Genomic DNA, 558,359 nt, shown 5'->3' with positions numbered 1-558,359 from the left:
AATCTTCATTGATTTTGACTTACAGGTTGCAATATTTTGGTTCTTCACCTGTTGTTTCAAACTTTGTCAACTATTTACCCGCTATTTACGACACCTGTCAATTAAACTTACAATAACAAAAGGTTAACATTCATTTTTAGATTTCCTATGTCTATTCTTGTCAATAATGTCAGCCCTATGTTACATATGTTGATAATTGATTAGCATTGACGTCATTGTTGCTGAGCGATGTTATACAAATGGCGATCTAAATCGGACATCAGTTGTACACAACAGCAACATGAAAATGATTTCATATAGTACCTACATAGTAGGTAAGTTTTATTCTTTTTAAAGTATAATATGATCATGGAGATTTTTTTTTCATTTTATTAACAGGGCTTTCGTAGGTGCTGCATAAGTAGTGTAACTTCAGTAAGCTTAAATTAAAGGCAAGCTTTAAATTGTGTGGATCAAAATTCAGCAGCTATATTATAGTATAGGTATGCCAGGTGAATTTAAATTTGCCATCAAACTGCGTCATTTTATATATCAAATTAAAGCCCTTGAGTAAAGAAAGCCAAAACTGAAAACCTCTTTGTCATAGCACTTTCCGTGGCAAAGTTACATCTTTTCAAAGATCGCCTTTCATCAAAAAGATTCTGCTAGCAAAATTCCCCAAAGCAGCATTACGGGGGTGTTTCTAGAGCTTAGACTCATGATGATAGCAGCTTTTTTAAATGGAACTGCTATCAAAATCCCGCTAAAATTCCTCGTGTGAGTGTCTCATCACCATAAAAAATCATATATTTGGGTCAAGTGAAGTATAGAAAACATATTTATGTAGGTTTCCTTGACTGACCTGTTCTTGAAAAAAATTGAAATTTCTATGTAAATAGGTGACCCCGGAGTGACGTCACAAGCCGTTGACCTCCGTTGACAACAAATCCGATTCAGAAGTCAAATTTGTAGTTTTCTGTGGTTTGTCCCTTTTCAAATCGGCCAAAATACTACCATTTCTATAACTTCTCGACATGGGGCCTCCAGCCAACAACAAAAATAAAGACTCTCCTCTACATGTTCATGTGTTCAGCTTCACATAAAATGCAATTTTCGCCAAATATTTAACCTTTATTTTACCGAAATCGGCCGAGAAATTCGCTTGATTCGACGTCAAAACAGAACGTAAACAACTTAATGAGCTCTGCTACAAGTCTTCAAGTAGTCGCTCAGCTGCACGATCTATTGTGGGTTGAAAAACGTAAGTGTAGCCGACTGTAGCGTCATGTACAATAAGTACCCGGATGACCGGGGTGACCTATATGTATTGTGTTTGGTCCCCGGTCTAGGCGAATTTCGCTGACTAGCAAATGTGTTATTAAGGTTTGCCTGGCATACCTATATATAACACGGTACACCCATCGAATGTGTGTCATCAGCCCTCAGATCGGCCCTCAGACACACACATACAGGCATATAGTTCTGCAGTAGCATGTTTTGTTGACATTTTGTGCAATGTTTACATCCATGACAGTTCTAATACCATCATCAGACAACTCAAATACAAAGGATATCAATTGGCAATTTTAAATACTGTCCGACTTTCGTGCTTGCAAATGCAAGTTCTGTGACTGTTTAATATAATGATACAATATATGCCCTGCATAATTCTATTTGATTGCAGAAATGAGATTATTATGATCCAAACCATTTTGGAAGGAAATGATTATCAATGCAAGTTTTTGTTTGACAGAATATAACTGAATATTTTTTGTAACAAGGATGTGGATCAGTGATGAACACATGTTGATGTTGTTGCTTTATTCATTTTGCAGTCTGACATTCCCGGGGGCACTCTTGAATGACATCAAATTGACTTCGCATTCCATTTCCCACATACCTTTTTTCATCAAATAAACGCCCTCGTGGGGCGTTACTTTTTCCCAAGGGGGGAGCGTTTATTCAAGGTCAATTTTAGAACAATAATTCCTGTTAAAATCATTAGGTAAACTTAAAACTCACGCTAAAATGACGAACTATGAACTAGAAACACTGACTTCTGGTTCACTTCCGGGTTTCCAATCCAGATTTTCGCCAATTATTGACGCTATTATCAACCATGTGGGCAACTTGGTAAGCTTACTACACAAGATAGCATGGAAATATCGGCATTTTGAAACATCTTGGTTGAAAAAAAGTGGTGGGGGCGTTTATTTGAGGGGGCGACTATTTGACGAAATACGGTATATGAAAAACTAATAAGCCAATTGTTGCATTGTTGACATTTCAATCAAGAACAAAATTCTTTGTTTCAATTGTACATGTACGATGATTGATGTATGATTAAAAATGCTTTGTGTCAGGTGGTGGCCGCATTGCATTCTCTAAATTCAGTAAATTTTCATTGTCAACCGTGTAATTGAATGGGATTATTTTGAAATTTTAAAACGCTTGAAATATCACAAACAAATAGGCCTATGTTGATAAATAATATAAATACAAGCTAAAAAGAGTATATTGGAAAATGCCATACGGCCGAGCGGTTTCACAAGTTGCCGGCTCGATCATGTCATCCGCCGCCTGCTTTGTGTAATACCAGTGACATGGTCTTTGTCAAAAGCCTTGTGGGGTCTAATTATTTAACCTATTTAATGGCGTATCAGGGTCAGTTGTCTGAAGCGGCAAAGAAAAAAATCTCTTATGGGCATCATTGTGGTCGTTTGTTACTGTGAAATATAACACATACAGCGCAAAAATATTTTTAATTGTAAACTATTTTAGCCCAAAATTAAGGTGAAATACAGTGATATATTTGATAATATTTTGCTCAAAACAAAGGTAAAATTGTGTGTTTACTAAGCCAATTTTCAATTTAACACTATCAGATTTTTAATTTTATTTAACTTTTTTTTTTTTAGAAGGGTGAACTTTTCTTTTGGGGGTTGAGTTAGCAAACTAACTCATAAATTTTTTAATTTTTTTTTATTTTTTTTTTTTTTTTTTTTTATTTATTTCCATTTTTATTTCTTTTTTTTTTTTTTTTTTTTTTCATTTTTGCCAGATTTTTATTTCATTTTTTTTTTTTTTTTTTTTCATTGAAATGTATTCTCATACCTGATCTTCTTGAAAAAGACAAATCATTTTTGCCCAACACTGATCATAAATTCTTTGTTTATAGGTGTAACACTAACTATACATCCAACATGCCACCTAAGAAGAAGGGCAAAGGCAAAAAGAAAGCTCCTGATCCAGGTGAGTGGGGTCATATTTTTCACATGGCAGTGATTTATAGTGTGCTACACACAGGCACAATGCCTAGACGTTGATCCACAAGCCTCAGTACATTAAACAAATTATCGCTGACCCCTACAGCTAGCCCCATATCTTTCCATAAACTAAAACAACAACTCAGGGACTTTGCAGCTTCAAGAGGAGCATACACCCTAGACATTCCACAATTGACCTTCCCAACCAGGATCAGCTCCCCGAGTTTTGTACCGGTCACACAACAAGAAAATTAATAATAATTTTCTTGTCCAGGAAAATTTCAAGCTAACTCAATTTTTCCAAGAGAGCATATCGAACTTGCAACCTCTTGCAAAATAGTTCAACACCTTATCGATTGAGCTAACTTGACTGCTTATCAAGATCCATTAACTATTTTCCCTTGGAAATTCCAAAAACACTTTCTATCAACATTTTAAAGAAGTAACTGTTAACATTTTAATGAATCTTGTATCAGTTGATTGATCCACGTCTGTTCTTGTTCTTATTTATATTATCGCATCTTTTATTTCTTCCACTACGTAAAATCCTACAGAGGAAGACCCTCAGCTAACAGAACAGCCCCAACCAGCTGATGATACAGCTACAGCCGAGCCTGAATCAGCTGAACCACTACCAGAACAAGATGAACCCAAGGGCAAGAAGGGTAAGAAAGGAAAAGGAAAGAAGAAGAGCAAAAGGAACCTAGGTGAGTGGGGAATATTATTTCTTATACCAAAAGTACTTTAAGGGGACGGTCACCCACCTTGGCACAGTATTTTTTTGTGGGGCCTGAGAACACATCAGACATATAGGATTGCATTCTGAATACAAGGAATGTCCTTCTGATATCAATTAATTTTAATTTTTTGAAATTCACGATATACAAATTTTATGACAAATTATTAAAAATTGATATTTTTGACATTTGACATTCAACATCCTCAAAGTAAACTTTATAAATCTATTGATAAGTACTTGAAGTGTAGGTAGTTGGGAGGAAATGCCATCCATCATCTAAATAATTTTGACTATTTTTCCACATAAAATTTTTAGCCTGATATAATAACATTCAAGAAGTATTGAAAGAAGAAATCATATTCAGCAATGCATTCTGGGAAGTTTAATTGTCAAGAAGTAACCAAAAATATTTTTATTAGGTCTTGTATACCAGTTGATGCTCAAGTAGCAGCCGTTCTTGTTCTTACTTCTGATATTATCTTTTATTATTGTTCCATTATGTAAAAATCCTACAGAGGAGGAAGACCCTCAGCTAACAGAACAGCCTCAACCAACTGCTGAACCACTAACATCACAAGATGACAGGCCAGGTACAGCTAGCAAACAAGGAAAGTCTGAGGAAGAGACTGCAGATGTGGAGGCAAAACCAAAGAGTCCAGAACCACTGCAGATTGATGGGGGAACTGAGCCAGATGGAGCAATAAAACTACCAGGGTCCAGACCAGCATCATCTAAATTGGCAGGGTCAAGACTAACCTCTGCAAAATTACCAGGTTCAAGACCAACATCATCGAAATTGGCAGGGTCAAGACCAACATCATCTGTGGAATTTTATCGCACAGTTGGTTTGTATTTTTAAAAATAATTTTGTCCTCATATCTTAAAGCCTTGTTGTACGATTTCTATCAAATTTTAATTTGGTTGTTCTTTGCCAAATATTATAAAACATTAGTAACAACTGTCAGGAAAGTTTTCTGGTCAGTTTAAGGTGGTACTACACCCCATGATAAATGTGTGACTATTTTTGCATTTGCTCAAAAAATAATAACACACTCGTAACAAAAGTTATGTATATTATAGGGGCAAGGAATCCAGTTAATACACTGGAATTTCAGTGACTCAAGACAAGCGGTACATTATTTATGATAAGTTCTGAACCTTTTCATTGATCATTCATAACAATAGGTATCTGATGGATCAGTGAAGATAAGAAGGGATTATAATATATCCGTAACCTTGATATTATAGTACATCTCGAGGAAAAATGCAATGGACATGTTTTCATTTTATGTTTCAAATATCCCGCGCATGAAAATTGAGTATTTAACCCAAAATGGAAAATGGAACAATTTATTGGAAATCTGTTTTAACAGATTTTTTTGACATCTTTTTCTGCACTGTATTATACCTAAATTAAGAAATTTGATAAATATTCAAAGAAAATATAGGTCATCCAAAAATGTTGATTTTACACATTCTGGGACAAAAAGGAAAAATAAGCAAAAATATCAAAATCTGTTTTAACAGCTTCATTCATCAAGTCATAACAAACGGCCTACATGCTTAATTTCTAATAAAATATTGAAATTGTGAAAAATATAGGTATTTATTGATTTTCATGTTTTTTCTTGCAAATATGCTAATAATATGCAAATTATGAAATTGCAAAATAAAGTTTCTACATAGCATACATCTTTCAAGTGTGATGTTCAAAATGACAGACATCAAAAAGAGATTCGATGAAATGTAAAGGTGTAGTAACAATTTTGGCATGGACTGTCTGGTTAGGCAAAGTACGGTAAGTTGAGCTGTACCGCTAGAATGTACCTCATTTCTTAACATTATATAATGAACCACTTATCTTGAATCAATTAATTGGATTCCTTGCCCCTATAATATACATAACTTTTGTTACCAGTGTGTAGTTATTTTTTGAGAAAAATGCAAAATTATACATAAAATTGATCAGGGGGTGTAGTACCACCTTAAGCCAAACTAATGAGGTAAAATGAAAAAAAAATTCACTTACTATCTTAGCTGCTTCACTGTGGTGATTTTAATTCTGAAACTTGCTCTGTTTTCTTAAAAACACAATGAATTTGGCTGAGTCCAATTAGGTGTAAGTTGGGACATGTCACATGTGTAAACATTACAAATATGCCAAAAAATCAAGTTTGAAAAAATTTACCAAAATTATTCTAAAAGACCGTATATGGCTTTAAGTGCTGTTGTAGCATGTGTAAAAGAAGGGATGGATGGTCAGAGTGGTATTGTCAGATGGTGGGAGGGGGGGGATTATAGCAGTGAGTAGACAGGGGAGGGAGAGAGGGGCATACAGTGGTCTAGCTCCCCGGCAAAAAAAAAAAAAAAAGAATTGGCCACTCCATCCAGTTGTATAGCTGTAACTTTTACTTTTTGCATCTTACAGAGGAGGAATCATGCAATATTGTATTATAAAATAGGTGTGATTTATTTTTGCTTGTAAGTTTTAAGAACTAAATTTGGCCTGCCCCTTTATATGGACTTGCCCCCGATCTAAGCTGCAGTGGACATAGTCAGAGTTGTATATACTTAAGTTGCAGACTGTGTATAAATCATCACACTCAATCAAATTATATATATATGCTAAGATAATTTAGCTTGAATAGCTGTGTCTAGTAGAGAGTATTATTTCAGTAGTGTGCAGATTGTAGTGATTTAGGTCCGTACACTTTTATGCATAAAAAGGATGCTGCACACAAATACCATAACACTACATCAGTAACATTGTGTTTTTTTTTCTTCTTTAAAAGATCATGTCAACATATAAAAATGTATTACATAATATCATGTGTACAGGACAGAACGTTGGCCTTGTGTGTGTGTGCATGATTGTATTGTCACATCAATTTGTCTAATTGCAATTAACTTCTACTTAATAATTTTCTGACATTTAAAAGGTCCACTTTTTTCTGTAGAAAATTTATCAAAAGGTCCGCTTTTTTTGGGGAAAAAAATTATAGCCCTTGCTCCCTGCACCTGGCTACGGGTGTGTTGATAACAATAAATAAGATTAGAACAAATCATAATTGCATGTTTTGAGGTGCATATTTGCATATATTGGCCAAATATCAAAAGAATCTTCTTGTCAAATTTAACCCCTAAATAACTCCCCACATACTCTTGGTTTCCAATTTACACAGTCAGTGGTTGTGCCAATTTATTATTATATTGCAGAAGTTGAGAAACAAAGTAACACCACAGCAGAACCAAAAGAGGATGGTGATTCTGAGAAACCACAAGCAGATGATGCAATGGAGACAGAAGAGAAGAAACCAAGGTTGCATATGAGTGGAGGAGATGATGTTGGGCAACCAGAGATAGACCTGTCAATGCATACAGTCGATATGGAGGGTGTGGCTGATGATGTAGATCCCAAGGAATATGGCATTGATATGGACCCGGAACCAGAATATCAATATGGTAGGTGGTATAACAGGACCACACCTTAGACTGTTGTCCTCATTCATCAACTTTCTGGGTTGATTGCGGAGAAATTTGTATGATAAAAAAATGTCGAACTTTACATTACAACCAGAATCTGGTTACATTGAGACTGCGCAGTTGTGTCCAAATTGACCTTTTGACTGCTTTTGTTATTGAACACGCATTTTAAGAACCGCAGAGCGCGATATTGTCACAACAGTGTGGTACAACAGTGCTTCACACAGGTGCCAATAGTCAGTCGTGCTATGGCGCACAACCAAAATTTAGCACGAAGGAGAAGAAAAATGCACTTGTGCAATAGTAGTCTTTTTGTAGCTGGTGTTAAAAATAGCAAAAATGATCAATATTGGTACACCAATCAATGCCAAGAATCTTTGTAGAGTTATATAATTCTTTATGTTTTCTGTTGATGTTTTATTACAGAGCCTCCAAGTCAGGAGAATCTTCCAGACCTCACAAAACTGATGGATGAATTGGATGGTGGAGAGTCTGACTTAGAAGCAGAGAGAGCTCCTCCAGAGCTCTTCAAGAGACCAGAGCATGAGCCTAACTACAAGACTATCTCCAGTTTAAAAATTGAGATGGAAGAGGAACCTATTGATCCCTACATCACTCGGTTTGAAGATGACATCAAAGATGATGTTTTGATGATTGGCAATATATCACTAGAAGAAGTCCAGGTATGATCTTTCAATCTTCTGAGTATTTAACAGGAAAGGGTTTATGGAGTCAGTGTTTGACCCAGTTATCGAGTAATGTGTTTGTTTTTTTATATTAACAACCAATTTGACATATTCTATTATTTGGTCATTCAAAATTCAGCTTGTTCATTTCACTCGGTCTCAGAATAGTACAGTTTCCAAATGACACCACAGTGTATCATATTCAGTTTCAGTTTCTTGTCTTTCTATAACAAATAACAAAATACAATTATGGGTTAATAAATGCCTAGCATTTTTCTAATGCTTGCTCTGATTGGTTCTCGCTATATAAGAGTGTACGAATAAGAGATCAATGAAATGGAAAGTTGGTCACATCATAGCCGTTTCCAATGCAAGTACATTAGCATGCTGCACTAATGCCCATACCATACTAGCCAATCGCAAGGAGTGTAGTGTTTGTTTTGTGATGTCACTTATTGGAGAGGCGATTGCTGATACCTGGTAGATAGCATGCTCTAGGGTCAAGTCATAAGCAGTTGACTTGAAAGCAACATTGTTGCTATGTCACCCCGGGGGTACTCAGTACAAATGACCATACGGGGACGTGCATAAACATGGGTAGCATTTTCAGCCTTCTGGTATATCAATGACCCCTTTTTCAAAGCCTATTTTGGTATATGAATGGGTCCTTTTTTCAAAATTTTCTAAATTTTTTCAGAAAACAGCCCAATTTTTCCTTAATCTAGCAAAATTTTCCCAAAATTTTGGGAAAATTTGTAAAAACTAAGACAATTTTGGGTAAATTCGGCCGAAAATTTTGTATTTTTGTATATCAATGGGTCCAAATTTCTTGACAAATTGGTATATTTATGGGTCTACTTCCAAAATCTCAGCGGCACGTCCCTACCAAAACCGAACTTGAGTACCCCCCCCTGGTATGTCGCTAGCCGCAATTACACGCTGGTAGTGATTGTGGAAATGCTACCAGTGTTTGATCACTATCCATTTTTGAATCGCACGCTGTGACTGTTAGCATGACATGGCCTTAACACTCTATAATTTGGGATAGGTGATATACACACACACGCAGGGCACTGCAATATACATGTATGTGAACCATTGAACAATCAACATTAGTCTCTTTTTGTAACTTTTACCTAATCGTAAACTATGCTGTAGACTATGTTCCACAGCATTATCATATTCACCAAATAGTGTTGGTTATTATTATTCAATTATTCACCCTCACTGAAAGTAGGGTGGTCACATGAAAATTTCAAACCCACCCCTGGAATTACTTTTTCTGTCAGGATTGTTCCTTTTGCAAAATGATTTAAAAAACCTTTTGAATCAACTCAATCAGACAATCCGTTGCGAAGATACAGTCTTTTAAAGATTCACAAAAGTGGCCATTTTTACCCCATTTTTAGGAAAATCCTGATTTTGTCATAAATTTGCATATTCATGAAGCGATAATTGTGGGAATAAAGCCAAAGAAGGCATGAGATGTATTGTTTTTGTTTAATATTTAATGTTCATTTATGCAAATATTAAAAATCCAGGGTCATAATTGCTATATTTGCTTCTTTACAACAATTTTAAAATGGCTGAAATCACAAAAATAACTCTTTTGCCAGGACTTTTAAGGTAAAATATGTGTGATTTTCACCATTGAGGGCGCTATTATGTGCCAATTATGACCTTCAAAGGCCTGTATTTCCTAAACTACACAACCAAATTGTCTGATTTTTGCACAGGATTTTGCTCTGAGGGTCTAGATTGTAAAACTGAATATAGCATAATTGTACATCTTTTGAAAACATTTATTTTGTGCGTAACTTTTTTATGCGTGACCGTACAAAAATGCTATATTCACCTTCATTACGAGCAGAAAATTTTCTATCTAATTAGGTAGTCGGGTTTGCACAGAAGTTACTAGGAGACAAATTATATGGAATTCAAAATGCCCAAAAGTTTTCCAACTGCTGCAGAATCTGTTACAATTTCCACCATACATTGTGTATGTAGGCAGGGGTACACACAATAGCTAGCATTGTGGCCACCCTACTGAAAGTAAAGTAAATTTTTTTCAGTCCTGTAATGGTCAAAAAATGATTTACGGTTCATATATGGATAGTATTTATTTGTGTTTTCTGTGATTATTGCCGATTAAACTAATTGTTTGCTGATTACATCATGTAGGAAGAAGAGCGACGCCTTCGTGATGAGCACATTGCCTACCAGCAGCAAGAAGCGATCCTTGCACGAAAACGACAAGAAGATATTCTCCTGAGGGAAGAACGAGCCAAGCGCCATGTCACCAAAACTATGAAGGATAAGCGTAAAGAACTAGCCAGAATGGAGGTGGGTTATTGGAGTGGTTCCTGGAAAGTTTAGTGTTATTATTTGGTTTTAATTGTTTTAATTCACTTCAATTCAATTCAATTTTTTTTTAAATAACATCATGACACACTGGCCATATTGTTTTGTTTTGTTTTGAATTGGAAATTCCTCCTTTTGTGTAGGAGCACCTCTTCCTTCTTGAAGAGTATATTCAGTTCACTAACATCCACTAGTCACTTGACAATCACAAAAATGGAAGAATTTCTTGTTCTTCCTTTACATTAAGTCACAAATCACAATCACATTAAATTAATCCAAAGTATATTCAGTAATTTTTCACAATTTGTACATCAAAAAATTGCATACAAAGTATTACACATAAATTATTAAGGGGGTACTACACCTCTGCCTAATTTTGTGCCTATTTTTGCATTGTTCTCAAAAATTATAGTGCATTGGTGACAAGGTAAGATATGTATATTTTAGGGGCAAGGACTATAACTACTGCACTGGAAATTTTATTTCAGCACAGACAATAGTTGTGGAGTTACAGTCAAAAATGAGGGAAAACCAATATTTGATCAATAAATCAATAACTATTTGCCTTAAGTTGCTGAATTTTCAGTGCAGTAGTTGCCCCTAAAATATACATATCTTACTTGTCACCAATGCGCTATAATTTTTGAGAAAAATGCAAAAATAGGCACAAAATTGGCCAAGGGTGCAGTACACCCTTAAGATAGCGTTAATTAAGAAAAGTAAGATCGAGAGAGATAATCAATAAATGTGTTTTCTACCTCACATTGAGGCCCATCCATTACCCAAACATTCTTATTCCAAGTTTTGAGTTAAATTGCTCCATCAGTTTGGATTCTAGAAGCAAAATAAAAATAAATAAATGTAGATATTTATATAGCGCTTTATGCCGTAAACAGCCTCAAAGCGCTTTACATTTATTCCGCCGTCATTCAGGGGTAGCGTTAACCCCGGATCGGGGGTGAATGACCCCCTAAATTTAAAAAACATTAATTTTTCACCCTCTATATTGGGAATATGTGCAAGCTCGCGGATGAACTCTGACCCTCTACTTTTGCACCTTACTCCTACCCCTGACTACACTGCAAAATATTTTTCACCCCAAGATTTAATTTTCACCCCATGTATTTGGATTTTCTGCAAGCTCGGGAGTGAAAAACAGGGAAAAACAACCCCAGACTTTCGGGCCTTAATGCTACCCCTGCCGTCATTAGAATTTGTCGGAACCACGTTTGCAGCATACAATTGGCGCAGGGTTCATCAGTACAACGACTGTGACAACCCCTAACAGCTTCCCATTGCACCTGGGTGGGGTGAGGCAAGCGAGGCAAAGCGCCTTGCCCAAGGGCGCAACACGGTGGTGGGACGGGACTCAAACCCATGCACATCAAGCAAGCTCTCAGATTATGAGTACAAGGCCGTAACCACTGAGCCACCGTGCCCTAGAAGCAAATATGTGTATCACAGTGGCCCATAGAACAGTAGGCCTACACAACTTCTGGGGTGGTAACCAACAAACTACCATGTAAACCAAATTTGTTTCAGGCCTTAAAATTTCACTGGGGTTATGATGATACCAAAGTTTTGATGGAAGAAATGGGGGATGAGGCTGTTGGGTCACATACCTTTAAACCTAAGACGACAAAAGGTAGAGCATAGCATTGTTGGGCAGGAAAAAACTCCTATGTACTTGTGGCCCTTGAACATGTTTAAATCAAAACTGCCAAGAGATTACACAGGAGATTTTGGTTTAAACATGTTCAGGGGCCAGTGACACATAGGAGGTTGTTTTATGGCCAACAACAAATTTAGTTTGCAATTTATGTTATAAATCTTTTATACTAGTTTTTAAAGAAAACTGGATAATGTGATATACATATCATGCTTTCTGGCTTCTGTGTTTAATTGGACATACAATGCATTTCAGAAGCAGTAATTATAGAAACCATTAATGGTAAACATTAACAATTTTAAACAATTATTTTGCAGGAGCTAAATATTCAGAGAGAACGATTATTACAAGATCAACTGCACAAGACTTTCAAGAAATCAGAGAATCAGCTGCTCAGATCACTGGAAATCAGGAAAGGAGAAGTTAAGGTAAGATAAAAATATGAGGAAAAGTCCATATTTTGGCCAAATGGCCTAATTTTGTTATTGAAACACATTTGTATTTCACACACTATGACTTTGTCATTGAAATACCGTCTCGGATTTCAGTATAGCTTGTACTGTTGTAGTTGAAATCCATACACCCCCTGTGGAGGATGTGATCTTAATCTTTCACACAGGGAGTGTGAATTTGGGGCTACCAGAATGAGGACTCCATTTGAAATCTACACCCCCTGTGTGGGAGATTAAGATCATGTCTTCCACAGGGGGTGTGGATTTCATTTGGAATAGCCATTATCAGGATTTGGTTTGCTTGTGGTTAGACTATTTTAGGCATTTGGGATATCAGTATTTTGAAAACTTGAATGGAAATTACCAGTATAATTACAAGGAACAAGTTTATCACCAAATGCAAGGAAAAAAAACCAACATTAGCAATTTTAAAAAACCTGTCCTACAAGTGCGACTGATTCAGATTTTGCATTTCGAGAATTTTGTTGTTTTTTAAACTGTATGAAATTAAAAGCAGCTGTTTTTGCCTAAGTGGATTGATGTTGACACTTTTTTTGACAGGAATTTTTTGAAAAAAATTCAGGAACTTTTCAAAATATACCTGCAAAAAAATTTCAAATTTGTGTCAGATTTTTCAAGCTTTTGGTGATTTTATAGGTCATTGAGCTTCTTAAAGAGGAAAAGTAAAATTCAGACCAAACCCTACTTGGCAAATCTGCCTGCCTGTAGAACACAGGGTTTTTGGTCTGTTCACTTACCAAATGATTCGTAATTTTGACCTTTGATTGACCTTTGCAGACTATGTATGGTGATCTTATGATGGCAGATGGACAATATGGTGGCTCAAAGGGCAGGAGATGGAAAGTGGATTGGAACAGGGCACCTCAGCCTGTCCAGATCAAGATCAAATGCCTTAGAGGAGTCAAAGATAAGCTGCCAGGTAAAGGAAAAGTCTCTTGTTATAGATTATTCACCCAGTAATTTTTGACAGATATGGTGAAATTTAATTTCAAGGACTGGAAATAAGATTTTAACCAGTTTGTGTCACTCACACACTGTGATTGGTGGGAAATGGTGGTGGTATATCCTAACTATCCATAGGCAGCGGAAGCAGGAGGGGGCAGAAGGGACACATCCCCCAAAATTTCTCCTTGGGGGACATCCCTCCTAAAAATCCTAATAGAAGAAAAAATTAAGCAATAATTGTCCTTTTTAGCATGGAAAGCACTGTTGTGGGCCCAAATAGGGTAAGATTGCAAAATTTTGCACACACTGGCCCATCAAATAGTAAAACACACCTTCATTTGGGGCTAAAATAGTCTGAAACTCACATTTTTGCGCACTTTGCATGCACAAAAAAGTCCCAGTAAAACCAGAACAAAATATACTTGTCCCCTGCCCCCCTCTAAATTTTAATGCTTCCACCGCCCCTGATTTTATTTATCATAGAATCAAAACACCATATAAGGTGATTACAATTAATACTCAAAACTGTATTTTTACTTAACCATTTGCAAAATTTATTATAAACAAGGAAAAATGGGGTAAATTGATGTTATTAAAACATACCTCAGTGACGCTTCAGTGACTTTCTCAAATTGACTGACCAATTCTCCCAATCCTCATTTTTACTTTTTAGCCGGCCGTTATGTGTTGATGGTATCACTGTATGACAGATTAGGGGGACACATCCTTCGCTGGTCACATCTCAGAGGACAGGAATGGGGAGGAGCTACACTGCCACTGGTGCATGATGGCAAATTTCATAATGTAGAAGTTAAGGTATGGACCAGAATAAAATAAATTACATAATATTCAATTAGCAGCTTGGTAGCAGAAAATAGGGCAGTAACAAATTTAGACCCTCGCCTTGGGTCTGTGGATAATGTAGACCTGGGAATTCTTAACTATATTTGCTTGCAGGCCACGATGCCCAAAATTATTTCAAAGGCTTGTGTTTGAGGGCCAAATTGCTATGTTTACTGTACATTTCAGAACACCATAGTCAGCGGGGCAGATATGGCCAGTGGGCCACCAGTATAGAACCCCTGATGAAGACTATACCATTATTAATCCACCCAAAACACAGACCCCTTGACTCTTTATACATTTTACCTTTGACTTTCTCGCAACTTTATTATTTCCCCACACAGAAATGGAACCAAGACTGTGGGACAGTCTACAACAAATTATGTTTAAGAAAGTTATCAGTGAAACCGAATCTAAATTCCATCATTCAAAAGATTATTGTAGCGACAGACATGCACTAGTTAGAGGTTAATAACTGCGCATCGGTTATTTGGAGGGCATTGTGAAAAATCTAAACATTTTGCCTTTGGAACCGAGGAATATCCCGAGGATATTCCGAGGTCCAAAGCAAAATGTTTAGATTTTTCACAATGCCGACATATTACCGATGCAAAGTTATTAACCTCATTCATAACTGTCACTTTAATCTCTTCACCTTACAAAATAACACAAAATTTTGCTCAAAAGTTTATAAAAATAGATGATTTTTACATCTTCCCTTTCCAAAAATCGATCAGGCTAAAACAGGACGACCAATAACAAAAGTGCGTATCACAATCTGTGCAAATATGGTAGCACGCAATCCAAATACTGGCGGCCAGCGCTGCAGTTTGTTTGACGCACAACAACACGCAAACGCCGGTCAATTGTGTGCGCCATTGGAACAATTACGCATTTTGCGGTTCAATTGTGAGTTATTAATGACCTCGATTTGCGTTCACGTTTTCACAAATAACTAAATGTAATTGGATCGCACGCATCGCGTTTATTAATGAGGTTATGAATGATTTATGTTGATCATAATTTATATATTACCAATACTTTTATCAGTAATTTAATACAAATCATCTATATTTCTCAGGTGGATCAGAGTCTGTTCACAGTGTGCCCATCCAAACCTGATGTCAGACCTGGTATGATGGTCATGTTTGAATTGTTTCTGCTGCGAGGTTCTCTCCTACCAATAGATAAAGTGGTATCATGGGGAGTGTTCCCAATATGTGATGAACAGTTTAATATCATTCAAGGAAAGTAAGTACACACATTGTACAGTTGTTGTCTCGTAATCTTCTATACTATGATCAGCTTGTAGTAGGCCAGCTTTATTTGGTTATTTTTACTGTGCGCGTCAATAAAGTCTCAGTTTACGCCCACATAAATATGTAAAAGTGCACCTTTAAAAAACCTGTTAGTCATGCAATGCGCCAAACGGTTTGCAAGATTGACCTTAAAATGTCAAAAATTGTACAACTTGGACACTTAAAAGTGCCAAAATCATAAAATACAGGTAAATTTACCTTAGAAAACAACATTTTGGATTATTTTCACACCTAAATATTTTTCTCACACCAATGGCCACCAAATACAAGTTGGATCTTGAATGCTGTCTTAAAGACTTAGCATGGTTGGCCAGGCCAACTCTGCAGGCAATATCAGTTTTTTGTGCATTAACTATTGCCAGCAATTACTAATTATTTATACTAGGATTTGGATCGGTTACTATGCCCTGACATTACAATGTTATTTTACACTGATCTGGAACTTGGGGAGTTGGAAACTTTAATTATCATGGATTATGTTTTGCCATAAAATGTTGAGCTTGCTGCAAAACACTTTATGAATAAATCCAGATGTGTTGTTTACTCTTTAAAAAGAGTTTTTAATCAAATATAAACAAAACTATTTAGTAGGATAGTTTGAAGCATCATATTTTAAAGTAACAATTAAAATGCACTCAATTTGCTGCCAAATTTGTACAGGTAACAAACTAGATTTTTCTTTACACCTAAATTTCATTTTTTTCTGTAGATACAAGACTCCAATGTTGCGTGGAGAGATGGATCCTCGTATTGACAGACATGTTCAGGTTGAGAAACTGCTGGCATCTGATATTGATCACTGGTTATGTAATGTCTACTTTGAAGTTATCAAATTGCCAAGGTAAGTCAAAACAAGGTGGCTCAAAATCTACTCCAATCTGATATACAACTTAGCTTTAAGGCAGTCAAGTTAGCTCAATCGATAAGGTGTTCGACTATGGTGCGAGAGATTGTGGTTTCAAACCCTGGTGGTGGTTTTGTATGCTCTCGTGGAAAATTGAGTTTGCTTGAAATTCCCCTGGACAAGGAACTTACTGCTAATTGTCTTGTTATATCCCTAAGAAACTCGGGGAGCTGATCCTGGTTGCGATGTCATTTGTGGAATGCCTAGGGTGTGCGCTCTTGAAGCTGCAAAGTCCCTTTGTTGTTGTTAAATGGCTTATGGAATGATGCGGGCCATAGTGGTCAGCGACAACCTGTAAAGTGTGCTGAGGCTTGTGGATCAATATTTAGGCATTGTGCCTGTGCGTAGCATACTATAAATCACTGCATTTTTTTAAGTTACCAAGTTGCGATGTAGATCAATTTTGGGATCACTAAAGCTGCTATACTATTTTTAATCTTGGTGAGATACTCTTGGTGTTTTTTGCAGCACTTGGAACAAATGCTAGCGATTTGAAGCTGAACTCGGTGATGTACTTGTTGGCATCACTGACTTGCCAAGATGAAAAATAGTACTCCGATTTTCACAACTTTATAGGACTATATTAGTTTCTTTAATTAAAGATATCAAGTTAGCAGAGATAAGAACAAATTTGTATACATGTTACCTGTTGGTAGCTAAATTATGTCAATGTTAGAAAAAAAACCACAAAATTAATATTATCAATAAGAGTATCTGATATAAAAGCACATTCATAAATCTTATGTTAATAAATAGCCCAGGAATTTTTGTACACATGGTGGTTCTAAATTGTCTTTATATTTTGAGTCCCACTTTTTTGTTCATAGTCGGATAAGGCATGCTCCTTCACTTTTTTTTTGCTGGTGTTATGATTGTACTGACTAGTAACTACTGAGTACATATGGAAGTGAGGGTCCTGATAGGTTAATTGAATCAAATCATGAAATATTGCAACTCATTTGTTGAAGAAGCCATGTGACATCACATAGCCCAGTTCTTTACATACAATAAGCAGGGCATGCCCATCAGCAAGTACAAAGGGACCTTGCTGAGAATTTACTCATCTGATACATCAGATACATGTACTCATTATTTATGTGCATTTTGAATTCATTTCCAGGTATCTTGTTGGACAGAAAGAATATGAAGTAGAGTTACAGTTTACGTCACAGCTTGTCAATTACCCAGACCGTACTAAAGGGGCGGAGGAAGCTATTGATGGGGACGCACCTATCATGGGGTCACAACCTGACCTGAATGGATCTACAGGTTAGTAAACAAACAAACACACAAAGCTTGTCAATCACCCAGACCGTACTAAAGGGGCGGAGGAAGCTATTGATGGGAACGCACCTATCATGGGGTCACAACCTGACCTGAATGGATCTACAGGTTAGTAAACAAACAAACACACATAGCTTGTCAATTACCCAGACCGTACTAAAGGGGCGGAGGAAGCTATCGATGGGGACGCACCTATCATGGGGTCACAACCTGACCTGAATGGATCTACAGGTTAGTAAACAAACAAACACACATAGGTTGTCAATTACCCAGACCGTACTAAAGGGGCGGAGGAAGCTATTGATGGGGACGCACCTATCATGGGGTCACAACCTGACCTGAATGGATCTACAGGTTAGTAAACAAACAAACACACATAGGTTGTCAATTACCCAGACCGTACTAAAAGGGGCGGAGGAAGCTATTGATGGGGAAGCACCTATCATGGGGTCACAACCTGACCTGAATGGATCTACAGGTTAGTAAACAAACAAACACACACAGCTTGTCAATTACCCAGACCGTACCAAAGGGGCGGAGGAAGCTATTGATGGGGACGCACCTATCATGGGGTCACAACCTGACCTGAATGGATCTACAGGTTAGTAAACAAACAAACACACATAGGTTGTCAATTACCCAGACCGTACTAAAGGGGCAGAGGAAGCTATCGATGGGGACGCACCTATCATGGGGTCACAACCTGACCTGAATGGATCTACAGGTTAGTAAACAAACAAACACACACAGCTTGTCAATTACCCAGACCGTACCAAAGGAGCGGAGGAAGCTATCGATGGGGACGCACCTATCATGGGGTCACAACCTGACCTGAATGGATCCACAGGTTAGTAAACAAACAAACACACATAGCTTGTCAATTACCCAGACCGTACTAAAGGGGCAGAGGAAGCTATTGATGGGGATGCACCTATCATGGGGTCACAACCTGACCTGAATGGATCTACAGGTTAGTAAACAAACAAACACACATAGGTTGTCAATTACCCAGACCATACTAAAGGGGCGGAGGAAGCTATTGATGGGGACGCACCTATCATGGGGTCACAACCTGAACTGAATGGATCTACAGGTTAGTAAACAAACAAACACACATAGCTTGTCAATTACCCAGACCGTACCAAAGGAGCGGAGGAAGCTATTGATGGGGACGCACCTATCATGGGGTCACAACCTGACCTGAATGGATCTACAGGTTAGTAAACAAACAAACACACATAGCTTGTCAATTACCCAGACCGTACTAAAGGGGCGGAGGAAGCTATTGATGGGGACGCACCTATCATGGGGTCACAACCTGAACTGAATGGATCTACAGGTTAGTAAACAAACAAACACACATAGCTTGTCAATTACCCAGACCGTACTAAAGGGGCGGAGGAAGCTATCGATGGGGACGCACCTATCATGGGGTCACAACCTGACCTGAATGGATCTACAGGTTAGTAAACAAACAAACACACATAGCTTGTCAATTACCCAGACCGTACTAAAGGGGCGGAGGAAGCTATTGATGGGGACGCACCTATCATGGGGTCACAACCTGACCTGAATGGATCTACAGGTTAGTAAACAAACAAACACACATAGCTTGTCAATTACCCAGACCGTACCAAAGGAGCGGAGGAAGCTATTGATGGGGACGCACCTATCATGGGGTCACAACCTGACCTGAATGGATCTACAGGTTAGTAAACAAACAAACACACATAGCTTGTCAATTACCCAGACCGTACTAAAGGGGCGGAGGAAGCTATCGATGGGGACTCACCTATCATGGGGTCACAACCTGACCTGAATGGATCTACAGGTTAGTAAACAAACAAACACACATAGGTTGTCAATTACCCAGACCGTACCAAAGGAGCGGAGGAAGCTATTGATGGGGACGCACCTATCATGGGGTCACAACCTGACCTGAATGGATCTACAGGTTAGTAAACAAACAAACACACATAGGTTGTCAATTACCCAGACCGTACCAAAGGGGCGGAGGAAGCTATTGATGGGGACGCACCTATCATGGGGTCACAACCTGACCTGAATGGATCTACAGGTTAGTAAACAAACAAACACACATAGCTTGTCAATTACCCAGACCGTACCAAAGGAGCGGAGGAAGCTATTGATGGGGACGCACCTATCATGGGGTCACAACCTGACCTGAATGGATCTACAGGTTAGTAAACAAACAAACACACATAGGTTGTCAATTACCCAGACCGTACCAAAGGAGCGGAGGAAGCTATTGATGGGGACGCACCTATCATGGGGTCACAACCTGACCTGAATGGATCTACAGGTTAGTAAACAAACAAACACACATAGGTTTTCAATTACCCAGACCGTACCAAAGGAGCGGAGGAAGCTATTGATGGGGACGCACCTATCATGGGGTCACAGCCTGACCTGAATGGATCCACAGGTTAGAGTCAAGTCATTTATATTTCCATGGGTCTTGCGGTTCTTGAGTTAAGGCCAATAATATATAAAAATGAAAGTTTTGGGTATTTTCCTCCAGGGAACAATCAGTACATGGAACAGAAATGACACCTCTTACATCAAGCCTTGGTATCTCCTTTATAGGACCCATACCATCTTTCAAGTGCAGCAGCTTTATTTGTCTCAATATGTTAGTGCCAGTATGGCTAGGTTTTGCTCCCCTCTGACCCGTCTTAAATTTATCTACAGGCTTGTAAATATATGTTGTGGCATCACTATTTACCTGATGAGTAAATGTACAAAGCAGGCAGACCAACAAATATCATGACTGATAAGTTAATATAAGTTTTATAATACTGCTTAACAAACTGTGTGTAAGATTGTAAAAATTCAAGATAATTCATTGTCCTTTACACTTCATTTTCCATCCTTTTCTCTACTAGGTGGTATCCAGGCAAATGTGAATTCCTCTCAAACCAGTCTAAGTACTGGTAGTGATGTGAATAAAGCATCCGGCTCATCTGATTCTGGCAGTGTGGGTAAACGTCAGGGTAGTGATTCTATGGGAAGTCAGAAGAGTATCAGTGATCATAGTAGCATACCAAAGGTTAAGGAGGTGAGTGACACTATTCTTTGGTCGACTAGTAATTAGAGGGTGGGCTTGTACAGCATCATGAATAATTCTTATTCAGTGGGTGCGTCTTGTAAAGAATTCATGTAATTTGATTGGTTTTCTGGTGTATAATATCTCGCAATAGTTGATAGTGATATTAGTCATGGCGCGCGCCGCCACGCAACGGCGGCACGCTTGTTGCTCCTCAATGATCGCGCGATAATGCATTCGCGTAATACATGTGCGAGAACTAAGAAAGCGATTCGGCGGCTTAGATGTTCGTGATGGTTTCGTTCATTTAAAACAACGGGGATGTCCTCACAAAAGTAACTTTATGTTTTTCTGAAAAAGGGCAGTTTTTCTCGCAAAATTACATTAAAACTGAATAAGAATGAGAATAAAGATAGGATTTTTGTCTTTTGCCTATCAATATCGTGTCATAATGGATGGGCTAGCCAATATTTTTTTCGTAGTGTACTCAAAATATTGGCCAGCCCATCCATTATGACACGATATTGGATAGGCAAAAGACAAAATCCTATCATTTATTCTCTAAATATCTGATGACGTAACTGCAGGTGGGCAAAGCACCTTTGCCAAGTGTGCTTTACATATTTTGTGATTGGTTGGTACTAAGTGACATCACACCAAGTGTGTTCATTGGGACTTATTGACATTAAAAAGATAAGACCCAATTTGGTCCGTATGCACAAAAGAGTTAGACCGGGTCTAAAGTTAAACCTGGTCTAAGTGGAATTTAGTCCCAGGAGAAAGGACCTTTTCCTATACATTTGCCTAAGTCATTTTGTATTATTTTTGAACTTTACATTTAAATCTTTAGAATTTGCCACCTACTCTATGCAGAAAATAATTGTAAAGGACCATTCCTGGTGGAACTAAATTTCGCTTAGACCAGGTCTAACTCTTTTGTGCATACCGACCTTTGGTGAACTCTGCTATGTTTGAATGTCCCTCCTGGATAGCAAAATAGTGTTCCTCAAAATTATTATTTGCATTCTACATATAATGTGTTGTGGCAATATAGTGTACTTTTATTTTACAGTACTCTTATTGTTTTGTTTGCTAGTATTGTTTTGTGTGCTTTACCAATAGAGTTTGATGAAACAATATGATTTAATGTGAGCTAAAATTATTGATTGTCTTTGTACTGCGAAATGAGGCACACTAAAAGAAAACCAGCGGTGAACAAACTGAAAAAAAATATAAAACAAATATCCATAGACAAAAATGGGGGGGGGGAAGTGATTTTCTTTATTAATGTACTGAAATGAACTAAATGCTTTAGCTTCCTTCCATGTCTAAGGTCATGAACTGTGTTTTTAATTCTGCGCAAGGATTGCACTTGAATTGTATCAAAGTGCTTCATGTGTGTTCCTTGCACAATTTGTAATATGTGACACAATCTGGTCCATGGGGGCCAAAGGCGGCAAATTTGAAACTGAGATAAAGGTAAAAATATGGAATAAAAAAGCAATAAAATACATAAGAAAATAGACATCAAAAAACTTTAGAACCAAGTATGCTAGGCCTTTTGTGTTTTCAGTAAATGATAGCCTATTGTATGTATAATGTAATAATTACAGTAACTCAATTTTCAAAAATGCCTCCTTTGGCTCCCATGCACCAGACATTGTCACATATTTTACTGATATTATTGTTCAAGGTATATCTAATTTTGATGAAATACTCATTTGATTCACAGGATACAGACACTGATTCCATGAAGGGTAAGCTCCGTTACCGTGGTAATGCGAATCAGCAGCGTGGTGGTGGCGCTACCCAGGCACCAACGACTGTCTACAACTCCCGCAAGCTGCTGGAGACGGCCAAGGGTAGTCGCCTTGACTGGGATTCAGACAACTCAGATGATGATGATGTCAGGAGGTTGGATGATGGGTTTATGGCAGTCAAAGGAGAACCAGGACTGTATTATAAGGTAAGATTTGGAGGAAGTTGAAAATTAAACAGTGCTGATAAAACATTGTTGTAAGGCCAAAAAAAAAAAAAAGTTGTCTCAAAGCTCACGAGTGATTTGAAAACAAATGCGAAATGCGATTTTTTTTTTCTATATTCCCGACTTTTTTCATGGTACTTGGAGAAAAAAATCTGATTTTCGCCGAATTTTTCTGGAAAAACTAAAATAAAATAAAAAATTGAAATAAAAAAAAAAATCCGCATTTCTTTTTTTCCAAATCTCACAATTTTACAAATGCTGCTGTATGAGCTTTGAGACAAACCTTTTTTTTTTTGCCTAATACAATGCAGTAGCACTTGCATTGAGGGGTAAAGAAAAGAGCAACTTTAAAGGGAGAATATAACTATGGGTTAACTAATTTGTGTCCATTGTGGAACACTTACAGTAGACATTTCATTTGAATGAACACTGCTGCCAATAGCTGTACACAATCCCACAGGAACGCACAACCTTGGCTACTTAGTGAAAATACTAACCGATCATGAGTTGGCATGGTTGGATTCACTTCACACGGGCATTCATCGCACATTGTACGCGGATGATCATTGGCGTGCGCAGCATATTGAAAGTGGGGGGCCAGGTTGTTCAATTCCTCCGAATGGAGTCTTAAAAGGCCAAGGAATCCTATTTTGAGGGGGCAAATTTTGATGTTTTTTCGCCGAATCCCCCAATTGACCAACAAAAGTGGGGGCCTGTTCCCCCCCTGCCCCCCCCCCTTTGCGCACACCACTGCCGATGATCATCACATTGTTGGCAGCTGTGTTCATTCAAATGAAATTTCCACTATAGTAAGCTTACAGCAGCATGTGTATAAGCTTCTCATAACAGTCGATTGCTTAACAAAAAGTGCATGATCAAAATTATTCAGTCAAGAGTTATATATGTGATTGACATGGTTGTGTGTTGTACTGCTTAATTTAACATACTGAAAAAGCTGCAGAAAAATGCAATGAGTTATTCCATGATTTAAGAGAAATGCATTAAACAGCAAGATTATATTGATTGATGAATTAGTTGATAAATTGATTGATTGATTGATTGATTAATTAATTGATTGAATTTCATTTCAGCATCACATGAACCCTCCAGCTACAGACTACATGCGTCGTCTGTATACCATGCTTCCCAAGACGGCATTGTTATCACAGAAGAAACGAAGGAAGAAGCTCACATATCTAGAACAACTGGATACACACTCATTTGCTGTACAGTATGTACATGTTTCCATGTTGAATTTGTAATATTTTATTGGCGTTCCGTGTAAAAACTGAATTTATCTTTTTTACAAAAGAACTGGGCTATTCCATATGAAATCCATACACCCCCTATGGAAGACATGACCTTATAATCTTCCACACAGAGAGTGTGGATTTCAAATGAAGTTACCTGAATGGGTGACTCTATTTGAAATTTACACTCCCTGTGTGGGAGATTAAGGTCATGTCTTCCATGAAGGGGGGGGGGTATGGATTTCAACTGGAATAGCCCATTGTGCACACATGCTCTTTATGTAATTGATAGTTGCTTAGTAGTCTGCTGTCTCACTGAGCAAAAGAAATATTATTAAGGGATGGCTCTTCAAAACCCAACTGCAAGGTTGGCTGTGCTGCCCAGGCAGAACTGATTGTGTTCAATTGTTCTAAGCAATAAAAACCAGGATTATTCACTTAAAAGTGTTCATACATATGCGGTATATAACAGCGTGCATGATTGGTTGAGAGCCGGGCATAAACAATATTTATGGGGGCTACAATAATATATGAATGAACCCCTAATTTAATCCCACCTACCACCTAAATACATAACTGCCATCTTTACTACAATCCAACCACAAATGATATCAAGGGGTAGGGTAATAGAGCAGGATGAGTTCTGTTGCTGTATAGATTTAATATCAAGTTATGCACATAGTGATTTATGTTCATGAGCTATAATTTACCACCAACACTTCTCCATTTTGCCATGACAGGAAGCCATTTTCCACCAAAGGTCACATCCATCGTGAAGGTCAAGAGAAGGTCCAGTATGTGTCCAGACAGTTGTTCTCTGAGCTGGGTTTATCTCAGTGGAGGTCAAGGGAATTCTGGACTCTTCTTATTCTGCTTTGTTTAATCTTCTTCATGCGTGTATACTTGCATTACGTAGGCCAGTGGATATTCCTGAATATCATCAACATTCCTATCAGCAAGTAAGTCTCAACAACTGCCTTTTGTACAATGATTGGTTAATTACATGATATAATCTGCTGAGTAACTTAATGAAAATAAAGCTTTTAGATCTCTCAGCAATTTTAAGCTTAATCCCCTTCAGCCATCATCTCTACCATATCTCTGATAGATGATATGTGTCCATCCATATCAAAAGGACTTGTGTCTTAACATATTTATAGCTAGGAATAAAAAGAAGAGACTCATTTCAAATGGACAACACTTCAAATTATCCCCAAGTCACATGGTTTGGGAAAGTTCCCTGTATTCCTGAGTCATGTTGTGACTTGTGGATGATTTGGAGTGACCTCCACTTGAGATGAGTCTGGTATTTATTCCTATAAAAATAACTATTATGTAAAAAGAGACGCATGCAGCAGCAAACAAGTGCATCCTTGATGTACACATATATAATCAAACCTTTAGGGCCATGTGGATGATGCTATGGTTTTATGAAGTTGTTTTAGGCTACTTTTATCAATAATAATCACCATTCTCTGCAGAGGAGTACTTGTTTATGTAACTGAGCTTTAAAAAAATCATAGCATGTTTTCATACATGTAGTTGTGTAATGCTGGTTTCACACTGTCATGCCCGTTGCCACTTTGCTGCTATGATTTCACATCAGTTCGCAATTGATATATTGATCACTCTAAGTGGCAAATCATTTGCCACACCAAGGTATGGCAAAGGAGATGATTTTGGGCCAATGAGCAAAGTTAGACAGCACTGGCTTTCAGAGTCATACTGCTGCTGAGTGGCATTCCACTTGGTGACTGCCTCGTACAGAAAAATGCAACCGCACGATGAACGTCACACTGTTCAACTGCAAGCAGCAGGATAGTACAGGGTGTATCAAAATGATTGGTACCGGGCTATGTGACATTTTCAAAAATATATCAAAAATATAAAATTGCTAATTAGTATAGTTTTTGTACTATAAATAGAAAGGGGCATATGTTAACTTATTGATCCAATAATCTGAAGATGATTGATTGATGCATCTGGGAGCTATTGTCAGTTAAACGAAGATCGACGTAATCATGGCTTTACTACAACACAAGATGAAAAGGTTCACTGCTTGAACTATTTATTGCATACATGCTCTTCAATATCTCACCTCAGTCTACATAACAAAAAATTGCTTTACACATGCTTTTAGAAAGATAGTTCCTGAAGTCCCTGCCTTATGACTCTGACAGTATGAGGTGTAGCCCTATCTTGAATGAACTTAACACCTGGGATGAATCCGTTCTGTAACTGCCCATATCAAATTGTGACACATTGCAAGTTATATCACGTTTGCATGAGATACTCCTTGCGCTTGAAAACTGTCTTCAAAATCTTCTCTGCACTTCTCCAAGGCTTCCTGTCAACCAGCGATTCTTTACTATGAATGCACGCTAAAGTGTGGAATACTGTTGAATACTTTTACCAGGTCTAACCTAACCTACACTGTCAACAGTAGTCTATAACCATTCTGCCACACCATCTACTTAATAGTAATCTCAATACTACAATTTAAGTTACCACCCTGGAAGGTGTTCAGTGATTCACAAACTTATTTCACCCCACCTAAATTATTCAAGTCAATAATATTACTCTCAACCAATAAATATTGATTGGAACATTAATATATATGAATGAAGAAATAGGCAAGGAAAAATTAAACATTTCCATGATTTTCAATATATCCTTCTCACAAGGTATTTGTAGTAAAATAGAGCTTTGAAAATGGTGCGCTACTGATCCTGCGTTACAATGAAAAATGTAAAAACACCTACTTTCCTTTAGAATCATGTAACTTCTGAACAAAATGTGCTATCTTTATGATCTAAAATTCTTAGAGAAGATAAAACTACTATAATTACAAATATGTAAACAATTTACCCCAAACTGGTACAAAAAATAGTTTAAAAAATCGGTAAAAATGAAAAGTCGTCGGTACCAATCATTTTGATACACCCTGTATGAAACCACCATAACATATACTAAACATTTCTTTCTGGTTTTTCTTTTCCAGGTTTGAATTTCTTCCATACAGTGTCAATCTCAACTACTAGTCTCTCTCCTCCACACTCGTGAGGAGGTTGCCGTGGTAATCCTAGGCCCTCTGATGAATATATTAATCCTAGCATTGCTTGTGGGATCTTGCTGGGCATGTCAGAAGGTCTTAGGAAGCTTTCCCGATCTCTTCTGCAAGTTTGTCATCGTGTATGGATTGCACACATTCTTGGATCCTGTGCTGATTGCTATTGTTGATGCACCACTTGGGGTAAGTCCAATAAAATGTTGTTTGGGTTGAACGGTCAGATTTTTTTTTTTCAATCTCAGCATGTAAGCACCAATGAGAACTCGATCGGAATTGCTTAAAAATCCATATTCATGACTGCAGGGATGCTGTCATATGTAACAATTATCATTTGATGCATATTTTACTAAAAGTAGCAGAATTCAAGGGAGAAAAATTATTATTGATAAGTGTGTCAAATTCTATGCTGCCATTCAAAATATCCATACACCCTCTATGGAAGACATGACCTTAATCTTCCACACAGGGAGTGTGCATTTGAAATAGAGCTACCTAATTGGGTGACTCCATTTGAAATCTACACCCCCTGTGTGGAAGGTTAAGGTCTTATTTCAACGGGAATGGCCCAATTCCTAACCTAAACCCTAACCGTAGAACCTAATTCTTAGCCTTAAAAGTAAACCTAACCCTAAAACCTAACCCTAACCTTACTCTTATCCAATCCAGCTAATTTCATATTGTTACAGCAATTGAATTTCTTGCTTTTTTATTACAGCGTTATGATTACGAAGTAGGAGATGAACCAGTAGCAGACGCTGCCAAGTTGTATTTCCATTTTGAGCGTACTCATGGCACTGGTTTAATGGGCATCCTACTCACTGTGCCCATCTATTTCTTCCTCATGTTCTTCTCTGGTGTCATCTTCTATATGTATTTCCTAAGGTAAGAATGAGAGAGGGATTAACTTGAGGAATGTAAGAAATTATTTTTGAAGAAACAAAAACGGAGAGAAGATGAACAAAGAAGTCACTTAGCACCCCCGGAATTCAAACCTTAGACCCCTCGCATACCAAGCACACAATCACCGGCCGGTAAACCACAGGGGTTGCGCTGGCCCGGCCAGCAATTCCCTGAGCATATCGCACTTAGGGTGATTGCATCATCTCATCACAGGGGATTCATGCATGCACTGTGGTTATCTTTGTGGTATTTTGTGGTATCTATGGGTGTTGTGGGCTTAGCTATGTGCGTGTGGAGAATATGTTAAGCTTTTGCAAAAAATGTTAACCCTGTCTTCTTTAGTGGATATCTCCCACATGCTTTGATGGATTTCAATGGGACTCGGACACAATGACCCTTAGTGACATTGACATGTGTGATGTTAATTTATAGGTGTGAAGTAAAAAATTAATCGGGGGTCACTTGAGGTCATTTTCCTACTTGTTATTTTTTTATTTAATTGATTCACATCAAACTTTATTATTTCTGTCCAACAGACTTCACAACAATGGTCGTATGCTTGACATCTACCATCGTCTGCATGCTCCTGAGGATGATTTCTTCATCCCGTATGATTTGGAGATCAGTAACCAGGAATTATCACACATCTGTAAGAAATCTGAGCAATGGAGAGGAGAGGAAGGGGAGAGGAGGAAAGTGGCTGTGTATGATTATATCTGGCAAGAAGATGATCAGGTAAAATAACAAATGTGAGCAACAGGCTATTCTATTTGAAATCCACACACCCACTGTGGAAAATTTAGCTAGTTTTCTAAAGAGGGAGTATGGTTTTCAAAAAGAATAAACGATTGGGTATCTTCCATATGAAATACACCAGTTGTGTAAAGCCACAATACAGGGGGAGTATGGGTTTCAGAATAATTAACTCTAGCCAATTCCAATGCCAATCTTCCACCGGGTTATGGCAGATTTAGAATAGAATAGCCCAATAGAATACAAAATTAGTCATAAAGTAAGAGGTGCTCATTTTACATGCAGTTTAGGATAAATAAAAAAGGTTGTTTCCTTCAGCAGCCTAAAAACAAATTGTTATGCGGTTTTTTTTTTGTTGGATTTTTTAGAATTGTGATTTATGATAACGTATGCCTCAAATCACAAATGTTTAATTTCAAATCAGTGTGAAGTAGGTTAGATATGAAAATTGAAAGTTTTAAGATTTATTGATTTTATAGCATATTGCTAAGCAAAATATATGACAAAGAAAATTTATTGAGCAATTTTGACATTCAAACAAAATGCATTAAAATTCCTGCCCCCCCAAAAAAAAAAAAAAACCACCAAAAAAAAACCATGATACTGATGGGAAACAAAGTTGCCACTTTTAGCTGGTTTACATTGTAAAAGTTAGATTTGCTTTTCAATCAAGTTATAAGTTTGCAAATATGTGACACAAAATGAATGTCTTTGAATCAGATGGGATGAGATGTCACTATAGTTGCCGGCAGAGATAAACTCTGAATGTTCCATCTGACGTCATCCTAGAGGGGTGTGGCAAATTTCTTCACCCCAAAGATGCTACACATATGGTGACTCCGATCCAATAATTCTTATCCTTTGTATTTTTAGGATGAAGAAGGGTACATGGATGATGATGGGGAGAGCATTAATAGAGGAGGTGGCAAGACAGAAGTGACAACTCATGTGTCTATCCATACACTACATTTAGATGGACTAAGAGAACTACACAGACACTTCTTAAGACTCCCTGATGGAGGCATTGTTGAGGTAAGGTCTTAGTAATAGTCAGGGGTGTAGGTGGAGGGGTGGTTGGGGATAGGGAGAGCTTTAACAGAGTAGGGGGCAAGACAGAAGTGACAACTCATGTGTCAATCCATACACTACATTTAGATGGACTAAGAGAACTACACAGACACTTCTTAAGACTCCCTGATGGAGGCATTGTTGAGGTAAGGTCTTAGTAATAGTCAGGGGTGCAGGCTGATGGATGGGTGGTTTGCGCCTGTAGTACATGGGGTACATTAAAGCCACAGTGTATAACATGCAGATCACCGATAAGCATACACTGTAAATCAAAGTTTGCAGTAAGCATGGCAAAATAATCTTTAGGTACACCTTGTTTGTCCTCTGTGAGCAGTAGGCCGGCTTACCAGGACCATCAATTTCCCAATCATCCCAGGGCGGAAATGTGGAATATAGAAATATATTGACGCGAAATGTTAACCCCATTGTTTTTCGGCAGGGCACTCGAAAATCTAACAAGTGGGGGAGTGGGAGGACTAAACGTCAACATATTTTCACCATAATGATATTGCAATATTCAATACAATGTCCAATACCACCAGTAATGAATGCTGCAATTTTAATGCTAAAATGGGCCAAAATTATGGCCATTACCACTTTTTGGCAATTTTGTCGCAGTGTAATTTTGTCTTGGTATTGAAAGCCTTTTGTCTTGGTATTTTGAGTCATGGAGTGCAACTTGCCCTCTTCCCCCTTCGCTCCTCTTGAGGTGATAAATATACAAGTTTTTACACCAACTTGTCTTCTGTTAAACAGGTATTTGGAGAGATGGGAGTCGTTGGCATGGACAAGGACCTCAAAGCAGCCCTCCACCAAGGAGCAAGTGGCATGGAGAAAAATCAGCAACCAGTTACCACCAATTGGATGGGATCTGCGGAAAGTATAATGCGCCCTCGTCCCAAAACAGTCGGTGGAATCGGCTCGCAAGACATGCTTCATATTCCGGCTACTCCTGGAGTCAATCTTGGTGAAAGAATGCCATCAGAAGCTTCCTTGGGTCCAGCGCATCCAGCAGTGTCTTTGTCCAAGGCATCGTCTTACTCTTCTTTAGCTGAACCCAAATCACCAAAGCTAAAAGAGAGGCCATCGTCCGGTAGACCACGGTCTGGAGTAAAGAAAGTAGTGCCTACTGCAGGATCAGCTGATAATATCACAGAGCTGTAAATGCCTATGGACTTATTTTCCTATATCATATCAGGCAATATTTCAGGATACCGGGTGCTTGCATCTTTCATTGGAGTGAAATCACCACTTTTACATGGAAATCTGTTTTTTTAATTCTGCCGCCAACTCACAATTTTTGCATTGTCTGCGTTTTTAAATTGCGATGTCTAGCCATCCCTGTCTGGATGGTCGGTGCTCCCTAGAAAAAGGAGGAATACATTCAGTAAAATTATAATGGCCACATAAACAGACCATACACAGTCCAAAATCTGAACTATACTGCTATAAAATGGTATCATTATATGCATTTTGACATAAAAAGTGGTCTTTTTTAAAGTCTGCACTACCACTTTTGGTGTTCATATAACACCATGTCCACAATCAGAATTTGGGACCAGTCATCAGTCATATATACCTTATTTTTAAATTTGGATATTCAAAATATTTTAAAAAAGATAGTTCATGAAGTAAATTGCAATTCATTGTCATTTCATCTTTTTTATTACATTTATATTTTAACTTAATTTGACCAATGAACCAAAGACTCAGGTGAAATATTTGAAATAAATATGACATTTTTTTTCTAATTTTAAGGCATTTAAAGTTTTAAGGTATTATAAATAGAACTATTTTTGAAATGTAAATAAAATATTGGACTCAAAATTATGCGACAAATTGAACAAATGCCACAAAAGCCATCTTAAATGTTACAGCGTATTCACGTTGTTATGAATTTTACATTGTATTTCAATAATATAACTTTTTAAAAGTTAGTTAAATTTGATTGTACAGACTTTTGTTTATCAACTTTTCTGTAAAAACATTTTTATCTTTTTATCATGTTTTAGTTAAATATTGAAAACTGAAAATTTTAGATAACAAACTTTCAATGCATGAATTGCTTGTAATATTTTAGTCATCTTGAGTATGGAAATTGCCCAATCAGTGCACCAAAGTGATAAAAATGTGGAACAATATTGTATTTTTATTTTTTTGTTTATTAACTAAGTCCTCAGTAGTTTTATATTTCAAATGTACAGTATATTTTGCTTCCGTCCATAACTTTTATATATTTGGTGTTCAAAACTTGCTTGAAGACTGTGTGAAGTGTGTGTATTAAGTTAAAAGTACAGTAGTTTTTGCAGGAGGTCCTGTCAGGGATGTGTATATATTGGGATCAGAAGGAGCGCAATGGTAAACAAAATCACTGGTATGCATCATTTTGGCCCAGTATGTTTTCTTGCAAACCTGCACCACAGAAATTCATAATTTTACACAATTTTTAGGGGTTCTTTATCAAAGTGAATTAATTGGGTGTTAAACGGGCAAAAAAAGGGTTAGGGTTAGAGATAGGATGAGGCTAGGGTTTGAGGCAGCATGGTTGATTTTGCCTGGTAGTCGAGTTGGCCTGCCCAGTAAAAACTGTTTTTGGGACTCTCTTCATTCTCCGTCCTAAAATGCTATGTTCGTCAAAAATAGTTGACCTCATAATTATGTGATGTGATCAAGCTAAACAAAGTGGCTTGTTGCTATTGCTAATATGGATTTCGAGATAAAGCATTCAACTGCTTAGTATTCAATATAAAGCATTCAACTGCTTAGTATTCAATACAAACCATTCAACTGCTTAGTATTCAATACAATGCATTCAACTGCTTAGTATTCAATATAAATCATTCAACTGCTTAGTATTCAATATAAATCATTCAACTGCTTAGCATTCAATATAAAGCATTTCAATATGAAGCATTCAACTGCTTAGTATTCAATACAATGCATTCAACTGCTTAGTATGCAATATAAATCATTCAACTGCTTAGTATTCAATATAAATCATTCAACTGCTTAGCACTCAATATAAAGCATTCAACTGCTTAGTATTCAATATGAAGCATTCAACTGCTTAGTATTGATAATAATTTGATATAGTATTCAACTTCTTTGTATTTTATTGTCCTGAGCAACACTAAATTGACCATACCTCTGGAACTGTTAAGTTCAATTGTAATGGAACTTTCATCAAAATAAATCTCTGAAAATGACAAATGAACTTGAATACTGAACTAGGTTTGCTATTTGTTTGTAATAATCTATTGCTGTTTGCAACATATTGTCAAAAGATGGCTTCTTTTAAATGGAACTGTCTCTATGGTATAATTATAAATGTATAGCAAGTCATGACAAAATTTGATCTGGAATGGGCTATTCCACTTAAAATCCACACTACCCCTGTGGAAGATTTTGGAATTACCTTCCACAAAAGGAGTACAAATTTCAAATGGAATGAGCACATTAACTAAGTCTTTGAATCTCACCCTCCCTCTGTGGAAGATTCAGTTTGAATCTTTCTCAGAGGGTGTATGAATTTCGAATAGAACTGCCTAATATGTTAATTCCATTTGAAATTCATTCTCCCTCTGTGGAAGATATTTCCTAAATCTTCCACAGCGGTAGTGTGGATTTTAAATGGAACAGCCCAATGATAAAAATGTAAAAAAGAGGAATTTTATCCAATCCGTCCTGTACAGAACTGTGTGTGAACTTAAGTAGAACATCATATATATTTTTTGATAAAATAGAAATTTTGACAATTTAATACAATGTACTGACTGCTTATTGTATCACCTTGACTTTCAAACACCTTGATCTTGAAAATAAACAAATCTCATTAACATGATGTAAGATTTTGTTCAGTTTGTTGTGTTCTATTCAGTGTTGTGTTGTGGTATGTTAGTAAGGGTATGTAGTTGTTGAGGGTAGTGATAAAAATCCCTACTCGTCGCTAACTTAGAAATGTTATATCATTCAGACATTAAAGCCATATTATAACATTTGCTGAGGAGAACGCCCTCAAAAAAATTTTAAATTCAGGTTTTTACACGATTGTAATGTACTTTAGTAAATAAAGATTCTCTGCAAAAATCAAGACTTTAGGTGCTGTAGTTTTGTCAAAATCTGAGATTTTGAATAAACCGCCTGAATCAGCGTTTTATTATTACGATAGAAATATTAGTTGAACGCGTATGCGATGTCAACACAGTACTATGTACACAGCGTGCGGGACACACTCACATACACTCGCCACAGGGTCGTACCATATTACAACCTTGGCGTGACATGCATTGGCGCTTAGTTGTAAATTCGATTTTCTTTGCTTTACCTCACTTGTTCGGCTCAAAATTAAAAGGGACATATCTGACAGTAAATGCTAATATTTTATTGAAAATTAATACTAATCTATTTTTAAAGAAATGTTATAATATGGCTTTAAGTACCCATAGAACTCCTCGTTATAAAATGGTCAAAATATCCTTTGTGGTTTATTTCACTTTACCTTGTTATTTTGGCTTAAAATTGACAGAAATCTTTTCTGACAGTTTTACTAATATTATTTCGGCATTTTGAGTACAGAAGAACAAAATTAAAATTTGATGACATTAATGGGTCCGTACCCCCTCCCCATTTGCACAAATGGAAGGTCCGCCTTCCAGGGAACTTACGCAGTTTGAAAGTACTCTCTATTCTAGAATAATACAGCACTAAATTTTTGAAACGAAAGAAATATCTTGTTTTGTCAAATGAAACAGCTAAATCCTAAACCTTCAGTTAGATCTAACTGGCAATAAAAGTGAAATTTTAGCATTTTTGCAATTTGAGGATAATAAGCCAAAAACATGCAATTTTTGTATGTTTTCTTACAATTGTAGTCACCAAATTCTAAGAATTGGCACAAGTCTAAGCATTCAAAATAAGCTCATAATTTTAATTATTTATTATGAAAAAGATTAGAAAATGTGTTATCCAAAAATTAGAATGCATAACTTGAAATTCGTCTTTGTAAGTACAAGTCTTTAGACATGATTGTCACAGCATATGAAAAACGCACATGTTTGGCCCTTATTTCCAAAAATTGACATGAAAATTTCATTTAGCATAACAGGATAATATTTTTAATGCAGAAAAATTAGTGCTGTTTTTTTCTGGAATAGGTTGGGACTAGTTCCTGGGAGCATCTTGACTGCTCAGTGCCAGAAGTGGGTTAGTGCAATAGCTGCCATGTGTGGATGCCACGTGTAGATGAGTACATTATACTGTGTGTAAATTATGTTGGGGTGTGTTCACAGGGCAGCTATTGCACTTACCCACTGCACTTCTGGCACTGAGGAGTCGATCTGCTTAAATCAGTGGGCAAATGACTAGAGCTAATCTGAAGACCATCCCTTGTGCTCATTTTATGGAAAATTGTTTGGCGCATTCAATCATCTAGGCGACAGTGTATAAAACAATTTTAATTTAAAAATGTTGTGTATGAATTTCTTAAAAGTGTTGGTACTTATTTTGTTATCACTGAATAGAGACCCGTAACTATCCATTGGCACCGAATAGAACAATTGGATTCCGTAAAATTTTGAAGGACATCAGAGCAATTTTGAATTATTGTCTTAATTACGACATTAAATCACCCATAGCGCACCGCGTTAAATGGCCAAGATATAGCCAGTGGTGATTCTTTCATTTTACCTCATTAGTTCTGCTTAAAATGGACAGAACCCTTCCTGACAATATTATGGCTTTAATTGACGCTGAATCAATTTGTAGTGGCCACAAACAATTAATGCTGTCGATTAATATTACTAGTAATTAGCATTTTGACCAGCCTAACGATCCATTGCTGCCAACCTTGTCCTTGAGACTTACATTATTGGAAACGAGAGCTAAATAACTAAATGAAATGTAAGTCAATCACTCATTTCAAATATTGAGTTTTAGTTTTGATTTTGGTCACATGGTTTCCTATTATCCTGCCTATAGCTCTTGACTGACATGATTATCGATATCTTTGTTTCTACCCTTTGTTAGAAACTTAAAATTTGTAGCAAGGAAGGATATTCGTTTTTCGTTTCAGTTTGTTATATAATTGTGTGAAGAAGATAATCACTTGGTTTGAAGTTACCTGATCTAAGTATACAAAAGAAATGTTTAAATTTCGCAGTGTAATATTCACAAGCAGAGAAGTCGAACAAGTCAATCTACATTTGAAAGCGTTGGATCGATTTAGCTTATTTCTCTGTGATCAAATATAGACCATCGAAATATTTCAACCCAGATTATAAAAAAATAGACACTTGAATCCTAGTCGAGTGTCTATTCTTATGCATATCGCATACACGGGAATTGATTGAAGATTGAAGCTATTATTACTTCCAGTATAGACTGGGTAGACTTTTATTCAACTGAATTATTTATTGCTCGAAGAAATGAGAAGAGAGAGAGAGAGAGAAAAGAGAGGGGGAAAGAGTGTGGGGGGAAGAAAGAGAAGCAGATGGGACAAAGCATTGGAAATGAAAAGGGAAGGGGAAGGAGAGCTCGAGATAGAGGAGATATCGAATGTAGGGGCGGCGAGGAGGTGGAGAAGGAGACTCTTAGGGAAGAAAAGGTTATATTAATTGACAAAAATATGAATCAAATACTGGACTCGCCAACAAATTTTCTAGTAACGTTGCGACCCGTTCACCGGGTCTTCATCAGACTGCGCAGAGACTTGACTGATTGGTTTGGTCACGTGATGGTAATAGGCGAGGAAGTAGTTTCACGGTGGGGTCCCAGGCGTGTGATAACAGGAAACGGAGCCCCCCCCCCTTCTTATTCTTATTGAGTTCTGGCTGCTCAGCTCTTTCCCGGATGGCTTTTTTCACTCCCCTTTCAAACCACCTCTCCTCCTTGTCGAAGAATATGATGTCGTCGGCATTGAATTGGTGGCCCGAGAGTTTTGAATGGGTGAAGACTGCAGAGTCCTGGTTTTCGTTGGAACTTCCTCTCCGGTGTTGAAGTCAGCTTTAACAGACTGTTTTGTCTCTCCTACATAAGACTGGGCACAACTAGTTTCAGAGCACGTGAGTCCAAACTAGGTTAGACTGTTTGTCTTTCGGAATTTTTGTCGTTTCAGTTTGCTCCGTAAATTATTAGAGGGCTTGTAGGAGGTAGCTATGCCGAATGCCTTGAAAGTGTTTTTTATTCTCTCTGAAAGGCCTGTGGAGTAGGGCATTATAACTCTGGCTCCAGTGGCGTAGCTGGGATTTTTTCCACCGGGGGGGGGGCAAGCCTGTATGGGGCGGGGGCCCGAATCCACCAAACAAAAATGTTGCCGCCCTTCCTCAACAGCCCTAAAAAAGGTTGACCCAATTTTTTTTTTTTCCGGTGGTTTGAAAAGTGAAGAGCAAAAAAAAAAAAAGAAAAAAAAAAAAAAAGGAATACAAGGGCTAGCGCCTAAAGCATCTCATTTTGATATTATAGTTCCATTTATTAACAAAATTTTCTATCCGCACCTTAAATCGTTGGCCTATGACCTATGGATTCTCTTTTTCTCTTTCTCTTTCTTTCCCCCTTTTTTCAATCTCTCTCACTCCTTTATAATTTTGCCCTGCGCTAGGGGGGGCGGAGGCCCAAATGGGGCGGGGGCCCAAATAGGCATTGCAATTGGGGCCGCGACACTCCGGCACTTGTTGGAAGACATGAAGTACAGCAGACAGTTACATGTACAATGTGATTTTCTCATTTATAATTAGGATTACGTCATTGCCAGAATGCCAGAGCTTGTTTCATTTGTTCATTAGAATGATTGACAGCGGTGGGCGGACTTATACTCTAAAAAATGTGATTCTCTAATAAATTATAGGTCACTAGGTCAATTCGGACCGTCTCTTCCTCAGATCTCTATGTAGGACTCTATGGTATCTTCTCATTACACGTTCGTAGTAAGACTTGGCCGGCGACGACGCTTGCGAATTGCATGTCTTCAACTGCTGTATAGCATAGTATAGGCAGTTTGTACAGAGTGTCGCTTCTCTATCTCTATTTTCTCTGCCCCCCCCGGCAGCTACGCCACTGTCTGGCTTTGCTAACTGTGACATCTCCCGTGTTATTTTGTTGTGGGGTGTCTCTGGTTGTGGCTGGGTAGCCACACTGTTGAGGGGCATTGCATATTTTTGTCTATTTATACTACTGGATGACTCAAAACATCCATAATCTTGTTATATTAATTGCTTGCAGGCATCACCAAGGCGCAATTTGACAATCTTCACCGTATTCATAATAAAGCTGTGCGCCTGATTTGCGGAGTTAAGAGACGTGAGCACATATCTCCTTACCTGGCGAGGCTTCATTGGCTACCTGTCCGCCAACGTGTTAAGTTTAAGTTGCTTGTTTATATGTACCAATATTTGAATGGCTCTCTTCCAACATACCTCTCCTCTGATATTACTTTATACAACAGTCAAAGCATTTCTCATCATTACCTTCGTTCTTCGGTTGATCATACTAGGCTCTATATTCCCAAAACTCATCGTTCAACAGGTGACAGGGCCTTTTCCGTTTTTGGACCTCGGCTGTGGAACATGCTCCCTGTCTCCATCAGAGAAGCTGTTTCTCTTATTGTTTTCAAAAAACTGTTAAAACACACCTTTTTATATGTAATTGTAATTTTAATTATCATTCATTATCTATTTTTGTTTGTTTCTATTCCAGCATTGGCTGTAGTTTGTAAAGGCGCTAAGACCTTTCATTAGATTATTGCGCGGTATAAATTGTATGTATGAATGTATATAGGTGGGGGAGAAGGGAGCCATGTGCTTACCGACAATAAACTAATTCATAATCAAATCATCTCCATCATCATGCATCGATTATGTTTCATACAAACAAACAACCCCCCTCAATATACACGCATGATTTCTAGGCCTCGGGTCGTAGAACTCGGGTGTAATTATACGGTGACATGAAAGTATGCCACCTACGATAGAGAGCATCAACTACCGCCATCGGTGACAGATATCCGATAATAATTATAATCACAATAGGCCATTATTTACTTATGGTTATATACCCTACTGTGTCCTCCCAGCACAATAGTGTTATGATTTCAGCCGACTTTTCCACCAAAATTCACCCCAGTCATAGGCCAAAATATTGCGAAATACATAATTTTTGCGCGCTACGTACGTATATTGTCACAATAAAGCCCTTTTCATCCAAATCATGGGCGAAAATAATGTAAAATACAATTTTTGCGCGCTACGCGCGTATATCGTCCAAGTAAAGCCTTTTGAGGCTCGAAGACATGAACAGTCTCTCTAAAAACAAAACCGGTATAATTATGTATGTACGCTTTTTTTCGTCTATTCCCCGAAATTTTATATTGCCCCCCTGACCAAGAAAGCTGGCTACGCCCCTGAATGGTCCGAAAGTTTGACGCCTGTATGTTGGTTTCTGACCAAATTAATCTCATATTTGGCCATTTTAGCCTAAAATGCTAATTTTTGCGCACTTCACGAGAATTTATTCCACTTTTGCATCACATTTCACCAGTTTAACTTCAAATGCCAAACGTTTTCACATACTTCGCGCGCATTTGTACCATAAACTTATTCTGTCGCCATAAGGTGCTGCATTCACTATACTTCAAGAAATTTTCCCCAACCCCATTTCCAAGTTGGAAGCCACCATGGAAAAAACGAAATTCCAAGACTTTGGTGTAAACCCGATTAAGGGCTAATTTTGTTAGAAAGGCTGGTATTTTCCAGAAAGAGGGTCTGCAGAATTTGTTAATACAATTTTTGTAAAAAAATCATCCAAACCCATCAAGGTCATAAAATGATATTGATTCCGCCGCACATGTGCAAATTAAGCAGGCGTGTTACTATGCGCGGAGCATCCATAGTCAGGAAAGTCTACATTGATGTTTACTTTGCTGGCTGGTAGCAACGTACAATATTACAAACATAAGCCACATGTGCTGTGATTGCTCCAGTAAATGTGCGTTGCGTGTGTGGTGGTTTGTTTGTTTGTTTGTTTGTTTCAACGGTCGCTCCGTGTGGAGACACGCTTGGGTCCTGATGGGACCAGGCTCAAACAAAATGGCGATGGTGGTGGTGGTGGTCCAAAGTCAGGAAAGTCTTCATGTGCTGTTTTCTTTGCTGGCATACTACAGCAGAGACGCATCGTGAGCATTGATTTGCATATTGATTGGCACATACTGCAGTTACTGTCCGTTTTCCTATACACAATACACAGTGCTCTCACCATTGACGCGTGACCCCTACAAATGATGTATGTTGGGAGATTGGACACTTGCCTAGTTAACATCACTGTGTGAAAAATAACCAGCCAATATTTTATTTATTCTCCAAAACTTCTAGCAAATATATTTCTCTAACATGACCTAAAATTACAGCTAGGTTAGATGTTCAGAAATGGTCGTACTTTTGTAAAAATATGAGTGAGGGCAAGGCATAGCTAGCCAACTCCCCGTGTTATTTGAATGGAGATTTGACCGAAAATATTGGTATCGGACCGCTCACTTCTGAAGGATGCCACAAAAAAACCGGTAAAAGCTACATTTAAATTATTCTAAATAGGTTCTAGAAAATAAAGTTTTGTAACATGTCCTAAATTTTTAGCTAATTTAGGTGTTTGGAGAGGGTCGTACTTTTGTGTTTTAGGAAGGACATGTAAACGACAGATAACACCAAAAATATGAAGAAATTATTTCTAAACCGTGTTAAGTCAAAAATCATTATGTTGCTCATTTTCAAGAATGCTGGTTTACAAAAAGCACGACATTGTCTGATTTCGTGAACAAAGCCACACATAACATTGTTTCCTTTCGTTTCCTTTGTAATCGGTTACCCAACTGAAGCTATGAATACCAGATTTATTGCGATATCGCACATGAAAACAGTCACTTGTGCACAACCAGAGAAGATCCGATTTAATCAGTTGAGCTGTTTCAATGAGTGTTATCTTGGTTTAATAGCTTTTAATGGGGTTAAGTCCTGCAAAGGTCGAGATGAATTCTACTGTAGACATGACTGCATCATGATTCCACGGATTGAAAAAATGAGATATTTTCGTAGAATAATTGACAACTTGTCAATGGTCAAAATAAAAAGTATTTGATAGCTGTTTATTCCTTAACATCATTGACTATTTATATCTCCACAAATTAAAGGTTCATATGCTACATCTCTTTTGTGATGGACACCTTGATTAATGTGATTAATTTATAAATGTGATTAATGATTCATGCTGTTTACTGCCATGATCGAATGTATGCATGAACCATGGACAATAATAATATAGCTATAATAAATGTACACGACTATATTGTGTACAACTTTTATGAGCATTATTAGAGTAAAATTTGGCAAATTTCCTAGTAAAATTGACCATTTAATGTCAAAATTCATGTGATAGCTATTTTATTCCTTAACCTCATCAACTAATATACCCACATATTCAAGTTTCCGACAATTTTAGCTCGTGCCTTTTTCATGGACACCCTGTACACATGAGTAAATGACGATATATCTCTTGTCTCTTTCATTGACACCCTGTACACATGAGTAAATGACGATATAGCTCTTGCCTCTTTCATGGACACCCTGTACACATGAGTAAATGACGATATAGCTCTTGCCTCTTTCATTGACACCCTGTACACATGAGTAAATGACGATATAGCTCTTGCCTCTTTCATGGACACCCTGTACACATGAGTAAATGACGATATAGCTCTTGCCTCTTTCATGGACACCCTGTACACATGAGTAGATGACGATGAGCTCTTGTCTCTTTCATGGACACCCGATGCACATGAGTAAATGACGATATAGCTCTTGTCTCTTTCATGGACACCCTGTACACATGAGTAAATGACGATATAGCTCTTGCCTCTTTCATGGACACCCTGTACACATGAGTAAATGATTAATGTTGTCTTCATGATTCGTGAGCCACAGACAATAATAGGTTTAGGCTAGGAGAGCACGAAATACTAATTCGATTAGGGTTAGGGTCAGGATTAGGGTTAAGATTTAGGGTTAAGGTTAGGGTAAGGGTTAGGTTAAGGGTTAGGATAAAGGTTGGGGTTAGGGTTAGAATTAGTGTTTGATTGGTATTTTTTTACACGTAGGATACACCCAATAATATATAGCTATAATTAATAACACACCGCGCGACCACCTTTTATTAGAATATTAATTATAGTAATACACAAATTCAATCTTTTTAATGGAAATTACTGAAGTGAATCCGTGCAGTATGGCATGTATAATGGTGTACTCAAGTAATTAGAAGTTCGCCTTTTCTGTAATAATAAGCCTCAAACTCTCATTGCATGGTATTGAAAGTATTATTTTGAGTCTTGTCTTGAATCAAGACGCTGGTTAGGTCATGGATAGCATATTATAGGCCTAGGCCTATCTTTCATCAACAACTCTGACGCACATTTGGACTATGCAAATTTGACAGTTTTTAATCCAAATTTATGTATGTTAAGAAAAATACCATTTTATTTAACTTTGCTATTTATGAACAACATGGATTTGAATGGCAAATTGTTGTCTTGGATAAGTACATCGGTTCAGATGTTCATGTGGGTGTATGGTAAGTATTAAACAACTTAAAATGTTCGGTCTATACACTGTAAATCCAAGTGTTTAGGGTTTCTGTAACAATTTTTAAACACTGCAAGCTGTTTAATTTTTCATTTACACAGTAAAGGTATAGGACACCTAAACACCAAAGTGAACACAAAGTAAACACATAAACACAAAGAGTAAACATATGAGAGTATTTAGATTCTAAACATTCAACATGTTTACTTTCAAAATTGTTTAGAAAGTAAACACACCAAATGTTTACAAAGTAAACACATGTGCATTTACTTTCCGATCAATATGAAAGTAAACATGTTGAATGTTTAGAATCTAAATACTCTCATCATGTGTTTACTCTTTGTGTTTATGTGTTTACTTTGTGTTTACTCTGGTGTTTAGGTGTCCTATACCTTTACTGTGTATATGAAAAATTAAACACCTTGCAGTGTTTAAAAAGTGTTACAGAATTTAGCTTGCTTTGCGTAAAAATATCATAGAGAGCCAAAGCTCATGAAAACGATAAGTATTTTCTCGAAGATTCCTCCTACATGTAATCTGATGAAGACATGTTGATTGCGAACATGGTATCGGGTGATGTAAAGACAAAACAAGAACTGACTTTAAAAAGGCATCGAAGGTACGTTAACATAGAAATTAATGTTTTGCGATATTAACGAGGAATATGATACATTTGTACCCCACAGGTCTTAACCTTTATTATACCAGCGGGAATACTGGCTTGCTGAGGCTACGCAGTGATCCCACCCATGGCCACCAACTCAGATGGGCGTTATCATCAAACGACGAAATCCGTTGCAACTGTACCCGAGTTCTAGCCGCTCATAATGTAAACGGTGGCATCGGCTCACCGTTACCCTGTAAGCCGTATTCTGCATCTGATGGCCACTGGTTTGCAGATAACCCTGGGATGTTAACATCAAGGAATTCTTGGAGGAATGACTCTTTCAAGTGTCTCCTGGGATGCCCATGTGAAAGTAAAGTTTGTAAAAGCCTTTGTTTATATTTCAGAATTCGTATCGTAAATGTTTGACAAATCAGGTTTGAAACTTGGATTTTTTTTATGGATATCGGGAAAAATGTTGTAGGCTACATTCGTTCGATATAAAAATTTTTTTGATTGAATGAAGAGCTCTTGCTATGCACTCAACCGTGGCCGTGTAATGTAAATACAGACTGTGTAGAGACAAGGCACTGCTTGCTTGGACGAAATTGTGTGCTCAGGTGTATCGAGGTGGAAACTGTGCATAGATGCGTTTATAAGAGAATCGTTTTGTAGCCAAACCTTTACTTTTATCGTCCTTGAGTAGTAATAAGGACTCTAGAGACATTTATGAATATTAATGAGGGGGCGTAGCCAACAAACATAACTGCATATTAATGAGGAGTCGTGGTTGATTATCATATCTGCATATTCGAAATAATTTCGAAATAATTTTTCGTGATATCTTTAATCATGTAAAAAAAGTTAGTCTTAAAGCGTTTTGTTTTTAAGAATTGTTTTTATTTTGTTTGGACTCCTTAATTCTGTAGCTATTATACAACACCAAATCACCCCACCCGATATAAAAAACAAAACAAACAACAACAAAACACAAAAAACGTGTCAATTGCGTCACGCAATGCGGCAAAATGCGTTGATTGCACAATGAAATGCATCAAAATGAGTTGTGTAACGAAATGTGTCCAAATGCATCAATTGTGTCGTGCAATGCGTCGATTGCACAACGAAATGCGTCAATTGCGCCGTGAAATGCGTCAGTTGCATAACAAAATGCGTAGCGAAATGCGTCAATTGTGTCTTGAAATCATGCCCACTTTATGACTATCCAGATATGTTAATAAGTGATGCTCATCTCATTAATATTCATGAACGAGGTCATGAATATTCATAAATGTCTATAAAGTCCATATTACTACTTCTTTGTTTTTGTAGTTACCGCTCCAACTACCATTGTGCCTATTACGACTCCCATATCTACTTCAACCGCTACAACTCCTGGTTGCGATACAAACCCATGTTGCAATAACCCGTGTCAAAACAATGCGACGTGTGTTTTGGACGACACTAACGTGGGGTATACATGTCATTGTGTGCTATATGAAGGCTGGTCGGGAAAACTTTGTGGCAGAGGTGAGTTTATTTCAATGTTGAAAAGCTCAGCCTCGCGGCAAGTTACATCATAAACTTTCATTCAAGTTATTGTAGGCCTATAGACGAATCCAACGAGCCAAGTCATTACTGGGTTCTCGCAGTACCAAACTGGTTGTTGTGACTGCCCAATTGGGTGGATTAAAGCTGCTTAAAATTCGATGTTAGATTATTTTGTGTTGTAAACCATGTAAACTGTCATCATTCTTTTGTCTAACACGGGTGATAGAATCATCAGTTAAAATACCCTCCAAGGCCGCATCATTTCACATTTTAGGTGAGATGGAGCCGACGGGGACCCAGCTATGGCTGCCATTGAGGTGTAGGAATGCGTGAAATTGGATTCGTCTATCGCGATCTTGGCAATGTTCGTAATTCATCCTCCACCTTCTCATCATCATCATCATCACCGTCATAATCGACATCCTCGTCGTCTTCATATCATCATTATCATCATCTTCATCATTTAATCATCATCACGATTCACCATCATCATCATCCATCATGCACGTGTCTCAAGTTCTGATTCGTTCTTTCTTTTACATAATAATCAATTGCCCTATTGCATGTGACCATTCTCGTACTTTCGCGTAGTGTGTAGGGACAAACTTGGAATGGAAAGCGGCACAATTCTAGACAATCAGATAACAACTTCATCTCAGCTGTATGATCAATTTTCGCCATCAAACGCACGTCTCAATGCTGTGCCAGTTAATGACGAACCAGGTGCTTGGGTGGCTTTGCATCTTAATACACAACAGTGGATTCAGGTTTGTGTGCTGTGTTTGTGTGTAGGGTACGTGGATGGGACACAGTGTCACACACCGACATCGCCCGGTTAATAATTACATTATACCACCAGAGACACTGAAATGAATACACGGGATCGATACACGTAAATGTGCTATGCACGATTGATATTCAGACGATAAATCTTTGGGCACCGGTGTAGAAAATGATGAATATCTCCCGTAAATGATTTTGTATAAAGAAACCAGACCTGGTTCCTTGCACTTGAACATATATGTTCAACAGATATTATCGTTGATAGCTAGCGTCTTGAGAAACTAGCGTGCGTCTTGAGCTGAAAAAGTGACCACTTGAAATACAGATTTTAAATAGCGCAGCGTAGACCCTCGTGGAGGTAGTCTCGGGCCAGACTGTATGTGGTTATCACGAACATACAGGATCGACGAGTGTACCGACTAACACAAACTGGCTGTGTAGGAGACTATCGTAGAGGCGGTCTAAAGGGGGCGCAGCACTAATTCAGCGTCCCATAGGATAACGTGTGAATTCGGCCTACTTCAAGCGCCATTTCTGGCGTCCCTGCAATACTTGGCAAAATAAATTTGGTATCAAATTAAAGCTCTGTTTCTCTAGACTCCAAAACTTTTGTCGGCATATATCGATGACCATTGACTTTTTTCGCTATTTTGCGGTGCAAAAAAAATAGCTAAAAATATACTAAACTCACCACTCACATTTCAAAATCGGGTTTTCTCTTAATCCGCCACAGAGAATTGCTTTTGAGATCAATTGTCCAGTTTTTTTCTGCATGTTATTATTAAAGACACTTGTCGAATTCATATGAGCCAATATTGAGTGATTTAAAGTGAACATGTCGGTAGATATGGTCGCTACAATCTCATATTCACTATGGACTATATTAGCCGAATTTCGTTGTTACATAAAATGCGGAGTGATTTAGTGTTGCGCCCTCTTATAAGGTGTTAAAAGTTTTCAAAATCCACATTTATTACTCATTAAGTAAACTAGAGAAAATTTGAAGCTCAACACCGAAGATTTCATGTCTCTGCGACATTCCGTTCAAGAGAAATGATGTTTTAAAGATCAGTGCCGAAATGCCGAAAATCGAATATTTCGACTTTTCCTCCAATATGCGAAAGTTTATACAAAACTCACAAACTTAGTGACAGACGACAATTTGAGCACGTCTTTGAACCAAGTTGAATTTCTTTTCTAGATTATCAATGTTCCCATTTTGTTTTGGAAATCATTTATTACTAAGTCTGAAGTATAAATACCCCCCCGTTCCAGTGGTAACAATTACGATCTTTTTGCGTAGGCCTACTGAATATTCAGCAAAACGGCTTCATGCAGATTAACAATGTCTATTAACCTTAAAATCCATTTTTGAGCCTTTTTGAGTATTTTTTGGACGCATATCTAGACTTTGCAGGCGCCTACTCGGCCAATAAAGTGTTTTTTCCAATAATTTTTTCATGGGGATGACTTTTTGTAATCTTTGTTTATCATCATGATTGAAATAGAACACATTTTGTGAAGCGAATCTCTTATTTTGCGCGAAGAATGTAAAAGGAACGCGTTCATAACGACGGCCGTTACAAGGGGGCGCAGCACTAATTCAGCGTCCCATAGGATAACGTGTGAATTCGGCCTACTTCAAGCGCCATTTCTGGCGTCCCTGCAATACTTGGCAAAATAAATTTGGTATCAAATTAAAGCTCTGTTTCTCTAGACTCCAAAACTTTTGTCGGCATATATCGATGACCATTGACTTTTTTCGCTATTTTGCGGTGCAAAAAAAATAGCTAAAAATATACTAAACTCACCACTCACATTTCAAAATCGGGTTTTCTTAATCCGCCACAGAGAATTGCTTTTGAGATCAATTGTCCAGTTTTTTTCTGCATGTTGTTATTATTAAAGACACTTGTCGAATTCATATGAGCCAATATTGAGTGATTTAAAGTGAACATGTCGGTAGATATGGTCGCTACAATCTCATATTCACTATGGACTATATTAGCCGAATTTCGTTGTTACATAAAATGCGGAGTGATTTAGTGTTGCGCCCTCTAAAGCAGATAACAATGGCGTATGTATGCTCGCTGACCGTACAGAGGTCAGTCACAGGCTAATGTCATTAGATTTAGTCGGATGTCCTTCAGCCTATTATGCGTTTAAAAACTATTAAACAGGTGGGAACACAATGGCCATGCGTGGCTGTGTGTCATCGCCCCGATATATCAGAATGGTCGACTGCAGATCCGTCGGATAACGCTTTTTCAATGGGAAATGAACTTTGCTGCTTGGATGATGTCACGATCAGGTTAGCATTTATTCCGTATTGAAAAGCCTGCTCCGACGGATCTGCACTCGACAGGCCTCATATTCATGGCAGAAATCGCCATGATGGTAGGCCGAATCCATTTGTTCTTCAACAGCCACGCATGGCCATTTTGTTCCGACCTGTTTTTAAACTACTAAAATAGTTTCGAGACGCATAATGGGCCGAGGGACATCCGACTAAGGCTATTGACAATAGCCTGGTGACTGATCTCTGTAGATGTCGGGGCCTGGTACGTCATCTCATTTAGACTGCCTCCACCAGTGGTATATACTGCACTTATAGTACCGTGTTATGTACCGTGACCCGAGTAATTTTCGAATGAAAAACGCACGGTTGTTTGTCAATACGCTGGCTAACGACTATCATGTTCTTTCAACACATATATTCAAGTGCAAGCCTTACAATTGGCTTCTTTATAAAGCAAAAATTACGGGAGATATTCATTATTTTCTACCCCGGTATCCAAAGATTTATCGTCTGAATATCAAATCGTGCATAGCATACACACGTGTATTGAGCCCGGGTATTGATTAATATATAGTTTCCCTGCCGTACAATATATTTATTTCCCAGACGATGTCGCTGTGTGGGATCCCTTAATTGTTTTGTTGGTTGTAGGTGGTGTATGTGATGTGGTGGGTGCGTGTGATGTGGAGTGTGTTTAATTTGATCTATTTTTAGAGAACAGCCAAAGTCAGGAAAGTCTATCTTGTTGTTGATGTTTTATTTGTGTAAGTCATGCGTGCCAATTTCGATGGGGGGGGGAGGGGTGGAGGGGGGCATGGCATACAGACAGGTGGACAAACACACCTATAGATCAGGAATAAGATGAAAATCACGTAAATTTGATCTTTTCTAACACACTTTCCATCACGTTGCCTGAAAATAAAAGTGAACTATTATTATTTCAGGTTGATTTGATGAACGATACCATTATAACAGGAGTTATAATACAGGGACGCGATAAGACTAATGAGATTCTGGCAGAATGCCAAGGACCAGGAGACTCATGTCATCAATGGGTTACGAGGTTTAAAATCGAGTATAAACCAACTAACTTTCCGTGGAAGGTTGCTACTGATTACAATAAGGATGAAGTGGTGAGCATACATAGGCCTATCTTTATTAAGTTTTAATTCTCGCTATTCACAATAAGGGCGCCGCCAGCGGTTTGCGATGTAATCGTGATGTATCATGGGAAAAGGTCGACACCCAAGTCCGCGCAATACGAATATTACCATGCTATTACATAGACTGGCCCCCAGTCTCGGTTCGGTTCTATCTCTGGATAATGTAACAATAAATAATTACATAATGCCCTATGAAATAAAAAATGCCAAAGTCCTCTACCCCCCCCCCTTATTTTGTTCAATGCCAAAAGCCCATTCCTCTTCATCCACAAATCGACGCCACTAATTACACCCACCACAGTCAACCATGCAGCAATATAGAAATATACTCGTATTATAAGTGAACGCGAAAGTCCATTGAGCGCTGATTCCGAGACTGGACCAATCTGTTAGAGATCTCACTTCCAAATATTCGTTCAACGAAGCACGGTGATTCCGATGTCAATTACGAAAGCCCCGCCCCAGTTTCAATTCAAATATGGTAGCACAAAGCTATGCCGCGGGATGTGACGCAAGATCGGATGGGACACTTGTCAACAACTGAGAGGTATTGAGCTCAAGTGGCACGCGTCTGATAGACCCATGGTACGCGCAATAATAAAAGGCAACCACTCGACTCGGACTTAGGCCTATTGTCCATATTGCGTATATTATCGCGTGCGGTTTGCAAATGTTTGCACATTATTTAGCTAGGGAAGCCTTTTCAAATATCCCCGCGCTGCCAAGCTGCGTTGATTGGTCGGATACAATATCGTTGTTTAGTCGCTTACACAAACGTTAATGTAGTGAAAACATGGACGTGGTATATAGAAAGATTGCGTAAAAACCGTAAAAGTGAACTCCCAGCATTTTGTGGGAACTGGAAGTCAAATTGCTTACAGACTGGGAGGGTCCATGTATTGGGTTGATTTTTAATGCTATGTAATCTACATTACCAGTCGTTCTCCATGGACCCGAGGAGGGTCTAGCTATTACATAGAAACACGTGACAATATTTTTTTAGTTTGTCAATATAACGGTATTACACGCAAAAATTAATTGTGCACATTTCAAATCACATTATTAAGTATTATTGAGTATCGATTCGCGTGTAACACCTTTATTTTGACAAACTAAAAAATATTGTCACGTGTTCCTATGTAATAGCATGGTAATATTCGTATTGCGCGGACTTGGATGTCGACCTTTTCCCATGATACATCACGATTACATCGCAAACCCTGGCGGCGCCCTTATTGTGAATAGCGAGAATTATGCACGCTACCCGTGGTCCCAAAATCTCAGAACTCTTCCCCGGGACCGGAAGACTTTGCGGGTTCTAAGGACCAGTGGCGCGCGAATGATTTCAAGAGTGGAGCCAGATGACACGTTCCTTCCCCCACCCCTGGGGAGGCTTTCCACATAAAAAATAAATAAAAAATAAAAGCACTGTGTTCGCAGTACGTTGCCAGCGCGCAGCGGGGCAGGTGGGGCTAAACACCCCTGACAAAATATGGAAGAGAAAAGTGCCCCTCTCACCAAAAATGAAAGAGAAAATCCAGTAGGCAACGGAAAAAAGGTCAAGGAGCCTGTTTCCCACCACAGTTCGTCCCAATGATGGGCCAAATTAGTGTAAAGTACCATGTGTTCCAATAAAGTCCTTTTTGGAAGCTCAAAGAATGTTAAAATTATGTACATTCTCTCTAAAAAACCGCTATAATAACGCTCGTATATCCAAAAGATAATACCAGACAAAATGAGCAACGGGTAATTTTTTTTTCGTCTTTCCCCGAACCCCCCCGCCCCCCCTTCAGATTTAGATTACATTTATTTCAAATTCGTGGCCCGTACACTAGTGGAAGTTTTGGATGAGAAAACGGACATTTTGATGAGAATCGGCCAAAATGGTGAGAATTTAATTTTCTCATTCTCTTGGATGAGAAACTTCCTGGTGTGTGTGTCAATCATTATTGTCATATTAAAACTGGTGACAATTGCTAATCTCCGATTATTATTTTCTCATCCAAAAGAATGAGAAAATTAAATTCTCACCATTTTGGCCGTTTCTCATCAAAATGTCCGTTTTCTCATCCAAAACTTCCACTAGTGGTAGGCCAAATTACATGAAATATTACATTTGCATTGTTTACATTAAAAGACATAAAAAAAACCCATATAAAGTATAGGCTACATAAAATTAAAATTGCTCAAAGAAATTAATTGCACTTGCTGGGCAAAATCTCATACACTCATGCAGCTCACCCTCATAACATAATATGAATTTAACAAAGATATAGGAATCGCTATTCGGCATTATGGCAAACTCATAATGAAGCCTTAATGATATGATTGATTAGTTTACAAATAAACTGCTTTTTGTTTTATTTACAATGTTACCCGTGCCAAGACTTTTGATGGCAATACAGATAGCCGTACCCCAGTGGAGGCATGGTTTCCTCGAAAATATACAGCACGATATGTACGCATCGTTCCCCTGCAATACAATCGGCATATCAGCCTGAGATTTGAACTTCTGGGTTGCGAAGGTATGAAATATAGGTTTTAAAAGTGCTGGCCCATAACAAAAGCAGTAAATGTGTTTTGAGGCCAAAGAGTCCACGAGACTATATAATTGAAGTGTTGCGTTCCATGTATATGCAGTTAAATGCACATGTTAAAACTCCTAATGGAGTACAAATTCCTTTCCATGTTTATGTTTAGGTGTTCAGCAAGATTCTGTATTATCACCATTTCTTTTTAATTTGTTCCTCAACAGTTTGAATCAGCAGCTGAATTCTTCTGACATCCAGGAAATCCAAGTTGGCAATGCCTATATAAACCACTTACTCTATGCTGATGATATCAGTTCGGGGGCACTCATAATTCACAGACGTCTCTGATATCAAATACTCTTGAAGCGTTATGTCACATAACAGTATCATATTTCAGAGACGTCTCATAAATCACATACTCCCTAGCTTCAAAACCCAGTCGCAAACGATATTAGTGAACGTGCCAGCGCAGTGGGAATAATTTTGTGAGTAGACCTTTAGCAGGGTTGTAGCTAGCCCAAGTTGAGTGTCTGCTAATTTTACTATCCAATTCATGAATTAGAGCGCAGGCTCGGGTTCTCTTGGGATTTTTTACTTCAAAACATTTTGATATTGGCCATTGCAATCTAAGTGTGTTCTGGGACCAGAATTTGCACAGATAGATATAATTTTTGCACAGGTAGATGTTGGCTAAACATACTAGCTTATTCTAATACACTCAGCTTCGTTTCGATGTGCTGCATCGAGTGCCCAGCTGTCAACGAAGCTCGACGTATGTGATATCACAGAGACCCCCGTATGTGAAATCACTGACCCGTCTTTGAAATCAGAGACGTCCATGAATTACGAGTGCCCCCGAACTGATAAAGCATTGATCAGTGATACAGTATTTGGACTGCAACGACAAATAAATATTCTTGCTAACTACTGTAAAGTATGGGGTCTACATTCAATACTGAGAAAACAAAAATCATTGTTTTTCGTCGTGGTGGTGTATTAATGAGATATGAAAAATGGTATTATTTAGACGACCAAATAGACACTGTTAATTTATTTTTTAATTTATTTTTTAGTACTTAAAAGTACTTAGGAGTCACATTCAGTTCGTCTGGCTCATGGAGAGTACACAAGAGTATTTAAGTATACAGGATAAGAAAGCCCTTTTTATTAATGTTAAAAGCATTGCCAGTAAATTTGGTCGTCTCCCTCCTGATCTAATGTTTGATACTAAAATTGCCCCTAGATTATGTTTTATATGGCTGCGAATTATGGGGAACAAATGGATCAATGTTCATTTAAGTTTCTGCAGGTATACCTTCTCAACGTGCCAAAAATAACTTCTAGTGATGGTGTGCGAAGTGAATTGGTCAGAAATCCTTTGTTTATTCAAACCCTGATGAGAGTTATCAAGTATTGGTTATATATTCTAGAATAAAGTCATAATAAATTTAGAACATTATTTCAGTGTTGTACATAACAACAAAGCCGAACGTCACGTGGCCAGGAGTGTTGGGCACTGGCAGTCAAAAATATTTCGTTTTCTGGAGGATTTGGTCACGTTTGGATTGCACAAGGTGTTACCAATAAAAATGTTTTAAGCAACGTTGTACAGACATAGAACTACAACGTTTTACGGAGTATATGAGTACTAATTCTAAGTTAATATATTATTCAATCTTTAAGAGATCATATTATGTGAAAGTATCTATTTATAATCAAAAACAGTAGATAACATTACCATGTCACGCATATCATCGTGTATTGTCTTCAGTAGATATAGCATTACCATATCTCACATAGTATAATGTGCTGTCTTCAGTAGATAGCATTACCATATCTCACATAGTCTAATGTGCTGTCTTCAGTAGATACATGTAGCATTATATCCTATCACACATTATCATCGTGTATTGTCTTCAGTATATATAGCATTACCATATCTCACATAGTATAATGTGCTGTCTTCAGTAGATAGCATTACCATATCTCACATAGCATCATGTGCTGTCTTCAGTAGATACGAGGGGCGGTCAAAAAGTTCGTAGAACTCGGTATGCTACTTTGTCGCATGGTATCCCCCGTATTGAGTTTGGTCTCATTTGAAAGCTTGTTCCTTCAAAACATTACTGCAAAGATATTGGATTTTTGCATCACTGTATATGGGCAGGAGCAGGACACTCTTCAGAGGAAGCCTACCTCCATCATGAATTTACAGGTACTATATGTACCAGAAGTGAACACAGGGTAATCATTGTGATGTGCCCTGAGTAATTTGATTTGATGATTTATCTTTGTTTACAATTAAAATCTATGTCATGAGACATTTGAGGGATTCCCCTCTCAGCAAATTAAATGGATAGCTGGGACTTCCCCTTTTCAGTGTGTTGCACAATTGGAAAGTCCCCTGAGATTGTAAAAGGAAAATGATGTAATGGAATTCCCCTAAGGAAGTGATGTAATGAGAAAGGTTGATGTTATAATTAAGGCTTGGGAATTTCCGAGATGACATTTGGCTATTAATATTTGGGATTTCCCCCTGCTTGGTATATAAGAAAATGGAATCACAATTATTCACAGTTTATAGTGTTGATCTGGGCTAGCTAGCTAATATGCTTACAGTCCAATTCATTCAAAGAAAGGAAATTGCAAACCAGAAATATTTTATGTAGTCAAAGTACTACTATTTGCCAGTGTTGTCGGAGAAGATCTAGAATACGTCAAAGAACGTACTTCTTCCCAGAAAGGAATATATATTCTTCTGTCGACTTGCTGAAGTCTGGTGTTTTGATTCAACGCAACTGTCAATATAAGTGGGGACAACTGCATCGCAGTCCTGCTTCCTGAAGATATTGTGTGAAAGGTGGAAATAGCACCATTTTTGGAGAAAGCAGCGCAAGGAGTTCAGTTTGGAGAAAGCAGCGCGAGGAGATAACGGTTTGGAGAAAGCAACGCCATTTTTGTGTGAGGATTTCATGCAATGATATTTATAAGTTACACCAGTGTACACTGGTTTCGCTGATTTTCGCAGGACAAGTGAATAAGGATATTATTACATCAGTCGTCCAGAACATTGCAAGAACTCTAGGATCACCAAAAAGAAGACAGCTGGTTAAGTACTGATAGAGTAAAACTGTCATTGTGTGATTTTATTGTATATGCGATATTGTTATTATATGTACCAATCATACTCTGTTTTCAATTAAAGACTTAGATTTTGTGAGCTTAATCAAACAGTGTATTTGTGTTGTGCATTCGTGTGAATTTGGGTAAAATGTGATTTTGTTATGAGTCGTACTTGACTCAAGGGGAAAATCCCAATATTAATAGCCAAATGTCATCTCGGAAATTCCCAAGCCTTAATTATAACATTAACCTTTCTCATTACATCACTTCCTTAGGGGAATTCCATTACATCATTTTCCTTTTACAATCTCAGGGGACTTTTCAATTGTGCAACACACTGAAAAGGGGAAGTGCCAGCTATCCATTCAATTTGCTGAGAGGGGAATCCCTCAAATGTCTCATGACATAGATTTTAATTGTAAACAAAGATAAATCATCAAATCACATTACTCAGGGCACATCACATCATGGAAATTTCTCCGGACTGTGGTGAAAACTCAAATGAAATTTAACAATGTACAGTTGTTGTAAATGGTAATGAAGTCCTTGATATTCAACAGCAACGAAATGGTTCTTAGAGTTCAAGAATGGAACTTGAGCGTCCTTGAAGATCATCCAAGGTCCAAAAGACTTGCTGACGTCACCATTAATGCTATACTGGCTGGTACATTGACATTGGTAATAAATAAAGAACCAAACATACATATACATATTATACAAGGTTACTAACAAACCGACTTGAAATCATCCTAGACGGAAATCAACCAAAGGAACAGGCAGGCTTCAGGAAAGGCTTTTCAAACATGGACCACATCCACACCATCAAACAACTAAAGGAGAAATTCCAGGAGTATAACATTCCACTCTGCGTAGCTTTTATAGATTACGAGAAGGCATTTGATTCTGTCGAAACCAGTTCAGTTATGCATACCTGAAGATCTTCAAAGACATCTACTCAGATTGCTACAACACAGTCAAAATGCACAAAGACAGTGACATAATTATGATAAAGAAGGGCATGCGTCAGGGAGACACTATCTCACCGAAGCTTTTTACAGCCACCCTAGAAGGAATTTTCAAAACACTCGACTGGAGCAAGAAAGGAATCAACATAAACGGAGAGCACATGAGTCACTTACGCTTTGCAGATGACATTGTCACAATATCTAGCAACCTAAATGAACTTGAGACAATGCTGCAAGAGTTGGATGAGGCAAGCAGGGTAACCGGACTAAAAATGAATATGAAGAAAACAAAGGTCATGATAGGATTAGAAACAGTCCCAAAGATAGTGAAAGTAAAAGGGGTTGAAATTGAGCAGGTCGAGGAATATATATATCTTGGACAACGCTTCTCTCTTCGAGACAAACACCAAGACTCTGAAATTCGAAGGAGAATTAAAGCCGGGTGGCAAGCCTTTGGAAGATACCGTCAGCACCATCATGAAAGGCAATCTTCCAATATGCCTTAAAAGAAAGGTGTACAACCAATGCATCCTCCCAGCTATTTCATATGGGCCAGAATCATGGACTTTAACATCAAAAATGGAAAGAAAACTAGCAGCAGCCCAGCACAACATGGAAAGAAGCATATTAAACATCACCTACAAGGACAGGAAAACCAACAAATGGATCAGGGAGCAGCTTAGAAACCATCAAAAGCAGAAAATGGACCTGGGCCGGCCATATCAGCCGCAGACAAGACAATCGTTGGAGCTCAACACTCACACATTGGAGACGTTATGGGAGGAAGCGAAATAGAGGACGCCAACGGAAGCGATGGAGGGACGAGGTGCAAAACTACTGGGGAGAAGTGAACTGGTACCAACAAGCACAAAACAGAGACACATGGAGACATCATGCTGAGGCCTTTGTTACGAGTCCTGCTTGACTCAAGGCCAAAATCACCTTTTACCCGAACTCACACGAATGCACAACACAAATACACTGTTTGATTAAGCTAACATAATCTAAGTCTTTAATTGAAAACAAAGTATGCTTGGTACATATAACAACAATTACAATAAAATCACACAATCAGGTTTATTCTATCGGTACTTAACCAGCGGTCTTCTTGTTGGTGATTCTAGAGTTCTTGCAATGTTCTGGACGACTGATGTAATATCCTTATTCACTTGTCCTGCGAAAATCAGCGAAGTCCATAGTACACTTGCATTTATAAATCCTTGCGTATAAAATCCTCATACGAAAATGATGATGCTTCCTCCAATCTCCTTTGCGCTGCTATCTCCACAAATATATCTCCTTGCGCTGCTTTCTCCAAAAATGGTGTTTCTTTCACCAATCACTCTTTTCCAGGGAACAGGTTTCTTTTAACACAGCTCCGCTGTTTTTGACAGATACGTGGCCTTCACAAACCCAGCAAACTCCAGCAATTTGACAGAAGAACTTTTAATCCTTTGATGAGGAAGAGCACTTTTGTGTGCTCGCTGTCTTCTTCGTTGCTGTATTAAAATTAGCTCAATTATTCGGCTATATAAACTGGTTAAAATGTACTTCTTGATTGAAGCACGAAGACCATCACACACATGTGGAATATCTCAATCTCCCATGGCATTCTGTAAAGTCCCAACAAAAGCCTCCAGCTTCTTATATCAGTACTCATGCAAAAAACCCATCATCTATTAATAAACCATTACTTCAATCACAACATTGCTGCAATCTTGGGATTTCCCAATATTAATTATACACATTCACCTTTCACATTACATCACTTCCTGGGGTTCTTTCTGACTATGGTGCAATATACTGAACTGGGGATTTCCAAGTTCCAAACATAGATCTGACTTTGTTTACAATAATTTGGTAGAATTCCAAAATGACTTTCCACACCATTATCTTGCACGTACAAGGGGGTTTCCCATCTCATGAAATATACTTTCAGCTTGTAAACAAAGTTAAATAATTAAATTAAATCAAATTCCTCAGGGCACATCACACCTTCATCCTGCAGTGGATTGATAATGGCTGAAAAAGTAAAGTAAGTAAAGAACCAAACAAGAACGATGAAATAGCCACAAAGTACAACAACTCCGATGAAAATGTTTAAAATAAAATCCATTAACATTTGGGTATTCCAGAGTGTCTTCTAGATGGAGGTCCGTGAATCTTCATGCAAAAAAAATGATGCCAGTTGACTTGATCGGGTCCACACCTGCTATACACCTAAAATGAGGACCGACACAAGTATTTAGCTAAAGGTGATAAGACATACATTAATCACTGGAATAATGAGTCCATTCAGTGGAAGCACCTGGATCTCCCACCCCTAAGAAGATCATTACTCGGTCACATAGGTCCAAGGTCTTCATCGCTGTTTTCTGAGATTCAGGGAGAGCCTTGATGACAGATCATTTGCCAAATGAAAGTATAATAATAGGTACATATCATACAATTTTGATAGCAAAATTGAGGCAAGCCATCAAGTAAAGAAGGTTGATGGTAGGAATGGGTCTGTTCTCGGGTTGTGTCCTGTGCATTATTCTCAGTTTGTCAAGCTGCCATTCACGACGGATAGGTCAGATAACTAAAACAACCATATTGTGTTCTAAGCATTTAGATGACATAGTCTAGAATGTTTCAAGAAAAATTCATATGCAATGACCATGTTCAAAAGTGAGATAGAAATAATTTGGCTAGTACTCTTTCAAGTATTTTGTTCTACAAACTTATTGACCGCCCCTTGTAGCATTATCCTATCACACATAGCATCATATGCTGTCTTCAGTAGATAGCATTATCACATCACACAAAGCATCATGTGCTGTCTTCAGTAGATAGCATTACCATATCATACATAGTATATAATGTGCTGTCTTCGGTAAATAGCATTATCATATCACACATAGCATCATGTGCTGTCTTCAGTAGGTAGCATTATCCTATCACACATAGCATCATGTGCTGTCTTCAGTAGGTAGCATTATCACATCACACAAAGCATCATGTGCTGTCTTCAGTAGATAGCATTACCATATCATACATAGTATAATGTGCTGTCTTCGGTAAATAGCATTATCATATCACACATAGCATCATGTGCTGTCTTCAGTAGGTAGCATTATCCTATCACACATAGCATCATGTGCTGTCTTCAGTAGGTAGCATTATCACATCACACATAGCATCATGTGCTGTCTTCAGTAGATGGCATTACCATATCATACATAGTATAATGTGCTGTCTTCAGTAGATAGCATTACTAGATCACACATAACATCATGTCTTCAGTAGATAGCATTATCCCATTACACATAGTATCTTCAGTATATATCATTATCATATCACACATAGTATCATGTGCAATCTCTAGTAGATACATGAAGTAAATTTGATATATTTTATTATGGAGTATTCAAGTTCAAATGACACATAATGTAATAATTTCATTTTTCATTTGCCAACATTTTTATTTCAAAAATATATACCTAATGATAATTTTAATGATTTGTCCTTTACTTTTAGGCAATTTATACAGAATTGTAATTTTTATACACTTTTGCTGAGATCACTGTCTTCATTATATTATAGCATTATATGCCGTATTCAGTAGATAGCATACAAAAGGTATCATGTGCTAGCTGTCTTCAATTATAAAAGAATTGTCGTATCCTATTACACATTACGTGTCCTGTCTTCAGTATAGATAACATCTGAGTGTATCATTTACACACAAACTATAATTTTGACACTTGTTATGTTGAATGATTGTGATCGTGGTATGTGTGAACACTGAGTACGTAGCCTATTTATGTAGCCTTTGAACCCTATACCGTAAAATGGGGTAACTTTGGGCACTTTTCAGAGTTTTTAAACCACTGCTTCCAAACAAAACCCACTGCATTTCTAATTATCTCTTTTTTTTAATGACATTAGGGTTCCCTTCTACACCTTGAAGTTGAAAAAGATATTTTAATAATTTTGTAAGGGTGTCCTAGGGGTTGAAAATAGCCTGACCAAAGTTACCCCGCATTTGGGACAACTTTGGGCAGAGTATTACATTCCATGAAGAAAAAAAAATCAAAAAAATTGATCTTCGCTGTATAGGCCTATGGGCAAGTTGTTATTTTTGGTGACATTTGACCCCTTGCAAAATTAATCAAGCACACAACCTTGCTCACAAATATCGATTTTTATTTTTTCTGAAAAAAATGTCAAAAAATGCTCATTTTTGGTCAAAAATCCCGATTTTTTCGTAAATTTCAAGGAAATTGGACATGAGCGACTATTATTTCTTCCAAATATATTTCTTAACAAATTGATACCAAATATGACTAAAAACAATATTGCTGTACGAAAATATGACCATTTAAAAAAATATATTTGACCGACCAAAGTTACCCCGCTGACCGAAGTTACCCCATTTTACGGTATGTAATTGTACTTGGTTGATATCCTCCTGAGAACGCCGTAAAGGTGCTTTGACTGGAGGTGACTGGTGTATACCCATATAATATCAGTATAATGTTATACACGTTTTTGATTCGCCTATCAAAACCGCTGGAGCAATGCAACTCAAATTTGCAAATATGATGGGCATAGGCCTCAATGGAAGATAGAAAACAAAAACATGGAAAGGTTGTACCTTGGCATAGAAATATAAACAAAGACTCAAATTTTATGGTATCTAAATATAAGGCCAAGTAAAAAATAAAACATGTTTCACGTCCGGGTTTTTGAAAAAAGGAGGAAGAGGGGGCTTTTTATTTTCTATTTTTTATCGTAAAATTGGTGTAAATACCCATACTTAGAGCTGTTTTAGCATATACAATAATGCCTGGAAAAAGGAGGAGGCCCTTTTTTATTTGTTGTTCTGGGAGTTATACCCCCTCTAATGATCACAAAACCTTCCTAAAATGTTTCTTGTATCTTAATAATATATTTTTTGAAAAGTTATAGCTAAATTTCAAAAAATAAAAATATATTTGAGGAAACCTCAAAAAAGGAAGCGGGAGGGGACGTGAAACATGTTTATTTTTTTATTTGGCCTAAGTATTATCTAGATCTTACTCATGACCTTTACGTTGTATTAAATATATAGCCTATTAATATAGAACAAAGGTTCAAGATGCATTTCTTCCGCTTCTCTGGTGACACGCATGAAGGAGATACACAGCCTATTAGTTAATTACAATTAGAGGCGGCGACATTGGATCACTTAAAGTTGTCGACGATATTAGAACAAGCTTAATGGCTTGATTTGCTAATGGTTTGGACTCCACCAGTAGAGTGTGGATGGATTAATTTTATTTATTTATTTATTTATTTATTTATTTATTTATTTATTTATTTATTTATTTATTTATTTATTTATTTATTTACAGTAATTATGATTATCACTATTATGAATATTATTATTATGAATATTATTATTATTATTATTATTATTATTATTATTATTATTATTATTATTATCAAATATTGAATATTATTATTACATAACATTATTATCATACTACAATTATCAGTCTTTTATGATTTCAGGTTTAAAATTTGATGCATAGATTTTGAATTATTGCCTCGTAATAGGGGGGAATTGTTTGTCATTATTTATGTATATATTTATTAATTTCATTTATTTATTTATTTATTTATTTATTTATTTATTTATTTATTTATTTATTTATTTACAGTTATTATAATCACTATTAAAGGGGCATTTCGTGATCCACAGCATCATCCCCCCACTTTTCTCAAAAAAAGTTGAGATTTTTATATCACTGGAAACCTCTGGTTTCCTAATGTTTATGTACAAAATATTTCTTGCAGATTAATTCGTTTAGCAAAGAAAGATATCGTGAAATTTGAATTTCGTGCTGGTATACCAGAACGAAATTACAACGCATTGTCTATGGAGTAGTGTAATACACATATTAAATCATGCATAACTCGCAAACGCAAAATCGAAATCAACTGAAATTTTGGGAATAAGCTTCTTTCGTGGATATCTACTGAAAAATGTCATAAAAAGAGGATGCTAGGATCACGAAATCCTCCTTTAATATGAATATTATGAATATTATTATTATTATTATTATTATTATTATTATTATTATATTATTATTATCATACTACCGCAGTTTTCATAAAAATAATTGTGGTAGTAGACCTATAATATTATTTAGAATAATATTTCATTTCTCAATACTAAAAGTGTGAACTTGATCCAACCAAAAAAAAAAGAGCAAATTTAATGCATTCTGACAAAAAAACACCCATGGCTTGTATATTTGTCTGTGCTGTGAACACAGAAATATGCATTGTAACTTTATGATAAACATCAGCATAATAATCAATTTCATACTTCTACCCCGTGTGCTTTTAGTGCCTCCCGTTTCATCTCTGATCTTCAATCATTTAACGTCCCGTTAGGACATGGACCGATCGATTTTTGAAGTGGGGACTGGGGAGTGCTACATGTTAAACGAATGAACTAATTCCTTTTACGGATGTAAACGGATGGACTATTATATAGATAAATAATTATTGTAAAAACTACAGAAATGTATAGTATTTACATTACACATGATTAATAAGGCCACAAACAAACAAAAATTGTATAATTTAACCCCTGCATACCTCTTAAATCCCAGCAAGAAAATGGCGTGCCCTCAGGGTGGTATACGGCACCTGTTGTCACCATGACAACACCAAACAATGATCCCGATACCAAAGGTCCTGTACTACCCATGTGTACAGTGTAACCAATAGACCGTGTGTGTGTGTGTTTATATCCTTCCTGCCGATGAGTATCGCCTATCAAGATTAAATTTCATCGGGTGTTTGTTACCAAAATAAGTAAATTTAGTTGTCTTATTTTACTTCAAAGAGTGACAGGATCATCAACTAAAACTTATTGTACATTTCGCTGCATTTGAAGGTGAGTTCCATTTGATTTTTGATACATATAAAGGTTTGGTGTAAGACTATACAAGCAGCTACAACTTAGTTTTATTTAGTGTAATCTTTGGTCAACATTACCACAGACATGACAGTAGAGAGATAAATAATACCATTCTCCATAAATAGTCTTAGTTTACTTATATACCTCAGTCTTCAATGATAGTACTGTATATAGTAGTCATTTATTTTTGGGCCATTTTGATGATTGTCGTCAGTTCATGAAAACGAAGTGTGTGATTGTATCCCTGGTCCAAATATTCAGTCCTAGAACAAAATATTTATTTACTGACATGATCGTGTTCTAATATACCCCGTCGGTCACTAAATCACTATAATGTTCGGTGGTGTGTTTTTTTCGATCTGTTTCAAGTCATTTTTATTTTCCTGAATGTTTGTTGAGAAAAGTTATTCGCCATTCAATATTTGGGGAATACTTACACTTACTTAGTTCTATATATAATATACCAAAATATAGCTATCTGTTTTGGTCAAGTATATCTAATATAGTAATATATATCTAAGCTGTCAAAGTTGTTCTAGGACAATTTTTCCATGAATGGCCGGGTATAACATGTAGGCTATAAAAAATGTTATACAAGATAGCGAATACTTTTTTTTAGTTAACAACATTCGAAAAATGGCTTGGAACAGATTGAATAACAAATTACAATATTGTACCATCTCATTAAATTTCTATAGCCTGATAATATATGATTTCGGTGAAATATTAATTTAATTATTCTTTTCCAAATATTATAAAATATTATTGTTAACAACTGTCGGGAAAGTTTTTTGTTCATTTTAAACAAACTATTAAATGAGGTAAGGCCAAAAAAAATAATGATTTGTCTCAAAGCTCACAAGTGGTTTGAAAACATTTTTTTTTATTCCTGACTTTTTTCATGGTATTTGGAGAAAAAAAATCTGAATTTTGCCGAATTTTTCTGGAAAAACTATACAATTTTTTTTTTTTTTTTGAAATAAAAAAAATTCTGCATTTCTTTTTTTTCCAAATCTCACGATTTTACAAAATGCCTGCTTGAACTTTGAGACAAACCTTCTTTTTTTTTTGGCCTAAGATAAAAGAAAACTCACTTACTGTCTTAGCCGCTAAACGTTGGTGTTTTATGGGGGATTTAAAGGTAAACTTGCCCTAGGCCTGTTGCCCTAATAACACAAATATGAATTTGGCTTAATCGACTTAGGTTTGAAATTAGGTTTGGAAAAATTGACCAATCTAATTTTAAAAGATCCTATATTTATGGCTTTAAAATTCTATTATGTAGCCGCTAAACGTTGGTGTTTTATGGGGGATTTAAAGGCAAACTTGCCCTGTTGCCCTAATAACACAAATATGAATTTGGCTTAATCGACTTAGGTTTGAAATTAGGTTTGGAAAAATTGACCAATCTAATTTTTAAAAATCCTATATTTATGGCTTTAAAATTCTATTAAGTAGGCCTAATTATCTTCTTTATTACAGAAATATATATGTACGAACAATCGAGAAAACAACTTCAGCTTCGTAAATTTAGCAAAACGATGGTCATTAAGTTGGTACTACACCCCTTGATAAATTTGTGACTATTTTTGTATTTTTCTCAAAAAATAATGACACAGTGGTACCAAAAGTTATGTATATTAATTATAGAGGCAAGGAATCCAGTTTATACTACACAGAAATTTCAGTGACTCAAGACAAGCGGTGCATTATTTATGATAAGAAAAGAGGAACTGCTAGAATCTCATTTCTTAATATATATGAACCGCTTGTCATGAATCACTGAAATTTCAGTGAAGTAATTAGATTCCTTGCCCCTATAATATACATATAATATACCAGTGTATAGTTAATTTTTGAGAAAAATTAGTCACAAAATTTATCAGGGGGTGTAGTACCACCTTAACTCCATTATCTTAATTACAACAATGCAAATCATTGGCATTGCCATTATTACGTACCAAATTGTACCATCTCAACAATTAAAATAATTGTCTTCCCTTTATTACAGAAATATGTAAAAGCCCTACAATGACTACAGCCAAGGTCCAGCTAAGCTCAATGACGCCAAACAGTACAACAACCTCTGCAAGAAGCAAATTCCCGCCTCTCCGAACTGCCAGTAGTTGCAACACCAACTACGCCGAAAAAGAATTCAGTTTTCCTGGCAAAAGTAAATTCAAAGCTGGTCAAGATCTTTTATTAACAAGAAGTGACTCTTACACCATCCGTAAACCTCACCAAGAAGATGACATATGGCGGAGACCTCCTCCAAATTTCTGTCCGCAAAGTTATGCAGCAAAACCACCAAAAAGAAACTCACAGGAAAGCATGAAACCGTGGAAATACGGGACATATCCGGGACACTATAAGAATCGAGTGAAGAAAGAGAAAGTGGTGTCTCTTCCAAAAGCTCTGCAACCAGAGAGACCGAAAAGTACTAAGCTGGTGAACAGATTTAAGATATTGGATTCCTTTGAGGCAAAGTGTTTGTTTGTCAGTGAAGGCATGCACCAGAAGGAAAAATATGCAAATCCTGAACAACATGATTTTAGACAGGTAAATATATCTTTCAAATCATACTTGTTTGAGAACATTTTCATCAAAATCCAGAGTATTTTTGTTGTTGTTGTTTTGATACCAGTAGAGCCTAAAAAATTCTCCTTTTTCCCGAAATCTGTTTGACCAAAAGAATACTTGGGTTTTGGCAACATTTGACCAGTTACATATTGACCCCTATTATTATATAATAATAATAATAATACACAGACTTTTTTAATGAAGAAACAAAGCGCTATGAAAAGGAAAAAATGCATATAAACATGCTCAAGGGTGACAATTTGGCATGAACTACCCAAAGAGCAATAATAAGCAAAAAATATTGTTGACAAAACCAACTAACCCAAAAACATAGCGTGCGAATGGTTAAAGTCATATTCAATGATCCCAGCGCAAGTGTAAAAAAAAAATGTTTAAAAGTGAAGGATAAGTCATTCAAATTATCATTTGCAATTTTGGAATGAAAAATTTGCCAAAAAACAAAGAAAATAGCAGTATTGAGTTGACTAAGGTGAAACCCTATTCAAATACATGTAGCTAATTTATTTAGGTCAGTATATAAATGACAGATTCGTGTAAATAGCTCATTTTGTCTTAAATACACAGCTTTCGGCTGGACCACTAGCATGCTATGTTAACACATCTATGACAATGACCAAGGTACCAAAATCTGAATTTTGATAATTTTTACTGAATGGGCCTTTAATAGACAATGGGGCCAATGAGCATTCATTTTTTAATTTGTCATTAGCGATAAATATAATTTATTTTATATTTATGTATGTTTTAATTCCTCTAAATGTTTTTCTTTTCAGTACCCTCCATTAGGACCACTAGGATTACCAGAATTCGACACCTCCGACAATCATGACCCCTACAACATTAATTTCAAGAGCAACAACTTAGATACAAGTAAGTTTATGTGTTGTGTTTGCCTTTGATTATGAAATTGTTGGTAGTTGTTCTTTTAGGCATGTAGGTTTGTTGTGTTTTGTTTTTGTTTTTTGAGTTTTATTTGTTTTTTATTTGTTCTTTGTTTTGTTTGGGGGGGCTGTGTGTGTGCTGACATGTTAAATTTTATCCGATTTACATTAGCCGATTAAAAAACATGAACACTGGAATAATAGCATCTGCAGCTATAGATTCACAAGCACTATAGGCTATAGCTTATAATGAACGTCATATAAATAATGATCATAATTCTGGCTTTGAAATTTTTGGTTTTACAAAATGCAGTTGATTATTATTGTAACAATAATTGTGTCTATGTCTTTTCAATTTCAGTTCATGGTATGCGTCCAGTGACTCCAGGCCATAGATTCAAAGGCAGACAAATGGGCCAAGCAATGGAGTCCCAAGTTACTTATGAACCGGACTTAATATTACCTAAAGGAAAATGGCCGCTTCCTGGAGAAGAATTTACAGTACGTATATAAAACACAAATTTCTCCACTTGATTATTATTTATATCTTATTTCCTTTCTAACAAGATTAAGTAACAGACAATAAATGAACCGTTTTTTGATGCGTTTTTTTTTCTTCCAAATTCACAACAACGTTAACTTTGGTTTTGAACAGTGTAAACATGGCCAAGGTATGATTGGGCTATTCCTGAAAATAAGTGCACTCCTCCTGTAGAAGAACAAGTTTTCATTAAAGAATGTATTTACAAGTTTGCTTTAAAAAACGACTGGAATTCCAGTTGCCAATGTTACTGTAAAGCTTGGAAATGCAATAAAAGTGAATGAAAAATCATGCAAATGTCCAAAATGAGCTCTCAAACGGAGGATTTGCAATTGTGGACTATTTTTCTGGAATAGTATGTTGCTGTTGAATATTATGGGTATGCCTATTAAATTTGTAATGTTTTTGATGCTGTTTTATAGCTTTGGGTTTTTTTAAGTTAATAAATACAAATCAAAGTGATTTGATTAAGTCACTTATGATAATATAAACTATTTCTCTATACCTCATTGCAGCGTCATCGACAAAGGAATCGATCTCCACATGCGGCCTTGCTGGGACGCATCGAAGATACTCTGAACAAACAATGGGCGCAAGAAAAGGCTGAAAAGGAAAGGCGACAAAAAGAAAAGGAACAACAGGAGAAAGAAAGAAAATTCCATGAGGACATTCAAAGAAAATTAGAGGCACACGAAGCGCAGGAATGGAGGCGAACAGGTCCAGGGGGTTGGAGCGCTAGAAGTTCGCAATATCAAGGGCGTGATAGAACTAGAGCAAAGGAGGAACTGTCTGATAGCTCGGGTAGTAGTACCTTACAAACTTTATCTGACGGATCTTCAGACTTCAGTTAATGAAAAGCATAGCATGGAAGTCCATGCTGACAACGGAAACTGTATAACAGTTAGCCAATGCACGAAAGTGGCAATTACCGCTATGGTGTCAATGATGTCGCACGGCTGGATGTGCCTTCGGTTTCTTCAGAATCAGGGCTGGGCAATGTTGCCCACCATTGAATTTTGTGCGCCCTTGTTACTTTTGAAGAAATGAGGAAAATTACTGAAGTTTGAATGCTGATGAGGCATTTGTTTCATTGGTCTTGTCAAAATTATATTAAAGATATCACATAAATATACTTGAAAGGAGCAACTCTAGAGACACTTTACTTGAAATTATAGAAGTTAAGTGCTTATAAACAAGATAGGCCCCCTAACATCATTAATTGTTTAAAAACGTCTGAAAGACTTCAGGGCTTTTCAAATTAGACATTGTTTTGGACTATTGAACAGGTTTAGCATTGGAAACTGCATCACATTCTGTTTGCTAGATCTAAATCTAAATCTGCTGCCAGCGAGATGTTTCATTGCTTATTTCTGGCCGACGAGTTAAAAATGTTGCCATCTCTGCTTTAGATCATCGTTGTCATATAGATTTTGAATTGCCTTACCGTGATAACATGGAACGCAAGCAAGCTAGCTCAACAAAAATCTGGTATATATCAGTTACGTTTTGACCATGTAGCGGTTTATATACGCGTCGTAATTGGAGTCATTATATATATTATAGGCCCATAATTTATGGGGAGTGGGGTCCATATATGTATGAAGTGGGTTGTACGTGCATGAAATATGCGTGCATCAGCCCCCTGTTTTTGTGTGTCTGTAAGAGCGACCTAAAAAATTTCACATGATTATAACATATATTGCGGGATATATTTGGGAGATATGTCTATTTTTATATTAAAATATAAATGTAATACAAAATATAATGTAACAAAATGTAAATATGATAATTAAAATAATAAATGTTACTTCCAATGTCTGATGAAGTTTATTTTTTTAATTGTATAGGCCTAAGTTAATTCCTATAAACCAGATGATTAAACTGGTCTTGCCTAAGCTATATGTCTCAGCTAAATACAGGAACGGCACTGGTGCATGGGGTATTACAGTAGATAGCAATATTGGGATGATCTGATATGAGCTATCTACAGTAGATAGCAATATTGGGATGATCTGATATGAGCTATCTACAGTAGATGGCAATATTGGGATGATCTGATATGAGCTATCTACAGTAGATAGCAATATTGGGATGATCTGATATGAGCTATCTACAGTAGATGGCAACATTGGGATGATCTGATATGAGCTATCTACAGTAGATAGCAATATTGGGATGATCTGATATGAGCTATCTACAGTAGATGGCAACATTGGGATGATCTGATATGAGCTATCTACAGTAGATAGCAGCATTGGGATGATCTGATATGAGCTATCTACAGTAGATAGCAGCATTGGGATGATCTGATATGAGCTATCTACAGTAGATAGCAATATTGGGATGATCTGATATGAGTTATCTACAGTAGATGGCAACATTGGGATGATCTGATATGAGTTATCTACAGTAGATGGCAATATTGGGATGATCTGATATGAGTTATCTACAGTAGATGGCAACATTGGGATGATCTGATATGAGTTATCTACAGTAGATAGCAATATTGGGATGATCTGATATGAGTTATCTACAGTAGATGGCAACATTGGGATGATCTGATATGAGTTATCTACAGTAGATGGCAACATTGGGATGATCTGATATGAGCTATCTACAGTAGATAGCAGCATTGGGATGATCTGATATGAGCTATCTACAGTAGATAGCAATATTGGGATGATCTGATATGAGCTATCTACAGTAGATGGCAACATTGGGATGATCTGATATGAGCTATCTACAGTAGATAGCAATATTGGGATGATCTGATATGAGCTATCTACAGTAGATGGCAACATTGGGATGATCTGATATGAGCTATCTACAGTAGATAGCAGCATTGGGATGATCTGATATGAGCTATCTACAGTAGATAGCAGCATTGGGATGATCTGATATGAGCTATCTACAGTAGATAGCAATATTGGGATGATCTGATATGAGTTATCTACAGTAGATGGCAACATTGGGATGATCTGATATGAGTTATCTACAGTAGATGGCAATATTGGGATGATCTGATATGAGTTATCTACAGTAGATGGCAACATTGGGATGATCTGATATGAGTTATCTACAGTAGATAGCAATATTGGGATGATCTGATATGAGTTATCTACAGTAGATGGCAACATTGGGATGATCTGATATGAGTTATCTACAGTAGATGGCAACATTGGGATGATCTGATATGAGTTATCTACAGTAGATGGCAACATTGGGATGATCTGATATGAGCTATCTACAGTAGATGACAACATTGGGATGATCTGATATGAGCTATCTACAGTAGATAGCAACATTGGGATGATCTGATATATGCTATCTACAGCAGATAGCAATATTGGGATGATTTGATATAGCAGCATTGGGATGATCTGATATGAGCTATCTACAGTAGATGACAACATTGGGATGATCTGATATGAGCTATCTACAGTAGATAGCAACATTGAGATGATTTGATATGATCAATCTACAGTAGATGACAACATTGGGATGATCTGATATATGCTATCTACAGTAGATAGCAGCATTGGGATGATCTGATATGAGCTATCTACAGTAGATAGCAGCATTGGGATGATCTGATATGAGCTATCTACAGTAGATAGCAGCATTGGGATGATCTGATATGAGCTATCTACAGTGTAGATAGCTCATCAAATCATCTACACTGTACAGTGCATACCATGTTATCAGGGGTAGATAGCAACACACACTACATGTATACCATACATAATGTATATACCAATACACAGTGTACAGTTCATACTGTGTTATCAGGGATAGATAGCAACACACACTATACCATACATAATGTGCTATCAGGTGTATATACCAATACACAGTGTACAGTGCATACTGTGTTATCAGGGATAGATAGCAACACACACTATACCATACATAATGTGCTATCAGGTGTAGATTCCAATACACACTGTACAGTGCATACTGTGTTATCAGGGATAGATAGCAACATGCACTATACCATACATACTGTGCTATCAGGTGTAGATACCAATACACAGTGTACAGTGCATACTGTGTTATCAGGGGTAGATAGCAACACACACTATACCATGCATACTGTGCTATAGTGTAGATACCAATACACACTGCACAGTGTATACTGTGTTATCAGGGGTAGATAGCAACACACATACTATACCATACATACTGTGCTATCAGGTGTAGATTCCAATACACACTGTTCAGTGTATACTGTGTTATCAGGGGTAGATAGCAACACACACTATACCATACATACTGTGCTATCAGGTGTAGATACCAATACACACTGTACAGTGCATACCGTGTTATCAGGGGTAGATAGCAAAACACACAGCAAATTTTGAATTGTTGGCGTTCAAGAAGTTTGTCTTTAATTGGTAAAATTACTGTGATAAAGAGCCTTTTGCTGCCACAGCTTTTATACTTATTTTCGGTTCTGTGTATTACAATTCCTAATCCAATTTTAAGAGATTGAACACTTTGTTTTTTTAATTTATTTGGAATGGTGGGAATGACAGGGTTAAAAGAAATTATTTATTCAATGACTACAGTGATGGAGGGTTGCGTATGATTGACGTTGAGGCTTTTCACAAGCTCAGAAATTAGTCTGGTCAAAACACTTATTAGACCCCAATTATGATAGCTTTTGGAAACTTTTAGAGACACAGGTTCTTAAGGTATTTCATAATGATACTACAGTTTTATGGAAAGCTGATGCGCCAAACTGTGTTCTTGCTTTGCTAAAAATTCACAGTTAGCTGAATCCCTCAGGGTTTGGTATTTGTTCAGAGATAAGGTGAAAGAGAACCTAGGGTACTGTGACTATCATCTTCAGAATTCCATTTGGTGGAACCGAAAGGTGCATCTTAAAACTAAGAAGTTCTTTTTTTATCAGGATTGGTTTGAACATGATATTTGCACTCTGAATGACCTTAATAGAGGTCATAACTTAGTGAAAACATTTGAAGATCTTGTTTTGGAATTTGATATCTCTATTAAGGACAGAAGAAAATACAACTCTCTTATGAATGGTATTTTAATTGATTGGTTCTACAGTCCCAAAACGGTTCAGGTGAATATTTTTGATAACATAGTTGCTACTTTGTTTGAAAATAGCAAAATTACCAAGTATTCTTACAATATTTTGAAAGCAAAGTACAGTCCTGTAAACACCGAACTATTTTGGATTGATACCTTGAATCTTGAAGACGATATTGAATGGAATAAAATTCATGATAACAACTTTACTTGCAGTATTGAAACTCAGATGAGAGCATTTTACTTTAAAGTTTTTCATAGAGCTGTTTGTACCAATAACTTTCTTCATAAGATTGGTAGAACTGATTCTCCATTTTGTTGTTTTTGTAAAAAAATGATGAGACCCTGGTACATTTGTTTTGTGAATGTGAAAAAATTACTTGTTTGTGGGATAGCTTGAGTGCCTTGATTGAAAGTAAAACCGGTGAGTGTTTTGGATTCTCAAATTTTCAGAAAATGTTTGGTTTGGATGTTGAAGAATCTGAGCACAAAAATGCCATCAACTTTCTTGTTTTATGTTTGAAATATTATATTCATAGATGCAAATTTCAAGATGTCAACCCTAGTTTTCAAGCTTACAAGAACATGGTGAAAGTTAAATTTGGCACAGAATATAAAATTGCGGAAAGCAAGGAAAACTGGGTAACCATTTTAAGAAATTTTCCTTTGATCTTGGTTTTTAATGGGATGCAATTTTCATTTATCATGGTGTGTTTTATATATTTTTACCCCTTTTTCAATTTTCTTTTTCTTTTTTCTTGCCATGGTAGACCATGTTATTTGCACTGTGATATGGGAAAGTTTTCAGTGTTTTGTTTTGTCACTTGTCCTGCATATTTGTGTGTGGGGTGTCTGGGGGGATTTGTGTTTTGTGTAGAAAATCCCTGGTCTAATTTTTTGATGCACTCGTAACCAACATGAGTTGCTTGATCTTATTATGCATGTTGTTTGGTGCTGATTCTGCCCACCCATGGCAGGGGGACCCAACAGTTGCCTTTGTTGGGCTACCACTTCTTTTTCTGCTTGCCTTTTTCATCACTCTTGGTAGCGTAGCATTTGCTCTTTTTTTAAAATAATTTTTTAACAGAGGTATTGGTTGGGTCCTGTTGTCGTGGTGGGGCAGTATTATTTAAATCTCATTGTCATAATCTGATTGTATCTTTGCATCTATCTTGGTTACCGTAATTAAGATGGGGTCTGGTGGACCATGTCTGTATGTTCTTTTTTCCTTTCCACCAGGCCCAAGTACAGGCGAATAAAAATGGAAAAAAAAAAAAAAAACATAAAAAAAAAAAAAAAAAAAAAAGATAGCAAAACACACTATACCATATATAATGTGCTATCAGGTGTAGATTCCAATACACACTATACAGTGCACACCATGTTATCAGGGGTAGATAGCAACACACACACTATACCATACATACTGTGCTATCAGGTATAGATACCATTATATACCTCATATATAGATTCCTGTCATCTGATTGGTTAAAAGTGCAGTCATTGAATTAGCTATGCCCTCCTTTTTAAGAATTACGTAAAAAGACTAGTCCCCTGATAGCACATTATGTATGGTATAGTGTGTGTTGTTATCATGTTATCAGGGGTAGATAGCAACACACACTATACCATACGGGGTGTGCTATCAGGTGTAGATACCAATACACACTGTACAGTGCATACCGTGTTATCAGGGGTAGATAGCAACACACACTATACCATACATACTGTGCTATCAGGTGTAGATTCCAATACACACTGTACAGTGCATACCGTGTTATCAGGGGTAGATAGCAACACACACTGTACAGTGCATAACGTGCTATTAGGTGTAGATTCCAATACACACTGTACAGTGCATACCGTGTTATCAGGGGTAGATAGCAACACACACTATACCATACACCGTGCCGGTGTAGATACCAATACAGTGTACAGTGTATACTGTGTTATCAGGGGTAGATAGCAACACACACTATACCATACACTGTGCTATCAGGTGTAGATACCAGGCAATACAGTGTACAATGTCATCCATTGAATGAAGTCAGTTTATGAAAGCAATATTGTAAGACAATCAAAAGGTTCTTATAATGATCTAATACCTGCTTAATTTGTATGTTTCGATAACCACTGTTATCTTTGTCAACACTGAATGAAGACTGCTACTCAGTGGTGTAGCGTGTGTCATCCGATGGGGGGGGCACTGACCATGATTGGGGGTACCAGGTCTGATTGAGGGGGCACAAGCTGTTTTTGGCAATTTTTATATGGGATTTTCTAAATTTTGCAATCGATTGGGGGGCATGTTCCCCCGTGCCCCTATGATGCTACGCCACTGCTGCTGCTGGGAACTGGTCATCCAATCACCTGTTGATTTCTTGGTGATTGACTTGGTGTTGACAGTTGAATTTTTTTCCTGTTGGCTATTTTGGTGGACTTTTTTGACACAGGATACAGCAGCTCATCAAAAATGTGAGAAAGGTGATATTTACCTTCATCTCTGTTCATAGTGATGCCAATTCTTCTCGTTCTAATCTCTATAGCCTCCTTGACCCAACGTTTATATCTGTCTTGCTCCACCATGAACATTAATCTTTTAAGATATGTTTACCCCACAAGACTAGTCCGTCAAGAAAAGTCCCTCAACATCGCGCCAAACTGAGCTACCAGGTGAAGCAATAGCTTTTTTATAAGTCCTCGTCTCAGGCCTTTAGGTGCTCAGTTGGGCAGGCTGACAAGGGTCCTTATTGATGGACTACATCACACTACAAAATGACATAAGTAAAGAGTCACCACACAGTAGAATCAAGTTTGTTAGCAAAACATTTGATTTATTAGTTTTGTTACAATTTGAGGTGCAAGTAATAGCAGAAGAAATGTAAACATCTCAAATTTTTTCGTTTCATTTTTTTGCTTTTTAAAGAGTTTGGTGCAAGTATAAAAAACATTTCTACTGAATAATTTCTCAACAGTTGGAAATCAATGTATGCTTACAACCATTGCTTATATACAAATTGTATATACACATTGGATGAATGATGAAATATCTCTACTATACACTATAATCATTATTGCAAGATTCCCATAAAAAGATGTGCAAAGTGGTACATACAATAGGATATCGTACAACTACAATCAGCAAAATAAAATAAATACATTTGGCTCACTCTAGATCTCATAAATACATTATATAGATTTTTTTTGTTAAGAAAAGAAGAGAAATATCTGATATATCACACTGTGCTTTCTATCTATACAAAAGGCATGTCATTTTTTTTCAAAGCAGATTGAAAAAAGGGCAACTAGTGACAATTCAAAAATAGGTTAATGAAGAAGTATACATGTAGATTTAGGCAAATTCAGCATGATTTAATTCGCCCAACAACTATTTTTTGCCCAATAATTTATACTGTTGACATTCGAACCGGCAACATTGGGCAAAGCTAGTTTCACAGTGTGGCCGACGCAGACCTCCCAAATTATTTTCAACCTTGAAGCCTGGTGGAGTGTGTAATCGTTATGTAACACTTTTCAATACAGGATAAAGCATGACATTTGTACGACATAATCCAAGCAATACAATTCATGTCCAAATGAAAAGCATTTCTTCAATAATTATGCACTCCTTCATGGTTTTACTACGGCCCTCTTATTTCTACCGTTACTTTCTGTTTATAGACTGTCAAAAAGAATACATTTTATAATGCACCATTGTGTTATTTCAGTTGAAATCCATACACCCCTATGGAAGACATGAACTTAATCTTCCACACAAGTCATGTAAATTTCAAATGTGGTTACTTGAATGGGTGATTTCATTTGAAATCTACACCCCCTGTGTGAGAGTTTAAGGCCCTGTTTCCATATGGGCCGGGAAATGGATTTCAACCGGAATAGCAGATTGCAATTTAAGATATTATATTACAAACTATTTACTAATTTTCTTACCAAATCAAACTCTGATTATACATAACCCAGAAACTACCAAAATGTGTTGTGGTGTACCACAGGGTTCAATTCTGGGACCACCAATTTCTGTCACAGAAAAGACAAATCTGTGTTGATCCTAATTTCCTTGCTTGACATTGCGATTTTGTTTGGTTATCGGTAGCTACTTTCTGCACAATCACTTGAGGTTTTTGAAAATACAACACAGAAACATGGAAAGGTGTCATAAGATTTGTAAATGTCACCTGATCTAATCCACACAGGCCAAAGTCGGAAATGTTGAAAATTGAGTTACTACCATTACTAACTTTCTCACTACCTACACTTACTGATGTTGAATCTCCAGATCTCTTGAATAATTGGCTGCAAAATTACAAACCTTTTATATGTCTATTTTTTTATGTTTTTTATTCTTCTTTTCTCCTCACTTTGTGCCTATATCTCAGTTTCATTATTGTTGCCGACTTTAGCCTGATTGGATCAGAGCTGGTCACAAATATGCTTGAATTTCATATCTGACTGATATTTTGGGGAAAATATCAATCTTTTCTTCCAAAAAATATTTTGATTGAGACATATTAAAATTGTTAAGTACTTTTCTCACTCTTTGTGCTAAACTGAATTGCTTTGAATTACATAAAACATGACTACAATGTAAATAAATAAATACAAACGTTACACACAAACATCTACAATTATTAAATGTGCAAATATTGTGGAAACGATAAAATCGTGCTAAAATTAAATTGGAAATAAAAATATTATAAAAATGCTAAGAAAGACACTGCATGCTTCACATTCCTCGACCTTGTCTAGTTCAACAAACATGATCATTTTGTGCAATTACTGTTTTATTTGTTTTACAATATTTATTTGCTCTCCTTTTTTTCACTACAACACAAGCTTCCTTAAACAAACAAAAAAATTATTTATTTTTACTTTCAAGCGACAGCAAAAGTTGATATATGCATGTATTGAACCGCAACCGCAGCTTGCTGTAATAATTGTTTTAGGATATTCAAATGAAAGAAACTGGTTTAGAGGTGCTATCTTATAGACCATATGCAATATGACGTCACTCATCCTCCTTTAAATGAAATAATGTCCACCTCCATGGGGCAATTCACATAATACAATAAAACAGGTGATAGCCTAGGTATGAATGGTTGTGGAACTAGAGACCTGTCCCTCTGTCCACCAACACAGCTGTCATTTCAATGTTATTGCATAGGGTCTATACACAATCCTCTTGCTCTAAAGCAGTATGCAGACTCCGAGTATTAGACGTACAATATTGTATGTAACATATCTATGTTATTTAATCTATTGCCATTCTATTTCCAGTATTGTTTAAGTTCTAACGAATGTTTGATGACGTAAAATTGATAATATGTTATGTATAATATCTGGTAGAAATATATTATCGATTTTACATCATCAAACATTTGTTAGAACTTAAACATTACTGGAAATAGAATGGCAATAGATTAAATAACGTAGATATGTTACATACAAAATTGTACGTCTAATAAAAAGTCTGCATACTGCTTTACATACATGCACCAATGTCACAAGCCCATGGCGGCCATCTTGAATATGCAAGTGAGGGAAAACATATTATAATGACTTCATAAACATTTCAAATGATTATTCCTCCTTCCTCATAAACAGTTTTTTTATTCACTTTTATTGCACCTCCAAGATGGCTGCTCATGTCATGGTGGCCATGCTTGATGTTCGGGGATAGGAATATTCTCATGTATGAGTTGTGAGTGGGAAGTGTTAACTGATGTTTCAAACACACACTGATGTACATACAAGCATAAGGAATGCAATGCCTACTCACAATTCCAAATAAACAGCAATATATTTCTTAAAATAGAAGGAACAAAAACAAACATATTTGAATGGTTTTTAATTATAGTCTCCGACACAGACAACACCACTAGCATCCCTTCCTCTTAAACCAACATTCAACATTAACTTTACAACTGGTGGCATAAAAGTTCTGGTATCTCATACTTGATTTTACATAATATAATACTATGGTTCTGAAAAAGATAAAAAGTATGTTATTAAAACTTTATACGCTTAGCTTGAATTATTCAAACTTAATAATATGTGACACAATCTGGTCCATGGGGGCTAAATAAAGGAGGCATTTTTAAAAATTGAGTTACTATTACATGATCTGGTCCATGGATGCCAAAGGAGGCATTTTTGAAAATTGAGTTACTATAATCATTACCTTAAACTAACATTAGGCTACCATATACTGAAAACACCAAAGGTCTGGCATACTTGGTTATAAAGTTTTTTTGTGATGTCTTTTCTTATGTATTTTATTGTTTTTTACTCCATATTTTTGCCTTTATCTCATTTTCAAATTTACCGCCTTTGGCCTCCATGGACCAGATTGTGTCACAAAAGAACTTACTGGGGGACATGGACACAGCAGTTGTGTTTGGTTTTGTCTTCAAAAATTGAAATCAACAATTGAGCCGAAAATATTGTTTTGTTTCAAGAAGAGGTATTTTGGATAAAAAATCACAAATAATATTAAAGACAAAAGGAGAGAGAGAGAAAGAGGAATATTTATTTGTACATGGTTTTTTTTTTACCCATTTTAATTCTGTTAATTTTTTTGCAAATGCATTTATGACTTTATATAGCACAGTCACATGAACACTCTGAACGGTACACTGTAAAAATGTTGGGCAAATGTTACCCAACGTTGCTTCAAAATATCAAGTCTAACTTAAATGGGCAAAAATTAAACCAACAATTGGATTAACTTTACCCAATTAACTTTAACCAAAACTTTATTAAGTGTCACCCAATAATATTGATATTTGTTGGGCAAAGTTAATGTTGGGCAAAGTTAATTTGCAGTGTATATATTTGTAAAAACTTGAACCAGTCAGTAACATCATATTCATAAATTTGAATTACAAAATTGTTGATACTGGTGCTGGGGCTTGCCATTACTGCTTACAGAAAGAAAGTTTGGAAAGTGACCTTTGACACTGTGGGTGGACGTCTTCCTGTACTTTTGAATGGAAGTGTAGGCCTAATGGAATGACTAAATACTGATATCTGTCACTAAAGATTTTCTTAAGTTACTTATTCCTAACATAATTATGAAAATTTCCAAAATACCTAGCATATATATTATATGATAAACTAACAACATAAGTTATTGCTTGGAAACCCTTTAAAAACGTTATATTCTTTTGTAAGTATATGTTCTTCTTATGGCCGTACCCTTGGCTACCTGTCGAATTTATAAACATGATTTTGACTGATTATGGACAGTGAGATATTAGCTATAGTAACTTCTTAATAATGATATTGTATGCTGCTTATACTTTCACTGAAGTACCTTTTGAGCACTGAGTATTGTTTTTTAACAGATTCTTAAACCTATAACACTGTACACCCGTAAAAACGAAACCCACACTTTATTTTCTTCATCATGATTTTTCCAAATTTCCACACTGATATAATCATAAAATAGTTTCCATCCAAGATGGCTCTGTGCAAGAAATTATATATACTCTTGACAATGTTGTGTCCCAGCAAACACAAAACGTTTTTAATAACATTAAATGTCAAGTTGCTTAACACTGCAACAGTATAAGTAAAATGTTGTCAAAATGTTAAGTAAGTTGTGTAAACATTTTGGCCAAATATTTTGTCAACACTAATAACATTATGTTCAAAATATTTTGCAGTAAGTTTTCAAAAACTTATTTTGAATGTTATGAACAAATTTTATACCCTTCATATAACCTGAAATTTAAAAGTTTTCTGGCAACCTTTTCTAGCCTTTTGTGAATAATGTCAAAAAAGTATTGTGTTTGCCAGAGTGTGAGTGTAATTGTTTCCAAAGTTTTGTCAAGAAGCGGTGGATCAATGTTTATAAAATAGGTCTGTTTGTTTTTTGCCCTTTCAGCTCAAAATTTATTTGGGTCGAAATGTAAATTTTTTTAAAGATCCCAAAGAATGCTAAAATCCTAATGAATTTGTGAAAGTTGTTCCAACTTTTGTTCTGATACTTTATAGCAAAGCTTGGTGGAATTTATGTTGCAGAATAAGGCATATTAAAAAATCACTCGGCGGTGTTTAATATTTGTGATGTGCCATGTCAAAACCAGACACTTTTGGAGAAATAGCCAAAAATCTGCCCGGGTTGATTTTTCACAATTTGGGTTTGTTGCGAATTTGTGATGTTATTAATGTTGTCTGATAGTTTCAGATCGGAATATAACTGGCATCTTGTATTTTTTGAGACATTTTTCAAGGTAATTCCTACTCTCGACATTGTCAATAATATTTTTAAAGGCCGATATCTCAATTTCCAATTTTATAATACCATAACTTATGAACTCAATATCTTCTCTTAGGAATGTCCAATTTCATTGGGGAAAATGGTGTTGTGGAGCAAAATATATCTATATTTAAGATATGTAAAAATCTCAAAATTGATAACCTGCCCAAAAGTGCCTGGTTTTGACATGGGGTTTGTTTTACAGCATTCATTGACATCTATATGTGAATAAATTGGGTCTATAGGCTTTAAAGATCTAATTTCACCAAAATTTATTACTGAGAACTGCATCAAAATGTTTAAAAAGCTACATTTCCACTTTGAAAAAGAAAAGATAAGTGACTGTGATTTTTTGATTCTGCAAACAATATACAAGGGGTAGACCCACAAACTTCCAAATTTGGGGACTGGGAGCTCATGGGGGCATAAAACTAGGATAACACTCCCCTGGATCAACATTAATTCTTACACAAATGTAGCACTATACTAAGATGTTTTTATAAACAGCATCAATGGTAGATAGCATGGGCGTCAATCCTGGGGTATGTGTCCCCCCCCCCCCACGTTTTTGCAAAATGACCCATATTTTGTTAATTTCAGCCACTTTTTGACAATTCAGACCGATTGTCCACCCTCCTCACATTTCAAGACGGATTGGTGGTAATGGTAGGTAGCAGAGTCATTTATTAAATACTTGTTTCGGTATTTCTGCAAGATATTCATTCTTTGGACTGATTGTTATGGTCGGGCAATACACAATATTTAACATTATGATACTAACATGATCAACAGCTTGATAGTATACAAATATATACTGCCTTTATTCAAGGTTCTGGTTAAAACTATGGGCCCGAGGTGAGATCAATAGTACTATTTTCCCTGATGGGCACAGCCCCGAAGGAAAATAGTATTAATTTATCTCAATGAGGGACCATAGTTTTAACCAGAACCTTGAATAAAACAGTATATATTGTTTTATATCTTCATTAATATATTCTTTGTTCATTGATTGGTTAAAATAAATTATTATTTGACGTTTGGACTCTCCAGCTTCTATCCTGAGTGAACAGCATGACCAATTTAAGCACAACCTATATTCTGCCCTTCAAAGAAATCGAATAGGCTAAAATCGGGCTAACCAATTACAGCAGCACGAAATCACGCTATGGCAGTTTCGCGTGCATGAACTGTTCCATCGCATCGAATGCGCGCATGCGAAAGGCATGGTCAAAAGTACTATTTACGGCTTGGCGGTACTATTTACGGCTCATCCGGGACACTGAAAATACTATTTACGGCTTAGAAGTACTATTTACGGATAGGAGTACTGATGGTAGAACTATTTTTGGTCATGTGATCCACTTTTAACCAATCAATGAACAAGAATATATTAATGAAGTATATATTATTTAATATTAGTTTAATCTTTGCCTTTTATTGAAGTTTCATGACTAAAATATGTTAAGTATAATAGATTGCAGACTGTGTGAGTAGCTCTACCTTGGATTTAATATGCGACATGATCTGGTCCATGGGGGCCGAAGGAGGCATTTGTAAAAATTGAGTTACTGTAATTGTTACATACATTAGGCTATCATTTACTGAAAACACCACAGGTCCCCCAAGGCCCCCCCCCCTGGACATGCCACTGAAGTGGGTAAATGCAATAGCTGCCTTGTGCATTGCACTTACCCACTTCTGACACTGAGTAGTCGCAATATGCATTTTAGCCTTACATTTTGTATCATAATAACATCACAATATGAATAATGTTGTTTGGTACAGGTATCATACACAATCAAAATGCCAAGAACAGATATTGCCCAACACTACATCCTTTATTCCCAGGGTGAAAGCTAGTCTACAGGCTGTATCACAACAATCGGTAGCCATCTGTTTCCAGTGATCACAGACAACACTGCCTAATCCAACACAAGATCCAGTTATTTTTGTTAGATTAAGGTTGGTCTGAACCCTGGAATTATGGAAACTTTCGGGCCTCATAACTTTAAATTGTTGGTCTAAAGTATATAAAAGTATACATATTTAGAATGGCAAAGACTTGATAAGTTATGAATAGAAATTGAGATTTTGGCCCAAATTTCAAAATATTTTTGGTGAAATTGGTCAAAATTTAAAAAAAATGAAAAAACGGGTCCTAGATATTTTGATCTAGTTTTTAAAAATTAATTTAAAAAAAATTTTGGCCCAAGAATTTTTTGTTAGGATGCACGAAAAAGAAGTGGGCCAAAAACCGTTATTTTTGGGATTTGGGCCAAAAATGGCATTTTGGCCCAAATTTGACCTCACAGATGAACTTTTCAAGTCTTTGCCATTCTAAATATGTATACTTTTATATACTTTAGACCAACAATTTAGAAGTTATGAGGCCCAAAAGTTTCCATAATTCCAGGGTTCAGACCAACCTTAACCCTATTCTATTACCCCCTATCAATTTGCCATATGGCACGAAATGGCTCAATATGCATGTAAAAAAAATATTTACACAAAGTAAGTCTTATCTTTGGAACAGTTTTGATAATTTATCACTTCTCTATCCACAAAACACCTTTTTTCCTGATATAACTACCATTAACACATCATAAAATGGTTTAAAATGTTGGAAACCTGCATATTTTAACCATTATTAGGCCAAATTTTGCCCTAAAATTAGCCCAAATATGTCCATAAACTTTTAAAATATAGTCCAAAGTAATTTGGATTTCTTTTTATTATATGTAGAAACACGGCAGTGTATTTAAAACTGCATAAAAATGCCACATTGATGTACTCATACACTTCAAAAATGTAAATCAAAATAATTTTTTCATCATATTTGGCTATGAGCTCATTAATTATTCATGAGCTAATTTGCATAAAATTTACATAATTAAATATTAATCTTGTTTTTCTCAAAGTTTAAAGTCCAAGCTTGTCAATGGTATGCCACTTATTGGTTGTTACCCAACCAATAACACTGCAACGCAGTAGTTAATATGATACCTCCACACCACTCAAATATACCACTTTTGTTGGGGTAATAGAATAGGGTTAAAGGAGTATTTTGTGATCCTAGCATCCTCTTTTTATGACATTTTTCAGTAGACATCAACAAAAAAAGCTGATTCCCAAAATTTCAGTTGATTCCGATTTTGCGAGTTATGCATGATTTATAATGTGTATTACACTGTTCCATATGCCACTGTGTTGTAATTTTGTTCTGGAGTACCAGAACGTAATTAAAATTTGACAATATTTTTGCTAAACAAATTAATCTGCAAGAATTTTTGTGTACATAAACGTAAAATCTTAACTTTTCTTGAGAAAAGTGAGGGATGAGGTCCCGGTATGAGGTTGTGGATCACAAAATTCCCCTTTAATGCAATAAAAGGTTACAAACTATAAATTCTGGCCATTTTAAGAGGATCTTTTATTGCATTTGGAATGAAGCAGGCTTGTTCAATAAACACTAAAACCAATGTGTACCAATCTTTTTGATACAGCCTGTACTACACTGTATTACATACAGGGAAACGTAAAAAGGAAAGCAACGGTATGAAAGCACGCTTGTTTCTTTGTATGATACATGTATGATACATTGTTACAAAAAATGTCTATCTATCTGTACAAAATACAGTGAAATGTCAGAGTACATATAGAAAGCAATAAAAATAATGCAGATTCTTGTACACTCTGAAAATTGTACATAATTATTTTTACAGTGTATACAACAGCTGACTAGGTTTTAGGTTATCAACAACTGGCAATGTAGAAGAGTAATCTATAGGATTCACAGGGTTCCCGCACCTTGAAGCCTTTAAAATTCAAGGACTTTTCAAGGTCCAAAAACATGATTTTCAAGGACTTACCACAACACAAAAATCATGATGTGGCTCTCCATGTGGCACATATTAACAAAAGTGACAGCTCCTCTCCACTCCCCAAATTTGGTAAAAATTACACTTTAGGTAAAATTCCAATTTCCAAGGACTTTCAAGGACGTTGTGCAAATTTCCAGGACTTTCAAGGCCTTGAAAAGGTGTTTTCAAATTCAAGGACTGTGGGAACCCTGGATTCATAGTCACCTGCATGCCTATACTTGAACAAACTCATTCACTGATCAAGTCTAATTACACAACTTGAAAATTTCTCAGAAAAAAAATCTTTGTACTTTTTGAAAAAGCAAGTGATTTTAAAGATTTTATGAACTTGGAAAAAAAGAGAGATGCTCATAACACATCCTTTTTATAAATGTTAATTTGGTCGTATAAAATGGATTGACAATAGTCTTGAAATGTTGAACAATGAAGCCACTCACAAACTCATCTACTTAGGGCCATTCCAGTGGAAATCCATACGCCCCCTATGGAAGGCATAACCTTAATCTCCCACACAGGGGGTGTGAATTTCAAATGAGGTTACCTGATAGTAACTCCATTTGAAATCTACACTCCTGTGTAGAAGATTAAGGTTATGCCTTCCATAGGGGGCGTATGGATTTCAACTGGAATAGCCCATACACACACCCCACACCATCTACCTATACACACCCCACACCATCTACCTATATACACCCCACACCATCTACCTATACACCCCCTCACACAGCTTCACACCAACACTCCTGCATGTAACCACTGGCAAGCGAGAATGTGAAAAACATTATGATAGAGATTATATTATCCAATCATGAACACACGTTTGAGTGGATAAAATTTAATTTTTACAATCCAAGTGTGGACTCACCCTTCTCCGGCAACTGCAGTCATTAACTGTAACACTTTCATATGGCATTTTACATCTAGAAAGACTATCTAGGAAATGGGGACATCCCTGGTTCCTGGGCATTCAAAGTTGTTAGATTTATCATGTGTGTGTTGGGGCGTGTTTACAAGCACATCTCCCCCACACTCACACCCAGTGGCATATCCAAGGGGGGCAAGGGGCAGTTGCTCCTTTGTGAGAATCCCCGATAGGATGCTGGCTGCACTGAAAATATCCTGGATATGCCACTGCACACACACCCCACCACATGGCAAATAGGTCCAAATAATGCCGACACATCCATCTCATGACACCACGCCTACACGACTCTTGTCTTTTTGGCAAACATCAATGCGCTCTTACTCATACCATACATCCATGCCCTCTCTGCTTCTCATTCTCTTCACATATTTGTCTTAATTCTCATCTTATGAAACACTTCCGACTGTCACCTGTGATGACACACGCAACTTCACACTTTTTGGACACACACATGCCATGCACACACACCCATGCCATCCTGTGCCGGCAATCGTTGACCATATCCCTCTTCATGAGGGTGCCGACTGCAGATGACAACTTTCAAATTTTCTTTAAAAGTTTTTGGTTTGTCTTTAGGCGACACAACCACGCTACGGATGGTGTTTGTTGGTTTCACATGAACCGTGACACCCGCCTTGCGAATCTTCCTGTTGGACTCAGTGACACAGCGTACATAGGGAGAGTGATGTGCCCCTTGGAGGCGGTCTGTCCGTTGTTTGGGTTTAGGCTCATGACGCTTGCTGGAAGGGGAACTCCATGCCCACTTGGTGTAACCGCAGATGGCAAGCGATTTCTTGACATGGTCCATTTCATGTTCCAGGCGTTCACTATCAGAGGATAGGGTTTTGGCGTGGTCAAAGTTCGTATAACCCCTAACTTGTGTTCTAGTGGCTGGTGACTCGCAAAGTTCAGATATTGGTCTGTGTGTGTGCTCTTCCTATACACACTGAAGGATAGGGAGCCGTCTGCGTTGCGCGAGATGAGGGTGTCTAACATGGCAATGGAGTTGTTGGATTCATGTTCAACGGTGAACTTGATAGAGTCATGAATGGAGTTCAGATGGTGAGTGAAACTGTCAACCTCGGATCGCTCAATGATCACCATGGTATCGTCGACATATCTCCCGAAATAGCGGGGTGGGGTGTGAAAGGATGTGATGGCTTTCTCCTCAAAGTTCTCCATAAATAGGTTGGCGATTATGGGACTCACCGGTGAACCCATCGCGGCTCCCTCTCGTTGAATGTAGTACTTGCCGTCGTAGATAAAATATGTGGTCTTGAGGCAAGTGCTAAGTAAATCAGTGACTTGTTGTGGGTTGAGGTCAGTCCTGGAATCCAAAGTGTCATCAGCTGTGAGCAGATCTTTCACGATAACCAAACTTTCTTCCACTGGCACACTGGTGAATAAGGCTGTGACATCGTATGACACAAGACATTCGCTAGGACTAAGTTTGAAGCCTAGTATTGGTTCGGAGGCTCTTGAGATAGCTATTGATATTTTGAGAAAGTATCTTAAAACTTCGGACATTTTAGCATGCTATCAAAACAAGGACATCTGAAACAATATTTAATCAACATTCACTCGGTCACAGGGCCGTAGCAAGCAGAGTGGCCGGGGATGCCATGGCCGCCCCACTTTTTGAGAAATTTGTTATGTTTTTCTTTATATCTTTATTTCAATTTGGGCATATATTTGTATTTTGGCCGCTCCACATTTATGATGGCCGCCCCACATTTTTCAATCTTGCTACGGCCCTGCTCGGTCAGACATCCGGGAACATTGTCCCCTTCGTCCCCTTTGCACAAGCGCGCGCATAGCAACCAGCTCGAGAAAGGGAACTGCTGATGCGCTGCACATAAGTACATGCGCACACTAGTTTGACAAGGCTATTGCCCCGTTGGGACGTCAGCCCGACCAAGAGAATACCGAGGACCAAATTGGCAGATTTGCCTACAAACCACGGGCAGTATTTTGACTTGCGTACGTATCTCTAAAATGCATTGGCATGCAATTGCGACCTACTACAGATGATGATCGTTTGCAGGTATATATAGTTTCACGGTTTAAATGTGAAAAGGGGTGTGTGTGTACTCATTTGCAGACAAACACCAACACCTCAAACCTGCTCACCACATAATACACTTCCATTCTTAAAAGAAAACATATATTCATATAATCATACATACACTCTTTTCACACAACATATACATTGCACACGAACATAACAGAAACACACCCCACACAAACACATAATGACTTTTATAAGATATGTACCTATTTACATGATTATTTTACTTTACCTAAAAAGCACCCTTTTTTCTAAAAACGTCGACGCCGCCACAAGGCCAAAAATCAACCCTTTTTCGACATTTTTGGGGACGAGCATGCGTACCACTTTGGTATCTGAGTGACCCCGGGAATGTAGCAGCTAACATTGTTATTAGATTTAGAAATAAAAAGTTATTATTTAGAGCAAAATTGAAGCATTAAGCTATAATTTATTCTATTTTTTTTCTGTTATGCCTATATGAATATAGGCATTAGTATTAAGTTCATTGTAAAATAGCACAGCAATGCACAGTTTCGGATACATGAAAGTACTACAGAGAAATCACTGAAAAATAAGAATGATACAAAATACAGAATGTAATTCTGTTACTTCAATTCACAGTCAATTGTAAGCATACAACAAATGAAAATGTTTTAAAAATTTCATACTTCATACAGTAGATATAATTCCTTATGCAACAATGATAGCAAAACAAGAATTGATTAAATTCTTGTTTCCCCATCAGTATTCTTCAGGCTTCCCGTGCTCCCAAATGACACTGTTGATTCACCAGAAGGTGTCACAGAGTCCCCAGATTGCGGGGTTTGTATTTTTGGACTCTCTTTCATTCCGCTTCGCAGTGGTTTCTTCCGTCTCAAAGCCGACCTCACCGGTTCTTTCGCAGTTCTCTCAGTTCTTTCACTCTCGCCTTGTTTTGCATCTATTACAAATACATTGTCTTGCACACTTGCATCTGTTGGTATTAAAGCTTGTGAGCCTGGCTCATCTTTTGAGACACCAAATTCTTGATGTGAATGAGACATCGTTATTGATTCCTTACCACAGGCTGCATTTAACGACGACGGGTGAGAAGATGACGGTTTGAGTTGACTGGGCACCACCGGATCAGCCGGTGATGTCGCTGACGACGTGTCCGTAGACTCAGTTCTTTTGTGACCCGACCCTTGTCTTTGTGTATTGGGACTCCATGCTCCCCTTCTTCTATTGGCAAACCCTTGGGGGCGGTGTCCAGTTAGGACTCGTGTGAATCATCTCTGTCGTCACTCGACACTCTGTGGCATTTTGGCATGGCGTTCTCTCGGTACATCTCAATGAGCATGTCCAGTTTGCGGTCAATGAGAGTGACCCTTCTCTCTACCTTGACCACTCTTGACAAAAGGCTAACACTAGGGTCATATAGTTCTAGGTCACTGCCTCCACGACCCTTCCGTCTATCAGCACCTGGTTTCCCAAGAATTTGATCAAGTCTGAAAAAAAATCACCAAAACTTACAATTATTAGTAATTTGCTTAAAAATCATAAATGTGCATTCAAAGTGACAGGAATTTGAGAGAGTGTCAGTTGTAAGGAAAAGCCAGAAAGTCTTGTACGTATGTCTATATCATGCACACCCACACATCACTACTTGTTAAGATCAACAAGGACCTGCATGTTTTTCCTATCTAGGACCTTCCACACCAAAGCTCAGCTCCAAATTGTGGACCATCTTGACTTCTTTACAATCCAACAGAGACCACTTAACACCGGCAAATGAGATGTGATCAGTGGCGTGTCCAGGGGGGCTTTGGTTGCCAAAACCCTCCACACTTTGTTAAAAATCATGTAAAATCAGCCGTTTTTTGGTGATTTTGTCCATTAAGCCCCCCGCATAACTCCCCTGAGCCCCCTGCAGGAAAAGATCCTGGACACGCCGGTGGTGATCTTGTACATTGTTATGTTGTTTGCAATAATCTGATGGGGAAGGGAACTGTAGAGTTCTTGTTTACTGGGCGCCCACAGTTATCATACTATTTTCAGGTATACGGCTATGCATCTTCATTTGCAGGGTTTTACAATTACACCTCCCCCTCAATACTAATCAATCAATATCAGGGGCGGCACCACGTCCGGAGGGGGGCATGGACGAGATTCCCACAGTCATAACTCTAGGTTTAGGGTTAGGGTGCTAGTGAACTTTTCGGACTAGTAACTCTTCTATTGTTCTTCGGACTAGCGAACCTTTTAGGACTAGTGACCGACCCAAATTTTTATGGCTGGTGGAATTATTTATAATAAATCCACGATTATCACGATACACACGTACCCCGGGTCTACACCTCATCAAATGTTGATTGTTATAAAAAAATAAAAGTGCATTTTCGCCGTGATATTCCATCTCCGTTCGCTATGATAATTTTTCTCATTTCTGTATCAGTTTTGGTCCGAAACGTGGTCAAAAACAGGTGCAAAAACATGAGCAAAGTCTGTCAATCTTGAGCAATTTTCGTTTGTACTTTCACTTCCGCATTTCTTTTTTTAAATTAATGTGTTGTTGATGCTACAAAAACTAAAACACGCGCTACCACAAATAATACGAAAAAGGGGTTATCATTTGGATTTTGTCTTTAAAATTGCTTTTATTCATCGTAACAATAATACTAATAAAGGAAACCTAGATTATTTATGAGAAAATAAACTTAAAATATTAAAAATTGAATATTGTCAGGTTGTGATAAATAATTAAATAAACATTAACCGCACGTTAGCGGCACATGCTTGGTTGTAAACAAATCAATCGGGACTTCCCCAGGCCAGCGATCATTCGGAAAGCATGCAAAAAGTGCACGATTTCCTGACGTTGCATTTACAAATATTGCAGAATTTACTTCAATTCTCAGCAGGTGGGTCAAAATTTTGGGGCTTTTATTATCTTAAAAATATAAAAGAATAAAAATTTAAGCCTGTTATGTTGTAAAAAGGTTATTATTGGTGAATTTACATTGAAAAGTAGTGTGTTTGGCAAAATTCTCAAAATTCACGATGGACCCCCAAAAATTGTCATTAGGTGTTTTTGAAATGAAAAATTTGGCAAGAAAACAAGGAAAACAGCATCCAGTATTGACAAAGTTGAAATCCCATCAAATACATGTAGCTAATTTCTCTAAATTTCTCTGAATGGGCCTTTAAGGTTATGGTTAACAGGTCTGATCTCCCTTCATGATACATTACCTTTGCTGAAGACTTTTAATTCTAGCCAGCATATCCGCATGACCAGATGAATACTGCTCTATGACATCTTTCACATCATAAGGACGAAATGCCTCTTTAAACTTCCTCCGTGCCACAAAGAAGCGGATTTTACGTATGGCACGGATGGCATTTTTGTGGGCTTCTGTTAGCTTGGTAACACCACCTACGAAAGAATGAAATCAGGGTAATGGTAAGTTCAAGTTCAAGTCAAATATAGACTGGGAAATTCCAGTTGAAATTCATACACCATCTATGGAAGGCATGATCTTACCCTTCCACACAAGGAGTCATACACCCCTATGGAAGACATGACCTTAATCTTCCATACAGGGAGTCATACACCCCTATGGAAGACATGACCTTAATCTTCCATACAGGGAGTCATACACCCCTATGGAAGACATGACCTTAATCTTCCATACAGGAGTCATACACCCCTATGGAAGACATGACCTTAATCTTCCATACAAGGAGTCATACACCCCTATGGAAGACATGACCTTAATCTTCCATATAGGGAGTCATACACCCCTATGGAAGACATGACCTTAATCTTCCACACAAGGAGTCATACACCCCTATGGAAGACATGACCTTAATCTTCCATACAGGAGTCATACACCCCTATGGAAGACATGACCTTACCCTTCCACACAAGGAGTCATACACCCCTATGGAAGACATGACCTTAATCTTCCACACAAGGAGTCATACACCCCTATGGAAGACATGACCTTAATCTTCCATACAGGGAGTCATACACCCCTATGGAAGACATGACCTTACCCTTCCACACAAGGAGTCATACACCCCTATAGAAGACATGACCTTAATCTTCCATACAGGGAGTGTGAATTTCAAATGGGGTTAACCTGAATGGGTGACTCCATTTAAAATCTACACTCCTTGTATGGGAAATTAAGGTCATGTCTTCCACAGGGGAGTATTGATTTCAACTGGAATAGCCCATTTCAGGCCATCTTTTCTAGTCATAAAAAAAATTTGAAGACGCAAACAGACTTTTCACATTTTGTATCAAGTATTTAATTGAGTCTTCCATTTTCATACGACTGCGATCAAAATCCATTTTCAAAGTAATCTTCAAAAGTAAAGAGCTACAGAAAAGGGGTGTCTTTACACTTTTTTTAAGAACCTCTTACCAATATGGTACCAGCAATAGGCTAGCCCACACAGGATATTGCATTATGACACTGACTGAATCACATCAGGTCTCAAGCATCATTCACACCAACATCATTCACACCAACATGTAACACTTACTGTTCCTGTAGATTCTATCTATCTTATTCTCGTGGAATAAGACTCATTTATTACGATAAATCAGTATTAAAAAGTTTTGAAACTTGAAATGTATATAAATTGACTTCAATTTTGGACAGTTCGCATTGAGTGATATTCATTTCTATGGCGAGTGGAAACCCATCACTACAAATCTTAGTCTGGGTAAGTAAGAGCGATTGCTCACCTCATACGAAAAAGGCATGCCTTTATTAGCGTGTTCACAAAATGCAAAAATCATGGCTAAATGTAAATGTTGAGTGAACGTCATAGTGGTCTAGTTTGACAACTCATTACATGTACCTGTGAGCATCGTAGTTGCTTTGTAATGCATTCTTATGGAACAGTGGAATAACCCCCCCCCCTCCAACTTGAACTTTGACCCTCCCCTCCCAGTCAGAACAAATGTCACTGCAAATTCCACTATTTTACGCAAAAATTGCTAAACTGCCATGAAAAATCTTCCTCCTTGGAAAAAAATGTGTGGTGCAACCACAAGTTGTAATGGGCTATTGAAGTTGAAACCCATACACCCCCTATGGAAGACGTGACCTTAGTCTCCCACACAGAGGGTGTAGATTATAAAAGGAGTCCCCCATTCAGGTAAACCCATTTGAAATTCACGCTCCCTGTGTGAAAGATTAAGGCAATGTCTTCCACAAGAGACATATGGATTTCAACTTGAGTAGCCCAGTGTTTTCTATAGATGTGATAGTCTCTACTCACTGGAAGCTAAAACGGATAAGAAACACAACTTTTTTCAAATTTTTCAATTATAAAACACAAGATAACCTCTGACCTGAATGATGATGTCTGAAGCTTCTAGACTGTGACCTCACAGAATCTTGGTCTGAGAACGGCGGGACTGTTCCATCGCTCAAATGCAGACCAGATTTTTTTGTGTCATCGTGATCGTCTGAAAACTCGCCGTTCCTTTTCAAGCGTTCGCTGTTGCGATGTAGCATGGGGCTGTTTGCGGTGCGTTTAATTGATAGTCTTGAGATCAGGTTATTAGTCCTGAAACTGGAGAGAAGTAAAATAACAACAAGTTCAAATTGTAGGTTAGTTTATGTCCTTATTTTTTTTCCTGGCCAACAAACATTCAAAGCTGTTAGAGCTAGCCCACTATATGTCAAAGGTTCGCTATGTCCAAAAAAATAAGGTTCTCAATGTCGAATATGAATAAGGTACACTGTGTTGAATCTAACCTGAACCCTAACCTATCTATAATGCTAGTCCTAACCCTAAAGCTAGCCCTAACTCCAGCTAATCTTGTATCATATTCGAAATAGCGAACCTATCTGTTGACATAGTAAACCTTCAACATATAGCAAGCAGACACTGTCAAAATCACCCAATGTAGTAGGTACCACAACAAAGAAAGCCATGCATGCAACACCACAAGCAAATATTATCCCCACAGTGAGTGTATACCTACTACATCTGGATGGAGTGCATTTCCCAAAAGGAATAAGGGACAAACTCATATCCCTGATTTCCCTCATCAACTTCATGATGCATCATAAGTCTTTCAACCCATCCTAAGTCAAACCCACTGTAACTTCAATATAATAAATCATATGCCAGAGGATGGGTTTGGACGTCAGATGGGTTTAGGATTTATGATGAAGTTGAAAATGTTAATGAGACACACCCCTGAGCCAGCTGATATGCCCACTCTCAGTGCATATGAAGGTCCTTATGAGGTGGTTCTTCCAGGCAGTGATGTCAATGCTAGTGTTGCACCAATGTGCTGCCTTTGTGCTCATATTATGATTAGCGATAGGTGCTTACTTGCTTCCCCAAGCCAGTGATGTTAAGTTTCTATCATGCACATGTGATATAGTAGACTATGTCACAGTCCTAATTTGATTTATAACTTTTACAAATGTTATAGGTCTGCAGGTTTAATATACAGGGTGGACTGTTATTCACCATCAACATATCATGTGTTTGTCAGTGGCCTAACAAATGCAGTCCCGGATTGCAGTCCTATGTTCCAGACATATGTCTTGCTATCATGAAATTAGGACTTTGTACTTTAAAATGTGGGTTTGGGTATTTGCACTCTAAAAATGTTCAAATACCTTTTATCTTGGTAGGGGTCAATCAATTGGTGGCTGGCTCTTTCTCGAAAAGCTGAAGCATATTTATTATACTCAACCACACATCCAGGAAGGTGAGAATACGGAAGGGGGGGAGCAGAAGTTGTCAGGATTTAAAATTGTCAAAAGTGGGCTAATTTTGCCATAAAATATGGAGGCAGTGCCTCCTAAAACAACTCCTGGATCTGCTACTGATAGTTCTGATACTATTTACCATTTGTGAATACAGGGTGTATGGAATAACCCAAGTACCAAAGCTGGAGCTAATTGGCAAAAACCCCTAACACCACTGCCTTCAGTAAGCAGTAGCTTGGATCTTTGTGGTATCTTCTAAAGTTCCAAAATGTGCCGCATATGGAATCAATGGCAAATTCTGGAGGCTGGCTGGGACCAGAAAGATCCAGGTTATTGCAGTGCATAAGGGCCATTTCATGGTTTTAGGACAAAGGTGAGTAATGAGTAAATAACACAGTGTCCAGGCCTGTAGCCAGCCCTCATAAAATCTGCAAAAGGTCTGCTTTGTTTGTAAAAAATGAGCAAAATTGGACCACAATGTCAAAAAATTTGATAAATATACCCTAAATCATGATTTTTGTGTGAAATTTGTTAAAAAATAGGATCCAAAATCAACTGAAGAGGGGATAAATGTCTACTTTTCCAGAATGAAAATTTCACTTGAAAAGGTCTGCATTTGGAAAATCTGCACTCCCATGAAAAAAAAATGGCTACGGGCCTGACTGTGTCCTCTCTCTCTTTCCAACTGAAGCCAGTCATAAGAATTCCAATATCATGCCAAGGAAAATATATTGACTTAAATACTGCGACTTGCTTCATGTACAAGAGAGAGGACACACTTACATACATCTTTTTGGCCCACGGTGGACTGAAAGAGATACAGCTCAGTTCCAAAATGATTGGTCTGGTTACGCTGCTCAGAAAAGGTTCTTTGGATTCTATCACTATCATCTCAAAAATGATCATCTAGCAGTGCACAGTTCAATAATCCCAATAAGCTTGAGAGGTTATTGAACTTTGCCATTTGAGATGAGCTCATGACGCACAGTGTATCACCAGTCAGTAACATCAACTTCGTTAATTTGAATTAAAAAATTCATTGATACTGGCAATGGTGGCTGCCATTACTGCTTGAAGACAGGAAGTATGGAAAGCATGTAAGCATGAGCAGTTCAAGAACAAATTTTGCAATATTTTTTCCAAATTTGGGAAGGTAAAACAAGACTTTTCATCAGTGAATTTGCATTTTTGTTGGTAGATATTTTATAAATTATATGAAAAATTCACAAGCACTATTGTAAAAGAATTTTGCTAAAGTAAGTAGCTTTCGTGAAAATTTTCTGAAAATGTTCTATTCTTTTGTGTGTTTATATTCTATCACCTGTCAATTCCCGGTTTTCTTATGGCGGTACCCATGACCACCTGACAAATTTTGTAATTCATATTTATAAATTTGATGCTACTGACTGATCACCATTTAGGTTCCAAACTGACCAACAATGGCACCTGGAAAAGCAGCAAGCTCTCCCAGTTTGCATTTGAGCTCAGTTTTAATTAGTATGGTGTAAAATCTGAAACAAATCTGAAAGCTAAAAAATAATGGGATTCAGGGAGTGAATTATGTGGCAATTTTGAGGTTGTTTATACTTGCAATCTTGTGAATATTAAATGGTGGTTTCCATTCGTAATAATTATATGAACAATTCCACAAATGTGAATCATACCGATGTCTTGTCTTGGTTCAGTATATGTTACATTTTGTCATTTTTGCGATACACAAATGACAAAATTTTACTAAAATTTGATTAACTTGCTTAATGAAATCAGTTCAATGCCATATATTTGTAATTTACGGTTTATCCTTGTAAAACTGCACAGAATTAGCCTAGCGCAGAAATCATCTATTAAAGGATTGTACAGCTTTATACCGTAAGCTGCGTAATTCCTCAATGGAGTCTTTACACTAGTCTAACTCATGAATATCTTACACCAAGGGTACACCCAACATTGACCATAGATTTGCTTCAGATTTTGTGAAGAGTGGATTAAGATCAATTATTATTTACTACAAACTGCAACAAGTTAGCTTTTTATTAGAAACAAAGCACAAAATTAACTCAAAAAAACCCAAATTAAGCAAAATACTAAAAAATTATGCTAGCTAGCAGCGCAACAAGTATATTTAATAGGCGTGTGGAAAGTTGCAAGAGTATGCAATCACTTATCGGTGCAAGTGAAGGAAATAGAAAATTTTTACTGTAAATATTTGACATAACAAAAAGAAAGATGTGAAGAAAAATTTTTATTATGTGCAGAACTAATTTTTATGTTGTAATTTCAAAATCATGCTTTTCAAAAATGCTTGTAAGTTAAATAAAGAAAGCATTTCACATGAGAGTATTATAATGCAAAGGTGCAAGTAATACTGACAAATCTTCAAACAAATTAAAACTGTTAAAACAATTTAATAGTAACAATGTAACCATTTCAATTCTTACATTTATTAAAAAAATTGATCTAATGCTTATTATTTTTTTCATTATAAAACCATCCACCCAAGCTACCTTGCCACACCACCTGATTCTTATATAGAGCAGGATTACAAGCTAACCCGGTCTTGCAATCTTCTTCCCCCGGATAATCCCGGTGCCACCGGTCGCTGTTGCATCGTTCTAATCCGGGACCGTGGTCGGTACGCTTGATGGACAGTCTCGAAATCAGTTTACTACTTCTGAAACTACACAGGCCCAAAAAGTAAAGGTTGATTTGTTTTCTGGTGGCTTTACTTATATGCACTTCAAGTTTTTGGTTTCTTTCATTTCTTTTTAATGCTTTTTTTTTGCAATACCCATTTGCAATACCTTTTTAAAGTCGCACTGGACTATTCCGGTTGAATTCCATACACCCTCTATGGAAAACATGACCTTAATCTTTCACACAGAGTGTGTGAATTTCAAATGTGGTTACCAGAATGGGTGACTCTGTCCATTTGAAATCTACACTCCCTGTGTGGAAGATTAAGGTTATGTCTTACATAAGGGGTGTATGGATTTCAACTGGAATAGCCCATTTAAAGAGACACTCATAGATTTTCTGCACAAAATATGTTTGCCAATTACTTCAAAAAATGATCAAAATATTTCCAATCTGTAAAAACATAAGTTTTTTCTCTTAATTAGATTGCTTTTTTTACTTGCTATGTGCAAGATTTCGTAGCATATTTATGCTTGATACAAAAATCTGAAATTTGGTTCTGGTCTAGAAAATCAGTGACTGTCCCTTTAAGAAACAAAAGGAAACACAAAATGGAATAAACATTCCGAGTTTATCAAACTATTAAAACATATATATATAATATTATTAGACGTTAATAATGGTCGGGGAAAAAGTTAACTGAAAGCCAGCAAAAAACAAACTTTTATTTTTTGGGTCTAATACAGGAATTAAAAGTTATAATTGAGTTGTGACAGCCCAGTGAGTGTAATGGGTTCCAGTCAGTTTGTTGCAAGTTATAACACTTGCATCATCTCTTTTTAATAACCAAAAAGTGTTGTCATATATTACAATGCAAATAAGCACAGCACACAATGTGTGTGTGCCTATCATTTTTGACTTTCTATTTTTGTGACTGAAATCCATTAACTTCAACCAAATTGCATCTGCAGATTTGAATGGTTTCTAGTTCCACTGAACCATGGTTCAATCAGTAACATACACTATCACAAGGTGACATGTGGCATCTGTGTCACAAAGAGATCAGAGACAATTGCCCTGTGTGTAAAGCTGCCACCATTTGGGTCTGTCTGGTCTTTAAGCTTGAGTGCCACAAAGGCTTGCGCATGTGCGTTTTTAGTACAACTTGTTATGTACAAAACGCAAACAACAATACATTTTGAATAAAGTTTGCCAGACGAATAGCAAAATAAGAGGAATGCAATAATTTGGAGGTACACTATTTTGCGCTCTTTGAGCGACGAGCAAACATGGCGGATTGTGCATGTACTCTTTGCTTCATTAATACCTTGTGGCAAGTGGTATAATGAGTATGATCACTCAATGCAACATGATTGAACCATTGCCAGCTAAGTGCTAGAGATTTAAATATAATATATCACAGAATATTACTCATGACCCCCCTTATGGCATGCACATGACTATCACATGAATCCATTGCCGTAAACATGTAGGCATATCACATGTCAGTCACATGCACATATCATGAGTGTCGATCAAAATATTAAAAATATGCGAACAACCTGATAGAACAGATACAAACTCATGCTATAACGAACAAGGCAAGTTTCAATAGCACTTTTTTCTGTGTAATAAAAAATTACCAACTTTGAATTGAGTGTCAGTGATAATGAAATTTCAGTGATGATGAAATGTTCTTTAAAAATTTTGGATGCACGATTTCAGTCAATTTGAAGACATGCATTTGATTGATGATATACAAGCAGGTGCAAGTTGGTTGGTATCCCTTAATGTGCTGCCACTGAATGAAGGATATACAACATCAATGTTGGTTTGCTTTTACCCAAACCTTTGACCTCTTGCAATGTCTAAGACATGGCGGCAAAAACTATATAATTATATTCTCTAATAAATGCCCCCCCCCCCATTTTTCCCAAACAAAATGTTAAAAGAACACTGACATTTCCATGCTATGATCCACAGACGATTGGAAAATGTCAAAATTGACATCCCAAAACTGGAAGTGAATGGCAAGTCATTGCTCCTAAAAGTTCATAGTTTGTCATTTTCAGCTTTTAAAATTTTAAGCTTAACTATAATTGAAGACCGAATTAAAAAGACTAGTTTGTGTATGACGTTCTTTTTCCGTTTGACATTCTTGCTGGTGTACTGCAAGGAGACACCCTTGCCCCATACCTCTTTGTGGTGGTATTGGACTATGCATTGAGGGAAGCAGTTGAAGGCAAAGAAGAGCAGCTTGGATTCCAACTGGAGAAGAGAAGGAGTAGACGGATCGGACCTGAAGTGCTAACAGATTTAGACTTTGCAGACAACATAGCCCTATTGTCTGAGGAAATCCACCAAGCACAAGAGCTACTGCAAAGGGTTGAATCATCTGTTGGAAAAGTAGGCCTCAAAATGCACGCTTCAAAAACTAAGTTCATGTCTTTCAACCACACAATCAACAGATATTTATACAGACAAACAACGGCACCAAACTAGAAGAGGTGAGTGACTTCAAGTATCTGGGTGCATGGATGGCTAGTACGGAAAAAGATGTAAAACACGCAAAGCAGCTGCATGGAGAGCATGTAACAGCCTCAACAAAATCTGGAGGTCAACTCTCCCAAAGAAATTCAAGAGCCGCTTATTTTTGCTGCTACCGTCGAATCCGTTCTAACCTATGGATGTGAAGCGTGGACTATGTCTCCCAGACTATGTAAAGAACTTGATGGTTGCTACACAAGAATGCTTAGATCAGTATACAACATCAATTGGAAGCAGCACATCACGAACAAAGAGCTATATGGTGACCTACCGAAACTTTCGCAGAAGATCAGAGAGAGGAGGACACGTTTTGTTGGGCACGCATACAGAAGTAAAAATGAACCTGTAGCTAAGCTGATCCATTGGACACCAAAACATGGAAACAGAAAACCTGGTAGACCCCCTCTAACATACGTGGATGTATTGAAACAGGACACTGGACTGGATGTTATGGATTTGGGAACGGCCATGCAGGACAGAAGGGTTTGGCGTGCTGTTGTAGTTCGAGGACACCACTCATCTTAAGCAAGTAAGCAAGTGTATGACGTCCTGTCAACCAGACCAAAAATGTACTGCACAGGTCAGCAACCAATCACACCTCCCCTTTGCCAAGGCGTCACACGCATAAACTAGCCTTTTTAATTCGGTTTTCAATTATAACAATTTTTTGGGAAATTTTTCATTGAAAATTGACTCAAAAATACCCCCATTTTCAAAAATGCAATGCCCCTGGGGCGTTTATTAGAGAATATACAATATATTGACTTGTGATTGTTGTCTGCTTTCTCCATAAGAAGCAAACAAACGTTTCAAAGCATCAGAAAGGAAACACAAGAATACAAAATGTATTAGTAGTAGAATGATGTGTGTCATTGAAGTGACACATAGCTGTCTGGTCGTTTTTACTCTTTTTGTTTCTAGAAAATACATAATTCTGATCAAAAGATGTCTATGAATACACCAAGGGCTACCCAGACTGATTTGATACCATAATAGCTCTTAAAAGCAACATTAAAAAGAAACGTGAGGAACTTGAAACAAGTAAACTAGGTCAGACGAAAACATCATGATCCAGACACTTTAGGTCTCCGTTTTGCCATTAGTTTGTAACAATATATCAGAAAAAAGGTCTTTTGGTGGCAAAATAAAGACTTATGTGCGGGAATATGTGTATTTTTTATGACATTATGAGCCAAAAATGGAGTAAGGATACAAACAGCCATGTTTACGCACAACATACTCTACACAACCAGCCTCCTCCAAAATGGGTGACCTGCAGTGTTACTATACTTTATTTCACTACCTCCAGTCAGTGGCGCTAACTTCGAAGTTCAGCATGTTCTGTATTTGCTTTGGTGCTAATTGGTGGAAGTTGGTGCATGTACATACTTTTATGTGCACGATCAAAGTGGTGCATATGTACACACAAGAAATAACGCTAAACTAACGCAGCACATGCTAAACTTCAAAGTTAATGCCGCTGACTGGAGGTAGTGATATAGAGTATAAAAGTTTATTAATGACAAAATTGCCTATGATGGTCTTATTTTGGGGTCTAATACTCACCTCAGAAGAACACATGTTGGGTTATTTTGTTTAAACATACCAAATACCTTTGAAATAAAGAACACTTAGTGTGGCCATGTGGGAGAACTATGACTCTAACACAAAGTAATGTATATAGGGGTACTTCCAATCTCACTATGTAAGTAACCATCTGGTGACAAGTAGGTACTTTGGTTTTAAAATAAATGAATAACAAAGTGACTTCTCAATTTCTAAGTGGAGAGTTGGTAGGAGACATGCCTGTATGCAGGAATATTTTTTGGGAGGGGGGAATGCATGACTTCCAAATAGTGGACCTTTTTGAATGATAAATAAAAAAGGGGACCTTGGCACCCTTAAAAATTGCCCTTTTTAGGACTTTATAAACAACTTATCACCAAAAAAGTGAACCGTTTGTCAATTTTTTCCCACTTTTGGAACTTTTTATAAGAAGAATAGTCAAAAGTGGACCTTTGTGGATGGGGTGGTTATCTCATACAGGCCTGGTATGAGATACTTACATCATAGGCAATGAGTATTTAAGTGCACCATAAAATCTACCAGAGAAGTTCCATTTTTTAGGTGGTCACACATAAAGAAGGACACTGGCTGTGTAAGAGACTTGTCACACACCAAATCATATTCTAGATAATAAATGCTTGTCTAACGAATGTCTTTTCTATCTTAAAATTAACTGAAAATAAAAATTGACTGCTCAGTACCAGAAGTGGGTAAGTGCAATAGCTGCCATGTGCAGCTGCCATGTGTAGATGAGTGCAATATACTGTGTGTAAATTGCCAAATGTTCACAGGGCAACTATTGCAATTACCCATTTCTGGCACTAAGCAGTCACTGTGGTGACTATGGTAAACATTCAACACACACTAATTCTTGATATAACTATTAATATATATATATTGAATATATAAAAAAGACAACTTCATAAGGTAAATAAAAGATGGTCAAGTACTAGAACCACAAACTTACAGATTTTGAACACAAACCTGTTAGTCAACTTCCAATTGACATATTAAGTAAACGAGATCAATCGATACAACACTAATCTAAGGATTTAACGATGATTAATCTTATATAATCCCTATTGATGTTACCTTCCGGTTGTTGTTGGGCTATGTACAGGTTTGAGGTGAGGTTTCCACGTAGCAAGAGAACAAGAGTTTGGATCAGCTGCATAACATCGCCACAGACACTAAAATGGTCAAAAATGGAAATAAAAGTAATAATAACACAACAATATTAAAAGTGAGTGACTAGAGTTGCAGTCTGATATACAGATGAAGCCTATGGGCTATTCCAATTATAATTCATACACCCCAAATTTTGACATGACCTTAATCTTCCATAGGGAGTGTATGGATTTCAACTGGAATACCCATACAACAGTAGATGGCAATGAGCTTACATCATTATCTTCAGTAGATAGCAATGAGCTTACATCATTATCTTCAGTAGATAGCAATGAGCTTACATTGCTATCTCCAGTAGATAGAATGAGCTTACATTGCTATCTTCAGTAGATAGTAGCCATAGTATGCGTACTATCAGACTATAGATGAAGGCAGGGCTGTCACATCCCTGGATGAGGTGAGGTCATGTGATGTTATGACCAAACAGTCCGTTGTTTCTCATACTAAATGTACTCTCAGCTTGAAGACCGTTCAGCTCGTGACAACCCATGCGCATCAACATTCAGGAAATCTAGCATCATTCATATACCAGCTATATACTGCCATCTTGTGGCCATAATTTGCTTCCTGCTGATGTTTTAAAAAAGCAATCAAACAAGTATGCAGTGTGCAAGTAGGCAGTGGTTAGACTAATTCCAATCAGCCGTCTACACTTCGCATGTACTGTGTATGCTTCGTAGTGACGACTGATTATCTTACAGCCAATATCATGACGGACTTCTGAAAACTATTCAATGCGACTTTGCTTAGCGTAAGCCATAGCGCGACTGACTAGCGGCGCCGTGTGTGCAGCGTCGTTGTACCGCGCCGCTGTGACAAGATCGCGCTCTGAACTTCTAAAAACAACAAACTCGGTCAAAAGGTCAATTTGGACACAACTGCGCATGCTCTATGCCACAGGAATCCTGTTGCAAAATCCGTCACTTTTTTTCCACGTAGTTTTCTCAGTCGTCAATCCAGACGGTTGACGACTGAGGGCAGCAGTCTAGGCAGTGGTATACCTTAGGAAAATTCCAAGGAGGGGGTCAAATTGCAAAGTTGTTCCCTGTTAGGCTCTCCTAGAATGACTATATAACTGGACATGTGTGTAAAGCGCACAAATAATTGCAACTTTAATGCTAAAATGACTTGCAATAATGTTAATTTGAGTTCGATACAGACCTAAAAAAATTGCAAATTTGAACAATTATTGTCCAGGTGTTTTACCATTATTTGAAACAGGGCTGCACCTTTGTGGACACTAGCCAGCTTCCTGCTTAGCTCTATAGTAAAGAAACTCTGCACTATTCATACGCAATCTATGCTGCAGAGGTGGCAGGCAGATCAGGAGGTGGTATACCCCGAAATCCATCTCAGCCTTGGGCCACGATGTTGACACTATATGTCTCTTCTCAACTCGGCATGCAGGTATATTGGCACCTTTGCTCACATTAACGTGATCGGTGTTAGGAAATTGCAATCTGAGGGAACGCACTGATCAACTCACATAAATCTATTGCTCACCAAATGGGAGGGTCTTTTTTTGTTGGAACTTTTATCAGCCTTACTGCAAATTTACCCTTCATTATAGTATTCAGCAAATTCCTTCAGCAGTATCCGACTGTTCTTCCTGATTATCAAAGAATTAGGTTTAGCGTTGCTATGCGACTTGATCAGCCAATGAGGTGCCAATCAGAACCCCACTTCTGTCTCTATGCAATAAACAGCACCAAATTGGCAGACCGCTGAAGAACCTTGCCGTAAATGATACAGCCTTTTATTGATGCTCATGTGTTGTACTTTTCTTTTTTCTTTCATTTTTTGTGCTCAAATACAACACTAATATAACAAACAGAGCAACCAATGAAAAAAAGTACTCCAGGTGTGGATCCTATTCATTCCTTACCTGTATAAGCATAGCTGCAGGATGTCTCCTCCTCGCAAAATGCTTTTGTCTTTGTTGTTGTTGCACTTGCAAGGCAAAGCCAGAACCAAGAATACCCTGCAAAACAAATAGAAATCAAACCCATGGACGTATAAACCATTCAATTCTAATGTTTTCATTCAAACACAATGAAACTCGATAATGTTTATGTCTGGTCTGAGGTGACGGTATCACAGGATGGTGCATGCTTTTTCCCATAATGCTTCACCGATGCACTTTACACACCACTGAAAGGGTTTCCTTTGGAATTTTAGGGTGGAAAATTATTTTCGGTAGGTAGGTGTCACCCAGATTTTAAAAAATGTAGGCTTTATGCTGGATTTTGAGGACATAAAATGGGGTCTCTGGAACTGAAAATGCAACCTTTGTTCAGTGCCGTTTATTGTGAAAATAATCAAATATCTCTCATAAGTAAGTTGCCAGAGCTCAAAGTATTTTTGTTTTTTCTAAGAATGAGACATATCTGGTTCTGGTTCTGTACTTCTCAACGCTTCCTACGAAACCAGGCGAGAAGGGTATTGGTCACTCATGCAGTGCATTATGGGAAAGGTTTAAATCATCCTGTGTGTCAATCACCTGAGTTTTCAATAGGTCACATTATACTACAAAAACATGGGACAAATGAAATATCATGTATGCATAAATCACACACACTGTTGTTATGTTTTATATGAAATCTTATGCTCAAAAGTACTTCTTCTTCTTGTTGTGTATGTACAACATACACCAAAGTCACCGGCGTGTCCAGGATCTTTTCCTCATGGGGGCTAAGCCCTTTTTCAGATTTATGGGGCTTTATGGCTAAAATCGCCAAAAAACGGCTGATTTTACATGATTTTTAACAAAGTGCGGGGGGCTTCAGCACCCAAAGCTCCCCCCCTGGACACGCTACTGAAAGTGCAGTTGTTCTGGGTTGCCGAATTGGAATATACACACATAAATATATTTGCGCATTGTTATTTTTGTGGTAGCTACTTGGAATGCAAAAAGCATGAAAGTAAATGCAATGTGAAAATTTCCTCTTTTACAGTACTTTATTTCCAGATACAGCCCTTTTGCATGGGGAGGCAGGCAGGCTTAGACAGAGAACCAGTCACTTAGTATGGAGTAACACATCAATTAGATTTCTTATCAACCATATTACATCCTTAATCTAGAAAGATGATGCTCAATCAGCGCCAGATGATGAGCTATCCATGCTGTATAGGCCCCTATCTATATCACAGTTTTGAATGAGATGCTAGTAAAAGTGAAACTCGGTCCGGATTGATTTCATGTTCACTATCATACTAAATTCCGCTTTCATTTTTAATAAAAAAATAATTAATGGGTAGTATGTGCTCCAAAAATTCATTGAGCTTTCCTTTTGAAATCCATACTCCCCTATGGAAGACATGACCTTCTCCCACATAGGGGATGTAGGTTTCAAATGGAGTCATCCATTCACTCCCTGTGTGGGAGATTAAGGTCATGTCTTCCATTGGGGTATATGAATTTCAACTGGAATAGCCCAATATTTCAATGGTGGTCAGACAAAATTAATGTCGATTGGATCCCTATAAATATAGTGCATATTTTAGTTGCATTTCTTCCATTTTTGATAATAGTGAAACACTCATCTTATAAATTCTTATGCAGTTTTTTAGCGAAAGTATTGTTTGCAATGTCTAAATGAATCATGTTGAAAAGTCACAATTTAATCTGTTCAAACATCTGATTGCTTGAATGATCGCTGTCTTGTTTTGATTGAAAATATTCATGTACAGTCATTTGCTGTCTACTTAAGATAGCAGATGATTTGCTTATTATTTTGAGCTGCCTAGATTGCTATCTTCAGTAGATAGCAATGAGCTTACATTGCTATCTTCAGTAGATAGCAATGAGCTTACAGTGCTCTCTTCAGTAGATAGCAATGAGCTTACATTGCTATCTTCAGTAGATAGCAATGAGCTTACAGTGCTCTCTTCAGTAGATAGCAATGAGCTTACATTGCTATCTTCAGTAGAGCTTACAGTGCTCTCTTCAGTAGATAGCAATGAGCTTACAGTGCTCTCTTCAGTATAGCAATGAGCTTACATTTCCATCTTCAGTAGAGTAGATAACAATAAGCTTAAATTGCTATTTTCAATAGATAGCAATGAGCTTACTTCACTATCTTCAGTAGATAGAATGAGCTTACATTGCTATCTTCAGTAAACTTACATTGTTATTTTCAGTTAATAGCAATAAGTTTACATTACTATCTTTAGTAGATAGCAATGAGCTATACTTTGATATCTTCAGTGTACAGCAATGAGTTTACACTGTGATCTTCAGTAGATAGCAATGAGTTTACATTGCTATTTTCAGTAGCTAGCAGTGAACTTAGTAAATAACAATGAGTGTACATTGCTATCTTCAGTAGATAGCAATGGGTTTGTATCTTGAGCATCTTGACAGCAATGAGCTTAAATGAGCTTTATTGTTTGGTGCTAAGCTGGTGCTAAGCTGAAGGTTTATATATCTTGAACTCGGTGTATTTATGTACAAGAATTCCATACATGAGCTACCTAATTCATTTAATGAGTATTTTACAAAACGTTCTGACATCCATGACTACCAGACAAGACGAAATAATGATCTCCAGTTAGAAAAGAGTTTTTTCCGACCATTCCATTCGAACGAGTGGGCCCATGCTTTGGAACTCTCTAGATAAAAAAATTAAAAACTCAAAGTCCATAAAACATTTCCGCAAACAGCTTAAACAAAATCTTATCTCTAAGTACAATTAGGCCATTCTCGAGCACTGTAATTTGTCATGTCTGTTAGTCATTTTTATTTATATTTGTTGATTTCATAATCTTTGTTTTGTTTTTTCGTCAGGGAAAGGCAATTCTCAGGCCTTATTGGCCTTCCTGCCTTTTCCGCCATATTGTGTTTCTTTTGTACTTTATTGTAATTGATATATTTTTGATGTAGTTGTATATTTTTATATAAGGAAATAAACGAATGAATGAATGAATAAATGAATGAATGAATGAATGAATGAATGATTGGTATGATTATTATAGCAATAAAGGACAGTGGAACAAAATCAAAATCACAGAGAGTTTATCACAAGAAGCACACAAGTTGCATGAGTCCATACATGATAATGATATTCTGCTTTGTATAGTTTGTGCTTCACCTCCATGAGTGACATGCAAACATGGTGGTATGTGCCTTCTCCAGTTTGTGCCTTCTCCACCTGAGCACTACCTGCCAATCTAACATTGCCTGTGATTGGTCAATTATATGATATCTTCATTTTAATCACTAATCAAAATGGAGCTTGGCAAATAATTCACCCCAGTTTTTTTGTGTAGTGAAATTATTCTAACAATGTTGCCGATTGGTCCAATTGATAATGAAAACTTCTTTTTGACCAATTGGCAGGTAGTTCTCATGGGGTAATGTGAATTGCCTCATCATACTTACAGCAGGAAGAGCGAAGAATGAAATACCCAGGAAAGCGAGTACTGCAGCAGCTAGCTTGCCCTGCCAGCTTGCTGGGGTTTTGTCTCCATAGCCTACAGTCATTAATGTTACCTGAACACAAATGTATACAAAATAATATTATTAGTTTGCAGTCAAGTTAATTTCATTCAAACCAACTAACACATGAGATTAATGATGCTAAATCGTAATTCTTAATATATTAATATACAGGGGAAAGAAGAATCACACAACGCACCCCAGTACAATTTAACATGAAATTAATACAGAAACAGAACATGCATAGGCAGATAAACAAGAGAAAAAGCTCCTGACATACCTGCCTGTGCGGGACTTGAACCCCAGACCTTTCAATTATATACTTAAACTTCCAATTTAAGACAATTTGAATCTGCTGTAAGTCTATTGATATGCTGTATAGGAGGTACATTCACACTGATATTACTCAGGGCATTGGTGCCAGGGGCGGATTTAGGGGCGCGTGCCCCCTCTATTTTTTGACTAGCAAAGGGCGCCGGTAACTTAAAAATACAAAAATTGAAAGAAATAAAAAAAAAGGAACAAATTCGGCCATGAACAGCAAACAATGGGCCAAAACCGTTGAGTTTTCGAGGGGGTAACCCCCTTTAACACATTTTTTTCGTCGTCGACCAAAAGGCGCCCCCTTTATCAAAAATTCCTGGATCCGACCCTGGGTGCTCAGTTATGGCAAATTTCTTTTCTTCAAATGGGTGTAGTATTTGAATTGATGTTCTGCATGCTTTTTGGTACAGTAATTGTTAGACATTCACATCACTTTGATGAGGAGTACAGGTCTTTTTTGTACAGGTATTTGTTTAAATGCTTGTATTAGGCCCAGGATTAGGTCTTCCAGATGGATATAAAGCATGGAAATAAATGGAAACAAAATTTTACATGGTGCATAATTTTTCTATTTTAAAATCAATTCATACACTCATAGAACCCGCACAGCCAATCGCTGTTAGAAAAATATGTGGAGTGCAAAAATATTGTATAATTACTACGGCGTACTACGTGCTGTGTCTTGCAGGATTAATACTTTTTCTTGAATGTTGATGAGTCCAATCCACTCCCTCTGCAAGACTCATGCATTGGACACATCAACATCTCAGCACATTATGCATTATTGAGTCCAGTTTCTCCCACAACAAGTGATACGCATTTATTAACCTATAAATAACACATAGCTTTTCATCTGGGCTTTTCAGGGAAACATTATTGACACCAACCTCTTTTTCCCTACCGTGCTACAAGTCTTTTGTATAGACGTTAAAAATACTGGGTCATAACAAGGGCTGGCAGGGGAAAGATCACCTCAGGAAAATATTTTTGAGTGAAATCGGGTACTGAAAAAAAAAAAAAAAAAAAAATAAGAATGTGTTTCACAGCAACTGGGACAAATCTCAATGACCACTTTTTTGCCCTTTAGGAATGCCTGTCCTAGTTATACACCTGTCAAAATGCAGTGTTGCCAACATTTTTCATTGCCGAGGCATGGTAAATTGGCTCACCAGGGTGCAGCAAATGACTCTCAAGTAGCCCAATTGTTAAGATTAAAAACAGTGCCCAATACTGAACATTTGGGTGGCTTTACCCAAATCTAGGACGCAAATCACCCAATTGGGAGGAAACGCACTTGACTTAAAAACTTTTAATGGTATGTTACTGACCAATCAATGCATGGTCAAAAAACCCATTGTTATTGCAATTTGAAACTTCAGAGGCTCAAAACCTTTATAATTCGACTGAAATGAATATTAAATATCAGATTATGTTGTTCAAGTCCAAAGATTTACTCACGTTTTGGACTTGAACAACATAATCTGATATTTAATCTGATACTTGAACAACATAATCTGATGTTTAATTTAATTATATCAGTCCTGATGAACTTATTCAAAGAGTGAAATGAAGTATGTTTTATTACAGTCACAGCCCGGCACTTGCAAAGTCACTGCATATCAAGACATTAACAGCTTGTATGGTTACATTAAATCTAAGCAGTGGCAGCACCAGGAAATTTTTTCCACGGGCATTGAGGGGCAAAGTGAATTTCAGGGGCGGCAAAATCAGGGGGGGCATCAGGGAGGACAGAGTTCTGACTGGGAGGGCATTTGCCCCCTCATGCCCCCCATGGCACCGCCACTGAATCTAAGTAAGTAGCAGAATGGTTTTTTTAGTAGTGGTAAGTGATCACCAAGTAGCCCAACTGTGCGTCTAATTTGTGGTGTTGGCATCACTGTCAACAAAATGTAATTGCACTATAAAGCTAAAATTATACAGGGAACGCACTTTGCAGTTGATATCACATCAGTCAATTAATACAGTCAGAAAGGACAAGTCTCTAAACCTTATTCAAACATCATCAATTTACAAGGAGATGTGGAGTGTCTTCTTTCATTAGAAGAATATCAATTTGTCAACAAAAAAATAATAAAATCACTGAAACCAAAATCAGAGATCTGAGATTAATAGCACAATGTATCTTCTGCATGAAGGCTCAACATTTTCTGTTGAGTTACCTGTGTGAACAGAGAATGATGCAATCACACAAAATGAAACTTTGGTTGCTTGAAACGACTTGATTATTGAAGGTCAAGCTCTTGAACATTTATACAAATATGTAAAATAAAAACCTTGAAATTATCCATATACATAATATATGCTGTGGTGCTCTGCTATATTGGAATCAGAGCCAAAATAGTGTACCACCATCATTTATTGGCAAAGGCCCAAAACCAAACAATAATTTGCATCTTTCAAGCTTGAACATTAAACAGGTGTGTGCATGTAGTGCTTACAGTGTGCTTTATTGCTACACCCAAAATGCAGGCAAAGTTTGGACAAAGGGAATAGTTCAGAGTTACACTATTTTGGGCCCCATGAGCGACACACAAATATGGTAGAGTACAGACTCTCTTAAACCTGTTTGCTTTGTAGCATCTAGTTTGAATGCTTACCAAGCCATACCACATAGCATCTGGTAATGTGCCATAGTCCTCTGGGTTGCCTTCATTTTCTAATGTATACACCAGGAATGATACAGAAATAAGAGCTAAAAAACCAATGTACCATGTAGTAAGTAACTCCTGTGATAAATATGGGGAAGAAATAAGACATATAGAATTAGTTATATAGGCAACAATTGGGCTTGGTTTCTTTGAAACAATAGAAAAAGGTTAAACTGGCAGTTCCGACAAGGTGCCGGCAGTCAACAGGTGGTTGGGTTTTAAAAGCATCCCTTAATACAGTTTGGCATTTGATTTATTTACTGGTTCCATGTTTCACACTGCCAATCACTCCCAAGGAAAAGTATCAAATCCGTACATTGCTATTGGTTTGTTAGAGACAGCATGTCTCCCATCAGTGACATTACACTACAGACTACATCACCAATTTGTCTCCCATCAGTGACATTACACGACAGACTACATCACCAATTTGAAGTGCCACATCTTTTCTCTTTTCTTTGGTGGTATGTATTATATAATTAAACAAGTATTATTTTTCAGGTGATTAACTTTGGAATTAAAAGTGCTCAAACCCTTTACAGGTGAGCGTAAAAACAAATTCAAAGTATAGACCTCTGGAAAAGGCAACCGTTACTACTAGTTTCACAGCATACCCTCACTTACGATCATTGGGTATACCGATCATCAGATCATTTTAAGGGACTAGTGAACTACACAAAGACTTTCAATCGGATAAAATGACACTGGGAAACATGACTATATGATTCTTTAAAAAGTGGTAGTATAGACCATTTGACATCATTGTTTATCAACAAAGGCGAGGACTGGTCTATCAATATGCTTGAATGAACCGCTACACTGTTCAATGGATTTCTTGTACTATATTAAATGTGGGTGGCGATTTAAAAATGCATGTGCCCTGAGCAAACTATGATGTGTATGCACACTGCAGGGCAAAGAACAATGGAATTGCCAAAATTAGCAGGCATACTGCCGGACAATGACATCACATGTGAAGTGGTCTATAGTATGAAAGACTTGTACCTGTCTATGAGCCCATACAACTGAGCCCAGTAATTTCCATGTGTTACCTCTTCTGTCTAATCTCACCATGCGAAGAATTTGTAGAAAGCGTAGGCCTCTGAATGCGGCATGTAAAAACATGGCTTTGTCGCTGCCGACAATAATGATTAAACTAGATGCTATTACTACAACTATATCTGTTGGGAGGAAACAAGAGAAACAAGGATGAGTTGATGTGTGTAGATGTATGGTTCTAAAATCTATCAAATGGACCCATTTACAAACCACAGAAAACCATTATGTTGAAGGTCTTAGGTCCCAGTGAGCTGGGGTCCAGGAGCAGCACACTGTAGAGCCCGAGGGGGGGGGGGGGTCAAGGCACCAAAAGTTTTGGGATTTTAATTAACATTTTTGATTATTACCATGCATTTTGTGAATGACTTTTAACATTTCCTTGGTCAACAACAAAAAAGGAAGAAACAAATAAATACAAATCTGATTTTTTGTGTGTCCAAATTGCTGCTGAATTCTGAATTTAGGTGTGAAAAACTCCTCTCATGGATCACTGTTGCAGGTCTTACAAACACACTACTGGTACATGGTACCACAATAATAGCTCCAGCATAAAAGTACACCTAATCAAATTGCGAGTAGTACCTACCTAAAATACAAAGGGGTCTGCGTATAAATTGGAGCCTGCCGTAGTGACCCTGGTACCGACTCCTGCATCCTGCCGACCATACTCGAAGCACACACTCCACAGAAAGCACCACTACAATTAAAGTTTCCTACAGAATGGATAAAGAAAAACAACAAATTATAAATCATACCAACATCTGCAATATGATGATTGGAATTGTGGAATGTACTTGATGCGACGAAAAAACAACAATCCTGTTTTACGGGCCAGTCAGACCCACATTTTGCATTTTGGGGGATTTTTTTTAAATTTTGCCAAAATTGTATAAATATTAGCCATTTGTTAGCCAAACTTCACTAATTTTGTCTGAAATTTTTTAAGCTTTTGGTGATATATTAGGGTCATTTTAGCCTCCAGATTTAAAAAAAAATCATCCACCAACCATACTTGCAAAGTCCATCTGCCCAAATGGGTTTGGGTTTTTGTTGCCTAAAGCATAATTTTGCGAAAAAGGCAAGCCTTAATTTAAGGTGCTGTCTTTTTGACAAAATATGAGATTTTAAAATAAATTTTGGGATCCCAAGGTTTAGTCAACCAATTAGATTCACTGAGAAACACATTCATGATATAGGTGCTGGATTGAAATACCTTTTTCTATCACTTAACCTGATCAGTTCCAGTCAAATTAAAAGTGAATATATACCTGATATCTCATTTTTATAACTTTCTTGAAAAAAACCTGCAAGAAACAGGCCCGTAACCAGGATCTATTTTGGGGGGGTGATTTTGAAAAAGTGGACTTTTTTTTCAAAGTTTGGACCTTTTTGGACTGGGGGAGGGCAGATTTTGAAAAAGTGGACTTTTCCCCCAAAATTTGGACCTTTTTTGACCAAAAAGGCATAAAACACCCAATGGGACTTTTGGGTCAATAAAGGGGGACTTTTGGGGCATTTTGGGATGGGGGAAGCCTCCCCAGGATACAGGCCTGGCAAGAAATTATATGTTAAGAAATCTTACGATGCTGCTTGAAGTGCACTTTGCACAAAAAACCTCAAATTGTCTAAAAAGTGAAAGAAATTTGTCGTCAAAACGGTCCATTACAGTGTGACACTTTTTCCATTTGTTTTGATGCACCTGTTTGTTGTTTACTAGTTGTTAAGCCATTAGCACTAGGCAAAATGGTTCCAAAAATAAGAACAAATAATTGGAGTTACCTTTTGTAGTTAGAGGTAATCCTTTCCTGATCCAAATTTGGATCAACTTCTTATAAGCAACACACAAAAATGGACTATGATCATCTTTCAAATAACTATCTTAAATCCTTATGACAAAAACAAATCACTGCACCAAACAAGAAATAGGTACCTAGACCTGTTTTGCTTGATATGCCAGGTTTTTGTTTTTTATGAGTACACAATTCACGCATATGTGACCATAAGCGATATCGCAGATAAAATGCAAAACCAACAAAGCCATAATTGCTCTGGAATCAGGTTTCATCTGATGGCTTGTATGAGTTTTGAAGACAAATACTTGTTTCAATTTCATACTTTATTTTGCAATATTTATGTAACTTTCTTTCCGTGCCATACAGGTTGAAGAAAAATCTGATCAAAAATAAGAAAACTTGAAATAACAATTCCTTGTAATCACCAACTATTTTGCAGCATGGGCTATTGTATTGGAAAACCACAACCCCCCTTCAGGGAGATTTTGGAATTCCATTCAAATTCAACAGTTTTAGCGATTCCAGATTCAAGAATTAAGAATTTTCAACAACAACAACAAAATTAATGGAAAAATTTGTGGAATATTTTCAAATTCCACACAAAATTTCCTAAATTTGACTGAATATTTGCAACTTTCAGCTGGATTTTAACATGAAAAAGGCAAAGAACTAGGCTATTCTATTCAAAATCCATACACCCCCTATGGAAAACATGACCTTAATCTTCCACACAGGGAGTGTAAATTTCAAATGGAGTCACCAATATTCAGGTAATGCCATTTGATATTCACACTATATATGGATGGATTTTGGCTGGAATAGCTCATTCCACCTGAGGCCTGACTGTATGGAATTAAGATAACAGACTCATCTTCTGCAGGGGTGTGTGAATTTCAAAGGGAATAGCCCATTAGACCAGCCAGCTCATGGAGGGGACAATGTCCTGAATAAAGAGTGTGATTGCTGCATAATTTTATTTCCTAAATTTACATAAAAATATAGAATTGGTATGTAAGCAGAGGCATCCTTTATTTTTTTATTGAATATTTCTGTTGAGGGACACGTTTGTAATAAAATGTTTCATACATGCAGATGCTTGATGTGCTTCTATTAGAACAATACTGAGGTGATTTGAGTTCAATTCAAACATATGCATAGTTTGATATAAAGGTTTGCAAGGGTGAAATAATTGAGTTTTTGAATTTTTAACATTTTACGAGTCTCCCACCAGGATACTTTGTTTTATATACATTGTTTAGAAGAAAACATGATGATGCAAGATACTGCTTTCTGCAAAACAATGCAATGTTTTACTTAGAGAATAAAAATATTGATTTGAGACCCAGCAATTTATCTATTGCCTGATATAACATGTTAAGCGCGCTTCAGACTCCGAGTATTGTACGTACAATATTGTATGTACAATATTTACGTTATTTAATCTATTGCATTCTATTTCAGTAATGTTTAAGTTCTAACGAATGTTTGATGACGAAAAATCGATAATATGTTACATACAATATCTAGCAGAAATATATTATCGATTTTACGTCATCAAACATTCGTTAGAACTTAAACAGTACTGGAAATAGAATGGCAATAGATTAAATAACGTACATATTGTATATACAATATTGTACGTACAATAAAAAGTCTGTATAGGCCTACTGCTTTAGATACCATTATTTGAAGTGGCACAATGAGGCAGAATGTTGGGCATAGCTATAGAATACCCATCTCACCTCCCAACACACAGGGTTAGTGTTAGGGTTATAGGGTTAGGGTTAGTGTTAGGGTTAGTGTTAGGGTTAGGTTATGGTTAGGGTTAGGGTTATAGGCACCCTGAGCGGGGTATTCTATAGTTACTCCGAATGTTGAGTTGTTCCATGTGAAAAAATGACATCTATCATGTTAAATCAGGCAATAGGTACATGGCTGTGTCTGAAAACAATACTTTTATTGTTATTCTGATCAGCCTTATAATTATGTTTGGATGAAATTTACGTCCACTTTTGTGATCAAGTCCACTCCCATGCGTGAAGTTGACCAGAGTCCTCACTCCTCATTCATGCAAAATACCACACTGGTGTGTGTGATCAGTGTTAAACATGTAGTCATCATACATACACATCTATTGCGCGTTATAACACTGCTCAGATATGAGAATAATCCAATGAGCTTGACAAGATAGCTCTTTAAGAATTCCAAGACACTGTCGTCAACATAGCAGACCTGATGATGCATCAAACTTTTCAATTTCTAGATTTCACCTGGTTATGATTGAATCATTAGATCACAAATACAGATGAAATTTCCTGCTTCAAAAGGTCATTTGATATTTGATATGTGCTTTTCCGTCAATACACGGGTCACATTTTAATTTCAAAGATTAAAAACTTACAAAACAGGTGTATGTGTGCTATTGCTTTCATAATTCCAAGTATTCAACTGTACTTTATGTTTTCATTTGGATAAATGAACACTTTTTGGAAAAACTTGACCAGTGGTTATGACCAGAGTTTACTTTAATGCACAAATTGCATGTATTTACGCATTCACAAATTTTAGGAGCCACTCAAATGCAAAGTGAAAAGCCCAACACATACGAAACCTTGAAAATGCCTCATTTCAAATGTTTAGTTTTAGTTTTGGTTTTGGTCACGAGGTTTCCTATTGTCCTGCCTAACCACTTGAATCATAAGATATCGAACTCATTGTTTCTACCTATTGTTAAAAACTGAACATTTGTGTCAGTCAGTTTCGGTTTTGGTTTCAGTTTCTTATAAGTGGTGTGAAGAACAAAATTATTTAGTTTGAAGTTACCTACTCTAAGTAATGTTTAAATTTCGCAGTGCAATATTCACGAGGAGAGAAATCGAGCATGGTAATCTACATTGAAAGACGTGGTTTACAAAATCGAATAAGCCTAGGCTAATTCACCTGTGAAAAAATATAGACCATCGAAATATTTGCATTCGACATTACAAAAGGGGCCACTATTGTAATTGTATAGGTGCTATAAACAAAATCGATTCATGTCCTTAATCCCATGTACCAGAATCGATGGAAGGCCATCATATGACCTCTAATAAACCTAATGACTTTTACTGAAGCAATTTTTACTGCAAAAGTAGAAGATAGAGGGGAGAAGAGATTGTATGTGGTGTGTGTGGGGGAGTGTGTATGTGGGGGAGATAAGGGGGTAAGGACAGGGAGAAAGAGAAACAGATGGGAGAGAGCATTAATCGGAAGTGAAAAGAGAAGGGGAGGAGAGCTCGAGATAGAGGAGATATCGAATGTAGGGGAGGAGGGGGAAAGAGACACTTAGGGAAGAGGTGGTTATATAGGTGGGGGAGAGGGGAGCCCCCTCTTAAAGAGGTATGGGTTGTGCTTACCGGGGATAATAAACTAATTCATAATCAAATCATTCCATGTATCATTTATGTTTCATACAAACAAACAAACCAACCAAGCCCCCACCCCACCCCATCCTTCAATATACGCGCATGTATATGATTTCTAGGCCTACAACTCGTGAGTGTAATATGCCACCTTCGACAGAGAGCATCAACTGTCGTCCGCAGGATAGATTTCGATATCAATCATGATAATAATTATGTTAGCACAATAGGCTATTGTATACTTCTGGTTATATACCCTATACTGTGTCCTCCCAGCATAATAGTGTTATGATTGCAGACCAGATCTGCTCTACTTTTTAATCCCTTGATTTTTGGTTTCTGAACAAAAGAGAAACCAAAACTAAAGATTTGAAAATATGAGGGAGTGTATCAATGATTTGATACTAGGTTGTGATAGACCCGGCCCCACAATTCAACACAAAAGTTGACAACCATAAGAGTTACCAAATTGCGCAGAAAAGGGGTTATTTTTTTACCAGTATAAACAAGGACCACAAAATTGGCAAAATAGGGGTATTTAATTTGCACTGTCCGTGAAATTTGACAGTGAAATCAGCAAAATAGGGGTATTTAATTTGCACTGTCCGCAAAATTTGGATAAAAGGGGTACTTGAGAAAATCCAGAAATTTTATGTCAATAGGCCTATTTAGTGTCATCGATATGGGGTATTTGAAATTCTAATCATTGAAAAAAAGGGGTTGTTTTGGGGCAAATTTTGTCATCGATTTTGCATGAAAAAGGGGGGTAAATTTGATGAAAAATCATTGCAAAGGGGCCATGGTTGTTAACTTTTGTGTTGAGTTGGAGGCCGGGGTGATAGACCACAAAAAAATATACCCTTCTTATTATGAGAATGAACCATGGGCTATGGCCGTAGCTAGTGCGGGCATGGGTCAGTAGTAATAAATAATATTTACTACTGGTCCGCACCCCTCTTTGATTTTCTTCAACTTATTTGCTTAGCTTTGCAAAATTGCGTTGCTGTACACTTCTTATTGACTGGCAGGAAATCAAGGCCGGGTTATCGATGACCTCCCAAATGAATGAGCTATCATGCTGTAGGGCCTAAAGGAACACTTTACTAGTGATAGCGATACATCGCATGGAGTATATTTCAATTTTCTTGTGCAATGCTGCGATGAAAAAAAGCATCTGCAGACGATGCTGTAAAAATGAAGTATACAATGGCCTTAAGGGATTGGATAGCAACCTTTGCACAGTATTTTTTGTGAGACATGAGACCACATCAGACACACCAAATTGCATTCTGAATACAAGGAATGTCCTTCTGATATCAAATAATTACCTAAAATATTTTGGGGAAAAATGTATATCTTCAATACGTAAGATCAAAATTTTCAGATGATGGTCGGCTTTTCCTCCTAGCTATATACATACACTTTAAGTACATCATTGGATTTATAAAGTTTATTTCGAGGACTGATAAATGTCAAAAATATCAATTTTTAATAATTTGCCACAAAATTTGTATTACATCGCAAATTTCAAAAAATCAAAATGATGTGATATCAGAAGGACATTCCTCGTATTCAAAATGCAATTTGGTGTGTCTGATGTGCTCTAATGTCCCACAATAAATACTGTACAAACGTCGCTATCCGATTACTTAAGTGTGTTATTGCAAGCAATCGCTCATGATATAAGAACTTTCAAGGTGACAGTATTAAACTTTTACAAATCTCAAAAGCTGTTGAAATGTAAAAACATTTTTTCTTCTTTTTGGAAATTTAATTACATCTTCCGAACTGCACTTCCTAACCAAACTATTGTTTGTTGTTATTAGATCTCGGCCAAGTACCCTTCAGCAACGCCATTCCGCAGCGATTGTACACTTCAGCTACATAATTTGTTTTTACCTTCTTGGCCAAGTTAAAATTCCAATATTTCAACTTTCATTAAATATGCGCAGGCACACCTCACGTCTCAGCCAGTCTCAGCCTGCCTGCAGTGTCTAAGTCATATGGTGCTTTCTGTACAGTTAATAAATGGCATGGTCCAGATCGGATATGAAATGATTGGGCAGAGCTTAGCTCGGCAAATTTGACATTTTGTTTAGTGCTTTCAAACACCCCCATTCTGTATGCTGACTTGTGTGTACTTTGAAGCGCAAGCATGGCAAGACAAACACAGTGTGACAGCGATTTAAAGTCAAATGCGTTTTATGATTTCTTCTTGATGCTGGTTGCGTTTGGTTGCTAACTCACAATGTGAAAAAGTCAACATGACATTCTTTAGAGCTGCTCACGTATGGCTTTGACTTTTAATATCATCTCTTTTGTCTATTTTCTAAATCAAATATTGTCAAGTGCTAATAGGGCAGGAGCTAGGTTATTAGGCTATTCGGTTGAAATCCATACACCCTATGGAAGACATCACCTTAATCTTCCACACAGGGAGTGTGTATTTCAAATGAGATTACCTGAATTTCAATTTGAAATCTACACTTTCTGTGTGGTAGATTAAGGTCATGTCTTCCACAGGGGGTGTAGGGGTTTCATATAGAATGGCCTATTAGTAGTACAGCAATAAGAATGAACATTAGGTTAAAATGAAGGTTCAAAGGGGTTAAGTCTGGCTTAGATTATTAAAATATTCGGTGTTGTATACTTTCAATAATAAGTATTCGTTAATCAATGTTTTTAAAACACTGACTTTTAAAAGTCAATGTTATTGTTATCTTCTTTGTTTTGCTGATGAAAAAGGTATTCACCAGTGAATGGTGAATACTAATATTAATGCTCTGCATGCTAGCCATGCGCTTCAACGAAAAAAGTTGAAGTTTTGAAATATTTTCTCAAAATAGCAAGAGCTATCTTAAGAACTACTGAACCAATACTAGGCTTGTTTGTACTCATTTTAATGCATTTGTCATGCTGATACCAAATATGGTCATGAAAATTTAAATTTCTGAATTTTTTGAATTTCTGAAATTTTTGAAACATGTCGTCTGCAGTTATAAATTAAAATTAAAATTAAAAATAGATTCTCCCCCAAAAAAACAAAAAACAAAAACAAACTGCACAGCATATAGCTTTCTTACCAAATGTTTCTGAGATAAACTTGTTGTTGACCTTATACAAGTTTGCCATTTATTTTCCATTTTTGTGTATAGCTTTGCTGTCTTTGGTGGATGGTCATGCACAATTGGATCTCTTGTCATATTACCGTACTGACGCGAGTATAGTCCCACCCCGTTTTTGGGTGAACATTTTTCAAAATTGGGGGGTGGGACTATACTCGGTTTTGTAGTGTCCCTGGACCTAGACCTAAATGCTAGGATCATTCATGGTTGACCTAAAAAATTTAAAAAATTTTTTTTTTTTGAATTTACTGCGGTGTTTTGTGTTTTTAATATGAAAATTTATACTTTGTTTTCATGTCATACTCTATTAATGATATCAAAATGCATTGAATTTGAATGCATTTTGATATCATTAATAGAGTATGACATGAAAACAAAGTATCAATTTTCATATTAAAAACACAAAACACTGTGTAAAATTCTTTTTTTTTAAATCAACCATGAATTTAGGTCTAGGTCCAGGGACACTCAAAGCCGAAAAAAATAAATAACTTAAAAAAAAAAAAAAAATTGAAATTTTTGAAAATTTGGGGGTGGGACTTTACTCGAAGGTGGGACTATACTCGCGTCAGTACGGTATGTATACCATTTTTCACCTTGATGTGGCAGGGACATCAATGCGTTGAGGCGGCTGTTTCGCAAGCGTATCTATGCAGCCTCTTTACGTGCATATGCCAGCACTTTGAGCGAACACTTGCTATTTGAAGCTGCGTCCAATGAAATCCGCACTGATGTCACTGCCAGATCAAGGCGAAATATGGTATAATAAGATATAAGTTGTACTTACCAGGGCAAAAACAATATGATTGCATGTCTTATAAAATTTTTGCACTGTTGCTAGAATACTAGTAAGAAGGCACAGGAAGAGCACAAAAAAGCTGTAGGAAAATACAAAAGAGAACAAACAATGGGATTAGCATCAAAGTTCATCTGTATTGGTTATCCATTTAGGAAGATTTTAACTTTTGTTAAGGGGGTACTACACCCCTGGCCAATTTTGTGCCTATTTTTGCATTTTTCTCAAAAATTATAGCGCATTTGATACAAGTAAGAGATGTATATTATAGGGCAAAGACTACAACTACAGCACCTAAAATTCAGCAACTCAAGGCAAGTAGTTATTGATTTATTGATCAAATACTGGTTTTCCCTCATTTTTGACTGTAACTCCACAACTGTTGTCCGTCCTGAAATAAAATTTCCAGTGCAGTAGTTGTAGTCCTTGCCCCTATTAATATACATATCCTACTTGTCACCAATGTGCTATAATTTTTGAGAAAAATGCAAAAATAGGCACAAAATTGGGCAGGGGGTGTAGTACCCCCTTAACATGTAGTATTAGCTGTAGTAGTACCAGCTGAAAATTGTGGATTTAAATACTTTTGTATTGAGATCAAGAGTTAAAATATTTTTATAAACAATTTGATCACACCACATATACTGTATTTCGTCGAATAAACGCCCCTGGGGGCGTTACATTTTCCCAAGGGGGGAGCGTTTATTCAAGGTCAATTTTAGAACGATAATTCCCGTTAAAATCATTAGGTAAACTAAAAACACATGCTAAAATGGTGGGGACATTTATTTGAGGGGGGCGACTATTTGACGAAATATGGTATGTAAACACTGCTAAATGCAGGCAAAAAACAACAACAACATATTCACACATGTGCATTTTATTGGCCACACCACTGACTTATAGAGTGTTTACCACCTACATCCCTGACCCACCCCCACACACATGTGAACACACCCATCCCAAACACACATCTTTGCATGACTCATACATATCCATCGAACACATCATTTTTAACATTAAATCTTCACACACTCCAACCTCTCTTATCCGGACCTCTTTTATACAGATCTCTATGTTATCCAGACAATTATATATATTATGTAAGACATAAGACAAATAGGGACATGCACAGTTTATATGTCAATGATTCAATAATACAGTTGCACGAGATGTGGCAGCCATCACTCGATCAGTGACCTTGGAATAAAACCGGAGATCTCCGGATTTATTACAAAACTCAAAGTTAACTGTAATTAAAGAACTTCAGGCTTAGTTTTTCACATGGTATTTTAGTACATCATTGGGCATTACAAAGTAGAAATTCAAGAAAAATTGAGGGTGTCACTATGAAGCAAATCACACATTATGGCTTTAATCTTATTCTCTGAAGATTTTGTCCAAGCCTTAACCTCATGAGCACTACTGACTGAATTATCAACCTCTAAGAACTATTTTGATTGGTTGCAAGAGGGCTATACCATGGATTGAGCCAATCAGAGATATGGTAAGAAAAGTCATTAGGGATGAAGGGGATTGCTCCAAGGTCTAAAAGCTCTCTATTTTGATTGGTTACTCTGATGATTATATCATGTAATTATCCAATCAGGGGCACTGTAAGAAAGCCAGTAGTGCCCATGGTGCTTAAACTCCCACTACAGTCTTCTCTTTAAAGCTTTTTCAACAAATCAACTTTTCGCTACGATATTTGAAACTATAAGCTTAAACTAATAAACAAGCGAAAGTGTGCCTTGAAATTTAGGTCCCTATTAATAGTCTGTTCATACCATATTGCAATAATGCCAGTGTTGCCTACATCCCTACAGGTCTACTATGTGAACCAGCTGCCAAAGCTGTTAGGTGAGTCCAGCTGGATGTGAATTTCTCTTTTCTTTTTGCTTTGTTTTTACAAACATTTTATCCTCATACAGCTGAATATTTCATAAATTTTAAGAAAAACCCGATATATTTTAAAATGCCCATATGTGACGTGTCATGTCAAAAGGCAGGTTATCAATTTTGAGATTTTTACATATCTTAAATATAGAGATATGTTGCTCCACAACACCGTTTTCCCTAATGAAATTGGACATTCCTAAGCGAAGATATTGAGTTCGTAAGTTATGATATTATAAAATTGGAAATTGAGATATCAGCCTTTAAAAATATTATTGACAATGTTAAGAGTATAGGTATTACCTTGAAAAATGTCTCAAAATATACAAGATGCCAGTTATATTGCGGTCTGAAACTATCAGACAATATCTTTAACATTAATAGCATCACAAATTCGCAACAAACCCAAATTGTGAAAAAAATCATCCCGGGCAGATTTTTGGCTATTTTTCCATTTACGATCCTGCCCAGAAGTGTCTTCTTTTGACATGACATGTCACATATGTTGATATGTTGAAGCAAAAGCAAGTAAACGTGTACACACCTGTACATTGAGCATGCACTGTGTGTATGCTTAGATGAGTGAGGACGCAATTAGGTGTACAAGTCACAATGTAGGCAATAGTGAATTAAGTCAATATCCATCTATCTCAAATCTCACATGATTAACTACACTTTATTGAAATTGTGGCCAGGCTTCGAGAACTTCCATCAATAAACACTATGCTTTGATGCCGTAATAACCTTTATTAGAACAACTATATCATGGCAATGTTTTCAATACAGCACGTACCAACTAGGCCTATAAAGCTTGCAAATTGAACTTGGAAGCGAGGTAAAGGATAAACAACTTTCAACTTAGTCAATGAGATTCATGGGTGACAAATACCAAGTACCAGGACAAAATTGCCAAAATATGCGATACGCATCTTGCTTTTTAAACCAAAATGAACCAAATTTTAGTATTCGAATTGCACATATTTATGCCAGGAAAGTCATTACAAACTTTCAATTTTGCCCACATTAGATATTCTGGACCATCCACTGTTATTTTTCCAGATCAATATTCAGCAACTTTTCCACAGCCAGGAATTGAACCCAGGACCTCATGCATTCGAAGTGAGAATTCTAACCACTGAGCCACGGTCTCCCCCTTAGCTACAGCATTACAAAATGGAAGGTTCAATTTCAAACTGAGAATGTGCACAACTCAAGAAACTAGAATACCTAAACCTGCTAAATAAATAAATCAGAGCAATATCAAACCTGGATCAATACATGATGACATCCTCAGTGCAATCTGTATCAACTACACACAGATTTCACTTAAGAACTTAAGTGCACGAGCGATGGTTACCGTGAATTGTTTGTGTAATAGGATATGTCACATCCCTACTGTACCTGGATGCTAAAAACAGCAATTTTCTTAATGCATGTTTCAAGCACATCAGACTTCAGACATGGAAACAGATTACGTAGAAAAATGAGAAAGCACAAACAAGCAACTGTTAAATCCAATTTTCAACCATTGAGTAAAAACACAGAAACATCTGAAACACTGAAAATATTCACATGTTCACCTCAGACACAAATGCACCCCGGTTCTGATATCTGCAATCAATCCTAGGTTCCAGGATCGTGCATAGGCAAACTGTGCACGTAAAGCCTGTGCATTGATACTCAATCAGTTGAGGTAAGCACGTATATGGAAGGAAGGAAGGAAGTCTTTGACATTTTGACTGGAGCGAGGTGTCTCTTATCTGCTTTTACCCTATAACCCTAAAACTGAACACTGCTTTTTGCTATCAGAAGTTAAAGAAGAAACAAAAAAGCAGAGAAGATGAACAAAGAAGTCACTTGGTACCCCCGAGATTCGAACCTTGGACCCCGCGCGCGCCAAGCACATGACCACCTGGTAGCCACGTGGTTTCGCTGGCCCAGCCAGCGATTCTGTGGGCATATAGCACTTAGGGTGATTGTGTCATGGCATCACATGGGAGTCGTGCATGTGCAGTGGTTATCCTTGTGGTATTTTGTGATGTCAATCAATTAGAATAAATGCAAGAAATGTTGTATCTAGAAATAGGGGATGAAGCAAATAGAGGACACAGTATCAAGCTTTGCTCTTCCACTCTCAGCCATTACAACCTATACACCAAAAATCTACTTCTTGATTACGCTATATAGACTTATCAAATTTCACACAATATGTTTGGACTTGTTGAACCTCAACTTCCCAATCCTTTCCCAGGAAAAAAACACCAGCCCTATTCCTGAATGTAAGATACTACCCACTTTCACATTTGGGCTATTCCAGTTGAAAAACATACACCCCCTATGGAAGACAAGACCTTAATCTAACACACAGGAGGGTGCAGATTCCAAATGGAATCACCCATTTAGGTAATCCCATTTGAAACTCACTATGTGGAAGATTAAGGTCATGTCTTCCATAGGGTGTGTATGGATTTCAACTGGAATAGCCCAAAGCAGTATAAGTCTCTCCATCTCCTACATTTGGCCATTTTCTAAACTTGACCCAGCAGTGCATTTATTTTTAAAGTGTGTTTGCTCAACCAGTTCTTACTATTGTCTGTTTACATTCAGTAAAGTAAATGTTAGCCGAATACCGAGTAAATAGTATCACTACTTTGAAACCATTTGAACATATCTAAGGTTTCATCCCAACCACCATTCGGACAGCTTCTGAAACATCTACATTATTTCCAAGGTTCTATTTTCAAGATGACTATTTCTCTTGTGTCTTATTCTTCTTTTATTTATTTTAACTGCTTGTTTGTTTACTTGTTTTTATACGGGGGACATTATTAAATTACCATTTTTATGAACATGATGAATGTTTTAATGATCTAGTAACTTTGATGCTATGTCCATGAATGTATGTGTAGTTAAATAGCAAAGAAGAGCATTTTAAATATATGCCTGAAAACATACCAGTATGCATGGTTGATGTCTAATTTTTTTTTAAGTAGTTATACACAGGGAGTGATGAAGAGACTCACACAAATTCAAACCATTAAATTTGACCACCATCATGATTACCACACCAGATTATCCTTCAACCAGTTCAAACATTGTCCATGAAATTGACCTCACCCAATTAGCCATCTCCAACCTGTACCTTGTGTAGGACTATCATATAACCTGTCTTAGCCCTTAGCATGAGTGTATTCCTTCCTGCATCAAGGGATGACCAATATCTATTACATCACTCACTTTAACATGCTCAAGTACAAAATTTTCTTTCCCTAAGATTACATATTTAGTACTACATTCTAATTCAGAAGAATTGCACAAGAAATCCTCAGAAATACCACATGTTTTGCCAACCCTCCATTTTGGCACATGGTGGTGTTACAAGGTACGATATATACTTAAAAGTTTTTGGATGTTAAACGTTTTGGAAAGTATACATCTTGCAGGGTAGGGTCTTCTTACTTTACAAAACAAGATTTGGGAGGGCGAGTTAGCGCAGCAGTAGTTCCCACGCTTTGCACCACTGAGGTCCCGGGTTCAAGCCCCGGCGCGGCCCAAGGACTTATGTGCACTTGGTTTATCCCGATTCCATCCTCACTATCACAAAAATCGGTGATTAGTTGTTTGATTATCAAAAACTTCCTTCACCCAATGGAATTTGGGGGAGCTGCACGGATAATTGGTGGATGTTACAATCTAAATGCGGATATAGGTGTGCGCCGTTCGGCAGCAACTGGCCTAGTTGATGCGATCTGATTGTGATGATTCACCATTGCAGCGAAATTACATCGCTTTGAGTCCTCTAAGATCTGGAGAAAGGCGCTTTAAAAATCCAAAATTTATTTAAGATTTTGTATAAGATTATGGTATACCCATATTGTCGCACAGTTTGAATTCCTTTCGTCATATTTTTAGAGCTGGGCAGTGCTTGGAGAAGCATGAAGAAGAAAAAGGGACTATTTTCTTGTAGGCCATATCTGTTAAAGGTGCTTTAAATCACTGAGAAATACCAAGCTAAATAGCCAAAACAGTGCTTTTAAAATCATGTTAATTCAAAATAACATGCAAAATTGACATATTTTCTGCAATTATTTTACAGTTTTGATGAAAAGTTCCCCCAAATTCATCCACTACACATCTATTTTCCCCGACTCACATGTAAATGGGGTATGGGTATGTGCGGTGGTCAAGGGTCCCTTTTTCAGGCTCCCCAGCAGTTCCTTAAGACCCACATTTGGATCATGCTCCAGTTCTTTGAGCCTCAAACTCTGGCAATTGTAGCTCTTTAGCCAAAATTTGGAAAATTTTGGAATTTTTTTAGCTCCAAAGCCTATAATTTGGCCCAATTTTAGTTCACAAGACCCACCAAAAATGATGAAATTTCAGTTCATCAAGCCCCTATTTTTTTCCCAAAATCAGTTCTTAGTTCCCAAAGTTCGGCGCTCCGCGCCGCACACCCCTACCAAAATTTAAGTTGAGTGCCCCCGGGCTATTTTCCCACTCAACTGGTGTGTTCCTCTCAGGTCCCAAAAAGGAGGGCACACTGTCAATTTTTGGCCTTTACACTTCAGTGGTTTAAACAAGAAAAGTCTCAGGTCCTAGAATTGTTAGTAATTTGGGGTATCAACCTACTTGCAACTGATATTGTCTTATAATTATTAGCATTCCCTCTTGACAGTTGACTTGCCCCTCCCCTCTTCACTCCCTCTGATAAGGCCAAGAAAAGTCGATTTCAAGTTTCCTGTCACCCGCCCTCACTTCATTTTCTGACCCTCACTTGAATTCATTATTGTGATTTTCCAAAAAATACCAATGAAAACTGGTTATACATGTATTTGCAAAAACAAATTATGAATATCCCTTTATTTTTTGTGGAAAAATCTAAATCAAAACATACATTTTGCTGTCAACCTTGCAGACTCTTTTTAATATACTTTTGAATCTCATTTGGGCTAAACATCCATCTTCAAGTGAGTGAGCGACAAATAACAACACATTTTACATGCGTGTTGGTCATATAATGAAAGGCAGACAAATAATGAATAATGAAAAAGTTACCTCACTTGTTTTCAGAAATTATGTGACGGGAAACTCTAAATTGACTGTTAGGGGCCTAAGGTCCTGGCTACACCACTCTGTGGCATGGATGTCTGCAATCAGTTTTCTGTACAGAAGCATATACCAACACTGTCAAACAGCCTAAAAACAAATGTGTAATAGATCTACCAATGTCAAAAGTCCAGGGTTATGTATCAACAAGAATGGGTATTAATATCAAGATGCCTTGTTTTTTATACAATGAAGATGTACATAATACACTCTCTTTTAGAATGCATTCCCTTATCTAATATAATCTAGAGAGGGAAGGGGATGAAGTAATTCATTAATGTGCATAATATTGTTAAAATGCTATTTCAAAGTTTGATTCTTTTTAAGCAACTGCTGTTCAGTTTACTCATTAAAGAGGGTTGTTTAATCTTTTTAAACATCATTTTAACAGTATATAGACCACTTGGCATGTGACGTCATTGCCCGGCAGTATGCGCATTTAATTATGGCAATTTCCATTGTTCTTTGCCCTGCAGTGTGCGTGACGATCGTAGTTTGCTAAGGGCACATGCATTTTAAATCGCCCGCCACATTTCATATAGTACAAGAAAGCCATTGAACAGTGTAGAGGCTCGTTCAAGCATATCGATAGATGGGTCCCTCGCCTTTGTTGATAAACACTGATGTCAAGTGGTCTATAGGAACTCAATTTGGGTGTTGAAAAAGTAATAGATGTTCTTTTCTTTTGGAAATTAAGATTTAGTCTATTTGTTATATTCACCTAAGTTTTACTTGTAAAAAAATATAAAAATAACAAGTACGAATAAACAACAATTTTGTGTAAAATTGTTGGTTCTCTTGTCTGACACCCTAAATGTAGTTCATCATCACGCATGACGTATACTGTGATATTTGCAATGCACAAATAGTAAATCTACATTGCCTGAACTAAAAACTGTATTATTGACATGGGTCTTCTCTTGCAACTATGCAGTTTGGAAAGGAAAAATGTGGAGCTGGAACTTTTACAGACCTTGGTGTATATAATATGCACCATATTTCAGGCTCATGCATCTTACTAATGCCACTGAAACATACATGGTAATATCATCTATGTAAAACAATGAGTTTGGTTATATATTACAAAACCTCATAAAAGTCTCAACATCCATGGTATATACGATGCATAAATCGATGTTCAATATCTTCTGGTGTATCCTGATACCCACACCGTCACGCAGTATGGTGAATTATGTACATGCAACAGATTGTGCGGCGAAACATTAGATTCGATACCGTTGTAGTCGTCGTCATTTTATGGCATAATTCATAAGATGATTATCTCGAGTTACAAGGAATAAAGACATAATGCCATCCACACTGGAACAGATATTGGAACACGTGTGTTCTAATATCTGTGCTGGCACCTGTCCAACACTGTGATTTCACCCTATTGCATGTAACATAAAGAAACCTGACTGATACCAGCAAGTACTGTAGGAGTACAATCGAATTTTCTTCTAAAATATAAAGTTCTTCACCGGCGTGTCCAGGATCTGTTCCTGCAGGGCTTTTTCAAAGTTATGCGGGGTGCTTAATGGCTAAAATCACCAACAAATGGCTGATTTTACATGTTTTTTAAAAATGAGAGCAGGGGGCTTCAGCCTCCAAAGCCCCTCCCCCACCAGCCCCTCCGGACACGCAACTGTTTTCAGTATAGGTCACTGATATACTGTTGGTTTTAAATTATAGAAATATCCCATTGTTATACTAATGATGAGAAATTAAAGACTAACTCATGATCCAATTCACTATATATGGGAGTGTTCAGATTGTCATAGAATTCTTGAGGATTAGTACACTTGAGAATTGCGATTCCTGAATCACCAAATGTGTGTCCATATAACTCCAATGTTTGGTTTCAAAGTGCTGGCTGGGAATTCAAAGCTTACCATAGTCTTTCAACATGCATGTTCATGTACACATCAAATAAAAGGTTTTTAATGAGACCAAAAATAAAGCGATATTTTCATACTTTTCTACCCAGAGTCGAAATATAGGCATCAAAGGTCGAAGGTATTAATTTTGTACATCAGAGTCAATTTCGATGACGTACTGGCAACCACGTGATTTGCTAGGCATATTTCTATTGGTTAGTTTTCCCGACTGTACTAAAAGAATTATTTACCTGGTGTAGTCGATGTGTAGCACTCAAGGACTACTCGAGGATCATTCAGGGAGTTGCAAAATCACCTGAATTTCTTGGGGATATATTTGAGGATAAATTTGGGGATAAACTTAGAGATTGAATCCTCAAGACAGATTACACAGCAGATTTGCTCAAGGTTTTGCTCTGGAACCACAAAAGTTCTCTGTGTGGATGTACCTCGTATACAATGTGTAGCATTAAAAGGGCAATTCCCTCAAAAGTTTCAAGCAAACGTTTGCAAAATCTACCTTCACCTATCCTTTGCAAAACCTGCCTTCACCTACGATATGAGTTACCACAAGAGCAAGATGCTTCAAATCAACTCCAGTTGTTTTATATACTCTCAAAGGTACTATATTGTAGATCACTTCAGATCATATATCTACTTGCAAACAGAAAACACTGGAATCATTGCACAGAAGTAGTTTTGAGAAGTAGCAATGTCAATAGCATTGCCAGAAATATAAATATAATTTAGTTCTTCATATCTTGCTAAATCTATACTTTCATTTCACTCCATTACTAATTTACTACATGTATATGTGTCATTTGATTCTTTGAGCTGAAAAAAAGTTCTGTCTCTTTCTTGCTCTTTCTTTTATGTCACTCCACTTTTTACTCTCTCTTACTCTCTCTCTTTCTCTTTGATGTCTCTTTCTCATTTGTCTCTTCTCTCTCTCTTTCTCTCTTCTCTTTACTCTCTCTCCCTCACCCTTATTCTCTGCCGGGGGTACACACATATATGAGGTATACAGGGATATGCCACTCGAATGGGTCACTTTTTTGCACGGAAAATCCTCAAACATGGGTCTCGATTTGAGAAAAATTGGTCAAAAACTGTCAAATCAGCCGTTTTTTTAGGTACACTGGTCCTGATTTGAGAAAAGAAATCCCTAAATATGGGTATGGGTTTCAGAATTCTAGCAGCACACCCCTGTCAAAATGTAATTTGAGTAACCCCCTTTCTCTGTCATTTCTTCAAATTCTCATTTGCTCTCATTCCGTTCTCGCTTCCTCACTCCATACAATGCTCAATTGTACAAGTCACATAGAGATTATCACAGAGGTTCACATAAGTGTCAATCAAACTAGCATCACATCTATCCTATCAAAATAATAAAAAATACTCCTAGCTTAAGGAAAATTAATCCCCCAGGATGGGATGAAGGTAATCAGATGGATTATATGATCCATTAGATATCATGCCCACGGTTGGAGCACATCCTATGGGAATTGATGCAAAGTTCAATGTTCTCAACTCCGACAATACGTGAGCATGCGATCACTAGGATCCACAACATGCTCATCTATCAGGGCACAGTTCTTTAACCCCAATACATTTACACATTCATTGAATGACCCTTGAACATTTGGGTACAAAAACTCATACTCTGCAACTTGAGGTCAAATTTTGCACTCTGATTGTTTGATTGAGGTTATTGAACTATGTCACTGGGATGTGGCCATTGTGGTCCATAGTGTGAGAGCATGCAATGGTGTATCCTACCCAGGATCAGTAGCAATTCAATTACACATCAATTGGGATTGATTGGGATCTCCGTCATGTCCCCAAATGTGAATTCAGCATTGTCAATATTTTTTATGGATATAAATCCAGGGGAGTGGTAGTAGAGGCCCCTAGGCCTCCGCAATCTGTGTATCTGCGGGTACTCAGAAGAAAAACACTCCCTCCTTTTTTTGCTCTTCAACAATACCCCTTTTTTGGTTAAAACTCAAACAATATTTGTGACCAGGCTCTTTCCTTATGAAACAAGGTCATTTTTAATCATTATGATATTTATACAATAAAATTTGTATTATTGTGAATTTGTAAAAATCAAAATTATTTGATATCAGAAGGACATTTCTCGTATCAAAATGCAATTTGATGTGTCTGATGTGCTCTCAGATCCCACAAAAAACATGAAAACATTGCTACCCCATTCCTTAAGGAAACAGCAAATTTTTATTTGCCCTGATCCATTCAGCACTTGGCTCCATATACTTTATCATACCGTAAAAACTTGATAGTTAGCATATGTGCTTACTATCGAGCGCTTTTAAAACATGTAGAGCCCCATCCACAAAAGTGTAAAGGGTTTTGAGCATATCATTGATACACATAGTTATATATGAACAAGTAAACCTGCAAATGTGTGTCTCAACCCCATTAGCTCAGCTTGTAAAGTGCCAAACTTTGGTACAATTTTATGTTTTCAAAAATCGCTTGATAGTAAGCATATATGCCAACTATCAAGTTTTTACGGTATAGCCACATTAGTTACTTAGTATCTGTGTATCAAAATTGTCATCAGTACTCGTCTTAGGCTGTTCTACAAAATTTGAGATGTTATCGCTTTTATTGCTTACAAAGTGATAGGTGCGATTATAGAACATATTAATCCTACAAATATATTTTGCCTATAGCCAGCACACAAGCTCTATCAATTGATTTGTTGTTGTGTTGAGAAAGACTTTAGAATCACCACCTTAGAGATCTTAAGTTGCTCCAGTTTTTCTTATTATTTGTTTTGTGATGATATCACAAAGTACTAACACCTCGAATATGAGATTTGTCTGATGATAAAAATGCATAAAAGTGTCTCTGGGCAGAACTTTTATAGCAAAAGATTATTTTAATTTGCTTCATTGTTAGTTGCGTATTTTATACAAGAAAACTGTGAAAATATAAGCATCAAGTCATTTAAAAATTTCAGGTTACTCTATTGGACTATTCCATCAAATCATCACCCTCCTTCCTGAGAAAGATGATCTGCCTTATATCTCAATTCAACTACAGACTGCAAAAGATTTAAGGTACCAGTTATTTTCACCCTGTATACAGTGGCGTAGCTGGGATTTTTTCCAGGGGGGGGCAAGCCTGTATGGGGCGGGGGCCCAAATCCACCAAACAAAAATTTTGCCGCCCCTACCTCAACAGCCCGAAAAAGTTGACCCAATTTTTTTTTCGGTGGTTTGAAAAAGTGAAGAGCAAAAAAAAAAAAGGATTATAGCCCTAAAAGCAACCATTTTGATATACAGTACTATTTTTTAACAAAATTTTATATGCCATCTCTTTTCCCCTCCTCTCCTCCCTTTTTTCCTCTCTCTCCTTTTTACTCTTTTTCCCTTTTTTTTTGCGCTAGGGGGCGGGGCCCAAATAGCCTATTTTTGCCAGGGGGCAATTGCCCACCCTTCCCCCCGGCAGCTACGCCACTGCCTGTATATCCTACACAAAGACAGCTATGTTATAATTAGAACTAGCAGCCCATTAGCTGCATCTTTTAGCTGGGATTTTAGATCTTATTTGTTGAAATCGGTCAAGAAATAAAAACATGGTGATCGAAAACCCAAGGAAGGAATTAAATAAAAAATTGCACTTAAATATTCTAATCACTGGAAAGCACAGTTCTTGGTTCTCTTGTTCGAGATCGATTTGGGTACAAATCAATAGGGTATCCAATGGAGCAATCTGCAACTTCTGAATTTCCATCTTCCTTGGGTTTTTGGATAAACATATTTTTATTTCTTGACCGATTTCAACAAATAATGAGATCTTAAATCTGAAGTTTGAAAATCGCAAATAATATAGAGGTTATCCACTTTATTCATGTGTGACTTCTAACAAAATGTGCTGGTTCCCGTAGTATTCCTCATTCAAACCAAGTCAATGCACGACCTTGGAGTTACCTGCATGACTTTGGCAGGCTATTTTGAAACAGTGATGGTTGCACATGCAGGTATTTCTTTTGAAAGTCCTAAACAAGGTATAGCAGTCGCCAATAGGATATGCAGCTTATAGAACTAAAGTTTAACACAGTGCAACAAGTTAAACTCAATTTACCCTTGCTGAGAATGGGCCAATCCATGTTATTGTTTACCGGGTCAGATGTCAATCATTGTCATGCAGATAAATTTGTATTGTTTGGCTCGACCCGGGAACCAATGGGATTTGCCGCCTTCGTGGGTTTCGGGCGTGATTAGGTGGTGATTTATTCACTGTTGGTTTTGTATTGGACACGACAACAACAAAAATCTTTGCGTCCGAGTGTTTTTCAATTTCTCTGTCTTAGGGTAAACGGATAACCTCTATTGTATGCGAAAATAACAGTGTACAGTATTTCTTCCACTTTTGTCATCATCATTTACCAAAGCACCCACATGTATACCCATAAAAGATTGAAGGAAAATGTGCTAACATAGCCAAAGGGATTAAGCATAGATTAACCCAGAAGACAACAAATCCATTGTTTCTAAGAAATTTATTCTTTTGGTTAAAACCTGTTTGTTTTTATTGATAGAAATCCCACGCAACAAATGCTTGCATGCATGTTACTGGAAGGTATTTGGATGCCTCCAGGAACAAGTCAGAATACTTGCTTTTCACAAATGTTGATATAGAATGGCGTGCACACATTTGGACACAGCACTAACGCTAGTTACGCTTTGCAAAATTAATGACTGGCACACGCTTATGTGACTTACGCAAGTATGAGTTTGGAGCTTTATTGATGCGCGCAGTAACAAAAACCGAATGATTTTCGCCTCTTATAAGCCGGACAAACTTTAGTGAGGATAATGTTATTCTTACCACTCATTTGTGAGCATATAATATGATTCTCCATTTTGAGTGGTTCTAAGTTCAAGAAGGCCCCATCTTCAATAGCTGCCTTATAAACATTTGACAATTTTAGCATTCTAATACTGTATATATTTTAAAATATGACATCTGGCAGCTATTGCAGAAGGGAGCCTTCTTTCTATTAACCCCTTCATTTGTTAACAATTTCAGTCTGAATCTCCTCCATGCTCAAAACCCCGCACCTTTCTCAAATCCCCATCAAATCAAATCAAACAATTATTTGCCAAAGTATATCTTCACACTTCAATTCCAATCTACGGCTGCATCTTGCGCTGAACCGCAACAAGACAATTTCCATAATTGTCTCGATATAATGACGTACATCTCCATCAAAGTGACCTTTTAGGCATAGAAGATGGTGTAAAATCCAATGAGCCTAATAATCCCCGCCTGGAGCATGTTAATAACATCACAATTGATGTATGCATCAAAGGGAAAAAATCTAATTCTACAGACAAAATTATAGTAGAAAGTTAATCATTTCCATCTAACAACATGGGAACAAGAGTCTATACACTGACCATGGTATAAAGGGATATTAAAACAAAATAGTGCTGCTACAGATCTTTATATTTTAAATATTGTGACTTCTACATGACCGCTGAATGCTGTTCCAATCATCAACATCAGTGGCCCCATAAACGGGAGGGGGCCTCAGCCCCCCAATAAGTTTGGTGGTTATGGAAAAGTACCATTGGGCCCCCATTTATTTGGGCCAAGCACCTTCCCCCCCCCCCCCATATTTAACATCTTCCGGAGCCTCTGAACATAAATGACTTTTCAAGTAGAAACAACACAAAATGGAGCAAGCAAGCTGTGTCTCTCTCAGAAAGGTTTAAAAATCAGATCTTTCATGCATTCCAGGCCTACAGCAGTTGTTCACACTTAACTTATCAATTATGTGACTTGCGATAGGTTTCTGACAATTTCATGACCAAAATCAAATACAGAAAAATACAATGGGCACTTTAATGATTGATTGCCTGATACTGGGGCATTGGGCTATTCCAGTTGAAATTCACACTACCCCTGTGGAATATTTATTGAAGTCTTCCACAGAGGGAGTATGAGTTTTGAATAAAATAGACAATTGCGTATCTTCTGTTTGAAATACTTACTCCAGTTGTGGAAGATATAGGTAAAACCATAATACAGGGGGAGTATGGGTTTCAAAATAATTAACCCTGACCAATTACATATGAAAAACATACTCCCCCTGTGGAAGATATTTCCAAAATCTTCCACAGGGGTAATGTGTCTTTCAAGTGGAATAGCCCATTTTCAGATGATCTAAATATTCTAAAGAATAACAAATCAAGCAAGAAAATTGAAATGGGTAGATTAGCGGAGAGGGAGAGAAAGATAAAATGAGAAAGCAAGAGATTGTGAGAAAGTGGGGGAGAGATAAAAGGATAGGTAGGAAATGTTAAGAGATATACATAACAAAAACATGATAATGAGGGAGGATATGAAACAAAGGAGAGAGTGGGAGAGTTAAAGAGAGCGGCACTTGAAGAAATACAATATAATGTTATTAATATCATCCCAAACAGGTGTGAGACATTTATTCTAAAAGGCCTGAGCATTGTGTAAAGGGACTTTCCCTTAACATTTCTATCATTTTAATCAATACTTCCTGCACTATATAGAGAGGAGAAAGATCAAAATCTATGTCTATATCATCAATTTGCAACCTTTACTCAATTATCACACTCGATACTTCACATCTCGGAACATTGTATAGCTGTATTGTGGGTATTTCTATCTAGAGGTATTCTTTATTGTCTGGCTAGCAGTTTTCTCCTAAAAGCAAGTCTGCTGCCCTCTATAGTTGCTATCTTCAGTAGATAGCTTTGTGAAAGTGACACAAGAACTGTGAAAACATCACAACTTACAAAAAGAGTGACAAATCTTTCCCTATGAGTGTGTGCTTTGTTTTCTCAATATAATATTTGAGCACAATCACCATCAGTTCAGGCACCGCTCTGACTTGCCTTAAAAAATGCATATACCAATTACTTACAATTTTTTTTATTTATTTATTTATTTATAACATTCGGCCGAAGCCAGGCTAATCCCAATAGTGCTCAGAGGCTACTAAATTTAAGGGACGCCATCCGGATATGACGGGACAGGGACAGGGACAGCTCTGGATTTGGTCTTTATTGAGTTGACATCACATTTTACAAATTTTAGGGTACTCAGGTTTAGCACATCATTGATAAAATTGGGCTATTCTATTTAAAACACATATTACTCCTGTGGAAGTTTTTGGAAATATCTTCTTCTGGGGGAGTATGAATTTCAAATGGAATTAGCGCAACCAAATCTATTTGAAACACCCCCTACCTCTGCGGAAAATTCAGGTTGCATCTTTATCGGAGGGTTATGAAATTCAAATAGAGCTGCCTAATGTGTTCATTCCATTTGAAATTCATACTCCCCCTGTGAAAAATATTTTCAATATCTTCCACATGGGTAATGTGCATTTTATAATGTAATCACCAATTTCCCTTTAAGCTCCTCAACCTGCCCGTCTTTTTTTTCTATAGGCCTTGTTCAAAGTCATTGACAATGAGGTATTCCATTTCAAATCCACACTATACCCATGTGGAAGATTGTGAAAATATCTTCCACAGGGGAGTATGAATTTCAAATGGAATGAACACATTAGGCAGCTCCATTTGAATTTCATACACCCTATGAGAAAGATTCAACCTGAATCTTCCACTGAGGGAAGGTGAGTTTCAAATAGAGCTGCTAATTCTTCTTCTTCTTTTGTGTCCTTACATCAAACTGTACTTATCCACTGAGAAACACACTTTTGTGCCCGTTGAGAAAATTGCGCCAGATCGTCTGTCGTCACAGGATCTTCCAAATATTCCAGCAGATGCTGCATCGTCTGTGGCTCTTGTCCACAATCACACATGGTCGAGCCACTAATCGAGCTGCTAATGTGTTCATTCCATTCCGTACTCCCCCTGTGAATATCTTTTTTATGTTGTTGATCACAATCAATGGAAGCTGAACTTGAAGATGGTGTGCATAGAAGACAAATTTACAACAAGTTGATAGAAAGTTTCTGTGTGTTATCTCAATTGCCTTATATTCAGTTATGGTGTTTCCTTAAATTGTCTATTGATCTGGTATACTCAGTTGTTTTTGTTTAACTTAGCTAAAAACCATTATATTTGCTCATTTTCTATTTCTAATTTGACCTTTTACCCTTAAATCATATTTTCATATAATTTTGATGCATAAAATATATTATATTATTATAATAGATGCAAAATATTACTTTTTAATTTGTCAAGCCACGTATCTTGATCACTGATCTTTTATCTTTGTATTTGGTTAAACTGTATTTTTAGTATATTGATTTATGTTGTACAGCACTTTGAAATTGTGTATATAATGCTGTATAAATGTATTTTATTATTATGATAATGCTCATTCATATATTCTAAAGTAAAAAGCAGTATAATATGCTATAAGCTAACTTTTTCCCTCATAATATCACTGTTATCACTTGTATAGAATCCCAGGTGTCCATTGTTTATGTTTCTAGTAATAATATGAAAATGCTTAACTCATCATCATTTGTCCGTTTCAATTACTATCAAAATATATCAGATTCTTTTTACCTAGTGATCCTTGATTTCCTCCTAGAATAGCACTAGAGATAATTATTGCTGCTTAAAGGTCAAATATATTTTCTATGTTAATGGTGTCTTCATTCCTGTTTGGCTTCAAGACAGTGGCAATTGTGCTATTCCATGTCAAATCTGCACTACCCCTGTGGAAGATTTTGGAAATATCTTCCACAGGCCATTTGACCATCCCAAGTTAGATCTGAAAATATATACGGACATTGATGACCACAGGTTTTTGGCCCTCTGGCCCATCTTATTTTAACACCGCTAGTACGCCTTTGTTTCAAAAATCGACTGCTTAGTACCAGAAGTGAGTAATTGAAATAGCTGCCATGTGTAAAGATGAGTACAATATACTGTGTGTAAATTGCCAAATGTTAACAGGGCAGCTTTTTTGCACTTACCCACTTCTGGCACTAATCAGTCAAAATGTCCAAATGTGAATTTCAAGTTCACAGAGTTACACCATAATGTGTCTGCATAATAGTCAACATTATTCAACGGCTGCAGATTTTCATGCATTGAAATCCAATTAAGGTATAATTTGAAAGCGACATCAAAGAAAATGGGATGGATCAGGTGGCGGTGTAATCGATTTGTTGATCAGCCCTTGTTATAATTCATACTTGTTTCTTAGTTTGTGATTTAATTCATAGATTCAGCAGGGTGAAAATACAGATATGCCTAAGCAATTAAAGATGAACGTTGAAAATTATACTGGTGGGACAATTGGTTTTCCAACCATAAATTATTGTTTTTATGATATTATGCTTTATTCAATTACTAATAGACAACCCCCGTTGAACTCTAATGCCAAAGAGTGAAAAGGCCACTATTTTAATAAGGATGATATAAGCAGGCCTGTACGCAGGATTTCATCTGGGGGGTGCTGATTTTGAAAAGGTGGACTTTTTTACGAGGGGGGCGATTTTGTGAAAAGTGGACAAAATTTGGACTTTTTTTGTCCAAAAAAAGCGTAAAAAACCTGATTTCGCTACGCTCGCAAATTCTGAAATTTTGGGACATTTTGTATACTTTTCCAAATGGGGGGGGGGGTGTCGCACCCCCCTCCCCTGCGTACAGGCCTGGATATAAGGAACAGCTGAGCTCTTTTTAGAGTGAAAATCAACCTGCGGGTATGAACTATCGGCCTTGTGGTAATATTTCACTCATTTGAGAGTTAGCAATCTTGCTGGTAACCTTTCAGAGTGAATTCTACCACTCCAAAAAGAGTTGTCCCTTTTTCCACTCTTTTGCAAAGGCAGAAAAATAACCCAATAAATGGAGAAATCCACCATTCATGTTAAGACATCCATCTAATTTTGTTCATTTGTACACCAATTAAAATATGCAAATAAAGGTGGTATATAAGTTTTTTTGGGAAAGAAGCAGTACTAGGAATTAGCCCAATTCATCAATAGTTAACGGCCCAAAGTCAAATTTTAAAATTGGCACATAATTAAAGAATTTAGCATATGTCTTTACTTATTGACAGTGTTAGGAATGAGACAACATTTTCAAGGCCCGTTTGGGCTCTTTAGGTCTAAAATCTACAGCTCTTTTTGTCTTATGACTACCCTACAAATAATTACTAAAGTAACATAAAAGGTCCTGCAGTGGTCAAATGATCAAAATAGCTTTAAAATGTTAACAAACTTACTTCACACATCAACATCTGAGTCTATGGTTTGTTCAAAGCCAAAGAATTAGGAGGATCTCATTTGATTGTTAAAAGCCCATTACCCACGGAACAAACATGCATGCCAAAGGAAAACACTCCGCTTTATTTCTTTTGACGGTTTCAACACAGCGGCTTACCTCAAAGGAAATTATCGAGAAGGGAAATCTTCTCAAATACCTCTAAACCAAACTTAATTGGAGTAGGGAGCAGCCACTATAATACGCAATATGAAATATTTATGGCTTAAATTTGTCGTAGGAGTTAGGGGCTGGAATTGAAAATAAATAGAGAATGAATGTATGCATGAGCTTTAAAGGTAAAGTCAGGGTATACAAGTTGTATGATATAGAGCCTAGTTATGCACCTGGTATACGTTATAGAGGTTTGCCAACCTTTTCAAATTGGAATCCATGATGATACTATTGTCTGAAAATGGTCTGATCTAAGCGGACCAAAGTCGGCAAAAACAAAATTGAGATATAGGCAAAAAAACTTAGTTCTGCTAACAATAGCAATGTAATTTTATCTACCGAAAACAGCTATGAAAGCTGCAAGTCATTGCTATCTGCAGAAGATAGCAATGTCTAATTACTGAAGATAGCAATGTAGCCTCATTGATATGCTCATTGATATCTACTGAAAATAGCAATGTCAGCTCACTACTATCTGCTGAAAATACCAATATAAGCTTGTTACTATCTACTGAAGATAGCAATGTAATCAAATTGTTATCTACTGAAGATAGCAATGCAAGCTAGCAATAAAGGCTCATTGCTATCTACTGAAGATATCAAAGTATAACTCAATGCTATCTACTGAAGATAGCAGTGCAAGCTAGCAATAAAGGCTCATTGCTTTATACTGAAGATATCAAAGTATATCTCAACGCTATCTACTGAAGATAGCAGTGTAAGCTTATTGCTAATTCACTGAAAATAGCTATGTAAGATTGCTGCTATCTACTGAAGATAGCAATGTAAGCTCTTTTTGACCAGGGGTTGTCAACATCAGTAAGCTTTATAGGTATTGAGCAAGGATAACGGTAATAAGTAAATATTCAAAATTTCCGACTTTGGGCTAAGTGGATCAAATTTTGTCACGTTTTATATATCAAGAGTCTTGACATAGCTACCATTTACAAATGCATTACAAATAGTATAATTTTTTACTTTTTTTTTAAATAGAAGAGCACAACTTAAAATATGTGAACGAAACTATCAAACTGAAACGTAAAAAGAGGTATCACATATCGGTGAATGCCTCCATTTGCAGATCATGTTACAAGTACAATCATTAAGGATTGGTGGATACATTATTCAACCCTATGCAAAATTGAGTGCCCAATCTTCTGAACTTCTCAGCATAAAAAAAACACACAAAAATGTCTAAAACCTTGCATCGTGTTATATCCAACTCAACTCTTTTACATTTTCAAATATTCAGCAGGCCACTTTGACCTCCTTGTTGAAGAAGTCAGCCCTATTTTTTCTATTGAATATAACATCAGATCATAGAATGGGTATTCCAGTTGAAACCCATAACCCCCTATGGAAGACATGACCTTAATCTCCCACACATGTGGTGTAGATTTTTCAAATAGAATCACCTTCTCAGGTAACCCCGTTTGAAATTCACACTCCTCTGTGTGAGAGATTAAGGTCATGTCCTCAGGGTGATGGATTTCAACAGGAATAGCCTAATAAACCAGTTCACAACTATAATGTTACAAATTGAGTTTGATGTAGTTGTTAGTGGGTCATCAATTTGTAAGCAGACTCAAGTCAACGTAAGATTTGACATCGTATACGGTTGCACCTGAAGAAAATTAAGAGTTGGCAAAGAAATCTATTGCAATCTTTAGATTCTCCCGACTTAGCTTTTGTGCATTCTGCTGCAACAGTAGAATCTGGTTTCATGAAAAGGACAATCTTTGCTGGCAAACATTCCAAGATTTTAGCTGTAATTTGAACTATACATGAATAAATCAAGACTTTTAACTTTCCATTCTCTGTCTTTTCGTCATACAGTATGTATTATTGGTAAATCACACCCTTGCTCTGTGTGCTTTCATTCTTGTCAAAAAGCATCTTTCACATGGTTAAACAACAGCATGTGGTACATAGATGTTCCACCACCTTAAAGTTCCCAACATTAAAAGTTTGTTATATGAGGCAAGAAGAACACTCATTGAACTTAAAACTATCGTGGAAGATTATATTACTGGCAAGGTGAATAAATATGCAAATAATAACACAATAACATACTATAAGAAATCACAACTCAATTAAGTTTTGAATTAATCTTCTATAATGGAGTTTTAGTGTTAGATTGAATTCAGGGAATGTCAACCAAAATGTGCAAATAGGCTTATGAATATATGAATAAAAAAAAACACGCAGAAGTTGTGTTTGATCATCATCAACTGTAATTTTAAGCACTTTTAGCTGAAATACACGACAGTACCATATTCTGAACACACATGTTCTTTGTAATTTCTTTTGAATGTATTGAATTCATACCCATTGTCTTTTGTGTGCTAAAACTGCCTTAAGTGTAAAATGCAACCAAAAACCAGTCTTATTGTCATAAGACTTTAGATATTATAATAAAAAGCATATTTTGAGCAAGTAATTATGAAATGTTCAGAGTTGGTAAAAACTAGTTTTCTAAAGCACTCTGGAGGCACTGATGATAGACAAGACCAACAAACAAGCCACCAACCACCCACCAAACCACTCATCCACCTGTACTACCCAAGCCACCAACCACCCACCAAACCACTCATCCACCTGTACTACCCAAGCCACCAACCACCCACCAAACCACTCATCCACCTGTACTACCCAAGCCACCAACCACCCACCAAACCACTCATCCACCTGTACTACCCAAGCCACCAACCACCCACCAAACCACTCATCCACCTGTACTACCCAAGCCACCAACCACCCACCAAACCACTCATCCACCTGTACTACCCAAGCCACCAACCACCCACCAAACCACTCATCCACCTGTACTACCCAAGCCACCAACCACCCACCAAACCACTCATCCACCTGTACTACCCAAGCCACCAACCACCCACCAAACCACTCATCCACCTGTACTACCCAAGCCACCAACCACCCACCAAACCACTCATCCACCTGTACTACCCAAGCCACTAACCACCCACCAAACCACTCATCCACCTGTACTACCCAAGCCACCAACCACCCACCAAACCACTCATCCACCTGTACTACCCAAGCCACCAACCACCCACCAAACCACTCATCCACCTGTACTACCCAAGCCACCAACCACCCACCAAACCACTCATCCACCTGTACTACCCAAGCCACCAACCACCCACCAAACCACTCATCCACCTGTACTACCCAAGCCACCAACCACCCACCAAACCACTCATCCACATGTACTACCCAAGCCACCAACCACCCACCAAACCACTCATCCACCTGTACTACCCAAGCCACCAACCACCCACCAAACCACTCATCCACCTGTACTACCCAAGCCACCAACCACCCACCAAACCACTCATCCACCTGTACTACCCAAGCCACCAACCACCCACCAAACCACTCATCCACCTGTACTACCCAAGCCACCAACCACCCACCAAACCACTCATCCACCTGTACTACCCAAGCCACCAACCACCCACCAAACCACTCATCCACCTGTACTACCCAAGCCACCAACCACCCACCAAACCACTCATCCACCTGTACTACCCAAGCCACCAACCACCCACCAAACCACTCATCCACCTGTACTACCCAAGCCACCAACCACCCACCAAACCACTCATCCACCTGTACTACCCAAGCCACCAACCACCCACCAAACCACTCATCCACCTGTACTACCCAAGCCACCAACCACCCACCAAACCACTCATCCACCTGTACTACCCAAGCCACCAACCACCCACCAAACCACTCATCCACCTGTACTACCCAAGCCACCAACCACCCACCAAACCACTCATCCACCTGTACTACCCAAGCCACCAACCACCCACCAAACCACTCATCCACCTGTACTACCCAAGCCACCAACCACCCACCAAACCACTCATCCACCTGTACTACCCAAGCCACCAACCACCCACCAAACCACTCATCCACCTGTACTACCCAAGCCACCAACCACCCACCAAACCACTCATCCACCTGTACTACCCATGCCACCAACCACCCACCAAACCACTCATCCACCTGTACTACCCAAGCCACCAACCACCCACCAAACCACTCATCCACCTGTACTGCCCATTCAATCATCTAAAGATCAGTATATATAATATAATAATTTTTCCTGGCCATTTTGTGCTGAGACTGGAAATTTCGTTCAGGCTGTTCATCACAACTTTGCGGTCCTGGACTGCAATGGCTTGTTTGTTTGTTTTTTCCATTGCAAGCTTTGGTTTCATTTTCCACTCATATAGTTTGCATTGTTAGGGCTTTGGTCTCCTTCTCAATGTTCACTACTGCAATTTTTTGTCACTGTGAAAGACATTGCTTCTGTCACAACAAATGGATGCCCCCAATATGTCAAACTGTATAACATCCTTTGGTAACAAAATTTGATATAGTGAGAAATTTCAGCAATTATTTTTGTTTATTTTAGTTTCAACTCATAGCACACCACTTAGCCTATCAATTATGGTCATTCCAGTTGAAATCCATACACCCCCTATACAAAACATAACCTTAATCTCCACACAGTAAGTACAGATTTCAAATGGGGTTACCTTAATGGGCTATTCCATTTGAAATCCACATCCTCTGTGTGTGAGATCATGTCTTCCATATGGGGTGTATGGATTTCAAATGGAATAGCTCAATGAGTTACCAACCTGAGGCACACTTTAATATTACAAGAACATATTGCAATATAGGTCTACAAAATATCTTGCAGCAAGCTACGTACATCAACATAATAAAACTGACAGCACCCAGAGCAGGGCTGTATCATTCCTTTGCTAGCCACTGTAAATGTATCTGCCCTCAGGTCACTTTAACACCATTTTTGTCACATCATGGTTTCCAAAATTAATTGCCGGGGCCTTACGACTCGAAAGCCATGACTCCATTATCATCGCAGGAAATGAAATCGACATCGGCACTGGTGGACATCCAGTAACTGTAACATGTAATAGTCTAGCAGCCATTAGCCTATCTCTAAAGGCAATATATAATATTGCATTTAGTTGTGTGTCAGTTTTTTAAAGGGAAGCCATTGTTGCAAAGCAAACAAGTGTTGTATAGCGCATGCAATCTGGGTTGTTGTTGTTCGTGAGGATAAGACGTTTATGAAGCTGTATCGTGCAGCTCATATATGTGGGAGACGTTCTTTAATACTCTTGCGTGCTTGGCATAGCCTTCAAGTTTTGAGATATTTTCTCAAAATATCAAGAGATATCTCAAGAACCACTGAACCAATACTAGGCTTGTTTGTACTCATTTTAATGCATTTTTTCTTGCTGATTCCAAATATGGTCATGAAAATTTACAATTCTGAAATTTTTGAATTTTTAAAATTTTGTTGAAACTTTGTCGTCTGCAGTCGACACCCGCGTGGAGTTAATAATGTTATCACTTTGCCATGAACATGGGTAGTTCTTTGTTTAGGTCATGGCCTTTGTTTTATATAGGATTATATTAGACGTGTTGCTGTACACTATGTTCCGTTGTGTGCTATAGGGCAATAAAGCTCCCTTGAAAGATGAACATATTTAGGATTCAATCACGTTCAGGCACACAGGGCTTGTTGGCTGCACATATCATGTGTCTTTCACAAAACACACAGTGACAAGTTTTAAGAAGCAAAAGCTGGCAGTAAGAATAGCTTCATTACGGTGTAACATTTAAAACAAAACAGAAAGGTCACGTTCAATGCATCTTGACATGATCTAACAAATACATAACAATATAAGGCTCCAAAAACAATTGATGTTAATATCCTGTTGGTGTTCCAAAAGCCTAGACGCCTATTGCATTTTTTCTTTCTTTCATAGGCTTCAACATAAACAAATTCACAATTGAAACGGTACAAAAAAATATACCCGTTCAGCAAAATGCTTAAAGAAAGCCCTGGTGGGATGACCTTGGAGAGAGGCTGCCAATTGCACCATCCTCTTTAGGGCTTAATAATATCACAAATCTGCTTAGCACGAGACACAAATATGCACTGACACCTTTCTATCATTAACATTGTCTATTTGACCTTTCGTTGGTATAAACAATCTTATTTGTCAAACGTGCTTTGATACCTGAAAAGCAAGCTATCTTAATTATAATTAATTAATCAGAAATGACCGGTGCCCTGACACCTGATGTACCGAGAGGCATATCAGGTAATTGGCCAATTGCACTGGTCATTTCATTAAGTCAATTTTACACTGGTCAGTCAGCTAGTATGCTGCTACTATCAACATAACGAGTATCTTTTACATATTGTTAATTGATTTTAGTAATCAATGGGTATTTCTGATACCGATGAGGTAGTACATCTCAAGCCAAGGAAACTATTGAGGAGAGGAAGAAAGATGAGAGGAATAAAGATGAAAGAGTGGGGTGGGATTAATAAAAGGAACAGCTCTCTTCTTACAGTGCCACTGATTGGTTAATTACATGACATAATCTTCTCAGTAACCAATCAAAATAAAGCTTTTAAATCTCTCATCAATTTTAACCCCCTTCAGCCCCACTGAATTTTCTTACCACATCTCTGATCTCTTTGCAAACCAATCAAAATGCCTCTTAGAAACTGACATGGTAATAATGAAAAAATTAGGAGGGAAAGGATTAGAAGACAAATAGAGTGAAAAGTGAATGTGAGCCATATGTTAGTCATTCCGCTTTTATAAAAACTGGTTTGCAACTGAACCAACAAGCTACTAGAAACAAGACAGTAGTTTATAAATCAGCCATGCTAGATAGTGTGAATAGCCATTTTAAAAGATGCCTTTTTGCAAGTCCCTTTGGCGATACCTAGGTCAGTTGCAAAAATCAAGTGCGTGTGTGAAAATTGAATTCATTAATTACCAGTCTCTATTATATTTTGCAGTCGAGTGAAGTGATTAAAACTTGACTTTCTTTCTTGATTAATGAAATACATATGCTATCACTATGGACCACAATGGCCTCATCCCAATGCCATAGTTCCATAACCTCAATTAAACAATCATAGTACAACATTTGACCTCAAGTTGCAGAGTATGAGTTTTTGTACCCAAATTTTCAAAGGTCATTCAATAAATGTACAAATGTATTGGGGTTAAAGAACTGTGCCGCTGATAGATGAGCATGTCTTGGATCCTAGCGTATGAGCTCTATAGAAGATCACATTAGAAATCAACCTTGAAAGATTATAACAATGTCTTAAGTAGATAAAATGGACGTCATGTCACAAGATGAAGCGATGACCACAAAATTAAATTTTTCGCTTCAGCACCATCTGTCCATTAGATTCTGACCATCACACTTCTAATGATCCATTAATCCATAAAATGTCACTCGGAGCTCACCAGAGCATTTTATGCTCACTGGATTATGACAATGACTGCAATATTGCTGATATTTGGTATAACACATTTTTCTGATAAATACCACTATTTTAAAACTTTGAAAACAAAATGTGTTTCACAGAATATAAGTGAAATCTGATTAGTCACTTCATAGTAATCACCATTCTATGTTTATCCAAGTAATATCTGAATGAATTCTAACTATGAACAGAAACAACATTGTAAACTCACTGCTATCTACTGAAGATAGCAATGTAAACTCACTGCTATCTACTGAAGATAGCAATGTAAACTCACTGCTATCTACTGAAGATAGCAATGTAAACTCACTGCTATCTACTGAAGATAGCAATGTAAACTCACTGCTATCTACTGAAGATAGCAATGTAAACTCACTGCTATCTACTGAAGATAGCAATGTAAACTCACTGCTATCTACTGAAGATAGCAATGTTAACTCATTGCTATCTACTGAAGATAGCAATGTAAACTCACTGCTATCTACTGAAGATAGCAATGTAAACTCACTGCTATCTACTGAAGATAGCAATGTAAACTCACTGCTATCTACTGAAGATAGCAATGTAAACTCAATGCTATCTACTGAAGATAGCAATGTAAACTCATTGTTATCTACTAAACAGTTATGTAGCCTGGTTGCTATCTACCAAAGATAACAATGTAAGCTTATTATATCTAAACATCTTGTACTATAATCTGCTAGTATAAGTAGATGTGTCAATTATTGCGCATTTAAAGCGACATATGTTAGCCATATTAAATTTTGATGTTTCAACTTCCACAATATCCCAGGCACATGCAAACCATCTTGTTGAATCCAATTAAAAAAATTGCATAATAATTAAACAAATAGTTTGTGAGATATGCAGTAACATAATAGCCAATAGAACACAAAGAACCTGGACGTACAGATCTCATAATTGATTTTCAACATATCTTGCACTTGCTTCCTTCAAACAATATTTCTGTAGATGATTCCTTCAATGATACTGAGTTATTGTAACCACTTGTTATTGAAGGTAGAAAGTTATTCCAACACTCGTACTTGTTATCCTATGTTCGTTTATTGTATGATGAGTATCCTGATTATGATATGCAGCATAATAAGTTATTCCAACACTCGTACTTGTTATCCTATGTTCGTTTATTGTATGATGAGTATCCTGATTATGATATGCAGCATAATAAGTTATTCCAACACTCTTACTTGTTATCCTATGTTCGTTTATTGTATGATGAGTATCCTGATTATGATATGCAGCATAATAAGTTATTCCAACACTCGTACTTGTTATCCTATGTTCGTTTATTGTATGATGAGTATCCTGATTATGATATGCAGCATAATAAGTTATTCCAACACTCGTACTTGTTATCCTATGTTCGTTTATTGTATGATGAGTATCCTGATCATGATATGCAGCATAATAAGTTATTCCAACACTCGTACTTGTTATCCTATGTTCGTTTATTGTATGATGAGTATCCTGATCATGATATGCAGCATAATTTACTTTGAAGTAACATTCTATAACGACACATGATGGGTTAATTATGTCAGAAATAATATCAAAAACTGAAAACTTATGGGCAAATACTTTGTATTTGTAAACAAAGAATAGAATGATCACAACATAAATAAATTTCAAATACTTTCAATTTCATGATGAAATACTGTTTGACTTTCAAGCACTATAGGCCTACAGTTTAATTTTACAAAACTGCCTTGGAAAAATAAATCAATACAATTTTGGCTCTATATAATTTGCAAAGCAAAGCATAATATTCTGTTATGGAAGTAATATATACTGCTTGCATTACTTATCTTAAATATTTTTGGGTTGTTGTTCATTTTGACATTACACATAAAGATAAAAAGACCCAAATAAACTGTATTAAGCATTTTCCCGCAGTGGAGCAGCTCCATTTTAGTTAAATTGATTCAGGGAATTTAGGAAACATTATGAATGTTAAAATGCGGAAAGAAGCTTTTAAACAAGCTGTCTCTATTCCTTATCGGCCTTATGTGTAGCGTGACTTAATTGCATTAGAAACATTAGGAAATACACATGCATGATTACCTAGTAGTCTACGGGGGAAATTTGTGAACACATGTGATTTGTTATTTCACATGAATGTCAATTTAATGCTTGCTATATCCTTGAATATACGATTAAGGGAATGCAGTGCAGAGTAACTAACTATGGAGCCCTATGGAATTGAATTATTCCTGTAGTTTCCTATATGCTTGTAATGATGGTATAATGGTGTATAACATTATATGCTACATGATCTGATCCAATCTAGCTCATGCTGGATATTGTCAATTTGATATATATTGACAAAAACATGGTGCAAATGGCAACAGGGACTGCCTTTTGAGGAGAGTGAGAGCAATAGCTCTCTACTGCTCTCCTTAAATATGATATAGGGGAGTGATTTTTGGCTCTCCTTAGTTGACCATTCTATCCTTACATTCTATTGTAAGTGCTCTAAACAGCTCTCCTTGAAGGCTTCAGGAGAGCTATTTAATGTTCTCCTGCAAATTTGGCAACAGAAAATTATTAATTTTGAAATATCACAACTTGACAGCAAATTACACTAGAGCAGTGGTGTAGCCAAGGGGGCAGCTGCCACTAGTAAGAATTCTTGCCCCCCCCCTTTGCCATTACCCTGAAGGATGCTGTCTGCCCTGATATCTGATATTTGACATTTTTATGCACTTTTTGGCCCATTTTTGACACTAGTAAGAAGTCTTGCCCCCCCCTTGCCATTACCCTGAAGGATGCTGTCTGCTCTGATATTTGACATTTTTATGCACTTTTTGGCCCATTTTTGACCATTTTACTACAAAGTTTGCCCCCCCCCCCCAAGTGATATTGCTCCCTCTTGTCCCATGAAAAAGTATTGGCTACACCACTGTGTTCAGTGTATACTCCAATTACCAATATAAAACAAACTTTTTTCCAACCTTGTTTATGAGACCTCACAAAAAGTAACCCAGCCATTATAAATATGCATGCCTATGGCTTCAGAACTATTAATCATATTCCACTAATCTTGACATGGAAACGAAAATGGTTTATTTACACATATTATGATACCGCATTTGCTAGATTTTTGTTCAATATTAACACAGCATTGTTTTTAAAGAAAATTACAGCAAAAAATGCCAGCATTTCATGCCCCCCCACTTTTGTTGGTCATTCGGGGGATTCGGGGGGAAAACGTTAAAAACATCAAAATTTGCTCCTAATCAGACTCCATTCGGGGGAACTGAACAACCTGCCCCCCCCCCCACTTACACCAAACAATGCTCATCAAAGATTTCACTAGATCAACATGAACACTTTCTCTAGAACAAATTCCAAAGGCAACACATCCGGCCAGCGAAGATAGATTATACTTCCCACAATGCATTGGTTCAGCTTCAGTTTCCTTATCTTGTAGGTTATGCAGTTCAACATGGGCCTTCAGTAACAAAAATGTACCTCAATGAATAGAGCACATCCTGATTTTGTGAATCATGGTATTTATTGACTACCCCTGTTTAGCCAGTATATTATTCTATATATGAAACAGGCTTGTTCTACAGTGAGCATATGCGAAAAATAGGCGTGTCATTTGATATTATGAGGTGGTATGACATGTTGCAATGGATTCTGGGAAGCTTCTCTGGCATCCGGCCATCTAATAATGGAAAAGGTCAGATGACATGTTAGCTGATATTGTCTTTAAATATCTTACATAAACTCAAAGGTTGAATCTATTTCCAATGTTATGTAATAACCATTACAAATACAATCAAAATAGGTGTGTGTTTGTATGCGTAAGAAAGTGGCATCAAACAAATAGGCTATATCTTTATTACTATAACCATAATATGTGATTTGCTCTACAGTGACGCCCTCAATTTTTCTTGAATTTCTACTTTTCTACTTTGGCATGCCCAATGGTATACTAAAATACCATGTGAAAGACTATGAAACATACTTTAATTAGAGTGAAAGTTAAAGGAAGTCTCCGGCAATCACAACATTATTCCTTATATGTTAGAAAAATAATTATCAAGCACGAATCATATGGTTTTATTTAAAACAAACTCATAATGACCATAAAAATGAATAAAAACATCCGTTTCTCATCACGCGATATTCAAAATTCCCGGGCGCCGAGTGCAATGACGTCCCAATAATACAATGAAGGCTGACGACAATTGAACACAAATAACCATTACGTCATTGCACTTAGACAATTTCGGCGCGGGAATTTTGAATATCGCGTGTTGAGATCCAACTGTTTTTATTCCTTTTTATGGTCAATATGAGTTTGTTTTAAATAAAACAATGTGATTCGTGCATGATAATTATATTTCTAACATATAAGGCATAATGTTATGATTGCCGGAGTCCCTCTTTAAGTTTTATAAGAAATGTGGAGTCTTCAGTTTTAATCATTGTGTTCACCGATCAAGTGCTGGATGACACTCGTGCATGTGTATCAATGAAGTACAATATGTGTGTGTATATAGCTATTCGTTATATATTTATGTCTGTCTGTCTTATCTGAAACTCCCGGAAGAACTCGGCAGGGGTGATTTCCATCAACCATTTCACCAAGCTGACACAGGGTCAATTTTTACGTCTATTTGGAAACATCATAGCCTGATGGTCCATTTTTGGACGGTACAATGACTACTCTAGGGTCTGTTGAGTAGAAGCAATGGCTGAGATGGGGTTCGAACCCACAACCTTACGATTATGAGTCCAATGCTATAGCTACTGCGCCACACGACCCATACATCCCAGCTGCATGAAGCTCCACTCAAATTAATAACAATCTGAAAACTAAATGCATTGACGATAATAATAGGCCCAGGAATGAAATTTAACAAAATTCTTTGTTTTACCTCATTTATTGACTTGAAATTAAAAGTGGACATAAGAATCTATTCTTGATGGAAATTGGGCATTATTGCTTAACATGAATGACAGTGGCTCCAATAACCTCCTTGTATATATCTGCACAGCTTTTGTTTCATACACACTCTAAATGGGTCGCAAATTCATTTTAGTATTTAGAAATTTATTAGTAGTAGTCAGTGGTACCAGGGATGACCCAGATTTCAATAGATGGAACACATGATGTGGACAATCATGCAGTGACTATATCGATATGAAATATGAGATAATACCACATTAAGTGAAAGCTATACTTCCTCTTGAAATAATACAAAATTGGTAATTTACTATTGTTTTACAGAACAAAGATGAACAAAAATGTCTTTTGATTTCTTTTATATATTTTGCAGCCTCAATAATGTCAACCTTTTACCTGTAGCATCTGCGTTGTTTTTATGTGACCATAGATACACACACAGTGTATAGTATTTGGCTTTATGTTTCGGCCGAATGCAATGCATAAAGCATAATTTGTGATCCAGGGAAGCATGGCATGTCAGCAGCGTTCCGGGGCAGCGTACAACTTACCTGGTGTAATAGAGCAAAATGCTCCCCATTTAGGACAACATGCTACACAAATTTCAGTTTGTATTGCAATTTTGTACAATGTAAACATATGCTAATATCATAAGAACATCACCTAAATAACGTTTTTGCTAAAAATTGCTCTGCAAATTTTCAAAGTAAATCAAACCTTGCAAATTTTTCAAAGTAAATCAAACCCTGGATGCCAGGTTAAGATTATGCATACCCTATTATAAGGATCGCATGCATTGTGCTACTAATGGTTAGAATGGTCTAGCCCCCTCAATAGTTTACCACATCTTTGATATAAACCAACAGTTGCTTGATATTCAAAGTATCATGATTAAGAGCTACTAAGAAATCATACAAATCAAAATTAAAATCATCTAATTTTCAAATCTAAAGATGAATACTTTCAGTCCTAAATAGTAATTCAATTTGGAGTGAGAATAGGATCATCCCAACATAGTACAGTTTTGTCCACAGCAAATTCACCGTGACCTTTTTAGCCATAAACCTGGTTAGTGAAGATTAAACCGAAATATGCAGTACTAAACCATTATAGTAATTGATTGTCCAATGCAAATTTCTTACCACGTGATAATATGAATCCAATGAGCGATCGAATTGTCCGCTACGGTCGACTAATCCAATCGATAATGATGCTATTGACATGTACGGGCGGAGCTCCACTGACTGATTTTTTTGGTATTTTTCACTGGTTTGCTATCATTTACTTATCAAGGCGGTCCCCAGTTATTATAAGGACTATGCTAATAATTTAAAAATTGACATGTAGAGAATAAACCATACTTGATTGACAGAAAGTACTAAATTTGTACCTTTTACGGTTTTGTGGCACCCATCTTCCAAATGCGACTAAGTCAGGGTGGCCCGGTGAAGCAAAATGTGCATTGGATTAACATGGGAGTTTGGATAAGATGTAGATTTCCTTTCTCATACAAATGTATGGTCCCCCGTTATTAAAGCTTGTGCCGGGTTAAAAATTCAGATATTTTGAAAAGAATAAGTAATTGAAACATAGAGCAAGTACTAAAATCATAGCTTTTATCCTTTTTGATATATGACGCTAACTAGTTCATCTCCTATATCTACAACACAGCGCTACCAGTAGGGTTCACTTGCCTATTGTGAGTGCCCCTGTGTTGTGTGCATACATGTAGTTAACAATAACTGCATGATGATCAATACATCCTCGATGGAAGACATGGCCTTAATCTCCCGCACAGGGATGAGTTCAATGGGATAACCTGAATGGATGACTGCATTTGAAATCTACCAGTAGCATAGAGTGAGACATCCTATTGGGGGAAGGAGCTCCAACCATGATGGGGGGCACCAAGCCTGATGGGGGGGCACAATCCATTTATTGGCAGTTTTCCTACATGTTCCTATTGATTTGGGGTCATGTCCAACTCCCCCCCACCCATAAGGGTGCATGGATTTCAGCTGGAATATCCCATTAAAGGTAGTGGCCAATGGCGTAGCGTGGGTCATCATAGGCGGGGGGGGGGGGGCACGGACCACAAGTAGGGGCACCGGGTCTGATTGGGGGAGGGGGGCACAAGTAATTTTTCGTCAATTTTCCTATGGGATTTTCTAAAATTTCAGATCAATTGGAGGGGCATGTGCCCCTATGACACTACACTACTGGCAGTGACAAATACCAAGCTTAAGTCTCAAGAACCACAAAACTCTCTTTAGCTACAAGTCTAATATTAAAAATCCTCAGTATTCCACAATAAATTGTTGAAACTTTGACCAATAATAACAATATAGGCCTAGAGCATATAAGGCTAACCTTAAATATAAATCTCATATCAATAACCTAGCATAGCCTCTTCATACTCCCAAAACAGTCTATCGGTCATTTTAAATTCTGTGCATTCCCGCTGGACTATCATGTCTATCCTGACCAATCCATTACTTGATCATACCCATCACTTGTCTAAAGCAGCGTACATACGTTCTGACAGAGAAGGCCATTTCAATTTTCCTATATATGAATTGATTTGTGCGGTATGACCATTAGGGCAGGTCCTACAACCGTTGGAATGTTTTGATAACACTGGAGTGCTGTAAAAGCTTCTATGAGTGTTATAATAACAAATTGTTGAATGCTGCCATAGTTATGGCGTTTGGACTTTGAGTTCTCCATTCTATAGACCGGATGGTCAATATTTTGTAAAAAGTATGTCAATTTATATAGGTAATGATATAGCATGTGTTGGACAAATTGGCTAGGTCAAAATCTATCCAGTTTGGTAATCTTATCCCTGAGCTAATGTAGTATTGGAGTACATGTACCAGTGTAACTTTGAAATGTGATGAATTATGATAGTATTTTTTTGTTGAAACTAAATTTAATTGCATCCTCCTGACTTTTGCCCATTCTTTAAGCAGTATATCGTCGGCAGAGTGCAACACTATCGTAAGTGCAGTAGAATGCAATAGCTGCCATTTGCAACATTTCAATAAATGTACTTACTTTTAACCAATAACACTAGAAAAAACACCCAACTACATGTGAAGGTGATATCTTGGGGTTAGCTTACTAGCCATCAGGAAAGTATACAGAACATCAACACTCTACAATGAGCATGATGAGGGTGTTGTGTTGCAAACAATAGGTGTTTTACAAAAGGCAGCTATTACATTCTACTGCACTCCGATAGTGTTGCACGCTGCCGACGATATAATCCTTGACTGATGTACCTCATCAGATGACTGATGCTTTGAGCAATTGTTATTTTGGTGTAACGTACACTCTAAATTTCAAGGATTTAAAATAAATCCCAAGGGACTGTAGTTAGGGACCAATCAAGTGTTAGATTTAAAATTAAACCTTTAAAATTTAAAATTAAATCTTTAAGATTTAAAATTCAAATCTATAAGATTAATTTTAAATCTAAAATTGATTGGTCCCTAACTACAGTCTTAAGGATTTATTTTTAAATCCTTGTAATTTAGAGTGTATGCGGGTCACCTACCCTTATATTATTTAGGCTCATGAAATCACAAAAATTATTCACGGTTGTTTGGTTTGATCATTAATTAATGTTTCTAATAAACTACATAAGTTTCAATTGTCGCCCTTTACAAGACCAACAGATATCACACTGTTATTTTAATAAAATTGAATTGAATAACTATTATACACATATATTTTTAGCTAGTTTCAACTTATGTCCTTGTTATATGTTAAACCCATTTTTATGATGTTTTAATGTCATTATACAGGTGTCTACCCTTTGTAAAAAGGCAAACAAGATTTAAGATAAATAGCGCCATCAGTATTCAACTCTGCTTTAAAATGAATACCGTTATTCTGGTCGATACGTTTGGATTTTTGTTGTTGGTGGTGTTTTTCTTGACATATTTGTGTTTCTTAAATTGTGTGATTTTTCATTTTTTTTATAATGATACACGGTTGTTTGATGGCATGTTTTATAGGTCTTAGCTATGCCTCTGCAGATGAAAAATGAGTTTCTGGGTTAAACATTCCCCCTACTTGATCTGACCCATATAATGTTTAGCATGCTGGCTTCAACATAAAAAGTTCCAAGTTTTGAGATTTTCTTCTCAAAATATCAAGCACTATCTCAAGAACCACTGAACCAATACTAGGCTTGTTTGTACTTATTTTAATGCATTTTTCATGCTGATTCCATAACTGGTCATGAAAATGTACAATTCTGATATTTTTTAATTTTTAAAGAAAACTTGTCGTCTGCAGTCGACACCTGTGTGGAGAGGGTTAAAAAACAAAAAGTTCTTGAGATTTTTCAAAACTACTGCAATATGACGGATAAATCCATGATTTGAACATCTCCATCACAAAATATCTATATTTGCACAAGACTTTGGCAAGTCTCAAGATGAACATTTTCAAAATGGAAGAAAAACATATTTATATATATGGAAGTTAGAAAAAACATTTACCAGCTATGTATAAACATCCATGCATGGGCTTAATTGCAGTGACATTTGTCTCAAAGGGGACATTTTCCAGGGTGTGTAAGCAGTAGAAAATAACTATAACACCAAAGAAAAATGAAACAAGATAAAAACTAAAATGAATGTGTGAGTTTTCTAAGTACTACTGTGTTTGGGAACTTTGAGGCAAATCATATATTTTATCTGGCATCATATGAAAGTGGCAGATTTTTTTTTTTTTGCATTTCACCATTCAAAAAAGATTCACAGCACCAGTGGGGTAGCCAGGATTTCGCAACCGGGGGAGGGAGCACAACTTGTAAATGTACTGACAGAAATATTTTTTGCTGATGGAAGTTGTGAATTGTTGACCCCAATTTTTTTTGTTGCTTTGAGAAAGTGAAGCAAAAAAGGATAATAGGTGCTAGCAACTTAAAAACAAATCTTTTTATGTATAATTCAATTTGTTTCACAACTTTGAAACTTTTTTTACTTTCCCTTTTACCAACGCCTTTTTGTCACCAACACCTTCCAGCTACAGATGACTTTACATGAAACGAAAGCCATGATGAGCAGGAGAGCCCCCTTCCCACATGGCTACGCCACTGCATGGCACAATATGTTCAATCACTGTAAATACACACGCTAAAAGAAGAAGACCAAAGAAACACCTCCTGCACTATATAACACCTTAACACAATTTAGTAGGGGCCTATGTCCGTTCAATATTGACCAAGTTATTGGAGATCTAGTCTATTCCAACATACAATGTTCAACATGGCCTACATCTGAACAATATTTCCTCTTCTTTAAATTGACTTAATCTAGATATATTCAAGATACGATCAGCAAAAAGTGCTGTACCCTATTGAAGAAAAAAACCCGGGAAAAACCCTTTTCAATATCTACAATATCCAGGCACTAGAAATATGTGATACGATCTGATTCACTTAGACCAAAGTTGGACATTTTGAAAATTGGGTTATCACTATGACCAACTTGCTCAGTACCTATACGCAAGTACCTTGGCATAGTTAGTAGGAAAGTTATTTACTTTGTATATGTGACACGATCTGGTCCGTGGGGGCCAAAGGCGGCAAATTTGAAACTGAGAAAAAGGTAAAAATTTGGAGTAAAAAAACAATAAAATACATAAGAAAATAGACATCTAAAAACTTTAAAATCAAGTATACTAGACCTTTGGTGTTTTCAGTAAATGATAGCCTATTGTATGTATAATGTAATAATTACAGTAACTCAATTTTAAAAAATGCCTCCTTTGGCCCCCACGGACCAGATCGTGTCACATAATGTTGATTTTTTTAATGTTTTGTATTGTTTTTGCACCTTCTTTTGCAACATATATTATATTGTGTTGCCAGAAGGATTCTTAAGCCAAGTCAGTTGGTTGGAACTCTTTATGTTGTCCATTTTTACCTTAAACATATACCTGTTTGGATCCAAGTTCCATTGATACTAATGCATCCTTCAGAGAACATTAGTTGGCCATTGATTCAATCTCCTGTGACATATATGGCACCTGATCTTTACATCCATTATCTTCATATGTGACCTGCTATCACGAAATGAGTGTAAAGTTGCAAGTTGGTAGTTTCAAGATGTCCTAGCTGCTTTGTTAGTCCAAGCCAATAGTATATCGGTGATATGTGATGCGATCAAGCAAAATCAGTCGGAACTCGCAAATATTGATTTTGAGATATAGCCAAACAAAGGTGATATTTCCTTTTCTTTTCTATTGTTTTGGAAACTCTGTAATTGCTCATATCTTTGGAACTGGTTGTTCAAATTCAATGGAGTTTTCTGCAAAATGCAGCTTTGTGAATGATTTTTACTATTTTGTAAGAAACTGAAAATTTAATATTTCCGAGTTCCGACTGATTTTGCTTGATCGCATCACATATGTCTTTTGTGAATGCGGGCACAAAGGGCCATTCACAAAGGACATACTACTGGCTTGTAAAGGTGCACTGCAAACAAAAAACATCAACTTCGCAGGCAGGAGGTTTTGAAACTACAAACTTAAAACTTACGCTCTTTTTGTGGTAGCAGGTTACATTATACTATTATTATCTTGTTGCTGGATGCCCATTAACATTCAATTGGTCATGAAAATAGCAAATCATAGTAGGATGTAACTCGGTCAACAACCAAACAACTTTGAAGATTTTTTCTTAAAATTATGCAGCAGGTACAGGATAAATTCAATGTGGGCATGTGATTATAAACCAATTTCCAATCCATCCTGCCTGAATACATGGTCAACAGACAGAGTATTTAGACCTATCATATCAAGCCAACTATTTTAATAGTTTAAAAACATTCAACTAAAAATAGCACAAAAGATTTTATCCATCAGTTGAGCTTTTCATAGTTCCAATGTTAGCCAGCATTTTCACAGCGTATCATATAAATTATATGGATGCCTTTATACTCTTGTTTGAGTCAGCGTCTGCTAGGCTTTCAGCTCAGTCTTAACCAAGTTAATTCTGACACTGATTATTGCCCAGCCTATACAGGTGTCGTTCACAGTCCTGACGGAGGTAAACAAATTTGATTTGTGCAAAGTTCTGAAACTCCTTGTGTCCTTGAAATAGCAGGTGGCCCTACCATTCAGTAGAACGTCCTTTTTTGAAACATTAAAACTGCACATTAATATACCGCACCTTTTTCCCTCGGCAGGTGCGCCACCGCCACCAGTGTCACACAGCTCATAAAAGAAACTCCACAAGGACACACACAGTTTTCTTTGCAAGAGGCCTGAAAGGTTGTTAGTCTCAAGTAAAGTTGACCCTTCATGAGACATGAAGCATTAAGGTTGTCCCTATAGTCCCCCACCTATATTTGTTTTCCATCCCTGTAGACAAACAATAATAGCGTGTGTGACACTATTTCTTTCCTGTACTAGGCACAGTTCATGAAGTGTATCACATCTATATATTTCCAGTAAAAAGAAGCACTATTAGTGATTTGCCATATCCAAAATTTTTTTTTTAAATCATCAGAAATCTGATTTTCAAGAGGGATAAATGAGCTAACACACTCGGGAACACACTCTGTAAGTGACAGGACTGAATGTGACATTATTAGGATGATGAGTAGGATGCCCTCAATATTTTTTAAAAGTTCTGTTTTTTTACCCAAATGTAATGTACTTTAGTAAACTAACGTACCGTGCAAAAAATGAAGGTGCTGTAGTTTAGTCAAAATACAAGATTTTGAATAAGCCGTCTGAACAAGATGGTGTAAATGTAAGTTCAGTGAACATGTACACGATGTTCATAACACAGTAAGTACATGGCGTGCGGGACGGACATACACACTTCTGGACCGACGAGGTGACACATATTGGTGACATCAAGGCTAGTCATAAAGTTCCAATTTTCTTTGTTTTACCTCAGTTGTTAAAGTTGGGCTCAAAATTAAAAGGGGACATATCTGATAGTAAAAGTTAACATTTTATGGCAAAGAAATACTAATCTATTTTTAATTGGCAGTCTCTGTTATACGGATACTAACATTTACATGTACTTGAATGGAGCTAATTCACATGGCATATCTTTTTAGCACTGGCTTTTCTTCCTTTTTTGTTAATTATTCACAAAAAATTATTCATTTTCTAGACTTATCCTTCATTTTAAAGCTATTCTTACAAATTTCAAATATTTGGATGTTTTCATGAGGATCAATGATAATAAGTGCCTTTAAGGTGCAAAAACCTAGCCCCTGGGAGTAGCTGGCCTGTCTCCGGATAGCATTGACAATGTGTCAGTTTCTCGCCCTTCAAGCTAATGCATGCATTGCCAATATTGGAGAGGTCCAAGTCAAACCTAGATGGTGTGACATGTTCACACTTACACCAGATTCCTTCTGCCTTTCATACTTAGTGTTTGACCATATCCCTCAATATGACTGATAATTACTAACCTATTCTTTGTCAAAGATTACACTTGTGATTGAGGGGGAGGAGCAGTGAAGCCGCAACAGTCAGCCGTGAAATGGGCGAGTCGCAATGAAGAAGGGATGACAACTTTACCACTCTGGTTTCTGTGAGAGTGTACCCATGCAGTAGCTCCTTTCCCTACAGTTACATGGTCTGTACCACAGTCAGACTACTCATAAATGGGAATACTCTTGTTCCTGCAAATCCAAGATGGCCACCACCATGGCATGAGCAGCCATCTTGGATGTGGAATTAAAGATGAATTATGCTCATTTCAATTGCCAATTAAACTATTTATGGTCAAACTTGCATTTGCAGATGATTTTATCAATACCCTACTTGATTGGTTCAAATATGGACACATATTAATTTGGCCAATCGGCAGGTAGTTCTCATAGGGTGTTAACAAACTCCTAGTCTAGACTAGGGGTAGGGTTAGGGTGACCTGTATAGACAGTCAAGTGTTGCTTGCCCTAACAAACTCGTCACTGCATAAAATGTTAAAACTTGTTTCTGACGGTGTTAGCTTATAACCTTTCCATATCTCCCCATTGCAACATGACTCATATAGTAGCACTGACAACATGACACCATTCACCCAATCTTACTGCTTCATCATATCTTTACATCATGCCACAACCCTCAAGGTAGTCATATTCTGTTACATACCAATTTTAAATCACATCACTGGCCTTGAGTTAGCAACGCATACTGCAACATAGTTATATAAAATGGGTGACATGACATTGTCCGTCTCACTGCTCTATTTTTTGCACCTAATCGAGTGATGCCAACATTGCAATTTAACCATGTAATTGGGCTACCAGTACTTGTAGAGCGCTTGCTGCAGTTCATTAACATCAAGATGTGACTTGCCACAAAAAGTTGTTGTTTACTTTTGCAAGTGTCAGATGACAGCTGTATCTTTATGAATGTTTCTAAGCTTCATTATTAGCTAAGTTTAAATGGTTTTGAATTCTCTACAATTGCAATAACGTTGCATTATGTGTGAACTTCTACAAAAGAGCATTAAAGCCATATTATAACATTTGCTGAGGAAGACGACCTCGCTGAATTTTCAAAATTCCTTTTTTTACACGATTAAATTGTACTTTATTAAACCATTATACCCTGCAAAAATCAAGACTCTAGGTGCTGTAGTTTTGTCAAAATCCAAGATTTTGAATAAAACGCCGAGCCGGGCGCTTTATTATTACGATGGAATTATTAGTCGAACGCATACACGATGTTCATAACACACAGTACGTACACGGGCGCGGGACGGTGATATACACAACAAAGGGTCGCGTACCACAACATGACCGAAGGAGTGGTACGTATTGGCGACATGTGCGCTGGTAGTAAATTCCAATTTTCTTTGTTTTGCCGTGGTTGTTTGGCTCAAAAATAAAAGGGGATATATCTGACAGTAAAAGCTAACATTTTATGGGAAAGAAATGCTAATCTATTTTGTTTGAAAATGTTATAATATGGCTTTAAGTTGCAAGTTGGTACTTTCAAGACATCCTGGCTGCTGCGTTGATGTTCTTTGTTTCACATGCACCTGTTGAAGCCTATAGTATGTCTGTATGTCCTTTGTGTCCAAATTAGTAAACACCTTCCAATTGAAAAAAAAGGATTGAAAATATTCATTCTAAAAAAGTTTGAAATCTCATTCCAAACATATGCAACACATGCTATTTGGCAGCACATTAAGAAGTACCGGTAACACATGATTGAATCAGTCTACAAAAAGAGTTAGAGTCAAACCAAATCTATTTAGATTGATTCTTATCATCAAGTGTTAAAAGATTGAAATATTTCAATCAGCTAATTTAAGAGAGTACAGCCCCATTTTGGTGGGATGATTCTCAAACCTTGGTACCAAAGAGTTTGGCAACACTGACCGTACAGCCGCTAATAGAGGTAATGAACTCATATAGCACTTAATGTTTCAAACCTAGAGTTAATGACCTTTGCTTTCATCAACCCTTTGCTCTTTTAATCTACTACATACTATGACAGACAACATACTGGTCCCAAATGGTCAAACTGCAGCGCTTGGGGTAAATGAACCTTACACTTCACTGAATTTTCAAACTCACTTTTTCCTGACATTAAGAAAGTGCCAATCCCTCATTCAATCAGCTAACAGGCAACATACTCGTAGTAATATTGACAACATACTTATATAACTTAAGAAACACACTAGTCCCAATGTTTAATTTGTGCATTAAACTGCAGCTATTGGAGTAAATGAACCTCTCGCTGCACATGACTTTCACTATGGACCACAATGGCCTCATCCCAATGGCATAGTTCAATAACCTCAATTAAACATTCATAGTGCAAAATTTGACCTCAAGTTTCAGAGTATGAGTTTTTGTACCCAAATTTTCAAAGGTCATTCAATGAATGTGCAAATGTATTGGGGTTAAAGAACTGTGCCTTGATAGATGAGCATGTTGTGGATCCTAGTGTTTGGAACTCATGTCTCCTGGCATTGAGAATGCAACCAATTCCTCATTCAATCTTTTAACTTGCAACATAGTAAGAACATACTTATACCTTTAGCATAATACTGGTCTCAAAGCTCATTTTTTTTACATATAACTGTAGCTATCAAAGTAAATGAACAGTACACTGCTACATATTATTTAGACAAAGGTAAAGATATTGAGTAAAAAACAACAGAATACATAAGAAAATACATATCACAAAACTTCAGAACTTTAGAACCAAGTATGCTAGACCTTTGGTGTTTTCAGTATATGATAGCCTAATGTTTGAATAAGGTAATAATAGTAACTGAATTGTCAAAAATGCCTCCTTTAGCCCCCATGGAGCAGATTGTGTCACATTTCAAAACTCACTTTCTCAGTCCCAACATTGAGAAAGTGACCAACACTCAATCTATGACCTGCAACTTAGTAACACTGACAACATACTCAGTGGCGTAGCCAGGATTTTGGAACCGAGGGGGCACAACTTGTAAATGTACCGACGGAAATATTTTTTGCCGCCAGAAGTTGTGATTTGTTGACCCAAAAAGGATTATAGATGGTACCAACATAAAAACACAAAATATTTATGTAAAATTAAATTTCATTCACAATTTGTCATAATTTTTTTTATAATTATCCCCTTTTTTCTGTCATCCTGGATAAAATAAATTCTATTGTTAACCCAATGTTTTTTCACCAACGCCTTCCGTCAACTGACGGCCTTACATGAACCGACGGCCATGACGAGGGGGGGGGGCACTGAACATACTATAACTTTGGCAACATATTGGTTATAATGCTTACTTTTTTTTTGCATATAACTGCAGCTCTGGAGGTAAATGAACTTTTCACTGCACATGACTTCCAAACTCATGTTTCCCAGGCACTGAAAAGGTGACCAACCCTTGCATCCCTCAATCAATCTCTCTAGTAACACACAACATAGTAACATTGACAACATACTTTCCTCCTCTCCATCCTTCAGCTTTATCCTCTCATGCAACCTGCCATCCCCAGCCCTGGAGGTGACTGAACCTTTCTTTAACCATTTCCAAGCAGGTGTTATCGGCAGACGACAGTTTTAATGGTCAACATTTTCGTCCATATTTTTATCTCAAAAATGTCTCATCTGTTATGGAATTCCATACATAGAATGATTAATATTATGTACAGATATATCCAGTATTGGTCAGTTGTTCCAGAAATATCATAGATATTGTGAAGACTTTACTAACTTTGCATGGTGTGAACTCAAAGGTTACAAGCAAAGCATTAACTCTCTTCACGCGGGTGTCGACTGCAGATGACAAGTTTCAATTTTTTTTTTAAGTCAAAAATTTCAGAAATGTGAATTTTCATGACCATATTTGGAATCAGCATGAAAAATGCATTAAAATGAGTACAAACAAGCCTACTATTGGTTCAGTGGTTCTTAAGATAGCTTTTGATATTTTGAGAAAATACCTGAACACTTAAGGCTAGCATGCAGAGCATTAAGCAAAGGTTGTTGAGGCACTTAATTCGGGGAAACATTAGAGCACTTACCTTAAGAGCACTTGTGATTTTTGTTCTATCAAATTAAAATCCACTTATAATGTCACTAAAAAGTCATTCTTTATAGCTGTTGCTTTTATATAACATGCCTATACTGGACACTGCCTTCACTCCAGGACAGCTTTGTAGTACAATGTGTCAACTCTTATCACATGCAAACTATTGAACAAAATTTAACCAACTTTTTGGTGAAACTTTGCTGAAAGTTGGTTAATCTTTTGAAAGTTTTATTGGGTAAACAGAAAACAGTTTGATCTAATTGTGTACCCTATAATTTAATACTGGTAATGCTCATGTAATGAAATAATATTTGTGTAAAGCATACTTTTATGCCCTACTGCAAGTAATTTCATTGTGATAGGCTCAAAATTGAGGGATTTTCAAAGGTAAATTTTGCATGCTCAAGGTTGGAGCAATTTTGGATGTCTTGGGAAGGATGTCTTGGGAAGGTGTTTTATTTATTTCCAATTGCAGTTGGTCATAAAAGTCTTCAATATCTTCGTCTGGGTATGACGTTGTAGGTGCATACACCTGCATAATGGTATCTGTTCCTATTTGAGTGCGAAGCCTTCCTGTAATTAGCCTTTCTGAAATAGGATTGTAGCCGAGGAGTGATCTCTGGGCATTCTTGTTGAGAATTAAGGCAACCCCTGCTCTGTGAGTAGATCCACTACCGGCGCTCAATATTTGATAACCATCTTGTGTGAAATCTCCTGATTCTATCCAATGGGTTTCTGATATACCCATTATCTCCCACTTGTAATTCTCCAATTGGTGAATAAGTAATTCTAAGTTGCCAGGCTGGTGAAGGGTCCTGACATTCCATGTCCCGATACCAATCTTTTTCTTGGCATGTAAAAGTGCCCTTCTATCATCAGGGTTATTAGCAGCATCCCGCCTAATTGGGTTTGGAGTGGTGTTCGCCCTGCTGTAGGAGGACCATTACTCTTTCCGATTGGCTTTAGGGGTGGTGCATCATCATGCACTGCACACTTAAAACTACGGGGTCAAAAAATGACCCAAACGGGGTCATTTTTGACCCCAGCATAGTTATCAACTAAACACCATACCACTAACGGGTCATTTTGACCCCATTGGTCGGGTCATTGCAATGACTACGATTTGGGTCAAATAGTAACCCCATTGGGGTCAAAATATTACCACATTTCGGGGTCAAATGAAATGACCCCTTCAAAAGGGTTGCCTTATTGGGTTACTTAATGACCTCATTTCGGGGTCAAATGAAATGACCCATTTGAAAGGGTTGTTTTATAGGGTTACTCAATAACCACATTTAGGGGTTGTTTGGATTTTTTTAGTAGGCCTATGGTCATGCTGGTCCCACCAGGACATAAGTGTGTTTCTGCACAGAGAAAGCATTACATAAACAGCAAACTGCAAAATGCGTCTGTGTATCACACTCACACATAGTCAGTCATCGCCTATGACAGTTCACGTATTATAAGCTTACATGATATAAGCTTATAACAACTGCAGCCAAGACACCAGCCACGACAGCATGAAATTGGAATGAATCTGCGTGCATAGACAAGGGTCTATGCATCCTTGCAGTCTCACTTTTCAACTAACTTTTCATATTCCATCATGCAGACAAGCACACACGACAATCCGCTGAGCTGCACAATCAGAACAAATATGGCGCTGATGTGACCACGTGAGCCGATGCACACCGTGTGTGCAAATAGTTCAAATGCAAGTCATTATAAAGTTGACAAATTGGGTAACTTCGGTCAAAAAATTAGTTTTATTTATTAATCAACAAACATTAATTGCAGCTCATGTTTAAACTCATTTATGAATTGAGATTTTCAAAGCGGAAGATTGAAACTGATATCAATGCGCGACGGTATCGGCAAAATGACCATTAAGTTTTTGACCACGTCGTCGTGGCTAAAATGACCTCGTGAATGTGGTCAAATTAAAACAGTACAACCCCCTTGAAGGGTCAAAACAACCCCAAACGTGGTCAATTCAAAATGACCACGGAAAATATAACCCCGTAGTTTTTAGTGTGTGGATGGTGATCCAGGCCCTGAGTTATTCGGTGCGAATGTAAATCCGGGGCTTTAACCTGGGTGCTGTTTGTTGTACTCATCATAGTGGTTAAGTTTCAGTGGTCTAAACCAAGGTAGAACAAAGGACCAGTTCTCTCCCTACAGGTCACTAACTGGTGACTTTGTTAGATTTATTTCTCCTCCTAACTGTAGACAGACCTGGAGATAAGGCTCGATGATCTTGAAGATGATGTCATACAGTAAATCTGCAACCCTCCAGACTGCTCCAACAGCCTTTCAGATCACAGACTATTGCTCCCAGAGCCCCCGTCTGTTAACTCTACCGCTAGGCAAAGCTGTAACAGGTGGTGCGCGATTGACTTGCAATCTTTGTGAACATGGGGGGTTGGTAACTACAGAGTGGCGATTAGGAACAGGAGGGCTGATGGAAATGCCTCTTGTGCCTACAACCTTGAAGTATTTTAAGAATAGCAAAGCAAGCAAAGGGTAAGAAGCATGCAGAAGAAAGGCAAGGGCATGCAGGGAGAAAGAGGGGTTAGGTAGGGAGAGCAAAGCAAGGTTGGAGCAATTTTGCATGCTCAAGGTTGGAGTTGCGCTTCATGCAGCCAGTTTACCACCAGTTTTGAAACTTAAGGAAGCTTAAACGACATTGCGATACAGCCGATATCATGATATGTTTTTGGCAAACAATATGTGATATGGAAAACACTGGCAATGCCTTGCTTACCCCTAACTGAAGTGAACATTTCTATTTTGCAAAATGGTGGAATATTGCTGGTGCTCCTTTAAGCATAACCCTAACATGATAATTATATCACAGTGTGTTTGCTGGAAAGTTTTCAATTAACAAATTTGCACATCCAGTGGCAGATCCAGCTAGTCACACGGCAAATCTGCAAAATCATGCAAAATTAGCCTATTTTAAATGGTTTACCAAATTTGAGCCTCTTGACCCAGGGTAATTTGATGCATATTTCAAACCCTGCTACTTATATGCAATGATTTTAGAGTTATAACATAGTATTATATTCACAATACATAATTCAAGAGTATACAAAAAACTACAAAATTACAAGGTAAATCAAATCAGAGAAATATACACTCCACCTATCAGTGATAGTATCACAGGCTAATTAAATGGAGATAGAGTATTACCATAATTGAGTGTTCACATTACATATATAATATCAGTGATGACGTCTATAAAACCTTATAATATCACTGTAATTGATTTTGCATACTAATACTAATATTATTTGACCTTGAGATAGGTTCAGCCTAACGAGATGCATAGGTTACCCTGATTAACGCATTTCCTATCCCTTATGTAGGATTCTATGGTAATGATGAGCTGTGTTTTTTTGCAGCGATGTGTTGGAGATATGTGATGCAATATGTGACCGTACAGCACGAATGAGCCGTAAATGTCCTGATGACGCATGCTAAGGGCTAATGTGCAAACTGTTGTTTCATTTATGTTTGAAGCTGTATTAAAACAAATGGTAAAGGAAACAAACCTGTATTAACAGGCCGGAGTGTCCATCTCTCTTTCGAGGCGATTGGGCCAGACTCCATGAAACATTGCTGCAGGGGGATTGCTACACCTCCACCACAGTGAGTCTATTACCTTCCCAGCCTTTTTAAATGGGTGTCAGCATTATTAAAATAATGCTGGCACCCATTTGTACACTTGGGTGGGAAGATGCAATAGGGGTGGAGAACTTTACCTAAGTGCACAACATTTTGATGGCGGGGGGGGGGGAGACTCAAACCCATGACCTCGAGCTATATACCTTACGATTAAGATTCTAAGTCATTGACCACTGCACAACTGTGTCCTCTGATGTGCGTATTCGCTGGTCACATTATCAACAGCAGAATAAAGTTTGCTGTCTTCAGTAGATAGCATCCAAAAAGTGCCATCTTCAGTAGATAGCATTGTATTTCTGCATTCACTCTGTTTTCAAATATATTTGAGCAACATATAAAGTTTCATATCTCGGAAAATATAATTATAATTTTGTGATGAGATTTTCAATATATTGTACCCTACAAATCTGAATATGAAACTGACTTTACTGCAGCTACCATGGAAAGTAATTTGACCTTGAAAAGCAAACACGTACATACTTATCTCGTTCTTGCCTCTCATAAATTGAAAGGATTCTACCCAAGGATTAAAGGTGTTACAAGTAATTTGCCTGGCACCCTTACGATACCTTTAGTGTGAAAACATTGGCCCTAATGGGTTCTAGCACTCCATCTTTTTACACCTCACATTGTCAAGTGCACAAGGAACATTTTCAGGCTGCAACTAAATTTTGCAAATTTCAAATGTCACCTGCACATTTTAAACAGCAAAACCTATATGCAAATGGAAGTGGAAAGATGTGTGAGTAAGATGACATCTAATTAAGTATCAAGTGTCATAGTTTGGTAGTTTTTTGTAGACTTATATTTCAACTTTTTAATTTCAAAGAAGAGTAGAAATATGCCATATATGCAATGTGGAAAGATGTCTAAAAACCCTGAGATGATACACACATCCAATTCATCCAATTAACTATCAAGTGGCATTTATACAATTTTGTAAACTTGCATTTTAACTTTTAAATTTTAGAGAGTAAAAGGTACCCAAAATAGGTACCTATGATCTTATAAACACATCTAATTAAGTACAGCCTACCAATTAAGTATCAAGTGGTATATTTTTAGATTTTTAAACAAAGTTCTGAAAACTTTAACCAGCAAAAAGTATCAAAATAAAGTATATGCATAAGCCGCAATGTGGAAAGATGTGTTACTTAAAACTCTGGGATGATACACGCATCCAATTTGAATGCTGCACACTCATATAGTCATGCATGTAATTGTTTCAAATTGAAGTAGCGTGTACAAGTAGCCAAGTAATTTCTATCATGTCAAGAGCTCTGTACATTGCACTTATGTGCTTAGGTTTCATTAATTGACCAGTCTAGAGTACATCCACAAAGGTTAGCAAAACAATTACAACTTTCTTACACTGCGATACAATTTTACTCACCAGTTAAAGGGGAATTTACGCATCTTCTGTTACAAATAACCATATTTCCTTAAAAAACAGGGAAAATCTGACACAACATCCAATGAATAACCCAAAAGGTATACACAAAGCTATTTCCTGTAAGAAATCTAAATTTGGTAAAGCCTGAGAAGTAAACATGGCCTGAAAGAATTTTTCATGTTGACTCACCCTTGAACAACTTGCAAAATATTCAAGACAGAATTTTTTTTTAAATAGTTGAGAAAATGCACTAACTTTTGCAACTTGAGGTGTTTTACCGAAAAAAGGCAAAATAAATGAAAATTAAATTTTGCTGACTGGCACTCTAACATACTTTCTCCTGAAGATAACATATTCTTTAGATACCATCTACTCAGGGCAAAACTTTATTTTGGATGCTATTTACTGAAGATAGCATTTTTATTATTTGGATGCTATCAACTAAAGACAGCACTTTATATTAGATGATATCTACTGAAGACTATCTGCTGAAGACAGCATTTTATTTTGAAGGCTATTTTCTGAAGACAGCACTATATATATATTAGATGTTATCTACTGAAGGCATCCCTTTGTATTGGATGCCATATTCAGAAGACAGCACTTTATATTGGGTGCTATCTACTAATGATTATCTATTGAAGACAGAACTTTACTTTGGATGCTATCTACTGAAGACATCATTTTATTATTTTGATGCCATCTACTGAAGACAGCACTTTACTTTGGATGCTATCTACTGAAGACATCATTTTATTATTTTGATGCCATCTACTGAAGACAGCCCTTTATATTGGATGCTATCTACTGAAGATTATCGACTGAAGACAACTTTACTTTGGATGCTATCTACTGAAGACAGGATTTAATTATTTGCATGCTATCTACTGAAGACAGCATTTTATTATTTTGATGCCATCTACTGAAGACAGCACTTTATATTGGATGCTATCTACTGAAGATTATCGACTGAAGACAACTTTACTTTGGATGCTATCTACTGAAGACAGGATTTAATTATTTGCACGCTATCTACTGAAGACAGCATTTTTATTGCTCAACTGGAGATGGCACATTATATGCTTTCTAATAAAACTAAAGATACCAGGTTTTGAGGTGTGATATACTTAGCATACACTGCAGTGAGCATTTCATATAACAATCGATTTGTGAAATGACTTCTCATATCAGCACATTTTTCTTATCAGATTTGGCTCAACAACCTGCATTTCAGTACAAATTTATGCCAACCCTCCCGCCATGAAGTGAATACAGAAAGTGCTTTGCAAATATTCTTCAAGCTCGTCTGCAAACTAAAACATCTGTCCCAGCATCTGTTAAGAGTATCTGCTGCCCTCATTTATATACCTTGCCAAACACTTTACGCTATTACGGCAATGTTATTACCGAGTCAAGCTGAAATACGACAACTTGTCTAATGCACGGTTCCGTTTACCACATATGAAATATACATGAAGTAACTGTGACTGGCCACACACACATTTATTCCGCTAGTTTACAGCTCTCGGTATTTACTTAGTCCAACTCAACATAAAACACACAGTACTACACTTAAGATTGATTGGTCCTGCAAATATCAGTCAGAATGTAGTGCACACATATAGGTTATGTCATTAAAGGCACATTTTGAGATATTCTTTAAAATGTTGTTTGCCTAACTCCTCCAAAAATTGATAAATGAGCAGAAATATGTCAATTTTATGATAGTATCATAAAATTGACATTATTTCTGCATCATACTGCAATCTTGATGGAAAAATATTGCCGCACCAAAGGGTAAATTGGCCAACATCCTTCCCCGTTCCCCTATTGCAATGTTGATTTGGGCAACATCATCACCATTTCTACATTAAAGTCCCCAGCATTGAAAAACAGAGGGGAAGTGGAGAGTGTAAGCTGAGTGTACATTTTCTACTAAAGATTATGCCGAAGTATCACATACCAGTAGCTCTGGCGAGAGCATGCTTTTAACAACAATGTTGCTGTGGCAACAAATTTCCGCCAGGATTATGGTTCCCAGTTGTCCATTAGTGTATCATAACATCATCTGCTGGTGTATGTACAATGAATATGGTTGCTGAATTCAGCTACCTTATTTGCATCGATATTTTTGACCCCGCTGATAAGATTTAAGTTCTAGTAAGATTGTCCCTGTTGACACACAAACATTGTTTCTGGATTTATTCACTGCAAGGATAAGTAACTACTCTGGTAATTGTTGAAAACACACTCAAAATAGCCAGTGAATGTTTGGAAAAGTGTGGATTGGCAGTGATGGCTCTCTGCAAGTCTCTTCAATGTAGATTTGCACCAGTTTACAGATGAAAACAAAGCCCATTGTGACGCCATCAAGAAAGACAAAACATTAATCATTCTATATCAATTTTGTCTAATGAATGTGACAGTAGCAACCACTTTTCAGCTTTTATTCACCTGGCATGCAAAACAAATGGCTTGGGCTAAGTGCGGGACCATCCTTTGCACTCAATGTTGTTAATGCTCTGCATGCTAAGCATATAGGCCTAGTCTTCAACATAAAAAGTCCCTAGTTTTGAGATATTTTCTCAAAATATCAAGAGCTATCTTAAGAACCATTGAACAAATACTAGGCTTGTTTGTATCCATTTTAATGCATTTTTCATGCTGATTCCAAATATGGTCATGAAAATTTACAATTCTGAAAATTTTGAATGTTTAAAAACATTTGAAACTTTTCATCTGCAGGCAACACCCACGTGGAGTGAGTTGAGATATGTTTTGACCCAAAGGAGGTAAAGTAAACTAGATGGAACAGCTGTGTTTGAGAAAACAGAAATAGTTGTGTTTTTATCGTAGGCCATTTTTCTTTTCAATTAGATGTTGTGTTTGCGATTTTATTGAGCATTTGTTTAGATTTTAGATCTGTGCCTGTGAACCCTTCCCAGCCAATTACACACAAGACTTCGGTGTAAAATGCTATATAGGCATTGCTGTATTATGGACCATAATTATACCAAGTACAAACCCTGTAGATGCTATAGGTTGTGAGCAAAAGAAGGGCAAATATATTTACATTTTGGCCTCTGGTGCCCATGAACACTGACATTTGAAGGTCAAGACTATGAAAAGTATCATTTATGGGCCCATGGGCCATCCTCACCTCACCTCACCTCACAGGCTGTGTCACCCACTTTCGGATGTAGCCCTCCTCAAGTACCGTAAAATGGGGTAACTTTGGGCACTTTTCAGAGTTTTTAAACCACTGCTTCCAAACAAAACCAATTTTATTTCTAATTAACTCTTTTTGTGACATCAGGGTTCCCTTCTACACCTTGAAGTTGAAAAAGATTATTAAATAATTTTGTAAGGGTGCCCTAAGGGTTAAAAAATGACCTGACCAAAGTTACCCCGCCTTTGGGGCAACTTTGGTCACAGTATTACATTCCATGAAGGAAAAAAATCAAAAAAATTGATCTTCGCTGAATATGGGCAAGTTGTTGTTTTTTGTGACATTTGACACCTTGCAAAATTAATCAAACACACATCCTTGCTCACAAATATCGATTTTAATTTTTTCTTAAAAAATGTAAAAAATGCTGATTTTTGGTGAAAATCCGCTTTTTAAGTAAATTTCAAGGAAATTACACATGAGCGACTATTATTTCTTCCAAACATATTTCTTATTAAGAAATTTGTTAAGAATCTTAACAAATTGACACCAAATATGACTAAAAACAACATTGCTGTACGAAAATATGACCATTTAAAAAAATATATTTGACCGACCAAAGTTACCCCGCTGACCGAAGTTACCCCATTTTACGGTAGCTTCCATTTGCTTCTGTTCTGTGCTTCTCTTGCCCAGGTTGTACCCAAATAGGATGTGAGATCATCACGCCCTCTTCGTTTTTGTCTTCCCCTTCTTCTCTTTCCTGTTCTTGGCTGCCATTCCGTTAACCTCTTTGTCCATCTATTGTCGTCTCTACGAGCTATGTGCCCCGCCTATCTCCACTTTGCCTCTTTAATCCTTTCAATGATATTTTTGGCATTTGTTTTGACCCTAATTTCCACATTTTTCACTTTGTTTTCCATCATTGTACCAATAAACAATTTGTTGGATAAGGAAAACTAACAACAAAAAAACAACTGCAACAAAAAAATGAAACCAACCAAGTTTGGTACATCTACAATTTCTACTTGTTTTGTTAGTGTATACGGAACAAAAAAAACATCAAATAATCCTACTGGAGAATGTCCACAGAAATGGGAACAAGCATACTTAGATCAAGTCTAAATAAGCCACTATAATAGGAGAATATCTACAGAAATGGGAACAAGCATACTTAGATCAAGTCTAAATAACCCTACTGGAGAATGCCTACAGAAATGGGAACAAGCATACTTAGATCAAGTCTAAATAACCCTACTGGAGAATATCTACAGAAATGGGAACAAGCATACTTAGATCAAGTCTAAATAAGCCACAATAATACATTCATGTTGTTTACATTGATGAGTTCTATATGTCCGCTAGCTGTCACCTCTCATGTATTAATGTTCATTGTAGGACCCATCTATTGCCCTACTAGTCAAAGTGAATTTGACATAACTGAAACACTGCAATGTTGTTGACCTCATAATTTGGAAATAGTAGCCATCTTTTGATGTTAACCTTATTGGCTGGCCTATCAATTCAAGTACTTGAAGGATGCTGTCACAGACAAGAATATAGGAACTACTTATGAAAGTATGTACAGTTATTATAGACGAATCCAATTTCACAAAGTCCTATACCTCAATGGCTGCCAAAGTTTGTTCCCCGTCGGCTCAGTCTTACCTAAAATGTGAAATAATGCGGCCTTGGAGGGCATTTTAAACTGCATTATATCACCCGTGTTACACATAGACAAACGAAGGATGACAGTTTACAACACAAAAGAATGTAACATCGATTTTTAAGCGGGTTTTTGGTGTTGCAGGGACCCAAAGATGGCTGACCAAATCCTGAACATGACTTGGCTCGTTGGATTCGTCTATAGAAAGACTATTTGAATAGAGGAAATAACAGTATTCCTGTCACTTTTAATATTATAGGGATAAACTATTTACTGAAGATGACATTATTTGAAATGCTATCTACTGAAGATGAAATTATTTTAAATGCTATCCACTGAAGATAGCATTATTTTAAATGCTATCTACTACATTCTAACATATTATTTGAGATGCTATATCTACTAAAGATAACACATTATATGAGATGCTATCTACTGAAGATAAAACATTATTGAGATGCTATCTACTAAAGATGGCATTATTTGAGATGCTATCTACTGAAGATAAAACATTATTGAGATGCTATCTACTAAAGATGGCATTATTTGAGATGCTATCTACTGAAGATAATACATTATTGAGATGCTATCTACTAAAGATGGCATTATTTTAAATGCTATCTACTACAGTCTAACATATTATTTGAGATGCTATATCTACTAAAGATAACACATTATTGAGACGCTATCTACTAAAGATGGCATTATTTGAGATGCTATCTACTGAAGATAATACATTATTGAGATGCTATCTACTAAAGATGGCATTATTTTAAATGCTATCTATTACAGTCTAACATATTATTTGAGATGCTATATCTTCTAAAGATAACACATTATTTGAGATGCTATATACTGAAGATAAAACATTGTTGAGATGCTATCTACTAAAGATGGCATTATTTGAGATGCTATCTACTGATGACAACACAATGGCTGCTATCTACTGATGACAGCACAATGGCTGCTATCTACTGAAGACAGTGTATTATTTGATATTATCTGCTGAAGACAATAGTTAATTGAAGGTGATATCCAATGAAGATTACACAGAAGTTAATGTTCTATAGACTAAAAATAACACAGTAGTCAAGAAGCTTTCTACAGAAAAAAGCATAAACAGTAATGCATGCACAAAAACATTGAGGTTCTTTAGGAATTTTTGTTGCACAAGTTGAGACCAATCTAAGCATGATAATAACCCACAAGAATGGCGATTCTCAACGAAGTACAAATTATGACCTGCATTAACCTTATAATGCAGCTCGACCTCCTCCTTAAAGCTTGATATGGCTATAGTCCATTGTCAATGCTCAAAGAAGTATAGTGATCTGTATCACATTATAATGCAGATCAATCTGCTTTTAAAAGCATAATACACTCTACAGCCCATTACTGATTCTCAAAAAGCACAAATTCTGATCCGCACTAAAGGTGGCCCAATCCACTTCTAAAAGCACAATATAGCCATATCGCATTGTCAATTCTCCAAAATATACAACAATCTCAAATACAACCAGCACTTTGCAATTGAAAGTGACAAATGCAAACAATAATTTGTCATTTGCCCAGTGGGATTGAACCAATGGAGATTACCTTTTCAAGGCTTGTACACAGGAGCAAAGTGGTAGCCTTTTAAAATTTAATTGGGCTATTCCTGTTGAAATACATACACCCCCCTGTGGAAGACAGGACCTTAATCTTCCACATAGGGAGTGTGGATTTCAAATGGGGTTACTTGAATGGGTGACTCCAATTTATACCTACACCCCCTGTGTGGGAGATTAAGGTCATATCTTCCATAAGGGGGTGTATGGATTTCACATGGAATAGCCCAGAGTGGCAGTATTTTAAAAGTTCACTAATTTGCATGAAAACACACATGGATAATTCTAATTATACGGTGCACTTTGGTGAAATGAGACAGCGAGTGGAATTCAAATACACCTTGTTCTGTGTAGGCCTTGCGGTTATTTTAGTATTGAGGTCAGGTGCATAAATGGTTATAAGCACTATCAAAATGGTAAGCTTTCTGCAACAGTGTCTTGCAAATAGACATGTCTTTACAATTTAGCAAACTTCATTGACACAATTAAGATATGATGTGTCTTGGATGAAGACAAAGACACATCTGCTCAATCGAGACATGTCTTCTTATAAGTCATGTCCAACCATAAAAAATCAAGGTGTGTGTTAACACAGATTCAATTGGGTCTTACATTTTACATGTGTTTTGTGTGGACACATTACTTTGTGTCTTACATTTGGAGCTATCTTTAATACATAAATGGCTTTGGGACTTACTGGGTTTTAATAACATTTATATGCTGGGTTGTATAAAGGTCATTAAAACATTTATATAATGTTTCATATGAAAAACCACTACAACAATATTTTGAAAATGTTGCCAAATTGTTATTGTAAAATGATTTTTTCCATACACTTGTAAAATATTTTGTCAGCACTTAATGTTAGAATGTTTACCATCAAGGTCATCAAGTTTTCAAAAATGTATTTGAATGTTATTATACCCTTTACATAACCAGAAATTTAAACATTTTATGTAAAATATTTTATGTTTGCTTGGATATTCTAGCATACAACTGGCCTAAAACAAACCTAAAGCACAACATTAAAACCACAATACAATGAGTTTATAACTATAGCAATGGTTTCACTTAAAGCTTCAGAAAGTTTTACTTCACCTCTTCCAGACAAAGAAGTACAAAATAAAGCCAAGTAAAAATGTGTTAATTATTCAATTTGAATAATTGAAACTATGCCTTATGGGCAAAGGTCTTAAGAATTACAAAATATCTTCAAACTTTGTTCTCATCAGCTATCACAATCAGATCATCTGTTTTTGTGTAGGGCCTCAAGATGTGATATGTTGTTAGCACATATATGCTACTGTGTGATTCTACATGGGAAGCAAGATCCACATTGAAACACATTCCTGTGATGCGTTTCAATGCGGTCTCCTCTTGTGCGCACACACAACATCGCGCCATGACCACCCTACACCCAAACACACTGTAACGCACTAACAAAAAAACAAACTCACTTCCCGATCATTTCCCGCATGCGGAGACACATTCTAATATGGATGCGTATCCTGGTAAATCGCATTGATGCATTTTAATGCAGATCCACGCTCTCATGTGACATCACCCACTGTGTCCTTAAGCAATCACAGATTTGAAAACATTAAATGGGCATAAAAAAGGCAACTCATGCAGAGTAGCTATAAGAGGATCAACAACGACATTATCTTCAAAGCATAACCCCGACAAAACTCATCTAAATACAATAGTTGGTACAAGAAGAATAGATAACATGCACATCAGAAAACACAATTCTCTAAACATATTCAATGTTATTATTTCCCCCATTGGATGATACAGGAATCAAGTTCAGTACATCTACAGATTAGTATGTTTTTGCTCTGATCAAAATACATACTAGATTCCATCTTGCCTATGGCAAGCCAACATTGCTAAAATGACAGTAGCCTTGAAAATATCAAGATATAATCTAAACTGGGAGCTTTACTTAATCCAAGATTTGTGAGTTCATGAACCATATTGTTTTTTCTATCAAGAATGTTCGGAGCAGATGCTGATTTTGATGCTACAATTGTTTAGATACTTGCAGGATCTCCACATATCTTGACTTCATTTCAAAACCCCTACCTGTTTATATATTGTATTCAAAGGTGAAATACAAGTTTTGTACATGATTTAATTTCTGATGATATTGATCTATAAGGGTTAGGGCAAGAAGGCTCCCATCGGCAATAGCTGCCAGGTGTCAAATCTGAGAAGTACACCCTTAGAAACAATGGTTTAAAGTCTGATTGGTTGGAAGGAACACTGAGGTTTTGACAAAAAACCAATCACAGATGCCTATTTTCCCACTAGATCTCACACAGCTCTTATGATGCTATGCACTCAAACGTATAGTATAAACACATGCATAGAGACTAGACTTGCTGTGCTTAAAAATATCTGTGTATTCAGGTGTATCAAAGTGGAAACTGTGCGTATATGCATTTATAAGAGAACCATTTTTGTAGCCCAACCTTTTCATATGTTATGGATGCACATCACAAGAGATTGCATTGATGTGAGTTCTATATATAGTGCAGACATTGTCAAATACCTATGGGGCAGCTATTGCAGATAGAGCCACTCAATATCAATGATAAGAACTCACTCCCAGTTGTTTGCTTTTAATGACATGGTACATTTATGCACAAACTATACTTTTAAAACTAGTATTTTATTTAAGAGATCAGTGCCATGATAACATTATCATTGCAAGCAAGAAAAAAGGCTAATTTTCTTCTCTATTATTACTTTCACTATCATCAGGAATGTAGAAAAATCTTTTTCATCTCTCTGCTATATTGCTTTGTTTCTTGAGTAAAGTTTTGAAAGTTGCAATTAATTGATTCCAAAAATGATTGAATCAGTTTGATCTTTTCTAAATAGTTTCTGCATTAGTAAAGCAGCATGTTATATCACATTCAGGTGCCAAACCCAGGGACTGGCTTTTGAAATGAGGTTAATTCTCTGCGTACTGATAGCCATAGTCTTCAACATAAAAAAGTCCAAGTTTTGAATTTTTTTCAAAATATCAAGAGCTATCTCAAGAACCATTGAACCGATATTGGGCTTGTTTGTACTCATTTGAATGCATTTTTCATACTGATTCCAAATATGGTCATGAAAATGTATAATTCTGATTTTTTTTTTTAATTTTAAAGAAAATTAGGACATTTTAATCTGCAGTTGAAACCTATGTCTGGTCCCCTCAAGAATAGCTTTAGAAAAGCTGTTTGCACCAATGGTCATTGTGGTGTAAAGGGTTAGTGTATCATGTAGAGCAGCTACGCTTCACTCTTGTATATACCGTATTGTTTGTAATAAACGCTCCCCCTCTAATAAACGCCCCCTCCAATTGCTCTGTGAAAAATGGACAAAAATGCGAACATTTCCATGACATATCGTGTAGGTAAGCTTAAAACTTGCATCAGTCATGTCAGTCACGATCGCTAAATTGAATGGACAAAACCTATTATGACTCAACTCCCATTCTTTCATTGCCTAATTATGGTAGAATTTCACTAATTTCATGCACTTTACAGGTGTAATTTTGTTGTATTTCCCACGAAAATATCATTTTCCGTGGACGCCGCCATCATGTATAGTCGTAAATCCCTCCTTTTAATAGGAGCACCATCGGGAAATTGAACACGATTTTTAAGCTTTTTACACTGACAATTCACTTCCAATAAACGCCCCCCTTTTGGAAAAATGCAATGCCCCCGGGGCGTTTATTACAAACAATACGGTACATGCAACTTCAGAAGAGTGGTTGAGGAGAAATCACTATTGTACCCCAAACTCAAACCAAATTTGTAGAATATAGTTACTTCCTTAACATCTTCTTAATTCTGCTGGAAATTGTTTAAGCTTAAAAGCCTATTCAAATGAACGATTCATAAAATTCATAACAAATTTCATGCTTCTTTACCACTAATAATAATCAAAGATAATTATACACATTTGACATCTTTACTACTAAGTAAAAATATCACCGGCAATTTTACACCCCCTAATGCATGACCGCAGCGCAATTTGCGGAGCCTTTTTTGATGGAAGCGATGCAGACCATTAATCATAACAGTCTTGTATATTTGACATGGGTGAGTTGACGGAGTGCTTGTTGGTTTAGCATTAAGAGAATTACACTTTCCAATGATAATTTGGTGATAAACGTCCAGCACAAATAATTTATCATGATTTGAGCGGCGACAATGTCACGCTGCTTCTGGCTAGCTAGCCAAAACGAATGCATGATTAAGTGTCCGAACTATTTGCTTGATTATGTCTTCTATGTTTTGCACTGTTAGTAGTTGTCTTAAGCAGGGCCAGAGGGGATCATGACCTAGCGGTATTTGCACTCAAATATTGAGACAAATAAAGGTGACACACAAGAGGAATGGTACCAGGGTTCTATAGGAGCAATAAGGGTGTAATTTCTGCTTCATGTGTATTTTCATGTGTGCTTTTTTCTTCTTTTTCCCAAAACTTTTATTTTGATATATATTATTGGCTTTAAATCAGGTCAATGCAGACTTAGCATCCCATGTAGATTGTACAAATCCATGAAAATTACATCCATCAAATTTTTGCAGCATTACATACTCTGTAGCAATATGAATGGGATAATCCAGGGGCATTCTAACCTTGAGTGAAGATAGAATATGGTTTACAAATCCGTGCAAACTGATCATACAATCGTATAATGTATGACTTCCATGAAATATAAATACATTTTCCCAAATGGTGTTTTGAGTGCTGCTGAATACAATATTATGGGGCATAGTGTGTATTGGAAATTCTAAAAAAAATGAATAATAATATCAAATTTTATAGAAAATCTTTTTAAAAAGTGCAGAGATAGCTTAATAGTGTAATAGTCACTATTCACTTTGGAGAGAACTGTTTTAAATTTTGTTAACATGAGTTTTGGTTTTCTTTCTAATACTGAATGAATTGTGTGCTACAACTTTGATGTTTAACAGGTCTATGTGTAATCTATTTTTGGTCAAGTGTAATGTCTTTTAGCAATATTTAGATGCTATCTACTGCAAAAAGCTCCTCAATCGAGTTGCTTTCTACTGAGGATAGTAAATTATTAAAGATGCTATCTACAGAAGATAGCAAATTATTTGGATTGCTATCTACTGAAGATAGCAAATTATTTGGATTGCTATCTACTGAAGATATCACATTTTTTGGAATGCTATCTACTGAAGAAAGCAATTTTTTTGGAATGCTATCTACTGAAGATAGCACACTATTTGGAATATTATCACATTATTTGGGATGCTATCTACTGAAGATAGCACATTATTTGCAATGTTATCTTCTAAAGTTGACACATTATTTGAGATATTATCTACTGAAGATATCATTTTATAAGAGAAGCTATCTACTGAAGACAGCACCAATTGGCATGCTGTCTAATCACAGTAGTGGAACACACACCCACACATATGTTCCAATATTCTGTGGTCTAATGAAGATGGCACATTTAGTAGAGATGCCTCTATTTGAGATAATATTATATGTGTGTTATCAACAACAATATATTATTTTAAATCTTGTAACATTTTTGATGAGAAGCTAACACACTTTTAAATCTTTTGGTATCAAAGCAAGACACAGAGCACTCTTTTCACATATTTTTGTCTGATAATTAGGATGTTGACCCACAATAGTAATGGTTCATTAAATTTCTCAACTGTGAAATGTTCTAGGATCTAATATGCTCGCACCTCATCCTACATTTTGAGTATTCTTCTACCTGAAACTTACATATGACCTTGGGTTAACGGAAATATGCAGATTAGGTTCTTACGCACAGAGCGCAGTTGCCATTCTCAGCCTGTATGAACATACAAGTCCTAAACACTTGATCAATATTGGGACAATAGCCAGAGACGTCATCCCCACCGTTCATCCATTTTAACCTAAACGTTGTAATTGTCTACTTTCAGAAGGTTAAATACTTTCTTGGCGCCAACATGACAGCACCATCTTGTATATAATGACTCGTTTTCCATGCTTGTATTAGCATATGTAAAGTGAGAAACCGATTAATATGCTAGCAATTAAGTTCTCAGATACCTATTTGCTGCCATTTAACAAAATATTGATCGTAGCTTGGTCACGTTCTCATTAAACGGAAGGAAATTATCAAAACAGAAGATATACCATAGAATTAGTGATTCATCCTTGTCACGTTTTAATCAGTGTACAATAAAACAACATACCACACTTTCTTCCTATACAGTGTGCAAAAGAATTAAGGTACCAGTTATGTTCACCCCTGTATACCCTAAACAAGGACAAACATGTCAAAATTGAAGCAAGCAGCCGTATACCTGTACTCTTTAGCTCTGATTTAATACCTCATTTGTTGAAATTTGCTGAGAATTAAAGAAACAGTGATCTAAAACTTAAGTAAGGAGCAAAATCAATAGTTGCACTTTTATGATCCAATCCATGAAAGCATGCCGGTAGTTTTAATGTGCTAATCAATGGAAAGCACAGTGCTAGTTCTTTTGTTCGAGAACGCTTTTGTGTACAAATCAATAGGGCATGCAATGGAGCAAACTGCAACTTTTGAATTTAGATCTTCCTTGGGTTTTAGTTCATTTTTTCTTGAACGATATCAACTAATGTGTTCTTAAATCCACGGCGGAGTGGGCATGCAATTTAGATCTTCGTTGGCTTTTTGGATCATTTTGTCTTTATTTCTTGAACGATTTCAATGAATAACCCCCAGTCAGGGATCTTCTCCCAACAACAACCAAAAGAAATAAAGAAAGTACAGTTTTACGGCAATTTTGCAGAATAAAACTTTCTGGTGCCACCACCGGATGTACTGAATTGGTTCATTACTTCTGGAGGTAGCTTAGTGTCACAGAAAGGAAAACCAGGCCTTTATCTTCACACTAAAATGGCCGCATACAAGTTGAAAAGAAAACACAAGCTTTGGGCAGAAGCTTTCAAGAAAGAATCCAGGAACACATAGTCCACGATGGTGCCCATATTGATTGTAAACAATGCTTCATACAGCGAAAGACACCATTTGTCTATCCAATATACTACAAAAACAAACTTAACAACATGTGAATGTTGAAAAAGAGAGCCAAATATTTAGAAAAGCGTGCTAAGTGAGCACCGGTCAATAGAATATCAATGAAGGTGTGGGCTTCAAGTAGGGTGGCGTACATGGTAGTCTGAAAAAACTAGTACTTGGTATGTCTGAAAAATAATCTAGGTCAGGACACTCGGTGCTGTGTGCTCATCTACACTTAGTTCTAAAAGGTAGGCCTATACCTTTTAACTCAGGTGTCGACTGCAGACGTCAAGTTTTAAAAAAATTCAAAAATTTCAGAAATGTAAATTTTCATGACCATATTTGGAATCAGCATGAAAAATGCATTAAAATGAGTACAAAAGATATTTTGAAAAAATATTTCAAAACTTTTTCCATTGAAGCACATGGCTAGCACGCAGAGCATTAAAGTTCATGGTACTTGTTTTTGTCAAAATGACCAAGGATGGAACCACTGTATAGGCCTATACTGTGTAACTTTACTTTCATGAACACAACATTTCTCATATTGTCCTAAGTCAACAAAAATAAACCCAATTTATGGGCCTGATGAACCCAGATTTTGGGTGATTTTTTTAAAATTTTGCTGAAATCATGTAACTAAAATCAGCAATAAAATCAGACATTTTTGGCCAACATGTATTGATTTTGACTGAAAATATATCAAAATATCTTTATAACAAATTTTGTTTGAAGATTTTGGTGATCTTTTAGGGTCATTTTAGCTTTCCAGAAAAAATCCTAACCAACTGATCATGTTTCAAAAGCTCCTTTGCCTGTAAAACAGGCAAATCATCTTAAATAAATGCTAGATGATTTAAAAAATATTGCCAAAAAGGACATCTATTTTGGTCAGATATCAATCAATACAAAAATGTCTTCAAAATTGTTGCATGTGACAAGTGCCCTATTCATTGATACAACTGAACATGTTACAGGGTACAAAGGTCCAAGGCAATATCACCAACTTGCCTGGGAGAAAATTTGTCACTTAAGTCAGTGCACTAGTTTGAGATGTTGAGGCCACCACGCAGTCCAGTATAATTGCATTTACCCCTGTTTAGTAGGGATGCAGGTCAGGAAAATACACATCGGTGTACATCAACATGGATTGCCACTCCCATGTGAAGTGCGCCATTATTTGTCAACTCTTTGTATACATGGTATACTATGCAAGTTTGAGAGTGATATCAAAAGTACTATACAAGTTTAAGAGTGATATCAAAAGTACTATGAGAAGCCAATTTGTCAAACATTACGGAAACTTATATTACCAATAAATGTATCATTGGGATAATTGGGATACCATTTATACATGAAATGCAAGCATTTTCAACATCATTTGGATGGAGTTCATTGTCTTTCTGAGCGACAAAGGTGTTTGACACATACTAAGTCTCAAAGACACTGTAGCCATTCAAAAATGAGTGCATCCAGTTGACCACAGATTTATTATTGCCAATTTTACAGAAGCCCTAAAGACACTGTTAAGCCTGTCAAATTTTGATGTTTTTGCCTTAAACTACTTGACAGTGTCCATGATATGACGTCTTTTCATTGATGAGATCTGGTTAACAGCTAAACAAAAACAGGTAAAGATAAATATGTATACGATGACAAGGTTATTAATCACAGGTCTAGCTTCAAAACTATGATATATACAAAACAAAGTTACTTGAGCAAATATATTCATTTACAAGTACATGTAAATGAAGTATTGCTCAAGTATAAACTTATGTAAAATGAGGACGAGTGACGTAGTGTTCGATAGGGTCTATACCACCTTTTCAATTTGTTCTGTGCCACTGGGATATATCGCACCATGTGGCTGCAAACAACAATGGCGCACCGATATGGCTACCCCTAACAGCTCCCTATTGTACACCTGGGTGGAGTGAAGTTCATAGGATCAAGTATGATGTGATTCAAACCCACAAGTTTATGATCCTGAGTCTGATCAATTAACTGCTAGGCCATCACACTAATCCATTCCCAATGTCACAGATATGGTTTAAGACATTACCCTCATTATCGGCAGTACTCTTAGGCACTTTAGATAACACATCTACAAAACAACTTTGACATTAATTTGACCACCTGCGAGATTTGATTTGGTAAGCTCCTGGCTATCTGATCAAATGTGAAATTCTAGAAACACTTCATCCTGTCAGGTATGTAGATTATTATAATGATGACATGAACAAACAATCTAGAATAAAATTTCAAGTTGAAATCCATACACCCCCTGGAAGATATGACTTTAATCTCCCACACAGAAGGTGTAGGTTTCAAATGGAGTCACTCATTCAGGTAACCCCATTTGAAATTCACACTCCCAGTGAAGGTCATGTCTTCCATAGGGGGTGTATGGATTTCAATCGGAATAGTCCAATAGTAGCGACGTGAGTGACCAACATCCTTGAAAACACAACTTTTCTCGGAGTAATTTATGCAGCCTATCACCAAATAGCACGTTTCAGATGTCATCAACGTCGTACGCTACAGTGATGTCATGCCCCAGGGCCATGTGACCATCACATCAAAACATTTCAGTTGTCATCCAAAGTGTACATATAGATTTTTGAACCAAATTAAGGAACCATTTTTGAACTTTAAAATGTCATCTCACACATTGATGTCACATCTAGAATATTGTTTTTTGTGACAAATAGGCCTATATGGTACAAAGTCATTATTATTCGCTTTCAGTAAATTTTCCCATACACATTTTCATTATTATCTTTGAATGGGGGTTTCTGCCAACAGGCATGTTTTGACGTGATGGGTCACACATAATGAATAGAAATAACATCCATTCGAATAAATACTCAATCTCAGTCTTGGAACCACAAGATGTTGGTCCTGGTCAGTGTTCTCGCTAAGGCCTTGCTAAACTACGTTTCTAGATGAATATAACTGGCGTGACTTATTAACAAGACACCAAAGTGTCATAACATTTGGGCCACAGGATATTTTCTTACACCTTGTTTGCTAAATGCTATTAATATTAACTGTGCCGCACAGATCCCATGGGTGCATCTGCCCTATCATATTTGACTTCATTTCATCAGTCCATCAAAATAAGCAATGTGAAGGTGACACAGCGCATCCAGAAAAGCAAAACAAACAAAATAAACTGCTGTCAAGAAGTGAAGAAAAAGCCACACACCCATGATGTACACCCCCATGAACATCCACCCACTCACCCCCACATACACAACTGCAACTGAGGACCCTGTTTTTGACAATGGAGGACCTTCCTGAAGCTAAGTGCCAAACCATGGAATCACTTGACCTGTTACAAAGCAAGCAAGAAACAAGCAAGAATTTACCCCACACCAGCAAAAAAGACATGGTCAAGGAAATTGTGGACATCCACGGTTACTAGGTAGCCAATTTTTTTTTGGGAGGTTCGGGTGTTTGTCCTCACTTGTAGGTCTTTACAAACATATTCACACTACCAAATAATACACATCCACACATTAACACAGAGACCCGCACATCCATCTGCACCCCCATACACTCACCCCCGTTAATAATGTTGTGTCATCAAAAGTATTGTTGTTCAATCTAGTCCAATTATTAGTCTATGTGCCACAAGTACCAAAATTAAGATACAAGTAGATATTTTAAAAAGCTACTCATGATGAGTCAAATTGGGCTATTCCAATTGAAATCCACATACCCCCTATCGGACCGTAATCTCCCACACAGGGAGTGTAGATTTCAGATGGAGTCGCCCATTCAGGTAACCCCATTTGATATTCACACTCCCTGTGTGAAATATTAAGGACATGTCTTCCATAGTGGGTGTATGGATTTCAACTGGAATTGCCATTGCTTTTAATTTTTCTGACAACAGAAGACTGCATGGACTCAAATCAGATCAGATCAGATTGGATCAGATCTGATCAGATCAGATTGGATCAGATCTGATCAGATCAGATTGGATCAGATCATATTGGATCAGATCAGATTGGATTTGATTAGATTCAATTGGATCAGATTAGGTTGGATCAGATCAGATTGCATCCAGATCACATTGGATTAGATTCAATTGGATCAGATCAGATTGGATCACACTGCATCATCTGAAATTTCAAAACATACTTACCTATTATATTTCACAAATGTCCGTGTGCATCACCAGTTTCAAGAAGATCCCCAACAGTTAGATATATGCAAAAAAGAGCAAAAATAAACAACATTGATTAGATAATGGCTAACATTTGATGTTTTTAGAGAAATAGAACATTCAAACATTGGAATAGAAATAAGTTTTGACAGCGAGACATCAGAATGACTGTTTGGGTAGGAGACACATAACGTAGGCAATGTTAGTTCAGGTGAGCATATATTTGAATGCATGGAAATCTAAAAAAAACACAATTATCAACTATAATATCTTCTCAGGGTGAACATATTATCACAGTGGCAGCTCAAGTTGCCAGTCAGAGGAAAAAAGTAATAGAAAATGATACTTTTAATGAATTAATATTTTAATGAATCAATTGTGTGGACGAATATTGATGAAGTACAATTTCTCACTAATGCTGGTTTCATACTTTCTGCCGCTTGCCGCTGAGTGGCGTGACGCTTCATCATGCCGCTTGTACTTTTCTGCAAGCGGAGCGGCACACCGCTGAGCAGCAGCAGCATTCGGTCTTCAATTATAAAGCCATATTGTAAGACTGATAAAATCGGGATATTTCCCGTAATGATATTTACTAATTGACAGTTTACTAATTATTTTATTGATTGTAGTATTACATTTTCCTGCATGGTAGTAACCAAAGATAACATCTGCTTGTGTGGTTTTAATTTTAACATTGTAGTGTTGCAAAATTATTTTGTCCACTTCGCTCCATATCTTTTTATTTTTTTTGCAACCAAAAAAAAAGTGTTCAATATAATCTACTTTGTTACAAATTTGACATACATTACTTTGTTCTTTTCCTATTTTGTTAAGAAAGACTTTTGTTGCATAAATATTACTGGTTATTTTCCAATTCAATGTCATTAGCCTAGGTTCTTTTGTTGCCAGAATATTTTTCCAAATTTTGCTCCAATTGAATTTCATATTTTTGAATTTATTTTCCCAAAAGGTTTGACATATTGGTTTAGTCGAAATCTTTGATAACATAGCTTTCCTATATAATTGTGTGGTGCAATTCATTAATGCAACAAAAGTTTTTCCATCATAAAAGTATATGTCCTTGTTAATAGCATTCTGCTGTTTATTTTTGCATGTCTTTAAAATTGCTTGTTTTAGAGCTAAATATTGTATACAAACACTGGCTGGCTGTGGAAACCTACTTTTGATTTCGTCTAGTGAATGAAAGACACCGTTTTGATCATACAAGTCTGAAATACATATTATACCTCTTTTAGCCCATTCCTTGTAATAAAATGTCTTACCTCTGCTAATTATACAAATATTGTTCCAAATAACTTCATCTCCCCAGTTTTGCACTTGGTTTTTGTCTTGAGTACTTTTTGTTGACAACCATACCTTGATTAGATTTCGTAAAACATGGGCATCTCATTTATTATATATCTTACAACTGCATTGATATTTTCAAAATTACAGTTGCACTTAAAAATATGTACGCCTCACTGGGTTTTATTAATAATATATAAAGGAATATTTTTCCACGTGCTGATTTCTGACGATGCCAACTTTTTTATCCATAACAACTTCAATGAGTCCAGAAATATTTTAAAATTGAACATTTTTAGGCCACCGTTGTGGTACTCGTTTACTAGTGTTGTTCTTTTAACCTTTTCCGAACCTCCCCATACAAACTTAAAAAACATACTATTTACTTTATTTACAAAACATTGTGGTAAGTCTATTATTGAACCTATATATGAAAATTTTGATGCCATCAAATTTTATACTATGAGTATTTTACCAACCATTGATAGGTTTCTCATTGTCCAAGCTCTTATATGGACTTTTCTATTGAGACCATTTTCGGTTCCCAATTTGCAGACAACTCTTCAATATTAATTGATGGGTTAATTACTACTCCTAATAATTTGACACTGTTATTTGGTTCGAATTTCCAATTGATGTCACCGACCTTCTTTTTCAAACTTTTGCTTGCGCCACTCCAAACTGCGCCACTTTTGGTTTTCTTAAGATGTAGACCTGACATTTCTGTGAAACGGCCAAGGATTTCTATAACTCTATGTATTGACTTTTCATCCCTCACAAAGATTGTAGTGTCGCCGGCAAATTGAGTTATTTTAACTTCACCTTCCCCATAGTCTTTAAGGGGTAATTCAATACCCCGTATATCATTTGTTTGTCTTATCTTACTAGACATAATTTCTGACGCTTATAAGAAATAATAAAGGAGATAAATTACAACCTTGTCTTAAACCTTCTTCTTGAAAGAAGAAATTTGACAAATGACCATTGTGTAATATACAACTTACAGTGTTCTTAAACATAGTGGTTATCCATTTTTCAATTGCATACCAAAATTTAATTTCTCAAGTGCAAATAAAATAAAATCTCTGTTTATCGATCGAATGCTTTTCGAAAATCAATGCAAATCATAGCCCCTTTTACATTTTCCTTTTCTGTATATCTCAAAACATCTTCAACAAGGCGTATGTTTAAAGCTGCACCACGTTTTCTTAAAAAGCCATTTTGGTCTGTGTTAATTACGTTGGGTAAAACCTGATTTATTCTTGAGGCGAGCACTTTTGCTGCAATCTTGTAATCTATATTCAGTAATGTTATCGGTCTCCAATTATCCAATTTGTTTCTATTAAGTCCCTTCCCTTTGTGAATTAATATAATAATACCTCTTTTATGCGATGCTGCGAGTTCGCCAGCTTCATGTGCTTCATTAAACAAATTTACAATCAATTGTCCTACCACTCTCCAGTGACATTTAAAACATTCTGAAGTTAATCCATCAATCCCGGGGCTCTTACAATTGGCCATTGTTTTAAGAGCCTTTTCACATTCATCATTAGTAAGTAAACTCTCACATGACTCTTTATCTTCCTCAGATAACTGTTCAGAGTTCATATTTTCAACGAAATTATCAAACATAAGTTTTGTCGTTTGACCCCTTTTTTTGTACAATTCTTTGTAATAATCAACTTGCACTTTAATAATGTCTTCCTGATTTTAAGTTTTGTTTTGATTTTCACATGAATGTTATGTACTTTGATAAACTAATAATATCCTGCAAAAATCAAATCTTTAGGTGCTGTATTTGTGACAAAATTTGATATTTTAAATAAAATGATGTTAGTGGAGTACACACACAATGTTGATAACACTGCATGTACGTACATGGCCTACAGGATGGTCATAACACATCAACATGACCGACCTCAGTCACAATCAACGAGGTGAAACTCATTGACAACGTAGATACTGAACTTTAATTGTAATTTTCTTTGCTGTATCTCAGTTGTTTGGCTCAAAATTTAATGGGGACATATCTGACAGTAAAAAAATAAATGTTAAAAACTGTTTAATATGTACAACAACATCCAAAATTTAGGGTTAAAAAGACTAAACAACCGACGTTTCGGGAGCATAAAAACATCCCTTTTACAAGGTAAAAACAAGTAGCACTAGTAGCTAGCACTGAAAGAGATTAAGATCCTGTGCCATATACTGGGGTACCCAAAAAGGTGGCTTTGTTACATTTTGATGTGCAGTTTGGATTTCAAAACACTGTCTCTTGAGTATTCCTTCACTTCGAAGATTCAATTAGGTCTTAACTTGAGGCTAATTTATTCTATATTACTCATGTTTTTATCCTGTTTTAAAATATTTTTCAATTATTTTCTTATGACGTTTGGCATGAAATGTGCCAAGGGTGGCTGAGGATTAGGGGAGGAGGATTAGGGAGGGATTCATATTGTAAATTTGATTTAAAACCCCCTTTAAAAATTTGAATCTAGTAAAAAAATGTCTAAATGAACTCCCAGACATCTAAACCAAGTAAATAAATACAGATGTTCATTTAAAAGACCAATACTTGCTCAGAATGATTGTAAATGTAGAAAAAAGAGGTGGAGTTACATCCTCCCTACTTTGTGATTGTTTTTGCCCGCACTCTCTCATTTTTTAACCGATTTCCATAAAAAAGGTGTCAAAATGCTCAGAAGGATGAACCACTTCAAATGAGATGTGTAGGTAAAATGTTTGAACCATTTCATTTTTTTACTATGTAACACAAAGGTACCCCAGGTTATGACACAGAACCTTAAATGAGAAAGACAGCAAAAGAAAGTGACAAGCATAGAATGAAAAGAAATTAGAATGATAATAAAAACATACAAGGAAAAATCAATTAGGTGAGAAAAACAGGCATGTGCAAGTATAGCCGGCCAACCAGGTCAAAAAGGGAAAAAGCAAATCTATGGTCAGCCATTCTAGTCAAAAGATAAACAAACAGTAATAGGGAAGGGAAAATTTTGAAAAGCCAAAGGCCTAACAAAAAATAAAGGACCACTGTTGGTACCATCCGATACCCGAAACTGTACAGCCCGCCTAGGTGGGACATCCAGGACGTACTAATGTCTCCACGCGTCGGCTCTGCCTCCCAGACCATACAGCGGGGTACCAGAGATACCAAGGTATATAACATTTTATGGAAAAAGAAATACCAATCTATTTCTTATGAAAATATTACAAGACATACAGCTTTAATTTCATGCATGTATACCGTATGGTGATAATGTGGTAAAACAGCTAGGATTCAATCAAGTTGTTTGCAAAAACAGACAGGTATACCTACAAGCTATAACAGGTTGATTGACACATACACCCTTGAAAAACGGAATGTCATTATACTTTCTTGAACAAATCTAGGAAGAACACAAGTTGTGCATTTTGAAAATGTTATTGTATGTTGAAAAAACAGACATAATTGAACTCCAAAGACAGAAACACCTAGGAGCATAAGTGTCACTGACATTCACATCCCAAGCAAATGACATACCAAGGTTTTTATAAGACCTGAAACCTGATTACCTGAAAAGTAATTTTCCGACTGCATTCTGAAGACACTTTCTTGTATTAAAAAGGCAGCGAGCAGGATTGCTACAAACGTTTGTTTTGATAATGTTATCAGGTTTTATGTTTAATCAGTAGCATTTAGAATAGACCCTCTCAATACTATACATCACTCATCCTCAAAAGGTAGAGTTGTTTGTATTGATTTGAATTCAGCACGAAGATAATGGCAGGTTTTACTTGCAACAATGCTTGCATTAATACACTGATTGCCGTAAACAGTAACAGGTATTTTTCTATAATATTGAACAACATTGGATAAATAAGGTACATGTATCAAAATGAGCGTATATAAATCATCCTTCTTTTTTATGTTAAAATATTGTGAATACAATTAATAGTTCTGAAGCTATAGGCATTTTTTTATAACAGCTGTGTTACTTTTTTTGAAGACTTCTTCTGTGTGAGGACACTGGACAGGAACCAAATGAAATAAGGAGCTGCATGCAGGACAGATATATCTAGAGAGCAGGAGTCCAACAGAAGTCGACCAAATGTGCCCTGCTATCACAACATCTGCGTAAAGTCACAAGGTGTTAGTCACTCAAAACGTCCTGACTACTGCGTTGGTGTTCACTCACCTGTTAAAGTCACTAAGTATGTCTGTATGTCCTTTGTGAATGGGAGCACAATGGGCCATTCACAAAGGATAATACTACTGGCTTGTACAGGTGGCATCAAACAAAGAATATTAACTTAGTCAGACCAAATATTTAGAAACTACCAAGTTCAACTCAACAAAATGAATATAAAGTCGTGGCAACTTTACGCTGATTTCGTGGTAGCAAGTCACAAATGAGATTGAATTAAAATTTAAAGGGGACATATCTGATGAAAACTAACATTTTGCTTTAACAATGAATTGCCAATAAACTAGAACCAACCTGAAAGGAGAAGGAAAAAAAGTAACCAGTACATCAAGGGACTTTTGAGTGAAAATGTCTAGGAGAGCAAATTGTTTCTTTGTCTGTCTAAACATGTCTCGGAAACTCTCCACAGAGTTGTAGAGAAATAGTATATTTTAAGTCAAATCAAAATATAACCATGGAGATAAATCAATGTGGCATACAACTAATGTTACAAATTGAGCGACTTCACATGGGAGCTGGATCCGCATCAATCTGCACTCCCTGGTTCCGCATCAATGATAACAATTATTGTCTACATGGCATCCACATTTGGGAAATGATCGCATAGTGAGTGCATAACAGTGGAGTAGCATGGGTCATCACATGGGGGGGGGCCAACCGTGATTGGGGGTACCAGGTCTGATGGGTGGGGCACAAGCCGTTTTCGGCAATTTTTCTATGGGATTTTTTTTAAATTTCAGCTCGATTGGGTGGGGGGCACATGCCCCTGTGCCTCTATGACGCTACGCCACTGACGCTTAAGTGCATCATAGCATGTTGGGGTGCGTGTGTGTAGGGCAATATCATGTTGTGATGCCATCAGCATGCAAAAGAGAAGTTAACATTGATATGCATCTCAGTAGTGCGCATTGATGTGAATCTAGCCTTCCATATGGAGTCCTCCATTATTACTGATATTTTAAAGACTGTCTAGTATTACATCAATTGATATTACAGAATCAATGTTTATGCACAAACTGTTTTAGAGTTCTATTTCCTTTCAGTGGCGGCGCCATTTGGGGGGGCATGGGGGCAAATGCCCCCAGTCAGAACTCTTGCCCCCCTGTTGCCCCCCAGAAAAAACCCAAAATTACTAAAATTTCCACTTTTTACGGTAATTTTGCGCAAACTTTGTTGATTTTGCCCCCCCTGAAATTCACTTTGCCCCCCTAATGCCCCCCCGAAAAAAATTTTCTGGCGCCGCCACTGTTTCCTTTCAATACTTCCTGACTCAAGTATGCCAACCATCAGAATGATATTATATTCGGTTTATCTACTGGTATTATTGGTAGAGTTCTTTTAATTTTAAATTTATTCAATTTTTATTCCAACCATTCGTCATTCAGCTGACCATTCCCCCCCCACTTCAAGGGGAGTGTCCCCTGACAAAGAATGAAAGAGAAAATCAGAAGGGCAAAGGACTTAAAGAAAAAGGGCAAGGAACCCTTTTTCTACAAAAATTCAGCCCGATCAAAATAGTGTAAAATACAATTTTTTTTCTGTGCTATGTGTGCACATTGTACAGATAAAGTCTTTCCATCCTGAAAATGGGCGGAAATAGTGTAAAATACCAAATTTTTGCGCGCTATAGGCGCACATCGTCCCAATAAAGCCTTTTTTTAAAGCTCGAAGACATACAGTCTCTATGTATAGTATGATGCAACTGTAATTTTTTCATCTGTGCCCCCGAAATTTTCTGAGGCGTGTCAAAAATTATTTGTCCCCATATAATTCACCTCCTGTAGGTACACATTATTATGGCATACAAACACTTTTTTTCTCCTTGTCTTTCTCGTTTACCCTAATGTTGACAAAATTTGCATATTCATATTCTCTTTGAAAAAGAATTCCAAAACCTTTCCTTGATCAAACTAAAACATGAAATAATTTTTCGTATGACTTTTGACCTTTTTCACATATGGTAAGCAAAAAGCCCCTTGCAGCAAAATACCATGCAATCTGCAGCCGGTACTTGAGTATTCCACCTTCAATAGATTTCCTAGATCCAGATTTGGATGCACTTACAACTAAGCTTGTATGCTCTCACAATCCCTTGCATGCATTATTTACCTGTGTCTGGCTATTATAGGTTCGCATGTCTAAGTTCTGATTATCAAAAATCAATCAGAAGCTATAATAAAATAGACAATCCTAATATAATCACATTAAGGGCGTACTACACCCATGTATTGGTTTGATTGGTCTAAAAAAATATTTTTTCATTTATAGCTAGGCAATATATGCACGGATCATGTGAAATAAAGAAAAAATAAAAAAATAAAAAAAAGGTGCTTTTAAACCATTGTATAGTAAGTCATTTTAGCCCTATATATTTTTTTGTTTACATGTATCCTGGTAACTCAGATGCGTGTTTCATAACAAACCATAAATTGTCCATAATTTATTCTTTTCAACATGTTCAAGTAGGGGCATGAATAGAATACATTAAATCCTTTGTTATACCATCTATAGAAATGTACTCACTGATTATAACACTGAATAAATTAAATAGGCCTAATCTCTTCCACATAGACAATTTAATAGTACACCATGTATTTATCTTCTATAATGTGGTGTTAGGAAAAGAGATTAAAAAAGGCTATAAGGTCATCAAAGGTCAGGTTATAGGTCAATTGGTTCAGGTCAAATTCAGGCATCAACATGTGGTAGTCTGTGATATCATACATGTCATAATTAGGCATCAATTTTGATATTTTGTCTGTTACTGGATATATAATGGAAATATGTGAGGTGGATATACTAAAATACCTTGGGATGTAAATGGTGAGTACAATTTAGATTGCCTAGTTGAGATGAATTGGGCAAATAAATATAAAATAGTTACCAAAATCACAAAAATGAAGCTTACAGCAAACTACCTAATATGGTGGTATGGGTGACAAAAATACAATCTTTTTCAACATTGCTGTAGTGTGGTTGTGGTAACCTGTTACCTATGGCTTAATTAAGTTTCAGTGAAATAGTGTCGCAAGTTCAAAATACAAAATATAGCTCAACATTGAAAATAGAAGCATTTTAACCGGTTCGATTTTTTTGATAGTTGTGGAGCACCAAGTTCATGGAGTCATAAAAGAGATCAGGGACCGCTTATTCCCATTTTACATATCAACATTATTTCCCTAATGTGTTAGCAACACATATCCAAAATTTTAACGAAATCCGTTGATAGTAAGCTTTCCAAAATGAAGTGAATTTAAAACATCAGTGATGTACCACCTTTTGGCTTATATCATTAGAAGCATGTACGCTTCATTGATACTGATGCCACCAATTGAACGAGAAGATTTGCCCCTTCATTTTGCATACCACTTTGTCCAATTTCTTTTTCTCATTTCTTCACAAAATGCAAAAAATGCACAAAAAAATGCATGGGTGTAGTACCCCCTTAACCTAAATATTCTGAATTTAGGGCTATAAACATAATTCGTTTCTCATCCCATGGGTAATTATGACTAAGTAAGAGAGGGGTTTTTCATCGCAAATGTCATATAAAAAACTCCATTTTTGTTTCCCGCTTCTCATAATGTACACCTTATGATATGAAATGGTGTCATAATAATTTGGGAAAATGGGGTTAAACCCGTTTATTTTCTGATTCTCATGATAATAACATGAAAGTAGTTACATTTTTTCTAACCCGATTTTTTGGCATAGCCTATTTGTAAAGTTTTCACATGTCCCAACTTAAACCTCAAAGGAAGCAGCCAAATTTGTTGTGCTTGTTAGATAGCCTAAACAGTACAATTTTGCCCAAACAGTACAATTTTGCCCAAACAGTACAATTTTGCCTAAACAGTAGAATTTTGATGCAATGTCCTCATATCATTCACATATATGATTAAGGTCATATTTTAAATTGGTTATGCTTTTGCCAAATATTATAAAATATTATTAGTAACAACTGTCAGAGCTAAACTAATGAGGTAAAATGAGAGAAAACTCACTATCTTAGCCGCCTAGCTGTGATGTATTTAAAGTCAATTCAAGTTTGCTCTATTGACCTAAACATATAATTTATTTGGCTGAATCTAATTAGGTGTAAGTTTGGACATGTGTAAGCATTACAAATATGCCAAAAAATCCGGTTTGAAAAAAAAATAAAAAGATTGTACATTAAGGCCAAAGTCCCCCATAGAACTCAATGTTAAACGGCCACGATAGCCTGCATGGTTTCTTTCATGTTATCTTGTTATTTTGACTTAAAAATGGATAGAAACCTTTCCTGATAGTTATTACTAATATTATTCTAGTATTTTAAGCGAAGAATAACAAAATTAAAATTCAATGTAACTCATACATTATGGCTTTTAAGTCATACCATTAACATCACTTGAAAGTAATTGATATTCCCAGGTAAACATATATATGGAGCATTAAAATATCAAATTATGAAGAACTCATTTTGAAAAATTATACAGAATGCATTTTTCTCAGCATTTAATGCTGGACTCACATAAAATTTGACAAGGATTTCTAGTTCAAAGAGTCAGTATAATAATTATGAAGCTCAAGCACAGTAGAAGTTTCATTTTGGCCATGACTGCTGGAAGGAGTTAAGGTTATTAATCATTTTAAACTGTTGTGATTTGGTAGTTCACAGCATCTTACGAATGGTAGTGAGCTTTGGCAAAAACTGCATTGCTCAATTGTAGAAGAATTAAAATATCACAGATATACTCTTATAGGTGCTGCGGTTCTTGAGTTACGATGTAAAGAGGGCTGAAACAACAACACTTTTGTAAAACGTACATAACTCATTAATAACAATAAATTAAGCAAGTTTGCAAAGTATACGATTTGTAGAATGAACTTTTGCAAAACATCAAGGTATTATTTTTCAATAATATATTGATCTAGATAATGAAAATCGATTTTTAGGTTGCTTCGACCAACAATACCTCGTCTACCCTTAAGTAGGCCTAATATTGATATAGGTAGAATATTAATAACAATATAAATGTAGTGAACTGAGGAACAAGATTCTCATAAGTGAGGTTGGCTAGGGTGTGTGATAAACAAAACAAACTGTATTATGGTTACATATTATACTGACACTAACCTACCTATAAATTTTGTTTTTAGTTCTTGCATCATTAGGAAAAGAGTGTATTCTGATATGATCTACTACAGACAGCAAACATTATATTTCAAATTTAGTTGTTTGGTTATCAAAAACTTCCTTCACCCAATGGAATTTGGGGAGCTGCACAGATAATTGGTGGATGTTACAATCTAAATGCGGATAGGTGTGCGCCGTCCGGCAGCAACTGGCCTACTTGATGTGATCTGATTGTGATGATTCACCATTGCAGCGAAATTACAGCGCTTTGAGTCCTCTAAGATCTGGAGAAAGGCGCAATTTATATCCAAAAATAGTAACTTATTGCTATCTACTGAAGACAGCACACATTAATATTTCAAATAGTAATTTATTGCTATCTACTGAAGATAGCACACATTAATACTTCAAATAGTAATTTATTGCTATCTACTGAAGATAGCAAACATTATACTTCAAATAGTAATTTATTGCTATCTACTGAAGATATCAAACATTAATACCGGTACTTCAAATAGTAATTTATTGCTATCTACTGCAGATAACAACCAAAGATGTCCAAACATACATACAAGATTCTTGTTACGGCTGCCTGCGAAGGGTTGTACACTGTAGCCAAGTAAAGGTATATCTGACTGGTACACACAAAGTACCTACATAGTCCCAATGCTGTTGTTGCACAGGACCCACCAGCAGTGGTACTGCACTGGTAGCAGTGGTACTGCACCGGTACTCCCCTGGTACTGCACAGTACCAGCCAAGTACCTTGGTCACAGTGTACCTACGCAAGCAGGCCCAATAGGAATCTGACACGCCTGCAACATTTTGCTCAAATATTTTATTTCCTTCATTCTGGGCTTTTATTCTGTTCTTCTTCTTGATGTTTTTCTGCAGCCAAATTGGGCTATTCCAGTTGAAATCCATACACCCCCAAGAAGACATGACCTTAATCTCCCTCACAGGGAGTGTGAATTTCAAATGGGATTACCTGAATAGATGACTCCATTTGAAACCTGCACCCCCTGTGTAAGAGATCTAGGTAATGTCTTCAATACAGGGATGTAGGCACTGAAGGCAAAAAACGCACGTGCAAAACATCCAACTATATAATGGCCCTACGGTCTGGCCACAAATATGGACATAATCCAGTATTAACTGCCACGGTGATGCCATTATTCCTTGAAAACAAGGCCAGGCCATTCGGTGCAAAAAATTGAGTTTGCTACAGGATATATCCCACTGGAACTAACGTCTACATAATATCCTGTATACATCAAATGCAAAGAAATGGATGGAATACACTGAATGCAAGAATCAATTATTAACAGGTACATTTCTTTACTTTCCTTAAATTTGGAAAGATTTCAAAAATATTGAAAGTAGACGTTCACGATGCAGAAAAAGTTACAGGAAATTGTGAATTGTTTGCTTGTAATTCAATGAATTTTGATGTTCTTATGTTGAAGCCTATGACACGCAGAGTATTAAAATGCTGTGTTAATTGATACCAGGGTCTTAGTTAAGATTTAACAAGTGCCCCTGGAACCACAAATTAGACCTCTGCCCCTTCTGGGAATTCAGTCAGTTCAAACAGTTATTGTTATAAGCCTTGATTTATTAATCTGGTTTTGTTTTGAGTTCACAGAACATGGAAAACAAAATCAATGCCTTTGCAACATCTTCCTACAGAGTCATGTTAAACATCAAGCATGTGGATTGGATTCCAAATGAAACCATCTACAATCTGACCAACACCACTCTACTGGTTGCCAGAGTCAAGATTCATCAACTCAAATTTCTCAGCCATATACTGCGTCTTGAAGACAACGAGCCTGTGAAAGAATATGCCCTTTATATTCCACCACATGGGAGAAGGAAACCGGGACGGCCGCACACACTGTACTTACAGTATGTCCAGCACCTCCTGGGAGATACTGAAGGGATGTTGCAGCCAAACAAAATTGTTTCGCTTGCCCAAGATTGCAATAGTTGGAGAAAGCTTGTAGTCGCCTGCTCCGCAGCCGACTGATGATGATGATGATCACAGAACTTATTCAAGCATTACGTTCAGAATTTACCATATGTCCCAGGCATTGATCTTGCCTGTCCCAGAAGCAAACTGCCTGTCCAAAATGACAGGTGGATAACTAACACCCAGGCTGATACTAAACCAAAATGTGATGCTCTTTTGGAAAGTACATACAGTCTATTAAAACTATGTGACACAATAAATTAATTATAATAATTATTCATTAAAGTTAGATGTAAAAAAATGAGAAATATATTGAGCATGACACTCTGTTAAAAATGGAACACTAAGTTAATAATAATTTTCACACACACACATTAAAATAATCGGAAATAGACCAAAATTGAGAATACCTGATTGAATTTATTGTGATTTCCCAGTAAGCATTTGGCCCAGATAGGAGCCATTTATGTATCAAGAATCAAAGCTGCATCGGATAACCTCCCCGGAGCGTAAAGGGATGACATTTATTTCCAGCGCTTTCAATGATTCCCAGCAAAATATGATTTTCTTTCTTGCATGGGAGTTGCAAATTGAAAACGTTAATTCACTATCAGTTTACCGCTATACAAGGGACGGATTATTATGATTGAAAGAAGAGAGCGTATTATGCGACAAAATTGCACGAAACGAGTCCAATGTCGGCCATTTTTAATATTGAATTTTATAAATCATTAAATTATATGCTGTAATTGCTACAACTTGCATTTAATGAAACTGGCTTGATAATTTCATCAATTGTTTCCAAAATATGAACATTTACATGTGTTGCTTCAACTCTAAGAAACAAAAGAAATGAAAATCGTTGTCTAGGCTGTATCTGAATATTGACGTTTGCGACATCCGACTCATTTCTCTCACTTGCATCATATGCTATTGTATATAATATTATTATAGATCAATGTATTGAATGCTATTACAATATTATTCAATCGGTGTCATGTGTGAAATAAGATATTCCAGTTGAAAACCATACACCCCCTGGAAGATATGACCTTACTCTTCCACACAGGGAGTGTGAATTTCAAATGGGGTTATGTGACTGGGTGACTCCATTTGAAATCAACACCCCTTCACCGGCGTGTCCAGGATCTTTTCCTGCGGGGGGCTCAGCCCCTCTTTCAGATTTATGTGGGGGGCTTGATGGCTAAAATCGCCAAAAAACGGCTGATTTTACATGATTTTTAACAAAGTGCGGGGGGCTTCAGCACCCAAAGCTCCCCCCCTGGACACGCCACTGCCCTTGTGTGGGATATTACGGTCATGTCTTCCACATGTATTTCAAATGGAACACCCAAATATAACAGTCTTGATTTGAATATGAAAATTGTGCATGGCTACACGTAAAGAGCTGCTCTCTTTTGAGTTAATTTGCCATTCCTGAGGAGCATTATTATTATCATTTATTATCATTACCCAGGGTATGCCCAGATCAGCTAAAAGCTGTTCTTATGAAGGCCCTGTAAATATTTGCGTGTAAATATCTATAGTTTATTTTCAGTCCAAATATAGTCATGCCTTTGAAAACAAAAATATCGGGGGAAAATAATAAAAATAACTGGTGGGGAAGAAACATGGCAAATATTTTGTTTCTCAATACATTGAAAGGGAATTGTAAATAGATGTTAGCGTGTGTTTATTGATTCTTATTTGCTGTCATAGTGAATATGTCATACCTTACATTCCCCATTTCAGGAAAAATACAGCACTAACTTTTTTGGATTAAAAATTAGCGCTGTATTTTCTGGAATTAGGAGTAGTTAACATGGGTTCACACTTGGATTGCACACATATCAACAACCCATTGACTTTGTGTTGTGATCATAGCATGAACCAGTTACCTGGCAACAACAGATATTGATGTCACACTATGATGATAATCATGCAATTGGATTTATACAGGGCACAACAACATCATCATCATTGTCATTTCCATAATCATCATCATCATTACCATCATTTTCAGAACCATCATCATCATCATTTCCATAATCACCTTCATCATTACCATCATTTACAGAACTCCCAATTTTTCTTGGGTCAAACTGTTCAACATTTTCTCCTTTAAACTAAAGACAGATGTAGATCTTTTAACAATTTTAACTCGAATAATCCATCCAGCCAATCAAACATCATGCAAAGTTTTGAACTGCTGATGAAATATATTGACATTATGCATAAATCAAGATTCACCAGTTTCCAAAAATTTGTTTGAACACCAATTAGAAATAAGGAGAGAAATCTTTAAAACATCAAAGGGCACTCTACAACTTGCAATGAAATTAGCAATAAACTGGTTAACACAAAATCTTGATAACTAACTCCCTAGTCCCCCGAAGCCAAACTGCATAAACATGATAATCAAATAAATACGCTCATATTGACTGGTTGTTACGTGGTTGTGATGACCGACTAACACGAGCCGTGATGAAAGTTGACGTTTTGTATGGAAGTTGACCCTTAAAATAATTTCCCCAGGCTTCGAGAACTTACAAGAGAAAAAAAATGAAATTTTCATTTGTCGGTCAGCTCTGTTTATTCACCCTGATTACATAAGTGTTAAGTGAGGTCATTGCTGATGTGGCGTAGAAAATCATCATCAGAGTCAACTATTTGACTGACCCAACCAAGCGATATGACGACAAAGAAAATTCAATTTCTCTTGTGACATTTCAGCATTGCGTGAAACAAGGTTAAACGACTACAGTGTGATCTAATTTCTATAAATATAGGGTCATTCTTTTCCCTGGTCAGGCAGGCTTTATCTTCATACAACTAGCTTAGTCCGTCCGGTGCATCTTATGTAGTCACTTGAGGTGATTTTTGAGATATATTTAGCCTGCCGGTTTTAAATAATATTTTCCTCCTATTTGGCAAGTCCCAAAGCACAGAATTTCTAAATTAATTGGTAATTAACTAATTTAATCCTCACTGACATAACTTCAATCACTTTGAAGCAAGCAGCCCTGGCAAAATGCCAATGCCAAAAAACACTGCCAGCCTTGAACAATGATTGGGACAGACAAGAAATGTGATTGGATGAGCCATAGCAAAGAGGGAGGTTGAATGGCGAAACTTGAGAGTTTGTTGCTTTAACAACAATAATGTAGCCTATAATATAGTGATATAATACACATTTTATGGCAAATGATTAAAAATTGATATTTAACAGTCCTCAAAGTAAACTTTATAAATCTAATGATAAAACTTAAAGTGTAAGTAGCTGGGATGAAACGCTGACGATCAATTGAAAATTTTGAATTTTCTTATTGAAGATATGGATTTTTTCCCCAAAAGACCCATTTTTTTAAAAGGGGCATTTAGGCAAATTTTCATTAAAATAAGCTTAAAAATCAGGGCAAAAGCAGAAAGCATCACTCATTTCTGGTTCGTTTCTGGGTTCAAATCCAATGATGGCGTTGCCCATGGAACAGGATGTTATTGCTGTAAATACTACAAAATTACATCTGGATGTGTATTTCAAGCAAGAATATGATTTATGAGTGAAATTCTACCATAATCATCTTGTTTTTAGGCACCCATACGTAGAAACAACAAAAGCACAAATTAAACCATCAATAAATGAACCATACATAGCTATTAGAGTCACACGGTAGCATGACCAGCAAGTTTTTAAAAAAACGACTGAAAAAGAAGAATAAACAGATGCACCGGCGGGACTATATTTATCGAAACAAAAGCGCTATTGTTCTATGATATTTTTCGCTGGGTACAAAATATATCTAAAACCATGCTAAATCTTATTTACTGTCCAAAGTGTAATATTTTAATAACTCATTAATTCAAAAGTTACACCAATCTTAGAGTCAATCCGATTGTTTGATAATAAACAAACATTCTTGCTTCATTTCACGCGGTATTTCATAGCCAAAATTAGTGGCAAATCATAGCTAATCATACTGATATCCAGAATCTTTTGTCACTGCTACAGCCATACATGGCTGTCACTGGCGCACTACTTTTTGAGATTTACTTTCAAATATACCCTAGCATTTTCCTAGATACCCTACATACAAATTCTGGATCCCATTCGCCAAAAAATCAAGTTTTTCACAATTCTTTTATTCTTTCCGGACCACAGCATACATTGATATGAATAAATATTCCACTTTCACACGTCATTATATCGGGACGTTCCCGTGGCGAAGCGGTTCAGGCCATGGACTTCTAATCCATTTTTGCTCAAGTTCGAAACTTCCCACCACTTTTTTTAAAAATGTTTTATTAACCAATTTATTGTCATAAATCAAGAATAACACCATTTCGAACATCCATTGCTATTGTGATATTATATTTTTTTCATCAAACAAACATGTTTGATTTTTTATACACATTTAGGCCTAGGCCTAGGGCCTACTTTCACCATCCAAATGCTTTCACCATGCCTGACTATCATGACATCTTCGTCATTTTAAACACATTTAGGCCAAAAAAAATTGTTTGTTTGTCCATAGAGGCTTATGAAACAATTGGGTCGGTAGGTCGGATTTTTTTACAGATATTGAAACTGACAATTTGAAGACTGGTAAATAAGTCAAAACACACAGCACTTTACTGGTTTAACTCTAGAGATGGTTCTGCATGTTATACCGCGAAAGATCGCCAACAACTGCCGCTGAATATTGATATCAAACTAGATTGCCCCACAGGGCTATAAAGAACCACAAACCGTGAAATTTGGATATCCAACTAGATTGCCCCGCAGGGCTACAAAGAATCACACACCACGAAATATAGATATCCAACAAGCTTAAACTATAAATTAGCTCCCGATAGAGGGCATGGCTTGATAAGGGAAATTATCAAAAGGGAAATCACAAACCGCAAAAGATCGCCGACAACCGCCGCTTAATAGGGAACCACAAACATTAAAACACGATTATCTTGCCTAGTCGGGGCATTTAGTAGGCTTAAATATATGCGCATTTACCAGTTCCGACTTGAAGTAGGCCTAAATCGGACTTACTCTCTGTGTCTCTCTGGCATTGTCAACATTGGGTGTGTGTTGTTCATATTTATATTTTCTTTACATATTTACGTAGCCTTGAATAATTAAAATGTATATTGATCATTGTATATGCCTCTTAACATTACAGTCACGCATGACGAGCAAGTTTTAAAAATAAACAACTGATAAAGTTTTGTTTAATTAGGGCCCATATATTTATTGTCATGAATCAAGAATAGCAACTTCAAACATCTATTTTTCGTTTTATGGAGCACTTCGTAACCTGATGGCTTTCCAAGCTTGGAGCTGCTTGGCTACATTCATAAAAAGAAAAGAAATCTACCAAAAAACATTGACAACGTAAAGAAATCAGCAAGTTTAACAAAACCCACCTCGGCTCACTTTTTGAAACTTGGTCCCATTTTGAACACCAACAGCAAATCAGTGTTTTTATTTTATTTCAACAGAATACAGCGTTTCCAACAAGATTACAAGCCTACTTGTTATTTGTTTAATTCAATCATTAATCATGATTATTATAAATAATAGGATATTGGCTTACCATGCGAGAACAAGATAATAACCTTTCAAGTCGTTCCAGAAAGCTTACAAATTAATATCGCATCTGCACATTAAAGATACATAACACTTCTGGATATGTTTAAAATTTATATAAATATGTTTAAATCAGTACCTTTTACAAATGGGACCAAGTTTCAAAAAGTGAGCCGAGGTGGGTTTTTTAAACTTGCTGATTTCTTTACGTTGTCAACGTTTTTTTGGTAGATACATACTACATCAAGGAAAATGGACGAACAGTAGTAACAATGGAACAGCGCCACCAACATTTAAGACTGGATATCCTTGCCAGTAAGGTCATGACATGAGATGTGTGAATTCCACTCTATTATCAGCGCGTATTACTGAATTCTGTGGGGGTAAAAATTTGGGTAAAATCTGCAAAAATGTTAGACGGAGAGCATGAAAATTACCTACAACTGTTATATGTTCTCCATAACATTCTCATGATATTTGCAGTATGACACGTGATAATGAAAACTTCTTGTATTATTTTCCATTTTCATCTTACTTTCTTTGTCTCTAATCTTTGGTTCACCTCAAGTTCGCTATTGACATTGGGTTATTCTAGTTGAAATCCACACTCCCCTGTGGAAGAGTTTGGAAATATCTTCCACAGGGGGAGTATGTTTTGCATATGTAATTGGTCAGGGTTATTCATTTTGAAAGCCATAGTCCCCCCTGGTATTTAACATCACCATACCTATATCTTCCACATTTCAAACAGAAGTTACCCAATTGTCTATTCTATTCAAAACTCATACTCCCTCTGTGGAAGATTTTAGCTAAATCTTCTACAGGGGTAGTGTGGATTTTAGATGGTAAAGCCCATTGTATGTAACACATAAAGTTAAGCATAGAGTATACATACACATATACACAAGGGCAGTTTGTTGGTACACATCCGGTGCAACTTGGAAAAAATCATACGCCACTTTCAAATTTGGGGTGAAGAAGTATACACCAATCTCTACAGCTATTAAAGGGGCATTTCCTGATCCACAGCCTCATCCCCTACTTTACCCCTGGAAACCTTTGGCTACATAATGTTCATGTACAACCAATTTCTTGCAGATTTATTCGTTTAGCAAAAATATCATCATCAATAATCATGCAAAACCAGAATCAACTGACATTTTTGGGAATAAACTTGTTTCAAGGACATCTACTGCAAACAGTCATAAAAAGAGGATGCTATGCTTATGAAATACTCCTTTAAAGAGACCAACCTATCCCACTCAAGAAATTTACAATTTTGATTTCCTTTCCATTCTGGTTGCATTCATCAGTAGTACCTCATAAATATATCATTTACGCTTATATTCTTCTCTCAATACATACAAACTCAATTACACAGTTGCCAAATTCGATGGAATATTTACTTGTTCTTCCATTCTGATAAATGTAATGAGTGTCGCATCAACGAGACGAAGATTACAAAACCAGTCTTGCAATCAGAATCCACTGATAAGTTGATAACACACTCACAAAAGAACGAGAGAATAAAAGCTATTGTTTTAAGCCTCTACCATGCATCTATCATTTCATATAATAACACAGGTGATACCATTATTTCAAGTCGAACAATGGCGCAGCAGAAAACCAATTTCAAGCATAATTCCTATTTCACTACGCCATAGAGTATGATAATCAGACACTATGAGTATGACAAATGATGTTACTGAAATATCCTCCATATCTTGAGCAAAAATATGAATTTCATACCAAATCAAAATAGCAGATCATCAGAGGCATGTACCATCCCTGTTTTATTGATACTCTATCAAAGTTTGCCCACGGCAGGTACTGTACTATGAATGATATAGAACTCCATTACACTTAACCAGGCCACAGTATGGATATATGCATTTTTTTTGCTCCAAAATTTATTTAACTTTATTCATCAAAATGAATCTAAACATACCTAGTACCAGGTAAGAGGTTCCTGAGATCATTACTATCAGCTATTTGATACAAATTTTTAAAAATCCACTTGATTTAGGAAGTTCAAAACTTGGGTTTCAAAATAATATCCAATACTCGGCAAACTCTGCAAGCAAAAGCACTATAGAGCATGACACAGTTTTGCAGTATATAAATTACTTGACGACATGAATATATTTAATAGAACATGGGAGGGAAGGAGGGTTGGCTTGGGGTGTAAATCTGTGTCTGGGGAATGTTATTGTTGCAACAAGTACTGCGGCATTGAACATGACACACATTTTATTTCTGATACTGGTTAATAGTTCTATAGGTATGGGTTGTTTGGGTAGATTTTTGTTAGACATGTGGATATTTTATATACAAAATAAATTGCCTGTATCACAAGTTAATCTCAGAGATTTTTGTCCACTAAAACTTGCTTCTATTCGATCTATGAGCAATTTTTACCCTCTCCATGCGGGAGTGTCAACTGCAGACGACAAGTTTCAATTTTTTTCAAAAATTTCAGAATTGTACATTTCTATTAACATATTTGGAATCAGGATGAAAAATGCATTAAAATGAGTACAAACAAGCCTAGAATTTTCAGTGGTTCTGAAGATAGCTCTTGATATTTTGTGGAAATATCTCAAAACTTCCATATTTTATGTTGACACCTATCATGGCTAACATGCAGAGAATTTAACACACAAGCATCAAACAAATGATCAAACAGACAAACATATTGTGATGAAGATGACCAAGTATTCTTGCATCCAGCGACCGGATGTTGACAGCAATAGTATATATGTTGCATCAACTAGGCAATCTAATCAGATAGTAGTCACTGATTCCTATTAAGATGAACACACTTCTATTTGCTACCATTAACTGTTGTGTGGATAACATTACTAATGGTTCTTGTTATTATACAGACAGACATATGGGATATCTCATTTGGGTTGACAGTGTATTAGACCTCACTTACTCACCAGATATGTTGGGAGGAGATAAAATGTCTGGTCATTGAACATACTGTTCTGGTTGAATGGGGAAAGGGACTTATTCTATTAACATATTCATTCTGTTCATCCTTATTTGGGTTCCATTACATTTCTATAACCAAATCACAAATTTCCAGACCGAAAGATACAATGATATACTTGAAATCAGCTTCTTATTCCCTCATGAGATGATGCTATCTTCAGTAGATAGCACATCAGTTATTTTCACCAATGCTATCTTCAGTAGATAGCATATTAGTTATTTTCACCAATGCTATCTTCAGTAGATAGCACATCAGTTATTTTCACCAATGCTATCTTCAGTAGATAGCATATTAGTTATTTTCACCAATGCTATCTTCAGTAGATAGCACATCAGTTATTTTCACCAATGCTATCTTCAGTAGATAGCACATCAGTTATTTTCACCAATGCTATCTTCAGTAGATAGCACATCAGTTATTTTCACCAATGCTATCTTCAGTAGATAGCACATCAGTTATTTTCACCAATGCTATCTTCAGTAGATAGCACATCAGTTATTTTCACCAATGCTATCTTCAGTAGATAGCACATCAGTTATTTTCACCAATGCTATCTTCAGTAGATAGCACATCAGTTATTTTCACAGATCCTATCTTCAGTAGATAGCATATAACATATCAGTTGTTTTCACCAATGCTATCTTCAGTAGATAGCATATTAGTTATTTTCACCAATGCTATCTTCAGTAGATAGCATATAACATATCAGTTGTTTTCATCAATGCTATCTTCAGTAGATAGCATATAACATATCAGTTATTTTCACCAATGCTATCTTCAGTAGATAGCATATAGCATATCAGTTGTTTTCACCAATGCTATCTTCAGTAGATAGCATATAGCATATCAGTTGTTTTCACCAATGCTATCTTCAGTAGATAGTATATAACATATCAGTTATTTTCACCAATGCTATCTTCAATAGATAACATATCAGTTATTTTCACCAATGCTATCTTCAATAGATAGCATATCAGTTATTTTCACCAATGCTATCTTCAATAGATAGCATATAAGTTATTTTCACCAATGCTATCTTCAATAGATAGCATATCAGTTATTTTCACCAATGCTATCTTCAATAGATAGCATATAAGTTATTTTCACCAATGCTATCTTCAGTAGATAGCATATCAGTTATTTTCACCAATGCTATCTTCAATAGATAGCATATAACATATCAGTTGTTTTCATCAATGCCCTCTTCAGTAGATAGCATATAACATATCAGTTGTTTTCACCAATGCTATCTTCAGTAGATAGCATATAACATATCAGTTGTTTTCATCAATGCTATCTTCAGTAGATAGCATATAACATATCAGTTGTTTTCACCAATGCTATCTTCAGTAGATAGCATATAACATATCAGTTGTTTTCATCAATGCTATCTTCAGTAGATAGCATATAAGATATCAGTTGTTTTCATCAATACTATCTTCAGTAGATAGTATATAACATATCAGTTATTTTCACCAATGCTATCTTCAGTAGATAGTATATAACATATCAGTTATTTTCACCAATGCTATCTTCAGTAGATAGTATATAACATATCAGTTATTTTCACCAATGCTATCTTCAGTAGATAGCATATCAGTTATTTTCACCAATGCTATCTTCAATAGATAGCATATAACATATCAGTTGTTTTCATCAATGCCCTCTTCAGTAGATAGCATATAACATATCAGTTGTTTTCACCAATGCTATCTTCAGTAGATAGCATATAACATATCAGTTGTTTTCACCAATGCTATCTTCAGTAGATAGCATATAACATATCAGTTGTTTTCACCAATGCTATCTTCAGTAGATAGTATATGGCATATCAGTTATTTTTACCAATGTTTTATCGAGTAGAGAACAAAATGGTATGGAGCAAAATGTATTACAAATTGAACATATGCCTGTGTTTATTTATTTAAATGTATTATAGTGTATGCCCTGTACCTAACAAGTAAAGCGTTAAATTTCCAGCCTCATGGCAACATAATATCCCACACTGTCAATTTGAATCTTGCTACAAAACTCGTTCCTAAAAACTGTGCCATTAAATCACATGAAATCCAATCCCTACATGAATTTCCTTGGGCTATTCCCATTGAAACCCATACACCCCGTATAGAAGACATAACCTTAATCTTCCATACAGGGAGTGTGAATTTCAAATGGGGTTACATGATTGGGTGACTCCATTTAAAATCTACACCCCCTGTGTGTGAGATTAAGGTCATGTCTCATATAGGGGGTGTATGGATTTCAACTTGAACAGCCCATTGCTTTTAACCTAATCCATCACACCACACACAAATCACTGACAACAAAAGAATCAAAGCTTTCATGACCTGGTTGAATACGCGATGCAATAGAGCCATATATTTCATTTTGTCATGCAATATCATGTATCCTTATTTTAATTTAACATCATTGCCCAATCAATAGGTGACAAAATTTCATCCATATTGGTAGAAAGATTCTTGAAATATGCATTTTTTTATTGCATAAAACAATAAAATACAAAAGAACCTCACCACCATATTTGACCATAAGTCAAAATCAATTTGAGCAACATACAACTCATTTAGCTTGAATACGTTATACTGTATCATGTGAGCGTCATGTGCGATAGCTGCCTTTAGGCTATACGGTATCATGTGAGCGTCATGTGCGATAGCTGCCTTTAGGCTATACGGTATCATGTGAGCGTCATGTGCGATAGCTGCCTTTAGGCTATACGGTATCATGTGAGCGTCATGTGCGATAGCTGCCTTTAGGCTATACGGTATCATGTGAGCGTCATGTGTGATAGCTGCCTTTAGGCTATACGGTATCATGTGAGCGTCATGTGCGATAGCTGCCTTTAGTCATTTAAAATTTGCATCACTATCAAGGTGTCAAGTCTGAGGGATTTGATATGCTTCCAGGAGCACCTAATAACAATAGTGGCTGCCAGCCTTTCACCATCTTGTGGGTAAAAGCTGATAAATCAATATGCTTGCATTTTCCCTTTCTTGTCATGGGTGCAAGTCTGTGTACTCGTTATCACATGATTTCTTTTATACTTATACTGATTTACCCTCAAGATGGCTGAAAGTGACATCACACTGATGACCTCTGTTTCAAAAACAAATGAATCATAAGATCAATATTTTGTCAACAGTTTGAATTCATTGGCAAATACAATTTCAGAATCTAACACAAGGCAGCCATTTCTCACAATGGCATGGCAACATGTTCCTCTCTCCATCATGCATGCATCCTGGGAAATCCAACAGGCTGGATTAGTGGATAGAATATTGTGACAAACAACTGTGATGCTGTGGGGAAAGTTAGTTTTCAATTTTTTAAAGGATTTTCACAGAGGCAGTGTGAAATGTAATGCATGGCTCCATGTGTGCTATGAGATTCATTTATTGCCATGATCTGATCTAGTTAGACCAAAGTTGGCAATAATGAAATTGAGATAATGCAAAACCAAGGAGCAAAACAAGAAAACAAAACACAAGAAAATGGACGTATCAAAAAGTTTACAACTTTGCAAAAAGTATGTCCTAATCATACTTAGTGATTTCAACATCAGCAAGCTTATGTACCAAAAGTTTGTGATTGTAAATTAATTGTAATTTTGAAAATGTCCTACTTAGGTCTGAATGGATCTGCACATGTCTTCAAGTTCTTGAATTGTGCATTACACAATACAGAGAATGTGTTTTGAGCTTTAACCACAAGATCCACTATGAGTGCAATAAATATGTTGACTACTTTGACAGAAGGCATGTGAAGATAAATATCTTCTCATAAAAAAGTTTCTATTTTTTAAATAAAAATGTCCCAAAGCTGTTAAAAAACTGACAAGTTGAGGTTGACCATATAAAAGCACAATCAGTGATCCCAACAAAAGAGCACATATGTGACATGATCAACGGGAATGAGTCACATGTCGACCCTGGTCAAAAAGGAGGTTTACGTAGGTTTCTAAAGAGGACATATATGACATGATCAACGGGAATGAGTCACATGTCGACCCTCGTCAAAAATGAGGTTTACGTATGTTTCTAAAGAGGACAATTAGAGCTTTCAGAAACTGAAAACCCCATGTTAATACGACTTTTCTTTGCAAAGTTACATTAATTTATAAATCGCTGAAAACAAAATAAAACAAAAGAATTTTAACACTTTCTTTGCCAATATCTCAAAATCAATATTAGCGACATCCGACTCATTTCCCTTGATCATGTCACATATATTTAACAGTTGTAGGAACAACTTAGATGTGAAGTGCAAGTCTATCAAATTCTAATTAGGGACATTTCATATGAAAAAAAGACAAAATAGAGAAAAAAGCAGTGATTATGAAATTGTTGTATGGTTTATGTATGGTCAGAAACTGCTAACATTGACGAAAATGTCAAATTTTATTATTAAAATAATAGTCTCCCTTTTGTTGTGAATTAAATAGATTAAACTTTTTTTGAAAATACTTACCTATATTGTCCAATGCATACCATGAGTAGATTTATGTTTCCAATACAGGCACCATTAGAAGATGGCATTATGAAAATAGAAACAAAGAAATAATGACATTCAGTTAGTTATGTTATCACAAATTCACCACATACGTGATTTGCTCCACAGCGAGGCCCTCAATTGTTCTTGAATTTCTACTTCTTGCATGATTGTAATGCCCAGTGGTGTACTAAAATACCATGTGAAAGTCTTAAGCCTGAAGTGCTTTAATTAATGTAATATTTAAGGTTTTACATTAAATTGCTTGAAAGCACTTGTCCGCACTTATAAGCAAAAGGTAGCCTACATATATCAAATTGCCAAGATTACATGAATCCTAAGAAAATACAAGTAATTTGTCCTCTATATTTTAAGATATGCAAAGCCATACATATTCTAACACAATTTTCATGATTAGTGGAAAACAAGTAAATTGCAGTTCAGAAGCTGTTGTAAAATGATTGGTACCCATTGGTTTTGTTGCTTATTGAAATCTGCTTCTTCCAAATGCAACATATAGGATCCTCTTGGAATGTCCAGAATTTATGGTTAAAAACTTTTATCACATTAATGTACCAAAAATTGGTGGATCTTAAGTTGCATTTTGATGAGTCCATAATCACTGAAAACTGATGGCTACCAATCATACAGCATGTAGCCTATATAGTGAGTTGATAAAGGTGATGTTTTCTTAAGCTATGTCTTTCATATTTTGTCTCACAAGATATTTGATTTGTATATTTTTACACAGCCGTGACGTTAGTCACGGCTGTGTCTTTTTTCTTACAGGTTCTTACAAGATGGCGCAGGCTGCGCCGTCTTGTCCTGTCTTGCTTGGGATCTTCTTTCTTCGTCTTCTTTCTGTCAACCACGTTTGTGCCTATAGCTCAGTCGTTGGTTGATGGATTGTGACTAAACTTGGTAAGGATAACCACTTACCTTGCCCGCACAGGTCATATGACTTTGACTTGCATCTGACCTTTGACCTGGTCACAGGGGTCAAAAATGTGATTTAATTGTCAAAAATATCCTCTTCTAGACGATTAGACTGATTACTACAAAACTTTATCAGAAGAACCTCTGCTTCGTGGGTCATATGGGGTGTCCATGGATAAGGGGTCAAAGGTCATTAAGAGGGTCATTTCGGTATGAAAGCCAAAATTGTGAAAAATATACAGAAAATCACTGTCTTTACAAATTACATAGCAGAGTGACGGCATTAGCAAACATGCATTGTTACCAGCCAGGGTGATCAGCGTGTCCACAGTTTTCGGGTCAAAGGTCATTAACGGGTCACTTCCTGTCAAAAACCAAAATTCATCAAAAATGTTCAAAAATATTTTTCTCAAAATGTAAACAGACCAGAGTGACATAACCTTCATACATGCATTAGTGTTACCGGATGTCTACAAGGTATTTTTATTTTGGGCGTCAAAGGCTATTTAGTGGTCACTTCCGGTTTTAGGCTAAATAACTTCAAGAATTTTTATCTCCATTACTAAGTATAGTAGAATCTTTTATTTTAAACTGGAACAATGCATTTCCACGGTCTACATGAGGGTTTTTTTTATATCGGGGTCAAAGGTCATTAAGGAGGTCAAAACGTCAAATTTGCCAAATTTTTTACGGAAAAAAAATTACGGAAAAGTGGCTATATCTCAGCCTATGGAAGACGGATTAAGCCCCTATATACTACAGTGATGCACCATTAATGGTGGGGGAAGTCTATAATAGCCTCGGCCCAAATGGTCAAAGTTTAAGGTCAAAGTTCAAAAAGTTGAAAATCCATTTTCGGGCCATCTTGTGTGCCATGTCGCGGCATGGCTAGTGGTCTAGTTCTTTCTTTCTTCTTCTTCTTCTGTCAACCATTACATTTGCTCTAGTACTCACACGCTTACATCGATTTTGACCTAACTTGGTCACAATCATCATTGACCGTGCCCCTGCATGTCACATGAAACTTGTGGGGTCAAAGGTCACGCAGGGGTCATGGGGGTCAAAAACGTGATTTCAACTAAAAATGCATCTTCTCCCACAACTTACGTATGACAGCGATGCCACTTGCACACATGAATTGTTATTACCCAGTGTCTATGTGGTGTACACAGATTTGGGGTCAAAGGTCATTAAGGGGTCACTTCCGGCATAAAACGAAAAACCTTCACAAATTTTTATTAGCTAAGTAAAACATAGCACAGTAACGGTATGTTCACATATGATCTGCAGTCACCCAATGTATATGTGGTATTTTTTTTATTTGGGGTCAAATCTCATTAAGGGGTCATTTCCTGTATAAAATGAAATACCTTTAAAATGCATCTTCTTCCACAAATTATGTAGGCATTGTTATTACTCAGTGTCTATGGGGTGTACACAGATTTGGGGTCAAAGGTCATTAAGTGGTCACTTCCGTATAAAACGAAAAACCTTCAAATTTTTTTTATTTGCTAAGAAAAACATAGGACAGTAACGGTATGTTCACACATGAATTGTGGTTACCCAATTCATATGCGGTATTTTTTATTTGGGGTCAAATGTCTTTTAGAGGTCACTTCCGGTCTGAGACGAAAAACCTTCAAAATGCCCCTTCTGCCACAAGTAACATGACAAAGTGATGCCACGTGCACACATACATTGACATTAGCCAATGTCTATTGGGTTTTCATATGTTTTGGGGTCAAAGGTCATTAAGGGGTCACAACACGGCTGTGTTCGTGGTCTTAGACCACAGCTAAGTCTAGTTACTTTTATCTTTGGAATACTTATTCCGCATCTGAGGAAACTACACAATCACAACAAAACTAGTATTTTTCACACCTGGTATGTCGAGCATCTTTTCCACCAATTCCATCCCATTGCTCTATGCCCTCTTGCGTCCTCAATTCGATGGAATCTTTGCTTTGAGTGGAGAGAGGGCGTCGTTAATGAAACAGCCGAGTGATCAGGGTGATTACCCTTTTTGTCACGTTACAAAACTTTATTGTTGACCCATCGATTTTCGCTTTCTGGTGCATTGTGGGGTCCCAAAATGATATTTTTTTCATTCAATTTGCTTTGGAACACTGCAATACGCCGGAAAGACGTGGTCGATGGATCGGCAACGAAGTTCATTGATCATTTTTTATTTTATTCTTGGTTCATTTTGTTGTTGTTTTTGTTTAAATTTGTTTGTTTCCTCGTATATTAATGTAAGAACGCACCGTCGGGTAGACGTGTGCCGCTGTTATAAAAGCGTTGTTCTAATAAAATTATTATTATTATTATTATTTTGAACACCTTTTCATCATCAACAACAAGTTGTTTGTTTACACAAGTTGATGTTAACTCCACTAAGCATCAAAGCATATAGTGTAAAACCAAAACAAACACTTGCAAAGGAGTTCTACATTACCAGGTCTGCATTCTCATATGTTGTCAGTCTTAGAGTCAATTTCAAAGGTAGCATGTTTATTTCCCAAGTGTGTTTATATACTGATGATCATGCTTCCCACATACAAACAAGGTAAATAAAACTACCTCAGATTAAACTTAGAAGTACTACACCCCTGTGGTAATTTGGGGCTATTTTTGCATTTTTCTCAAAAAATAATAACACACTGGGAATAAAAGTTGTGTATATTATTGGGGCAAGGAATCCAATTACTACGCTGAAATTTCAGTGACTCAAGACAAGCGGTTCAGTATATATGATAGGAAATGAGGTACATCCTAGCGGTACCTCTTTTCTTATCATAAATAACAAACCGCTTGTCTTGGGTCACTGAAATTCCAGTGTAGTAATTGGATTCCTTGCCCCTATAATATACATAACTTTTGTTACCACTGTGTTATTAGTTTTGAGAAAATGCAAAAATAGATACAAATTTATCGAGGGGTGTAGTACCCCCTTAAGGAGTCCAAATTTTGCTTACGTGTTGCACATGTAGTGTAAAATACAGTACCTCAGGTTGTTTTGCCACGTGCTTGACAAACTAAAAGCTACTAAAACTGTATGCCTTTTTGCATTCTGCTGATGTAGTGCCAATAATGTACTAAGCACTATGAAGGCAAACCTTTTGTAAAACTCAATCTTAAAGACATCAGTGATATTTTGATTTTGGGCTTATACTGATAAATGCTGCTGATACTCTATTTTGGTTCCAATGCATGATAATCCAGTATGGCAGATTTTACAATAAGCCCATAGGACTGAGTCTGCACTCTTTGGTTCATGCACAAAACATGTTACACCAGGTCTTACAACTTTAAATGTGGTCTAACTTTTAGACATGGTCTAACTTTAGATGTGGTCTAACTTTAGATGTGGTCTTGCTTTAGACATGGTCTAACTTTAGATGTGGTCTAACTTTAGATGTGATCTAACTTTAGATGTGGTCTAGCTTTAGACGTGGTTTAACTTTAGATGTGGTCTAACTTTAGACGTAGTCTAACTTTAGACATGGTCCAACTTTAGATGTGGTCTAACTTTAGATGTGGTCTAGCTTAGATGTGGTCTAGCTTTAGATGTGGTCTAACTTTAGATGTGGTCTAACTTTAGACATGGTCTAACTTTAGATGTGGTCTAGCTTTAGACGTGGTCTAACTTTAGATGCGGTCTAACTTTAGACGTAGTCTAACTTTAGACATGGTCTAACTTTAGATGTGGTCTAACTTTAGATGTGGTCTAGCTTTAGATGTGGTCTAGCTTTAGATATGGTCTAACTTTAGATGTGGTCTAACTTTAGACATGGTCTAACTTTAAATGTGGTCTAGCTTTAGACGTGGTCTAACTTTAGATGTGGTTTAACTGTGCTGCTAAGTACTATGGAGAAGGAACTTTTTCGTAATTACATGGCTTATGCTATTTTAGATAGGGCAAAAGCTGGCAAATACATGTAGCTTAATATTAGATGGCTGCAGTTTAACGTTTGAAAGAGAGTAAAAGGATCCTCCCTATATCTAACCACCATAGTTAGACATGTCTAGCATTAGACCTATATTAACAGATTTAGACCAGGTCTAATATTAGATCTGGTCTAACTTGTTTTGTGCAGCATGGACTCTTTAAATCTAATCTCTTCCAAATAAACACACAGACACTAAAGAATCACATATTAAACTGAAAAATCTATGAGAATGCGTACAATATTCTTACACAGGTGATAATTTCCAAAGAGTAAGTGGAATAGAGTGGAACAAGGCTGCTTCTACCTTTCACCATAGATCATCTAAATCTATGTTTTCACACACTTTCATCAAGAAACAGGTCTTGTTCCACACTATTAGAGTCATGCGGTAGCCGTGACCAGCAAGTTTTAAAAAAAAAAGACTGATAAAGAAGACTAATAACAGATGCTCCCGCGAGACTATATTTACACCTAACATTCGGTTGTTCGATGTTATTTTTCGCTGGGTACAAAATGTATCTAAAACCATGCTAAATGTTATTTACAGTCCCATATGTAATATCTTGACAACTCATTAATTCCAAAAGGGCCACCAATCCTACAGTCAATCATTGTTAAGTAATAAACAAATATTTTTGCTTCCATTTCACGCGGTATTTCATAGCGAAAATTAGTTGCAAATCATACTGATCCAGAATTTTTGGACACTGCTACAGGTCTACCTGGTTATCACCTTCACACTACTTTTTTTCAGATTCACTTCCAAATATACCCTAGCAGTTTCTGAGATACCCTACATACAAATTCTGAGCCCCATTAGCCAAAAAATCAAGTTTTTCACAATTCTTTTGTTCTTATCGGACGACGCATCCATTTATATAATAAATGCTGTATTTCGACACAGTAATTTACAGCAGAGGTCCGTGGCCTAATGGTTAGGGCGCTTGACTCCAGATACGCTATCCCGAGTTGAAACCCGTGAACAACTGATTTTTTTTTTTTCAATGTTTTATTAAACAATTTATTGTCATTAATCAAGGATAACATAATTTTAAACATCCAGTGCTATTGTGATATTATTTTTTTATTAAAGCAAGTTGTTTGATCCTCAGGGAAATTGTTTATTGTGTTAAGGGCCTATTTTAAAACACAGCATAGTGTGATACAACATCATCAAGGATCAAAAGAAATCTGAATAACACAAGAAACTAGATCAGGTATTATAGGATATGCAATACGACTTTACTCATTGTTATTCTCATTTAAATATATTTTGTCCCACCACGGGCAAATTCAAGCATAATAATAGGACAATAAAACATGATTGTGATATGTATGAATGGTTGTTGAATCGATTTAGAGACCTGACCCTCTGTCGTCTTCAGCTATCGTAGAACATGACAATTGTCATACCGTCCCGGTAGGTTGATTACAAACACTCTGTAGGTGTGGAAAATTGCTCCGCTAGTATGGAAGGCCAGCAGGAAAAAATATCCAAATAACATTTATCAAGCATATATAGTACGGAAGCGTCTATGTGACACAACTTGACAAGATAATTATCTTGCCATGTCGACTTATTATCAGCATTATGTCAACATGACGATATAAAATATCTTGCCAAGACAACTGAATAAACAAGTCAACATGGCAAGATAAATTATCATGCTAAGTCGACATACCAAAAATGGATGTCGTCTTCGCGAAATAAATTATTATGCCAAATTTAGCAACAAATTAATGTCTACATAGCAGGATATTTTGTCACGTCCGGTTGACTCAACAAACAATATAAGTCAACATGGTAAGATAAATTATCATACCAAGGAATAGTAATTTTTGACACCGTATAATTTAAATTATTGAAAAGCATCCTCGGGATGTAGAGGAGGGAGCGGCCCGAAATTAAAGGAAAATTAAATCTCAAAAGACCGCCGACAACCGCCGCTCAATAGGGATATTCAACTAGATTGCCCATGAGGGCTACAAAGAACCACAAACCGCGAAATTTGGATATCCAGCTAGATTGCCCCGCAGGACTCAGGAACCACAAATCTGAAATATGGATATCCAACAAATTAAAACCACAAACCGCGAAAAACTGCCAACAACTGCCGCTCAATAGAAATATTCAACTACATTGCCCCGCAGGGCTACAAAGAACCACACACCGCAAAATATGGATGTCCAACAAGTTTTAACTATAAATTAGCCCTCGATAGAGGACAAGGCTTGAAGGATTTAGGGAAATTATAACCACAAACCACAAAAGTTGCCTTAAGGTTACACGAAGAAACGTATAAAAAACGTATAAAAGACGTATAAAGTTGTTCTCTAAAACCGTGTTTTCTCAGCAATCAAATATCGCAGTGAGTCAAATGTTGGTGCATAGATGTATCTTAACATTATTTTTGTGTGTTTATACAAATTTTTAGAATCCGTTTGAAAATCCTTCGTTTAAATCATTTTTACGCAGCATGTTCACAAGATCAAAAACACGTTCCATGCAGTTTTTTCAAATATTCGCTCCGTATAAAACCACGCCGAGTGATTGTTTTCTCCTTTTTGTATTGTACTACAAATCGACCAAAGAAATAATGTTGCCATGGGGAAGAAGCAAATACAGTACCGATTAAATTTTATTAGCCCGTTTTGGGGAACAATTTTTGAGAAAATTGTACCACAAAACACTGTTATGTTACATTATCGATATCTGGATTGTGGAGCGTTAATTTTGATTTCTAACTGCCTACATTATTTCTCAAAAGTATGTCGATCCCTTTACCATTTGAATTTCACTCCAAATTTAAGCTACTTTTGCAAAAATCGAGGTTTTTCGCCATCGATACCTCCGACATTTACAGCGGTGATGAGATTGTTTATCATAAGAGCCTGGTATGCACTATTCCATAATAGTCAGTTTGAGATCAATCGATTTCACAGGTCGCTCAGTAGCTCAATCGGTTAGCGCGTCGGACTCACGTTCGACTATATAATACTATAGTTTTGAGCTGGAAAACTTTGGTACGTGTTCGAATCCCTATGTGGTCCATTCCATCTATTTTATTTTATTTTTCTCTCACTTTTTCTTTTTTCTTGTTAGTTTCTTTCTTTCTGACTGCAGCGATTGATTGTTTTTGCCCGCTTTTTTTTTTTCATTATATAATTCAGGAATTTTTAGACTATACTAGTCTAATAGGCGCGACCTATGAATATATTTTTACAAATTAGATTAACAAAATATTGGTTGTTGGTTTTGTTACTGTTGTTGTAGTTATTGTTGTAGGCCTATATATAGCATAATCAGGGTATAAATAGGCATACTAGACCTATTATAGCCTATAGAAGCATTGATTTATTTCACGACAGATATCATCCAGGATAATTTTAAAAATTGAAAATGTAGAAAATCCAAAGGAAAATTGCGAAAAAGCGGCTGCCCACAATCACCCCCCATCAGCCCATATGGTCCTATCATGGTCGCCCCTTCCCTATCCCTGCAACATATAGGATGACTCACGAGCCGCGGTTTGTCCGTGGCCCTAGTTCAGATTGATACACTATTGTACGCGTGAGTTCATTCTTTTCTGCATGGCTGTTTCCATTATTAACTTACGCCCCTCTGGAATCAAGCCTTGAAAATCAATTGTATTTAACCTTAACAAACAATATAAGTCAACATGGTAAGATAAATTATCATACCAAGTAATAGTAATTTTTGACACCGTATAATTTAAATTATTGAAAAGCATCCTCGGGATTTAGAGGAGGGGGCGGCCCAAAATTAAAGGGAAAATTAAAACCACAAATCTCAAAAGACCACCGACAACCGCCGCTCAATAGGGATATCCAACTAGATTGCCCCGCAGGGTTACAAAGAACCCCAAACCGCGAAATTTGGATATCCAGCTAGATTGCCCCACAAATATTGAAATATGGATATCCTACAAATTAAAACCACAAACCGCGAAAAACCGCCAACAACTGCCGCTAAATAGAAATATCCAACTAGATTGCCCGCAGGGCTACAAAGAACCACAAACCGCGAAATTTGGAAATCCAACTAGATTGCCCGCTTGGCTATAAAAACCACACACCGCTGAAATATGGATGTCCAACAAGTTTTAACTATAAATTAGCCCTCGATAGAGGGCAAGGCTTGAAGGATAAGGAAATTATAACCACAAACCGCGAAAGACCTCCAACAACCACCGCTCAATAGAGATATCCAACTAGATTGCCTGCAGGGCTACAAAGAACCACAAGCGGCGTAAATTTGGATATCCAACTAGATTGCCCAAGAGGGCTACAAAGAACCACGCACCGTGAAATATGGATATCCAACAACAGACCACAAACCACGAAAGGACCGCAAAAGCCAACAAAGGCCGCTCAATAGAGATATCCAACTAGATTGCCTGCAGGGCTACAAAGAACCACAAACGGCGAAATTTGGATATCCAACTAGATTGCCCCAGGGCTACAAAAAACCACATACATTTTAGTTATAGGTCTAGCTACATAAACTCGTATTTTTTATTGTCATAAATCAAGGATAATATTATTCAAACTTCTATTTTTCGCTTTATTCGTCTTATGGAGAACTTCGTAACGGATGACTTTTCAAGCTTGGAGCTACTCGGCTTCATTCATAAAAAGAAAGGAAATCTACCAAAAAAACGTTGACAACGTAAAGAAAGCAGCAAGTTTAAAAAGCCCCACCTCGGCTCACTTTTTGAAACTTGGTCCCATTTTGAACATCAACAGCAAAATCAGCGTTTTTATTTTATTTATTTTAAACAAAATACAGCGTTTCCAACAAGTTATAACGTTTTAATAATAGCATGACTGGCATTATATGCCTACTGGTTATTCATTTAATTCGATCATTAATCATGAAATTAATATTCTAAAACAAAACATATATAGGATGTTGGCTTACCATGCAAGAGCAAGATTATAACCTTTCTGATCTTACAAATTAATATCGCATCGGCACATTAAAGACACATAACACATCTGGAAATGTTTGAAGTTGATAATATTATGATCAAGTTTAAATCAGTCCCAGAAATTCAGTACGTTTTACAAATGGGACCAAGTTTCAAAAAGTGAGCCGAGGTGGGGCTTTTTAAACTTGCTGCTTTCTTTACGTTGTCAACGTTTTTTGGTAGATTCCACTTACTCACAGATTTCTTTTGTTGGGTGCCAATTATTGGGCTGTGAATGTGGTCCAGGAAACTGTTCCATGTCAGTGTATTTTGCTGTTGTGTCAGTTGGACAACTGTTTGGTTACTGACCAGTGATTAGATTAGAGTATTAAAGTTATCCTGTGTGCAATTCTGGTTCATTTTTATGGACAGGATTTTAAAATATGACCTTGTGAATAATTATAAGTTTCTTTTGAGCCCAGTTTATATCCAGGGCAGCCTGTTTTGTCTACTGCTATCAGTCTCAGACAAATCTAATAATTTGATACAAAACACAGATAACAGGGTTATTAAACCAAACATGTTGTTTATTTACTACCTGCATTCATCTCCTTTATTCATCATGGACTCAGTACTACATCCAGGCCGTGTTTTTGTGTGTTATCAGTCTCTGTTATCAGTATATTGGTCTGATTGGGTACATCACACAAAGTAGCGTTGGCTTTTAATCCAATTACAGTTGTGCTTATTTGTAGTTCGGACACACAACTGGGAAATAAGTGAATCAAATGCAATATTTGATCTTTAATATATGACAAAAGATCAACTTTCAAAGGAATTAATCAGAATGGAAAGCAAGTAGTAGGCAGAAAAGAATAAGACGCAAACAGGAAAGCAAGGAAGTAAGAGTGAAAGAAAGCAAGAAAGAAGAAAACAAGTGAGCAAGCAAGAAAACCAGCAAGAAAGCAAGCAAGCAAGAAAGAAAACAAGCAAGCAAGCAAGCGAGCAAAATAAGAAAGAAAGACAGAAAGACGGGAAGAAAGACAGAACGACAGAAAGAAAGAAAGAAAGAATGGAAGGAAGGAAGAAATGAAGGAAGGAAGGACAGACGGATGGACAAAAGAAAGAAAGAAAAAATGAAAGAAAGAAAAAAAAAACCCAGAAAGAATGGAAGGAAGGAAGGAAGGAAGAAAGAAAGAAAGAAAGAAAGAAAGAAAGGAAGGAAGGAAGGACAGATGGATGGACAAAAGAAAGAAAGAAAAAATGAAAGAAAGAAAGAAAGACAGAAAGAAGAGATAAAATTTTCCCAATTGTCCTTGCGGGATCAAATCGCATCACATTCACTGCACTGAGAACTGATAAATACGGAGCTGTCAAGATTTTTTGGGAGAGTATTTAGAATTATTCATTGATATATTTTACCAAAACTAAGCTGAGCTTCAAAAAATCAGTCTTAAACAACAACTAGATGACATTCTTGGTAATTGCCTCAGCTTACATACACATAAACAACCAACAGAAACATTTCTGATGAATGAAACGTGACAGCCAGTATGTTACATACAAAAATGCATAATTTGCTGTAACTTTATTTGTCACATTTAATGATTTTATTATTTTCCGTGACATATTTTACCAAAACTAAGCCTTGAAGAAACAACAAATGTGTGATTGTTTTTGGTAATTGTCTCAGCTTGCATAGATACATGCACATAAACAATCAACAGTAAGAACTCTGATTTATATAAAGTGACAGCCAGTATGTTACATACAAAAATGCATAAATTAGCTATAACTTTGCATATGTCATATTTGATGATTTGATTATTTTCGGTGATAATGCACCAATTTCCATGTGCAATCACAGCTCCTATCACTTATTTCATTAAAGCTATGTTGTAACATTTCCATAAAAAATAGATTTGTATTTCTTTTGTTTTCAGCGTCAGATATGTCTATTTTTTAATTTTGGCTCCAACAAATTAGGCAAAACAAAGGAAATCGCTATTTAATACCAGCGCATATGTCGCCAATGCGCATCACTCTGACAACCATGACTGAGTTCGGTCCTTTTGATGTGTTATATCCTTTCCGCATGCCATGTACATACAGTGTTATATGGGTAGCACATATATGCATTCGACTTATATTTCGATCACAATAATAAACCAACGGAATACAATGGTTTGTTATTAAATCTCAAATTTTGTCAGAAATACAGCATATTTTAATATGTAAGCTTAAAAGCTTACATTTTTGTAGGGCATCTTAGTTCACCAAAGTACATTACATTAGTGTAAAAATCTAGATTTCTCGAAAAATTGAGGGCAAGCTCATGAGAAAATGGAACAATATGGCTTTAATCAAGGGTAAAAAAGAAAAAAGTAGCTCAACGAGTAGGAAGTTATTTACTAAAGACTGAAAACAGTACAACATCTCTCTTTGACCATGATGGTTGCAGTCTCATATGTGACATGATCAAGGGAAATGAGTCACACGTCGACCCTGGTTGAAATTTAGTTTTACATACGTTTCTAAAAAAGACATTTAGAGCTTTCTGAAACTGAAAACCCCATGTTGATACGCCTTTTCTTTGCTAAGTTATGTCAATTTATCAATGGCGGAAAACAATATAAAACAAAAGAGTTTTAACACTTTCTTTGCCAATATCTCAAAATCAATATTAGCGACATCCGACTCATTTCCCTTGATCGTGTCACATATAACAAATAATCAGTTGTTTACACAAACAAGACATTACTCAGAATTCATAGCATGTGAAAGTGAAGCAGCGTTAAAATCTTTAATATCAATGCTTGCATGGTATTCAAATTTTGACCACAAGAAACTAAAGCGCATAATGAAAACTTAAATTCCCTATCGCCACGGCTCAAACACTGGCATATTGCATAAAGAAAATAAAAGTTGGGTAAAAAGATTGTATGCCACAGGAAATTACGTAAGTAGCAAATTGCATATATGCAGTAACCATTTATGGAAATTGGGTAGAGAATAACATTTTGCACAAAATTACACTTTTAAATGTATTGCAGTGTAAATGCTTAAATGTAAATGTAAAACTTTGAGAATATTAACTTCTGTTTTGACTAACTGCGGGTCAAAGTGTGTCAGACTGAGAAAAAAAAAGGGTATCAGAAAAGTATGCAGTGCCCACACAAAGTCAGGCGCCGCTCTGCAAAAATTAGGGGGGAGCACCGGGTGTGCCCCCTAAATCCGCCTCTGGTATGTGTGTAAAAGAGTCAGTATGTCATTGAGCAAAACTGTCAGAAAATATTTTTTTTATTATTTAAAGCTGTAATATATGATTTTGGTCAAATCTTAAGTTTGTTATTTTTAGAAAAAAATTATTACATAATATTATTAACAACTATCAAGGAGGGTTTCTGATCATTTTCATCTGAAATAATGAGGTAAACTGGTGAATAAAACCTAGGATTCAACTGTTATTAAAGCACATTAAGGTTTAATCTTTCACATGGTATTTTAGTTCACCATTGGGCATTACAATCATGCAAACAATAGAAATGCAAGAAAAATTGAGGGTGTCACTGTGGAGCAAATCACACGTACACTATGGCTTTAATTTGTTCATTAGGCATGAGTGATGCCATTTTAAAATAAAGGTAAAATGCTATCTCAAGATTGTCAAGGTGGAAGCATCAGTTTATCTTTTCATGTCAAAACACGATTCATGTTAGAGCCTAATGACTGTCATGTTATGTCACATTTTACATAACGTTCGTCATGATTGTACGCAGACTTACACCAAGCCAGCCTGATTAAACAAATCAACATTATTGCAGCTACCTGCGTATGTCTTTTTTTTTTTAAACACAGAAACAGCCATCAATTTGCTTGGAGCCATCATTCACGACAAGCCCACCCAGGAGATTTGTCGCATTTATGCAACATCATTTCCCAGCTCGCAACTTGATACAACACTCGTTTTAGCACCCTTTACGCATCTTGTGTGATTTGGCAACGCAAACGTTATTTTTGAGGCCTAGGGCAAGAAGAAGGTCCTATCTTCAATAGCTGCCCTATAGATATTTGACAACTTTTGCATTCTATATATTGTACATAATATCAAATATGACACCTGGCAGCTATTGCAGAGAGGGTTGTCTTGCATTTGAGCTCAAATGATGCAAATAAATCTCAATTATACACAGTATACTGGGCAGACTGTATTAGAAGAGTAAAATCATTTGTAATTTTTTTTTCACAAGACATTGAAATAATACAAAAAAACCCAATTCCTTGTCCTCCACTATATTCTAAATGTTAAGGTCAATCATTAGTTATCATATTTTTGTTTTGATTATTGCAATTATCTTTTGAATAACATTAATACTTTATTTTTACTTTAAATTATATACTCCCTGCCAAAAAAATCTGGACGCTAGTTAGCTAAATACAGAAATGCTTACATACATATACAACGGCTTTTATATACGGTAGCACAATTTTCAAAAATGATCATTGTACTTTACAAGCAGAAAACTTACACTGACTACTATAAACTATTGTAAGGCCAAAACAAAGTGTTTTGCCCACAGTGACCGACCCCAAATCCTGAAAATCAGGGTCGCCTTTTTTTTTGAATGCCATTTTTTAGAGATATGTTCAAAAAATCAATGTTTTTCACTTGAAATTAATATTTCATTGAAAGACTAATCTGAAATTGATTATCTTGTGTTACAAGTGTTCCAGTTGTCAAAATTGACAAATGTCCCTAATGGAATTAACATTATTTAATATTTGTAGGGATTTTTATAAAACTGAAGGTTACAAAAAAAAATCAACTGACTGACACAACCTTCCCATTTTGCCCACTTGAGGGCAACAGAACGGTTTTTTTGGCCTAATAATTCATTCAGAAATAAATGATGTCAATGGGCTATTCCATTTAAAATCCACACTCATCATCATCATGAACGCCATCCTCCCTCTGTGGAAGATTCACGTTGAATCTTTCTCAGAGGGTGTATGAAATTCAAATGGAGCTGCCTAATGTGCTCATTCCATTTGAATTTCATACTCCCCCTGTGGCATATGTTTTCAAAATCTTCCACAGGGGTAGTGTGGATTTGAAATGGAATAGGGGGGTCAAAACTGAATTTCAAATTTTGAACGGCAGGAAGGAAGGAACACATTGGCAGCACAATTACGATTTCATACACCCTTTGAGAAAGATTCAACCTAAATCCCTGGGCTTGATATCCACAAAGGGAGGGTGAGTTTCAAAGAGTTGGTTAATGTGCTAATTCCATTTGAAAGTCATACTCCCTCTGTGGAACATATTTTCAAAATCTTCCACAGGTGGAGTGTGGACTTAAAATGGATAAGCCCAATATATACATGTATAATTATGAACCATTTGCGCATGGTTTTAATAATGATTTTGAAGTATATTCATATAGTTAAAACAATACATGATTAATAAATCCTGATTTATTTTCTTGAGAATAAAAAACTTTTCTCTCATTTGCACAAGTACTTGCAAGTACATTGATGTCAACCATTACCATAAGTGATCTACAGATCCTTCAGTTTCATCCTCTTTGGCTCATCTCAAGGATAGCTGATTTACTAGGGTAAATATTCATCCAACCAAGGGTCTCAAGAGACGTCTCAATTAAGTTTTGTCGAGTTAAGTTGGTTGACACATTTGAAAGACTTTAGTAGCTTTTAGTTATTAGTACTGCATGTCCCAAAATTGTAAAAGCCATAATAAACAATCTTGAAATGAGTTTGGTTAATGTTTTTCAAACTTGATTTTTTGTTTTGTTTATTTGTAATGTTTACACATATCTCAATTTACACCAAACCGAATTCAGCCAAATTCGAATTAAAGTCATAATTATGACCACCAAATCCTCCATATAACACCACAGTTAAGTGGCTAAGATAGTAATTGAGTTTATTTTACCTCAATAAGTTTGATTTGAAATGACCTGAAAACTTTCCAGACAGTTGTTACTAATATTACTTTGTACTATTTGGCACAGAATAACCAAATAAAAATTTGGCCAAAATTGTATATTGCGGCATTAATAATAAGACCTGTTTTTATGGAAAAGAATACTTCTGCAAATGTTGTTGTGTATACACCCTCAAGTGGAATTTCCAATGTTGGTCAGTTGGGTGGTAATTTTGAAATCATTTTGTCCTATTTTGCCTCAAAATGGAACTTTTTCAACATTTTTCTTTCCAAATTTATTTTTTTGATTTGAATTTTTTCATTCAATTGGTATAAGTTGGGAAAATAAAGTTGCATTGTGCCAAATAAGGCTTCAAAATACGCAGACCAAAATTCTCCATCTATTGACCACTTTATTTGGTAAATTATGCTTAGCATCTTTAAGATATTACTTTTGATGAAGTGTACAGACACTTTGTGAGTGCAGTATAGATGACCTCAATGAATATGATGTAAACAAACCATGTTTGTTCATTGAAGGAAACTTTAACACATTATTATATTTTGATGAATTCAAGTGTGTGAAAATATTGGATCCAAAACATAATAATGATCAAATTGGATGCTTTACGCAGAATATTTATTGGTCTCGCTCTAGTTATTAAATATATTGGACTTGATTTTGTCTTGTCCAATATTTTAAAACTTGTAGCTCGACCAATAAATATGGGCTCAATCGATCCATATCGAAATTCAATGACACCCAGCACACAAATTTTATATGAATATTTTCATATGTCCATATTTCTATTACTCGCATACTTTCATATATTTTCATCAATTGAATACTATTAATTCCAACTCGCCCTTATGAAATTTTCACTTTTACCCTTTTTAATTTTGCCTTGAATAAAATATACAATATTGCCACATTGATTATTATACATGGTTCCTACAATTCGACTGCTCAGTCAGTGCCAGAAGTGGGTAAGTGCAATAGCTGCCATGTGTAGCTGCCATGTGTAGATGATTGCAATATACTGTGTGTAAATTGCCAAATGTTCACAGGGCAGCTATTGCACTTACCCACTTCTGGCACTAAGCAGTCAAATTATTTAATGTTATATCTGCATGGTTATATCAGATGAAGAAACCATTGGGCTATTTCAGTTGAAATCCTTACACCCCCTATGGCAGACATGACATTAATCTCCCACACAGGGAGTGTACCCCATTTGAAATTTACTCTCCCCATGCAGAAGATTAAAGTCATGTCTTCCAGAGGGGGTGTATGGATTTTAACTGGAATAGCTCATTAGTGCATTGAAATAGGGTTTATGGGTTAAGTATTCATCAATTCTTTGAAGTCTATTGGAACTTGAAAGGTGTAGTAGTAATATTACAATGCATATTATGCATATGAAAGAAAAACAAAGTGCTTAAACAAATAAAACAAAACAAAAGGAAAGGGTTTAATAATGCAGAGAATATCTTCACTGGTTATTAGTATTGTTGTGTGTGATTGTTTCTCTTAACAATAAGATCTAAAATCATTTCACTTCTATAGTACTTGTGATAGTCCCACCGGGTGCCATATTCAGTATGCTGTCATTTTTGAACAAAATCAAATGAAAAATACACCTTTGAAATGGTGATTTCCAGTTGAAATCCATACATCCCCTACAAAAGACAAGACCTTAATCTTCCACACAGAGTGTGAATTTCAAATGGGGTTACCTGAATGGGTGACTCCAGTTGAAATCTACACCCCCTGTGTGAGAGATTAAAGTCACATCTTCCATAGGGGGTGTATGGATTTCAACTAGAATAGCCAAATATAAAATTAATCTCGCAATCAAAAAAAAATTCTTATTTTTTATGACTGTGTGTGTCACAGATCATTAGATACATATTCAGCGTTCGAAATTTTGGTTGTCCGGTTGCCCGGGACAACTAAAAAAGTCGCCGGACAACCAAAAATACTGATTCGGTTGTCCGCCGGACAACCTTAAATGTGTAGCCAAAACTCACCTTTGTATGTGTATCTTTTAGCTGGTAATATACGGACAACCAAAAACTTAGACGGACAACCAGAAATTGTAACCTTGTTGTCCGTGGGACAACCAATTATTTTTCCTTAATTCGAACACTGTACATATTGATGTGCACAGATTGATACCGGTATGAAAACATTGTTTCACTTGACGTTGCAGCTTAATGTGGTACTACACCCCTTGATAAATTTGTGACAATGTTTACATTTTTCTCAAAAAATAATAACACACTGGTAACAAAATGTATATTATAGGGGCCAAGGAATCTAGTTCCTATACTGGAATTTCAGTGACTCAAGACAAGCGGTGCGTTATTTATGATTAGAAAAGAGGTACCGCTAGAATGTACCTCATTTCTTAACATATATAATGAGCCTTGTCTTGAATCACTGAAATTTCTGTGAAGTAATTGGATTCCTTGCGCCTATAATATACATAAATTTTGTCACCAGTGTGTAGTTATTTTTTGGGAAAAATGCAAAATTAGTTACAAAATTTATCAGGGGGGGTAGCACCACCTTAATGAAAACCTCTCTACCTACAAGGGTTCATCAGGGTCTGAAAGAAGTTGTTACACCAAAACAGTAGTATTCAGGTTAATTATTTATGCAGAACAATCCAGATGTAAAGATGACACAGATGCTTACTGGAGTGAAAGTATTAGTCCGCTAACACTATAGAAATGCGTAGCTGTTTTAGAATGGGGAGCCAGGAATAAGATTTCCTGTCAAGAATATCCATTTATGGGATTATTTATTCAAAACAAAAAACACATTCTAGAACCAATACTAAACACAATATGCACATTCATTTGAACATTTCTGAACTAGATTTATAGCCACATCAATTGTTGAAAATGCTGGCAATTTCAAGCCTATGGGCTGAGCATAAATCCAGCAGGAAGATGGTTTACAATAACAATTGAGAAGAAAGTGTCTATTTCAAAGGCTTTCAAATAGAAAGGCATCTCTGCTCTCTCTTTAACAGCATGAAACATGGAACGGATGAGATGAATGCGATCATGTTATGAAACTAAGACTAGATACATAAACCAACAGTTAGTTTAGTGTCTATTTCATGACTTGTAATACATGCAATAATATCATATAATTATATTGTGTAATGATCCCTATACAGGGGCGGCGCCAGGGTATTTTGATAGGGGGGGCAAAACAATTGTGGAAATTTTGTATGCAGCGCGACAGCGCTGGCCGTCGCGCTAGCGCGACGCAGGGGGGTGTCTGAGGGGGGATGTCCCCCCCTCAGAATTGAAAATTTTCAAAATGAAAGCCCAAATGAAGCCATTTGATGCACCATTTTCACCCGTTGTAGGGTTATTTATTTATTTTCCAACCGCATATTTTTATGGATTTCATTCACGGGCCCGACTTTCAGCCCGGTGGTTTTAGGCATGGACCTACTCAATTAGTAAATCCAGCACCTTTTGGCAACAAAATAAGTTCATGGTACAAATTTGCACGAAGTAAAATATGGTGGAAACGTTAAATAAAGTCGCGCAAAGCGCGAAAAATTTGGCACTTTTTAGGCTAAAATGGCCAAATATGAGATTACTTTGGACAGAAACTCACATACAGGCGTCAACATTGGGGAATGATTGTATGGACCATCTACCCTATCAAAATATTGGGGGGATTTATACCCCACACCCGGGTCAGATCTACGCCTCTGGTTGCAAAGCGGGGTATGTTAAGTCAGTTGCATTGTAAATATGTCGGTTTTTTTATATAAATTTGCACGATAAAATTATATGAATGGGGGGTAGGCCTACCCGTCTTGAGGTTGGAAATATTTCAAATTGAAAGCCTCAATCAAGTGCATAGGCGGGAGGTGGTCGCCCCCAAATCTAAAAGCTGAAAAGGTCCACTTTGCGGCGTGGCGAGTGAAAAAAAAAGTTTTTATGCTTTTCAGCCAGAAAAGGACAACATTTGCCCATTCACGAGTGTAGCGGCGAAAGTAGTTGGGAGAATGCAAGAGAGGCCATGTGACTTTTATGGGGGAAAAATTTGCCGAAAATGGGCCCAAAATATTAAAACCAACAACTTTAAAACCGCATACTAGTAGGTCAGCATTCCACAAGGGGGGGGGTCCTCCTTCTAACCATGGACAAGGAGGGGAATGGCTCCTTTTCTTCTTCTCCCTCCTCTCTTTTCTCCCCTCCTTTTCTCTCTCCTTCTTCTCTTTCTCTTTTCCTTCCTTTTACCTCTTTTTGAAAATCATAGGGGGCAATTGCCCCTTGCCCCCCTGTGGCGCCGCCCCTGTCCCTATACCATTTTGTGAACTAAATAATGTATGTTTGGCACTTTCTATAGCAATAAAAGCACTCTTACTGGGTGACTCCACATTAGAGTGGGATACGCATCAATTCGCATCTCCAGGGATGCGCACCTGTAATGGAAAGCGTCTATAAGGCATTCAGATCCACATCCGGGAAATGACCACATAGTGATCATATTTTTTTTTTTTGTAAGTGCATTACTGGTTCAGTGGTGTAGCCAGGGGGAGTTGGGGGACAAATTTCCCCCCTGAATATTTTCAGGGATAAAATGGGGACGGCAAAGAGTAAAATGTCCTTACAATGACTAAAAAGGAGGCAAAAAAAGTTGACACACTAAAATCCTGACTACGCTACTGTACTGGTTACAACACCCTACAGTGTGTGTAATGCGCAAATGATGTGATATCGTGCGCATGGAGGGCACTCATGACATGATGTTGTCTGCACGCACAAAGGAGATCACATTGATCCATATCCCAGGAGTGCGAATTGATACAAATCCCACTTCCCGTGTAGAGCGCCACCCATTACAACACCCAGCATAATCATCAGAAGATAATCCATTTAAACCTATATGCATCAATCTGCTCAATCAATTTGTATAATTTACCAATGTTTAAAACATCAAATAAATGTGTTCAATTAAGGTTCATTTTAAGAATTGATGAATATATAATTAGATCAGATGAACATGTTATACTTTAATTAATTGAAATTGTATTTTTTAAGAAAGCAATTCAAGTCTCATTCTTTGTGTAAGTTGAAACCATTAATTTCATTGGAGTTGTTAGGTCTTGCATTGCATTGGAGGATGAAAATAAAGCAGTATACAGACTTTTTATTATGCGTACAATATTGTATGTACAATATATGCGTTATTTAATCTATTGCCATTCTATTTCCAGTACTGTTTAAGTTCTAACGAATGTTTGATGACGTAAAATCGATAATATATTTCTGCTAGATATTGTATGTAACATATTATCGATTTTTCGTCATCAAACATTCGTTAGAACTTAAACATTACTGGAAATAGAAACAATAGATTAAATAATACATATTGTACATACAATATTAATATGTACAATACTCGAGTCTGAAGCGCTTAAAACTCTGCATTATCAAATTAATTGAGTGAATTGGGCTGTTCCATTTGAAATCCATACACCCCCTATGGAAGACATGACCTTCACCTCCCACACAGAGGTGTATAGATTTCACCAGGAGATTTCAAATGGAGTCACTCAGCTAACCCCATTTGAAATCAATGTAGAAGATTATGTAATGTTTTCCATGGGGGGGGGGGGGGTGATGGGTTTGAACTGGAATAGCCCATTACATCCCATTATTTCAACAAGTATGCAAATGGGGCATCCAGATTAAAACACTACATAAGCATTTAAGTTCAATTGCCGCTATAATAGGACATTAAACAAAACCCTACATTGAGATGTATCAATGAATAATAAGAAAACTGCATCTTATTGGAACTTTTAAAGCCAAATAGTATTATCACCGTACATGATAAACCAAGAATTAACTAAATTGATATCAAGTTGTTCCTTGTTATGACGCAAATGAAACAGTTTACGCTCCGTAGCTTTTATATTGAGATTTCAGGGCTAACCTATTTTATGTGCTCAAAGCTGTTTCTACACAGGCGAATGAGCATGAAAAGAGTCTATCGCATGACTATTTGGTGCGGACTAAATATCACATTAGTGTACTCAGGGAACTCATTATTTTGTAGTTTTGAGAAAAAGTACAAAATATGGTTCAAGCATGCATATAAACATATATCTTCACCAATCTTTGGAGAAGAACAAATGAAAATAAGACCAATTAAAAGGAATGATCAGAAATGATTAGGGTGATTACACAACTGATGCATGTGACTTTCAGTGACCTTGGCCTGTGACTAAAATCGGAGCAAAATCTTCAGACAAACAGTGGGATTAGGCATAAATTATGGTGTTGAAATGCCTCACTCACCATTTGTCACCAGTCAAAATTACCTAACACACCACCCCAAAAATCTCCTTTAGGTCAAAAAAAAAAATTGTTTGTTTGTCCTCCACAGCTTTGAAAGAGGACAAATGGGCAGGCGGATTTTTTTCCTGGTATTCCTGGACCTAGCTCGAGCTAAATGCTACAATCATTCATGGTGACTTTAAAAAACCCAACATTTTGTTTCTTTAATATGCAGTTAAAGTTATAATTTGTGTTCATGTCATAGTCTTTTAATGATTTCAAATCCAATGTATTTTGAAGTCACTAAAAATAATAGACTATGACATGAACATTTGCATATTGAAGACACAAAATGTTTTTTGGGGGCTTTTTTTAATTTTCAACCATGAAAGATCTTAGCATTTAGCTCTAGTTAGGTCCAGAGATACTCCAAATCTGAAAAAAAAAATTGAATTTTACTTATTTTTATTTAAAAAAAAAAATTGAAAAAAAAAATTGGTCAGGCCTTAATCTGAGGAGCGGGCGGTGAAGGACAAACAAACAACTTTCTTTTTTTTGGCCTTATGATTGGTCAATGTCAATGGCGTTATTAATAGAGACTTGATTTAGGCAAAAAGCTCAATTCTGTTAAAAAGCAATTATTGTAGCAGGGTGACAAATATTATTTTCTGTGTAAAAATGGTTTACTTCTGTACAAAGCACTGTTTAATCTAGCTTCAAATCCACAAGGTATTAAAGAATACACCTCTGTATCTGACATCACTGAAATAGTAAGCGATAATATCTTTAAAAGACAAGAGAAGGAGGAAAACAGTTAGATGACACAAATGAGATTATAAAATCAGTTCAACTGCAAGCATAGACTGGGGAGAACAAGCAAACAAAATAGATACAGAGCGTCTCTGAAAGAACTGAATCGTCAAAATTGTTTATGATATTGCAACACTAAACAGAACAGAATACTGTAAGGTCATTCAGTAATAAACCAACCATTGCATATGTTTAAATTTTGAAAATGGACTACTTCATTTAGATATTTTAGAAGAGTGCTCCATTCTTGAATTATATTTTGAAAATCACATAGTAAGCATAATTCATATGACAAGCAAAGCTCTCAGAAAATCAAAATGCTGAAAGAAAGTGTTGTTTTAAGTATATATGTCAATGCCATATCACGCCCACAAATCTCCTAATATAATTATCTAATCATAAGCGAACCACAAAACCAGCATAATACTAAATTACAATTCCGATAATCTTCTTTACTACCCGCAAATAGAATCATACATGCATGGTGAGCTTACGAGTGAATCACAACAACTTTATTTTATGACGTCACATGCTGATGACATTTGACAAGTTGACACCATTGTAGAAGATGGTACAGCGCAAATAAACACTGATGAATCTGCATAAACAAAAACAAGTGACAGACAAAATTATATTCTATGCATGGATTGAGGCTGAAGACTAACAAGAGCTTCAGGTGTGGAGTACAAAATGTTTTATTTTAAGGCTCATATTGGGATTAGCTCTTCAAAGAAATCAAGAAACCATAACTGTTAATATTATATTTTCTCAGTATTAGTACTATAAATGCATTAAAGGGGTACTACACCCCTGCCCAATTTTGTGCCTACTTTTACATTTTTCTCAAAAATTATAGAGCATTGGTGACAAGTAAGATATGTATATTATAGGGGCAAGGACTACAACTACTACACTGGAAATTTTATTTCAGCACAGACAACAGTTGTGGAGTTACAGTCAAAAATGAGGGAAAACCAATATTTGATCAATAAATCAATAACTACTTGCCTTGAGTTGCTGAATTTTCAGTGCAGTAGTTGTAGTCCTTGCCCCTATAATATACATATCTTACTTGTCACCAATGCGCTATAATTTTTGAGAAAAATGCAAAAATAAGCATACAATTGGCTAGGGGTGTATAGTACCCCCTTAAAGCCTTTTTAAACAACAGCCTGACAATAATGAAAATGCAAGATGGTTTGTATATTGTAAAGTGTGATATTTTTTGCGGTATCATTTTCCCGCGATTTGAACTTTTCGGAGCAGTTTTGTGGTTTCTTATATTTCGATTACAAAGAGTTACACATTAAAGCCTACATGGGTAACAATATTTTTGCGGACTTTTTTATTTGCAGTTTTGAAACTAACCGCAAAAAGCACAAAAATAAGTCTCACAAAATTTTCCACTATACAGTAGTATAGATGGTGTGGGATGTGAATCCTCAATCTTGCTAAGCTGCTTTCAGAATACCTTATGTTTTAAAAAACAAAATCAAATATTATTGCTGCATCAAAAAAAGTTGCAACTTTGTTAATTCCCCGGGGTTAATTCTATATATCACCACAGGACATTTTTGACATTCTGAAAGTTTCTTTGTGACAAAAATATGAGGAATCATGAGTTTTGACTCCTTTCGTTGCTTTCTTGATTGACAATTTAAATGTTGTAGGGCCTGTCAAAGAAACATATTTTGAAAAAAAAATTCACCAATAAATTTCTTCAGAACCATTCTTTGTAACATAAAAATAAAGGTAGCAGTGGAAAGTTCTCAACAACACTAATTGTTGAGACCATAAAAATGTATATGGAGGAGTGCAGCTTCACTGGTGATAAATTATTAATAATTGACCAATCAGGGGGACTGTCAGTTCTTATGCTGAAAACTACAGAGCAGTTCATTGGCTAAAGAGCAAATGGGGTAATTGATTACTGACCCATCAGAGGGGATTTTACTTTTTATTGTAAAACTTTATGGCCGAGTTCATTGGCCAAAAAGTAATAACTCATTTCTGAAATACAACAAAATGATTTCACTACAAGGCATTAAATGCAGGTAGCTTGCCAAATCATGACAAGTATAGATTGATCACCGCAATCAGGTTTCAAATTAGCAAGATCCCAATCCTACAACTCATTTCCACTGTTCACAAGTACTGGTTATATTTCATCCCAAGCGGTTTGGTTACGTATAGCCTTCCATCAGTAACTGGTATGAAAGCCTGCACATTAAAGTCTAATGACATGTAAATCCAGTAAGCTTAACACTGATCATGGGAGATATTGGGGGGATAGTGACAGGTCAATGTGACAGCACTGCAGACTTCTCTGTGTGTGTGATTTGAATACTCTCTGTTAAAGAACCTGCAACCTGTGCAATAAAGAAGCTATGAGAGTCATTTCTGTTTGAAAATATGCCTTTCTTATAATGCCTCGGATTGGTTAATTACAGGATCTGAGGAGCCAATCAAAATAGAGCTTTTAGATCTCCTAGCAATTTAAAACTTAATATCCCTCAGTCCTACTGTCTTACCATCTCTTGATTGGCTTAACCCTAACACCCCAAAGGCCTTTTGGCAACTGGAAGGGAAAGAAGGAAGGAATAAAGAGAGAAACAAACAAAGAAGCTGCTTGCTCTGGGTGGGATTCAAACCCGAGACCCCTCGCATGCCAATCACTAGGTCGGCGACACTTAGCCAAGGGTCTTTCGCTGGCCAGACATTAGCACCTCTTCTTATCTTGGCATGGGTCGTATTGGCGCTGTGTGCGTCTCCTGTTTGGACATCACGATCTGAGGGAACTGATCAAGTTCTGTGAAATGCTTCAATTATTGGTAATTATGGGCTATACAACAATGCTGGTCCTTACACCAGATAGCAAACTACAACTAATATTAATGTGTACATTGAATCTTCAGTCACTGTTAGTCTCTAATGTTGCATACAACAGTTAACCAGTTTCAGGAAAAACAACATTAGTGGCTGTTATTGCTCATTTTGGGGCAGGAAAAACAGAAATTCTAGTCTCTAGTGTGTAAATGTCTTTGGGCATTCTAATTTTAGAAAACAACATTATATATAGAATCTATTTTTGGAGTATTTGAATTTGTGGTTTTGATATGTCAACTGCAGCATCCTTAAACTAGTTAGTGAACATGTAATAATATTGTGCCAATAACCCTGGATGTTCATAAGCAATACTAAAGGGCACTTACATGTACATTAGAAGCTTTGATTGTTGTTTCTTCCTGACTGGGACACCAGTAGTCTCTATTATAAGTTATAACATACCACTGGCCAGTAAAGTTCTGGAAAAACAACATTTGTGCCCAATGCTGAACATTATTTGACAAAGGTATATAGGAAGAGTTGTTGAATTTCACTGGAATTGCCCAATTTTTCTGGCACCCATGCTCTGGAAAAACATTACTAGTCTCCATTTTTAACACACTAGGGCCATCCAAATTCTGGAAAAGCATTAGCAGCTGAGTTTTATTTTATTTTTATGAATGCTTGAAACCAGTTTAGTAAACATATCGACTGCTCAGTGCCAAAAACGGGTACGCGCAATTATAGCTGCCCTGTGGACATTTGGCAATTTACGCACAGTATATTGTACTCATCTACACATGGCAGCTATTGCACTTACCCACTTCTGGCACTGAGCAGTCGATATATATAGTTTGTTTATTTTAAGCACACATGTTCAGATGCATTGAAAATAAGAATATTCAAAGGAGTACAATTGGAACTTCAATTGTTGATTCTTCCTAAATGAGCCAACACTACAAGTGTCTATTGTAACATATTATTGGCCAGTCAAGTTCTGTAAAAACAACATCTGTGCCTGATACTGAATGTTATTAGGCACTTGTGATCATGACAAACAACACTACTTGTCTGCGGCTACGTACTCATGTACAACCCACGTTCTGGAAAAACAACATTAGTGTTTGATATTGCACACTGACAGGCTCCGAAATAACATATTATTGGACACTCAAGTTCAGGAAAGACAACAGTAGTCTTAAAATCCATAAGAGGTACAGTAAACAAGGGTTAGTATAAAGTTTAAAGGATCAGAAACGCAGTGAGTTGAGAAAATGTAGCAATTCTTTTACAAGATGTTTTTCCGTAAGTCTCTCAACGCCAGTGGATGAGACTGATGTCAGCAACTACATATTTACTGTATAGCCAAAAATAGTCATCAAGGTGTTGAAAAAAAAAATTGCAGAAAATCATACTTTCAATATCTCCCCTTTTAAACCATATCATTTTTTCTTCATAAAATCCATGTTAACATGTTCAAGAAGATTATCATTCATCCAGGTAGTAAACAATAATAATATTTTGAGCTACAATCTAGGCAAAAACTACTTGCCTATATTGGTACATATCATTGGGCATCCAAGTTCTGGAAAAACAACATTAGTGTTTGGTGATATTGCACATGATTGAGCATCCACAATCAGGAAAAACTACTTGCCTATTAATGGTACATATCATTGGGCACCCAAGTTCTGAAAAAACAACATTAGTGTCTGATATCGCACATGATTGAGCATCCATAATCAGGAAAAACAATACTCGTCTCTGATGGAACACATTAATAGGTATTGATACTCGGGTAACAACAATAATAGTTTTTCCTAGCATGGTTACCATTTGGGAGTGTATATAGACTGTGAATTTGATGGGAATGTATGACAATATGTATTCTCATCATGGGATTATTGGGCTATTCCAGTTGAAATGCTTACACCCCCTTAATCTCGCACACAAGGAGTATGAATTTCAAAGTGGGGTTACCTGAATTGGTGACCCCTTTTGAAGTCTATACCCCCATGTGTGGGAGATTAATGTCATGTCTTCCATGGGGGTGTATGGATTTCAACTGGAATAGCCCATTTATATATTCTGTAGCCCCAATTTTCCTGCAGAAGGGAAAGTCAATACTTTTGTTTATCACTCTATTTAATGTAGAATTGCAATCACGTTTCACTTATTGCTGCATTAGATGGTCATGATGAATTGCTCTTAGGATGAATTTCATCCTCGTTCATTTATATATCTCATATGTATGCTATTGACCAATATAAGTCTAAATATATAAATCCAGTATTTCATGTGGTCAATGCCATTCACCTATATCCATGTATAAGTGACATGTTATCCAGCCATTGTAATGTATCATAGGGCATCAATATTACTGTCATGTCAATTGTTTACATCTCCATGTTTTAACTTTCTCCATGTGCGGGTGTCGACTGCAGACAACAAGTCCAAATTTTTGTTTAAAAATTCAAAAATTTCAGAATTGTAAATTTCAATGTCCATATTTGGAATCAGCATGAAAAATGCATTACAATGAGTACAAACAAGCCTAGTATTGGTTCAGTAGTTCTTCAGATAGCTCTTTAAAATTGTGAGAAAATATCTCAAAACTTGGACTTTTTATATTGAAGCCTATGGCAAGCACGCAGAGCATTAATCTCAAAGATGTTCTCAACGTTACAATAGTATTTTGTCATTTCAATACATGTGTATCAGGGAACCTGTCATGGTCTAATGTGACATCATTCTTTATGTATTGCCTCAAGTACTATTCTCCATTCACATTGTTCATTCCATGCTTAGCAGCAGTGTGGTTAGCACCAGTGTGCATTGCCTGAGCTATACAATGTACAGATGGATGATGGCGTATAGTGTGTCTCATCTCAAGTTGAGAGTCCGTTGAATTTTGCAGTGGCAGATTCAAATATAGGTGCTAACCTAATCCTAGCCTTGGTTCGAGGCGTATGTCTGCTGCCCTCACATCAAGAAAGAATTAGAAGGAGCCTACAATACACTGAGAACTTTACAGCATTGTGAGTAAGACATAAAAACTGGTTGGAATCAGCAATTTTCTCTGGTTATTTTCTCAGAACCATGACAACGAAGAGAGGTAGTAATCTGATATTATCATGCACAGATCAGGTGGGTGGACAGGATATGAAGACATAAAAAAATAAATCAAGAAGCAAAAAAAAAAAAAAGAAAAAAAACTGAACTGAGGTTAACCTAATCTCATCGGGCATATGCACAGGTGTTTGTCCATTGGTGGTGATGCAGCCTGTAAACGCACTGATTCGAATCTGCCACTGTGAAATCCATCATGGTGTTACTCTCAACTTGAGATGAGACACACTATATAGTATACATACTTATACAAACTTCTCATCCATCTAGATATTCAGGTAAATACTTTGTTTATAGGTTCAGACTATTTTGGGTTGTTGAGCACCTGCTGTATCTTGTATGGATGCAATCCACCTGTTCTATGCATACTTTATACCGGTGCTCTTGCACATAAGATGTTGCCATACATAGAGAGTGATCCATTTCTTTTTATATCCAAAGTTTTTAGAATATACTTGACCATTAGAAGTTTCAGAGGCATCAAGACACTACACAGGATTAGATTTTCGCACATGGACATGGTACATGACTGTGTGACATCAATTTGATATCACTAACCCCTCAGCACTCTTGAATCACATCAAATCGATGCCACGTAACACACCCACATGTGAAGATCTAATTCTGCCTAATGTCAGCAAGGGGGTGTGACTCCACTAACCCATTGGGACATGATAAAGTGAGGTACATGCAAGCTTTTCTTCGTCATTCAAATACTACCACTTCCTCTTAATTAGAATGGGTTACACCAACTGCTGCCAACTTTTTAAAGCATCACATATAACATATTATGGTGTAATTGGTGTTTCAGACATATTTCAGTGCCTCTCCAACACAGCACTACATGGTCTCCTAGACTGCTGCCCTCAGTCGTCAACCGTCTGGATTGACGACTGAGAAAACTATGTGGAAAAAAAGTGACGGATTTTGCAACAGGATTCCTGTGGCATAGAGCATGGGCAGTTGTGTCCAAATTGACCTTTTGACCGAGTTTGTTGTTTTTAGAAGTTCAGAGCGCGATCTTGTCACAGTGGCGCGGTACAGCGATGCGGTACACGGGCGCCGCTAGTCAGTCGCGCTACGATGCACAACCAAAGTCGCATGCAAAGTGTAGACGGCTGATTGGAATTAGTCCAATGGTATCCCCCTTTCCCCTATAGCTATGCTCCTGAATATGTTTGCATATTCAATTTTACCAACATCCAATGAATTCACATACAATAGCCTTGTCATACGTACAACATTCCAATGTCTTGTCGATTTTCATGTTAAGCATTCTAGACAGAAATGTGTCTTAAAACATTGCCAAGTAAAAGGCTTTTAGTTCAAGGAGAGCATCCCGAAGCGTGGAGTAGGTGTTTTTTATACGCTCAACACAATGAAATAAGACACTGCATTCTGATATATATTGATGTTGTCAAAAAGCTTCAAAACTCTTAACTAACGCATCAGAAACTACATGTAAAGGAGCAAAATGACGCATTGAATGTGGGGGTAAATGACCAGTCATACATTGATATTGGCTGGCAAGTGTTGCCGGGGGCAACGGGGGAAATGAGGCAACCTGAACGATCTTTACACCATCCACCCCCAGTCTCGCACACCTTTTTAAAGGAAATAATATGCAATATGGAGTCTGAAAGTAAATCTTACAAAGTGTCAAGTTATTGGAGGTTGATCTACAGGAAACCATTTAAAGGTCTATCAGATGTTTCAATAGTGATGCTTTTATTGAATCAATTGGGCAACTTGTAAATATACTTTATGTTGAAATGTGGTCTTTTTTCCCACTCTATATATATTCTGTGTACAAATATACATTTGTTAAGTGAAGGTTAACACCAGAGACTTCATGAACTATGACAAGTGTATACGATGTCATATAAAAGAACGCAGGAATTTTCCCGGCCTAGAGCATTCAATCAATTTTTATTTCAGTAGGGGAGTAGTACCATTCTTTTTTTTTTTAAGTGGAGGTTTACTGGATTCAAAACTGATTTTTGTTACCATAATGGCCTGAAGTGATGACTGCATAGAGTTAGTTATAAGAAATATCTCTGTAGGCAATCTGAGGTTATGGAGTAAAATCAAAAAGACAAGATCAAGCAAAATGAATCTACACAAAAATACTCCCAAGATACGGCCAAAAGATGTCTTCAATTTTGTCTATTTTTTTTATTGAAGCCATATCTAACAAACTCCAACTCTGATTTCAATGGGGTTTTCATTATACTGTCATTATTCAAAAGGCACAAATGTGAAATGGAAAATTTAAAATTCTTTTGCTCAATAAATGACCCATTTTGGTTGCTCATGTCAGTGTCAGTTCCAGGAGACGATCTCAAACACTTGAGCAGGTGGTTTTTATAATGCTTTGAGCAACACATTATTTTTAAGGTAAGGTAGAACAAGTTTTTGAAGCCTTTCATATTTTTCTATTGGTCATATATGGTATTATTCTGGATGAGAAGTAAACTGGAAAATAGCAGCTGAAAGTGTTTTTTTACTTTGATAAAATACCAGGCAAATGCTCCACACTGCAAACACTGAATTTCAAATGGGGGTTACCTAAAATGGATGACTCCATTTGAAATCTACACACCCTATGTGGGAGATTAAGGTCATGTCTTCCATAGAGGGTATATGAATTTCAACTGGAATAGCCAATATTTAACATACTTTCAGTACAAAATTGAAAAGTCAATAACCCTTATTTTTGATGTAACTTTTATTCAAGACTTCTCATCAACATTATAAGTGAAGACATGTGCTGTATTTGAAGATAAAAACCACGAAATGACGTTCTTTATTGATTGATAACTTTGAAAGCCAAACATTTGGCAAAACAGGTGAATAATTGATTGAGCTTAATAACTATACAGTATTTAATGATTCAACTTTTCAGGAGTATTTGCATGTCAGGTGTTGAAATCTAATTTTTTTCATTGCAAAAATGATCTGTTTTGTGTGTGTGTGTGCCTCCTTTGGCAACACTTTATTCAATTAATAAATTGGTAAAATGATACCACACAGAGTATTTTTCAAGCTTATTATCTATGCTTTAATGTCATTGAATTACAATGTATAAGCACATCGTATAACCTCAGTTCAATGCACTGCAACTGTTGCAGACGTTTGCGAAAAAATCTATCGTCACGCTGATTTTTTGATTGGCTCAGATCTATACGCAGGATAAGATTTCAACTTTATGAGCTAAACATCCATATCTTGATCTAAACTTTTGAGTTTAGTGGCGTGATGAATCTGTTGAAAATCAACGGAGCCAGCCACCTACTATTATATTGATATGAGCTCATTGATTTCATCTCATGGAGTAGAGTACTACCATGAGACGGAAGGGATGCTCATTTGGTAGAGTGATTGATGCGGTTATTCAACTTCCATTCCTGTAAGTTACACCCGTCAATGTGTTTGAATCCATATGCATCATGAAATATTCGGTGAAATGTGGTATTCCAAGAGAACGATACCCTGTGTTGTTGAACCTGAAGCCAAACATAAGAGACTATACCAACTTGACATGAAACATGAGAAAGATCAAACCCAGTGCCAGTACTGGGGGCTTAGTGGGTGCATTTCAACCAACTTGGCTTTTCCTCAGCTCCTCCTCAGTCAAACAATAGTACCAACCCATCTGGAAGGAGTGGGGGAAGGAGGGTGAATAGCGGTTTGCGTACTTTTATCTCACCACTGTGGCCCAGGATTGATTCCCCATTCCAAACATCCTTGCCAATTTCCCCCGGGTTCTCCGTAATATACATATATGCCTCCAGCCATGGAATAATACATCTGCTTACTTTCCAAGGTCAAACTGTGGAGAGTGTTGCAAGGTTAGGGATTTCTAGTATCCATACTTAGTGATAGATTATCAATATGCTAATGAACCGGCAACACCAATAATAAGGGCTTTTCCAAGATGGCAGCCCGCATGGTTACATGTGTATCACACAGAACATTTAATAAATGTTTATAGTTACAAGATAACACGAACTTGTAAGATGATGTACAGAAGTGGTAAATGCAGTAAGCATTAAAGAAGAAAGTGAAGGGTGAGTGAGCTCAAAAGAAGAGAATTGGAGCCGTTACAAGAGACTATAAACAGTACTTAGTGAAGTAAGCTTATTAGTTAGCAATGGCAACTAACCTTACCCTCCCACCGCCTGAACCATTAGAGATATACAAAACGCCCTGCAAACTGGAAAAAGTTCAAACAGAAATGGACAAATTTTGCAAGAGCTACTGGGGTAAATGAAGAACAAGATGATAAACAGGTCGCTACATTATTAACAATAATTGGAGACGATGCACTTACAGAATATAATAAGTTCAACTGGACAAAAGCGGGAGATGAAAACAAAATTAAGCTTGTCATACAAAAATTTGAGGATTTTTGCAAACAAAAGACCAATATAATTTACCAAAGATATATGTTCAACACCAGCACCCAAAGTGAAGGGGAAAGTATTGAGCAATATGTCACCAAACTACGCACTCTAGCAGAACATTGTGATTATGGGGATTTGGAAGAGTCGCTAATAAGGGATCGTGTAGTGTTGGGCCTACGTACAGTGAAGCTCAGAGAAAGACTTTTAAAGAAATCAGACCTCACATTGCAAACAGCAATTGAGGAAATCAACGCGCACGAAGCAACAAGAAAACAAATGAAGAAAATTGAAGAAAATAGTGCTGACAAGTCCATACATGCAATGAAGAAATTTGATACTCGCTTGCAAGTCACAGACACAGTATGCCAGTACTACGCCGCAAACCGCAATCCTACGATGCTACGCCGCAAGTTCAAGTCGCAATTCCAGAAAAGCGGAAGAAGGTTGTTCCAGATGTGGAAGACCGCAACACAAAGAAGGAAACAAATGCCCAGCCATGGGAAAAAGATGTAACAAATGTGGTGGAATGAATCATTTTTACGATCAGTGTAGAACAAAGAAGTCAACTGGAAGAGTTAAACAATTTGAAGAAGTTGATGAGGAAACTGATGAGTATGAAGATGATTATGATGAGATATGTGCTTGTAGAAGTAAGAAAGATGAAAAACAAGTGTATGCTACAATGGAAATTGGAAGTAAAAGAAGAAGAAGAAAGTTTCAAATAGACACTGGAGCAAGTTGCAATGTTATGAGTTTCCAAGATTTGGACAATGAATCAAAAAGCATGATTGAACCAAGTAACAAAGATGAGGAACTAAAAATGTATAACCAAAGCAAAATGAGACCATTGGGACACACGAAACTAAAAGTCAGAAATCCAGCCAATGGAAAGAAATACTTGATGACAGTTACAGTCATCAAAGAGCCATACAAACCAATTATTGGCAAGAAAGCAGCCGAATACATGGGATTGGTAGAAATCAAGTATGAGAACATACAACTGGTAGAAGCAGCAAACCAGATACTCGAGGAGTACACAGATGTCTTTGATGGACTTGGACATCTGCCGGGACAGTACAAGATACAAGTTGACAAAACAGTCCCACCAGTCGGCGCAACCACCGCGTCGTGTACCAGCGGCATTAAGAAAACCACTAAAAGACAAGTTGGATGAGTTGGAACAAAAAGGAATAATAAGTCCAATAAAGAAACACACTCAATGGGTGTCAAGTGTGGTTATAGTGCACAAAAAGGACAAAAAGGACAAGCTTAGGATATGCCTAGATCCTAAACCACTCAATAAAGCAATCACGCGACCACACTACCAACTGCCAACAATTGAAGATGTTGCCACACGGTTGACAGATGCCAAAGTATTTTCTGTTCTTGATGCCAAGGATGGATTTTGGCAGGTTGAACTTGATCAAGAATCAGCTGAACTGACAACATTTCATACACCATTTGGAAGGTATTATTGGAATCGACTTCCATTTGGACTTTGCTCCGCTCCCGAAGAATTCCAGAGAAGAATTCATGAAGCATTAGAAGGATTGGAAGGAGTAGAGGTTATCGCTGATGATATACTAGTAATAGGAAGAGGATCTGACATGGACACAGCCATAAAAGATCATGATCAGAACCTGACTAAATTACTAGAGAGAGCTAGAGAGAGACAATTAAAGCTGAACAAAGACAAAGTCAAACTACGATTAACGGAGGTGTCATATATTGGACATCTACTGACAAGCAACGGGTTGAAACCGGACCCAAAGAAGATAGAAGCCATAGTTAATATGCCAACTCCCACAGACCTACCAGCCTTGAAGAGATTCTTGGGAATGGTAAACTATCTCTCCAAATTTCTTCCGAACTTATCGACAACCACTGAGTGTCTAAGAAAGCTGGAGGAGAAGGATGTCGTGTTTGTGTGGGAAGAACAACATGATAAAGCGATATCAAAGATTAAGTCGCTAATCACAAGCGAACCAGTGCTACGGTACTACAATGTGGCAGAACAGGTTACGCTACAGTGTGATCGTCCCAAAGCGGACTAGGAGCAACAATCCTACAGAGTGGTCAACCAATAGCATTCGCCTCAAGAGCGCTGACAGAAACAGAACAAAGATATGCATAAATTGAAAAGGAAATGCTTGCTATAGTATATGGCTGTGAGCGATTTGACCAGTATTTGTATGGACAAACAGTTAAAGTTGAGTCAGACCACAAGCCGTTGGACACGCTAATGAAACAGCCGTTATACAAAGCGCCAAAAAGGCTACAAGGCATGATGATGCGACTCCACAAGCATCACCTACAAGTTACATACCAACCAGGACGTCACATGTATATCGTGAGACACGTTAAGTTAAATGCGTATCTGAACACTGATACAGAAGACAGTAACTATGGTGAGGTTAGACAGTTCGAAGAAATGAACATACTGAAATACCTACCAATTTCAGAAGAAAGACTGAAAGAAATCAAAGAGAAGACAAGAGAAGACAAGACACTTCAAAAGTTGCAAAATGTCATCAAGACTGGATGGCCAGAGAAGAACACAGTACCCAATGAGATCAAACCATACTACAACTTCAGAGAAGAAATGGTAGTAGTGGATGACATCATATTCAAAGGAAATAGAGTTGTCATACCTCATGATCTAATACCAGACATGAAAAACAGAATACATGCCAGCCACTTAGGACAAGAAACATGCCTAAGAAAAGCAAGAGAAGCTGTGTATTGGGTGAATATGAACAAAGATATGATAGACTACATATCAAAATGCAGTGTGTGCTCAGCAAAACCAACAGCACAGAGCAAAGAAGAGCTTCAGAGTCATGAAGTACCAGATAGACCTTGGTCGAAAGTGGGCACAGACTTATTTGAAATAGATGGCAGAAAGTATGTCATAATTGTAGACTACTATTCCAACTATTGGGAGGTTGATTACCTTTCTGAAGCAACTGCAGACATCGTAATTGGCAAGATGAAATCTCAGTTTGCAAGACACGGCATACCAGATATAGTCATTAGTGACAACGGACCACCATACTCTTCATCGAAATTTGAAGAATTTGCCAAGAAATGGGAATTCAAACACATAACGTCTTCCCCAGCCTACCCTCAGTCAAATGGTAAGGCTGAATCAATGTTAAGACAGCAAAGCACCTGCTGATGAAAGCTAAAGCATCCAAGAGTGATCCGTATTTGGCTATGCTAGACTATCGTAACAGTCCAACACAAGGATCTGAAACAAGCCCAGTACAGAAGTTGATGAGTCGCCGAACAAAGACTCTCTTGCCGACAGCATCAAAGTTGCTTAAACCAAAAGTGACAAAAGCTGTAAACAAAGAAATACAGAACAACCAGCAAAGACAACAAAAGTACTATAATCAAGGAGCAAAGAATTTGAAACCCTTGAATGTTGGTGATAGAGTTAGAGTTCAACCAATTGGACACAACAAAAAGTGGAAACCAGCAACAGTAAAGAAGAAATTGAACTTTAAATCCTATGAAGTACAGACAGATCAAGGACAACTTTTGCGTCGTAACAGAAGACATCTGAAGAAAACACAAGAAAGTCAACAAGGCGACGATGATCCAGATTTAGACAGCAGCAGCAGTTTCAAGCCTGACACAGAAAATAACACCGCTCCGCAAATACCAGCAGCTGCAGGACAAGATCAAGATCTGAATTCACCACAACAGAAGAAATTCTCCAGATTTGGCAGAGAAATCAAGACAAGAAAGCCACTGGATTTGTGAATGTGAATCTGTGCATCATAGGGACTTACAGACTCAGTTATTAGAAAGTGTATAAATACATGTATTTTGAGACTGCAATTTAACATGAATTTTTTTTATGTTGCATAATAGAAAATATGCTTATAAAAATATATTTTTCAAAGTGAATTTGGTTTGGTAGTGTTTTCATGAGGATCCAAAATTCAAGACAAAATTTTGATCAGCAAAAGTCAGAGTATGGCACTGTTTTTTTTTTTTCAAAAGTTTGTTTGCTATTCAGCTTCAGAAAAAAAAATGAAGCAATCAGAAAAAATGTTTTGAATTGTGCCAGACAAGCAAAGTTATGCCATGTGCATGTAGTTGTCACACATGCAGTGTATAAAGTTAAGTTGCAGTCCAAGTGTTGAAATTGTTGTTGTTATGTTATTTTTTCTTGAAGAGTCAGAATAATACTCTTCTATCTAGGTGTAGAGCAATCGGATGCACATTGCTCAATCTTCAGAACACAGGATGTGGTTGTCCACCCACATCTCTACATAGCACACATGAAAATGTATTGTAACAGACATAAGAACTTCATAATTTTGTTTTGAATACCAAAATTTTGCGCTAATTAAATGCTGTTGAGGCCTATTGGCTACATTTTCATGCGCTACAAAAGGTAACCCATGAAAGTTCATAATATTGTCTGAAATCAACAAAGCAATTACATGCAACCAAAATGGTGTGTGAAGAAAGAAGATGGAATCAAGCAGTTAGTCACACCATGTAGATCACAAACAAGCTGTGACAAGGGCAGAATAATCCCTTAGCTGTTTGTGCAGATTAAGGAAAGTCTACTCCTTAGTCTGAGAGTTGTAGTTTAAGTTTAAACTCTAATCAGTTAAGAGTTAATGTGTTGTGAGTTACCAAAGTTGAAAGTTTCCAAATTCCAAATTAATCTTAAAGATTTTGAATCTGAAAAGGATACTTAATTTTGGAAATTGTTTTTAGTAAAATTTCAAAGATCATATAGATATATAGCATATCTTGTAAAGAACATTCAGAGACACTAAAGACAGAGACTATAAAGGAACTCTTTGTTATTTCAATGATGAATCGTTTATTAATCATTTCAAACAAAGTTATAAAAAGGAAAGGATGTTGCAAGGTTAGGGATTTCTAGTATCCATACTTAGTGATAGATTATCAATATGCTAATGAACCGGCAACACCAATAATAAGGGCTTTTCCAAGATGGCAGCCCGCATGGTTACATGTGTATCACACAGAACATTTAATAAATGTTTATAGTTACAAGATAACACGAACTTGTAAGAGAGAGTTCCTAATATTAGTTGTAAAATGCAAGAATCAAATCTAAATAGTAAGAAAGACATTCATTTTTGTGCACTCAGATTTTGTTGAAGCTGCATAGCCCACAACTTTTCACACCCCTATGTTTTACCACAGAAGTCACAACAGGCCCGTACCCCGGATTTGTTGAAGGGGTGTGGATATTCTAAATTTTCAAGAAAAATCTTCATTCTGGCCAAAAGTAGACCTTCACCCCAGGCCCTTACGCATGGATTTTTTTTTTGGGAGAGGTGCTGATTTTGAAAAAGTGGACTTTTTTTTTTTTGGTGGGGCAATTTTGTGAAAAGTGGACTTTCTTTCCAAAATTTGGACCATTTTTGAAGAAAAACCTGTAAAAACCTGATTTTTTTGCTTGCTACGCTCACAAGTTCTGAAATTTTAGGACTTTTTGTACACTTTGACAAATTTGGGTGGGGGCCTGTTCACCCCCTCTACAACTGATTTTTGGAGCCTCTTATTTTAGACAAATCTCACAGAAAGTTCTCAATTTGGGGTATACTTATCTATAATAAAACCTGTGACATTTTTGGCCCAAGTTTGTATTTTTTACCGGCAAAGCTGACCCTTTGCCTATTAATTGCTGCGGGCCCAATTTACAATTACTAAATGTAAACATGGTAATTATATATATATATATGATATGCAAACAAAAACCCATCAATTTCAACACACTGTATCTGCAGACATTCTCTTGGCATCTTCCTCTATAGTTGATATTTAAATTATCCCATTCAGATCTAAATCTTATTTACAAACAACATAATTAAACTTACACTCAAGCAGATAGTGGCCAGGATTCTTGGTAATGCATACTGACATGCGTTAATGCAATAAATGTTGACAATACTGTGCACATTAATGTTACATAGACATTCATTGAAACCAGTCCACCTTTTACTTATGATGATATCATTAACCCTAACCGCCTAGGGGCTTTTTGGCGACGGGAAGGGAAAGAAGGAAAGAATAACGAGAGAAAAGAAGGAAAGAAGTTGTTTGCTCTGGGTGGGATTCGAACCCGAGACCCCTCGCATGCCAAACACTCAGTCGGCGACACTTTGCCATGGGTCTTGGGCTTCGCTAGGCAGCGAAACCGTGCCTATATATCACTTAGGGTGATTGCGTCATCACACCACCTGGGATGCATGCACGAACAGCACATATATCAAGTAGTATTTTGTAGTATTCAGGAGGGTTAGGGTTAAGGAAGCCTATACTGAGTTTCGATAGTGGTAACCTAACCCTAACCGCCTAGGGGCTTTTAGCGACGGAAGGAAAGAAGGAAAGAATAAAGAGAGAAAAGAAGGAAAGAAGTTGTTTGCTCTGGGTGGGATTGAACCCGAGACCCCTCGCATGCCAAGCACTCAGTCGGCGACACTTTGCCACGGGTCTTGGGCTTCGCTGGCCAGCGAAACCGTGCCTATATATCACTTAGGGCGATTGCGTCATCACACCACCTGGGATGCATGCACGAACAGCGCATATATCAAGTAGTATTTTGTAGTATTCAGGAGGGTTAGGGTTAAGGGCCTGCGAAATATTCAGGTGACCTAATCAAAAACAAACAAAAAATTGCACAAATTTGATATTTTACACTATTTTGACCCATGATTGGTATGGTGCGAAACAGGTTTCATGCCCCTTTTATTCTCCTTTGCCTTCCCGATTTACTCTTCATTTTATTTCACGGAGGCACTTTTCTCTTTAATTTTTTATCAGGGGTACTCTGCTCCCCCTGCTGGTTACGCTACTGACAATTGTCACAAGGATTTGAATAAATCAGGTGAGTGGTATAGCCAAGGGGGGAATTGTGTTTAAATGAGGATGAGTGACGTAGTATGCGACAGGTGTACCCTCAACTGATGTGCAGTCATTAACCTCTAAACAATTCATTGTTTTTGCTTGATTGCATGAGTATTGAACAAACAGATTTGATGTAAACAAATTAATTCACTACTTCTTTTGATTACCAAGCATAAACAAATTTATTTGATCATAAAAGGTCATACCATTATCCATCAAATAGCTCCAGAATAATTAGTTTACCAAACAAAATAAAAATCATGGCTCTCATGAAGTTCGTTGTCTGATTTCAACAACATACAACAGGGATATCTGTTGCCTTCATCATAGGAAGAAATATCTACCCTGTATCCGAAGGGACAAAATTGTAAAAACATAATATCGACAAACTCTATTGACATGTTTCAGTACATTAGAGGAAAAAACATCGAAAACTCACTTATTTTTGACTGCTTATTCTGAACACCTTTGAGCAAATTCATTTGTCATGGCCTTATCTATATCCCATTGTATTGTAATATATTGCATAAAAATTATTTGATGAAATAATTAAGGATTACCATGGAATATTAGGCTATTCCTGGTGAAATCTATACTCCCCGTATGGAAGACATGACTCATGTCTTCCATACGGGGAGTATCACATGACCTTAATCTTCCAACACAGGGAGTGTGAATTTCAAATGGGGTTACCTGAATGGTTGAATCCATTTGAAATCTTCACCCCCCGCCCCATGTGGAAGATTACGGTCATGTCTCAGTGTCTCAGGGTGTATGGGTTTCAACTGGAATAGCCCATTTGTATTATACTATATTGCATATAATTATTTTATGAAATAATTGAGGATTACTGTGGAATATTTCAACCCTGTGGCAAAAAATGCATTACACACAAGTCTCAACCAAAATCACAATGGAACAAAAGAAAATGAACTGCAGAAGTGTATCATTCCTGAAAAAGTAAAAATACTAACAATGCACAAGACACGCTGAATATCGGAACTGGTGATTTCTTAAAAGCTTGTATCTTTTCAGTGATTCTCAGGCATTGATGAATATTGTAATAGATTTTTGTGACAAATATAATGCTGTATATTGTCTAACTGTGAAGATTGGCAATTGTGAGAGTTTCTCGCACTTTATACATAAACTGTAATTTTATTAACAAACTTGCATATGAGATTCCCAATTTCAAACATGTTTCCTGGCAAGCTTTCTTAACTTCGAAACCCATTATACACAAACTATGAAGCAACACATCTTGACACATACTGCACGTAGCCAAATGTATGATGAGCCAACCATGTCATAATGTGCAGCTAGCTGCGCACCGCTTATTTCAATTTACGTGCAGCTATATGACCAATGAGATTTGTTGTATTAATCACATGATTGAGCGTGAGCTGCACATAGTAGTAAACTATTATACGCTGCACATTCGTTCTGAGTAACCTTTATTTTTGTACAGTATTATTTAGAGGTTAATGACTGTGCATCAGTTGTTTTGAGGGTATTGTGAAATATCTAAACATTGTGCTTTGGAACCGAGGAATAGCCCGAGGGGCGCAGCCCCGAGGGATATTCCGAAAAATAACTGATGCAAAGTCATTAACCTCTTTCATAACCGTCACTTTTGTAAATTCAATTTACGTCACATTTTCTTTTTTTAATTTAAAAGCAGAACGCAATTTTAACTTTATCTGTTGTTTTCCCTGTAAAAAATTGAATATTCCATTAAGGAAATACCGCTAGCGACCAATCACACTAGCACGCAATCATGCGATGTCCAAATACGGCGGCCAGCGTCCGCCTAAATTGTTCGAACGCGTAACACGTCACGTAACGCCGTCATTGTAGAGCGTACTTTTAGCTACGTTACGAGACGCGGTCATTATACTTTTTCAATGACCTGCATTTGCGTCCGCGTATTTAAAAGTTATTATCTGTGATTGGATCGCACTTGCTGCGTATATTAATGAGGTTATGAATAACAATTGAAAAGCTCTCTGACTTCATACTATGCAGTTTATAGGAAGAGATCGGTATAAGACAATGGCCGATGTCCAAATCTCTTTTACCTTTTCCTGGTGCTCCATTGTAACACGGAATGTACTGTGTGCTACACTCTTTAACAGTTATTAGATTGTTAATTTTTAAACAACCAAAAATGGAGCGTAATGAATTACAAATACCTGCATCTTCATTACCTCCATAACCCTGAATTTGTATTGCATATTCTTTGAACACATGGGTTATGTAACATTTATGTAGTAGATAAAGGGTGAGAAACAGACCATTATCAGAAATAATGGGCGTGTTGTTCATGACTGGTGAGATGTTAGTTGGTTTGAGGTTGAGACCCGATAGAGTCGAAACCTCAAACCAACTAACATTGAGCCAGTCATGAACAACACACCCATTATTTCTGGTAATGATCTGTTTTGAACCGTTATCTTACATATCTGGCGAAGCAAAATTAAATTGTTTGCATCAAAATATGTATATATAATTGTTTAAAATAAGTTTAATGCCAAACTGTACTTTCTTGAATTAAAAACACTAACACCTCAGGCGCCAGCATTATCAAATCAATAATAGTTATTGATCTCAATTTACATTTGTATTTGAAGTGGTTTGGTAGGTTATTAATCCGCTGGAGTGTATTCACCCGTGACCGTTGTTATTCAAATGATTAGTGAATAATGCAAAGAGTTGTCAACGTTTGTTCTAGGGTTTCAACACCATGAAATTTATATTTTAGAAAAATGTGAGTAACCAGATATTTGAAACACCTAGTAACGTGTGTCCAATGGTGCTCCCCATTATGGGTAGGTCACAGTAAGGCTTTGCACTCACAGCCTCTTGACTTGTAATGAGTACCGCAGGTTAGTTGCGAAGCTCCCCTGGTCGGGTAGTATCCCGGGGGTTCTTGCCTAGTAGCTAATTAGCATGGACCGCTGAGCGTTTTTGGGTTGGGCAAGGATAAAGACAGATTCCCTTCTAGAAACTAATGGCAAGTTTATATACATGTACTGAGTATACATTCAAGCTAAAGCGGTTACTTTTCATTTATGAGTATTACCTCGTTATGCTAATTAAATTTTAATTTGCATAAATTTAACTATCTTTATTAATTGAGCACCAGTGGTGTTCTATAAAATAGTATTGTTAATGTTATACGGACTGCAGTAGCCCTCTATAATTTTTTCTTGCCATGTAACATTTGCATTTAAATTGAGCTGTAAATGCATTTTTTCTAAGTCTACCTGAGACTAGTAACAAACTCAGATTCTACATGTATGTTGTGATCCTTTCCATAGTGTTTCTAGAATGTCCATGGTATTCCTTTTTGTTTAGCTCGCAGCCCGAGACCGTTATCTTGAGCTATTGTGTTGATAATGGTCTCTGGGCAGCTAGCCACCTCCATTACTCTAGGTAATGGTGTGGGCAGCGAACCTTAAACAAAAGAAATACAATGGATAATCTGTGAATAGAAAAGGGCTAGACGTATATTTGTAAATAGTATGTTAACTTGACATGCAAGCCACTAACCTTGTTATTACATTCACTACATTTTCACTCATATATAATTACTAGTAACATCAAAATAATAGTGACAGAGGATAGTAAGCTCACTACTCATGTGATTAATATGACATTTCTGATTGGTCAAATAGCTGCACATAGCTTAAAAATATTCTAAGAGCAGTTAGCTGCATGTTATGACATAGCCTGCTTGCCATAGCCAGCATATTGATTTGACAGAAAGTGTCAGAAATTACATTGTACAAACCAACTGGTTGGTTTGGGCAAATTTTTCAATAGACTGGGCATGCAAACTGATTTGTTAACCCACTCAATAACATTGATTAGATACCCACCTGGCGCTGGATATATTTCTTGGAAATAAACCCTAATAGGCCATTCCAGTTGAAATTCATACATCCCCTGTGGAAGATACAACCTAAGTCTTCCACACATGGGGTGTATATTTTAAATGGAGTCACCCATTCAGGTAGCCCCATTTGAAATTCACACTCCCTGTGTTGGAGATTAAGGTCATGTCTTCCATAGGGGTTATGTATTTCAACTGGAATAGCCCAATGTGTAGTCTTCTCCACCACTGGTTTGATTCCACTCGTCCACACAAAACATCTGCCAATTGTAACATGTAATGCCATTTCTGATTGGCTATCATATAACAATACTGTTTCTGATTGGCTATCATATGATACATGAAACAGTTGGCTCCTAGTCCATCTAGGAAGAACCCATGAGGTATCACAACAATCCACGCCATCAGCCGTTGTCGTCATGCTAACATACTCGTTGGTCATTTCTCGATGGACTAGGAACTTTTTGGTGTATGTGACAGTATGCGCGCCATGTTACTATAGTTACAATTCATAATAAGTAGCTGATTAACTTTGAGAGTAGGCCTATTGTGGGAAAGATTTTAGCCTATCAAGAAGGGTTTGTGATGTTATCATTGGCGGCTGGCGGAGGAGGAGACTACCCTAATGGGATAAATCAATTACCACTGCTCAGTGCCAAAAATGGGTAAGCGCAATAGCTGTCCTGTGAACACTTTGCAATTTACATACAGTATATTGTGCTCATCTATGCATGACAGCTATTTCTCTTACCCACTTCTGGCACCTTGCAGTCAAACTACCAAATGCATGTGCTTTGAGGATTCCCATTACCAAATAAGTCAGTAAAAATGACAAAGGTAACAATAAACCAGGGCCATCTGGTTGACACATTGCAATGGGTTTGTCTTGTATAAATTGCATCTTTTAAAAGATCATAGGCTCAGTCAGCAAAGCCATGGGATTTGATTCTTTGTATACTGTTATTTTGTGACCCAAAATGCAAGTAAACAATATTCAGATATGAAACATTATATTATATACTTCGTGGAAAAAGTCAGAAACAAAAGATGTTTTGAAAGTTGTATATAATTTTAATTTGATTTTATATTCACAGAGAAGATATCTTGCCCTTCCCATAATCCTTTGCAACATGATACGTCATCTCATAAACATCATTTTGTAAGCTCTCGATGTACTCTGTTCATTTGGTCACAGATCTTCTGGGTCCAGTGATTATTAATCAGCATAGTCTACCAAGTATATAGTATTATTATATTGCATTACCAGTGGCATAGCCATGGGGAAGGGGCAGAGTGCCCTCCACAGAAAATTTTCAAGGACAAAATGGGGATGCTCAAGAGCAAGATGTCCTTAAAATGACCAAAAATGGGACAAAAAATTGACAAATGGGGATGAAAATCTGGCTTTACCCCCTAAATGGTGACAAAAATTTGGCTTTGCCCCCTCACACCAAAATCCTGGCATTACACCTGCACTCACTTTGTTAATTATGTCTTGGATTACTAACTTCACCATCTATATGGCAAGGTTTGCCCTACAAACTATATTAAGCTTTACCTATGCCAGGAGTATATGACATGATCATACATCAATGGCGTATATAACATAATCACATGAAACAAAACACACCTTTTTGACACAGCACTAAATCATTAACTCACATTTTCACATGACATATTAAAATTGCATTGATAATACAATTCCTACAACCCTTAATAACCATCTCAAGAAACGGTGAATATTATACCCTCATTGATTTCCTATGATATGTGGGTCGGGTTATAGCTACCTACTTGTTCTGTCATAGCCCGTGGATAAATAAAATGGTGAGATTTTATGAAAAACAGCAGAGAAAAAGAAAATATAGTTATTAAAAAGCTGCCCTGATACAGTTTCTGCCTATTTGCTTCTGAAGTGGTTACTTTATATTAATGAGGGCAATAGAATGATGTCAAGTGTAATAGCTGCCTAGTGGTAATCACGTCATACGCTTGATGTAGTTTTGTGTCCACTGTGAGTGCGCTGTTCACTGAGGCTGTTCACCTGAGCAGGCGGTATAGGATACACATAAAGTGACTTACGAGCCTGGCCTACTACAGAGTTGAGAGCCCATTCAAAATAGATTGTTATCAATTACAAATTGAAAAACAACATTTACAGTGGAGTACGTTCTCGAGCTTCAACAGTTTTAGAATAACATAATTTTTTTGCTTTGACAACACGAAACACATTTCAAATTGTTTGTGAAGATTTCATGATTATGTGCTCATTCAACAGCGACATAAAAAATGGTGATATTGCATCCAGCCCCCTGCACCTGAGCAAGGACATAGCAAGAGAGTACAAGCTATTAGGATATTTGCCAAAAGCAGGGGCGTAGCCAGCTTTCTTGGTCAGGGGGGGCAAAATAAAATTTTGGGGGCACAGACGAAAAAAATTGCAGTTGCATCATACAATACATAGAGACTGTATGTTTTCAAGCTTCCCGAAAAGGGCCTTATTGGGATGATGTGTGCACGTAGCGCGAAAAAAATGGTATTTTACACTATTTTCGCTCATTATCCGGCTAAAAAAGGGCTTTATTGTTACAATGTCATGGCGTGTAGTAGCGGAAAAATGTTGTATTTTACACTATTTTGGCCCTGAATTTTGCTAGAAAAGGGCTCCTTGCCCTTTTCTTTTCCTTTGCCCTCCTGATTTTCTCTTTCATTTTTTTTGTCAGAGGGCACTTTTGGATTAAATCTATACAACCTGCTGATGAACAGAAAGTGCAAGAGAATAGAATCTACAATAAGATCAATATATTACTGTTCAAACTGCTAATGTGTCTTTTGGCCAGTAAGCGTAGCCAGGGGGCACCCTGACAAAAAATGAAAGAAAAAGTGCCAAAAAAAAAAAAAAATGAAAGAGAAAATCAGAAGGGCAAAGGAAAAGAAAAAGGGCAAGGAGCCCCTTTTCTAGCAAAATTCAGGGCCAAAATAGTGTAAATTACAAAAATTTTCCGTGCTAATTTTGGAACTTTTCTTTTGACTCGGTCAAGAGCTACATAACCTAAAAAACTTCAGAGTATGTTTAGAGTAGGCCCTATGTCCTAGATGTTTCATTCTACTACTATTCAAAACCTTTCTCCTTAAGTTGGCACCTTTCTGTCTCCGACTCCTCCACAAACCCAAAAGCCACTTGTTTAGGCATTTTAGTGTATAATGAAAGATAGAGATAAAAAGACTAATTCGCATCTGATGTCAGGACAAAGGCACGCCGTGATTGGTTGCCGACCTGTGCAGTACGGCATTTTCTGTCCAGTTGTCAGAATTTCAGACGCGAACTAGTCTTTTTTTATCTCTGTCTTTCATTATAGTCCAAAGAAAATATGTTACCCTTCCCAGAATACTTTGCAACATGTAATACCATCTCATGCAATCAAATGACACTCCTATTTCTGTGTACAAGCTCTCTGTAAAGCAAGCATTTTTCATGATCAGAATAGGTGGGCTAAACAGGGGTTTTAAGTCAATAAAGTATCATAAGGTACTTTTTGTTACTAAAGACCCACGTTCTGGGCCTACGTTGAACTACATAGCTGGCAAGCACAGAAAACTGAAAAACAAAATGCATTGTGGTAAGTGTAACATATCATATCTGAGTGCAGTCAGCCAGATCCAAAGTTGTAGACAACTGTTAAGTACAACATTAATGTACTTAATTCTGTGTAATTCGATCCGCTACATACTCACAACCCAATGAGACATTCAATTATCTCTATTTACCACACCTGCCTTTTAGCACAAATTAGCACACCTTCCTAACGAATTATTAATGATATTCACATATCAAATTTACTCCAGACTTTTTGATATATAATTCAGACAGTGTCTATTCCGTGTCGATTGAATTTAGCGCATAGCGTTAACGATGTTGTGCTTCAAATCATTTTTTCTATTACAACATGCTGAATAATAATCTATAAATATGAAATTGTAACTATACACCGCATCCTAGGTTTCAAAAATTAACTCAATTATTTCTAATTGAATCAAAATTTAGTTTAAAACTGTAAACCATTTGAATGATTACCAAAATGGATCAATTAAATTATCTTGCTAGTATATACCGCAGTGCCATAGGTGTCATATTAAAGTCAAAGCGACAAGTCAAAACATCGTTTTTAAACGACGTTACCTCCCCATGCATGTTTCTCCAAATTTACCTCCTTACAAACATTAATCTTGCATGTGTGAACTTGTTAGAGAATAAACAGAATTGACAGCTTTTCCTTCGTAAAAATATAGTGAATAGAGTATGTTTTCTATAGAATTAATGTTTTTTTTTTCTGTGGTTCGATAGAGATCATTAATGATATCAGTTGAACCCTGAAATAGGGTATTCAAGTTGAAATCCATACTCCCCTAATGGAAGACATAACCTTAATCGTCTACACAGGGGGTGCGAATTTCAAACTGAGGTTACCTGAATGGGTGAATCCATTTGAAATCTACACCTCCTGTGTGGGAGATTAAGGTCATGTCTTCCTATGAGAAACCAGGTATCAACTAAATTGATATAAATGGTGTTGGGTTATTCCTTCATGTAATTTTACATGAAATTAGGGTTAGGGTTAAGATTATAGGGTTAGTTTATGGTTAGGATTAGAATTATAGTTACTAGGGTTAGGATTAGGATTAGGGTTATAATTAGGATTAGGCTTTATAGGGTTAGGATTAGCTTACACAAAATAATTACATGAAGGAGCGACCGGGCGTTGGCTCTTATTAAGTTGTTCCTTGTTGTTATGCAAATGAGAAAGTTTACGCTCCGTAGCTTTTACATTGAGATTTCTAGCTTGCTCTTTGTTATGCTATTCCGTATTTCACATACTCAAGGCCGTTTTTACACAGGTGAATAAGCTTGAATATAGTCTACCACACGACTATTTGGTGCAGACTAAATATCACATTGGTGTACTCAGGGTGTGCAATGCATAGTGGGTGTATGGATTTTAACTGGAATAACCCGATGTGCTGAGTCAATTAGAGCAGACACATCTTGTGTTCAGCATTGTAAGAATATTATGAGGAAGATGATGCCAAACTCATCAATCATTTATGCTCTCTTTCATATACACCCATGTGGTGTATATGCCCCATATATCCTACCAATTGATGCATAATCAGCCTACTTTGTAGACTACTTATTAACTCCTGGACAAGTTCTGGTTTCCACACTTCTAGTGTAATTTTTATGATCAAGTGGGACATTGGGTGACTCCAGTTCTGCTGGTCAACTTTTAAGATTCCTAAATTTACAAGATTTTTGTCTTAAATTTTTTCTAAACATAGTACATCAGACCATCAACCATAACAATAAAAGTTAGCCAGGATAGTAGTGTAACCAGGATTTTTTAGTGTGTGTGTGGGGGGGCAAATTTTCATCCCCATTTGTCATATTTTGTCTAATTTTTAGTTATTTTAAGAACACTTTACTCTTTGCCATCCCCATTTTATCCCAGAAAATTACTGGGTGCAACCCACTGGCTCTCCCTGGCTATGCCCCTGAGCCAGGAGAAGAAATTTGAAGTTCAAAAGTGTATTCCTGAATTGGTTAGGTTTTGAATTTTTAATTTAATTTGAGACATCTGGTAGTATATGATCATAAAATATGCACATTTACGATGTAGGTTAATCATCATACAAAAAGTACTGACATCTATTTTTGACACATCAACAAAGAAATAATCATTAGTGTGGGAATGGGACCATATGTGTTGCAGTTAACAACTATGTCAACGCAACTATGTCAACCGCAAGTCAACTTATTATGGACGCTATGTTGTCAATTTCTATGTTACTATATCCCCATGTTGCAACACTGAAGTAAAGCAAGATAAAACACCTAGCAGCATATGTTGATTCTTTGTCAACTATACTTGCATATATTAAACATAAAGTTCCCACATCCACAAACATTCAGGCATAATGCGGTTGGAGTGACATTGTCTCAGACTGATAAAAATGAAACAAACAGTTACTTTACATGAAATTTACAACAGCTATCTTCAGTAGATAGTAAAGATCTCACATCCACAAACGTTCAGGGTAATGAGTTTATTATTCTTGGCAATAGTGTACATTGGATGTTATTATATCAGACTGATAAAAAGTTGCTTTACCCATAAAATTCACAACTGCTATCTTCAGTAGAAAGTAAACTTTTCAAATTCACAAATGCTCAGGGTAATAAGTTAATTATCCTTTATAATAACGTATGTTGGAGTGCCATTGTCTCAGACTGATAAAAATGAAATAAACTTGTTATCTTGAGGACCCTTTCATGAAGTTCAAGGACACTTGACAACTTTCAAGGCCTTAAAATGTGTACTTTGTTGTCAAGTACTTTTTCAAGGACTTTTGTAGCTTTTGAAATTCTGCACGAACCCTGTGGGTTTTGAATTTTTAATTTAATTTGAGTCTTCAGCTATGTTTGAATATGATCATAAAATATGCACATTTACAATATAGGTTAATCCACATAGAAGTACTGGCATCTATCTTTGACACATTTTACACATCGTTGCTGGGCAGGAAAAACCTCCGATGTCAATTTTCACTGTTACTCATTTGGCAAAACCGGAAACAGTACAGAATGTTAAATTTGAAGGTATTTTTATTTTGCATGGGCCATCAAATACACTTAACTAATAAAAAATAACATCTTTGAACAGTTAGCAGGTTTTGTATCCCATGTAAAATGGCAATAGTTGTATTATGCAACTTAAGTGTTCTGTCTTTTCTCTTGTATGATTCATTATATTCTGGAAATAAACAGTTACAACAGCTATCTTCAGTAGATAGTAAAATGTTTCCACATCCACAAATTTTCAGGGTAAATGAGTTCTTTATAATATGTTGAAGTGTTATCCAGACTGATAAAACACTTTTAAAAATAAAACACTGCTTTACATAAAATTCACAGCAGCTATCTTCAGTAGATAGTAAAATCTTTCCACATCCACAAAATCTTTGCAATGGGTTTATTATTCTTTATGTTGAAATGCTATTGTATCAGATTGATAAAATGTTGAAATGTTACCCAATTCTATTCTTGACTGGTCAAAATTCACAAAGAAATTGCAAGTCTGCCACCCATCTTAATTCTAATTTATACATACAAGACTTCCCAGCAAACACAATTTGTTTTAAACATGTTATAAATATGAGAAAAGATTTTAAGTTTCCACATACATAAATGACAGCCATAAACATATTTTGGTTTTGGTCAAAACATTTGGGTAACATTTAATGTAGGTTTGGTTATATGAAGGCCATGAAAATGTCTTTGTAAAATAGGGTTACACAAACAATTTTCCAAAATATTTTATCACCACTTAAATTTAATATTTTCATGTTAGAATGTTTTGCACCAAGTATTCACAAATGTTCCTGAATGTCATTAAAACGTTTGATACCCTTTATATATCCTGACATTTAAACATTTTATGTAAAACATTTTGTGTTTGCTAGATTGTGTTTACAATTGACAGTATCGATTACTTCACTGTTAAGCACAAAAAAAAGTCTCATTGTGATTCACATCAAAATGATTGATGACTCAAAACAACGTGTCAATTAAGCAAGCACAATGTGCATTAATGGTGCTCTCTTTCTGTATGACAATGTGTAAACTAATGGACCATTACACGCTACTTAATGCTCTGCATGCTAGCCATAGGCTTTAACTTTAAAAAATCCAAGTTTAGAGATATTTTTCTCAAAATATCAAGAGCTTTCTAAAGAACCACTGAACCAATACTAGGCTTGTTTGTACTCATTTTAATGCATTTTTCATGCTGATTCAAAATATGGTCATGAAAATTTACATTTCTGAAAATTTGAAGTTTTAAATTTTTTTTTAAACTGTCGTCTGCAATCAACACCCGCATGGAGAGAGTTAAGATAGATCTGACCTTCAAGACAACAATACTGACTTCCTATCAAAGCTAGTAATGTACCACTCATTCTACCTGGCAAGGTTTAGACACAATTTGGTTTACTGTATTGGGCTATTCCAGTTTAAACCCATATACCCCCTGTAGAAGACATGACCTTAATCTTCCACACAAGGAGTGTGAACTACAAATGGGGTTACCTGAATGGTTGACTCCATTTGAAATCTACACCCCCTATGGGAAAGACTAATATGTTGCATCTTCCATAGGGGGTGTATGGATTTCAACTGGAATAGTTGATTGTATCTGTAGTACAGTGCTTTTGCATTTCTGATTCAAAAGTACTTAGATAAATTGTTTTGCGCATTGTTTTGATCATTTTAATGTCAGTTACATAACTTATAAACATAAGTCACATACTACCAGGCTCTTAATATACCATGAGTGGTTTAAATGGATTGAGATTTTTTTTTAATGGCCTGACCTTGGATTTTGTAGTGTTGTCTTGATCCAAACAACCATTGAGGATGTATAAAATGCATCAAATATCCCATGTGTTATCTGCTGAAAGTCAGTCCCAGGAAGTCAGTTTAAACCACTAAGAAATAATGTGCTATACCAACACAAACAAGTTCTTCTTAAAGCCATAATGTATAATTTCCTTCAAATCCTTTGAACTTTGCTCTGTTGACCTACAAACACAACAAATTTGGCCGAGTCCATTTAGGTGCAAGTTGGGACATGTGTAAACATTACAAATATGCCAAAAAAATCAGGTTTGAAAACAAATGAACCAATTTCCCCGCCAATTTCATATTATAAGATTGTACATTATGGCTTTAACATTCATTATGTTGGCTAGAATTCTATAATTCTATTTTCTTGTTCTCATAAAAAATCACATGAGAAAATAATTGATTTCCTTTTTGCTGAAGACAAATGGTTCAAAACAGCTTTCTTAAAGTCAAGATATAAATTTGAAATTATATGCTAAAAAGCACCACAAATTTATGCACCTTTTTCAATTCTTATTCATCATACTGCAGTTACTGTCCGTTTTCCTATACACAATACACAGTGCTCTTTCCCATTGACGCGTGACCTTTACAAATAGCCCTACGTTAAAAGTATGGGGATATGACTAGTTAACGTCGCTGTGTGAAAAATAACCGGCCAATATTAAAAGTACTCTTCTAAAGTTCTAGAAAATATAGTTTTTTTGGTTTTTTTAAGCTAATTTAGATGTTTGGAAATATTCGTACTTTGGTGTTTTAGTTAATGTTATAGGTAATAGTACATTGCCTAGTTAACGTCGCTGTGTGAAAAATAACCGGCCAATATTAAAAGTACTCTTCTAAAATTCTAGACAATATAGTTTTGTAACATGTCCTAAATTTTTAGCTAATTTAGGTGTTTGGAGAGGTCGTACTTTTGTGTTTTAGGAAGGACATGTAAGCGACAGATAACACCAAAAATATGAAGAAATTATTTCCAAACCGTGTTAAGTCAACAATCATTATGTTGCTCATTTTCAAGAATGCTGGTTTACAAAAAGCACGCCATTGTCTGATTTCGTGAACAAAGCCACACATACCATTGTTTCCTTTCGTTTCCTTTATAATCGGTTACCCAACTGAAGCTATGAATACCAGCTTTATTGCGATATCGCACATGAAAACAGTCACTTGTGCACAACCAGAGAAGATCCGATTTAATCAGTTGAGCTGTTTCAATGAGTGTTATCTTGGTTTAATAGCTTTTAATGGGGTTAAGTCCTGCAAAGGTCGAGATGAATTCTACTGTAGACATGACTGCATCATGTTAGGCCTAACTTGTTTGAAAGTACCGTAAAAGTGACAATTTTTACGCTGCATTTTCCCGCGTTTTTTGCATTCCAAACAGCTACCGCAAACATAATAACTCCCGAATATATTCCCTCTGTGTATACATCGATATAAGGCAGCTAAAAATTGCAAATTTAAAAACAATGGAAACAGGTAGAAACTGGCAAAGTGCAAAAAATTAATCACACACAAAAAGTCACCACTGACAAAATTACAGTATGTTGTGTGTTGTTTTGACCTAGTAAACTTTCACCAGGGAATTCATTACAACAAAACATTTAACCCAAATGTCACTGTTCTCATTTGAGATTTTCCAATACATAATGGCCGACACTTTCTTCATCAACAACACACATCAGCTTCTGTATTCAGGCACATCTTGTATATTTTAATATGCAATTTTCAATTTGAATTGCATACAAGAATCGATAGCAAGACCTGTTCTATATTCTTTAGCACTACATGGAAACATGAGCAGTGTGATTGCGAAACATTGAAAGAAAATGGAGGGAAAATAGGATATTCCACTTGAAATCCATCCCCCCTATGGAAGATATGACCTTTATCTCCCACACAGGGGGTGTAGATTTCAAATAGAGTCACCCATTCAGTGTCGTCTGCTCCAAAATGGGTTATTCCAGTTGAAATCCATGCACCCTATGGAAGACATGACCTTAATTTCCCACACAGGGGGTATAGATTTCAAATGGAGTCACCCATTCAGGTAACCCCATTTGAAACTCACACTCCCTGTATGGAAATGTAAGGACATGTTTTCCACAGAGGGTGTATGGATTTCAACTGGGACAGCCTAATACTTGCACGGTATGAAAATATATCTGCTGCTGTGTGTACAACCCCAAGAATGCTAAAGTGTTTAGTTACTATCATAAATCAGTACCAAGTTTACAATTACCAATTTATAAGATATAAGAATGCAAATTGATCCATAAAAAATATATTGCATATATATTTCACCTATGACTGTGATCAGAAATGTAGGACAGACAAGTTATCTCAAATGTCGGCCATCTTGTTTTATCACCTGTGTCTAGCGCACCTTTCCAACATGCATTTCAGCTGCGTAATACCATGGTTTCCAACAAAATTGGCACAGTGCAGCCTAAATCCCAAGAAGCCAACTTTGTGGTTCCGAGAGTTTTTAACCTCTCATCCCATTGTACAAATCATCCATTTTACACAAATAAAAGGGAACCAGTGTACAATGCATTGTCAAGCTTGTCATGCCACCAATGTTTTCCCTAAAAATATAATTTAGTTCAAGTTACTTCATCATTATTTACCCTACAAGTTTTTTTATTTAGGGAAAAATGGCAAGGCAAAATAACACACAGCTGCCTTCGCATCGCTATGGTTACCGTATAAAGTTTCCCAATTAGGCCAGCAGCTATTGTACACCCATTGACTTGGCTTTGATTCTGTGGTCATTGGAGAGTGCTAGGAAGCATTGAATACATTGACAAAATCAATGTCCACCTCGTGGCGGATATTGGCCTTTGTGTAGATAAGGCAATGATGAAGAGTTCAAGACTAAAATGCGATGTATACCGCGTGCTGCTATATATTATTTTGTTTTAATTAAATTGTCATTGATCAATTTATTTGATGTATTGGATTCTAGTGTACATAATTGTTGTTGAATGGATCTTATTTTAATCTGTTATTCACTATAATATTAGTTCCCCTTAAACATTCCAAGTGTGTACATCTCACAGGGAGTTACTCAGTACAAATGAGCATATGTCAATGTGCTGCAAACATGGGTAGCATTTTCAGCCATTTGGTATATCAATGACCCATTTTTTGGTATATAGATGGGTCATTTTTTCTAGGCCAATTTTTTATATGGATGGGTCATTTTTCAAAATTATCAAAATTTCTCTCAATTTTGCCTAACTGTAGCCAAATTCTCCAACAATTTTGGCAATTTGCCTTAAATTTTGTTGAAAATTTTGTTGGTATAGCGAATTTTTTTGTATTATTATGTTTTGATGAATCCAAGTGTGTGAAAATATTGGATCCAAAACATAATAATGATATACCAGTGGATATTCATACGTATTGGTAGATAAAATGATTAAAGAGTTTAACTTCAACACTACACTATTTTTCGCTCACCTGGAACGTTTTCACTAGTTTGACTAGCATCTTCAGCAGATGGTGATGCTGTGATGATATCTTGTCTACAATCGGGATATCTCTCACTGATGATGTCATATGATTGACAGGATGACGTCATAGGATGTTACGATGTAGCGCCGCCCCCCCTGGGCATCATGTAACGCCGCCCCCCTGGGCAGTATCTACCAGCTTCAAACCTCAAAATACGCTTAGGAGTGCTTTAGTAGCCCCTAAAGACAAGACAGAACCCATTAAACAGTCTGGTATTGTGTACGAGATCACTTGCGCTGATTGTGATGCTAGTTATAGGCCTATAGGCGAGTCGGCCAGGAAGCTCGAGAAAAGGATCAGTGAACATAAATCCACCGCTGGCAGTTCCAAATCAGCTGTCAGGGAGCACGTCGTAAGATCAAAAGGACACCAGATTGACTGGGAAAATGTAAAAGTTCTTGAACGGGAGCAAAAGGAATATTCCCGTAGAGTTGTGGAAGCAATACACATAAGGACTCAGAAACCAAGACTGAATCGTGACAAAGATCTAGAAATAGACCCCATCTGGGATAACTTGCTGATGCCCAGGGGGGGGGGGGGGGGCGGCGCTATATCGTAACATCCTATGACGTCATCCTGTCAATCATATGATGTCATCAGTGAGAGATATCCCGATTGTAGACAAGATATCATCACAGCATCACCATCTGCTGAAGACGCTAGTCGAACTAGTGAAAACGTTCCAGGTGAGCGAAAAATAGTGTAGTGTTGAAGTTAAACTCTTTAATCATAATAATGATAAAATTGGTATATATGGTCCACTTTCATAATCTCAGTGGCACATCCCTACCCAAACCAAACTTGAGTATCCCCTGGTTCTCTCTAAATAAAAGTAACAATACTAATACAAAAATGTACACGGCAGCATTTGGATAAATCGCATCTGAATAACTCAGAAGTAGAATACTTTGCAAGTTTGTATGACTGATAATGTATGTTATGTTACATGTATGTTATGTATACTTGTATATTAGAGTTGTGAATTTATCTGCTATTTACTTGGCAAGTGTTATTTGCCACTATTAAATATGTCAGGTGGGATAGTTGATGCCATTTTTATGTTAAATTGTACATCTTCATTCTAGTTTTTACTAGCTTAAATCTGGGTCCTGTTCATGACACAATCATGTACATTGCGAGTTAACACTGTGTCTTGTTTCATCATCAGAATCATACACTTCTACAAATTATTACATCTTTTATTAAGAACATATAGGCAATAGGACCATATCTATACATCTTAACATAAATTCACTTATGGATTGGTTTTTGAAAATGTCCACCATGTTTGTGTATTTCTTTCTTGTCCTTCAAAATATTTTGGGTTGTGGGCTGCCCCAACATGAGCACATGTAGCGTTAAATATGGTGCCCAAAGCCTTCTCTCTCCCTCTCTAGGAATCCATTAAAGGGTACCTTGTACTTTTTAATAGAAGATTGTTTTTTACAGGTTCAAAAAGGGCAGACTGTAAAAGTAAGTTGCACTCTACTGTAGTGGATTCTACACAAGGCAGTGTCATCTGCATATTAATAGAATATTAATGCTCTGCATGATATAGCCTTATAGTCTTCAACATAAAAAGTCTCAAGTTTTGAGATATTTACTCAAAATATCAAAAGCTATCTTAAGAACCACTGAACCAATACTAGGCTTGTTTGTATTCATTTTAATGTATTTTTCATGCCAATTCCAAATATGGTCATGAAAATTTACAATTCTGTAATATTTGAATTAACAAAAAAATCAAAACTTGTCATCTGCAGTCGACCCCCACATGGAGAGAGTTAAAGCAGATTTTGTCTTGTTTATACCTATGCTGCAATTTGCCAAGATGAAGAGAAAAAGAAAATGTTTGGTGACAGGGCCAGCAAGGTGAGGGAAGGGTGTACGAAAACACACTAAGGCAGTATTTCTTCTCCCTGCCCGCATCATTTTTTGGATCCCTCCCACTGGCTATGCCAACCCCCCAGGTTCTGAAGCTACTGTTTGGATCCCTCCCACTGGCTATGCCAACCCCCCAGGTTCTGAAGCTACTGTTTGGAAATGTTTTTGAAACTGAACTATTTCAATGGAAATGTAAGTAAGGGACGCACCCTTAGATTCTCAGGGGGGGGCATGGGAGTTTGGGTGCGGCAGAATTTTTTTTTTTGCCTCCAAAGGCAGAATTTTTGTTTTCGCAGTATTTATTTTTCAATTTTAATGTTTACCTTTATACAAAGTTGGGTGGGGGAATTTATTTTTTTTACTCATCAGTGAGGCAATTGTTTTTTTTCGTCTCACTAGTGGGCAAAGTTGTTTTTTTTCGTCTCACCGAAGTTTTTTTTCTTCAAAAAACTCCCATGCCCCCCTGGAAATCTAATGGTGCGCCCCTAATAGTATTAGCATGATTATATAGTGTGGAATTAGTATGAATAATATGTCTGACACCAATTGTTCATGGAAAATCCCTGCTGCACTGATTGTGACAGGACTGGAGGAAAACATTATCTTCGAAAAAAAGTAAGGGGACTCAATATTTAAGCACAAAAGTGAATTCCTCTACTCCATCTGGTTTAAATATTGATCAGACCCTAATGCAAAGAGAAAGAGAAAAGGTTTGCTTCAGAAATATTTTGCAAACACGCTACGTGCTATACTTTTTTGTCACTCCACTTTTTCTCTAATATTTAATAACACAGAAGACCTCAAATGCACAGATGACACACAGCTGCCTGGCAAATCTGATTCATAGCTTATTCACAGACAAACTTTTTGATTTGGAAATCAATACTATTAAAACATCATAAAAATCTGTATTTAATCATGAAAAGACAAACAAAAAATCCTTTTAAAAAAGATACATATGTTAACATTGATTTTCTTATGGTGTATGGCAAGCTCAAATACAACATGGCACGTTTACTGGTTTGGCCCGGTGACAGAAGAGAACTATTCGCATTAATGGACTTCCTTGGCAAAACAAAGCCATGTTATATTATGACACTCTAGCACTTTAATGATCTGTGCCATTTGATATACAAAAAGAAACAGAATGATACTAAACCATTTCACATTTATGTAGATGTGCTGTTTTTACAGTGGGTAGGGTTTTTTCCACAAGAAATTCTTTCATTCATTTATATTTATTTCTTTGGCCCAAAAGACTGTGGAAATGAATGCGGGTCCACCAGATACACAGGCCCATGAATTGTTGTTACCAAAGTCAGTATTATAGACAGACTCGATGCTGACTTCAACATCAATCTGAAGTCTTATAAAGTATCAGTGGACTAGTATGCTGTTTTCGCATCTGTTGTGGACACTTTAGGTTTGAACCAATCATTACAGTATAATAGTGAAAAATAGTCCATTAATGACTTCAATTGGGCCTTCATTTTCACACATTTTCAAATTTTTTCCAACTAAAATTTTACTCAATAATAGTGTCCAAACCACATATGGATAAACGAGTCACTTTTTTTGCTTCTGGTTTAGACACCTGTACACATTGTATGTTGAAAGCAATAATGTAGGTCTATAAAATTGTCAACAAATGGCTTCAATTGGGCATTGTGATTTTTAAATGTTCACAATTTTTCTCAAGTTGACTGCTCTAGATCTGCCATATGAATGAAGCATCAAATTGATACTGAATAAATGTAATAAGGTAAATTGTTCGTGATAGAATCATGAATCTCTTTCAGCATTGGTTTATTATTTATTAGCTAGTGGCAAATCATTTATACAAAATGCATCAGCTTTGTTTTGAAAACCAAACGGTTCCTGTAATGCTCTTGGTTATTTTGCCACCATAGATCATAATCTGTCACAGCTTCTAAACTTTGTACCCTGACTGTTGTTATACTGCTAGTTAGTAACACATTTCCAAGAATTTTTGGGTCATCTTTGTTTTAAACAACTCGCCTGACATTTCCTGCAAGCAACACTCTAAGCGCTAAAACACTGGACTACTTTTTTACCCTTTTAACACATTTAACTAATGCCAAGGTGTTAGTCCATTTTGGGAAGTCTTTCAGATCTTTGCTTTTTTCAAAATTGACAATAGCAGTAGAGTGTGAACAGTTTTGCATGTATAATATGCCCAGGATAATATGTAAGTAGTGATTCTTAAAAAGGAATGCTTGAATTTTGCAATATCTTCCAGACCTGCTAACCAGAGGTGGGGTAAGGGCAGTGAGGTAAAAAGGGAAAATGGACCATCCCAGTTGAAATCCATACACCCCCTATGGAAGACATGACCTTAATCTCCTGCACAGGGAGTGTAGATTTCAAATGGAGTCATCTATTCACATAACCCCATTTGAAATTCACACCCTGTGGTGAAGATTAAGGTCATGTCTTCCATAGGGGGTATGGAATTCAACTTAAATAGCCTCTTATTTCTGTATTTTGTTACAGTTCTAAAAAGTTGCAAATTGCAACAAGAGTGATAAGAATTTGGCTATTGGGGTTATTCTTATCAGACTCATGTGGCAATGTGCATGTATTTCTCAAAACCAGCAGACAGAATAACAACCTATTTAAACAAGGTTTAGAGAGAATTAAGCAAGAATTAATCAGCAGAATAAGAATTCAAATGCACCCAAGTAGAATATAATGTGTGCTAAATAAATTAAAATGCATCAGAGAAGAAATAAAATGAATTAAAATACAAATAGCGGGTGGTAATTACGAATATGATAGGCCAAAGGCCATGAAATCTTGTTACACATTCATTATTGGGCTATTCCAGTTTAAATCCATACTCCCTATGGAAGACATGACCCTAATCTATTACACAGGGGGGTATAGATTTCAAATGGAGTCACCCATTCAGGTAACCCCCATTTGAAATTCACTCTCCGTGTGTGGAAGATTAAGGACATGTCTTCCACAGGAGGTGTATGGATTTCAAACGGGATAGCTTGTTACAATACAAACTGTGATTTGTGTGCGAGAAATATATCTCAGCATTTAAATCTTCTTTACTTTCTATTTGATCAAAGACATGTTTCTTAAAATTCTTTTAGAGGTAAACATCTCTGATTGGCTCCATACAAATGAGCTGCATGCATTACATTTTTCGCAAGTATTCAAAAACTATACTCTTTTTGATTCAATAAATATAAGCCATAAGTTAATGGTTTATTAGCTATCTTCAGTAGACAGGGTGTCCCAAATGTTTTTGTTCTCATAGGTATTGCACCCCACCATCTGCACCTTCTCAACTAGATCAAGGGACATTGAAATTGTTACAACAGAAACTACAACAACATCTTTAAAAGGGTGTGACCCATTTTTCTTCATCAAAACTGCGATTTTGGCATCACTACCCCAGTATAATTTAACTCCCGAAATGTGTTGTTTGGATGGTGTGAACAAAAATGTGATGAACTGTAGTAACCACAAGCAGAAGTACTGTACTTATGGGGCATTATTATACACATTTTTGTTTCTCATATCAAAACCGCTGAAGCAATGCAACTCAAAATTGGAAATATTTGGAAAATAAATATAAAATAGCAAATTTGGAAAAAAAAAAAAAAAAAATCAGGCTTATATTAATCCTGAAAAGTGGCATCTGTGGAAATGAAACCATCAGTAGGATTAAATGTTATTCATAAATGCATCATCCCTAGGGTTTATGTGTCTGCCAAGGTGTTTACTGGTAACCCGACTCTGTATATTACTATGTGACCAAACTATGAGAAATGATACAAGCTATTCATGTCTACTGTCTATGAAAAATTACACGGCGTGTGTGGTGCATCATCAGCTGCTTCAAATTGATGAGGCCCTTGTCAAAGTAAGATGAGTTAACCGATACTGGTGGCACATTTATGATCCCTAAAAAGGGGACCAACCTGTGCTCAGAGCTTTCAAAGTGATTGGGCCAGGCTCTTCTGTGCATGCTGCTATGGAGGGAATACTACATCCACGCACTAACATCTCCTCCACAGCGAGTCTGTTACCTCCAGCGCAGTGAGTCTGTTACCTTCCTAACATTGAATTAAGCTGGTACCCTTTTGTACACCTGGGTGGCGGAGAGACAATAGGGATGAAGAGCATTGCCAAAGTGCACAACACACTGACCCCACTGTGATTTGAACCCACTGCCTCCCACTACCTTGCGATTTTGAGTAAAAGTCTAAAACTGCTGTGCCACCATGCCCACACGATCCCTACCAGTATTATATTTTATGTGTGATAATTTCTTTAGGCCAATCTTGGTAGATGAAAATAAGAAAGCCTCCTGTTCATATTTCTTTGTTCACTTTCCCTTAAAACATCTTCAGCAAACTTAAGCAGAATATAGATTTTGCTCTATGGATTTTACCAAACTATCATAGGGCCAGCAGCCACAAATCAAACCTGAAATATTTGAATAATTATTGCTGAAACACATTCAATGGTTTATCATAACATCAAAATATAATCTGTCAAAAAGCCTGCAAATTTTCCCAAATGGGCACAAACACAGTATAGTTTTGTCATTTGGGTATCAAAATAGTACTTAACCATTTTGGGCATAACAGGTCTGAAATCAAACAACAGTTGATGTCGTACAGCTTATTCATGTTACAAAAGGTTAAACATGTAGCATTAAGTGCATCATTTTAATGGCCCACGCATATCACAATGAAGCACACATTTAATATCAAAGTTTGTCTGGAGCGTGATATACTTCCACAAATAACACACAAGGTCGGTTATGTTTTTTCATAAATCAGGCAACATTTTTGAGACAAACAAATTGAAACCGAGTTTAACTAAAAGCCCTGAGTAGATCCTTGAAGATCTGTATTGGAGTTACAAAACAAATTGTTTTGGCTTGCTCTTGACACTCCGTTGCCTTAATCTTGCATGTGGATTTAACTGTCTGGCTGACAGTATTGACACGATGTAACGTTTTAGATGAGGTCAATAGATTCTGTTCACATTCTGTAACTGGATCAAAATGCCCAAGCCTCTAAATAAGTTATATATTGAAAACATCAAATTGCAGGCTCTGGAAAGCTTGTGTTTGTTTTTGTCAAGTTAAGGAGAAGGAGGAGGAGGAGGTCGCTGTTTTGATCTAGAGTAAATGACACAACTTTAACTAAAAAATTTAGATTGCACTTGAGAACGTGTTGACTTTGAATGGTGTAATAAACTTATAGAATTTTACATGTTACTCAATAAAAGCTCCGAAAAGCCACTCGTTAAGTTGCCATCTTTGTGGAATGATGGTGGAGTGTTGTGTTATTGGCCATGATAATACAATCAATGAGAATTTGAGCTTGGCATAGGTAAGAATTCTCTTCTTCTTCCAAAAATGTTCAAGGTCGGAAATTCTGCAAATGTGTTCAGTAATACTTTACAGAATAAAATAGTAGAATTTCAGGATTGAATCTTCACCGCTCCAAAAAGAGTTTACTCTTATTCCTCCACTCTCATGCATTGGGCTATTCCAGTTGAAATCCATACACCCCCTGTTTGGAAGACATGGTCTTAATAACCTCCAACTCACAGGGTGTAGATTTCAAATGGAGTCACCCATTAAGGTTACCCAATTTGACATTCAAACTTTCTGTTATGACCGTAATGCCCCACACAGGGAGTGTAGATTTCAAATGGGATCACCCATTCAGATAACCCAATTTGGAATTTGCACTCCCTGTGCGGAAGATTAGATTTCACACCACCAAATAGAATTATATCGTTGTGCACCCTTAATTTCACTTCTTAGAAAAACCCATGTATTCTCAATTTAAGCATTAAAATGAGCAGAAATTTGCATAATTTTAGCCAAATTTGGATTGGTCATGATTAGTAATATTATTTCCTGCAAGTGTACCACAGATGGGGAGAGATCAAATAACTTTTAATGATTTTAAGCAGCCTTTTCTTTACAGAAACACTGGCATGGTTTTGCCTGTAAAATAGGCAATTCCCAGACATCGAGACTTCGAGGGCCAGTCGTAAAAAATAATGACGGTCAACCTATATTTTTTCCCAGCCAGTGGGATCAGGCAAGGGCTGATTTCAACCATGATAGCTGTCGCTTAAAACTGAGTCGCTCCTGTGAAGAAAAAATGACGCTTTTCTTAAGGCAAATTTAGCACATATCTCTATGGGACTCTGATTTGGTGGTGTGAGATCATTAAGGTCATGTCTTCCATAGGGGGTGTATGGATTTCAACCAGAATGTCCCAATTCTTCATTTCTTACAAATATCACTTGCAGCTACGTTTCATATGCAGCATGGATTTCAACTGCAATAGTCCATTTATTTAGAGAGTAACCAATTTTCCCAGGATAGATGTACTAAGGATGTTGCTATGGTTATCTATATAATACACTTGCCTGACCATGCTGCATCATCAGACTTCAGATTTTGTGTCAAGTATTTGAATTGATTCTCTCCCATCATACTGATGCTTTGACCTAATTATTGCAGAGACTGTGATGGACATGCTACAAGTTGTGAGACGACAAGAGGTTTGCCAGCCAAATGGCTGCCTTCTGTGGTCCAGTGTCTGGATATTTGGACACCTGCTCAAAAAGAGTCAAATGCTAACAGTAGTAACAGGTATTTTTAGGTATTGTTTGCGATAAAAAAAGGCTAAAAGCATTAAAAGATTTATACAGGTTAAAATCAGTTTACATGGGGAAAGGGTGGGGTGGAAATGGTGTACACTTGTATTCTGAGGGGGATATCATACTCATTAAAACAAGTATTTTTGCGCAGTTTCTATAATGCTTTTAAGATATATTTTGGTCATATTTACTACCCTTACATAATATTTTGATGTTTCATATTCACAGCCCTTTCAAACATACACTTTTTTTGATTTTTGAAATTTTTGACAACAAAAAAACCCCAACGTGCGTATATCGCTTGCCGGTGAAATATTACTCTTTTTACATAGATTTATATCCACCTCAAAATATAAGTAACCCGTAGCGTAGGAAGAATCAACAGGGACTCTTGTGTGCAATACTACATGGCAGATATAGCATGTATAACCTCCTATATTCACCCGGTTTACTTCTACCTAATGCATCCTACTACTTTAATGGCTAGCCAAAGCTATCAGTTTTCCTATGGCTACTCCATGATGTTTATACAAAATGACAGCCAGACCCTCAAAAATCAAAATGGTTCTACTTGAACGTATTCGAAATATTGCGGTCCGTGGCCGGCCATGATTTCGTTAGTATGGATTGCCATGGCCGGCCACTCCAGTACACATATTGTATTGGTCAGTCAGAAGTGGCACGCTTCATTTTATGTCAGCATCAATATATAAAATTGCTCACAAACAATATTTTATAGGTTAATTAAATATACATAATTGTTAATATTTTGGGTAAGATAACTGCATCCAGATGGTCTTGTTTTTATATATTTGTTTTTTAATAATTTCCGCATTGCTCCATTAAAGCCATATTGTAACGTTTCCATAAAAATAGATTTATGTATTTCTTATCAGCAAAATGTTTTCACTGTCATTTTATGTCCTTTTTTAATTTTGAGCCAAACAAATGAGGTATCACAAAGAAAATCGCAACTTAATTCAAGCACCGATGTTGCCAATGCGCATCATTCCATTGATTGTGACTATAAGGTCAGCTCTATATACGTACGCTGTTGTGAACATCACATACACACTTGACTAATATTTCTATTGTATGAAATAAATTTCATCGTTTTACTCAAAATCTCAGAATTTTCAACAAAACACCTGAAACCTTAGTTTTTGCAGTATTTTATGATCAGACTTTTGAAATCAAAAGCATCTTCCTCAGCGATGGACATAAGTCAACAACTATGAGAAAATAGGGTATGGACATATATGGAAATATATGTAGCCACCTCAAATATAAACACAAAGTTTTTAAGAAAATTATACAGATGTTTAAAATCCCCCTTTAAACCAGAGATAAATGATGATCAACATGATTGTTTATCACTTCTTCATTCATGCTCGTATACGCTCCGCTTGACGCACAGCACACACCGCAGTAGAATTAAAAAGATTTATTTGAGGCGATATATCTTTATCAACTTGAAGATGCAATTGCTTTTAAAAGCAAGCTCTCAAAGTGACTCTCTTACATATTAAGAAATAAAAGAAACAATGAAAAGATTTATATACGAGGTGATATATCTTTAGCAATTGCTTTTAAAAGCAAGCTCTCAAAGTGACTCTCTTACAAATTAAGAAATAAAAGAAACAATTAACGAGAACAGAGGGAGAGGTCACTTTCCATAAATCAAGTTACCAAGTTGGCACCTTGCAGTGAGCCTTGAGGTCACAAGATGGCTGCCAATGCCTGTCACATTTATCTTAAAGTTGCCACCAATTGCTCTATTCAATTTGAATCCATACATCCCTACTATGGAAGACATGACCCTTAGTCTTCCACACAGGGGGTGCCGATTTCAAATGGAGTCATCCATTTAGGTAACCCCATTTGAAATTCACACTCTCTGTGACTGTGTGGAAGATTAAGGTCATGACGTCCATAGGGGGTGTACAGATTTCAAATGGAGTCACTCATTCAGGTAACCCCATTTGAAAGTCACACTCTCTGTAAATGTTGTGACTGTGTGGAAGATTAAGGTCATGTCTACGATAGGGGGTGTATGGGTTTCAAATCGAACACACCATTCTTTGAATCCAGGCTATTTTCACAGAGTTCCCACATTAGCAAATTAGCCAATAATTAACCAAAAGTCATCAATTAATTGGGTGGTGAGACCTGTAACAAATACAATGGTAGCGGGCTATTTGTATAGCACCTCCTACTGTACTATCTTTTGTGCCCCATTTGTTGAAGAGGAGGAGGAAATGTTTGCAGTCCAAATAGACCAGAGGTATATATAATTAGGCCTGCTAAGAATACGCATATTTGGAGGCCAAATTGCGCATTCTTAGCAGTCCTAGATATTATCAAATTCATGCTGTGTACAATGATAGAGGAATTCTAGTCTATATTTTCTATTTCTACAAAAGTGCAATTTGTAGATAAATACATTTGGAACTGATATAATGGGGTGTTTTGAATGTCCTTTAATAGTCAGTGGCAATACCAGAAATAATTTTTCGGGGCAAAGCGAAATTTTTTGTAATTTTGGGTTTTGACTGAGAGGCATCGGGGAGGGGGTGAAAAAAAGTTTCTAAATAATATTCTTATATATTTATGATACCACAGACATGTATCATAAACTGAAGGTTCTGGGTTTGATTCTCTAAGCAGAGTAGCTATACTTCCCATACATGTACATGTTCCATTCATTATCGATTATCTTAATCCTTATAACAACATAATTTGGCAAAATATCAAAATGGCGCATTAGCCATTCCATATCCAGTTGAAATCCATACACCCTCTATGGAAGACGTTACCTTAATCTCACACACAGGGAGTGTAAATTTCAAATAGGGTTTACCTGAATGAGTGACAAATCTACACCCTCTGTGTCAGAGATTAAGTTAATGTCTTTCTTAGGGGGGTGTATGGATTTCAACTGGAATAGCTTTGAAATGCCGACGGTCAATTGAAAATTTTGACCTTTCATATTGAAGATATGGATTTTTTCCCAAAAGACCTGATTTTTTTTTTGTGTTTTGGGAAAAAAATCCATATCTTCAATACTGAAAGGTCAAAATTTGCAATTGATCGTCGGCTTTTCATCCCACCTACATACATCAAGTACTGTTAAATATCAAAAATATCAACTTTTAATGATTTGCCATAAAATGTGTATTAAATTGCGAATTTCAAAAAATCAAAATTATTTGATATCAGAATGACATTCTTCAGTATTCAGAATGCAATTCGATATGTCTGATGTGCTCTAATGTCCCAAAATAAATACTGTCCAAACGCTCATACCCCAGCCCTTAAGGAAGAACATCGATCCAGGCAAAGCAACATCAAACTGCGTGGGATATTTTACGATGTGGGATTATGTGCCGCAAAAATCGTTGAGCCCAGCTTCTAAACTGTCTGCAATAATCTAAACAGTAGGTTGCGTGGTGCACATCTGGTACGCATTGAAATTGGAAACACGGGCCTTGTTACATAAAGAATATGTAACATGAGAAAATGTGCAATATCCTAGCTTCTAGTTATTATCTCACAATAGACAATGAGAAGCAATATCAGCGCCATGAAAGACTGAATCCTGCTATATGAGTCTAATACTGTTGAGCTGCTCCATAGTGTAGGATTGCCACAATTTTTTCAGTACAAGAAAGGACATAGTGAGCACTGTGCCAAGGCAGTGGTGGTTGATGCTCGAGTAGCCCAATTTCAACTTTGTAAAAGTGTTTTGTACAAGTTCACTGGAAAGGCACTATAAAAATGCTGACATTCATTCATTCATTCACTTAAATCTATTTATTATATTTATTTAAATCACCCAATTGAGATAATGATCACTGTTTGACTACACTTCAATTGGGTTATTCCAGTTGCAATCCATCCACCCCCTATATGAGATGTGACCTTAATCTCCCACACAGGGGGTGTGAATTTCAGATGGAGTTACCTGAATGGGTGACTCCATTTGAAATCTACACCGCCTGTGTGGGAGATTAAGGTCACGTCTCATATAGTGGGTGGATGGATTTCAATTGGAATGGACCATTGAAGTGGTTCAAATCATTTGAAATTGGCAGTTCAGCTTTTTGGCAATTCAACTTTGAAAATCATCAAATAAAAGGAATATAAAGCCCTAAACTTGTAAGAACAGACATATTTTCAACAAAGTGTAGTGACTTTTCTGAGGAAGCTATTTGAAAAGAACCCAAATGTGCGGTCTTTCTGGCAATCCTGTTCTATGGCTGCTTGATTCGATATGATGTACTGGTGTCACATGGAGCACAGCAAAACTGGCGTAATATAATTTTGAATGTCATGTTCAATGTTACTTCATTAAAAAAAAAAATTATGACCTTGGGCCTAAATTTTATGTTTGAATGATTCTAAAATGCTGTGCAAGGAACATACACATGTTTTATGTAATACAAAAATATTCAATAAGAATAAATAGATAAATTTGTTCATGATATCTCACTTTTCGTAAAGCAACTCTATTAATCTCCTTCAGCAAATGTCAACAGCGTTTCCAAGTGCTGTCTACTTGCATTATGTGTTAAGCATTCATGGTTTTTAAATCTGTCGGCACTAGCTCAATCGTATTCTTTATTTTGCCAATGAAATCGAAAAGTTCTCAATTTGTTTTTTTAACACAAAAATATTATTTTTATATTACTGAAGGTGTCTGTATTAAATGTTTATACATATCCTACAAATATGGTAAATTCAAATTTGTTCCCCGGCAGTTTAAATGTTTAGCACATTAACAGAATTCAAATAGTCTTACTTATTACACAGATGAATACCGTACCTGGTCAGTGATAGATCACATGGGTCATGTGTTCACTACAAGATTTCTATTGTGGCTGCCTGAACAGGTACACCATCACCAAGGTACCTGACAGGTACACACAGAGTACCTACACCGTACCAATGCTGCTACTGTAGAGTGGTACTGCACTGGTACTACACTGGTACTCCCCTGCTGCTGCACTGTACCAGCAAGTACCACAAGTTGGCGACAGTGCGCTTGTTTTCACCTACAAACGTGGACTTTGAGTCCACACTTATGTAGTGAAAAACCAGAAACTGTGAAACATGGACGTCCACGGTAGTAGGACAGCGGCAGAGGGTGCTATACAGCATATCTTTGCATATGGGGTAGGGTCCTCTACGGTAGGTGTAATACCAGGACCACGGTTAGCGGTGAAATATCAAAGAAGTCCACGTTTGGATTATGATATGTCTGTGTGTGTGGGTCCACGGTTTCACTGTTAACAACCACACACACAAAAAGGGTCCACGGTTGTCGGTGAAGGCGAGTAGGGGGGTACCTGTGCAGGAATCACCAGAGTCACCAAATAGTTTATTACTATTAATAATTCAATAATGGTTACAATAGTAATAATGAATATCGTCACTGGGCGGGAAAAACCACGTATGTACTTTTGTGCTCCAGTAATTACTGTGTGTGCTCTGTTTAGGAGTATTGTGCTTTAGGAGTACTGTGAGTTGCTGTGCTAGGAGCACAGCATGTTGACGATAACTCAACTTGGCTATATAGAAATGGGCTTTACCACTGGAGTTCAGGTATGGTGGTTTATTGATGCCCTTAGTTCTAATCATGTACCCCTAATGTTTAACCATAAACTACCTTTATTAGTTATAAGTACACACTTACCTATGTGTTGAACAAAACCAGAAGAATCAGATGATGCAAAGTATTTTCATCCACCATGAGTGAGTTAAACAAACAGCAATATGAAAGGGAACAGAAAGAAAAAAACATTTTTAAAGATAAAATATAAAACAACTTTAATCAAATTATTTAACTTAAAAGAATACAAACAAACACACAAACAACAACCATCAAAGCTGCCATCCATAAGGCCAAAAAAAAATATTGTTGTAGAAAAGTGAGAAAATGGGAAAGTTGGGGCGGACGGTCGGATTTCTTTTTTTTTTTTTTTTTTTTTTTTTCAAACCTTCAGTTCTTAAAAATCTCCTCAAATATTAAATAATGCTTCTTCAACTCGGGGATATTTGTCAATTCTGACTTCTGGATACCTGTTAGACATCAATTAAAGACTAGTCTTTCAATAAAATATTAATTTTAAGTGAAAAACATAGATTTTTTGAACAAATCTGTAAAAATCATCATTCAAAAAACAACAAAAATGCCAACCCTGATTTTTCAGGATTTAGGACCGGGCGGTTGAGGGCAACACAACAATTTTTTTTTAGGCCTAAGCTAATTTTAAAAATACTGATCATAATATCACAAATGTCATTTCTTTACTTATGAATGAAGCAAATAAAGAGGAAATGGAAGAAAAGTTGGCTAATACGTTCCTCAGAAGTTTTTTTTTATCTCACAGGCCTAGCCACAATTCTTCATCATCATCTCTTACAAATCGTCACTTGCAACACATGGCATAGGGCAGTTTTTCCAAATTTTCTGTTTCACATAGTGGCGTAAAGGTTTAGCGCTAGCTATATCCTATAATAGTTCTTGAGTTATTCCTTTTTAACTATTAAAGATACAGTTCAATAGATTAAGTTTAATTTCAAATGGAATTGAGCAGGGTTGGCGCGATTTAAATCAATTGATTTAAATCACGATTTAAATCAAATGATTTTTGTTTTAAATCACTGATTTAAATCAAATTTTTCAGTTGTTACCATTTTTGATAAATTTAAGTTAATTTCTTTCTTGAATTGACTGTTTTACTTCATTTGTAATGCTTCTACACCTTTTGGATACAATTAAATACCTCTATGATGTCATTTTATCTATTGCTAAAAAAATCATTTTCAAGGTACAGAGGTTTTTTCCCATGATTTTACTAAATTTTTTCTTTGAAATTTTTACATCTGAAAACACGTTTTGATTTTTTGTAAATACCTGATAGGATTGTGCATATGTCTAGCATTCCACTGGTCTCTTTTGACTTTATCATGGGGTATAGCAGTTCTTGGAATAAAAAAAAATAAAAAAATTGATTTAAATAAAAAAAATCTGATTTAAATCAAATAAATCGATTTTTTTTGATTTAAAAAAAAATCAAAAATATCGCCAACCCTGGAATTGGGCCACTGGGAGATAACATTGGAGGAGACTCAACTCCGTTATTAGAAGCATATCCTTCAAACACGTTTTGCTCGGAAACATATTTAGTCCTTCACATAAGCCACTATGTGTTGTGACCAACGAAATGTCAGTTGCAGGGCATCAAACCATGTTTCATATTTGCCCATGATAAATTACCACCTCAGGATAGCATTAGTATTACTCTTCCATATAACTTACAATAAATGAAATGCCGCCGGGAAAAGTTGCCATTTTTCATGTCAGACACGACAGGAAAGTTTGCATTTAAGTAATAATTAAACTGTTTAATTTTCAATGTGTTAGATATTATGAGTTAGTACAGTGGACTGTGTCACACTGTTTATGCAGGATAAGTTATTTCATGGGAATTGGATATGTCACATCGTCACATTTTTGGTGCCGACTTTAAGGGATACTACACCCTGCCCAATTTTGTGCCTATTTTTGCATTTTTCTCAAAAATTATAGCAAATTGGTGACAAGTAAGATATGTATATTATAGGGGGCAAGGACTACTGTACTGAAAAATTCAGCAGCTCAAAGCAAGTAGTTATTGATTTATTGATCAAATATTGGTTTTTCCTCATTTTCGGCACCAAAAATCTTCAAATACATTAGAACTTAACGAAATAATATGTGATTTGCATTATGAATAAATTCCTATCTAAATGTTAGTTTTCACTGATCACATTGTTCCCTTTCAAAGCGGTTTAGTATCAGTGAATAGATTCATCAGGTTTGTAAATCACATCAATGTGTTAAGGGAAAGTGGATCAGATGGTCACATCTGATGAAGTCCTCCGACATGTAGGACGAAATATTAGAGTAAGTAAAAACTTACTGGTTTTGTCAAGCGAAAATTGCTAATTGCTTTTTAGTATCAAGCCAAACCAATGAAGTAAAATGAAGAAGTCGCACCTGTGTGTTTTAAGTGGCCTATTGTACTATTATTGAGCAGAGCTTCATAAATGCTGGGACATAAGATGCAAGAGGAATAGATATATGCTCACAGTTTATACGTCACTGATTCAATGATACACACATGTATGAGACATCAATTGATCAGTGAACTTGGAATAAAACTGGAGATCTCCAGATTGAATATAAAATCTTAAATTTTACTGTAATTGAAGCACTTCAGGCTGAGTCTTTCACACAGTATTTTAGTACACCATTGGGCATTGCAATCATGCAAAAATTAGAAATCTACCAAAACACGTTTCAAAACGTAAAAAGGGGCCAAGTTTAAAAAATCTTTCCTGTGTGGCTTTTCACCCTTTTTTAAACTTGGTCCCATTCAGTAAAGTGGTACCGTAATAACATGAAGAATGAGTCCTAATTTCTACATGCAACAATTAGGTTTAAGACTGTTCGAAAGCGGTGCAATATGACGTAGGCTATGTATTATCAAAAACATTTGAAGGTTTATGTTTCCTTATATTGCGTGTTCATAAAGAGTAGTAGAGTATTATATATACTTAGCAAATTGACTGTCTGTCAACCTGTTACATATTATAGGCCCTACATCTGTACATAAGGCGCAGGATCGCACAAGACGATGAAGAATTTAACAAAGTGAGTATTTGCTACTTTTGCTTAAATCAAAATACATTATAACGTCTTTACGGAAAAACTTCAATCAAAAAACGAACATTAATTAATTTACTCTACAAAATGAACACTGACAACTAAGAAAACAAACAAGTAGCCTAAAGATGACTTCAGTATGGGTCTTTAGAAACTTTCATAAATGGGACCAAGTTTAAAAAGGGTGAAAAGCCACACAGGAAAGATTTTTAAACTTGGCCCCTTTTTACGCTTTTGAAACGTGTTTTGGTACATATTAATTCTTTTTTTTGAGGTAAAAAGATATTGCGCGCGTAAGTGGTTCTTTGTAGCCATGCGAGGCTAAGTAGTTGGATATCCATATTTCGCGGTTAATGGTTCTTTGTAGCCCTCTTGGGCAAACTAGTTGGATATCCATATTTCGCGATGAGTGGTTTTTGAAGCTTCGAGGGCAAACTAGTTGGATATCCATATTTCGGTTAGCAGTTCTTTGTAACCCTCGGGCAAACTTGTTGGATATCCATATTTCGCGGTTTGTGGTTCTTTGTAGCCCTCTTGGGCAAACTAGTTGGATATCCATATTTCGCGGTGAGTGGTTTTTACAGCTTCGAGGGCAAACTAGTTGGATATCCATATTTCGCGGTTAGCAGTTTTTTGTAGCCCTCGCGGGGCCTATGTTCGATATCCTCATTGCGCGGTTAGTGGTTTTAAACGACCTGTAACCACCCCAATCAGCTGCATGGGGTAAAAGAATTATTTAAAAAAATAATAGCTGAACCCTATAGTTCAGCCAGGGACTGGAAACGACATATTGATGACTATATATAGAGTGCATCCATTAAACCCAAGCGGAACGAGAGCTGCTAAGTAACCGCTATCCTAACCATAAACACATGCATTATCAGACAACGAGTGTTCCATTTCCTCATAGCTTCTCACGTTGTACACACGTCAGTCGAATTTGGCGGCGTTGGTTTGTTAGCCCTCCAAGTTATAACATCGTTCACTTTGTGATGATATCATTTCAAGAGGTCACTTCCCGATTAACATGATTAAGCTAAACAGCCCATGGAAGAATTTTATGCATGAGCATTGAGCAACCACATCAATGATGTAGTAATGAATACCCTCTATTGTTATCGGATTAATTTTTACGACCTTCGATTACATGGGAGTAGCAACGAGGACACGGTGTTTGATTTCACTCACATAATAGATCAATATTGACCTTCATCCAGCAAGGATCAGCCAAGCACTACAGTGGCCAAGCACGAAAGGTTTCTTGTTATCTCTTCAAGTATTTTTACCTTAGGTCTATAATCATAATGCAGGCCTAAATCCCGGGCCTAAATTAAGTGTACTGTTCGAGTATTTTGAATAATATTATAGTACCTGTTTGTTTCCATATCGGTTATTAAAATTACAATTCACCACATACACATTCCAGTTTGCGTAGAGGTTTATAATGAATAAATGAATAGGTGTTATTATTTGAATTATAATTATTTAGGGAGAGTGTTTTAGGATTTTGTTAGAAAAGGGATGATTGTTGATCATGTTTATTTTATTGTTGTATGTATTTTCCTGTCATTTCCTGCAAACCTAATAAAGATATTTTGATAATTGAAAATAGTCTGTATCATAAATCGTAGAGGTTGAAAGAGTCAACAAGCGCCAGAAATTATAATTTGCCATGGAACTTGGTCATATTTTCATTTGAAATATAACTGGATGTTAGGGTCTGCATGCATGGTATGCATAGTATGATGATATACAGACACTGACCTTTCCCTAAAACTATTAAGCAGCAAGTTGTGTATCACACCCACCATGGGTTCGAACCCCTTTAAGGCTGGTTCAAAGTGAATATTCAAGGCGAATATTCGACGTCAATACGCTTTTGGGCGTTAAAATATATGCGGCTTGAATATAAAACTATGAACCGGAGAAAGATATATTTCTACAATTCACAGCGTTGCCCGACTGTTAACAAGTATTGCCCGTTGACCAAGGTAAGCAAAATTTAGAGAATTTCTTTAACGAAGTTAATAAAATCATAATAGGTAAACTCCATTTAACTATTGTCATGATTTAATGTCTGTATAAATGGGTCTAAATAGGAGCAGTGGCGTAACCAGTGGGGGCCGGGGTGCAAGCTGCCCCCGGACACAAAAAACCTGGAAGAAGAGTAAAAAATTGGGAAGGGGAAAGAGAAAAAAAGAGGGAAGAAAAAAGAGGGAAGAGAAAGGGAAAGAAGAGAAAAAGGGAAGGGAGAAGAGAAAAAGGGAAAAAGAGGGAAGAGAAAGGGAAAGAAGAAAAGAAAAAAGCGAGACGAAGAGGGGGACTCAAGGGAGAAGAGAAAAGGGAAAGAAAGAGAGAAGAAGATCTATAGGCCTACTACTTTCATTGTGAAATTTGTACTCTGAAACACTGATATTTTCTAATATGCCAAAAACCAGGAGCTTCATGGTGCTCAGGCCCCTTGACCCCGCCTGGGCTTTGCCCCTGGACCCCACCGACTCCACCCGTTTAACGCTTCGCGGCAAGCGAGCTTTCTCTCGAACATAAATACTAAAACTTTTGATCAGAAATTGGGAAATTTTTCAATCTTGCCCCGGAAGGTCAGGTCAAGAAATGAATAAGGCAATAACTAACTAACTAACTAACTAACTAACTAACTAACTAACTAACTAACTAACTAACTAACTAACTAACTAACTAACTAACTAAACTAACTAACTAACTAACTAACTAACTAACTAACTAACTAACTAACTAACTAACTAACTAACTAACTAACTAACTAACTAACTAACTAACTAACTAACTAACTAACTAACTAACTAACTAACTAACTAACTAACTAACTAACTAAATAAATAAATAAATATATATATAAATAAATATCATAAGATATGATTGAAGCGACGACAAATATGACAGCCCTCACAAGTGTTATATATGAGACTACCAACGGTGACCCACCAAATATATATCTGTCCAGTTCAACAAAATTCAACTCCCACAAATATATTTCCAGTAAATACTTTTTTCATTGGCTGATATCCACTTGAGATCGGTATCATCAAAGTAGTATTGCTCTCATTTCATGATTCATTGAGCAATCAATTTTGGCATTCAACCGAAATACGCGTCAAAAGATAAAAGTCTCGTTCGAACTTGTGTAGGCCTACATTGCTAGGGCCTAAGTGTGTTTTAATGCCTGATTCACAAATTATAGAAATAAACAAGAATTTTTTTGAAAAGAACACGCAATGATAGGGTACCAACGCTCGTGGTTTTGGTTGTTCTGCATAGTTTATGAAGATATTCATTGCAAAGCGCTATATATCCATTCCTACATGTTACTTATTTTGCCCTCTTAATTATTAATTATAATTATGAATTTGACTGAACGCATTACATCTTTATTCCGCCTAAAATAACATCGTTTATAGGTGCCCAAAAACGTCAAGAATCCCGCTAGTGCGGAAAAGATGACAAAAATGGGTGAACCTCCGTGGCAAACGCATTTTATATCAATAACCAATGATTTACCACCCCAGACCCTCACACATCCTCTGCCAGGGGCAGATGCATATGGGGACCTAGAACTGGGGCCAAACATTATTTATGTAAAACCGGGGTCAGAGGATGATTTAAGGAACCCCCAACATCCACTGCAAACGTGTTAATAATAATAATAATACTTTATTTTTATAAAGCGCATTTACATCAAACAAGATCACAAAGCGCTGAACAATATTAAAACAAAATATAATAGTACAGATAAAATATAAAAACATCAATAAAAAGTACAGATAACATTATCATAAAAACAAATTAATATGAAAAACAAGATAATCACGAGATAATATAAGATAAAAGAAAAATACAATAACACCAAGATGGGCAATGCAATGAAAGAATGATTAATGAGCAGCAGATGCAGAAACACATTGCACTAACCAACTGGCTAACAGCAAAAAGCAAATGACGAGGGCCGCCACAACAAATTCACGAGAGTAAAAATAATGTTATCACTAGAGTTTCAACTGCCACTTTACTTTTCAAATCCCATTGAATTCTGTGCAAAAGATGTTGTTTAAGAATATTGTGCGTGTGTCATTATTACTTGGTCAATTTCAGAACAAAAGTGATGTATGCATAAAGGATAATTCACACCTTCTGTAGGTAACATAAAATGTGAAATCGGCTAGCATTTTGAATGCGTTTTTATTGTAAATATATCAGTCCAAATTCAAATTTAACCATGCCCGTCAATGCAATGTGCGAGCAGTGGTGCCATGTTCACTCACACAGCTGTGCTAACCGCAAGTCAACACAGTGGCGTGGTGGGAAGTGCTTTAAAAAGCGTCCTCTGAACCGGGGTGGAGGCATAAATCTGAATTTGGAGTTGTACATTTAGGTTATGTTTGTAAGCCTAAATATCATTTTCTTTGTATAAAACTTTACTTTATACTATGACTCCATCATTGTAATGCTATTGCCTGCTCGGCATTTTCCTTTTCCTGGACGTCTTATTATTCCCTTACTTTCATATTATATCAAAATGGGTACACTTGTACCAAGACTAATATAAAGGGGCACACCACTAAATCAATGCGCCATTTGTGTATCCCTAATGAGTTCGGTAAAATACAGAAACTATTTGAGGTATTTTGGGCTGGTCTTTAGACTTATTAATCAGAAAGAGTGGCGAATTATAGCTTAAATAAAAGTGGAAAGCCTATACATAAATTCGTCGCATTTTTACAAAAAAAGTCGCATTTTATAATTATTGAGAAAATAGGTCCCGAATTAAAAAATGGCAGAATCGGGTTTGCAGTCTTGAGAGCATGTCAAAATCATTGGGGATTTTTGAAATCATCGTTCATCGAACGATATTCAGGTGACCTCGAGCCTTTCATATAAATCAATAGTATCTCGCTATCAGTTGAGCGATATTTAATCCGATCCAACTCATATTTTATTCGTTGTCGATACATTTTGACGTCACAAAAGTATTGAAGTCGAATATTCGCCTTGAATATTCACTATGAACCGACCCTTATTGTATTTTATTGTTAAACCTGAATAGCGTGATTACTTTTGAATGAGCGGCAGCACACATATTTTTTTCCTCACATCTTCTCTGTAGTACAAAGCTGTCTTTTTATCTAGTGTTTAGACAATGTTTACTCAACCATCAATGGATGTTGCCATTTTTGACGATTTCTAACTTTTGAAATGCCCAAAATGAATCAATAAAACCGTGTATAAGATATTTGCGGGGATATTTGGGCGCGATTACAAAAAATTAGAAAATAAATGGGCACTTCTGGGTTGGGTATCTATAGAGGCCCTGCATGAAATTATTGATTGGCACCAAACAAAGAATTTGAACCGGTGTCCTTCACCGTAGTTATGGCGGAGTACAGTCCATTCAATCAAATGTTGTCATCAACCTATTTGATCGTAGTGCAGGGTTATGTGTGTGAGACGAACTGTCACGGTAGATTGCAATCATGCTTTTGTTGAATGCATTTGAGTAGTCTGCCATATTTACGGGATGATACGTCACATGCAATGCCTCTATAGATTCTATAGAATTTAAGTATGATATATTTTCCATGGTAATATATTTTCACTTTCAAAGTTTGTAGTTTTCATAATTGCAATTTCTGAATATTATATAAAAAGCGGGAATAAGTCTATAAATGTAAGAGTATGGGATCATTTTGAATGTTAATAAATGCGAACGCATGGCGGTAGACACCTGCAAGATCAGGGATTGCCGCGATTCTTGCAGTAGCTTTTATGAATAGAATACAATAGTGGATACAATAGCGGATACAATAGCGGAACAATAGAGCTCTCTTACGGGTAAATAAACCTCATCGCGTTTTGCTAAATTTCACTTCTTCTTTTTCATGAACTAACCGTTATTTCATTAAGTAACCGTTATTTTTAAAACTTGGCAAAACCTCGACGCGAGGTTTTTAATTCAAGAAAAATTGATGGCGACGTTGCAAAGCAAATCACAATGGTTTTATTTCCGGCCCATGGAACAATGTCCTATTGAATGTTTGTTCAGTCATTTGTCTTATTTATTCATACTTTTCCTTCTTTCATTTTCTTTCATTTGTTCATTCATTCATTCATTCATTTATTCAATCGATCACTGTCATTCATTCATATATTCATTCATTCAATCAGATATTTCTCACTACACCTCTCTACAGAAGGTTATCATTGACTCACAAACAGCAAGACTCACAGCTACTTGCTCAGTAGTATCTCTCCCCAATGTCATTCACACATGCAGCTAGGCATTGACCTGCACTCAGCACAGAGCAATCAATAATGATTCACAAATGCTCAACTTCAACCTTTTTTCCTATCAAATAATATGTTTTCAAGTGATTGATTACGGAATAAATTCAACTATAGAGTCAGTCGATCAGTCCCTAAACCATATGTGTGTACTCAAGGAGCCAGCGGAGTGTCATTGCTTCTGATTCAAAAATGATGTGCTGGATCTATATCACTTGAATATAAATGGGTTCACTTCTGAAATACGTCCAGGCAAGAGTCACATTCAGTGCAATTTCCGAAAACTATTCAAAAATTATTCATGTTATGTCAAGCTCGTGGATTTCATGAACCATGTATGAACTTGAAAAGCTTTACATGTCTCTGCTTTTATTGCTACTTAAGTAAACAGTAGAAACCAAAATATTTGTTATAGCTTCAATTAATATTTGCGTATACCGCGGCTGTTTTCTTTCCATTTGGGAGTCGCATGAATTATTACTTTCTACTGAAGATAGCAATCAATTGCAGCTATTTTGGGTGGATAGTTTTGTGGAGTGTACTCGATGTCTTCAGTATAGATTTGGGATTTCACTGTTCACACTTTACTATCTTCAGTAGATAACTGAAAATATTCCTATTACTATTTCAGCAAACTTGCATGCATGTGGAAGTACCAAGTATGCTAACATGACAGATTGCGTTTGTGATATGCAGTGGAATACGCTTTTTTCTTTTCAATTAAGTCATTATAGCATAGGACTTCAAAATATAACCACAACTCCCACCCCACCCAAAAAGGCAAAAAAGAAAAACATTACAGCACATAGCATTGTTTTAGTTGATATACAAATCACATAGCTTTTCTTGCTATTTTTTTTAAAGTTCTGAGACAAACTCATTTTTTACTTTACTTGACCTCACATAACTCGATGCTAGTCAGGCCATCAGTAACCAAGACATGTAGCACATGCATTTACTTCCAAATAATTTGTAATCCAAACCTTGCATCACCATGATGATGAGAATGAACAAAATGAAAACAAACTCTTAGGTATTTCTGAGAAACTTTAATCCTCGTCCCATTTTATGATCACACAGTCTCATACTTTAGGTTCAAAATCTATTCAGTCGTCAGTATTCCATACATTATGTGTTATGAATATCATTATCATTTTGAGTGTGAAATACTCTCTTTAAGGTTTTGTCTGGGATAAGGGCACAAATCAAACGTTCAAAGTCAGCCTATAAACAAAAGTCCTTTCTTTGGGGGAGGGGATCCGATTACAATTGTAAAAAACTAGATTAAACATCGCTTGAAATACAAAATTAATGAAAATGCCTTTTTGGTCTTCTAAACACGGTAAAGAAAACAGAATTCAGTGTTTTGGTGGGAAACCAGTTTATTTCATCCCTTACGAAAATGTAATCATAAAAACAAGCTCGAATAAGCTTGTTTCGAGCTCGAGTGAGCTTATTTTGAGCTCAGATGTGATTGATTTTGCTTGTGTAAGCAACATTGAGCTCCTTCAAGCTCGTAGGTCGAAAGGTCGAGCTCATATTTACGAACACGAGCTCACAATACAAACAAATTACGAGCACAAGTAGTCAATTGCGATCTTGCCCACACAAACCTTACGAGCTCAAAATGCTCGTTTCTTATATGTGAGCTTGCACGAGCACACATGAGCTCATAAACTTTACATGTGAGCTCACACAAGCTTGTACATTTTTAAGTAAAAATTTCTATTAAATTTGTAAGCTCAAAAATTTATGAGCTCGCATGAGCACATACAAGCTCATTAATTTTGTACTTCATATTTCTAAAACATGTTGTGAGCTTGCAAATTTGATGTGAGCTCGCATGACCGCATACAAGCTCGTAAATTTTGTACTTTTGTAAAATTTCTACTATGATAATTTGTGAGCTTGTAAAAGTGTAAGCTCATAAATGTTGTACTTGATAGTGACAATTTCTCCTTTGAATGATTCATATAGACATAGCTGTCATCACATCACTTTTTACATTTTTAATTCCAATATATGTATTAACATTTTTAGCGAAATAAGGGTATTGTCGAAGGGCAAATAATTGCTGAAATCGCTAAAAAAGGTGTTTTTTCACCGACTAGCATGAATATCTATATATCTGTGGATGCGCTTGCACGGAGTGCAGGACCGGGGTTCCTGTACTAAGCATCATTTCAAATTCAACAAGTTGTTGTTTATCTAAAAATGCAACAAAACATTTAAAGAAAAAAAAGTTGTTGTTTATCACATGATCAATCACAATTCAATTTTAAGGCTTAAGCTTACTTCAAGTTCGACATCAGCTGTCTTTAAATTAATGAATGGTGCATTCATTCTCAAATTGACACAAGCTCCAGTACAGGAGCTCTTACTTAAACACTCATCATTTCATTACCTTCCCTGAAAATGTGAGTTTACAATATATACAAACCTGAATTGGCTCAAAATATTTTCAACAGTACTGGGCGCTGACATCTTGGATTTTCAATTTGGCATTGTCACAAATCTTTTTACAAAAAAAAAAAATATTTACAATAAACAAAAACTGCAACAATTTTTGACAAAAAAATATATTTAAATAAAAAAAAAAAAATATTTAAAACAACAATTGTACATTATAAAAGATTACTAACCAAATATATTATGTTGAAAGATCTTAGTTTTAGAACGAGCCGACAAGTTAACCTCCACGCATGCGCACAAGCCTTTAGCAACGATTTGCATAGGAAGTTTATGGAATCCGACGCACGTATGTGACTATTTTGAAGAGCATTTGTCATAAATTCAACCAATTTACAGGTGTGTGTAGAGTATTTTTAAAAGGAATGGTTAACGAGACATTTAAGAATCACACGATTGCCTAAATATGTAAAAAGTAAGGTGTATGTTAAGGGTTTTTTTGCTAAATTGAAATTACAGTCGCAAGAAAACTGCCGAATTGGTCAGCCTTGGCACCTTTGGTCATGTATTAAAAATTGGTTGGGTATGAGAAAGACAGAGCTGGAGGGGGGCATGGAAAGGAGAGAGAGAGAAGGGTAAGATCGAGAAGAGAAGGAGACAGCTGAGAAAAAAGATGAAGGAACATGGGGAAGAAAACTGAGAGACTGCGGCGATCGATCCTGAATTAGTAGACCACCCAAATAAACATGTGAAAAGGACTACGCATTGTGCACGGTATTTAACTTTTACTTTTGCATCAAGGTTTAGTTTTACATCATGGTTAAAAAGGTGCCAAACACTTTGGAGTCAAGGTTAAAATGTATTGGAAACATCATTTATTTTAACATGTGGAAAGAGGGCAGGGCTTCGATAAATGCTTCGAGGGCAGGGCTTCGGGGAAATGTTCAAAAATAATCTTCATTAATTAGCTCTTTTCGCGACGCGACGCCATTAAATGCGCATAGACCTTTGACCGCGAAGTTGGTGAAGCACTACAGCATGTCTGGCAATGCCGACTCAACCAGAACCAGAATGAAGGAAATTATGATGGGGTAAAAAACAAGGTCAAAAGTAGGTATGAGCATGATGATGATGAGAGGCAAACCTAATTTGCTATAGCCAAAATAACAATTTCTCGATCATAAGAGGATGCACCTTCTGCGTCAATGTACTTTCCATAGAATAACACGATCGCGCGACCTGCATGACCGAACCTTGACCTTGCCCAGCAACGACCGTGTGATTGGTCAATACTCAAAAGCTGTGTTTGCGCCTTAAGCGCCGGTATTTGCGTAGTACGCTCGGCGTAAATAACTGTGCGTACCCAAGTTGGCTCTCATGATCGAGAATTTAATATTTTGGCTATAGCCAGCCAAATTCGCCTAGACCGGGACCCAAACACAATGCATATTTACATAGAAATTTAAAAGAACAGATTGGTACAGGCTGGTCACATGGTCAAGGAACCTACATAAATATGTTTTCTATTCTTCACTTGACCATAGGCCTATAGCAGTTCCATAAATAGCAGTTCCATTAAAAAAAGCTGCTATCATCATGAGACTAAGATCTAGAAACACCATTTTTTTTTTTTTTTTTGCTAGCAGAATCTTTTTGATGAAAGTTTGTGCAGAAATAAAATTTCCAGTGCAGTAGTTGTAGTCCTGACCTTGCCCCTATAATATACATATTTTACTTGTCATCAATCCTCTCTAAATTTTGAGAAAAATGCAAAAATAGACTCAAAATTGGGCAGTAGTACCCCTTAACGTCAAAAATATCTCTATAAAAGCGTGAATTTTGGAACAAAATAAAGCTTGTAATGTTCGACGAAATAACAGGTGCGTGTGTACAGTTGAAAGCAAGTTAAAACCTTTTTTTTTTTTTTTAATTTGATAAATTAGCGGTTTTAACCTAAGTATTTAGCTCGGGTGGTCTAAAAGTCAGGATCGCCGAGGATGCCCTAGTTCTGTTCACCACGCCCACGCATGTATGGCTGACAAAATTCGCACCGCTTCGCCATTGAGTTTACTGACTTCCTTATTTTGATTTTTTAAACGCGTTTTTATGATCCCTGATTTCGGTGGATTATTTTAGCTGTGTCACATGTATCAGTACGGGCATAACTGTGAATTCAACGAGGTCGGTCGTTGGATGCAAAGGCGTGGGCAGCCAACCCGTGTAGGGAGTGTGTTTTACACACTCAAATTTGTAAATACACACCCAGATTTTGCCCACATGGCCTATACTTTGTACACAAATATCTTAAATTTTCACACCCAGTGCATTTACACGCCGGGATTTACACACCCAAACTAGCTTGAGATACTGTAGCTTTATCTGTCACTGCACATAAGAATATATCAACTAAAAACACAATGTAGGTATAGGTTTAGTTTAGTGCAAAATAAGCATTTATTAAGTTTTATCATAAAAACATTTCAATAACTGGAAATGTACATCAGTCATGTAGGTGATGCACTGAAAGGTTGCATATTGCACCTACTCTTTTTTGTATTTCGATGTACCTTTTAAATGTTCTTTAAATTAAATGTTCTTTAACTTTATACAGATGTTTGTTTACCTTGTTATTGTTGCAACTACAATAGTCAATCACAATTTTTTTTTAAACATCATAATATACCTACAGGTGTAGGACCACATGAAGCCCTTTGACCTGACAACAGGATGCCCATCAGCTGACCTGCATATTAGCCAGAATGTGCTTTTTGGAAAAGACAACAATCGAGAAATTACGAATATTGGCTTGTGATATGGAGCTCAATTGAGCTTGAAACAAGCTTGCATTTGTTACAAGCTCGTTAACAAGTTAGCTTGTGAGCTTACATTTATAAGCTTGTGTAAGCTCGATAGAAATTGCTGTTGCGAGCTTGTTTCCAGCTCACAAATGTTGCAAGCTCGATATGTTTCAAAAATAAGCTCGTTTTGTTTCAAAATTGAGCTTGTAATTTACAAGCTCGTATTTGTGAGCATATATTAGCTCGTAATGAAACTGCGAGCTTGTTTCAGCTCGCTTGGGGTGCAAGCTCGTTTTGTTCCAAAATAAGCTCATCAGTTCCAATATCGAGCTTGTAATTTGCAAGCTCATCAAAATGCAAGCTCGTAATGTTTCAAAAATAAGCTCGTTCTGTTTCAAATACGAGCTTTTTCTTGATCATTACGAGCTTTTTCTTGATCGTAACAAGCTCTGAACGAGCATATATAACAAGCTCATAACAAGCTCGTATACAAGCTCAAAATGTGCTCGGCATTTTCATAAGGGATAACTTCTTGGAGAAGACTTTGTCAGACTAATCCATGTAATTTTAAGCTTTGCTTTGCCCTGAATTTTTCAAATTCATGCTTACAAAAATGATCTGCCCATGATGAGGGTGCAATTTTGCGATTTGAAAACTGTTGGATACTGGTATTGCAATTCACAAAACGGAAGTTGTGCCTCTAACATACAGTATGGTGCCGCTTTAAGAATGACAAAACTACATGTCGGTCCCAGTAAGACATGACTGGAATGCGTCAAGAGGTGATCAATGTGACGTAGCATCTTGACAAGAAATGTCTGCTAGTTTGGTTGAAGATAGTACAAGTGTCCATTTGACAAATGGATTTAATCCATGCATGCAATGCAGGATGTAGGGATACCAGACATAAACATCAACAATGCAGTAACAATACAAGGCCCCCAGGTTCATATCTTTGCCCATAAACATTTTCCATTTGCATGGTTATTTCTAAGATATTATTACTAATAGTGTATGAATAAGCTGCGTCTGTCATAACGAAAAAATGCTCTGAAAATGTGGTACTTTATAGTACTGGCCTTTATGCGGGCATCATTGGGAATCTTGACCCCTGCACCCTCCTCAAGCCACAAAACTGGTACTTTATACAGGCCTTTATGCAGGTGTCATTATCAATCTTGGGCCCACCCACCTCAAGCCATTAAGCTTCACCATCTTGCAGATGGTGAGGCTTCAACTGGTACTTTATACTGGCCTTTATGCAGGTGTCATTATCAATCTTGGACCCATGCACCCTTCTTATATGAATGGTAAAGGTGAAGCTTGGCCTAAGCTTTTAGGCATTATGGGGAACTGATGGTGAAAGAACAAACACATGAATGGTGAGACAATGGAAAACTATTTTGATGCTTGGTCAAGCTTGCATATTGTTTTACAGAGTGAAACTCAATCTTAAATTTGTGAGCAAAGGATGAAAGCAATTTGAAGCTTGACCTTCTATGCACAAGCAATGGGGGGAGGGTGAATGCTTGAGGAGGATTGGTTCCAGGAGCTGAATGACCCTTACATTTAAAGCAGTTTAAAGTGATTGTGATTGTGATTGTGATTATGATATTATGTAGAACTATGTGAAAATTATACCCTTGTGGTTGAAAAGAAATTTTGAATTTAGGAAAGACAAGAACACAGTAAACAAGAAATATGAGACATCAGTCCATAACAAAAGTAGAAAGCCTTTTATCTCAAAAAGATACATCACAAAATCTCACATCACATGCCTGCAGACAAATGTATGCATTGAAATTGGCCGTACATATCCAATTTCTAACACAGACATGAATGCAAAGACAAGTACTGTATGTGCTTTTCCAGTCTTGGGTTATTCCATTTAATATCCATACACCCCCTATGGCAGATACGACCTTAATCTTCCACACAGGGAGTACCATTTGAAATCTACATCCCCTGTGTTGGAGATAAAGGTCATGACTTCTATAGACTGGTGTGGATTTCAACCGAAATAGGCCATTTTACACTATCAGACCTGGTGTGCCTAGTTTTGATAATGGGGCAAATACAAGGACCAAAATATTTTAAACAAGATCAATTAAAGAGTTCCAAAGAAGGAAAAATTATCCGTAGGCTACATTTTGAGAACCATAGTACTGAATTTCATATCCCTTGATATGCCAATTTACATCAGTGAGAAGAAATAAGATTTTTTTTTCATTAAAAAAAAATAACTATACTACTTCAGTGCTTGTTCTTAAAATGCTTTATATGGTGTTTTGGTATATTTGACAAAGGCAATGGGTTTTTACCATTTTGAAATTCAAATGGATATTTTTTAAGTAATTTATTCATATTGTGCTATTTGAGTATAAAAATATGCAAAACAAATGCATCCATCCTACTGAATCATATTTTTCCCAGAAACATCGTGTTTTTATTAAAACGATACTTGTGATGTTGTATGTGCAGTACAGCCATGCATGTATTTATTGCTATCTTCAGTAGATAGCACATTTCTGATTTATTAACATCATACATTGTTTAAGTGACCTTGTCCTTACTAACATGCCAGAATGTTTTTACACAGTTCCAGGGGTTGAGGAACAGGCATGCTACAAATCACACTTCTGGAAATGTTAAGGTGGGCTATCAGGTGTGCTGTTAAATTGCACTCTGTAAGAAGTTTAGGAATTGAGATGTGCTATTGCACTCAGACATGCGATTTAAGGTGCACAATTGCACTTGCATGACTTAAAAATCAATCCATGCAGTTCTGGACACTTCAATTATCAAGATTATGTTTTGCTGTTTGCCATAAAATGTCAATAAAACCCAAGCTTGTTGTAACACTTGATGAATAAATCCAGATGTGTTGGTTCCATTTTAATACCAGTAAAATGTACAGCCTACTTCCAGTAATAAAACAAATTTGGTTACACAACATACAAATTTATAGAGTAAAATAACTAATCTTGTTCAAGTTTGCAGACTTGTTATATCATGCATACATAATAAGCGGTTATTGAAAAAAAATTCCTGCATTCCTGCACTTACGTGCACAAAATATTCATGCTCATAATGCACTTTCATAGCTGATCACCATTTAAAGGGATATTAATAGGAATGTATTGTAGGATTATATTGAAATATTTTTCTATGAACTAGCAAAATAAGTTAGGGGAGGGGGTAAGATGTTTTAGGGTGGAAGAGCTCCCACCTTAGTATGCCACTGCTTCATACAAACCAAAACCATGGTTTAAATCATCCACCACAAATCTTCATGCAGCAAATTATTCAAGGATTTACCAATGAAGACATAATAGGTGTATGAATCATCACCTTTAAGAGGTCAAAATTTGGGCAAATATTCACAAAATTAGTTAAAATTGTGAATCATATTGAAAGCATTAGAGAAAAATAGCCTAAGCACAGTGATTTATAGTGCGCTACGCACAGGCACAACGCCTAGACGTTGATCCACAAGCCTCAGCACACTTTACAGGTTGTCGCTGACCACTATGGCCCCACACCATTCCATAAACCATTAAACAACAATTCAGGGACTTTGCTGCTTCAAGAGTGCACACCCTAGACATACCACACATATACCATCGCAACCAGGATCACCTCCCCGAGTTTCGTACGGGTACGGGTTACAACGCCTACTAATCCAGTCAGGGTAAAAATAAAGGTGTGAGCAGTATTGAATTATCTAAAACAGGCTTTCTCCAATGGGATAAATATCTACTCATATCCATCAGCACAAGTTACTTAATGGCCGTGTTACACCTTCATAAGATCAATGTACCTTGGGCTGCACATTATCGCCAATTCTTAAAAGCTTCACACAGACTTAATCATTGATTATCATGCTTGATAATAACATTAACTTGGTTTTTCTTGTTGGACATGTCAAAATTGTAACCCTGTAAGCATCGATTAGGTTGATAAATGAGGCATTTTTGTGGCCGTAATGTGTAGGTAAAGGGACGCAGACCTGTCATGGTCATGTCTGGAATTCATGATCTATTGCCATGCTGGTGTGTTGTAAGTGCGTGCGTGGTGGTGTGAAATGAGAGGCACTTAGCTGGCTGCAGACACATTTGAATGATTAACTGTTTGATACAAATTAAATGCAGTTGAGTTTGGAGACAATCTATTTTTTTCCTATACCATTTGGGAAATTTAAGTCTCCAGAATAAGAACTAAGCCACAACTGAAGCTAATTATTCAAGAGGAAAATTGAGAACTAAGAATTTACAGGCTAAATGTCCCTCCCACAGTTTACAAGATGGATCAATGGCATTGCTCATTTAGCCCTGTTCCTTATCCAGTCAAGTTAGCTAAATCAATCAGGCATTCAACTATGGTATGAGAGGTTGCAGGTTCGAACCCTGACAGTAGTTTACTACGTTCAGATGGAACAATTGAGTTAACATGAAATTCCCCTGGACAAGGAATACTGCTAATTGTTTCATTGTAACCTGTTCGAAACTCAGGGAGCTGGACCCGGGAGGTAGCAAATCCGTGGCTGATCCTAGCTGCAAAGGTCAATTATGGAATGTCTAGGGTGTACACTTCTAAGCAGCAAAGTCCCTGAGTTGTTGTTCAATGGTTTATGGAATGATGTGGGGCTGTATTGGTCAGTGACATCCTGCAGTTTGCTGAGGCTTGTGCATCAATGTCTAGGAGTTGTGCCTGTGCATAGCCCACTATAAATCATTGCACTTTTAAAAAAAATAGGTACTTAGTCCAATTCCCATTTAATCCAATAAGGCACTTGGTCCAATTCCCACATAGTCCATTTCCCTTTTCGCCCCAATTACCACATGTCTCATTCCCATTTTGCCATGAGTTTGATTCAGGGCCAGATAACTTTTCCTGTCTCCTCCTTTCAAGTATGTTACAACGATGAACATTTTGCAGTCATTTCAAGACTCTCCTCTCCATGAGGGTATGGACCGCAGAAATTAAAAAATATCAGAATTGTAAATTTTCATGACCATATTTGGAATCAGCATGAAAATTGCACTAAAATGAGTACAAACAAGACTAGTATTGGTTCAGTGGTTCTTAAGATAGCTCTTGATATTTTGAGAAAATATCTCAAACCTTGGGCTTTTTATGTTGAAGCCTATATGGGTAGCATGCAAAGCATTTCAAAGATCCATATTTAGGCTGAAGGGATAATTCATGTCACAACTGCCACTCCCTTCTAACTCTCTCTGCATTATTACTATATAAGTCCAACACTTAACATCAAACTTGATACGCTCTGTGATCATACATTAAACACATCATGCTGTCTGCAACATGACAATATAATATCAGGGCCTGATAACTGTCTTGAAAGTAGAGAGAGGGAGGAAAACTGTTATCAAACCTCCCACATTGTTCTTTCAGAAAAAAAAAAGTATGTCACATAAAACTATAAAATAGTCTCCTGCTTCTCAAATTCCCATCTGCTCTTGTTACAAATCCTCCTCACCTGTAACACAAACTATAATCTGTCTGGTTTCAAGTTGACAGTAATGTCATGTTGGATTTCACAATGTCAGATTTGAATTGAGCGCTAACCTAATCCCATGGGGCGTATACACATGTGTAGAACTAGAAGGGAGATTTGTCCATATGCTGGCAACACAACCATGTAAACGCATTAATTCGAATCTGCCATTGTGAAATCCAACATGGCGTTACTCTTAACTTGAGATGATCGAGACACACTGTATAGAGCCATTTTGTTTTCTTTCAGGATTGTACTTTTCAAGTCAAATTCGTCTATAAACCTGACATGGATTTCCAGCACAGATTGCTTCTTTTAATTCTTTTGACTGTTTGATGAATAAACAGCCATGGATTATGAATTGTTCGTAGAATTGACGTTGTCAATATCCATATGAAATATGTCTAAACAAATCCAATCTCACATTCTATGAGGCTGTGGAAAACATCTGGCATTGTATAAATGAATTTCAGCCAAGCAGAACTATTTCACCAGAATATATCATCGCATATATTTCCAAGTATATCGATGAATCATGTATACAGTTTCAAGGTAGATAATTCTTCTCTGATACCAATATTACAAACACTTATAAAGAGCCTTTAAATGAAGCTGTGTTATTCTGAAGTTTCTGAGAATGTTAGGCTACAGGTTCTCTTAAAAGTTTTTCGCCATTTTTCCTGGTAGCATAAGTTCCTAAAGGAATAATTTTCCCTGTCCCTAAAATGAACAGTTTACCAATTTTGTCATACAGCCAAGGAAGGACAAGAAGTGAATTAGACCAGTCCTGCTTTCCAGGAAGTGACTTTTGCCTGAGGTAATTAGTTGTCAAATGTTGACAGTTGGTAACAGGTGTCATGTTGGAAGCACATTTGGCCATTTTCCCCAGCTAAAACATTGGTAAAATAGAACCTAATGATATCTGGGGCTTCTAAAATTGTTAATAGAATGGATGATTTGCATAAACATATCACAGAGTTTACTTTTTAAAGTCAATGTCTAAAAAGTCATTGACTTAAAATTAAATGTATTAAAAAAGAAAGTTGTGTATTTGTCTGTACACTGTCTTGGGAAGGCTTTGTCCAACATTGAATTGGGGGGAGCAGGGGCAGAAATCATTCCAAAGAACCAAAAAGTGATGACATTAATCAGAACATCAGAATAACCATTTTGATGATTACAATAAAATTGAGATATGGTGACAATAATATTCAAATTTTTCTTAGCTTGCATTACTTTTTTTTTTTTATTATAAAGAAGCCACTGTTATGTTATTAATCTTTTTACCACAATGTTGAAACAATTTGCTTGCTCAGCTGTCTGTGGCCTAGGGATCATGCCCAATCTCAGCCCGCCTCTCCTCATCTCCTCCTACTAACCATGCTAACAACATCTCTCTCAACTGGGTAAGTCTAATCACATGCATTCTAGTTGGAGTAAGCTAAAATTGAAGAGTTGGGCACAAAACCTGATATAATCAAAGGCTGCCTTATGACAAGCCAAGCATGAAAACATTTATGCAGGCAGGCTGTATCAAACTGATTGGTTCCCATCAGTTTCCAGTGATAATTGGACATCAAAATGCAACATGAGATCCACTTCATTTGTAAGCTTTTGTATATTAAAATTAATGTTATATAAAAAGGTCCACTATCAATTGTGGTCATTTCAAAACGATCCAATGTTGCATTTGAATGAAGCAGGCTTTGCAGTAAACATGCCAACTGGTGGTTACCAATCGTTTTGATACTTCATTTGTAAGCTTTTGTAGATTAATCAATGTTATAAAAAGGTCCACTATAAATTGTGGTCATTTCAAAACGATCCAATGTTGCATTTGAATGAAGCAGGCTTTGCAGTGCATCGTTTTGATACAGACTGTAATAGGTGCCTATTGCCAGAGTGCCTGAACATGTTGCAATACAAAGCCAACTTCATGATGTACAAGATGGAAGTTATAACAATTACATATTAGGAAATAAATGAGTCTTAGACAGTTTTTTAAATTTGAAGTCCACTTGGATGACATAAATTTGATGGCAATGAATTCCACACATGAGAAGCAGTAGCTTAGAAAGCACATTAGCAAGTTCTCATATGCGCAGGGAAGGAAACATGGAGGGATGTACTGGTACTACTGAAGACTGCTATTTTGTTGATTTAAATATTGAAGACTGCAATTTTGCGGCACATTTGTTGATTCCCCCTGAAATTCACTCCACCCCCCCAAAAAAAATTCCTGGCACCACCAATGGAAGACTGTTGCATGATGGTGGTGGCTGATGAGCAACTGATTCAAAGACAAACAGACAAACTTTAAAGGCAATACATTGAATAATAGGCAACCAGTATAATTTTTGAAGTAGTGGTGATGTGTTATATATATATTTTAACATTCAATAAACAAGGCCTTTTAATAATGTAGTCATCGTATAGCTATAGCATATGGTAGCGCAGTGGTCCAAGACTTCGACTCGTATAGTCACGAGGAGGTAACTCAAGTCAAAGGGTTTGTATTTTAGAGAAAATATCTCAAAACTTTTAATTTGTACGTTTTTGTCTACAGCTAGCACGCAGAGCATTAATACAAAAATACACACAGGAGCCTTTGAACATATTTTCTCTTATCAATTGTACAACATAAGCCTCCTTGTGCCAAGGATTTCTAGCAGGATTGACTAGCAGAGTGTTGTCTTCAGGGAGGATTCAATGATCATATGGCACACACTAGGATTCACAACATGCTCATCTATCAGGGCACAGTTCTTTAACCCCAATATAGTTGCACATTCATTGAATGAACTTGGAAAATTTGAATACAAAAACTAATACTCTGCTACTTGAGGTCAAATTTTGCACTATGATTATTTAATTGAGGTTATTGAACTATGGTATTGGGATGAGGCTATTGTAGTCCATAGTGACAGTAAAGCCTTGTGTCTTCACCTGTCTGATGACACATACTGAACTGGGACCTAAGAAATATTAGATCTGGTATTGAAACGGGTAATTTTACACATTTTCTAACCATGTTTCAAAACAGAATTGTCTGCTCATATTTCACTGCTGATCTGTATGCTACACCAGGATTTCAAAACAAGCAGTGATAACTGATTTGCTTGACAAAATAAAATTGTCAAAATTTTGAATTTTTTAAACAACGGCTGTTTCCTTTTCTTTGCCAGTCGAGGACTTGTAAAAATTTGGGGACATGCTGGGCTTTTTTCATCATAATCTACTCACAGGAAGCAAGACTTTGGCTCCTTGTTTTGTGGAATCCTGTGCAAATCCTGTGCACATATTGGACTATTCCATTTGAAATTCATACACCTCCTATGGATGACATTACCTTAATCTCCCCCATGCGGGAGGATGAATTTCAAATGGGGTTACCTGAATGGGTGACTCCATCAAAATCTACACTCCCTGTGAAGAAGATTAGGTCATGGTTTCCATAGGGGTGTATGGATTTCAACTGGAATAGCCCAGTTGGTGCTTACTATAAACCAATTTTATGTAAAAGTTATCTAAAATGCAAACTGACATATACAACAACATTATGTTTTTCTAGCATGAGCAAAGTAGTTGAATTTTGAAATCATGCTTATCATAATTATGTGACCAGATTGGATACAATCAGGCTAAAGTCGGCAAAAATGTCCTACTACTATGTCTGAGTGGATCATACACACTTGAACTACATCAAAAACTTAACCAGACACAAACCTACTCTTATGCACAAAAGTAACAAATGTAACATATATCATAAAACATTTTTAACTTCTACCTTTCATGCTTCAGATGGCATTCGATCTTCAATTCAATAACACACACATCCTTAAAACACTGTTCGTGCAATATATGCTAGCATTTTGTTGCATACATCATCAATTATACCAAATCTGACACCTTTTTTGGCATTAATGCTTCTCATCTATCATGTTTGTGGTATTCTCCGCTTAATTTTTCAGGATCTCGACCTAGTTTATCAGCCCACATATATATAATTCCTGAAACTTTTTTCCTTTAGATGAATATCTAAAATTATAATGGTTAAAATGTATTGTCCTTCATGCCTGTTGAATTCTTGAACTGACATGGTTTGTATATTTATATAGGCTGGGCTGTTACAATATGCTATTCCAGTTGAAATCCATACACCCCTATGGAAGACATGACCTTAATCTCCCATACATGGAGTGTGAATTTTAAATGGGGTTAACTGAATTGGTGATTTCATTTGAAATCTACACCCCCTGGGAGATTAAGTTCATGTCTTCCATAGGGGGTATATGGAGTTCAAATGGAATGGCCTATTTTGTATACAGTCCAACATTCTGTTCATTCATACCCCTTTCATACAGATCTCTGTCTCTGTTATCTGGTCATATGATCTTCATAGGGAAACATTTTGGCACTAAAATTTCAGTATCTGCAGCATTTAGGACATATAGCCTATACATTGCATATCATGGGAAAACAGTGGCATGATCAATGGGAATTTATATATAAATAAAAATAATTTATGTTGCATATATCACTCAAATACCATCTTTCAGTGTTTATTACCCATATTAGTTATCTTTTTTGTAGAACTCAGGCCAATGCAGAATTATACATCATTCACTTATCCAGATTTTTCAACCATTCAATGCCTGGTCCCATCACGGCTGGATAGAAGAGATACCACCACATGCAATAGCACGGTCAGTTATGAGGACAAAATTGTGGGCATTCAGGTCCTTGCCAATGGTATGTGGAAACAAACGAAAACTGCTTGATAATCATACATAATAACGCATTGCTTCACTCCTCTAACACCATCAGTGCACCTTGCCATGAAGCATGTCTAGTAGCATGCAAGTGCCGATTAGTTTTGGGCAAAACATGAATACAAGCAATTCTCGCTATTCACAATAAGGGCGCCGCCAGCGGTTTGCGATGTAATCGTGATGTATCATGGGAAAAGGTCGACATTCAAGTTCGCCCAATACGAATATTACCATGCTATTACATAGGAACACGTGACAATATTTTTAGTTTGTCAAAATAAAGGTGTTACACGCGAATCGATACTCAATAATACTTAATAATGTGATTTGAAATGTGCACAATTAATTTTTCTCTATCGATTTGCGTGTAATACCGTTATATTGACAAACTAAAAATATTGTCACGTGTTCCTATGTAATAGCATGGTAATATTCAGATTGCGCTGGACTTGGATGTCACCTTTTCCCATGATACATCACGATTTTCCCATGATACATCACGATTACATCGCAAACGCTGGCGGCGCCCTTATTGCGTAATAGCGAGAATTTGTGGCCCATGTGTGTATCAAGATGGCGGCCGTGTCCTGGTTCTCTGGTTGTGTATCAAGATGGCGGCCGTGTCCTGGTTCTCTGGTTGTGTATCAAGATGGCGGCCGTGTCCTGGTTCTCTGGTTGTATATCAAGATGGCGGCCGTGTCCTGGTTCTCTGCTTGTGTATCAAGATGGCGGCCGTGTCCTGGTTCTCTGGTTGTATATCAAGATGGCGGCCGTGTCCTGGTTCTCTGCTTGTGTATCAAGATGGCGGCCGTGTCCTGGTTCTCTGGTTGTATATCAAGATGGCGGCCGTGTCCTGGTTCTCTGGTTTTAATTCTATAGGCTGTAAGTAACTTACTACTCTGACATAGAAGTATACAATTTATTGTCTAATTAATTAACTAGAGTGGATTTTGACAACAACAAATCTCTCCCAACTGAACCTACTAAAATTCTATAATGCCACCCACAAAAAATGGGCATAAATGACAGTTTTGTCCAAATTGACTTATAGCCTGCCCACTCATAGTAATGAAACACCTCAGCTGTGTTCCAGAAATCTCAACACCCACTCAAAATTGTATTTTTATGTAAATGTCTTCACAGATTGATCACGTTTTTTGTCAATTACTTTCAAAATGATCTAAATGTCAAAAGGGTTAAATTTATATGATTTGGGATTATGGGGCATTTTGGACATTGACTATGGGTAGATATTACCTAGACTCATCTGTGGTCAAAACTCAAGTTTGACAAAAGTGTCTGTTATGGCCGTTTGTCAAGGAGGTGGAAGGGGGTATTAATACCATAAAACCTCGTCTATAAGCATATAGAGTGTTTTTGATGAAAGCTAAATTAATCCAGGTGCCATACATCGACAAAATTACAACATTATGGATATTTAGCAAATAAATTACAGATAAAAGCATATACAAACAAGTACTATTGTAAGACCAATCTATTTGCATTGGGATATTTATGGCTGAGTGCTTCGTTTTAATATAGCCTTCATCAAAATCACTCTATATGCTTGTAGACAAGGTTTTACAGTATATCTTTTTGAAACAAATCTACATTTTCAAAAATACAATTGATGACTTGACAGAAAGCATATTGCAAGCACATTATGCTAGAGATATGGATGATAGTGATATGTTAATTTATACCTGTCTATAATGATGGTGCCTTGTAGCTTCCCAGGCAAGTCACTTTTTGGTGTAATAATTTATCTTCATCATAAATCTTCAAATGTCCTTTATGTTAATGCGCACAAAACTGATACTACCATTCTGTTTCATTACATACTAATGCAGTCAGTAGCATGATTAGAATTTTCCAGAGGGAGGAGGCAACTTTCAATGAGGGGCAAGATTTGTCGAAAATGGTACAAAATTGTCAGGCTTTTCAATAAACATCAAAATTGATGGGTACCAATCATTTTGATACAGCATATATGGGGTGTATGGATTTCATCTGGAATAGCCCAACAGCAGCATTTCTGATGTGATATAATAATTGATGTTAGGCAAAAAAAACATGTTTGTTTCCTGTAGCAGGTCAAAAAAGTCAAATGCGAAATGTGTTTTTTTTAAATCCATGTCTTCAAATGACAAAAATATCTTTTTTTTTCTGCAAATTGGAATGGGAATTTACAGTGGGTCTCTCCGACACACATACAAAAAAATCATATTCAAGAAAATTTATGATCTCTTTTCAACCTGCAGATTAAAAAAGGTATTAAAAAAATGTGTGATGTTTTTTCCAGTAGTTTTTCACTATGTTTGTTTGTTGTGTAATGTGTAAATGTTTACTCCAGTAATGTTTTGTATTATTTTTTGTGATTTTTCTGTTTTTGTTGGTTTTTTTCTTTGAAAAGTGAAAAAAGAAATAAGCTGTTAAAAATGTAATGCGTGCTACAGGAAACAAACTTTCTTTGCCTTATAAATTCATCTGTATGTTATAAGAATTCATCATCATAGTTTCCATAAGACACGCTGGCTCATACAATCCATAATACTTTCACGTAACAAACAAGATGATCTTTCCTTCCTAAAGCCTCCACACGGTAAAATTTATGTGACAAATATCACACACCCAGAACTCATCAATTCCTACAAAACCCATGTCATCGATGCTTCGTACATGCATTTTTTAGCTTAATTATTTACAATCTTAACAGGTTTTTTTGGCACATTCAGTTGCGAACTGTCTCTACGGCAACACAAATGCTACTTGATCTGCTGACTGTCATCAACTTGGTATCATTTGGTTACACAATTTATTAGGACAGTAATATAACAACTACTGTTTGATTGTTTCTAAACACGTTAGGAAATTCTGTAGCAATATTTTGAAATGGTGGCATAGCACCTCTTTCTAAATGTATTGATTAACAACAAGTCATCACACTTGCTTTTCTTGTACCGAACAAAGTAGTGTTTATGGCAGGTGAGCATGTTGCAGTGAATTGGAACAAGAGCTTAACATGTTAAGCTGACATATCTCTCATCCCAAGGGACACAGTTTCATGACCTATATATGGCTATTATTATGCAGGCTAAGCCTTCTCTACTCTGGTTACTGCAATGATAACACTCAATGTAAAAGGTCAATTTACAGCCACACTTCAACAGGTGTGTGCTGAACAAGTCTCAAAAGTTGCAGGTACCTCCCGCTGATACCGGTATTTTATCAAGTTGCAGGTACCTCCCGCTGATACCGGTATTTTATCAAGTTGCAGGTACCTCCCGCTGATACCGGTATTTTATCAAGTTACAAATGGTACTATCTACTGTTCATAGTATGTTACTCAGTACTCAGGACTTTATCTACAGTTGAGAACTAGTATACCAATAGAAAGTAACTGACGAAAGACTGCTTCATCAATACATGTTATCTACTGCTGATACCAAGCTACCCGGTGCTGTCTACTGCTGATAGCAATATACCAATGCTATCTGCTGCTGATAGCAAGCTACCAGTGCTATCTACTGCTGATAGCAATCTACCAATGCTATCTACTGCTGATAGCAATCTACCAATGCTATCTACTACTGATAGCAATCTACCAATGCTATCTGCTGCTAATAGCAATCTACCAATGCTATCTATTGCTGATAGCAAGCTACCAGTGCTATGTACTACTGATAGCAATCTACCAATGATATCTGCTGCTGATAGCAAGCTACCAATGCTATCTACTGCTGATAGCAAGCTACCAGTGCTATCTACTGCTGATAACAAGCTACCAGTGCTATCTACTGCTGATAGCAAGCTACCAGTGCTATCTACTGCTGATAGCAAGTTACCAGTGCTATCTACTGCTGATAGCAAGCTACCAGTGCTATCTGCTGCTGATAGCAATCTACTAATGCTGTCTACTGCTGATAGCAATCTACCAATGCTATCTACTGCTGATAGCAATCTACCAATGCTATCTACTGCTGATAGCAATCTACCATTGCTATCTACTGCTGATAGCAATCTACCAATGCTATCTACTGCTGATAGCAATCTACCAGTGCTATCTACTGCTGATAGCAAGCTACCAGTGCTATCTACTGCTGATAGCAAGTTACCAGTGCTATCTACTGCTGATAGCAAGCTACCAGTGCTATCTGCTGCTGATAGCAATCTACTAATGCTGTCTACTGCTGATAGCAATCTACCAATGCTATCTACTGCTGATAGCAATCTACCAATGCTATCTACTGCTGATAGCAATCTACCATTGCTATCTACTGCTGATAGCAATCTACCAATGCTATCTACTGCTGATAGCAATCTACCAATGCTATATACTGCTGATACCAAGCTACCCGGTGCTGTCTACTACTGATAGCAATCTACCAATGCTATGTACTGCTGATAGCAAGCTACCAGTGCTATGTACTGCTGATAGCAATCTACCAATGCTATATACTGCTGATACCAAGCTACCCGGTGCTGTCTACTGCTGATAGCAATCTACCAATGATCTACTGCTTATAGCAATCTACCAATGCTATCTACTGCTGATAGCAATCTACCAATGCTATCTACTGCTGATAGCAAGCTACCAATGCTATCTACGGCTGATAGCAAGGTACCAATGCTATCTACTGCTGATAGCAAGCTACCAATGCTATCTACTGCTGATAGCAGTCTACCAATGCTATCTGCTACTGATAGCAATCTACCAATGCTATCTACTGCTGATAGCAATCTACCAATGCTATCTACTGCTGATAGCAAGCTATACTCATTTCATATCTTCACTACAAGTTTGGTAGTGATGTCAGTTACTTATTAATGCTATCTACAGCCGATAGCAAGATATACTCTTAACATAGATATGAGCGGGTCAAATTTGGCATGTTTCTGGATGCATGTGCCTACAAATTGTTAAAGATGTTATTTTACACAGAATCTAGAGAGATTTGATTAGACTGAAAAATACAGCATATTGCTTATTATGACAAGTTACCGATAAATCATCTGCTGATAGCAATTTACTAATAAATACCATCTATGTACGACAACTGCAATATCTCATAATCAACACAAAACGTTACCCTACATTGCTCAAGGTCAACTTGTGAGCTCCTTGTGTAATAAAACTAGAATGAAACCATATGCTAATATGTTATGCATTATTTTGTTGCATCTAATATATACTGTCCTATCACTCATGTGACAATATGTCTTAGAAAATATGTCTTGTTCTCATTGTTCCTTTATTAGTTTTGATTTCTCTCATTAGCCACTGAATAGCCAAAGAAAATGCATTATGGTATCCCACAATGCAATGCTGTTTGTCACAAATTTCATGAATAGAGGTTATACCCTAAATTTAACAACATGGGAATATGAAATTTAGTCATTATGATAACATTTGGATGGCATGAATTTTGCAAAAATATCAACACAAACAAAAGCTTTCCATGTTGGAAGTTGCGAGAATATCTTAAAATCATAGTTGAATTACCTGGAATTGAACTTGTGAACATTTATAATGTAGCAGGTGTTTTTTAATTACTTGACTTGAACTTGGGCCAATTTTATAGTCCAGTACCTTTTATTTCATTGCGGAAATAGTAAAATTTTAATTCAAGGTCTTTGACCATGAATACTATAAACAATGAAATGATTGTGACTATTTTTGTGAGAGACATAGATTAGCAAAATATTTTTATCATGCAAATACTTCTTTTTCTTTAAGAAATATGTCAATTGTGTTAAAATTAAATGCTGCAACAATGACGGTTCTGTTCAAATTGCAAACATTTTGTGCCACAAAAATATTGCACTTTACAGTACTTAAATTGACAGTAAACCAGAGTGAACAATGTCCTATGTATAGATGACAATGACCACTCCGTACCCTGAGGTGTCCAGTAAAGGTCAGACTAGACAGCTACGCACAGCACATGATGTATTGTGGGACGCGATGAACATGGTGCACATCTTAACAGAATAGTCTGTCTCTCAACCAGGACTGGTTTCCTTCCTCTGCAAGTCATCAATAAATTTCTTACATTTTGTGTCTATATTTGTACATTATAGTCCATATGGTAAGGTAAAGGTAGGTAAAGGATCCTGTACATACACAGTGATCGGAGTGACCATCTCTCTTTCATTGGCGATTGGGCCAGACTCCTCCATATATTAATGCTATGCATGCTAGCCATGCGCTTCAATGGAAAAAGTTCAAGTTTTGAAATATTTTCTCAAAATAACAAAAGTTATCTTTATTTAATAAGAACTACTGAATCAATACTAGGCTTGTTTGTACTCATTTTAATGCATTTTGCGTGCTGATTCCAAATATAGTCATGAAAATTTACATTTCTGAAATTTTTGAAATTCTACAATTTTTTTGAAACTTGTCGTATGCAGTCGACACCCGCGTGAAGAGAGTTAATGTTGCTCTAGGGGGATCGTTACACCTGCTCCACACAGCAAGTCTGTTTCCTTCCCAGCATTTAAGAATGCCGGTACCCATTTATACACCTGCAGGGTGGAGAGGAGTAATCGAAATAAAGTGTCTTACTCAAGGGCACAACTCGATGGCATCGCCGGGGCTCGAACCCGCAACCTTCCAAATACGAGTCTGAGCCCATTCCGCTAGGCCACCGTGCTCCCATATGGACTGATACAAAAGATGCTGCAGTCTTGCAATGCATTAAATGTATCGTTTTTGTTTGTTTGTTCATATATTTCTTGGCTGTACTTTTATAGAAATTATACAAGAGCAGATGTTATTATTACATGAATAAATTAACTCGGTCCAAGACAAATTTCATGTGAACCCAGCCCATATTTCGGCCAAGTCAAACAAAATTTCTGGCTTACTACGCTCAAAAAAAGGGGTGCACCCTTATTTTTTCAAGCTTATGGGAAAGTCTTTTGAGTAACTCGCATGTGTAGTAAAATCAGTGGAGTAACTAGGGGGGGGGGCAGCAACAACATGCCCCGGACACCACCCTTAGGGGGGTTCCAAATTGTACACCAATCCAGCACTGATTCTGTGCCCCTCTAAGCGATGAAAGTCAAAATGTTCGTGCGCATTTCAGCGCAAAATCAATTAAAAGAACATTTTAAGACCGATATTCAACTTCTAGTAACCAAAATGAATTAGTGGTAGGCCTTTTTTGTCCAAAATTTCCAGAATTGGGGGGGGGGCATTATGTATCCTTAGCCCTGGACGCCACAACCCCAAGCTACGCCACAACCCCTAGTTACGCCAATTGTACATAATTTGCAGGATTGAAATTCACAGATCTGCATATACATATAAAGTAATCTATAGCCAATTTACTAACACTATAAATGTAAATGCACTGTGGAGGACAATTGTTTTAATAATTGGGCAAAGATCAAGGCTTATTTACCAAATAAAGACTTTAATCAACTTTAAATTAATTGTACTATCACATATTGATAGCATTTTATGATGAAAAAAAAATATTGATATCAAATTAAATTGTTTTTCCGAGAAATAATCAAGGATCAATGATGATTTTGTAAAATTCAATATTTTCTAATTCAATATACAAGCACACTTGACCAATTAATTGAATTTTTCTGATTGCCCTGGCAATTTCTCACAATATTGTACAATTTGTTTTTGCACAAAATAAAGATGGTGATTCTGCCATTTTGGATTCAGCTGCAACCTGCCTAGTTGATGCAATCTGATCAGTGGCGTAGATTTCTTTTTGACATTGGGGGGGGGGGGATTGGGTTGGAAAAAAAGTTTTGGAAGTATATGTGATCCAGCACCTTTTGGCGACGTAAAAGGTTCGTAAAAGTGCACGAAAAAAGTTTGCCATATTGAAGCTAAACTGGTGAAATATTGTGCAAAATTAGAATAAATTCGCGCAAAGCACACAGGAATTTGTGCTTTTGGTGCTAAAATAATATGAGGTTAATTCACGTCTATTTTGTCCCGTAATAAACTTTTTAGGCTGCGTCTTAAATGCAGCGCCTCAAGCGGTGACCTGTTTTTAATTTAAAATCGTAGCGGCTCTGTCATTGGTTATTATCAAACAAAGCTATCACCTCAATTCTATACAAACCACGATTAGGGGCACACTTAGAAACTTGCTTGACAAAATTCGAAATTCTTTTGATATGGTAATCTACAGAAGATCTTATCTGATAACACATAGGCCTACATGATTCTACTATACTATGTTAAATTTTACAAAGACGGATTCAATTATTATTTCTTCTTCACGAAAGAAAAGAAAATTATCTGAATTAAAATTCTGACGGGTTCGAACCCACAACCTCCGGTTTCACAGTCGGCGCTTACACAACTGCGCTAGCAGTTCTGTCAGAAATGATTTTGTTCATTAGCTCTTATTGATTCTGAAATTAAGCGCGTATTATACACTTGAAATACTATTACCGCACTTGTCTCTTTATAGCCTACTGAATCTCCAATCAATAATGAACCTTGCCTCTGACTATGCGGTTCCTATGCTTATCAGTAAAAAAATTTCGGAAGTGGCAAATGCATTATACTCACGGGGAAGGGCACTTAACACAAATGACCATACGGGTATGCTCCCGGAAAGACCCCCCTTTTGGATTTCGCAGCTCGAAAGACCCCTATATTTGACCAAAATAGAACTCCGAAAAGACCCTTGATTTTGATAAATAAATATTTAGCTCTAAAAGACCCCCAAATTGTTCATTCCTCATATTTCTGGGATTTTCAAGCAACAAGCCAAGAAAGACCCTTGATTTTGACGTCCCCATATTTTACTTGTTCGCAGCTCCAAAAGACCCCCCTTTTACTGGTACGCCCGCATCTCCCAAAGAACCACCACCTAAACATTCCGGGGGAACATACCCACCAAATATTGTTGATGTGCCTAGGCTACTGCTGACATTTTAATTAACATTGAATTATAACAATATAGGCCTACTATTGACTTGGTGATAGTAATACTAGTAAATTCAGTACTTATAATATATCAACAAAAATAATAGTCAATCTTTCTAATATTAATAATACAGATGATATTAATATATAAAGAGTTTTGTTGCAAAAGCCCTTTATACATCTACTTTTTGACTTTTTGAGAAAAACAGCTTTTTCAAAAATTGTTCAATTATTACTAGTTCGATTTGATTCATTTTGGTTTTGAATAAAGTGTTGATAAATAGAAACTAAAAGAATAGGTTTGGTACAATTTTCAAGCCTTCCTATTTATTTTATTATTTCGTTTATATCGTGCCTTTTGTAAGGGCTTTTGCTACAAAATTAATTTACCCCTTTTCTAGAAACCATCTTTGCAATCAAATTCGAACCCATATTTTGCACTAATTTATGTAACTTGACTAATGTTTTCAAGAGAAAAATTGACATATCTCATTTACTTTTATTAAATTCGGCAAAATGGCATTTTTTTAGTATTCCGAAGCTACAACTTTTGTTAATCAAAACGATTTTTTTTCAAACATAGTGACCCAAAGACAGTTTCTTTTTGGTTTTAATACTAGGTAAAGATTATCATGGCTAGGCCTATACATCAAAATATTTTGACATGCCAAAATATTCCCTTTATAGGCCTACCATTTGAATTTAGGCCTATCCTGACATGTTTCTACATCACATTCATAATATCGAAGCGGTGCAAATACCTATACCTGTGCCAATATTGGCTCCCCTTGTCCCCAAAAAGCTTCCCCTATAATTCAACACCCTGGGATAAGTATTGAATCACATCACCCCCTCCCTGCACCTCATCTTGGTGCGGCACTCTTTAGCCCGGTCTTTTGGTGACAGATCGAATGGAACAATAGGGTGTCTTCGGGTGACAGAGCATGTGCTCGTAAATAATATAGGGTCTGTGGGTGACAGCGACGCTGAAAAGGGGGGTCTTAACAGCCCTACATACTAGTACGCGTCACCTCCAAAGTGGGAGTGTCCCCTCCCCGAATCAGTCTGACTAAACTTCTTTGATTGATGCAACGACCGGCCGTGACCCAAGTTATGTAATCACTTGATGTCGAATAAACAAAATACAACACTGTATTGTATATGTATAAACCTATATAAGGGACGCACCATTAGATATCAAGGTGGGGGGGCTTGGTAGTATTTTGGAAAAGAAGTTGTCACGCCATCTGATAAAAAAAATTTGCTTCACCTCAGAGCCCCCCCCCCCAAAAAAAACAAAAAAACAACAACAACATTGCACCACCTCGGACCTGAAAAAAAATTTGGTGGCAAGGGTGCTCCAGTTTTCATCAAGTATATTAATTTTATTTTAGCTTCAAACTGGCAAGTATTTTGTTCGCATTTGTTTGTGAAAGGTTATTCTGTGAGTGAATACACTTGATTCACTCCACTTCAAAGATTTTCCCCAGAGTCCATGCCACGTGATGATGGGGGCCATATGTGGGGTCAGTGGATGGATCAGAGTATGGTTTTGGTGAGATATCCTCACATGAACCTATATTTTGAAGAAAATAATCACAAGACATGGATCTCCTTTGAAAACATTCATGAAAAAAACATGCTAAAACTCACCATTTGAACCAGAAGCATAGTACCGGTACTAACCAGCGGGGGCAGAGTGCTCCCTGAAAAGAGTGCCGCATAACAAAAAATGAAAAGAAATCGGGAAGGCATAGGAAAAGAAAGGGTCAAGGAGCCTGTTTCCCACCAAAATTACCCCGATCATGCACCAAAATGAATGTAAAATACCAAATGTTTGCGCGCGCGCACGGGCATTGTCTCAATAAAGACATTTTGGCCCGGTTTTTGGAGGCTCGAAAACTTAACAGTTTATATGTAGGCCCTACAGTCTCCCTAAAAAAAAACCCAGTGTATGTACATATCGCATTAATAATACCGGTTCAAATTGATGATTATTTTGTATTTTCCCCAAAACCTTTATTTTTCCCCTCTGATCACGTAAAGCTGACTACGCTCCTGATATGAACTCATTTTAACATAAGAAGAACGTTTTTTAGGTACTTATGCGAAATTTAGGTGCTACAAAATGTTTGCTTCATCGAGCGCTAAAAATTGCTTCACCGAGGTAGGCCTACTAAAAATTGTCACGACTCAGCCCCCCCACCTTGATATCAAATGGTGCGTCCCTATATTGTACCATACCTGCCATGTATGCATGCATGCAGGGACCGTCTTTAAAATAAATTATATCAAGTTGGCAAGTTACTATTTTTGGTGAATATTTTGTATTGAACCATGATCTTTCTGACATAAACATTCAGAGAACACCTCAAGGAAATATGAAATGTCCCATATATATCTTTACTTTAAAGTCAAAGCTGCAAGATAGCCTGAATAAAATTTAAATTTGCCGGCCAAAAATGTGATATTTTTGAACTTTTTCTTGACCACTTTCATGGAAACAAAACTTACAAGAAACCTCGGTAAAACTGACGATTTACAAGGAATTTCAAGTCTCAAAAGAAAATCTATCCGTGTTATTTTGCACACAAAATAGTTCTTGTCTCAAAAATCCAAAAGAAGAATGTGTTTTATCTGTACTTTTTATAATAAAGCTTGGGACTTTAGGTCTCGAATTTACGTTATACGACAAAAGAAGTACAGTACACACATCTGACACAAAGCATACATCCTTTTGGCCTGATATGGAAACGTAATTAGAAGGTGGCTATTGTATTCTAACAATAAGATCGAGGTCTAATAGCTTACAATAGGCTCCTCCGATTTATAGTGATCTACAATCAATCGGCAAGCTGCGAGTTATTGATTTTTAATCAATCACGTATTGCACTCCCCAGCGGTAACAGAAGGGTTTAGCCCAGGTTGAAATCTCATCTCCTCCCAGTCGTCATAAGCGAATTATAAGTATGAATTGAAACCCTATAGAAGTGACCAAAGTATACCGCACATGGCGCTATTTATAAACCTGAAAGATTTCTAGCACAGGTCGAATGCGAAAAAGACGGATGTGAATTTGGTCAGAAACCCACATACAGATGTCAACATTGGGGGGATGATTGTATGGACCATCCCCCCTGGCAAAATAATGGGAGGGATTTATTCCCCATCCCCCAAATAAAAATCACTATTTAATTCCTGCACTTATATCACAATGGGCAGCTGTTGCCCGAACCTTTGACATCTTTGATCTAAGATCCAGCTACTAGCTAGTGTACAAAGTTGGACATCATATTTGCTTGAGCCTCACACACACATGGTTATTGGCCACGTTGCATCTATACAACTTGTTAAGTCGGTTTAGTTTTCCCACTTATCTCACGATGTGAACTACTTTCTTAAAATAAACATGTTATACTCCCTTAATAATACATTCTGAGCCGTGTTGATGTGAGTACTATTACTTGACATCATTCACTTAGGTATATCTGGCCATGATTTTTCAACAACAACTTCCTTAAAAGGGAGAGGCCATGTTGAAATCTTAGAGAATACTGGGTGTATCAGTATTGGTCATGATCCCTCAACAACAACTCCTTTAAAAGGGAGAGGCCACAATGAAATATTATTGAATACTCTCTTAACAGGAAAAGGTCAAAATGAAATGTTCCTGATTATCTTGTTGTTAACTTTTATTTCAAAGTGTTTTGAGTTCCATAGGAAATTATAGTGGGGTAACATTTGAAATCATTGTTGGAAGTAACTGTTATTGTTAAGGCCTATGTAATGAAATTATTAGTTTCCCATCACCCACTCGCATCACCTTTTCAATTTGACCAAAACTTTCATTATTTTCATAAAAAAATCAATTGTCTAAAAATTGAGATGGAAATAATCAAAATTGAAACTTTCAATATGTCTGACATCCCCTGCAAATCATAATCAGCAGTTTGTCTTAGTTGTAGGGGTATAGGATGTGGTAAATAATGGAAATTTAAGGATTACCTATCATGTTTCTTGTGATTACAAAAATTGCAAATTTCTTTTCATTCTATAAAAACAAATTCAAATCTTTTCTCAATCTGTTGCAAAATGTCTGTAATGATGATCTAAGCAAAAATATCTGTTTTGAGAAGGTCTTTCATCAACAATATAGGTAATAATAGCCATGTAAATGAAAGTTTTGACAATAGTGAAATTTTCCAAAATAATGAATAATGAAATCATGACCTCATATTTCACTGAAAAAAATGTGACAGGAAACTAATCATTTCATTTCAACAGGCAAAGGAGAGATGGCTTGCAGAAGCTTGCAGAGAATGAATTCGAAAGTTGTTGAACAAGCGTTCTGCAGTGGAGTGAAGTAAGCTTCAGATGAAGAAGAAGTTCATATGTACCCATCACTATTTAGGGAGTCTGAACAGATGGTATTAATATCAACTGTCTATTTCCTGCTAGGATATCTCTGCATATAGAATTGTATACTCTATGAATCCCCTTGAACCTCTGTACAGTAGAGTATTATTGCATCTTGTATGGTGCCACTGCAACACCCTATGGGGAAAAAAGCCCCAATGACCAAGCCAGATACATTTATAATTAATTCAAAATTTATCTGTAAAATAAGGTAGTAGGCCTACTTTAATATGGTCCATGTTTTATGTTCTGTTTTTTCTATCTTACATAGAGGCCTGCCATTAAGACAATATGTTCCAAATTTTGAGTTGTATTCCTCCAATGGTTTTAATATGAGAAGCAAAAACATGTAACAATGCCCCATACTTTCGGTTGTGGTTACCACAATTCACTACACTTTTTCACAACATTTAAACAAAAAATATCTTGGGTGTTAAATTTTACTAGGAAAATGAGATAAATATGAGCTTTCTTCTGCTATCAAAATCTCAGTTTTGATGAATAAAAAAATGGGAAACGAGGCTGTCGATAAGGTCATGGACCTTTAAAAGACATTTTAAATTATAACTTAATCAATATCAAAATTTTATCCTTCTATAGCTAAAAGCATGTGACCTACGTAATTACTAACATGCACCCTAATTGACCTGTCACATACAATGAAGTACCGTTTAATTAGTTTTCTGAATATAAATGTTACTATGCACTTGCACACTTTCAGTGTAACTAAATGAACTGTTTTAATCTAATTACTTACATACAATACACAATTGTACCATTCATTTCAGAAGCCACTGCTTAAAGTTGAATTGCTGAAATAATTCTTTGGATATTATGCTATTGTATTTTCAGAGACATTGCTTAGCACTGAGCACCAACAAATTTGGAAAGCTTTTACAAAATGTGTCAATATTGTTTTTGGCTGTTAGTGCTTTCTAGCATTTAATTTTTTTTCTTTTGCATAGTACAAATATTCTATATATTACAATATTGATCAAATTCATCCTCTAGGTTTTAAACATTTTCATAATAGTATCTAAAAATATTATTGAAATTTTATCCTGCACATGCAATGAATGCATTTAAATAAAAATCCCTTACAAATGAATAAATAATGTAAATAAAAATCCCTTTAAAAAAGACAGGTTCTGTTATGAAGCACATGGCACTGATTGATTTTTGCAATCTGACATTCAAGTTAGCATTCCTTATTTTGTTATCAAGGTAGAAACTCATCATCATCAGCAAACAAAGTTAGATGAAAAAATAAAGATTGACGTTTGATTTTGTGAAGGCATTTATGCATTTAAAAACCCCACATGCAAAAACTATTCTGAAGTTTTCTAAAACAAATATTTTTACTACTTTGGATGGCCCCACATGCACTTTCTGCATATATAAACGCTTCAAGCTTTATGGCAATAATATAGGTATTTTCATGATTTACCAAATAGTTCCCATAAAATGTAGGGCCTATTCGGTTACTCTTCAGTGCAAAAGTGGAATATAAAAAAAGTTATTTTTAAAAAAGCCAGATGTGTGCACCTAATAAAACCGTAGCTACTGTTTTATTCGATTTAAAAAATAAAATGATCAAATAGTTCCTATAAAATGTATTCGGTTATACTTCAGTGCAACAGTGGGATATAAAAAAGTGCAAGCTGATTCTGAAAATCAAAATTATAAAAAAAAAAACAGATGTGTGCACCTAATAAAAATGTAGCTATACCGTTTTATTCAATTTAAAAAATAAAATGATCTTGACCAAATAGCTCCTATAAAATGTATTCGGTTATACTTCAGTGCAAAAGTGGGATATAAAAAAGTGCAAGCTGATTCTAAAAATCAAAATATTAAAAAAAAACCCAGATGTGTGCACCTAATAAACTGTAGCTACCGTTTTATTGCATTTAAAAAGAAAAATGACCTTGATTGTAAATTTGTGCGCACCTAATAAAACCATAGCTACCATTTTATTGGCTTTTTTCCCATCCTGTTAATAAAATATTTAAAACAAAAATAGGGACGGGGGTTCCAGATAGGTCGTCCAAAGATATGAGACCATTTTGTTTTTCATTTTCAGCCTATTTTCAGCCTATTAAAAATCATGCACATGGGGCAGAAATTATAACCTATCAAGTCTTGGGATCTCCTTATAGAGCCAATACATTCCTCTTGTGTGTCAGCTTTATTTGTCTCAATATTAAGTGTAAACAGTAAATACCGCTCCTCTCCCATCCGCCTTAAAGCAAGAACAGAAGTACCCAAATTATTTCAATTTGTAATGAATTGACTGTATACTCTCCATGTGATTGATTAATACCAAGATATGATGAATGCTTCACCCAGATCCAGACATACGCATTCTCTACCCTATCTATCTATCTGCCAGTAGGGATGATGATCAAACCAACATGGTGTATATGAACATATCACCCTACCAAAAGTTGCCAATCCATCACACGTGTGATGTGAAGCCTATATTATGCGATTTTCTTATTTGGGAACTTGTGAAAATCATCAAATTCAGTTTTGTGCACCTTTGTTAGTAGCATATATAGATGTGCTAATATAGCCTGCTAGGGGTTAAATCTAAAGCTGCGTATTAAAGCCTTAATGTACGATCTTTTTAAATTTTTAGATTTTTCTTTTTTTCTTCTAAAATGATAATATGCAATCATTATGAAAGTTCCCAATACATTTGGACGCTTGAAAAACATTGGGAATTTGCAAAGAAACAACATCATAAACTTCACCTCTATCACTCGAAACATCTCGCACTATTTGGATTAGGACAGCGATTGCGGCCTCAGAGTTAGTCTCCCACGCTGACCAGTTTGAGTTACGCTCCCTCCACATGTGGAGGAGCGTAACAAGCTAGTTTTGTACGAGACTACGGTTTGCGATCGTGGCCGACATAACGTCATAATCTAAAAAAATTATGACTTTATGTCGGACCAACAGAAAATCGTCCCGTTTTACTACAAATAGGATGAATTTGACAGTTTGCTCATAGAGTTAAGTTAGAACATGTGTAAGTATTACAAATATGCCTAAAAATCGGTTTTGAAAAAAATAAAGGTAAATTCTGAAAAAAGATCGTACATTATGACTTTAAAGGGATACTACACCCCTATGGTAAATTCGTGACTATTTTTGCATTTTTCTCAAAAAATAATAACACAATGGTAACAAAAGTTATGTATATTATTGGGGCAAGGAATCCAATTACTACACTGAAATTTCAGTGACTCAAGAAATGTTCAGTATATATGATAGAAAATGAGGTACATTCTAGCGGTACCTCTTTTCTTATCATAAATAACGAACCATGTGTCTTGGGTCACTGAAATTCCAGTGTAATAATTGGACTCCTTGCCCCTATAATATATAACTTTTGTTACCACTGTGTTATTAGTTTTTGAGAAAAATGCAAAAATAGACACAAATTTATCGAGGGGTACCCCCTTCAAGACAAAATAGGACATTTTACATCAAATTGTAATATCTCTACTAAACTCTCTCCATGCAGGTGTCGACTGCAGATCGACAAGTTTAAAAAAAATTCCAAATTCAGAAATTTCTGGCAACGTCACTGGCTTGCGCTAATTATCTCCCTGAGATTCCATACATGGAAGTGATGTCATTTTGATCTAGACCAGGCCTGTACGCAGGATTTTTTTGGGGGGAGGGCGATTTTGTGAAAAGTGGACTTTTCCCCCCAATTTTTTTGTTCGCTACGCTCGCAAATTCTGACATTTTTGGACTATTTGTATACTTTTGCAAATTTGGGGAGGTGCGGTCGCACCCCCCGCACACATGATGGTTATGTGCAAAACCCTGATTTTGGTAGAAATAAATGTGTTTTTGGCATTTTTAACATTTTTACTATGTGCACTTACCTATTATCATAAGGATGATGTCAGACAATCAGTATTCCAATCACATGATATAGTCACAGGAATATGCAAAACAAGAAAAGATAAATTAACAAATTATTAGTTCCATGTTTGAGTAGAGATCAGCATAATCATCATTTTATTTGACACAGTAACTCGCTATAAGGATTCATACTAATTTTATGAATAACAGGAAAATATTGACAAGACAAGATGTTTGAATCCATTCAAATGCTTGTAGACAGGTAGGTAGATGGGTTGTAATAGAAGCAATGGGCTATTCCACTTGAAATTCATACTCCCTCTATGGAAGACATGACCTTAATCTTCCACACAGCGAGTGAATGTCAAATTGGGTTACCTGAATGGGTGACTCCATTTGAAATCTACACCCCTTGTGTGGGAGATTAAGGTTGGTCTGAACCCTGGAATTATGGAGATATTTTTATCTAGTTTGGTAGGATGCACGAAAAAGAAGTGGGCCAAAAAACAGTGTTTTGGGATTTTGGGCCAAAAATGAGCATTGTGGCCCAAATTTGACCTCACAGATAAACTTATCAAGTCTTTGCCATTCTAAATATGTATACTTTTATATACTTTAGACCAACAATTTAGTAGTTATGAGGCCAGAAAGTATCCATAATTCCAGGGTTCATACCAACCTTAAGGTATTTGTTCCACGGGGTGGATGGATTTTAAATGGAACAGCCCAATGTATGCATCTGAGCAATTAAAAAAAGTTATAAGAGAGAAGAAATAAAATAAGTCAAACGATCAAAATATTCCACTCACACATGAGATCTGGGAATGAAAGAAGGAAAAACAATCCTTGTTTTGGCAGTTTTGACTCAAGAATCCTACGTTTAACTCTCTCCATGCGGGTGTCGACTGCACACGACAAGTTTCAATTTCTTCTATTTAATTCAAACATTTCAGAATGGTAAATTGTCAAAATTTCAAAAGGACATTGCATTCAGAATGCAATTCCGTGCATCTGATGTGCTCTCAGTCTCATGTCAAAGATGGTGACTGAGGCTGTAAAAAAGGTTTAATTTTGAGACCCAGATCTATCACCTGATATAATACAGTAAATACCATTATTTTCACAAGTTCCACTTAAGATAAAGGTCTCTACTGTGTTATATTAGGCAATAGATAACAGCTGGGTCTCAAAACAATGCTTTTATTCTCTTAATTCAATCCCATTTTGCTGGTAGACTGTAAAGAATCTATTCTCAATTATACAACACCATAGTATATTAATCCATCATATAATAACACATTGTATATCACATTCTATATTTATTGTTTACACTCATTTAGATCTCATTGTTTGAACTATATGCAGTGGAAATCTTGGATAGTTATAATAATAAAAGGACACAAAGGTCTCGTATAGTTCATAATAAAAGGACACAGATTGAACTTTGTTAAATAATAATCTTAAAGTTAAAAAGTGAGCTGATGGAAACTGCTTATCCACAAAAATAGCTTAGTAATAATCTTGCTTCAGTTCTTACTTTGATTTATATTGATTATGTCCATTTCTGTATACTGAAAGTGCAAGTTTGTATATACTGAAAGTGCAAGTTCATTTGAGTTATAATCTGCTTGGAATAAAGCCAATATTTTCCTGTTGTATTTTGTATACAAGTTGTGTATTAATGTAAGGAAAAGCTGTGTTTATGACATGTATGATATACAGTAAGCCAAATAATTAAGGTACCAGTTATGTTCACCCCTTGTATATCCTAAACAAAGACAGATATGTCATAATTGGAACCAACAGCCAATAGCTACAACTTTTAGCTCAAATTTAAGACCTCATTTGTTGAAAATGTTCAAGAAATAAACACACGACGATCCAAAAACCCAAGGAAGATGCCAATTTAAAAGTTGCAGTTTCCTCTATATGATGCCCTATTGATTTGTACACAACGCGTTCGCGAACAAGCGAACTAGAGCCGTGTTTCCATTGATTAGCAGTAGCACGTTAAAACTAGCGTCGTGCTTTCATTGATTAGAACACAAAAGTGCAACTTTTGATTTCGTTTCTTCATTAGGTTTTAGATCACTGTTTCTTTAATTCTCAACCAATTTCAACAAATAAGGTCTTAAATCAGCGCTAAAGAATATACAGGTATGGCTGTTTGTTTAAAGTTTGACATATTTGTCTTTATTTAGGATATACAGGGATGAACACAACTGGTATCTTAATTTTTTGCCTTACTGTAGTATTAATCAATGGAGGATGATCTCAAAGGAAGAAAATAAGACTATCAACAATTCCAAGATGAGTGCAATAGCTCAAAACACCTGTGTACCATTATAAGCATTAAAGATAAAACGCTACATCGATACTGAACTTGAGCTCTATTTCGCAGAATTCTAATCTTGCATCATATCATATTATCATAACGTTTGCAGCTTTCTAGTCCTAAAAACACCATTACAAAGGACAAAAAGGACATTGTCAACGTCTAGAAACACTAGAGAATCATCAGCATTTCACCAATTATGATGGAGAATGACTTCTCTGAAATATACAGTTCAGAAAGTGAATGTTGTTGACCAGTTTAAAAGAATTATTTTGAGCTCTATAGTTAATTATTATTAATTATAATTATTTGTTTCAGAGAAATGATTTTTCATTATCTAAATCAATATAGCCTATAATATTGAAAAATAACACTTTGATGTTTTGCAAAAAGTTCATTCTACAAATCATATACAAAGTTGCTTGATTTATTGTTACTAAATGAGTTATGTACGTTTTACAAAAGTGTTGTCGTTTCAGCCCTCTTTACAACATAACTCAAGAACCACAAGACCTACAAAAGTATATCTGTGATATTTGAATTCTTCAACGTACTGGCTATGAAATGATCAATTCAATTTTTGCCAAAGCTCACTACCATTTGCAAGATGCTGTGAACTACCAAATCAATGCATGCATCCTTACAATAACTTTCAAAATTGTCAAACTGAGTAAGGTAGCATATATACCACTCTGTTTTTTAATATTTCTACAAACACACACAATATAAACAAATGTATTGATTTAACTTGATTCATTACATAATAGAGTGAATCGACTGAATAATTTAACCTTTTCAGTAGTTCTTATGACAACATGACCTGATTTATCATCAAGCGAGGGATTATACACGAAGGCTAGTTCTGACATGACCAATGTATTTATTTACTTGATGACCACTCGACTACTAATAAACATGATATCCCATTTTATCAGATGTCTCCAAATAACCATTATTGTAGGATGAGAATATCTTGCTATATTTATGATAAAGTTGCCTGCCTTTCTTCTAGGCAATTTTTTTTCAATAAAAATGACAGTTTGCAAGACAAGATTATTTCTTATTATTTGGCTTTGAATAGCAGTTGTCAAAAAAACTATGAAACAGATCTTCTTATATATACGTAGAAACTTGAATGAAATGGTGACAGCTTGGTCCAGTCTTAGTGTTGCCATGATGTCTGAATGAGATAACATTACAGTCACTAATGGGGATGTTGTTATATCACTATATGATCTGATGATATTGATGTACATATCTCCGTCTATTGTTTTTCTTATCAGTGTCGTGAATAAGAAGAAGTGAGCCAAAATTTTCATGGGTCATTTGGGCATTTAGGACTGAAAGGCCCTTCCTTGTCATTTGGCTGAATTGGGCTACCCTGGATAAATATGATTAAAATTGTCAGTTACAAACTAAAATTAAAAATAAATACATAAAATGTTTTATCAAGTCCTACAGTTTAATTGATAAGTCTGAGATTTATGGGATTTTAAAGATGGATTTAAACAGTATTTCAAGGAAACTCAAGTCTCTAATCATGCAAATGTATATTTTAGAAGATGTTAGACGCAGAGATAAACAACAGAAAATGATAGAATAAAGGCGGAGTCTCTAACCAGTTTATCCATGCTATACAAAGATATTTGGCATTGTGATATTCCAGTTGAAATTCATAAACCCCCTATGGAAGACATAACCTTAATCTTATACACACAGAAATTCAAATGGGGTTACCTGAATGGGAGACTCTGTTTGAAATCTACACCCCCTGTGCGAAAGATTAAGGTCATGTCTTCCATAGGGGGTGTATGGATTTCAACTGGAATAGCCTATTTGGTTTACCTTCCTATGACCACACATCACTTTGGTCCACTCTGAGTACAAAGTGAAACTTTGTAATTGTTGCTTTTATTACTTTTATTGTCATTGTTGTGCCATGTAATTGTTGCTTTTATTACTTTTCATATCGAAACCTTTGGGGAACTAAGATTTTCCGAGCTATTCCACGCTTGAACTCCTATGGAAACACGGGCTAAAATCGGGTCCTTTTTACTGCTCCTGCCACCGAAGCATAATTTATAGTGATATAACTTGGATCCGCTAGTTACATGGAGCTAATACTGTGATCTTTTGATTTTTTCAAAAATAAACATGCTCGAAACTTGTTTAGACTCACGTATCTAGTGGTAAACCTTTTATTTTTAGTCAGAAATCGCGAAAATTTCAGTGTAAATTTCGCGTTTCTTGAAAAAGCGGGAGCTTCTAATCAGCTTCTCTTCACCAGAAAAATAAACAGCGCCATCTATTCATTTGGATCTCTTGAGTAAAATTTCTTCGAAGTGACCGCTTTCCATTGATGTAACATTCATTTTGATGGCTTCAGATTAAGACTCGCGTGTGTTCAAGAAAGAAAAGACTGTGAATTCGAAGTCGGACTGAAATCTAGTCATCAGGCATTCATATCCTAGTCGTTTGCACAGACCTAAACATTTCGACGCACTGAATGCGCAAAGCCAATCGATCAGGAAGTAAACAAACAACCCACTGAAGAGGTTAAGTGGGCTATTGTGTGTAACACGGACAAGTTTCTTCGCAAAGTTTGTGTAGATTCTTTCGTATATGTGGCCAAATTGCAATTAAATTTTTAATTTGTATTATTCTGTAACCACAATATTGCAAAACAAGTAATACAGAATAAAAGGTGTGTATTTGTTTGCAATAAAACACAATATAAAGTGATTAAAATAGCAATAAACGAGTCATATGTCAAGTAAAAAAAATTCGACCGATCCTCCAATGTCGTTGACAGTATCGATCTGTGTTCACTATGCGTGACCTGTGCGTTCAGGCCAATTTTGATAGGGTCCTTTTCACTAAAAAGGTTTCCATATGATTGTCATTGTTGTGCCATAATTGTTGTCAGAGCAATACTCGAATGAATGAATGAATCTTTATGAATGAATCTTTATTTCCATAATAAAAAACAACAAAATACAAAGAAATTCAACATCATAAAAATAAAACAAGACAATTATGGAGGAGATGATCGAAAGGCCAATAAGGCCAGCATTGAACATCCCCTTACACAACTAAATTAATACAACAACAAACAAACAGAGTATATTAAGCCTATCACAAAAGAACAAAAACGGGGCTCCAAGAACTAGTTGTAAAATGAGATTAGATGTGTTTTATATTTGTTTCGAAAATGTTTGATTGAGTTTGCTACTTTAAGGTTATCGTTCAGGGAATTCCATAACAGTGGGCGGTAGTCCTGATTGAATGATCAGTGAATACTTTCTTGTTTCTTGTTTGATTATACTTATTACTGTTTCTTGTGTGATAGCTATGAATATCGGATCGTTTTAGAAAGAAATTGTCAAATGAACATGGCAGTTGTTTAATAGAATATTTATACATGTATACACCTAGTTCTAGTTTGAATATATCATATACATTGAGCATATTGAATTTATGAAATATTGGTCCAGAATGGCTTCGATAATGGCTATTTGAAATAGTTCTCATGGCCCATTTTTGGAGCAAATGTATTTTATCAAGATATGTTTTACATGCATTCCCCCATGTAAGTATACCATAATTAATATAAGGCAAGACAAGCGTACAATAAAGCGTGTGCAAAACACGCCCAGGTATAAAAAATTTCAACTTGTTTATCATACCTATATTCCGTGAGATTGTTTTTGAGATTCCGTTGATATGGTTTTTCCATGTGAGATTTTCATCGATAAATACACCTAAAAATTTGGTTTCGGTTACCCTTTGCAAGTTTGTACCATCCAAAGTAATAATATCTCTGTTTTCTTGTGAATTATTTATCGAAGTCATTCTAGGGGTACCCATAATCATGTAATTAGTTTTACTAGCATTTACAGAAAGTTTGTTTGCTTTAAACCAGTTACTCACTTGGATAACTCTTTATTTATTAATGACATTTGATTAGCAATATCATTGCTTGAGTATAAAATTGTCGTATCATCAGCAAACAATACAAAGTCTAATATAGTCGAGGTATTAGTTATATCATTTATGTACAAAATAAATAGTAAAGGACCTAATATTGAGCCTTGAGGGACTCCGCAAATTATACTTTTATATTTGGAATTTTTATTATTGAAGTTCACATATTGTTTTCTATCACTTAAATAGCTCTTGAACCAGAACTCGTTGGCCTTGATCCTGACTCCTGGGGGTAGGGGTGAGAATTGTGTAGATTAAAATGTCAGGTTTGAAAGAATATACAGACATATGGAAGATTAGATAAGCATGGTGTGAACTACGCTTACATGATCCACCCTATGACCACCCGTCACTCTGGTCCACTCTTGAGTGACACTTATAAAAGCCTGGTCTTGCCTTAGAATTGCTAATAAAAACACTTTACCTAAATAAAGATCATCAATCATCATAACAGGTTTGCATTGCTGTTAGTACTAGAGAAAGCTGCAGCTACAAAAACATGTCAGCCAGCAATTACCTTTCTTATTTGAATACACAACATTTTGGCATTGCACCCGTAGAGCATGACAAATGCTATGTGGTGTGGATGCTAGCATTTGTATTCTCATTTTATTAAGTATGGTATGGTGTGGGTGGATGTGCAGCATCTAAATTTCTCCTTTATACATTTTGCTCATTTTGCTATCTTCGGTGACCTTTGACAGTAATATAATAAGTATTGGATTTCCCCCCTAAAAAGTGAAACTTTGTAATTGTTGCTTTTATTACTTTTATTGTCATTGTTGTGCCATAATTGTTGTCTGAGCAATAATCGTTGGCCTTGACAGAACATTACAGACACATATGGAAGATTAGATAAGTATGGTTTGAACTACGCTTACACGATCCACCCTATGACCACACGTCACTTCGGTCCACTCTGAGTGACACTTATAAAAGCTTGGTCTTGCTTCTTAGAATGGCTAATAAAAACACTTTGCCTAAAGATCATCAATCATCATAACAGGTTTGCATTGCTGTTAGTACTATGGAAAGCGGCAGCTACAAAAACATGTCATCCAGCAATTACCAGTGTCCGTGCATGGTCAGTGGCAAATCGAGACTGGGTAAACTGCAATGAGAGCCTGTGATATTTGGTTTTCTTATTTGAATACACAACATTTTGGCATTGCACCCATATAGCATGACTAATGTAGAGCAGTGTGGATGCTAGCATTTGTATACTCATTTTATTAAGGTATCATAAGTATGGTGTAGGTAAATATGCAGCATCTAAATTTCTTCTTTATATATTTTGCCATCTTCAGTGACCTTCAGTTATAAAGTATTGATATTGCCCTGAAAATGTGAAACTTTGTAATTGTTGTTTTTATTGTTATTGTTTTTGTCAGAGCAATAATCGTTGGCCTTGATCCTGACTCTTGGGGGTAGGGGTGAGAATTGTGTAGATTAAAATTTCAGGTTTGAAAGAATATACAGACATATGTGACCCCTCAGCACAACTGAGCCCGGATGTCGCCAGTGCCACTATTGAGCTCCATTGAACTTAACAATAAACAATAGGAAACAAAGGATTTATTGACTGTTTTATTGATTTTCACTACTTAAATGTCAAGTACTATAGACATGATATACATCATTTTAAAGCTAATTTCAAGCAAAATATTTTGGTTGAATATCTCAAAAATGATGATTGGCGACTTCAGGGCTCAGTTGTGCTGAGGGGTCACATATGGAAGATTAGATAAGTATGGTGTGAACTACGCTTACATGATCCACCCTATGATCACCTGTCACTCTGGTCCACTCTTGAGTGACACTTATAAAAGCCTGGTCTTGCCTTAGAATTGCTAATAAAAACACTTTACCTAAATAAAGATCATCAATCATCATAACAGGTTTGTATTGCTGTTAGTACTATGGAAAGCTGCAGCTACAAAAACATGTCAGCCAGCAATTACCACTGTCCCTGCGTGATCAGTGGCAAACTAAGACTGGTAAACTGCAATGAGAGCCTGGGATATTGGCTTTCTTATTTGAATACTCAACATTTTGGCATTGCACCCGTAGAGCATTACAAATGCTATGCGGGATGGATGCTAGCATTTGTATTTTGCTCATTTTGCTATCTTCGGTGACCTTTGACAGTAATATAATAAGTATTGGATTTTCTCCCTAAAAAGTGAAACTTTGTAATTGTTGCTTTTATTACTTTTATTGTCATTGTTGTGCCATAATTGTTGTCAGAGCAATAATCGTTGGCCTTGATCCTTACTCCTGGGGGTAGGGGTGAGATTTGTGTAGATTAAAATGTCAGATTTGACAGAACATTACAGACATATATTAGATAAGTATGGTGTGAACTACGCTTACATGATCCACCCTATGACCACACGTCACTTCGGTCCACTCTGAGTGACACTTATAAAAGCCTGGTCTTGCCTTAGAATTGGTTATAAAAACACTTTACCTAAAGATCATCAATCATCATAACAGGTTTGCATTGCTGTTAGTACTAGAGAAAGCTGCAGCTACAAAAACATGTCAGCCAGCAATTACCAGTGTCCGTGCATGGTCAGTGGCAAACCGAGACTGGGTAAACTGCAATGAGAGCCTGTGATATTTGGTTTTCTTATTTGAATACACAACATTTTGGCATTGCACCTGTATAGCATGACAAATATAAATCAGTGTGGATGCTAGCAGTCAGTAGACTTCAATTGGTCTACTCATTTTATTAAGTATCATGCAATTAAGCTCTGGAAGAATATGCCATATTTAAATTTATAAATCCATTTTATCTCCAGTGATTTTTAGCAGAGTAGCATAATTATATCAATGTTCAAAAATTAAATTCTTAGTTGGACTCCTAATACTGTTTCATACACTCCTATATCAAAGCAGCCAATCAGAAAAGCGGTTAGAAAAATACGAAACATGCATTGATTGTGTATATTGTGCACTCCACGTACTACACGCAGTGTTTCGCGCGCGTTGATTGATTCATTTTTCGGGCAGGTTGATGCATTTATATTTGTTACTATTTTCTAACATTTTGAGTGACTTAATATGTTATAAAAACAGAAAAATAATGTGTTTTTTCTGCTTCTTGTGTATGAAATAGGTTAATGAACTTGTATTACTTGTTGGGAGAGAAATTAGACAAAATAATGCACTTGCGCTGATGTTGATGCGTCTAATGCACTCTCCCCTTTGGGGCTCGTGCATTAGACACATCAACATCAGCGTGCGTGCATTATTTTGTCTAATTTCTCTCCCAACAAGTAATACGCGTTCATTAACCTATAATTGTCTGATGTCATGTCACCATCTTCATTATCTAGGCTGCCAAGCACTGACATGGACCTGGAGGATGAAAGTTCATATTTTTGTATGTATCAAAGATTAGCCCAGTATGTATCAAAGATTAGCCCAGTTTTTAGTCAATGTGGAAGAAGCATATCCCAAAAAATTACACCAGAGAATGTTCTCCAAAAGGGAATTTGTTTGATATAATAACTTTTGAGCCCTAGCAGAGAGGGCAATGTCCCTGCTAACCCTCTTGCCAGTGGGTCTGATCATTGTCATCATCATCAACATTATCACCATCTAAATTGTCATCAAAATTACTTCACCATCATTCTCACTATCACCATCCTCATCCTCCTACTCCTTATCAACAAAATCATCATCAGCATCATCCCATGCACTCAATATCATCAGTAGCATAATATTTTATCATCATCATCATCTTCTTCATCAAGAGGTGAAAAGTACAAATCCAAGACTAGTGAGTGCAATAGCGAGTGCAGCATACTTTTGATCACACCATGCCATTGCCAGCCGGGGTTATTAAACCTGAAATTTTGTAGCCCAATTTGGCACCTAGAAAGTGTTGCCCCATGACTACAGAGGTTCCACAACTTTTGGGCAACTTTGAAGCTTGAGCGGGAAACATTTACTGTTAGCTAATTTTAGCCCTTTTCAGCTCATCAGTTTTTGAAGAATGATTTTTGAATTATATTGACCAAAAATCATACAATTTTAGACCAATATTGACTCAAAATGCCCTCTAAAAATTGATTAGTATATTTTGGGCGGATTTTTGTCACTTTGTGCAATGTTTCAAGTATTGTGCCCAAAACATTGGCTGACAGTTGTTGGCAACCCTGTTTTGGTTTAAGCATGAGATTTAGGAGTACAGGAAAGGTTCCCTTGGGGAGAAGGAAAAGAGAGTATGCAGGCAATTCTCTTAGTTTTGATTGGAATCAATTAGGAGCCTCTCCAGCTTGAATCTCATCAAATCTCTAAGCCAGTTTCTCTTTGTAATGCAACAACATCAGTTCCAATCTCATTTCTCGATAAATCTACTTTCAACTCCATGCAAATTATCCCCACATATATTTTGACAAATGATTGCATAGGTTATGTATACAACGTGTAATATCACCATATTGGCACCAGCCAATTCCACACAAGTTTATCAGAATAATTGACTTCCAAACCAGTGGGGGGGGGGGCATTTCCTTAGAAAAATATTTTCTGGGAAAGTTGGGATATATAAAATGAACATTTATGTTAAAATCAGCTTCTTTGGATGCTCATTCTCTCTAATCTGAACCAAAGTTTTACCAACCGGGCTTTTGCCACTCCAAACAATATGGTTGATTACGTATCTTATATCTGTAAGTAGGATCTAACATCAATGCAACTAATTAACATACCTGCCATGTCGATATTTTCAACTCAATTTAACGAATAAAGCTATTGGCAATGTCATGCAAGCTTTTTACTTCCACACAACTACTTGCCACACAGCTCTTCTATAATTTATAAACAACACCAAAATGTATTAATATCTTCATTTCCCCCCAAATACAGCAAGTTATAAATTATTATATCTTCGCTATGGATTAATGCATTTCTTCATTACTAGATATCAATAACATTTCCTGTTGTTTCATAATCTTCAAATCTGTCACTATAGGCACACAACGAAAATTATAAAAATTAGAATAAGGTAAAAAAAAAACCAAGTTTGTTTCCTGTAGCATGCGCATTACATTTTTACGGCTTATTTTGCGCATTAGAATTTTTTTTTTTTCACTTACAAAGAAAAAAAAAACCAAAACACTACTGGAGTAAACATTTACACATCACACAACAAATAAGTGTAGTGAAAAATTACGGGAGGAAACATCACACATTTTTTAAAATACATTTTTTAGGTTGAAAAGGGATCATAAATATTCTTGAATATGAAGAAATATGATTTTTTTTTTTTTTTTTTAGTGTGTGTCGGAGAGACCCACTGTAAACTCCCATTCCAATTTGCAGCAAAAAAGCTTTTTTTCCCTTTGAAGACATGGGTTATATCAAAAATAAAAAAATAAAAACGCATTTCGTATTTGACTTTTTTAACCTGCTACAGGAAACAAACATTTTTTTTTGGCCTAAGTTGCCTTCGGAAAAACTATTTTATCCTTCATATTTACGCAATATTACTAAGTGTAGGTGTGCATAAAATTGCACTTAAAAAGGTGTCTCATGAAGACAGGCTATGCCGTAATAAACTAATCCATACATTATCATCACTATCTAAGCATTTTCCCCCAAAAAAATTATCATTTCAATAACAAAAATAGCAGTGTTAATTTGATTTGTATGTTAATTTTTGTATATATCTCAATAGTGCTGTTATCTTTACATCAAGTGTTCATTCGTTGCTTTGTTAATTATGTCATTTTATGTAACACTAAGCAAGTTAGCTCAGCTTTTATTTGTATAAGGACCTTGTATAAGGATTTTTTATAAGGATCTGTTACAAAACACATAATAGCAGTGTAAAGAGCAACACATTTATATTATTGTTGAGACACATCTTATTGGACTGCATGTTTTCTCTACACTTGATTTCTTCATCTGACCTTAATGCTCTGCATGCTAGCTTCAACACAAGTCCAAGTTTTGAGATATTTTCTCAAAATATCAAGAGCTATCTTAAGAACCACTGAACCAATACTAGGCTTGTTTGTACTTATTCTAATACATTTTTCATGCTGATCCTAAATATGGTCATGAAAAGTTACAATTTCCGAAATTTTTGAATTTTTAAAAAATATTTGAAACTTGTCGTCTGCAGTCGACACCTGCATGGAGAGAGTAAAACTAGTTGTAAAAAGAACAATTGAGAAGCCCTAAAGTCATGAAGACATTTGAAAAGCACCCTATTGTACAGTGAGTCAATGAGCAAGCATTGCACACCATGTGTCTATACAGAACTGGCAAGTGCAATGTATAAAATTTCTTGACAAATTCCCAGAACCTGTCAAAAGTTAATGTTAAATCGTCTGTCACATCACAAACTGTTCTATACAAAAACGGATAAAAGTGTTTCACATACAGAGCTATTCAATACTGGTTTTGGATTTAGCTTCAAACTTACTTATTGCTGAATTAATTTCCTCAAAGGGTATGTTTTATGAAGAAGACACTTGAAAGTTTTAATTTTGGTGAATTCTACATGCCAAACTTTCAAGTAACGTTGTGTAACATGCTGTTTTGAATAGCTCTGTATATGAAACAATTTTGTTTAAAATGGTATCACACTTATAGCTCTGTATGTGATGTGACCGACAAAATGTGTCCTTAAGGATGTACTGTGAATGCAGAATGTACACATACCTTCAAGGTAATTAATATCTAACATGATTAGCATTTTCAAAGAAAAAAGCGGTATCAGAGTTTCTTAGATGCAATGCATTGTGGGACAGTTGAACTCTGACCTATCAGGATATTTGCCTAATCACAAAGCTCTCATGGCCAAGTGGTTAAGACATAGGTCTTGTAAACTTGAGGTCCTTGGTTCACTTGTCTCCTTTATTACTTGCGACAGGGAACCTATGTTTATTTATAAAACTTATACAATATCTACTCGTATATATAATTCCCGTCGATGATGCCATGTTATTAATTATTCTTTGTAATAATGTTATCATTTATCATTAAAAATATTTTAAATAATCAATTTTTTAAGATTACAATATTTTTTTTAAAGTCAAGTAAAACATTTCAACCATATTTTGTAATCACACATACAAAAAAATTACCTGATTTTCAGAATTCAATGTAAAATTTGCCCAAAACTGGCCCACAATGCATTAGGAACTAAATGGCGATATCGCTTCTTTGCTGCACAGTGAGAAATTAGAGTCCTAATTAAGACTGTTTCCTACAATATGTCAACCATTTATACCAGTCCTATCACCTGATCAATTGTATTCAATTTGCTCCTTGTAATATTTAATTCAACAATTTACTACCTGCAATTTTAATTAAACAATTTTGTACCCCAAATTCATTTTGAAGATAGTCGACCTCTCTTTAACTTGACCCTGAAATACTTATATGAATGTTGCTCTGATTAAATTTATTATTAAATTATTATAACTCCTCATATTATGTTTCTTTGCTCACATGCTGTGGATCATGTGCTGGAACATATCAAACATTTACGATAATAATTATAGTAATAATGACACTCAATAATAATCATGCTCTATAGCATACTAGCCACCCTGATATGCGTTCCAGGGGTCAACAAGCAACATGAAATAAACATAGTATGGACACAACATCAGCAAAAGTGAATTAATAAGAAACCTTTATAACGTAAGAGGATGCAGTTTTTGCTGTGCTTGAATTATGGCGGGCCCTCAGGCCCAAAGCCCGTGAAAATTGCCCCTGGCCCTACAATACCCTATCCTGCAGGCCCACAAGGCTCGTGAAATTTTATCATGGAGACTCAATGCTGACTTCAGCATGAATCCATGGCGTAACCTGCTGCTGATTGCGAGTCTTATTTTAAAGTCTTACAAAGTGTCAGAATGTGGACTAGTACAGTGCAACATAGGGCTATTCCAGTTGAAATTCATACAGCCCCTATGGAAGACATGTCCTTAATCTCCTACACAGGGGTTATAGATTTCAAATATAGTCACCCATTCAGGTAACCCCATTTGAAATTTGCACTCCCTGGGTAGAAGTTATGTTGTATGAATTTCAACTGGAATGGCCCATTAAAATGTTACAATTTGAGTATGGGCCCGACCCTTAAGAATTTGTGTGGACCTGTAGATTTCAAACTATTGGAGATGTTGGCTTATTTCAAGCACTGATTTCTTCAATTTCAAATGGGGTCACACGGGTGACTCCAATTGAAATTTACACCCCCTGTGTGGAACATTAATGTTATGTCTTCCACAGGGGGTGTATGGATTTCAACTGTAATAACCCAATGTGATTTAAGCCCAAACTACACAGCAGAGAGGAAAGGGAAACTACTTTCCTGCAAGGAAAAGAGTCAAAACATGCGAGACATTAAACCGAGTATATGCAGTCATGCCGAGCAGTGATCATTTGCTATCTGGAACAGTAAATTATCTGTGAAATGGTAAAACCGGAGATAGAAATTGGGGCATTGAGATCATCGCTAAGCTTTGTCACCTCTTTGAGGTTTAGACGGGTAAGATTGGATGATGGCATGATGTTGTTTATCATGAAGAGTTAAAATGAATGATTAATTATGTGCATAATAGCACCTGCCAAATACATTTCACTGGATATGTTGTGGATAGGATACATTTTGATGTTATTTATCTGTGCTTGTTATGTAGTCTATCATTGTATAGAGGCCTTTATGCTCCGTCGGGGTTTAGCCATGCGGGATTATGATTTGTAGCAAGAAAGAAAACATACTTATGTGGCGACTTTGAGGCTTACTTGGATTCCAAGAATCGTAAACTTCTAACACCTGCTTTGCGGTGGTGTTTCTTCATTGGCTGTTTTAGTCATGTGACAGCCTAAAACTTTCAGTTCTACTATGTATTTTTGATTTTTTGTATGTTTTAGAAATCAAGTCATGGTTATAACTTTTATCACTACTAACCCTAACCATACCAAACATCAAAAAACCTCTATAAGCACAAGCAGGTATCCCATGTGATGCGATTGTGTCATCATGCGAACAGTCATATCACATAGCGACGGACAGCTTGGCTGGCCAAGCTACACCCCCGTGGCAAGGTAGGCCTGTGCACAGGCGTGGCACCTGATGGGTCAGGGGCTCAAAACTGCATCCGAGTTTTCTCTTCTTCTGTCTTTCTTCCTTTCTTCCTTCCCCCTCGCCAAAAAGCAACTGGGGCGTTAGGGTTAAGCAATGAATTAAGCAAATATTTTGCAAACGATGAAAGAAGAGACATTTGAGAAGCAGAAGTCTGTCACTGCATGCTTAATGCTCTGCATGCTAGCCATATGCATCAGCATATATAGTTTTGAGAAATGTTTTCAAAATATCATGAGCTATCTCAAGAACCACTGATCCAATACTAGGCTTGTTTGTACTCATGTTAATGCATTTTTCATGATGATTCTAAATATGATCATGAAAATTTAAAATTCTGAAATTAAAAAAAAAATTGAAATAAAAATTTGAAACTTGTCGTCTGCAGTCGACACCAGCGGAGGGAGTTAATCAAGCAAAAGCGATTCAGAAGATTCAAACCTTGCCACGTATATCACTTATCTAAGCTTTTTGTTTCTAAAATTGACTTCTTGATATTACCAATAGGTTGCCATCAAATGTGTTGTTTTGATGCAGACGTTTATATCTCTGGGATTTGAGCATATTGTTACATATTAAATAAGAGAAATACTGAAATGAAAAAATGTACTTTATTAACTTTGCTCAACAGATCTTGTCACAATTGCGAATTTCAACTGTTCAGGGCCAGAAGTGGGTAAGTGCAATAGCTGCCGTGTGAACATTTGGCAATTTGCACACAGTATATTGTATTCATCCACACATGGCAGCTACACATGGCAGTTATTTGCACTGGCATTGAGCAGTTGATTTGTAATACAGCAAAAGTATCTTTATTTCTTCTGGCTGTTCTTATAAATAATCAAAAACAAGACAACTCCATTGTATTACAAACCCAACTCTTTTCAAACTTTTGAACAAAGTATACACCACTTAAAATTGGCATACCTTATCAAAGCAATAGAATGCACATCTTCAAATGTCAGGCATGAATTAATAATAAAGAAAAAGAGACTTGATAACTCTGTACTTGAAAGATGTATCAACCGACTGCCTGTTTGTAACAAAAGCGTGTTAACACGATCACTATGTCAAGCTAGTGTTAACGATACATGGTAGCAATTCTCTCGCCATGAATAACCAAGTGTCACACGATACGTTTTTGAAAATTCCCGTGGAGCGTCCTTACACGGAGGCTAGTATAGTATACTTAAAGCCTTTACCACAAATTTAAGCTAACCCCATTTTTTCAGTATCTTCTTTTTTGCTCATCAAGCAGAGTCATTAAGCTCTGCCATGAGTGCACCTCTGAGGTATAGACTCCGTAGCAAATTCCCCCCTTTAACTCAGTACATAAACATTACATTTGACAATTGACAGATGAGCCAGTGCTTACGGAGACTAGGCATTTCCTAGGAAACCGATTGGGTTGTAACCAGGTCTCTGTTATTGCGTATCATATATGTTGGCGGGCCTGCGGTGAAGATTTGTACATTTGTAACAAGAGCTTTGTATAAAATGTGTAAATGTTTGCCTGTGTCGTGTTGTCATGGTAATTTGATGCATTGAGGCCATAGGACGATGACAAAGTTAAATCCTCAGCGAGACTCTACCCCAATCACTTGTGGCTCTTGGTTTTCTCATGCAATTATGTTTTATTTATCTGTTTGCTTTGTTAGTGTTTTACCTGTAGAAAAGTCCTAATCACACAAATGGGGTTTAGCTAATCTATTCTTTTACCTGTATGGGCCATTAACCTAAATGTGCCACATATTTTAACCATGTAACATTTAAATAGTACTAATTTTAGCATGAATGTGCAGAGTTCTTATTGGTTTTGGTTGTTTCTTAATGTTTCCATGGCTTATTGTTCCAGATAAATGTGCCAAAAGATCTGTGATATCATGAATATGGTTTAACATAATTCGTACTCAGATAAATAAAGATAGTGAGGAAAATTAAACAGGGAGTGGTTGAGGGAAAGTATGGTAAGGGCAATCACTGCTATCTACTGCTGATACACTGACTGCTATCTACTGGTGATAACACTGACTGCTATCTACTGGTGATAACACTGACTGCTATCTACTGGTGATAACACTGACTGCTATCTACTGGTGATAACACTGACTGCTATCTACTGGTGATAACACTGACTGCTATCTACTGGTGATAACACTGACTGCTATCTACTGGTGATAACACTGACTGCTATCTACTGCTGATAACACTGACTGCTATCTACTGCTGATAACACTGACTGCTATCTACTGCTGATAACACTGACTGCTATCTACTGCTGATAACACTGACTGCTATCTACTGCTGATAACACTGACTGCTATCTACTGCTGATAACACTGACTGCTATCTACTGCTGATAACACTGACTGCTATCTACTGCTGATAACACTGACTGCTATCTACTGCTGATAACACTGACTGCTATCTACTGCTGATAACACTGACTGCTATCTACTGCTGATAACACTGACTGCTATCTACTGCTGATAACACTGACTGCTATCTACTGCTGATAACACTGACTGCTATCTACTGCTGATAACACTGACTGCTATCTACTGCTGATAACACTGACTGCTATCTACTGCTGATAACACTGACTGCTATCTACTGCTGATAACACTGACTGCTATCTACTGCTGATAACACTGACTGCTATCTACTGCTGATAACACTGACTGCTATCTACTGCTGATAACACTGACTGCTATCTACTGCTGATAACACCGACTGCTATCTACTGCTGATAACACTGACTGCTATCTACTGGTGATGATAACACTGACTGCTATCTACTGGTGATAACACTGACTGCTATCTACTGCTGATAACACTGACTGCTATCTACTGCTGATAACACTGACTGCTATCTACTGCTGATAACACTGACTGCTATCTACTGCTGATAACACTGACTGCTATCTACTGGTGATAACACTGACTGCTATCTACTGCTGATAACACTGACTGCTATCTACTGCTGATAACACTGACTGCTATCTACTGCTGATAACACTGACTGCTATCTACTGCTGATAACACTGACTGCTATCTACTGCTGATAACACTGACTGCTATCTACTGCTGATAACACTGACTGCTATCTACTGCTGATAACACTGACTGCTATCTACTGCTGATAACACTGACTGATATCTACTGCTGATAACATTAACACTGACTGATATCTACTGCTGATAACACTGACTGCTATCTACTGCTGATAACATTAACACTGACTGCTATTATAGTACTGCTGATAACATTAACACTGACTGCTATCTACTGCTGATAACACTGACTGCTATCTACTGCTGATAACATTAACACTGACTGCTATCTACTGCTGATAACATTAACACTGACTGCTATCTACTGCTGATAACATTAACACTGACTGCTATCTACTGCTGATAACATTAACACTGACTGCTATCTACTGCTGATAACATTAACACTGACTGCTATCTACTGCTGATAACATTAACACTGACTGCTATCTACTGTTGATAGTAATAACACTGACTGCTACACTCTCAGAACATTGGTTAAAAATTTTAACCAACTTGGTTAAAATTTTAACCAACCATGTATTTACAGGTGAACAGCCCAACAGTTGGTTATATTGTTAACCAACCCAGCCGGGTTGGTTAACAATATAACCACAGGTTGGTTAAAAACATTGACCAACTACTGGTTAACATTACGGTAACCAACCAGTTGGGTAAAGCATGTTGGGCAAAATGGGCAAAATATAACCAATAGTTGGTTAAACACTATGAATGGGAAGTTCATTTCATTGTTCATATTTTAACCAATTGGAGACATTTGAAGGAAGGAAATTATATTATAAACATTTTATCGGGTATAACACTTAGTTTAAGTGTGTGCGAGGCCAGACTGTGAGCAAGACTTACGATGCTTTATCGACGGCAGCTACCACCACAACCGGTAAGCTTAAGCTTAAGCTAAGTGTTATAGCCGATAAAATGATATATACTTTATAATATAATTTCCTACCTTCAAATGTCTCCAACAGATCTTGAAGACCCCGATCCACAGCTTTGCAGCAAGCCACTCATATCGGCCATCTTGTTTTCTGAAATGCATTTTTGCCCAACACAATGACCAATCACAGTTCGCATGTGACCATGGTTGGGCAAAACCATACTTTGCCCAACTTTATTGGCGGGAAAAGGATGTTTTTTTTACCAAGGTTTAAACTGTATTAAACTGTATTTTGCCCAACTTCAAGAATCTTAACCATTGTTGGGCATTTTTTAACCAACTGTTTTCTGCCCATTCATTTTTTATCCAATGTTCTGAGAGTGTATCTACTGCTGATAGCAATAACACTGACTGCTATCTACTGCTGATAGTAATAACACTGACTGCTATCTACTGCTGATAGCAATAACACTAACTGCTATCTACTGCTGATAGCAATAACACTGACTGCTATCTACTGCTGATAGCAATAACACTGACTACTGTAACTATTGCTGATAGTAATATTGTATAATCAATATATGGCTTGTACCTTTTTGAGACCATTCTTTGGAAAACTCTACTACATGTAACATAACTCCTCCATGCAGACCTTAGGCTTTTACTAGGCTATTGACTCCTAGTCATATTACTGCTATCATATCATTTGTGTAATGATGACCATGATTACTTGTGCACTGATATCATTTTACTCTTTGAGGAGTTGATCTTTTTGACCGAATGAGATCATATGACCCAATAGAACATGACTGATATCATTGACATATAATTTTGTACACAGAGGGTTTAGTATGGCCTTCATAAGTATACGCTACTTCTCACTCATCATACAGCCCAAATCATTGTACATTTCATTTTACCACATGCGAATAGGATTTGCTTAAATTTGCCTGTGTCTTGTAAATACAACTGTGGTGACTGCTTTGTGAAAATAAATATCCTGCAAATACAAAATGGACAAATTCACTTGTTCTACACAGTAGCCAAACATAATCAAGGTTTCTTAATGTATCAGTCAAATATCTCTTATATATGTTCTTGGATTACCCACATTTCCAGATTATTTTCAGGACATGGTTTGCAAATTGTGTACATTAATGTGTGGCTCTTTAAAAGTGGACATCATGTATGTGCATTTGTTCAGATTTCACACCACCAAATAATATTATATGGTTTAATTGTTTCAATTTCATTTCTCAGAAAAAGTAAGCATTAAAATGAGCAGAAATTTGTATAATTTTGGCCACATTTGGATTGGTCATGATTAGTAATGTTAAATCCTGCAAGTGTACCACAGATGGGAGAGATCGAGTAATCTTTAATGATTTTAAGCAGCCTTTTTCTTCTGTTTTCTATACGGAAACACTGTGGCATGATTTTGCATGTAAATTAGGTAATTCCCTGACATCGTAGACTTCGAGGGCCAGTCGTAAAAAATAATGATGGTCAAGCTATTATTTATCCCAGTCAGAGGGATCAGGAAAGGCTGATTTCAACCATCATAGCTGTAGGTAAGAACGGAGTCGCTTCTGTGAAGAAAAAACAATGTTTTCTAAAGGCAAATTTAGCATATATCTCTATGGGACTATGATTTGGTGGTGTGAAATCTTTAACTCTATTATTGTTGCATTTCACTTTCTTCAAATGTATTTTATTATTGAAAAATTAAATTCAATGGGGCAATGAAAAGTATCAAAATACAGAGTTTTGCTCAAGAGAATCTAAGACATTGTTTTGATAACAGAGTAATAGCGTTTTAATGCCATATCTCCTGCCTATTGAGACTCTATGATGAAAGAAAGCCGAGAGATACAAATATGGATTAGTTCTGATTTTGTTTATTTAAATGGGATTTTTTGAGTAAGTAGAAAAAGCCTGGTAAATTGATCTCAGGAAATGATTACAATAATAGTCTGCAGTAGATCGACGGGCCTGGTTTTAGATACAAGCAGATGTGAAAAACTTGATTGATTGTATAATATTTTTGTGGTGCAAACTGCCAAAATGTTTGCATTTGTAAAAAAAAATTGAATTCATTAATGCATGATGGGAAATTTTCTCAGCATACATTCCTAGAGACTGGCAAAATTAAAGGTGCATGATCCGATTGCAACCCACAATGTATTCTACTTGACATAACTGCCCACTACCCAAACAATCATTTGCAGGTTTATAGAAGAATAAATTCTAAAAAAAATAAATAAAAATAAAAAAAAAGCGCAGTGATTTATAGTGCGCCACTACAGGCACAACGCCTAGACGTTGATCCACAAGCCTCAGCACACTTTACAGGTTGTCGCTGACCACTATGGCCCACATCATTCCATAAACCATTAAACAACATTTCAGGGACTTTGCTGCTTCAAGAGCGCACACCCTAGACATTCCACAATTAACCATCGCAACCAGGATCAGCTCCCCGAGTTTCGTACGGGTTACAACGAGACAAATTAGCAGCGAGTTCCTTGTCCAGGGGAATTTCAAGCTAACTCAATTTTTTCCACGAGAGCATACTAGGCACCACCAGGGTTCGAACCCGCAACCTCTCGCACCATAGTCGAACGCCTTATCGATTGAGCTAACTTGACTGCTATTAAAATAATACATAACTTCTGGGGTAATACATAACTTCTGGGGTAGTAAAGCTCCAAACTACCACATTTTTGTTCATACACCTACACAAAACATATTTCACACCTGAAACAGGTTATGAGAAGAAGACAAGCTTTCATCTGCTACCAAAATCTGTATTTTGATAAGGTAGAGTGGGGGATTGGGTCATCCTCTTCAATATTCAACATTTTATTATTTTCATTCATAGTGGTAAATGAAAATAGAAACCAAATTAAACTTCTACGCCACTCAAATTTGGTACACTCAGCGGAGCACTTTCACCAACAAAACTGGTGTCTTCAGCGGATGTTATTGCTCTGAATATTTGTTGTTGGTAGATATGTTGAGAAACCCCGGGAGAAACACCCGTTGACATCACAGGTGTAGATGACGTCAAACAAGAAGATTTTCTACTTTATTATGTGATTTTATTATTGTCAATATCCACATTATGTCCCTAAAGCACACATTTCAACAATGTTATTGCTATATGATGGGTTATATAGTAGCCAAAATAATGATTACATGCAACTAAATGTGAATTTTATATTGCTTTTATACCTAAGTCCCTGTCATGTCTGAATAAAGTTGTCTAAACATTGGCAACAAAACTTTTGTTGACAATGTTTTTCTTGATGATCATGAAAAATTTGCAATGCATTAGGGACTGAGTTTAAGTATTATCTATAAAAATTTGCAATATATATGACTGGGCCCTAGATAATAATAGAAATTACTGTGCCTCTCAATATTCTAGACGATACATTGTCAATGAAACCAAATTGGCTGTCTTGGGAAACCCAACTGGAGGAAGCTTTTTCTTGTGTTGAGATAATGGCAGTCCCAGAACAATACCAAATCTAACAATTTAGCATTTTCCCCTCCAAAAGTAAATTTTTGGTTCTGGCAGGGAGTCTAGAGGTAAAATCAAATTGGGATGCTCCCCATACCAATCCCCCCTGGTGTGGCCACTGGTTTGTGGTTTATAAATTCATACAATATGTCTCATCCATTAACTGGCATGTGTGCATGTGACTTTTAGCCAGCAAACTCATGAGGTCAGAATCAAAGCTTATCTCAATTGTAATTCTAAATCTATGCAACTAACTGACTAAAGATTCAACTGATAATGCTGCTATTAACTGACTAAAGATTCAACTGATAATGCTGCTATTAACTGACTAAAGATTCAACTGATAATGCTGCTATTAACTGGCTAAAGATTCAACTGATAATGAAGCTATTAACTGACTAAAGATTCAACTGATAATGCTGCTATTAACTGACTAAAGATTCAACTGATAATGCGGCTATTAACTGGCTAAAGATTCAACTGATAATGCTGCTATTAACTGACTAAAGATTCAACTGATAATGCTGCTATTAACTGACTAAAGATTCAACTGATAATGCTGCTATTAACTGACTAAATATTCAACTGATAATGAAGCTATTAGCTGACTAAAAATTCAACTGATAATGCTGCTATTAACTGGCTAAAGATACATCTGATAATTTGGGATGCTCAAAAAGTCATGCTTTTTGTCAACCTAATAAGTTCGCCCACTTGAAGTTCGCCTAGAGGCTTGATTTTTGTTGATTGTTGTTTGTAGTTAGATTTGTGATATCCGGTACTCAATAAGGGCACCATAACATTAGTAAGGTTACTACCCCCTTGATCTATGTGTAGGTAGGTATTACTAGCTAACCACAACATTATCTTATAGGGTAATGAGGGCTTGTCTATTTGATGCTTACAGAGACAAACCACACTGTCACACCTCTACATGCAGCGTGACACGGTCCTAAATATTTTCATCTACATGTCACACTCAAATTATTACAGAATTGTTGAATTTTAACTTACCAAATCTTGCACCTCCTTATTTTGAGTCATATTTTCAGTTATATATATAAATAATAGCTATAATTTCCATCAAAGCTAAAGTAATGTAACTATTCCCCTGCCAAGAACAGTATATTAAAAAGCGCAGTCTGTCATATAGAGGTGCTGTCAGCTGGAATGAACTAGAAAATAATGTCCAAAACTCTGTAACTTTATAATACTTTCAAAAATAATCTTAACCAGTAATTCCTAACCATACATTTATCATTTTGATTTTCTTTTGTAAATATGTGTAAGCCTAGATATATAAGCTTTTGTAATTGCTTTATTATTTTGTATGTTAATGCACAGCCCCAAGGAAGAACAACTTTAGTTGAATTAGACCTCGGTGCTGAAATAAAGTCTAAAAACATACTATACACTTGAATTGTGCCTACCAGTTGAACTATGGAGAAACTGAGATCATAACTCTTTGGACACAGATCATACAAGATTAAATCTGTACTCCAAGGGAGTCTCCGGCAATCATTACATTATCCCTTATATATTAAACAAATAATTATCAAGCACAAATCACATGGTTTTATTTTGAAACAAACTCATGTTGATCATAAAAATGAATAAAAACAGCCGGCTCTCAACACACGATATTAAAAAAAAAAACATGCCAAAATTGTCCAAGTACAATGACATAATGGTTATTTGTGCTCAATTGTCGTCAGCCTTCATTGTATACTGGGACGTCATTGCACAAGATAATTTCAGCACCCAGGAATTTTGAATATCGCGTGTTGAGAGATGGATGTGTTTATTCGTTTTTATGTCACTATGAATTTGTTTTAAATAAAAACATGTCATTCTTGCTTGATAATTATTTTTCTTACATATAAGGCATATTGTTGTGATTGCTTGAGACACATACACACCCTGCAATATTGATCATAATTTATAACTAAAAGACTAATTTGTATGTTAATACCCGAAAATGACACAAAGCATCCATCATGTTCCTATGTCATAATACAGGCCATAAATGACACAAAGCATCCATCATGTTCCTATGTCATAATACAGGCCATAAATGACACAAAGCATCCATCATGCTCCTATGTCATAATACAAGCCATAAATGACACAAAGCATACATCATGTTCCTATGTCATAATACAGGCCATAAATGACACAAAGCATCCATCATGTTCCTATGTCATAATACAAGCCATAAATGACACAAAGCATCCATCATGTTCCTATGTCATAATACAGGCCATAAATGACACAAAGCATCCATCATGTTCCTATGTCATAATACAGGCCATAAATGACACAAAGCATCCATCATGTTCCTATGTCATAATACAGGCCATAAATGACACAAAGCATCCATCATGTTCCTATGTCATAATACAAGCCATAAATGACACAAAGCATCCATCATGTTCCTATGTCATAATACAGGCCATAAATGACACAAAGCATCCATCATGTTCCTATGTCATAATACAGGCCATAAATGACACAAAGCATCCATCATGTTCCTATGTCATAATACATGCCATAAATGACACAAAGCATCCATCATGTTCCTATGTCATAATACAGGCCATAAATGACACAAAGCATCCATCATGTTCCTATGTCATAATACAGGCCATAAATGACACAAAGCATCCATCATGTTCCTATGTCATAATACAAGCCATAAATGACACAAAGCATCCACCATGTTCCTATGTCATAATACAAGCCATAAATGACACAAAGCATCCATCATGTTCCTATGTCATAATACAGGCCATAAATGACACAAAGCATCCATCATGTTCCTATGTCATAATACAAGCCATAAATGACACAAAGCATCCATCATGCTCCTATGTCATAATACAGGCCATAAATGACACAAAGCATCCATCATGTTCCTATGTCATAATACAGGCCATAAATGACACAAAGCATCCATCATGTTCCTATGTCATAATACAAGCCATAAATGACACAAAGCATCCATCATGTTCCTATGTCATAATACAGGCCATAAATGACACAAAGCATCCATCATGTTCCTATGTCATAATACAGGCCATAAATGACACAAAGCATCCATCATGTTCCTATGTCATAATACAGGCCATAAATGACACAAAGCATCCATCATGTTCCTATGTCATAATACAGGCCATAAATGACACAAAGCATCCATCATGTTCCTATGTCATAATACAAGCCATAAATGACACAAAGCATCCATCATGTTCCTATGTCATAATACAGGCCATAAATGACACAAAGCATCCATCATGTTCCTATGTCATAATACAAGCCATAAATGACACAAAGCATCCATCATGTTCCTATGTCATAATACAAGCCATAAATGACACAAAGCATCCATCATGTTCCTATGTCATAATACAAGCCATAAATGACACAAAGCATCCATCATGTTCCTATGTCATAATACAGGCCATAAATGACACAAAGCATCCATCATGTTCCTATGTCATAATACAGGCCATAAATGACACAAAGCATCCATCATGTTCCTATGTCATAATACAGGCCATAAATGACACAAAGCATCCATCATGTTCCTATGTCATAATACATGCCATAAATGACACAAAGCATCCATCATGTTCCTATGTCATAATACAAGCCATGATATTAATAGACTTTAGGCTATTCCATTCAAATTCATACATCCCTATGGAAGACTTGACCTTAATCTTTCACACAGGGAATATAATGTATTTTAAATTCAGTTACCTGCATTGGTGACTCCGTTTGAAATCTACACCCATTGTTTTTTTTTGTATTTCATGCCCGAAATCGGGCTTTTATTTAAACATTTTATAATAATAATAATAATAATAATAATGGAGGGTTCTTAGTAGGCGCACAATCTTCAAAAGAACTCAAGGCGCACAAACAAAAAAGACAAACAAGTTACATATGTGAATCCGGAAAAGCACGAAGAAAAAGATGAGTTTTAAGTTGCTTTTTGAACTGAGTAAGCGAATGTAGTAAGATGGAGGCTGTTTGAAGCGAATTCCAAACAGCGAACAGCGAAATGAAAGGAGCGTTCACCAGCCGATTTCAGATTAACACGGGAGATTTTAATAATCTTTCAGTAGAAGATCGAAGTGATCGAGCTGGTTTGTATGCGTGCAGAGCGCAGCAGACAGATAAGTTGGTAACGTATCTTCAAAATGCCGAAAAGCAAGAACAGCTAACTTATACTGAATCCGAAATTCTAAAGGCAGCCAGTGAAGCTCATATATGATGGGGGTGCAAATAAAACAGTACAATAATGATACAAGCACACACACACACACACAAATAAAATACACCCATTGTGTTGATGATTAAGGTCATGTCTTCCATAGGGGGTATATAGATATCAACTGGAAGAGCCCATTTCAACTCTACACTCAGCAACATTCATCATTATACAAGGATAATATGGGATTTTGAACAAGAAATGCTCCTCCATCAGCCTGAGGCAGGGAAATGTAGAAGAGCAACAAATGGGCCAAGAGCTAGAGTTGTATGAAATTAAGACGAGAAGAGAAATAATGCTAAAACATGTCCTTGGATTTAGGCTAGGATAATAGGAAAGTCATTGATAGGGGCTTATGCTAGATAAATATTGCTAATTTGCCCTGTAAAACACAGCTTATCTTCCCAAGATGAAGGTGTTGATAAACTACCCGAGGAAAAGATATTCCTTATCATGTCTCTACATTCTCGACAGCGTTGCCACTGCTGCAATTTAGTCACAGAACTGGGCTACTTGGAACTTGCCGGGGCTAAAAAAAATCAAACCACAGCTTGGGCCATTACCAGGGTATAGCAGCCTTACTGCATAATTATGTTAAGTTAATTTTGAGTAATTTCAACTACATTATATGAGTATCGGTAAATATCTTTTTATACAAAGAGATTTGCACTCTTCAGGATCGAGTGATCAATGTTGATAATTTCTTGTTGTCTTGTTGACGGATGAAAGCTAAGCAATTACTTTACCATCAAATTACATGATTTCAAACAGTTTGCTCCCAAAATGCACCCAAATTTGGGAGATTGGGAGCATTTAGTTCACATATCATTCAATATTGGGCTACATGTGAGAGCTTTTGCCACAGCTTAATGGCAGCAACTCAGCACTAACAACTTCTGGCAATACTGGCTTTCAATGCATATAATATTGAAGATAATAGGTTGAAAATTCCCAAAAAAAATCCTCAATGATAGAAAAAAAAATCTTCAGGATAACATTTCAAATTGCAAGATAATATCTGAAATCTGTGCCAACATGTTCATAATGTGTGTGTATGTATAATGTTCTGAAAAAAGAATGAATTTCTACACTTTTCTGAAAAAAGAATGAATATTTGGTGATGGTGATTTTTTGTATGACTAAAGATACAGCAGTGTAAACAGTGTTGTTATTAAGGTGGTGATACTTACAGCAAGATATCAAATATTAATAATTTAACCTCAAATATAAAAACACTTCAAAATTTTTGAAATAAATCCTAGTAACACTGCCCAAAAATGCCAATCCAGATTTAAGAAGTCAACTTTTCTGTAAAAACATTGAAAATCAGTCCTATTTTGAAGGAAAATGCACAAAAGGTCCACTATTTTTTGTTATAAACATTGAAATCAGCCCTTTTTTGAAGGAAAATTCACAAAGGGTCAACTTTTGAACCTGCCACACCCCACAATAACTCTTTGCTTGCTTCAGGCCTGCGTGCCAATGATGCTCAACATGATGGTAATGATACACTGGGTAAGCAAAACATAGTCATATGTAACATAAAGTAGTAATGCAAAATACATGTATAAACGTGACTATATGCAAACTTCTGTGGGCGGAAATTTCATGATGCAAATATTATCAAATATGCATCACCTTCACTGGCTGCTGGAAACACAACCCAAATTCTCTCATCACTTTTTCAAACAATCATCAAATATTTAGACAAATTTGAAAAGAAAATACCATTGTGAAAAGTAAAACGAAACCGATTGAGATAAAATTGCAACATCCCAGCTAGTTTCCACTTAAAACGCCTCCATGCATGCATATAAAAGTAATTGGTTTTTATTTACTTGACACATTAAACAACGTAATTGGACTCAACGATACACCTGTACCTGGATCAAGGATGAATCTTTTAGATGAGATCAGAAACCGATATTTTACGACTTTTATCTTATTTATCATAGTTCTTAATTAGATGAAATCAATCCTATTTTTTTAGCTCAGTCTATCTATATGTGGTATGATCTCACGAAATCAGAAAAAGTTGGCGATAATTAAATTGAGATATAGACAAAAACAAAGAGCAAAAATACAACAACATCATACGGAAATGAAAAAATAAAAAAATACATAACTGTTCAACTAAGTCTGCCAGTGATTTGGGGATTTCAACATCAGTAAGCTTAGGTACTGAGCAAAACAGAATGCTAATAACTCTATTTTCAACATTTGCGACTTTGCTCTGATTGGGCGAGATCATATCACATGACCTTGTAGCTCCTTATATGAAACAAATTGTGTAATGGGATCAAGTCGTATTTGTGTGAAATTGATTTTCAGAAATGGCTTAAAGAAGTATTCTTGTATTTATTGTCATCTGCAACATAACAATATTCATATCTAGCAAAATTGAAAGAGTAATATTAAGATTTTCAGCATATTTATAGCCTGATTAAAATGAGTAACTCGGTAAAAAAAGGTATATTGATTACGCAAATGCCTCATCTATGCACCTCATGTACTAAGCACAAAAAATATTCTTGAAATAAAAGCAATTTCTTAGAGACACTGAAACTTAATTATAAAGTAATCGATAGATTGAGAATTTTGTTCTGCATATTTTGATGTCATTCGGAGCAATGTGATTGCAATTTGATTTAAAAAAAGATAGCATTTCTACATTGACTTTCCCTGCAGAACATGCAGATTATGAACACAATAGTGAGAGTGTTTATGTCACACTGTATTGAGCCTGTAACAAAAGGAAGAAATATACAAATGTGTCACTTTTTGAAATTCTACCTTTTATCATTCAAATGTGTATATCAAACAATAATTGACATCTTTAAGCTTGAGTATTACGAAGGTTTGCACACTCAGTACTTCACGTAAATTTTTTACACAACATGTTAAATGCAGAACACAAACAACATACTTTGAATTAACAGTTGCCGGGCACATATATTATTCATTATATAGCTTCCATGAGCAACATGCTAACACGGTGGAGTCAGTAATCTTTGGTTCTTCCTCATTGGGTTGAAAGCAACCCAATATATAGCAAATGAGAGAGCAGATCCTGGGGGCAGATAGATGTGTAACCATTGCAATCAACTTGTCTTTACCCTCTCACCTGCCCTTATTCATACTAAACCCATCTTGATTAACCTTGCTACATGCTACCGTAATGCTCTGCATGCTAACCATGGGCTTCAACATAAAACGTCTTAGTTTTGAGATATTCTCTCAAAATATCAAGAGTTATCTTATGAACCACTGACCCAATACTAGGCTTGTTTGTATTCATTTTAATGCATTTTTCATACCGATTCCAAATACGGTCATGAAAATTTACAATTTTGACATTTTTTGTCTAATTTAATTTTAAAAACTTGCCATCTGCAGTTGACAACCCGAGTGGAAAGGGCTAATCTGCTTTATCTTGTTAACCTCCCTCAAAAACATTATCATCCGTTCAATCTAAGGGCTCGTGAGATTTGAAATGGAAGTATTACGTCCAGTATGTAGATCAGACACTCAATTAAGTATTGTTTGTCAAACATCTTTGCTTAACTTAAAGGCTTTATGAGGGATTTCCTGTGCAAAATGAGCTATTCTAGTTAAAGACCATACACCCCCTATGGAAAACATAACCTTCATCTCCCTTCCAGGGGGTGTAGATTTCAAATGGGATTACCTAAATGGGTGACCCCATTTGAAATTCACACCCCCTGTGTGGTAGACTAAGGTCATGTCTTCCATAGAGGGTGTATGGATTTCAACTGTAACTGCCCAAGATTTGACCATCTAACAATCAACAATTGAATATAGGTCGATTTGATCAAAATATATCATGTCCATTGCAGACAAAAATAAAAAATATATAAATTGATGCAAATGAGCTACCAAATTAGCATATTTTGTGACAAAAACCTAGTTTAATTTGAAGACCGCCAATTGCCACCCCTCCACAAAGTCACATTATGCCTCACCAGTTCCGAAAATTGGCCAAAATAAAATGTATATAAATGAGCTACCAAATTAGTATATTTTGCGACGAAAAAACCTACTGGAATTTGAAGACCACTAATTAGCACCCCTCCACCAAATCACAGCACTATACATCTCACCAGTTCCAAGAATTTCAATTGTAACCTTGATAGACAGACTGATGGACGGAATGACGGACAACCAGGAAAGCAAAAGGTTATTTCATTAATAGTCTTTCTGTGCAAAATTTTGCTGAAAGTTGAGTAATACTTTACCCTACGCTCAAATTTCAATATTTCACTAAAGTATGTGTTGCTTACACCTCGCGAAAGATTTTATTCAAAAGGTTGCGTAGTTCCTTTTTTAATCAATGCTTAGTGACACTTCTGTTTTGAGTGTATTGCAGTTATACAAACACAAGAAAATGTATTCCTACCCTGGAACTTTCAGTTGAAAGACAATCTTTACACAGAATACGCAAAGCTGTGACCTTTGACCATTTGAATTTTCCTACGTAAATTTCAGTACTTAGCAGATTATCTCACGTTCTTGCATATACGTGTATATAACACTTGTGATTCAATCGGCTTGTTACCTACCAGCTATGCATTTCAAATAAAGACCTCACAAAAAGCAACTCGGCCGCAATAAATACGTCTATAACTTTAAAACTATTAATTGTATTTGTTATATGAAAGCACCAGGCGAAAGAAAATTTAATTACATTAATTTTGACACCTTCTTTGAGCTTGAGGTTTTAGTGTAAGTTTGAAGGTTACATGTCTCCTGTTTTCTTTTTTTATTAAAATGTATTGATTTGGATTTAGAGTGAGGCAGATTTCACATGCCAATACTTGCATTTATTTACCATTAATTGCTGCAACTTTACTTTCAATTTTTCCCTTTAAAAACACTGCTGCGTTGTTAATATTGAACAAAATAAAGTTTTACGGGCAACGCAAAAGTAAAATTGGGTGAATGGGGTATCAAAATGCTTGCAAATCACCACCTTTCTTTCCATATGTTAAAATATTGTGAATACTCTCAATATATATGAAGCTGAATTACTTTTTGTGAGGAATTTACTTACAACAGCAAGAGGGTGGTTTCTATACTTTTGGCATTGTTTTAGCAAGGAATATGAAAATTACATACTTTTTAAACTACAAATTTATGAAAAATTTATACTGTGTCTGTAAGAGAGGCATGTAATCAGCATGCCTGTTGAATATTTTTTTCCTTCCTGATCAGGGTTTAAATAAAGAACTAATTAAACATTAAAGCCATAATGTATGATTTACATTTGGTCGACCAATGTTGCACCAGATGGCAGATCAGTGCAGAAAATTGAAATAGGAGAAATGCATTATGGGAAGTGAACAGATATCTTCTCTGTCCACAAAATACATGAAAAGCTAACTCACTGAAAAGTTAACTTGTCAAAACAAATTTTGGTATTTATATCGGGATTTATACACAATTTGTCAAAAACCTAGCAACTCCATTGATAGGGATATACACTAAACAACTAGCGTAATTGCTTAGTGGTGCTTTGAATTCCCTTGCGTTACCAAGGTAATTGGGTAATAGGCAAAATGTATGTCGCAAGTTCACCACACTACGTAGATAATAATAGCACTAACGTATCGATTTGTCCAATTTGTAACTCTTCATTTATGTATAATAGATAGGAAATCCTCGCTAGTATATAGGATAATTGAAGAGTCTATTTCCTTGCAACAATGATGGGATACATGACGAGTTTAGATGCAAAATCCGCATACATCCAAAGGCTGCTTTGTGTGTGTTGCATATAGCACTTATATAAAACTGTGTACTCTAAATTGACTATAATATGAAAATCACATAAGGCAGCACATGATGTACACCATGAAGAGTTCAGATGCAAAATGGGATACATACAACAGCTGCCTTGTGCACTTTTTGTCTTAAAGCTCTGCATGCTATAGCCATAGGCTTCAACATAAAATATCAACAGCTATCTCAAGAGCCACTGAACCAATACTAGGCTTGTTTGTACTCATTTTAATTCATTTTACATGCTGATTCCAAATATAGTCATGGAAATCACAAACATCTGTCAATATTTTGCAATTTGAGGAAATACCAAATAAAAATAGTTCCTGTAATTTTTGAAATTTAGGTCGGCATTCGTTTGTACATAAAAATTTGTTTCCCAATCCTTGCAAAAATCTGGGTCATTTAGCCCCTAGAACAGGGTTTTCTTTTTTCCTCGCCATAGGGAGAGGTATTAATCAGGGTGAATATGGTATCAAACGTTCAAAGAAAGAAATATGCACACAAAAACAAAATAACTCAGGGCAGCTTTGGTAGATACCACATTTTATGCTTCATCTTGCTCACATTAAGCTTGACTGAATAGGAAACATACCTAAGAATAATAACATACTACCATCTACTGAATTAACTAAAACGTATGCTTCAAGAAGTCTCCATTGCCCTAAATATGAAACACATTAATTCTGAACCATTCCACTTATTTATCAACTCTTTGTAATTTTATGCTACACCCAAATTGAACTTTTTCACATGTTACTAATTTGCAGCACCTACTATGAAATTATGAAAATAAAGCAATTAATTTGCATAAAGGAACCATGTCATCAGTTGTGGTAGGAAGAGATCAAAGGCACGGAACAAGACATATGTAAACGTTGAGTCAAGGAAGCTATCAAGAAAATGGGACACCTTCATGAACAGAGATGAAGGGCAATATCAACTTTTGCACATATTTGATGAGCTGCTGCATCCTGCATCCAAGAAAATCACCTGGCAACAAACACCAAGTCAATCAACAGGAAATCAATAGGTGATTGGATGACCGGTTCTTATAACAGCTTGTTATAGAGACAGTAAGTGCAATTAAGAACCTTTTAATTGACTCATGTGATATTTTGAAAATTAACTTGATAAAGCTGTAGCAAAGACAATATATTATTCACCAAGGGTGCTAACACCAATTTAATCTATACGGAACACAACCATATCAAGGCATCTAGCAAAGATCCCAATAATAATTTCACGACACATAGATTACACAGCTGTCTACTGAAGACAGTATGATAAATTAATACTATCCACTGAAGTATAAAGGTCATGCTATCTACTGAAGACAGCTTCATAAAATAATAGTTTCATGTGTTCATCTAAAGATGAAAATATGTCAACTTATCATATACATCACATTATAGTTATCAACTTAAGACAGCAACATAAAGACGCCCAGCAAACACAAACCATTTTACAAAAAATGTTTAAATGCCAGGTTATATAAACAGTATAAGACATTTTAATCACATAAATAACTTTTTTTTTAAACTTGCTTTAAAACATTCCAACATGATGTTATTTAAGTATTGACAAAATATATTGCAAAAATCTTACAATAACAAGTTGACATTTTATAAATGTTGTTGTAATATTTGTTCAAATACAACATTTTCAAAACATGTTCATACCATTTACATAACCCAACATTTAAAAACATTTAAAACATTTTTATGTGCTGGATAAAGACCTTGAAAAGTATTACTTGGTGAGAGAGTTCCCTCACGGAATGGAATGTATTCAAATATTGCTTCCTACAAATATTTCATAAAGCCAGCAAATCCATTGCACAACATTTATTAAATTTAACTATCAAATTATTTCATAACAACATTTTATCAAGCAGCATTACTATAGTATGCATAATAACAGCATCATATAAATCTTCAAAATGATAAAAAGCCTCATTACTGCAGTAAAATTTAAATGGCATTAAGTTGCACCAGGAACGGCAGCTGCGTAACTCATAAAAGCATCACTATAATGTCTTTATTCAATGAAATGTACATTAAAAACCATAATTATGTGAGACTTGAACTTCCAATTAAAACCATAATTATGTGAGACTTGAACTTCCAATTTTCACAATTCATCATCATTTTGGTAGGATTGAGTGGGATGGAATATTACACAAGTAAGGCTTTTAATGCTCGGCATGCTAACCATAGGTTTCAACATCAGTTTGAGATATTTTCTTAGAAAGTCAAGAGCTATCTTTAAAACTGCTCAACCAATACTAGGCTTGTTTGTACTCATTTTAATGTATTTTTCATGCTGATTCCAAATATGGTCATGACAATTAACAATTCTGAAATTTTTGAATTTGTTGAAAAAAACTTGAAACTTGTCATTTGCAGTTGACACCTGCCATGGAGAGAGTTAAAGTTCTGTTACATCATGACAGCCATTTAGAATGTATGATAATAATAAGAAAGGTTAACCTCTATAAACTTGTAGAGTTATCTACTGAAGATAGCAAACTAAACCAACAATATCCACTGAAGTGACTTAATGCTATCTACTGAAGATAGCAACATAATAAAAGTGACCTTGAAAACCCAATCTTACTTTCTCAGTTACTTCCTTAATTCATGGAAAGAATTCAAATATCGATTATTACAAATATTTTATAAAATCAGCAACTTCTTTTAGGCAAAATGGACTAAATTTAGCTATTAAATTATTTCATAGTACAAAATTATATGGTGCCTCATGACAATAGTACTTCAAATGCAACAAGTTATACTATCAGGCAATGCAACTGTGTAACTCATTAAAGCAGCACTATTATGTTCTGTCTTTATTCCATAAAACGTACATTAAAACAATAATTATTTGAGACTTCAACAAAACCCATTATAGTTTTATGATACTAAGTATAAAATATTGAATAATGCTGCAAGTTTGCAATATTACATTGAGGATTATGATGTGCATCTACCTCAGCAGAACACATGGTGATGATAGAAAAAAATGGGCTAATCCAGTTGAAATCCATACTCCCCCATGGAAGCCATGACCGATTGCAAATGGAGTCACCCAGTCAGGTAACCCTGGTTGAAATTCACACTCCTTGTGTGGAAGATTAAGGTAAGTTCTTCCATAGGGGGAATATGGATTTCAACTGGAATATCCCAATGCCAGCAGTACATTGCTAAAGTCCCCATGAGTGATAATTAAGGCATAGAAGATTTCCCATAGTATTATATTATACTATGTGAAGCCCACATCTTCTTTTTATATGGTTTGTAATTTGATAAGCGGTTATTGTGCTTAAAGTATAAGCTTGATTGATGTTCAATATTGAAAAATTCTCCGACTGCACCTTGAGTCTGCTCAAACTTTACATGTATTTATTTTGAGTGAGCATGCATATAAAAAAGTAATTTTCAAAATTAACTACTGAAGAAATAACTTCACTTGAAATTGAATATACCTAACATTTAAATCTTAAGTTTAGTGATTGTTTCTTGTCATTCCTTTGGAATGTGCATATTCCAGTTGAAATCCATAAAAGACATGACCTTAATCTCCCACACAGACTCTGTGTGGGAGATTAAGGTGTCACAGAGAGTGCACATTTCAAATGGGGTTACCTGAATGGGTGATTCCATTTAAAATCTGCACTCCCTGTGTTGGAGATTAAGGCCAATTCTTCCATAGGGAGCATAGGGAGTGTATGGAATTATACAACTGGAATTATATCTGAGATCTGTGTTGGATGATACATATTATAAGCAAAATCAAGGCTTTTAAAAAAAAGGTCTGTTACCATGGTTACAGCATGGCAGACATTTTGAGCTATTTTGAATGTATATCAATAATACAAAAACAATGTTGATCCCTTTGAACAAGTCAAAGTATACTTTCAACCTCTCATTATACAGAATGGAATATATTTTATAACAAATCTAACCTCTGACGACCCCAAAGAGCAAATATTTTCCAACATATGCAGCACATTAGCACCACTACACAGATAAACATATAGATCATATTACACCTCAATTTGATTTTCCAACATGTTTTTCTTTGATTAGATCAATAATTGTATTTCGTAAAAAGTCAGTTTGCTCATGCAAAAACTCAATCTGCGGTAAGTGCTGGATAAATAGAATTTTAAAGTGAATTTTAATATGTGTTTCCATCCATATTATATGTCACTCTTGGCGAGGTCTCGTAAGAAAACACAATTACGTAGTTCTAATAGGTCACGCACCTTTGCCTTAATCTTGTTTATCATGATTTAAATACAAAACACTGGTTTCCACCTGTCGATAATGAGCGATGATAGTGCCTGACTAATATTGTGTGTCATTCATTCAGAATAAGCCACTTGCACGGACATGTTTACGCTTCCTTTTGATGACGGTCTTCCCCGGCAGACGTTTTCTCGTATCGAATGCAACGCTGATGCTCTTGGGAACTGGGAAGGTGTTGTTGCGATACATTGGAATGAGTCAGCTGAAGAAAGGAGCAAAAAGTGGCTTTTGTATCAAAGCATCCATCTATCAACTGATGTGCATATCTTTATTGCCTCCATGGGGATATGTAGCTGCTATAGCAGAAAAGGTCAAAAAAGGTTGACATTTTGAAAAATTGCAATTTTCAAAATTTAACATTTTCCATCTTGTGTATAAAAGTTGCTAAACCTATAAGACCAATGTATGTTTAAAAAAAAGGAAGGTTTTATTTCATACTCTAATGGCGACCCACAGGTCAAATTGCTAGAATTGTACATTAAACACACCTAAACAGACACAATGCAATTTGCAGGCAGCAGCTTAATCAGCGCCAATATTGCAACATTGAAACAAACAACTATACAAACATCTAATCCAATCCAACCCCATCCCCAGTTTCTTTTATATTGTCTCCACAAGAATATCCACTATAGCAGAAAAGATTAAAAAGGTCCAAAAAGGTTAAATAGCTCCAAATTGTTGAAAAATTGCAACAATTTAATATCCTCCATCATGTGTAAAACAAGAAATGTCTTTAAAAAAGACAATGCCTCCAAGATACCAGTGGGCACCTTTTGTAGTTAAGGAGACACTTATAATGCTAGCTTTATATATTATATTGGATATAGATTTTTGTCTGATTGAAATATGTGAGCCCATTCTCTCCTGATTACAAGACTGAAAATTTTATTTTAATTGGATATTCGGTTACCAAAATATGGCCTGTCAAAATGGCACGTAACCAAGAAGTTGGCGACAACTTTCTTTTATTTTTGTTATGCAATGTTGTCAGGTAGGCCTTATTTTCTAATTATAGGCCTATATGCAAGAATTATACAAAGTAAAATGTTCAGATCGGCTACAAAATAAGATATAAAACCCATGGATGCCTTTGGCAAATTTCCATTTGCATAATTAATTAGGGCCCTAATCAACTTTTCTAATAAGTGGCCCTAATTAATTATGCAAATTGAAATTTGCCAAAACGCTAACCGTAATTTTGTAGTATAGTGTGTGTTCTACCCATGTACCATGCCTCAGTGCCATAGCTCTTTTAATTGTATCTGATTATCTGAAATCTTTACTTTGCATAATTCATGCATGTAATTAGAAAATCATCTGGCAACTGGACTTGTCAAAAATATAGAAAATAAAAAGAAAGTTGTTGCCAATTTTTTGTTTTGGTTTCGCGCCATTTTGACAGGCCATATCTCAAGAACCGAATGTAATCTACAGGGTATAAGCTTTAACATACTATAGTATTATTTAAATAGAAAGAAAATCTAAATTTGTGCATTAGCCAATAGGGTCACGGTCACCTAAAGCCATCTTGCAATCTTGCAGATAATTCTGATGTATGAAATAAGACCTTCAAACTTTCAGATATGAAGTCGAAGAGTTCCAGATGCAGGCAGCCGTTTCTGTTTTTTAAATATAGGCCTAAGTTGTATCAAGAGTCATTTCTTGTGGATTTTTTAACTGAAAATTACGATTGTAACGTTTCAGAGTAACAAATTTTCGTATCAGATTCTTTTATGCTTGTTTATTATATTTTGTATTCAGGACTAAAATAATATTAATATTATTATATTTAGGCCTAGGGGGGTCTTTTCATAGGCCATTACTTTTTTGTATGTGTAATTGAATAAAAAATCAAAAACATTATTGTTTTGTTTTCTTTCCTTCATTTGTGCTTTGTTTTGCATCGAAAGGGCCAATATCAACACCTTGTTTGTAAGAAGTATTGTGTGGGGAAAGATGATTCTTGCATTTTATTTTTATTTTTATCTTAACAAACAAAAAGCAAATTTCTCAGTCATAGTCTTGAAACGGTCATGGGTATGCATGCAAAAATATTGCAACAGTACTCAGTAGAATGTAAAAAACTGACATACATACCACCAACATGACCAACCACGCATGGGAATTGGGGAAGCAAATACTTTAAAACGAATTATTCCAAATTATATCAATGCATTAAAATTGCAATACTTTAGTACATGTATTTGAACAGCAATGAAGCCGGCCATAGGCGCGGCTAGGCGTATCATACCATACATTGCATTTCAAATGCAACATCATCATGATCATGACATGCCGTGTGTACGTTGAACACGGCACAGCACATACATCTCGTATGCAGAGAAATCAAATAGCTAGCCGGTCTTTTCAATCCCATCATTTCAACCTATTATTATGATGTAGACACGCATGCACGATGATTGTGGCCTAGTCGAGCCTAGCCTGCATGCCAGTCGGCCTGCTGACTCACCGCGTATTAAATGGCACAAAAATACCTCAAATTTTGCACAAAACAATCCATGATGTCAATTTATCACATCCAAAGTGTCGCCGTGAACGTCAGCTTCAACTTCTCCAGCCAAAGTTTTTCCATTGATAATCAGATTTCATGTAATCATGAAATTAAACCTTGTTTGATGTGTATTCCCATTGTCACAGCATAACGGTTTTCCGACTTGTCTTCAACGATAAAGCTGCTGATGAGCGCTGAGGCTACAACCTAATAATTAAAGACCGAATTAAAAAAGACTAGTTTGCATCTGACGTCATGACAAAGGCGCGCCGTGATTGGTTGCTGTCCTGCAGGGACGGCATACATAAGCTAGTCTTTTTAATTCGGTCTTCAATTATACAACATATGAGCTTGAAAAATTCTAATGCATAATTCATGAACTTGATAGACCCACACCATTGTCGCCACGTGCTAGGTGTTTCTAGAATCCCTATAGAATAAGATTAATTTTAATGCTAATTTATTGCACATGCTGAGGAAGCGTGATTACCTTTTTGAACATTCGGAAATGGCGATAGGCGTATTTATGTATGGCGCAGAGAGCTGGGGGATATATATTGTGCTCTCGATATTGGGCGGAAATTAGAGGACTTGTCAGAATATAAATTTGTACAATCGGCCTACATGCCGCGCAATGTGCGGCATTTTAGGTGTCAATTTCAAAGCAAATCTACCTCCTGCGGAGGCAGAAAAAATCTACACCTATAAGACCAATGTATGTTTCTTTTATATTGTCTCCATGGGAATATCTACTATGGCAGAAAAGGTCAAAAAAGGTAAACATTTTGAAAAATTGCAACAATTTAACAATTTTCATCGTGTGTAAAAGAGGCTATGTTAATGAGAATACATGTGAAGCTGTTGATTCTTGGATATAAATCCACGAGGCATTAGCCGAGTGGATTTGTATCAAGAATCAAAATTTCAAGTGTATTCTCTGACTTCAACCATTGCTTTCTAACAATATGCTTAATTATTATACTCTTCTAAACTGTGGATTCTAAAGCAGTATACAGACTTTTTATTATACGTACAATATTGTATGTACAATATATGCGTTATTTAATCTATTGCCATTCTATTTCCAGTAATGTTTAAGTTCTAACGAATGTTTGATGACGTAAAATCGATAATATATTTCTGCTAGATATTGTATGTAACATATTATCGATTTTTCGTCATCAAACATTCGTTAGAACTTAAACATTACTGGAAATAGAATGGCAATAGATTAAATAACGTACATATTGTACATACAATATTGTACGCATAATACTCAGAGTCTGTATACAACTTTACATAAAATCTGTGAATGTTAGGATTGATTTAAAATGTTTGTTGCACAAATAGCTATACAAATTGAATAAACATGAATTCATAAAATCCTTCAAGTGATACGACAATTAATAGTTGTTTATACCAACTTCTAATGTATAGTATTGAAGTATACTGCACCAATAAAGTATCCTTACACTTGGAAACATAATCACAATTTCCGAACTGAACAATATTGCAGTAAATTTGTTTTTGTAATAGATGCAATATCTAATCCTGCACATTATGACACCACATTGAATCCAATGTGACTTTAAGAAGCAAAGTTACAAGCATTTGATTAGACGAAAGTCCCGTTTTAAAAGTGACAAATGGGCCTATTCAAAACAACACAGACTAGACATCTGGTGTGAGAGTGGTGAATGGCTAATTTATGCATTTGGCTTTAATTTAAATCAAAAGGAACAAAAGAAACATTGAACTTAACAATAAACAATAGGAAACAAAGGATTTATTGACTGTTTTATTGATTTTTCACTTCTTAAATGTCAAGTACTATAGACATGATATACATCATTTTAAAGCTAATTTCAAGCAGAATATTTTGGTTAAATATCTCATAAATGATGATTGGCAACTTCAGGGCTCAGTTGTCCTGGATGGTCACATATGATCATTTGTACTGAGTACCCCCTCCCAAGGTAACACACAACTTTCCTCAAAACTGACTGCAAGATACAGGTATTATAGGCTATAAGATGGGCAACAACATCAATTCCGATCAGCAAGGGACTCTTTCCGGCTGCTGGTCGCATCATAAATTTGATCACAATCTTCATATATCACTAGTTTCATCATATCTCTGGAAGAGCAAATCCAATTTAGACAAGAATATTCAGCAAATCGGCTGTAAGATGGGCAATAACACGAGACAAGACAATCATAATTGATTTTGTTAGACGAGGGACTCATTTTGACTAGTCATATCGTAATTTTTATCACAATTTTGATATACCAGTATTGCCAGTTTATTCGTGTACGCAGACCACTGTCTACCGACTACTGCCTCAGGCACAAGAATATTTTAGTCTCCAATGTGTAATCTACTGAACTATATTAATTAAGCCAGTATTATTATAGTCTGATGTTGTTCTGTCACCATTTGTGACTAGTCCATCAAGAAGCACCTCGGCTATTTGAGGGCTCGACAAAGTCAAGCAGCAAGGCCGAAGGCCGAGAGGTTCTGCGACTTTCACCAAACCATACCTTGAAAATTCAACGCAATTGACTTTGTTTTGATATATACATTTTAATCTCAGCCGATAGTCATTCTTGAAGGACTATTTGTGACAGATCTTGCATTTTCAGTTTTCTGCAGCAAGTTTTGGTTCTTGGCTGTATAATAAGATATTAAATCTAGTTGAAATCCATACACCCCTTATGGAAGAAATGACCTTAATGTCCCACACAGGGGGTGTAGATTTCAAATGGAGCCACCCATTCCAAGTAACCCCATTTTAAATACAAACTCCCAGTGTGAAAAATTATGGTCAAGTCTTCCACAGGGGGTGTATGTATTTCAACTGGAATAGTCTAATAATTTTCCCCCTTCATGTGATCATCTTTGTCCTTCTTCTCAGTATTTGTCCACTGCAGAAAATGCTACGGCAAATTTTTGCCAGGAGCATTTGTCACAAACAGCAAAAGGCTCACAAAATATCGTTGTTATTCTGACCTTTATTGAAATACCCAGCCCGGATGTAACATAACACAAGGACAAGTGAGATGTTCCTGTACCTTTTACTTCAACTGACAATATAGATTCAGAAATAGAAACATCATCGATGCTTACGGTTCCCTTTACTTAAGAATATCAATATATCTGAATAAAGATTGATGGGAACTGTACTAATGCTGAGAAAGGAAATTACTACACATGTACAATAATTCTTGTTATATGAAGTCGCCAAGCGCAATCTATTTTGTATGTTCCTATTAAAACGAGATTATCGTAAAAGTGGGAATTTTGCAGAGCACTCATTTTCACACCATTCGTGCTTAATGCTCTACATATTATTAGCCATAGGCTACAACATAACACATTTAAGTTTTGAGATATTTTCTCAAAATATCAAGAGCTACCTCAAGAATCACTGAACCAATACAAGGCTTGTGTGGACTCATTTTAATGCAATTTCCATGCTGCTGATTCCAAATATGGTAATGAAAATGTACAATTCTGAAATTTGTGCATTTTTAAAGAAAAATTGAAACTTGTCATCTGCAGTGGAGAGGGTTAAAAAACAGCTACCACAAAAAATAAAAACGTGCCAATCTCTTCTGTTAAGAATAGGTCTATGTTCATAAACTAAAAATCATGATGTGCAAACAAAGTATGGTAGTTCAAAATTGGCAAAGCACACATGCACAAAAACTTTTATAAAATATCCTTACAGGAGGTTTCTGCCTTACTTGAGCATGACATAAAAAATTGCTTTTTAAAGAAAATTTCACCTCTATTTAAGAAAGTCATATGACCAAGACATTGTTATATGGAGCTTAAGGGGTGGGGTATGAACGTTTGGACAGTATTTATTGTGGGACATTAGAGCACATCAGACATATCAAATTGCATTCTGAATATGAAGAATGTCCTTCTGATATCAAGTAATTTTCATTTTTTGACATGTCTGATGTGCTCTCATGTCCCACAAAAAATACTGTCGAAATGCTCAAAACGCTCATTTCAGATCCCTTAAATCAAGCATATCTATTTTAGGTTCTCATGTGGATATCAATGGGTGTAATTTAGTGGTGTGCATCCATCTTTATTGCTTACATGTTTTAATTTGAGGGACAGTAAGTACAATGAATGTTAATGGGTCAAATCATGGTAAGATCGAAGTTATGAAATCATGGGCCTGACAGACTCACCCCAACATATTGTCTGATTTTTAGTTTTTAAAGAAATGGGTCAAATTTTGTCAACACTTTTTTTCTGTTTATCCTTTGTGTAAAAGAATTAGCGTTGCACAGAAATCTTCTATTGCAGGATTATATAGCTTTACTCCATAAGCTGCGTAATTCCTCAATGGAGTCTTTGCACTAGTCTAACTCATGAATATCTTACACCAATGATACACCCTTTCTTCCCTTACCTTAAGAAATTCAAGACACACAGAACTGCAAGTTGCAGTATTTGCATTCCTTGCACATGGATATGGTTCAAAAAAGTTTCAATATCTCAAAAAAGCTATCAAAAAGGCTTGATAATATGCAGACAGGATTTGAAAACAGCAACAACATCAAAAACAAATAAACACCATCAAGGCAATAAATGGTTAATTTATCTTTATAAAAGATTTCATTGAAACAAAACCAAAAATAAACTCACTATTGACGGTTTCGCCTATCATGGTCGGTAGGCATCATCAGAATGATGGTTGTAGATCCATACTTCCGGTTGGACGTATTCCGACTGAAGAGGGTGTTTTATCAGCCAGGAGAGGATCATACACGTGACTAAGGAAGTGGGCCCCCTCGTCTCTGTTCATGACGTTCGGACCTCTTCAGTCGGGATACGTCCAACCGGAAGTATGGATCTACAACCATCATTCTGATGATGCCTACCGACCATGATAGGCGTAAACCGCCAATAGTGAGTTTATTTTTGGTTTTGTTTCAATGAAAATCTTTTTAGCCATGGCCTTGTGCTTATGGACTACTACAGCAGTACTACACTTTCTCCATCTCCACACAGCATCTTAATGCTGTGTGTAGCAGTCGGACCTGTAACCCATTAAGATCTATATAAGGTTAATTAGTCTGCATTTTACGCAGCTGATGTGCACATCCGGCTGCTGGGATAATCCTACAAACTGAAATTGTATATCGTCCATCATTTCCTTTTTGAAAACTGACAACAAGATGGTCAAGGATGTTTCTACCAGTGAGTACCATCTGCAGATGGGAAATGGAGCTACAAGGTCAAGTAACCTTAATTAGCTATTCCAGTTGAAGTCCATACACCCCCTGTGGAAGATATGATCTTCATCTCCCACACAGGGAGTGTTGATTTCAAATGGAGTCGCCCATTCAGGTAAACCCATTTGAAATTCACACTCCCTGTTTGGAAGATTAAGGTCATGTCTTACATAAGGGGTGTATGGATTTCAACTAGAATAGCCCATTGCATGTTTTTACTAATATTTGGAATATATTTACAAAAAAATGACAATTTCAAGTGAGACAAGAATTATCCTAATAAAAAATAAATAGAGCACTGGGATACATTTTTGTAAGCCAAACAGTAGTGATATAATGCTTGCAGCATTAAATTGCTATATAAGTTGAAAACCCAAGTCACGACTCGATCACAAGTAGCTCTGCAATTCTGGCCCAGACAGAATTACCAGTTATGTAGCATTTGCAAGAGCGTTTGCTGCCAGCATTTGTGATTATCAGTGATTTGTCTCTTAATGTGCTTATATGATATGGGCATAACACCTTTAATAAAACCTTGAACTTCTCTGCGGACAAACACCACTAAAAGTTAATTCACGGTAAGTTCACTCACACATTCATCTGAGCTCCCTAAATCATGGATATGGAGGTTTATCTGTGTTGGGCCTCCTAAGTTTCACTCAGAGTGTCAACATCTGCAGGCATGGTACAGACCTTGACTGAAACCCCAAAGGTTCTGAACCTCCAAGTTTCCTCGAGAGATTCAGTTTCCAGTTTTTCTCTGTGTATCACCATCTGCCCATATGTCCTAAACCCCTACTTCCATTTTGGAACCCCCAAAGGTTGCGAACCTCTGAGTTTCATCCAACACTCAGCCTCCTTGTGAGCAGGATTGAGCTGCTTGAACTTTACAGTTTGTCTCAGAGAGTCAATACCCACTGGCATCATAACCCTGACTGCTAAAGGTTCTGAAGAAACCTGTAAGCGTCCTCTAACATTCAACCTCCTTGTGAGCTAAGATGTGCCTCTTGAACTCAAATGCTTCACAACATCAGCAGGCATGGTCTGAACCCTGGCTGGACCTCCAAAGGTTCTAAACCTCTGAGTTTCCTCCGAGAGTCAGCCTGCATATAGATGACGTCATGCATTGTGAATAACAGGAAGATAGATGAAGAAGGGAAATGGACAAGGTCGTATTGTCTTGTCATACAATATGCATAATATCCCTCCTCCAGGTGTCTCATCAATTCAATTCTAAGCGCTCATATGTGGTGTGATCAAGCAAAATCAGTCTCAAGTCGGACATATTCAATTTTCAGGTTTTTACATGATTGTATAAAGAATTTGCCGAGCTATATTCTGCAGAAAACCTCATTGAATTTAGACATTTAGTTCCAAAGATATGATCAGTTGAAGTGTTTCCAAAACAGTATGCAACAAAAGAAATTATTTTCATTGTTTGGCTATATCTGAAAATCAGTATATCCGACTTTCGACTGACTTTGTTTGATCACATCACATACAGGAACATCTGATAGATGCAATCTGATCCAGCCAAGTAAATAGGTGGTAATTATAAAACTGAAATTTAGTCAAAATTAGGGAGCAAAAAACCCCCCAAAAAAAAACCCCACAAAAAACAAACAATTAAAGCCATAATGTACAATTTCTGACAAATTAAAATGTTAATTATTATGTTTGACCAAAAATGATGAAATAATAATATAAGTAATAACTGTCAGGAAGGATTTTTTGTCCATTTTAAGATAAAACAATGACTTAAAATGAAATCCCACTTGTTTCCCTTGCAATTTAACATGGAGCCCTGTGGGGGATTTAATGTTGCAATTACGTTAAAAAAATATCACTTGTAATCATGACAATAATTCAAACTTGCTCTTGGTGTCTTAAAAATACAAAGCTATACAACAAATTTAGTTGATTCCATGTAGGTGTAAAATGAGACATGTATAAACATTACAAATATGCCCCCCAAAAAATTAAATTTGAAAAAATAACAAAATTCATTTTAAAAGATCGTATATAATATGGTGGTTTTTTTAAAAAGCCATATTATATACGATCTTTTAAAATGAATTTTGTTAATTTAATGAATTTTTGTTAATTTTTTAAAAGCCATATTTACAACAACAAAAAAACAATGTACAAAGTACATTGTAAAAGTTAGAATAACTTTGCAACCAAGAGTGCTAGTACTCAATTATTTTAATAACATCATACTTGGTAATTGACTATGCTGATGATTATATTAATAATTCAATTTTCAAAATTGCTTCCTAGGCCTGGCTGTATCAAATAAGTGTCACATTTAGGTCAAAAATGCTAAGTAAGTCAAAACATGCAAGTACTATCTTTATGGAAAATATGCGTATCAATGCTTCGCATTTTCATACTAATTTCATGTGAAAATTCTGAAAAAGTGAGAAATTACAATTTCAATATTTTGAGAATAATTGTATGACTTTACTGGAGTACAGTAATGCATTTGATGGCAGTCATGCATTATGCATTACAAGCAGTAAAATGTTTGGAGAAGTAAATATGCTATTCCAGTTGAAATCCATACACCCCCAACAGAAGACACGTCCTTAAAGAGGAAGCCCCACCAGAGCAGTTTGTTCTACTGGAGTGAACCAAACCTGCCATGTTATCAAATTAAAACATCAATTAGCGCCTGTCAAATTCAGAGATAACCTTGTCACTGATTAATTTGATAACCAGGCAGGTTGGTTCACCCCAGAAGAACAGCTCTGGCAGGGCATCCTCTTTAATCCCCCACACAGGGGGTGTAGATTTCATATGGAGTCAGGTAGCCCCATATTAAATTTGCAATCCCTATGTGGGATATTAAAGCCATTTCTGCCATAGAGGGTGTATGGATTTCAACTGGAATAGCGCAGTAGGTGAATAACAACACCATTAAAGTGCAGCTGGTTTAAGATCAGATATATTTTTGAAATAGAATGACAGATTATCATGTTGATTAATGATGGATAGTACACCTTTACAAGAGCAATAATTATTGATAAAACTAATTACGGATATGTTTTTACATAACAGGAAGCAGAGGATGCAGGATGCATACAGTGTAAGGCTATGGGAATCTGTCAAATGGATTGTCACTCATGAAGCCAACAAAAGTGCACCTTTGCTCATTTTATGGGCAAAGAACAAAATATCAAAATAACTGACATCTATAGTGTATCTCATCTCAAGTTGAAAGTAAAGCAATGTTGAATGTCCCAGTAGCAGTGCATGGTTGCGTCACCAGCATGTGGACAAACCACACTGATATGCGCCAGGGCTATGTGTATACAACAAACAAGACACAATATAAAACATAAAACATGTAAGATTTTTACATGTAGGCTATAGTGCATCCAGAGTGCTTTTTAGTCAGTCATCCATCCACCTGTCCTTTTGGGCAGGCAGCTTGCTCTTAGGACAGGCAAGATTAATGCTTTTGGCAGATGCTAAATTCTCAAAATAATTTTTGATTAAGTTCTGTGAACTCAAAAACAAGACTAGCAATAGGTTTTTTTGAACAGACTGAACCTCCCCAGAAGGTGCAGGGGTCTTGTTTTATGTTTTCAGGGTCAAATTTTGGACAGGGAAGTGAAAATGGCAGGCACTTGTCCAATCCTAGCTAAGACACTGAGTGCATCACATGTGTCATCAACAAAGCCCTTGCAAGCAGATCATAAACAGGCACAAATTTAAATCATAGTTTGCCAAGTAAGTGCTTGGCAAAACAAATTGTTTTATGTGATTGGTACATTATTTGACTTCCCAAGTATGACATGCTGACATTAGACATTGTTCAGTTTTCCTCATTTATTTTTTCCACATATTTTACTTTCATATATTAAGACTCATATAATATATAATATTATGTCACTTCTGGTTTGTACACCCCATCCTAGCTATGTTCAACTTCAAATAAAAACTAGACTTAGCTGTGGTCTAAGACCACGAACACAGCCGTGTGGTGACCCCTTAATCACCTTTGACCCCAAAATATATGAAAACCCCATAGACATTGGCTAATGTCAATGCACGTGTCCACGTGGCATCACTTTGCTATGCTTTTTGTGGCAGAAGAGGCATTTTGAAGGTATATCGTTTTATACCGGAAGTGACCCCTTACTGACCATTGACCCCAAATGTGTGTACACCATATAGACACTGTGTTATAACAATGCATGTGTGCAAGTGGCGTCACTGTCCACGTAATTTGTGGAAGAAGAAGCATTTTAAAGGTATTTCGTTTTATACCGGAAGTGACCCCTTAATGACCTTTGACCCCAAATAAAATAATACCACATATAAACTGGGTAACCACAATTCATGTGTGAACATATCGTTACTGTCCTATGTTTTTCTTAGCAAATAAAAAATTTTGAAGGTTTTTCGTTTTATACCGGAAGTGACCCCTTAATGACCTTTGACCCCAAATCTGTGTACACCCCATAGACACTGGGTAATGACAATGCATGTGTGCAAGTGGCGTCACTGTCCTACAGAATCTGTGGAAGAAGATGCATTTTAAAGGTATTTTGTTTTATACAGGAAGTGACCCCTTAATGAGCTTTGACCCCAAATTAAAAAAAATACCACATATACATTGGGTGACTGCAGATCATATGTGAACATACCGTTACTGTGCTATGTTTTACTTAGCTAATAAAATTTTGTGAAGGTTTTTCGTTTTATACCGGAAGTGACCCCTTAATGACCTTTGACCCCAAATCTGTGTACACAACATAGACATTGGATAATTACAATGCATGTGTGCAAGTGGCGTCACTGTCCTACGTAATTTGTAGGAGAAGATGCATTTTGAGTTGAAATCACGTTTTTGACCCCTGTGACCCCTGCGTGACCTTTGACCCCACAAGTTTCATGTGACATGTAGGGGCACGGTCAATGATCATTGTGACCAAGTTAGGTCAAAATCGATGTAAGCATGTGAGTGCTAGAGCAAATGAAAAGGTTGACAGAAGAAAGAAAGAAAGAAAGAAAGAAAGAAAGAACCTGTAAGAAAAAAGACACAGCCGTGACTAACGTCACGGCTGTGTAATGCTAATTTAAGGTGACGTAACTCACACATCTGATGGAAGCTTCAAATTTCCCACATAGCCGAGTATCTCGGTAACACTGAATGGGGACCTGTTCAGGGAAACTGAAGGTATGGGCTTATGTGTCACGTCAGCTAAGTATAAATTATGGTTTCAAGTTGAAGGGCTGATAGAGCTCTAATTCCCATGTTCTTCTTTCCATAGTGAGGATATTATATGAGGAATGGGAAACTAAGAATTATAATAGTGTTGCCTCAATGTTCATCTTCCGTATACCCCCTTCCCCACCAATCAATGTTGGGGGTGGCTGTGCCATGAGAGGATGGTTGCCAAAGTGAGCAATAATGACATTAAGATATAGGCAAAAATGGACATATAAAAAGTTGATAACTTAAACAAAGTATGCCAGGGACTCAATTTCAAAAACCTTTTATTGGTCTGTGTGGACCAGATTGTGCTACATTTGTTACAGATCTACTTTCTCTATTACTGCATTGAGATTTGTATGCCATGAGCAGTGGATGACAAAGACCTCACAGCCAGTTCTGATCAGGGTTATCACAAGATTGCCAACTTGTTGCTTGTTTCAGTTGTGAGTCTTTTTAAAACCAAAATTGTATTTTATTGTGACAATTTAAAAAAAACACACTGCACTGTCAAAAGTGTTAATGAGTATTCTCTATGTCACATTTGTGGTTCGTATGCATAAAAAGTATACAGATGTAATGCAAAGGAGATGTAATGAAAATATTTGTGCATCCAGTTAAAGGGCAATTGTGGACTTGAACTTCATGTTCTTATACCTGCATGTACCCACACATGATCAAGAATGATATACACCAGGCACAAAAAGAAACTCTTCAGTTATATTCGATAATTTTGGATTATTCTGAAATATACATTTTGTTAATTTGACTTTGCTTTCTCATTTGACACCCTGTTCATGAAAAACGAACAAGAATTAACCAAGATATGCGCCTCCAAAGCCTCAAACCCCCAAATCAAAAGTTGCATTTTCAACATTTTTCAATGGGAACGCATCGTTGTATTGCACACAAGCACCATGGGCCAGTCAATAAAGCACACAGTGTAACAGGCATTGAATCGTAAAAATTGCAACTTTTCATTTTGGGGTTTGAGCGTTTGGAGGCGCATATCTTGGTCAATTCTTGCTCAATGTTCACGAATAGGGTGTCAAATGAGAAAGAAAAGTCCAATTAACAAAATGTATATTTCAGAATAATCCAAAATTATCAAGTTATTGAACAGCAAGGATGAATATAACTGATGAGTTTCTTTTTGTGACTGGTGTACTGTACAAATGCCAGGATAACACTTCTTTAACACTTGAACATCTTTATTTCCATGCATACTTTTAAGTATTATGCATACTTTAAAGGCGTTGCTTATGATCAACACTACAGCATGTTTATATGGGTATCTTTCATAACAATTATTAACACTCCAACATGCTTATATATTACAGAGAGATGTATAGCAAGTGAAATTCTTTTCATCTGGGTGGACAGCCGATGCAGGTGAAAAAATCTCAAGTGCTATTTACCTGCCTGCAATATAAACATGTTGGTGTGTTTATATTTTTATGAAAAATACACCTGTAAATGTGTTTAACCGTAATGCCTCCTATACTTTAGTGTGTAAAGTACGGAAATAAATGTGTTGAAGTGTTAACAAAATGTTATCCGGATACTTTTACAGGTGCGTAGTTTTAAAACATCAAAATTGAGATTAAAATATTCCAATATATGTTAGGGTTGCTGTCACCAAGGCAATACAACAAACATTCTCATCCTTGTCCTTAAGTGTAATGGTTGTACTTGAATAAATTTGTGATGCTAATATTGCTCTTAACTTGAAAAACAACATCAGCAACACTGTCCCTATTTTGCTTTTCAAAGCATGCATTTACATAGCACACAGAATAGTGTGGTTCAATTACTGGCACGATGCAGCGAACGGCCTCTTTTCCAATACATGTAATTGCACAAAATCAAGGTTTTTTGTCGTTATTGTCATGGTAGCTTTCCCCAACAGCTTTTATTAACATTTTCTCTCAACAAAATGTCTTGCATACACCAAAGGGAGCTGTGTTATTAGGATAGAATAAACATTTGCTTTAAATTAGTTTTGCCATCAAGATGATAAACATTGTTCCCGACAAACGTGGAGAAAATTATGTGCATTTGTTATTATGCACGTCATAAATTGTATGTAGTTCATGGTATATAACTTATTCAGGAGTCATAAAGGCAGGATAAATATTTTGGATGTATATATATTTTCATACAAAATAGAATATTGGTAAATATTTGCGAATACCTTCGGTAATAATATCCAAGAATACACATTTTGTAGTCATAATTTTGATTGATCAATCTACCCATCAATCATTCGATCAATCAATCAATCAATGCATCCATCTATCACATCAATCAATCAATGTATCCATCTATCACATCAATCAATCAATCAAGTAATCAATCAATACATCCATCTATTACATCAATCAATCAATCAATGCATCCATCTATCACATCAATCAATCAATGCATCCATCTATCACATCAATCAATCAATCAAGTAATCAATCAATACATCCATCTATTACATCAATCAATCAATCAATCAATCAATCAATGCATCCATCTATCACATCAATCAATCAATACATCCATCTATTACATCAATCAATCAATCAATAAATCGATCAATCAATGCATCCATCTATCACATTAATCAATCAATCAATCAATCAATCAATCTGTCATCAGTAAGTCAATCACAGCAATCCTAATAACTGATTGATAACTGATAAAGCAAAGACAACTATAATTTATCAGTCATTTTATCAGGCATGTAAGTAGCTGTTGAAAGAAAACCACAAAAAATGTGTGCCAAGCACAATCTTTTTATGCTACCATACAAAATGTAAATGTAAAAACAAATTTAATTCCAGAAAAAAACCCTGGAATTCCTTTAAAAAATAGAAAACTTACATCCATGAGACAAGGGAAAAAACAAAAACAAAATGCAAAGCAATTAGTTGCATGCATTTAAAGCTTTGGTAAAGTCATGCAATCATGACATATGTAATACTAGCATCATTACAGATCTGAGATTTCATCTTTTCCTAATCATCAAATATGCAATTTAGAGCAATGCAATGATTACTTTTTACACATTATTATTACTCGATTATTACTCTGACTGTTTACCGCGTAATCCACATACATGCGAGAGAATTCTTGTCCGTCATTGATATGATCTACCTAGATATAATCTACCTAGAAACACATGGACATACAGTTGGCTGTTCTATTTAAAATTCATACACAGAGTGTAAATTTCAAATGGGTTTAACTTTGAATGGGTGATTCCATTTGAAATCTACACTCCCTATGTAGGAGATCAAGGTTATGTCTTTCATAGAATGTGTATGGATTTTAACAGGAACAGCCCACCAAGCACGGTGAATAATCACAATCTAGCAACGAGTAGTGCCAATTAATTATCACCAAACGAGAAACAGGGGACTCTGGCGAGTGCTGCAATATTGCCAATTTAGTATACCTCGTATATATGCACGTAGCTGCATCTATAAGAAATATTGTTTTTAAGTACAGTCTATGGCAAGATGACAATATTAAATTTCATAACTTGTAGCAATTTTAATTGCCATGGATATCATGATGCACTAGAGGTCAGAGCCTTTCTATTTTGAATAGGCTCTTCATTTTAATGGATTTCATTGAAGTAAAGGTTCTTTGTTTATGTGCACGAGCACTTTCTTGAAAATAGTAAACATAATTGCATTTCTTTTCAGTATCATTCAGCCAACCATTGTTACATGAAAAACCTGCACATTGAGGAAAATCACATTTATAAATCTATAAAAAAATTATGTTGTTTTTGTGTGTGTGTGTGTATTGTTGTTTTTTTACTTGTGTTACACAGGTATTACATTATGTTTTATTACGTCGAAGTGAATGACTCTTTCAGATTGCATCTTTGGGCTATTCCAGTTGAAATCCATACACCCCCACATGGAAGAAAACATGACATTAATAATCCCACACAGGGGAGTGTAGATTTCAAATGACGTCACATATTTCAGATAACGTCATTTGAAATTCACACTTCCAGTGTGGAAGATTAACATCATGTTTTCCATAAGGGGTGTATGAATTCAACTGTAATAGCCCATTCAGTGCCAGTAACCACAGGATTTTTGTATTTTCAGCAAAAATTAATCCCAGACTTTTCCAAAAAATGTTTGTGACTAATTTATAACGATTGTTTCCATTGACCGCTTTGATTTTTGGTACATCTATCTGATGATATTAATAGGTTAATGAATGTGTATTACTTGTTGGGAGATATTAAAATTAGACAAAATAATGCACACACGCTTGATGCGTCTAATGCACGAGCCCCGAAGGGGGGAGTGCATTAGTGCATCAGCGCATGTCTGTATTCTCAAGACTTAAAATCATTGTTTTCCAAACAAAATCAGTATTGTCACACTTTGATTTATAAAATTATTATTAAAGCCATAATATGTGATTTGCTCCACAGCGACACCCTCAATTTTTTGTGTATTTCTACTTTTTGCATGATTGTAATGCCCAAATGGTATACTAAAATACCACATAGCCTGAAGTGCTTTAGTTACAATTAAGTTTTATATTTAATGCAGAGATCTCCGGTTTTATTCTGAGTTCACGATTGAGTGATGGCTAACACATCTTGTGCATGTGCATCGTTGAATCAGTGACGTATAAACTGTGTGCAAATCGCTATTCGTCTTACGTCTTATTTATACATCCCAGCTCAATATTAATATGATCGATGAGCTAATACTTCTTGGCTAATGCACACCTTAGAGACTGGAATGAAATAGCAATTTCCTTTGTTTTACCTCGAAATTAAGAAGGGAGAATGTGATCAGTGAAAGCCAAAATTTAAATAGGAATCAATTCTTTACGCAAATCGCATATTATTTCTGGAAAACACCGTACTATTTGGCAGTTCTGCATAATAATGTATCCCATGATTTATGATATTTGCATGACTTCTGTGTCAGTCATATTTTCGTTTTAATATATGGCAATATTATCCCCCTTTGCTGGAGGCTTGGCAGATTAGACACATAATCTTACAAAAGTTTACATAATCCATTGATACCAGGAATAAAAATCACATCCAATAATGACTTTCACCCACTCTTGCCCAAGGACCTCATCATCACAGAAGATATCTTGTACTTCCCACAATGCATTTCTTCCATTTCAATTTCCTGTACTGATTTGGATATAGAACATGAGTTTTATAGTAACAAAAAGTAAATCAATGACAGAGCACATCCAGATTGTGCAAAATATGTGTATTTCTTGACTATCAACCAATATTTAGCCAGTCTATTCTCAACATGAAAATAAAGAGAACCTGTACAAAGTAATGGGAGTGTCATTTGATGAAATGAGGTGATGTATCATATTGCAAAGGATTCTGGGAAGGGTAAGATATCTTCTATGCCTCATCATGTCTTGTACAAAACAACATCACTCATATATGACAAGGACAAAAATCACCCGGGTGGGGTTCACTGTCATACTAAATTGGTACCCATGCTTGTCACAGCCCTAAATGGTGTATTCAGGGGTAGCAAATATCACCCCTTATTGGCCTAAGATATTAGAATTTTTACCCTCTAAATGGTGTAAGACACTAAAAAAGATAAACACGACTGAAAATAGAATGGGAATAGATTGAATAACGAAAACTTGTTGCATCAAATTTTCGACATCAAATAAAAAGTATGCACCAGGCTTAATACTAAAAGAAGTAAGGCTTTTAAATTTGGTTAACATACTTAACATACAAAGACAGGTACTGTAAACGTGGACATTTTTGCGCTACATTAATTTTATCTAGCGCATGCTGTTTTCCTATGCAAGGAAGCTCAAAATTGCACAAATAAAAACAGGTGAAAGAGCTTAAATTTTGCAAAACGCAAAAATTTACACACACAAAAATTTCCACGTTTACAGTAGTTGATGCAGAGGATAGCTCTTAACATTTACAAAAGAGTTATTGGCAATATTTTATGTGAGATTTTATGATCAAATAATAATCTGTAATACTACATGACTTGTGAAGCAAGTCTGTCAGATATTATGCTCAGACAATCAGTGGGTGTTTGGGTAATTAGAATGTTGATTTTATAAGGAATCTTATACAGAATTGAACATTTTTGTAGTTTGTACTCCTCCAATAGTATCAATGGCCTATTCTACTTGAAATCCGCACTCCCTCTGTGGAAAATTTAGTCTTCCACAAGAGGAATATTCAAATAGAATAAAGCAACTGGGTAAATTCCATTTGAAATACTCACTCCAGTTGTGGAAAATATTGGTAAAGCCATATACAGGGGGAGTATGGGTTTCCAAATAATTAACATTAGCTAATTCCATTTGAAAAACATACTCCCTCTGTGGAGGACTTCCACTAGGGTATTTTGAATGAAATAAAGACTGATTGATTGATTGATTGATTGATTGATTGATTGATTGATTGATTGATTGATTGATTGATTGATAGGGTATGGCAGATAGAATAGTCCAATGCTATCAGTGAGATGAGTAACAACAGCAACCACATTACCAAAATATAAATAAAAATGAAACACATACAGATTTTCTTATAAGCTAACTTATTAATCACTAATAATGAACACAAATATATGAACACAAAAGAAAAAGGTCCGTACATTTTGCACACTTTGAAATTTTGATTCTGACAATCATAATAAAATTTATATGATGTTACTTCAACAAACAAAATTTATGGAAATGTTAAGGTCAGGCCTGTATGCAGGATTTTTTTGGGGGGATGCAGATTTTGAACAAGTGGACCTTTATTCCAGGAGGGGAAGGGGATTTTGTGGAAAATGGTCCTTCTTCACAAAATTTGGACCTTTTTTGACCAAAAAACATAAAAATCTCGCCAATTAGGATTTTTCAGACTTTTTTATACTTAAACAAGTTTGGGTGGGGTGTGCCCACACCCTCTGCACGTATCGACAATTTCAAGTTTGATTATTTTTTTTATAATTACCCATTTCATATTTTATTCCAGAGCTTCCCAAATCTTCCACCTGTTCACTGTCACACAGGGCAGAACAATGGAATAATACTTTCATATAACTCTCAGTGACCATGAACAGACTTCTAAAAAAATATCCAAATGTAACATATGTTATGTCCAAATCTTCAGATGCACCCCTTAAGCATTTTCATTTCAAGCTTTGATTTCAATTATTTTTCTTCACAAAGTAATAATAGCTCAACCTCGAGGCATATTTATCTCGTTGCTATGGTAATCCGTGTTATGTACATGATAAGAGTCTTGTAAGAGATTTATCATAAATGGCAATTAGATTATCAACAAAAGTCAATGCATGTATGTTAGGACACCTGTTGAGATATTGTGTGCATATGCTATCTTTATTACACATCAGCTTAGTATTATAGCTTTGTAAGATGATGTTAATAGTGTCATCAATAGAAGATAGAACACATTAAGTTGCTAGGTTAGTTAGATTTTATAACATGCAGTTAATATTGCTATCTAGAGTAGATAGCACCAGCTAACATTGCTATATTCACATGTGAAATTAATATTTGATATCTTCTATAAATTAATGTTGTAAACATTGCCATTGTCAGTTCAAATAGCATGAAATTAACATTACTATCTTCAGAAGACAATATGTTACGATTGCTATCTTCAGTAGATATTAAAGTTAACATTGCTATCTTCAGTAGACAACATGTTACTGTTGCTATTTTCAGTAGATATTAAACATTACTATCTTCAGTAGACAATTTGTTACCATTGCTATATCTTTAGTAGACAGTAAAGATAACATTGCTATTGGCAGTAGCCAATGTGTTGCCATTACTATCTTCAGTAGATAGTAAAGTTAACATTGCTATCTTCAGTAGACAACAAGTTACCATTACTCTAGTAGATAGTAAAGTTAACATTGATATCTACAGTAGACAACATGCTAACATTGCTATCTTCAGCAGACAAGATCTTACCATTGCTAGCTTTAGTAGATATTCATACACTCCTGAGCCTCCGTTAGTAAATTACTAGATAAATGTTGTACAATAGCACGGGCGTGCACTCCAAGTAGTACGCGCAATTTTTTAGGACGCATTCATTTTACTTGCGGGTTGTTGCATTTATAAGTTGCCTGCATTTTCCAAATTTTTAGTGACAAATTTTTTATAAAAATGCAAAAATCACGGGATTTTTTTCTCGTGTATGAAATAGGTCAATAAATGCATATCACTTGTTGCTCGAGACATTGTTCAAAATAATGCACTTGTACTGAGATGTTGATGCGTCTAATGCACTCCCCCTTCGGGGCTCATGCATTTGATGCATCAACATCTCAGTACGCGTGCATTAATTTGTACAATTTCACTCCCAACAAGTGGTACGCATGTATTAACCTATAAATAAAGTTAATATTACTATCTTCAGTGGACAACATGAAGTTGAAATTGCTATCTTTGTGTATTTGATAGTTAGAAGTTAGCATTGTTATTTCCAGTAGATAGAAGGCAATGAAATTAACATTGCCATCCTTCAGAAATTAACATGAAGTTAATAATATTAATAATATTGGTATATTCAGTAGATGCCACAAATTAATGATGCTTTCTTCAGTAGATAGCATCAAGCTAACATTACTAGCTATCATCAGTAGAAAGCATAAATTAGGTAAGTGAAATAAACAAACATTTTGCTTTTTATGTGATGCTATAATTATGATAGTCTTATTATTTTCTATTAGAATATATCAGAATTCTCTGATATATGATTTAAACTATCTTGCTTGTCAATGCTAAAAATTAACAATGGTATTTCACTTGAAAATGTCTGCATGTAAGGTATTTTAAGATCTTTTAACAAAAATACAAAACAGAACTCAATTATTGCTTTATAGTGTTTGTTTTGTCTGATTGCTTGTACGCTCTATAAATATTTTTTCGCTATGCTCGGCATTGTTACTAAAAGGCATTTAGGACATGTGTATGAACAAGAAGAAGAGATAATGGGTCAACATGTCAGGTGGCTATCAAAATAATATACCATCTAATTACTCGTAGTGGTTAATGTTCACTATGTGAATACAGAAATGGTGTACTCCTGGTTCCAGAAAAATACAGCAATAATTTGTTGGAATTATATACAAAAATATTTTGTTTTGCCATTTGAAACATGGGTAAATCCTAATCCTTTAGTTAGTTCTAACAGGCAAATAAAAACCAAATTTGTGCAATTTGAGGGAAAATGGCAACAAATATGCAATTTTGCTTGTTGCATGTTTTCTTCTTGCAACTGTAGTCACACAATTCTAAGACTTGGCTCATCATTTTAATATTTTATGTTATTTTTTGAAAATTGGTTATGAAAAAGATTAGAAAATGTGTTTTCCAACAATTAGAATGCATAACTTGAAATTAGTCTTAGTACAAGTCTTCAGACTTGATTGTCACAGCATACGAAAAACACCCTAAAATGTTTTTAGCCCTTATTTCCAAAAATTGACCAAATATTAAAATGTAACATTTATTGCCTTTTAGAACTAACTAACGAAAGGATTGGGATTGAGCTGTTTCATTTTGGCAAAAGAGGATAATATTTTTTGAATCCAAAAAAATTAGTACTGTATTTTTCTGGAATGAGAGTTACACTACCATAGTGAAAAAACATGGTGAGATTCTGAAACATGGCTTAAGCTTTATGGATGGTACTGTGTGTTCCATCCATCATGTTGTCCAAGTAAGTATGCATTTCAAACTAAATTGGCCGAGTCAGTGTCAGTATCATCGATCATATCTAAATCTTGATGAAATGTTTGGTGCAAAACGCTCCTCATTTACATATCAGAAAATATAGTCAATGTTTACAGTGAACTGTTAGTCAAACAAGTGACTAAGGCGAGTTGAAGGAGAACACGATATATCAGTGTTTGCACGCAAATATTGACACAAATAAAGCTGACACACAAGAGATATGGTACCGGTATGGGTTCTGTAAATGAGATCACAAGGCTTGATATAAGGGGTGTCATGCACGTTATTTTTCTTGGGAGCAGGAAAACACCCAAAACTTTCATTTTGATATAATGTGTTAATATTAAGAATTACACAGCCGTGTTTTGGTTAAATGGCTAAAACTGGAAAAAGATAGCTCCTGCCCAGTGGTTGCACCAGGGTTTTTTTTCAGGGGGCATGGGGTAAAAGTGAATATGGGGGGGAATCAACAAATTTTGTGTAAAATTGCCACAAAAAGTTGAAGTTTTCGTAATTTGGGGTTTTTAAGAATGACAAGGTCTTAAAAGTAGGGGGGGGGGCAAATGCCCCTGTAGTGCCACCACTGCTCCTGCCACCCCACTTGCCTTAAACATTGACATGTAGAAGGTAATTCGATTATCCTTACAATAGCTCTGATGGTTTATCAATGGCTGGTAGTAATGTCCTCATATAGGGAAGTCAATAATGATAGTACTGATCTACATGCTAGTAATCCAATCAAGCAGCTAGCGTTCCCCCATCTCTCTTATTTCCACTCCCTCTCTCTCACCCATGTAATCACGGATCTCTCACTAAAACCAATCAACCATGCATGCAAATCAGACATCCTTATTATATCTGAACAGTACACAATCATTATTAAATTCTTTCCAAGCCTCTGGGAATAGGAACGATTCTTATCACCTCCCCTATTTTCACAACAAATCCCACAGTCTCACTGTGGTTTACACAAGGACAACATTCACATATTCCACAGGTCCTATGGAGCTGTCAGATTCACTACAAGTGACTTAACATGGCTCAATCCTACTCTGAATTTAGAATGAATTATCCTGCCAAATGTGGTAGTTTCGTTCACCTTAATTTAAAATTCTATTTATCCTGTGAACTGGCTTGAAAATATGCACCATTCTGTGTACTGCATACAATGCATGCTGCAGGCATTTATAAATAAAATTAACTTTATTAACTGTATTGATAGATTCAATCAATAATATCAAATCAATCAATTAATCAATCCACTTACATTAATGTGTGATAAATAGTAGCAATCCATCCACTAGGACGTTCCAAAAAATTATAAATCCTTGTCTGAATTTTTCGTATTTTCAAATTACCGCGTCGAGAGATCTGCCGGTAGTGTAATGGTTTGCCCAGCAGGCTAAGCCTTGGCTCCAAAAGCCTGGCATGGACAGTTGGCCCTACACAACCCCCACCTTCGCCTACAGTGTCCCTCTCTTCCCCCATGGCATCGGTGGTTTCTTTTAAATCCGACATCTCGGTTTGGTCAGACGTGGCCGTACTTGTCCTGTCCGCTGCCGTCCCTGAATCTCTTTTGCTGTTACCTCTTTTTACTTGTGTCATACTGGTCTCTCCGCTTCACGGCTTACTCTTAGTGAAAAGTGAGCATTATAGTGAAATTGACTGCTGCGCTACTGCTGCTATACACAACATGTGTACTAATATACACTGCTACTAGCTAAGCTTGAATGCTACTAACATCAGCACCAATGTCGACACCAACCAGCGGCTAGCCACGGAAGCATAGCCATTTACCAAGCACACTGTGCAGGCAGATGGTTGAGATTAAATATTTATTAGCCTAATATGCCAAAATAGACAGCAAATCTCCTTTGATTATCAACTCTGCTTACAACACATATCTTTATGCACTTTTAAATTCCAGTCATTTGGTCACCATCATTGTCATGCTGCAGTCTTAAAAGTCTAGCATCGCACAGTAGTGTGTGTGTGTGTACACTGGGTGAATATCGCAAGTGATGCGTGTGCCTCGAGCGCTAACATTAAGTGAGTCGACAAGTATAATAAACCAAGATAACCTGGATGAGGAGTTTTGTTGCTATTAATCATAAAATTCATATTTCATTAATCCTCTCATCATTTCTTAACCATCATAGTGGTATTGGGCTATTCCTGTTGAAATCCATACACCCCCTTATGGAAGACATGACTTTAATCTCCCACACAGGGGGTGTCGACTTCAAATGGAGCCACCCATTCAGGTAGCCCTATTTGAAACTCACACTCCCTGCATGGAATATTAAAGTCATATCTTCCATAGGGGGTGTATGGATTTCAACTGGAATAGCCCATTGCATTAAGTGTTGGGGATCATGTGTGAAATTCTTGACTAGTAAAGGGTTACGCTGGGAAATTGTTTTTATCAACCTTGCAGATGTGCAGTGTGAAGACTAAAGGGACACTGCTGCATATGGGAGGTAACTTTGTGATATACAACATTGTGCAATCAATAAAGCAAGTCATCTTCTTGTTCAAAATAAATTAAATGGACACAATCATTTTGGAATTTATTACTTGTGATTGAAAATTTCATTATCTGCTGCACAGGTTATAAACACTGACATATTTAAATTGCAAGCTATACAAAAAACAATGCTTTTGAAATTTATTTTTGAAACTTTAGTCAGGTATGATGGGAGACCATGATATAATATTGTTTCAGGATTGTGTTTTATTTTCTGAGGGAAAGGGCAAAAATTAAAAACCATTCTGCTGACCCGCTACAAATTTAATTTATTAAGACAAAATGTGTACAATTTTAATGCTAATGGGCCAGAATGAGGATAACTTTGCCATAAAATAGGCCAAAAGGAAAAATGCACATCACATATTTTGGTCAATTTTGTCCCGTTCTTTTGAGCCTGGGGCTGCAATTTACAATCCTGCTGATGTTCAGGAGAATGTTCCCCTGACAGCAGTGCTGAATAGAGGTCACATCTCTTCAGCACTTCCAGAAGTTTTCCATCTTCATCGCAGCATTTCCCATCTATATATAATTGCTTCCTTAGCTTTGTCATATTGTCTTGATCAAAAAGCCTGGCTTTAATGTCCAGTTCCTTTAGAGTAGGTGTTATTTCCGCATCTTCATCACTGATGTCAGGGCACATTGCACTTGTATCATTGGGCTATTCCAGTTACAATCCATACAACCCTATGGAAGACGTGACCTTAATCTTCCACACAGGGAGTATGAACTTCAAACGGAGTTACCTAATCAGGTAATTCCATTTGGAAACTACACCTCTCTGCCATAGAGGTGTATGGATTTTAACTGGAATAGTCTATTAAACTGGTTATGGTGGTATGGGTAGCTAGGATTTTACCTTTGTTTCAAGCAATTTTTATTTAGTTCTTTATATTGTAGCATGAGATTAGTATTGCTATCTTCAGTAGATAGCAAGACTTGATATTGCTATCTTTGGTAGATAACATAAAGTTGATATTGCTATCTTCAGTAGATAGCACAAATTAAATGATATTGCTATCTTTGGTAGATATTGCAAAGTTAATATTGCTATCTTCAGTAGATAGCATGAAGTTAATATTGTTATCTTCAGTAGATAGCACATAGTTGATATTGTTATCTTTAGTAGATAGCACAAAGTTGATATTGCTATCTTCAGTAGATAGCACAGAGTTGACATTGCTATCTTCAGTAGATAGCAGGGTTAGGATTTTTTGCACATTATTTAACCACTAAAATAATAATTAGTGCCTTTCAAAACAAGGTTTTAATAAATACCCACAATTATGTCCTGTTTAAAGCAATAATGTATGATTTGCATTAAAAATAGATTTGTACTTTTTCCCCACAAAATGTTAGTTTTCACTAAAACAATAAAAATTGCTTCTTTATTCCAGTGCCTATCATGTATCAGTGCACCAATGTCAATCTACTGAACATCCTGGGGTCACAGGTTTATTCAAAACTTTATTGTAATTAAAGCATTTTAGGCTTAGTCTTTCACAGAATATTTTATGTAAGTACACTATTGGGCATTACAATCATGCAAAAAACAGACATTTAAGAAAAATGAGGGCATCCCTGTGAGCATATCACAGTTTGGCATTAGGCACACAGCCTAGTGCTAATTAAATCCCAGAGGATTTCAAATTTGTTTTGTGGCTCAAAATTTATATAACCAAAGGGAGCTATTATAGTAGAGTATGTAATTACTGGGCTGTTCCAGTTGAAATCCATATACCCCTTATGGAAGACACAACCTTCATCTCCTACACAGGAAGTGTGAATTTCAAATCGGATTACCTAAATGGGTGGCTCCATTTGAAATCTACACTCCCTGTGTGAGAGATTAAGATCATATCTTCCACAGGGGGTGGATGGCTTTCAACTGCAATAGCCCACTGCACAAACAGGATATAGAGTGTTTAGTTTTTAATGTATTTTTCTTGAGCTATAGCGGTTTTGATTGTCATTGGCATTGTCACATAGTGACCATATTCAATAAAGCCATAATAAACCCTTGATCCTGTCACAGACATGCCGAAAGGTAATCAAAATAATGCAAGGTAATGGCTGGGGGAAAAACGCACAGACACATGCATGAACAATACATAAAACGTATTAGAGTTAGGATATTCATTAAAAGACATGCTCACCTTAAAGGGATCTAAGCACAAAGGTAACAAAAAAAGTTTTTTGTTTTCAAAAATGGCTAGAGGCATTTTAAAGGGAATCAGTCAAGTGCCTGCAAATTCTGTTGAGTTGCAAGTGTAATATGTGACCCATTAGGAGGAAGGGGGGGGGCGCTTCCACAATCGCTACCAGCATAAAGTCACTGCTAGCAACATAGCTACGAAGTTGTCTTCAAGTCAACTGGGTGCGATAGTGACTTATCGATCAGATATCCGTAATCATTTTTCTGATAAGCGACGGAAGTTTTGTAACAAAAAACCAATACACTCCTTGCGATATTCCCTTGAATCAATATTGGCAGCTTATGTCTCTAGGGACACAAAATTCGGCAACACACGCATGACTGAATGGCGCTTCACAATTTTCATCTTTACGGCTGGTTTCTTCCATCTGATCAATAGACTTCCCTTTATATTTAAACATTTCCAACAAATTATAGATATTTTTACACTTTCACATGGATCGCAGACAGTACTTTTAAAGTTCATCAACAAATATAGAAAACACTACTGGAATTCATGACTTTTTATATTTTAGATTGAATATAACGGGGAAGGATAAAGTTAATCAACAAATATGCGCTCATAGAAAACACTAAGGAAATTCATGACATTTTTATACAGCATGCAGGTAAGTATTTTTAAATTGAATATTAAGGGGAAGGATACACGAGCTAATATCCTTGGGTTATTCCAATTGAAATCCATGCACCCCTATGGAAGACATGACCTTAATCTTCCACACAGGGAGTGTAGATTTTAAATGGAGTCACCCATTCAGGTAGATTATTTTGAAATTCACACTCCCTGTGTGGAAGATTGAGGTCATGTCTTCCATGGGGTGTATGGTTTCCAACTGGAAATGTCCATTGGTAAAAATATATATCCATTGGTAAAAATATATCAAAGGACACATGAAAGAGAGTATTGTGCTCATGTTGGCTTGATGGTTGTAATTAACTCAAGTCAACATTCATGGTTTTCTTAACATTCCAACAAAATAGAATGGTTAATTTCATCACATTATACTTTGTATGCATGACCCTGAACCTGCTCCCCATCAATGATTGGAATTCTATTTCTATCATTGCTTTTTGTTTCACTTTGAAGAGCAAAATTGTGTACTAATATTGAAGTATGGTGTGTTGATCAATTAGCCTTTTCGAGATATGGCGTACACAATAGGAGGACAGGCTTCAATATGGGTAAATCCCGGCAAATTCAAAAGCCTTTACCCATCTCGTGCAGCGCCATTCTATTGTGTCCACCATATCTCGAAAAGGCTAATTAACCATGCCTAACTATTCTTTTCTTCAACTAGCCAACCACAGAAAATATGAAGATTTTGACTCCTAAAAATATTTGAAGTACACATGAAAGCGACGTCACACACATAACAACCAACAATATAATGGCATTCTGTACTTGCCCATCTCTGAACACAAGTTAACATTCAAATCCAAAATGAATGTCTGTTGATTCTGTGTATAACAAAGGTTTTGTTTCGCACACAGATGATTTGCTCAATCCCTCAATGCCGATTTCAATCGGAATAGCACAATTCATAAACCTTTCTATAGACTAATTTTTGGTACAGTTTGGCCTTATCAAAATGGTTTTGACTTGATACATTAAGTGCTTGGATACTGTGGGGTCACATCACTTGAAACTCAGCTTGCATAGATCAAACCATACTTCAGAGGATTGATACAGATTTAGCTGACATCCCTCTCATATTTTGGTTTCACTTTCCAGAATCAAGATCCATTGAATTATGATATTGCCATGTTTCCATTTGCATTATAGTGAAAAAATGTTAATAAATAATATTGAATTTTTTGTGATTTGTGAAGGTGGTCATCATGCTATAATTATAGCACCCGGAGCAAGAAACAAAGTTAGCGCCCCTACCCCCACCTGAGAATATCTTATACACGGGGGTGTGGGAATGGCATCGGTTCAATATTTTTTTAAGTGAGGCCGATTTGGCGCCCCCTGGTGGTAGCACCGGGGCATGTTGCCCTCCCTTGCCCCCCTAGTTACGCCACTGATTATATATAAATTAATGTAAGCAATGTGTATTATTGATTGTATTATTTTGGTACAATTAGGCTATTCCAATTAAAATCTATACACCCCCTATGGAAGACACAATCTTAATCTCCCACACATGAGTCACCCATTCTGGTAGCCCCATTTGAAATCCACATCCTCTGTGTGGGAGATTAAGGTTGTGTCTTCCATAACAGGTATATAAGGATCTCAACTGGAAGAGCCAATTTATGTGAAATATATCTCTAGTCATCAACATTAATTTCCATATATGTGATGGGATCAAGCAAAATCAGTCGGAAGTCAGAAATATTGATCTTGAGATAAGCCAAACAAAGGAAATATTGTTTTCTATTGTTTTGGAGACTCTATAACTGTTCATATCTTTTGAACTAGTTGTCTAATTTCAATAGTGTTTTCTGCAAAATGTAGCTTCAAAAATGCTTGTTACAATCCAACAAAAAATTGAAAACTGAAATTTGACCGACTTCAAACTGATTTTGCTTGATCACACAACATAAGTGTATTTTCCTTCAATATATAATGTATGTCTGTGCAAAAAAACCAACAAGCTATCGTTATCAAAATACTCTTCAGGGAGAATTTTTTTGGTGACTCAATTAACAATAAAACAACTTGGCTGTAAAGTTATCAGATGGATGAAGTAGAGCATAAGAGCATTGCTACTTCAATGCACTTTTGAGATATAGGCCTAGCTATAATTAAACATTTTACGGGACTGTATTTTTTTGTGCTTGAAAGCTCTCAAACAATCTGCTGAAAGATACCTTGACTATAATAAATGCTTTTGCAATAGAAACTCTCCATTAATCGGAGAGTGAATTAAATTATGAAAATTAATGTACCATCAAATGGTTCATTCATTTCAAAATGTAGGCTAGTAATTCGTAATTTAATGAGAAGATTAAAATGATTGCTTTTACTATTAAAGAGACACTGGGTAGTTTAAAAGTACCTAGTTTGATATTTATCTGTTATTAAAGGCGAAAGAATTGCTTTTCCCATTAAAGAGACACTGGGTGATTTAAACATACTTAGTTTGATATTCATCTGTTATTAAAGGCAAAAGGATTGCCTTTCCCATTAAAGAGACACTGGGTGATTTAAACGTACTTAGTTTGATATTTAGCCTATCTGTTATTAAAGGCAAAAGGATTGCTTTTCCCATTAAAGAGACACTGGATGATTTAAACATACTTAGTTTGATATTTATCTGTTATTAAAGGCAAAAGGGGCGCTTTTACCATGAAAGAGACACTGGGTAGTATAAAAGCACCTAGTTTGACATTTGTTACTAAGGGTGGTCTAAACTCTGGAAATACAGAAACTTTTGAGCCTCATAACTATAAATTGTTGGTCTAAAGTATATAAAAGTATACATATTTAGAATGGCAAAGACTTGATGAATCCATCTGTGAGGTCAAATTTGGGCAAGACTTCTCACTCTTGGAGAAAATCCCAGTTTTGTAAAAACATTTTGTGTTTACAGTTTGGCCAAACTAACTCCTGAAAAAAAATGCAGTATACTCGGTAATTGGTAACACAAAGTTAGATAAATGGCAAAATGGCTGTATAAAAATGCCATTATCATCATCATCATCATCACCGGCATCAGGCCGGACCTCGCTAGCTAAGGCCGCTAAATCCTACCCATATTTCACATGGATTAAAATGCCCTCTAATAAACCCGACATTTTCTCATCAAAATACAAAAGTGCTATCTTTCGATTGCCTCCGAGCAATTAAAAAACTGATCGTATCACTTAACTAACAACATGTCACGACGATGGCTTCAACTCAAGTGCCGTTTTGAGGATTTGATCTACTCACGATGGCCACCGGCTGTAATTTTGAAATTGAGATATGTGCCAACGGCCCATATTAATGGGTGCAATAGTAGAAAACAAAACAAACAGATATTCCCAAAGCACACAGAGACTAAATATTGCAACTATTATATCAGAGTATCAAAAGCATTAGTCTACTTAATGCACTCAAAATGGGCTGTTGTAATTAGAATCCATACACCCCCTATGGAAGACATAACCTTAATCTTTCACACAGGGAGTGTGAATTTCAAATGGAGTAACTCATTTTAATAATCCCATTTGAAAGTCACACTCTCTATATGTTAGCCCAATGGCTACCAAAAATCAACTGTGATAGTGGATCAATTCATTTTTCATTCAAAATGTTCTTATACTATGGGTAAAGACTCCAGAGGGTTATTTGAATATGAAAGTGCTATTCATGCTCACTAATGACCCTCAATACAGACCCTAAATGGTGTAACTGAAGGTGGCAAATTTGGTACCCCAAATGACGTAAGGCTAAGTGTAAGTGCTTCTAAAGATTTTAAAATTATTTACACTCATTTAAGGGATCGGATAGCAACATTTGCACAATATAATATTGTGGAAGATATGAGAGCGCATCAGACAAATAAAATTGCATTCTGAATATGAGGAATGTCCATCATTTGAAAAATTTTGACCATTCATATTGAATAGGCCTATTATACATTTTTTTTCTTCAAAAAGACCTAAACTTTTTGGTCTTTTTCATTTTCAACAACCTTTCATCCATCTATGATTGGAATTTGACCACAAAACCAAATAAAATTTGCTGCCATGTTTTAGTTTGCTGTCCCACATCTTCAGTGCAAAGTGTCTGTGGTAGATATTGGTGTCCAAATTGTGTAACATCAGTAGCTATCTCTAATAGCAGAGTTCATGTGTTGCCATTTGGGGAGGCTGTGCTCTCTGACACCATTTCTGATTGGATATATGCGTAAGTGTGGCAAAAAATCCCCAACACAAATACCATGACGTGTATTGCATAATCGGAATTACAACGCCATGTAGGTGACACGGTCACTGACATCATCTCTGCTGATACCTAAATTACATAAAAGCGTGTTTATAGTGGGAGTAGATGTATGGTACTCAGGGCCGGATTTACCTTTCTGGGGGCCCTGGGCCAGGCCAAAATTTGGAGGCCCCCAACTCACCGGGATGAAGGTATGTGCACTTAAGTGGCCAAGTTTTGGTTGGTAGGCCTATAGATCGACGGTGTCGACGTGAGCATTATAATTTAAAGGGAGAGATTTAGCTAGGAAATTTGCACACAAAGGGCACGAAAAAGATTCCACATTCAGACTAGGTTAGCCCAAAATGAAGGTGAAATTTGCTATATAACTGGCCAGTGCGCGCAAAGTGCGCACAAATTGGTCAATTTTACTCTTTTGGCCCAAATCATGGTGTTTTGGGGCTAAAAAGGAAGATGCATTTTGGGGGCCCGGGCCCATCTGGCCCAATGGTAAATCCGGCCATACTTTGATGTATATATTCTATGAAGCTCCTTACTATAAACACCAGCAATATGGCTTATAGGGTAGCCAGTGGGGGATGAGAGTGCCCCCTGTCAAAAAATGAAAGAAAAAAGTGCCCCTCTGACAAAAAATGAAAGAGAAAATCTGGAGGGCAAAGGAAAAGCAGAATTTACCTCAATCATGGGCCAAAATAGTGATATGTGGAAGCTCTAAGACAAGTACAGTCTATCTAAAAAACAAAACCAGTATATGTATTGTAACGAGGTGGCTATTTATCTTTTATTAATCTGTGTCTTTACCTATCTGGGAGTGAGAGGAGCTAGAATAGGCCCTCTATTGGTGCAATTCAGCAAGGATAATCAGAGGTCGGGAGGCGTGGTTTATTATTATATCTTTGACCCCGATTGGTCACGGTCAAGGTCACATGTAACTTCTGACCAATCAGGGCTTTATGCAAATGGTCCAAAAACTGGACGCTTTCTGGACACTCGTCCTGAAGACTTCATCCAGACCAGTTGTGTTTCTCACTTTCGGACTTTTTGGTGTTTATAAAAAGTACAGGTCTGATTTTCAGGGATTAGTAAATAATTGCAGGTATGTGATCAATTGGTGGCGAATGGGTCGGCCCAAAAGACCCGACGGGAGGGAGGTAATTTCTTTTGCTATTTTACTAATTTCGTTGCTGAATTGCATTGGGGTGCATGACGAGAACAGACTGCTAGCACCAGGCAGATGGGGAAAGGTGGAGTCGGGAACATGTCTACATCCAAAATTACATCTCTAATTTAGGTCTTGTTTAAACTGTTTAGTGATACTTTTCTTAGGATTCTTTTTATTAAACACCTTTGGGCGTTTATTGCACGGAAATGCTAGTTGGCATAGAAGTGACACTATATCGCTACTTGGAAAAGGTTTGGGCTAAAGACGCTACTGCATGGCGTAAGGTCCTTCAAATTCTCAAGCTGAGTAGACATGTCAACCCACGCACCTTCCCTCTATATTGTCAGTTGTCACTCCCCCATGAGTATTAACATTGTTTTTATATACATGATAGGAATTTCACTTAGTCCTGAACCTCAGTAATTAAGGTGTTATTAAAGACAAGACGAAGACTATGTAAGCTTAAGCCCTAGCCCTAGGTAATGCTAGGCTTTTTAAAAGCAGTAGTGCTGAGTGAGATGGTCCCTAAAAGTCTGTAGGTGTACGGCACAGTACACGCTACCTAAATGCTAATTGTGTGCTTGGGCATTTGTGCATAGACTGCTACAGTCTGTGATTTGTCACATTCAGGTCCCTTTATTTTATTAATGTCAGGTTTTTGGCATTGGCGAGGCATAAAAAGCCTATTGAATATTTTGGATACCCTTTTATAATGTGTACAGCTTCGTCTGGTCTTTGTAACTAATTTCAGGATGATCTTCAAATATTGATAGGAAATATCAAAGTGGTTCCATAACTAGAGAACCTTGTCAAATTACATGTATATTCTCTGGTACCATAGTAAATTGTATGCTGAAAGTGAGAAAAGAACCTCATACTCATGGTAAATGTAAGGACACAAAAATCATGTCTCTCTTGTCATATTTCTTTATTAATAAACACAGATTTTCTTACAATCAATAACAGAAAGCTTAGCATTGCATTCAAATTGGGTTTGTTTAGTAAGCTTAAAATTGGAGCATACGTGTTTATGGCATGGGAATGGCAATGCAAGGTTTCGTTTAGTGACAATACATGCTATCATTCAAATTAAGCACAGAGTATCCGCATGAAAAGGGATTTTTCTTTATAGAGCTTCTGTGGGGAGAATGTGTTGGAGGTAGTTTAGTGTTTTACAGTCCCGGTTTACAGTACCCCTAGTTCCCATTTCGGGGACGAAATGTTTTTGTTCGTTGGGGGTAGTGTAACGAGGTGGCTATTTATCTTTTATTAATCTGTGTCTTTACCTATCTGGGAGTGAGAGGAGCTAGAATAGGCCCTCTATTGGTGCAATTCAGCAAGGATAATCAGAGGTCGGAGGCGTGGTTTATTATTATATCTTTGACCCCGATTGGTCACGGTCAAGGTCACATGTAACTTCTGACCAATCAGGGCTTTATGCAAATGGTCCAAAAACTGGACGCTTTCTGGACACTCGTCCTGAAGACTTCATCCAGACCAGTTGTGTTTCTCACTTTCGGACTTTTTGGTGTTTATAAAAAGTACAGGTCTGATTTTCAGGGATTAGTAAATAATTGCAGGTATGTGATCAATTCGGGTGGCCTAATGGGTCGGCCCAAAAGACCCGACGGGAGGGAGGGTAATTTCTTTTTTCTATTTTACTTATTTCGTTGCTGAATTGCATTGGGGGTGCGACGAGAACAGACTGCTAGCACCAGGCAGATGGGGAAAGGTGGAGTCGGGAACATGTCTACATCCAAAATTACATCTCTAATTTAGGTCTTGTTTAAACTGTTTAGTGATACTTTTCTTAGGATTCTTTTATTAAACACCTTTGGGCGTTTATTGCACGGAAATGCTAGTTGGCATAGAAGTGACACTATATCGCTACTTGGAAAAGGTTTGGGCTAAAGACGCTACTGCATGGCGTAAGGTCCTTCAAATTCTCAAGCTGAGTAGACATGTCAACCCACGCACCTTCCCTCTATATTGTCAGTTGTCACTCCCCCATGAGTATTAACATTGTTTTTATATACATGATAGGAATTTCACTTAGTCCTGAACCTCAGTAATTAAGGTGTTATTAAAGACAAGCCGAAGACTATGTAAGCTTAAGCCCTAGCCCTAGGTAATGCTAGGCTTTTTAAAAGCAGTAGTGCTGAGTGAGATGGTCCCTAAAAGTCTGTAGGTGTACGGCACAGTACACGCTACCTAAATGCTAATTGTGTGCTTGGGCATTTGTGCATAGACTGCTACAGTCTGTGATTTGTCACATTCAGGTCCCTTTATTTTATTAATGTCAGGTTTTTGGCATTGGCCGAGGCATAAAAAGCCTATTGAATATTTTGGATACCCCTTTTATAATGTGTACAGCTTCGTCTGGTCTTTGTAACTAATTTCAGGATGATCTTCAAATATTGATAGGAAATATCAAAGTGGTTCCATAACTAGAGAACCTTGTCAAATTACATGTATATTCTCTGGTACCATAGTAAATTGTATGCTGAAAGTGAGAAAAGAACCTCATACTCATGGTAAATGTAAGGACACAAAAATCATGTCTCTCTTGTCATATTTCTTTATTAATAAACACAGATTTTCTTACAATCAATAACAGAAAGCTTAGCATTGCATTCAATAAGCTTACAATCATAAGCTAGTATTAAGTAAGGAAATTTCTTGGATTACAGGCCTATTGGTATTAGTTATTCATGCTCGGTGGATCACGACTACATTATAAATAATGAGCATGTTAATTGCTATTCATTTTTGCTGTCCAAATAATTGCTCGTGCACGTAATGTCTGTAGTAGAGATTTCTCATCCATTTCATTGATATTAAGGTTACACTCCAAACTTGGTATCTGGTCATTTAGGCTTCCGCTCGTGTCGTTTTGTATCTTTCAGTATCCCCAGCCCTTCGCTCCGTCACAGTATTGTATCATGCAACTGCAATTTTTTTCGTCTATAGGCCTACCCCAGAAATTTTATTTTGCCCTCCCTGACCAAGAAAGCTGGCTACACCCCTGCCAAATCAGGAATGTACCAATATCCTTCTAAAGCCACTATAAACACTTGAGTATAAATTTAGTACAGTATTGCCAGAAGTAGTACAAAAACTTTGAAATTTTCTTTGAGGTCACTTTTTAGCTCCCTGAACCTGAAACATATATCAAAAACACTCCTCAACTAAACCACTCTCACCGACCACTTCCGTAATGTCAGACATTCAAATGTTATGTTTGCCTCAAATCTCATCCTTCCTGAATGCTCATGAACACAGCAGCAGAACTGGGCTGTTCCAGTTGAAATTCATACACCCCAATGGAAGACACAACCTTAAATTTCCACACAGGGAGTGTAAATTGCAAATGGGGGTTACCTGAATGTGTGACTCCATTTGAAATCTACACCCCCTGTGTGGGAGATTAAGATCACATATTCCACAGAGGGTGTATGGATTTCAAATGGTATAGCCAACTCGCAAACACTACAGCGACAAAACTACTCATGTCCCATCATAATGTTGACAGTGTTCCCGCTATTATGTTATTTGTAACCTACGCATGGTGGTATTGTATTACGTTTCCAATGTTCACTATGTTTACATATACTTCACCATCATGTACAAGTGAGGCTTGTTGCCACTCCTCAATGCATGATCAGGTGGACATTATGCAACTATAGAGAAAATACTAAACTAAGTTAAAGGTGCGCGACTAGATTGTGGTCCCATTGCAACACATTGTGTTTTCTACCTTGCATTGAGGCCCATTACCCAGATTTTTCTAGTTTTGACCATTGGTGCTACTGTGCAAACATCGCCATCCGATCCCTTAAGCCTAACTTATATTGATCATCGGTTGGCAGACTGGTTACTTTGCCCAATACCAACTCCATTTTGGTCACAAATGGTTTAAAATTTGCCTGAACAGACAAATAATATTTGAACAAGATTTGAGCATGTTCAAATTTAGCTTTTTTCTTCTTCGGGACCAACATTTCCTATAATTGCAAATACCGGACTTTTTAAACAGACAAAAGGTGCTCTTGTGTGTTTAAATTGATAAGGTATTGGTGAGTAGTTCGGGCTTAATACTTTAAAGTACAAAATGGACACAGAGAGTACAAATAGAAGGAATCCATGTTTTCATCAATTGGCTTTGTTTAAAAGAACTGGACACATCACCTGTACCACCCAAATGTAGTAGCTTATAGGGTGGGTCAGAGGGTGCAATACCTAGTGGTGTTTGCACTCAAATATTGAGACAAATAAAGCTGACACACAAGAGGAATGGTATGGGTTGATATAAAGGGTGCCATTTCCTCCACATATATAGGGTGTCATTTTTCTAGGCAGAGGGAAAACGGCAAAAACTTTCATTTTGATATATTATTGGCCATAACTCAAGAACCACATTTGAAAATAACACAAAAGAGTTTACCCAAAAGTTGAATTATTCATATAGTTGGATAAAACATTACTCAACATTCAAACAGTGTCATTAAAAACATGGATATCCTCTCACTATGGACCACAATGGCCTCATTCCAAGTGCATAGTTCAATAACCTCAATTAAACAATCATAGTGCAAAATTTGACCTTAAGTTGCAGGGTATGAGTTTTTGTACCCAACTTTTCAGAGGTCATTCAATGATTACACCAATGTATTGGGGTTAAAGAACTGTGCCCTGATAGATGAGCATGTTGTGGATCCTATTGTTCAAGGTAAGATTGTTGTGTACTTACATTAATACGTGATATGCAATCGCCAGCCAGCCAGACGGCCGTTCCAGAAAATTGTATATCCTAGTTTGCACTTTGCGAAATTTAGCATCCCGTCTTGACTGTCGGTAATTGAGCGGTTTACCCAGTAAGCTCATACGAGGTTGATGTAGACCGCCTACACTTCTACCATTCATTTTGTTGAATTCACTTTTCACTTTTTTTCTCATTTCGCTGTGTTCGTCGTCGTCCTCTTCATCGCCCACCCCGAGGAATCCACACGAGAGCGAGGGCGGGCTGATGAGACGACTACATTTTCTTCGTTTTGGGCTAGGCATGAGAATTCATCGGTGCCGCTTTCCAGACCTGCTGGATTGAGCGGCTGCATTTCGCCTCCTCCACTGTGCTACTTCCACCAGACATGGTGCAGAATTATGCAGGGCTGCATAGGCACAAAGCACACAGGCAGTCCATTAGGTTGGGAAATAATCCATTTATCTGCCGGAAAAAAAGAAAGAAAGACACAAAAATCATTCAATATTTCTATAATAATTGTAAAACACTGCGCGAGGGAAGAAAATGCATACATGTTGTAACAATAATCTAACCACATATTGAAATACACATCAAGTTGTATATCAAAGTGTCATCTTTAACCCATATTGAGTCATAAACATGATAAACTTAATAACAAGGGTACAATTCAAGCCATAAAAGCACAGCTTATCTCAGAGTAATAGAAGAGTATATATAGGTTTTATCAGAAAAATATTTTAATTTTGGACATCACCTGAAGCGTTGAGCAGTATTGCTACAGATACAGAGGTTACAACAGGATCTCAACCTATTAACCCTAATGCTGCTAGAGCATACAAATCCATACAGTACAAAGCGACTTTGAGACCACGTGTCCCACATGATCCGATTGTGTAATTATGCCAAGCTACATAGGCACAGAATCAGGGGAGTAGCCAGCATTCTTGGTCAGGGGTGGCAAAATAAAATTTCGAGGGCACAGATGAAAAAAAAGTTTTTTAGCTTCCAAAAAGGCTTTACTGGGACAATTAGTGCGTGGAAAATTGTGTATTTTCGCCCACGGTTGTGATGAAAGGGGCTTTACTGTGACAATCTACATGTGCAGAGCACAAAAATTTTGTATTTTACACTATTTTGGCCCATGATCTGGTTGAATTTTTGTGGAAAAGGGGCTCCTTGCCCTTTTTCTTTTCCTTTGCCCTCCATATTTTCTCTTCATTTTTTGTCAGGGGTGGCACTCTGCCCCCCCTGCCCCCTGCTGGCTACGCTATTGCACAAAATCATTGGCCAGGCCAAGTTTGCATGCATGACTTGCTATACCCGTTCTGCTGCTTGGCACCCGAGGGATTTGTTGGGTCAATTCCCAGGCGGGGAAAACAACTTCTCTCTTCATCTTCTTCCTTCCTGTCTTCCTTCTTTCAAAAGGCATAGAGTGAGTTAGGGTTAATTAAGGCTACAAAACGAGACAAGTAGGCCTCAATTAACCCTAACCCTGAAGGGTATTTGAGTCCCTGTACCAATATTATTGAGGAGGTTGAGTCCCCCGGTTCCTAAGCCCATGTTTCCCGGCCAAAAAAAAGATCACATTCAAGGTTAAGTAGAAGACAGGTATAAATTGAATTCTAGGATTGAAATGGAAGACATTTGGACCATTGATTCAGACAGATCATTAATGCACGTCTTCCTCTTCCGTTCCAAGAATACAGGCTATACCGTCGTAACTTTGCTTTGCTAGGAAATGCATGTGGAAATATATAGTACCATTTATTTTGCATACCTTCTACTGAACAGGTTAGAATATAAAATATCTCCATATGTTTTTCACTATCAGAACAATTCCTTTGAAGCGCAAATAGTATGGTAAAACTGTATAATTCCAATGCTTACAGTGTGTATTAGCATTGGAATGGTTAACTACTTTAACATCTGGATCCTGAATTATTCAAAATCTTAATGGATTTTCTTAAGTTTCAACAGACCATTAAAAGTTGCTTTGAATTTACTGTTGAAGCTTGTTGAAAAATAAAAACAAATCATTTCAAGTTAAACTATTCAAACATTCAACGTCTGTCTGCGTAGGTTCCTGTTCTTGAGTATTAAAGTGGTTCCCATTGTTCCAAACCATCAACTTGCCTCAGTGACTTATCAGAGTCCATCAAACTTTATCAAATCACCAACTAAAAGCAACACAAGATAGACTTATCAAAGTCTTATCAATAGTGGTTCCCATTGTTCCAAACCATCAACTTGCCTTAGTGACTTATCAGAGTCCATCAAACTTCATCAAATCACCACAGGAAAGCAACACAAGATAGACTTATCAAAGTCTTATCAATAGTGGTTCCCATTGTTCCAAACCATCAACTTGCCTCAGTGAATACCCGAGTCCATCAAACTTCATCAAATCACCACAAGAAAGCAACACAAGATAGACTTATCAAAGTCTTTATCAAAGTTCAACAAAGCAACATGTGTGTATCTTTAACTCTCTCCACGTGGGTGTCGACTGCAGACGAAGTTTCACATTTTATTTAGAAATTCAAATATTTCATAATTGTAAATAATCATGACCATATTTGGAATTGGCATGAAAATTGCATTAAAATGAGTACAAACAAGCCTAGTATTGGTTCAGTGGTTCTTGCAAAAGCTCTTGATATTTTGAGAAAATATCTCAAAACTTGGGATTTTTTAAAAATTTGTGTTCCGCTGTCCACATAGTAGCTTTGTGAGGATTTACATGCATTGGGCTATTCCAGTTGAAATCCATACACCCCAGACATGGCCTTAAGCTTCCACACATGGAGTGAGCATTTCAAATGGCCTTTGAAATCTGTATTTCAAGTGGGGTAACCTGAATGGGTGAATCCATTTGAAATTTACACTCCCTATGTGGGAGAATAAGGTCATGTCTTCTATATGGGGCATATGGATTTCAACAGGAATAGCATATTGTGGATACAGATGAATATTTGTGTAATTGTGTATAAATAGATGACAAATTTGATTAAAAAATAATGCAGAAAAGATTCACAACTTGAGGGCAGTATTCATGCTAAAAGGATAGTCAAGATGCTCAGACAAAATGGGTAAGTTTTGGTGAAAACAGGAAAAAGCTACTGCGTCAGTGTTCTTTATTTCACATGCACCTGTTCTAGCCAGCTGAGGCTGATTCACAAACATTGAGTATGGGACACTTATTTTTTGATGACAAACCCTGACTCTTGAACCGTAGCAAAATACTCTACTTTCAGCTGTGCAAAATTTGACAAACAGAAATATAAAATTGCTTGAAAGCTGAAGTTAAACAATACATTATAGATTTGCATATAAAACACCCTTAAAAAGAGAAGCCTTGAAATTATATGATTTCATAAAAACTGGCACTAAATGGTTTTTTAAACATGAAGTTATGTCATTGAATAATAAACATAAAGTTATGTTATTGAATCATTTATAAACATAAAGTTATTTTATTGAATAATTTATAAACAAAAAGTTACGTTATTGAATAATTTATAAACATAAAGTAATGTTATTGAATAATTTCAACAGAGTGAGTGCTCATGATATGAATCATGCAATGTCCTCTCTGATTGAGAGTCACATTTTGCTATCTTCAGTAGATAGCACAAAAGCACTACTTGTCAAGTTGGGTGTATTTGTGAGCAAACACACCCCCACACACACACATCTCCTGCCTTATCAGGCGAGACAAAAATAAGATCTTTCATTTGATATCAATTTATTACATGATCATGATGATTATCAAAAATAAAAACACTGCAGACTACCAGTTTTACACTGTATTAAATGTCAGTAATTCCATGAAGAATTAGTCGCATTTATAATGAACATTTACATGATCTTTTTGCATGAATGCTTGAAAGGGACAACAGTTTATGTTATACATAAGTTTTAAAGAATTTGATTTTCCAAATATTATCAGGTCACCTTCCTTTAATGTCTTCTGTAGACAACATTATCTTCACTATGTTGGTTTTCATCCCTAGATGCAAGTCACAGTATGCTATCTTCATAAGATACATTATGTTTTGTGTGCGTCCCCTGTGGTGAGTTCTAATAGGGTTCCTGCTTAGTGCAGTCATAGAGATCAATGCTTTTACACACCTGTAACAAATGCCTGCAAATATTCCCTTTTGGGGCATGCTTATACTTGCACTAACTGTGCAGGCATTTAAACAAAATTGCAACCAATAAAAAATGTACATGCTTTTAGCACTGACTCCACAAAGTATAAAAGGCATCATTAATTTTGCATTATTAGTGTTATCATTTATAAAGTATTAGGTGCTACTATCTTCAGTAGATAGTACATATTTATATAGTATTAGTTACTGCTATCTTCAGTAGATAGCACCTATTTATATATTATTAGGTTCTGCTATCTTCAGTAGATAGCACCTATTTATATCGTATTAGGTTCTGCTATCTTCAGTAGATATCACCTATTTATATCATATTAGGTTCTGTTATCTTCAGTAGATAGCACCTATTTATATATTATTAGGTTCTGCTATCTTCAGTAGATAGCACCTACTTATATCGTATTAGGTTCTGCTATCTTCAGTAGATAGCACCTATTTATATATTATTAGGTTCTGCTATCTTCAGTAGATAGCACCTATTTATATCGTATTAGGTTCTGCTATCTTCAGTAGATAGCACCTATTTATTTTGTATTAGGTTCTGTGATCTTCAGTAGATAGTACATATTTATATAGTATTAGTTACTGCTATCTTCAGTAGATAGCACCTATTTATATATTATTAGGTTCTGCTATCTTCAGTAGATAGCACCTATTTATATCGTATTAGGTTCTGTTATCTTCAGTAGATAGCACCTATTTATATCATATAAGGTTCTGCTATCTACTGAAGATAGCATATTTATAGTATTAGATTCTGTTATCTTCAGTAGATAGCACCTATTTATAAAGTATTAGATGCTGCTATTTTCAGTAGATAGCGCCTATGCTATCTTCAGTATTTATTTATTTATTTATTTATTTGAACTTTCTTTACCCAGGGTAGCTCCTTCAATGTCAAACACTGATTTCCAAGGAGGCCCTGCATTTACATGTGAACAAGAAGCATATATATATACAGTAATAAATCAGAAAATACAAATATTAATTATAAATGGTACATGAAATGTGAACAGATGGGAAAACATATACAAATTCAGCTGAAAAAACAGATTACACAGGTTTTATCAAAAATATCTGCTTAAATTGAGCAATACTCATTGACTTAAAATTACATCTACTATCAGATGGAAGGCTATTCCACAATTTAGCAGCACGTGAATGAAAGGTTCTTTTACCTGCATTAATATTCCATGATGGTTCGAAAAGAGCAAAGTTGGTTTGACTCCTGTTTCCTTTAGAGTGCATATCATGCATAAAAGTGAACTGAGAGGAAAGGTAACCAGGAGCCATTCCTTTCAAGCATTTGAAGGTAAGTGTTGCTAAATAGTTGAACCACCTATCATTTAATTTATTCCAATGAAGAGTACTCATCATGTCATCAATTGGTGTTCTGATATCAGTAGAAAGAATAATACGAGCAAGTCTATTATGAAGAATTTGGAGGGAGTTGGAGAGCTCAACAGAACAGTTAGTCCAAACAGTATTACAATAATCAAAATTAGGCATAACAATTGCATTAGCAAGCATGATGAGGGTATCTTTTGGAATATAAGGTTTGACACGTTTAATAACACCACATCGCTTAGAAATACGGGAAGACATTGCATTAATATGATCAGACCAAGTCATGCTAGGATCAAATGTAACACCAAGGTACTTAAACACATCAACACGCTCAATAGTATCATTATTGTAACATAAACTAACATCTGTTTTTTTAAACCCTGCTAGTGCCGAACACCATGAACTTAGTTTTTTGAATGTTTAATGTAAGATTATTGTTCTTGAACCAGTCAGCAATTTTAGATAAATTACATTGAAGCTTTGATTGAAGAGTAGAAGAGTGATTAGCAGTACATAGTAATGTGGTGTCATCGGCATACATAGTACATTTACAATCAACACTATTAGAAAGACTATTTACAATTATTATAAAAAGAAGTGGGCCTAAAATAGAGCCTTGAGGAATGCCAATATTAATGTTTTTAAAATCAGAAAGTGTGGCATTAATATTAACAGCTTGAGCTCTATTATCAAGATAAGATTCAAACCACTCAAGTGTTGTACCTTTAATACCATAGTTGCTAAGTTTTTCAATTAAAAGAGAATGGTTAACACAGTCAAAGGCCTTTTTGAGATCAAGAAATATTGCACCGGTGGCTTGTCTATTATCCATGTTTTTCAAGATAAAATCTTGAACATCATTCAGGGTAGTTGCTGTTGAATGATTGCTTCGGAAGCCAGATTGGTTCTCTGACAGAATACCCATAGAAGTTAAATAAGAATATAATTGATTATGTACAGCTCTTTCAATAATTTTGGAAATGAGGGGTAGGACCGAAATAGGCCTGTAATTTCCAACATCCAATTTGTCACCTGCCTTAAAAATTGGGGTGACTTTAGCCAACTTCCAGTCTGTTGGATAAACTGATGTATTTAAAGAAAGATTACAAATATATGCTATAGAATGACAAACATAAGGTGCAGCTAGCTTCAACAACTTGACACTAAAATCATCCATACCAGGTGACTTATTGTTTGGAATATCACAAATATGCTTATATACAAATTCTGGGGTGATATAACTAAATTTAAAAGTACTACTACATGTATTAAAACGGTTGGTATTAACATTTACATCATCAAAATCTTTAGCAAGTGTAGCCCCTATTGAGGTAAAATAATCATTGAATACATTGGCAGTTTCTTTAAGAGAAGATGGCAACCCGCTATCAGTGTCACTCTTCACAGTTGTGATTGTTGAAGAAGATTTTGAAGGCAATAATTTCTTAATTGTAGACCAGAGTTTTTTAGAGTTACCTACATTACTTGTGATGGAATCAGTGTAAAATTTCTTTTTAAGAGTGTAACGCAAGTTATTTGCTTTATTACGATACATTTTTGCCATTTGCCAATCGTGAGAATCATTTGTCTTATGAGCTTTACCATAATAGTAATCGCGATCTTTACAAACAGAGAGAAATTCAGTGGTGATCCATTCAGGTTGAGAACCTTTTATGCGTGAGAACCTTTTATGCAGTACATAGCACCTATACTATCTTCAGTAGATAGCACCTATTTAATTTATATAGTATTAGGTGCTGCTATCTTCAGTAGATAGCACCTATTTATATAGTATTAGGTGCTGCTATCTTCAGTAGATAGCACCTATTTATATAGTATTAGGTGCTGCTATCTTCAGTAGATAGCACCTATTTATATAGTATTAGGTGCTGCTATCTTCAGTAGATAGCACCTATTTATATAGTATTAGGTGCTGCTATCTTCAGTAGATAGCACCTATTTATATAGTATTAGGTGCTGCTATCTTCAGTAGATAGCACCTATTTATATAGTATTAGGTGCTGCTATCTTCAGTAGATAGCACCTATTTATATAGTATTAGGTGCTGCTATCTTCAGTAGATAGCACCTATTTATATCGTATTAGGTGCTGCTATCTTCAATAGATAGCACCTATTTATATAGTATTAGGTGCTGCTATCTTCAGTAGATAGCACCTATTTATATAGTATTAGGTGCTGCTATCTTCAGTAGATAGCACCTATTTATATAGTATTAGGTGCTGCTATCTTCAGTAGATAGCACCTATTTATATAGTATTAGGTGCTGCTATCTTCAATAGATAGCACCTATTTATATAGTATTAGGTTCTGTTATCTTCAGTAGATAGCACCTATTTATATACTATTAGGTTCTGCTATCTTCAGTAGATAGCACCTATTTATATAGTATCAAGTGCTGCTATCTTCAGTAGAAAGCACCTATTTATATCGTATTAGGTTCTGCTATCTTCAGTGGACAGCACCTATTTATATAGTATTAGGTGCTGCTATCTTCAGTAGATAACACAATATTACAATATTTTTCCAGTCCTACCTTCAGAAGATAGCACTGTGCATTCAAATGCATGGTGTCTTTACTTTGCATGTGATAATTGTTCAGCATTTTAATTCATCACCGCTTCTACAGTCTGAAGTCTCACATAGGGCTATTCCAGTTGAATTGCATACACCCCACATGGAAGATACAACCTTAATCTCCCACACAGGGGGTGTGAATTTCAAATGGGGTTACCTGAATGAGTGACTCCATTTGAAATCCACACCCCCTGTGTGGGTCCTTAAGGTCATGTCTTCTTTGGATTTCAACTAGAATAGCCCATTGCTATCTATACCTAGTAAAAAAGCATGACAATGTAGGTATGATACTTGACACATGTCTGAAAGCTAAAAGTAAAGGATGTTGATATGTAATGCTCTGCATGCTAGCCAGTCTTCAAAATAAAAAGTTTGAAATATTTTCTCAAAATATCATTAGCTATCTCAAGAACCACTGAACCAATACAAGGCTTGTTTGTACTCATTTTAATGCATTTTTCATGCTTATTCCAAATATGGTCATGAAAATTTACATTTCTGAAATATATGAATTAAAAAAGAAAGACACTTGTCATCTGCAGTAGACACCCGTATGGAGAGAGTTAATACTTGAATGTTATTGTAGCTGCAAAGGCTGGAATATATGATACCTTACTGTGTTATGACAATGCATCATAGTTTGTGTTCATAACTCATGTTAACACTCTTCAATCCATAATAAATGCACAAGTTTTTACTGAATTATGAAAAGATGTTCGAAATAAAGAAGAAAAAAAATATGGTCTTTTGTCCAAATGATCTAATTTATGAACGATCTGATGATACACATCACAGGCTCAATCTTGCTAATGAACGATGGAGAGCTATCTGAAAATTCCAAGGTATAGGAATAATTTTGTGTGGAAAAGTTTTTAAAAACTTTTATAAAAAAAAAAAAAGTAATGTTGGTGTATTAATTTAATTATTGGACATGACATATACAATTTGCTAGTAAAGAGTGCATCCACAATAATCGTTCACACATATGAAGGTTGTAAAGGTTAACCAATCACAGCCATATTGTAACATTTGCTGAGGAGAACACCCTCAATATTTTCTGTTTTTACACGATTATTGTAATGTATTTTAGTAAACTAACACATCCTGCAAAAATCAAGTAAAGTGCAGAATGTAGTTTTGTCTGAACAAGACGTTTTATTATTATGATGGAAATATTAGTCGAACATATATGTGATGATCATAACATAGTACCTATATACATAGTGTGCGGGACGGTCATACATACATCAGTGGACCGTGCCGTAACACGCCCTACGGAGTGACGCGCATTGGCATCATTTCTGCTGGTAGTAAATTCCAATCTTCTTTACTTTACCTCAGTTGTTTGGCTCAAAATTAAAAGGGAACATATCTGAGAGTAAAAAATAATCTATTTTTATGGAAATGTTAAAATATGGCTTTATAGGTTGGCACTTCTGCAAAGTAAGCACACACATTTGACATGACATTCGGCATGTTCATTTTTATTTGCGAATTCAAAATAGTAACTGTATAGATTGTGATCGCACATAAAGTATGTTACATGTGAACGTCAACCAGCTTTTACATCAGATCAGATTTGTTTTTGATGAAGAGGATGTTTTTCCGCTACAAATTGACATCATAAGTTGATAACTATAAAAGTCCTTTCACCATTAATGATAGTTGGATGTAAAAACTAGAAAGAGAGAGGAGCGCGCATGGGAATGCACATCATTGGCAGTCCCATCACATCCTTAATAAGACATTTCATACTCTGGGAAATTAACTCGCTTCCTGCTTGCCAAAAAAATCAACATTGATGTTGAAAACAAGTGACATAATGTGGGCTATTTACATGGAATGTTGTGATACAGTTTTAAGTGGGCTGTTAAGGTCTAGATTTACAAACAAACATACAATAAATAAATAAAATAATAAATAAATAAATATTAACAGAAAAAACAAATGAGTAAACAAACATGTGAACAAACAAACAAACCCTGGGGGGACACTTACATTACGTCATGTACACCATGCTCATGTATGGACTCTTGAAACACACCCTAAACGAGTATTACTCAGCGCATGCAAAACATACCCTAAACAAGTATTTTGCCATTTTTTTAACACTAAGAAAGTACAAATTCATGTTCAGGTTCTTGTTTAATATTAGTAGTTTGATGTTTCTTAATGTTTTACCCTACGATGTATTCTGATTGAAGCCAAACAGAGCCTATTTCACCCTTTTTTATTTTGCCATTAAACTTTGGTACCCTAAGCAAGTATTTTGGTTGGAAAAGTATACCTTTGTCCTGATTTTTGGCGTTTTTGACACCCTAAACAGATACAGCGCTGTACTTGTCCAATGCTGAAAAACAATCCTTTTAACTTGTATTTGTAGACGAGCATGGTGTCCACCTTGAAATACAAGTGCCCCCCCGGAAACAAACAAACATACAAGTAAAGAAACAAGTCAACAAACAAACAAACAAGCAAAAACACAAACAAGCAAGCCTATTGGCAACAACAATAAAGCGGAATAATCTACAGTGACCACAGAACAACAAGCACAATATTCATCATCAGTAGTTGGAAGTCACTTTGTAAATCATGTAAAATGAACCCAAATTTGTGATGTTTGGACTACAAAATCAACATAATATGGGGTCATTTAGCATTAAACTGACATATTTTAACCAATTCTGGGAGTGGGTCATGATGCAGTCATGTCTACAGTAGAATTCATCTCGACCTTTGCAGGACTTAACCCCATTAAAAGCTATTAAACCAAGATAACACTCATTGAAACAGCTCAACTGATTAAATCGGATCTTCTCTGGCTGTGCACATGTGACTGTTTTCATGTGCGATATCGCAATAAAGTTTGTATTATATAGCTTCAGTTGGGTAACCGATTATAAAGGAAACGAAAGGAAACAATGGTATGTGTACTTTTGTTCACGAAATGAGACAATGGCGTGCTTTTTGTAAACCAGCATTCTTGAAAATGAGCAACATAATGATTGTTGACTTAACACGGTTTGGAAATAATTTCTTCATATTTTGGGTGTTATCTGTCGTTTACATATCCTTCCTAAAACACAAAAGTACGACCCTCTCCAAACACCTAAATTAGCTAAAAATTTAGGACATGTTACAAAACTATATTGTCTAGAATTTTAGAAGAGTACTTTTAATATTGGCCGGTTATTTTTCACACAGCGACGTTAACTAGGCAATGTACTATTACCTATAACATTAACTAAAACACCAAAGTACGAATATTTCCAAACATCTAAATTAGCTAAAATTTAGGACATGTTAAAAAACTATATTTTCTAGAACTTTAGAAGAGTACTTTTTATATTGGCCGGTTATTTTTCACACAGCGACGTTAACTAGTCATATCCCCATACGTTTAACGTAGGGCTATTTGTAGAGGTCACGCGTCAATGGGAAAGAGCACTGTGTATTGTGTATAGGAAAACGGACAGTAACTGCAGAATGTTAGCAGGACAACTGTGCAATTGTCCTCAGAATGAACATTTTGCACTGTCTAAAATCACCAACATGATACAAGTGCCCCCGAAACAAACAAACATACAAGTAAAGAAACAAGTCAACAAACAAACAAACAAGCAAAAACACAAACAAGCAAGCCAATAGCAGCAACAATAAAGTGGAATAATCTACAGTGACCACAGAACAACAAGCACAATATTCATCATCAGTAGTTGGAAGTCACTTTGTAAATCATGTAAAATGAACCCAAATTTGTGATGTTTGGACTACAAAATCAACATAATATGGGGTCATTTAGCATTAAAATTACATATTTTAACCAATTCTGGGAGTGGGTTAGCAGGACAACTGTGCAATTGTCCTCAGAATGAACATTTTGCACTGTCTAAAATCACCAACATGAACACATTATGTAAGACACAATTTCACATGCACTGGTGTACATGAATCTGGATTGAGAGCAGTCCTGTAGATTGTCCCAACCTTATATTAGTTTGCTGCAAGCTATATGACAACATGATGAAAAGATGTGCTTGGTTTGTCTCAAATTGTAATAACCTAGCTAGTTATATCATGCATAGTAGAATAGTGTTATCAAGTCAAGGTTATCACACACTCTGAACAAGTTGAAATAACGCTGCCTAACACTTTGAAGGTTTTGTTTCAAATTGGTAATTTGCTAAACCTTAAAATTCATGGAAATTCAGATTTTAGCATCTTTGGAACAAGTACAAATGTGGCAATGAATTGTGAAAATGGCAAGCATGGCAGTGAGCAATGTTATCTGACATAGATCGTTGGTGATATAAGAATACTTGATTAAAAATGTTTGTCACATGATACACATGTGCGCTGATACCGTAGGATTCCATCTACAGGCATATGCCTCTAAATTAGTGGTTTTTTGATAAAAGAGATGAAAGGTATACACCCTCCACAAAAACGTTACAATAGATTGGTCTTACAATAATACATGTTCATACAGCCACCTGTATCAGTAATATAGTTGTTCAAACTCCAAATAACGTTTTTGTGGACTGCATCTGCCTTTTGTCTCTTTCGTCAAAAAACCCCACTCATTTAGACGCATATGCTTATTAATGAAATTCCATGGTACTACGACATTTGAAAGCAAAAAAAATCTTTAGCAATGGTTTTTACACAATGTGTGCTCCTACAATACCATTATAAATTCTAAGAGTTCTATTTTTAAGCTACAACTTATACCTCAGTGACAAACAATTAATGTAATGCCATAACATAATTGTCACAATAGTGGAGAGCTAAGTTGCGCAACTTGACCTTTTTGTATCGACTGATACTCGGACAGTAAGCAAATTATAAACACATCATTTCTCTTTATCTGGATCAAATTCAATTAAGTATATTTCTGTCTTATTGGATATGTCAATCAATGAGGCTACATAACAGTGATTTTAGGTCGGATTTTACATCTAGCAAGTATAGTGTGCTGCATATCAGAAAAGATATCTTACCCTTCCCAGAATCCTTTGCAACATGTAACACCACCTCATGTTATCAAATGACACTATTATTTCATTGCACAGACTCCCTGTAAAACAAGCCTTTTTGTATTGAGAATAACACTGGATAAACAGCGGTTGCTAGTCAGGGTGGTGCAATAATTATGTATACTCCAGGGTGGTGGGGGAAGCAATTTTTGGAACAGATGTTTTGGGCACTGTGTTATATTACACCCTAAAATGACATATGAGAACATTAGGAATATGTTCAAATTCGCTAAATTTGCAGCTCCCTGCACTCGCATCATATGATAAGACAATTTAAGGTTTTAAATTTGGGTTCTCCAAAATCTTGCATGTGTAAAGGGTGGGGGAAAAGATTTGTTAGTATATCAAAGGGGGGGGGCACAAAGAATTTTAACATGGCCAAAGGAGGAGGGTAAGCAATTTTTGGCAGAACATTTTGAGAATTCACCACCCCATGCAGGGTTTTGCATCACCTGAGCCCCTCAATAAAGTACCATAATTGCAAGATTAGGAAGTGAGAATTCTCTGTTCATTGAGGAACCTTGTGTCACTAAAGACAAATGTTGAACTGCACAACCTACAAGCACCAAAAACTGAAATTTTGAAGGAAAAGAAATGCATTGTGGGAACTGTACTATATTTTCTATGGCTACATTATGTGTCCCAGTGTGCAACGTGTGAGTAGTCCCCAGTCTCATCATATTTGGACCAGATTTGGATCAGGTCTCATCAAAACATGTGAAAAATAATGGATGACACGTTAATCGACATACTCTTTTTTTCCCTTGTTTTTTTTTTTTTTTTTCGCCTAACTGTATCTTAGGGATGAACCCAAATCCAATCTTAATGAGATTTTCAACATATCACATCATATGAAATGGGAAAATAATATAAAACTGACATAATAATAGGAATGCTTTGCCCCAATATCACACAGTTTGCTTGTTAATTCCCTGCTCATTTAATGAAGACAGCATGAGTAACATTATACTTGAGCAAGCGCTCCAAGGTAAGCTTAAAATTCGTGAAAAACAAAGTCAAAATCTAATTTAAAACTTTGGTACCTGCTTTTGAAGTATTTTAAATGCACAAATAAAATTAGACAAAGTATGCTGACAACACATACACCCACACATTGCAAATTACAGTAATGTCATGTAAGAATGAATGACACACTTATGAATACTGATAAATAATGTCAAGAATATATGAACAAGCATGAGCCTGGAGACACGGGTGCCAAGATCCGATCAACAATTCCTCTCGCTAAAACATTTAAAGGTCAGGGGTTATCTCGACTAATTTGCATAAGACCTCAAAGCGTATGCTACCACATGGCTTGCGTCTAAAATCGTCTTTTGCTAGGCTACCACCTGCACTGTTCACAAGTTTAAACCACTCTGTAAATTTGGTAAACTGGACAGGAGTTCCTTAAACTTTAACAGATTGTTTAGCAGTGTTAAACAACCTGTTTCATAGGCTTTAAAATGGGGAAGGGGGTAGCAGGGGCTCAGCCCACCCACCACCACCACCCCTAATAACTTGGTTGCAGGGGCTTGAATATCTGGACTCCAGTACCCCCAATAATTGCAAGTGAAACAAAAAAACTGATCAGATACTGGAAAAATGGTTGCTTTTGAGCTATTTTTGGCCAAATTTTCTCCGATAGGGGACCTTGGGACATCCCCTCCCCCAAATAGGTCATCAACAAAATGTTGGTTTTGTCGGTCCCATATTGAAAATCTTTTGTTCAGTTCACATATTAACGCGGCTGTGTACTCTAGCCATTGTTTCTTTCTCAAAATTGAGTTTTTATGATATGTTTGTACCTTGTTATGTTTTTATAAATACAAGGAATGAAAATCCAGATTTGTAAACTCCAACTGCAATATTTTAAGGATTTTATTTCACTATTCCACTAGTGTTTGAAATTGAAAAGGAAAGAAAATCTTTGTTGTACCAGCAAGGTACACGCGCGCAACAACTCATCGCGTTGCGTATCGCGCAATTTGTTAACGCACAAAACGCGACGCTTATCTGCATCGCTGGCGCATCTTATGGAAACACCACGGAAGCACTGATTTCACAAAAACCTAGTGGTCAAATGGCTCCGTTTTAGCTGATAAAATGTGGGTTTTTTCAAGTTCTTTCCCCGATTTAAATATCAAGTTATGAATGGATTTCGCTCAAACTTCTCAAGGGGCTGTGGATTTACCCGATGTTCACGTAATATAAGTTACAAAAACAAAAACTGTCGCATTCTCCTGTGAGATTCGATGAAAGTGCAAAATGTGACCACTTTAAACTTCAACGGCCATTATTTCAATGTTCATTTTCTCGGTAAATGACGATTTAGGTACACGATAGCTCAATAAATACAGCATCTATAGGTAAGCAAATATGATCATCGTAAAAAGCATGATCGACTCAAGAAACGGTTTTCTCATTTTTTATATTTTGGTCTATTTCGATTTTGGGCATCATTTTGTGCAAATAGGCGTTTTTGAATTTTAAAAGTTCATTTTGATGCCTTATATGGTCAATATCTCAAAAAATAAGGCCAATATCAAAAAATAAAAAACCGTTTTTGGAATGGAGCCTCAAGATTGAGCTAAAAACAAAATAAAATATTTTGGAAAGAGTGTTTTTTTGTTATGATGTACCTAACAAATTTTTTTTCCAAAAACTCACTTTTTTGTGATTTTCTTCAAAATTGTTGTTTTTACCCCAAATCTGTATTGATATTAAGATTTATTGATGTCTTGCCTTCATAAAAATGTATACTTTTATATGTTTTGCGCGAATAATTACAAAGTTATTGCACTTTTACTACATGCATGTCTGAGAGAACACAGCCACCTTAAACAGGGTTGTTTGAACTTTTAAATGTACCAATCATGGACATCATGAATGAGACAAGCTGTCCATTTAGCAACAAAAAAACAATTAAAAAAAACAAAAACTGGTGGATTTTGTAATGTCAGAGAGGGGTTGTCATGGTCCCATACAGGCACTGAACAAGTGCTACTCTTTGGTACAAAATTCTCAGTGACCATCAGAAAACACCAAAGCTGGATACAGACCTGCTACATAGCCTGTAGGGCATAGTGTATTATTGGGCTATTCCATTTAAAATCAACACCACCCCTGTGGAAGATTTTGGAAATATATGGCACAGGGGGAGTATGAATTTCAACGGAAATGAGCACATTAGTCAGCTTCATATGAATTTCATACATCCTCTGAGATCTTCCAACTAGGGAGGATGAGTTTCAAATCAGTGCTAATGTGTTAATTCCATTTGAAATTCATACTCCCGCTGTGGAAAATATTTCCAAAATCTTCCACAGGGGTGGTGTGGATATTAAATGGAAGCGCCCATTAATGACACTATAGTTTGCTGATACAGATCCTTGCAGGTATAACATGCAACTTTGCATAGCATATCTTAGTAAGAACACATCTCCAAGAATTAGGTTGGTTTTAATCATTTTGCTGGGTTCCCATTATCTTTCAAGGATATTAAAATAATTTGAGTAATTTAATTTAAACAACCATTTGAGTCAAAATACTGGGAAAATATCCCTCTGCAGGCCACAATGATGTCAAAAGTGGTCATAATTTATGTTTACTCTTAATAAGGAAAAGTGAAGTTATAAAAAAAGGGGAGGGAAGAAACCATTAAAAAAACATGCAGCTTATATTTTCCCATCATAAATAATATTTTAAGAAACACAAATAAAATGGAAAGCAAATTTATACTTCTACGCTACTCAAAGTTGCTTTCTATTTACGTTAGCAAATAAAATGGTTTCAAATTCAAATCAATGGAAGAAGAAAACTTGAAAGAGAATTTATTTGGGCAAAACATGAAACAACATATTAGTCAATTCTTGTAATCTCATAATAATGTAAATGATATGAGTAGAATTGCATCTTTTTTTTGTTGACATTTTTGGAAATGTCGATTAAACTGCCTACAGTTTGGGAATGTGATAGCTTTGTTCTTATGTGAGGGATTTAGGTGTCCATGGCTCTACAAACATGTTTCATTCTTGGTAACAAAAAATGGTTCATGCGCACAGCAAGAAATCACTGATAAGCTCTCATAATTTTTCCAAATAATAGACACTTTAGTAGCAGAAATTAACTCTTTCATAACCATAAAAATTATAAATCATTCAAAAAATGAACATTTGAATAAAAATCATTCTAATTTTAGATCATTCCACCCTTTTTTTTTGAGAAACCAATTATACTTGTAATCAACAACCTACATCTAACGTAAGGGGGTATAATATGTCTTCAAATGGATATATGTGACATGATCAAGGGGAATGAGTCACATGTTGGCCCTGTTTGAAAATGAGTTTTACACATGCTTCTAAAGAGATTTTAGAAACTGAAAATCCCATGTATGTTGATACGACTTTTCTTTGTGAAGTTATGTCAATTTATCTATAGCTGAAAACAATATAAAACAAAAGAATTTAAACACTTTCTTTGCCAATCTCTCAAAATTAATATTAATTAGCGACATCCAACTCATTTCCCTTGATCGTGTCACATATTTGTAACAAGCCCACATAATTTACACCCTGAAAACATACATCTTTTTTATATTACACTTGTACTATGAATCTGTATCAAGTACTTTGCTACAAGTGAAAAATGTCCTATATTTGCCAAGTTTCCCCCAACAGTGCATAATTTGACTCCAAACCAGCGTATTATTTGCATCCTCGCGGCATGACAAATGTCCCCTGGCTAAACTCCATTATCAAATATTTGCCCCTTATTTCGTGGAAACCATACCAAATTTGAAGTCATGAATTCATTCGATTCATGACAGTTTCAGTAGAGCTCTGAACATAAATTTGACCTATTTTGTTCCATAAATGGGTTAATTTGCGAAGACACATTCATAAGTCTGTTTTATGATGCTTAAAAATGCTAAAATTGAAGCTCCGTTGCATAGGTGGAAAAGAATTTAATATAATTTCTACTGGTTTATAATTTCTCTCTAAAAATAGACTAGTTTTTCAGCACTAAGGCACTCCAGATATAGGGTACTGCTTAAGGAGCTTTTTATCAGGTAAAATAATGCAAGATTGGAGTAAGAGGAGTAGGCCTGTGCATTATCGCTGGCGATGCAACATGAACTTAACAGATTTACAAGCAACGTTTTTTTTGTAAGATTTCTACAACTGTAAAAAATCTAAGTTAATCATAATTTGGTGCATATGAAATTAAGTTCATAATTTACTGCATGTTTTATGATGGGAATGTGTAATGTGAACATTTCAAAGACATGCAGAGCATTATTGCCACAGAAGATATGCTCTGTACAAAAGATAAAGCTCTTCATGTTCCATCACATAGCAAAATGATAAACGATAAGCGGAATTTATATAGCGCCTTAGTATGAACAAAGTGCTTTACAATGATCTTAAAACTTTTACTAGTACAACTTACACTACATCTTAGGCTTCAATAAAATGTACAACTTAACCAAAAACAAAAAACTTCAGATCAATTAGTTTGGAAACAAATGGGTTTTTCTGATTAGATTTAAAAGTGGCCACTAGGTGAAGTACAAAGTTTTATAGGTAATTGGTTCCAGAGAGCTGGCATAGAATAGCAGAAGCCATTATCCCCATAATGTGTGAGTTCTAGTACACTCAGCATGTGTGTGAATTTTTAGGAGATTTTGTATGTATTATTTCATGTCTGCTTTTATAAGCGAATGCGAGTATAGTTTGTCCGTAATTCGCTCATTTACTGGTAGCCATTGAAGCTCTTTCAGCAGAGGAGTTTAAAAAAAAAAATTTTGACATTGTATGTCAGGCAAAATGCTTTTATCACTTAAATACACTATAAATATTACAACAAAAATTATTGCACTGCACATAATCCATATAGCCTATATTAGATATTATGAAACAAATTTACATATATAATAAGAAAATCAAACAAATAATTTAAGCAAAATGACAGAGCCAAGAACAGACACGGATGTCATCCAAGTAACTGTTCATCTGCGATCAACTAGCTAAAGTCATCGCAGACCAAAACTCTCATACGAAGTTCCTGTCTAAAGAGGAACAGAAGACAAGGATGATCCCCGTATCTGAATTTGCCAATGCACATTTTCCCAACACATATAACATAATTGATATATTTTGAACGAGCACTGGTAATGTCATTTCAGAAGAGGAGTGGTGTGTTCCATTCTGTTTGCCTTGAAAACAAGTCGGGCAGCTCTGTTTTGTATCTTTTGTTGTTGTTTTGTGTTTGTTACTGTTATTCTATATAAGAAAGAGTTACAATAATCAATTCAAGAAATAACAAATGCAGAAAAGGGGCGACAAACCTATCTGACAGAAGCTGTTGGGAGATACCAACAACGATTTTTAACCAGGTGCTATTGCCTCACTAGCTGTGGATCATGGTGCTTGCCCAGCAAAATTAAAGCAATAAACAATAAAACAAATCAGAAATAAACAATAAAATTAACAATTGTCCGCTGATAATATTTTATAAAATAATTAAATAAACAGTTTCCTTGAGGTTTTATAGATCTACATCAGTTGTCCACTGTCATATAATATTATGTTCTCATAAAATGAGCGGAAAGATGTCAGGGAAAAAAGGTGGTATGGTACATTGAACATGCTAGAAAACAATAGATAACAAAGGAATTCTTTGAAATATTGACTTTTGAACACCAAGTGAGGAAGCAACCCTGTCAAGCTGTATATGATTTTAAAGCGGAATCTGGACATAACTTGAAAATACAATACACTCTCCTGTCATGTTGTGGTAACCGGACTCCTATAGACCTTTTCAAATCAAGATCGGAAAACCGTAGTATTTATTCAGTAAGCTAGGGGGTCAAATTGGTGCACAATGAATCAAGCGGATGAGTGAAAATACAATGTATTTAGCCAAAATCAACATTAGTCATCACAGAGAAATATTTTCTAAAAGGTATTGAACTAATGTAACACTAATCCACTATTTGGCACTTCACAATGTGACAGTAAAAGAATGAAATATGCAAATATTTGCGGCACATTTGATTTGGTCTTTGTGTGGTCTTTGCAATATAAATATCAATCTCTTGCAAAAGCCATACCCAACGCTTGACAGTGTCTTTCAGGCAGATTTGTGTTCAGACATAATAGCTGCGTTTGGGTTAGCGTTGATGACCCGGAATTGTAAACGGAATCATCCATAACAAACTTTGGAAAACTTTGATTTGAAAAGGTCTATTATACGTAACAAGTGTGTATGCAGAACAAAAGAATCCAGCAATTCAAAAATTGGGTTCTTCTGATTTGTAAGACATCTCCAAAAGAGCGGACAGTGAGTGTGATTTTAAAACAAGGGCCAAAAACATGCTTTTATGGCTTTTTTTGTATGCTGTGACAATCAAGCCCACAAAGACTAATTTCAAGTTATGCAGTCAAATTTTTGGAAACTGCATTTTCTAATCTTTTCATAACCAATTATCAAAAATAAAATAAAATAACAAAATTATGAGATAACTCTTAGCCTACACACAAGATTTTGAATACATAGACTTGTGCCAAGTCTTAGAATTTTGTGACTACATTTCTAAAAAAACATGCAAAATTGCATGTTTTGGCCCATTTACCATCAAATTGGCCAATTTTTAAAATATGACTTATATTGCCAGAATGTCAGTTATAACTAACTAAAGGTTTAGAATTTAGCTATGTTTAATTGACAAAGCAAGATAATATTTTTTAATTCCAAAATATTAGTGCTTTATTTTTCTGGCATCCAGAATACTGAGTTCTGCACTGTCCACGGGACAACTAATTTCAGCCAGAGGGTTTCCGCAATTAGCAAGAGAGAACGTACGTTCCTCTATTATAAAGTCAAGTTCTCAGCATAGACTAAAAAATCAGAGCCTTTTTTTATCTTAGCAAAATTCATGAGCTACAACATACAGACATACTCACAGGATTACTCTCCACAATATACCGGAATTGAGTGAGTGTAAAGCCCCAAGCTATCTTCTTCATTTTTTGTTCTTTCTTGGTTAAAAACCAAACTATATACACACACTTTCCCTGGATACAAAACAACCAGAACTAGTTTGACACAAATCTCGAATATTTAGGTCAATATATTACAATGTATTCAATGGCCCGATAATCCAACAAGTCAGAAGACGGGTGACATGATAATATCGTATACAACATGTTTTCTTAAATGTTTTCCCAATTCTTGTTCATCTTTTAATATAGTTTATCGCGTTTGACAGTCGATGTCTTTGTTAACTATTCAGTCGAGTCGACAAATGATGTAGACAACAATTGCCAAACATAGACTAAGCAATTTCTAATTTAAAAAGGGCAAGTTACCCAAGAAGTTATCTTGACAACGGATTTTAAGTTGTTACATACATCTTTACATACATTAATGACAGTGAAAACAATTCACTGATTACCCAGGGGATTTGAACCTGGGACCTTCGGATCACTGGACCGATGTTCTACCAACCGACCTAATGAGTCAGATGAAGAAGAGCAGTGATGTTATTATCTATAGGCCTTTAGTTCAATACTTGTTATCTTGTTCACTTCATTACTGATGCACAAGTGTTTAATGAAAAATTGAGTATTTTCTACATTTGGTTCAAGTACCATGGAGTACAATTTGATATTCAAGAAATTGTGTCTAGATTCAAAGGAGGATAAAATGTAAAAGAAAAGAAAAGAAAAAAGATGTTGCTTAATGCTCTACATACTTGCCATCAGTTTCAACATAAAAAGTCCAATGTTTTGAGATATTTTCTCAAAGAAAAAAAATATCAAGAGTTATCTCAAGAACCACTAAACCAGGCATGAGACTACACATTGTTGCTTGTAATAAGTTCCTCATCAAGCGTTCAATTTATTTTATCAATATAGTTTACGATTGATGATGAAAAGATTGAATATTTTCATACAAGCTTTAGAGAATTGAATAGTTATAATAAAAAATGAACAATATAGCTTATGAATGTTGTTAATGACTACATTATTTTAAAGTGTTAAAGATATATTTGATTCACAGCTCTGAAAGTCCCTCAGGGTCCCAGAGCAAAATGTTTAGATTATCCATAAAAATCTCACCACAATTGATATGTAGTCATTAACCTCTACTCATTACTGCTTAGTAATCAACTATTGGTTGCTCTCAGTAAATGCTTCAGAACACATGAATGCAGCACTTCATAAAACGCTTATTTATGTGTCTTGAAGCATCTGCCATGAAATATTAAGTGCTCTCTCCAAAAACCTTGGAACTATTAATCAAGAAATTACATTTGAACTCATCTGAATACACTTCATATGCATCATCTACTTATACACTATCAGATTCCTTTTGTGGCCGCCTTCACAAGTACACTGTCATCAAGGTACTTAGCTGGTAGAGCATAGTACCAGGGGAGTACCAGTATAGTACCAGTGCAGTACCACTGCTAGTGGGTCCTGTGCAGTAGCAGCATTGGTATTATACAGGCTGTATCAAAATGATTGGTACCCATTAGTTTTTGGTGTTTATTGACAAGCCTGCTTCTTCAATATGCAACATTGGATCCTCTTGAAATGCCCAGGATTTATAGTTTTATGACCTTTTATAACATTTATCTATAAATAAGGTAGCTCCTATGTTTGCATTTGATATGACTGTCGTGTCCATAATCACTTGAAACTGATGAGTACCAATCATTTTGATACAGCCTGTATAGGTACTATGTGTGTACCAGTCAGGTACCTTCATGATACTTGATCATTTTTGCTTGAAAAATAGCAATTTTTTGCATGCTTCAAATGCATTTATTCCAGTTTATCAACAAATTTGATCACTTTAGCTTTAAAATGGCTTATTTTCAAAGGCCAAATTTGTTCCAGGAATGTTATTCTGGGAGCAAAAGACGACCCATTCACTCTGCGTCACCAATCAAACTCCATCCACCAATGTCAAAAAATAAAGTTTAAGCTATTGGTATTTCCACCACTGATTTCAGCAATACAAATGTTCTTGTTCAAAAGTTGTGAATGTTTTTCCTTCTTCAAAAACACAACAAATAAGCCCCTTGAAGTCAAGGGTAACCAATCAGACAGAGTGGGCTCCTCATCAATACCAATAAGCTATTCCAGTTGAAATCCATACACCCCCTATGGAAGACATGACCTTAATCTCCCACACAGGGGGTGTAGATTTTAAATGGGGTCACCCATTCAGGTAACCCCATTTGAAATTCACACTCCCTCTGTGGGAGATTAAGGTTGTGTCTCCCATAAGGGGTGTATGGATTTCAACTGGAATAGCCTGATTGATATGCTGGGTGACAATTGAACTTGACGTCCAAGAAACTGCTTCCGACACACAAATTGATGTGATTGGATGCTTGTAGGACAAAAAAGACAGGTATATTAAAGAACTCAAAAGGAAAAAAAAGGTAAATTTGCCTGTGATATTAGATTATAGATGCTGACATTTCATGGTACACCTAGACACATAAATGGAACTTTTTTCAGGTTTTGCTCCCTGGGGTTTCATACTGTAGATGGAGTGACGGGAGAAAGACATTTGCTACGGTTTCCTGTCCTGTATATTTACTCTTTTATTTTGTTACATTTGTTAGATTTATCTAGATTTGTGGTGATAAAGTTAGATTAACTTGATGCAGCTTGCAGACTTAAGCTGAATTTATACTCCATCGCTGAGCGACGAGCGATTGACATTTGGGCAATGAGCACGTCGAGCAATGAACCAATCGCCCGTTTCTCAGTGATGGAGTATAAATTCAGCTTTAATACTGGCAGGCAATCCATATAAGCTTATTTTCACACCTTTCTGCCGGCCCTGTTGTCTTTGGCGAGAATCTTTACCTATACCAATAGGGAATATCTCTATAATGCTTTCTTTTTGGCATGGCCTTGAATTAAGGCCGTCAACTTCAATCAGACCCCTAAATGGGTCCTGTTGTCTTTGGCGAGGGAGGATCTTTACCTATGCCAGCGGGGAATATCTCAATAATGCTTTTTTTTTGGCATGGCCTTGAAAAGCCTTCAACTTCAATCAGACCCCTTAATTGTCTAAAACTTGCACCTTTCTAGAAACTAAACTGAGCTAAAAAAACAACTTATAATTTTTCACAACTTGTGAGGTCATATCTTAAAATCCTGTCTATCAAAATAAACTGAAAATTACACACAGGATTGCTTCAATACTCTACTCAAAACACATATCAGTAACCAAGCAGTTGTCCAACTGACACAACAGCAAAATGCACTGACACAGAACAGCTTCCTGGACCACTTTCACAGCCAATATTTGGCACCCAGCATAACAAATCTGTGAGAATGCATACAAGATCCTTGCACAGATGATGAAACGGTGCTGCTTTCTGCTTTTCACACACTTTCTTCAAGAAACAGGTCTTGTTCCATTACTTACTCTTTGGGAATTATTATGTGTGCAAGTATCTTGTACTCATTCTCACAGATTTCTTGTACTGAGTGCCAATTATTGGGCTGTGAATGTGGTCCAGGAAGCTGTTCCATGTCAGTGCATTTTGCTGTTGTGTCAGTTGGATAACTACTTGCTTACTGATATGTGTTTAGAGAAGAGTATTGATGTAAACCTGTGTGTAATTTTGGTTCATTTTGATGGACAGGATTTTAAGATATGACCTTGTGAAATATAAGTTTCTTTTTGAGCTCAGTTTACAAATAAGAGGCATCTTTAGACAAATCAACTTAAAAAGGCAACATATAATATAGACAAATTTCAGACTTTTTCACACAAGCATATGGAAGTTCAACTCATGTGAAGTTTCTGTGGCCAATCCCTGCAACACTTCATGGCTGCACAATTGTGCACTTATACATTCAAAGAAATATACTGTTATATATCTTATATTTTTACTTTGGCAGGTTTTACACGTTTGGAAGGTTTACATGTTGTCAGTTGTTCTGTCATGTTTTCCTTTATTTTGTTATCACAGGGATACAATGCACATATTCAAATACTTGCAGGTAATCTAAGTAAGTTTACTTTCACACCTTTCTGCAGAAAGAAACCTCCACAAGGTGCCAATGTCTGGTTTATGTTTTTAGGATCAAGTTGTGGACAGGCAATGCAGTTTTTGTGAAAATGATGGACACCTGTCAATCCTAGCTAAGACCCTAGACCACACCCATATTTCTTCAATGGACATTTTTTAATAAAACAAAAAAATATCTCACATACTCATCCACCTCCCCCCACACATGGAAATAATGCTACCACCTAAGCCCTAGGATCCACTAGTTGTTGTTTTTTGGTGTGTGTGTGTGCGTTTGTAAATGCCGTCAAACGAGGACCTACATATGGATACACACGTAAAAGCGAGGACACACCTCCAAACGAGGGCGTCCTCGGTTTGAAACTATGCCCAGGATGGCGTAAATGATGCAAATAGGCATATAAGATAGGTCCCCATAGCGGGTATGGGACGGGTCTCAGTTGGATAGTAAGTTGTCTGGTGTGTTTGTGTGAGGTCCACGGTGTGTCGATTAAAAGCGGGTGTGTAAGTCCTCGGTTAGATCCTCCTAAAGTCGAGGTCCTCGTTTGAACGTATTTAAAAACAGGGGTGTGTGTGTTTTTTTCATTTATTTTTGCCTCTCTTTTTTTTTCAGAAGGGGGTCTGGACCACCCCACCTGAATTCACTTCTGGTGGGAGTTGCAACCCCACACCCACAAATACACTTTGTATTTTAATTGATATTGACACCTGTAGCCCATTAAAGAGGAAGCCCCACCAGAGCAGTTCTTCTGGGGTGAACCAAACCTGCCTGGTTATCAAATTAGTCAGTGACAAGGGTATCTTTGAATTTAACAGATACTAATTGATGCAATGACATTAAAATATCAATTAGCACCTGTCAAATTCAGAGATAACCTTGTCACTGATTAATTTGATAACCAGGCAGGTTTGGTTCAGCCCAGAAGAACTGCTCTGGTGGGCCTTCCTCTTTAAGCTTATATTACATCCAATAACTGTATATCACACAAATATTTACAATCAGAACCCCACAAAATATTGCCGACAATTTGCAGCTAAACGACTGATCACAAATTCACACTGTAGGCTATAGCACAGAACTGTATGCAGAATCTATTCAGGAAGCTATCTACCTGTACTGACCCATGAAAATGATCTCGACAATAGCAATATTCCCTGAATAAATTACAGTTTTCCTATAGCATCAAGGTAACTTCAGTTTAAAGACCTCCTTTCTTCCGTTCTTACCTGCAATGGGCTATTCCAGTTGAAATCCATACGCCCCCTATGAAAGACATGGCCTTAATCTCCCACACAGGGGTTGTAGATTTCTATTGAAGTCACCCATTCTGGTGACTCCAATTGAAATTCACACTCCCTGTGTGGGAGATTAAGGTCATGTCTTCGATAGGGGGTGTATGGATTTTAATTGGAATAGCCCAATACATGTAGTGCTAAAGTGTACTTATCAGTGATTTGTTAAATCAGAATATCTTAAAAAAATCCATCCAAAATAAGATTTGTACATTTTAGTAAAAAGTATAGGTGCTCTAACATACCATGCAAGTGATATGGCCAAACACAATGTAATAAGGCCACCTTAATTAAATAGTTAGTCTTAAAGCTCCCGCGTGCATTAGTAAAATCACCTGCTTTTTGCGCATTATTCCCGCTGGATTGAGTAAGTTTCATTTTTTCACCGCTGTTTTATTTTTTCTTCTAAATCCACCACACAAAAATATCACGTCAAAATAGTAAACCTAAATTGTAAACCTCAATAAAATTCTTCACCTTGACAGATGAAAAGGTGGTACAGGGTGAGTCAAAAAAACTGCAATAGAGCAAAGAATCGATATTTATGTAAGAACCAAATCGAACTTTTTAAATATTGACAAATTCTATAAATGCCACACCTTCTATGAAAATATGAAGTGAATCGCGACTACCATTTAAATTTTATGAGTCCTTCTGCTGCGATACCCAATTTCGTTATTTGTCCACGAGATACCATGTATTTTGAATGAGAGCACACAGTGCACGGTAAAGGCACCAGATCTGAAACTGACTTTAACTTAACTAAGGTTGATTTTTGCGTTATTTTAATTTCTTTTTTTCTGTTCAGACAAACTTTCTAACATTACTTTAAGTCCTTCATACCTCACTCGACTCCAACTCCAGTTTTTTTAATCCTCATATGTCCAACTTACTGGATATTTTGCAATCCACTCCACTTCAATTTGCGCGCATTTCATTTTGACATTTGAAAAACCCGCCTACAAATTTGTATGTTTTTGATAGAGAATAAACGTCTTTAGTAATTAAGGTAAAATGAAAATAACAACAAATAATGTTTCTTCTCCTTAAACAAGACCAAGGGCAATAACACTTTGGGTGCTCCATTTTATTTCAATGCCAGTGAGGTTAAGAAGGTTGTTCCAAATTAGAGTCACGCGGTAGCCGTGACCAGCAAGTTTTAAAAAAAAAAGACTGATAAAGAAGACTAATAACATATGCTCCCGCAAGACTATATTTACAACTAACATTAAAACACTTGACTTCTATTGTTCGATGTTATTTTTCGCTGGGTACAAAATGTATCTAAAACCATGGTAAATGTTATTTACAGTCCCAGGTGTAATATCTTGACAACTCATTAATTCCAAAAGGGCCACCAATCCTACAGTCAATCATTGTTCGTAATAAACAAATATTTTTGCTTCCATTTCACGCGGTATTTCATAGCGAAAATTAGTTGCAAATCAAACTGATCCAGAATTTTTGGACACTGCTACAGGTCTACCTGGTTCTCACCTTCACACTACTTTTTCAGATTCACTTCCAAATATACCCTAGCAGTTTCTGAGATACCCTACGTACAAATTCTGAGCCCCATTCACCAAAAAATCAAATTTTTCACAATTCTTTTGTTCTTATCGGACGACGCATCCATTTATATAATAAATGCTGTATTTCGACACAGCAATTTTCAGCAGAGGCCCATGGCCTAATGGTTAGGCGTTTGACTCCAGATACGCTATCCCGAGTTCGAAACCCGGTGACCAACTGATTTTTTTTTTCAATATTTTATTAAACAATTTATTGTTATTAATCAAGGATAACATAATTTTAAACATCCAGTGCTATTGTGATATTATTTTTTATTAAAGCAATTTAAAAACACAGCATAGTGTGATACAACACCATCAAGGATCAAAAGAAATCTGAATAACACAAGAAACTAGATCAGGTATTTATAGGGTATACGACGTTACTCATTGTTATTCTCATTTAAATATATTTTGTCCTACAACGGACAAATTCGCATGATAATAGGACAATAAAACATGATTGTGATATGTATGAATGGTTGTTGAATCGATTTAGAGACCTGAATCTCTGTCATCTTCACCTATCGTAGAACATGACAATTGTCATACCATCCCGGTAGGTTGATTACAAACACTCTGTAGGTGTGGAAAATTGTTCCGCTAGTATCAGACAGGGTCTAATTCTGCATAAAACCGGGCAACGTTATTTCTATAGATCTGCTGCGCATTCAAATTGCATTGTATTGCATCGTAATTTCATTTGTGTTTATGCTAATTATGTTTACACAACATGAACTCACATGTTTTCAAGCAAATTCGCCGATAATAGGTGATCAAAAGCGATCGGAATGTTACAAAAGTACAGATCGCATTCAGCTTACTTCATATGAGATGATCTTTGGAAAATACGGCATAATTTGTCTTGGTGTTTGCGGAATGCCATGCAGTAAAATATTAATACTTTGCGGCAATTCATGATTGACAACTAACAATCGGCGTGTCCTTCGTATCCTCCACTGTCAATTTCTTATCCACTCACTAATCCTCACAAAAGCTTTGTGTTGATTACGTAATGTGTGGAGGCAAATTGCAATAAGTACAATGAAATAATGAGTAGGGCGTGCTCCGAGGCGGGGTTCTTCTTCATCTTACGTAACAGTATTGTTCTCCAAAAAAACCCGGAAGCTTGTCGTTTGGAGCTCTAGCTGAAATACAGCAAGATAATGTAAGATAGTAAATGTAAACCTGTATTTTAGCTAGAGTATCTCGAGCTAGCTAGTATGGAAGGCCAGCAGGAAAAAAATCCAAATAACATTGATCAAGCATATATAGTACGGAAGCGTCTATGTGACACAACTTGACAAGATAATTATCTTGCCATGTCGACTTATTATCAGCATTATGTCAACATGACGATATAAAATATCTGGCCAAGACAACTGAACAAACAAGTCAACATGGCAAGATATATTATCATGCTAAGGCGACATACCAAAAATGGATGTCGTCTTCGCGAAATAAATTATTATGCCAAGTCAATTTAGCAACAAATTAATGTCAACATAGCAGGATATTTTGTCACGTCCAGTTGACTTAAAAAACAAACAATAAGTCAACATGGTAAGATAAATCATACCAAGTAATAGTAATTTTTGACACCGTATAATTTAAATTATTGAAAAGCATCCTCGGGATGTAGAGGAGGGGCGGCCCGAAATTAAAGGGAAAATTAAAATCACAAATCTCAAAAGACCGCCGACAACCGCCGTTAACAGCCGCTTAATATGGATATCCAACAAGATTGCCCTTGAGGGCTACAAAGAACCACAAACTGCGTAAATTTGGATATCCAGCTAGATTGCCCGCAGGACTCAGGAACCACAAAGCTTGAAATATGGATATCCTACAAATTAAAACCACAAACCGCGAAAAACCGCCAACAACTGCCGCTCAATAGAAATATCCAATTAGATTGCCCCGCAGGGCTACAAAGAACCACAAACCGCGAAATTTGGATATCCAACTAGATTGCCCCGCAGGGTTATAAAGAACCACACACCGCGAAATATGGATGTCCAACAAGTTTTAACTATAAATTAGCCCTCGATAGAGGGCAAGGCTTGAAGGATTAGGGAAATTATAACAACGAACCGTGAAAGTTACCTTAACAAACAATATAAGTCAAAATGGTAAGATAAATTATCATACCAAGTAATAGTAATTTTGACACCGTATAATTATTGAAAAGCATCCTCGGGATGTAGAGGAGGGGCGGCCCGAAACTTTAAAAAAAGGGAAAATTAAAACCACAAATCTCAAAAGACCGCCGACAACCGCCGCTCAATAGGGATATCCAACTAGATTGCCCACAGGGCTACAAAGAACCACAAACCATGAAATTTGGATATCCAGCTAGATTGCCCGTGAGGACTCAGGAACCACAAATCTTGAAATATGGATATCCTACAAATTAAACCCACAAACCGCGAAAAACCGCCAACAACTGCCGCTCAATAGAAATATCCAACTAGATTGCCCCGCAGGGCTATAAAGAACCACACACCGCAAAATATGGATGTCCAACAAGTTTTAACTATAAATTAGCCCTCGATAGAGGGCAAAGCATGAAGGATAAGGAAAATTATAACCACGAACCGCGAAAGACCTCCAACAACCGCCGCTCAACAGAGATATCCAACTAGATTGCCTGCAGGGCTACAAAGAACCACAAACGGCGAAATTTGGATATCCGACTAGATTGCCCATAGGGCTACAAAAGAACCACACATCGCGAAATATGGATATCCAACAAGCTTAAACAATAAATTAGCCCGATAGAGGACAGGGCTTGAAGAATAAAGGAATACCACAAACCGCGAAAGACCGCCAACAACCGCCGCTCAATAGAGATATCCAACTAGATTGCCTGCAGGGCTACAAAGAACCCCAAACGGCGAAATTTGGATATCCAACTAGATTGCCTCAGGGCTACAAAGAACCACGTACATTTTATAGGTTTAGCTACATTATACTCGTATTTTTTATTGTCATAAATCAAGGATAATATTATTCAAACTTCTATTTTTCGTTTTATTCGTCTTATGTAGTACTTCTTAACCGGATGAATTTTCAAGCTTGGAGCTACTCGGCTTCATTCATAAAAAGAAAGGAAATCTACCTAAAAAACGTTGACAACGTAAAAGAAAGCAGCAAGTTTAAAAAGCCCCACCTCGGCTCACTTTTTGAAACTTGGTCCCATTTTGAACATCAAATACAGCGCTTCCAACGTTTTAATAATAGCATGACTGGCATTATATGCCTATTTGTTATTTATTTAATTCGATCATTAATCATGAAATTAATATTATAAAACAAAACATATATAGGATGTTGGCTTACCATGCAAGAGCAAGATTATAACCTTTCTGATCTTACAAATTAATATCGCATCGGCACATTAAAGACTCATAACACATATGGAAATGTTTGAAGTTGATAATATTATGATAAAGTTTAAATCAGTTCCAGGAAATCAGTACGTTTTACAAATGGGACCAAGTTTCAAAAAGTGAGCCGAGGTGGGGCTTTTTAAACATGCTGCTTTCTTTACGTTGTCAATGTTTTTTTGGTAGATCTACCTTACACAGAGTGGGCTGACATTCAAATTTTAGATGTCTCTTGGACAAACATTAAAATTGGGTAGCGCTATAAAATGTGTCATTAAAACAAAACGGTAAATGCTAATTCCTTAATTTTTTCACACAAGGTCACTGATGGATATACCATATATAAAATGTTTTAAAACTAAAAGGTTCAACTCGGTTCTTAAATAAAAATCGATTCTTTTCTCTATTGCACTTTTTTTTACTCACCCTGTATATTCTTATCAAAAGCTCATCCCACAGATAAAAAAATTAAAGTAAAAAAAAATGCTAAAAAAAATGCATTCCTCATTAGGTTTTCGCACTTTTTAATTTTTCAAAACTATTTAATTAAGGGATCTGGAATGAGCGTTTTGACAGTATTTTTTTATGGGACATGAGAGCACATCAGACATATCGAATTACATTCTGAATACGAAGAATGTCTTTCTGATATCAAATAATTTTCATTTGTTGAAATTCACGATATAATACAAATTTTATGACAAATTATCAAAATTTGATATTTTTCACATTTTTGATATATAACAATCCTCGAAGTAAATTTGATAAATCTAATGATATATTCTTAAAGTGTATGTAGCTGGGAGGAAAAGCCGACGATCAATTAAAAATTTTGACCTTTCGTATTGAAGATATGGATTTTTTTTTCAAAAAGATCTAATTTTTTTTTTGTGTTTTGGGAAAAAAATCCATAATACAAAAGGTCCAAATTTTCAATTGATCGTCGGCTTTTCATCCCACCTACATACACTTTAAGTATAAATCATCAGATTTATAAAGTTTACCGAGTACTGTTAAATATCAAAAATATCAATTTGCCATAAAATGTGTATTACGTTGCGAATTTCAAAAAAACAAAATTATTTGATATCAGAAGGACATTCTTCGTATTCAGAATGCAATTCGATATGTCTGATGTGCTCTAATGTCCCACAATAAATACTGTCCAAACGTTCATACCCCATCCCTTAAGGTGGCCTAATAATGGTAAATGGTCACATTATGTTAGAGGAGTTTGTCGTATATATCTACACCTCAGTTGTTACTCAATGGATCTTCATATTTTATCAACACTGACATTTTTTTTATTTTTTCTTTTTTTAAATATGAAAACCACTTAAGACAATTTTGTTAACTTATACCTCACTTATCAGCTGTTCAAATATATATTTGTACTTCTTTGTGGGATCACTAGTAATAGAGCCTTTAACTTATTACTGTTCTTTTTCCTGTTACAACAGATAAATTAAAACTACATGATAGGCCATCTAAATTTAATAGTTAGTCTCAAAGCCCCTGCGCACATTAGTAAAATTGCCCGGTTTTTGCGCGTTATTCCCACTGGTTTGATTAAATTTCAGTTTTTTTCTGCTGTTTTTTTTCCAAACCCACCACACAAAAATATCTCATCTGACATTGTCAGACGTTAAAGAAGCTTAAATCGTAAATCTCAATCAAATTCTTTATCTTGACCACAGTGAAAACCCCTTGAAAGTTGAAAGGTGGTATAATCTTGTTAAAAAGCTTGTCCAACAGATAAAAAAATAACATAAACAAAATTCAATTCAATTTTTTGTTTGTATGTAAGTTCATAGCATGTGCTGAAAGCACCACAACATCTCAAGAATCCTGATGAGGAGGTATATGTGACACATGTCAAAAATTCAAGGTTTGTTGAATTTTCAAATGTTGTGGTGAATGTCCATGTTTTTGTTGTTTTTAGAGTGTACTATAGGGCAAGCAAAACGCTTATACTCTAGAGGGCATACTTCATATTTAATGTGATGTGATCAAGCAAATGGAGTCAAATGATTTCTCAACTTCCTTAATCAGAAATTGTCATAACAATGTTCAAATTATCGAATGTAACTTCATACATTCTGGTGACAAATAAATTCCAAAAGTTTAAACTGACTTTGAGCGCAACAAATTCAACTAACCTTGGAATTTTCAATGTGTGACACACATCTGCATCATAAGAAGTCCTATGCTGTTGCATTGAACTTGCCCTTTTGTTGACCATTGGTGACTTTGGTCAAATGAGGGCATTGTATGTAAGTCACCAATGGTCAACAAAAATGCAAGTCCAACAATTGTTCCAATTGTTCCAAGTTCACCCTTATTTTATAAGATACTTACCTGTATTTGGAAACGCATTGATCAGACAGAGGGTATGATCAGGATACATCCAGTATACGCATCAAATGGTCAACATCAACCAGATATGGAAGAGAAAAAACAAAACAAAAAGGTAAAGAATTTGTTAAGGATATGCATAATGATATACTGTTAAAACTCAATAGTTAACATAATGTGCTTACTATCGAGCGCTTTTGAAAACATGAATTGTACCAAAGTCTGGCTCTTTACAAACTGAGCTAATGGGGTTGAGACACAAATTTGCCGCTTTACTTGTTCGTATATAACTATGTGTAGTGATGATTTGCTCAAAACTCTTTACACTTTTGTGGATGGGCACTAAATGTTTGTATGTTTTAAAAGCGCTTGATAGTAAGCACATTATGCTAACTATCCGAGTTTTTATGGTACAACCAGACAGTCCACTTCTGTGAAAATGTGTTAAACTGACAGAACATCAAGATATCAGAAAAGCAAAGAATAAGATTCATGATAATAAACATATAATATTGATTTTATATATAAAATGAGAATGGTAAAACAGACTGCAGGCAATATAAGAGCTGAAGCCTGAAAAACAGTTCTTGCCCGACTTTGCATTGTACTTTGTGTTAACTTTACATTGAAATTGTATATACCTTGTAGGACCCACTTCAGAATTCTCCAATAACAGTATCTTACTACCTTCTTTATTCCAGTATAAACACCAGGTTCCTGGATATATATATACAGTTTCAGTTCATCACAAATACAAGTCCCATATCATGCATATGTTAGTACTGTTTGGTGTTTAGATGTACTACATAATGCCGTAAACGTGCTCTACGTGTCTTCACTAACGATATTATTATGTAATTTTATATGGGCAGTGTCATTAAAATTGCTGATTAGAGTTTAGCCTAAAGGGTATTCTAAATACACATACCAATTATGTGCCATAAAGCTGAAGTTCAACATTTGTGTGCCAGTAAGACAGACATTGTGAAGTGATATGGTTGCTTTATAAATAAGGCTGGCTATTAGGCTATTCCAGAGGAAATCCATACACCCTCTGTGGAAGACACAATCTTAATCTCATACACAGGGAGTGCAGATTTCAAATAGAGTCACCCATTCAGGTAACCCTATTTGAAATTCACACTCCCTGTGTGGAAGATTAAGGTCATGTCTTCCACAAAGGGAGTACGGATTTCAGCTGGAATAGCCAATTTAGTCTAGACTTCTTGACAGAGCATCCTTTGTTTTCTTTGGCTATATTGTGTACTACAGATGTGTTTAGATGTATATATCAGAATATGAACAAAAAAAATCACACACAATTTGTTCTTTGGTGTTTTCTTGGCTCTTATTTTTTCCTTCTTTTCCAATACATATTATGGGTTTCAACAGGTTTACCGTACATCTTTGTCAACTATGATTATATCTTTGACTTCTTTCGGATAAAACTATTAGGAGTATAGTATGTAGACTGTCCCTCTCTACATAGTTGACTGCCCTGTACCTCATTGATATACAAGTAGACCATCCCTTATGCTTAAGAAATGGTGGCTCTGAAAAGAGTCATTTAGAGTATTTAGAGATGGTGCCCCTTTCCTACTGAAGATTCTTCTTTCCAGCATCATGGTTAAATGAGTTAATCCAAGATGGAGTATATGATTAGCAGGGGCCCCAGTCATCAGGGTTTGTTGGTAGATCACAGATCGTTGGTACACAGTGGTCCAGGGCAGTGTATACCGACAGTTCATATTAAGAAAATTGACCGATATCTGCGATGTGCTTTCTTTTCAGTTTCAGTCCAAAATTAAATTGGTCCATTTAAGCATTTGAAATAATTCAATTTTTCTGCACTTCTGTGCACATTTACCCCAGTAAATTAATTCTGTAATTTTTGGGTGTCACTAATGTAACCTGCTTGGCAAGAACACTAATAGAAGCTATCATGTTGCTGGTACATTCACAAGCCCCCCCCCACCCCAGGTCCTTGATGTAAACAAACAACATGTGCATTGCAAGCAATGTGAAAACATGATGCATTGCATATTTTATCCATGTTTTTCTTCTTTCGCCTCAGTTCTTACAAAATAATTGTTTAAACATGAACTGTTTTAGCTTGTTTAGAGACAACAGAGTACAAAAGAAAAGGAAATAATGCGATGCTTCTTGAAAATCATGCCATGATGAACTCAACTCGTATCACACGATGGTTACTGCATGCAGAACATCACTCTATGTTGAATGCATGCACCGGCACAGTATTTGGGTTTAGGCATGGATGACTCGAACGCTGGACATAATATCAATTGATCAAAGACGTCTAGGAAAAGGTCTGTACCCATTCAAGAGATTAATGACAAAATAAGACAAATACCATCACATGGTAATAAAGAATTGCCATACAGTAAATGCTGCCATCAAATTTGCATTGTTGAACGTAAAAAACTTGTTTTGATTCTCTCCAATATTGACATAACTTGACATTAGCACATTGTGTACTCAGTCTAGTATCACCCATGCATATCCAACCAAAAGTGCGTGTTTCAACTTGTTAACCATTTTGTTGTGTTCTCACTCTATAAAATGGAAATTTAACGGCCGATATCGCATCAAGTTGAAATAATGGCTATTGAGCTGCCGATAGACAGTGTGCCTACAATTTGGTATTGTAAATGCTTTATAGATATGCTTTGAGCGGTTTGTGTGCAAAATGAGCAACGTCTAATGTGGCCCCTCCATTTGAAATTCATACCCCCTATGGAAGATACGACCTTAATCTCCCACACAGGGGGTGTAGATTTCAAATGGCATTACCTGATTGTGTAACTCCATTTGACATTTACACCCCCTGTGTGGGAGATTAAAGTCATGTCTTCCACAGGGGGTGTATGGATTTCAACTGGAGTAGTTTAGTGGTTGGCATGCATTTGAGTGATTGTCTTTAGATTTTACCATTTGTCTTTAATATAATGGTATACCTGTCTCAATCATGTGGGCGTTTAGATGTGGTACATAGATTAAATAAAACAAAAAAATTGACATCAAGCTTCTTTTTTCATTGAACACAAGACACAAAGGCATCTCTATATTTTATTATATAATCTATACACCAGCTAAAGTGGAAATTTGCATGGAGCATTCATTTGTGCACTCTTCACTCCTAACATAGGTACCAAAAATAGAAATGTAGAAATGCACCAAATATATCTTATGTATAGGTCTACATTACATCCCGAGTACACCAATGTGATATTTAGTCTGCACCAAATAGTCATACGACTCTTTTCATGTTTATTCACCCGTGTAGAAACGGTCTTGAGCATGTGAAATAGGGAAAGGTTTTAGTATAACAAAGAGCAAGCCCCAAAATCATGATGTAAAAGCTACAGAGCATAAACTTTGCATAACAAGGAACAACTAAAAGGCAACACCCTTTATATCAATAAAAAATCAATCAAAAATAGCAATTTTACAGTATTTAATGCATTTGAACAGAGAACTTTTTTAATATTTTTGAATACTTTACAGTTTTTAACTATTATACTAGTCACCTCAATTTCTACATCCTTAATCTGTTTAAATACTATCACACAGGCCGCTCTACGTATTGATGACACGCTACTGCACTTTCCCAAGACCTCAGGTGAATCACTTTACAATGCTTGCATAATACATGGTTAATTCATATTTGACTAAATTCCCAAAGTGCAAAATTTGACATTTATTCATGATGGCATGCATGCACACCTGGTCTTCCCCAGGTCTATATATGGCAAGAAAAAATAACAGTAATCTAAGTATAGGGAAAATGTGCTATTTTTGAGAGTAAAATGCGCGCACCAGTTTTTGAAAATGCGCAAAAATGCACAATTTGCGAATTTTTTACCAAAATGTGTGATTTTTCTCCCCAAAAAGTTCAAATATATGCAATATTAAAATTTTTTTACTGTTTTTCTTCTATATTTTCTTGCAAATTTTTGCGACAACCTATTTTCTATACTTGTTTTAATATGGGTTGTGTTGCAGATCATTATGGATTCTTTGATTTTAGTAAAAACTTCAGATTTTTGCGAAATGAGTACTGGCAAATCTTAAAATTTGTGGTCAGACCTAAAATGTGTGATTGTACCCAAAATGCGGAATTTTCAGCGTTTTTTGCGCATTGCGCATTTTCCCTGTCCTTACAGTAACCTGTAAGTATTCATACAGGTATATTTTCATCTATAAATGAGGTATTTAATATTTCATGCATCTTAAATATTGGACTGATACAAAAGTACATAAATGGTGCCAAATTTGATGTAATTTTATTTTACAGTAATTATATAATATTAGATGGCTTTGAGTGATTTACCGACCAAATACCGACCAAGCCGAAGGCAAGTGGTTTATTCTTGCAATATGGTTTATTCTTACAAGAATAAGAAAAAGCTATCTAATATTATTATTATCATATGAAGCTTTTTTACTGCTTTTAGAGTGCCATTAATTCAAAAATAAAAATGTTGATGCCATTTGAAAGTAAACTGTTTATATTTATCATTTTCGTCATGCTTGCCCATCAAAATAATTTTAAACCATGCAAGCAATGAGTGGTAAAGGCTTGACAACTTTATATAACATTTAATATCCCAGTTTTTTATCCCTTTGCAGTATTCATATTTCCTACAAAATTTCAACTGCTCAGGTGATTGAAAATGATAATAACAATAATAATAAACAATATAAGAGATGCTGTCCCTAAAAATGTATACTTATCAACACTATATTAGGCCTACTGATATATTTGATGGTTATTAGTTCCTTAATACACTAATAGTCTCACAAATGGATGGTATAACATATTAAAATAGCATATATCCATTAATTAACCATTATATGGGTTGACATTTTGAGGCAAGCGATGAACTCAGACAACTCAACAAGTGTCTGTGTTTATAACCCTGTCAAAAAAACACCCTACATAGTTGTCTGCAATGGGCTATTCCTGTTGAAATCTATACACCCCCTATAGAAGATGTGACCTTAATCTCCCACACAGGGGGTGTAGATTGCAAATGGTATCCCCATTCATTGAGGTGAGGTACCACCCATTTGAAATTCACACTCCCTGTGTGGAACTCAACAAGTGTCTGTGTTTATAACCCCATCAAAAAACACCCTACATATACTTTGATCAGCTCGTAATTGGCAGGCCTTATAACATTGTGAATTAATATCTATCTATTTTATTTTGAGAATTGTCTTGTGACATCTTGCCAGAAGCATCACAAATTATTAATTCAAGTCTGATACATTGCCTGTTTTCTTTAACACACACAATAGAGACAAGGCAGGTAAACTATGACACTTTTCATGTGGATCTACTTTTCAGCATATTACGAGCTGATCAAACTGTCTACAAGGGGCTGTTCAAGTTGAAATCCATACACCCCTATGGAAGACATGATCTCAATCTCCCACACAAGGAGTGTAGATTTAAATGGAGTCCTGCATTCAGGTACCCCCATTTGAAATTCACACTCCCTGTGTGGAAGATTAAGAACATGCCTTCCATAGGGGTGTATGAAATTAAAATGGAATAGCCCACTTATTCACAGATGCTGCATTTATGTGTTTGAAGTGATCCATGGCATTAACCCCATGGACACTATTGTCTTTCTTACAGTGCCCATGATTGGTCAATTATATGATATAATCATCTGAGCAGCCAATCAAAATAGAGCTTTTAGATCTCTCAGCAATTTTTAGCTTAACCCCCTTCAGTCCTACTGACTATTCTAATGATATCTCTGATTGGTTTAAAGCCATATTATAACATTTTCAAACAAAATAATTAGCATTTCTTTGCCATAAAATGTTAGCTTTTACTGTCAGATATATTCCTTTTTATTTTTGAGCCAAAGCAAAGAAAATTGGAATTTACTACCAGCACACATGTCGCCAATAAGTACCACTCCTTCGGTCATGTTGTGGTATGACCCTTTGTTGTGTATATCACTGTCCCGCACGCCGTGTATGCGTACTGTGTGTTATGAACATCGTGTATGCGTTCGACTAATAATTCCATCGTAATAATAAAGCGCCGGTTCGGCGTTTTATTCAAAATCTCGGATTTTGACAAAACTACAGCACCTAGAGTCTTGATTTTTGCAGGGTATATTGGTTTAATAAAGTACAATTTAATCGTGTAAAAAAGGAATTTTAAAAATTCAGTGAGGGCGTCTTCCTCAGCAAATGTTATAATATGGCTTTAATACATGATGCAGCCCTCTTTGTAACCAATTAAACTAGTTTTTAGATCATTCATATGGTACACGTAGTATTGCCCAGGGTGTTAATTCATCAGTAGCCAATTAGCCATCCTCAGTCTCAGGTGCTGCTTTCTGTTAAATTCTTATGTCTGATGAGTTACAAAGTTCACTTTAATTTCCAAGAGCCGTATCACAGAAATTAGCCGGAAAGGTCAGTGTAATCATCACACTGCAATTCAAATACATACCAAGAAGAAATTCTAGGCAAACTTGCCTATAGTCCTGGAGGTCTAATGACACTAAAGATACAGTCAGGGGAGAATCAAAGCTTCTACAAACAATTTTAAGTAACTGGAATCTGTTATGATAACATGGTTTTATTACAAAGAGGACAAAAAGCAAGTACTCTGCTTGAAGCTTACTTCCATCATCCATGCTGTGCAAAGGTTCAAGATTTATAATCAAGCCTAGAGTCAGCTCTGTCAGTATAGCAGTAGAGCTTATTTTTGGAAAAAAAACTAACGAAAAAGGCTCATCTTAAATTAATTTTGATTCACTTTTTGTGTATCTTCATCATCATTGTTGCTTGTAGTATCTACCACCACATCGTCATTGTTGTCATCATCATCAACAATATCAACACCATCATCATCATTTATATCATCTTCATTACCATTACTAGCATCATCACCACAACTATTTCATTTACCATATTTAGTCCTGTTTTTTGAGAAATGCAACTTAATAAATGTGGTCAAGGAAAAAGTGCTATCTACTGAAGATAGCAAGTCTAAACAAATAAACTGGCATTTCCTTGAGTTACATTTCTTAAAAAACAGGACTGTCATACAGTGCTATCTACTGAAGATAGCAAATCTAATCAAATTAAACTGCCCTTTCCTTTGCAACATTTATTAAATTACATTTCTGAAAAAAATCAGGACTATGTCACACAGTGCAAATAAACTGGCATTCCCTTTGCCACATTTATAAAGTTATAATTCTCAAAAAACAGGGCGGTGTAACACAGTGCTATCTACTGAAGATAGCAAATCTAAACAAACACTTCATCATTATCGCTACCTGCTACACCATCATCATACACTGGCATCGTCACCTCAACAACCATTTCCTTTGCAACACTTATAAGGTTACATGTGCAATTGTGCATTTCTGAGAAAACAGGAGTGTGTCACACAGTGCCATCTACTGAAGATAGCACTCCATCAATAATAACCAGTAATTAATATACATATCTACTTCTCCTCATTATGTACATTATATTTTACTCAGGGGCGGATCCAGGAATTTTCAATAGAGGGGGCGCCAAGCCACCACTGCAGCTCGGCGCCCAAACAAAGTCAGGCGCCGCCCTGCAAAAATACACATAGTCAGACGCCGATCCGCAAAAAATAGAGAGGGCGCGCGCCGGGTGCGGCCCCCTCTTAATCCGCCCCTGTTACTCACAGCAAAGATTTATTTGGACACAATCTAATTCAAACACTCAGACTCAGTAACCAAACAACTTGTTGTTGGAATCCATTATATACATTTTTTCCCTTTGTATTTCTACTTGGTCATCTTTTCTTGACCAACAGGTAAAATGAGATATTTCAGGAACAGGTTAAAATTGAACATATTTCAGGTACCTCTATTTTTGATGTCAAAAAAAGAGAACTTGATTTATAATATACAAATTAATCCACTTAAGAACCGTAAGAAATAAACCTCATTTTCACATCATAATACTCATATTGCACCTGTGTATAATCACAAGCAAATGGTTAAACAGATGGTCAGTGGTAGAGATATCATGCACAGCGTAGTAACACAGCGCCAGATGTAAAGAAGACACCTAATGCATACATAGTTATCTGCATGAGGGCGTAAGATGCAATAAGCTATACTCTATGTACTGCTCACTAGAATGATGAGGATCTGAGTATCAATACATTAGCTACAATTTTATGCAGTATTATAAAACATTTTGTGCTTCGTGATTTCAGTGATAAAGTTAAGTCTTTGTATTGGTGTATGGAATAAGAATTTCAAATTACTTATTTCTCGACCCAAGGGCTGAGAGCAAAAATCTTCAATTCTATTTCTTTGTTTTCCTCTCCATACAGGACAGCATACTTATATAAAAATTTGTAGCTTAGCTTGAACAAATTGCTTTAGTCTGGTCTTATCCCAGTAGCGTAGCCAGGGGAGGCAAGGGGGGCAGACCCCTCTGAGATGTCTTGCCTCCCTCTTTCCCCCTGTGGGATGTTGGCTACCCTGATATGCAAGATTTTTAGCCCTTTTTGTACTTTGTGCCCCCCTTAAATGGTGGCTTGCACCCCTTTGCCCACCCTCTGAAAAAGTACTGGCTATGACATTGGTGTATCCACCCATACCAACTAGTTCAACAAAAAATGAGTAAAAGTAAATACATATATTATAGTAAATTAAAGGTTGGAAAAGATGACTGGGGGTGTGTGTGGGGGTGTAGGGGTGGAATGTGTGGGCATGAGGAAATATTATACAGGGGTGTGAATGACCTCTATTGAAAAAAGGAGGAACTTTGTTCAAAAAAGAGGAGAAAAAAGAGGAAAAGCACTGAAATATGCTCAAAATGGGCTGAAAATGAAAGAAAAAGCTAAAATTTTGCCTCAAAGAAATTTCCATAAAAAAGAGCCCCTGATTATATCAAAATATTTGTATGTCTCTTCCATCATCTCAGGCACTTTATTCTCCCGTGGTTCCAACACATTTTTAGAGGGGGAATGCTGGAAAGAAACAAAATTGTGGGGGAATCTGAAGATATTTCTAAACTTTGACAGTTTGTTTTTCAAATTGCCATGATATGTTTGTCTTGAATGCATGTAACTTGGGTGGGAGAGTCCTGAGGGAAATGCCCCATGCCCCCACATGCTGCTGCCACTGATCGCCCACACTCTTAATTTTCATGATTCATTCCACTTTTCCTGCTGTATATTTCTTTGATTTTCTCAGAATTCATTTGAACAAATGATTATATCTTGTTCATATTGTTAGTCTATCAAAATATGATCAAATAATCCATTATAGAAACTTCTCCCCTTACAATGAAATCATTACCAGGCTGTTTGAATGCATAGTTTGGATGTTATGATGGATAACATGAGTTAATTGCTCAGCTAGGTTTATCCCAGGTTAATTACATAGTCGAGTTTTTCTCTCAACACTTTTGTAAAAACATTGACATTGCCTTGATATGTGATTTGTTCTGCTCACAGAAATGTGAGATCAAAATCATATTTTGTAAGCTCTTATATCCTTGTGTATGTAATTATAGGAAAGTAACTGATATCATGTAGAAATAAGAAAACCAAAGATCAAGGGAGAGAGATAGTATGGGAGGAAGGGAGAGACAGATACTATGGAAACATGACTGACAGAAAAGAGAAACATAAGAGAGAGCATGAGATGGAGGATGACAGAAAAAGAGGGGGTGAGAGAGGGGGAGGGAAATAGACACATTTAAAACCCCATTTACATACAGAGAAGTTGACTTCAATTGCAACATCAAAATCAAATTGATTCAAATAACCATTATGAAGTTGACTTCTAATTGCGTGTTCGTTGACACTGTAAAAGTCGAGTTTGAATTCAACAAATGTTGCTCTGGGTCATTGTTAGAAATTGACTTCTGAAGTCGAGTTCAAAATGCAGCAACCCTGTTTACACAAAAATGAAGTCAAATTTAAAAATGAAGTCAAATTCAAATTCAACTAAAGTCGAGTTCAGGCTCTGTGTGAACAGGGGTTTAAGTAATAAGAGAGAGGCAGACGTGCAGACACATCATGATAGACAGTAACATTTTATTGTCATATATCTATTAATTTTGGTATGTTGTCCTCTTCGTAAATTTGCTGATAGTTTTAAACTGAATAATATCTTGAGGTACATGTATTTTAGTGTTCGTTTGGATTGTAGCATTCAGGAGCTTTTGGTATTGAGTCCTCAATAAATGTGATGCGATTAAGCATAATGAGTTGCTTGTCAAATAAAATCAGAATTCATTTTCAAATTCATTTTCAATTTCATTATATGGGCTATTTTCAGAGCTTTATTTTAATAAAAAACCTCCACCACAATATTGGACTTACTGTTCCAGAAATTTGGTAATAATAATAAAATACAAAAGTTGAATATTATTATTGGCTATATCACAAAAAATCGATATTAGCAATAAACCTCTCATTTTTGTAATGTTTCCATTTGTAAATCCATGTTTAATTGTGCTAGTGTGCGATGCGTAATTCTTCTTTCCCCTGTATATTGATATATTAAGAATACGATTAAGCATCATTAATTTGATCTCGTGCGCTAATTTGTAATGTTTGAATGTTTCCATGTTCCAGTGTATGATGTGTAGGCCTCTTCCCTTGTTTGCTCTCATTTATAGTTTATCACACCAGAAATGCTGTTTTATTATTATTATCATTATCGTTAGTATTATTATTATCATTATCATTATCATTATCATTATCATTATCATTATCATTATCATTATCATTATTATTATTATAAAACTGACAGAAAGGTGTTTTTTTAATGTGTTCTGATTTGATCAATAGAGGGAGTAAACAATCGATCAATGTAGAAGGGTATGTTAATGTGCAGTATACATCACACTAGCTTTCTAAATTGACACTAAAGGAAAAAATTGCACAATAAAAAATAACGTTGGGGGAAGTTAGGTGAAATGTAATAACATGGTATAATTTATTTATTTATCTGGTGTTTCAAACTAATATTTATGTAAACATGTGGGTTTAAACTAGTTTATTATGTTATGAATAAATAGCCTTTATAATTAGGTAAACTTATAATGAATAATACGTAATTTTGCCTTTTGTTCGGCATTTAAGACATTTCCCCTTAATAATGACGGTTCCAGGGTTATTACTATTATTATTGTTGTTAACATTATTTCACTGCTATATGCTCAATGGACTGTCTTGATACTGATATGATAAGTCTGGTCAAATGTTGCAATACATACATTTTGTATAGCCAAACACATTCAGAGTATGACAAACTGCTCAGATCCATCCATACTTGATCATCGTCTCCGATTGCACTCGCAAGCACTAATAATCTTCTTACGTTTCTTCAAGATAAATATGAAGGTCAAAAACATGGAACTCATGTCCTTGGATTTGAATGGATTTATGTTGCTACAATAACACAGCGATGGCAGCTTTCCACTAAAAACTCATAAGCCGGTCCCGACTCTACAACGCTTATTTGCCTCGCGGCTGATTATTCAGAAAAGCAGCAAATATTCTACTCTGTTCGCTCCAACGATTCTACCTTTTGTGTCTGGTAATATGAATGTTTTTATTCTTGGCAAATGTGTAGGTATATAAAGAACTCAACAACAGTATCGTCTATATGCAAACATGTGATATTGATGGACATATCTTTTTTGTCATTGTCAGAGAGTATCATTTTGCAGCATGCAATTTTTCAATATTTTTATGGAATCTATTTGCATTAGTTGCGATGTATTTGGATTAATTATCTAAAGGTTGGAAAAATATATATTGTGATGTTAACTATTATATGCAAACAGTTAGCTATTGTAAATTCTGCTCTAAATAAAAAATGTCATATATCTCCCTGCAGCTTATTCAATAACAATGAAAATATCAAATCACATACAATGCCATGGGTAACATAAATATTATCAAAATGCAAGATCATTTTTCTGCAAAAAAATTTGTTAATTATTCATTTTGAGGGGTCATTATCACTGAAAATGATGTTGATGTTATAGAATGACCTAAAATGCTCCCTTTTTGCAAAATACACAGCCACAGGCAATCATAGGAGACAATACAGTATATAATTTAAATTATTAACTTATTAGAAAGGCATGTGAGAATCTGTTAATACTAGAAGGACTTTCATAAGAGACATATAGCATTACAATAATGTATATGCATTACAATTTCAACACCTGCTTCTTAATTTGACTAATGTCAAACCTAGAGACTAAATCTACAGTTTATGCATATGCTTAGTTTAAGCGTGGTGAAAGTGCTCCAAAAAGTGCACAAATTAATAGGTTTAAACAAGTTTATTTTTTGTACATACCAGTTGTGTCAGAAATAAAGATAGATTTATTATTATCTAGATGTATTATATAGATATATTTAGACTTCTCCAATGAGAATGACAAAATATTAAAAGTAAGAAAAAAAGTACATTTGGTTTGGCATTCAAAAGCTCATATAATTTCCAAGACATCTGCTGGTGGGTATTAAAACTTGTATTTGTATATTGTATTTTGAGACGTGGATAAGCAGGCCCATAACCAGGGGGGCTGGATGCCCCCCATCCCAATATGCCCCAAAAGTCCTGTTTTTTGACCCAAAAAGTCCCATTTGCGAGGGTAGCGAGGGAAAAAATTGGGTTTTTTGATGCCTTTTTGAGATAAGATGGTGTGATTTCTTGACTTTATTCAATCAACCAATCAGAACCCTACTTTCATTATGCACATTCACATGACTTAATATGATCAACCAATCAGGACCCTACTTTCATTATGCATACTCACATGACCTAATTCAATCAACCAATCAGGACTGTACTTTCATTATGCACATTCACAAGACTTAATATGATCAACCAATCAGGACCCTACTTTCATTATGCACACTCACATGCTACATGCATAATAATGCAAAAGATTTGTGACTTGACAGTGACTGAAGGTTGCAGCCATCAACAATATTTGCTATCTTCAGTAGATAGCAAATATTTATAAATTATACAAAATTGAGTGGTTATGAGGCTAACATTAAACCTTTATTCTCTGCTATTATTTGCAAACAGCATGCATGTTCATAAACTACCAATTACCCTTGTTTTCTATAAGGTGAATTATAAAAATATCACAAACATATTTTGTTGATATTTTTATACATAAACCTGCATCAATACGTAATAACCATTTGACCCTTTCTCGTCCATCTTTCTTTCCCTTTTCTCTCATCCTGTTTATCTAATTCTGACCCTCTCCTCTTTCTTCTCTGCTTCCTCTCAATCTTTTTTCTCCAATTTCTCCTAATATCCATTTTCTTTCATTTCTTTGTATTTATGCATTTCCATCTCCTCTCTTTGACCTCATCATCTACCTCCCTCATTTTCGTTCCCATTACGGTTCTAGTTTCCATACATACGACTCCCTAATGACTATTTGTCTGGCAAACGGTTCTCTGTACCACATTTGCATGCCTGAGCAATTTATTTAATCATCTGACCTATCTTCCATAGATAGTTAACTGAAATGTCTCTTTAATTTCATTAGCTGCATTGCTACTCTTCACTCCCGTATTATATAACCATCGCACACAATGTACTAAATTGAAAGCGATATACCGGAGATACATGCTATCTCTTTATAAATGGGAGCAGCATATTCCAGTCTGTTATATTTCTGCTGCCCCCGTATTTTCATTGTATTTCACTTGATTTATATTAAATGAATTAAGTGTAAACAATTCAAAAGAAGAAGTATAGAAGTGTAGAAATTCCACAAAATGAATCAAATTTGATATAATTTGTCACAAATTCACACAAATTTCTTTCAATAAAAATATAATGCTCACAATTGTGTAAGGTCAATGCCATACTATACTCTCTCTTAAAGGTTACATTAAACTGAATCAATAAATAATATGTAAGTAAACATGCATGACCCGAAGTGACGCAAGGAACTCCATGAGGCAAACATCAAGTGGTTGGAACACTACCATCTATATGCCGCCCATCATCGGCCGGCGCTAGGCTTAATGCTATGCATATATGGATTGCACCATCTTGAATTTGTTGGATTCAAACATAAATAACAACTAGAAGGATCCTCGAGTCAATACAAAGCATATTCATTTCAATGCATTTCGCAAATATGTGATGTGATCGGGCTAAATGAGCAACTGTTCCTAAAAATCATTTCATTACTTTCAGCATCGTGAACACTTCAGGAACTATACGAGTGGATATTCAGGAACTGTTATACAAATTTGGATTTTCAAAATATGCTAACAATTAAAAAGTATATTTTACTAGGCATTAGCTGTGATCCCTCAAAAGTGTAAAAGTGTTTTGTTTTTAAAGTGTGGCCATATCACCTACAGAGTGTACTAGAATACCTATTCTTCTATTTTAAAAAAAGGACAATTATTTTTTTGTTTCAGATTTTCCACTTTAGCAAATCAGACTTTGTTGTTGTAGCTGCCTAACCATAAAATTTTGTGGTTTATCTTCAGTATATAGCAATTGCTATCTTCAGTAGACTGCATTTTTTAATATGGAATTGCTAACTTTATTAGATAGCGATTTCTAATGAAATAGGAAATTGCTATCTTCAGTAGACTGCAGTTTCTAATACCGTATTTCCTCAAATAAACGCCCTGGGGGTGTTGCATTTTCCAAACTGGGAGCGCTTATTAGAGGTCATTTTTAGAACCATAATTCCCATTAAAAATCATTAGGTAAGCTTAAAACTCACACTGAAATGACGAACTACGAACTAGAAAGACTGACTTCTGGTTCACTTCCGGGTTTCCGACCAGATTTTCGCCGATTATCAACGCTATGTGTGCAACTTAGTAAGCTTACGACACAAGATAGCATGGAAATATCAGCATTTTTTAAACATCTTGGTTGAAAAAAGTGGTAGGGGCGTTATTTGAGGGGAGGCGACTATTCGAAGAAATATGGTATATAAAGAATTGTTATCTTCAGTAGACAGCAATTTCTAATACAATATTAGAAATTGGGCTATTCCAGATGAATTCCGCACCTCCCATAGAAGACACTCTTGGCTATCTTCAGTAGATAGCAATTTCTAATACATAGGAAATTGCTATTTTCAGTAGACTGCATTTCTAATATATAGTAAGTTGCTATCTTCAGTAGATACTTTAGCGAATCACTAATAGCTGCCTCAAATCGATTTAAAATATTGGTTGGAAAAACCAATTATTTCCAAGCACCTCATGTTTGTTTCATTCCATCACATAATTTAATGCAGAAATGGGCTACCGTAAACGTTCGCCTCCCTTGATATAACTGGAATTTTTAGACATAAAAATCCCACCAGCAAATAAAGGCATATACCCTTAATTCTTGTTGGGATTTTTTAGAGGAGAGGGCTCTCTATTTGTACATGAAATTTACCCCAAGTCAAAGAAGCCCAGGTGCGCCATTAAGAGAATGTTTATGGTATTCCAGTTGAAATTCATAAAACTCCTCTAGAGGCTCCACAAAGGGAGTGTAGATTGCAGATTTCAAATGGAGTTAAGGTAGCCCCATTTGAAATCTGCACTCCCTGTGTGACAGATTAAGGTCATGTCTTCCAAAGGGGTGAGTGGATTTCAACTGGAATAGCACAATGCAAGAAAGTAGTAAGTCGAGGGTTTACTTCAAGAACACCCATCTGCAATGGCTGCTTTATCGGCATTTGACAATTTCTGCACTCAATATTGCATTTTTTAGCAGATATCTTACACTAACACTAACCCCTTGAAGTGTATAATAATAATAAAGCACTTACAACCGTCTTCCATTTAACTATCGATGACAAATTCTACCATATGGAGTAAATTTATGCACTAATGACAATACTATCTATGGACTCCCTCATGTAATACTACGCATATTGTACTCATTCTTAAAACATTAGTACAACAAGATTTTAAACAAAAATTAAATTTATAATTAGAGTTAGGATCATTGAACTCCACTCAATGGTGGAATGGAGACGATAAGTGCTATAGGTATGAATATTAACGTCCATATGATACTGAGGTTTATACTCAACAAATATCAACATTTTGCCTCCATTTTCAAGGTTAATCATAAGACATCCAATCTAAGCACGTTTTAGGAGAAAACCGTCTTTGTCATCGGAGACGAGCACAATCACAACATTCTTATATAGACGCCAGCAATTAACTCCCACGTGCATGCATGTTGATCCGATTCAATCTACCATTTGTGTACTATATGGTGAGAAATTTTCACAAAGTTCTTATTTTTGCACTTTTAAACAGTTTGTGCTTTTTTGCTGGTAACTTGAGAACCACAAATCTGAAAGCCTGTAAAAATGTTTTTGACACATAGGCTTTAACACTTCCTACGACCAAGGGCAGCAATTTTGAAAAATTGGGTGTTTTTGGGTGCTTTTATAATAGCTGCCGTTTACTGATTTTTGCAAATAAAATTCTCTACATTGTGTAGATTTTGTGTCGAGTTTATATTATTTACTCAAATGTATCAAAATATTATTTATACAATTGTTTTTGAATAAAAATACAAATAAAATATAGAAATTGATCAGTTTGAGTAAGCGTTGTTATTTTTTTTTTTTAGTATTTCACTCTCAATTTCATTTGAAAGCCATTTTTTTCAATAAAATAAACACTGAATGTAAAGTGTGCATGGTATGCATGCATTGCATGTATATACATTGGTTCACTCCAACTTTCACTGCTTTCAATATCATGACTTTCAAGTTCGGTGTAGAGCATTGACGATGAGCGTCAATGTTTTTTCATGGTTGAGACGCATAGCGTGTGGACAAACCGCACTTGTATGCTTGCGTGTACGCTCTTTGCGATGAATATTACTTGCACAATTTGATACTGCAGTCACAGAAATCTCGAACTTGAGTTGAGATGAACTAAAAAATCTGTGTACGTACGTACTGTAATTGAATATTTATTTTGATGAATCTCAGACTCATGAACTATGAAATACATGTATAACAAACCTACATACTGAGGTACGTAGGGGGGTGTAGATTTTAAATGGAACTACCCAATCAGGTGACTCCATTTGAAGATTAAGATCATGTCTTCCATAGGGGGTGTATGGATTTCAAATGGAATAGCCTAACCATTTGATACTGCCAGTAAAAGTAACTGCAAATTGTTCAGAAGAGTAAAAAAATCACACAAAAATAATGCCGCTAAAATATCCAGCTATACAGTATGTTGCAGCGGAAACAACTCGGTTGAAATTGTGTGTTTTTCCTCCCAGGAATGTTGTTTGTTAGTTTCTCTATGCCTGGCACCATATTTGTATATGCTCTGCTTTTCATTAAACCTGTAATTATGGAAATGAGTGACATCCACAAAAGATACACAATCAGTTTGTTAAAAGAACATAGGCTTAAGCGACGAAACAAAAACCCTGTTTTATAGGCCCAACCTACCCAGATTTTGGGGTTTGGGAGAATTCTTTTCCTATTTTGCTAAAATCATGTAAAATCAGCTGTTTTAAAACCAAAATTGATTGATTTTGAATGAAATTGTTTTTCAAAATTTGTTTGCAAAAAAAATATCACTGGCGTGCCCTTTTTTTTTTGCTGCAGGGGGCTAAGCCCACCGCACAGATTTATGCGAGGGGGGGGGGGCTTAATGGCTAAAATCACCCAAAAAAACCGACTGATTTTACATGATTTTGAATAAAGTGCGGGGGCTTCAGCTCCCAAAGCCCCCCCTGGACACGCCACTGAATATCATCAAGTTTTTGCCAGATTATTTGAGGTTTCATTGATATTTTAGGGTCATTTTAGCCTACAGAAAAAAAATCCTGACCTCCCGACCTATTTGAAAAGTCCATCCACCCATAAAACGTTGTTCTTTTCCGTCACCTTATGGTAAATATGAGGCATGGAGTTAAATAAAAAACATTATGGGAGCACTTTTTTCTGCAAAATGGCTGCTGCTAAGCAAACACCAACGTTTTTATAGAACATGTTCAAATGTCAGGTAATAAAACGTGTTAATAACATTCAAAAAACATTATTCAAAAGTCAATGCAAAACATTCTCACATAATGTTGTTTAATATGTTTCAAAATATTTGCCCACAAATGATAGCACAGATCTTTGGTTGGGCCCATAGAACAAGCATTTTTTGATTGCCTTACTTGTCCTACAGTAACATAGACATGATGCAATAGTCAACAGTTTTGGTAGGCCTAATTGTCAATAATTTAGGTAAAAAGTGACATTTTTATTGCATTTGATGCATTCTGTTAAGGTGACAAGATGGAAACCAATGTACACAAAAGGTCTGTCTGCCCACAGAACAGACTTTGTAGTTGCTGCCTAACCATAAAATTTTGAAAAAGCCTCATAATCACTTAATGCCCCTTTAAAGGAGACATGACATTTCCGCAGAGACAGAACCTTCACATTCACATTGTCAGATCTATTCATGAACTAATAATAACAGCATGCATGGACCAACATTAATGTGCTCATTAATGATGACAAAACATGCTTAACAAAAGCCTTGAGCAGGTGACGGTATCTAATTGATATATTCAATGACATAGGTGGAGCATAAAGGCAATGGCTAATTTAAGTATAGTTTGATCAGCTTGTAATAGGTGGGAAATGTTAGGTTTTTATCCCTACACCCATGTTAAGAGTGCTATTAGTTGACTTGTCTGGTCTATATTTTGTATAGGACTTAAATTAATAATTTGTGATGTTTCTGGAGAGATGTCACAAGCAAATTCTTAATATAAAATAGTTTGATATTAATCTGCGATGTTATAAGGCCCGCCGATTACGAGCTGATCAAAGTATAGATGGCAATTTCTAATATAGGAATTTCATATCTTCAAATAGATAGGATTTTCTAAAATGCAAGAAACTGCTATCTTCAGTAGAAAGCATTTCTAATAAAATATACGATATTGCTATCTTCAATAGATAGCAATTATTTCTTATACAATATACTAGTAACAAATTGGGCTATTCCAGATGAATCCCTACTGGAAGACACTGCTGGTTATCTTCAGTACATATCAATTTTAATATAGAAAATATATTTTCAGCAGACTGCATTTTCTAATATACAGAAAGTTGCTATCTTCAGTAGATAGCAATATTTTGGAAAATGCTATCTCCAGTTGATACATTTTCTAATATATAGGAAATAAAGTTTTCCAATGCATATTCATAAGATGATGGCAGCTTGCAGGTCATATATGCATTAAATAGATAGTGGTTTCTAATATATCAGAAATTTATATCTTCAGTAGACAGCAATTTCTAATATTTTGGAAATTGCAATCTTCAGCAGATAGCAATTTCAAATAGAAAATTGCTATCTTCAGTAGATAGCAGTGTCTAATTTTCAGGAATTTCTAACAACATCTATAATACATTTGATATTGCTATCTTTAGTGGATACCATGTAATGTTTCAAGTAGTGTACTATACTAGTTTGATTGTTAATTTCCCTTGGTAAATAGAACTGCGTACATTATTAACATGCATAGAACGATAGTACACTGATCTTTGGTATCAGTGTTACGGATCTCACATCTTAAAGGTTCTGTCGCTGTACAAACAATAATAAAGAAAGAAAGAATAAGACAATTCACTTTTCCATCAATCCCATAAGCCTTTGCGTTCGGACCCCTACAAACATCACGCCAAAGCGCACATCGTTAGCAAACGTCCTTACTGCGGATTTCAATGCCGTGAAGGTCTAAATGAAAAGGCTTATGGGATTTATCAAATAAGGCATATTCTATAGTCTTGACTTCTTCAAACATTCAAATAAAGCAGCCCCTGTGAATGAGTTGATGCACTTTAGGCTCACAAAACATGTCTAAAATGTGCAAAATACTGCAAAATGTTAGCAGTGTCCCTGAAAGACAAACATCTTGGGTCCAATCAACTGAATTAGATCCTTCTGTATATGCTATCAGTCTATGGTATATACACAGTCAGCCATGGTAATTTATAGGTAACGTGTCTTGATTTTACATTGATGGTATTGTCTCAAGTATTCGGTTAATTAACTTTGATTTTTCAGCTACAACAAATGTAGCATTTATATGTCTGAGACAAATAATACGGGGCAGGGCAGAATAGTTTAAACAACAAAAATACTGGGTCTGTTTGTTAAGTTTTTAGATATATATTATGTACCCTTCACTGATTTCCTAATCTAGAAGACTGCCAAAGACAACTAAAAGAAACCTTCCTAATCAACTGTTATCCCAAGTAATCCTTAGACTGCTGCCCTCATTCGTCAACTGTCTGGGATGACGACTGAGAAAAGTATGCGGAAAAAAAGTGACAAACTTTGCAGCAGGATTCTTGTTGCACTGAGACTGTGCAGTTGTGTCCAAATTGACTTTTTGACAGAGTTTATTGTTTTTAGAACTTCAGAGTGCGATCTTGTCACAACGATGAGTGTCTGTTATTCAGTTGTCACTATGAAGCACAAGTACATGCAGTGTAGACGACTGATGGAGTTAGTAATCCTATGGTCTTAACCCTCTCCACATGGGTGTTGACAAATTCAAAAATTTCAGAATAATACATTATCATGACCATATTTGGAATCAGCATGAAAAATGCATTAGATTGAGTACAAACAAGCCTAGTATTGGTTCAGTGGTGCTTAAGATAGCTAGGTTTCTGATGGTATAAAAATATCTTTTATGGAGTAAGTTGGGGAGGATGAGGCTATATACCACAAAGTGTCCTTTAAGGGAAAGGCTCTGTTAGGAAACACAAGGGAGATCCTACAGGTTGCTATCTCAATCAAATAAACAGGTTCAAATTCTCACAGCATCTGACAAAATTGTCCTTCTTCCCCAATCTAAACGCCTGGTAAAGTCAATGCAACCGTAATCAATCACTTCAATGCCTAATTTGCTTTAATACACACATAAAAAGCGATTAACATCAAACCGAGAAGAGTAAAATTAAGACTATACTTCACAATTAAGTCTCGGACTATATAGCAAGCTAACCAGCCTGCTGCATGCATGTCAAGATAAGACTCTGATAACACACACTCTTGAGTTAACTGTACTTACGCAAGACAAGAAGAGCTAAGAAATTGCACTATGCTGCACTTTTTCCTACTCCGTAATTGTCCTCGGTATCTTCACAGTTAACTAACTTTATTTGTATTCAGCAGTAGGGGAGAGGAATTGAGGGAAGGGGAAACTGATGAGGAACAAAAAGGGAACAAAATGTATTGGGTTGCTATGGTCTAAGGCTTCAACATTATCATTATCATTATTATTATTATTATCAAAAGACCCCAAGTTTTGAGATATTTTCTCAAAATATCAAGAACTATCAATATCTCAAAAACCACTGAACCAATACTAGGCTTGTTTGTACTCATTTTAATGAATTTTTCATGCTGATTCCAAATATGGCCATTAAAACTTTTGGTCAATTTTTTTTTTGGGGGGGGGGGAACTTGTCGTCTGCAGTCGACACCCATGTGGAAAGAGTTTTACCTGCAGTCTGTGGCTCTCACCGACTTGGTGTGCGTGGATAGCGCATGGCTAACCCGAAGGGCTGGACCAAGCACTATGCCTCTTTGAATAGTATACTAAAGCAACATAGCACAAAAGTAGTGCTATATAGTGTTTCAATTCCACAAAACCAGAGTGCAGGGATATCATGTGAAGGTGTCGCACAGTTGTAGTAGCATACACGCCATCTGTGCATATGATTTACGCAAAACGCTCTCATTGAGGCATAAAGATGATGTCAAATTTGGGTTGTTGATTTTATTGCCCAGTGCTCTGCAAACACACATGTTGCACTTTTATACTATATAATCCCTTTCAAGGTTGCAAGGGAGAATAAAGATGTGTAAATTGATAATTCATACATACATGGGAGATTTGAGTGGTTGGGAGCCGTTCATAAACAGCGCTAATGCCCGGTTCCTTTGGTGTGACGATCATGATATATATAGACAAAACCTTTTCCAAGATTGTTACATCTAATTTCTGGTTATTATTTCATAAAATATAATCACTGAATTGTGGGAAACAGGGTTCATTGATCAAATTGAGGGGATGATCATCATTTATGCTCTTGGCTCTGTCTTGGCAGTGGCAGCACTACGGCACTATGCAAATTAATTTTCATCATTACAAATATTTTCTCAACTTATAAATATTCATTTATCCACAGACAGAGAATCACCAAACTTGGACTAAAATTCTTCTTGATCCACTCTGAGCAATTGCAGACAAAAAAGGAATGATTTAAATGAACTCGGCAAAACAATGTCACAGTGCACCAAAAGAGAACGTCCATGGTTGAATGGAAGAGCCTGATTTAGCATTGAAAAGGACATCATAACAACAGACTCAACCATTCTCTGCTGATGTAAATTGATTCTATTTACACAAGCTAAATAAAATCATATTTTTAACGACGAATTAATAAATAATTTGTAAAATGACAAATTAATGAATGACAAACATGTAGTTAATGTGTCATTTTTTGTCTATGACAAATTATATGACTAATTTATAATTCATAATCCATCATCAATTTGTGATGCCCACATGTTTAGTCATGGTGTTCCCGTGTAGCCATTGAATCTTCATATCTCCTTGGATGCATCTTACTCACTATACATTGATTTGAGGTGAACCAAATTGATTAAGGTGAACTAAATTATAGACAGCATAAGGTGAACTAAATTAATGTGAAGATTCTATGTAAATAAGCAATGTCATGTGATATCCTGCTGATTCACATCATTTGTTCATGTTCATTTAACTAGCAAATTCAAATAATCAACCTATTCAGCATCGAAGTGGTTACGTAATTCTCTTGGCTACCTGATCACGCTATTTTGGTATGCCTTCGAGTGCCATATATCATGCATATACCATACTGACGTGAGTATAGTCCCTCCTTCGAGTAAAGTCCCACCCCCAAATTCAATGCATTGAATTTGTATGCATTTTGAAATCATTAATAAATCAAAACACATAAACCTACAATTTTTTTTTAATCAACCATGAATGATCCTAGCATTTAGCTCTAGGTCCAGGGACACTCCAAAGCCGAAAAAAAAAAATAACTAAAAAAAAAAATAAAGTATGGTACTTCATATGCTGATTGTTTTGTGCACCCTCCTCAATGCCCATTTCAGACCAAAATTCATATCATTTTTGGCCAAATTTAGTACAAACTATCATATTTTCATATATGAATCTACTTTGGTTGAGTTTTGATCCCTTTCAAATTTCCCCAATATGTCTCTGGTTGTGTTTGTACAAGCTTGTACAAAAAAAGTTCCAAATCTGTACATCTACCTGAACTCTGAACTTCCCTAGAGAGGAGAAGGGAACAAAGAATAGTTCTAGAAAGAGCAAAAAAACCATATGAAACAGGCCCGTACGCAGGGGGGGGTGCATTGCACCTCCCCCCCCCCAAATTTGCAAAAGTCTTTAAAAAAAGTCCCAAAATATCACAATTTGCGAGCGTAGCGATCAAAAAAATCATGTTTTTTATGCCCAAAAAGGACCAAATTTGGGGAAGAAAGTACACTTTTCTCACAATCGCCCATCCCCTTGGAAAAAAGGTCCACTTTTTCAAAATCAGCACCCCCCAACAAAAATCCTGCGTACGGGCCTGATATGAAACCTCAGTTTGCTATATACATACACACATAAAGTCATAGTGACTTATGCATATTGTATAACCTTTAAGTAACCATGCTGCAATCAATGAATCACTTTACTGTTAGGTATATATTATTTTGTTCAACACTTGCGACGTTTCTACAGGCGGCAAAAATGTGGAAACATTAATGGCACTTGTGATTGAGCAGAAAGTCTCCCAAGGCTAATTGTCAGTTACCATGGCAACAGATGTAAAACAAGATGAAACGGTCCCCATGTAGATGTTCAATTATTGATGATGTTTTAAAGATAGATACATATACAAAAAAGCATTCAATTGAATGATGCTAAAATGCATCACTTATATAAACAGAAACAAATCCATCTTTTAATGTGTTGTGATTGCCAACCACTCTTCTCTGTGTGCTCTCCAGTTTCTGAAGCATACACCACATTATTGACGGATGATGCTCTGTTCCTAAATGTCATATTCGCCATTTCACATAGTGGCACATGTTGATCGTACGTCAGTTCGTGAAATGGAAGATAATAGATTCTTACGGAATTGTTAACATAGGTCAATTAGTTGATTAAAGTTATTAATTAATTAAGTATAGTTGAGCTTTCTTACTTGGTGCACTTGAAGAACTTGATAATTTAAAACCATTGGGCCAAATTTCATAAAAATTACCAAAATCACCCTATGCCACTACATGTTGCGACGATGGATTGAAATGGATTTTAGGATTTACTTGATTTCACCAGCTAATCAAGCGTTACTCCTAATGTAAAGGCTGGAATAATATGTCAAACTTTTTTAAAGTGAATATTTTCAATCTTTTTTTTTCAATTGTAAAGGATTTGGCACTAGAAGTATGCAGAGTGATAATGAGGATTAATGAAGGACTTAAACATGTAGTCACTGACTAATACTACAGAAAACTAGAGAGGGTCACCTGTCCCTGCACGGGGCACACCGACATCGCCTGGCTAATAATTATTTGGTGCAGCAGAGACACTAAAATGAATACACAGGATCGATACACGTCAATTGCTATGCACGATTTTGATATCAGACGAAAATCTTCGGATACTGGGTTAGAAAATGATGAATATCTCCCGCAAATGATTTTTTCTCAAGAAACCAGATGTGGTCTCATACACTTGAAAATACGTGTTGAACAGATATGATAGTCGTTAGCGTGCGCTTTGAAAATTGGCCGTGCGCTTTGAACTCAAAATCTGACCAAAACTCTGTTATATTGCGTTGGTCCTGTATGGACTACAGCAGCGCAGCAGGCTAGCTGCACTCACTACTCAGTGGAGGCAGTATAACCATTGACCGCAATGTCGTATACAAGCTTACTCACACAGCGAGAAATCAATTACCCCCGGTTATTGTCAGTAGCCTTAGTCAGGTCACTTCGCTAATTATGCATCTCATAAGGTCCGAATAAAATGGCCATGGGTGGCTGTGGATTCAACCTACCATGGCGATTTCTACCATGAAGATATCGGGGCGATGTCACTGTGCGGGGGCATGTTGGTGCAGCGGTACGGGCTCTACCTTGTAATCGGTGGATTGGGGGTTCGAGCCCCAGCAGTGCCATTGTGTTGTGCTCTTGGGCAAGGGGGTTTACCTTACTTGCCTCTCTCTACCCAGGGGTGAAATGGGGAGCTGTTATGAATATTGTCCATTGAGCGCCACCCAAAGGTATAAGCATGCCTTGGGCATTGTATGGCAGCCAACATTATTCTAACGACAGCGGAATAAATGTAAAGCGCTTTGGTACATGTACACATGTGAAAGGCGCTGTATAAATACCAACATTTATTTATTTTTACAAAACCTTCACAGTGTCGACTTCCTATACGATAAATATAAATTTAATACTCCGTTGGTGAGCGACAGGCGAATGGTATTTCACCGAACGCAAGAAAAGGAGTTCTATCTGATTGGCTAGCAATCGATCGCTTAGGTCGCTTAGTAGTCAACTACAAACTCAAAACTGAGCAATGTGTTCAATTCGATTGAAATCGATATTCTATTATTGCCGTAGATAAAGAGAGTGATAGTGTGTCAATAATGTACATTGTATTGCAGCTGGATTTTACATGCATTCTTTTATATAAATTTTTTCTCAAAGAGTTGAAAATGATCACAATTTTTACTCAGGATTTCAAATTTTTTACCCGCAAATTGCAGTTAAACATATCCACAGCAAAATACCGGTCCTCACTAATTAGTGTATTTAATTTCCAGTTAGTGTATTTAAGATAAAACCTGACAACAAATAAAATTTTCTTGCAATAGAAATATCATATGGGATACTGATATGGTAGGTCGCAACCGCCTAACGATGGAGCTGCTACTGGCGTAGCTGACTTTTTTGCTCCGTGGAGCCAAATTGACCAATCATGATCATGTTAGAGTTTTTCATTACCCGGAGGTAAAACTGACTGATGAAGTACGACTTACTCATTACGTGAAGCGAATTTATTCATTAAGAATTTGCCAGACGAAGCGCCACGTAGTTGCAAGATATCCTCGGTCACGAAAGTTATGATTCAAAAAGTAGTTTATGAAAAGTACGAACTGACTTATTATTAAGATGGACATGCACTCATAAGAAACTCATACAGTATTGTACATAACTATATAGCTAGGCAGAGTGGTGGTAAACTATGCACACAGTTCTGCGATCTGCAGTGTATCGCTGTGTCCCTGCGGAATTCGACCTTCAGCAAACTGCAAACCAGTTCGGATTTACTTTATATACTAGTAGTAGGCCATACATACTGTAGTTACTGTCCGTTTTCCTATACACAATACTCAGTGCGCTCACCATTGACGCGTGACCTCTACAAATAGTGTATGTTAGAAGTATAGGTCATTGCCTAGTTGACGTCACTGTGTAAAAAATAACCGCCAATATTTAAAGTATTCTCTGAAATTCTAGAAAATATAGTTTTGTAACATGTCCTAAATTTTTAGCTAATTTAGGTGTTTGGAAATATTGGTACTTTAGTGTTTTAGGAAGGATATGTAAACGACAGATAACACCAAAAAATATAAAGAAATTATTTCTAAACCGTGTTAAGTCATTAAGCTTCTCATTTTCAAGAACGCTGGTTAACAATACGCATATTGTCTCATTTCGTAAACAAAAGCCCACAGTATTGTTACCTTTGCGTTAAGCTTTATAATCGTTCACCCAACTGAAACTATAATACCAGCTCATTGCTCATTGCACAGGTAAAACAGACACAAGTGCAGTGTGTATTTAACCAGAGAAGATCTGATGTAACATAGTTGAGCTGTTTTCATTGAGTGTTATCTTGGTTTAATAGCTTCTAATAGGGTTTAAGTCCTTCAAAGGTCGTGGTGAGTTCTACTGTAGACATGACTGCATCATGATTATTTTAAAGTCAACAACATTCAACAATATGATCACCATGATAGTATGAGAGTATCAGTACCGTGGGTGTCAGTGATCCTGGCCTGACACGGTAGACAAACAAACAAACAAACACGCCACACACATGACACATGCATGCAAGGTAACATTGACTATACACTAATCAAACAATGGTATTGATCCTGTACAACTGGTCGTGGTAATGGTTCATTTACAATCGATTCATTTAAAATCCCCATAGTAAACATTAATTTTGGTAAGAGTTTTCTCTCTCTGACGAGGATGCATCCACTGGCTCCGCGTAATGAAAAGATCTAACATGATTGGTCAATTTAGCTCCGCGGAAAAAGTAAGCTACTGGCGTAGCAGCTCCACGTTAATGGCGGTTACGGCCAGCCATATATTGATCATGCGAAAATCGTAAAACATAGAATAGAAACAGTGTGGCAGGCTCTCAAAATCTCAAATTGTATGCGTAGCCTGAGTCGCACGGCCTATCGCGAACAAAATCATTATTCGTAGTTGTTGAAAAACGTGAGGATTCATCGTACTATCACGGCAATTTTTAACACGAAGATATAGGGATGATGACGGTGTGACCCGGGTACAAAACATACTACAACCAACCCCCCCCCCATCTTACTAAGTGAATTTTCACTTGCACCAAAAAATCTAGACAGTGTGCACAAACTTTCAGAATATGCAGATATCATTTTTACAACATACAAACTATTGATAACATCCTTCATAAAAAAGATTACATCAAAATGGAAAAAAAACTTTGATATGATTTTTTCAGCACCCACACAGCTTTTACCATGAATTATGTGGTAACAAAACCGGTGTTTCAAAAATCCATCCTAATACATATCTCAAGCACATACAACCAATCAATCACCATATGAAATTGGAGATGCGATGGGCTATTCCAGTTGAAATCCATACACCCCTTATGGAAGACATGGCCTTAATCTCCTACACAGGGGGTGTAGATTTCAAATGGAGTCACCCATGTAGGTGACGTTATATGAAATTCACACTCCCTGTGTGAAATATTAAAGTCATGTCTTCCATAGGGGGTGTAAGGATTTTAACAGGAATAGCTCAATATTCCATTAAAAAAAAAAATAATGGGAAAAAAAAAGCGTAACCAAACACATGATGATATTGGAGATTTATATGTTATCTAAAACAAAAGCTAATATTGATGCAAGGTGAGGTGTTAACTGTGTGCCTCACTATATAGAGTGTGCCTGCCTGCCTCGATATCCAGGGTCTCATGATTGACAATATAGTATCTTCTTTCCTTTCTTTATCCATCTCTACATAATCCCCCAGCTCTGTATTTCACTCATAATCTGTTCCCTCTATCACTTCATCCACTTCCTCACTCTCTCCTCTTTATCTCTCTTGCTGTCTCATCTACATTTGATCACTTTAGCTCTCTCTCTCTCGTCCCTCTCTCTTTGTATATGTCGCTCTCACCCAGTGGCGTATTCAAGGAACAAGGGGACACTGTAAACTCTACCCCCTCCCATCGCCTCAAAAAGAAAGTCCTGGCTACGCCATTGCGCTCACCTATCTGTGTCTCTTTCTTTATCTCTTTTTTGCTTACTCTCTCTACTACTGAAACGTAATTATGGGGACAGTCCCAACTATATTATTTTTCACCCTGATGTGGCAGTCTCTCTCCCCTTCTCTCGCTTTGAGCGTCCACTAGCTATACTTTAAGCTGCACCCAATGAAATGCACACTGATGTCACTGTTATATCAGGGTGAAAATGGTATAAAAAGAACTTTTTTGAAAATTATACCCTGTATGATATAGGCCTATGGAGATATCACCAAAACAGCCAATAGAGGGCCCTTACTTCTGAGAACACACTACTAAATCGGGTCCAACCCTATCTGACTGAAGAAAAAAGAACCAGTGTTTTTATTCGCTAACCACACCAGGTGTATTTTAATGGAAAAAAAAGTTTGAAATGAGGGCTGATGTGCCCATTTTTGGTGATAGTTGTGCTCTGTGGATTTTTTTCTTATCATCCAAGCATAAAATAATAAAAAATATTACAATTCTGACATTTTAGGTAGGTTTTTTAGTTCCATGCACCAAATGACGTCACAGCCTAGAGGCGCTGAGATGTAGGCTTTGGTATGGTTTACATCATGTTCAATGCACCACTGCGAAAAAATCGAGCGCTCAACTACCAAAAAAATGCTGGTTCTAGGGTAGAATATATCATAAACTTTTAGAAAAATGGTGTTTTGAATGAACGATGACGTTATAACCATGAGAAAATGACGTTTTCTTGTGTACCTTTTAACACATAAAAGAATAGGAACTTGATTTAGTGGTGTGATCCCTTAAATTTGACATCCATGCATATCCCGCTGCTTACATTTATTGTGTTGCATAATGGACCATGCCTATGTCCCTACTATGTTAACATTGTACTATACCCCATAATCATACAAAAAAATGTCCCCAAAGTCAGCAAGAGTCTGTGAGATGTCCCCACAATTATGGTAATTACTGACCTCCCCCTCTCACTGTCTCATATTTTCTTTTATCACTTTAGCTCTAGCTCTACCTCTCACACTCTCTCTCTCCTTGTCTCATCTCTCTCCCCCCTCTCACATCTTTCTTCACATCTTTATCTATATGTCTCTCTCATCTTCTTTCATCTTTCCCTTTCTCTATTTCTCATCTATACCTCATCCTCTTTCATTTTTCCTTTCTCTATTTCTCATCTATACCTCATCTTCTTTCATCTTTCCCTTTCTCTGTTTCTCATCTATCTTGCTTTCTCAATTCTCACTTTTTATCTCTCATCTTGTGTATCTCTTATAGTTTCACTCCTCTCTCCAGGTTTCTCATCCTAATCTTTCCCGCCTCCTTTACTCAAATTTGGATTCAACAGCCCCTGGGATGAAGCAAATCTTACGAGCTTAAAACCATCGTCATGGCAACCAATAATGCTGGTTCTCTCCAGTTTCAAGTTACCTTGATGTTTAGTAATACAAATGGATTGTGGCAGCAACCGTCATAAGGTAATATTGACGTCACACGGACCTATGTTTGCAGATTCGGTATGGGCTTGCAATTAAGTATCACAAATTTTGAACTGGATGCCGAGGTCCCTAGAAAATTTTGGTTTTAAGCTGCTTAAAGCTTATTGTCACTCCTCAGGTCTCAATAGTACAGCTTCACAATGGTGATTTTTCAGACATACACTATAATTGCAAATTCAGCTGTTACAATTTACAAGTTTTACTAGCTGTTTAGTAATACATTGAACAATACATTTTCTTGTATTTTAAAATCATTGTCAATATTTGTTTTTTAAATGCAAATAATATTGAAAGAAACGTTAAGTATTGCAAAGGTTAAGCATCTTGGTATTAATTCAAGTAGTCAATGGACTCAATATATTCATGCTCAATGGACAAAGTGGGTGATATCGCTACATGACACACTTCATAAGACAATAACAATATCAAAATGATAGTAAAATAAAGGAAGGGTCAGAATCCTCGTGCGTATCATTGTTCCTTAAATTTTCTCTGTTTATAACAAGGCGGTTCTTGAAAGCAATGGGGCAGCGCTATTTAGGGAATATAATTAAGCCCGGTTACATGTAACCCCTTTCCACCAATTGCACAAATAGCGCTTACTGGAAGCAACTCAGATATTGTCATCATAGCTATTATAAATTGCACAAATTGCAACACCTGTAGCTAATTTGTAAAAATTGCTTACGTACGTGGCTATTTGTGCTATTTGTACAAATTGCACACTTTTTTGCAACTGTAGGCTATTCGTGCAATTGTGACTGGCATAAATTGCACAAATGTGACACGATCTGCTCCATGGAGGCATTTTTGAAAATTTAGTTACTATAATTATTATCTTGTAGTAACATTAAGCTATTATATACTGAAAACCCCAAAGGTCCAGCATACTCGGTTCTAAAGTTATGAGGTTTTCTAAAGTGCATTTTCTTGCCTTTTTTTGCCTTTATCTCAGTTTCAAAATTGCCGCCTTTGGCCCCCCATGGACCAGATCGTGTCACAAATTGCAACACCTGTGGCTCATTATACAATTTGTAAAAATTGCTTACGTACATGGCTATTTGTGCTATTTGTACAAGTTGCATAATATCTTGCAACTGTAGGCTATTCATGCAATTGTTCGACATAAATTTAATTAATTGCAATTATCTGTGGCTATTTATGCAATTTGTAAAAATTGCTTGGGCAACTGACTATTTGTGCTTTTGTACAAATTGCAAACTTTCTTGCAATATGCTATTTGTGCAATGACCAATCCTGCGCCTTGATGCAATGAATACAGCACTTGGTCTGTAGTCTCTGTACATAACAGCATCCCAAATGGACGCTAAATGATTTCTACATGCATCACAACATATAGATCATTACTCATTAGCTCTCATAATTGCTTAATTAACATTGATTAAAGCAATCAATATTGGTTAATACTATCCAGACATATGTGAAATTCCCATTGTGAATAAATAAACCACCGATTTATCTCAGATACATTTGCAGTATTTTGAACCGCAAAATCCAATAAAGAACGTCCTTGACTAAGCGCCCTGTCAACAACACTGGACAATAACATCCCTGACCACAAAATATCGTACTGTTCATGTGTAATTTTTTTTGCGCTTTGCCAATTTTAAACTATGTACATATTGTCTTTAACTTCATAATTTAGTTTTCCTTCATGGATAGACCTATACATAAACATATTTGTGAGATTTTGTTTTCGCGGTACTTGCATAGAGCACCAAAAGTGTGATAATTTATGTTTCGTGAAAATGTCCATGTTTACCGCAAGCCCCAAACACCTGTTTAAATACCTAGGGCATACATTATCAGGTTTGTTAATCTTATTCTATAGTCCTATTCACTCACTACGTAATTTTGTCGCGTATAAGGCTTTGCTAAGTGTTTCGTACATAATTTTTCTTGCAACAAGTTTTTTACAACAATTACGCACCTGCTGAACAGCAAATTGAATTTACAAGGGTATAAAATGTCACCAAAAAGGGTTTTAGAGTATTCTAATGAAATGTTACCATGGCAACAGATTGGATTGGGTTCGTGGCTCGGTGAAAGTAGTGTATGGGTTCTCTTGATGGTCTTACAGAATCTTTGGCATAACTAATGGTATGCAATCAGGTTACTGTTATGGACTATGCTGTTGCTTATAGGGTTATACCATTGTATTATAAGGCATACAAGGATGTGATTTATAGGATCAAACACAGAAAAAAGATTGCCTGTAGAAATTAAATTCACACATTTCATTTGTTCGTTCATTGCCCGGTTCGTTGATTTGTTTGTTCCTTCATTCATTCATTCATTCATTCATTATAGGGTTATAAAAGAAACGCATTGTAGCAAATAACATTATCAGGAGTGTAGGCCTAATCAAAGAAATTGTAGGTGTTTTTTTTGAAAAATCAATTTGGTTGAAGTTGAATTCCAGATAATTATTCTTCTCAAGAAGAAAGCCAACTGTGATATGTATAAAATATGTTGATGATGACAACAATGATGATGATAATGATGGTGATAATGATGATGATGATGATGATGATGATGATGATGATGATGATTACGATGATGATGAAAATGATAATGATGATGTTGATTATGACAATGGTAACAATAATGATGATGGTGATGATGATAATGATGATAATGATAATGATGATGATAAATACAGTATGATGATCATTACGATGATGACGTCAATGATGACAAGCAAAATGAGTATCTTATTGATTAAAATCAATTTGCATTTTTTTCTACTATTCCCTAATAATAGTGAAAACCCATTGGACATATGGTTCCCCACATATGATTTACACCAACGCTTCATTTTGTCTCATTATAGGGTGTATCCACACAGAGGTGAGATCTGCATCGCTGTTCACTCCTGAGATGCAGATCAATATGCATCAATGTGAACTTCTCTTGTGCGTAACAACACTTGTAGACCCACATGACATAGCGCTATGAGCGCTCTAAAGGCACTGTAACACGCTTACAAAAAATGCGCGCACTACATGATCATTTCCTGGATGCAGATCTGAGTTTTGTGTAGCTATTATTGATGTGGACTAGTGCACATTGATGCGCATCCTGCTCCTGTGTGAAGTCGCCCATTAATTCTATACATACATCCAACTCATTCTACTAATAACATTTGCTATAAGACACTTTCCATATCACCTGTATATAATAGTAACTAATTGAAACAATTGCACCTGCTCACTACTCATCTACTACTACATACAATTTCCTATTACACTCCTATCACTGATGACTCAATCTATCCAATGGATCACCAGTAATACCATTCCATCATCAGAGATACAGAGTTTCACCAATACATATAAATTGCAATATTTGATTACTTGATAGATGCAGGAGACAAAAATGTGTAGTTTAGACATAAAACATGATAATGTGCTGCCGTATTGGGGGGGCAACATCGGGTTATTTCAGGTGAAATCCACACACCGGTATGGAAGACATGACCTTAATATCCCACACAGGGAGTGTAGATTTCAAATGGGGTTATCCATTGTAAAGATAACCCCATTTGAACTTCATACTCCCTGTGTGGACGATTTTACATCTTCTACAGGGGGTGTATGGATTTCAATTGGAATAGCCCATTTTGGCCTGGTATGCTCGGTTTCGTTTGTAACATAGTACCGTACCAGGCACATTTTTTTAGATAAAGGATTCACCATGCATGCACACATTTGCAATTTTGCACCATTTTGGCCACATTTTGCAAATGGGGGGGGGGGGTACGCAGTGTTTACTCAGAGGCCGTATGTCTCAATTTTGGCCCAGTGAAAATTATTTTTGGCCCACACAAATTTGTAATGCTGTATTACAATTAGTCAATTTGGGGAATTACTGAGCCAAAATTGGGCCAATTTAGGAAGAAAATGTTTCATTTGGCGCACCCAATTTCCAGAGAGAGTAAACACTGGGGGTACGGCTGCACCCTGACACACCCCTGTATACGGACATGCCTGGTACCATTTCCTAATTACTCAAGGTGTGCATCCTTTGGATACACCATGCATCGCAACTCTTCAATGCCAATCTCACATTTTTATGTCATTCTTACAATTACAATTTTATTTTCACCACATAAAAAAGCTACCAAAATGTTTTAAGAGTACAAATATATCAGTGTTGGCGGCGTTGGGAAAAAAGATTACAAAAAATTTAAATTCATAGGTTCGTATTATGAGATCTCACCCCATAAGCACACTATAATAGTGCTTGTCACTCAGGCATAAAAATGTTACTTATCTAAGGAAGAAAGTCAATTTATGCTGAAATTGATGCCAGAACTGTAGATTGAGGGGGCTATTGCAGTTATGAGTATTACCACTCAGGTGGATATTACAGTATTGCTGATGCTACTAGAGTCATAAATGGAGTAGTGAAAAATCAAATAAATGGAGCAAAAAAGATACAAAATACAAATTCAAGATTTTATATGCCTTAAATGTTGATAGTTGTTGTAAATCCCCGACTCAATACATGATAATGTTTTACCTGGAGATAAAACTCCAAATAATATTTATGTGGAGAGTGATTGCTTTGTGTCTCTTTCGTCAAAAAAGCCCCAAAACAAACAAAAAACACTCATTTAGTGGCATATATATTTGTAAATATAAAAAACCCAGAAAAAATCCTAAAACATATCACAAAATCCTGATTTTAACTTGACAATATATTCTATCTGTCAATAAATTGTTGCAGAAAATGCTTGTTGAAAGCTCTGATAAATTGAGTTTCTCTATGTCTGTTTGTCTATCCCTATGAATAAAGCTATTGTGCGCTACAAATACATAAAGTGCTGAAAAAGGGGGTGACATTTCTTGAGTTCCACCAAATGGACTAAGAAAACAAATATTAGCCAAATGAACTAGATGTTTTCAGACATTACTTGCATTTATTCGGTTATTTTTAGCTTTTGTTTTTGGAAATATTTCTAGGAATATGACAGGTCACAAATACAGAAAACACAGAGTTGAAATAGAGCACTAGAACAAAATACTATTATTTTGAGTAACAACTAAAAAGGGAGGTTGGCAAATAATGTGCATGAATGGATGCACGTCATAAGGTACACATCAGTCAGTTTCATTCAATCCTCTGTGTACTATAGCCATAGGCCTCAATGTCAAAAGTTCAGTTTTGAGATATTTTGTCAAAATATCAAGAGTTATCTTAAAGTAGTATTTCGTGATCCTAGCATCCTCTTTTTATGACATTTTTCAGTACATATCCACGAAAAAGCATATTCCCAAAATTTCAGTTGATTCCGATTTTTGCGTTTTGCGAGTTATGCATGATTATGTGTATTACACTGCTCCATAGACAATACGTTGTAATTTCGTTCTGGTGCACCAGAACAAAATTCAAATTTCACGATATCTTTGCTAAGCGAATTAATCTGCAAGAAATATTTTGTACATAAACATTATGTAGCCAGAGGTTTCCAGTGATATAAAAATCTCAACTTTTTTTGAGAAAAGTGGGGGATGAGGCTGTGGATCACGAAGTGCCCCTTTAAGAACCACTGAACCAATACTAGGCTTGTTTGTACTCATTTTAATGTATTTTTCATGCTGATTCCAAATATGGTCATGAAAATTTACATTTCTGAAATTTGAAACTTGTCGTCAGCAGTTGACACCTGCGTGGAAGGGGTTAATCATTACATCATTACAAAATCAATAATTATAATGAAATGGATGTGCAGACAAGATAACAACCCATCCTTTATTCATATTTGGCTATTCCAGTTGAAATTCATACACCCCTTATGGAAGACATGTCCTTCACATCCCACACAGGGGGGTGTAGATTCAATTGGAGTTTAGTTTGAAGTTGTGGAATTTCCTGTTATTTATTTGCTGGATACACAACCCAGTTACACTAACTTGAGGGATGATAAGTTTCACCACCATAGATATTGCATGCGGTAATGCATCAACAGCCTGGAGGCCATTCAAGTTTCACACTGTAGCCTACACATGCTTGACCCGAAAAACACTGAAAAAGTGTTCTTTTCAGAAAACAGAACACAAATCACATTTTGGGAATTGTATTTGAAATCCAAGTTGGTGCGTTTAGAGGTCATTTTAGTGTGCCTAAAAGTCTGGGACCTAAGTGAGTTTTGTAAAGTTTATGACTTGCATCAAGACCATCACCCATCATTATAAAATCAGAAAAGTCACTTGGTGTTGTCAAAATTTCCTGAAAAACATTGAAAATGCACCTTTCCCTATTCATTTGCACAGGAAGGTTAGAGCAAACATTTCCTGAAATTAGTAAATGTTCTTTCAAATTTCCTGGCATCAGGAAATTTCCTTGCAAAGTCGCATCTCTATAAAATGATAAAAAAAAGCAGGAAATAAGAGGTATATTTTATCAAAAACCTGTAAAGGCAAATAAAATTGTGCCAAGGGGTGCCTTTCAGATACAATCCTCTTTATTTTATTTTATTTTATTTTATTTATTCTTTCTTTAACCAGGGTAGCCCCTTCAGTAACTGGTACTGATCTCCAAGGGGGCCCTGAGTGACAATTTACAGCACACAATATAATAAAAGAAGTTGATAACAATTAAAAGCAATGCATGGAAGCAAAAGTTACTTAAATACAGTATTTACATTGTACATCAGGTCAAGTAATAATTACATTATACAGAATAGATAACATTGTACAAGTTAGGGGGTTCAAATTATAGCAAAACCGTACAAAATTCATGTTTATGGGTGTTTTTTGCTCAAAAGGGCAAATACTATTTAGGTTATGTTTTGAAAATCTCTTGCCGTGCATGTATACACTATGAAACTTGAGCGCACCCTTCGCCTGGCTCAACAGTCAATACCCCTCTCACTAAACTGGTGGGTGTGTCAAGTATAAAATAAATGGAATATTATTGTTTTGTGCAAATGCAATAGTGGAATAATCACGTTTCTACAACTATGAGTCCAACTTAGGTGTCATCCTAAATAAATTGATTACCGAGATAATGCAACAATTTTGTTTTCATTCCTCTCTAAAATAATTTGTTGAAATATAATTGAATGAAATCAAATAACAAATAAATAAATTGAGTTTGCCCCAATTTCACTTGATATCATCGGATAAGTGCGTAGAGCCATCCTGTTCAAAATCCAATTTTGTCAAATACTCATCAATCAATCAAATTTATCAAATCAAAGCGTGTTATCTCAGTTACACTACCTGGTACTGTAAAAGGGATTTTCAGTGAATCTGTGAGAACATGAAAAAATCTGTAAATTTATTAGAGCCGCTTATAAATAAACGATAAGCCTATAAAAGTAATTTTTCAGAGGATGAATTAACAAAATAGTAAAAAAAAACATATTAGAGAGGTTTTTTACTTTGACTCTCATAAATTGAGATTTTTTGTGGAAGGTGCACCAAATATTAAGGGGTCCAGTTCACTCCATAATTTAAAAATTTGAACACGATGGGCTCCCAAACAACACTTTGGATGCAAATTCTGACATGAATAGGTCTATCACATTTTAGTCTCAAATGATGGGGTCCAGATGGGGCCCATAATTTTCAAAATTTGAAAAATATGAAGTCCCTCACAATTAAAGACCCCAAAACTTAGTGTAGCAGGAACCCTGATAACATCTATACTTTTAAGTAGAGATATTACAGTTTCATATAAAATGTCTTATTTTGTCTTTAAATTAATTCACATGCAGCTTTCAGCTTAACCATTAGCATGCTATGTTAGCACATCTATGCTACTAAAAAGCTACAAAACTAAATTTGGATGATTTTTACAATTTTCCGAATGAGTGAATCAATTCATGGGCTTTTAAGCTGAATTTACAGTCCACTTTTGAAAAAAGATGAGCAATCATTCGTTTTTATGATGCATCACTTATCGCTTTTGCATTTATACTATCGTCATAGCGATTGTGACTGCAGACAACATCTAAAATATCAAAATACCACAAAGTACATTTTTAAGGACATCCATAGCAATGTTGATTATTGAAATGAATGAATTCACTTTCAGATGTTGATGACAAGTAAATAATTAGCAAAATAATTAAGCTGTTTATTTGCCAATGATTAGTCAGTGCAGCTCATGTGACAAGCAACATTTTTTTCAACTTTCAACTTGCAAAAACGACATCATTTTTGCAAAAGTGATGGGTATCGCTCCATTATCTTGATGCTCTAAAATGGAGGTAAACACAGAGCATGCTTGCAATTTGCTTTTCTGCAAATGGGATAGAGTAAAATTCAGCTTTAAGCTAGCTTGCAATTAGATTGGTACTTACCTAATTAGTAGCAAAAACAATTGTGAAAGTGTTCCCAGAAGAGAGTGCATGAACGAAAAGTAGAATTGAAACAAAATTAGTCAAGGTTGATACACAATTCAAATTTAAACAACAAAATAGTACAAATCATTATTAGAACAGATACCAAAACTAAAACATGGTGTGAATTTATTTAATACTTTATTAGAAAAATCCTGGGAGTATCTATAATAGACAAAATAAGAAACTCAACCATCCGCCAATCTCTGGATATCAACCACACACCATCCTAAAAAGAGTAATACAGAAATGCCTGTGGTTTTTGGGCACATCCAAAGAATGTCAAACACAAGATATCCAAACAAAAATCCTCCTGGAAGCAAGCATACTTCCAAAATGACCAAAAGGAAGACCAGCAAAGAGATGGATGGATTGCATCTGAGGCTCCTCAACCATTAACTTGACATCCCTGGTGAAGCTGAAGGCTAGCAAAACAGAGAACAACTTGGCAAAGCATCATGACACAGATGGCAAGGCAGAGTGATCCATCTGTGCCAATGCCAAGTTTGGAGACATTTCTCAAAATATCTTAAATATCTAAAAAATCACTGAACCAATGATTCACTTGTTTGTACTCATTTTAATGCATTTTTCATGCTGATTCCAAATATGGTCATGAAAATGTTCAATTCTGAAACATTTGAATTTTTAAAGAAAATTTGAAACTTGTCATCATTCTGCAGTTAACACGCATCTGGAGAGGGTTAACGTAATACTGTTTTGAAAGCTTTACCCTATTATATTATTATACTACATTTTGGTCACATATATGTTGGTCTTAGCTCTTGAATTAAATAAAATCTCCTTCCACTCTGACCTCACTTGAGATTTCTCCATCCCCAGGCCATGCACTTTACCCAAAGCCTACATCATCCTCAGAATACTTGATTCAATTGTACTGCTATATTATCATCATTTATAGCAAAGAACATTGTGATGGAAAAAAAATGGGAAGACAAGGATGTCAATACAATAATGAAAAGAGAAATTGGAACAATTCATTTCTTGCACATAACTAATAAATTGTTTAATCAAAATTCATTCCTCTCATGAATCTGTCATAAAAACTCTCAGACTATGAAAAATTATTATGGGTTAAGGCATATTTCTTTGTTCATGCACTAGAAGAAAGTAATGAATATTTTAGACTTGGCCTTGGGTTTTGCATAGTCAATGGTACTTATGGTAAGAGCTTCTCCTCAGAATCAGGCACTTGTCTCCAGCATATATACAGACCGCAAAACAATTAAGGTACCATTTTTTTTTATCCCTGTATATCCCAAACAAAAACAGATATGTCATAACTAGAACCAGCAGCCAATATAGCTGCATCTGCATCATAGCTCGGATTTAAGATCTAATTCATTCAAGAAATAAAGACATGATGATCCAAAACCCCAAGGAAGATATACAAATTCAGAAGTTACAGTTTGCTCCATATTTGTCCACAAAACATTCTATCCAACTGGATAGATACCAAAATGATTTCCAGTATAAAGGAGAGTTATAAAGAGAACCTAGTGGTAGTAAACCTTTAATTGTCTCTGTTGGTTTGTAAATTAGACATATTCTTCTCCTGTTTAAGTAAAATTGTTTGGAGGGCACAGCATGAAGTTGAAGATTAACCCTAACATTGCCATCCCTTAATTTTGGCAGGGGGAATGGAAAGAAGAAAGGATGAAAGCGAGAAAGAAAAAAATTGTTTGCTTTGCTCCAGTTTCAAACCACAGACCACCAATAAGACCGGGGATGATGACCCGCCCAATAAGACCGGGGATTACCGGCCCGGCCAGCATTTTTGTATGTATATGCTAGCATCATATACTACAATCTCATCATGTGGGATGCCTGCGCTTGCAGTTGCTTCAATTGTACTGTGGTATTTAAATTTAACAGTGTTAGGGTTAGAAACCTATCCATAACAAAAAGTACACACAGTTTTAGACACAATTGCAGAAAGAAGACCGAAGTACTTCGGACACACAGATAACTATTGAAAGCAAAACACATGGAAAGAGACCAATAGGAAAACCATGTAAAAGATGGCTGGAATATGCTAAAGCAGATGGGCAAGCAAGAGGAATACCAACCCTAACACATAATTGAGCAGGCTAACAACCAACCCAAGGCAGATGGCAGAACATTGTGAAGCAGAAGCCATCACACAGCCCACTAGTGTGGATGACTTAAGTATGAACGAGGTATAGGTTAAGAAGAGGGTTTGTTACAGGTTTTAGAAAAGGCTTGCCAAAGATTTCCAGCAGTATTTCATTTATGACAGTATAGTAGTAAATATAACTACTCCTGAGTGAAGTGAAAAAGTACACCCTCTACAGTCGGGGTTGAGACAGCCAGAAGAAGAATTATTATATCCATGATTTTCAACCAAGATAAGTGGAACTATGGTTTTGTGGAAAGAAAAGAGCAAGGTACACCAACTTGATGTGGGGAAACAAGTAAAATACAGACTAAACATGCAGGGGGGCAAAAACAGTAGGCATAAGTAGGCAGAGTTTGATAGCCAAAAATGACCAGTTCCAAGGCCCACAGAAGTGATAAACCTGCAAAAACAACAAGGATCAATGGGAATACATAAGTGCACTAGAACAAGTGATGAAAATCACTGTGCATATAAACAGACACGATAAACCAAACATCCAGTGTATGCACAAAAACAGGCAAAGTTCAATGGCTAAAAATTGTCAATTCCAGAGCCCACAAAAGTGTCAGGAAAACAAGTACAAAAGTAGACTGGAAGTGATGAAAATCACTGTGTACATAGCAGTCAAACAAAACCAAACAGACAAAAAACAACTGACGTTTCCAGCAGATAAACTGCTCTTCTTCAGGGACAGACAACAAAATATAAAGCAAACAACAAGAACTACATGCTGTAATTTAAAAACAAATTCAAGTCAAAAATTGAAGGCAAGTTCAAATTGAACTAAAGTGGCAAACAAGGCAGCAAACTCAGAGCAAAATAAGCTGTGTCTTAACTCAATGGGAGCGAGTTTATGGTTTTGTGCATTTCAGATGTAGTAGGAAGATTATATAGCTAAACATTATTTAGGAAGATTATAATAGCTAAACATGAGTAATTCCCATGTCAATATCAAATTCTAAGCAAGCATTGACTACATTGAAGCTACCTTGAGGAATTCACGATAATCACAATGCAACAATGGAATGGCTGTAGCTCATGCAACTGAGTATTTATGCATCCACACAAGAGCCAAATATGCAATTTCAAATTATTTACAGAGACATTTTCTGATGCTTTGTGTGTGATAGATGCAGCATCAATATGCCAGTGATTTGAGCAAACGCTCTTGATTTGGACTGTGCCGTATGATATCACTGCCTTGCCAAGGTGCAGCATCAGTATGCCAGTGATTTGAGCAAACACTCTTGATTTGGACTGTGCCGTATGATATCACTGCCTATGCCAGTGATTTGAGCAAACACTCTTGATTTGGACTGTGCCGTATGATATCACTGCCTTGCCAAGGTAAAAAGTGGTATAGGGAGAGTTACAAATGCACTTTTGACAAGTTATTCAGATGAGCTCTCCCAAAAACTCAAATCCCAAAGAAACTAAATTAAAACATAAGTCCTGCCTTCCACATATGACAATGACATCCAGTGTGACATATTAAATGTTTGTAATAAATTTGACAAAGTAATATATAAGGCTATCACCAATAATTCCAGAGTATCCTAGTTTGCGCATGTCCTTGACATACCCAGGTCAAAATTCCACAGGTTACCTGAATGCCACTTTGAAAAATAATGAAGTGCCCATTTGTCCTTAAATATAAAATAAATATCCATAATTTTATCAGATCTGATTGCCAATGTTGAGTTTGGCACCACTAGTGTCCCTCACATACCATATTACAATTGTGATTAAAATGTGATATGACAACATTTGATGCCGAAACTGAAGGTTAGAGTTCAATCTTGGAACACTGCCGTTGACGTCAGCCGACTCTCAGCATTGCGACATACGAGGGGCAGTCAGTATGTTTTAAGAGTTGACTCGTGACGTCATATGTGGATTGTTTTCATGGCATTTCTCAATGATTACATAAACACTGTACCTTTGTCTTTCAAACAACACATGTAAAAATTATATCATACACATGATTACGTAACAGCATTAGCATAAAATCAATATACTAGGGACACTGCCAAATCACGCAAAAAGGCGGGCCTTTTAAATTACAGAAAAAACATGTGTTTACAATGTCCGAAAACAGCAAAAGTACAAGGTGCATATGGCTAGTTTTGGGCAGGAATAAACACTAGGTCCTCCGTTTGCATTTGGTAAAATATGAGACTTGCCATTAAACTTTGGTGGAAATGGGACGTCTGGAAACTTCAACAACTTTAGGGCTTGAATGGAAGCAAAATTATTCTGCAAAAATGGCAAAAATGAAAAAGCAGTTATTACAAATGACATTAATTATCTCCAAAATGAAACAGACTAAAATATAATGACTGGTCACGTGTGAGAGCTGGTACTCAGTGCGATGATAACTGGTGCAAATGAAACAACAATCTGCGCAGGTGGGATGACCGATACAACATGGTGGAAATGCACGAAAATTGCTAAATTCCATGTAAATAGGGCCTAAAATATAACAAAATGCTATGAAAATTGTAATTTAAATATTCATATGAATTTTTATAGATGATCTGAACCTGAAATGAACAGAAAAGTTTTAAAAATAAATTTTTCATTCAAACGATGGCCTCTCTCTTTGTACCATTACGTTTTGTATAAATGTAACAATGGTACAATAACAGTTATATTTTAATCACAGATTCAAATATTTTCTAGGGAGACTGCCGTTTAAATGTTTGGAGATTAGTCAACAGAACTGGCAAAAAAATTTAAATTTCCACGTTTGCTATTTTTGGCAATATCAAGATTTTTAAAGAAAGAAATGCCTTGTTCTTGTCAAAAATAAGACATATTTGACCATGCATTTTAAATAAACTAAAACATTTACAGCCCAACAAACATGGTTTAATGAACTGGTAGTCTGTGTTCTATTACTGTTCCAAAAGGCAGCATTCTCCATTCTTTAATTCTCGAGAAAATATAGAAAATACAACAATACCTCATTTCAGCCTCTTATTTCCCTTAACAAAAACGCCTCAATTTCACCAGGTGACTCTAGACCATTGATTTTATGTTAATGCTGTTACGTAATCATGTGTGTGATAGAATTTGTACATGTGTTGTTTGAAAGACAAAGGTACAGTGTTTATGTAATCATTGAGAAATGCCGTGAAAGCGATCCACAAATGGCGTCACGAGTCAATTCTTAAAACATACTGACTGCCCCTCGTACATGAGGAATTGAAGGGGGAAAACCCTGACTGATTTTCCACAACTTCAGATACGGGTATCCAGATTCCTGCCCGAAAAAAATTCCAATCAGGTACCTGAGTACATAATTACCTATTAGGTGAGAGCCCTAGTGATGATATTTTAACATTTCCAAAGGAGACTGCAGATGCTTGTAATACAGAGTGTTATTGAACCTAAATACCACTGATTATCCGAAGGCTCCTTACTGTTACTTAAGTGGTTTGCGGTCAAACAGAGAAGTGGCAGAATTGATGACCCTTTCTTTATATAAAACCACCAACCCGACTCAATATACACTAAAATTATTTTACCCGTTCCCTTCTAGTGCCACTCTCTACCATTTTTGCTTCCATGGTCAGACCTTGCATTGAATTTGAATGAGAATTGCATAAATACAAAAAGGGAACTTTTTCCACACAATTTAACATAAAAGCCACTTGTACCAAATCACATGGTCAGTGAAATTTTTAACTCCACATAACTGACCATTAACCAAGCACTATACGCTGCTGTTCAATTTCACTTGTTGTTACGCATCCCAATCTTGCTACAAGGCAAAACCGCGGATCACTTACCGTTATACGAGTAAATCAACCCATACGCATTTTACCAGGTTAGTTCTGTGGTTTTTTGCTTCTTACCTGTCTGTGTAAGAGCCTATCTGCAAATAGCTGCCCTATAGACATAAATCCATTTTTGCATTCTTATTGCATGCACCTGACACCTGGCAGCTATTATAGCTGTGGCCTTCTTACAACAACCCTTTGACATATATTTCTCTTACCAAACTCCCTGTAGCTAGGTTCAATAAAGTAAAACATTTTGGGCGCAGTCTTGACAAATCGATACCATCGTGATATAGGATATGGGTAGACAGTGACAGAGAATAAGAGAATTCAATTTTTACAAGAGTCAAGGGAATATAAACCACTTGTCAAAATGACTAATTTGTTGACTGCTCATGTTTTCCCTTTCTTTTCAGCTCTCGTTAAATATTTAACCATTTTCAAGCCTATAAATCAAGCCATCCATTAGATTAAATTGGTCAAATGTAATGAAAAGGTTGCTTTGAATTGATAATCTAATAAGTACCAATTGAAACAAAGTGAAAAGAAAGAATTACTAGCCTAATCAAATATAATAGGATCAAGGGAGGGAGAAACCACCCAAAACTTTCGTTTTGATATAATTTATTATTGGCCCTTTTTTTCTTTTTTTTATGTCGGGCATATCTAGGCATTAACAGATGTAATCTAGGAGATAACGCTGACAAAACTTCGGCCAGACACAAGTGACCTGGTGAACGATAGGGGTTGCTGTAGATAGCTGGCCTTAACTCAAGAACCGCAAGACCTATGGAAATAATATATTTTATAAATGCAATTATTGGCTTCCTTGAATCATTTGGATTGCCATTTTTGGGGGAGTGTGTCATACCCTTGCACCCCTGGCTATGGCTTTTGAAGAGATCTACCGTAAATATTCGTTGATAAGCATATGTGCCTATTAACAAGTTGCTCAGACTAGAACAAATTTTTTAGGGCAGTTTGTTTAAGTTGCTCGGACAAGAACAAATTTTTAGGGTAGTTTGTTGCTCAGACAAGAACAAATTTTTAAGGTAATTTGTAACCACGTTAATAGGCACATACGCTTATTGTCAAATTTTAGGGTATTATATATAGCTATACCAATTATAACAGTGTCCCTATCTTCTCTTCATATATTGCATTTCATATATTGCCTCCACAGGGTCGTTAAACATACAAACAGCAAGCACACCAACCTACTTCTCACTACAATTTAATCAATTAAAATAATTGCCCCGCCATCGTTTCGTTTCGTTTCGTTTCGTATTGGAAATTCCTCCTTTTGTGTAGGAGCACCTCTTCTCTGAAGAGTAAGTTTTAGTTCACAACATATAACGTTAATACACTCGAACAGATATATAGTCACACGGAGTTACAAAATAAATAGTACATCAAATATATAATACATCAAAGTTAATGGCGGCGGCAGCAGCACAGATGCAAAAGCTAGCAATCGTGGTCCAGAGTTAAATCACATACGGTATGATCTGTATGATGAGTATCATCACTATCAGTATCGGACTCAGAGTCAGGAAGTGTTTCAATATATTCGTCCTCACAGCAAGGGCATTGTCTCAGTCCATCGGGCAGCACATTCACTCTAACTCTTAAATCACCATATTCAAGACAGGAGGGGCAATATTCGGCGTCAGGATCAACATCAGTGTCAAGAGCAACCACGTTAGTTGGCTTGTCTTGGAGATTTTGGGAGGCAGGCACAACACTCACAGGCTTAGTTCCGGGAGGGGTTGGCATCATTATCATATTGTTATCATATTGTTGAGCAAAGAACTACTGCATCCAATTAACAATTACCATGTGTTAAAGCAAACTTGAGTTATTTGTAGTGCTGACAATGATTCTGAGATAATTACAAGAAGAAGAGTTCAATTTCTTTGGAATTTCATTGTTTTCATCAACAACAGGAAAATCAGTATATTGCATATCTAATCTTGACTGGGTTTCAATATACAAAAGTGTAAAGAATTTTGTGTAAATACATTCAATTTAGTCTGCATGACAAATGGAGTATATAAGCCAAATCGGCATAGAAATATGCAAAGCATTGTGGGACAGTTTTTGGACACTTTGCCCTCTGACCTATCGGGAGAATTAGTTTTTGTGCAAACAAAATATTATTTAAAATGTTCTACTAGAGTAAACATTGTTTAAAAAATATTAATAATTCATAAATTAATTATTTGAAATTGTTAATGATAACATTATTACAATAATAAACAAATGAATAATAATTACAGCAATTTCCCAGATATGCCAGAAGTGTCCCAAAACAGCTCTCAAAAAACAGAAGCCGATTGAACTTGTTATATTGAATGATCACATTGTAATTAACCTTTTTGCGACAACAATAAATGACTTGGTGCAGTTATAGGAAATCAAATTCCTATATTCATTTGGCTTCCTTGACATAGTGACATCAATGTGTTCCAGTGCACATAGTATTAAATCGTGCGTATTGACTCTAAGAGCTGGTGGTACATCTGCACACACTTGAACTTTGACAAAAGTATTGATGTCACTATCTTGAGGAAGTTAAATGGATTATAAATTTACTATATTATGCTCGATCAGCCTCTTGTCATAATAAGAATAACTGAACCAATACAAGGCATATTATACCAATTTCATGTATCATGTGGATTCTTAAAAATGCTTGCAGCGAAAACACATAAACACATTGATGTCACTACCAAGCTTCAGGTGAACCAAAGAAAAGGGCAGATTTGTTGACCCTGCCATCTGTGCCAAATATCCATGAGCTGAGATGGTATTAACCACTTTAAAATGGCCAAAATGGCCGTATTGTTGAGGTCAGTAATGCCTTGTTTAGATTTCCAATCACAGGCCAATTAGGTTAATGGTAATGCATCTCTGAAATGCCCACGAGCTGGAACATTGGCCATGTCTAAGCTATTCTATTTATCTTGCCTAGACCAGTATTTAGATGACACAATTTTTCCAGAAATACGCTGCACATTTGTTGTTGTAATATTTTCACGATTCATTAATTTTATGCAAGTTATTGACGCATCTTCTGACTCAAGGTGGATGGTCATAATTTCATCAAGATGGCATGACAAACATTAGCTTGTACCCTCTCAGCTTGTTAAAAAAGATCTTTTCTCTTTTATTGAACATGAAATCTAAAAAAAAAGTATCACTTAAATGGAGACAATATGGTGTTACCTTCAGGCTTTTAAATATAACTTGTTAGGTCATGTATCTTTTCAACCGTGGTGTTTGATGATGGTCATAAATTTATTATGATGCAAGACATAGAATAGCATACTATTAGTCTATTACCCAGCCATATGTTCAATTTGAATGAGATTTTCGCCAAATGCAAAATGCAGATAAACGGGTACAAAAGTATTACATCTTATAATATATTGATACAAGAGTTTTGCATCTTGCAATCCTATTGGTAAAGAGTATTGCATATACAACTCTTTGGTATGAGAGTATTGCATCTAATAACCCCTTGGTACAAGAGTTTGTAGCTTACAACCTCTTGGTACAAGAGTATTCCATCTTATAACCCCTTGTTACAAGAGAAATGCCTCTTACAACCCATTGATACAAGAATAGTGCATCTTACAGCCCATGGGTACAAAAGTATTGCATCTTACAACTCCTTGGTACAAGAGTATTGCATCTAATAAGCCATTGGTACAAGAGCATTGAATATTACAACCTCTTGGTACAAGAGTATTACATCCTAGACTTCACATTCCAAATACAAACCGCTGCCTAGGGGATCAGGCTTTCCATGTTGCTGGCCCATGGATATGGAATACTCTTCCACAGCATATTCGTGAGGCCCCCACCCTAAACATGTTCAAACAACTCCTGTTTTTGTAGTGTAAGTTTATTGTAGCTTAAGTCTATTGTAATGCGCTTTGGTATTTTTATGATAAGGAGCAATATAAATTCTTATATGTATGTATCCTATAATCCCCTGCATTATTACAATCCATTGGTACAAAAGTATTGTGTATATAACAGTTTGATACAAGAGTATTGCATCTAATAACCCTTTGGCACAAGAGTATTGCATCTTACAACCTTTTGGTACATAAGTATTGTAATCTGACAACCTTTGGTACAAGATCAATGCATACCCTTTGATACATGATTATGGCATCTTACAACTCTTTGGTACAAGAGTATTATATTCTTACAACCCCTTTGTATAGAGTATGTCATCTAACAACATCTTACCAGCACTTGCATCTTGCAATCCTTTGACACAAAAGCATTGGATCTTACAACCTTGGTACAAGCGAAATCAATCTTACAACCCCTTAGTACAAGAGTATTGCATCTTATAAACCCTTGGTACAAGAGTATTTTGCATCACGGTTGTTTGATGGCATGTAGAACTGTATTCATTTTAAAGCAAAAGTTGAACACTGATGGTGCTATTTATCTCAAATCTTGTTTGCATCTTTACAAGGCATATACAGTGGCATTAAAACATCATGAACATGAGTAACATGTAGCAAGAAAATTTGCAAACTACTTTTTATCATGAAATGAAAGGAATGGCTCATATTATTGGGCTAAATTAAATATTTGTAAACAGCGCCCTCAATTTTGACACAAATATACAGTTTATAGAATAAAACTTACCACCAAAATGAAAAAGATGAAACACTTGATAAAGAAAATAAAATCTAAGTTAAAATTGCTAAAAATATATGCTGTGTTTTTGGCCCGCCCAGCCAGGTCATGACCAGGTATATTTTGCTTGTGCTCTCATTCAACTGAGGAGTGTAGCTGTAGGTGTGACAACACCTATACGAAATAGTTATGTATTGAATGATGGTGTAAATATTAAATTCACTACATTTAAATATAAAAATATATATATGTGTATATTAGTGTGATAGCTGTTGGTATTGCAAAGGCCTAAAATTGAAAATTATGTATGTAACAACCATGGCATTATTACAATCCATTGGTACAAAAGTATTGTGTATACAACTCTTTGGTACAAGAGTATTGCATCCAATAACTCCTTGACAAGAGAAAGGCATCTTACAACTATTTGGGGCAACAGTATTTACCTTATAACCCCCTTATAGTCCCTGCCTTGATACATATTATAACCCCTTGGTATAAGAGTATTGCATAATTACAATCCATTGGTGCATTGGTACAATCCTAATTGGTACAAAAGTATCGTGCATACAACTTTTGGCATAAAAGTATTGCATCTAATGACTCCTTGATACCAGAGTTGGTACCTGAGTATTGCATTTTACATCCCCTTGGTACAAGAGTATTATATCTTAAAACCCCTTGGTACAAGGGTATTTACATTATTACAATCCATTGGTACAAAAGTATCATGTATACAATTATTTGGTACAAGGGTCTTGCATCTAATAACTCCTTGGTACAAGAGTATTGCATCTTACAACCCCTTGGTACAAGTGGTACAAGAGCATTACATTTTATAGGCCCCTGGTACAAAAGTATTGCATCTCACAACCCCTTGGTACAAAGTATTTCAACTTGATACCCTCTGGTACAGGGACATCACATCTTACAACATTTTGGTATAAGAGTATGCATCTTACTAGCACTTTTATACATTAGCTATTGAAACACATTTACATTCCTAAATATTGTGAAGATATTTTATTCCTCTAAGCAGTTTAGTCAAACTGGACCTGAAAAGCGGACTATGCCACAGGGTAAAACAAACATGGCCATAATGCAACTGAAATGGACAACTTTTGTGGGAAGCATATACTGCATACATATACAAAAAAAATGTAGAGTACGTCTGCTCATAAACTAGGGTTTGTTTTGACAGCTTGAGCCATAATATGGCTACCTACCCGCACATGGTACTCAATGGGTTTAGATCAATTCGGGGAAAATGCAGAACTGCTTATATCTGAGTACCTCCAATTTGCTGTAGAAGTAGTGATGTAACAGGATTAGGTTTATACTATTTTTGAATGTATCTGCCCCACACTATAAGCAGGATGCAATCATCACCTGTGTATGTCTTCAATGATAGACTATGATACCGCTCTTTTCAAAGACGTTAATCTTACAGGTGCGAGTGATCAGCGAGTGATGTGAAAATTCTATAGAATTATTACGATTCAGGTCTTTTTATCATACGTAAATATGTACTTTCTTACTTTGCATTCAATTGCTGACTTGACATTATTCTAATTTTCCACCTGTCCAGGGTTCAAATTTTCCAAAAATAGCCCCCATGGAAAAACATTGTCAATGGCAAAATACACACATGAGGGCTATTTTTCATTGAATCTGTCAAAAACATCCCTTGTAATCAAAGTATTATGAGGCCTGCACCTGTCTTCTGATTTTCAGTAACAATACCGTAATGCCTTTTTTTATTGTTTACACAACACTACAGTATTTAAGTGTATATGGAACATTACGACATCAAGAGGGTCAAGATGAGAACTGGCCAGCCAGACAACAAGATTAATCACACAGTCTAACTGTGTAATTCCTCTCTTCAAGGATGCATTGAATCGATGCCATCATGCATTCAGACAGACTGCATTGGTGCATATGTCGCTTCTGGCAAATGGCACGGACATGTTTGGGATGAATGCAATGCAGAGGGAAATTAAATGATGTGTAAGAGCATATTGCAGGTTCACTTTAGCAGGTGTACAAAGAATTATACAGGTTGCACTTATAATGGAAGTTCAAACATTATACCTGGGCATTATACCTGGACATTATATAGCTGCAGGTTAACACATATAAGATGAATAGGTTCACTTTTAAGTGCTGCAACCCTGTTTATTTTGGCATTCTTTCCATACCACCTATAAAGTATTCACCCACTAGCTTACTGAAAACAACTAAAATACTAATTATGTTTTATGAAATAAATACATCATAGAAAACAATCACAATCTAAGTGACAAGTAAAGAAAACTTGCTATAGTTGTGGATCTCCCTTAAGCAAATAATTCTGATGCATCTCAATCAGCAAAAATACTTTTTAACCTGTCCTCTACCGTAATGCCTTTTATTGTTTACACAACACTACAGTATTTATGTGTATATGGAACATTACCACATCAAGAGGGTCAAGATGAGAACTGGCCAGCCAGACCACAAGATTAATCACACAGTCTAACTGTGTAATTCCTCTCTTCAAGGATGCATTGAATCGATGCCATCATGCATTCAGACTGACTGCATTGGTGCATATGTCGCTTCTGGCTAATGGCACGGACATGTTTGGGATGTATGCCATACAGAGGGCACAACTCTGTCTACTTATACAAAGAGAAATTAAATGATGTGTAAGAGCATATTGCAGGTTCACTTTAGCAGGTGTACAAAGAATTATACAGGTTGCACTTACATGGAAGTTCAAACATTATACCTGGGCATTATACCTGGACATTATAAAGCTGCAGGTTAACACATATAAGATGAATAGGTTAATTTTTAGTGCTGCAACTCTGTTTACTAGCCTTCTACCAACTGTAAAGTATTCACACACTAGCTTACTGAAAACAGGTAAAATGATGCAATTTGCATAATTCTTTGTATGCCTGCTAAAGTTCAATGTTTAATGTTATCTTAAACAAAGTAAGTTCAACCTGTAATATGCTCTTACACATCATTTAATTTTTCTTTGTATAAGTAGACAGAGTTGTACCCTCTGCATTGCATTCATCCCAAACATGTCCATGCCATTAGCCAGAAGCGACATATGCACCAATGCAGTCTGTCTGAATGCATGATGGCATCGATTCAATGCATCCTTGAAGAGAGGAATTACACAGTTAGACTGTGTGATTAATATTGTTGTCTGGCTGGCCAGTTCTCATCTTGACCCTCTTGATGTCGTAATGTTCCATATACACATAAATACTGTAGTGTTGTGTAAACAATAAAGGGCATTACGATATTGTTACTGAAAATTAGAGGACAGGTGCAAAAGTATTTTTGCTGATTGAGATGCATCACAATTATTGAATGTCATCTTTCCCTGGGAAAGATCTGACACCAAGCCAGACCATGGCCAGATGGTAACATAAGTAGGTTTATTTCACCTTCAAGGCATCGATAGTCTTGGATAACTTTCCCTAGGCATAGGCCATCCAATATGCCATGAATGAGTGGGGCTACAACTGGTATCTAATGGTCAGTTTATACTCTTATTTCCACATCTGTTATTTTAATGTGTGGCTTTAAAGAGTTAACAGCACATCTGGATTTATTCATAAAGTGTTACACAACCTCAGCATTTTATGGTATAACATAATCCATGATAATAAAAGTGGCCAACTCGCCAAGGTCCTGACCCTGAGAACATTGCGATATGTAAGGACAAGGTTACCTGCCCAAATCCTAGTATAAACATTTAGTTAATTGTTGGTATTTTAGTTCCTGCATAAACCTGCCAGTTGACCAGGCCAACGATGGTGGACCTTTAAGCAAATAATTGTGATGCATCTCAATCAGCAAAATAACTACTTTCCACCTGTCTTCTAATTTACAGTAACAATACCGTAATGCCTTTTATTGTTTATGCAACACTGCAGCATTTAGGTGTATATGGAACATTACCACATCAAGAGGGTCAAGAGAAGAAGGCTAGGAGAACTGGCCGGCCAGAGTAAATAAATCTACTCATTCTTGCCTTATATCACCTGTAAAGTGTTTATACCCTCTAGCATACTGAAAACAAGTAAAATGCTAATATGGAACAAACACAACAATGAAACTAATCACAATCTAAGTGACAAGTTAAGAAAACTTTTGCTATGGTTGTGGATCTCCCTTTTAAGCAAATAATTTTGATGCATGTCAATCAGTAAAATAACTGATTTTCAACCTGTCTTCTAATTTTCTAATTTTCAGTAACAATACCGTAATGCCTTTTATTGTTTACGCAACACTACAGCATTTGGTGTATATGGAACATTACCACATCAAGAGGGTCAAGAGAAGAAGGCTAGGAGAACTGGCCGGCCAGAGTAAATAAACCTACTCATTCTTGCCTTATATCACCTGTAAAGTGTTTATACCCTCTAGCATACTGAAAACAAGTAAAATGCTAATATGGAACAAACACAACAATGAAACCAATCACAATCTAAGTGACAAGTTAAGAAAACTTTTGCTATGGTTGTGGATCTTTCTTAAACAAATAATTCTGATGCATCTCAATCAGTAAAATAACTGATTTTCAACCTGTCTTCTAATTTTCAGTAACAATACCGTAATGCCTTTTATTGTTTACACAACACTGCAGCATTTAGGTGTATATGGAACATTACCACATCAAGAGGGTCAAGATGAGAACTTGCCCGGGGAAACTGGCCAGCCAGACAACAAGATTAATTCCTCTCTTCAAGAATGCATTAAATCGATGCCATCATGCATTCAGACTGACTGCATTGGTGCATCTGTAGCTTCTGGCTAGCAGACTGTTAAATGTCAAAAAATGTCAATTTTTAAAAATCAAAATTATTTAATATCAGAAGGACATTTTCTTGTATTCAGAATGCAATTTGGTGTGTCTGATGTGTTCCACGGTCCAGGTGACCAAGCCCTTGAATGAAACATCATCATTATTCTATAGCTAGCAGATTAAATTTACATTGTGGTCAATTTAAAAAAAACCTTACCAATTAAAATTATGCAATCTTCTATTAATTAAACATATATAGCTAAGTACAACTAAGGCTATATTATATAGGCAAATAACAATCAATTATAAAGGTCATCAGATGATGTATGAGTTCAAAATGTGCTATTCCAGTTGAATTCCATACACCCCTATGGAAGACATGACCTTAATCTCCCACACAGGGAGTGTGAATTTCAAGTGGAATAGCCACATTGGTCTTATTAAAATGACCTGAGTGCACACTTTCAATATTTAGATATTAGCATCATAATTGCTTAAGGCAGAAGTTCATTTAAAACAATTTGACTGCTCAGTGCCAGAAGTGAGTAAGTGAGAGAGAGTGTGTGGGTGATTAAGGTTGTGTCTTCCATACAGGTTGTTTGAATTTCAACTGGAATAGCCACATTGGCCTTATTAAGATGACCTGAGTGCACACTTTCAATATTTAGATATTAGCATCATAATTGATAAAGGCAGAAGTTCATTTAAAACAATTTGACAGCTCAGTGCCAGAAGTGCGTAAGTGCAATAGCTGCCCTGTGAACATTTGGCAATTTACACATAGTATATTGTACTCATCTACACATGGCAGCTATTGCACTTACCCATTTCTGGCACTGAGCAGTCAAAGGCAGCCCTGCTCACTTGTTAATCATGCTTGATAACTTACAATTGTTGGCAATTTAATTGACCTCTTCTCCTCATAATTCAAAATAATGTTGTTGTTTTTTCTGGCCTTATTTGTTATGAATGACTAGGCATTGATTCATTCAAATCACTGCAATTAATTTCTAATTATGATTCATTTGTTTTCATTTTAGCCACAGCTTGAATTTTAAAAGAATAAATATTGTTGTTTTTCTGTCTGAATGCATAGGTTTCATAAAGCAATGCTAAAAAAGCTCTATAGGAGGAAAAGAAAAAAAAAGAAAAAAAGAGGACAGTACACTACAAAAATATGTCATCATGCTAATGAGCTATTTCTCTTTTAACATTGGTGAGAATTATTTTAAAACAGGAATTTGTTTTAAAATACCAATATTAAAAGAATATATGTTAAGCAAAAATTATGTAGTTACTTTATTTGATAAAACAATACATCAGTCTAAATATGAATCAAATTCTGGACTCACAAACAATTTTTCCAGTAACGTTGCAACCCGTTCACCTGTTCAGAGACTTAACTGATGGTTTGGTCATGTGATGAAACTAGCTGTGCCCATGCAGTTTTATGTAGGAGAGACAAAACAGTCTATTAAAGCTCGATTTAACTAGCACCGGAGAGGAAGCTCCAATGGAAACCAGGACTCTGCAGTCTTCACCCACTCAAAACTCGCTGACCACCAATTCCAACCTGATGACACCATCATCTTCAAAAAGGAGGAGAGGTGGTTTGAAAGGGGAGTTAAAAAAACCATCCGGGAAAGAGTCAAACAGCCAGCACTCAAGAAGGGATGTCTATGTTTCCTGCTATCGCATGCCTGGGACCAACCAGTATTTTTGCAGATACCATCACATGACCAAACCATCAGTCAAGTCTCTGCACAGTCTGATGAAGACCGGACGAACAGGTGGCAAGGTTACTGAAATAATTGTTAGTGAGTTCAGAATTTGATTCATATTTTTGTTTACTTCTTCAACTGGTTGAGTCAAAAGATTCCTAATCCTGTATGCAAAAGGTTATTCCCACTTTGTTGTGATGACATAAGAAGACATAACGAGTGGGAGAGAGTGGAACTGATGTATGTACTAGCCACAGAAATCACAGCTATTAGCAAAAGAGTTGAGTTCTTAGAGATGGCCTTGGATGAAATCACACAAATCCAGGGATTCTATGGTATCAAGTATGACTATATGAGGGGGTGGGGGAAAACAAAATTTCTACCTTTTTCATGCCTGCCATTCAAATTTATAGACCTTAATATTGGGTGACACTATTATGACATTTGTATGGTACATTTAGTTTTTCATTACATGACATGAATTGGTAGTACATCCTGGATGCTGTGTTGGTGTTCTTTGTTTTTTATGTACCTATTCGAGCCAATAGCATGTCTGTATGTCCTTTGTGCATGGGGCACAATGGGCCGTTCACTCTGAAAATTGTCTTGGTTTTTCAAACAACCTTTGAAAGGTTCCCCATGGACACAGAACAGCCCTTCTGGAGCACAAACATACACTCTAAATATTTTAATTAAAACTTTGTTGGTTGAACCATTTTACCCAACATAACTTGACCTCAAACAATGAGTTCATTTTAACCAGTTGCTTTGAGACTGTAAGTGCATTGTGTACAGATATCAACCTAATCCATAGCATATTCACTTCAGTATCAGCACAAAAACTGAATCTTCAATTCAATTCAATTTACAATGTGTCACATCACAAGGAGTCCTGAGATGTTGCAATAAAAATTATACTTTCCCTTTCATGACCTTCAAAACTTGATTATGAAGCAAAAATGATCTAAACTTTTTTTTTCAGTCAAGATTATATTATCTTTACTAACCTGCTATGTAGAAATATCCACTAGCAAAATAAGAAGGAAGCCAGTAATGTATATTTTAAACTTGCATAAGGAAAATCAACAAGTAGCTGTCAGTATTAGTGCTTTATTTGAGCCCTGGATGCTATCAACTTTGTTTAATTTTTTTCTCTGATCAAACACAACCCCGTCCATGCACTTTTCTCCATTTTCTCAAATACGCACTGATTCTCTTATATTCACTCATATGTCATGGAAAATGAACCATAAAAAATCTGCCTAGCTGAGTGTGTGCTATACCTGATGAAGGCTGCCTGCTAAGCACTTATTTCATCCACTTTCCTATGCATATATTCCTGCGGTTTTTCCTAAGTGTTGCTTTCTACATATACCATTTAATCCATTAACTTAAGGGTACACTCCATGATAAGTCAGCTTTTGGGCATCTTGTAGGATCTGTTCTTCAAAATGGGCTTATACAGGCGGCATAGGACATGCACCATGTGACGTTTAAATTGAAAAACAACATACTTACAGTGGGGTACTTTGTCGAACCCCAACGGTTTTAGAGCAAGATAATTTTGCTTTGACACCACATAACAAATTTAGAATTGTTTGTGAAGATTTCATGATTATGTGTTAATCCAATAGCGACGTCAAAAATGGCGATATCGCATCCACCACCGCCTGGGCTTATACATTTAATGTCCACACTCCCCTGTGGATGATTTTGGAAGTATCTACCACAGGGGAGTATAAATTCCAAATGGAATTAGCACATTAACCAACTCTTTTTGAAATTCACCATCCTTCTGTGGAAGATTTGGGTTGAATCTTTCTCAGAAGGTGTATAAAATTCAAATGGAGCTTCCTAATCCTTGACATTCACACTTACCCCTGTGGGAGATATTTCTAACACCTTCTGCAGGGGTAGTGTGGATTTTAAATGGAATATCCTAATTGACAGTACAAGTGTGAAATATTAGTAGCACTTGCACTTTGAAGTTACCATACTTAGTATAGCAATGTGGCTCCTACAATCTATGACAATTAATATGAGAGACAAAAATTGTTGTTTTAGCTTACTTCAGAACTAGCAGAACTGCGGATTCTATTGTGATTCTTTGAAAGGATTGCAGCAATTTTTCCGGTGCTTACCATTTAAGGTTGGATTTTATTCTTATTGCTACACAATTGTTCAGTAAACATTTATTTTGCACTATTCTAATGGCTAAGTTCCAGGTAATCCCCTTATGCAGTATGATTACTAGAAATTAAGAATCACTTGAGAGGCATCACGTTCATTAGCCAGTGCAATCTCTTGCTGTAAGAACCACCCAAGGGAATTAAAACAACAGTAGCAAAGTACCTTGAAGGCCATATGTTATAAAATCCTTTCTTAACCCTCATGAGTATTACCTGCTGATTGGTTACAAGAAGGCAATATTATATGATTCATTGAGCCAATCAGCAACATGGTAAGAATGGTGGTAGGACTGAAGAGACTTAACCCCATGAGTACTACCTGCTGATTGGTTACAAGCAGACTATTATGCTCTATTGAGCCAATCAGCAACATGGTAAGAATGGTGGTAGGGCTGAAGAGGCTTAACCCCATGAGTACTACCTACTGATTGGGTTACAAGAAGACTATTATGCTCTATTGAGCCAATCAGCAACATGGTAAGAATGGTGGTAGGGCTGAAGAGGCTTAACCCCATGAGTACTACCTACTGATTGGGTTACAAGAAGACTATTATGATTTATTGGGCCAATCAGCAACATGGTAAGAATGGCGGTAGGACTGAAGAGGCTTAACCCCATGAGTACTACCTGCTGATTGGCTACAAGGTAGCTATATATTTACAAGCTGTATTTTAATTGGTCAGTCAGATGAATCTGTTACATCATTAACCAATCAGAATCACTGTAAGAAAGGGTTAAATATGTCCAGAAGTAAAATACAAGTGATTCAAGGCAGTATGTGCCCTTAATAAATCTTAGTGAGAGAAACCCATTTCAGCATAAGACTTGTATTTCAAAGTTTGTGCACAACATCCACACTCATGCACCAATCCTACAGTTTGTCACATCTTCAATTCTCAAAATCAACTTGGAAGCTCAACAAAAAAAAAATCGTAATTTGAAAATCAATTTATTTTCTATTTCTCTTATCCACTTTTGGTAGAGATGGTTGGAGCAGAAAAATAAAAAACAACCTTGGCTGAATGTAAATAGAACTTGAGAATAAAATCTAAAATACCAGGAATACATTGTCTTGAGATTTGGTAAGTTTGTCATATTCCCCGCTTCATTATTTCAGTTGCTTCGTTTTCAAGGCCATTGCAGGCGTGTTGTATTCTGTTTCCCTATATCCAGGCCCTCAATACATTTTGATATGATCAAACTACAAGTCGTTTGTCACTAACACTGATTGTCAGATATAGCCAATAATAGTATTCAACTTCCTTTGTATTTCATTGTTCAGAGCAACGCTTAAATGACCATATCTCTGAAACCAGAAGTCCAATTGTGATGGTGTTTTCAGCAAAATAAAGCTCTAAAAATTGCACATGAAATGAAATTGAAAATCAAATTTTGATTTAGCTTGATAAACAACTCAATTTGCTTCATGGCGGCAAAGTCCAAATTTTTAGATATTTTCTCAAAATATCAAGAGTTATCTTAAGAACCACTGAACCAATACTAGGTTTGTTTGTACTCATTTTGATGCATTTTTCATGCTGATTCCAAATATGGCCATGAAAATTTACAATTCTGACATTTTTATTTAAAAAAAAAATTGAAACTTGTCGTCTGCAGTCGACATACGCATGGAGAGAGTTAAACATCATACATGTCTTGCTGTGGGTATGATGAAAGGCCACATCAGTTGTTTATATATTGTTATTTTGGTTCATCTACAATCAATTTGAAACATGAAATTTAATGCTCAAGGTGACTGTCAAAATCTATCTTTTTTGTCAGTTTACAAATGTTATCAAATGAAATGTGATTCTTTAGAGAACATTTCAATGAACTTGAAATTTGAATCTCTACCTGTGGCTATCATCTGCCAATCTCAAGGACAATGGAGCCCAATGAGGTAGAACCAAAGAGTACCGGCTCTGCCATGTTTGTGTGTCACTCACGAAGGATCAAATTGTATCAAATTGAATCTTGTCAACCAGAAAAAACTCACTCATCTCTGGAAAATTTCGCTATACGTGTCCGGTAAACTTTGCTGTTTGCGTTATGTATGTAACGTGTTGTGCCAAAAATGCATACTAAGCATCGAGCGTACAAAGCTTTGTAACCCTGAAAGCATATCATTGTTTGATTTTGGGTTCTTGCTGAAAATGCCAGTACAAAGTACACTATACATACGGGGCAATTTTGAGTTGGTACTCCATGGGTTTAATCTCTTTGAAGGAGTTGTGTCTCAAGACAACTGGTTTAGAGTCCAGACAATTGATATTGTACTTGCTTAGGGAATAAGATATTGGTGACACTTGTTTAGGGTAACATAGAAATGACACTTGCCATACATGTTTAGAGGCACATTTTCACATCGACATATATATTATGTGTTTAGGGTGCTTTTTTGAAAATCCATGTCCACAGATGATAACCTCAATGTCACTGTTAAGTCTCATTTCTGAAATTGTTGGTGTTTTTTTGACCAAATTCAATTGAAAAAAAAAATAAAACAACTCCACACCCTTAAAAAGGTTCTATATAGATTGAATCTTTGCTCCCTGTCAAAAACAACAATGATAGGTCATCTCTGGGTATTTTTGTATTCTGTTCTAGAATATGTTGCAAGGTGCTCATAAATCTGAAACAAGGTGGATTTATAAAACATGTACCTATTACACATAGTTATGCAGGCCTTGGCGTTTGAGGTGAGTGATCACTCTCGCTCACCACCGCTCGCCCAAACTTGATTTCTAGTGAGCCATTCTCCACTCGCCAGAGACACTAAGTATTATGCACTGCGAATCTCCCAAAATCAACCATTGAGTCAGCCAATTCAGCATTTAATAGAGTCCGTGCCCCCTCCAAGTGGAGAAAGTCACATATTTTAGCCCGCTTTGCCCGCATTCCAACATAAATACCATTAAGACCGAAGCTCTACTTGATTATACCCAAATAAGTGTTATTTGTGAAAATTTGACAACTCGCCTTGTATACCGTGCTAGCGAGTGATTAACCACTCACCTTTAAAAATCTAAATGGCAAGGCCTGGCAATGTAACATGCAACCGATTCCATTGCTTCTATAACACCCACCTGTGTTGGGAATTTGATTAGCTTGTATAACTATAAATTCATAGTATACATCATACAAAATTAATCTTGTTTGGATAATAGTGGTCCATATGCCAAACAAACTGTTCATGAATAAATGAATTGTAATATGTAATTTGATAACTTCAAATTTACAACGAATTACTCTTGATTCCGGAAAAATACAGCACTAATTTTTTGGAATTAAAAAAAATATTTATTTTGTTTTTCCAAATGAAGCATAGCTAAATCCTAATCCTTTAGTTAGTTCTAACTGACAATAAAAGTAAAATTTTATATTTTTGCAATTTGAGTTAAAATAGGCCAACAACATTCAACTTTGCATGTTTTCTTACAATTATAGTCACAAAATTCTAAGACTTGACACAAATCATTCAAAATCTTGAGTACAGGCCATACAAGAGTTAGCTCATAATTTTAATATTTTATGTTATTTTTGATAATTGGTTATGAAAAAGATTAGAAAATTAATTTTTCAAAAATTAAAATGCATAGCTTGGAATTAGCCTTTACAAGTCTTTGGGCTTGATTGTCAGTAGTCATAGTAGTTGAAAATTGCCATACAAATGGCCAGACGTTTTTGGCCATAATTTCAAAAAACTGACAAAATATTAAAAGCTGATTTTCATTACCAGTTAGAAATACCTACAGGATTAGATTTAGCTTTGTTTCACGTGGCAAAACGGGATAATATTTTTAAATCTAAAAAAAAAAAAAATGAGTGCTGTATTTTTCTGGAATAAGGAGTATATATATATTCACCTATTTATTATTCTTATTTTTACTTACCCCTTGTACTCTTTGCCATAATGGCTAATATATAATAGCGAGCTAGTCCACGCTTACCATGGAAATAAATCGATGCTAACAAAATTAACACCCTGGGAAACCAACCCTAGTGTGTTGTTTTGTAAAGGTTGGATATAAAATGGCAGTTGTTACACGACCATGCAATATTTACACATTGAATGACTAAATATAAAATTTTGTTTGATTAGGGGCAAATAAGATCCTGAAATAGAGATGAAACTGAATACTACATTGACAACTGACAAGATTGGTCCTGGGAGACAACTACTTGAATCTATATAGGACTGTATACTGGTGTCCATCCATATTCGGAGCTAAAAATCTGGTATTGAAACTTCTTCAACAGATTTTGTCATTGACTTGACATCCTAGTTTTTTACAAATGTAATCAGACTTTTCATTTATAGGACATCAAACTTTTGGTTTATCCCCAAATAAGAAAATATGACACAATGATCATAAATTTCCTGTGTGACTGCAGCCTTAGACTAGCTTGCAAATGCAGACATTTTTGACATAGTACATGAGATAATTTTGATGACCAATATTATCCCATCATCATGATTTAATAGTGTTAACATAGTAGACTTTCCCTAAGGACTATTATCCATTGCATGGAAATTGGATACGTGAAATATACTTGTTAAATGCAGAGAGACATGATAATAGCGATATGGTTTCCTCAATCGCCTAGTATAATCATACATGAAATCTGAGTCTATTAACTAAATACAGCTCTGTTCATCATATTATGTTGCTCAAATCTTCTTTGTGCAGTCTATTAATTTACGGATAGAAAATGAAGGGATGCACAAATATTTAACATAATTATATAGAATGATGATTATTCTGTATTATGACTATAACTTATTATTACCGTATTGTCTGCATTGTTCCAAAGGGAGGGGCATTTATTGAAAGTGAATTTTCAGTGAAAAAAACTTAAAAATTGGATTTAATTTACCGATGGTGCTCCTGTAGAAAGGAGGGATTTATGACTATACTAATACTACTATAGTTTATATATCTACCTCGAGTCACCGGCACTAGCTAGAAGTTCTAGCACAGACTAGATGGACCAAATTTTTAAAAAAAGTTGATCTCAAATTTCATTTATAGGACATCAAACTTTTGGTTTATCCCTACATTAGCAAAATAATGACACAATCGATAGACATACTTTCAAGGATTTAAAAGTCCACTCAGTCCCAAAGTCAAATACCATGAAATTAAGAATTCCAAAATTTGATTTTTTTTTATGGGAATGTCATCTTTAAAGGCCTATAACTCAAAAATATGCCTGGTGACTTGTTCCGGGTTTTGTTGGAGCTGGTCACATTATATACCTTGAGTCACCAGCACTAGCTTTGAAGTTCTAGCACAGACTAGATGGACCAAATTTTTTTAAAAAGTTGATCTCAAATTTCATTTACAGGATTTATTTATCCCTACATTAGCAAATAATGACACAATGATAGATATTTGACTGCAGCCTTAGTCTAGCTTGAAAATGCAGACATTTTTGACATCGTACAGAAGATAATGTTGATGACCAATATTCATGATTTAATAGTGTTAACATAGTAGACTTTCCCTTAGGACTCTTATCCATTGCATTGAAATTAAATACGTGAAATATACTTGTTAAAATGCCGTAGAGACATGACAATAGCGATATGGTTTCCTCAATCGCCTAGTATAATCATACATGAAATCTGAGTCTATAATCCAAATACAGCCCTGTTCATCATATTATGTTGCTCAAATCTTCTTTGTGCAGTCTATTCGGGAGTCTGTTAGTTTACCGAAAGGAAATGAAGAGATGTGTGTGTACAATAGCTGACCTGTGAACATTTGGTAATTTACACAGTGTATCATACTCATCCACATAGCATTGTGGCATTGTCTTTTTAAAGACATTTCTTGTTACTCATTCTATGAAATTATACAACATAACATAATACCCCCATCTTGTTGAGTATAACAAATTCATTTATCTATTCATAAGTACATAGAGCTTTACACCTCGTTACCTTTTTCTGGCATGATTTAGTGATGAAAGCGTTAGTAAGAAAATTATGCACAGCTGGTCAAATATTATGGTACTATGAATATCACATTAATATTCTAAATAGCATATATTGGAACTCACAGCGTAAATTATTCATATTCAATCTGTGTACATAGTAAGTCGAGTCAACATTTCAGCTTCTTCTTAAAGTTTCTGCTCATTTTGCTATTACAGTACGTAACTAAACATGATATCAATTACTCCCAAAAGGGTTGTTTTCTATAACTTTCAACCCCCAAATGTTTGATCGATCATTGAGTTAGTGTAAGCATTAATCCTAATAGTTCACTTAACTCTGCTTTTTGGCAGAAGGATAGGAAAGAAGGAAGGAAGAAAGATTTAAAGAAGATGACCAGAAAAGTTTTTGGTGAATGTTGCTCCACCAACGATTTTGTGCGTATATGTGATTTCAGATTATTACGCATTAATAAATTAATGCTTGAAATGATAGACTGTCAATTTATGAATAAATGAGTGCTATCTTCAGTAGACGGCAGTAAGTACTCAAATCCTAGTGGCAATCCATCAATTAATGCCGCGAATATATAGTATGCTTTGCAGTTTTTCACTCTGCAAAGAGTGAAGAGTGCAATTTACTCTCAAAAAAGCAATCCATAAATTACAGTTAGGTTGTATGGGAATGTTATAACAGCTCAACCGTCCCACCTTTCTTCAATGATAAACCATGCAATGTCGTAGTTTAGTAGTGAATACACCACAGAAGTAAAGGTGCACATATATCCTAAGGCTTTTATCATTTCCTTATTATATGCCCCAGCATACATATGATGCCAGTGATATAACCTGCATGGATCTCCTACAAGTGCTCTTATGAATCTATAATATGCACTATATAAAACCATCTAGAGTAATAAAACCCTTATCCTCATTGTAAGTACCGATCAATTCAAGTTAACTTGCCCCTTGTGCCCCAAGGTAGCCAGCCATCCATGCATTTTTACTGTAAGCTTCGGAAAATCACTCCACTAGAAGCCCCCATTTCCTGCTTGCTAGCCAATATCTTATATTGAAAATGGATGACCTATAATTTTACTGGGCTCCATGTATCTGAAGTGACATCCATTAAAATTCAACTAAGTCAAGGCTGTTGGGTACTTTACCCGCCTACATACCGATTGGTTTCATAGTATACTACGCACACATACATATACGGATTGGCTTCATTGTATACTCAATGCATCTGAAAAACGTTTTATACTTTAAGGGTACATTTCAATCTTATACAGTCTACCTGTTTAAGAATTTCTGAAAACTTTCTTGGAAAATCAAAACCGTATATGAGAAAAGCAGTGGCGTAACATCATAGGGGCACAGATTCGAATCATTTAGGGACATTTTGTAAAAACCACACACAAATGCATAACCATCCAGCCCTATAAAAGGTCTGTCTACCCATAGAATATGGTTTTCCCTATTATATTAAGTAACTTACAATGTATTACCCTATAATTTTTTTTACAGCAATTATCTCACTTACCTTAAGTGTTTGAAAGTCATCAATTTTGCATGATGTAACCATTGGATCAGAGCAGCAGAATGGTATGAAAGAAAAAACGAAAAAGATCACATTAGTTAAATAATTTATTGTAATTGCACTTCTTTTTATCTGATAACAACCAAGTGAAGTAGTAAAGTAGTTTCATGTTGATGATTTAACAGCATAATCCCCCCGTTGATTGAAAATTTGCCATGATGTTGGCGAGTTTTATATCCAGTTTCCAATTATTGCCGGCACATTTAACCTGCTATCTACTTGAGCCATGTAACAATGAGTTGAAGTCCCTGCAGTTGTCTCCGACAGAATAAAGCTTGCTATCTACTGAAGATAGTAAAAGTGATGACAAGTATGACTTGTTTCGATTGAATTTCAATTACATACAGAAGCATCCTCTACTGTCTACTAAATATAGCAAAAACAAATGTCAAACACATCCTTCACTAAAATCTAGCAATCATATGGAATTGCCTATGGGCTATTCCTGTTGAGATATATACACCCCTATGGAAGACATGACCTTAAACTTCTGCACAGGAATTGTGAATTTCATCAATGAGTTGAAGTCCCTGCAGTTGTCTCCGACAGAATAAAGCTTGCTATCTACTGAAGATAGTAAAAGTGATGACAAGTATGACTTGTTTCGATTGAATTTCAATTACATACAGAATCATCCTCTACTGTCTACTAAATATAGCAAAAACAAATGTCAAACACATCCTTCACTAAAATCTAGCAATCATATGGAATTGCCTATGGACTATTCCTGTTGAGATATATACACCCCTACGGAAGACATGACCTTAATCTCACACACAGGGAGTGTGAATTTCAAATGGGATTACCTGAATAGGTAACTCTACTTGAAATTAGAGGATAAGCGATAGAATTTTTATTTTGCCTATCCTCTACCGTGTGATAGCCGACAGGCAGGCCCAATATTTTGAGTAGTGGATGCCGGTATGTCGATAAACATATTCCTAGGTAGAGGATAGGCAAAATAAAAATTCCTATCGTTTATTCTCATTCTTAGTCAGTTAAATATTATTTTAATAACTGTAAACAAATTTTTTAAGCAAAAACTAAGTTACCGTCATAAAAACTCCCCTCATTATAAAATGAACGAAACTTGTTTACAACTTCACGTATTCTGTTGCGTGTATTGCTAGCGCGTTCGCGTATTCCGCGCTAGTCTATGCATCCAGCGCGATACATACGCGCAATTATCAAGACGCATGATGACGTGGGGTCGTCTACGGCCTGATAGACGGCACCTGAAATCATGCGATTGTCCAATCAGAAATGTGTCTACTGAACTAGACCACTCCCACTGACTAAGAATTATGTATACCCTTTGTGTGGGAGATAAATAGCTGGTGTGTGGGTTTCAAATTGAATAGCCCTTTAATTCTATCTACTAAGGATAGTAACAGTTTGTGCCAACTTTGTTTCATTTAAAACCAATTAAACATGCTACCTACTGAAGATAGCAATAGCAAACAACAAATATGTATTTACCTAAACTGTACTATAACACCAACGAATCCCTATCTACTTAAGATAGCAATAGGAACAGTCATAAGAAACATGTATTTTACCTAAATGCAATCATATAGAAGCAGCACTATCTACTAAAGATATGAGTGCAAATCAATTCTGCTATTTTCTGAAGATAGCAGAAATGAAATATATATGAAGAGCTTAGTTTCAAAACCCCTTACACCCACTTGCCGAATTTTGAGAACACATCAACAAAATCATTGATATAAGGGAGTTTTCAACAAAAGTAGTTTTGGTGGGATGCTTGGGTAGGATGAGCATCCCACCAAAAACTGATTTTGTTGCAAACCCCATATAACATTGATTTTTTTAATGATTTTTTGATGTGTTCTAAAAATTGCTCAAGTGGATGTAAGGGGTTTTGAAACTAAGCTCTTCATATATGCATTTCAAACTGACCTGTTACCACAAATACGTACCATTTATTAAAAATACTAGTAACAAATGATAAACTTCTAAAAAAGCAAATAACCCACACCCAACAAATAAAAAAACTGACATAAAACAAAAAACTGTCATAAAATAATCTTAATGCATTGATGCACTTTTTACCAAAAATCCTCACAAAGCAATATTGAATACCAATTGGAGATGTAGAGATAAATTGGCAGTAAAAAGTCTTCATGTGTGACATGCACTTTATCAGTTTGAATGTTAGTACAGAAACCCATCACTAATTATTTTGATAAAGAAATTATAGATTTTTTTTCAAACATTAGTAATACTACACTTTTAAATGGTACGTATCTGTTCCTGGAACATTAATTTAATAGCATTTACACTCTAAGCCATATACATTTCACTACTTTGACTCTTTTAAAAAGTGCATTTTATAGCTTAAATGATCACATGAAGGATATATACGAGATTTATGATCTATGATACATTCAAATAAGGCAACCTTTATAATAAAATCCTATATCTAGCACATCGGGCTATTCCAGTTGAAGTCCATACACCCCTATGGAAGAGTTTAATCTCCCACACAGGGAGTGTCAATTTCAAATGGACTCACCCATTCAGTTAACCGCATTTGAAATTCACACTCCCTGTGTGGAAGATTAAGATCATGTCTTCCATAGGGGGTGTATAATTTTCAATTGGAATAGTCCATGGACAATATCGTATGATTACTAGGAGTATGGATTTCAACTGGAATAGCCCACTTTGAAACCGTACCAAGTTTAAACATTTTCTGGTTAAGCTCCGGAAAAAAGAAGTCCTCATAAGATGCAGAAAACTAGTCGTTGACGAGCAAAACAGTGTAATTCATCCGAGATTTCCGCAGATAACCTCTACCCTATATCTTCTAATCCTAAATGTTACAAAGCAAGCACAATTCATGGGCTTTTTTACTGCTATTTGTCATGAAAAAAGAACAACAATTACAGAGCGAGAAATGATTAAGCTCTTCTTTCCATGCATCCATAAATCCCAAATGAAGGAGTTATTCATTGGAAAACTATCATGAACAAAAGCTTTATTCAAAGCGTAAAATTTATGCAAACGTACAAAACAGGTGACATTTTACAAATTGAAAGCAGAAAATATGTGTACTCTGGAGACCGATCTTTTTCAATTATGCTAGCTATGAAGACAAGCGTTGACAAATATGTATTGAAAAGCATGAGAGAAGTACAAATCCATAAACTATGTGAAAAAACTGTTATCCTCAAAATAAGAACGGTGTGGATTTTTTTTAAATTTTATATAAAGTACCCTCAGGGCTTCCGGTTTAAGCTTTTGGACGTGGAAGTTTATTTACAGGCAGATTGCCTGGCCAACTAGCTAACCTTACATGTCTGAAGCAAGTGTTACATATTGTACTCCTGCTCCAGTATTCAAAATGAAGAACCAAAACCAGACAGAGGAAAAAGTTCTTGAGTTAGATATTTGTTTTTTCTAAAACATCAAATAATCTTTAATTAATCTTGGTCCTAATTGTATACTCATAGGAAAAATGATTCTAAGTAGAACCTAAAATGGTTCTTGAGCTGTCCTGTATGTGGAACCATAAGTGGTTCTACAAAGAAGGGTTCAGAAAAGGTTCCAAAGAACCATTTCAGACTTGAAAAACGGTTCTGGAAAGGCCAGAAAGAACCATTTTGGGGTTCTTTTAATTTTCAAGAACTTTTTTGTTTGAGAGTTCTACATACAGGACACAGCCAAGAACCCTTTTTTTTCAAAGAGTATATACATGTTTCTCGTACAAAGTAAACAGAACTTTCAGAGATCACTCAGAAAGGTTGATTGATTGCATAATGAGAAGTGATGGAATCCCGGGGTACTCAAGTTTGATTTTGGTAGGGACGTGCCGCTGAGATTTTGGAAGTAGACCCATGAATATACCAATTTTCCAAGAAATTTGGACCCATTGATATACCAAAAGTCAAAATTTTCGGCCGAATTTACCCAAAATTGTCTTAGTTTTTACAAATTTTCCCAAAATTTTGGGAAAATTTTGAAAATTTTGGCTAGATTAAGGAAAAATTGGGCTGTTTTCCGAAAAAATTGAGAAAATGTTGAAAAAAGGACCCATTCATATACCAAAATAGGCTTTGAAAAAGGGGTCATTGATATACCAGAAGGCCCAAAATGCTACCCATGTTTATGCACGCCCCCGTATGGTCATTTGTACTGAGTACCCCCAGCCCCCGGGATGGAATATATTTACAGATGTTTGGTGTTTGTTGTGTTGGTTGCATCAAATATGTCGCATGCATCACATATGGTCGCATAAATTTCCTTTTCAAGAAAAAAAGACATTTCATGTACAAGTTGCAAAAAAGTAAGCTTTACAATTTACATCTCGACATTGGCACTTGGAAAAAAAAAACACTTTACAGTCTAATGTAAAACTTCACTGAAAGCTGCAAGTACAGTATTTGAATATCTTGGCAAATTTACATCAAAGTGCACTCTGGTTTTAACAAAAAGCTATTTAATAAAGAAAACGTCAAAACTGGTCGAAAAATGCCGCAGGGTGAATTTGACCTTAATAATATCATCGCATGATCAGAGTCTGAGTTAGGCAACCAAGCGTAACTCTCCTTTGTTAAGGATGAGTTAAGTTAAAATGTCATCAATTAATACCTGATCAATCCATCTTACTGTGTTGACATGTTCACTTAATTAAATGTTACTAGAAATAGCGCACATACCAACACAGAGGACCTGAGTGAGACGGTCTAGTCATCCATTAATTAACCTTAGTAGGTGTGCTCACACGGTCATAGAATTCTTGAGGGTCCGTGTACTCGGAGTTTTGATTCCTGTCAATCCCTGTCTACATGTCCACACAACTCTATTGAAGACTGGAACGGGCTGTTCCATTTGAAAATCATGCCCCCATTGTGGAAGATTTTGGAATTCCCTCCAAATCCAACCATTTTTATAAAAAGCAGCAAAATTTGCAAATTGGGCAAAATTCAACTGGATTAGATAAATTGCTACAATTTTCAGCTGCAATTTCACATAAACCTAGTATAAATTGCCAGCTGGATTGATCATATGGTGTAAAAGGATTTGAGATGGCAGTGAAATCTTCTACAAGGGGTGATGATTTTAAATGGAATGTCCCAATTCTTTCTAGATTTGCAATACCTGATGATGTCAGCTTTGGAATTACAACTGGAGGCTTACTGTGGCCCAGTGGCGGCCGAGGAATTTTTTCGGGGGCATCAAGGGGCAAAGTGAATTACAGGGGGGCAAAATCAACAAATTTTGCACAAAATTACAGCAAAAAGTGGAAATTGTCGTAATTTTGGGTTTTTGGGGGTGGGGGGGGGGTGGTAACAGGGGGGTAAGAGTTCTGACTGGGGGAACCACCGAATTGAATCATATATACCAAACATAATTTAATCAAAGTCATAGGTTAAGCTCACCACTCGAAAATCGCACATGGCAGTAGCACTTGGTCACCACTCAATGATTACTATGGGAAATCATTATCTTGAGGATAAATTTGGGATGAAACTTAGGAATTGGAATCCTCAAGACAGTTCACACCGTAGATTTTCCCAAATTTTTGCTTGAGAATAGCATTGCTTAAGCAAAAAGCATCCATGTGGACATGCCTAGTATGTCTCAATGGATGATGAGGAGTTTGGCTAGACATGTGACAGCAAATGATTATTCAATGTTGCCAACTTTTGAGGCAAAGGTACAGCAGCACACACCATACCACATCAAGCATCTGCCACACAGGCTTTAAACATGTTAAAGTAGCTCCAACACCACCATCTGTCTCAATGAATGATGCTGATGTTTTTGGAAAGACTTGCATGACAGCTATCCCCAGTGTTGTAAACTTTTTTAAGGCAGTACATATCCACATCAAGCTATTGACATCTATGGGCTTTATGAGCCCAATTTTCCTGTGTAATAGTATCACAAACCACCCAGCCATTAGGCATATATTCATCAAAGTATCCTACGTTATTTTTTAGTTATTTGGTCCTGCCAAGCCTTGAACCCACGATCCTATGGTGAAAAGGTGAGTGCCCTAGTGCATAGACCAAAAGAGGACTTTGCTGTCTGGTCTATGACATTCAAATGCACCTGTACCTTTAAAAAGCAAAGTAAAGGTGCAGTACACACAGGGGCGGCGCCAGGGTATTTTAATAGAGAGGCAAGGCGGCGCGTTAGCGCTGATCGTCATGCTTGCACAACGCGGGGTGTCTGAGGGGTGTCCCCTATAGAAGTTGGCAATTTTTTGAAAAACACAACAAAATGGCACGATTTGATACATACTTTTCAAGCAAATTCTCCTTTTTTCTCTTTCTTCTCTGTTTTTCTCCTTTTTCTTTTTACCTTTTCCTTTTTCTTTTTTTGAAAATGATAGGGGGTAGCCGCCCCCCTTGCCACCCTGTGGCGCCGCCCCTGAGTACACACCACATTAAGCTTATGTTAGATGTTAAGTAGCCTTACCAACGCAGAGGACTAGGTGTGTCACCCATTAATTAAAACTCCAGTCTGTCTTAATAGATGATGAGGTTTCTCCAGTATATCTCAATAGACAATTCCAACAAGATAAGTGATGGTCAGAATTCATTCAGCATACTGGGTTACATCTGTAACAAATGGGTGTTGCCTAAGAGGTTGGATTAAAGGCACTTGATTGTATATATGCTATTGAATTGTGTTGCAAACTTTCATCATTCTTTTGTCTATGTGTTATAGGTGATGGAATGTGGTTTAAAATCCCCACCAATGCCCGGGGGGTCACTCTCACACAAAAGTGCTACCCACCCGCGTCCGACCAACTCTGAAATGCACCCTAAATGGCGAATTTTCACATAACCAAATTGCACCCCTTGATGGCGAAACACATGCAAAATCCTACCCTAAAAGGTGTAGAAGATGCAAAAACCATACCCTAAATGGTGTCAACTGAGAAATATCTAATTTATACCCTAAGTGGCGTAAACAGGAAAATGAGCTAATTTGATACCCAAGGTGTCTTTTTGATGTTGCAGACCTATAGATACTAAAAAAAAACATGCAAAAAGGTAACAAGAATCAATTAAAAAGTGGTGATTTTTATCAAATTAGTGCAAACTCACTCAAACAATAATATTACTACCCTAAACATCTAAGGATTTGACTGAAAAAAGACCCCTAAATGGCGATGCCTTCTGAAAAAGTACCCCTTTTTCAAAAAGACGTCGACGACGCTGTGTGGTGAAAAACATACCCTTTTAGACATTTTTCTTGGACGCGGGTGCGTAGCAAGTCAAGTAGTGGGTGGCCCCCCCCCCCCCCGGGCACCAATGGTGCATTATTTTACATTTTAGGTGGGATGGGACACAGCTATGCCTGCCATTGAGGTGTAGGAATGTGTGAAATTGGATAAATGATAAGCCAGGTTTTTGGGAAGACAAGTGACTGGAAGTGGAATGATACACTGGTCCTTTTGTTTTTATCTAAACAATTTTAGCAACAAAGGCCTATCTTGCTAGATCATGTCACATTTAATGGGTATCAGTACCAAATACCAACCTTGCTAGATCTTAACACACGGTATTGCAAGCACATTTTAAGAGATGTGACTGGACTTTTCTCCCTTCAGAACAGCACGGCTGGTTATGTGCCTGCCGTATCTTAACTCCAATTTTAACGACAAACACGTATCTTGCTAGATCTCGTCACATAATGTGTTGCATTCACAGATATGTCACATTCGCAGATATAACCTGTTCTTAGAAACAATGTGTGGAAATGTGACAATGTCACGCTGATGACCTAACCTAATTTACCATCAGATCTCTACACAACACTGCCACACACCCTATAAGTGAAAACGGCATGTTTGTAATTAGAGGGACTTTGGTACTTTTTGCACCTGAGTTTCCCCGTATTGCCTTGGGTCATGCATGTATCGCTTGTAGTTTTCAATGAACTCGCACGTTTTGCCTTATTCTCATGGATGTATATTAGCAGGATCATGGCTGCCATATGCATTTTCATTTACACATAGATCCGAATGCACAAAAGAGTTAGACTGGGTCTAGTCCCAGGAGCAAGGATATTTTCCTTTACATTTTCTTTTAAGAAAATAACTTAAAAGTTATTTTGTATTATTTTTGAACTTGCATTTAAGTCTTTAGAGTTTGCTAGCTACTCTAGGCAAGAAATAAGTGATGGAGATAAATTCCACTTAGACCAGGTCTAACTTTAGACCCATTCTAACTCTTTTGTGCATATCCATAAATGCTGCCTTGTGCTTCCTGTGTAAAAAGGGCTTTATTGGGACGCGTAAAAATATTGATTTTACACTAAGTTTGGCTCATGATTGGCGTAAAATGGGAAACATAGAAGATACACAGCATAGTTTTTGAGTGCTTCCTTCTAATTTTCCCTTCCTCTTCTTTTTCTTTGCCTTCCCAATTCTCTCTTTTGATTTCTAGTGGTAGATACTCTGCCCCTTATCCCCTTAGCTATGCCACTGTTCAATAACAATTTTGATAAAAAATAACACACGGCAGCAATACAGTATAAATCAATTTTTGCGCTGTAACTCTTCACTGAATATCTACATGCAAACCAAGGTAGATTATTTCTTGAGATTTATAGCTGTCATGTCTCCAGATTAAAGCAATATTTTGTACATTTTGACAAAAATAAAATTGTATTTCTTTTCCATAAAATGTTTTCACTGTCAAATATGTCCCATTTTAATTTTGACATTAACAGATGAGGGAAAAACAAAAACACTATTCAATTCCAATGCATATGTTGCCAATGCATGTCACTCTGTCGATCATGACTGAGGTTGTTCCTTTTGATGTGTTACAACCTTCCTGCATGCCATGTACATAGTGTTATGAACATTGGGCGCATCCAGATATTTTTGGCCCACCCCCTAAAGAAGACATGGGAAAATCTTAATCTTTTTTAAGATCTGACCTCGTAAACAATGAGGTCAGATCATATAGCCAGCAGTAGTGCATAGAGTATCATGCCCACGGATTTCATCACAGTTCTTACCTTATTACGCTGGTAAGCAGCGTTTGAGATGGTGTTAATCGATAGTCGATAACCGATAATCAATGATCAATCAGCTATGAATATTTAATTGGATTCTAAAAATAATGATCACAGACTCTCATGTTCAAATGCGTGTGTGTGGGTTTGGGGTGTATACCCCCTCGCATGTTGATGCTCAGAATTGCTGAGGATGAAGTTTTACCCTAAAGAAGACATGGGAAAACGCAAACTTATTGGGAATCCCATGTCTTCTTTAGGGTAGGTGCCGTTAATTTCTGGAATAGCCCATTGCATATAGATCATTTGATATTTTGATCGTAATAATTAAATGATGCACTCATTTTAATCAAAATCTCAGATTTTGTTGCAACAACTGCATCTAAATTCTAAGTTTACTATTACCATTGCAATCATATAAAAATAATATTTTGAAAAAAATTGTTCAATCCTCCTCAGCAAAGGTTAAAATATGGCTTGAAATAAAACATATCTACACATCAAAAGTGTTACTTTAATAAAAACCTACACAGTTTTAAAATGAGTTAAATATAGAAATTCAATCCAGTATCCACACCTTGCTTGGCAACATGTTTGTCTCAATATTTTACAAATGCCACTTGATGTGTGGAATTTCTTACATGTATACTTGATATTTATTTATTGAAAGCTTTTCTGACATCAAAAAGTATATCGGCTATAATCTATTTGAAATCGTTGTACAATATTCAACATCACACATTTGCCCAAGTTGCAACTCTTCATACTTATCACAATGGACTAATGGGCTATTCCACTTGAAACTCATACACCCCCTGTAGAAGACATGTCCTTAATCTCCCACACAGTGAGTGTTAATTTCAAATGGGATTACCTGAATGGGTGACTGCATTGGAAGTCTACACTCCCTGTGTGGAAGATTAAGGTCATGTCTTCTACAGGGGGTGTATGGATTTCACCCAGAATGGCCCAATTTCAGACGTTTATGTATATACATATTTAAAATATTGTTTCTATTTTTGTATTGATTATGCGATATCCGTTTGCAATGTGTGCAATATTAAATACCCTAATCTGTCCCAACTTGTGATATATTTTTGATCAGATTTCCGTCAGGCTTTTATTTTGACGAGAAGAAAAGAAAACGTACCGCTTGATGACGTTAAATCGGCTTTATATCGTACAGGAGACAAAAACAGGAAGCTGAGTGCAGGAAAAAAAGTAGTATTTCAATTACATTTATGCCCCAGAAAGAAATGCATCTTACAGGTACAAAAACACATCCTTAATTCCTTATCTCTATGTATTTGGTGTCAAATAGTAGCAATGGTTGGAACGTATGGTACAAAGATACAACAATATTTCTCCTGTTTGGCTTTAACAAGCATAGAAATAGCACATCCTAAGAGATGATTAAGCTTTTGTTATTATTTTTTCTATAGGAGAGGTCAACTGAATAGAAGACACAATAAATTGTTTTTTATTATTCTCAAAATTGCAAATTTATCAAGCTATGGATTTATTGATAAATCACAGATATTCTATACAAATATTGCCCGTAACTGCTTCACCATGAGATCCATTTGATCATTATGTTTTGATGAATTCAAGTGTGTGAAAATATTGGATCCAAAACATAATAATGATAAAATTGGATGCTTTATGCCCAATATTAAACTCATAGCTCGACCAATAAATAATGGGCTGAATCGATCTAATTTTACATCATAATCCAGCCAACACAAGAACCGTTTTAATGTTTAAAAAGTGTTTTGAGCAATTTGACACTTGGGCCTGTCCTTCCCTCCATGTAGTTTTAGAGCTGTTTCTTTGACACTTTGGCCTCTTTACCTGTTTACAGAGGTGAACTACTTACATAATTTATATGCTATCTACTGAAGATAGTATTTGTGAAAATAATTTATATGCTATCCACTGAAGATAGCATCGGTGAAAATAACTTTAATGCTATCTACTGAAGATAGCATTGGTGAAAATAACTTATATACTATTTACTGAAGATAGCATTGGTGAAAACAACTTATGCTATCTACTGAAGATAGCATTGGTGAAAACAATTTATGCTATCTACTGAAGATAGCATTTGTGAAAATAACATATAACTAATTTGCTATCTACTGAAGATAGCATTGGTGAAAATAACTTATATGCTATCTACTGAAGATAGCATTGGTGAAAACAACTTATGCTATCTACTGAAGATAGCATTTGTGAAAATAATATATATGCTATCTACTGAAGATAGCATTTGTGAAAATAACATATATACTATCTACTGAAGATAGCATTTGTGAAAATAACTAATTTGCTATCTACTAAAGATAGCATCAGTAACTTTAATGCTATCTACTGAAGATAGCATTGGTGAAAATAACTTATATGCTATCTACTGAAGATAGCATTGGTGAAAATAACATATGCTATCTACTGAAGATAACAACTGTGAAAATAACTTATATATCTACTGAAGATAGCATTTGTGAAAATAACATATAACTAATTTGCTATCTACTGAAGATAGCATTGGTGAAAATAACTTATATGCTATCTACTGAAGATAGCATTGGTGAAAACAACTTATGCTATCTACTGAAGATAGCATTTGTGAAAATAACATATATGCTATCTACTGAAGATAGCATTTGTGAAAATAACATATATACTATCTACTGAAGATAGCATTTGTGAAAATAACTAATTTGCTATCTACTAAAGATAGCATCAGTAACTTTAATGCTATCTACTGAAGATAGCATTGGTGAAAATAACTTATATGCTATCTACTGAAGATAGCATTGGTGAAAATAACATATGCTATCTACTGAAGATAACAACTGTGAAAATAACTTATATATCTATTGAAGATAGCATTGGTGAAAATAACTTATATGCTATCTACTGAATATAGCATTGGTGAAAATAACATATATGCTATCTACTGAAGATAGCAACTGTGAAAATAACTTATATATCTACTGAAGATAGCAACTGTGAAAATAACTTTTATATCTACTGAAGATAGCATTTGTGAAAATAACTTTTATATCTACTGAAGATAGCATTTGTGAAAATAACATATATACTATCTACTGAAGATAGCAACTGTGAAAATAACTTATATATCTACTGAAGATAGCATTTGTGGAATTAACTTTTATACTATCTAATAATGTGCAGGGGAAAAACATGCATCCCACCCTAGCACAATTTAACAAGAAATTACAATGGAAACATAACACTGATAAGATTGCATCTCACCCAATGCTATATACTGTACTGGTCAAAATGTTTTAATATGTGACCCAATCCAATGTACTCAGGCTAAAGTTATGGTTTTTTTTTCAAAATTGAATTATTATCTGGCTTATATAAAGTAAAGTATTCCCTATAAGTCCAAACCCCATGTTTATAGCTGATTTAGTTGCAAAGTTATACATATTTAGAAAATTATTGAACAAGGAGACACAAACTGAGAAAAAAGGCTTTGAAGTTTGGTATTTATTTTAAACAACTCTTTTTACCAGTCATTTCAAAGATCAATGACCTTTAATTCGGCATGTGTTGTATTTTGGTCATTTTTCTTGACATCTGTAATTACATGACTTCAGAAAAATACTTTAATCCCTGGAAGAAGGCCAGATATCAAGAAACTTAAAAAAAAAGCAAAGATAAAATTCCTGGCTACACCACAGATCAAAATGTCAATTTGCTCAAAAATCACCATGGCCCCTATTTTTATAATATAGTTTTGTATTTGTCTGCATTGGCCTGTCCTTCCCTCCATGTAGTTTTAGAGCTGTTTCTTTGACACTTTGGCCTCTTTACCTGTTTACAGAGGTGAAATACTTACATAATTTATATGCTATCTACTGAAGATAGTATTTGTGAAAATAATTTATATGCTATCCACTGAAGATAGCATCGGTGAAAATAACTTTAATGCTATCTACTGAAGATAGCATTGGTGAAAATAACTTATATACTATTTACTGAAGATAGCATTGGTGAAAACAACTTATGCTATCTACTGAAGATAGCATTGGTGAAAACAATTTATGCTATCTACTGAAGATAGCATTTGTGAAAATAACATATAACTAATTTGCTATCTACTGAAGATAGCATTGGTGAAAATAACTTATATGCTATCTACTGAAGATAGCATTGGTGAAAACAACTTATGCTATCTACTGAAGATAGCATTTGTGAAAATAACATATATGCTATCTACTGAAGATAGCATTTGTGAAAATAACATATATACTATCTACTGAAGATAGCATTTGTGAAAATAACTAATTTGCTATCTACTAAAGATAGCATCAGTAACTTTAATGCTATCTACTGAAGATAGCATTGGTGAAAATAACTTATATGCTATCTACTGAAGATAGCATTGGTGAAAATAACATATGCTATCTACTGAAGATAACAACTGTGAAAATAACTTAAATATCTATTGAAGATAGCATTGGTGAAAATAACTTATATGCTATCTACTGAATATAGCATTGGTGAAAATAACATATATGCTATCTACTGAAGATAGCAACTGTGAAAATAACTTATATATCTACTGAAGATAGCAACTGTGAAAATAACTTTTATATCTACTGAAGATAGCATTTGTGAAAATAACATATATACTATCTACTGAAGATAGCAACTGTGAAAATAACTTATATATCTACTGAAGATAGCATTTGTGGAATTAACTTTTATACTATCTAATAATGTGCAGGGGAAAAAACATGCATCCCACCCTAGCACAATTTAACAAGAAATTACAATGGAAACATAACACTGATAAGATTGCATCTCACCCAATGCTATATACTGTACTGGTCAAAATGTTTTAATATGTGACCCAATCCAATGTACTCAGGCTAAAGTTATGGGTTTTTTTTTCAAAATTGAATTATTATCTGGCTTATATAAAGTAAAGTATTCCCTATAAGTCCAAACCCCATGTTTATAGCTGATTTAGTTGCAAAGTTATACATATTTAGAAAATTATTGAACAAGGAGACACAAACTGAGAAAAAAGGCTTTGAAGTTTGGTATTTATTTTAAACAACTCTTTTTACCAGTCATTTCAAAGATCAATGACCTTTAATTCGGCATGTGTTGTATTTTGGTCATTTTTCTTGACATCTGTAATTACATGACTTCAGAAAAATACTTTAATCCCTGGAAGAAGGCCAGATATCAAGAAACTTACAAAAAAAAGCAAAGATAAAATTCCTGGCTACACCACAGATCAAAATGTCAATTTGCTCAAAAATCACCATGGCCCCTATTTTTATAATATAGTTTTGTATTTGTCTGCATTAGCATGAGTGGACTAAACCAGGGGACTAAATCGGGTCATATATTACTAAATGCAGGATTAGAAATGTTTTGAGGAAAAATACTAAAACAACCTCTTTTAAAATCTTGTCAGAAATTGTTTTAACAATTTAAAAATATTTTGTTGCAAACATTTTTGCAACTTATTTTGTCAACACTTAAATAACATTGTTTTAGAACGTATTACATCAAGTGATGCAGTGTGAAAACAAAGCTTGAACTTTTACATCAAAATAAATTTCACTGACCAAAAATGAAAGAAATAATATTTCAGAAAACTACTTTATATATAAAACAGCAAGATATCTGATGCTGAAAAGAATCCAACTAGAAAGGTGAACCGTATTATTTACATGTCCATCTGAAATTGTTTTGATGCCATAAAACCAGAGTTTCATAAATAAAGCTAGGGGCTATTTGGTTACGTCTACTGCTACATAAGAGTTGCTAAACCTGCAATGTAGCAGCCCAATAGGCAACTTTTTATGCTTTTCCATGTGCTTTGATAGACCATTTCTTGTCTCATAAGTGATGGTTAAGAAAAAAATTAGGTGACTTTTTTCTTATTGTCCCCCATGATTTTTATAAATATGTGTCCTATAGAAATTAATGGTTGAAGGACACAATTGGGAGAGCTTTCGGTGAATTGGGCTGGAAATTGATGGCAACTGTGTTGCAATATATAAGATTGAATTCAGCTAGCAATGATTGTATTATGATGAATGTAACAAAAGGAATGGGGTCAGAGGCGATCAGGGGATGTAAAATGTCAACTAAGTATCAATGATTGCAATCAATTTGGATCAAAATGAGGAGAGAATCTGTGGGAAAAGGTTGCTGGTAACAAGCTGAGAAAATATTATGTTTAATTTATTTTATGCCAAAACAAAATTATTGTGTCAAAGCTATTGCAAACAGTTGCAGGTGTATAGATTGTGATTATCCATATTTCATAGTTTGAATTCACCTTTGACATAAAATGGAGGTTTATTATAATATAGACCCTACGGGATACGACATCACTTAACCTCTATAGCACCTGCTATAGAGCATGCATTAGTGGCACAGACAGGACTTTTTCAGAGGGCAAGGCAAATTTCCAGGGGGCAAACTTTGATGTGATGAAAATGGTCAAAAATGGACTAAAAATTACAAAAAAAAGGTCTCTCACAGGGGGAAACATGTAGGTGCCCCTTCCCTACTGATGGTTCTGAAAAGAGCCGTTCACTTAAGACTGCCCCTTGTCTACAGAAAACAAGCAGACCTCGCCTATCTGCTAAATTTAAAGGTTTGGTGACCCTGAAAAGAGCTGTTAACTGAAGACTGCTCCTTGTCAACAGAAAACAAGCAAACCTTGCCTATCTAATAAATTTAAAGGTTTTTTGTGTACAGTGAAAGACTCTTTTCAGAACCACCAAACCTTTAAATTAGCAGATAGGCGAAATCAGCTTGTTCTCTGTTGACAAGGGACAGCTCAGTAAACGGCTCTTTTCAGAGCCATCAGTAGGCAAGTGGCGGCCTATGTGTTCCATTCTTATGTACTTTGTCCTGAAGAAGTCAGAGCTACTCCTGACGAAAGCTTGACAGTTCTAAACTTGTCAGACGGCGAACCCAATAAAAAAACCCCACTAATTGTTAACCACTTAACGTTGTGTTTCAATATAGCTGTTGTACAAATATGCTATCAGGTACTATTGGGTCTGATTACTTTTATAGTGTAAATCCATGTGTATTTTGTGAATTCACATTATGTACTGTAAGATGAAGTCGTGAATATATAACATCAAGATGAGATCTTACATTTCATATTTAGTTTAGCGCAATACAATAATTCTATACGTCATTGATGTAAGACAATACTCTTTAACTGAGATTACTGCAAGATATTGATGCAACATTAACTATGGGCAACGTAACAAGTGAAAGTTGGTAATGAAACTTGATAGATATGCTCAAATATTCATTGATCACACCAGCAGTTCACTGATCTATAGATGTGTTCACAGTGGCAGCACCATACAGTCCGAACTCTTGCTTCACCAGTAAAATCATAAAATTATGAACATTGCCACTATTTGCGGCAAAATTTGTTGATTTTGCCCCCCCCCCACCAAAATTCACTTTGCCCCCCCATCCTAGTGCTGCCACTGTGTGTTCATACTGCCGGATATCAAATTTTCCACAAAATTGGTTGATTTTGCCCCCTCCCCCTAATTCACTTCCCCCCCCCCCCAAAAAAAAATCCTAGTGCTGCCACTGTTCACATTGTCGGATGTTCATCCAGTGGTAGGATTATTGGTACAGTGTTGGAAGGAGTATCCGGGAGGAGTAGCAGTTGGCGTAAAGGGTAGCATAGTGACCTTGTGAGTGATGGTTGGCGTCAGTTATGCCACACAGAGTTACGCTGATTTAGTCCTGACAGGGGTAGATCAGTTAACCATCTGAACACTGTTCCACCTGGTACCCGGTGTAAATTTGTATTTTTTGTTGACCCGGCTTGAACATTTTGTGTGGTTTGAATACCAAGGTCAATGTGTATGTTGCGCTATTATTTCCATCTTTGCTGTAGACTTACTCTGACCAGAGGTGTGGGCGTTTGGAGTAAGCTGATCAGCATTTTGGTATGAGTAGGCTAGTGTGGACATGTTGTCGGAGTAGGGAAAATATTTGTAGAATTTTTCATTGCAGTTAGCATAAGCTTACACCTAGCAGAAAGTACTGTTTGAACACAATCTATCTGATGATGTATCGAGATTAGAAAGATTAAAGTGGGTTTATAGGAAAGAAAATAATATTGTATATGGTGTATCCACACAGTTTCCACACAGCTAGCATTGCCCTGAACCAAGTCAGATCTGAATAGCCTGCAGCAGATAGAAACCCTGTGGCCCCTACTTCAGTAGTGCAGCCGGGGGGCAATGTGCCCCTGACAATAAATGAAAGAGAAAAGTGCACCTCTGACAAAAAATGAGAGAAAATTGAGAAGGCAAAGGAAACACCAACATTTCATGTATAGCACCCGAGGGGTTGGTGGTTCATAACAGCATCTGAGAAAACACATTTTGTCTTCTTTCTCCCTTCTTTCCTTCCCACCAAAAAGTATAAATTTGGGTTATATTTATCTGTGCCTTCCTTTTTGACAAATTTGGTAAAATCAAAATAAGTAAAAAAGGGGCAAAGCATCCTGTTATGTATAAGAACAATTCAGTCACAGAGGGGGTAAATAGCCTTAACATTGATAATCATGTCAAATAAAAATGTAAAATAAAACCAAATCAAAATATTAAAAATTATTTTTCATTTTACATTTTCATTTTACATGACCATCTGTGACTGAATTGTGCCAATTAGAAAAATATGCAAATAATTATATGAAATTTGAGCCTCTAAATTAGTGAATGAATTCTACAGAACCAATTTGAGTGTATAATCACATCTTATTTATATTCACCACATTATATGTAGAAGAAATTAGGTGTACTTAAGTCATTTGTTCTCAGCAAATCCTTCTAAGAATTCTTAACAAGGATTTAAGGAATTGAATTTCTCAAAAAATCACAAAGTCATTATCTAAAATAATTGTCTCTATTATTTCATTTGTCAAGCTCCCTTTGGCATCAAGCTTTGTTTGATAATTATGCCATATCATTGATCTCTTCATTCATTGAAATTAACACAAAATAAGAATAAATCAAGCTAATTGCAAAATATTGATTTCATTAAAACAAGTAATCAATACTTTATCGGTATAACTGATGAATATATCCCTTGTTTCTGTGACAATACTGTGTGATATAGCTTGAAGTCATACGGCAAAGAACTTTCACAAGCTTCGGATTGCGTCAAATAATCACTTATATATGGAAATCAAAGATTTCATACTTATAAAACTTTGATCAATTTACGTACTTGAGATAGCTTCTATACTGAAAGGCAACATGAATATTTCATCAGTCAATCTCCAGTGATTTGTGCACCAGTGATTTGGGCATGACTCCTTTATAAAAGTTGCAAGCAGGCTTTAGGGAAAAAAGAACAGAAGCTCCAACTCTCAACCAGTAAGCAAACGTAACTAAAGTGCCTAGCTATATCTGATGGATCGACTAGACTACATTATAAAGTTATGGGAAAGTGTCTGCTGACCTTTAAGTCTCTGTGACTTTTTTCATTTTGTTCTCTGATTATTTGCCTTATTTCCACCCTTTTTTCAACATATCATATAGTATATATGACGTCAACGTCCTTCACTTGCCAATCTACGTATTTCAAACTATAAAAATTTGCATGAGGCTGTCATTGTTGGATAATGCATTGGCCTAGTCAGAATGTGTCCAAAAAAAAAAAAAAAGGGAGAGGGGGCTTTTAAAGTTGTCAAATTTGATGAAAATAGTCAAATAGGCCTATGGCACAAAGAATAGGGACATGATCCCAGATAGGTCGTCCAAAGATATGGGTAGTGAAAACCATGCAGAGTAAATATTCATGTGAAACTTTTTTGTGCGTGTGAAACACAGTCATTTATTCTCAGCAAATCCTGCTTTCAAAGAATTCTTGACAGGGATTTTAATTCAATTTAATTTCAAAGGGAATTGAATTTCTCAAAAAATCACAAAGTCATTATCTAAAATAATTATCTCCTTCATTTCATTTGTCAAGCTCCCTTTGGCATCCAGCTTTGTTTGATAATTATGCCTTATCATTGATCTCTTCATTCATTGAAATTAACACAAAATAAGAATAAATCAAGCTAATTATAAAATATTGATTTCATTAAAACAAGTAATCAATACTTCATCGGTATAACTGATGAATATATCCCTTGTTTCTGTGACAATACTGTGTGATATAGCTTGAAGTCATACTGGCAAAGAACTTTCACAAGCTTTGGATTGCGTCAAATAATCACTTATATATGGAAATCAAAGATTTCATACTTATAAAACTTTGATCAATTTACGTACTTGAGATAGCTTCTATACTGAAAGGCAACATGAATATTTCATCAGTCAATCTCCAGTGATTTGTGCACCAGTGATTTGGGCATGACTCCTTTATAAAAGTTGCAAGCAGGCTTTAGGGGAAAAAGAACAGAAGCTCCAACTCTCAACCAGTAAGCAAACGTAACTAAAGTGCCTAGCTATATCTGATGGATCGACTAAACTACATTATAAAGTTATGGGAAAGTGTCTGCTGACCTTTAAGTCTCTGTGACTTTTTTCATTTTGTTCTCTGATTATTTGCCTTATTTCCACCCTTTTTTCGACATATCATTAGTATATATGATGTCAACGTCCTTCACTTGCCAATCTACGTATTTCAAACTATAAAAATTTGCATGAGGCTGTCATTGTTGGATAATGCATTGGCCTAGTCAGAATGTGTCCAAAGTTGGCAAAAAAGGGAGAGGGGGCTTTTAAAGTTGTCAAATTTGATGAAAATAGTCAAATAGGCCTATGGCCTAAAGAATAGGGACATGATCCCAGATAGGTCGTCCAAAGATATGGGTAGTGAAAACCATGCAGAGTAAATATTCATGTGAAACTTTTTTGTGCGTGTGAAACACAGTCATTTATTCTCAGCAAATCCTGCTTTCAAAGAATTCTTGACAGGGATTTTAATTCAATTTAATTTCAAAGGGAATTGAATTTCTCAAAAATCACAAAGTCATTATCTAAAATAATTATCTCCTTCATTTCATTTGTCAAGCTCCCTTTGGCATCCAGCTTTGTTTGATAATTATGCCTTATCATTGATCTCTTCATTCATTGAAATTAACACAAAATAAGAATAAATCAAGCTAATTATAAAATCTTGATTTCATTAAAACAAGTAATCAATACTTCATCGGTATAACTGATGAATATATCCCTTGTTTCTGTGACAATACTGTGTGATATAGCTTGAAGTCATACGGCAAAGAACTTTCACAAGCTTTGGATTGTGTCAAATAATCACTTATATATATGGAAATCAAAGATTTCATACTTATAAAACTTTGATCAATTTACGTACTTGAGATAGCTTCTATACTGAAAGGCAACATGAATATTTCATCAGTCTATCTCCAGTGATTTGTGCACCAGTGATTTGGGCATGACTCCTTTATAAAAGTTGCAAGCAGGCTTTAGGGGAAAAAGAACAGAAGCTCCAACTCTCAACCAGTAAGCAAACGTAACTAAAGTGCCTAGCTATATCTGATGGATCGACTAAACTACATTATAAAGTTATAGGAAAGTGTCTGCTGACCTTATTTCCACCCTTTTTTCAACATCCTTCACTTGCCAATCTACATTATTTTAAGCTATAAATTTGCATGAGGCTGTCAATTATTGGATAATAATTGGCCTAGCCAGAATTTCTCCAAAGCTGGCAAAAAAGGCGGAGGGAAGATGTTTTTAAACTATGATTAAAATAGTCAAATATGGCCTAAAAACAAATATATTACCACAGCCAGTATCCCACCAAGAGTCAAGAAGTCTGTCAAGATGTCCGATAGGGGCAGTTACACCTTTGCTCTCCTTGGTTACACCACTATAAACATAGTTATTCTTTAAATTATTTTTGTAGTTACATTACAAGAAGTATCAAAACTGAACTATATTTATGCATTTTGTTTATCTTTATTTTTTTTAAACCTTTTACTTTTGATTCAAAAAAGTTCTTGAAAAATCAATTTTTGCATTTGTTCAGAGGGAAAATTAACATTTTTGGACATTGAATGATATGTAAGCATGCATAGGGTGAGAATGTATACAAGGATAACATTATATAAACATTACATTATACAAACATAACATTATACAAACATAACATAACATTATATAAACATAACATTAAACAAACATAACATTATATAAACATAACATTATACAAACATAACATTATACAAACATAACTTAACATTATATAAACATAACATTATACAAACATAACATAACATTATATAAACATTACATTATACAAACATAACATTATACAAACATAACATAACATTATATAAACATAACATTAAACAAACATAACATTATATAAACATAACATTATACAAACATAACATTATACAAACATAACTTAACATTATATAAACATAACATTATACAAACATAACATAACATTATATAAACATTACATTATACAAACATAACATTATACAAACATAACTTAACATTATATAAACATAACATTATACAAACATAACATAACATTATATAAACATAACATTAAACAAACATAACATTATATAAATATAATATTATACAAATATAACATTATACAAACAGAACATTATACGGACATAACATTAACATTACACAGATTATAACATTATATAAATCTTAAGATTTTAATGATAAATAACCTCATAATCACATAAAAGAATCAAGCTTTATCATTTTTAGTTACATACCCTACAATATTTAGCAAATTTCATCAACATTAGACTGCCAGAGATGATTTATTTTTATATTGGTGGTAATAAGAGCAGTTCTCATCCCTGATAAGAGCAAGTAAATTCAGAATGTGTATTTCTTTGCTACAAATCAAAATCAATGTTTGTGAATAATAATGACTCAGAGTGCTTGAATACATCACATATTTCAGCAGCATTTTACTGCCATGTCATTTCATAAATTTCTTTTGATTTATCTATGTCCTTTTTATAAATTCATGAAGAGCACGTCAGGAGTGTGCCAATGCCGGAAATATGCATTCCAGCATGTTCGGTATGTATATGTGCCTATGGTTCATTCTATTTTTATTATATAAGAACATAATATTACATTTTACATTTATGGGTGGTTTTTTTTAAAGATTTTCAAGTTGCCTGTTTATAACTCCGTCTATTTCACTTTTAGGTAAAAAATAAACCCTGCTTTATTGGCAGACAGACCTTTCAATTAGGGTCAGTTAGCCAAAATCACTAAAATATGCACACACACAAAAAAAACATTTTTCCAATCACTTTGTTAGTTTGGGACCATTGCTATAACAAATTTGCTGACAAATACTCCCAACATCGTAGCACATATACCTGTTTATCATGAAATAGGGAGAATACATTCCCAGCGAGAATACATTTATAAAATGTCTGTCACCATCTGAAGAGTTCAGATGCAAAAATGTAATATATGTAATGGCTGCCTTGTGTAATTTGACTACTCAGCGCCAGAAGTGGGTAAGTACAATAGTTGCCCTGTGAACATTTGGCAATTTATAGTATACTGTACTCATCTACACATGGCAGCTATTGCACTTACCCACTTCTGGCACTGAGCAGTCGAATTATTAGAAACATTGTAATCTCACAAAATATTAGATCAAAAGCTGAGAGCATTAACCAAGTAAATTTGATAAAAATATCACAAGGCAGCACACACTATATAAGCATGTTTTACACCAGAACCATTCTATATATTCTTCCTTCCCCCCTCCTTTCATTTTCTAGTAGTCAGCACACTTTGCACTACAAGTTATTTTCACAAATCACAAAAGCGTTTGAGTTCAATTATGAATGTGTCAGGTACTGTAATATGAACCTGCTAGGTAGCCCATAAGGGGAAACGAACATTACACATTTTGCAGGGCAATGCTCTCTGTATGACATCACTGAAATCTATGACATCATCACAGAGGTGATGCTACAGGATAGTAAGATCCGCATCAAAACACATCAATGCGATCTCCAGGGATGGACATCCATAATTACAAGTATCTACACCACTCAGACCCACATCCAGGAAATGATGATCAAGTCTAGTGAGAGTGTTTCTTGTAACTGCATTATAGCATGTTACAGTATGTGTATAAGGCGCTCATACCGTAATGTTGTGTATGTGCGCTCATATATTGCAATGCGGTCTGCTCACTGCCGCATATCAATATTATTGGAGATCACATTGATCCACATCCCATAAGTGTGGATTGATGTGGATCCTGTTTCCCCATGAAGAGGCCCCCAGTATCTCATATTACCATCATGATTTAAGGTTCATTTGACAGACAGGTCAATCGCCTTTTTAACCCAATCCATGTTGACTTATTTATTTAGATGACAATCATGTTCCTCCGGGGTTGAGGCCTTTATTATCTTAAGACCAAAGAGGTCACTCGCAAAGGACAGGTTTAATATATTATAGACCAGCTGATATGAAGCAATATGGTGTATGTTTAGAGATATCTGTTTGTATTTTTAATTCTTGTTTGTTTTATTTTTCTTAGCAATTTCTGGGAGGAGCTAAAGCAGCGGTCTCAATTATTATTTGCTCGCGGGCCACAGAGTGCCAAAATCATTTCAAAAATTGTGTTTGAGGGCCAAATATACCTTGGTTCATTCTTTCAAAGCTACTTTTGATTTTCACTGTGATTCGTGACTCCCATAGGATGGGATTAGAATACAACATAATGAAATTAAAGGGACACATTATTTTGATTGGTAAATAAAACACTAGAGCTACTTCGATCTTCAGTCATGGAAAATGCTAAAACTTAAAGCCACAATGTGTGAAATGATCCAAAATGATGCCCTCAATTTGTCTTGAATTTCTACTTTTTGCACGATTGTAATGCCTATGTGGTGTACTAAAATACCATGTGAAGGACTAAACCTGAAGTGCTTTAATTACCAGTAAAATGGTAAGAGTTTTAATAATAAACCATGAAGCTCTGTTCAATAATGATCAGTGAGCTAATACACACAATATAATAGGCCCTGATGATTGTATGAAATAGCAATTTTCTTTGTTTTACCTATTTTGATCAGCTTGAAATCAAAAGTGGTCATATGTAATAGTGAAAACTAACATTATGTGGAAAACAAATAAGAATCTAATCTCTATGGAAATCAAACATTCATTGCTTTAACTGTAATCCACTCCGGCTGCTTTATGCTTTTGGAATAATAACACACACATACACATTAGGCTGGGACACATTATTTTGATTGGTAAATAAAACACTAGAGCTACTTCAGTCATGGAAAATGCTAAAACTTAAAGCCACAATGTGTGAAATGATCCAAAATGATGCCCTCAATTTGTCTTGAATTTCTACTTTTTGCACGATTGTAATGCCTATGTGGTGTACTAAAATACCATGTGAAGGACTAAACCTGAAGTGCTTTAATTACCAGTAAAATGGTAAGAGTTTTAATAATAAACCATGAAGCTCTGTTCAATAATGATCAGTGAGCTAATACACACAATATAATAGGCCCTGATGATTGTATGAAATAGCAATTTTCTTTGTTTTACCTATTTTGATCAGCTTGAAATCAAAAGTGGTCATATGTAATAGTGAAAACTAACATTATGTGGAAAACAAATAAGAATCTAATCTCTATGGAAATCAAACATTCATTGCTTTAACTGTAATCCACTCCGGCTGCTTTATGCTTTTGGAATAATAACACACACATACACATTAGGCTATATGTTGAGAACTAATAAGCCATGGAACTTAGCAGCACGACATTTCACACTGAAAGATGCTTGTTAATTTTGCGCAATGAAAGTTGTTTATACAGACGCTAATGTCTCGTTAACATATCTGTGTGAGACTTACTTTGTAAGATCTCTATGTAGATATGTAAAGTGATTGATGGGCACATCTACTGTTTAAGTGCCATGTTACCAAATAGTGTCAGGACTGTTGAATTCGGTCTCACGCAATCAATCATAAAATCCATGGCTTAGTGCAAGAAGGCTCCCATCAGCAATAGCTGCCAGGTATCATATTTTTAGATGTGTGTTATATAGAATGCAGAAATTGTCAAATGTCTAAAGGGCAGCTATTGCATAGGGTCTTCTTGCACTAACCCATCGAAATCTGACGCCATGAAGTAAAATGTCGAGCACATTAATTTTCAAATACATTGACCCGGTTCAAATATTTTGATTTACAAATAGTAATTGACAAACAAAGAAATATCTGGCTTTTTGGTTTTGATGTTGTGAATCATTATTATGTACTGCACAATTAATGCAATTCTAGAGACAGCAAAGTCTATAACAATTATAGGTTAATGAACGCGTATTACTTGTTGGGAGAAAAATTAGACAAAATAATGTACGCGCGCTGATGTTGATGTGTCTATTATGCACAAGCTCCAAAGGGTGGAGTGCATTAGACGCATCAACATCAGTGCAGGTGCAACAAGTAATACGTGTTTATTAACCTATTTCATACACAAGAAGAAGAAAAAGTATGTTATTTTTTCTGTTTTTATAACTATTATCACTAAAAATGTTGGAAAATAGAAGTAAATATAAATGCATCAACCTGCCCAAAAAATGAATCAATCCTACGCGATGTGAACGCGCACGAAATACTTTGTGTAGTACGCGGAATGCACAATATACACAATCAATGCATGTTTCGTATTTTTCTAACCGCTTTTCTGATTGGCTGCTTTGATATAGGAGTGTATGAACAGCTCAGTAATAACCCATTCATAAGGGTAATTGAAAGGAATTAGAGTAATCAATGATACGCTTGGACACATGTTAAAAACACTTGAGGAATAACAACCTTCAGTCCTGACCATCCTTCCCAATATACGTGACAAGAAATGTTTGAGGAGGTTTTTCATTTCAAATAAATTAGAAATATGATCAACTAAGATTTAAACAGTTCTCTTTACAGCAAAATTTGGATTTATTTATATTTTGTCCCACATTCATGGGACTTTGCTTCCCTGGATCTTAAAGCCTTACAATAGTCTTGTTGTTGATGGTGTCCAATCTGATTGGCTTCCAGTGGTTTCCGGGGTTCCACAGGGCTCTATCCTTGGGCCCCTTCTTTTTGTTTTATACATAAACGACCTGCCCAGTGTTGCCCAACATTCTAAGATTGCTTTATTTGCCGACGATGCTAAGTGTTTTATTAATGTAAAAAAACCTTCAGATTGTGAACAGCTTCAGTCAGACTTAAATGCACTAGTCAATTGGAGTAATACCTGGGAGCTTAATTTTCACCCTTCCAAATACCAGGTCATTTCCTTGACAAGATGCAGGAAACCCGTCCTTTATGATTACAATATGAATGGTACAACTCTCAGTAAAATTGATACCATCAAAGATTTGGGTGTCGACATATCAACTAAACTTGTCTGGGATACCCATATTAATAGAGTTGTCAAAAAATGCAATCGTAAGATGGGCATGATCATGCGTACAGTATAGGGTTCAATGCCCCAGTAAAAGTTACCAGAACTCTTTATAGTTCCCTGATCAGGAGTAATCTTGAGTATGGTAGCTGTCTTTGGAGCGGTACATCCAAACATAACATCCAAATGTTGGAAGGAGTCCAAAGACGAGCTACCAAATTCATTTTACATTATCCTGATCAGGATTATAAGGAGAGGCTTACCAATTTGGACTTACTCCCCCTTACTCTCAGGAGAGACAAAAGTGATCTCTTGTTTTTTTACAGATGTAGGGAGGGTCACTATGATATTAATGTAAATAATTATGTTAAATTCAGCCAAGGGAATGGGAAGGACCATCCCACCACTAGATTATCTTCCGATCCATTTAAACTCAAAATTCAACGTTGCAAAACCGAAGCGCACATGACTTTTTATTTTAATCGCATTGTGCAGCTTTGGAATCAGCTGCCTTTGTCTACAAGGACAGCCGGTTCCTTTTCTTCCTTCAAATCCGGGGGGGTTGAATTTTTGAATTCTCATTTTACTCAAAATTTTTGTTCTTTGAAAACATGCTCTTGGAGCTCTTACTGCAGATGCTCGAATTGCAGGCTTATTTAATTTGGGATGGGGCTGTGATGGGGTTTTTTTCCCAATAATTTGTTTTCAAAAATCGAAAGGTGGGATGGTCCTAGAGGTGATTTTGCACCTGTTTGTCCCATTCTTTTCGCTGGCATTTTATTCTTTACTTTGTCTTGATTATTAGTATGTGCAATATTTATATAATATATTTATCTTTGTAATTGTATATGAGCCAGTGATGAAGCATAATAAATAAATAATAAATAAATAATAAATAAAGGTGACCAATTGCATCATATAACCAAGTTATGTTAAATGATAATAGAATATGCAGGCAAAGCTTTTCAAGTTGTTGCAATGTAATGCATTCACTTTATCTACTGTGCAAGGATCTATGCAGTTACGTGCACAGATTGGGGAGTCAGCCAGTCAGTCAGTCTGGTGATTGAATCCAGTCAGGTAAATTATGGAGCTACCTACTTTGTAGAGCATACAGGGGAATCCAGACTGATGAAGACAGATACTGCATATAATTTACTGTACATTTTATGAGCCTTGATAAAGTAATAGTATATTGCTTACATCTAACTGTAGATCTGCATATTTACGCAGTAGTTTATTGCTTACATCTACTGTAGATCTGTGTATTGATGAAGTAGTGTATTGCTTACATCTACTATTGATATGTGTATTGATGAAGTAGTGCACTGCTTACATCTACTGTAGATATGTGTATTGACAAAGTAGTGCATTGCTTACATCTACTGTAGATATGTGTATTGATGAAGTAGTGCATTGCTTGCATCATCTGTAGATATGTGTATTGATGAAGTAGTACATTATTGACATCTTCAGTAGATCTGTGTGTTGATGAAGTAGTGCATGCTTACATAATCTGTAGATATGTGTGTTGATGAAGTAGTACATTGCTTACAGTTATTGTAGACATGCGTATTGATGAAGTAGTGCATTGCTTGCATCATCTGTAGATATATGTGTATTGATGAAGTAGTATACATTATTGACATCTTCAGTAGAACTGTGTGTTGATGAAGTAGTGCATGCTTACATCATCTGTAGATATGTGTGTTGATGAAGTAGTACATTGCTTACAGTTACTGTAGGCCTGGGTTGCCACTTACAAAGGTATCAACCATTACAACTACAACAACAAAACATTTGAAAACATTGAAATATGGTAATAAAATTATGAAAAAGGTTCTATGAAGTACTCACATGTTAGAAGCTGCAAAATCTACAAGCTACTTATATGATACAGTGCAATTTAGCTGCAAGTTGAGTCTCAGTATAAACTGATACTGATCTCATGTGTGGATCCTGCACTGAGCAATGCTGTAATTGTAGTGAGATTCAATTGCATATGTTAAAGAGCAATATGATCCTTGAAAGGCCTATTACATCTGCAAAAAGTGGATAGAGATAAAGAATATCCCCAGACGAAATCAAAACGGTAATGCTTAGTTCAGTCCTGACAAACAATCTATAGCATCAGTTACCAATAGCAGTCACATTTCACCTGCTGTTGAAAAAGGCAACAGTGCTTGCCGAAACATACACAATGAAGTGCGAAATGTGCTGGATTCAATACATAAAACTTTACTATTTGATTGACAAAACATTATTTTATAAAGTTGCTTTCTTCATTTAGCCCTCGCATTTATATATTTTAATAATCTATATAATAATACTGGTAGTCTGTCTGTGACTCTGTCTGTGACTCTGTCTGTGACTCTGTCTGTCTGTCTGTCCGCCTATTTTCTCGGAGACTGGGGGTCGCACGTTCCTCAAACTTGGTGGATGGGTGCAGCTTGACCCCACACAGAACAAGTTTGTATTGGTTAGTGGGTCAAGGTCACCCAAGGTCATCCAGGGGTCAAATTAGTAAAAACTGTTTTTCTCAGGCACTGGGGGTCGCACGTTCCTCAAACTTGACGGGTGGGTGCGTCTTGACCCGGGACAGAACAAGTTTGTATTGGTTAGTGGGTCAAGGTCACCAGAGGTCATATAAGGGTCAAATTAGTAAAAACTGTCATATGGGCATGCAACTTGGTGGGTAGGTGCATCTTGACCCAAGACGGAACAAGTTTGTATTGGTTAGTGGGTCAAGGTCACCCAGGGGTCATCTGAGGTCAAATTAGTAAAAACTGTTTTCCGCCTATTTTCGCGGAGACGAGGGGTCGCACGTTCCTCAAACTTGGTGGATGGGTGCATCTGGACCTCAGACAGAACAAGTTTGTTTCAGTAAGTGGGCCAAGATCACCCGAAGTCATTCAGGGGTCATCTGAGGTCAAATGAGTAAAAATTGTTGTATGGGCATGAAACTTGGTGGGTACAGTCAACTTTTTAGAGTCAAATTTTTGGACGGTCATTTTGGGGTCATCCAAGGTTATATTACTAAAAACTGTCGTATGGGCATGAAACATGGTGGGTAAAACTTGGTGGGTGGGTGGACCTTGGACTAACAAACACAAGTTTCCATGTTGACCTTTTCGTCAGACCTACGGTTGTCAAAGGTCAGGTCAAATTTCAAATTGAGAGCGAAAGTCAGGTCAAATTGCAAAAGCTGCAATTGAGCTCAGCTGTGAGGACAGCCTGATCCCAGCCAAAGGACACACCCTGATTTTGAGATCTGCAAAAGCCAATAACCATGACAGCCGAGAACCGCGAAATACGGGTAACCGCCTAGTAAATCTTTACTTGTGATGCATGCTGTGTGACCGACCTACTTGTTGTCTTTATGGTTATTTTTCCTAGTTGACAAAATATTTATACAAGTTATTTTTCTTCAGTTGCGACAAAACAGTTTTGCTATTCATTTTATTCAGTCCTTGCATTTGTTTTTTGCAATAATTTCAGTATTTCTTTGCGTGCAAGCTGTGTGACCTACATGCTGTCTTTAGTCAATGGAAAACTATAACCATGCATTTTGTAACTATTTATTTATACAAGTTGCCCTTCTCAGTTAGATACACAACAAGATTGTTTGTTATTCAGTTAATTCAGTCCTTGCATTTATTTATTCTACTAATTTTAGTCTTTTCTTATGACGGATGCGGTGCGACCTGCTTGTTGTCTATGTAAGACTTATTTTTCCTAGTCAATGGAAAACTCTATTCATAATATTTTGTGACTCATTGACAAACATTTATACAAGTCTTTATTTCCGTTAGAGACATAACATTTTTGTTATTCATTTTATTCATATTCAGGCTGTGCATTTATTTATTGTAATAGTTTGCTTGTGACGCAATCAGCGTGACCCACTTGTTGTCTATGCAGCTTATTTTTCCTAGTCAAGCGAAAACTATAATCATATAATCAAGTTTGATGACATAAAGACGGGCAATTGAGGATAAATTGATTATCTTGAATATATATCACGGTGATACTATTATCTAAATGATATCAATACCAAATAAAAGATTTAAAAAGAGTGAAATCTCACTCTTTCAAAGAGCCATCTGAGTGACAACTCTTTTAGAGTGAAGCTCACTCTCAAGAAAGAGTGAAAAAATTCACTCCGGAAAAGAGTGAATCAGAAAAGAGCATTTATTTATTTATTTATTCATTTAGGCCTATTTTATATACAAGAATATCACAGCAGTTCATAACAGCTACTATGTGCTTTAAATTGTTGTGAGGCTAGGCCCCATGGTAAAATGTTCACAGTTTGACGAAAGCTCATAATATGGTCCATACAAAATGGCAAAACATACTCATAACATAAAATTTTGATGATATATCAAAATGGAAGTGCAGTCATAACCGGTATCTTTTATCAGGCTTTCATGATCGTTTCTCTCTCGTCGTCTTGACGACTCCCATCTGTACACAATGTGATGTAATCGGGTTAAATGAGTTACGCGTCACTCAGATTCAACTTTGACTTTTCAACATAGGTAAATTACACATTGTAAATACTACACTTTATAATGAAAGTGCCACCAAATTGATTGATTTTATGAATGTTTCATAGCCTTGCTTAAAAGGCGACTGCTTGGTCATTTTGTATTGTATTTTCTATATTACATTAATGCCATTAAAAATCTTTTATATTGCACCAGCAGTTTTGACATTACAAGCACAAAATGTGTACCATCCTTCCAGTGGTGTTTACCACTATTTACTACATTTTTGTTCACACTAACAAAACAATACATATCTCAGGCATAAAATCTCAGTTTTGGCGAGGTAAAGTGGTGGGAAGAGGCTGTAAATCAGTAAAGGTAAATGGGATGAACCTGTGCTCACAGGCTGGAAGGGGTGCTGCGCTAGCTACAGACCAGTAGGAGACAAAAGTGAGTACAAATCTGTAAATAAGTATACAAGTGCCTTGAACCTGATATCATAAGATATGGTCAGTTTGTGTTTACCAACCTGATAGCCACAGTGATCAATGGACCACTGTACTTTGCACCCTTGTTACTACTAGTCTCAATATATGAGTGCAAACACTGCTAGGTCATGCTCACCTCCAACCCACCTTAAAGTATTTAATTGGTAAACTGGTTTTCAAGTTTTGAAATATATCTTTATGTATGTACTGTTTTTGTTTTAAAGAACTTCTTGACTTTGTGAGAGACAATACCGAGATTCGGACCTGTGCAGCAGCAACATGAAAATGACAAGTGATTCTAGAGGCATCTACAGATACTGTTTGTTAGATCAACGAATTGATCAACTGGATAAATCAGGTGAGTTAATATTGGACTGTTCCATTTAAAATCAACACTACCCCTGTGGAAGATTTTGGAAATATCTTCCAAAGGGGGAGTATGTTTTTTAAATGGAAACCCTTACTCCCTATGTATTATGGCTTTACCTATATCTTCCACAACTGGAATAAGTATTTCAAATAGAAGTTACCCAACTGTTTCTTCTATTCGAAACTCATAATCCCTCTGTGGAAGACTTTAGCTCAATCTTCCACAGGAGAGCCCCCCCATTTTTATATCAGATTCACTTTGAATTTTTTTTTAAAGCGGGAAACCGCCGAAAAGCAGCAGATTCTCATGCCTGTTATCATTATTATCAGCTTTATATGTGCCACATGTAGTGGTTGCACTAGTGACATCAGGGTGCTTTTTTGTTGGGGGGGCAGGGAGCTTTGGGCGTAGGGCACAAATGGCCCCTCCCCCTCCCCATGGTTCTGTATGGTACCAAAATGAAAGGGCACAAGGTCATTGTAAATGGGCAAAAATAAGTAATTTTACTTTCCAAAATACTATTGTGAATGTTTAGAATACTGCTTGAAACTTGTCTATGATATCATTTAGTCAGCATATGTGTTAAAACTTGTTGAATTTTTACTATTCTTCCTAGGGCGAACACCTGTATGGACCCTACACAAGCTCATGCAATTCAATGTTCTTGATGCCATCAAATATCCACAAATCTACATCTTCTCTAAAAACAAAAGCACTGCTTTTGTACGGTATCCAGCGATACAGATAAAAATCAACATTTGAACACGGCAAATTACATCAAGCATTTTATGGATGCTGGAAGCTGCGCCGCTCACAATGGGAAACTGACATCCTTTAAAAGAGACCTTGTGTACTACGATGTTACAAAATTATCCGTCACCTTCGCCGGTGAAGCGCTTGTGGATGATCAGCTGCAAATTGCATGCTGGGAAGATCTTAGCGATGCAAAGTTGTTGAATTTTGAAATGTTGAATAGGTCAAAGGTTATCAGCCAGTGTCAAGTTAAATTTGCTGATGGTAGCTTTGGTGGTGAACATAGGAGCTTATCAAAGCTCTGATTACTGAACTATATGAAGATCTTGATGTGCTCTATTCATTGAGGTACATTTCTTCAGTTATCACCCCATATGTTGCACTAGATAGCAAATCAGTACTGAAAATTGAAATGGGAGAAATGCATTGTGGGAAGTGTAACACATTATTACCGCACAGTTCAACATATGCAGTAACAAAATGGGCTATTCCAGTTGAAATCCATACACCCCTATGGAAGACATGACCTTACTCTTCCACACATGGAGTGTAGATTTCAAATGGATTCACTAATTCAGGTGATTCCTGTGTAGACGATTAAAGTCATGTCTTCCATAGGGGTGTATGGATTTCAACTGGAATAGCATGTTATGTGTGCATCAACGATGACCTACTTTGTAAAGGATTCTGGGAATTCCCGAAAAGGTCAATGAATTTTCCTGACATTCAACCCATTGTTTTGATAGCATCACATGTTCTCCCAGCATGCAGTGTGCATGGCACATCAATCTTAATACATTTCAATTTTAACAAGATAATCTTGTGTAGAGTAAACCACCATCATGCACTTAATTATTAGCATAATGGCTTTACAGTTAATTGAGATACTCTTTTAGATATTATTAATCCAGAATGAATCCCAAATGATAGCACAAATTGGTGATCTAAGTAATTGGCCATTGAGGCCACATCAGCTTTGGCCTGTATGAACATGCACCAGTTACTGATTGTGGTATAGTGAAGAACAAAAAATGTGAGCCATAAAGGCATTGGAATAAAAAGAACATATGATGGTATAAAAGCTTGAGAATACATGAATTATTCTGTTTCAATAAAAGTGTATATTTTGAATGCTCCAGATTTATGCCTTGATAAGAGAATGTTTTCAGTATAAATCTAGATGCATATTTTGATGAAGTTCGTGAGTTGTTTATATCTTCTACATGCCTATTTAGGGCACGGTGGCGCAGCGGTACGGGGCCTGCCTTGCAATCGGTCGATTGTGAGTTCTAGCCCCAGCGGTGCCATTGTGTTGTGCTCTTGGGCAAGGCACTTTACCTTACTTGCTTCTATCTACCCAGGGGTGAAATGGGGAGCTGTTATGAATATTGTCCATTGAGCACCGCCTAAAGGTATGAGCATGCCTTGGGCATCGTATGGCAGCTGAGTGAGCTGGCATATTCTAACGACAGCGGAATAAATGTAAAGCGCTTTGGTATGTGTGCACATGTACATGTAAAAGGTGTTGTATAAATACCAACATTTATTTTTTATCTGTACATGGATGAAGTAATATGAAGTAGTGCATTGCTTACATCTTTGTAGATATGTGAATTGATGAAGTAGTGCATTGCTTACATCTTTGTAGATATGTGAATTGATGAAGTAGTGCATTGCTTACATCTTTGTAGATATGTGAATTGATGAAGTAGTGCATTGCTTACATCTTTGTAGATATGTGAATTGATGAAGTAGTGCATTGCTTACATCTAATGTAGATCTGTCTCGGATCGCATATAGCTGTAGATCTATGTATATTGATGAAGTAGTGCATTGTTACATGTTACATCTACTGCAGATCTATGTATTGATGAAGTTGTACATTGCTTACATCTACTGTAGATCTGTGTATTAATGAAGTAGTACATTATTTCATCTACTTTAAATCTGTGTATTGATGAAGTAGTACATTGCTAATTACATCTACTTTAGATATGTGTATTGATGAAGTAGTACATTACTCACATCTACTGTAGATCTGTGTATTGATGAAGTAGTACATTGCTTACATCTAACTTAGATCTGTCTCGGATCACATAGCTGTAGATCTGTGTATTAATGAAGTAATGCATTGCTAATTACATCTACTTTAGATATGTGTATTGATGAAGTAGTACATTACTCACATCTACTGCAGATCTATGTATTGATGAAGTTGTACACTGCTTACATCTACTGTAGATATGTGTATTGATGAAGTAGTACATTGTTTCATCTACTTTAGATCTGTGTATTGATGAAGTAATGCATTGCTAATTACATCTACTTTAGATCTGTGTATTGATGAAGTAGTGCATTGCTTACATCTACTGTAGATCTGTGTATTGATAAAGTAGTGCACTGCTTAATGCTTACATCTAATGTAGATCTGTCTCGGATCGCATATAGCTGTAGATCTATGTATTGATGAAGTATTGCATTGTTGCATCTACTGCAGATCTATGTATTGATGAAGTTGTAGATTGTTTCATCTACTTTAGATCTGTGTATTAATGAAGTAAATGCATTGCTAATTACATCTAATATAGATCTGTATCATAATGAAAACTTTACCAAGAAAATGGACAAATACTAAGTGTGAGCCAGAGGTCTGTGGGGAGACTGTTTTCTTGACTCTGTGACCTATCCTGGTCCGCATGTATGGTAAAACATACTAGTGCGTGGGATACACTGCACAGTCAGATCTGATGACGCCACAGATTTGAGCTCAACACAGAGGCTAAGTTCGACTGGAACGCAGTTTTTCAAGCTAAAAAAAACCATACTTCTACTTATTCAATAGGAATGAGGTTTATATTATAAGCTGGAGAATTTCAATGGCATATCAATGCAGTTTACCCCAAATTTGTACGACCTTTGGTTTTCATATACCAAATTGAGATAACTGTCCCACCCAGATATTTTGAGGCCAAAGGGGAAATTCTCCATTGAGAAGTTGTCAGACATGAACTGTTCTAGTTAAAAAAAACCATATATTTTGTGAAGCTATGTAAATCACTTGAAGTTCATTGACTAGATGAAAAAAAGTTCTTTTCAATGGCGTTTGCCCCATGTTGATACTATGAGTAGATCCAAAGTTATGAGCTATGGAAGTAAAAACAGAGAGGGTTTGACACATGCTTTAGTGGCCGTGTAGTAGTGCGCAGAGCAGATGTCGCGAAGTTTTCATTATGTTGATGAAGTAGTGCACTGCTTACATCTACTGTAGATCTGTGTATTGATGAAGTAGTGCACTGCTTACATCTACTGTAGATCTGCATATTGATGAAGTAGTGTACTGCTTACGTCTACTGTAGGTCTGTGTATTGATGAAGTTGTACATTGCTTACAACTACTGTAGATATGTGTATTAATGAAGTAATGCATTGCTAATTACATCTACTTTAGATCTGTGTATTGATGAAGTAGTGCATTGCTCACATCTACTGTAGATCTGTGTATTGATGAAGTAGTGCATTGCTTACATCTACTGTAGATCTGTGTATTGATGAAGTAGTACATTGTTTCATCTACTTTAGATCTGTTTATTGATAAAGTAGCACAATGCAGTACATCTACTTCGCAGTTGTGTGTTGTTGAAATAGTGCAATGCAATGAAAGCCCATGTGTGCATAATGCGGAAGAGAATCCAACTTTCTGGTTAGTTTTGGTTTGATCGCATATAGCTGTTGGCAGCTGTTTTCATTCAAATGAAAATGTTACTATAGTCTCGCAAGAGGACCCCCAACATTTTTCCTTGTAGGACCCATTTTGTTCTTTTAGCTCACTCAACAATTAACATACTTTACCATATCATATGCTACAGATATAAACCATCTTACCCTAGCTGTACATATACCCTTGTTGAACAATTCCACATTCCAGGCAGGTGAGCTTACATAAAGAAGAACAAAATTAGTTCCTACATTGTAGGACTACAAGATCCTTTGCATTTTGAAAGAACTCTCTCACTCCAGAAAAAGCATTCTTGGAAAGAAAATGGAGCCAGCGATATCAAGTAACACATCTCCAAGTTAAGACTAAGTCTGTATAAAGAGGCACACACACTCAAGCTGATAATACAGCGCATTACGCAAAAAACATCCCTCTTTTGGAATGAGTTTAATACATTCCATGATAGATAGCTCTTAGCGGCAACCTTCCATTTTCCCAAATTAAATGTCAAATGCCTTCCCCTTGCAATGTGCATGTAGATGCTATTAGTATGTGCCATATACACTTGCATTACCAGGTTGCTTCGTGAGGAGCCCCATTAGCTTCACAGGTTCAATTGGCTGTTCCATTTAAAATCCACACTACCCCTGTGGAAGATTTTGGAAATATCTTCCACAGGGGGAGTATGTTTTTCAAATGTAATTAGTCAGGGTTAATCATTTTGAAACCCATACTCCCCCTGTATTATGCCTTTACCTATATCTTCCCCAACTGGAGTAAGTATTTCAAATGGAAGTTACCCAATTGTCTATTCTATTTGAAACTCATACTCCCTCTGTGGAAGATGTTTCCAAATTCTTCCACAGGGGTAGTGTGTATTTTAAATGGAATAGCCCAATTGACTGTTTCCTGACATCATTTTGATGCAAATTTGGCGTATCCGAGAGGTATGGAGGATTCCTGCTGCATTTACAGATCTGGAGCAGTGAATCGTTTTTAAATAATTGTTGTGAAGAAATAAATACTGCCTGAATGGGAACATGATCTCGCCACAATACTCAAGTAGGAAAGACATTAATGACCCTCAAATCAAAACATGACAGTTGTTTTCCACTTCGAGATTCTTAACCAAGTTATATAGAGATGTTTTTACGTATTAACTCTCTACACGGGTGTCGACTGCAGACGACAAGTTTCAACTTTAAAAAGACCCAACCCTGTTGGACGTTGGTTGTCAGATCTAAAGCAGTGATTTCATGTGGCAAATATAAATTCCTTATTATTGTCTTTACTTTTTTGTTCATACACATTTTCATTGGTCTATTTCATATAGAATCCACTAGAGCTCTACTTAAAATCCACATTCCCCCTGTGGAAGATTTTGGAAATATCTTCAACAGGGGGGAGTATGAATATTAAATAGAATGAACACACAAGGCAGCTCCATTTGAATTTCATACACCCTCTGAGAAAGATTCAACCTGAATCTTCCACTGAGGGAAGGTGAGTTTCAAATGGAGCTGCTAATGAAATTCATACTCCCCTGTGGAAGAGTGTGCATTTTAAATGGAATAGCCCATTATTATCATTATTATCATTGAAGGCTGTGCTGCCAACAAGTTTCAATGTGACGTGTTACATTTTTTAAAGTTTAAAACCATGATTGCTTGGGGACAGCATGAACCCAGTTATAATTCTCTCTAAATTTTCCTAACAAATTAAAAAAATTCAGAATTGTATATTCTCACAGAGGATGATTTAAGTGCTTCCCAGCAAGTCTTGCGGTTAGCACAGCTGTGTGAGTGAACATGACACCACTGCCCGCCCACTGCATACACATGTGCATGGTTAAATTTGAATTTGGACAGATATATTTACAATAAAAACACCTTCTCCAAGAGTGTTCCTGAGTACCTGTCTGATTGTGTTTCCCTGCACTGCCCTGCGCGTGCAGGCCTGCGTTCTGCTTCTGATACCACCCTCCTGACAGAGCACAACACAATCAAAACACTCATGTCAGCTGAACGCAGGACCTTCTCCTATGTTGCGCCTCGAACCTGGAATAGACTGCCAATTGGTATCAGGGAATCACAATCAGTGGGTATTTTCAAGAGGGTTCTAAAGTCACACTTGTTTCCATAGATTTTGTAGCCTTCATAGGCAGTTCTCATTTATTTATTTTCTTCATGTTCTTCTTTTGCTTTGTTTTGTGTTTTTTGTTTTGAGCGCTACGTTCTAAATGTAGCAGCGCTATATAAATATTTATAATGTATGTATGTATCTATTCTAAAGGTTGGTCGATTTCACATTTTATGTTATCTACAGAAGGTGTGGATTATCCTTCATGCATACATCACTTTAGATCTGAAATCGACCAACTAATAATGACACACGGGCAATTCCAAAACAACATCTTTTGCACAGAGTTCAATGGGATTTGCAAAGTAAAGTGACAGTTGAAACTCTAGTGATAACACTTTTACAGTGCATGATGGGGCTTCCTTAAATCATCCTCTGATATTCTCATGATCATATTTGGAATCAGCATGAAAAATGCATTCAAATGAATACAAACAAGCCTAGTATTGGTTCAGTAGCTATTAAGATAACTTTTGATATTTTGAGAAAATTCCACAAAACTATGGCTAGCATGCAGAGCATTAAATCCCACAATGCTGGCCATAAGTGTTGGGACGGTTTGATAGGGTAATGTAAATAAGCCCCCACTCCCCCCGATCAATGTTGAATCCGACCTTTTTTTTGGTCACACAAGCCTTGTGGCACCCAACATTAATTGTGTCGTAGGGGGAGGGTTGGGGTGTTAGGAAAGTGGTTAGGCTTGACACCAAAGAAACCTCCACTTTATCACGTTCATAATAACGGAAATAAGGTCATAATATAGTGTACGTTTTCCATAAGTGTCCCAACACATTTTGGCCATGGTTGTATTTGAAAAGTTGAAAAAAAATCATCTAATTTCAGTTTTTTGCTTATAACTCAAAAAGTAAATATGATATTGACACCAAATTTGGAGCAGTTAGAGATCTTATCATTTGGCTTTAGCAAAAAAATTTTGGATGGCTACATTTTACATTTAGGGACTGGTCACTTAAAATGTCTTAAAGCGATATTTTGGCCCTGTCTAAGCTCACTATTCGTCACCTTAACTGTCAAAAACTTGGGTTTTAAAATGGAAAATTATTGTTTCCACCAATTAAAATGTTACATTACAGATATAGAAGAAAATAAAAGTTATCACAACATCTCGTGATCAAAAAACAAATAAAGGAATCAAACCCATGCACACCTGTTTTCTCAATTTACCGCAGTCTACCACAAATGAGGCAACGGAGTAAATCAACTTGTTAGCATTAATTTCGATTACATAAAATAATGGATGAAAAAGTACTGCGTGTTAGCTCAGTTGATACTCTGCTTTTATTTGTGATATTATTTATGAAAATAAGAATCCTACATATTTTCATTTCAACAGAAAAGTGAGAAATTGGTAATTTTAATAAGAAAGCAAAAAAAACAAAAAAAAACAACAATTTTTTTTAATCGTTAGGAATCGAACTCAGACTTTGTGAGCATAAGACAGACGCCTTATCAACTGAGCTAATAGTTTCAAGTAACATTACGAAGTATTTTTGGGGCATAAAAGCTATTGCGAAGTTAATAAAAGTGTTTAAACAAACCCGCTACTTTTAGGACATGAAAATTGTCTTATTGGCTATAGAAGAACGGTATTCAAGGCCTTTTTGAAGAAAATATATTCTAAAAGTGTAAGAAAGTCTGAAACCCACGGTATGCACTCGTAATCTAAATAAAGAGATGGTAGTGATTCTCTTTTATTATAGCCTGCATACCGTGACCCGAAATCACCTTCCGTGTACAAATGTCAATGATGAATCGAATTATTGAACGGTTCACTGAGGCATTGTATTATCTAAATGATCTATGCCGTGCATTAGGGTTTCAGCTTTGCGCATAATGGTATACGCGAGTTATAAATATGTTTAATAAGGAAATATAATTATTAGGTCTTGATGATGCTGAAGCTGATGAAGATGATGATGATGAAGATGAAGATGAAGATGATGATGATGATGATGATGATGATGATGATGATGATGATGATGATAATGATGATGATGATGATAATGCAAGTCATTCTCTAGCTAAATTGTATATATGTTACAAATCGTGAACACCTAATTTTGTTTATATGATACATTTTAAGGCATGCGCAATAGAAAGATTAAAATGTAAATATATTACATTTTAAGAAAAATCCGACTTCTCAGCATTTCACTGAAGTGATGATGATGCTTATTTTGTATATTTAGCACGGCAGTAATTAGCGCCCTCTGTGTTACATTAATGTTGCTGTTGGCCAATTTTATACATTAAGGTTACTGTTGGTCAATGTTACATTAAGGTTAGGGTTAGGGATAGTGGATTAGGGTTAGGATTAGGGTTAGTGGGTTAGGGTTAGGGTTGGGGTTGGGGTTGGGGTTGGGGTTAGGGGTTAGGGGTTAGGGGTTAGGGGTTAGGGGTTGGGGTTAGGGGTTGGGGTTAGGGGTTAGGGGTTGGGGTTAGGGTTAGGGTTAGGGTTGGGTCAGGGTTAGGGTTAGGGTTAGGGGTAGGGGGTTAGGGTTAGGGTTAGGGTTAGGGTTAGGGGATTAGGGTTAGGGTTAGGGCTAGCGTAACCTTAAGGGTGACGGGCTGTCTCTACAAGGTGACGGGCTGTCGATAACGAAAAACCCATATCCATACTTAGAGATAGCCCGTCACCCATTTCACACTTTCTACTTTTTTTACATTTTTACCCCATAATTTCCCTCATTCTTCAGGCCCTGCCCTCTATCGGTGGCTAATTTACAGTTTAAGCTTGTTTGCTATTGTATTGGGAGCAACATTGTTTCTTTCTAGGCCTGCGGCGCAACCTTGAACAATATTGTCCTTGAGCTAACAACCCGTAGCCACCCCCAGCCAGCCCCATACCTCATTTCAGTTTTTAACTTAACAAAATTCTGCTTTTTATAATTTATAGTGTCACTTATTAACTCAAATATTTATTAACTCTCTTAAAAAGTACTCACTAAAGTGAATTTTGATCAACAGAGGGTGATATTTACTACCGTATAATTTGATGATGATGATGATGATGATCCTTGACTACTGCGCATCCATTCTTGCGCATGGTCTAATTTGTATCATATATACATTTTAACTGCTTTAAACCTCCACTTTATCACGTTAATAATAACGGAAATAAGGTCATAATATAGTGTACGTTTTCCATAAGTGTCCCAACACATTTTGGCCATGGTTGCAGTTATCAAATTGTGTCCCACATGCAAGTATTTTAGATATGACCCTGTTACATTAAAAAAAAAAGTCCATTTGCTGATTGAGTGGAATACTTTTAGTAAACACCAAAATAGACTAATGAGAGAAGTGTCGAGAAATTAATTTATCATGAATTCTGCTCTTCGTATCAAGGTGCTGTATCAGACAGCTTGAGTGATGAACAGTTCTCATGTACAGTAGCTTTTTATTTTTTATGTACGTATCAATTATAGAATATTACAATTTTTTGCAATTGAATGAATTGTGATGTTTTTTTTGTTTTCTGTAGACTGCAGTAAATAGAGTGATTCAAGACAGGTGTCAGTTTTATTCCAGTAGAAATTCAAATACTCCCTATGGAAGACATTAGGTACATTAATCTTCCACACAGGGAGAGAGAGAGACAGAGAGATTTCAAAAGGGTAACCAGAATTGGTGACTCCATTTGAAATCTGCACATGTCTTTCATAGGGTGTATGGATATAAAGTGGAACAGTCCATTTTACTCCTGAACAATGATGTGGCATGCAGAAAGTAGATCATAAACATTTCTCAGACTTTGTTCAACTTATAAATGGCAAACAGGTTTTACTGCACACATCAGTAATGCTCGTATAAATTCACATGACGACTGCTCAGTGCTAGAAGTGGGTAAGTGTAATAGCTGCTATGTGTAGCTGTCATGTGTAGAACAGTATAATATACTGCATGCTAATTGCAAAATGTTAACAGGGCAGCTATTGCACTTACCCACTTCTGGCACTGAGCAGTCGATAAGTGCGCCCAGTCACACAATAGGCAACTGTGTGCATGCCATTCTATATCCATGTTATCTTGCCATTGATAAGTTGAACAAAATATAGTTTTAGTTCAAAATATTTAAAAACTGCCAGTTCTTCAGCTTAGTGATTTATATTATCTTTAGAAGTCAGCACAATCAAAATCACATTCCAGACTATTATTATCCAGAGAAAAGGGAGATCTCTAGGTTTTTACATATAAGAAAAAAATAGTGAAGAGAGTATGCTTCATTATGTATGCGAGCGAGTAATATTGTATGAATATCAAAGCAAACAGTAGGTGTTGATTAGTTCTATTTCCTGGGGGATATGAAGTTAATGAAACAAAAACAATATTGAAGTATTCGAAACATTATTACAAAGATCGAACAATTTTAATATCTTAAATATCACTTCATCACCTGGCCATACATGCAGGCATATATCCAGCCTGGTCGGTTTAAGGAGGTATGAACCCTATCATAGGGAAAAGAGCAAATTATTTTAAATGCTATCTATTAAAGATTAGAACGTATGCAATGTGCACAAATTATTTGATATGCTATCTATACAGAAGATAGCATCTTACTATAAATAGGGGAATGTTGTATGCATGTATGTATCTATGTGGTTTATGTAAAAGGCTCCGTCAGTTTCGATCCAAATGTCGCCAAATTCATACGGGAGATCGAGGAATATACAGGAAATTGCCTCGACTTTATTTGGTTGAAATCGGTCAAGAATTGGCTGCAAAAACAGTGAAAATATGGGTAAAACCCGGTTTTTTGTTATGAAAATCAGTTGTCAGTCTGCTGGCGTCAATGCAGCTGGCAGGGCAGCAAGGCGGCGTCTTGGCGTAACGCGCACTACGCCAATCGTGGCGTACAGAACGGCGCAGAGCCACGTGACTTGCGAGCCAGAGACATGATAATACAGAAAGAAGGAAAAATAAATAAAAATTAAAGGGTAAAAAGGTACATGGACGGGTCACAGGATTATGATAACGATGAACACGTCCGCATACACGCTATGAGAGAACGATAATGGAAAAATATGTGTTGTATAAACAAAATGAAGCGGTAGACCTACTATAAAGAAAAATTAAATTAAAATGACAAAAGAGGTACGAGTAATAGGCCAACGGGTTAAAGTAACTAGATGAAACGGGAACGAAACAAAGAAGGAAAGAAACTAATCGGGAAATGAAAAAAAAAAAAGAAGCTATAATAATGATAACAGAATTAAATAAAAAAACATGGAAACAGGAAATCGCAAGCAGCAAATAAAAAATGAAGCTAAAAGGGAAATGTAACAAATAACAGATTTAGAAAAAAAATGGGAACGGGTTTAAATAAATAAATAACATGAAAACGGAAAATCACAAGCTAAGCAGCAAATATTTGTTGGAAAAAAAATAACCCCATGTAGAAGAAACTGAAAAGAAAGGAAATGTAAGAAGAGACAGATTTATATAAAGAAAATGTATCTTTTAGATGATTCTTCCTGTTCAGTAATTCTTCCTGTTATAGTGAATGCTCCCATTTACTCATCTAGCGGGGACCCGCGCGAAGCGCGGGTATCCCGCTAGTATTATTAAAGATGCTATCTACTGAATATAGCAAATTATTTCAGATATTATTACTGAGCACATCAATTTTTTAAAGATGCTACTTAAAAATATTGCATTATTTGAGATGTTATCTACTGAATATAGCAAATTATGTAAGGTAAATTCAGATAAAGGGTATTTAATTAAAATGTAGTGTTTTGGGTGTTTTTTGGGGGGCTTCTTCATCTCAAATTTGCATAATAATGTTTTTTTCAGCCCCTCCCCCTCCCTTAAAATATCGCTTAAGCACCTGCAAATACATATAAGCACATATTTAACTTAAGTTATAGAAAAAAATGCCCATTTATTGGGAAAAAGGGAAATGATTAAAGGGGACGGCCCAAGATGACATGAATATCATTCAACTACAAAAAGATGAGGCATAGATATGTCTGCGATGTACAATGATGATCGCATTCCTTAACTAGCAATGTTATTTAGCTATATAAAAGATGATACATGCTTTATGGTACATGTGACATAGTGACACATTTATTACCATGCAAAAACTGTATCAATAGGCATGATATCTTATAATAAGCTATTATAGTAAGATACCACTTAAATGTAATAGTTTAAATAACAGAAATAAGGAAATTCTTAGCTTTTTCCCTCTAGCTAAACTCTTGTCCATAAGCATTAACTTTGCACCATAAACAAACAAATAAACTTCTGACAGTTCACTCTCAGAACATTGGTTAAACATTTTAACCAACTTGGTTAAAATTTTAACTAACTATGTATTTACAGGTGAACAGCCCAACAGTTGGTTATAACCAACCTGGGTTGGTTAACAATATAACCACAGGTTGGTTAAAAACATTGACCAACTACTGGTTAACATTATGGTAACCAACCAGTTGGGCAAAGCATGTTGGGCAAAATGGGCAAAATATAACCAATAGCTGGTTAAACACTATGAATGGGAAGTTCATTTCCTTGTTCATATTTTAACCAATATGTTGGTTAATTCAGACTCAGGTTAAATGAGTACACAATGAATTTCAATTGGAGACATTTGAAGGTAGGAAATTATATTATAAAGTAGGCCTACATCATTTTATCGGGTATAACACTTAGTTTAAGTGTGTGCGAGGCCGAGACTGTGAGCAAGACTTACAATGCTTTATCGACGACAGCTACCACCACAACCGGTAAGCTTAACCAACTGTTAAGCTTACCGGTTGTGGTGGTAGCTGTCATCGATCCATGTGACCATGGTTGGGCAAAACCATACTTTGCCCAACTTTATTGGCGGGAAAAGGATGTTCTTTACCAAGGTTGGTTAACTTTTAACCAACATCGGTAATTTTGAACTCTGAATTCGCCCAACCTGTGTAAATACCATATTGACAGATTTGACCATCCATGTATTAATCTGTATTTTGCCCAACTTCAAGAATCTTAACCATTGTTAGGCGTTTTTTAACCAACTGTTTTCTGCCCATTCATTTTTTATCCATCTTCTGAGAGTATTGATTCAGTAAGAGAAGGATCCTGTTGCAATAATTACAAAGTACTCACTATGGTCAGATCTTCTTCATATCATTATTAAGAATTCACAAAGCCTTTTAATGCATCAACTTTATATGCAGCTAACAAATTAGCCACTCTGATAAGCATACTCATGATGTACTTAGCACACAAGGTCAATGGAATGGACATAAATTTTCATTTCATTTTCCTTGCAGCCATCAAATGAAATAAAAATTGCCATGTCTGTGAGGAGTAGATGTATTCATGTCCATCTTATTAACCTTGGGCATTGGTACTTTTGTAATCACCATCAATCTTGGATTATTTATTTTCTTACTTTGGTCTACACATAACATTGAACATATCTACAGGTACATCGGATGTAGTGTGCAAATAAGCATTTAAAGTATTCAATTTCTTTACAAAATGTGTGCTTTTTTTTCCTTCAAAGGCAGACATATGCTATGTGTTGGAAATTAAAAGATATACTGTATCTTCTTTGATGTAATTTTTAAGTTTGCAATTTCAAAGAAGCATGACAAATTTAAATTTATAAGGTACAATGAACTTCTACTTAAAAATACCTACAAAAAGTGTTGGCGAAATGTGGCATATTTATAAAACCACCCTGTCGATGGAACTTAAGAAGAAGAAGAAGAAAAGATGATTATAGTTTAAAGGTGTATGATCTGATTGACAGCCTCATCTCCCCCACTTTACCCCTATCAGACCAAAGTTCATATTTCTCTCATAAACTCTGTGAAATTAAAGGTATTTGACCAGGCTGACAGCCTCATCTCCCGGCCCAAATTTACCCCATCAAAATGCAGATTTTGGGTGAAAGCGCATAACCTCAGTGAAATTTTAGGACTGAAATATGTTTTGTTTAGGCAGTATGAGCAAAAACATGGTAGTTTGGCAGTGTACTTGCTGTTCAATGGGCCACTGTGATACACATTACATACTGAATTTCCTCAAATAGTCACACCTGGGGCATTGTATTTTCCAAAAGGGGGCGCTTATTAGAGGTCATTTTTAGACCAATTCCTGTTAAAATCATTAGGTAAGGATAAAACTCACGCTGAAATGAGGAACTATTAATTTAGGAACGATGACTTCCAGTTCACTTCCGAACTGATTTTTGCCAATACCGACGCCATGTATGCACCTTGGTGAGCTGCTACACAAAATAGCATGGAAATATCAGCATTTTTGAAACATCTTGGTTGAAAAAAGTGGTGGGGGCGTTTAATTGAAGGGGGCGACTGTTCCAGGAAATTCTGTATTCTAAACCGCTGAGGAATTTAACTCAAAACTTGGAATGAGACTGTTATGATGAGGTAGAGCACATGCATCATATGATACAATAGGCTAGTTAAAATCCACGCTACCCCTGTGGAGGACTTTGGCAATATCTACCACAGGGGAGTGTGTTTTTCAAACGTAATTGGTCACGGTTAATCATTTTGAAACCCATACTCTCCCTGTATTATGGCTTTACCAATATCAAATGGATCGAAGTTACCCAATTTTCTATTCTATTCGATTCTCATACTCCCCATGTGGAAGACTTTAGCTAAATCATCCACAGGAGTAGTGTGGATTGTAAATGGAATAGCCCAATCATACCGTCCACCAGGGACAGACTTAGGTTTCAGTTTTCTACTGGCCCTCCGGGCCAGTGAAACGGCAAATCTACTGGCCCTGCAATAAATTTACTGGCCCAACTTTTTCAATATGTTATACTGCAAAAAGTGCAAATAAAGAAGCATGTTCCCATGCCCGTAACCAGGGGGCAGGTGGTGAACACCCCCCTCGCCAAATGACACATTCACGAGCGTAGCAAGCGAAAAAATAGAGGTTTTCAGTCAAAAAAGGTCCAAATTTTAAACAAAAGTCCACTTTTTAAAAATCCTGGTTATGGGCCTGCACGTTCCAATGAGACTTTTAAAGTTAGTGACTACCAATTAGCAGGGCTCGAAAAAATGTTAATTTCCCGGGAAGCAAGCTAGATTTCCCACAATACATAGCATTTTTTTATATACAGAAAAGACACAATTTCCCTCCAAATACCAGAATTTCCCTCCAAACACCAACATTTCCTGGGAATGAGCTTCCCAAATTCCCCACTTTTTCGAGCCATGGGGCCTACCAAACTTGACACATGTTACTTGTGTGTTAACATTATTTTATTCTGTGCCACAATGGACCCTTAAAAGCTTTTTCCAGGATCTATGGTGCCACTTTAATTCAAGCAAACCTCAACATTTTTAATTGTTTTGTACTGAGCATACTCAATATAGAGAGAAAAGTTCAGTCAGTAGTCCTAGTTCCAAAAGTTCAGAAAAGAAAAGGTTCAAGTATGCGGTATTTGTGTTATCGCTATCATCATCAGATAGAGCATGAAAGAGCTTGGAAATAGTACGTAGGCATACATCGCCGTAAAAGCAGCCGTATATTTCCAACTTGCTTGCAACGTAAGGATAAGAATAAATAGACAAAAAAATCATTCAATAAAAATATAAATTACACACAGGTACAGGTGACAAGTGGAGCAGAAACTGTGTCCAATTGTGTCCATCACTGAGTATATCTTGCCTCAGTCATATCATATGAGTTATATCAGGATCAAAAATCTAGTGGCCCACCGGGCCAGCATTGTTGGAAGTTTACTGGCCCGAGGCAAAATCAACTGGCCCCGGGCCACTGCTTAAATCCGTCCCTGCCGTCCACATTCAATCAAGAAAAAAAGCATCTGTCAAGTCAAGTAGTTTTACGGTAATCAATTTTGTAATTCTGTTAAAAATACATATTCTGATTAAAAAAAAGAATTGCTACAAATTCCAAGGTTATGCATGCTGCTTATTACTTTTCCCTGTCAGCTCACTGTGGTTTCACCAATAAGGTAGAACCAAAGAGTACACAAATTAAAATTGTGTATAAATTTCCTAAAAGTGAAAGATAAGTCATTAAAAATTGTCATTAGATATTTTTGAAATGAAAAATGTGGCAAAAAACAAGGAAAACAGCAGTATTGCTGAAGTTGATCTACATGCAGGTGATTCTCTACATAAGCAGAGAGAAATTACAAATTCATGTAAAATGTCTTATTTTTTCTTTAAGACAAGGCTTTCAGCTTATCCACTATCAGGCTATGTTAGCACATCTATGTCACTATAAGGTATCAAAATTTTGATTTTTCCGATCCTCCGGATGAGCAAACCACTGAATAGGCCTTAAATAATGGTCCAGGTTGGTTTTTAATAGAAAATCCACATTATACTCCCAGCCGGCACAACATCTCCATCATACATGCTCTGTAGCCTTTTCATACCACCGTACCATCTTCCCGGTCTCATCTGGCTTCCTGAATTCCTAACTATAAGAGTGTATAAACAAAGTGATTGTATCTGCCAAATAATATCAACCATATCTGTGTCATATGCACATACACTCAAGCACAAAACATTTACTTTGATAGTAACCAGACTCTAATGATGTCAAAATGATATGATATCAAAACAATAGTAGCCCTATGCCATGCTCCAATGACACTTAAGATTAGGCAGACACAAAAATATATTTGATATGGTTTTGTTATTGCAAATATACCATCTTCCGTATGACATCTCAAAATAAATATGACCTCAAAATAATGCATTATCTCAGGAAATAACATCTTAAAATAGTATACTATCTTCATGTACCTTAAAATAATTTGCTATCTTCAGTAGATAGCATTTTGAATAATTTGCTATATTCAGAAGATAGCATTTTGAATAATTTGCTATATTCAATAGATAGCATCTTAAATAATGTGCCATCCTTAGTAGATAACATCTTAAATAATTTGCTATCTTCAGTCTATAGCAGTGCTATCTTCATTATATAACATCTTAAATAATGTGCCATCTTGATCTTCCCATGACAGATACATGTACAGTGTAAACCTAGTCACCATTGACGAGTACTAACACTAATTCAAATCAATCATTATTTGAACACACTAGCTGTAGAGACTATACACATGTCACACTAAGACTCACCAAACAGTAACTCTACAATCTACATTTTGATCTTCCCATGACAGATACATGTACAGTGTAAACCAGGTCTCCATTGACAAGTACTAACACTGATTCAAATCAATCATTATCACTAGCTAGATAATGAACGTTCCTCTGCTAGCACATATTTGACGTGTTAACAATTTGCGACTTGCAATAGATAATTATATCATCTTCAATCTTCAAGCTTGAAGAAGAAAACAACAATTAAAAGTTACAATATTAGAAGCAAAATAAAGACAAGCTTAACAAGATAATAATTGTTTGTGACAAATATTCTAACATTTGAACTTTAGAAAATATGATTTATATGCTGCTGTTTGTACATTGTACACACTATCATTTTATGCATTTGAACTTATGGTTTCTAGCTGTAGGGTACTGACAAGCCAGTTTTAAGTGTTGTTAATCTTTAAATTGTTTGTTTTTTGTAAAGAGCTTTGGGATCTTTGATATATTGCACTATATAAATGTTTTGTATTATTATTATTAAACCAGTAATGGTGCTCAAAGCTTAGGCCCCCCAAAACTGTTTGGTTGCCCTCAGCGACCAACTACAAAAATTAGAAATGTTGGGTTGTGTGTTTTGTTGTTGTTGGGGTTTTTTTTATCACTTTTACAGATAAGTTTGGACAGTATCAATGACAATTTATATTTGTTATTCACTCATTTTAGTTATTAAATGTACATTTGATTAAAACAAGTATTTCCATTTAAATTCACTCCAAAAATGCAATTTTTTTTTTGCCATAAAATTATCAAGCATTTGTCAATACTATTCTTTTCAAAATGTAGGAAAAATTGAGGAAGAGCCCATGAAAAAAAGGATTGACCTACCGACCATCCAAATTTTTGTCTTGGAAGAGCAAACAAACAAATTCTATTTGGCCTTATAACTATTTTCAAGTACAAAGGCCAGGGGCAAATTCAGGATTTGAAGTTAGGGGGGATTAAAGTGTGATTCATAAGAGTAAGGTGTGTAAGTAGTGATGGGGGGCTCTTGAATTTTTGTCTTTTCACTTGGTTCTGATTTCCCTTTATCTTTCTTTCTCTTCCCCCTTTCTTCCTTTTCTCCATCTTTTTAAATTTTTTTAGAGGGGCGTATGTTGCATTTGCTCATATATGATCCACCCCTGAAGCCAATACTTATGTGCTTTTTATTCTTGGTAAGACAAAGTGCAATAAATTGTCAATAAAACAGTACCAGTTAGTGCCTAGCATGACATTTACTGTCATGCACAAAAATATGGCTTTTAATGTGTGGGTTTGTTTCATAAAATCTTTGATTTCCTTCTTTCTTCCTCTCTGCCTTTATTGGATTCTCTTACAATTTGAAAACAGGGCACTTTAAAGCTTGGCATTAATTGGGTGCATCACATGTACTATAATATTCATTTGAAGTCTACATGTAAGATTGAATCTTATTGTTACACTTTCCCAAAAAGGTATCAGAGAAAATTCAAAATATAATGAAATACTGGGTATGAGATTGTGGTCCAATAAAAGAAAATACAATGCCCTATGGGCAGTCTCCAAACCAACTCATCCCATGAAATTACAATGAGTACAGAGAAATTCTACCAAGAATTGAAAATTCCAGTTGAAATACATACATCCCTATCGAAAACCTGACCTTAATTTCCCACACAGAGGACGTAAATTTCAAATGGGGTTACCTGAATGGGTGGTTCCATTTGAAATCAACACCCCCTGCGTAGGCGCTTTAAAGGGACCATTGAAAGAAAATATGATTTGGTATCAAAATAAAGCCCATAAAATATAGAATCAATATCTAAAACAATTGAAGAACTAACTATTTTAGAAATAAAAATACAATGAAAACAACGTACTCGATTTACCCTCTTCCGACGCTACATCGCGCGTCAATTATCAAAAGTAGAAAATTGGGCGCTTTACTGATGACGTCATTGTGGTTACGCGTTTTGTGTTGCGTTGACATTTTTGCCGGGATAATTTGACAACAGCGATCGCGATCTAAATATCAGATGCAATAATCATGGTAATACAACCACTTATAATTATTTAAAGGTCAAGTAAAAACAAAATTACAGTTGATTGTCCACATGTTATCAAAAAGAGGAAGTGGAGGGCCTTTTTATTTATTAGTTATTTTTTACAATGCAAATGGATCATTTAGGCCTATGTATTATTCCCGGACATTATTATTTGTAGAGGAGGATGATAGGATCGAGGCTCTTGTTATTTGATGGTTCTCTGAGAAGATGATTAAAACAAAGCCTCTAAATTGAAATGCTTACTGGACAGAAGCAAATCTAAACTATTGATAATATTATTAACTTTTGAAACATTTAAAAAAAGAAGGTTTTCCCTTATAGTAAAGAAAATAGCATTAAACATTTCAGACTCCCTCAATTACAATGCCATGCGAAAGGAAGCGGGCGGGACGATCAATTGTTTTTTTTAAATCATCATCAAGCATGCAGCTTCCTATTTTACTTATTCATAAATTCAACCCCCCCGGTCAACATGACCAAGATATGATTCCGATGACTTTATGTAGGCCCTACATGGCATATATAAAACCATAAAACTAATTATGAGTATGCCTATAAAATGACGATGTTGAGGGGAATATCGCCAAGATTTGTCGCAATACATAAATTGCCGATGATGTGCCGGCGCGAGCACCTCCCATGGGTATTATTATTATAGGCCTATCAAGAGATGATTATTTTTTCCAAAACCTGACAATTGGTATAAAAAAAGCTTTTTCTTCCATAAGTTAACTTTCAAAAGTGCTTATTTTCATACCCCAAACAATGCAAAGTAGGCCTAGGCCCTTTTATTTTGCAAATTTATTCCCCTATAGGCCTACCATGTGTTATACGGGAGACTTGCCAATATTATTTGAGCCGTTGGCACTGGGGCAGTAGCTGAACGACAGATGAAGAAGTTGGTTCAGAAGAACATGACATGCAAGCTGTTCTTGAAATAAATTACGAGGAGCGCCTACAAACATACATAGGTTTTCAAAAAGCCTATTATGCTACAAACATCAAATGGGAAATATTATAGGCCTACACTTATTTTAATCCATGGATGGTTAGGACCGGGGTAGGCCTAGGCTATGCGAAATTGATGTCAGTCATTTCTAAAAACGAACTATTCAGCCAGGCGCGCTGTATTTTACAAGATTTACCCAATCAACATAAACTTTGTAACTGTAGGCCTACCTTTGATAAAACGCTCGGACACTTTGCACTTTCAAGTAGGCCAATCAGTGGGAGTTGAGATTGGATTAGGCCTATAAGCATTTCCATAACGTAAACTAAAGGCTGACAGTAGGCCTAAATATTGTTCATATGATTGTTTCGAGTGGCCTTTATATGTTCCTCTCGTGGTTCTTTATCTTCAAATTTGTTTCTCATTTTTCATAGGCTTTTTCGGCTTTTATATACTAACGCCTTTTCCCAGATCTCGGAGGGTTCAAAGCGATGTAATTTCGCTGCCATTGTAGGCCTACAATCAGATCGCATCATCTAGGCTGGATGCTGCCGAACCTGTCGCAAATCTAGCCGCACTTCGATTGTAACATCCACCAATTATCTTTTCAGCTCCCCAAATTTCATTGGGTGAAGGAAGTTTTGATAACCAAACAACTAATCACCGATTTTTGAGAAGCAGGAGGAAACTGGAGGTCCCGAAGAAAACCTGCGGGATCGAGATAAACCAAGTTCACATGAGTCTTTGGGCCGCGCGCCAGGGGCTTGAAGTTGAACCGGGACCTCAGTAGTGGTGCAAGGCGAGGAAACAGCCGCGCCAACTCGCTCTCCCGAGCCTGACTTTTGTTTTGAACCTGGTCCCATAAGTGTGTCTCTACACGGAGCGATTTTTTTAAATAGATTTTTCAATTATTTTAGACTTTGGAATGATTGATGAATTTTTCATACATAGGCCTATAAATAAGTTTATTAGAAAACAAGGGCCACTTCCAAGTCTTTTTGTGGTATAGGGCCTACTCTAGGGGTTTATCCCTCAGAATCTCAAAAAAAAAAAAAAAAAAGTGCGTCATCGTTTCCTCGAGCACTGTTGGAAAAGACCGAAAACTGCAGACAAAATAAAGTGCTGATTTTACACTGAAAAAAAACACCATCCCTCATTAATTCATGAAAATCCTCTGGACGAGAAACAAAATATTAATTTTATACGTCCTAACCTAGGCCGCACGCCCGGGAGGTAGGCTAATTAGGCCTAAAGAAATTAAGTCGCATGTCATGGGCTAACCCGAAACATCATTGCCTTCTCTTTCCTATCCTCACCAGGTATTTCAGAGGAAATATAAGTAAAGAGTTGATATATCAGAATGCCTCAGTCAAAACAAATGATACTCTCTTGCAAACGCCGAGCAGCTAGCACTGACAGCTTTGACTTTGTCAATATGAAGGCCTAGGCCTAACTTACTTATGTTGCCCCGTTGTTGGCCAATTTTGTAGGCCTAGCTAGAATTTATATATAGGCCTATCATAGAAGTCATTGTAGCTTTGTAATTTATATTATAATATCCTTTTTAATAAAAAATTATACTTGTTAGGCCTAAAAGGCACATAAAAGTTCATTGCTGTAAACACGTTAATGCGTTGGTTTGGACAGGAATAATAGACAAAGGGATAGGCATCCTAGTCTGCTGCCCTCTTTCGAAATATGTATCCTAGGTCTCACAATAGGCGGATTAGCGGCCATTTTGTCTTCGACATCACGTGTCCTTATATTTTAGTACACAAATATATAAGTTAACAGGTTTACTATTTTAAAATTATATTTTGAGTATACAATATATTCTGTGAGTAAATAGATCAAATGGCGATGATTGTTTAGGTATTATATGCTTGATAGAATTAAACTGTTTGACCAGCTAGTATTCTCCTCCGCCGTCAGTGTGATTCCAGTCACTGCACGTGCCGTGTTGCGAAGGTGGAGGAGTCTAAAGTTGTATTGACGAACACGCATGCGTTAAAAATATGTAGCCTAGGTCGAACAATAGCGTGACGTAGTTTCCGGCATTGTTCCTATGCACTTTCACCCTCCTGGTTTGGACCAAGTCTGGACTATGCAGTGTTGCCATGCAGCGGAAAGGGTAACCACTTTGACGTCACAGGGGTTGCCACGTGTCTCTGCACATATGAATTGGGCGGAACGACGCGACATTGGGCGCTTTGTCTTTATTTGCTGATTTGGGGGGTGAAATAAAGGAAAATTGCGTTTATCATTTTAGAAATGGATTCTATATGTTATTAGCTTTATTTTGATACCAAATATGTTTTTCTTTCAATGGTCCCTTTAAGGTTATATTTTTTACAGGGGGTGTATGGATTTCAACTGGAATAGTCTAATGTCTTCTCCATACTTCTACATAGATCCCTGCAGCCATAATCTCAAGTAAATAGTAATCTACCAAAAAGCGTTGACAACGTAAAGAAATCAGCAAGTTTAAAAAACCCACCTCGGCTCACTTTTTGAAACTTGGTCCCATTTGTAAAAGGTACTGATTTAAACTTTATCATATTTACATCAATTTAAAACATTTCCAGAAGTGTTATGTATCTTTAATGTGCAGATGCGATATTAATTTGTAAGCTTTCTGGAACGACCTGAACGGTTATTATCTTGTTCTTGCATGATAAGCCAATATCTTTTTGTGTTTTGTTTTATAATATCATGATTAATGATTGAATTAAACGAATAACAAGTAGGCTTGTTTGTAATCTTGTTGGAAACGCTGTATTCTGTTGAAATAAAATAAAAACACTGATTTGCTGTTGGTGTTCAAATGGGACCAAGTTTCAAAAAGTGAGCGAGGTGGGTTTTTTTAAACTTGCTGATTTCTTTACGTTGTCAACGTTTTTTGGTAGATTTCTTTTCTTTTATGAATGTAGCCAAGCAGCTCCAAGCTTGGAAAGTCAGGTTATGAAGTGCACCATAAAAGCGAATAAAACGAAAAATGGATGTTTGAAGTTGCCATTCTTGATTCATGACAATAAATAATTAAACAAAACTTTATCAGTCGTTTATTTTAAAACTTGCTCGTCACAGCGTGACTGTAATGTTCAGAGGCGTACACAATGATCAATAAACATTTTAATATACTTTAATTATTCAAGGCTACGTAAATATGTAAATAAAATGTAAATATGAACAACACACACCCAATGTTGACAATGCCAGAGAGACACACATAGAGTAAATCCGATTTAGGCCTACTTCATGTCGGAACTGGTAAATGCGCATATATTTAAGCCTATACTACGGAAGCGTCTAAATGCCCCAGATAATCGTGTTTTAATGTTGGTGGTTCTTTGTAGCCCTGTGGGGCAATCTACTTGGCTATCCGAATTTCGCGGTTTGTGGTTCTTTGTAGCCCTTCGGGGCAACCTAGTTGAATATTCCTATTAAGCGGCGGTTGTCGGCGATCTTTCGTGGTTTGTGGTTTTCATCAAGCCCTGCACTCTATCAGGAGCTAATTTATAGTTTAAGCTTGTTGAATATCCATATTTCGTGGTTTGTGGATCTTTGTAGCCCTGTGGGGCAATCTAGTTGCATATCCAAATTTCGCGGTTTGTGGTTCTTTATAGCCCTGCGGGCAATCTAGTTGGTATCAATATTAAGCGGCAGTTGTTGTTGATCTTTCGCGGTTTGTGGTTCTTTATAATCGAATAATCGATAGGCCTACGGGCAATCTAATTGGATATCCCAATTTCGGGGTTTGTGGCTCTTTAGTAGCCCAGCGGGCAATATAGTTGAATATCGTGGTTTGTGGTTTTAATTTCCCTCATCAAGCCCTGCCCTCTATCTGGAGCTAGTTTATAGTCTAAGCTTGTTGGATATCCGTATTTCGTGGTTTGTGATTCTTTATAATCGATAGGCCTCGCGGGCAATCTAGTCTTCGCGGTTTGTGGTTCTTTGTAATCTTTCGTGTTTTGTGGTTTTAATTTCCCTCATCAAGTCCTGCTCTCTATCGGGAGCTAATTTGTAGTTTAAGCTTGTTGGATATCCATATTTCGTGGTTTGTGGTTCTTTGAAGCCCTGTGGGGCAATAGTTCCATATCCAAATTTCGCGGTTTGTGGTTCTTTATAGCCCTCTTGGGCAATCTACTTGGATATCAATATTGAGCGGCAGTTGTTGGCGATCTTTCGCGGTTTGTGGTCTGAATTTGTTGGATATCCATATAATCGATATACCTGCGGGCAATCTGGTTGGATATCCAAATTTCGCGGTTTGTAGTTCTTTTTTTCTTCTAGTTCGATACACCTATTAAGCGGCGGTTGTCGGCGTTCTTTCGCGGTTTGTGATTTTAATTCCCCTAATTAAGTCCTGCCCTTTAGCCCTGTGGGGAAATCTAGTTGGATATCAATATTCAGCGGCAGTTGTTGGCGATCTTTCGCGGTTTGTGATTTTCATTTATAATATTTATATGAATTATAATTTCAGTCTGAGCTGTGAACAGAGTCACTGATAAATAAATAATAAATAATAAATAAATTTCGGTGTTTTAAATGACGAAGATGCCATGATAGTCAGGCATGGTGATAGCATCTGGATGGTGAAAGTAGGCCCAAGGCCTATAGGCCTAAATGTGAATAAAAAATCAAACATGTTTGTTTGATGAAAAAAATAATAATATCACAATAGCAATGGATGTTCGAAATGGTGTTATTCTTGATTTACGACAATAAATTGATTAATAAAACATTTAAAAAAAGTGGTGGGAAGTTTGAACTTGAGCAAAAATTCATAAATGGATTAGAAGTCCATGGCCTTAACCACTTCGCCACAGGGGACGCCCCGTTATTACGGTGTGTGAAAGTGGAGTATTTATTAATATGAATATATGCTGTGGTCCGGAAAGAATAAAAGAATTGTGAAAAACTTGATTTTTTGGCGAATGGGGTCCAGAATTTGTATGTAGGGTATCCAGGAAAATGCCTGGGTATATTTGAAAGTGAATCTGAAAATTAGTGCGACAGTGACAGCCATGTATGGCTGTAGCAGTGTCGAAAGATTGTGGATATCAGTATGATTAGCTATGATTTGCCACTAATTTTGGCTATGAAATACAGCGTGAAATAAAGCAAGAATGTTTGTTTATTATCAAACAATCGGATTGACTGTAAGATTCGTGTAACTTTTTGAAATAAAGAGTTATCAAAATATGACACTTTGGACAGTCTATACGATTTAGCATGGTTTTAGATATATTTTGTACCCAGCGAAAAATATCATAGAACAATAGCGTTTTGTTCCGTGTAAATATAGTCTCATGGTGCATCTGTTTATTCTTCTTTATCAGTCGTTTTTTTTTTAAACTTGCTGGTCAAGCTACCGCGTGACTCTAATAGCAAATTATTCTGGGACTGTTATCTCCCACTTGTTATTTTCTGTCTTTAATGATAAAATATTTCCCCTCCCTACTGTGTATAACACCCTCTATACATCACTGTTTTACAATGTTGTTGATGTTCACAACACACTCGACCCAATTTGATATTTTGTTTATCAAGAAATAACAAAATCAGGCCAAAATGCTTTTGATTTGTTCAAACATAATGGTAATCTAGAAAAGTATGTGTATAAAAGACAGTACAAATTGTCCCATTACAATATTTCTCAGACATATAGGCCTAATATGTTGCTACCATGAAACATGAGTCAGATGATTTGGACTACTTTAATGCATTGTAAACACTTTATTCGACTGAGAGGGAACAGCCCTTTAGTCCAAAGGGTCATAAATCCAAAAATGGTTCAAGTTACGGTTTAGGGCATTGCAGGTTAAGTTTAGGGTAAGCATCAGGTTAGGGTTAATATTAAGAACTAGATTTCGC

General features: G+C 36.2%; 4 protein-coding genes across 4 annotated transcripts; 3 read left to right on the top strand and 1 right to left on the bottom strand.

Annotated features, from left to right (window-relative positions):
• Positions 1-225: 225 nt before the first annotated feature.
• Positions 226-33,889, top strand: LOC140149981 (uncharacterized). The gene is given in 29 exon segments (XM_072171983.1): positions 226-314; positions 3,158-3,231; positions 3,800-3,952; positions 4,500-4,829; positions 7,201-7,446; positions 7,894-8,150; positions 10,335-10,496; positions 12,501-12,611; positions 13,434-13,575; positions 14,275-14,417; positions 15,526-15,695; positions 16,473-16,604; positions 17,788-17,936; positions 18,225-18,305; positions 18,841-18,921; positions 19,087-19,167; positions 19,579-19,659; positions 19,825-19,862; positions 20,178-20,274; positions 20,858-21,030; positions 22,751-22,984; positions 24,094-24,233; positions 24,993-25,211; positions 27,254-27,288; positions 27,291-27,505; positions 28,038-28,204; positions 28,759-28,957; positions 29,849-30,007; positions 30,800-33,889. Coding segments are annotated over 28 exon segments (4,452 nt in total). The 5' UTR covers positions 226-314; positions 3,158-3,182; the 3' UTR covers positions 31,208-33,889.
• Positions 33,890-42,377: 8,488 nt separating this feature from the next.
• Positions 42,378-54,070, top strand: LOC140150567 (uncharacterized). The gene is made up of 7 exons (XM_072172600.1): positions 42,378-42,649; positions 43,347-43,637; positions 44,597-44,794; positions 45,407-45,582; positions 48,842-49,030; positions 51,447-51,585; positions 51,816-54,070. Exons 1-7 carry the CDS (start codon positions 42,535-42,537, stop codon positions 51,818-51,820), a joined length of 1,113 nt encoding a protein of 370 aa, XP_072028701.1. The 5' UTR covers positions 42,378-42,534; the 3' UTR covers positions 51,821-54,070.
• An 8,361-nt stretch (positions 54,071-62,431) lies between these two features.
• Positions 62,432-68,445, top strand: LOC140150565 (putative uncharacterized protein C7orf78). The gene is made up of 5 exons (XM_072172599.1): positions 62,432-62,613; positions 64,649-65,196; positions 66,012-66,108; positions 66,481-66,620; positions 67,176-68,445. The coding sequence occupies exons 2-5, from the start codon at positions 64,669-64,671 to the stop codon at positions 67,509-67,511; spliced, it is 1,101 nt and encodes a 366-aa protein (XP_072028700.1). The 5' UTR covers positions 62,432-62,613; positions 64,649-64,668; the 3' UTR covers positions 67,512-68,445.
• Positions 68,446-87,563: 19,118 nt separating this feature from the next.
• Positions 87,564-387,025, bottom strand: LOC140150564 (potassium voltage-gated channel subfamily KQT member 1-like). The gene is given in 13 exon segments (XM_072172598.1): positions 87,564-88,078; positions 88,081-88,339; positions 90,081-90,264; positions 92,200-92,423; positions 96,132-96,257; positions 101,420-101,517; positions 103,401-103,496; positions 106,896-107,006; positions 109,895-110,023; positions 110,951-111,126; positions 111,591-111,717; positions 120,111-120,201; positions 386,355-387,025. Coding segments are annotated over 13 exon segments (2,463 nt in total). The 5' UTR covers positions 386,693-387,025; the 3' UTR covers positions 87,564-87,574.
• Positions 387,026-558,359: the final 171,334 nt, after the last annotated feature.

This window comes from Amphiura filiformis, chromosome 4, assembly GCF_039555335.1.
Source record: "Amphiura filiformis chromosome 4, Afil_fr2py, whole genome shotgun sequence".
NCBI classification, from domain to species: domain Eukaryota; kingdom Metazoa; phylum Echinodermata; class Ophiuroidea; order Amphilepidida; family Amphiuridae; genus Amphiura; species Amphiura filiformis.
This window is presented reverse-complemented; position numbering and strand designations above follow the sequence as displayed.

Coding starts and splice junctions, on each gene's coding strand:
- LOC140150565 (XM_072172599.1), top strand. CDS start 64,669: ATGACTACAGCCAAGGTCCAGCTAAGCTCAATGACGCCAAACAGTACA. Junction 65,197..66,011: donor AACAACATGATTTTAGACAG/GTAAATATATCT, acceptor TTTTCTTTTCAG/TACCCTCCATTAGGACCACT. Junction 66,621..67,175: donor TTCCTGGAGAAGAATTTACA/GTACGTATATAA, acceptor ACCTCATTGCAG/CGTCATCGACAAAGGAATCG.
- LOC140150567 (XM_072172600.1), top strand. CDS start 42,535: ATGTTAAGAAAAATACCATTTTATTTAACTTTGCTATTTATGAACAAC. Junction 44,795..45,406: donor GGGAAAACTTTGTGGCAGAG/GTGAGTTTATTT, acceptor ACTTTCGCGTAG/TGTGTAGGGACAAACTTGGA. Junction 49,031..51,446: donor ATTACAATAAGGATGAAGTG/GTGAGCATACAT, acceptor ACCCGTGCCAAG/ACTTTTGATGGCAATACAGA.